This window comes from Podarcis vaucheri (assembly GCF_965113315.1).
Source record: "Podarcis vaucheri genome assembly, chromosome: 1".
In the NCBI taxonomy this organism is placed as follows: domain Eukaryota; kingdom Metazoa; phylum Chordata; class Lepidosauria; order Squamata; family Lacertidae; genus Podarcis; species Podarcis vaucheri.
In genome coordinates this window covers 83,601,913-84,157,349 of record NC_138759.1, presented here as the reverse complement: position 1 = coordinate 84,157,349, position 555,437 = coordinate 83,601,913, and the positions used below count along the sequence as shown (strand labels likewise).

Here is a 555,437-nt window from a genome sequence, read left to right as displayed (position 1 = left end):
TTATACAGAGCCCTGGCCCCCAAACCACCATCAAACAAAAGCTCACTGTAAAAATCAGGTTTGGTGCTTGCCAGCAATGAAAAGCTCTTATGCGAGGCACAGGTCGTCCAAGATGTTTGACAAAATCAACAACAAGTCATAGAACACGTATATATGCAGGAGTGACCTATGATTTGATGGCAATTTTGAGGGAGTCCCTTGTAAAAACTATGATCCACCCCTTAGATCTGTGTTTTTGTACCATTGGGCTCTCTCTCTCTCCCCCCCTCTTTCTCCCTCTCTCTTGCCACCTCATGACATAAGGCGAAGTGAGGGCAGAAGGGCAGTGCTCAGCAGCTTCATGGGCCCCATGCAAAGTCCTCAATGGCATCTTTGGGTCCACTGGCATCACATTAGCAACCAGAACTTCCTAGGCTCTGATGGATACTGTTCTTCCTAGCTTCATGCCTATAACTGGTACATTAAACAGCAAGTTTTATCACATTTAAGTCTGTTGAAACATTCATTTTGAGTTGATTATGCACGCTCACCCAAAACTTTCTTGTTGCTTGCTAATGTCAGGTTTGCCGTTTCTCCACATCTTAAATATTGGGATGACTGCAGATTTTTTTAACTGTACGTGTGGCATTCAGTTAGGCATTGTCCAAGTTAGAATATATTGTAGATCTCAGTAGCTGCAGAGAACTGGCTCAGTTGGTACCTGGAAAGGGGTGGGGAACATCTTTCAGTATAAGAATAAGCACACATGAGGTGGGATGGAGGTTAGAATTATCCACTTCCCCCTGGCAAGTCTATTGACCATTTTAACACCTTTAGGATAAATCCAGCAGGTGGAGCTTTTCATGATATGCAGATACAACGATGAGGGGGAACTTCACCTGATGAATATGTCTTCATATGAATTTTCAAAAGGCGATGTTTGATAGTGGCTATAAACATGAGCTGGGGAGACTATTGTTAAAATCTCACCTTAATAGCAAACATTAGGTAGCCCCAGGAAGCCTCCAGCCCACATGTTCATTATGAGAACTCTGGCATGCCTGACAAGATTGTCATAAAGATTACTGGGATTTTGGGCAGAAAACATTCTGAAATCTCTAAAAAAAATGCAGTATACATGTTTCCTATTAATACTCTTACAAAACGCTACGGGGAAGATGGCAATATCGCTGCTAAAATGATCAGCAGTGAAATAGTTAGCCTCGCAGACAGCTAAAATGGCATCTTTACTCAAAAGTTATACTAAGTATTTGTCAGCTAGCGATGGAATGTTGAGCTTCTGGATTCCACGATTCTTTCTTGGCTCTGTGAAAGGAGTGCCATTCTAACACAATGGTCCTCTTCTTTATACAAACTTTATAGACTTCCAAGGATTCTATATGGCTTCTTTTCTTAAAAGCTAGGTCAGTACTCCCTCATCCTGGTTGAAAATATAAGAGATTGTGAAATACAAACCAGGAAATGTTTGTTCAGAGAATTCAGAACACAATGTGCTTCAAATAAAATTCTCTTCAAACATAGAAAACTTTTCAACAACGTAGGCCATTATTTTAATGGTGAGATTGATAGCTTTAATCAATCAGTCCTTGAAGTGAGCACATCTTTGAATAAAAGCCCATCTTGTCATCCCACACATCGACCTCCAAAATCATAGTTTCCTTACTACTGGTGACTTTTACTCAAGGAAGGGCTAATTGTGTAAGAGAGTGAGGTAGCCCATAAAAGTTAACTATTTGTTGTCTGGCAAGGTGGCTATAGCACAGGGATTGCCAGCTGAAAGTGTGTGAATCTGCCTCCCAAAGTGCATTTGCCTGTCATCTCAACCAAATTTTAATCAAGGTGTGGTTAAAAAGAATGGCCTCATAAGAATGATTTGATCCCTGATGACACCACTGTCCATTCCTGCTGTAAGGAATAGGAATATCAGTGTTGGAGGTTCCGAGGAGGCTCTCAGCCTCAAATGGGAAGTTACCAGACAGGAAGTTATGCAGAAATTCTGCACTGGGTTGCTATTTATAGTCTTATCCACAAGAAGCAATTTATGTTCCCACTTAGCCATGCAAAAGCTCCATGACGTGCATCCTTATTATCCCCATTTTACAGGAAAAGTACAGTACTGAACCTTTAGAATGTACCTTGCAGACATTTGGACTCAGGTTTCCCAAGTTTGTTGACATCTTTACACTGGCCATAGTGTGGCAACTTCTAGATGTTTCTGGAATAGAACTTGCATCAAATCCACTGGGCAAGGGATATTGGTTATAATATTGAAATGGCTGCATGGGAAAAGTTGTGGAATGTAGATTTAAAATTCACAGCATGTTTTACAGTAGTCATAGGCAAACTCAGCCCTCCAGATGTTTTGGGACTACAATTCTCATAATCCCTGACCACAGGTCTTGTTAGCTAGGGATCATGGGAGTTGTAGTCCCAAAACATCTGGAGGGCCAAGTTTGCCTTTGCCTGTTTTACAGCATGTTACACATTGAAAGAAAACTTTATGAGTATTTAACTCCTAGTAAACTTGCAAAAATGTGTAAATCAAAATCAAATTCATGCTGGAAGTGTAAAGAAAAGGAAGTTAATTTCTATCATATGTGGTGATCCTGTAAAAGAACAAAAGTTTTCTGGGAAATGATTTATAATGAACTGAAGAAAATGTTTAAGATAATCTGACAGGTAAAAAGAAACGGCGGGGGGGGATTATTAAAGAAAGGGGAAAATTTGTAGAATATCTGAAAAGTTCTGTAGTACAAGTAAGTTCATTAGTAGGATTAATTTAAATCAAGCAGTTAAAAATATTACTAAGATAAAAGGAAAAATAAATTAAAAATGGAGTAAATTGGAATATGCAGTGTTAAAAATCTAAAGTAGAAAAGGAACCACAAGGGGGGGGAGAAGTAAAATATGGAATTGTATTCAAAATTTGTGTTTGCAAGGTGTGTATTTGTTATATTGTAAAAACTAGAAAATAACATTTATACATATATAAAAGAACTCACATCAGCCCCTGCCAACCTGGCTAATTCTCATGAATGACAGGAGCTGCAGTCCAGCAACATTTGGAAGCCCTGCACTGCTTGCCCCTTGTTTACAGTATCCATAAGTGTGTCCCCGCCCTCCCTACTGCTGGAGAGCGTTGTTCACACTGCTTGTTTTATTTCATATACTGCCATTTACATATTCTTTTTTGCAACTTATTGCACAGTATGGCTTCATCAGAGAGGAACAGTCTACCAGGTGCAAGCCCCATTGCCTATATGCTTTTAGAATCATAGAATCATAGAATCATAGAGTTGGAAGAGACCACAAGGGCCATCGAGTCCAACCCCCTGCCAAGCAGGAAACCTTCAGTTAATGATACATCTAAGAACTAGTGCTGTTTGCAGTGGGCTACTAACCAGATGGCAAAGTAACTGGAATTTAAAAATTAAAAAGGCCATTAATTCAGATTTCATATTCCCCGTTTCGCTGCAGAATCACATACCCCTCTACTTACTTCTCATCATCTTTTTGTTCCCTGTAATGTTTTCTCTGCAATAAAACTGAAGGCCATTGTCTAGGCAGGGTGAAAACATAATTATGCTGAATAGTCAATACATAGGTTGAGTCTGAAGTACTGTAATGTTTTAGTGTTCATGCAGTAGTAATCTTTACAACAGTCCTGCAAAGTAGACCAGTATTAGTGCAAGGCTGTCTTACAAGGTCATGACTGAGGTGAGACTTTAATTTAGGGAATTTTTATCTTGCAATTTTTATCTTTCTGCATTTCCCCCAGATCAATACAACTCTGTTCCATCCCACCTTTTCTGTGAATGGGGATCAGCACAAAATGCTTATGTGATTATCTCCATTCACACCTAAGCTAAAACTTAAATCTTGTCAGGTCGACCCTGTGTCTACCAAATCACATATTAAAAAATGAAACTGCTTTTCAGAGGTATCTGCAGAGGAATCTTGATGCCTGATTTCTACATAGCTATTTCGCATCATCATATAATTACAGTAATTTGCACGTTTCCTGAAACTTGTAAGCGTCCTGATTTTTTATCAAGGCCTCAAGGCAAATTATTTGCATACTATGTAATTGTTTGTCTAAGAATTTTCAGCTTTCTAACAATTTCCCCAGCCTGGCAGTCCCAACGGAGTTTAATTTTGCAGTGTGAAGAATGGGTGAGTGAATAATGAATTTTGTAACAGTAGATTTGCAGCAGTGCAATAGCAACATAACATGGAATCATAGTCATCTCAGCAGAGGAATAGACTTTAAGGAATGGTGGTCTGCACCTGGACCTTGTCTGCTAGCATCTCTGTGCATTGTGATTACCACCAGGGCAAGTTTACATGATCCGTTGTAGTACAATGACAAGGATTCTTCTCCCTTGCCTCTATTTTAGTTTATACACTTAAAAGGCTGAAGAAAGCCAAAATGTATTATATCTCATTTCTCTACCAATGAGCACCATTTCATTATTACAGCAACCCTGTAAGGCAGTGAATGTGAAAGATTAGTGTGTTGTGGAAGGCAAACCAGGGAGCCTTCTGACTTGTATTTCCAAGTCCAATACTCCCTTTAACTGGGAGTGGGCCTCCAACTTCCACTATCCCTCACCACTGTCCTTGCAGGCTGGGACTGATGGGAGATGGAATTGGAGGATGTTTGGAGTGCCACAAGTTTGCCACTCTGCCTTCAACAACCCCATCAGTTCTCCCCTGCTATTCTTTACGCCTGGACTGGAGCTCTCTTTCCAAAAGTGCCTTATACCCATCAATGCATGTGAAACAAAACAAACGTTGCTGTTGCATTTTTGCACCCTTTTCTTCTTCTTCCTCTGGTCGCAATCCTTTTGGACAGCTAGCTCTACAGTGGGGGTTCCCAAACTTGGGTCTCCAGGGTTTTGTTTTTTTTGGACTACAGTTCCCATCATCCCTGAACACTGGTCCTGCTAGCTAGGGATGATGGGAGCCCCAAAACAGCTGGAGACCCAAGTTTGAGAAACTCTACCAGTAAGGGCCCTTCTTATGCTACTTTGGTAAAATAAAATAAAAACCAGAGAAAGCAAACAGCAGTCCGAGAAGACTTTTGCTGAACGATCTCCCAGCCGAAACCATGCATTTTTTACACTTCCCTTAGATGCAAATCACGGTTCCTGGGTGGCGGGTCAGGGGAATAGTGAGGAAACCTATAAGCTCCATGAAACAGGCTCGACTGAGAAAACCAAATCCATCGTTAGAGCACGAGACTCTTAATCTCAGGGTTGTGGGTTCGAGCTCCGCGTTGGACATAAGATCCCTGTATTGCAGGGGGTGGACTAGATGACCCTCGTGGACCCTTCCAACTACAGTTCTATTGTTCTAAGAAAATGAGGGTGCACCTCCACAGGCACATACCTCCACATGTGGTGGGAATGCCCCCAAATCCAACTATTCTGGACAACAATCATACAAGAAATATGCAAAATAGCTAAGCAAGTATTAGAAGTCACCCCAGAACTGGCCCTACTAAATATCTTCCAAGATAATAATGCCCACTCACATCATAAAGAGCTCATAACCCACCTACTCTCAGCAGCCAGAAACATCATAGCCAGACACTGGAGAGACCTGTCAGGAGTAAGCATAGACCAATGGTACCAAATAGTATGGGAAATAGCCTTATTAGAAAAACTAACCAATAAACTGAAACTGACATGGGGACAAATAGAAGAAGATGCCTTCTATAAAGGGTATGGCTCCCCTTTATCACATACACAGCCCAACAAGTCAACGACAAGAATCCACCAACAGCATATGAATCAATATGGTTAACCTTATTCAAAAATGCCCCCCACCCCCCACTCACACATGAAAACAAAGTTGACTACAGCCAATCACAAACAACCACACCCTAGGCCAGTGTTTCCCAACCGGTGTTCCGCGGCACACTAGTGTGCCGCCGGACGTTGCCTAGTGTGCTGTGGGAGGGAGGCGGGCGAGTCGGGCTAATCCTCCGGCCCCGCTCCCCCGGGGAACGTGCCCCGTCATCCGCTTCTGCCTTGCTCCCTGTGACAGGAATTCCCCAAACTGCATCAGCATCTGCCGCTTGCCCAGCAGCCCCGGCGCTGCCTTGCGCCCTGCGCCCCCGCCATCCTCGGCGCAGGGAGCGAGGGGCGCGCAGGCAGGCGCTGCCCGGCGGAGCGACGGCTCCTTCCGAGCGGCTGGCAGTGTCTGGGCATGACTGGCCTCCCGCCTGGTCCCGCGGCGGCTGCAGACGCGGCCGAAGCAGCGCAGGGAAGGAGACGCTGCGCCCGGGACGCCCCAGTTCCGCCGGGTTAGAAGCCGGCGGCCTACCTCTGCTGGCCGTGGAAGGCAGCCAGGTCTGGATCGCGCCCCGAGAGTGGCGGGGTCCGCGCACAGCCTGCCCTCCAGGCTGGGAAGTGGCTCCTAGGCTCCGCCTGAAGCCACGCAGAGCCCGCAAGGCGCCCTCGGCGCAACTTGGCCGGGGCAAAAGGCGAAGCTCTGGAGGGAAAGGCGGCCGGATTCCCCTCCTCGGCGGGTCCGGTGGTCTCCCGCCTCCTCTGAGGAAGGGTCTCTTCAGCTTTTCTGATCCTTCGTGGCCCCGTTGGGAGAAGCCGAAATAAATAATGGCCGTGCCATTAAAGTTCTCTCTTTTATAAAAGGGATCCTAATAGAATCGTAGAGTTGGAAGGGATCCCCAGGGCTATCCAGTACTGTACAACCCCGGCAGTGCAGGAATCTCAGCCATAGCATCCATGGCAGACAGACATCCCACCTCTGCTTAAAAACCTCCAAGAAGGGAAAAACCTCCCGAGGGAGACCATTCCCCTGTTGAACAGCCCTTACCAGCAGAAAGTTCTTTCCCATGTTTAGTCAAAATCTTTATTGTAACGTGAATCCACTGGTTCGAGTCCTACCTTCTCTACCTTCTATGCTGTTACTATTTTTTTATTTTTTTTTTACATAAGTAAAAAGTGACCTTTCCCCATCTGGCATGGTGGTGTGCCTCGAGATTTTTTCCATGAAACAAGTGTGCCTTTGCCCAAAAAAGGTTGGGAAACACTGCCCTAGGCCAACCCCAACCTCTCTCACCACCAAAGAAACACAAACTAATAGTAAGATGCTGACACAAAACCCCACTCATACATTAAGTAGAATAGAAGCATCGCCACCCCACCCCCACTCACTATGGCCCCCTCCACCTCTTTCCCCCTTTTCTTCCTAATGTAACACTAATGTCTCAACAAATTATTATTATTATTATTATTATTATTATTATTATTATTATTATTTAGTTATTTATACCCCGCCCATCTGGCTGATTTCCCCAGCCACTCTGGGCGGCTTCCAACAAAACATTAAAATACAATAATTCATCAAATATTAAAAGCTTTCCTAAACAGGGCTGCCTTCAGATGTCTTCTAAAAGTCAGATAGTTGTTTATTCCCTTGACATCTGGTGGGAGGGCGTTTCACAGGGCAGGCGCCACTACCGAGAAGGCCCTCTGCCTGGTTCCCTGTAACTTGGCTTCTCGCAGTGAGGGAACCGCCAGAAGGCTCTTGGCGCTGGACCTCAGTGTCCGGGCAGAATGATGGGGGTGGAGATGCTCCTTCAGGTATACTGGGCTGAGGCCGTTTAGGGCTTTAAAGGTCAGCACCAACACTTTGAATTGTGCTCGGAAACGTACTGGGAGCCAATGTAGGTCTTTCAAGACCGGTGTTATGTGGTCTCTGCGGCCGCTCCCAGTCACCAGTCTAGCTGCCGCATTCTGGATTAGGTGTAGTTTCCGGGTCACCTTCAAAGGTAGCCCCACGTAGAGCGCATTACAGTAGTCCAAGCGGGAGATAACCAGAGCATGCACCACTCTGGAGAGACAGTCTGCAGGCAGGTTGGGTCCATTGCTGTCAACTTTTCCCCCTTTTTAAGGGAAATCCCCTTATTCCGAATAGGATTCCTCGCAAGAAAAGGGAAAAGTTGGCAGCTATGGTAGGGTCTCAGTTGCGTAGCAAATGAAACTGATACGTAGAAAATGTCACTTGGAAAAAGAGACTTTGCACATCCTTTTGTAAACCAAGAAATCTTCAATTAAAAATATGTTAAAAAAACAAAGAAAGGAGGGTGTGCGACGATGTCTCTTTAAGAGCGCTTTCTGCCCAGGTAAAAGTGGGCGGCGCCTCTGCTCCGTCCCCTCCCCTCTTGCCTCCCCTCCGCGTATGTCGCGGCGGATTAGCAGCTGCGGCCAGCTCGGCGCCTGAGGATCAGACACACACACGGGGGGCGGGCGGGGGAGAGACAGATTTAGCTTCGCGGGAGGAAGGGATGTGAGCGTGCGTGGTGTGTGTCCCTCCCAGCCTTTGCACGGATGAAACTCGCGCGTCCCTGCTAGCGATCGGGGCGAGGAGGAGGAAGAGGAACCTTCCCTCTGGGCTGGGACTCCACTTCCTGGAGAAGCCCTCCTCCCCGTGCGGAGTTTCGGCGGGGATCCCGGCTTCACCTGGAGAGAACAGCAGGAGGAGGAGGAGCCACAGCAGCACCTGTCCAAAATGAAGGACCGGCTGGAGCAACTGAAGTCGGTGAGTGAGGAGCCTCCTTTCCTTCTCCTCCTCGCAGGGTGTAATACTGGGCTCCACTGAGCGCCGCCGAGCTTACTCCCGAGTAAACAGGGAGGGGATCGGGCTTCGGGAAGGTATTGGCAGCGGGAAAGGAAAGGGCGAAGCCCCACCAGGGGGGCTAAAGGAACGAGGCCAGGTCTATTTTGGAGATGGGGGGGTCTGTATAGTGAGGGATCCTGTGTAGTGGGTACAGCGTTGGACTTTGACCCAGATTCAGATTCCCATTTGCCCATGAGACTCACTGGGTGACCTTGGGCCAGTCCCTGTTTTTACGCCTAGTCTACCTCTCAGGGTTGTTGTGGGGATTAAAATGGAGAGAGGGTTTGTGACCCTATAATAAATTGATTCGCGGAGGAGCCGTATGTGCTTCCTTGAGTTCCTTGGAGGAAATGCAGGATATAAATGTAGCTCACCATAATATAATTCAGCTGCACCTGCTGTCCCAACCCTTGTTGGTTGTATTCCCGACAAGCAGAAGTAGGTTGAGTGGATCTGCTGTCCACATTGTGGGAGCAGAAGTGCTTAAACTTATTTTGAAGTAAAAATGAAGTTTTTCCAAAGTGGGGGATGAGGTTTAGTGGGGAGAGAGGAGGCTTACAGTCCAATAGCAGCAGTAGGTTATAAGCTTTACCTGACAGAGGGACCAGAAAGGTGGCTTTGCTTCCACCTGACAGCAGAAGCAAAGGGTTGTGAGACTAGGCACTGTTGTAAATGCTACACGGCAGCAAATATGTTTATTGCAGCTTGCACAGCGGCACATTTGGGAGCTACAGCAACTGCCAGATCCTTGGCACATGTACTTGTAAGGTGGGGCAGTTGAATATGCATTTGTGTGTGCACAGTTTCGATGTGCGTGTTAAAAACAACAGAGCAATGTGAAAAGCTGGCTGGGAGGCAATGGGAAAGGAAGTTGTTTCCTGAAGTTTGAAGAGAATTAATGGAGGGGCAGATTTGAGAAGATGATTCTTGGAAGGAGTTGGGGGGGTCTCCTTTTCCTCACCTCCCCCCATATGTTGCATGAAGAAAACTGGAGTTAGTCACTTCCTCCTTTTGGTTTCCCTCCATGTGACACTCCTCTCTCTCTTTCCCCACCCATGCGCACAGACTTTCCACTAAAACATGTGCCCCAGGACATGGCTGTGCAAGATGTCTTGAAAGGGATCGGCACTTTGGGCTTCGGTACTAAATTCATATAACCTGAAACATAACCTTCAGGGACTTATAGTTGCTGTGGAGGAGCCCTTATTTGAAAAAGAGTGTTCATCCATTCATACTTTTGGGTCACTGTAGACAGAACATAATGCACATTCTCTCAGAACGTGACTTTTTCTTAGACAAGTAAGCCAGTTTCCTAAATCAACCTTTCAGCTGTATATAAAATACACAAGGCTAGCTTGCAATGAGAGTTTCGCTGCGATTCTCGTAAAGTGCACAATCCTTGCAGAGTTGCTTGTACGTGTGAAGGGGCTGCACATAGTGTGATCTTAACAAGGTGGGACCCTCAGCGCAGGTTAATTTCTCACAGATTTTATTGACAGAAGGTGTTAACTAGTTCAATGTGTGCCAGGCTAAGTAAAGGCCTAGACATGCTCCTCCTTTCAAAGAGGATGGAAAGCCTGGTTCAAAAACCGGTTGTTTTCTCTTACACCATGTAAATGACAATAATGGAAAGGGGCACTTATGTTTGTGCTTGCTTTGGGTGCAGAGTTTGATTCTATTTCATCTCCCACTTTCCAGCGCAACAAGAGCTCTTTGCCTGTTGGGACTAACCGGTTGCCTAATTGCCGAGGAAGGATGCTGTGGAAATTGTGGCTGTCCCACCATGCCCTCTCTCCTTGCTCTTGCAGAGTTATGAAATGTAGAGCTTAGCCAGAAAGAAGGCTGGCAAGATGCCAAAAGTGGACTAGTGACTAGTAGAGAGAGGGGGGTGCTTAGCTCTACCTAGAGAAACACTGCCTGTGCCCCTGAATTTGAAATGTACCAAGGGCTGGCTGCTGCAATTTGGTCATGAGAAAATGGTGTTTGCCCATATTCTACAAACTCGTGTCAGATTCATTTTTCATTTTTATTTTAAGCCAGAAAAAGAGGTTTGAGGGATTGTGACAAGTTCAGTTGATACATTGCCAAAGCTTGTAGTGCAAAAGTCATTCAACCACGTAAATCTTCTGTGTCCCACTTGAATGAGGAATAACTCCTAGATACATCTTGCCCATTTTTCTGTAAACTATTCCAGTCTGGTGGAGGGAAGTAGCAAGTGGCACCAAAAGTTACTTTGTTTATTTATTGTTTCATAAAATTTATATATTGCTAGACTGTATACAATATATTGCTAGATTGTTTCATAAAATTTATATATTGCTAGACTGTAAGAAATAAAATAAAAAAATACCTCAAAGTGGTTTACAAATAGGTTCTGCTTATGAGCAGGCAGTAATGATTTCACACTTCATATGACCTGGGATTGAGCTGTGGCCATGTGATTGGAGATAAGTGGCAGCAGACAGAACCGGGAAGAGAGAAACTCAGTCGGGAAGATAAGGCTGACAATCCAGTGAGGGGGGTTATGGCAAGAGTCTTCAATGGGTGGGGCTGCTCCTCGCTTGGAACCTTTGTTATGCCTCCGATAAGAGAGAATATAGAACGCTTATCTGGCTTATTTTTCCAGTTCAAGTGACACAGGTTAAATAGAAATGTCAAACAGATGAAGTCAAACTTCAGGTTTCACAGGCATACCTTGCTTTCCACACACACCAACACTGTTGAGGGACAGTAGCACTGCTGAGCTGAAATATCTGAACGACTTTGAAACTGAACTAGAACTTGTCTAATGCTAGAAACTAATACCAGGCTGCAGCATAAGGAAATGAGGGGCCTGTGGCCTTGTCATATCAGAAGAGATGTCACTACCCTTTTCCGTTGCGAATTCCAGAACAATAACTATGCAAGTCTATTGTGGCAAAACCAATGAAGGGCGGGAGTCTTGGGATATCAGAAAGGATAACATGGCTACTGTTTTTGGTGGGCGCAAGTCCATGAGGTGTTACACTCAGAGGTGCAACAGATTCATATATAATACAAAGAAGGCAGCAGGGGGCAGGAATGGGACCTTGAGAGAGATTGCAAGCCTGTGGCATCTGTATGTGAAGTTCAAACTGATACAAAATAGTCTATTACTAGTGGTAGTAACTGATATGCTATTTCCCAGCTCTGCTATGGTAACGTAATGTCCATAATGGGAGAAAAACCCACGGTCTTGATGAAGACCTAAATCAGTGGAATCAAATTTGCTGATGAACCTTGGCGCATCAGTTTCATGCTGGTGCCTTCTGCTGTCTTCCTTTGTACCATGGTTTTCAAATAATGGTGACTTCTGGGTCAGCATCAAAATGTCCTGCAGTAAAATATTTCTCTGTTTTTGAGTTTTTAAATATATTGAGTTGTTTAATGCCAGGGTTGTGCCCATTCATTCTTTTGTGTAAATTTGTCCTTTTCATCCTGTGTAGACCATATAAAGGCATTGTTGGCACTTGTTCCACCCTCCAGCATATTATGCCATCACCTACTAACAAAGCCCTTCTGCTGTGCCACAATAAATCTATTCCTGTATGAGGTGCCATGAGAGCCCTTGGAGGCTGCTAACTGTGATGTCCTCCTGCTTGTAAAATTGGAAAAAAAATTGTATCCAGAGGGGAGTTCTCTGGATTGTGTGTGCTCTTCGTTAAATTATTTTTTTAAGTGCACTGAAGCAACCTGAATTCTGTAACTTGCGCAAATTATGCAAACTTGCACCTATTATCTCAGTTTGCATAATTTTTTTATGCTTCTGCAAGTCAAGGGGGAATGCAGTGAACTCTGCAATGTACTGACGCCCCATTCCCTGGCCGCTAATGGAACCTTTTCCTGTCTTTTGAAAACTTTACTGGACATTACACACACACACACACACACACACACACAATTTGTTACTTAAAGATGAAAAACATTCTTTTAAAAGAGAAAGGGGAAAAGCTGACATTGCCAGGATGCTGAATTATCTTCTTTTCTGTGTGTGAATGGAATTGGGGGAGATGACACAACCTTGACAGTAATCTCTGGATTTCCGGGAGTGTGGGTTTCTGTTCTTGGTCTGTGATTGCTCCAGGCTGGGAAGTAGCAATCCTATGAACCAGAGAGAACCGAGTTTTCATTCCTTACTTTAGAACAAAGGGGAATAGCAAGTCCTCCTTCTTTAACTCAGAGAGAAGTGGTGGTGAATGTTATGCTCTCTTTCTATTTCATTGGAAGACAGGCTTTTAAAGGTGAACTTGAGCATCAACCAGTTTGTCAATAATACAATAGAAGAAATACTGCTATGATGACAGATCCCCCTTAAAAGGTGCCAGGTAGTCAGTAAGGAAAGGCTCTGTAATAGAAACTTCCTTTTTTTTATCAATGACTCCATTATGGCTTTGGACTGGGGATAGCAGAATGAGCTGCAAAACTGCTTTTACTCTTTTCTCTGTGTTATGCTTTATATAAAGAGACAGAAGATGCCTTTTCCCATCTGGGCCATTCTGTTAGACCTCTTACCTGCAGCTTTGAAGTGAGATCTTTGTCAATAAGTTGTGCTCCTGGGCCTCAGTTTCCATTGCCAATACTGGATTCGTGTGTGGTTATTAGGCTCTTAGAACAAAGACAGATTTAATACATCTCTGACTAGTTGTCTTTCCTAATCCAGATATGCTCTGCCAGAGAACCGGATATTAAGTTTTGCTTTATTTTATTATTACATTTCTATACTAAAGCTCTTTTTGCCCCTACTCTAAAAGCCAAGGGGGCTTCCTTAGCTCTGTCATGGTTTTCACTGGAACGATATATTCATTTTTGAGAGAGAAGGCATTGTTTCTGATTTTCAGTTGGAATCAAATGTCACAGCAGCTGCTTCTCATGCCTCTATTCCTGCCATGTGTATGTTTTTAAATAAAAATCATTGTATGCTATGGCCCAGTTCTGAAAGAATGAAGTGGTTTTCTTTATGGAGATATGAGCAATTGCTAGGGACCTCACCCCCCCCCAAAAAAAAACCTCTCTTGTTTGTGTCTATTGTGACCAAGTTGGGAAATGCAGAGTATAGGCTTGCATTTGCTATATTCTAGTGTAAATCTAAGGTGGGTTTTTTGGAACTGTTGGGTCACAAAGGTTACATAATAATGTCCCAGTATTTTTTAAGGGGAGGCATTCCTTTAAGGCCTACCTCTTCTTCAAAAGACCCAGTGTGACCTTGTCCCTAGGGAAGTGAGGTCTGTGAGGTGAATCACCTGCGTTTTGCCTAACTAGAGCAGGGTTACTCTTCCTTGTTCCATGACTTTTGGGATAGAGTGGGCTGTGCCCTTCCCCATCTTTAAGGAAAGAGCCATGTTTCCCGCCTGTGAGAGAGACTTGGTTGTTTCTCTGCCCATGATTCAAAAGAAATGGGGGCAGGGCAAAGGGAGCGAAGGAGAGGGAGTGACAGGGATTTAGTCAGGATTATAAAGCCATCAGCCAGGGCCAGAGGAGATAAAACGCTTGGGAGAGAGAAGGGGATTAATTTTATTTTTATTCCTCAGCAGACTCAAGTCCCAAACGGACAGGGGGAGATCTTAACTGAGGGGAGGGGGAGTGTTTCCAGAGAACAGCTTGCAGGTCCTTTTCCTGAAGGAAGAGCTCTTCCCAGGAGGCGGATGTGTTGAGGAGGGACTCTCAGCACGTAGGTTCTCCCTGTTAGAGACATAAGCCCTATTCAAGAGCTGTGCTCACAGGTAAAACCTACATACACAAGTGGGGGACAAGCCTCTGAATCTCGCCCTCCCCACCATTACCTTCCTGTTCATGGAGGGCAAAGGTCTCAAGTGGGCTTTTAGCTACCTTCAACACCATACCTAGCTTCCTCTCCCCACCCCCAAATCGTCAGAACTGTAGTTTACCCCTCACAGAGCTACAAATCCCCAAACCCTTAGCAAACGACAGTTTCCAGGATTTTTCATGGGAAAGCCATGCACTTTGAATGTGCGGTGTGAACGTGACAGTAGTGTGCTGCATGATCAGGTTTCTGGGAAGTAGGCAAGGCTTCATGCATCAGAGCTTTCACCTCCTCAAGTTGGGAAGGTGACAAGTCCAGCAACAGGGAAGCAGAGCTTGGTGGTATCAATTTTGCACACAAGCAGAATGCCTGAATAGGGTCTTAGCTGCGTTTCATTCTGGCTTGGTAATGGCCTAGTTCAGCTGTGGGCAACTGTAGAAGAAGCTGTCCCTTGAAAGTTCCCCATATGGCAGCTTTTGACTGTGGTCAATCTATGTGTGTGTCGGCTTGTTCTGTGATGCTCACCCAGTGCCACAAATTTTATTGCACTCCAGTGGGGCTATAGCATAGCAAAAGCAGGAGAAGAATAAACCAGAACATTTGTGGTGTTAAAAAGCCATAGAGTTTCTGCAGAAAGTTATGGGATATGCGCACTGATTCGAAATGAAGGAGTGTGAGCACCCCCAAAACTTTTGTAGGCTCAAACAGTATTGCAGTTGGAATCACATGTGACTGCTTTGATAGCATCATGTACACAAATGATTATAAATATGAAATATAAGGGGGTCTTAAGTTCCCTTCGTAAAGTGTGCTGTGCTTCTTGTCCCATTGTGAGAGCTGACAACTCTCCTCTCCTCTAATAGCAAGTAAAAAGAATCAATGGGCCTGGCAGCTATCATGATATTATTGCAGATGTTGTGGTTTAGGGCTTTTGCTGGCTTTATTAAATCCTAAAATCATGAGGATCTCGGCTTTTATTTGAAAAGAAACAAAACTCCCAAGCTTATAGTTGCATGCATGGAGAAAGATTGCCACCCGGAATGTAATTGGTTCAGAAGAGCTGTGTTCAGTGCTTATCTCAATTTGCAGCTATTTAGTATAATTATTTTTACATGCTAATGTCACGGCTCATAACTTTTGAATATGTGGGGTTGGTAGTCCTTTGGATCTGTTCGTTAAAAGCATCTAGGTCCCAAAGTGGGAAGCAGTGTGTGTGTGTGTGTGTGTGTGTGTGTGAGAGAGAGAGAGAGAGAGAGAGAGAGAGAGAGAGAGCGCTTTAGGGTGACTTTGTGACCTGTGTATGCTTTCTCTCTCCCTTCTCTGTAGGCTTGCCAACTTCAACAAAAAACGGCATCAACAAATCCTAGCCTCTGGTAAACTGTTCTAACCTGCCCCACCTATCTTGGTGGTTGTTTCCTTTAAGGAAATCAGAGAGGCTCTTCACCTCTGATCATCAGTACTTGTTTGTCCCTCTTATCCTTTTGTTCTTCTAAAACTCATGTTGTCCACTGAGAACACCGTGGTCCATCTGTGGCAGCAGTGGCTTCTGTTCTATTCCATGAATTTCCAACTCTATTCTGTCCCAGGTTTGCTGCATGAAGACCCTCTGACAAGTCACACCCACACCATACATTTACCCTCCTCAAAGGAATAATGGGAACTGTAATTGACCCCCCACAGATCTCCCATTCCCAGCACCCTGAACAAACTACAGTTCCCAGGATTCTTTGGGGGAAGCTGTGTGCTTGAATTGTGAATTATTTCCATTGTTGATCAACCATATTAGTTTCACAGAAAGCTATAGAATATATATTTTTTTTAATGCCAGCATGAATTAAGGAACTTGGGGACTTACAGTTCTTAAGAGATCATGGTCACATTCACTGCATACATTTAAAACACTATTATACCACTGGGAACTGTGGTTTAAGAGTGCTGACCTAACACAGCCACAATTCCTAGCACCCTGAGGCCACGCCAGGCTTTCCATGACTGTTAAAGTGGTTTAAATATATGGTGTGGATCTGACCCTTTTCTCATAGAAGATACACTACTCTCTGTCTCTCAAACAAGAAGTTCCAGAGTTTTTATTATATGGGATGACAATGTTCCTTTAAGTCATAGAGTGGTCTGTGTCAGATAAAACTCTGGGAAAGCTGTGTTTCAGCTTATACAAAACTTTTAAACTTATACTTTGAAAATCATTTTTAGAACAGTTTATATGGTAATTTTTAAAAAGTTTTTAAAAGTTAACTAGTGGAAGCTGACAGCTAAAAAGCCAACTACTGAGACGTTAGCTGTTTCTTTAACTTTCCAGCCAATTATGGTACCAGCTAAAGTTCTATGGCTGCTAGGAAAGAAGACTGAAGTCCTAACCTTACTCACCTGGGAGTCAGCTTCACTTAATTTAATAGGACTTACTTCTGCATAGACATGGTTAAGATTCCCTCTGAGCCCTTCCCTCTGAGCTAAGTTGAACTTGTTCTCTGCTAAGTGTGGCTTGGCTTGCACCCTTAGTTGTTTTTAAGTGTTGTACGTTTTTGAACTTGTGGCTCCAGAAGCATGCCTTATGAAGTTTAAATAATAGCTCTTCATACATGTCCAGGCAAATGACTGTTTGTATGGGCAAGTGCCCTGCCCTTTAGAACAAAGGAAAATAGTGGGATAGCCCACATGGTACCTTCCAGATGTTGTGAACTACATCCCTGACCATTGGCCATGCTGGCAGGAGCTGGTGAAAGTTGGAAGCCAACAACATCTGGGTGGCCACAGGTTCTTACACTGAACTGAAGGGCTTCAATTCTTTGGCTAGCAAACAGAAGTGACTTTAGGGAAGGCACTACGTTAGTATTTCTTCATTTCTTTTCTCTAGAATTTCTCCTTTTTGAATTTGAATGGCAGAACAAAGGCAGCCTCAGCCAAAGGGGAAGCCCTGAGTCAAAAGGATAGGCTGTCGCTTCTTAGGAAAAGACATTTTGTTTTTGTGTACATATAGCAGATGTCTGCCCTACCCTTCAGCAAGAGCTTTCAGGGCAGCTCTCGGCCAAGTGAAGCCAATTAAAAGAGTAAAGCAGCATGGCAGCCAAACCCACAAACTGAAACAGTAGCAGAAGAAAAATGTGTAAGCTGACATTTAAAAAGGTCTGGGAGGATAAAAAGGTCTCTGCCTAACACTGACAAGACCTAAGAGTAAAAGCCAGGCAATGCTTGTATTCCAAAGCTGGGGTACTACAGCCAGCTGCCTCACGTCGGAAGGCAAGGGCTCCGATGGTGGTTAACAAACAGGCAGATTCTTGTGGTCAAAGGTAGGGCGTTACATTGTGCACTTTGAATTGTGCTTGGAAATGGGCTGGCAGTCAGGGAAGTTGTTTCAAAACTGGCAAGAGGGGCTTTCCAAGGCTACTCTTAGTTAAGAGTCAAGCAGCTGTGTTCTGAGGTTTTTAGGAAGTCTTCAAAGGCAGCGCCACATATAATGTGTTGCAATTATGTGCTTCTGGTAGCATGCTAAGATCTATTAGGGCGCTTGAAGAGAAACTAAAGGTTCCTGTTTCAGTGGCTGGTGAAGTCATGGCATGCTGCTACCTAGCTGCATGGCATGCTAGGTACAGTGGTACCTCAGGTTAAGAACTTAATTCGTTCCGAAGGTCCGTTCTTAACCTGAAACTGTTCTTAACCTGAAGCACCACTTTAGCTAATGGGGCCTTGTGCTGCTAGAGCATGATTTCTGTTCTCATCCTGAAGCAGAGTTCTTAACCCAAGGTACTATTTCTGGGTTAGCGGAGTCTGTAACCTGAAGCGTCTGTAACCCGAGGTACCACTGTACTTCACCAGTGGTGAAAGGTAGGCATGAAGTCTCAGCATATTGTTGTGGAGTGGTAATAGCCACTGTAAGCTTCTGCTTTTTAATTTGAAGTGTGTGGGGACCACCACTCTGCCCCCCACCCCCAGGGTAAAGTACTCTCTGCATTCTTGGAGGTACTTTTCTTGATATAACATCATTTGACATCAGTTTATTTTAAGGGATTGTGGTGGCGAATGGGTACGATTAAAGCAGGTCTGGTTAGCACAAAGCAAGCAGTACATGCAAGATCTCTCCACAATACAACTGCAGTTCATAAATGGTGCTGTGTGATGACAAGCATCATCCACACATAAACACATCAGAGGGCTGTGTAGTAATGCACGGCTGTGAATCTACTCTAAGTAACAATCTAATCCTAGGCAGTGTTGACTGGACAATCCTGCAGTGTACAGAATATGGTGGCTGGTAGTCAGCAGAATATATGGAAATCCTGTAAGTCTAAGGTTAGAATGTAACAGAAGAAAACAAGGCTATTTTTGCCTTGTGTGAGTGTGTATGTTGGGCCATTTTGTTTTTTCCAGGGCCAGGCTGCCAATATGTACAACAAATGGTAGACTTGTTTTGCATCCTGGTTCTGCAGGAGGTGCTGCATGATGCTTTGAGGAGATTTCAGAACCAATTGTGGCATGCTATCTGTACTTTGGGCTGGTTTCTGTGCAAGGAAATCGGACGCTTAGGATTAGTTGACACACTTGCCTAAAATTTCCTGAACATGACGGAGCAATTTCTTTACAAGTCAGGTGTAAGTGTGTATATCACACAATGCATATATAACAAGGAAAACAGAGGTGGGGGTCTATTATTTTTATAGAGGTTTTGTATGCAAAGTGCATTATAATTATCTCTACATAACAACTCTTTGAGATAGCTGTTTGTTCTAGACCACCCCGCAGTCTTCAGTGACTTGACCAGGACTTTGAAGTTTGGACACCCACTGTCATGTTGTGTGCTCAAATGACAAAAATGCAGATGACTACTGTTGGTAAAGCATCAGTATCTGCTATCAGTTCTGAAATCAAAACTCTGGCTGATATGTGATTATTTGCTTGGCTTACAAATCCCTAACAGATGACCAACATGCATCCTGTTCTCAGTGGTTTCCTGAGTAGAAACTTCAAATTTAGTTCTTTGTAAAAAGGGTGGGCTGGCTCTCTGAGCATGTGACGGTCAGAGTTGGAATGAAACTTATTGCTCCATGAACTGGATGATGAAATCGGCAGCCAGCCTTCTTCTGCTCTTCTCCCCTGCAAGGAGAGGAAGAAGGAGGGCAGCTGCGTCAGCAGTTGTGCTTAGCTGAGTGCAGTGAGAGTAAAGTTCAGCAGAATTGTTTGTGAGGACAGAATGCAGCTGTGAAAAATGTGCTCAGAGCCTACATACCTTGACCTTGGATCCTTTGAGGAGTAGAAGTAGCCAGTGCCATGGGAGTCATACCTCATGAGAACATCAGGTGATAAGTTGTTCCAGTTTTCTAGTCTTTTGCCATTGGTCATGTATTATCTTTCCACCTAGTTTCCTGTTGACATTGGTTTTAGCAAAAGCAGTTATTGCTTTGGGCTTGTTTGGATGTTATCCCTTTGAGGTATAAACTTCCTTGAAGATGCGGTTGTAACAGGTGTCTCCATTGCTTTTCAGACAGAAAAAAAGGCCTTTCCCCAGTCTCAAATCAGCTTTCTGCTATCCTGTCTGAGGTCTCATACATACTTCCGCTTGTTCTGTGCCTAGAAAGAACAGGTCTGAGTGGTTTTGCCTTTGCCCTGCCACTTTCCCCCAGATAGCCTACTCTTTAGAGCTAAACTGGAGCCAACGTCAATCCAGAGAGACCCAATAGACCTTTTTCTCCGATTCAGTGGTTTTCCCAGGTGAAGGCAGTGAAGCAAGTGGGAGCTATATCTCCTTGAAAAATAAGGATACAAATCACATGATATGCTAGTTGTACCATGTTTGGTCCTTCCTGAAAGTGTGGCCTAGAACCTCAGCATAGACTAGTGGTTTGGGTTAACCACTTGAATCATAGAATTGTAGAGTTGGAAGCGACCCTTGAGCTCCATGTATGTGCAGCACAAAGCTAATTGGACCACCATACACAGTTACCTGGAGGTAAGCACCATTAAACTTCAGGACTGTAATGCCTTAATACCCCTTCTCTCATCTGCAAGGGATATGTAAGTTGCATCAAGGTTTCATATTTCCAGGAGCAAGCCCCTCTGCTCAATACATTAATGTGATACTTCCTATAACACTTACGGCATACAGTGGTTCCTCGGGTTACAGACGCTTCAGGTTACAGAACCCAGAAATAGTACCTCTGGTTAAGAACTTTGCTTCAGGATGAGAACAGAAATTGTGGCAGCGACAGCAGGAGGCCCCATTAGCTAAAGTGGTACCTCAGGTTAAGAACAGACCTCCAGAACTAATTAAGTTCTTAACCTGAGATACCGCTGTATTATGGAGCACTTCTGTGTAAGCCTGAAAACTGATTTCTGTTGGTGGACATGACTGCTTTTGACAAAATGTTCTCAGTTCTTAATAGTATGGTGGAACAACTGATGTGGCGAAGCTATTTCTGCTGACACTGGACATGAGACACAGGAAAGGAATCCCAGCAGCACATCGGTGTGCAGTTTTTGAATTGTGCACTTTTATTTTAATTCCATGCCGTTTAGCTTAGTTTTATTTAAAAGACTTTTAACCCACCTTTCAAGGTGCAGTGGCCTCATGAGGTGGTGTGCAAGACTCTAAAACACCTTAAAATAGAATAGCTACAATTTCAACATTCACGAAGAGTCGGACACGACTAAACGACTAAACAACAACAAAGATGAGAGAGCGAGAGAGCGCGCACACACACACACTGGCAGCATTTGCCGCCTCATATGCAGCACAATTCAGTCCAACATAGAAAATAATTAAAATGCATTTATAGTTCTTCTTTTTTTAAGCAACAAAGCCCTATGGCCTCTGCATTTCTCCAGGGAGGGAGTTCCAAAGCTGTGCAGCCACCACTCAGAGAGCCTCATTATCACTAATAGTAGCTCTCTCTGGCGTGGACTCGTTATATTAAACAAAATCATTACAGCTGTACGGCAAGTGTGGCTAACCTGTGGCTTTCCAGAGGTTGCTAGACTCCAGTGCTCATAATCCCTGACCATTGGCCATACTGTCTGAGGCTGGTGGGAGTTGGAGTCCAGCAACTTCTGGAGGGCCTCAGATGGTTGCTGGAATAGCAGTGGATTGGAGGAAGAATTGGCCTATTGTGAAAATTGGGATTTAATGTTTACATTAGCTGCTTCAAGCTGTGGAGAGGCAGGTAAAATGGGTTAAATGAATTCTAGGAAGTTGGGACCGACATATAGCTGTGTGTAAGGTGTCTGCCAAGGCAACATGGCTTAGCTTGAAGGTTTGAGAACTACTCCCATAGTGGAGTACCCAGTCAGAATACTGCCGAAAGGCTTCTCCGGCAGATTGCGTGGCATCTCCTTTCCGCTTTGAAGGAGATCGTTTTTAGGCAGCACTGTATTATTTCTCCCTGCCTGCTGTAGGTTCTGCTGCTCAAGCAGAGGAATGTGTTGAGTTCAAGCTCTTGTATACACAGCAATGGAGTTGGGTATTCCTTAGAGGTTCTGTGGCAAGGGAGAAGACCAAGCAGAGGAAGATGATGTCGCATGAGAACGTTGCGTGTGAGGAGGCAGAGATAAAAAGAGCAGATGTCGCCAGAGCCCATGTCTATCTCTGATTTCCATAACTCTGTAAATAGAGCAGAGAATACTGTTAAAGGCTGGGGAAAGGAATATTGTGTGCGTTCAATGACTGATTCCCGCCAGTTGCGCAATAGGGCTTCTCCTCCCCCTGCACACACCCCAAAATTGACTTTAGGGGAGTTGGGAGAAGCCCTGGTCCAGCTCACAGGGGGAGGAGAGGTGGAATCATTCCATCTGGCAAGCAGAAATGCTTGCTTGGCTGGGGGGGGGGATTACCTTAACACAATGTTGAATTCCTCCCACTGAGTAGTACAGAATTCAAACTGAGCTGTGACTATGAACTAGAGTTCCTGGGCCTTCCCCCCCCCTTTGGTTTTTTGCATATTTATGACCCATAAGGAGCCCATCACCACACCTTTCACCAAGTCCTGTGAAGCACTACATCCCCAAATGAATCCAAGCCAAGGCAGCATACATAAATAAAAAGCATGGACTCAAACTCTCCCACTGCCATTTTGAGGAATTCCTCATTTTCACCAATGATAGCAGATATGATCTGTTCATATCTTTAAATTGCCTGTGGACATGTGAGTGCCTGCCAGAACATTCTGGGAGGTGTTTTCTGCTTCTTGGAATGTTACAATTCTGCAAGTAGCATTGAAATTCTTTTCCTACACCCCTAACTTTCTCCTTGTTCAGTCCATTGTGTTGCCAGTGGGAATGGTTATGTTCCTGAGGCAGCTCCCTTTGAGTCCATCCTAATTACTGGCAACATATACTAAAAGCACTGTTTTCTGACATCTCCTTTCAGTCATTTTTCTTCTTCCATTCCGTTGACTCTTCCAGATCCAAATGTTATTAACTATTATTTGCTAATTATCCCAAAGTGTGCTGACAATATTCTTCACTTCAGATGCTAAAATATAAGAAACAGTAATTTTAAAACCCACCAGCCACAACCCTAAGTATGCTTACTGAAATAGGGCTGGGGAAAATGTGGGGAGAAGCATTGTTTAAGTATTTAGAAGTACCTGTCTAGACTAGGTCTATGCGGTTCCCCCCACAAAGGCAGAAACATTACTTCACCTGCAAATGGAGGTTAAGGTTTAAACAACGAACTTTCAGGAACTCCCATTTTGTGAGTTGCCTTGCTAGATACTTTACAGAGCAAACAGGGGGAAAGTGCTCGCTTCCCCCTTGCTGTTTGCGCTTGGTGTGACCCAAACATGCAATTTAATCTAAGCAGCAAGCATAGCTGCTGAGTTTGTGCATCAATAAAAGTAAACTCTGTAATTTCCCTCAGAGGACTGCTTAATAAATAGTTAGAAAAAATGATTTATGAGAAACATGAAGGCTACAATACAATGCTTGTTGAAGGGCTTGCCACTGCTTTTCTTCACAGGGGTGTAGGAAGGGGGGCGGTGGGGGCAGATGCCCCGGGTGCCCTCACAGAGGGGGGTGACATTCGGCGCACCACCTGCCTGCGACTCCCAAGCCTACCCCGAGCCACCGGGGGAAGGGGGGGAGCTATGCCGCTTTGCCAGCGGCATTCCCCTCTTCTCCCTTCACTTTGACAGTTTGGGGAAGGCTTGGAAGTCGTGGGTGGGCCGCACGCCGAATGTCCACCATGGGTGGCTCACTCCGCCCCCGGCTGCAGGGCGCGCATGCCGTTCCGGGCACCCAAGCGGCTATCTCGCGCCTGGGAGTGCACCCTCCACACCACACACCCCTCAGGAGCACACCCGCCCTGAGCAGCGCGGACATATGCTCCGCCACTGTTTCTTCATTACCCCATTTTTAAAAAGTCAAATAACCTAGTATATATGTCCTGGATGCCAATGTAAGGAGTGGAACAGCCCTATGAATGCATGCTTTTCAAAAGCCTTATTGCCTTCAATTCATATTCTGTTGTCCAGCCTGTTGAAGTTCCTTCTTCCAGCATTGTGCATGAATCCTAAATATGACTGCTGCTGAATTCTCCTTTGATTCCCATGTGTTCCTAGCCAGTGGCAAGGCTGTGTAGTCTGCGCCATGGAGACTAACTTATATAAGTGAAATATACAGTTTTGATATAGATAAGCTTCTCTTAAAATCAGGTCTGATGACTTACAATTTCTCAGACTCTTCTTTTTCCTTCCCTACATTTAGCTCAGGGGTGGGGAAATTTCTGACTTTGTGGGCTAGATCTTTCTCCCCATTGGTCAACTTCAACATGTGGGCAGGACCACTCATATGTCAATCATCTGATGTCCCAATGATGTGAGTTATCTTGTCTACCTGTCAAAGGTAGCCTGCTGGGGTGGCAGGAGTTAGCAACCAAGCAGGTTTGAACTCCTTGTTTCAGCTGATGTGCAGGGAATCCTACCTGCCCCACACCTGGCATCACTTATGCTGTCAGGCATGGGGCAGGTGGACATGGTTTGGGGAAAACAGCCTCACAGGCCAGATTTAGCCCACAAGCTGGAGGTTCATCAAACATTTAGCTGATGCCAAAGAAGTGAAACCCTCTTTTTGCTCCGAAATTAGTTGATGTCTTTGTTTGTGCAGTTTTCTAAAAGAAAACCACTTTTCTAAAAGTGGTATAAACATTTTTAAATTAAATAAAATAGATATTGCAATTGCATGCTTGTCTTCGCAGAATTCTTCTTCTAAGATAGAACTGTCCAAATAATGTGGTGTGTGTGCTGGAACTGTTATGGCTGTTGGGGAGGTTTGAAAGAAATCTGGTGAAGAATAAGAAATAAGGGATTGGTGAGCTATAAAGATATGGGATAAAAATGAGATAAAAATTCATTTTTGTAAATTCTAATAATTTAATAGACTGTCTTGTTTAGGACAACTCATTGTTCTATTTTGCTAATTATCCTGTGGAGTTGTGATACACTTGGGTGTAGTTGCACTTTGTTTTTTTAAGGCTTATTGTCCCCCAAACCATAACATTATTTGATCTGATCAGTTTGATCAAGTGATTGCTGGATATTATAGTTACTGTTGCAGTTTGCTCACTAATTGTGGACCATGGTAGATTATGATCACTGTGTGGAAGCCTGCCCAAAAGTATTCTGGGTTAAAAAAAAAAATCTTGCCTTGTGCTGTGATAACACTGAATGAACGAGGAAGGTAGCGGATATGTATTGCTAGGTTTGTTTATGCTTTGTGGCCTTAAAGGCATCTGTCCATTCATGATGGTGCTTTTTAGGGCTCCTGAACATGAGAGTATTTAGTAATGCTTTCCCTTCAACCTGCAGATTCAGTACAATAATACTGAAGTATAGTTTAACCTGAATTCAGTATCCACAATACTTTGCTCTGAGATAAGCCTTCACTGTCTTCCTCTATTAATTTTGTTGTGACCTTACAGACTGCTGCTTTTAGGGAATCATTGATCCCAGCCTGAAGAAGCATATATTTATTCTGAATGAGCTCTGCTGAATTAATTGGCAATTACTTCCTGGAAAGTATGTTTAAGATAGCAAGTGAAATATCAAAGTAGTATGAAAATGGATCAGTTCTCCTCACCACACAAATTGGCAGAGTTAGGTTTGAATAAGGGCACTTACCGTATTTTTCGCCCTATAGGACGCACTTTTTCCCCTCCAAAAATGAAGGGGAAATGTGTGCGCATCCTATGGGGCGAATACAGGCTTCAGGAAGCTCTGTGCAACCCTCCGGAGCCCGGCGCAAAGCCGCGCCGGCCTCCGGAGGGTCGCACAGAGCTGCTTGCCCTCCCGGGCTCTGTGCAGCTCTGCGCAACCCTCCGGAGCCCGGAGCCAAGCCGCACCGGGCTCCGGAGGGTTGTGCAGAGCTGCTTGCATTCTGAAGCCTCGGGCGCGCTGAAGAGCGCGCCCGGGCTTCGCACAGCTGTCCGCAAGCCTGGGGAGACCGGTGCGGTTCCCTAGGCTTGCAGATAGCAGGCTGTTCTGGGGGCTGGGGTCGGGGGAAGCTCGGGCTTCCCCCGCGCCAGCCCCGTGCCTGGGGGAAATAATTTTTTTTCTTTATTCCCCCCCCAAAAAAACTAGGTGTGTCCTATAGGGCGGTGCGTCCTTTAGGGCGGTGCGTCCTATAGGGCGGTGCGTCCTATAGGGCGGTGCGTCCTATGGGGTGAAAAATACGGTAATGTGCTTGTGTTCCCATCCTTATTGTTAAGTCTTAACATTGCATAGCACAAGGGTAGCCAACATGGTGCCCTTGTGGAATACAAAGTCCATCAGCTGCAGCCAGAATGGCTAGTGTCAGAGATGAGAGGAGTTGTAATCCAAACTACATCTTGAGAGTCACAGGCTCCCCATTTCTGAGATAAGCCAGTGTCATTGTCCCCCTTATGGCTGATGAGGAACTGAGGTTGAGAGAGCATGGCTGCCACGTAGTGGGTCCATGGTAGAGGTAAGATTTGAACCAGGGTCTTCCTTATTCACAGCTCACAGATTAATTCTAACTATGTCTACTGAGAAGTAAGTCCTATTTAGTTAAATGGGGCTTACTCTCAGGTTAATAGGGTTGAGATTGCAGACTCAGCCTCTTAGGCACTGTGCTGTATTGGCATTTAGTCATGTTCTTTAATCGCTTGAAATTTTGAAAACCTATATTTTACTCGCTTCATCTCCGCTCTTCAGAATCACTCCATTTGTTCACTGAAAGCTGAAAGTCCCCTCCATATGTTTTATAAGTTTGTCATGACGGAAGGTCATAAAAATGGCACTTCTTTAGAGCTAACCATTAAGGAAGGGGAGGCTTTTTTAGAATGTGTGCGGTTTTTGTCTAACAGATGACAGTGCTTTATTTTTTTTAATAATATTTTTATTAGACAGTGCTTTATTTTTAAAAAGGGCCTCTTTTTGCAATTAACAGAAGGTGTTTGTTCAGCATGTGGTGTGTCATAAATCAAGTAAGACCTTTGGTCATCAATCACTGTTTTGTATTTATTTAAGGTAATTATATCCTACACTTCATAATATTTACCCCAGGCTGGTTTACAAACACCAGCGGGATTGGCAGCTTATATGATGGAAGGTGCTGAAATTTGTAAATATTTTCCTTCAGTCAGTGCACGTTAATCACTAATGGGCCTTCCTTCTGACTATATCCTTGAACTATATCCATCAAAGGGAAAACTTTGTACCCCTGAGGAAATAAGTAGCTGAATAGTCTTTTGCAGCTTCTCTTAGTGCCCTAACCTTTGTCTCACAAACAAACCTACACACACACACACACACACAGAGAGAGAGAGAGAGAGAGAGAGAGAGAGAGAGAGAGAGACTGTATAGGAAGTACCTCCTGATGAACTGTAGCCCAAGTATCTGTTTGCAGTGCTAGGACTGAGCTACACTGAGCAACTGCAACCTATCCCTTCCCCAACCTGGTGACCCCAACCTTTTGGACTACAACTTCCTTCAGCCCCAGACAGAACATGCTGGAGCAGATTGTTAGTTGTCGTCCATGACTTAGGGAGCAAACCAGGCAGGGCAAGGCTGCCTTAGAACAACACAGCTTATATTTGTGCCCCTGTAATGTTGCTAATTTTTACACCAAACTGTACCTGCTTGCTTTCACCACTGGGAGATGTTTGTTCTTAAAATTAATCCAGGACAAACAGTCCAAATTCTGCTTGGAATGATGCAGAAATGTAAAAAGTTAAACTTGAAGTATATTTTGAACTTATGCAGTACAGTGGTACCTCAGGTTACATACACTTCAGGTTACAGACTCCGCTAACCCAGAAATAGTACCTCGGGTTAAGAACTTTGCTTCAGGATGAGAACAGAAATCGTGATTCGGCGGCAGCAGGAGGCCCCATTAGCTAAAGTGGTGCTTCAGGTTAAGAACAGTTTCAGGTTAAAAACGGACCTCCGGAACGAATTAAGTACTTAACCCAAGGTACCACTGTATAACTAGTCTGAAAAGTTATGTATGCAATGGGTTTTATTTATATGAAGTTCTTTCTTCTTTTTTTGGTATTTAAAAAATACTTTGTATGACTTGCATACACACCAAAAAAAAAGATCAATTTCTGTTCTAATGCTTATTGCCTATTGAATTTTTATTGTTGTGACCTGCCCTCAGGTCATTTGATGATGAAGGCAGGATTTCAGCAATATGAATAATTTTTTTTTTTTAGAAGACTCATAGTGGAACAAATTCCCTTCCTGATATTCAACTTAGGCCGCAAGCTAAACCTACTTACCTGGGAATAAGATCCACTTAATTTAATCAGACTTACTTCTGACTGAATAGACATGGTTAAGACTGTTCTCTAAGTCTTACTTGAGGTAGCCCCACTGAAGTCAATGGATTTAATTTCACTGAGTCTGCTTTGGGTATGATTAATCTGGATATCACCCATTTTTTTTATTTTTAACAGGGGCCCCCAGTTGCAAAGTGCCTTCCTACCAGCCTTTGTTTAATTACTGCCCCACCCCAAATGCCCCCCCTCTCTGCCATCCACCCGTTCCATGTTTGCTGCTCTGACTGTTTGCTGTCATCCCACACCCCCTCAAGATGCATTGGACTGAAGGACAGAGGGGTTTTGTAGAGCATGCTGTGAGGGTGTAATGCAATTAAACAAGGATGCTAGCCATCTGTCCTGGTTTTCATCAGGCTGAGGAATGAATCATGTGTTCCTGTAGAGGCAGAGTTGGGGCACACTCATCTTTGGACCTCCATGCCTAGACAAGAAGAAGTGCTGTTGTCTGCATGTGGGATGTTACATGCATATTACCTTTTAATTTAGAGGGAGGTGAATTGGAAGCAAAAAATGCATGACAAGAAGGTACGACCAGTGCTTTTTTTCTAGGAGGACGCAGGGGTCCGCATACCCCTAAACATTTTGTGAATCTAAGTTTGGCCTCATTGAGGGGCAGTATTTCAATATGAGTAGGGAAATGAGAGCACCCCTAAACATTTTTTTTAGGGGGGGAAACACTGGGTACAACACAGAGACTTTCTGAGTGCACAGTCAAATAAATTTGCTGCTGAAGAAGGAAAGGGAACGGTGCAAGTGTAAGCAATTTCTGATTGCCTGGAAGTGATGGAGTGCATCACAGGGAAGCCTGGAATGTGGGGGATATCTGCGGGGGACACACACGTCTCTGACGTCTCTGTGCATGCAGATCAGACTGTCTCCGTGTGTGAGAGCAGGACGCCCCCGCCCTTCTGCAAGCAGCAATCCGTTAATACCTCTTGCGGTGTGTGTGTGTTCAGGACCAGATGTGAGATTAGATGCACTCCTTGTGAATGCAGATGGCTCAGTCACCTTTCCACTAACATAACCTCTGACCTCCATTTTGTGAGACTGAAGAGCACTTAACTGTAGTGGCTTTAGTTACTGAGCCAAGTAGCAGCACCTTGGAGGGACTGTCTGTGCTACTTAGAGAACCAAAGTCCGCTTTTTGCTGCCTGAACCACGAGACTTTTCTCTCTGAGGAAGCTGTAGAAAGGAGATGTTGTGCTTGCTTATCCTCTGGTGTGTAACATTTCCTGCTAAACTGTCCATAAATGGTCTTTGGAGTAATAGTCTCCATTGCAAGGAAGTCTTTTTGCTGTCTCTTATTGTTTCTAAATTATTGTACATTGTGTCTTTAATAGTGTTAGCTATCTCGGAAGTGTTTTTTTTTATTGATGGGCGGAAGCTATATAAATGTAGTCAATAAACAGCAGTGATACTGGCTGTGGGAAGCCGTAAGCCATGAGAGCATTTCATTTTAATTCTATTTATCTAATTGAAAGCATTTCTAAACTGCTGAATGTTTTAAGATCTCTTCACAAAACATCATATAAAAACAGAAATTTGGTAATAACAGGGTCCGGTGAAACCTAGACAAAAATATGTCTTTACAAGACATCTGAAACAACTGATGGATGATGTGTCATGTATGGAAGACGGAAGGACATTCCGGAGGCAATGCTTTGTTTGTTTTTGGTTCACTGTCCTGCAATATTCTGTAGGGTGTGATTTTGTGAGTAAAATTCCTTCAGATGATCTTACAGCACATGATATGGGGGGAAGCAGTCTTTCAGGTAACCTGGTCTTTAAGTCATTCAGGGCTTTGTATCTTAGCAACAAGACCTTGAACATGACCTGATAGCTAATTGGCAGCCAATGAAGCTGCCTCAGAACAGGTATATTATGTGTATCTCCAGGTGTCCCACTCAACAGCCTGGGGCAGCGTTATGTGGAGGGAGCCCCACATAAAGCATATTACAGTCGATGAGTTGTGAGGAACTCATGACATTGTGGCCACAGGAAATGGCATAGTTGGTGCACCAAAATCAGTTGACAATAGGTGCTCACTGAAGTTGCTTGGGCCTACAGTGACAAAGGTGGTTCTAGAGTCGCCCCCCCCCCCAAACAACAACAACAACAGTGTGCCTATTTCGTCAGAGGGAGTGCAACTCTGTCCAGATCTGATAAAACTCCCCAGTCCTGTATCTGGGAACAAATTGTTTCATCTTCCCTCGACATTTCTCATGATGATTTGCTTGAGTCTTTGCCTGAATTTTTCTTTTACTAAGGAAGCGAATTTGGGTGGCAGCTCTCATTTGATTTTTTTACTGTTGAATCTTGTTTTAGCAGGTGCAGAGGGTAGCTTGAGGGGGGTGCAAGTGAAAGATGGAAATCGTCTAATTCTAGGTCACTGGCTCCAATCCAGCTTCAGATTCAGAACTGAAATTGCTTGCATCCAATAAATTACAGCTGGGAACTGTTTCCTCCCCTTCTTCACTCGCAGTGTCCTTTTCTGGAGGGCTTGGACCTTCTGCTCAAGCGGCTTCACACACAATGCTTTTTCTGTTTAGAGTCAAGAAAAAATGTGTACACAATCATATATTAAAAGCCTGTCCCTGGCTGTTTTGTCACAAATACATGTGTTTGGAAGCTATGCTATTAACTTGAAAATTAATTCATGGAGAAAGCTCATCTGCATTCTCTGTCCAGCTCAATTTGACCTGTGGAAGATATAGAAAGGAAAAACTGAGAATTGAAAGCTGGAAGAAGCATTTTTCTTTTGAACTGATATTTCTCTGACTGCATAGCAGTAGCGTATTCCATTGCTCCATACCAGCCTTCCTCAAGCTGTCTTCCTTCCAGATGTTTTGTACTATATCTTCCCTACTGACTATGCTGGGAGCTGTGATCCAAAATATCTGGAGGGACAGAAGGTTGGAGAAGGTTCCTCAGTACCCTTGGGCAACTTTTGGGCAAACATAAATTTTTTGCTCGCTTCTGCTTGTTTCTCTATTGCTCCTGTCCATGTTTGGGTCACACAGAATAGATGTTGTTGGGCAGCAAGACAATGTGTTCTATTGATTTCTCCTTGCTCTTCTAACCGCAGATAACTGAAGTGGCTCACAAAGTGTTAAAACAACAGTAATTAAATCTGAAATAAAAGTTTTTGTTTTTGTTTGTATTGCGTAGTTTGAGTTCTCATTTTGTATTTTTATGTTGCTAACTGCCCCGTAATCTTCGGGTGAAGGGTGGTAAGCACATTTAATAAATAGTAATGATGATGCTAATCAACTCAGGCATTCTAGACTTTTATTGAAGGGCAATATGGACATACCTGTAATTCATTATTGAGTCTTTACTCCGGCTCTACCTGTCAGACCTATGTTATATGTTATGGCTTGTTGAGGCTGGATCCCATGCTACTCCAGAATGCTTGAATAGCAGGGAGGGTGGGAGGTGTGTGGCTCACATGGGAAGCTTCCGTATTAACTAGCCCCAAAGCTAGGCAACCAACCATTTTGCATCATTAACAATAAGAATTTGCTCATAGTTAGAGTAGATGTATGGAAGGTAAAGGTAAAGTGACCCCGACTGTTAGGTCCAGTCGTGGACGACTCTGGGGTTGCAGTGCTCATCTCGCTTTACTGGCCAAGGGAGCCGGCACACGGCTTCCATGTCATGTGACCAGCATGACTAAGCCGCTTCTGGCGAACCAGAGCAGCGCATGGAAACACCGTTAGCCTTCCCGCCAGAGCGGTACCTATTTAGCTACTTGCACTTTCATGTGCTTTCAAACTGCTAGGTTGGCAGGAGCAGGGACTGAGCAACAGGAGCTCACCCTGTTGCAGGGATTTGAACTGCCGACCTTCTGATCGGCAAGCCCTAGGCTCTGTGGTTTAACCAACAGCGCCACCCGCGTCCCTCTTAGATGTATGGTATACAGCTTCTTTTAGACAGCAATTTTTATTATATGGTCACAGACCCAATATTTCATTAAGAAGCTGTGTCTGACCTGTACCTTGTATTTTCTTCCAACTTTGGATCAACACACGTTCTACAAGAAGCCTTTATTTCCTTCTCATGGCTCACATGGTCTACGACAACAGTCCTCGCAGCCATCCAATTCAACCATCTGTAATAATTTATTAGAATCTTAAAAGCCATTGTGTGCTTCACAACTGACAGCCTCTAAGGTTACTGAATCTGTCACTCGATCTTCCAGTCTTTTTAAGGATTTTTGTTTTCATTTTCTCCTCATGATCTTGGGAGTAGCTGGAACATTGAGATAAGATGACTGCTCTTCCTCGGTTTTGTAAATACAGTAAGCCCACTATTTAAGTAAATTAACTTGTGCACATCCAGCTTTATGTGCTTGGCAATTTTTTAAAAAAATAAAAGGGGGTGGGCATCCAGGAAAGAAGACTGGCAATCCCACCCACCATTGAACCCAATGTGTTTTGACTATACACAATTTTGGCTTTAGGTGCTATCCCCAGAACCTAACTCCCATGTAAGTTGCAGGTTTAGTGTACTGTATATATTTACCTCAAAAACAAAGCATGTAAATCTCTCTCCCACACCTGAAACAAAGATTATGCAATACCATAATCAAAGAAGCTTATATTCTGGGTATCTCTGAAAGTTGGATTCTGGAAACTCTGTGATAACTTTGTGCTTGCTACCCAAATCAATGGTACCCAATCTTTTCTCCTCCCTTTAGCTTTTATTCTCTGCACTCTGTTCTCTTGCCTCTCCATCTGAGACCTGTGATGCACAACCAACATCAGTGCTATGTCCTGCCCTTGAAAGGCCTTGGCCTTGACTGTGCAGCATGACTTCTAGTCAGTCAGCTTTACTGTATGCAGTTTGTTGACCTTAGGGCCTGGTTATCCTTTTGTCACCTTTCCACCCAAGGCAGAACGAGTCCCTAAGAGGGTGTAGTTTGTAGAGGGTGTAGTTTGTTTGGTTTTTGTTGCTCAGCAAGTAATGACGAATGATGTGCTATTTTTAAGAGCAGGCGTTGGAAGCCTGGAGTCAATACTGAAGAGGTGCATAGTTAAATAAAGGCAGACATTTCATTTCAGGAAGAGCAAAGCAGACTAAGGAGCAGAGGGAGGGGGACCCAGCTTTGGGGGAGAGGCTAAAGACCCTTGGTTCCCTTTCTGCTTAATCTGCACAAAGGAAAAATATCTCCAACTCTTCACTAGTTTGGAAAAGGCTACCAGCATTAGGTATGGTCTGGCTCCATACCTTTTCTTGGGCCCTTTCTTGTAATGGAGTAGAACCACCCTCTTCTTCCACATCCTGGTATTTCCCTTGCAGTTTCTGTGGGTAGGAAAAATGGACACAAAGCACAGAACATACAGTAGAAGCAGCCGTCTGTAGCCTTTGACCAGGTGGAGATCCTGCTCTTGCTATTACTGTAGATCTACCTTCCCTAGATTTCTGACAGTTGGTGATGGTGGTGGCAAGCCTGGACTTCATGAGCCTAGGATACAGGAGGCAAATCCTTCTGCATTTGCACCATTTTTTAAAGTGATCAAGTGGTTTGTGGTGGTTGGTTTCCATCCCAAGGTTTGACGTGGTCTCACTTTTCATGTGTTTCAGTGGCTCACAGGGATTTATACAGTCGTACCTTGGCTCCCAGACGCCTTGGGAGTTGAACATTCCGGCTCCTGAATGATTGAAAACCGGAAGTGAGTGTTCCGGTTTTTGAACGTTCTTTTGGAAGCCGAACGTCCGGTGCGGCTTCCGTGGTTTCTGATTGGCTGCAGGAAGCTCCTGCAGCCAATTGGAAGCTGTGCCTTGGAAGTCGAACGTTTTGGAACGAACTTCCGGAATGGATTCCGTTTGGCTTCCAAAGTACATGTATTAGGGTTGCCATACTTTATTTAGTTTATTATCTATTTTTAGGGAAACAACACTACCAACATGAGTTGCCATACATGCAGATTTCCCTGGACATTTAAGCAATTTCTGCAAGGACACAATTTTCGACGGCTGAATCCACATATAGCAACCCTAATTTATATTATTGATAGTGTGTGAGGATTTTTTCTTCTTAATGTTCTGTTTATTAGTCTGAGATATTTTTTTTTACATACTGGTATCTGGAGTAATCTTTGTAACTTAAAGACAATGCAGAATGAATTTTGCCAATTAAAAAGAGAAAAGATGCAACTCCAGCCTATAATATTAAGATGTTTCCTTTACCACCAAGCTGGACTAAGGAGGTTGGACGTGGTGTAAAATATGGTTGTGTGGTTCTTCTCCTTTAATTCTTGCCATCTTGTCCCTTTACAGAAACAGGACCAGGATGATGCCGATGATGACCTGGAAATCGCTATTGACAACACAGCTTTCATGGATGAATTCTTTGCAGAGGTAAGGAGAGTCCAGGAGAGAGAAGATGTAGACCTGAAGTTAAAACTAAGTCCAAGAATCAGGGCACATGGATAGGCTGGGTTTTCATGAGGTTTGATTTATTTGTTTCCCTTGTGACAAGTACTCACTTTCTCAGGAAGCGGGTACAGGCAGAAGCTAGAATATGCTTTGCGTGCAGAATGGTGTTCTAAAAGTGCCAAGTGAAGTTTTCCCCTTATCATTATTTGACTTTCCTCTCTCATATTCAGCAGTGCTTAGCCGTGCTGTCTCCTCTGGAGCCTTAACAGTTTGCATTTCCTCCATGTGGAGTAGTAGTCAAGTGACATACAATTACATAGATAGGAAAGTACCATACATTGACAGCATCCAAAGCTGTGACGGCTGCAGCTGTTCCTAAATATGATTGTATGACCTGGGGAGGGGGACAGTTAAAGTGAGGTATGCGTAAATGAGCTTGGTGCTGACTCTGCAGGGATTAGGATCTTGATTTCCCCACACCTACCCTCCCAGCTGTGTCAGTGTAGTGGTAAGATTCCTCTTCATTTTGTTTCCATAACTTTGCAGATTGAAGAAACCCGGCAGAATATTGACAAAATTTCTGAAAATGTAGAAGAGGCAAAAAAGCTGTATAGCATCATCCTGTCAGCCCCAATCCCTGAACCAAGTGAGTAAGACACAAACCCCCTTGAGAGAAATTTTTGGCAATGATTCTTATGGACTTTCCCCTACTCTGAGAACACAGAACCAAGCCTGCTAAACCTTTCTTGTCTCCCTGTCTCTTGATATACTGTGTAAGAGAGTGAGGGGCTAAAACTTGGAAGTAAACAGCCTGAAGAGTCTTCCTCTGCTCTCCTCTCAGGTTTCAGAAGGCTGTGGACAAAGTTCCCTCTTGTGCAGGCCCTCCTCCAGTTTAATTTCCCACAATACCCCAAAGTGATACTATGATAGGGGCATTGTGAGAAATTAAATGGCCACCTCCCACTGATGCCACCAGGTAAATGCTGGGAGCCAAATTGTTGGTGGGCCCTGCGGTCCCAGCAGCTCTCAAGTGCCAACCTTGTCTCTTTCCTCTGCTCTCTTGTGACTTCAAAACTGAATTCTTTCCAAGAGGATACTTGCTGCTGTTCTCATGCTGCTCAGCACTGATGTCTATTCTTGTGTTCTGCAGAGACTAAGGATGACCTGGAGCAGCTCACAGCAGATATCAAGAAAATGGCTAACAGTGTCCGAAACAAACTTAAGAGTAAGTAACATGTCCCACAGGCAGACTGGCCTTGGAAGTTCTAATTTATATTGCTCAGCTCTCATTTAGGGAATGCCTAAAGCAGGGCTGGGCAACCGAATCTGGCTCCCCAGGTCACCTTCTACTCATCAGCTGTTCAGTACAGAGCAGATGAGAGGAGAAAGGGCTTTGTTGTGCAAAGTGCGCAGTTGCAACTCTGATCTCTGCAAAGACATCAAGCAGAAGAGAAAATGTCTCAGAAGAGACGTAGACTTACGTTCCTTGAAAATATGCAAGAAGTCAGTCAAGAATTCTGCAACTGCGTGCATGCAGTTTTTGGAATGCAATTGCCTTTTGAAGTTTGAGGTCTTGAATTGCTGTAAGTTAGGGGCTTCAACCTAGCTGTGTTTTGATGTCATTTGCATTCTTCCGTGGGGATTAATCACTTTTTTTTGCTTTTTGAACAGTTAGGACAGAGAAATGTATTGTAGAGCGTTTTAGGTTTTTTTATAACCTTTGTTTAAAAAGAATCAGAGGAGAAAATAGAAGTTTAAGTAGAATGGGAGTCTGAGAGAGAGAGAGACATTTTGTGTGGGTCTGGCCTTGCCCACTTTGGAGTTTGCTCCACCCACTACTGGGAAAAGATTCCCATCCAGCATAAAGTGTAAGCAATATACAGTGGTACCTCGGGTTAAGAACTTAATTCATTCCGGTGGTCCATTCTTAACCTGAAACTGTTCTTAACCTGAGGTACTACTTTCGCTAATAGGGCCTCCCGCTGCCACCGCATGATTTCTGTTCTCATCCTGAAGCAAAGTTCTTAACCTGAGGTACTATTTCTGTGTTAGCGGAGTGTCAGGGAACTGACATCAGAGCGAGAGGCGAAGGGGAGGCTCCCAGATTCTGCAGGCGAAGGACCCAGCACCAGGGGGAGAAGCAGCTCGGTAGAGGAGGAAGGAAATCAGCGCAACACCAGGGATAAAGGGGGGCAAATGGGGGAAGCGGAGGGAGAGCTCCGGGATTCTTCTCTGGACATCAGTGAGGAGAGCACAGGTCCTCCACTACCCACGCCCTCCCTGCGCAGAAGACTACCGCGCAGTGAGAGGAGGAGGCGACTGGGAGTCAGACAGCTTCTATGCTGGAAAAGGTTTAAGAAACGCCCACACACAGACAGATTCTGCTAGCGACTGAGGCAGCCACGCTGAGATGGGCTGTGCAGTCAGAACGGTTTAACCAAGGCAATTAAGCCTAGAACGGCGGCAGTTTACGCACGAGTAACTCAAACCCATTACACGGAGTCTGTAACCTGAAGCGTCTATGACCCGAGGTACCACTGTACTAGCATCTCTCTCTTCTGTAGCTGCAGGCTGAACACCCTGGCCCAGTCTTCTTGTTGCCCCCCTCTGCGTGTTCTTCTCTCATCACCAAAGTAATTAAATTATGCAGACTCTTAAGAAAAGGACTTGTTCCTACAAACTATGGCAATATGCTAGTACACACACTAATGTAGAAGGAGGGAGGGAGAATGGTCAGAGGCACCAGCTTCTCCAGTGGACAGGGGGCGGGGTGACATGATGTTGTACAACATCCTCTGAAAATGCCTCAGCCCCTAGTAGTTGGCACCTATGAGAGTAGTATAGGCTTTTGCGTAGGCAAAGGGACACCAGACTTCTTCACTGTGCAGGATAGAACCAGAGCATCTTTCCATCAACTCCTTTCCCTGCATTCACAGGTATGGAGAGGAATATTGAACAGGATGAGGTTCGATCCTCAGCTGACCTGCGGATACGGAAGTCCCAGGTAAGCAGAGCTCTGTGGCAATTCTATACCGTTGGATGCCTTTGCCCGCTGTTAGCCAGTGGTCAGAAAGGAAGGGAGAAAAACTTTCCTGAAAGCAACAAGAGGCTAACTGCTGCAGGATGTGTGGAAAGTGGGGAATAATCTGGAACTCAAATCCTCTTGGGAGCCACATTCTCAGGCCTGCATCTCAATCCCAGTTGTGTGGGAACTAGCTGTGGTTCTTCCCAAGCCCAATTTAAAGTACTGGTTCTACCCAGTAAAGCCTTACACAACTCAGGGCCCTAATATCTCACGCACCACCTTTTCCCGTGCAAACTTACCTGGACCCTAAGATCCTCATCCAAGGCCCTTCTCTCCATTTCCCCCCAAGAGACATTTTCATATATTTGGTGCCAGGCAAAGGTGTTTTTATTCTACCAGGCAGTTGGACTCTAATAATATTGTGCTTGGGGATATTTTGTTTCTTTCTGTGTTTATCCAGGAGCAAGTGAGGCTACTTTTGTATTTCAGGGAGGATTTTTTTTATTAACATTATTAGCTGTTGTTACTGCTTCTAAATGATGTATTTATGAGCCATGAGATATTGTTGTAAGTCATTTCAGCACTGTTTTTTGTAATGAAGCAATGACTAAATAATGATGAGAGTTTTTTTCACATGCTCAGAGGGACTGCTTGCTTTTCATGGTGGAACAAAACTGGTTCCAAGTTGAACCCTCTAGCTCAAATTAGGCCCTGATAGCTAGCTTTAAAAAAGGAGAGAGTGAGAAAGAAGCTGGTGGTTTCTGATCCATAGCTTGGAAGGGTGAGGAATGAACTCTGCATCTTTTGCAGTTTGTTTCACACAAGCTGCTTAACTTTAATTTTTAAATATTTAAAATGATTTTGCTTATGCAAATGATTTTCAGTTTCTTAAAGATAACACTTAAACACACACACATTTGAAAACTTCAGGGTATTAAGTCTCTTTTTAATGCAGACTCAAAGACTTATGGGTTTTCAAAAAAACCAAAAATCTTTCAGTTTCCAGCTTCCAAAAAATAACGCCAGTAGATAATTGGCAGATCAACCAGGGTCCCTTGAGTTATCACTTCTTCCTGTCTCCAGCATTCAGTCCTTTCCCGAAAATTTGTCGATGTGATGACGAAGTACAACGAAGCACAGGTCGACTTCCGGGAACGGAGCAAAGGAAGGATTCAGCGACAGCTTGAGATCAGTATGTATGCTTTATGTCTTGGCCTTTACCTTTGGGCAGAGCATGGTCCTGAATGCTAGAGCTGGGTTCTTCTGCCTAGAAGCATTTGCACCCCTTCCTGCCCTGGTAGTATTTGTAGCTCCCAAGGAAGTGTTTGTTCCTGTTGCAGTACCTGAAGCTCTTATTCTCGCCCTGTTTCTTTCCCTGGGATGCAGCCGGGAAGAATACAACAGACGAGGAGCTGGAGGAAATGTTAGAGAGCGGGAATCCATCAATATTCACATCTGGGGTGAGTGTGTGTGAAGGTGACTGCTAGGCTGCTTAAGGTTGAGAAGGGGAGAAGAATGCAAAAGAATTTCTGTGGATTGTAGGAGCACCAAGTCTTGTTGGCTGGAGTTGCAAGATGGCTGAGTTTGGGCATGTTGTGAAATGAAAGAGTATGTCCAGTGAGAAGAGCTGGGATAGATTGAAGGGGGGCATATGAAAACCGCAGTGCAGAACTTTTGGAAGCAATGTTCTGCAGAGCATGGTCACTATGGTACATTTGCAAATGACAAATCTTGGGCCTTTCCTAGATTATGGATTCCCAGATCTCAAAGCAAGCATTGAGTGAGATTGAGGGACGGCATAAGGACATTTTGCGACTTGAAAGCAGCATCAAGGAGCTTCACGACATGTTTGTGGACATTGCCATGCTAGTGGAAAATCAGGTAACTGAGCTATGGGGCAGGGGGTGGAGAGAGAAATGGATCACCAAATGGAGACCTTGATAAAAAGCAAAGGTGGCAATGAAAAGCAGAGAGCCCAGAGCTGGTTATCTGTTTAACCATGGGAAATGAGGTTGACAACCTGTAAAGGCAGCTTCCTGAGGGGCATCAAGTTGCCCAATGAGTAAAAGGAAAATTGGACTAGATGGACCTTTGGTCTGATCCAACAGCATGCGGCTCTTGTCCATATAGTCAGAGTGCAGATGTTTGTGGCATGGGAAATAAGAGAAAATGGGGGTTGAGCAGAGAAATGGGGTTGCAGAGGGGATGCTAGAGGGAAGAGAAATAAGTTAACAGGGAGCATTTGCAAAAATGCTTTCCAACCAGTTAATGTAACAGCGCTTCTGACTTAACAAGCATGCGCCCCAGCATAATTTGCAGCACTTGTCTAGGGGCTGACAGAGTAATGTCTGCATGTGGCTGACTGAACCTAAATAATGGTAGGCTAGGGTAGCCTGATGAAGTCCATTATTAAGGTAATTTGGATACTAGAGTTGAGAGTAACTTCATTTACTAATAGATTCCTGTCTGACTAGTCTGGAGCGTGGCTTGCTACCCTGTTACATTCCTGGGGATAGAGCTCTGTCTCCTGGACTAAAGAGGCTGTGTCACCATCTTCTCAACTAGTCACTATTCCACTATGCTATCCAAAAACTAAAGAAGGTGTTTTCACAACTGTGCTTATTAACACCTATCAGTTATGAGGCAGAAATAGTCTGCTTAGAGATTAGCATGGAAGCCTGAATACTACTAAGGCCCCATTTCTTGTTTTCTGCTCACAATGCAATGCGGAGGAAATGACGGTCAGGTCAAACTATGGTGAGTGTTTTGTTTTCAGAATTTAAAAAGTGTTTGGGTGGGAGGAGGGAGGCAATATGGGGAAGTTGATGGTCGATGGAAACCATATCCCTGGAAGAGTCATTCATTCAGAGGGAGGGTAACAGCTGTGAGGTGAACTCCTGGCTTGCATGAGGAGAAGGCAAGCATTCAAGAGAGGAGAGGAATTACATGGCAGGAAATCCTTGTTGCGGGGAGAAAATAAGCTGAAGGTTTCGTAGAATTAGGTGGGGGAAACTGAGGGCATTAGCCATGGCAATAGGCATTTTGCAGCATGATAACATCATTTCTCTTTGCTTTTCTACCCCCTTCCCTTAAACTTTCCCACAGGGAGAAATTGTAGATAACATAGAACTCAACCTGAGGCACACCTTAGATCACGTAGAGAAAGCTCGCGAGGAGACCAAAAAGGCCCTGAAATATAAGAGTAAGGCACGCAAGGTGAGCCTCTCCCGTGGACTACAAGCTCTGTGCTGCCGGACACCTTGCTGGCTGACACTTTCTGTTTCTGCCTCTCTGTTTCGCTTTCGGCTTTCCTCTTCCTCTGCAAGGGAGGCATGATTGACCGCATAGAGAACAACATGGACCAATCAGTAGGCTTTGTGGAACGGGCTGTGGCTGACACCAAAAAGGCCGTAAAGTATCAGAGCGAAGCGCGAAGGGTGAGGAAGAAGTGAATGTAGTCCACCCCTCCCTTCCCTCCTCGTAGACCAAGTATGGGGAGCCCTTTTAATTCAGGGGGTATGCCACTCATGCCAAAGTCAAAGGTTTCTACACACCCACACCCACCCACCCCTCTCCACCTCCCACCCAGGCATGCGAGATGAATTATTGCTGTCTAAGGACTCTTTCCAGCCAGATGACAAAAGCACTCAGAAGGGCCTGGAGGAGAGGGCGTGGCCTGGGGAGAAAGGGTGAGGCCAGGGAAGGGGCATGGCCTGCTGGAGAGAATCCCAAGGGCCACATAGAGTCTTTGAGGGGGTCTGAGGTTCCCACCCTTGTTTTTAGATTATTGTCCATACGCCCTTTGAGTTCTACTGCTGAACTCATATCCTGCAACCGGAGCACCTCTTGCCCTTCTCTTCCTCATGTACCAAAACCCCTGTTCAGTCCATTTCCCCACCCCCTATCCTGTCTACTTGCAGTTTCTCCACCTTCCCTGCAGCCTGTTCAAAAATTCATCCCGCTCTGCAATGAACTATATGATATGAACAGCTAGCAATGTTTTGTTAAGAATTGTTTTGCTCTCCCAGTAGTGACTAGACTATATCCCCCCTCCAGAATAAGGAAGGTCTCTTCTTTCACAGCTCCTAAACTCTCTCAACAGGGTCTCAAGAACTTGAGGGCTGAACTTTCTTTAGTTTGCTTGTCATCAACTCTGCAGTTTTCTGCTTTGGGCTTCCATTCTGCTTCCATTCTTTTATCACTTTTCTGTGCTACATTCTGTGCATGCTTACCTGGAATAAATCCTACAGAATTCTTTGGGACTTGACATCTGTATAAATGCATAGAACTGGATTCTTAAGTCTCATTTAAGGGTTTTGTGCCGAACTTTAAAAAAGAACAAGGACTTCTGTCCTTTCCTTGCTTTACAAAGAGCAGAATTCTTGGATGCTTGATTTTTCTTACTTTATTTTTAATGTTTGAGGCAAAATGTAAGCATGACAATTATGGTCAAATTAGACATAATATTTGCCACGTCTAATATTAGCCCTCGCATGCAGGATTTTTTAAAAAAAAAATTTGAGGGGGGAGCTGTGTCAAGACCATGGCACGAGTGTGTGTATTTTTAAAGTTTTGCCCCCAATGCAGTTCTGATTGGAATCAAGGGTCATGCCTCATATTTGCAATAGGAAAAAAGTCTCCCTTGGGGACAATGTGTGCTTTCCATCCATTGTGAATGGGGGTGGTGTCAAATCAGGACTGCATCAGAGCAAAGGATTAGAGCCTTCCTCTAGCCATGCCATGGTCCTGGTCCAGCTCAGCCCCCCTGCCCTGCCCCATTATTGCCACAACCCATTTTAAGTCAAAGTCATTGGATGCAAACTTATTTAAACAGTGTACCTAATGGGGTATTCACACATGCACATTCATCACTCCATAAGGTATTGCTCGATGACTTGCGCCTGCATGTGTGAATCGCTTCCACTTGAGTACTGTCTGGCAGTACAAATGCTTGGTTGTGTTTTGTGTCTTTGACTGGTTCACACTTACAAGCCATCACTTGCTGTAGCATTCCTTTGAGTGATGACTATGCAAGTGTCCATTTGTCTTAAATGGTATCAATCTAAGTGCTTTAGCTTAACCCGAAGCTTCCTTCTAGGTGTGTGCACAGCATTTCCCCCGTTGTTATCATGTAATTACTTATAATGACTTAATCTACCTTTTCTTTTACCCTTCTAGAAAACAATAATTATCATTGTGATAGTGATTTCCTTGCTGGGAATTTTAGCTCTCATTATTGGACTCTCAGTAGGGCTCAAAACATGAAGGGCTGCTGGCTCTGAACTGTAAGTAGCTTGTGGAAGCAGAAGGATTACTTCAACCTCTCTTGCCATCTCCTCTCCTGCTTGGTTTTCGGATGGGCTTCTGAATCTCTCCTCCTCTCTCTGTGTGAATATTCTTCCTACAATGTGCAGGGTAGGTTAGAGGGCAGCTAGAGCTCTGTATTAAGCCTCTCGACCTTTGTGAGCTGGGGGTGCAAGGAGTGATTCTACAGAAATTGGGCTGTACTGCAAAAACCTATTCCATCTTTTTTGGTTGAGCACATAGGGTATAAGGGAAGGACATAGATAAAGTGTCAGGGTATTGGTGTTTTGGGGCTCATGAGAAGCGATAGGATCATATAGAATAACTTGACTTGAACAATAGGGAAGCTTTTGCCAGGCTTAGTTTTATTCCTGTGTTTTCAGTCTATAAAGCTGATATAGACAATCGGCAACTACGTGGACTAGCAAAATTATATAATAAACTAGGATTCTAAAGATGTCACCGGATTCTAAAATTTTGAGGCATAATAGTAGTAATAGAGCTTCATGTAGTTCTCTGGTTTCACAGCAGGTATGTTTATTTGGCTCTCTGTTTTCTGTGCTGTAAATTTCACCAATACATTTGAGCTCATTTCTTGAGTGTGCGGTTCTCAACTCCTAGCGTTTGGGATGTGGTGGGAGTGTCTGATCAGCCTGAGAGAGGCTGAGGTCTGCTAGATGCACAAGGTATGGTTTCTGAAGTTTCTTACCCCTTCAGAGAAGTGACAGCTCTGCAGCTGAAGCAATGATCTTCCCCACAGCTGATGGTTTCCGTGTTAGCTCTTCTTCCTCAAATGAGCACTTATTTTGTTTCTCAGTGCTTGCGGATCACTAGAACATGCACCTGCCATTCTGTGCATATGGTATACAAGCCCATTCTGTGTTGGCCAAGGAGTTGCCTGGTCCTCTTAACATCATTTCTCAGATCTGATGGTGTTTCAAGGCTGTATTGTACAGTTGAGGATGCCTAAGTGCAACATCTGAGGGTATCCTTAGTTGATCTGTGAGACTTTCCATTGACCCCAAAGTTCCTAGACAGCAGCTCAAGGACAGCTGTTTCTCCCACAGCCCCCATATATGTGTGTGTTTTGCTCCTGCTCCCTGCTCTGGTCCTCACTCACATTGTAAACCTTTGCTGTTCCTCAAACTCCATGGTTTTCTTTCCACCCTCTCAATCTTTTATGTACAGATTATGGCAGCTGAGCTCACAGGCCAATAGGTAGAGGGTTATTGAGAGAGACACTTCTATTTCCCCTAAGAACTCTAGAGAGCTGGCGGGGGGGGGGTAATATTTATTTCCTTTCCGTATGATTCTGTAGAGGAGGGATGGAGAACCTGTGATCTTCCAAGTGTTGAACTCAGTGCCCATCAGCTCCAGCCTGCAGAACCACTGGGGATGATGGGAATTATACAACAATTGAAGGGCCACAGATTCCCCACTCCTGCTATTAGAGGTTTGATGAACCCCTCCGGCGATAGTGAGTTGGTTGTTCATCCCTACATGAGAATAACTTTCCCTCCGATTTTGTTCCTTTCCTTTCCTCCAGACACTCCCAAGCTCTTCCTGGTTTGATAGCAAGACTCCCCCTCCTGATCCTCACCACCATGATGTGACCTTCCCCTGCCTACCCTCCTGCCTTTGGCCTCTTGGATTTAGTATGAATGGCTTCCTGCAGGATGAGCTCACTTGCACCAGTGCTTCCTGTGAGAGCTACATTCTGTTCCAGTTCCCTCCTCGGATAAAGCTCTGCAGCCAGAAGAGTCTGATGTACCTTGCTCAATCCAGGATGTACAGCAATCTCACGGCACTCCAGAGAGAACCTCCCAACATATCTACTCCTTACCTTTCCTTCCCTTCCTTCCCACAACACCTGCTGCCTCCAGGTCAAGCATTTCCTATGTTTAATCCCCCATCCTTCAAGAATATTCTCCAGTACAGTGGAATGAACCTTGAACGGAATTTTGGACACACCTTTGCCTACCTCAGTGCCTTCATTCTTTTCAGCTGTGCCTTTTCCTTTTCTTTTAGCAATGGAGATGTCTTTACTAGAGATGTCAGACATTACATTGCTAGTCAAAATTGCCCAGGTTAAGGGCCAAGACTTGAACTGGATCTGCTACGCAACTGCTGACCACCATCCCATTGTATACTGAGGCTAGCATTCTGCTTTTTTTTTTTAAGTTTAGAGCAGATTTTGCGACTCATAAATATTTTGCAGGACACAAATCTTAGCCTATTGTATGTCACAGTATATCTTGCCCTGCTATCCCCAAAGAGAGCTTGACTTCCTAATAGTGGCACAGTTTGCAGTCAATCAAGGCAATCTTGGAAGAGGGCTAGTGGGTTAGGACCACAGGCATAAACGCAGCCATCGAGGCATGAAAACAGCTGGGTAATCGAGCCGGTTTCCCTAAATTAGGCTGTGGCAACTGTATGCTACATAGGTGGGATATAGCCGCTAGTACTCAGGCCCTCCAAATCTGAGCTGCTTGTGTACTAATTTCTTGGCTCAAAGCAGCCAGCATTGCAGTAGAGGTGTGATGTTTTGGGTACTTAGAACTGGTCTGTGTTTGAACAGAAAGATGTCCTCACATGCCTATGGAGGAAAGCACTCCTTGGGAATATGTGTGGTCTACAAAACGGGTTGCCAACCTTATTTGTTTGGAATGCATTCAGATTTCTGAAAGGAGTAGAATGCAATTCCTTCCTGCTTTAAAATATTTGTTTTTTCTTGGACGAGTGTGCCTGTGTGCTGAAGGCATGGTTGTGTGTACCCTCCCTCCCCCAGTCCTGTGTGTGCACGTTTGTCTGATGACATACTAATTGGGAAGAAATGAAAGGCTTTGTTTGCTTGGAAGTGTTTTTCTACTGAGGGTTTCTACCTTGTTTGAATGGTCACATTGCCTCCATTAAATTACTGTTCATCACTCAGCCAGTTTGGTTTGCACAGCCGGGAAAAGCTAGTGTGGAGAAAGGCAGTGAGTTGGTTCATAAGACATGCAGATAAGTCATGTGTTTTCATGATACTATAACTACTGCCAGGGAAGACTTTACTTTCCTATTTAAAAGACCTCAAGCTTGTTAAAAGAGTAGATTTATGTGTGTGTTTTTCTCAAGGGTGGTCCTAGCAGTTGTTACGCTTTTGTGGTTTTGTGAGTTTTTTTAAAGTAAAATCCCCCTCAAGTCTTGCTGCTTCCAAACATGAGTTTTAGGGTTTTTGTCTGAGAAACCCTTTGCTATTATTTTTCCTATTCAAAAGTTATTCAGCTGCCTCACTGCTTCATTTTCAGTCATATCTGTGTCCTCCTCCTGCGGGTGTCACTCGCAGAAGCGAAGGGATGTGACTGTGAATTAGGCACAGAGAAATTAATTTGGCCAGGAAAGCATTGTGATCTAGCTTAGCAAAAATGCACAGAAGGCTGATTCAGGCTAGCCATGGTATGGGATCAAGTCTCAGGCCCTTCTCTCAGAAGCAAGAGCCTATGCTTCAGTTCCTTTCACCTTCAGCACCAATAAGTTCACTGCACGGAAGCCTACCTCACAGACTAAATGAACCACATTCCCTTTTTCAAAGGTGGGGAATCGTCCTGGAACTAAGGGTTAGTAGAGAGACATTAATACAGCAAGAAAGCTTTAGGTCCTGGCAGTTACGTTTCTGTTGAAATTTAAGGGGCAGATGCAGACAAAAGTGTTCTATATTTATACGAATTCTTCACTGGAAAGCCTGCTGTAGCTGTTATCTTCCATGGGAGAGAAAGCCCCTTTGACTGAAATTGAGGATTTGCTTCCTGGGGGAGATGACTGTCTCCTGGACACTAGGAAAATCTGGCCGGTTACCCGTTGTTCCACCAATCAATTCCACCCAGAATCTAGCCTGTCTAGTGTTGATGTTGCAGTAACCATACAAACACTTTCCTGCCAACTGGCAGTAACCTTTTTGAGTGCACAGATGGAGCGAAGAGGAAAGTCTTTCTAGAGATGTCCTTTCCTTTAGGCCTTGATGTCTGTACATTGTTAAGTGGTGCTTAAAAAGTTGGTGGACTGATCCCCTGTGAGAGCCATCTGCAAAGCGGGGAAGACTGAATTTCAAAATACTGTGCTGCCTATGGACAGCAGAGATGATAGGAATTTGGTTTTGTCAATGCTTTTTTTAATGAGCATTTTTTGTTTTTGTTTTTAATAAATGAGTTTGATGTTCAAATAATCTGTAAACTCTGTGCTTGTGTATTGAACTTCTGGACAGGGTATAGCCATACAAGCCATTATTATTGTTTTGAGGGGTGATGTGTACTTTCTTGGTCTTGTATGGCTTTTGCCCATATTCAAATATGCTTCAGCAACACACCTTGCAGTGTGTGGGTCTTGGGGAAGAAGGTTTGCTATTCTTAACACAGAAGAATTGAGGAATTGCCTCTTAAATACACCTGGTACATAAAGTGGCTGGATTCCACCATCGCTCCCCATTATCATTATGCCAAATCTTTCAGGTAAGATGATTCTGTCCTGTCAACCTTCCTCAATCCTTGGTCCCCAGATGGTCTATGACTCCCATTATCTCTGACCAATTGGCCATATTGGCTAGGGATGATGGGGGCTATAGTCCAATGACATCTGGGAACCCAAGGATGAGGGAGGCTGCCGTTAAGAGTGTCAGTACCCATATGCTTTCCATCTAAACTACTTAAGGGTTGTACAGGACCCCAAAATGGAATGGAGTGCTTCTGCATTATGTAAAAATACGGTTGGTATATAAAAAAATATAACGGAAGTCTCAGTGCTATCTGCATCTGTGAAAGAACAGCCCTGTCCATAATACCCCCCTTAACTCTGGTGTGTTTATGTCCCTAGTTTCCCGTCTTCCTTAATTCTATCCTCCGTTTGTTACCCACAAAACACAAGCCCCCTGCTCTGTCCCCTTGTTCCTGCTACCATCCCCCTACCAGTGAGATGTCTGGGTATATTGTTATTCATGTTTCCTCTTGCTGAGCAGAAGAAGATCATGATCATGATATGCTGCATCATTCTTGCCATCATCCTGGCCTCTACTGTCGGCAGCTTCTTTACCTGAGCGCCCATATCCTGTCCCTCACTTGTCTAAGGTGAGTTGCATGCAGAAGCTTGATCCAGAGATTTGTTTAATCAAGGTAAATTTTTATGGACATTGCAGTCTACTCTTATTTCCCAAACTGCTTTATAATTCTACGCATTGCTATAGTGCAGAATACCTTAGCAGAAAATACCCCCCTCAAAAAAAAAAACCTTGAGCCATCAACCTGGAGAATAGCCTGTGCAGTCCAGCTGGGTGAGTAGAGTAGAATATCAGAATTCACAAATGCATATGTACTGAAAGGCTCTAAATCGGAGCGTTAGGAGCATCCTGCTTATAAAAGGAGGGCGATAACTTCCTGTGCATTTCCAGAGTAGTATGATCTCATAATTTTTGCTGGTTGTTACGCTACAATACTGCTTGTCATTTGTTTCCTTTTACCTTCAACTATCTCAGCTCCTTGCCGTTTCCTTTCTTCCAGGATGGATTTGCAAGATGGCTTCCCCACTCCACACACGCTTCCCCGGTCCTACAATTTCCAGTGCTTCCTCTCTTTATGGAGATGTCACAGCCAACCACTTACCCTTCAAAATCTTTTGCTGGATTTCAGGAGATTAAAGAAAGGGCAGGAGGAGCTAGAGCAGGACCCAAGCGTTAGTACAGCAGCATAAAGCTAAGTAAGACAGTGAGGGGGAACAGAACGAGCACAGGGGCCTTCTGGCTACGACCAAGCTTGTTGGTTGCTCTTGATACTTAACCAGCTCTCTAATTGGAACTTGACTCCCCCTTATACTTGCTGCTCCTGCCTAGATTTCTCCAGCGAAACCAAGTACTTTTGTTATTTTGCTCACGTATGAATCTCCTCTTACATGCATCTCAAGGTGATTTATATACCATTGAAAACATACTAGGGGAAAACCCCTAATGGCTCATGTTATTTATGGAAGAAAATCCAAAGGTTTACCTCCCTTTATGACAATCCACAGTAGGCAAGCAGGTGCCTGTGGGTTTTCAGACCTGTGATTTTTTGTTTGTTTGCTTTCTTCTGCTTCTGCTTTGTTGAAAGGGATACAACTTCTTACAGTAGCCTCCAAAGGTGCGTGACTGAACATCTGGATGATGGCATGGACTGAGGCAGATTGTTTCCTCGCCTGCTGAATAATGTTGTTTATGCAGACTCCTGCCGTCCTTGTGGTCCTAGTCCCAGTCCGTTTATTCTGTTGTATGAATGGGAATTCTTGAGGCGCAATCTGCAAACGCCCCTAGGGGAGCCACACACCCCTTGTAAATCATTGTGTTCTGTCCGATTTGACACTGGTTGTATTAACATGTATACTTGTATATAGAACTATCCCACAATTTCTCACGTACTTGAAGAAAGGTTGACATTTATTTAAACAACTTAAGCTGTATTTACTCAACTATATGTTGTTTCCTCCCTTCCGTCACCTCTCTGGTAGGGGGCATGTAGCTGGAACACTTTTAATTCCTTTAATCCTGGCCAATGGTGTAGCTCCTTCTCCAGCTGGGGCAACTCCTCAGGTTGTCTCCCCCCCCCCCTTTAAATGATAAACGAGTCACTAGGAAGAATGGAGATATATGCAACTGCCTGACGACCCATCCTTTGAATTATAAAAATTAGTAGTCCCGTGCGCAAGAGGGGCCACTGGATGCTTTGGACTTGGAAGGGAAAATGCTTATTCAGTTTCCCATAACTGTGACTTAATGAAAGCTACTCTCTTACTGTTCAAAAGGCGTGGATGTTCAGAAATCCTCTGGAATAAAGAGTTTTGTTTGATCTGCTGTTATGTGTGAAAGACTAAATGAACTAAAACTACAAAACCAACCTATTTTCCTAGTATAGGGAAGGGGACTGGGTGGTTCTCCAGATGCTGCTGGCCTGTAACTCCCATCATCCCTGAGCTCTGCCCATCCTGGCTGGGGCTGATGGGAGTTGGTGTCCAAACAATATCCGGAGGGGAGGGGCTCCTCACCCTAATCTACCCAAGAGTTGACAGCTAAGAAGTCTGAGGGCTTTTGCCTGGTTCACTTCAAAAGTACAGAAGCAGCTCTTTTTTGGACCCCTAAAATCTTACTACCACTCCATTTAGACTTAGAAGAATAGGCACAGGCCCAAGCTATTACCCTACACAGCTGATCAAGCTGCACTGGCAACATGCCAGAATTCAGCACCAACGTATATAAAAATGAAGCCACCTCAGGACTACGTATGCCTCTTCTCACAAGCACTTTGAAATGTTCCGGTTTTAAAATGAGCTATACAAAAGGTTAGAAGTTGCAAACTATAGGCTTTAGACATTAAAACTTTTAAACTTGGCTTTGAATATACTTTTATCAATTATCACTCTTCCAAATTCTATGTGCATTGCAAACCAACAAGTCCTCCTCAAAGGCCCTGCATCCGTGTGGGAGTAATGAAAATGAACAAGAAAATGGCAAATTTATTCACCCAAGCTCTGTGTATTTACAGCCACTCCATCACCCTCCACATCTACTTGATTTCAATGTATAGAACATGTGGGAAAGGATCCATAACACATTATCCATAAAAAGTCAAAAATACAGGAAAAGTCTGCGGAAGAATTGATGCTTCGGAGCAGAATACTGCCCGTCCCATGACTTCCTGTTTATACTCTGTCAGGTAGAAAGAACTTTCCCCAATACCGACCCTTCAGTTTCAAGTCATAGGGACTCAAATATTTCCTTATCCCTAGCATGTTGGCTGTGATTATGCGTTCAAATGTCCATGGATTCTGGTTGTTGCGCCTCCTCTCCTCTTCCTTGTCCCGCATCTCTTGCAGGGATTGCCGGCTGACAGCTATAGCAGGGAAAGGCAACTTCTTGGCCACCTGTGTTAGGAAGCGTTCCACCTCACCAAATTCACAGAACCCACCTACCTCCACAATGAGGCGGCCAGCCTTCACTGCTGACACGTAGTGGTCTATTGCACCTTTGCCACCACCCATGCGCTGCCCTAGACCTTTGCGTGTGATGGGCTTGTAAGGAGCACGGACTCTCCACACTGCAAACATTTTCTTGGGATGCAGGTGCCGATTGATCGTCAGACGTATCATTTCAAAATGACCCCAGCGGAGATAGCCACCACCAAGAGCCTGCAGGCAAGGGGAGGAAAAAGTATTTTCACCATTCAGAAATAGGAAAATATGTCAGGCACACAAACTCCTTCTGAAATAACAGGGTAACAGATATCTCCCTTTTCCAAGCTTGATGACTTATCTCTTCATATTCTTTCTCTATACAACTGAGAAGCCACATCAAGGTTACTAATGCTCACACTCACCAGAATACCATACTGTCCTTCTGTGAATTCTGTGGCTTCTTTAGATGGACCACGGATATCACGTAAATTCTTGAACTCTCGCCTGACCTTTGGTACAGCTGGCATTCTCTCAACAAATTTCAATCTGTTTTTCTCAGGAATAGTGATACCTAGAAGAATAAAACTGGGTTCAGTATTTCTTGTAACAGTCTCCCACCTAGACTACCAAAGAGTTTTGTCCAGGTCCAGAAATCTCAGCTCATCATCCATAGCAGTGCTTCCTGATTAGCTACCTATTGTAAACTATATAGGAACACTAGAGCCAGTAATGTTAACACACATTTAGGAGATGGTACGTCAAAGTTAACATTTGAGCTGATAACAGGCTATATTCGGATGACTTTGGATTAATGACCCTCATGGTCCCTTCCAACTCTACAATTCTATGATTCTAAATATCACTTTGCCTTCCCCAGCTAAAGTAAACAGGCCAGCTGATACTATTTTTGTGTGTGTGTTTTTCAAATACCTTCCCCCACCTAAAAAAACAAAAACAAACAGCTTTCTGTGTCCTTTAAGTTCATTTTACATAGGGTCTTTATTTGTAAAGAGCCTTTTGAGGAAGATAGTAGATGCCACCAGCAAGTTAGTGCAATACCAAAAATTGTGGTGGATTTAAAAGCTACTGGTAACGCCTGCGAAAAACCAGGACTCTCCTGTACCAAAAGCAGATTCCTCCCTGCCCTTATGGTCCTGGTGAAGAGAAAAATGAGTCTTAGCAGTGCTCTTGAGAACTGCTTCCCTGTTTAGGTCTCCCCTCGTTATTGTACCCTTAATACAGACAAGAGTCTGTGTATGTGCCCACACTTTGCTAAGCTAACATAAACTGGCCTTCAGTTGGGCACCAATTTCCCAGATACCAATGGAACTACTTGTATAGGACTGCAGCATTAAGATTTACTACCACTATGTTGGTTCATGAAGTTAATTTGAAGCTATATTTGCTGTAGTAAGGCAGCAGTTTGAAATGGAATGAAAATTCCTTCTGTTAAATGGGAGAGACGTGAGCAGCCGAAAGGGCTATTGCATAAAAGAGCCAAACCTTAGCAAAAAGTATAGCTGCTCTATTTGCTTTTTTAACAACAACAACAACGCGGGGAGTTGGGTCCCCTGCTCTTCAGCACATGTTTGATTCTACAGTATTCCAGCACTAAGTGTTTTTGCTTCCACTTACTACACAGGGAAGCATATTTGACATATTTCATGTGATCACTGTCTGCCTAGTACAAAATATATTTAAGGAAATAATGTACACTAAGTGCACTTGTTGACCAGAACAAAGTGGGCATTTTATGAGTATCTGTTCTGGTATCAGAAAGCAACAGTCACTATATGCCCCAACCACCTTAATCAAGGTTGTTCTTCTTCCTAATCAGAAGGTGGGGGTCTAGATTTAACCCCCTCTCAACTCCTTCAAACAGTACTGCCAAAGGTAGCCAAGCTAACCTGTATGATTTCAAGACTGCATTTCAGTGCCTATGCAGTCGCTGCTGCTGGATGAAGAAAGCCAGCAGTGGGATCTTCAAATGCTTGGCATTTCCTAGCTAGCTGAGGCTGCATACCTGGAAGGCTACTTCTTTGTGCACAGTGTCTTTGCTGTATTGGGGAGGAGATGGGCAAGTTCTCCAGGTGTAATGGCTACATGTTCTGGCAACAGCTCTCTAGAGAAGAGAATCTTTCTTTTGGGAACAATACTACCCCAGTGTTTCATTCCATGATATTTCATGTAAAGGTAAAGGTACTCTGGGGTTGCACACTCATCTCGCTCTATAGGCCGAGGGAGCCGGTGTTTGTCCGCTGACAGCTTCCGGGTCATGTGGCCAGCATGACTAAGTCGCTTCTGGCAAACCAGAGCAGCGCACGGAAACACAGTTTAGCTCCCCGCTGGAGTGGTACCTATTTATCTACTTGCACTTTGACGTGCTTTCGAACTGCTAGGTGGGCAGGAGTTGAAACAAAACAACAGGAGCTCACCCCGTTGCGGGGATTTGAACCGCCAACCTTCTGATCAGCAAGTCCTAGGCTCTGTGGTTTAGACCACAGCGCCACCTACATTAATTCCTGATTTATTCTTCCAATGTAGAACATCTCCGAGTGAATACCAATTATGCTTACCACACTTCATCCTACCATAAAACACTCATTATCAAACATCCATTTCATACTTTTATTAACACTCTCCCTTATTTCTCAACATACCACTGTAATCTGGTGGAAGTTTATACTGCTTCAAGCCAGCGGTCAAAATTTTGGTTCCACTGGAATCTAGAAGAAACAGAAGGCATAGTGCTTAAATTTATTGTCAAGCAGAAACACACATCCACTCTAACACATCAAATCATGGTATCTGATAACGTCACAAAAATGTATACTATGAAGAGAAGCTGCCAAAAATGGGGGTATCTAAGTGCTGCAGAGGCAATCTGAGTTATAATTTGTTATGGTTTCTTCAAAGACATCATGCTGTGGACCATCTAGCTCTGGCGTGAAGAACCTTTGGACCTCCAGATGCTGAACTACAACTCCCAAAAGCCCCAGCAACTGATGATGGGAGATGTAGTTCAGCAACATGAGGGCCAAAGGTCTCCTATACTTGATAGCCTTTTGGTTGCTAATTTCCCTTTGATTTCAGAGAAGATGCACCACACCTCAACATTCTTAATCAATTGGTCCATACATGGGAAGGGGCACAATTTCACATTACAAACAACAGCAGCCCAAAGAATGCTCAGAGACCAAAAAATTGACTTCTCTTTCCACATTCAACTGAATGCCACACCCATTCAGGGTTTCTACTAGAGCTTAGAAATGATGACACTATGGACACAAAGGAGGGGTGGGTGCGTTAGAAGAGTCCTGCTGGATCTGACTGAAGGCTTATCTCATTTCAGTATCCTCTAGTTCAGTGATCTTGTGCAGTTATTCCCCTGTGACTAGAATTCAGAGGTATGGTGTCTCCAATTCCAAAAGTAGTGCATAGTCCTTTTTACTAGCTGCCATGGTTAGCTCCATCCTCTATGAACGTGTCTAACTAGGATTGTTATATTTTGAAGAGCAAGACTTCTACTTTTAGCTGTGAACTCTCATTTTACATACCCACGGAAAAGATGTGCGGGGGGGGGGAGGACATATGGCTAACCCTAGCACTCTAAACCCCTTCTAAAGCCATCGAAGCTGGTGTTCATCACCAGCGTTGCTGACCTCCTAGTGGCAAGATGAGGAGGACCAGATTCAGAGAACAGGGGCCCCCAAACGCTCTGTCATTAGATCATGTAAAACAGCGAATCTTTTGGTACAGGTATGTTTGCAGTCTTGCGTGACACAAACTGCACCTTCTCGAAGTTTCCCCTTTTGCATGCTTGCTACAAGAGCTCTGCCTTCTGCATCTCTGGTCACCAGAGGCAGGATCTTCGCTTTATTATCCCCATAGCGGGAACTACGAGCAACGCGGCCCCTCTTCCCTCGACTTCCTACCGCAGAAAATTCCGGGGTGATCCTTGCTCCTCCTCCTGCGAGAGAGGCTGCTAAGAGCACAGCCAAGAGCGGGGCCGGATCAAGCCCGAAGCCCACCCGACCCAGCCTCCTGCTCCCGCCGCGCCCAGCCAGCCGCCGGGGGGGGGGGGACGGCGAAGCGAGGGCACCGGCGAGCCGCGCGCGTTTCCCCGGCTGCTCCGCCCCGGCCGCTCGGCCCCTCCGAAACAGGCCGCCTCACCTGCCAGGGTCCCGCGGAGGCCGAGCAAAGGGCGCCCCAGCTGCTTCCACATCGTGCGACGCTGCCTTGAGGACCAGAAGGGTGGGCGCCGGTGGCTCTCCCGCAGAGAAGCTCCGCCTGACCTCGAGCCTCTGATCCCAAAGCGCGACGGAAGTGTACGGATCCACTTCTGGTAGGGAGTGAGAAGGGGACGTACGGAAACGAGCGGCCACACGGTTTAGTTCCGGCGAATAAATGATCCCAGGGGTTCTTTCTGGCTCTTCCCTGGGACAGGGTTGGTTCCTGGCTGCCCAGTGGCTAGAAAAAAGCAGGGGAGAGTTTACGGGGCACAGCTTAGCTTGCGGCCTCCGTCGCAGCAAAGAACCTGGTGGCACATTAAAAGTCACCGGGAGCAGCTTCGTTTTAAGTAGGGGACCCTTATCCTCTTCAAACATTTTCCTTCTTTCTTTTTCTTGAAATCGTTTCTGGGTTCTAGATTCAGGGCACCAAGTCATGGGCGTAACCAGGATTTGGGGGGGGCAAGCCTTTTGTTGGGGGGTAGAACCTCAGTTTGTTATGTATTTTTATTGATTTGGGGGGGGGCAGCTACGCCCATGCACCAAGTTGATCTTTAGTAATATTCATCTAAGACCTCAGAAACCAGAATGGTAGCTATGATCTCCTCTCACATGGAAATGCCCTGCATTCAGGACAGGACAGCTGCGATTATGTAGTAAAATGCTAATTAGAGCACTGGGGGAATTTAGGTGTGCTAGGGTAGGGTACAGCAATGTCTGTAGTTAATTTAAGTCCTGCGTATTATAATCCTTGCAAGTAATAAAAAGCCCCTTCGTGGCTTTTTATGTATTTTTATTCCCCAATATTCGTTTCTGTACAATGTGCTCTTTGGGCATTACCCTGTTTCCCACTGGAAGAAAAAAGAACTTCACATCCAACATGAGATGGGCAGGAATTTGGAGCAGGCCCTTATCAGATCTTGAGCTAACTCTTTGGAGCTCCCTTGTCTAGGGAAATGTGCCTTGTGGCCATCCAGATACTTTTCTGCCAAATCATTAAAACTTGACAGTTTGAGAGAGAGTACCTTGGTGTAGTTAGCTCATTAGTTTTCATATTACTGCTGCTTCAGAGTTATGATGTATTTCTCTTGTTGGTTGTATCTTTGTTATTATTCAACTTTTTTGTATTTTGAATAGAAAAGCATTTCCTACTCTAACAGAAGCATTCCATGGCAGCTTTTCTTCATTGATTTTGGTGTCTATCTATTGGTTAAAAATTGACAGGTGGAATAGTTTTTCCATATCTGCATACTATCTTGTCCAATATAGAAGGAAGCAAAAGACAGAAATCATATTTACTCCTATTTTTGTCTGGCATAGACCATTCTTACTTTGTGAATATAAATGAAATCAGTGCTTAACTGAAATTGATAACAAGGTGTAGAACAATCTGAAATATGCACAGTATGATACACAGGAATCCAACTGCTTTATTTATAACTTGTCAGAACTACAAGATAGTGCATATGTTCTTATGTAGCATGCAGCATGGCTGAATGTTGCATCTTCAAATAAGCTGACACATCTCTTTAACCTGGAGCAGGAACTATACTTTGGTAAATATTTATTTGAAGTAGTTCTTCCTATTGGCAGCTGGTTGCTCAGTATGTACTGAATTTGGCCACAATATTTTCATTGTCCGTGGGCTTGTAGCTGCCAACACCTGGAGACACAAAGCGGTGATGTTGAAAAGTAAGTAGTGCTCTACAGCTTGGAAATACAGCTTTTTCATAAAACCATAGAATTGGAAGGGACCCCAAGGGTCATCTAGCCCAACCCCCTGAAATGCAGGAATCTAGAAGCATAGGAGTCAGTTTCCCATCAGATACATTTGTTGACTACTGCCTTCAACATTGTAGCTAGCACATGCTTGTTTTATGCTAGATGTGTACCATCAGCTGAAGATGAAAAACAGAGAACCTGCCACTGCGGGGAGAACACATGAAAGGTGAACTACATAAATAAATTTATTATCCCAGTTCTGCTTCACAGCCTTCTCTATGTCATATCCTTTTTGCCTTGCTACTGTACCTCAAGCCTCAGCTTAGTATTCATATCTGACTTTGACTCCCATTAGATATCAGATGTCCTCTTTAATCAAGTCTTCTAATCTCTTTATACAAGTTGGTATCTGTTCCAGATCTGAATTGTATTGTTATTTGTATGTACTGTTGTTATATTAAACTTTCTAGTAATTGTTTTTTATATCTGTTACCAATTTTATCTCTTTTTACATCACACATAACATGTTATGATCTTGTAAATCACTTCACAGTGTCTCATGGGAAGCAATTTATAAATGAAATAAATAATAATAAAAGTTATCTCGGATATCATTCAAATCCAGCTCCTGAGCAACGCCAACTTTTGAGCTGGTAACCTCACTAAAGCATCTGTCTCCCTAACCTCCTTCTTTAGCCTGTCTCCATGGACTCCAGTCACTGCCAAGGCAACTCCCTTGATCTTGTCTCTCACCATTTATTAATAGGTGAGATTTGAATATTAATGGTCCCCCTTGCTCCTTGCCACTTTAATTGTATATACGAACAACACAGGCATAGCCCTGCTGGTGGTTTTGCTCTCTGTCCTACTAACAATTCAAACATAATAGAGGAAATACTGCCATTAACTGCGGAAGTTATCTGGAGAACATGCTCCCTTGTGACTGCAAACGGCCATTTTGTATTTCTTTAGACTCAAAAGATTTCTTCATCAGACACTCCACCTTGGTCAAGGGGTTTTTCGCCACTCAAGAACTGCCAGTAGGTCTTGTCATCGGTGCTGCCATTGACACCATGGATAGAAATAACCATGGGCCCCCAGGAAGTTGATTCTGTTTGAAAGCTGTAAATTAAAAGGGGAAATCTGTCATTTAAGGCAGAATAAATTTCCGAAATAAATTTTTAAGGGAAGAAAAAAGGGAACCATCCCGAAAGTTTCAGAAATGTTGGAAATAATTCACCAAAATCTAGTGTTTAAAAATGATATTCAGTGTCCCTCAGATCATAGTTTAGCTTATTTTTAAAGAATACATTTGCACCCTGGGTTTCACCGCTCCCATGAAATGCCAGAGTTGACACACTCGCTCACACACCCCTGCCAGGCCTCCCTTCTTTACCTGAATATAGTGGGATTAACACGCTGAGCAGCTTCCAAGGCAGCAAGCAGCACAGAGCCTTTGGGCACCTTCACTGTTATGGAGTAGTTGAAATAGGGTCCTATTAGCTGATTGATTACAGTGTAGTGCACTGTAATGTTAGGATCTGTGCAAAAAGACAGGAGAAAGCAGATACCTCATGATGCCCTTCATACCTAAAGCCAGTCCTGTAGTCCCAGAGCTAGAGGGGAGCCCATGACATGATCTAAACCTTGTTGGGAAAATGAGCTGAAGCTTTACCACTGCACTATTAGTGCCTTTTCTTGTCATAAGCTCTGCACATGCATTCAAGCGAACAGGTGCAGGAGGGGCGTGCATGAAAGGGCTATCCCCAATGCCACTTCCAACATTTGCATATCAAACATATTGGGTAGCAGTAAAAGTAATTTTATTATTTATATGCCACCCATCTGACTGGGTTGCCCCAGCCACTCTGGGCAGCTCCCAACAGAATATTAAAAACATCAGACATTTAAAAAAGCTCCCTGAACAGGGTTGCCTATTTGACTTTTAGAAGACAATGATGGGAGGGCATTCCACCAGGGCAGACACCGCTACCAAGAAGGCCCTCTGCCTGGTTCCCTGTAACTTCACTTCTCACAGTGCCTTTATTCATTGCTCGACAGATACAGTGCAAGTTTTTCTATCAAGGAAATTTAGTGATGATAGGGAAACTAGATTTGCCATGCAGCTGTTAGAGGTGCAGGAGATATGTCAAGGAAAAAAGCTGACAACCCCACTTGGCTTTTTTCATAGCAGCATGAAAAGGTTATGTTGGAAAACAGAAAACAGATTAATTTAGGCCTTGCCTTTCCTATATGTCTTTCCTATATGTAGTTCAAGACCTTTAGGAACTTGTATGCTGCTCTTGCATTGGCTCAGGTCAACACTCAGCGAGGTGCAGCCTTACCTGAGAAGCATTTCAGAGTCGCAACATCCAAGTATGTTTTGCCCACTAGAGAAGGCAGGATTTGAGAACCCGCCTCAGGATTAGTAAAGGCTCCCTCATACATCTTCCTCAGCACTTCGTCAATGGTCTTGGTGCATTTCCATGCCCCAGCAGGATAGAACTCAGTGGTAACACTGAGTGCCTGGAAAGCAAGCCAGAGAGAGAAGCTTGCAGTGGAGAGAAGGCAATGGGACACACACACGCTCCTTGCTTCATCTTCTGATGCATGGCAAGAAACATACCTGCATTGCCAGCCCAGTGCTATAGATGTTTCCAATGATGCCACTCTCCTGTTGTGAGTCAAGGATTTGTGCTGTGATCACATGTAGCGTCTCAGTAATGGCTCCCTCCATCTTGCTCCCCTTGCTCATTCCGTCATGCACACAAGTCAGTGCCAAAGCCACCATGGCGGCAGTATCTGCAAATCACACGTCATCATTGCCTACCGACAGAGCTTTTATTCAACCGGAACTTGCCAGAACTCAGTCCTGGCACCTCTCAGGTGGGCACCATTGCCATTCGAAGAGAACAAAGTAGGTGTTCACGGCGAGTTCCGTCACCTCTTTTTTCTAGACAAATAGCCCTGCCTACTGAGACTATAGGGAGCACCAGGGCAAATCTCTCTTTCTGATGTCCTGCTCAGCAAAGGATGACCCACGGAAGGGACACTAGGCAAGGTGAAGGAGGTCAGCCCTGCAGCTGTTGAACATGAAGGCTGCTGAAAAGCAGGTGCTGGGAGGAAGCAGGTCAAATTGCACCGCACGGCAGGATTTTGCACTAGGAGTCCCTGACTCTCAAACCCCACTAAGCCATGAAACTCCCCATGTATGACCTTGGGCAAGTCACCATCTCACCCCACTGTGGCTTACTTATTGCAAGGATAAGTGTGTACACTGTCCTGACTAAACGTCTTGGAGAAAGGGCAGAATAAACGTAAAACTGAAAATTACTTTTTTTAAAAAAAATGTACAAGTGTGGTAATCTTACCTACGTCGAAGCAGCCCTTGCTCTGGCAGCCTTTTACGATCTTAATGAGGGTGGCGGCTGCATTTTTAGCATCCAGACTCTTTTCCACACACAGGGCCAGGATATCTAGAGCCAGTTGATAGTTGGTAGTCTTGGGGGTTCCAGTGTCATCTGCAACAAACATAGCTGTGTATTATCCATTGCAGCTGCTTCCTGACCACAGCAGGCTGCCATGCTCAGCCCAATGCTCTTTGGGGTCCTTATAATGTCTAGGGATGTGGCTATCCTCAAATGGCAAAGATGGGTGCTAGCTTCAGTCACACTAGGTCAGTGGTTTCCAATTAGCTAAGTACAGTGGGCCCCCTGTTTTCCAAAAGCCAAGCCATGGACCCCCTGCATTTGAAAATGTTGATACCTCTATGGTGGTTGTTGTTCTGTGAATGGTGCCATGGACCCCTGGGTGGGTTACACGGACCCCCCTGGCATCTGTGGACCACCCATTGGGAGCCACTGCACTAGGTTGTTGTAAGTAGCCAGTGTTTTGGGAGCACATCCAAGGGCATTTTATTGGTAGCATATCAGGGAGACATTCCTGAAGGATTCGGGCCTCTCAAACTCAGTCAGCTGAGAGCCACCATCCATGCAAGAGCTGGGAGAGGACACAGCCTAACATTGGAAGGATGGGAGGAGTTCAGCAGGCATTTGTCTTCTTACAGTAATGTTTGATCTCTTCATTGGTTTTTTCTTCCAAGGCACTGACCACGTTGACATGTCCCCCTGCTGTGGGGACATCCTTCGGATCCATACAGGATGATTGGAGAGATAGGACATAAAGCGCCACTTTGCCAGAGGTCATCTCTGCAGAAAGAGATGGGGAAAGACAGATAATGTGTCTCCAAACAAACATGTCTTGGTTCACAAACCTCTAGTGCTCCAGTTGGACAACTAGGGGAAGCTGACACCTCTCATTCTCGACATCCTACCTTTTATGCCCTTGATATCCTGGATCAACCGCTTTGTTGCTGTGGAATCTCGACCCCCAGCCAGGTTCAAAGCCATCACGACGCTTGGACTGGGTGAACTCTGCTGCTTCACGCCATTTTCTAGCTGAGTCTGGAGACCTGTAACCAGCCACTGCTGAGCACTGGGGACAGCTGGAACCGAGAAAAGCAGATGTTCATCAAGAAGCAACAACTGTCCCCAGAGCACTTACCTAATTTTTCAATAGGACTGCAATTCAACTTATGACAGCATGCATTTTATTTTTTTTAATGTTATTTAAACATTTATAAACTGCAATCTCATGGAAAATATAAAAGTACAATACTACTATAATAGCTTCAGTAAAAACATCAGGAGCATGCTAATAAACTGGCTAATGAAAATAAATCATGTTCCCTAGTAGATTGAACACTAGTGTTTTTGTAAAGGTACCCCTGCCCGTACGGGCCAGTCGTGTCTGACTCTAGGGTTGTGCGCTCATCTCGCTCAAGAGGCCGTGAGTCGGCGCCGTCCGAAGACACTTCCGGGTCACGTGGCCAGCGTGACGAAGCTGCACTGGTGAGCCAGCACCAGTGCCGCACACGGAAACGCCGTTTACCTTCCCGCTATAAAGCGGTACCTATTTATCTACTTGCACTTAAGGGTGCTTTCGAACTGCTAGGTGGGCAGGAGCTGGGACCGAACGACGGGAGCTCACCCCACCGCAGGGATTCGAACCGCCGACCATACGATCAGCAAGTCCTAGGCACTGAGGTTTTACCCACAGCGCCACCCGCGCCCCCAGTGTTTTTGAGATACATCTAAAAGAATGCAGGAATGACTTCTGCCACTTCTATCAGCACTGTAAGTATTGTGGAAGCACCTTTTAAATCCTACCCACATTGAATGGGGCTCTGTGGTAACTAAGGGTGCTTACAGACAGGTATATATCGTGGGACAAGTGCTCCTCATTGATTCAAAGTTTTCTGCAACATTGTTATCATAAAATGCTAGCCCACCCATGTCAGACACACACACCATTTAGTCCAGATTTACCCTTCCCAGTAGGAAATCCATTTGGTTTCTGAAGACCTTTCCTCCAGCAACCTGCTTGTGAAACCTCAACGACCCATTGGCAGTACTTCCCTCTGGAAGCACCCTAAGCTTTTTAATACTCACCGCAAGCCTCACTGGTCACGGTGCAGAACATGCACAAAAGGACAACAGCCAAGAGGGACATTCTGGACTGGAGTGAGTCTGTCTTTCTTTGACGTTCCCAAGAACACCAGAAGTTGGCGCAGGTCAAAAGCCTGTTTGGGCATCCTTTATATAACCTGCAAGCGCAGCTCCGGGTCCCTCCCTCCCAACCTTTTGCTTTTCAAATGCCACCTCATCTCTGGTATTATTTAATTTGTTTATCTCTGTGACTTCCACAAGGTGATACCAGTGAAAGTGAAGGTTAATCACCATTCATGGGGAAATGGTCATTTGTTTGTGAAGTGTGACACGCTCCTTACAGAGACCAGGTAGTGCTGCCTGCATTCAGCACTGGGCATGACATCTGGGAAGTGGCTGAAATTAAGCCCACTGGCATCTCTCCCACAGAACCTTCTCAGCCTTCTGTTTGTTAGGAAGGAAATACTGTCCTGCAAAATTGTCTCCTGGGCCAAATCCCATGATTTCTTATTTACTTGTTAATCTTTAAAACAAATTTATAAACCACTTCACAGAATGAAATGATCCAAGTGGACAAAAGTAGAATAAAACACAAGCTCTAAAAGCAAGAAGAACCATATCCACAGATTATTTTAAAAACCAATAAATACATTTCTGCAGATACACAATTAATATTCCAGAAATGCCTGGGTCACCCTTCAGTGAAAGCCTTGTTAAGCAAAAAATATATATTAAAAAATGCCTTCAGTAGATACCTAATCATCATGACACAAGGCACTTGCCCAGGTTTGGCTGGTAATTGATTCCAGAGGACTGGAGCTGCAGCACTAAAAGCCCACTTTCTAGTACAAGCTAAGTGCACCTCTGAGGCATGCAGTACTTGCAGCAGGGCCCCATTTGTGGAGTGCAGTTGCAGGGCAGGGATAGGTGGAGTGAGTTAGGGATGAATAAAATATTAGGAGCTCTCAACAGTGACCAGAAAAGAAATGGCTAGGAAAATAGGCTTCCAGGTGGAAAAATCAAAAATAGAGACTGAATTGTTAGAACCCAATACTAAGAATCTGTCAAGAATGTATAACTTGCTGTTGAAATGGAATATACAAGATGAAACAGTTAAGTCAGCCATGATTAAGTGGGCACAGGATATTGGTCATAACATTATGTTTGCTGACTGGGAAAGGTTGTGGAACACCGGGATTAAATTTACGGCATGTAATGCCTTAAGAGAAAATATTATGAAAATGATCTATAGGTGGTACATGACCCCAGTCAAGCTTGCAAAAATTTATCACACGCCTGACAATAAATGTTGGAAATGTAAAGAAACTGAAGGTACTTTCTACCACCTTTGGTGGACATGCCCGAAGATTAAGGCTTTCTGGGAAATGATATATAATGAAATGAAAAAAGTGCTTAAATGTACTTTCCCTAAGAAACCAGAGGCCTTTCTCTTGGGCATTGTCGGCCAATTGGTGGCAAAGAGGGATAGAACTTTCTTTATGTACGCAACAACAGCAGCAAGAATACTCATCGCAAAGTATTGGAAGACACAAGATCTACCCACCTTGGAAGAATGGCAGATGAAAGTGATGGACTATATGACTTTGGCTGAGATGACTGGCAGAATCCGCGATCAGGGGAAGGAGACGGTGGAGGAAGAATGGAAGAAATTTAAAATCTACTTAAAGGACTATCACAAACTTGATGAATGCTAAAATGTTAAGGTTTTTAGAAAGGAAGGGTTACAGTGATGTAAGATTGGAAAAAAGGAAAAGATTAAGATGACAGAGGTTTGAAAGAAATATATACAACTTGCTAAAAAACTTTGGATATGTGGATGCAGAAAGGGGAGGTATGGGGGAGTCTGAAGAAAGAGGTTTTTGAAAAAATATTATGAAATACTATATGTGTTTGTATGTCTTTTTACGTGTTTGTTTGTTATAAAAATTTTGTAAAACCAATAAAAAAATTTATAAAAAAGAAAAAGAAAAGAAATGGCAAACATATGCTTAGTTGGAGAATTGGGAGAGGGATGTGGTAACAGGCACCTTTAAAAAGGCAGCAGAGTAGTTCTGCAAGCTCACCTGTAGAGATGGTGCTACTGTTCACGTAAGGGTTTTTTTGTGTGTTTTTTTAAGATGGATCATTTGCAGTCTGAAAGAAGGATGGGTGTCTGGATAAATAATTTGCGTGTATGCTCCTTAAAATGTGTGTGATCCAAGCGTGGCAATTCTACGCTAAACACTTAGTATGGAATGCTCTGGACTGCTTACTCCAGTAAACAGCACCAGCTCTCCTGAGTAACAGGCAGGGGCATTTCCTGTGCCTAGTTATTGGCAGTCTTTAACCGGAAGCATCACGGATTGCACAGAATTTTGAAACAATGACTGTGGTTACTGGAGATGTACAAATATGTCAATTTCAGTGTCTTTATTTCTCCTTTTTTCTAGTCTTAAGTTCAGTTCCTTACATTTCTGAATCATTTTTGCAATTAAATAAAGTCCCCGTGAAGATCCATCAACATGTAATGAGATTACAGTACATTCACATGTGGTGGATTTGTGATAGGCTGTGGCTGAATGCATCATCTTATTCAGTAGATCAGTCACCAGGAGGAGCCATTCCTCACTCACAGCTAATGGGGGACCAATAATCACATGAGGAGCCTTTTCCCCACTCTCCCAAAACTTATCTTGAAGAGAAAATGGGAGGGATGGATCATAGCATAGTCCTTCAGTAGCTCTATAGTTTGGAATGATGCAGACAAGACAACCCACAGTTCACTCTGGGCCCTGCTTCCCTGACTGTTGAGCTGAACTTCATTTCCCTTTAAATCAATGGGATAAGTTAGTGCTGAATCATGATATAGCTAAAGTCTCATTACATACTCACCCCTAACCCTCATCTGTAATTCATGTTTATTTTAATTGAGTTGCAAGCCACTTTGAAAGGGCAGATCTTAAAAACCTGTATGTCCATTGGTCCTATGTGGAATGCAAGTTGACATTAATCCTTGCCTTACTCACCTCTGATTCTGCCTCAGCTTTAATAAATTAATTGTAATTATTTTGCTCCATACTGTGCCCTTTTTTTTTCTTTTGTATTTCTCCTTTGAATGCAATCATGACCTATTAATATTATTACAGGCATGCAATACATGCCTTTGCATGTTTAAATTTCTGGTATGGGCTTGGATACCTCCAGAAAATAATGACAGTGCAGGTTGTGTCTGAATAGTTTGTTTTGCCCTGACACAATACTTGGACCTGACAAAGGAGTATCAATAGTCCAGCAACGCAGAACTAATTCTTAGACACATTTCCTTACGTATCTTCATTTTTAATATCTTTAAGTACCTTGTAGGCTGAATCTGAACTCTATAAACTAACAGTATTTGTGGTAATGTCTATTGGATGCTGAACCTCAATGGCCTATGGTTAACCTGGGTATTTTTTTAAAATACACAAATAGTACAAAATATCAAAAAGCCTTCAGAGGCCTTCTTTCAAAGGGAACCAAACCTGGGTACCATAGGAGTCAACTCCTAGCGGCCTTGGGGGCTTCAGACTCCCACAAAGTTGATGGACATTCTGACTCATTCTGATTCAAATGGTGTACATGCACTGTGTCATGTGATCAAATATTCTGGGTGGGGCTTACCTGGCCCCCCACAATATTCTATTCGTGTTGGCACCCCTCCTGGGTAATCACTGCACTCCTGGAATTTTCCATCATGTGGAGAGCTGGGGTGAATATAACAATAATAAAGCAAGCAGGAAGATACAGTATGCTCTCTAAGCCAAGAGAAGCTGTGTGATGACCTTTAGTAATAGCTATTTTGTTGCGTTTTACTTCCTTGTAAATAGTAGCAGCCAGGATTGCCAGCTGATCTGAAAAAATCCAGTCTGGCTTCCTTTTACTCATCAAACAGCAGTTTGGTTTGCACAAGTCCACATGTAAAACTAAGAATGGAAAAGAGGTCGCCATTATCATCACCTTGCTATGGTCTGCAGATTAAGTTGCTGTAAAAATTACAGGAGTAGTAATCAGGTTGTTGTTTTTTTAAAAGTTGGCAACTCTGGAAGCAGCAGAAGGAAAAACTCTCCCCCAAGATATGTGTGCATACACAGCAATTGTCACCTCATTTTATCACTCTGAGGGAGAGGTCTGCTTCTTAACCCATGTTCTGCATTGGATTCTGGAGAACAGATATTTAACCCTAATAAGAAGCTGATAATTCAAAACCATCATCCTTGCCTCTGTAGGAGTAGCTTTCTTTGAAAACTCAGAACTAATGCCATCTTCCCCAGGGAGAACTTCTAAAACACACATGCCACTGACTGACTGCATACTACTAATTAAGAGCACACAACTATGTCCATAGAAGGATGTGGAAAACCCAACCCAGCATATTTCAAAACAAAGAAATCTTCCTCTTCATCCCTCTACAGACTTTTTTTGTGCTGCTCTCATTTTAGGAGCTTCCCTTTAGCTGGACCATTTGCATTATTCACCTAACAGCAAGATGCTAATGTGAAAAGCACAAGTGATGTTGTCTATATACAGTGGTGCCTCAGGTTGCAGATGCTTCAGGTTACAAACGCTTCAGGTTACAGACCCAGAAATAATACCTTGGGTTAAGAACTTTGCTTTAGGATGAGAACAGAAATTGTGCAGCGGCAGCGGGAGGCCCCATTAGCTAAAGTGGTACCTCAGGTTAAGAACAGTTTCAGGTTAAGAATGGACCTCCGGAACGAATTAAGTTCTTAACCCGAGGTACCACTGTACATCGGTTTTTGAATGTAATCCTTTCCAGAAGACCGTTCGAGTTCTGAAACGTTTGAAAATCAGAAACTCAATAGCTGACAGCTAGGCCTCAGGATCTTGCACTCAGTGGAAGCCACTTGGCATGTTTGATTTCTGAGTCGTGTTCGAAAACCGAAGCATTTACTTCTGGGTTTACGGTGTTCAAAAACTGAAATGTTCGTCAATGGAGACGTTCGAAAACTGAGGTACCACTGTATATATTTCCAAGAATAAGAGGCACAGAGGAACGATTATGCTATGGAGTTTAACAAGCTGTTATTGTAAACTGCCCTGAAGTAATTGGATAAAAGGACTGTGTATAAATATTTAAAACAAATAAATACAAAAATAAAACTATCTGTTTTATATTGCTGTTGTGCCAACCCGTGTGTTACCTGAAGAAGTATCATACAATTACAACCTCACCCTGTGGCCATGTGATCTGCAATAGGGCAGGGATTGGGAGCCTGTGGCTTTCTAGATGTCGTTGGACTCCAGCTCCCATCAGCCCCATCCAGCATGGCCAATGGTCAGGGATGATGGGAGTTGAAGTCTAACAGCAGCAGGTTCCCCATCCCGACAGCAGAATGACAAAATGGGGCAGCAGTGCAGCAAGGGAGGAAGACCTTAGAAATGGTGCAGGGTTCTGGAGAGCTCAAAAGCTTGCATACTATTTTGTGACATTTTGATTGACTAATATGGATTTTGGATTTTTCTTAGGGGCCAACACAGCTTCTTTTATCTATTATATCCCCAGTATTTGCTGCTGGACCAGTACAAAAGCCGACAACCTGATTTCAGAGATGAAGCAGTGCAAAGCAGAGACAAAGAGAAGGACTAAAAGGGAGACAAAAGAAGAGACAAAAGCAGGAGACCAATGAAATACTTTTTAAGCTGATGTGAAGTGTTATAGGGAAGCTGCAAATTCCTGCCATTCTGGGACATTAAAAAAATATCCCTGAAAATAAATGAGATTTGGAAGCGCGGTATCATTATGACCTAAAGAGAGTGAAATTCAGTTGACAGGCTTTTCCTACTTACTACAGTCCAGGCAGCATTGTCCTTGGATGAGAAGCAGAAACACCAATCCCAGCAGAGGTCCCATCATCATTACTCAGATGCAGTATGTGCCTCTTGGTTGCTCTTGGGATGTGAGCACTACAACCAGGAACCAAGCAGTGACAAAGAGGTAGGTACAAGGGACTCCTCCCTTATCATGTTGCTTCCCCATAGCAAGAAAGAGATATTGAGCAATGCTAAGTAATGTGCGTAGATGTGTGTCCCTGCCCTGCAGGAAAGTACAGATTGACAGAATGACAGTTCTTAATAAAGTAGAAACAGGTAGAAACTTCCCTGTTTAGGGAAGTTTTTAATGTTTGATGTTTTATCGTGTTTTAATATTCTGTTGGGAGCCAGCCAGAGTGGCTGGGGAGACCCAGCCAGATGGGTGGGGTATAAATATTATTATTATTATTATTATTATTATTATTATTATTATTATTATTATTCCATTGAACAAGCAAGGGTGAGAGCATTTGTGTAGGCACAGGCTGTCAGTTATTCCAGGTTAGAAGGGCATCCCCCACACACATAGCCACAAGTCACAATCATAAACATACCTACTTGGAAGGAATGTTTATTGAAACCAATATGGCTTAATCCAAGTGAACGTTTAAGATTAGGGTACTGGGCTTTGTATGCTTATTGGTCACATTTCTACTGGAATACAAGGCTGTGGGAGAAGCAGGACCTTCTTCAGGTGTTAATGATGTGAACCCCTCCATCGTAGACACAGCTTGCAAATATGTGTAAATGGTTGTTGGCATCTATCTGTCTCTAGAGACAATGAAGTGCACTTCCATGAGTGAAGTCAAACTGATGTGTTAGCAGCACTGAAATGACCTCCCCGAAGTGCAAGCCTGGGCACTGTATATGGAGGTCCTGGGCCACCCAGACCACAAGACACCCCTCTCAGCCTCGCTGATGTGGTCCAAAGGAAAGCAGAGCAATACATTTGGCACTAGCTTGGCTGCAGGAGTTACTGGAAGGAGGCATACAAGATGCTATCCAACCACCTGAGGCACTTAAGATTTGTGTAGAGCATTTGTTGTTGTTTAGTCGTTTAGTGTCCGACTCTTCGTGACCCTATGGACCAGAGCACGCCAGGCACTCCTGTCTTGTGTAGGGCTTATATATTTTTAAATAAACCACATATCATAAAGACACCACAGTATCCATTGTGCCTCATTCCAAAAGGAGACACGAACTCTGGGTAAGTGCCTGGAACCCCTGGAATCTCTCGCCACTCAGAGATTGGAGTAGTGTTCAACAATGTATTTGTGGCCTCTTTCAGCGGATGGAATGTGTTACACCTGCCTTTCACATGTTTTAATATGTTTTTAGGTTTTTATTCAGTTTTAGCTTCAAACATGTTTTAATCTTTGTACTATTTTGTATGCGGCTTTCAGTTACTTTTTGTTTTTAAAAGGTGACTAATAAGTGAAATAAGTAAATAAAACACAGTATTTTAGGATGTAAAAGGGAATGGTGAAGTATTATTTCATGCTACTAAAGTAAGCTGAAATTTCTGGATATAAGGTAATGGCAGCAGAGAAATACAAATTCAACCTGACTATAACTCTTGATTTACACAATATTCTATGACTTGAGTACTCAAGAGCAAGAAGCAAAAGTGGTGAAAAAAAACTGAAAAGGAACATCAGAATAATCTTACACACATTTGACTTCTCAACAGCTGCCCATGATTAAGGCTGTAATCCCATTCACACACCTGGGCAGAAGCCTTAATTAACTCAGTGGGCCTTACTTCTAAGTAGACATGCTTAGGCTTCTGCTGCACTGCTTCAATTACTACCATTTACTAAGGAGTAAGCCCCACTGAACACAGTTAGACTTGGACTGCAATCCCAAGCATGCATCTAGTCCTATTGGACTCAATGGAGCGTACTCCCAGATAAGTACATTTAGGATTGCATCTGCCCCTCTCCATTGCTGTAAACAACCAAGTGGTTGTATATGTATATGCCATGATTCAACATGCTCCCCCATTTGGTCCTTGAGCCTGAGAATGAAGGACTCACCAAGTCTTCCATATACAAACTATCAATGATGAACTTTCACAGGCGGTTTACATAGGACAGCGCCTCTGAGGTTATTATAATTGTTTCATAATGAATTGCTAGGAAATGGCTACCCAGTTTAGAAAGGGAAATAGAACCATGAATGAGCAGGTTCCATTGGAGAATGCAGAGACACCTGAGCAATGCATGGACTATAAATGGAGCCAATGGGAGAGGAGGACACTTTCTTTCCCACCTGGCTGGTAGCTGTGAAGGATGGAGAACCACCTAGGGCTGTGGGCTTTATTTCTTTTAGCTGCTGCTGTTTCTGCCCAAAATAACTCTGGTAAATGCTGGGGGAAGAAGGGGAAGTTGAAATTCTCTTGTGTGGAAGGGTTAACTAGGAACTGTTGAAACTTTTTTTTTTTTTTGTAATGGTATGCTAACTCTCATGGGGTTGGTTTTAATAGGTGTTGACTTTGTCTTTGCTGTTAGATGCTTTGTGTTGTTCTTAGAGGAAATTCCTCCTGTTATGAAACCAGCCACGGTATACGGTCATTAAAAAACTAGTCTGGGCAGTGATTGGTGGCAAATGTTTACTATGAAGCTGCCTGGTACATACTGGCCTGGATTGATTGACTGATCTAAGTGGAGATAGCTGGACAACTTTCTTTAACTTGCATTGAATTCATGGGGAGGTTGTTTCATGCTAGCAGGCTAGCTTTACTAGCTAGGGCTAACTAAAATGGATGAGAGGGAACATTTGAATCTTCCAGAACTCTTCTTCAGACAGGCTGTTACTCAAAATGGGGGATAGATGTGGAATGAGGAAGAGAAAAGCCCTTTATGATAGAAATACCAGAAGTTATTGGATGGAGTAACCAGGATGTGATGAGCAAACATATGATTTACCATATTTTTCCATGTATAAGACTAGGGTTTTTTACCAAAAAAAATGGGTTTAAAATTGGGGCTCGTCTTATACACAGGTAGTGCTGAGGGGTGTTTTCTTAATTTGGAGTCCCCCAAAATAGAGGGTGTCTTATACATGGGGGCATCTTATACACTGAAAACTATGGTATGTTTCACAAAATGAGAAGTGGGAGTGGGGAAACTGGCCATGAAGAAAGAGCCCAAAGGTCACTGGAAGGTGGGGCAGCAGCAGCTTTCTGTTGAATCAGGCTTGGGTAAGGGCTGTGACCTCTGTGGGGCTTCCTCTCTGAGGAAGCATACAAAGAGGAAGGCCATTAATTAGACTGCACTGCACCAGGTTTCCAGCTGCACACTGGACAACTTGGACAAAGCAACAAAAGGAGCCATTCCCCACAATTATTCTGAAAACTTAAATGCCAGCAGTTACTTAGGCTCTAGTCCAGTCAAAAGCAGAATCCATTGAATTGCTGTGAGGCAGACCTCAAGAGAAATATGTAGTAGGCTTTATATTACTAAAGCTGAAGATAGATTTTAGGTGGTGCACTAGGTAGATAGAAGCTAAATCGGGTATTATTGGCTAGTGCTTGGAGGGTGTGAAAAAACCCATTCCTTTGGGTAGTTTTGCCTAGTGGCTGGAGGGCCCACCCAATCCAAGGTGGCAGGTGATAATCCTCTGCTTCTAGCATACTTCTCTTCAGTGTTTTCTTTTCTGGGGGTACTCAAGGGTATGCAGCACCAGCAACTTTCCTCCCAAATATTAAAAGTGTGGCACTTGTTATTGTTATTAATAATATTTTATTATTTATACCCCACCCATCTGGCTGGGTTTCCCCAGCCACTCTTAGCCTTTATTGGCATAAGTTTAAACAATAAAATCATAAAATCATACAAAGTCATCCAAATACATTAATAATCCAAACACATACAGTATATAAAAGACTTGATAGCCACCACTGAGAAAATCAGTGGTGTGGCACTTATTGTAACAACTTCATAGTGAGTACCAGCGCCTTTTTTCTTATTCAAAAAAACAAAACAAACAAACACACACACTGCTTCTCTTGATAGGCTAAACTTTCCATTCTCCGAAACACGTACAAATTGTAGGTCCATCTGGGGTGGGGCCATCAAAATGTCACCACAGGATGTTATTAAATATAATGTCAAAAGTAATTAACAATTTTTTGAGTCCTTAAAGTTGACTTTGTGACCTTCTGGGGAGCTTTTTTCAGCCTGATGGCCAAGTTTCCCTCTAGGTTTTTTTTGTTGCTTTTTTTGTTTTGAAGAAGCAAGTCTCTGAAAATGTGCACTTTCATGTTTTAAGCTGAAACTCGCTTGATGAATGATGGCACTACCAGGAGCACAGGAATACATTGGGGTTTGCTTCTGCTGACCTGATGCTGAAGCCATTTACTTGGCAATAGGTCTGTTTTATTTTAGAAAAAGAGAACTTTTTAAAAGTAAAAAACAAACAAAAGAAGCCTCTGTAACTGTGTACGTATCTCTCCGACTGCTCCCTAACTGCAAATTCTTAAAATTAAGAAGGGAGGATGGTGTGAGAACCCCAGTGCATCATAGCATGGCCATACCAGGCCAACCAAGGTGATGATGTTTGCTGCTTCCCCCATCACCTGCCACTCTCTCTGGCATCCTATTTCAGGGATTTCAATAGGCATCTGGTTAGCCACTGTGGAAAGCAAGATGCAGAGCTGAGAGGATGCTTGGCCTACTAGCTGCCATATTCTTTACAGTAACATATTGGTTCTGTTCATGACTGTAAAATGATGTGTGTCAGTGTTCACTAAATGACCTGTCCTTGTGCTTTCTGCAGTGTCCGTGTCATGCGGCAGCTCGCACGTATTGATCACAGTGCCGGTGGATCTCTTTGGGACGGGCGTGGCTGTTGGCGTTCATGAACTGACCCTGGGATCTGGCTGTTCCGTGACTGCTGTTTATCAAGATGTGCTGCAGCTCGAATACCCTCTCCATGCATGTGGAGCCATCAGAGAAGTAAGAAAAGCCTACACAGAATTGAGGAAGCTGGACTAGATGGATCTCAAAGATCCCTTCCAAATCTAGGATTCCAGGATCCTTTGTGACTTGTCTGGGTTATATACAGAGCTGTAGCTAGGGGGGGTGAGGTGAGCCCCCACCAGGGGCGCAAAATTGGCTAAAAATATATCCATAAATATGTCTATAAATAAAATATTGATTATTGCCTCATAAGAAAAGGTTTTAAATAGAGGATGAGTTGAATGGGGTTTTAAATAGAGGATGAACTGAATGGGGGGGGCAAAGGGTGATGAGCAGAATTTCTTTAAATGCTCTTTCATGAAATCTAACCTGATTGTGTCATAGCAGTTTGACACCAAAATATAAATTTAACATTCTAGCATTATGCTGTGTAGATGACAGCTTCAGTGGACTTTGGGGGGTTTGCACTTGCCTCTGTACTGCATAGCTTTGATTTCTGCTTTGAATAGCTGGGTGGTAAGAAGACTGGGAGTTTATATAGGCTCGATAACATTGGGTTTTCCTGAAATGCTATCTCTTTCACAGTCTTGTAAAAGATCCTAAAGACTTACAACTTATATCTGACTCCTAGTTCCTCCCAGACAGTATCCACTATAGAAATGTTCTCTACTACATACCTTCCGCTGCAAATGGTGTGATCCGGACCAGTCAATTCTCACATCCCATAGATTGTTTCTACCTAAGGTAAGTCTTGGTTCTGGAAGGAATATTGTGCAAGTGAGAGATGCTGGACTATCCCATTAATGTAAGAAAAGAAGGTGGGACCACCTTCTTCTTCTTCTTCTTCTTCTTCTTCTTCTTCTTCTTCTTCTTCTTCTTCTTCAGATTTGCAAAAGACAATAAGCAAAGTAGCAAACTAAAATACATTTTTTAAATTAAAAAAACCCAGTCATAATGGTAAGGAGAATCAGTGTTGTTTTTCTAGAAAGGGAGGTCCTAGAACTCACCATGAACGCCTCGCTCGTTCTCTTAGAATGGCCATGGCACCCACCTGAGAGGTGCCAGAACTGAGTTCCGGAGAGTTCTGGCTGAAAAAAAAGCCCTGAGGAGAAGAATAAAAGAGCTAGAAAAAGAATGAGTAGCATAAATGTGTAGCATATATTCAGTCATGGGATACAAGGTTCATATGTATACAAAATATATCCAGGACTCATAAATGTCTCCAGATAAAATCATGTTTAGTAGGAATGTGCCAACCATGAAATTGTTTTGTCATATGAATCACAAACAGCCCCCAAACAGATGCAAAGTCTGAGGGGTCTGCAACGCCTCCGGCAGCATGCCTCTTATGCTTTTGATCACATCTGGTCTCCAAATACTTAAATGTGTGGATCTAGCTTCTCCCATTGGCTATCTGGCCAAGGTAGCATCTTTCATTCTAGGAAGAATGTTTTAATGGATGGATTGTGTTAAGGAGATGTTGAGATGTTCTTGGTGTCTGTCCCTGAGGTTTGATCCTTAGCAAAGTGTTATGTACTGAGTTGAATAGGATCCAAAATGCAGCAGTCTGATTGGTCCTAGAACAATAGGATTCAGAATGCAGCAGTCTGATTGGTCCTAGAACAATGCAGCAGTATGATTGGTTGGCAGGAACCACCCAATCCTGCTCCAGATAGAAGTGAATCCACAACCTGATTGGCTTACAGTAGAATTCCGGAATTAGCCAATCATGTGCAGCCCATTGTGTAAATAATGTATATAAAGCAGATACTGTGAGGGGACTTTCATTCATTCCTCCTCACCACTATGAGCTGAATAAAGAGCATGAAATCACTTTGTGACTCTGAGTATATTTCACAAAGTGTGGCAATTTAGTCTGCAGTTGCTAAAACACCATGTACTTTGGGGGCCTACAAGGATAATAACAGCATGCAAAAAGAAGGAAGATGCATGTAATGCATAAGATCTGTTCTACAGAAAGAGCAATAAGCCTTCTGAATTATATAAGAAGGAAGTAGATGAAACCTGGTTCTCTTCTAGGTCATGGAATGTCTCCTCACTTGGAATACAGCCCACATGGATCCCTTTCAAATCCACCGTGATGGAAAATCAGCGCTTGGAGTTTGCCCTTGAAGTCTATGACAGTGAGTGCTCTTAATCAGCTGGCTAGCATGCCTCTCTCCTAGTTACAGTAAGCTGCAATATTAGTTAAACCTAGGAACAGAGTTGCCCACTTGATTAAACATTGGTTGGAGAGAGGTGACAATAGTTTATTTGGGAAACAAAAGGTTTTTCTTATAGGGTCGTTTGCTTCTGGTGGACACGTATTCCATTTGCACCTCTGCAAGGTTTTTTTGGGGGGGTTGTAAGCTTTTATACAGTAATGGCTGGTGGTGGCTGGCTCACAGGCTGCATTCACCCTTGGCTAGTTCCCTTGGCCTCGGCCCAGTATACCTGAAGGAGCGTCTTCACCCCCATTGTTCTGCCTGGACACTGAGGTCCAGTGCCAAGGGCCTTTTGGCGGTTCCCTCACTGTGAGAAGCAAAGTTGCAGGGAACCAGGCAGAGGGCCTTCTCGGTAGTGGCGCCCGCCCTGTGGAATGCCCTCCCACCAGATGTCAAAGAAATAAACAACTATCTGACTTTTAGAAGACATCTGAAGGCAGCCCTGTTTAGGGAAGCTTTTAATATTCAATGAATTATTGTATTTTAATATTTTGTTGGAAGCCGCCCAGAGTGGCTGGGGAAACCTAGCCAGATGGGCAGGGTATAAATAAATCATCATGACCATCATTTATTAATATTTCAACCTTTTTGAGTCCATGGCTCCCTTGACCAACTACCTTCTTTCTGTGGCACCCCTGTGGCACTCAGGAGCCCAGTAATGTCACCCCTTGTCTTCAGAGCTGGCAGCCTCTCACTCTTTTTCGAAAACCCTCCCTCGTGGAATGTTCCCCTCCTCTCCACTCTCCTTGGGAGTCCTCTGGGCAGCCGCTGCTGCTGCTCCTGGTCTCTGAGCCAACCCCCCACCCCAAAGAAAGGTGCCTCCTCATGCCGCCCCACAGGAGCCTGGGAAGAGGATGTCTCAAGCCTTAGCAGCGCAATGGAGACTGGCTGAAGGTGAATGTGAGGCCACCATCTTCCTCATCTTGGGAGGCAGCGGTGGGCGCCACCAGGCCAGCATGGTGGAAAGGCTCCCCTTCAGCACCCGGCACTCAGCTCACAGGCAGGCCTTACACAGCAAACACAAGGCCAGTGCAATGCCTGTCTGCCTACCTGCCTGTCCGGCCTCCCACTTGTCTGTCCATTCCCAACAGCAAGGGATGGTGGACTGGCTGGCTGGACTCCCTCGCCCACTTGCTTACTCCAAGGCCACTTCAGCTCCTGGCAACCAGTACCCCCTGGCCAGCCCCAGAGGCACCATTCGCCTGGGGAGCTTGTGGCCAGGGCTGGTGCAATAAACAGCTGTGCAAGCCTTTGAGAAGCAGAGACTTGAGAAGGCATCAGAGGAGGGAGGGGAGGAAAGAGGAGTGGAGGCCACTGTTGCCTGTGGCACCCCTGGCCATCATTCAAGGCACCCCAGGGTGCCACCGTACACTGGTTGAAAACCACTGCACTAGGGGCTAATTGCCTGGGCTGGGCATGGGCACCTCATGCTCCTGCAGAACACATACATGCACAGACACATAGGCCCCTCCTCAGCTGATCAGTCAGTGGAGAGGTTACATTATGCAGTATGTTTGAATGTTGAATGTGTAAGTGTATGACTAGAGACAGCGGATAAAACAAACACCATTAGATGTGCTGCTTGCTAAGTGTTTAATGGTTATTGTATTTGTTTAAAAACCAATAGAAATTTATTTTAAAATGGAGAAGGGACAGCAGCAAGGAGGAAATGGCTTAAACAGAAGGGGCCCATTAAAGACATCTTACCCAAGTCCTTCCAAATAAGCTGGAAGGAATACTGGCAGGTGAAGTGCTGTGTTCTAGTTACAGATAGGTAGCCGTGTTGGTCTGCCATAGTCAAAATAAAAAAATTCCTTCCAGTAGCACCTTAAAGACCAACTAAGTTAGTTCTTGGTATGAGCTTTTGTGTGCATGCACACTTCTTCAGATACTGTACACTTCTTCAGATACACTTCAGATACAGAATACGCTGTGTTCTAGCAAGGGAGCTTGTAGTGATGTGGCTCTTGGCTTGCTTTTTACTGACGTGTATGTAATGATTCTATATTCTTCCTTCCAGGTACCTGGTCAGCACCTAGGTCTGACCCCACTTACTATCTTGGGGATCTAATCAACATCCAAGCATCAGTAAGGAAGGGCAGCCACGTTCCTCTGAAGATCTACATTGATGAGTGTGTTGCCCGGCCAAACGCTGAGTCCTCTGTGAAATACGAAGTCATCACAAACCATGGGTAGGAGATGGGGAGTGGCATGGGGGAATGGCAACAGGGGAAAAGAAAACTGGAATCGGTTCTATGGCTGTGACCACATTCAACACTGAAGTTAATTGAAAATGGGACTTGAGCTAGGGGTGGCAAAGCTGTGGGCCCTCCAGATGTTTTTGGAGGGCAGCTCCCTTCAGCGCTGACCCGCAGAGCCATGTGCTGCCGCCGCCCTTGTGTTTAGCTGGATCCAGAGTTTGCTACAAATTGTTGTGCAAAAGAAAGGAAGAGATATTAAACACTACATGCCTGTTGAAATAAGAGTACATTCGCTTCTTTTTTCTTGAAAGATAGATGTTTAGCTTGTTTAGAAATTGACCAGTTCTGCCATGAGTGTGGCACTCATGCCAGTAATAGGATGGAGGAAACTGGATCCTTCATGCCTGCTTCTGTCTGTATTGCAGGTGCCTTGTAGATGGGCAGCAAAGCAACTCCCGTTTCCTCCCCACGCAGGAAGATGGAATCCGCCGCCTCCAGCTGGACACATTCACCTTCATTGGGGCCTCCAACCACCAGGTTGAGGGGGAAGGGGGGGAGGGAACTGAACCTTTGATATGGGACTAGTACTACACTAGTTTTATGGTCAACTGCTGTTTGGGGGGACAGTGGAGTTAGTAAGCATGTGGAAAATCTAATGTCAACTTTATGGATGAGACATTGCCTCATGTCAATGAGTCTGCGTGAGTGATGAGGGCATCCTTCTGTTAGCCTTCCAATTTTCCCATCCTGTGAGGGCTCATGGGCCATATTGCCCCCCCCCCTTTATCTCACAAGGGGCTTGAATGGCACATCCTAGTTTTGGCGGTGCTGGTGAGAGTCTTTGAGTCTCCATGCCAGGCATTTGCACTCTGCCACTGGGTTGATGAACCTGCCCTTGTGTGCGTCAGTTTTGGTTTTGCAAGGTCCTCCCTAGCCTACAAATGCTAGGAACAGAGCCACAACCTAATGTACAACTTAATTTGATTGTCTAGATCTACCTCATATGTCACTTGAAGGCGGTGCCTGTTGGCTCTGCAGACCCTCGCAACAAGGCATGCTCCTATGACCTCACTACTGCATCATGGAGTTCCTATGAAGGAGGAGATTGCTCCTGTTGTGGTTCTCCTAGTGGATGTGAGAGCAAGAAGAGGAAGAGAAGGCAACAGCAGAAGAAAGGTGAAATCCTCTCCCTAAAGCCTATTTTGTAATCGTTGACTTTATGTACCTGCTAATCAAAAGGTTCAAAAGAATGACTGCCTACTGCAGAGATGCAGTTGGACTCCAACTTCCAGTATTCCCAAGTCACAGTGGTCAGTGGTGGATGGAAATTGTAGTCTTCATCTGAAGGACACCATGTTGACTTCCGCTGGTTAACTGGCTCCATTTGGCGCCCAAACAGAAACAGCCACTTATTTGTAACTTGTATGGCTTCACTATCTCATTTCACCATAAATGCTGGGAACAACAGCTCCAACCATGTCCTATATTTGGAGGAGAGTTAAAACAGCTTGCCCTGTTCATTTCTATACAAGAGCTGTACACAGAAGGCTGAAAATACTGTGTTAAGGCAGTGGGGTGACAACAAATGGGCGAGAAGGTCTGGATTCGTGAGCCTTTGATTTCTGCTTCCTCCTTGCAGGATTGTCTGGAGAAGCCAACCTTAAGCTTGGTCCCCTTGCACTGAAAGGAAAGCCAACAAACAGCTCCTCCACACTGAATGACTTCAGCACTTCTGAGCTGATGTCTGTGGTGACCAGCTATGCCACACTCAAGGCTCCCCAGGCTGCTGAGTTGCCTGCTAACCAGAGGGTGACTATTATCGTGAGGGAGAGAGTGAAGGAAGGATCTGGTAAGAGCTCCAGAATTAATAGAAAATGGTCCAAATACAATAATAATTTTTTTTCAGCACAGCAATGACTTAAACTGACAAGACTAATTATGTACGTTAACATGAAACAACCAAATTGAGCTGCACAAAATCCTGGCATGTTTTTGGCCATAATATTTAGGAGTGAAATAAGATGGAATAAAAAAATAGCCCTCTTGCATTTTATAGCAGGGGGACAGGCCCTTCAGTTTGTCACCCTAGAATTTCATGAGATTTGAACAAGGTTCTGTCACTTGGGCCATATGGGATGGCATTATTTTGTGTAGACATGGTAAAGGACAACTAGGTGTGAACAGCACCAACTCCACAATAAACTGCTGTGTGGAGAAGGGCCTGTTATTGATGCAGTAGATGACGTCCCCTTTCTGTAAGGCTTGATTTGAGCCTGGGCTCAGATCCAAAACCGGTATTTGCCCCCAGCAAACGTGCCTTTTGGCATCTGCAGAGTATACTTTCCTTGTCACTGAAAAGCAACAACCAGTTACTTTGAGACTGGAGGCCTGTAGGTCTAAAAGCCTTGACACCCAGTAAGTTCTGTATTTTATTGCACAGTGCCTTTCTAAAATTTGAAGTACAAATAGTTCTGTGATGTGGATGAAGTAAGGAACAACCAGCTTTATAACATCTCTGTGAACTGCCTCTGTTGATACTCCTCTTTTCCCTCCCTTCCGCCAATAGGGTTCTTCCTCCATTTCCCCTTCTCCATTGCCACCATGGTCATAATAACTACCTGTGCCTTCATTATATTTCTATCGATTATGGGCTGCTACTGCTCCAGTAGACGGTCCCGTCGTGGATATCGCATGAAGACCATCCGTGCAGCTTTGGTGGAAGTTAGTGCCGTTGCCATGGCACCTGCAGCAACTGGCTCAGTAGCTGTTGTTTCCACTGGGAAATCCAGAGCTATCTCCAAGAGACCTGACAGGAGAGCAGCCAGCAGCTAGTGGGCAAATGGCTTCTCTCCGAAGATTCAGCTGTTTAACAAATAAATGATTGACAGTGCAAAAACACAAAAGTGTGGTGGTATTTTATTAAAAACTGTACACAGGGGATTTGAAGTGGAGAGTTAAAAACAAAAATGGAAGGGGAGGCCCATGGATGTATTCCTCTGCTCTCTAGAAATTGCTTGTCTAGTGGTGCCTGTGAAAGACCTTAGGACCTTTTCAAAACTGGAAAGTAATGAGGGAGAAATGCGATTCAGTTTGCATTTAAAGGTGAACCTACCAAATTCACACTTCCTGAAATCATATGGCAGAGCCATCCTTTGAAATTCACTTTTGTCCAAATTTTGCAATGCGGTTCTCCAGTGAAGTAATTTGTGCATAATACTGCATATATGAGTGAAAATAACATGCAAAAAAAGGATATTGGGGGAAATTGTGCTATGAAAACTGTGTCTAGATGGGAAAATTGCATACAAATCTGTGTATATTAGGAGAAATTTGCACTAACATGCTGATGGGTTTTCATGGGGACTTTTTTTTTTTTTTGCATACTGATTTAAATACAGTGGTACCTCGGGTTAGACGCTTCAGGTTACAGACTCTGCTAACCCAGAAATAGTAACTTGGGTTAAGAACTTTGCTTCAGGATGAGAACAGAAATCACCCAGCGGCCGTGCAGTGGCAGCGGGAGGCCCCGTTAGCTAAAGTGGTGCCTCAGGTTAAGAACAGTTTCAGGTTAAGAACGGACCTCCAGAATGAATTAAATTCTTAACCCAAGGTACCACTGTATTTGGAAAAAGTAAAATGGAAAGAAATCAAAACTGACAGATTTGCCCAACCCCTTTTTGGAGGTCATTTTGAATTTTACACCACCCACTCATATTTCTGTGTGATCATGTGTATGCTTCTTTAGATATGCAAGCTGGAAAATAGGCAGACCCATGGGATCTTTGCCACAAGAAACAAACATGGCCACTTTCTCTTGTAAACTGTTGAAGTTCCTAGCTTGCTGCCCTCTTCCACTGAGTCAGCTAATCAGGACAGAATAACTACAAATTAGGGGGACTAATAAGAGGAGTTCCCAACCTGCCTTTGTCATCTAACACTAATGTGGGGTAGCAGTCAGGAGATACTGGTAGGGTGGGAATGCTGTTCCTCTGCAGTCCTTTCTCACTTTAAAATGAGCCTTCCCCCAATGAAGACCAGCTGAGGAAAAACAACAACATGCTAATGCTTTGAGGAGCCTCAGGAATAGAAGTTACTGGTGCTAAAGGAGAGGATTTGCAAATCACTCCTCACCCATCCCTTTCTGCCTGTCTGTTGCTATCTCACTTCCTTCTCTTGTTCAAATGTCTTTCATAATAAATAAAGCAACCCCCCCTATTTTCTCTATCTTTGTAAATAAAACAAAACCACTTTGAGTAAGCAGTTTAATTTTATGCTTCCAAACCACAAAATGTGTCATCTGATGTTACTTTGGATAAACAGCTTGAGGAACAGGTGGCAGCAGAGAGGCACAGAACAATAACAGCGGGATTGCCTGTGACAAGAAAGTTCCTTGTCCCAACTTATTCTGCTTTTGATGTGCATATGCAATGACTATCTCAAAGGTGTACTCCTCTGCTTAATTGTGACACGAATGTGCCTTGCCTTCGGATGGAAGCTAGTTTGAGGGGAAGAAGGCATCCAATAGCAGTATTTCTCAAGGAACTACAGGGTAGGTAAAGGTAAAGGTAAAGATCCCCTGGACGGTTAAGTCCAGTCAAAGGCGACTATGGGGTTGCAGCGCTCATCTTGCTTTCAGGCCGAGGGAGCCGACGTTTGTCCACAGACAGCTTTCCAGGTCATGTGGTTACAGGGTAGATATGGATTGTGACTAATGTCATGCTTCAAATACCAGCAATGGGAGAATACAGAGCCAGAACAAATGGTAATGTGTACACAGCTTAAATCCCCCAGGCCACTTACCAGACAGCCATGAGCAATTACTCTACCTATGTAGTTCTGCAGCCCCACCCAGCCAATTGGTCAGTGTGAGGTCTCCATCAAACTTGCCTTGTGTTCTTCCTCCATCACCCATCATCACAGGTAGCAGGTACAAAGCTGCTATGCTGCCAGCAGCCAAATATGCTCTGTTGCTTGATCTATGCCTGGTGGGCTGGGCCCCACTACCAGGTTGCAGCCTGATTTGCAACAGCAGCATTACCACCCATACGAATATTTGGTAACACAGGAGTGGACTTGGGTAATCTTTCATAATATGGTGCGCTGTGTGAGACCAAAATTTGGTGCCTCCAAATGGATCCTCAATTTTGAGCCCCCTTAGCTTGGCACCCCAATCAGCAGAACCAACCACACCATCCTAAATCTTGCACTGGGTAACAAATTAACCCAAATTACCCAAACACATTATTTGTTTTAAAGGGAGATCACACGTAGAGGCAGGTCACTTTCCCCTGCTCAATTCCCAATTGAACATGCAGGATTGAAAATTAATATTATAATTTATTAAATTTATATACCGCCCTTCACCCAAAGATCTCCTTGACATGATGCGCCAAAGGTGAAATGCCCTTTGGTGTTGCTCCGCTGGGGCTGACCCACCACCCATAGTGGAGCCTCTTTTTACGCTGGGCAGAAAAGCACCGGTGCTGGGAACACGCCCTGTGCCAGTTGCAGAAATCCCTGCCTGAGCTTCCTCCTTTGCTTGCTCAGCACCAGCATTGCCACTGTGTGGCAGTACTGCTTCACTCAGGCCACACATAGGTCTGGTGGGGGTGGGCGGGAGTCAATAAAGTTCTTGGGTAACCACATTCCTAGAAGTGGCACCATTCGCCCTTCTCTTTCAGGTGAGAGCCTGTCTTGTCATCTACATTACCTGCACAATAGTGGTGGCTGTGATCAATGTTTTCTACTTGGAAGACATACTGTTCAATCCCCATAAAAAAATTCCTTCCAGTAGCACCTTAAAGACCAACTAAGTTAGTTCTTGGTATGAGCTTTCGTGTGCATGCACACTTCTTCAGATACACACTGAATCCCCGTTCAATCCCCGTTATGGGAACTTGAGGTGCAGTAGAACTGAGGAGTACTGTGAAATGGGGCATCAGGTTGCAGTGAGTACTTCCTGGGACCAAGCTAGGTCTCTGTTTCCTCCATGAAAACTACTTTAGAATAAACAGTGCTACTGAGATACAGATGTGGCAGCTGCATCAGAGGGGTGGTGGGTAGTGAGTTATTAATTGCCAGTATAATGCTGGGCACCCTCTCTTGTTTAGATGCATACAATAAATAGCATACACCCCCCCCCCCCACAAGTTACATTCTACAAGAAGAAAATTCATTTCCTGGGGTCAAAGCATCTAGTGCAAATGCACTACAGTGGTAGCTTGGTCCTCGAACTTAATCCATTCCAGAAGTCCGTTCCAAAACCAAAGCACTCCAAAACCAAGGCACACTTTCCCATAGAAATGAATGCAACATGGATTCACCCGTTCCAGACTTTTAAAAACAACCCCTAAAACGACAAGTTAACATGACTTTTACTATCCAGTGAGACCACTGATCGATTGAATGAAAGCAATAAACAATGTACTGCAGTCACACAATCCAGTCAGTAGCTGAAGTGGGTTCCACACACTCACAAAAACAAAACAAAAAGGCTGCAAAAACAAAAACGCAAAATAAATAGCAGAAACAGACAGACCTGAGTGTAACACTAAAAATGGAAGTGTGGCACTCAAATTGGAAGCATAACACTCAAAACAGAGCACATTCAGCTTCTGAAAAAAGTTCGCAAACCAGAACACTTCCGGGTTTGCAGTGTTTGGGTTCCAAGTTGTTTGAGTACTAAGGCGTTTGAGAACCAAGGTACCACTGTACCTACTCAATTCCGATTGTAGTGACTTGTTGGACTCTTGTTGCTCAGTCTGACATCTCTCTCTCATGCTAGGAACTACAGTATATGATATTTCTACTACCTGGATGGTATATCAGGTTTCTCCAAACTACAGCGGTACCTCAGGTTAAGAACTTAATTCGTTCTGGAGGTCCGTTCTTAACCTGAAACTGTTCTTAATCTGAGGTACCACTTTAGCTAATGGGGCCTCCCACTGCCACCACGCCACCAGAGCACGATTTCTGTTCTCATCCTGAAGCAAAGTTCTTAACCCGAGGTAATATTTCTGGGTTAGCGGAGTCTGTAACCTGAAGCATCTAACCTGAAGCATCTGTAACCTGAGGTACGACTGTATAGTCTAGCATGCCAACAAGCCCAAAGCCTGGTCCTCTCTCCCTTCTCCTTCAGCCTGAAAAAAGCTTTCCATATTTCTTTTACTCTTATTCCTTTTCTCTCATTGGTGGGTGGGTGCTTGCGGCAAGGCACTTAAAGCAGCAAGATGCAACATAGTCTAGTAAGAATGAAGAAATAATGTGATGAAACGCCAGAAATACCAAAAAGAAAAGAAAACAAGCACCCCAGCACAGTGCATGAATTTCCCTTCTTTCCACCAGAAATGGTGGAATATTCTTGGGGACTTTATGGGTTGCTCATACAAAGTCATGAACAGGATATTCGAAGCAGGCAATGTTACACAAAATGCACCACAAAAAGTAAACAGATGTGTGGGCCTTGTAGAACGATTTATGGGAACAGTGAACAAGCCAGATAGGTATGGAAGTTCAGAGGTCGACTTTGCAGGTATTCAGTGGTGGTGCAGATGAGACCCTAGTGTGGAATTGCCATACTGCATTCATTTTTTTACGGTGCACCCATAAGGTGCTGTTGCCCTATATTTTCCTTTTGCTTGTTTCATTTATTCTCAAACCACAGAATCTGGCTTTTTTCAGAAGATAGGCACTGAGGTATGGGGAAAGTGAACCTATCACCATTCTTCATACATTCCTTATAACATTTGTGGTGACCACCATTTTATAACCCTGGTTTTCTTCTTTTAATTATAGTATAGTCTTACAACACTACAGCATTATAGTAATATGGTGGTGTAGCATTATACCTCTGTTTAGAAGTCCTGAAAATAATTTTGCAACAATTAAAAGATTGATTTTTTAAACAAAGTAAAATGGGGTCATAGAATGTCACCCACTGCAAGGATTACAATGAACATGTGCTGAGCTGCAAATGTCCCACCCATAGCGGATATGTCATGCTGTGCCTACTGGTGTGAACATAACAAAGCAGGATGCACATCTAGAAAAAATGCAGTGCTCCTGATGCTGTCATCTGCTGGTAGCTTACAATGGAAAAGCAATAGGGTAGCACTAGGAACCACCCACTGGGAAGCAGCCATACTTTGATGAAAGTCTTAGGAATTCTCCTATAGAGATGCCTAGCTCCCCTCCAGAACTGCACTTTTCAGCTTCCCTGGAATTGTATTGTTTAAGTCTGTAATGTACGAATATCTTCAGCCACAGAAGCTGCATGAGCCTCGGCTACTTTGCCATATGTTTTTTGTTTCTTTTGCCTTTTCTGGCTGCAATACATTGAAACCCTGGAGTGACTCTGCCAGTCAATGTAAACAATCTTAAACTAGATGAATTATCTAGAATTGCAAGGCCTGCAGACCTGTGCTTCCAATACCTTAAAATCAATGGGACTCACATCTAAGTAAATGTGACCTCTGACCTCAGAGTCAGCTGTCAATAAGGCTCTCCTTTGAGCAGAGGGTAACAGAATGACCATCTCATTCACTGTCTCATGCTCTATTTTTCAGGAGTGTTGTACAGTCATGTGTAGCAATCTCCTGGTTTTAACTTCCCTAGGATCCTTTATTTGCATCTCCATGGCAGCCTTTGGATGCAAAGCTGTGTGTCGTAAATAGACCACCGCTGATTAGGATGCGGTAAGTTTGCTAGTCTTCTATTATGGGAGGAAGCGGGTGCCAAGTGATGTAGCAAATAGCAAGGTCAGAGATTGGTGAGTTGGAGAAGAGGAGACTGGAGACAGGGATAGAGGCGTATGCTATTTTGGTCACTAATGCCCTGCACCAAACACCATCGCTGATCCTATCCAGGTACATCCCAGACTCATACAAGTGATGGAATATAATAAAATATGATTAACTGTGAACACAGGTGGGGGACTGCACTGTACTGCTGCATTTCTGTAGGGGGGAAAACCCTACAGAGATTGAATAAGAAAAACACTCCAGGCTGGCCTATCTGACTTAGAAGGTTAAGGCTTGCCTGCACATTTTCCTTTATAACTTTCTTTATAAGAGTCCAATTGACTTACTAGGAAGGAAGGAAGGAAGGAAGGAAGGAAGGAAGGAAGGAAGGAAGGAAATTTACATGTGTATCCCCCTCTCAGTACAGTGGCCCTGTTTAGGAAGTAAATATGTTTAAAGGTTACACCCACGGTGCGGTGGCCACTGAAAAGGCATTTTTAGGCAGCCTCTAGCATTTAAATCAGACATGAAGGGGGAAGGGAGGAGGAGATGCAAAAAGGCTGGGAGAGCAAAGCTGACTGCTGACTGCTTAGGAGAAGAACCTGAGTTTCCGTTTTCCTTCACAGCCCATTGCCTCCTGGGGCATGAATGGAATGGAATGGTTGCCTCAGTTCCACTGAAGTCAAACAGAAAGCTGCAACTAGACTTTTTCGCCCTGAGTGAGGGGTCCTTTACCTTTACCTTTAAATGTCATATATAATTTCCATCATCTAATTGCTTCTTTTGCATTTCCAATGACAAATCCCAGCATAGCTCTGTGTAGTCCTTGCTCTTTTGCTCAGAATACCATTCTAAACTTTTTGGTTGTAATAACTTCTGTCATTACTCTCTTAATCTTGAAACAAACAGCAGACACTATGTTCTCACCAGGAAATATCATCCTTTTAAAAAAATACCTCTATTAAGTTTAGTTTCAAACACCAACCTAAGGAAGAGTTCTATGAAATCTGAAACTTTGCATACCTCACTGTGAACTTTGGTTGGTCCTAATAAAAAAGGTGTTTCCCCGCTGGTCCTGTGTTGTTTTTCTAAATGTCTTGTAAACCAAGTACCTATCCTAGGGAAGTTTTTGATGTCTGATGTTCTATTGCTTTTTATATTATTATTATCATTAATTCTGTTGGAGCCGCCCAGAGTGGCTGGGGAAACCCAGCCAGATGGATGGGGTATAAATAATAAATAACTGTTGTTATTATAACAATGTGATCTTGTGATGTCCACACATTTCTATCTCAATGCAGCCCAAAGAGAGGGACAGACACCTCTGGCACCACACAGTAATTGCTCACACTACTCTAATGGTAATAATGGTGGTTTAAAGTTATACAGATGAGAGCATGGAAATGGAAATGGAAATGGAAATGAAGCTGAAGAACAAACTCATTATTCTGCAACAAAAATGCAATTGCCTGCAAGTAATTAATTTCCTTGCCATTTAGAATTTTCTTTTCAGATAAAAATAACTGAGTGGTGCTATCTTTCTTCTAATTCTGCCCTGCTCTGCCTTGCCAACATTTTGAGGCCTCAATTATAGTAAAACAATTCTGGCTTCCTCTGAGCCACTTCTGTCTATGTTCCTGGGGCTGATGTGAACTTATACAGATTCATCTTCCAGGGACTACAAAGAGAAAACTCTCTTCTGGGCAGAGTCTAATAAAAGGAATGATACAAGCATCCTTTCTCATCAGTAAGCCATAGCTCTAACCTATAAGCCTCATAAAAGGCAGCTGCTAAGGGAGAAGCAAGACCCTCTTGGAGTGTTAATGCTGTGAGCCTCAGAAAGACACCTCCGTCTCCATTGTGCCTCACTTCCAAAAGAAAACATGGACCATGGTTAAGACTGCCTGGAACCCCTGGAATCTTGCACCACTGGGAGATTGTGGTGTCGTGCAACACCCCTCAGAGGTTGGGTTGTCCTGGGGAGATCTTGGCATTGGCAAGTTAGATGGGGTATTTAGGGCGCTGCTGAAAACATGTTGTGTTTCACCTCGTCAAATGCCTTTTCTTTCGGTTTCTAGAAACCGAAATTCTCTTATCTGCTTGCTGACATTTCTCAGAAATCAGGTGACCACATATAACCACAACATAATTGGCTATGCGCTAGCTAAGGGGAGGAAGCTAAGTCTGAAAAGGATGTAGCTGCGTAGCTACGTTCTTCAGGCCTGCTCTTCATTCTTCTGCAGTTCCCAAGCACAGTATCCCTTTCACCACAGCCACCTGTTTTCTTTAAGCCCTCCTCAGTCAACTTGAAGCAGAAGTGCCATCTATGGAGACTACACCTGGCTCTCTTTTCTATCCACGGTAAGAATGTTTGGGCAAGCGAGGGTGATTCCACATTGATACATCAAATGCAGCTGCATAGGCAGTGTCAGAGATGGTGATGGTGATGATATATTAATTTAATGCCAATATAGGCTTTCAAGTGGATCACAAGTGTTCTGGATTAACCAGTGCTGTATTGGATTAAAAGTCTGAATCCTATGCTTCAAATCCTATGTTTTCTTGGAAGTAAGTAAGTGGGTTTGAGAGTGTTGCTCTCAAAGAACTATACAGTTATTTTGTATTATTACAACAGAACAATACTGTTGAGCTACTGTTCTGGAAAGCAAAATAATGCTTTTTCTGAATCTTTAGTACTATAAAGCACACACAGTTTGAAATGGATCAGTGTGTTCTCAGACGGCTTCTTTTCTGCAACCAGGAGAAAAAGCCTGACTTATTTTTATCTCATAAAATGCTGTTGCTTCCATTCCATTCTTAACCTATATCAAAAGCTATAGGGTGTCACTTTTTAAATACTAGGAAGTATAAGGAGGAAATGAGCAGGAAGCGATTTTTATGAGATGGAAGAATAGTACAGCTTCAGGAGGCTTTCGGAGTGTGGAAGACAAAGGAAGTGAGACTTTGTTCCTGCTTCTCAGTCTCTCTGCAACTTTGGATGCAATTGGCCATGGTTTCTTCCTTGGACAGAAATAGGAATTGGGGACAGCAATGTCTTACAGTGGCTCTGGTCCCACGATAGACCATTTACAGTGAATTTATTTCACAGGAAGTTGGGTGGGAACAGACGGTGTATCTGCTAGAGGAAACTTAGCGGTGTGTACCTAGAGAACTACCCACAAAGTTGTGGTGCAGCCTTAACGTGATTGTGATGAACTTAAAAATGTGCTTAGCTTTGGCTAGAATAAGCCATCCCATTGACGCCAGAAGGCAGGTGAAAGAGTGGCGTATTTTTCACTCCTCAGCAGCATGCTGTAATACAACTGCACTGGAATATATGATATCAAGAAGCTTTTAGAATTCTTTCATGTGGCCTCAACCTGGCCACCTGTTGGTATAAGTGCTTTTGGTAGGCTATCTCGTTTAATTTTACATTTTAATAACTTATTCTGAGCGGAGGCAATGCCTAAGCAGCAACGAAGAGCCCTGCTGCAGAAAGGATCAAAGTGCATGCAACACTGCAGCCATAATTTCTCATTATTGATTTATCTGCAGAATGGATCAATACAGGCTGGCTCCACAAGCACCTTACCCTGGCAACGTTGTGGTGGTTGTCCCTCCAAGCCATGTTGGTGCAGGACAGAAGAAACTCCCAGAGGAAAATGATGCTCTGGGGGTAAGATTGCATTTTCCCTAAATACCTGTATGCTTGGGCTAAGCTAGGGGGAAGGCTGTGAATGTGGCATATGGGTACAAAACACCATAGAAAAATATATACAAACATCATCTCAGGAACATAAGAAGCTGCCTTGCACTCTGTCTATTGATTCATCAGGCTCAGTATTGTCTACATGGAGGGGCAGTAGCTCTCCAGTCTTTTCCAGCCCTGACTGGAGCTGCTGGGGGATTGAGCCTGGGACTTCCAGCAGGCAGTCTTCTACCACTGAGCTATGACCCTTCCTTTTCAGGATTCACCCTCTTGGGCCAATGTAAGATATGGTCTATATAACGGCATGCTAACCAAGGAACTAGTAGTTCCATCAAGGGCAGAAGGATTCCCAGCATTTTTTCTCAATTTTGGTTTCCCCAATTTTTTGCAGAGGGTGCTATGACAAGTACTTGTTTAATTTTTGTATCTGTGTGGGATCCCTGGGCCTGTTTAGCACCATCCTTCTTCTCTTAGGGTGGATCTATACTCTAAACACTAACACTAAAAATGAGTTTCTGATAACCGTATAGCCAGTGATTTTTTCTGATGAGACGCAGGGTTATGCATACCCGTAAACATTTTGTGAATCTTTGTACTTGTGTCCATTTACTGTACTTATTTTCCCCGATTTGCACTATAAAATGGTAGTTTTCTTGAGTCAAAATGGGACTACCCCTAAACATTTTTAAGGGAAAAAAAGCACTGCGTATAGCCATATGACGTTCTTTTTAAACATTAATAATGTGTTATTAAATTGTGACACCAGAGAGCATTGCAGAGCTACCCCCTTCCAAAAACCAGGTAGACCTTGTGGAAAAGGAAACCAACGCCTTCATATTTAAATTAAAGTGAACTGAATGTTTAATAATGTTTAAAATGTGGGTGTAGATCCAGCCTTAGATGGATTGCAATTTTCCTCCTTCTGGCTGCAGATAAGGGCCACACTCCAAGTCTCAAACTCAATCTCAATCCAGAGCACTCTGCCAGGAGACTTTCCTTTTTCCTTCTGAAGGTGGCAGAAGTATAAATCAATTTTTAAGAAACAGTGGGTTCTCTTTCTGCTGAGAAAGCTTTGTAGTGAGGTGTCTCTTTCGTAGATTTAACTGTATGATTAATCATCTTGAACTCTTGTGCATGTTGTGCTGAGTTTTAAAGACAATTTCATTTCATTAAGGCTATTTAGCTTCTGTGTGTGTTGTAATTGAGAATGGGGGGGGGGAGAGAACACTGAATATGCCCTTCCCTTCTAAACATTGGTAGTAGCTTTTGTTTATTAAATTCTACGTATTCTCACAGTTCCATCAATGTGGAAAGGTTTCTCCCCATTGTTCTATAATGGATAGTAATTTGTGATTTTATGATAGTGCTGTGGTTTTGAGGAGGACAATATGGATTAAATGGGGCTTGTGAAGTTCAGTTAATAGTGTCCATATGACATGGTCTCTAAGCCAGCTGTTTTATTTAATCTTTTTCTAATTTTGTCATCTTCCTAAAGGCTATGCAGGTGGTTATTGCTCTTATACATCTTGGTCTTGGAGGCATTTTGCTCTTTTCATCAAAGGATTATGACACATGGATCATGACTGTCTGGTATCCCTTCTGGGGGGGTGCCCTTGTAAGTAGAATGAATAGTGTTAAGTTGTGGGCGAACATATCAGATGACACAGTGATTCTTCCAAAGCAGCTCTTTATTTGTAAGCTGGAACAGAACTGAACTGAGGAGCTCAGTCAGCCTGCTTATATAGAGCTCCACTAGAATGCAACAGTAACAATTTTCTGTAACTAGCCAATCACTGAACGTCACTTTCGATCCTTCATTTGCATACAAACTATCCAATCACTGAATGTCACTTTCGATCCTTCATTTGCATAACTATCTACAGTATCCCCCTGCTGGCCCAGGGTGAGAACTTCAGTACATAACACAAAGTGAATATTTAACAGGGTATTTTGAAGCATACTGCAAGTTACTTCTGAGTAGGCATGCATAGGATTGTGTTGCACTTGACCCAAAATTGGGTGGAAAGGCAGTGTTGAATGGTATTAAATATGTAGAAATGTCTAAGTCAGGCATGTCCAAAGTCCCATTTCGGGGGGCCTAATCTGGCCCACCGGTCGGTTTAATCAACAACTTTGGTTGGCCCTTTGGTGGACCCTCATGGCCCTTCACTTCATCAAATCTGGCCCTCTTTGAAAAAAGTTTGGACACCACTGGTCTAAATGGAGGGCGGTTTTTGTTTGTTTCTGATAATGTACCGTAAGTAACATACTTCTTACTGTTTTCGGTTTCTCTCTCTCCAGTTCATAATTTCAGGATGCCTTTCATCAGCAGCGACAAGAAAATCAGTTGCAGGTCTGGTAGGTTGATGTGACTTAACCCTGGTGTGTTTTTAATTGTTAAAACAACCAACAATCCAGGACTATCAGATGAAAAGGTACCATTTGTTTCCATAGTCCAGAATTAGGTAAACCTTTTTTGACCTGGGAAGCCAGATCTTTGTCACCTGCATCCAGCCAACCATGACACCCACCCATCAATCATCTCACGGGCAGACGATGCCAGTTGATTGACAGGTGGCTGGTCACACCCATCTGTCAAAGTTGGGCTACAGATGTGGGGGAAGATAGCGAGCAGGATTGAACTCTGCACACAGGACTGGGATGGGTTCAATCGTGCTTTCTGCAGGCTGTGGGTATATAAGGGAACTCCCTGCAGAGGATTCCCCCACACAACCAAATCGAGCTTCTTTTTCTCAGGGATCAATTGCACATACTAGTCCCTCAGACATAATTAATGCAACCAAGCAGGATGGAGAGGGGAACCCACCATTTAGATGATGCCAAACGCTATTCCAAGTGACACCAACTGATTGACAAATTGCTGTGGTTTACAGGAAATGGCCCCATGAGCTTTTCCACACATTCCTCTGGCAGCTTGGTGGCTGCTTTGGCTAGGTTAATTTATACTAGTTGTCCCCTATACTTGCCCTGTTTTTTTCCTGCATGACGTGACATGTTACTGGAACCGTCTATAACTCTGTAACCCTGAATCTCCCACATTTTGCATTTCTGCTGGGTCTTTGATGTTCTGAAAGCCGCTTAGACAAGCAACAGGGGGCCGCTCGGGACTTCGTGGAAGCATGGCCTCCATGGGGCTGTCCCTGAATAAGTCTGGCCCAACCCATAGCCGTGGACATGCCTTGGACCTGGTGTTTACCTCTATGGATGTTGGTGATCTGACACTAAGTAAAAGCGAAACGAAAGAAGTGCCATGGTCAGATCACTTCCTGGTGCAACTGGACTTCTCTGCGACCCTTCCCCTCTGCAGGGAGGTGGGACCAATTCGGATGGTCCACCCCCGCCACTTAATGGATCCAAATGGTTTCCAGAGAGTGGTAGGGGATGAGTGTTCAGGCCCCTGGGCTCTCACTTGTGGGGTGCCTCAGGGTTCTGTCCTTTCCCCCATGCTTTTCAACATTTACATGCGGCTGCTGGGAGAGATCATCAGGAGGTTTGGGCTGGGTGTTCATCAGTATGCGGATGATACCCAGCTCTACCTCTCTTTCAAATCAGAACCAGTGAAGGCGGTGAAGGTCCTGTGTGAGTGTCTGGAGGCGGTTGGAGGATGGATGGCGGCTAACAGATTGAGGTTGAATCCTGACAAGACAGAAGTACTGTTTTGGGGGGACAGGAGGCGGGCAGGTGTGGAGGATTCCCTGGTCCTGAATGGGGTAACTGTGCCCCTGAAGGACCAGGTGCGCAGCCTGGGAGTCATTTTGGACTCACAGCTGTCCATGGAGGCACAGGTCAAATCTGTGTCCAGGGCAGCTGTTTACCAGCTCCATCTGGTACGTAGGCTGAGACCCTATCTGCCTGCGGACTGTCTTGCCAGAGTGGTGCATGCTCTGGTTATCTCCCGCTTGGACTACTGCAATGCACTCTACGTGGGGCTACCTTTGAAGGTGACTCGGAAACTACAACTAATCCAGAATGCGGCAGCTAGACTGGTGACTGGGAGCGGCCGCCGAGACCATATAACACTGGTCTTGAAAGACCTGCATTGGCTCCCAGTACGTTTCTGAGCACAATTCAAAGTGTTGGTGCTGACCTTTAAAGCCCTAAACGGCCTCGGTCCAGTATACCTGAAGGAGCGTCTCCACCCCCATCATTCTGCCCGGACGCTGAGGTCCAGCGCCGAGGGCCTTCTGGCGGTTCCCTCATTGCGAGAAGCAAAGCTACAGGAAACCAGGCAGAGGGCCTTCTCGGTAGTGGCGCCCGCCCTGTGGAACGCCCTTCCAGCAGATGTCAAAGCGATAAACAACTACCTGACATTCAGGAAACATCTTAAGGCAGCCCTGTTCAGGGAAGTTTTTAACATTTGATATTTTATTGTATTTTTGTTTTCTGTGGAAGCCGCCCAGAGTGGCTGGGGAGGCCCAGCCAGATGGGCGGGGTATAAATAATAAATTATTATTATTATTATTATTATTATTATTATTATTATTATTATTATTATTAGGTGCCTCATTTTTACCAGAATCAGTCCCCTCCCTCGTGCTCCCATAGTCAGAGCTGGCAAAGGCGAGGGTCAGGTTTGGTTCCCAAGATCATTCTCCCCATCTCACCCATATCCCCACCCAACCCATAAATTAATTAAGCAAAACTTTCTATTTCTCTTCCAGGGAGCATTCAGTTACCTCTTTAACACTCTTAGTGGCCTCGGTGCAATCGCTGGAATGTGTCTTTTGCTGATTGATGTAATAAAAAATAGAGAGAGAAACTTTTCTGCAGTTACGGAGACATCTCACTTTGTATCCAAATTTCTTCTTCCACAAATTCCTAGTATTTCAAACTATTGCAAGACCACTGGGGCATATGAAATGGTAAGTTCCTGGATTCCATACAAGGCTAGTTCCAGGTTGAAGGAGGCCCTGGCCAAGGTGTTCTTTGGTGGTTCCCTTCCTCTGTTAGTTGGCGCTCCCAGGCTTACGTCACTGTGGCAACAGCATGCCAACCAATGCCATGCCTTTAAATTTCCCAGAGTGCCTCACAACGATGCCAAGGCAGGAAACCAAACAGGGGGCTAAATCCAGCCACCTAGAGCTACTAGGAGTGGTAGGCCAGAATATTTTAAAGGGATGAGACAGGTAGCAGCAGAGCACCAAGTTCTGTTCACTCGGTGGTGAAGGTGGAGAGAAGTGCCTGAGAAAATGTTCGTGGGGAGGTAAGGAGGAGAGAGGGATAGAATTCATCTCCTTGCTGCTGCAATGAAAATAGCATAGAATCATAGAATCATAAAGTTGGAAGAGACCACAAGGGCCATCGAGTCCAACCCCCTGCCAAGCAGGAAACACCATCAGAGCACTCCTGACATATGGTTGTCAAGCCTCTGCTTAAAGACCTCCAAAGTAGGAGACTCCACCACACTCCTTGGCAGCAAATTCCACTGTCGAACAGCTCTTACTGTCAGGAAGTTCTTCCTAATGTTTAGGTGGAATCTTCTTTCTTGTAGTTTGGATCCATTGCTCCGTGTCCGCTTCTCTGGAGCAGCAGAAAACAACCTTTCTCCCTCCTCTATGTGACATCCTTTTATATATTTGAACATGGCTATCATATCACCCCTTAACCTCCTCTTCTCCAGGCTAAACATGCCCAGCTCCCTTAGCCGTTCCTCATAAGGCATCGTTTCCAGGCCTTTGACCATTTTGGTTGCCCTCCTCTGGACACGTTCCAGTTTGTCAGTGTCCTTCTTGAATAGCAATTCCCTTCTCACCCTCTGCATTATATTTGAATGGGATAGACTGTGTGGTGACAAATGTGGCTACCCATCACATCCAGCTTGGCCCTGTGTCTCAATCCTTTAAGTGCCTGGAGAGAGAGGCTGGCCTCTACAGCTTTACACAGCGCTACACACATCCTAAGGGCCACTGGTGACCCATCCTGACCTCTCTTTGACCCTCCTGCATCCGGTCCCACTGATCCTCTTGCCCTCCTCCTCCTGACACATTCTCCTCTCCCCATTATTCCTTTCCCTTTGATACAGATCCACCAGCACCAGGCAAGGTAGCTGAACTTTGACAGACCACCAAGCAGACACAGAGTTGAAAAGGCAGGATGGAGAGAAATGCAACCCCACTCTTGTAGCATAGATCTCCTCACTTCTTTTGCAGGGGGAGATTTATGACTGGTGTCAATCATAAATGGTTGATGTCATTTATGACTTGCTGGATGTCAAGCAAGTAAAAAACCTAATATTAGGGCTCATCCACACTTCTGTTTGCCCCTGGGAGAATACACTCTTTACTGCTGAATCAAACAGCATTCAGATTTTCAACGGAGTGCTGTTTGCTCCAATTAAGCAGTAAAGAGGAAGTTTTCCCAGGGAAAACAGTGGGGCAAACAAGAAAGCGCTCAGACCCATGCCTAGAAAGCACAGGACACATGGAAAACCTCTTGGACCCATGCTTTCTAGGCATGGGATAATCCGCAGAAGTGTGGATAAGCTCTTGATTGGACAAAATATAGAATATATTGTTATAGGACTGTTATTCTGAGCTCTGAAAGTGACTTAATCTTAAATTCCTTGTGTTGTATTCTCCTGCACAAAGCTTCTTGTGTGAGTGTCACCCTAAAGCTGAGAATGAGATCATTCTCCTTGCATTAATGTTTGATATTTTTAACTGGCTGGTTGTTATTTTTTGCAGGGAATTCTGTGTGTGATGCTTTTCTTCTCTTTCCTCGAGGCTACAACTACATTTTCAGTTCTCTGCAATAGCAAGGTGAGGATCCAGTAGCTCATAATATAAGCAAAAATATAACAGAGTATTCTGCCTCCCGTCCTTTTGTTGTATATTTATTTAGTGGTATGCTAAGTAGCCTGCAAAATAAGACTGGCTTACTAGGCTCACTAGGCTGAATTCACACATTCATGTTTATCACATGATGACTTTAGTCTCCCATGATGGCATGTAGGTATGAAATGGTTATCATCACAGAACATGGAACAAGTGGGAAACCCAGCCAGAAACCAGTTATAGTTCTACATGTCTTATCCCAGAATAAATAATCCTTTCTAGGGGCACCTCTTGGAAACTCCCATGGGAAGGGCTATAGTTCAGTGGCAGAGCATCTTCCTTGCCTTCAGGAGGCCCCAGATTCAACATCTCAACATCTTAGAATCATAGAGTTGGAATAGACCACAAGGGCCATCGAGTCCAACCCCCTGCCAAGCAGGAAACACCATCAGAGCACTCCTGACATATAGTTGTCAAGCCTCTGCTTAAAGACCTCCAAAGTAGGAGACTCCACCACACTCCTTGGCAGCAAATTCCACTGTCGAACAGCTCTTACTGTCAGGAAGTTCTTCCTAATGTTTAGGTGGAATCTTCTTTCTTGTAGTTTGGATCCATTGCTCCGTGTCCGCTTCTCTGGAGCAGCAGAAAACAACCTTTCTCCCTCCTCTATATGACATCCTTTTATTTATTTGAACATGGCTATCATATCACCCCTTAACCTCCTCTTCTCCAGGCTAAACATGCCCAGCTCCCTTAGCCGTTCCTCATAAGGCATCGTTTCCAGGCCTTTGACCATTTTGGTCAGCTAGGACTGGAAAAGACTCCTGCCAGAGACCCTTGGAGAGCCACTGCCAGCCAGTGCAGACACTAATCTAGATCAGTGGTTCCCAATCTTTTTTTTTTTGCCATGCCCCACCTAAGCATCTCTAATATTTTGATCCCCCCCTCTGATGACATATAATTCTTATTATTCAAAAAGTGAAGTCCTATTCACATGCAGGAAGCTTAAAGGACCATTAACTGTTAATAACTCATTCTCAAATTTCCCCCCTTAAAAATCTATTTGCCCCCCTGTGGGGCATGTGTCCCATGTTGTGAACCACGGATTTAGATGGACCAAATGAGGTAATTTCCCCAGAGCACAGGCACAAAGTAACAGCAGCCAGCCTCCAACTAGAAGAGGGAAATGGTTGGGCAGTGCAGTTGCAAATCTGGAGCCCTATCCAAGCCTTGGCCCAGAGTTGCATTTTTCACTTATGTGGATCCCAGATGACTTAAGAGGAGGTACACAGCTGGAGTAGGGAAATGCTGTGCTGGGGGGGGGGGAAGCTTAGTGTGCTTTTTTCTTGGTATATTTAATAACAAGAACTCCAACTTATTTAATGCTAGGGAAAGGAGCAAACCAAGCTCTGACCCTAGTTGCACAAATTTTACAAGATCAATGCAGCAAAAGAAGGAAGCAAGGGCACATGAGGTCACTGCCCTCCATTTTTTAAGTTGGTTCACTTATCTCAATCCTGCGGCTTTGCACATTGAACCAGGGAACCACAATAGTTAGGGTGGAAGGAAAAATACTCGGGTTTGCTAACTGGGAGCGTGTGTGGCTGGTAAATAGCAATTCAAACACCCGGGAGCAGCGGTGAAGGGAGAACGAACAGGCATGGAAACTGATGGATGGCACATTTTCTTTCAGGACAAAAAGAAGCACAGATCAGACAATGAAGAACAAAATGTTGCGTTGACATCACTCCCACAGCCACACAATGCAGACGGAGTTCCTGACCCACCACAGTACACTGCAACAGAAGCAAACAGGTGAGAATCCTGTCAAACTAGAACAGGCTTCCTCAACCATGGCCCTCCAGAAGTTTTGAGACTACAATTCCCATCATCCCTGACCACTGGTCCTGCTAGCTAGGGATCATGGGAGTTGTAGGCCAAAAACATCTGGAGGGCCAAGGTTGAGGAAGCCTGAACTAGAAGATAAATCCAGCCTTCAACTTCCAGTCCTAAGCAACACGGGGAGCTATTTTGTTTTGCAAGCCCTGGGTGATGCATCAGGGGGGACCTGTGCTCCAAGCAGATGCTTTCTGAGTTCTTGTCCCCACTTTGTCCCCACCCCCGTATGCGTATCTCTCTGTAGATGGCAAAGTTCCACCTGCTTCTTTTCTGTGTTATCAAGATGTTGTTAAGGGGACAGGAACAGGGCCAGTTTAAAAGGGGGAAATTAGCAATCTCATGATGAACAAAACTTGGTTCACGTTAACGTTTGAACCTTCATTTTGTAGATACTCACAGCTTCCTGAAAGCATCCCTGGAAACACACATACAGACTGGTGAGTCCTTTGCAAGAGTGAAGGAAGTGGAGCTCATTCTCCGTTATGAATAAGAGTTTAGGCAGGGCTCAAATTGTTGGGCACCTGCCAAGCTCTATGTGCACTGGGTGGGAAGGTGGCTCTATCAGTCTCTACACAAGGATGGGGAATTTGGATATATTTTTGTTTGTTACATCTGAACAAACAACCCTTTTGGCTCTCCTCTGAGACTGAAACACATAGTTTGTGTCACGGGGTTTTCCATTCCTGGCTCGAGAGGTTGCTCTTCTCTCCATACATTCCTCGCTCAAGTGACCAATGGCATCAAGTTAGGGTTAACCTTGGTTATTCATCCATGGGAGTTGGCTTCATATGGTGGAAGAGAGTGAAGAAAGAAGCTTCACTTCTTTCTTCACCGGAGACCTAATTGGGTCTAGCAATACAATTCTGTGCTCTTAACCCCTTCATGCATTAAGTAGCTCCAAGATTGCTGGTTGTTTTACTACAAATTCCCACACGTTAAATAAAAGAGCTGAGACATGAGGCAGGAGCAGGAGTTTAACCCCAGAGGAAGAAGGCAGGGGAATGGGCTGGGGTGGCCAAGTCAAGGGCCTACTGTGGGCAACTTGCCCAAGAGCCCCTCAAAACCTGGAACCAGCATGTAAGAAGTTACAATGGTAGAGTCAGACCATTGATGCCTCTATTGGTCCAGGAAGGTCTACAGCAGGAATGCCCACCAAGGCAGATTGGAATCTACTGGTAGATCTCTGTGCAATTTCCCATAGATTGGCAAGGTTTCTGACTCCCAGTTGTATAATAGCAGCAACAAAACTATTTCTCCCCATCTAAGTACGTTAGGCTGCTGCAGTGATGAAAGAGAACTAGTAATGGACTCTTAGGTGAATGACTGTGAGCTCAGTTCAGTTTTGGTACTGGAAACAAATAACTAGGCTCAGAATGTCAGGTCCTGGTGTTCTTTAATTCTAACTGTTGAATGTTTCATATCTGGATCTGACTGGTAAATCTAGTAGAAAAGCAAAACCATTCTAACAAGCCTGAAGTCTGCCCACCCTACACTAACTTGCTGTAGCTGTCTGGGGTTTCACACTCAGATCCTTCCCAGACCTACCCTGCATATGCTGGGGATTCATCTTGGAACCTTTGGATTGCAAAGCATGTGCTCTATTGCCTTCCCCTATACTGTACTGTATATATAATTTCATTGCTTCCATTTTGTTTTTTCCACCAAAACCCAGGGCTCTTATCCCCACCCCCACATCCATTTGACATCCTCTTACACATTCCTTTCTTCTTTCTCTGTTTGTAGGCCCCGCTATGCTGCCGGTTATGAGCCATACACTGGATAAAGTTGGATTTTTAATCGTCGCCACTCTTTTTTGCTTTGTGGGTGTTTGATTGTAAGGTTTCAAGCATTTTGTTTTTGGTTTTTGTAATGCGTGGCTACATTAAGAATTCACAGTATTTATCATTATCTACCATCTTGATCTGCCATATCCATTATTATTTATCACTGATGCACCAATAAAGCAGTGCAAACCACCTTGAAAGATGGCTGCCTTTTGCTCTAAGAACATGGTGGAGGCAGAGGAGAGAGAACAGGGAGGCTGGACGTGGGTTCTTGTGTTCTTTAGAAACCTGGACTTCCCTTATTTCCACTGTATTATGCTGTTATGGAAAAATTAGAGCTGTACGGCTTTCTAGTGCCTTACTCTGCTAATAAAGCAAATTGTTAGAAAATGGTTGTGAAAGACAGTAAATCACCGTCACATCTTTTCAGTACCATGTAATAGTGCCTGGGGTTCAGTCGTAAGTAGGTCACAGGTGGCACTGTGATCTAAACCACTGAGCCTCTTGGGCTTGCCGATCAGAAGGTCAGAGGTTCAAATCCCCACAATGGGGTGAGCTCCCGTTGCTCTGTTCCAGTTCCTGCCAACTTAGCAGTTCGAAAACATACCGAGGCAAGTATAGATAAATAGGTACTGCTGTGGCAGGAAGGTAAACGGCATTTCCATACGCTCTGGTTTCTGTCACGGTGTTCCATTGCGCCATAAGCGGTTTAGTCATGCTGGCCACATGACCCAGAAAGCTATTTGTGGACAAACACCAGCTCCCTCGGCCTGAAAGCAAGATGAGAGCCACAACCCCATAGTCGCCTTTGACTGGACTTAACCGCCCAGGGGTCCTTTACCTTTTTTTTACCTTTAGAGTTGCCACCTGTCTTGTATAATTCGGGTTTTCCCCGTATTTCAATGTAAAATGCTATGACCTGTATTGATAGTTTGACCTGTATTCCAGGTCCTTTCTCTCTCTCTGCCAAATTAGAGAATCTCTCCAAATGCATGTGTTTGAAAAGGTGTGTGAAACGTCATTTATTTAAGCTCTGGGTAGCCAAGCACAGACAGATTTACAAATTTGTGCGTGTGTGACAAATTCCAGAGGGGCCATCCTGTTAAGACTGCAATGGATTTATTTTTTTTAAGTGATGACATTATGTATTATTTTTTATAATTATCGAAGGCTGCAATAGATTTTAATGGATTGCTTTGAAGTCACTCCAGCACCAGATAAAATAAAATGTCCTACATTGACTGAAATGCTAATCACAGGTCCTCTTTTCCACAACACTTTCTTCTAGGATTTAGCTTGATCAGTATCCTTAAGATCAAGACCCACAGAGCAGTTGTCAGAACAGATCCTACACTCATGGTGTGACCATGACTTTGCAACTGGCCTTGTGTACGCATCAGCTGTCAAGCCTGCCCCCACTCCTCAGGGGACTGTTATAGGTGCTGAGTGCCAGAGTGACCCAAAATTCTTGGATTTAGTGAAAGTTAAAATTAATCAAGTTTTGATTAAACTATGCCAAACACGCCATCTCCCCCATTTAGTTTCTGCTAACAACCCAGGCCAGCTCAGCAGAGATGGCTGGATGGGAGTCATTGGGAGAATAAAGGCTGATGATGGCCAGTCATTAACCCATTAAGAAGGCCATTAACAGAGACTCTCTGGGCCATATAGAAAATGGGGAAAGTCCTTCCTTCAGGTGAGAGATAGCAGAGACAAAAAGTCGGAGTTTCAGGAGGGAGGGGCAAAACTGCAGTGGGTGGTGAGATAAGTGAACAGGAAAAAGTGTCACTTTTGCAAGCCAGAGAGGATGGGGGCAGAGCATGAGGTGGGCAGTCTGTTTTATGCTGCAGAGAGGGTCAGAAATGATGTTTGGGGTCTCCTGGAATCAGAGGCTGCAGCAATGGGAGGAACAGGACCCTCTTGGGATGTAAATGCTCTGCACTCTCTCATCTAGGCAAAGATTGTACATATGTGTAAATAAACCATACAACCTAAAGACACCACAAGCTCTGGTTTGCCTCATTGTTCCAAAAGGTAACACAGACCCTGGTAAATGATCCTGGCACCCCTGGAATCCCACACCGCTCGGGTATGTGGGTGGCACATAACTGTACCAAACTAATCCATCCCTCAACTGCTACCTCAAAACACACATTCACTCTTCAATTTTTGTTTTTATTTTATTTTACTTTTTCAGTTTTATAACACATTTAAAGATAAATGTAAAACCCCCACAAATCCTCCAAAACAGGATTCGACTTCCCGGCAATTCTGACACAATGAAATAAATACCAAGCCCTCCTTTGTCAGGAAGGAAGTATGGATTCATCCTTATTCATGGCTATCCTGTGCTCTCACACTGGACACAATACATGCACAGGAGGGCAGTATCATGCAGACACCCAAAGACCGGGGCACAGGCAGGATTGGACTGAGAAACGGCACTAGGGACTGGAGCAAGGCGCTCAACCTCTGCAGGAAAGGGGCAGCTGGGATCCCTGATGTATATATTTCCCTAACCACCCACCCTAACCTTAGCCACAGAGGGATATAGGAAGACCTGGGAGATGGTTGGGGCTGGACCCACTACTGCCTCACGTGGCATCAAATGGGGAGAGTGGAATACTATATATCCCAGACCTCAATAATTTGAAAAGGGGGAGGAATGTGAACAGTCAATTCAGAAGCAACGTAGCACACTTTTAAGTCAGGGTAATATGAACATCCCCGCCCCCATTTGTCCCTCCCCCCCATAATCCCCAGAGGGTATGACTTGAGGGACACTGGCTGAACTGCAGGTCAGAAGAGACCACAAAACAGAACAGGCAGGAGTTGGAACTAATGGGAATGGAAGCAATCTCTGGGATTATATAGAAATTCTCTCCTCCGTATCCTTGTGGCACTGTATGCCAGCTTGCGGCCTCTGCTGGGCAGAGCCCCCTCTCTCACTCTTCCCCCTGACCAACCATACCTAGTATTCTTGGCCCCTTTCTCTCACAACTGTGGCCTCTCACAGGCCCAGCCCTGGCACCAGCCACTGTGAGTCAGAAAATGCAGAGACTACCCCACGGCGGGCTCACTCCTCACTCTCCAACTTCAGGCTAACGCTGCGCGTCTTGGCCCGGGGCTGGGCGTTCCCTTGCCCCTCTCGCTCGGCCTGACTCTGCCCCCTTGAACGCAGCAGCTGGCTCTGCTTGCGCAGGAAGTCGACGGGAGCAGGGCAGCCGTAGCTGCCTTTGCCCAGCGTGGGCCTTGTCGTCCCCTTCGGCGAGTGGGCGAGAGATGACGCTTCCAGCTGTGCCAGGTGTGCGACATAGCCGTCTGACAGGAACTGCAAGGAGAAAGGAGAACGCAGCTGACGCTTGCCCTGTTCTTCACCTCCCCTCCCTGAGGGAGCAACAAGCTCTGTAGGCCTCAGAGCCTGAGGAGCCCCCAGCCTGCAGCTGAGGCAACGCTTTTTGTGAAACAAAACTCCATACCTGGCACTGGCTTTGCAGTTTTTTCACAGCCCGGCCTACAATGTAGATTTGAGATGCGGGAAGCCCTAGAGAACTGTAGACTGAGATATCCTTGGTGGATCCATAGCCAGCCACTATGGTCACCTCTGCCTGCAATAAATGGATGAAGACATTGGTGACTTCTCTCCCACACTTTTTCTCCTGTGGTGCTCTTTCCACTGCACTCAGAGGCACTGCAAGGTGTGTCAGAGTCACACGCATGGGCCTCGCCCACAATTATATCTGAACCCTTGGTGAATGCTTACGTACCTCCTGCTGAAGGCCCTGTAGAAAGGCAGCCTTCTGTCGAAGAGGGTCATGCGTGAGGCCATCACAGAAAGAGACGGCCCCATGGGGGAAGTTGTGCTGGGTAAGCCAGGCCACCACACGGTGCTTCTGCATGTCTGGACGCCCCGTCACGTAGATGATCATGTAACCGGAGTCCTGCCAATGCCTAAAGGGGCAAAGAGGGATTACCGTATTTGTGGCAGTTGGGTGGCTCATTCATTCATTCATTCATTCAGGGTGCCTTCTGGGGCGTAAGACTAATCTCACTCCATTTTTTTAATGTCAAGTTAATAATAGCCCTCTCCACTTCCCATGTTGTTTGCTGCATGAAAAAGTGATTTCCTTTTGTACAACAAGGTGGTTGTTAAGAGTGAAGTGGCACTCTGTACCAGATGGATTTTAAGGGGATGCAGCCAATGTGATCTGCAGAAATATCCCCTTATAAACTTCTTCATCTATCAGACATCAACTCTAGTTTAGACAAATGTGAGTATCAAAATAAAATCCAGTCATCTGACAAAACCTTCTTTCAATAAATCCACCTTGACAGCATTTTGGCACTGAGATATACAGATGTAGATATGACAATTTGGGGGCGGGGAGTAGAGTTGTTTCCATAATTGGTGCTTCAAGCTTTTATTAAGTCTTGAAGAGTGAGGATTTTAAATTTATTTTACACATTTTCACTCTGCTGAGAAAACTGAACTTCCACAGTTAAGCAGACTCAATGATGGTGGTGGAGGACGTGAATGTTGGCAAGTTTGATTTCTTACGCTGCTGAGCATTCACATACCAGTCTCTGCAGCTCAAAATTCTTGATGAATTGTGATAAAGCGAATTTTGAAGAAATTTATAAATCAGTCCAGCAGGAGATAGAGTTGTGAAGAGATTATCATCAACATTCCCCCACCCCCACACACTTCAGAGTCAATAGGAAGGGGGAAGTTACAACCAGGTCAGGGAAAGGTATGGGGTCCCCAGGAAGGGCTATTACCTACCTTACTACATCAACAGCACCAGCGCGCACCTTGGGGTCGCTGCCCATAATAGAGACACTGGCCGTGAAGGAGCCATCAATACTAAAAACAACACAAGGTGTGGACTTCGCTACCACAGTTAAGAAGCACTCGGCATAGGTGTGGTCACCCCTGTGGAGAGAAGCACAATGAAGGAAACCCACCAGCAAGTGCCCCTCCTCTCAGAATCGCCAGTGCATGGCCACCACACTCAAAGACCCTATACAGGTATAGAAGGCTGGTGGGGCTTCTCCCTATAGCTTCAGAAAACCAAGGAAGGGGCAGGTCAAGCAGTTCAACTATGGCAAATGAGACATCCTATCAATATGAACCATGTATAAGGCCTCTGCCAGAAACAAATGGTGATCCACTTGGTCTCAGAGCCAGAATCTCTATTATTATTATTAAATTGCTATACCGCCCTTCATCCAAGGATCACTGGGTGGTTGACAACATAAAGACACAAAAATACATAACATAGTGATAAACAACACACACACACCAGTTTAAAAGGCCATAGATGGTTAAATTAGCCAACGGCCTGGGACAAGAGGAATATTTTTGCTTGTTGCCTAAATATATGAAGGCGCCAGATGACCCTCCCTGGGGAGAGCATTGCACAAGTGGGGAGCCACTGCAGAAAAGGCCTGTACTCGTGTTGCCACCCTCTGGACCTCTCACTGAGGAGGCACATGAAGAAGGGCCTCCCATGATGACCACAGGTTCCAGGTTGGTTCATATGGAGAGAGGCCGTCTCTGAAGTCTTGTGGTCATAAGCCAGGCTGGACTGAGGATAGGATTTCTGCTCAAAAAGGTCAACCACAGGACAGGGTTCACCACACACTCACCTCACTACCATTCGGACAGGGTACATGCCAATGCCCAGCATCTTCTCCTCAGGGAGGGTGTAGGAGAGTCTGCCACTGCCACTTGTCACCTCTGTGCCATAGTGCACCCATTTTCCTGACAATGGCTGTGCCATGATGTAGATATCCACCTTTGGGGAGAGATCAAGGGCAGCAGCAATGTTCACTTCACTGCACATACCTCTTATACTGCGTTACCTGTCCCCAAGCTCAGCTAATCTCTTAGGGTTGGTGAGTCATTACCTTTTCCGAGTCTGGAGGGGGGGGGGAGGCGTAATTTCCCCTTTAATTCCTGACAGCAGGTGCTGTTCATATCCTTCATCCCACACACCCCACCTGAAAGTTCCCTGCTTCATTTTGATTTAACACTAATTTTATCCCCTTTTCCTTACAGCTCCTCAGCCCCTGTGGGAAATATCCATGCCTTGCCTCCTCAGGACTCATTGTGACATGGCCCATGGCCCTCATGTGGCCTGTACTTGCTCCTCCTCTATAATTTTCACCCATATGGCCTGCTCCATTCTGGTCTACTGCCCCCTACTGCTTTTACTGCTGATGTCTTCAGAATGTCCCCAAACCCCCATTTAGCTACGCTTTTTGTTACCTTCTCCCCAGTCAGTGTCACCACATCCAGTGGGCCATACATGAAGCGCCCGCTAAAGACCTGGGGTCGCCCCTCACACACGATGACATCACTGGCGCGGTGGTTTGCTGTCACATTCTGTAAACCAAACGGGTAAAGCAGTTTTTACTAATTACACCTCAGCAAAAGGGGACATTAAAACACAGGAATTGGATTGGACTAGAGAACTGGGCTGGCTAGAGCAATGTTTTTCAACCTTTTTTGGGCAAAGGCACACTTGTTTCATGAAAAAAATCACGAGGCACACCACCACTGTGTGCGGAAAGGGAGATGTCAGAGCCCCGCTGCTCTCTATGGGGAATCGGATGAGAGCGGACCGCCTGTCCGCTCTCATCCGATCCCATCCGATCTGATCCCCACCCAGGATGGATGGAAAATAGGGTGGACACAGTCCGGCGCCCGCGTAGTGGGCGAAAATTTGACTTTTTTCTTTTAAAAAATCTTTCGAATTTTTCAATTTTTCCCACGGAACACCAGGCAACATCTCGCGGCACACTAGTGTGCCGCGGAACAGTGGTTGAAAAACACTGGGCTAGAGAACGCAGCAATTCTAACATGAATTCATGAGAGGAAATTTGTGGAGTTTACATTGCTTTTGAGGGGGCAGGGAAATCTCACCATATGATGGCTATCTGTTCCTATAAAACAAGGATGGAGAACCTGCAGCCCTCCAAATGTTGGGACTACAACTCCCATCATCCTTAGCCACTGGTTGTTCTAGCTGGGCCTGATGGGAGCTGCCTGGAGTTCAACAACATCTGGAGGGATACAGGTTCCCCACCCTGCTCTGCATGCATTCCTACATAGTGAATCAGAAATACAACTGTGGGACAGCGCCCTTTTCCCTGGTTGGGGTGTCTTCTACGCAATGTGGGTGTGCATTTGCAGAAACCAGTAACAAAAACCACAGTTTTTTCTTGTGTTGAGGTTGCCATATTAAAAACAAAACCACCTTACACTGTACTTGACAGAAGGCAGCAATCACCCTTCCTCTGTGAGGTGTTTATTATTATTATTTAACACAATTTATATACCACTTGATTGCAGTAAAACATCTAAGCGATTTACAAGAAATATTAAAATTATCAATTAAAAACGGTTAAAACAATTAAAAACGTTGAAGGCAGGATTCACCTAACCAGTGCCATCAGTGGAAACCCTACACGAGGATTTTGACTTCTACAATGCGGCTTCCCCCCTCACCCCTGTGTCGTCCCCCACAAATTGGCTCTGGGAGGGAGTTCAGAGAACGCCCAGAACAACACATGGAGGGAGGAAATGGGGATTGTTCCATCTGGTAAGCTGAAATGCTGGTCCAGATGGAACAATTGGAAGAGCACAATGTTGAATTACAACCAGTAAGGTAATTAAAATCAACAGTAAAATAAATTAAAGCATGTCAACATCTACAAGTCTGGCTAGGCTTGCCTGAACAAAAACATTTTTAAGCAGTAACAAACATAAAAGAGTATTTGCTTCTTATTGAATGGTCTTGTTCCCTGGAACAATTGTCAAACCTTCAAAATCATCACAATTGCTTGAGGGAAACTTCATTCAAATACCACCTACATTCATGTTCTGAATTATGCATTACAACCTGCTATTAGAGTTTTGCATTTAGCTCTGCAACCTACACAGCCCTGAGCTGCTGTACTTCCTCCAAGTCCTAGTGCCCAAACCCATCTCAGCCCCACCCAGACAGGTGCCTGCCCATTTCTCACTACACTGTCAGGGAGAAGCACCCGAACCTTTAAAAGGGCAGGAGCATTTGTCTCCTAGACCTAGAGCAAAAAACGAGGAGACGTCTCTTTGTTGTTCAAAGGCTTCATTAGCATCACCTAGCATGACAAGCCAGGCAGGTGTTTGTGAAAGCGGTTAAGTCCAGTCAAAGGTGACTATGGGGTGTGGCACTCATCTCACTTTCAGGCTGAGGGAGCTGGCTTTTGTCCACCGCTTTCCAGGTCATGTGGCCAGCATGGAACACAGTGACAGAAGCCAGAGCACACGGAAACACTGTTTACCTTCCCGACGCAGTGGTACCTATTCATCTATTTTCACTGGTGTACTTTTGAACTGCTAGGTTGGCAGGAGCTGGGACAGAGCAACGGGAGCTCACCCCGTCACAGGGATTCGAAGCACCAACCTTCCAATCAGCAAGCCCAAGAAGTGCAGTAGTTTAGACCACAGCACCACTAGCACAAGCTAATAAAGTTGTCCTCCCCACCCTCAATTTTAAAGCAAGAAAACCTAAATCTTATGCTCCAAACGGATCTTGCAAAAAGATGTGTGTCTACATAAAATTGTGTGATCTCATTTGTGAATGAAAACGGCAACCATGTTTTTGGCAAGTGGCAGAGGAGGATAAAGGGCGAGGCAGGAAGAGAGACAACAGCTGTGATGATATGGTAGCATCCGTGAAGTTATCCTGAAGGCTATTAGCTGTGGAAGGAATAGGATCAGCTCATATTCCTTTCCCTGAAGACACAGTGCCCCAGCCCAAGCCAGAGTCCCATTTCCCACTTGCACGTGTGAGTTAGAGGCAAGGTAGCCACCGTGGGGGACAGAGCTCCATACCCGGATCTTCACTTGTGTTCGTTTCCGCTGCCACTTTTCACGAGGAAATGCTGGGCTGTAGATGGAACTCTCCTCATTCTCTGTCACTTGGGGCTGCTCTGTCTCAATCACCTGCAAACACATAGGAACATCAGGGCCAGGCTTCAGGAGTGCCATTCACAGGCACCAACTCCGAGAGTTTCAGTCACAATCATAATATACAGACACTGGGCAGATTAAAGTGGACAGTTTCATTGCTCCCTTTGTCTGTTATATCCTTCCTAAATAGATTCAAAATGTAAACCTATAGCTGCTTCGTACCAAAGCATACTAAGGGCACTTCCAAATGGCATCCTGACTGAGAAGTCATTCTGATTAGTTTGAAGGAAGGTTATACACAGTGTTGGCTATTTAATGAGCTTTCCCCTCCAATTTGCTTCAGGGAAGGATAGGCTACATTGTGATACATTTTCCAGCACATTTTCCTGTCACCTTCCTTACTGCAAAAAGTCAGATCTTTGGAGAAGTGGGCTTGTTGCACAAGAACTCCAAGTCAGCTTTAATTGCACATCTGAAGGCAGCCCTGTTTAGGGAAGCTTTTAATATCTGAAGGACTATTGTATTTTAACATTCTGTTGGAAACTGCCCAGAGTGGCTGGGGAAACCAAGCCAGATGGGCGGGGTATAAATAATAAAGTATTATTATTATTATTATTATTATTATTATTAACCTGAATTTGCTGGCATGTGACACGAAAAGATCATTAGCCTAATTGTCCATCTAGCCCAGTGTTGTCCACTCTGGCTGGCAGCAGCTCTTCAGGGTCTCAGTCACAGGCCTTTCCCATTATTTGATCCCTTCTGCCTAGGAGATGACAGGGATCGAACCCAAGACCTTCTGCATGCGAAGCTTGTGCTCTACTGGTGAGCCACTCCTACAAACCCCTGTGTTGTTTTTGGTTTGGTTTCTCCAAACCAGGAGTCCATGCCTGCCCCAGCACATGGGGGCTGTGCTCTGTTTTGCTCTGCATAACAAAACAAGCCTTTGCCCAGCACTGTTAGGATCTCCTTGCGAAGTGTTCAGCTGATCCAATATCTTGTTCCATAATCCACCCAGGTACTGAAAGAAAAGAATCCTCCTCGAAATCCACATCCACTCCAAAATGTACATCGCAGTTGCACTTAACTATGCAAGGTAGCACTCACCTATCCACCCGAGTCTCTCTCCATTTCTACTCCCATGTCCCCTGCCTGGGTTAGGTTTCCTCCGATATGCCCCTCCCCTCTACTGTGCAAACCTATTGTTAGATGCCAGTTTCCCATTAGAGGAACAATTACAGCCCACCACACCCTGTTCCCCAGCCCAGGGACGTTTCTACCTGCCCACAGCCCTGGTACCTGGCGCAGGATGAAAGCCGCCACATCAGCACTTTCCCAATAGCTGGCATGGAAAAGGTGAGGGAGGGTGATGGTGGGGAAGGCCGTCAACGCCTCGGGACAATAGAGAGAGTAGTCAATGCGTTTAGCACCCCACCAACGATCCAGAACTAGACACGGAGGGAAGAGAAACTGTTGTTAGGGTGGCTCCATTTGTCTCCTCACTTCAGCTGTGAACTACACTCATGCAGCTGCTTGTACTTTGTCTGCCCATTTCCTGTTACCTTTACTTCCTCCCCAACAAATAAACAAGTCCTAGTCGTCACATTCTCTGAGGCCTCAAGTCAGTCAGACAATAATAACACTGGCACTGCTAGGGATATGGCAACATCTGCCTCATCAACCAGTCCTTCACAGTCTAAGAGCACAGCCCTGCCTGCCTACGTTGATGGCCTCTCTGCTGGTTTCTGCTAGTGGGCTAGGGGGGCCTGCGCCACAGCAGAGGTCCCAGCTATGCCCAGGCAGGCAAAGAACTGCTGCTGGCAGTTCTCCCGCCAGTGGTAGCAAAAGAAAAAGTCTTGATACAGGGTGTTTTCAAGGACAGACATGAGGTCCAAAGACCTGAGAATCCCAATCCTCGGGACACCAGCCTGGGGCTCGTGTAGCAATAAAATAAAAAGAACTGTCCAGTAGAGACGTTCTGCCCTGACCAGCACAAGGCAACAGGGCTTGGGATATGGTGGTAGATTCCTCTGCCCCTAGATAACACCCCCATCCCCCAAAGGAAGGGAAGGCAATGGACGCAGGGGGGAAACTGGAGAGAACAGGTTTCCAAAGGGCCAAAATATTTTATTATCCACATGTTTCATCTTTGCATTTAACATGCAGGTTTGTTTGTTTGTTTTTTTAAAAAACAGAAATAGGATCAGTTTGGGGCACAATTAATTACTGGGATCACAGCAGGTGAATTTAACTTGTTCCCCAACTGCTGCAGTCCTAAAAATAAACCCTCCTCTGAAATTGGGATTTCCCCTACAAAGCAAATGCCAATCATCAATCACTCCCTTGAGAGCTGATTCTATTTGCATTTTAAAAAAGAAAAAGCCCCGAACATTAAATGCAAATACTATCTTGGCCTGTAATCTTTAAATTCCATTCATTTCAGTGGGCTCTTTCAATTCTACTTCACTAGAATTTAAGCAGCCTGGCTGCGCACAGGAATACAGCCTTTTACTCTTTGTTCATTATAATTCAGATTTTGGGTTTATTAGTATGTCAGGCACTAACTCAGTGGCTTGGCAGAGCCAGAAGAGTGTGAAAGCACTTCAGTTCAGAATGCGGAATTGCATGTGACACAAAAGGGCACAATATGCCCAAGCTATGGTAGCAATGTCAAATTTGGGTGGGCCAGTCAAAGAACAAGCCTTTTCTTGGCAGCACAGCAAATATTCAATCCTTGCAAAATGAACTCGTTTGACTCACAGACACAAGAAACATTGTTCAGGGTTCCAGTCTGAATCTGCAGTTAGGATTCAGTTCATGAATTCAGAAAAGCCTGCCTAATACACTTTTTGAGCTGCTGAGCATCAAGGAACAGCTTTATGCACCAACATTTTAAGTTATGAGGGGAGCACAGGAAAGACACCCCCACAGATTGTTAGTGACCATACAGGCAATATGTTACAACTACAGTACTTCAACCAAATGGATATGTGTAACACTTTGTTAGAATCAACTGTTTGCAGTGCTTAAAACAGAAAAAGCTGATTAATTTCTGGTGCAAAAAGTAATGAGCATCATTTTAAAAAACAAGCAAACAAACACGGATTTTTAAACATTAAAGAGAGAAAAGCCCTAACTTTCCCTCCTCAAATGGCCTCATAAATGCACTTGGATGAAAAGTAGACACAGAGCCAAATTTAACCGTGATGGCATAGAAATTGGTGGTGGCGGGGAGGACAAGCAACATGTAACTTACTCTTCACAACTTCATTGGTGCTGGTTACAGTAGTCTCACACGTGGTTGCCTCATTCCCTTTCCAGAAACCTCCAAAAGCACCAGTTGGAGTGGGCGGTGTCACAAGGTCTAATTCATCCATGAAGAGGGAAGAGTGACTCTGCAAGGCCTCAGCTACGCCAAATGGAAAGGTAAACAGAGGTGAGTATGGCAATTATAACATATCCCCCAATCCCTCCCAGCCTTCCACTGGTCTTATGTGCGGTGCCCTCCAAGTACTGTGCCTCTGAAGCAATGCCGACTTGCCACTGTTTAAAATCACTATTTCCCCCCTCTCAAAGTCGCTTCATCCCTGCTTTACTAAAACCTCTGCTGTTGTTGAAACCCATTTTCCTCTCAGTGTCTCTCTCTATCCCCACCTTTACTTAAACTTCTCCCCTTGTTTAAAACAGCCCCTTTTTTCTCCTTTTGGTGTCTCTCCCTTCCTGCTATATTCAAACTTCTCCCTCTTCCATTCTTCAGCTGCCTCATGTGACAGAAATAAAGGATGCAGAGCCCTCAACTATCCCTTAGTACCTCCACACATTGTATGCCACTCCTGGTACCATGTGTTGTCTTCAACATGGAAGTTCCGGATTCATTGTATTAATTCAGAACAGTTATTTTATTAACTAGCAAACACCCATACATACACAACACCCACCAACAGAACTTATCGCCTTCTGCGACTGAACAAGCTGACAGGCTTGGTATTCAGATTCTATTTGTCTTAAAGATATCATCATGGGGGGGTGCACAAAGGGGGCTGCAGAATATAAGCAAGGAGAAGGCGTTGGCATGGCAGGGGATTGGCAAGCAGAGGGAGCAGCAGCAGTGTGTGTGTGTGTGTGTGTGTGTGTGTGTGTGTGTATTTACAGTCATTTGAGTGCTCAATCCTGCCAATTCTCACATTCCTGTTTGCCCTGTTCCATGAATATTTTAAAAAATAAATCATGAAGGATTCAGCTCCATCTCGTAGGCAGCTAAATCAAAGCGGGGTTGACAAGTGGAATGATCACAGGCATAGCTCCCAGCATATAATACAAACACAGATGAACAACAAAATTATTCAAAGCTTAAAGGGGGGGGGGGGAATGACTGAACAAAACCTATATGCTTCATTATATTACTGCTCTCAGAGAAGAAGGAGAACAGAGGTTCATAATTTGTGTGGTTTGCGTCTGAAAAAGAACAGAGGAACTTCGCCTACGACAAGGCGGGAGGGGCACTTCCTCCTTGAGCCTAACGGTTGAAGCTTTCGAGACACTAGCTGTGCCAGGGGTGGCCACCCATATATGGGCATGTATACCACACCACTTGTAGAAGAATATGTTTTTATGCTGAGGATGAGGACTAAGGCTGGGTCTATGCATGCAGTCAAATGAGGCGGGAACTAGCCGTAGAATGGGTCGTGTCACTTCAGACCGCAGACCGTATTAAAATGCATTTAAAAATGAAACATGCAAAAATCTATGCAAATACCAATGCAGCACATAAAGGATCTAGCCCACCTTTTCTGGGCTTTTAGGCTAGTTTTGTATTTGTAGGGAGCATTTGGTGTAGGAGAACATGGAGCCATTCCATCTGGCTGCTGCAAAGGAAGGAGTGGGAAGCAGGGACTGCACCGTTGGCTCCGCTGAGAAACCAGCTCTATTGGGCCCTTCCATCCCTCAACTGTCCTGTAGTAGCAGCCATTCAAACCGCCTGTAGCAGATGGACAGGTGGGAAGCAGGACTCAAGAGGAACAGCCAGGGGCCGCAGCTGCCACTGCTGCTCCCACAACAGCTGCTGCCTCTTGCTCTCACCTCAGTCTGCTTTGTGGCAAGCCAGCCCTTCCTGCAGGCGGAGACTGTCTTGTTTACTGCTGATCAGTTCTGGGAGCCTTTTTGGCTGAGCAGCAGAGTAAAATGCTTGAAATAAATGTTACCCTCCCCTACCGTGACTCAAACCATCCAGCCATCCTGCTCTGAAACAGTTTTAGGCCAAGGCAGGCGCAACTTGTCCCATTGCTGCCCAGCCTTTTGAATAGTTGCCCCTGCTGAAATTCTGGGCGTGGCTGAATGCATGACTTCCTTTACTTCTTCACAGAATGCTAGTGCTCCCTAGAACAGATACCACCCAGGGCACCCCATATTTCAAAATAAAAATAACTTTTCCACCACCCCAGTACTGCCCCCGTGCAAATCCAGCCTGGCATTCTTCAACACAAATGAACATGGGAGACCACCCAATGTCACATCTCCAAAAGTCCCAGCATCGCTGAGCTCCCATATCTCACTCCTGCTATCGCAGGACTCTTCCAATCCAGAACCCATATTTAGTCCAAATGTGCATTCCGGGACCGACTTCTTAATTATACACACATTTGTATTAAGGTAGGGCTGCTGCTGCTACTGCAACAACTCATCTCAGATCAGGCTGCACCCCAGGAGGGGATCCCACAACCCACCATTTGAAGATCCAGATACTGTAGCATTTCCTTCCACACTCCCCCATACCCCCCAAAGGGATGCCACATTTCCCAAGCATGTCCAAGGCTAGTCTTGGCGTCTCTTCTCACCCAGTGACGTGGACGATCCGTCGCCCAGTGGATATTTCTGGTAACGGGGTATGCCAAAGGGAGGCACGGCATGGAACTGGCGGGCCAGCAGAGGCTCCAGGCGCGAGGCGCAGGGGTCAGCCGCGTGAAACAAGTTGTAGACCTGCTCGCAGGCTGGGTGCATCTGGGCCACTGAAGAGGGGAAAGACAAAGGGTAAGGAATCCTGCTTCGGCAGAAGGGGAAAGGCGAAGGGAAGACAGGGGAGGGGGAAAGGACCCTTACCGTCCAGTGCCGGCATCACCGTCTTGCGGAGTGCAAGAACCAGCCCCAGGGGTGAGCCAAACAGGAAGAAACCAGACACCTTGAACTCCAGCTTCCCAACCGTGCTTGGCCCCTCAAAGGTCTCTATCATAGAGGATGACGAGTTGCTGCTACGTCGAGGGTCTCCTTCTGCCTCCGAGGCAGGCATGCTAGCCTGCAGGCTGGAGATGGCAGGAGAAGACTTCCATCACTGCCAGGAAACAGCCCACAGCTCCTAAGCTCTCTCTCCCCCAACAGAACCACCTTCCCTGTGAAGGGCCTATATGTAGGTTTCTACCAGGCCAGCATTTTTCTGTTGCCTGAAAGATCACATGATCTCGTTGTTTCCTCTCCCCATGTAAAGAAACATAAATGGACTTGTGTCATCCCCTCTTCTCAGACATCACCCACCCCTACCACCCAAAATCAGAGCCACCTTTATTTTCCCTCTTTTTAAAAAAGAAAAAAAGTTGTGAATACGTGGCATTTTTGTGTGTGCACCCATTCAGCTTTAGACAGCTTGTGAATTTCTTTTAGCAGACACAAAGCCAGATATTTCTATATCTGAGAGCCCTCAAATTTCATTAATTTAGACCAGCATTTCACCTTCCTCTCTTTTCAGACAGGGGGGCACACTGCCTCTAATTTATCAGGAAAGGTTTATGAACGTAAGTGCAGTCACACAACTTTAGCATTATTTTAGTATAAAATAATCTTAAGGAGACCCAAGAGGGCAATTGTAGGGCAGAAAAAGTGCATATGATAGGGTTGCATGTGAAGATTAACACCAAGATAGGAAGGAAAGAGTAATCCTTATTAGCATTATTGTCAGCTATATTTGTGCCTTTTCTAATTTTATAAGGCACAAGGATCTACGCTCCAACAACCTTTTTTGTGTGGTTAGTAGCATTTTATGCATTGTATCTTTGCTATTATTGTTTTGGCTGTTTATAATTGTTTAACGATTTGCCGTAAGTGTTGGAAAGGATTTAGCTTTTATTTGTACACTTGGCAGCAGTTTGAGTTTCCCTGAGGGGTGCAGGGTTTTGGATAAAAGGAGATGCTCTGAGGCTGTTCTGGTGGGGTAGAGGAAGCTCCTTATCAGGTCCCAGATGTCAGTAGCCCTATGCTATGAATGGGTGCACATTTGACCGCTCTTTCAACCCCAAGAGGCACTAGTCTAATTGTAACCAATTCTTTTAACCTAATAGGACAGTCTGCTTCGCAGACCAAATTCCCACATTGCCTCACCTGGTCAAGAACTGCTGCTGCTGTTGTGAGGAATCGCCCTCCTGCGTCACGTTGTCACTGGGTTTCTGGATGGAGGGAAGTGCCCCGGGCTCAGGACTGGCGCGGCCCACCCCACACACTTCTGCCCTCTCAAGCAGGGGGTCTCGCACAACAGAAGTCTCTGGAGAAAGCAGCTCAGTATTCTGAAGAAAAAGGAAAATATCAGGAAGTGTGTATCTCTGTTCTACTGAGGAGATCCAAAAGCCTTTGCTATTTGTAAGCGAATGTTAAAAGAGGGAGGGCCTTCTTCTGGTAACAGAACCTACTAGGCCTCGAAGAGGAAATGGGTGGATGCTGGGCTTGACTTGCTATATACCAGGGCAGGAAGTTTTGGGCAAGCAATACTTGCTAGCCAAATCAGAAGAAACCTTCATCCCTCCCATGTCAAATCCCTGTTCCTCCCCATATCTGAGAACCCTCAGAGCTCAAGTAAGGAAAAAAGCTGATTATAAATGCATAAAGGAAGGGGTGTTACCACAGCTCAGTAACTGACCATGCTGCCACGGCGACTGCTCCCACGACTCCCTGACCCACCAGCACGGCTGTGGCAGAGGGCATCGAAGGCCAGGATTCCACCAACACAGTCCCCAATCAGCAGCACCTATAAAGGGGGACGTGAACAGAGTTAGTTTCCCACTGATGAAAGGAACGTCCCCGCAGTCACTGTTTAATCAGAGGAAGCATGAAGCTTAAGCCAGCCTCTTAAACAAGGCCTTGCATTCCCACCCCTTTCCTACAGCTGAGACGTGAATCCAATGGAGACTGCACTGCTTTAACAATTGTGGTTGAAAGCCAAGGAATATTGGGGGCTGCAGTTTTATAAAAGAATGGGGTTATGTGACGGAGAAGTCTCAGAACCTTCAAAAAAACAAATAATTTTTTTAAAATCTGGTATTCCTTCCCCCGCCCCCCAAAAGACCCTAATTCTATTTTTAAAAGATGATAAAGCAAAATAAAACCATAGCACGGAGGGTAAAATGCTTGTTCCAACTGGAGCACAGAGGGTTTACCCTCAAAGTTATTTCAGATTCCAGACCCTCTGACCTGGCCACAGAAGCCTGCGCCATCAGGAGAGTGGATGAAATTGGCATAGGCCTGGTTGGTACGGGAAATGACGGTTGCGACGGCATTCTGGTAGCTGCCTGAGGAGGTGGCCAGGAGAGGCAAAGCGGCCAATGGAATGTGGTCCTGGCTACTGGACAGACTGTCGCCGTCATGACTGTAGGGGCTGAGTCTGGAAAAGGAGACCATGAGAGAAACGATCAAGACACGCTCTCAGACCAAGGGTCTAATCATTCTCACAACACCCAGATCTTGGTACTGAGCCCAGGAGGTGACTCCAGATTACCTTCTGGATTTAAGGGCTAGAACTTAAGGAAGTTGCAGGCAGCCCATTCAGAAAGGGAGGCCCCTTTTCTGACCACAGTTTAAAAAGAGATCTTGGGCCAACGGTTTCTCCTTGATGACCTGCCAGCAAGTGGGGAACTTTGGGGGAAAGCATACATACATATATATATATATATATATATATATATATATTTGCTTTCGTAGATTTTCACGGGTACAGGAATGCAGGTTTTGGTGTCTTCGGGTGTCTTCCCGTGTAAGAGTCGGGGTGTCTGTGCGACGTTTTGACGAGGTATCACTCGTCATCTTCAGGCTGGTGCTTTCGGCTTCTTGTTACTGGAACAGGCTCTGTTCCAGTAACAAGAAGCCGAAAGCACCAGCCTGAAGATGACGAGTGAGACCTCGTCGAAACGTCGCACAGACACCCCGACTCTTACACGGGAAGACACCCGAAGACACCAAAACCTGCATATATATATATATATATATATATATGCACGTACTTTTTAATTATTGTTTTCCACCCTAATATATATACAATGGTGGCCTGTGAAAAAAGGGAACAGAATTACCTCATGAAAATCCTGCTCTAAGATCTCTCGTCAAAGTCTCAATACTTCACCCAAACCACAATCCCTAGGTCGGCACTTATCCACAGTAGCACATTATTCACACTGAACCCTTTGCATGTCGCTAGGCACCATACACTACCACACGCCTCACCCACTTCTCCAAAACACCCACCCACCCCGAATAAAGTGCTTGGCATAGGTCCTCATCCAAGCTGCCTGGAGAAGGCACCAGCACTCTCCTTGAGCTCCTGCACAATCAACTGCCCAAAGCCCTGAGTCAGAAGGGAACAGTCCTGCTCCCACCAAGCGCTCTTGAGCCTGACAGAACACGCTTCCTACTTGGAGACGAGGGCGTAGGCAGCAGCACAGATAGGCGGGCAAGGCACCAGGCGCAGCGCAATGTGCCCCAGTGCCTCAGGGAAGTGTAGGCGGGTGACTGTGTCCAAGGTGGCGCTGAGCGTGTGCACATCGGCCTGTTTGGAGCCCGGCTCTCCCACGCCCTGGTCCAGGATGTTGCCGCTGTGGAGGATCAGGAAAAGCGCATGGATACGGCATGTCCCGGAGTTGCCTTCTGAGCCAGCCTATGGAAAGAGACATGTAGAACTGGGTCTGGTGTCAAGTTGGGGTTCTGGAAAAATGACTTGGGAGGCAACAACAATGGTCCTGTAGCCACAAGCCCTCTCCCAAGTCTTGGCGCCATGGTTCTGAAGGTACCCACGTGGGAAGGCAGTATGAGGAGGAGGGGTTCACTCACCTCTGGTGGGCCAGGTGCCACGACACCATCACTGTCTGGCTTGGCAGCCACAGCATCAACTGCAAAGACAACACTGTTTTAGTTAATGGCACCAGGCAGAGAAGAGAGAAAGCAATGTGAGGCACGAAGGATAGAAATCACAAATGGAACAGGAATGGCCTTCACAGGTAATTTACAACTTGTACTGCTTTCACGGGTGGCGCTGTGGGCTAAAGCCTCAACGCCTAGGACTTGCCGATCGAAAGGTCGGCGGTTCGAATCCCCGCGGCGGGGTGCGCTCCCGCTGCTCGGTCCCAGCGCCTGCCCACCTAGCAGTTCGAAAGCACCCCCAGGGGCAAGTAGATAAATAGGTACCGCTTACCAGCGGGAAGGTAAACGGCGTTCCGTGTGCGGCTCTGGCTCGCCAGAGCAGCGATGTCACGCTGGCCACGTGACCCGGAAGTGTCCCCGGACAGCGCTGGCCCCCGGCCAATAGATGTGAGATGGGCGCACAAACCCCACAGTCTGTCAAGACTGGCCCGTTCGGGCAGGGGTACCTTTACCTTTACCTTTACTGCTTTCACTTACAAGATTGCAGCTATGCACTCATGAGGGGGAATACATAAATAAATGGAGGGGGGAACCCACCGTTCCCCATTTTCCATTTATTCATTGTCCACACATCCAGTGGGTTTTCCTTGCTTACTGGGCTCTGGGAAAGTCACAGGATGGCCCTGCGAAGCTCCCAAAGGCCGGTAAGCCAAGCACTTCACTTATCAAATTTTGGGAAAGTGGTGTGAGGGCTCTAGCAGCAATCCAGAGCCCTTGTGCCTCCTTCCCAAAGCCTGGTAAGCAGTGCTCCACCTTGCAGGGAGGCCAGTTCCTGGGGTCCTGACTTTACACAATTTCATTTTTACAAGTAGACCCCCTAGAACTGAAAACTTGCATAAGCTCTGAGTTACCTGTACTTCAAGGGACAGAATTATACTGCCAGTGCCCCATGATCTTGTAGCAATAAGCAGAGAAGTCTAGAGCTCTGCATGAAAACAATTATGCTTCAATACCACCCTGGTATTATTTTTTCAAATTACGTTTTATTGGTTTGGTTGGTTTGAGGGGGTGTGGGTTGGATGTTTTTGTGTGTGTGGAGGATGTGCTTGTTTTTGCTTGTTCTTTATTTGTTTTCAAGTGTTTGTGTGTGTTCTGTCTGTTGTTTTTTGGGGGAGGGGGTTCTGAAAAGCTCCAGATTTTGCTCTGTGAAATGAATATTCTGTGGTAACTATGGCAGTTTCTTAGATTTTCACATATGACCCCAGCCCCATAGAAGTTGGAGACTCTTGGTGTAGAACATAGGCCATTTTCAGAATCTGAGATGTGGAGTCTGAGATTTCTTAGCATCTCCAGAAGCACTACCAAAGAGCAGCTGGATATTCCTCCATGCACAAATTCACTCACACCATGAGCAGACTCTATTCTGCATAGAACACTTGAACCGCTCTCTTACCAAGAACATCATCTGGCTCAATGGGTCGCTCTAGAGTGTCGAGAAAGTCATTTGAGTTCCACTTGGTGATTTCCTTGGCAAAAACATCATCACTGTCGGAGAAGTCTTCTAGGAAAGGAAAACTCATTGAGAGGCAAGTGCACTGCAGACACAGAACAAACTGCCATGTTTAACAGGACTGCGCCAAAGTTCACGAACAGGAGATCTGCGCCCATCAGGGTAGACCAGAGGTTTTCAATCAGTGTGCCATGACACCCTGGGGTGTCACCCAGGGTGTCACCCAGGGATGCAGCAGGAAACACTGCCCTCTGTTCCTTTTTCCTTCCCTCTCTCCGCTGAGGCCCTCTCACGTCTCTGCCTCCCAAAGGCTTGCGTGGCTGTTTGTTACAGCAGCCCTGGCTACAAGCTCCCCAAGCAAATGGTGCTTCTGGGGCTGGCCAAGGGGCGCTTCCCAGGCCCCTGTGGGGCAGTGTGAGAAGGCACCTCTCTTTGGGGCAGGGGGGGGCAGCTCAGAGACCAGTGGCAGAGGAATCCCAATGAGAGGGGAGAGGAGAGGAGGCTGAGTGAAGACTCCGCAAGGGAGGGTGTTTGAAAAAGGGTTAGAGGCTGCCAGCTCTGCAGGCAAAGGATGACATAACTGGGCTCCTGAGCCCCATAGCGGTGCTGCAGAAAGAAGGTAGTTGGTCAAGGGAACCGTGGACTCAAAAAGGTTGAAAATCTCTGGTGTAAATACTGAGCAAGATGGGCCAATGCTGTGTCTCAGTGTAAGGGAGCTCCCTATGTTTCCTATGAACTTGGAGCATTACGCATGCAAAACATGCACTTTTCCTATGAACAAAAAGGTCTGCCTTTGCATGCGTGTGCATTCTTCTGTACAGGGAGTAAAAAAACCCAGAGATGCTGATCTTCCCCAATCCACACAAATCGGATGAATCTGGGGAGATGGTTGAAAGATAAAACTAAACAAACACAACTCCAAGCCCACAGATGGCTGGTTCACACAGGTCCCTGTAAACCAGCCTCCACATGCTTCCAGTGGCAACTGTCAGAACCAACAGCAACAGGCACCCATAGCTCTCAGCCCTATCAAAAACAGATGCATGCACAGAACCCTTCTGTACCCAGCACTGCATACCATGAGCATCAAAGAATTCCTCTTCAGAGCTGTTTTCAGAATCCCGTGCAATATTTTGCATCCGCCACTCTGATAAGCTGTGAGGAGATACTCCAGCTGTAGGGGCATCAAGCATAGAGTTTATGGCCAAGAGGTAAAAAAAACCAAAAACTATCCTCATATCTAAAGCAAGCTTAACTTGCTCCCAATGCTGACATTAAAAAATAACCCCAAAGTTTTCCCCATGCAAGCAACAGTTAGCTTCTTATCCTAGGGTATATACAGGAGATTATGTATGTGGAACAATGGGGGCAATTTCACCCTTACTGCAGCTCCGACACTCAGCATCGGTTGCTTACTACTGTATGACTAAGAAGAGGAAGTTTCACAATAGGAAGTCTGCCCTCTCTGTTATCCTAATTTTAAAAAGCAGCAGCAGCTACTGTTCATCTAGTACAAGAGAACGAGCCATGAAATTGATTAAGCTTAATTACAAACAACGGCAGGTAAAATTTATTTCAGAAGGGAACCGTTACACTTTTTTCCTTTTAAAATGTACAAGTGTGCATATGGAGATATGTCTCCCCATACTTTTAGGGTGTGAACACACACACACACAAAATATTGGGGTGTATGAGGGAGAGGAGAGGGAAAAAGTGTGTCACTAAAATGGACACTCTCCACTATGCCCATCCAAAAGCCTACCTCCAGCAGCAGTATAACTCTCTTACACCCAAAAGAAGGGGCAGGAGGGGAAACCCTCTATATCCTCCTCACACCTTCCCGCTACACTGCCATTTGCTCCCTCTATTTGCTGGAAATGACTGCTCACCAGCATGCTGAGAAGAATACGATGACCGAGAAGACGACGACCACTGCTTGGCAAATGGATCATCTGGAGAGGAATCCGGAGCCCTTAGGTTGTCGACTCGGTCCTGCTTCTCGCAGCCACCCAGCTCAGCCGGGCTCTCAGGACTGGGCACTGCAGGCCCTGTGTCGGGCTCGATGCACTTGGCCATTTTCTGAGCCAGCATGAGTGCCGTCTCTTCCTCCAGCCTCCGGATGTCGTCCATGGTGAGATCTATCCATTCATCCTGCCAGCACCAGGCCTGGCGGTGGGCCCGGAGCATCACCTTCCGCAGACCTACAGGGTATGCCACAAACCATGGGGCCACTTGCTCTTCTCCCCCCAGGAACCATTAGCTTTCTTTATCATCAGGCCTAGCTCCAGCTCCCAGTGCATTATGAGACAATACAAGCATTAGATATTATACCTTTAAATGTTTCCATCGCCCATTTCCCTCAAAGCTAAGGAAAGCATTAAGGTCCAGTTCAGATTAACAAGATAAACCAAATTTAGAGAATTGGGAGGCCATTGGATTAAATGCCCTATCCCTGCTTGTGTGTGGATCCCACTCACACATTCAGCTTTGCTGCTTGAAGCCAAACAGGAAGTGCCGGCCTGACCTAATGCTGCCAAAGCATCCCTTTCCTAGGTTGCATGTTGCTGGCGAGATTGATGAGATCTTGCCAGAAATCAGCACCAATGCTGGCACCACTTTTCCAGGGGTGCATGGGAACCACTCCACCAGGGGTTTCTGGTGCCCAAGGTGGCTGCTTCACTCAACCTCATGGGCAGACCAGCGCTGCACGCACCTAACCTTCTCTATCTCATCTTGCCATTATATTTCAGCCATCATCAACCCTGGTTAAAACTGTGACTAGGAATGAATCTGCTCTCCTTTTGAAAGGCTGGTTTTAAAACCAAACCCCAAAGCACAGAAAGTTAAGTGCCAAGTTAGATCCATTCAATCTGCAACTGTGAATTTATTTTTTAAGTAAATTGGGGGGGGGGGGGTCCTCCAGATCAGAACTCTGGCATGGAGACTAGGTGGGGCTATAACCCTTTGTCCCTGCCTAAAGCCGCAATCTGAATTGGGGGTGGGGGTGGGGTTCTAGGCCAGCAATTTGCATTTGGGGGGGGAATTTCCCATACCAATGTAAATAGCAGGCATGGGTGCCCCACTCTGGACTGTAACAAGGGTCAAAGGTATACCCCTGCCGCTGTCACCACCCCACCGCGAACGAGGGCTCCATTCTGGATTGGGCTTCCTGCACTTGCAACTCACGTTTTAAAAACCATTTATGCAATTGTTAACTGTGTGAATGATATCTCAACTTGCCTCAGCCTTCGCTAGTAAAATGCAGGAGAGGGAAGCAAGAAGGCATGCATAACCCTCACAGCCCAATCCCAATTCTGAGTTCAGTAGTGAGTTTGAAAAAGGAATAAGCCTAAGCCAAAATCCAATACCCACACTGTTTTTGCAGGAAATATCTATGGGTAAAAGCAGGCAGGAATCCTGTCTGTCATACTGGAAGAAACTCTTATCTGACAATGCCATGCCTTCCTTTTCACCACCCTATCACCTCACCCAACATTTCCCTGGAGGCAATTAATAAACAATGCAAAAGCAAATTAAGCATACTGCTTCTGGCAAGGAACCATCTGGTCGGATGGTTCATAAAGGAACCATCACTCAGAGAAGCTTATATTTTGGTGCTTCATCAAGTCATGAAGGATCTATTGTCATATGTGAATGATCAGTCTATTTCTTTAATAAATAAAACCTTGACATCTTAGCTAAACGCCTGCAGCAGGCTGCTTCTACTTTCAGTTCCCCCTGAAGAAACAGGCAATCCGTAATGCCAAGGCACAGACAACACAAAGCTGCTAAAAGATCTGATAACCCTTTGCTGAGATAATAAAAAAGAAGCAATTTTGTCGATAGATACAGAGAATAATAATAATAATAATAATAATAATAATAATAATAATAATATATTATTTGTACCCCGCCCATCTGGCTGGGTTTCCCCAGCCACTGTGGGCGGCTTTCATAGAAACCAAAAATACACTAAAATATCACACATTAAAAACTTCCCTAAACAGGGCTGCCGTCAGATGTCTTCTAAATGTCAGGTAGTTGTTTATCTCTTTGACATCTGCTGGGAGGGCGTTCCACAGGGCGGGCGCCACTACCGAGAAGGCCCTCTGCCTGGCTCCCTGTAGCTTTGCTTCTCGCAATGAGGGAACTGCCAGAAGGCCCTCGGCGCTGGACCTCAGTGTCCGGGCAGAATGATGGGGGTGGAGACGCTCCTTCAGGTATACTGGGCCGAGGCTGTTTAGGGCTTTAAAGGTCAACACCAGCACTTTGAATTGTGCTCGGAAACGTACTGGGAGCCAATGTAGATCTTTCAAGACCAGTGTTATGTGGTCTTGGCGGCCGCCCCCAGTCACCAGTCTAGCTGTCGCATTCTGGATTAGTTGTAGTTTCCTAGTCACCTTCAAAGGTAGCCCCACGTAGAGCGCATTGCAGTAGTCCAAGCGGGAGATAACTACAGCATGCACCACTCTGGCGAGACAGTCCGCGGGCAGGTAGGGTCTCAGCCTGCGTACCAGGTGGAGTTGGTAGACAGCTGCCCTGGATACAGAACTGACCTGCGCCTCCATGGACAGCTGTGAGTCCAAAATGACTCCCAGGCTGCACACCTGGTCCTTCAGGGGCACAGTTACCCTATTCAGGACCAGGGAGTCCTCCACACCAGCCCGCCCCCTGTCCCCCAAAAACAGTACTTCTGTCTTGTCAGGATTCAACTTCAATCCATTAGCCGCCATCCATCCTCCAAAGGCATTCCACCAAATCAATTGGAAATCCATACAAGCCATCCTGTCAGCCTTTGGACTCCCCACCCTCCAAAAAGAATTACTGCATAGATAGAAACTCTTTATACCACACCTAACACCTGTGTCATCACAAATGGCATCTGTTCACAACCGTTTTTGCTGCAAAGGGTTACTCAACTGGGATGGTCATTTACACCTTTTTAAAAATTTATTCCTGGAACCATTGGCCATTTGAAATTTTGATGAGACCAAGGGCTTAAATTTGGGGGCCGGTATGGGAGGAATTCAAGTTGGGATTACATGCAAATAGTGCACTGGTTTTTGTTTCAGATCTGACAAAAGCAATTCTTGCTTCAACAGGCTCCATTCAAGAATTCAGCTACATCATCAGGCTATTCTGTTAAGTGGAGCAAATCAGATCTTGTGCCTTTGGGTTTGCACTCCCGTGTGGAGTCCCCCCCACCCCCGACATGACAATTGAATTGCTGTTTCCCTTACGTACTTGGAAACACTGGTATCAAAAAGTATTCTGACAATATAGTACAGTTGAATTTGGGCAGGCTTTCATGGAATATCAAAGAAGACTTAGACCCAATTCACACACATATGCACTAAGTTTGTGCGACAAAGTTAAGTGTTGTAAAACTGATATTCCACGTAGATTGGAGCTAAACCATGATTTTTCCTTTAGGGAATTACTAGGGGGAAAGTTTCAATTTTTCCCAACTTTATCACTGAGCAGAAACTCATACCAGAGGTGCTGGAGATTTGGGACAGAAATTGGATTCCTTATCCACAGGCTGCAAACCTACCCAGTTATAAGCCCTTTGGGAGTGAAATCTTGGCAATTGATAATGTAGTCCTGGAAATCTCACTACATTTCAAAGATATGCATCTCAAAGACTCACACATTCATTGTGGCACAAGGTTTAGTGGACTAGAGTCCAGTTCCTCATATGCATGAAAGGGTGCAGCACTGACACAGTAAATTTGTTAGTCTTTAAGATGCCACATGGCTCTGTTGTTTTTGCTGCAAGAGGCTAACCCAACTACTCCACAGGAATAACATCCAAACATCTTAGAATTTATTATTATGCCATGGACTATGGATCATGCATACATTAGGGTCAGCCAAGCACATGGTGCTTTAACATGGGAAAAAGTTGCTGCTTTTCACATAACAATGGATTAACACTCCCTTGCCCTCCTATGAACCGGCAAGTTATCAACACCAAATGCAAAGAAGATAAATACAAGAACATTTAGTCAGCTTTTCTTGAGACTTATGCATTGCAGCCAGCGGTTCTTTACTATTTATCATTCCCATTTGTATGGTCAAGCACTTTAACCCATCTATCTTCCTCGTGTCCCCTTTCCCTATTTTAATTTTCCCCTTTTAGTTTTTGTTTGAGTTTTAATTGTATTTGTACTGTTTGAAAATTGTAATGAAAAAAGTTTCATTTAAGTTCAAGTGAGATAAAACTTCTGGCAATCCAGCTTCACATTTAGAGTGAACAAAATTTCTCACAGATAACTATTTCAATCTGAAGTCTCTGTCTCGGAAATTCAGAGCTCTACGCTCCAAACCAAGAAGTGAAAAATCTATACGCAGTCCATGGAGACAGTTTGCCTCCCTCATAATTCTTTGCACCACTAACAACATTGTAGCATGCAGGGACCAAGCTAAGCAAGCAAGCAGTGGGGTGTTTGCTGGTGCAGGGTTAGGCACCACTTCAAAGCTGGAAGTTGCTGGTGCAAGATTAAACACAAATTCAAATTCAGGACACACCAGGAACTAATTCGCACAGTGTTTCTAAAAAAGGACAGATTCTAACTCTGCTTAATTTGTTACGCAGTTTTCCTTTATGAGCCTATCACACAGTTTTGATGAGATTTCCTATAGCATATCCCATAGCGTGACCTAAGCAAGGGTCCCACAAACTGTGTCTGAGCTTAATAGCCAATTACTATTTTATGGCACCTCTGTCCTGCCACCTTTCCTGGAGACTTTTGCACTTTGAGCCCTACTTTAATTGTGCTCTTGGCACCAGTCCCTCTTTTGTCAGCATGGCGCTCTCTCTCTCCAAGTAACCGGTACTCTTGCTGCCTCTCTCACAATGTCCTTCTTCAACTACCTGCCTGCTTTCTCCCAGGACATGAGCAGCTCACTGGGATACCACCTCCAATTTGTTGAGGGGTGGGGCTGCACAACACTTGGAGAACAGCAGCATCAGGAAGTGCATCCCACACACCAAAGAGTGAACAAATCAGATCCCTCGCTTGGCACTTGGTTCAGCCAGATCTTGAGGCTAACTCCAGAGCTTTGGCAGAGGCAGACTGGCCAGTACTTGTGGCAGTGATGTGAAGAAAGGCAGCCCATCTCAACGGAGACCACAGGCATTGCAGTTATGGTTCCCACTTGTTTAGAACAGGCTTCCTCAACCTCGGCCCTCCAGATGTTTTGAGACTACAGTTCCCAGCATCCCTGAGCACTGGTCCTGCTAGCTAGGAATCATGGGAGTTGTAGGCCAAAAACATCTGGAGGACCGAGGTTGAGGAAGCCTGGTTTAGAAGGTGTGGGCCACAAATAAACACTTGCATTATCCCTTGCAACTAGTAGAGGAATATGGAGAGGATGCTGCCTTTGAAAAGAACAGGCAATCCAATCATTCCTTTTCACATCAGATAAACAAAATTACGCTGAATATTGAAACATCCCAAATTGCTCCTTCATTGCAAGTTTTCCAAGAGACGCTTGGAATTGCTGCTGGATCTTTGGGCAGTTATTAAACCTAATTTCACACCAAAACAGTGTGAACAGAAGGGACAGTTCAACTGAGAAGTACTGACTGAATACTGCCAGTGTGAGGAAATGGTACCAATGGTCAGGGATGATGGGAGTTCAGCAACCTCAAGAGGTCCACAGGTTCCCCACTGCTGCCCTAGCCCAACCCACTCATTTGAAAAAGTCTGCAGCAGACGGAAACGTGGGGAGCATCCTCATAAGCTTACCTACATCATGGATGAACTGCTCAATCTTGGACTGCATGCCCCAGTAGCGAAACTCCACCTTGCAAAGCTTGTAGGCGCACATGAGTGGTCCCGCGGCTGCATTCTCCAGCCAGTCATCTCCCAGAGGCCCACGTCCTGTTTTGGCTGAGTGGTAAAGCCGTGGGTCTTCCTCCGCCTTGTATTCGCCGGGTGAGATGGGGTCCCGCACAATGTCAATTGTGTCTGTGGGTAAGCAGAGTGGGGGGGGGGTGAGTGAGCTGGAAGCAAGCCCCTGGCCTCCGTCAGAAAGTAAGACAGCTTTCCTTCCGATGTGGAGCCTGCCCTTCCCTCCCAAGTCCCAGAGTCTGCTCAGACCCCTAGCAAAGACATTTCTTTGCCTCTTCCTCCTGTACACGAGTCCCGTTTTCCCCCCTCCGGTCCTGAATTCTTAACATGTGTGCACATAGAATCATAGAGTTGGAATAGACCACAAGGGCCATCGAGTCCAACCCCCTGCCAAGCAGGAAACATGAATGGGGTGTGTGAGTGTGAGAGCCAGTGATAACGGGGTGTGCACTTGTGTATGCATTTAGCCCTGTCTTCTGCTTGTACGTGCTGACCACCTTCCCCCAAGCGAACCTGGTGGGGCGAGGCAGCGGAGGTTCCCCACCCACGCCCTACAGGAAAGACACACTACATGTGATGACCTAAACCTGAACCAGAATCGCCTCACCACAAAACATCACCAGAGATCCCTCACTAGCCTCACCCACCTAACCTGCCCCAGGTACTCCGCATGGCAGCACCAACATGTCCCGCAACATCCTCCGTAACACAAAAAGGGGAGGGGACGCCCCGTCTTTGAACACTCACCCAGAATCCTTTGCCTGCGCTCCACAGCACTCAGGTCGAAGACATTGTTCTGTTTCCCGGCGTCTGGTCGGTAATAGGTCTCAATCTCAATAGAAAACTTCTCCACAAAGGGGCAGGTGTATCTGCAGGGGGAAGGCAGTGAAACTGGCAGCCTTGCCCCCACCTGCCTTGAGTTCTCAGGCCCCAGCCTCTGGTCAGGATACAGCCCCCTCAGCTTTCCCCCTCCCCTGCCAAGGTTCGCCCCCATTTTACCTGGTGCGCGTGTAGGGATAGGCATTCCAGGATTCTTCCTCCACCTGCAGAGCTGCCTTGGGTAGGAGGGCACGGAACCAGCTAGGGATGTGAGAGCCCACATGGTAGATCTTGTGTGTATACTGACCGCTGCCGCCTGGGCCATCGCTGTAGGGCCGGTTGGACAGGATCTCCACCCCACTGCCCTCGCCGCTCGACTCCTCACGGCTCTTCTTCTAGGGAGCACGAGAGCCAGCTCTGCTCAGCCTGTGCCCCACAATGTCCCTCACCCTGCAACCCCCCTCTCACATCCCTCAGTCCTGCTCAGCTTCTGACCCCCACCCACGCAGCCCTGTTGATCCCAGGGCTTGAGCCACACCCATCTGGCGCAGGCACCCACCAGCTCATTCAACACCGAGGTTACCTGAATCATGTAGAGCTGAGCCACTTGGTACTCTGTCAGGCTCATGGGCAGCAGAATGTGATATTCCTTGATCAACATTTTGGCAGTCAGGCCCTGTGAGTCGAAGCAGAGCAGGGAATAAGTACACGCAGCCAGGACAGAGATGGGAGAGCTATGTGAGTGGCCACTGTGCACTTAGGGATCTATTTATGGTCCCAGGTTCAATTCCCAGCAGCTCCAGGTAGGGCTCGGAGAGAGGCCTTCCTGAAACCCTAGAGAGCTGCTGCCAGTCAGTGTTGACAATACTGAACTAGATGGAGCAATGGTCTGATGATCTGACTCAAGGTATGGCAGCTTCCTATAGAGGAGGTGTGGTTCAACTGGGAAGGTGAGGTTAAGGCAGCTGAAGGAAACTGAGATGTGAACAATAGTGCCTCCCAGAACATCTACCACAGGGATCTCATTTCCTTTGAGGGGACATTTTGTCCCATGCACTGTGTCAATGTTTTTGCTTTTTCACCTATCTGAATAATTTTATGAACCCCACACAAGAGCTTTGTTTTGCTTCAGTTCAGCCTGTGAGGAAACAGGCATGTGTTGAGATGAATTACTACCTACCTATGAGGGTGACAAGGATTCTCTGACAAAAGGTGGCAGCGCTTAACTATGTTCTCGCTTCCTCAGAAGGAGAGAAGCCTGAAAGAAATCCCCATTTGACCTTATTCCAAACTACAACCCACTGGGTAGGTTTCCATAGTAACTGTAGGCCAATGAGAGGCTAGGGAGTTTCAACACACTGGAAAGGAAATGCAGTGGGGAGCCAGAGAGAAGTGCCACCATTTTGACGCTCCACTCCTTGCTGGATGCTGGAGTCCTTTAACCCCAGGGTGAGCAGAGAGCATATCAGCAGCACTTGCCAGTTCTCTGGTTGACTGGCAAAGGTTTCTGACTCACAGTTGTCTAATAATAGCAAGAAGTAAAAAGTCCCTCATCTCACCCTTACATTAGGTTCTTGGATACTAATATTAATATTAATAATAATAAATTTATGTGCTGCCCACCTGACTGGGTTGCCCCAGCCACTCTGGGCAGATTCCAACAAATGACAAAAGCACAGTAAAGCATCAAACATTAAAAACCTCCCTATACAGGGCCTCCTTCAGATGTCTTCTAAAAGTCAGGTAGTTGTTTATGTGGGGACCGAGGGGTGGAATTTTGTGTGAAAGGACTTCTGTGCTAGGTTTTGGTACTGATTGCTAATTCCTATGCTGAGCATGCGTTCAGACAAAGCACCCTATTCCTCCATCCTTAGCATATGTCCACCTGGCTGAGCCACTAGTTGTACCTGGCACTGGTTGGTGGATCTTGGGGTTCTAGTAAAAAACACAGCAGATCCCATAGGTTTGAAGTCCACCTAGCTTGCTCTACCCTGCCTATGCAACAGGCAGATCCAACACACTCTCCACTCCTCCCACCTATGCATCCCCACACTGCCCTTACACTTACGTTTACCTCTGTTACTACATCAGCAAACTTCAAACTGCTTGTTTCTCTAAGGCTGGGGTCTTCTGCCTTCCCACACAGTATGGAGATGCTCAAGTCATAAATGTACCTTGTAAACATGTTCATTATGGAGCAAATCTTAGAATCATAGAATTGTAGAGCTGCCCAAAGTGGAGCTCAAAACCATGACCTGAGATTAAAAGTCTCATGCTCTACTGACTGAACTATCCCAGTGGTGTTAAAACATGTATAGGATTGCCCTACAAATCCACACCTTGCACTTCAAGTTCTTGCTTTGTGGCACGTTGTAAACCACCTAGGCAAAGACTTAGAATTGCCATATTTTTGTCTCCTCCTATGCCTTTTACAACCACACGGCAGGCAGAAATAAAACAGGTGTAGCTGGCCCTGCACCTGGCGCCCGGGAAATGTGGCCTGCCGCCACCACCACTGGCTCCCAACCGCAGGCAGAGTGGCGGAGGAGGTAGGAAAGCAGGGGGAGGGGAGGGGGAGAGATGCCTCCCTCCACCGCATGCACGAGTGTGTGCACACAGTCTGCCCACCACAAGGTCTGAGGGGAGGTGAACCGGCCCCCTCTTTAAAAAGTTTGCTGACCCCTGTTCTAATCACATCCCTCCCCCTCCAAAGAATCCCAGGCACTATAGTTTACCTCTCACAGAGCTACAATTCTCAGCACCCTTAACAAACTAAGTTCCCAGGATTCTTGGCAGGGTTGTGTGTGCAGCCTGAATCTCTGCCTAGCATGAAACCTTTAAAGGCACAGGAGTCCTGCCAAGAAAAAAAGTCTGCAACTTTAATAGTGGACAGTTCTCCTGTATGTTCCCTGCCATGCCCACACATCCTCCTGCTCTGCCTCTTGGCCCTTGCACTTTGCACCAACACTCAGCTTTCCTTAAGAATACTTAAACATTCATGTAGCACATTTAAAGCATTTCAAAATATAACATAAATTATCTCAGTAATCTAAGCAACAGCCCTGCAAGGCTGTCCAGTGTTATAATCCCCATGCATATGAAGAGTTGAGGCTGCAGGAAGAGGTGTTTGACTCACATCCACACTTTATCTGCTACACTACATCAGTCCTCACAAATCCTTGCACTCCAGATCCTGAAAGCAGTGCTGTGAGTTGTCAGAAGACTGCCCACCATCGTATTCAAAATAACGCAGCATGGGCAGTAAGCACTAGTCAGCAACTTGTACCATTGCCAGAGATGTCTGTATGGGAAAAGGTGGGCTGAGCATAACACATGGAGGCAGCTCAAAGGCATCCCTGCTGTGTTGCTCGCTCCAAGGGGAGGTGACATCCTACCCCAGGCTCCTTCACTACCCAATAATCATTTGTAAGCCCTACTTCTTCCAAGGCTCAGTATTTAAGATTCTGAGCTTGAAAACAAAACCCTTCCACTGAAGCACCACCAGAGAAACTTCTTCATGTGCATTTCACACAATATTCTCATCTCCAGTTATGATCACCTGAGACCTCGGAGATATTATTATTGTTTTGGGGAAAAATGGGGTGGAACCATGCCTGAGTCAAAAGATTAAAGAGTGAACACAGTGTCCTATTCATGTTTCATATGAAGTTGGTTTGTTCCCACGAATTGTACCAGCATGCCTCTTAACAGAATTTCATATTCCCTTATAAAGTCATGTCCAGCAATAACTTCATGCCCAAGCACTCTCATGTCTCAGATGCAAGCTATCCCCTTGGCCAGCTACGCATTTAGTATGCATCTTGTTTTCTTCTGCAAATCTCCCAGCCTCAGCAGTTCCAGCCTACACATGCACATATGCGCACACACTTGTTGGGAACATGCTCTCTTTTTATCCAGACCAAGTAACTGTCAGCATTTAAATGGTGAGTAGAAAGATGCTAGATAACAGGATGGAATATGTTTAAGGTTCAATCCTAGGTACACTTGGAGTGCCATCTTCACCCTGTCCGCTCAATCCCGAGCAGTATACACCCAGGTAAATGGAGTTAGGGGTTAGGACTGCAACATTACTTATGCATTGGGATTCAGCTGCAGAACAGCAGAGTTTTATTAAGCACACTTGCTGGGGGAAAGTCTACACTAGCATCCATCTGACATACTTCTGAGTAAACATATGCAGGATTTTATTGCAGGGTCTCCAGTAGTTTAGCCCTAAACTCAGGACGCTATGAATTTTTGTTTGCCTCTTGGCGTATTGAGCTCCGAATTGATGTTTTTTCTCCTCATGAAGGAGAACGGAAGCAAAGCTGCCACAAAGCACACTCGCCTCAAGAAACACTGAGCTCACTCCCACCTAACAGCCGGGGTTTCAATATGCTTGCCCTGACCAAAAAAATAAAGTGTTGCTATCCCTTTCCCGCGACACCTTCTGTAATCCTAGTTAGAAGGTGTTGTTTACCCAACCGCTTGCGAAGCCTTCAGCTCCTGCGTTCATTTTACGACATACAAGGCACAGGAGCCCGGCTGGGGGGGGGGGGCACATGATGGCAACCTGACAGAGCAACTCAAGAGGCAGCAGTTTAAGCGCATCCCCGCCCAGCAGCCAAGATTCCGTTAAGCCTAGGCTTCGTGTGGCGAAACTCCAGCCAACATTTGAACCAAGGCTCGAGGCAAGCCTCAGCAAAGCCCACAAACTCACAGGGAGAGCCAGAGAATGTACGTCGTTCAGCGCCCCATCCCTTCACGCAGGGCAGAGATCCTCCCAGACGCGGGAGAACGGAGCCACCTAAGCCCCCCAGAGCGGTCGGCACTGAGTTCCAATCCTACCCTACAGCGGTTTCCAGAAGTGGGGAAGACGCGCTGGGCCACATGGTTTCACTTTCAGGGGCCCAGGAGGCAACGCGCCCACTTCTCCCTGCGGGGCCCCCGTAGCGCCTTCTGCAGCTCCCCGCGCTCCTTCTGCACCCCAAGCATGCAGCACACGCCTCTTCCCGGGCTCCCAGTCCCGCTCCCTCGCCTCCCTGCCCTGCGCGGACCCACACGGCCGCCACCCGCTCCCGGGCCCAGACCTGTGGCTCGCTGGAGGGCTGCCGGCGGCGGGGTGAGCAGCGGTATGCTGCCTGCGACGGGGCTCGGGGGGCGAAGGAGCCGGGAGCGCCGGCCTCACAGAGTCTGCCCCCCCGCTCCCATCCTCGCGCTGCCCCGCGCTACTCGCGCGCGGCCGAGCATCGGCTCCCGCGGCGGGATCATGGTATGGGGCTGGGCGGGCGATGGGGGGGGGGCACGGGAGCCAGGCGGGGGTCTCGTCCGGGCAGGGATAGGCGAAGCTAGCCGGGCCGTCCGCGTCGCCGCAGCAGAGAAGCGCGCCCGCTCAGCCGCAGTCTCGCCGTCCTTGCTTGGGGAGGGGGGGGAGGAGAGAGCGTGACTGGGAGGGGATCGGGCAGGGGAAGGAAACGCGGCTCGTGTGAAGGAGTGCAGAGGTGGTGGGGGCAGCAGCGGGAGGAGGCAGGCTCCGTGCAAGGCGGCGGAGAAGCGCGGGGAGGAGGGAGGCAGTTGCAGTGTGGCGCCTCGAGGGCGGGGATCTTTCCAGGTAGAGGGGCCGGGGCCGGCGGCGGTAGAGTCACGTTTATTATGCGCAGAGCTTGGGATGCAAGCACACACCGCGCAGCCGAGGAGGTGTCGCGAAGCAGCAATGCAATCCAGCAGCGCGCAGGCGGGGGCCGCGGGAGGATGCCTAAGCCCCGGGGTTCCCTCCAGGCTTTGGATTCGAGACTCGTAGGAGCGAGCGAGGCCGCTTGCCAACCCAGTCCTTTTTTAGCACAGGCGGAGGTTTCCATAGAAACTGCGCCCCGTAGCTCGGAAGGCGGGGCGGGGGGGGAACTCGGCGCGCGCGTTCTTCTCTCCCACTCCTCCTCCTGTGACATCACAGCTCATTACCCGGGAAACGCCAGTGACGTCAAGATGCTGGTGACGTCAATAACCCAAAGGAACGGGCAGCTGTGGAGCGGCGTCGCGGCTAAAGAAGGCTCCAGAACATATTTGTGCGCAAGTTCCCCAATGATCGACATTATATATTTTTTTAAAAAAACCCATGGTTTATTTTTTTTAAGCCGCACTCAGCTCTGGAAGACTTTTGCGTTAGACCCACATTCGAACTGTCAAAACGGAATTGATCGCCAGCAGATTGTCTCTCTCGCTGACTTTTAGATGCAGCTTTCATCGCTCTGACAAAGCCCCGCACACCCCCTGCCTGCTTAGAATCACAGCGCCCCTCCATCCCACTGAGTGCACTGAAGGTCTCCAATAAGCCTTGCAGCGTTTATGTGTATGAGAGGTTGTAGAAGATTAGCAAAACAAGCATTACACATACTGTTGTGTAAGTAACAGAAATATCACTTTTTCCATAGGACAAAATTAATCCAGCATTCAGACTTATATCCCATGTCCAATAACAGCCCCAGTGTTTATGCCATATGAAGGAACAGGCTGCCATACAACTTACTGTCATATTTCCCACCATATAGTACAGTTTTTCTTTTTCTTTTTTTGCAATTATTTAAAAAGAAAAATAACAAGCCTATATTCTTCTCAGCCACCTTCCTATTATTGTTGAGGACAATAGAGAACAAAAGCACATTATTTTAACCGCTGAATGCCGGTTCAGCTGATTTCAGAACTACAGCATTCCAGTTTGGTAATGAGCAACTCTTTTAACAGCAAGTCCCTTCTCAGAATAAATACACTTACATTTCTAGGCATGGTTCAATTTAGATCCAGCCTTTTGCATATTTAGTACATGGCCACTTCCCAAGGAATTTATGTTTTCACATTTAGCCCTTGTATCCAGAGTATTCTTGCTCAAAACACCACACCCAGCTGAGCTCTTTTTTTGTAGCTACTTAGGAAAGGGATCTAAGCAAGCAGCCGGACCTTCACGTTTACACAGAAGTGAACAAGAGTACCTTTAAACTAGGAAGAGGGTAAAAGGAAAACTGCCAATACAACTCCTTTATCAAAACCTATGGATTTAGAATGTTGCAAGCTGGGATATTCACATTCCAGCACAATCTTGTTTTTATACACATTAGTTTTATAGTGTTCTTTGGGGTGGCATAGTTTGGCAGGTCATTTTGTTCTGTACTGTGGTATATTCCAGTTTGCTACTAATTTCAGCTTCCCATTTCTTTGTTTCAAACTGCTGCTAACAAAGGATTCATTCTTCAAGGTCCACAACTTGTTTCACTGAATGTGCATGCACACACACACCAGCAGCAGGTAACTTCTGGCTACACTGCAACTCTCATTTTCTCCACCTATTGGCCATGGTGGGGCTGATGAGAGTTGGGAGTCCCAAAAACATCTGCTGGGCCACAGCTTCCTACTCCTGGAAGAAACACTGGCTGAGAGGGATGATCATTTGCACCTTGATCAATAAACCTCACTGATTTAAACAGGACTCAAACTCTGATAAGTGTACAGAATCGGAAACATTGCTCCTTAGGTTAAGGTACACACATATTTTGCATCTCTCTCCCTCCTCCAGTCTCAAATTTCTACAAATCACAACTCAGTATAAACAGTTCACTTAAGAGCCACGTGACCTCATTCCTTTCCTAACACATCTCTCTTTCCCAAAACTAAACAGCTAACAAAATTATTAAGTGCAGTTAATTTAACACCATTAAGACTTAAAACAGCACCATTTTACTCCATCCATTCTAGAAAATTAAATCCTACATGTACATTTTATTTCACATTCAGAGGCTGCTTGTATATTGAAAAGTTTCTTCCTGCAATATGCAATGATTGAAGAAGACAGCAGTGGTTCTCATTGATCTGATAGAACATAGATTTTTGGCTTAGCACTGTAGCCTGGTTAATGAAAAATATTTAACTGCAGCTGTATCCTTCAGGCTTTTACACAGAATCACTTTTACACAATACTGCCTATCACTTTGTTTTGCAGTCCCTTGCATGTTTCTCTCAAGGTTATGCTTCTGCCGCAGGAAACTCACATTTCCCAAGCTCTCAAAGGATGTCACAAGCTAAAGGAACTATTACTTCCTCCCACCTCTGTGAAATTTGTTGATACAGTGGTACCTCGGGTTACATATGCTTCAGGTTACAGACTCCACTAACCCAGAAATATTACCTCGGGTTAAGAACTTTGCTTCAGGATGAGAACAGAAATTGTGTTCCAGCGGCACAGCAGGCCCCATTAGCTAAAGTGGTGCTTCAGGTTAAGAACAGTTTCAGGTTAAGAACAGACGGAACGAATTAAGTTCTTGATCTGAGGTACCACTGTACTGACTTCCATGTGGATATAGATATGGAATTATCTAGTTCTGATATTCCTTCATAGCAGGTTGTTGGACTACATTGCCCCTGGGGTCCCATCCAACTCTTAAGATTCTGATTCTATGATACTATATTATGAGTGACAGGAGACAGGTCTATCCCAGATACTTGCACACAGAGGCCTGGATTCAACTAACCTGGTGTGCTGAGAGAAGCCAGTGCAAGGGCTCCCACCAGCACAATGGGGCTCTCCATCCCCACATCCGCTCCGGAGGGTCAGGAGAACCCCCCAGAACACGAACCTACTGCACACAAAAAGGGCTTTCTTTAAAAAGCTTTCAAAATAAAGAGATTTTGTTTCACCTATGCCTAGGATGCATCTTCTCATTAAAGGCAGGCAAAGATCGAAGTACAAATGGGCATTCTTAACAATGAGTCTCAAAGGGTAGCATTTAATATTGTTTATACTACTGCACAGTCAGACATTTTATCAAACACAAAAGCCAAAACTACTCGGATGACTCCTTAGACCCATTTTTACACACCTCTACTTGCAAGTAAGCATTAGTTATCTGAACAGAGCTTACTTGCAAAGTAGGATTATACATCAACCAACCAAACTGTGTTCATAATTCAACTTTTTTAAAAAATGCATTAAAAAGAAAAATGTTAATTCAGCACCTGCTTAAAACCTGTTTCCTAACCTTTGCTGTTGCTTAGCTCCAGCATCTGATTTAATTGCTTTCAGCTGCATTTATTTTACTGCATTGTATTGCATTTTAAATTGTTTACACCACCTCAAGACTATTACAGGAAGCAGTATAAAAATCTCTTAATAAACAAATCCCCCTTCAGTTCTAAAAAAAAAAAGCTTTTAAGACTTAGCAAGTATTCTGGGACCAAATGTGCAAGCCTGCTCTGCCCTTTTCAAGTGGCCAAAAGTCTCTAGAAAACAAAAGGGGCATTTTAGGCCAAACGGGTTTGGAATATTTGCCACCCCCTGCCTTTCTCTAAGGTGGCCCAGACTAGGTATTCCTCAGGAACAACACACCTTCTCATCTCACCTTTGGGCACATCGTGAATTACCAGTCAGTAGTAGCCTTAAGGGCTGAAGGACACTTTACGCCAGCAAACACACAACCAAAGTTTACCTCCCAGCTTTAATGTGAAGGCAGGCCATTTGTGGAAGAGAATCCAGACAGAAAGAGAGTGCTTACTTACTCTTGCTCAATCCTCATGCCACCCTTCTTTTTCTACAGCTAGCAGGCATGAGCAAGCCACTCTTAGCTACTTCTTACATGCAAATCTCAGACACACCTTGCTTTGGAGACCCATGTTCCATTCATAGAATCTAGCTATGCTCATAGCATCCAGCCTTGTCCCAGTAACAACCTTGGGAATGAAACAGGAGCCCAGTATAATCCTGAGTAAGAGTCATATTAAATAAAAACCAATTTTGTACTGAAATACTAAAGCTAGTTTCATTTCTGGTTTGGAGATTATCACTTCTGCAATGAATGTACGAAGTGCGAAAACAGGCATCAAGTTAGGCCTCTTCTAAAGAACCTGGCTTGATTTCCCATGGTTAAAAGCAGCAGCAACCAGAAACTTAACAACCATACCCTCAAAAACCAACAAAAATGGAGGAGGAGGAGGAATTTGGGACAACTTTACAGAACAGCATGAGAGATTGGAGCTTTGACACAGTAATAACAGCACAGACAGATTAGATAGGAGTAGAAATATTTTATTACAAGTATCCCAATACAGGCTCAGTGACTGCTGGCTGAGGCTTCTTTACAAGTGGTAGGGAAGGCCTTGTGCTGCTTTACTAAAAAAGCACATCTTCCACTATGGGCCCTCGGTAATGTCTTAGTGAGGAAGAGACTACTTCCTTCACCACCACATGGGGGGAAAAAATAGAAAACCACAGCGAAGAACAGGTAATCCAAATTCCAACTTTTTCCTTTTACTTATTTATTTAAAAAAACCTTGCATTTATAAAGACATAGACTTGCTACCAGCCATTATTCTCATCAGTTGACCAGAAGGTGTAAGCAACAAGCTCTTTTCTGCATCTACTCCCAGAGTGCCAATTGGTGGGAAGTTCTGTGATGCAGTAGAAGCTTCAGATTATTAGGCGCCAATTGGTGTAAAGGTCTTTGAAGGTGATCACAGTTCTAGGACTTGAGACACTGATTGGTGGAAAGATTTGAAGGGGTGAGGGTGGGGGGAAATCTCCAGATTCCAAAATGTTGATTGGCCAGAAAGTGCCAGGGTCCTCCAGGGGCAGCGCCAGGAGGAAGCGACTGTTACGTTCGGGCATTGCGCTCTGTCTCTGCCAGACACTCTCTAACCAGCGCCCGGGCATGAATAATTCCTGCGAAGGAAAGGCACAAGACTTAAGACACACTGAGCAATCAGTTTCATCATACCAACTCAACAGTCCCTTGTTTGCCAAAATTCACAACTGCAGCATATCTCGCCCATGCCAGGCTTTTGTGTATGCCATCCCATGCATGCTGAAGTTTAGTTCATGTAGAAAAAGTGTATCGTGCGGCCTTTTATACAAATGTGCTTGTATAAAAGAAGGAAAGGTACAAGCAGAAAAGCAGAAGAAGGTACGAAGGACAGCTAGACAACCCACTTGCAAAAGTAGGTCAACACCTTACTGTAAGCAAGGGCACAGAAATGCTAATCCAGCAGGTTCTACCTGTTCCCAGTATAATGCAGCTACCTGCATTGAAAAGTGCAGAGCTGACCAATTACATTGGGAGTTGTCTTTAAGGCAAGGGAGACACTTCCCCCTCAATTTCTGCCTGGGCAAGCAGAGAGCTTGAAACTAACTTTTCAAGGGTGAAGAAACTGAAATGAAGGGTTAATTGGATGATATTGCTAAACCAAACATTTACAAAATCTATAGCTATGAACAACAGCAAGCAAGATTTAAGAAATCACAAGAGGGCCTTCTTGGTGGCTGCTCCCAGGCTCTGAGAGGGACTGCCTCTGATTGACCTGCCAGCAGGCAACATTCTTTTTATATAGATAGATCTTTGGTCAATAAGCTGATGTGTAAATAAACTATAATTGGTTTTAACTGGCTATTTTTATTGTTTTGCTTACCAGCTTTAAATGTTTTTATTGCCTTCTTACTGGAGTATTATGTTTTATGGGTGTTAGCTGCCTTGAGAAGCATTTGGAGGAAAGCCAGGCTACAAATTTAACAAACAAGTAATTCTACCCGCCCAGAAAAAAGGACAAGTGTCATGTCTGATTTGTGAGTCATTGTTTCTAGAGCATTTTGGAAGGTTAGGTTACATTTGGGACTTCATAAATTCGCTCAGTTCCAGGCTTGCAGGGCTAGAATGACTTATTTCATGTGCTCCCACACCCCATGACCAGAAGGCACTCAGCTCTCAGGAAGCTTCCTACCTCGCTTCAGCCTCTCCATAGCACTCTTGCTGCCTGCGTAGGTAGGTCGAATCTCCTTGCCCATCTCCTCAATGACTGAAAGCAAGTCTGTGTATGTGCTCTGGGAGCCTTGGGCACCTGGTGGCTTCATAGCCTGTAAGATCAAGGACAGGAAAAATGTGAAAGGCACCCTGGGCAGGAATCCCCCAATGAGCCCCATCAGTGGATAGGCCTGAAGAAGGGCGTCCGCTTGCGCAACAGGCCTTTCCTCCCATCTCCTCTCCCCATGCCTCCCTAAATTGACTGGTGGGGTGGGGGGAACACCCAGAACAGCACACAGTAGGAGTAAAAGAGGGGCTGTTCTGTCTGACAGGCTGCGTTGCTTGCACAGATTGAATGATTGTCATTTCACCATGTTTTCCCAATTAGTTCCACCAGCCAGCAAGATCCCCCCTCAATTCCAAAGTAGAAACTCACCTGCACGTAGCCCATCGAAGGGGGCCCAAAATCGTTGAAGAGAGGTCGGAAGGGGGCAGAAGCTCCAGAGATGGCTCCAGATGGAGATGGGACACTCGTGGCTGAAAGAAATATGAGAAGAAAAGGGGAATTTAGTCAACAGTGTCCTGGGCTCTCTCCTATACCAGACTTAACAAGGCTCATTACAGTGGTACCTTGGTTTTTGAACAGCTTAGTTCACAAACTACTTGGAACCTGAATGCTTCAAACCCGAACTTTTTTTGGAATCTGAATGTACTCCGTTCTGGGGGGGGTGAACTTCCATTTTGAGTGCCACACTTCTGTTGCCTGCTCACTTGCAACCCGACCTGGGCTTCTCTTACTCAGCGCCGGCCGTGCTGGCCACCCGGAAGCAGCTGCACCGCTGCCACGGCCAATGCTGAGCGAGGGAAGGCTGCGCCGCCGCAGCAACCACCCCTTCCTCCAGTACCGGGTGTCACCCGCGGCCGCCGCTCCGGGCCCCAGAATGACGCCAAGCAGCTCAGCCCCAGAAGTGACTAATGCAGCATCCCCTCACAGGGTGTGGGACAGCATGCTGGTGCCACCACTGCAATAAGAGTTCTTCAGTGAGAACACACCCAAGCGGCGGGGGCTGCTTGTGCCAGCCCTGAAGTAGGTGAGGAAGGGGTGCTGGGGGGGGGTAGAGATCCAGAAGGTGGCGGGGAGAGAGAAGCCGACTGGCTCCTCAGAGAGAGAACTTTTGCCTCCCTTCCCCCCGCCCCCGAACTCCTCCTTCACGCACCCCATATGTTCGTCCCTCCAATGGCAATGGGTAGATCACTGCCAGTTTTTTATACTGGGTAGTAGACTGCAGCCTGGTCTATTGCTTTCATTTTATGGATCAATGGTCTCATTAGATAGTAAAATTCATGTTAAATTGCTATTTTATGAGTTGTTTTTAATTGCCTGGAATGGATTAATCCATGTTGCATTACTTTCTATGGGAAAGCGCGCCTTGGTTTTGGAACGCTTTGGTTTTGGAACAGACTTGTGGAACGGATTAAGTCTGAGAAGCAAGGTACCACTGTAAGAGGGGTATAGCATCATAGAATCACAGAGTTAGAAGGGACCCCAAGGATTATCCTGCCCAGGAACACGCAGCTGTCCCATACAGGGATCGAACTTGCAATCTTGGCATTATCAGCCCCATGCTCTAAGAAGATGAAGAAGAAGAAGAAGAGTTTGGATTTGATATCCCGCCTTTCACTCCCCTTCAGGAGTCTCAAAGCGGCTAACATTCTCCTTTCCCTTCCTCCCCCACAACAAACACTCTGTGAGGTGAGTGGGGCTGAGAGACTTCACAGAAGTGTAACTGGCCCAAGGTCACCCAGCAGCTGCATGTGGAGGAGCGGAGACACGAACCCGGTTTCCCAGATTACGTGACTACCGCTCTTAACCACTACACCACACTGGCTCTCTGTGTCCTTCCCTGCCTTTCCAGTGTGGGCATGGCCACTGCCAGTCAAGGGGCTTTGCTGGGCAGTGCCTGACTTATATGTCTTTCAAACACTCCATGGACAGAAAGCTGCTGCTCCTGATCCTCAAATGACCATCCTAGCTTCTCCCTGAACACTTACGCAATATGGTTGGCACAAATCGCACAGCTGGAAAAAGAAGAGGAGTTATTTTTGTTGTAACTTGTCCTGGAAGTCTACAGTAGGGGAAAGGGGACTGGGTGTGGTTCCTACATCAGGGATTAATACACTGCCAGTCCTAGACACACATCACAGGCTCTTAACCATTAAAATGCAGGGTTTGTATCACCCACTTCTATTGCAAAACAGGACAAACTAATTCACAACCATCTTCCCATAAAGTTTAAAAAATGTACACATGCTTTCTTTTCCAGACAGCTATATACCACAAGTGATTACACAAGCATGCACAAAAATGCAGGTAGCAACTTTGGGGGATTTATTTGCAAGAGTGGCCAACTGGAAATTATATAACATGATGATGGTGACTATAAAAATATTCCTGGCTAGTATTTTCCTACAAGTTTGACAGGACATCAAGTTTTCATGTACACAATCAATAAACACTTCATTCATTCATTCTCCTTCCACTAACAAGAGCAGGCATAGGCAAACTCGGCACTCCAGACTTTTTTGGGACTACAACTCCCATCATCCCTGACCACGGGTCCTGTTAGCTAGGGATGATGGGAGTTGTAGTCCCAAAACATCTGGAGGGCAGAGTTTGCCTATGTCTGAACAAGAGAGATTGTATAGGCCTGTGATGGGGAATTGGGATTACCTGAAATATATGGTGGCATTTTTGTTTGTTTTTAAAATGCTGTACTGTTACCTCAGAATAAAGTGTATAGCCTTTCCCTTCACACAGAAAGAGGGGAGAGCATATTAGTAACAATGAATGCAATGAAAGTTGTAAAAAAAAATGTAGCCAGTCAATTCATTGGCACACATGTGGTATTAGAGAACTACATATACCATATCTGGGGTGTTAGATCTGAATGCAGTTCAAGAATGTCTAGTTTACTCCTATCCATTTTTGCCAGTCTGGAAATGTTACAATTGCTCATGCACAACTGTGTTGTAATAACTGAGCTTCCTTTGTTAGGCCTGAACTAAAAGCAATCCCTTGCCCTCACAACAACTTGTCACTCACTTTAGATTCTAATATAGAATTGCATCTAGGTGTGATCTTGCTTTATTTATTTTCACTTGAAAATGTCAACAAGACTTTTTAAAGACAGAACAGCATGAACAATTAAAATGTACTGATCAAATGAACGCTCAGCACTTCCCCCAGGCTTTTTCAGTGCTGACCACAGAAGGTTGTGGTTTTGTGTTAGCTTCCTGCAGCCCAACATATAAAGGCAACAGTTGTTCTCTTAAGGGAGCGAAAAGAGAAGCCACCTCCACAGGTGATAAGAATATGTCACTATTCTCCATTAGTTTGAATTCCACCACCATTCCTTGCTGCCCCACTCATTGTGCATTTCTCACCCTACCCATGCAAGCATCACAATAGCAGCAATCCATCACTTGTACAATTGATGTTATAAATCAGCAAATAAATACTGTTAATAATAAATATATTATGCATTCATGAAGGGTGTGTGCACATGCTATTAATCAGACTAAAAACCACTGAAACTATTAAACTCTGATAGAGTTTCTAAAAATAGAAAGTCTGCAAACATTGAGCCCTTAATTGAGAAAATTCCCGTTTTCAGATTCTTTACAAGCAGAGTGGGAGCTGTTGTGCCAGTAATAAGAGTTTAAGTATGTAGTTTGTGAAGCATCTGGAGTCAATTTGTAGGGGGAAAGGAGATTGAAAGCAAGTTAATTATTTCGATTTGAGAGTTCCAGAAAGAGAAGAACAGCAGCTACTTTATTAAGAGGATTACTTCATTGAATCAGAGACTAGGCCATTATAGAGATTATTAGCTAACCCTATTTGTTACTGTAAAGTTGAGCCTACATTTTCTGCCCCATTTAGTTGTGTGCTTTTGTTTGTGCAACAGATGCACTTACAGCTGTCACAAGCAAAGCCACCAAAACCACACACAACATTGCAAATGCTTCCTGTAGAACTGTGTTAAGGTAAGTGCTCCTTCACAATAGTTTTCAAAAGCTAATACAGAAATAATAGTCAGTTTTCTTTAAACTGTTAATAAAGGTGGTATTCTATCAACTTTTCAATGATGTGCAGCCAATGGCTTCACACCAAGAGCAGGTGCTGGCCTTTCTTACCTTTCAAGGTTTTAGCCAAAAGAAGAAGCAACCACAAATGTAACTTTGTGTGTGTGTGTGTGTGTGTTTTTGCAAAAGTGCTTTAAATTGGTACACATTCAGCAGGTCAAGGGAGCTAGATCCCAGGCTTCTGATAAATGGAATCACACCCACCCACCCTAGTCTCTTAACCTACAAATTTCAGATAGAAGTGTGCCAAAAAGAGGGAATGTGTACTGGAGAAAGGGGCTGGCATAGCAATTAGCTTCAGAGATCTCCTGGAAGCAAGCCAAGTTACATAAAAGAAGAGGGTTAAAAGCCAATGTTCCTGGGAATAAATCCGTCCCATTACCCAACTGTGGCAGACAGGCAGGTTCTGAGTGAAATTCAGCCAGTAGCTTTTAAATCACAAAATGATGTAAAAAAAATTGAAACGTAATCTAAGCCCCAATACTAGGATCCAAACATTTTGAGGAATTACTATCCCTATCCATAATTTTTTCCTAGTGGTACCTGTACATTGCCACATGCTAAAAGGCTGGGGTAGGTAGACCAGGATCCACAGGTAGATCTCTGATCTACAGTAGATCAGCAAAGATTGTTTAACAGCAGCAAGAAAAATGTGGTTTTAAAAATTCTTCTGAATGACGTTGCTGAGATTAAGAAAGCTAAGGGGGAGGGAAAACAAGGAGTGGGTTTTGTAGGACAATTCTAATACTGAAAACAAATCCTAGGTCTGCCCATAAGCTCTGAAGCATCCTGCTCCTTAATTTTAACAGTACTGTTTGCATCTCCCTTTGCTGGTGGGTCTTGGGAGTTTTGGTAAAGACTGAAGGAGATCCCTTGCTAGAGGATGCTCCACCCAAGAAGGAAACCGAAGTTACAGAGAGACAGAGGAACCTGCCGCGCCACTACTCTCTACAGTTTCACCCCTCCTTGCTTATCCAAGAAGTCATTCACCCGACACTCAGGCGACAACAGCCATGGACACAGCGGGGCATATTTCTGGGTAGAGAAGGGGGTTTGCTGATTCACTCTAAACACGCCTTTCTGCCTCACACACGCCTTTCCTAAGAATTCAACTTTCATTTTGTTTTCCCCGGCAGGATTCCCTGAACAGCTGCTACTCTTCCTACATAGGAGGAACGCAGTGACGAGTAAAGCACATTCGCACGGTCTGGAATGAGTTAGGGTGTCCCTTTTTTTTCTTTTTATAAATCAAGTACACACTAAATCCTAATTCCAGGATGCACATCTCTCCTTTCGCGGCGAGGAGACCGGAGTCCTGTATTGCAAAGCAGCTGTAAAAGGCCGGGAAAACCCTGCCGGGGTTGGGTTGGGGGGCGGGAGAGGAAGAGACACAGAGAGAAGACGAGGAGGAGGAGGGGACTCGTCGGAAGCGCCGGCCACGGCCCAGGCGACTCCGCCGTGCCGCCTCCGCGCCCTCGCTCTGCCCAGGGGCCAGGTGGGGCCGGCGGGGAGAGGGGGGGTGTCTCTTACCGACCGGCGGGGCTCCGGGGGCGGGGCTGGCGCTGCTGCTGCTGCTGCTGGTGCCGGCGGCTCCGGAGCTGGTGGGGGCAGGCGCGATGGGCTTGTAGGACATCCCCGACTCCGCGCTCTCTGGTGCTGGCTGGCCCGCGATTGGCGCGCTGCTCCGGCTCCGGCCGCGGCTGCCGCTCCTCGGATTGGCGGGGAGGCTCCCGCAAGCACTCCCCCCGGCTGGCAGGGTTCTGTCCTCCGCCTCAGCCGATTGGTGGCAGACCCCCTCGCTCCCACCTCCCAATTGGCCGCGTCCGTCTCCCACTCCTCCTCCTCCTCCCTCCCTCCCTCGTCTCCTGCCTTGTCCCGGCTTGGTCCCCGGCGAAGAGCGGGCTCCTTCCTGGCGGTCCGAGGAGGCGCGCGCACGCGCGTTTCACAGCCAGAGGCGCCCGCTCCCCTCGGAGCGTGCCTTCGCCGCGGTCCTCGCGCCCACTGTTCCGGGAGGACTGACCCTGAGAGGAGCGAGCACGCGCGCCTCCGACCCCCCCTTCCTCTCCTCTCGAGCCAACTAGCAGAGAGCCCAGCAGAGCGGCCGCTGCCGATGACGCCCTCGGCCCGCGTCTACGTGTCCCGCTCCCTCCCCCTGTGACCTCACCGCGCAGCATAACACCCTGCTCGTCTGTCGCCATAGCGACGAGAGGGCCTGGCTGCGGCCTAGTCCCCCGCCGCGGTGCTAGGCTAGTTCTGTGCGGCCGTTAAGCGGATGGTGGGATCGGGGCCGTCTCCGCTGTCTCTCCCCCCCCCCCTCCCTGCAGTGCCCTCGTTGCCTGAGTGTAGGAGAGAGGGTGAAATTAAAAGATACCCGTGCCGTAGAAAACAATACAATAGCGAGAAAGCAAACATAGAAGAAGAAGAAGAAGAAGAAGAAGAAGAAGAGTTTGGATTTTGATATCCCGCCTTTCACTCCCCTTCAGGAGTCTCAAAGCGGCTAACATTCTCCTTTCCCTTCCTCCCCCACAGCAAACACTCTGTGAGGTGAGTGGGGCTGAGAGACTTCAGAGAAGTGTGACCTGCCCACGGTCACCCAGCAGCTGCAGGTGGAGGAGCGGAGACACGAACCCGGTTTCCCAGATTACGAGTCCACCACTCTTAACCACTACACCACACTACACCATAGCCTGCTTTAAAACACCTTTGAGAGTTAAGGGAAGTCTGTGGAAACAGAACAGCTTTCAACTGTCGCTGGAAGTTCATTACCTTTGGTGCTTCCCAGAGAGTAAGCATCGCAGAGGATCAGTGCCTCTGAGAGAAGGCCGGCTCCTGAGCAATCATTAAAAGGGGCCTGCTCTGAAAATCTTAAGGTTCAGACGGGTGTAACTAGGATGGCAGATCAGCTGGTGCTCAGGCAGGCCCTGAGTAGTTGGGGGCCGTGTATGTCAACAATAACGACTGGCAGCCAGTTTAGTTCTTTCAGCACTGCTGAAATACATAGTTGAGTGCTAGCAGGCAAGCTGCCAAATTCTGCTGGTTTGGTTTATGCCAGTGGGTTCCAACCAAACTTGCGTCGTTGTATCTGCAAGATTAGAGTTTGTAGTAGAAGGGAATCACTGAAGGGGGCAATCCAGTGTCTTGGTTAAGATAATGGCACTAGTAGGGCCTGTAAGAACCCCCATCTGCATGACTAAAGAGTGGCCATGGAGACAAGTGGGCAATGTTATTTTGGAAGGGGATTAGACTCCTACAAATATTTATTTGAATAAAAGAAATATAAAAACTACAGCATACACATTGGCCCACTTAGTTGGATTTTCCTCTGACCTTTGGCACTTGATTATGATGCATTAGTGACATGACAGTGGTACCTCGTGGGCCTGTTGTTTAGTAGGTTCATTCCATCAAAGAAGGGAGTTCCATCGAAGAAGGGAGTTCTCCATGTCCTGGACCCTTCCTGTGGAGTCCCTCTGCAAGCCACTGTGAAACCTCTAAACTGACCTCTAAGCTACCTCCACTGCTCATTGTGTTTGAAGTTACAAACTACAGTGGAAGGGATATAATCCAGAAGCTGATTTATCTCTCCTTTTTCCCAGTGCAAGACCTGCAGTCTTAGAGGATACTCAGCTGTGGTATCTGGCTGGATGTAAACAAGCCAACCAAAACTGATCTTAGGGGAAAAAAATGTAGTGATTATGATCCACAATACTTATGACTCTGGATGGGTGGGAGGGGAATATGGCTGTACTCAACACAAGTTGCCATGTGCTGGTAATTTGAGCTCTCGCATATGTCTATTCATGAGTGGTTTTAATTAAGCAATATATCATCTCCAAATTAGTTATTCTTTGTATGGTGGGTGGGGCAGATTCAAAGGTTCAGATTCCACGTTCTTTTGAAATCGGTTCAAAGAATTACAGTATATATACAGTATCAGTCTTTCAGATTACTGGCAAAAGCAACCTGACCCTGTCAGATGCACAAAATCAAGGGATGTTGCACTAGCACCACCTGTGGGACAAATGCAGCATTGCATATAATGTAGGTTGACAAAATGCAAATGAAAGCAATCTATTTTAAACATTACACAACCACCTCAGGTTACAAACACTTCAGGTTACAAACTCCGCTAACCTGGAAGAGTTACCTTGAGTTGAGAACTTTGCCCCAAGATGAGAACAGAAATTGTGTGCCGGCAGTGCAGCGGCAGCAAGAGGCCCCATTAGCAAAAGCACGCCTCTAGTTAAGTACAGTTTCAGGTTAAAAACAGACCTCCAGAACGAATTAAGTTTGTAACTAGAGGTACCACTGTGTTTATATTAGGGATCAGACGGCAAACAAGGCTAACAGGTAATTCAATCCATACATTCAAATGGTTTGCTGGTACCTGTCATGCCTGTTGGGCTGGTCCATCTAGACCGATATTATATGTATTATAGGTGTATTTTGCAAAATGTTCTGGGCACAATTAAAGTGCATTAGTGGTGGATTTATTCTGTGTTGCTTCCCCGATGGAGCCACATTTTTGCTTTACGGGGACAGTATAGCACAACAAAAACTGGATTGTTTGTGAAATAAAAAGTTAAGGGATTTCAGCAGGAAGTTACAGGCTTATGTGGTAGTTGGAAATGAACAACAAAGTGGGATCACATATGACTACCCCAATAGCATCATGAATGCATAATAAAAAGGATGTCTGGGTGGGGGCATTTTGTCAAAAGCATGTTGCAGAATATACTGATGTGTGAATCTGCTTGCTTCCTGCCACCACCGCCCAGTCTCTGAGTGAGTGAGGCTGTTTTGTGGAAGGGATTCAGTCACATACTGGAAATATAGCTTTGCGTGATTTAAGTGAATTAAAGTGCTCTGTCATCATAGTGCAACAAATCAGCTTTAAAAACAAAACAGACTTTTTGGGGTTAGGAAAGTGATTGGGGAAAGGCACTAAAAGGGGGGGGGGCAGAATGACTGATTAAAGGGAACATATAAAGACCCTGCAAACAAATGAGAATGAACCCTCCATCACGGTGCAAACAAATAAGAACAAATGCTCAGGAAAGCCCAGACATAATCTATCTTTGTGCAAGCAAATCAAGATGCTCAATAAACGGGCTGTATGGAGAAGCCTCTAATGAGTGTGAGTGTGTGTGCACATGTACGGTGTGAGTAGATGTGTGTGTGGATTGGTACATTTGAACAGAAGGTGTGCACACTGGCATGTGTCCCTAAAAATGTTGGCCAATCCTCAGTGCAGCTCTCAGGCCGGAAAGGTTACTCACCCTTGCCTTATTCATGCTAGGTTGACCTACCACTCTCATCTCTATCTTGTCTGGATTAAACTTCAACTCATTAATCCTCATCTAGCCCACAACTGCACTCCAGGAGTCATTCAAGGACTGAACTGCAGCCCCTGGATCTGATGCAAACATAAACAAATATAACTGGATGTTACTACACAATCCTCCAAACTGCTAATCTTTTTCAGCAGTTGCATATAGGTGTGAAAAGCATAAAGGAAATGATGGACTCGTGTGATACACAACAAGCCCAAGTGATACAGTAATGCTTCTTCCATTTGTCTCAAGCAAATGAGGAGGATATAATGGTTTCCTCTGTCCTGTGACACTTGTACAACCACATTTCATACAACACAATATTGTAACGGATACACTGGTCTGAGGGCAGTCGCATTTTCCAGAAACAAAATAATGCAATGAGTTGCATGCAATTAAGTTATGCTCAGAGTAAACCCACAGAAATTAATGAACCTATATTAGTCATGTATATTAATTTCAAGTAGATCTCTAATATTGAACACCATTCAGGTGTTAGGATCGTCCTACTCTTGTGTAAGACCTTGGTAGAGACACATGCCCAACTGGCATGTTCTCTCCAGTGTCGGATTTATGTATAGGCAAAGGCTGAAGCCTAGGGCCTTGCCAGCCCTCCCACTCCCCAGCTGGCAGTCTCCCCCACCCAAAATTGCAAACCCAAGACTTCATGCAAGGGCAGGGCAACTCAGGCCCGGCAACTATTAGACTCAGGGCTAGCCAGTGGGGCCCAATATGAAGCAGTGGGGTGCAACTTGAATTTTTTTGTATTATTATTATTATTATTATTATTATTATTATTATTATTATTATTATTATTATTTTGTAGGGCTCCAGTTCACATCCAAAGTCTGCAAAATCTTATAGATATAAATAAAATCCATCTAGATTGCCCTGGTGCAGGGGCTCCCTTAGGAGTGGCCCGCAGGGCCCAATTTGGCCCAATTGCTCCAATTGCCTTAAGGTCAGCCGTGATGAGACTGTACAGGGGTTGACTGGCAAGCCCTGCACCTTCTAGGTCCCTGGTGTCACCATTCGAGTACAGACTCAAGGACCTGTTATGGAAATAAAGGGGGGGCACTTATTGGAAATCAGTTTTGTCACTTCTTCTTCCCCAAACCCCGAGGTCAGTAACCAAAATTATATTATCAACATATACAAGCAGAAAAGTTGTTTTCCTTCATTTGCAAGGAATCGTACAAAACAAAGTGGCACTAATAAAGAAAAGTTCCAGGGTGGCAACATAAAGCAAACTGAAAATGCTTTTACAGTTCACCAAAACTATCCAGCAATATCAAGTTATAGGAAAACTGGTGCTATTGACAGTAATCCTTCTAGTTGGTTAATTGGTTAGGCAACTTCCATGCACATGACGTGTGATGCTAATTATTTCCCCCAAGAGTTAAATGACAAGTAATCGGAGGCAGCTACAGGAGAGCTATGAGATTCAGGTGAGGGTCAGATGCCTTGTCAATCCCAGCAAGTATATAAGAGAATGACCCGGCCTGCCCTTCTTCTAAAGAGGAGAAGCCTAGCATGGAAGGCTTGTGTATAGTACTCAGATCTGAAAGGGCCACAAAGGGTAAACTACCCAAAAGGTATGCTGAAGAGTTTGCTAAAACAGTCATAGCAGATACAGCTGTTGTTAGTAACTCAGAGAAGGTTTGGGAACCTTCAAACTTCCAAGAGGTCCTAAGCTTAACCTCAGAGGATGCTGAGCCATGGCTAAATGCCATGAAGGCTGAACTTGATTCCTTAGAGAGAAACAAGACATGGGAACTAGTTCCAGGCCTACCCAGGCCACAAAAGGTTTACAAAATTCAGTTATTGTAAAAGTTTTTCAGTGTTAATTTTATGCATTTTTTAAAATCACCATGGTATTTAACAATAATATCTTATGTCCTTTAGAGGATAAATTGTGGATTGTAGAATTTTAAATATCCGTCATCATCCTTGGCTTCACTCAATTTTGTTTATAACACTCTTCCATTTTCACAAGTGGAGTAGCCTAGGGCCTCTCTTCATCTAAATCCGTCGTCAGTCGGGAGCTTCAAAAGCTTTCTTCAGCCCGAACATCAGAGCGACTGATACCAAGAAGCATCAGCACACTTATGATCCTGCAGAGTATTTGCAGTTCACGTAACAGACTCAATAGATCAGCATTTTGGCTAATCTAGTTTTATTTACATGTAATACATTCGGAGCATTCTGACTTAGCTCCTTCCTCTTTCTCATCAGACAGCAAAGAGAGAAAGAGCAAAGGACAATAGTCCCACTTCATGGAACACAGTAACATAAACATCCTGTCTCCGTCACTTCTCAAACTGTGGAATGAAAACATACACCGTCATGTGATAGACAACAATCTCATGACTGTAAACACGGAGCAAGAATCCTAACACCAGGATCTTCATAGCAAAGGACTACATGGAAGGATGTCTGGAGTCCCAGTAGTCCCACGGAGGAATTAGTTTGGAATTGTCAATCCAGTTTGGGATTTTCTCCCATCTCTTACCTTCCACCCATATCTGCCCAATATACCAACAGATTCAAGACTCAGGAACTTACTTCAGTTTTAAAGGAGCCCAAGTGCTAGCATAGGAATAGCCTAAAATTCATTTCCTTTATATCTGCATTTTCAAAGCTTTTAATGTACATAGCAGACTATCAACTTTAAAGAGGCCTGTAAAGGGGTACTAATCATTTGCTGAAAACTACCACACATTTCAGTTTATGGCAACAATTAATAGCCATTATTTCCCTCAGACCTTGATTTTATTTTATGTGCTAAAGTGCTTCTCTATGTGTAACAAAGGAGAGCGATGTTGTAAAATTGTGGTGCTGTTTGAGGTCATAAAGAGATTTTGTTATGAAACATTCGGTCCTGTGCACTCTGCTCCTGACTAGTTAGAATTAAACCTTTCAGTGGACCTTTCCACTTGGTTAAGCATAATGGAGAAGAAATGTTGGGATTAAACAAGGAATGCCAAAATGGGACAGTTGTGATGCAACAAGCAAGCAAAAAGGCCAATATTCCAGGAATGTATTTGAGCTGTATTTAGAAAGGATTAAGATGATTTATTTGTGTTCCGCAGCGATAATGAAAAACTATTCACTCTAGCGTAGAGGAAGGGAAAGGTTAAGCAGCCTCTACTAAATCTACACAGCTTTGAATTGGTGGGGCTTGATAGCTTGTACCAGAGCAGGATTTTTGTTTTTTATAGAGAAAACTATCGGAGGAGCTCTGTGAACAATGGATGTTAGCCCTGAGCCAATTGTGAGGTGCTGGCAACATTTGGAGAGGATTCAGTAAAAACTAACCATGTGTCAGGATGAGGTCAGGATGATGGACTATTTTGACCAACTGCACGTTTCTTGCCTGCAGCTTCATTGGTTATGTAATGCATTCCCCTGAAGAAAGGATGCATGCCCTGAAACACAGTTTGGATTCTCAACACCTTGTTGGCTCAGTAAATGTTCCATGCAGCTTTTTGAAATCTTATTTGTTTACTAAGGTCTGCTGTCTCTGCTCATGTCGCCTGCCAACCCTCTTACACCCCCATCTTGCCAACCCCCACTTTACAGCTCACCCAAACCCTTCAGCTCCCAACAGCTCCTTCCACTCCCAGCCATCCCCCTACAACGCCTTCTAACCTCCAGCCATCCCCACCTACCTGTGACACTTACCCAGTTGTCAATTCAACAATCCCAAAGTTTGAGAGTCAGTAGCACAGAGGTTGTAAAGGGCATTGTAAACAACCCCACTGAAGAAGATAACACTGGTTAGCCAGACCTCGTTGCTAGTTGTGAAGGGCCCCCCCCCCCGTAACAGTTGTAGCTTCAGGGCCCCCAAACTGCAGGTGTGCCACTGCCTCCACAAATGGTAGCAGTAGCAGGATCTTGGGATAGGAAAATGCTAGCAATACTAATATGTGACATATTTTCAAGAACAGTAAAGAAATGCCTTTGGGAAAAGAGGTCTCAATACTTTTTGAAAGCACAGTCTTTATAGACAAATGTTCCTTCTCAATATTGGTTCTAAACTGCCGGATTTCACTGCAAGCATTTTTTTTTAATCAACAGTAACATAAAAGTAATTCAGCAGAATGAATTAAGCTGCAATCCTACACCTGCATACTTGGGGGTACATCTCATTAATGACACCCAAAACTGAAGGAGCCAGGGATTACCAGGGCTCTGTCCTAGAACATGGTCAATGAACTAAGAGTGGCTCTAAGCCAGTGTTTCCCAACCTTTTTTGGGCAACGGCACACCTGTTTAAGGAAAAAATCTCGCGGCACACCACCATTACAGCCCCGTGACGTCAGCGCGCAGCGTCACGCCGGGAGGGACGCACGAAAGTGAAAGTTTTTTCCCTCCCCCTTGCCGGGGAACCTCCAAGCTTTGGGGGTGGGAGGAGGCAGCAGAGCGAGGGACTGAGGGACGGCGGCAACTGAGGCGGCGGCGGCTGTTGTGGTGGTGGCGGCGATAGCGGGCGGAGGAGGGGGCGGCGGCGGGGCTTGAGGAGCCGTCGCCGGGAGTTGCTGCTGCTGTTGTTGCTGCTGCTGCCCGGACATGCCGGCCTCCTCCTCCTCCGCTGTCTCGCGCTCCTCCCTTTTGCACGCGCTGCCCCGCCGCTCGGCACCACCACCGCGGAGCCGCCCCCGGCTCGACGCGGATCCTCGCCGCCGCCGCCTCTCACCGCCCGACTCGCCCGCCTCCCTCCCACGGCACACCAGCCAATGTCTCACGGCACAGTAGTGTGCCGCGGAACACCGGTTGGGAAACACTGCTCTAAGCAAGTGCAACACGCATTTCCTTCACCACGGTGTAGCCACTTTTCACACCAGACATATGGGACTTCACGCAGATCTTCCAGATTAGAGATGTGCCTCCCAGGTACATTTGAACACGATTTCCCATTTGTAGAATTTAACAATTGGGAGACAATATCTTTCTTTCTAGGCTGTTTAGTTAATTGGTCAATAAGATACTAAATAAAAAGGTTTTAAAATTATTTAAAATGTGTCCCTAATTAATCAAACAGCGGATTTTAAAGAAGCATTTCACCAAGGGTAGGGAGTCTGTGGTCTTTCAGATGTTGCTGGACTATAGCTCTCATAATCTCTGACCACTAGGGCTGCATGGAATAGGAGTCCAGCAACAGGTCACCACCCCCACCCCACCCCCATTTTAAATACATATATAGGGTGGAATTCAACATGGCACTAAGTAGGGTGTACATGTGTGGAGCTAGGTCTGCTTGTGCAATGAGTCTTTCCCCCCTCTTCTCCCCCTGCACGCTCCCTAATCCTGTTCTGTGGGTTCCCCCAACACTCCAGAGCAGACTGGGGAGGAGAGGAGGGAAGGTCCCATTGCACGAGTGGTCCTCATTCTGTGTGCACATCAACTTAGTTGAATCCATTCTGCTAATCACTAGCAGGAGGCACTTCTTTCAGGCATTCCTTGTTCTTCCTCACACAGGACAGAATATCTGTAAGACAATGCCAACTGTGACACAGAAAACAATGATAAGATTTCTTTACTCTGGTGACAGCCCTAACATAGATAAAATAGACAAAATCAGTAGGTATTTGTATGATCATAGCTAAGATTAATCTTTGTGTCTACCAGGAAGCTACAAAAAATAGGGATAATATGCATGAACCAAATGCACAAATCTGGATTTATTGAGCTTGCTTGAGTAAGTGTTTGGATACAGCTAAATGTATGGTATTACATATGAGTCACATTCACAACAGAGGGAAATGTAGGTTTGAGGCCATCATCTTCCCTCCAATGCACTGGTCTTTTCATCTGAAACAAGAATTTGAATTGACAGAAAACGAACAGTTTGATTTTCAATAGGAAAGTGAAAATATGTTTCCAGCAATAGAGCACTGGGATTTCTAACTTCAGACAACTCTGCCCACATCAACTTTGTCTGCTACTGAATCTTCTTATTTTGGCAAAGGATTCTCAGGTGTTCACTTAGAGCTCACCCAACTCTCCCCTGAGGCTGCATAGTTCAGAAGACAGTTGGTAGTAATGGGCAAGCTGGAAAATCCGTCCTGACATTCTCATTGAGTAGCCTCTGTTAAGCTTCTAAGGAACCCCAGGGGTTCTCCAGAACACAGTTTGAAAATCACAAGTAGATGGGGATTCCAGGCCCAAATATGGATGGAAATATGGTCACTGAATATGCCATAGTCAGATAGCTGAAGGGCAATCTATAAAGCAGCTTGTCGTTTGTCGAGACAGAAGCAGTCCCTGGGTTTTGGGAGGCAAAGGTTTTGCATATCAGATTCCCAGATCTTTTGAGGGCTGAACACGTCTGGATCACACAGCTGCCACTTCCAGTAAACCTAATGAACATTCATGCACCATAGATCCCATTAAGTCACAAAGGTTGGCTTAATAGCAGGCAGTGAGCGCCAGCCCATCCAGTTTCCAGAACAATCCCTGTTCTGTTTGGGACCACAAGCCAACTCCTTGCCATTATTCCACTGTACTTAGAAAGGACGTCAGAGATGGGGGTGAGCATGCCACAGTAGAGAACAATGTACTTTTAAAAACAAACACCATTTAGAGAGGGAAAAAGGAAAGAAAAGCAGCCCCTCTTGGAATAGGACGGTGAAGCGTTTCAAATATTGTCACACCATTGCATGCAGAATATTTAAGGGAGATTTGTTGGTTGATTGTTCCTTCTTAAGGTATGCTTGGGGTGAAAGGTCAGTGTTACAGAGAACAGAGTAAAGGCAAGGTACAATGACATCCAGAGCCTGAGAGCTTGCGGTCTTGGCTGTCTCTAAAACAGTAGATGGGGTATTAGTCTTGAGATCTAGTCAAGGATGTCACTGAAGGTGCTGAAGCTGATGCAAGTCTCTGGACTTTAGGAGTGGCTGTTTGGCTCCAAGCAGGGTACACAGGATGTGTAGGAAGTTCTCGCATGCTGCCACTGCTCCTGATGGTTAGATCAGGATATATGGCAGCTTGAAGTCTCTCCTCTCCGTAAGGCACTTCAGCCTTGGGCTGCTGCTGGCTGCTCTCAGCGAGACATCATCCGTACAAACTCTGCAGGAAGGGGACCCAAATATGTCATCAGGAGGGGAGAGAAAAGCATTTTCCATCTGCTGCTGGCCCAGAAGAGGGACTTCTTTTATAGATAACCAGAGAACGTATGGGAACCACCATCTCTCTGTCTGTCTGTCTGTCTGTCTGTCTGTCTGTCTCTCTGTCCATCCATCCAGCTCAGTTCCATATATCCCATCCCACTCTTCTAACATTCCGTCACATTTTAGAGCATCCTTCCCCAACCTGGTGCCTTCCAGATGTTTTGAACTACAATTCCCATCAGCCCCAGCATGGCCAATGGCCAATGGTCAGGGATGATGAGAGATGTAGTGCAAAACATCTGAAGTGTAGTTGGGGGAGGCTGCTCTAGTATGACCGTGAAATACAATCCAGGACAGGGCTATGCAGATTGAGGCTCACTAAATTCCCATTGAGCTTAACAGAACAATATTTTGCAAAGAATGAAAGTTTAATGACTCTCATCTCCCCTACTTCCCCCTCCTAACTTTCTCTTTCTCTACTTTCTCCCCTCTCCTCTCTCCCCACCCCCAACCCCACATTGTCTACAACAAAAAAAGTCTCAGACCAACTGTAATTGATTGGTATGAAGGATGCTATAATTTAAAAAGAGAGGCACTGAATGTACTTTTGTTACTTACAGAAATATTTCAGTAAAACATTAAAAAATGTAAATCAGCGGTGAGAAGCAACACTGTTGAGGAAGGGCAAAACCTGCTCAACCCTTTCCTTGCTTCACAGAGTGCAAATTGATTTGGACTCTGCTGTAGTGATGTCCCTGAATAATAAACATATTAACTTTCTCCCATAAGGGCATGGGGAAAGGAAGAGTGCTGTCACTAGAAGACACCATCACTGTACAGGCAAAACCTGATTCTGTCATTCAGTTGTACAACTTCAACTGAAAGGAACTGCATACAGAGCGTGGAATATATTAGCATATTAACAAGCCTCTGGTTTAAAATAAAACCTAGGAACCCTGGCTTCCAAATGTTACCTTTATGATCCGATTCCCAACTGTCCCCTCAAAATTAGAAGTGACTCCTCCTAAATCCAGTCTTGACTTTCTTCCTTTTCTTTCCTGCATCAAGGATCTATAGCAGGTATGGAATTTCTGGAACAGGGGCCAAAATTGGGCCCAACCCAGGGGTTCAAATGTGGCCCATAAGGCTGTTTTTGCCCAAATCATGCCCACCTGTCCCACAGTGACATCAGGTGTGGGGCAGGTAGAGATGTGGCTGCCAGTGCACTGTAAGACTTCAAGAAGGCTGCAATAGTACATGGGCGAGGGAAAGCAAGCTCCAAGCACCAGCTGATGGGTGGCAAAGTCATAGCCTGCTGAGGTAGCTGTATACGAGTTCCCTGCAGGCAACTTGCTCACACCATCAATACCTGTAAAAGCCAGACTTCAAATTGGTTTGGCATGACTCACAAAGCCCTATGCCTGGGGCTTCTCAAAGTGGCAAGAATAGTGTTTCCAACATTCAGCAACCTGTTGGGCATTTGGGGATACTGTTCACTGGATTTTAGCAGGTCGGGAGGAAAACCCACCTGTCAAATCATTTGATGTCATAATGGCATCCTGTGATTCAACAGGCGAGTTGTCCCATCCATCATTCAAAGTTGGCCTATGGGGGGCAGTCAGATAAGGATTTGGCCCAAAGAGCCAAAATTGTTACCCACCTCTACTCTACATCCTGCATTCATTTTCAAAATCAGGATGAGATCCCCCTCCCAGCCTAAATCCTCACTTCTTTCCCAGTTAGAAAAAGCAAATCATCATCATCCCTCAAAGGAAGGGCTTTCCTGATACCTTCAAAGTCCACAAGGCCATCCCCATTCAGATCAACATCTTTGAGTATCTCATCCACCTCACGGTAGTTCAGCTGCTGTCCCAAGAGTTTGCGCATGGCTTCCCTTAGCTCAGCTATGCTGATCTGTCCATCGCCATTTGTGTCAAACTGGAAGGAAACAAATAAACAACCCTGATTCCAGCACCTTGTTTAACCATCTACCATATCCACACAATTCTCCAGTCTCTTGTGCTCACCTCCCTGAGCACAACTGAAGTAGATGGAAGCGTATTGTTCTCTTGGAACGACAAAACCACTTTTTTTATAAAAAGAAGACGACTTTTTGCAGTTTGGAAAGTAGTAGAAAAACACATTAAAAAGTGTGGGATGAATGAATGCTTACTGGGAAGACATGTAAACACCCTGTAAGAAAATCAGGATGAAGGTTGATTCTTATATAATTACCCTGTTAACAAACAACAAGGAAGGAGATTCCGACTAAACATCAGGAAGAACTTTCTGACGGTAATAGCTGTTGGACAGTGGAACAGACTCCCATGAGAGGTGGTGGACTCTCCTTCCTTGGAGGTTTTTAAGCAGAGTTTGGATGGCCATCTGTCATGTATGATCTGGTTGAGATTCCTGTATGGCAGGAGGTTGTACTAGATGACCCTTGGGGCCCCTGTCTACTCAGATTCCATGAAATCTAAACAAATGCTCCATAAAGACTAGTCTAACCATGGCTTAAACTTTGTGCAAGCAAATCAGGATGAATGCTGAACAACCCCATCTTCTGGAGGAGTCCAAATCACAGAATGATGGGTGGATGGGTGCACTGTTTGCAGGTGGCAGGAAAACTTCAGGAAGGCTGAAGTGACAGTGTCAATCCACTTTCCTTCATGATTGCCACTGACATCCACACATGTACACCAACAGCAAGAGTGAAGTGCTTTAAGTGGCACTGACGAGAACTGTTTGTGTAGGGCTGCAACACATCCCGGTTTTTCCGGAATCAGACCGTCAAAATGGCATCATTCTGGGCCGACTTTTGCCCAACTGGCAGCACGTCCAGGGAAACCCAGACATATGGCAACCATGGCAATTTTTAAAGAAAAATGCTGTAAAAATCCCCCCCCCCAAAAAAAAAGCACCTCCAAAAAGCTCAAAAACTTTGACCAAAAAAAGCCAACTTTGTCTGGATTTTCACTTTTGGGAATATAGTAACCCTACGTTTGTGTTTTGTGTTGCCTGGGAGAACTGCTATACGAGAAGACAGGACAGAAGAATGAGAAATAAGATTCCTCAAGATACCACCCAGCCACTGTCTGATGCTACTCTCTTTTGGTCCCTTGAGTTGAGTCATGTGACTCTCACCTCTCGGAAGGCATCCCGCAGTTCTTTCACCCCAATCATGTCTGCCGTTTCTGCCAGCATCTTGGGGCCCATCAGTTCCACAAAGTCATCAAAGTCCACCTTCCCTCCAGCTATAGATACAGAAAAACAGTTTCAGCCAGAGCCAGACAGTGCCATGTTAGATATTATAGTATATATAATTATACTCTGGGACAATTCACAACCAACATAATGGAAGAATTTTCCCATTTGTGCTGCTGTTCCTATCCCTACCCTCTCCATTACCACTTCTTGTGTGGAATTTATCTGCTTATGCAGCAAACCAGGAGAGTGAATAGGCTCCCATTAATGCAAACTCTTGAGTCCTTTCAGAAAAGCCACACAGCTGCTGACATGTCCTTGCATCAGCTGATTCACACCACCATTTTGCACTTGGTAATTAGGTGCTGCTCCTGCCAAACTGAGTTTATTATACATGCAAAGTAACTGATCGATCGAACCAGGCATCTCCAGTAAGCATCTCTTACCTTACAGGGTGGTCGTAAGGATTACTGAGATGATAACTTGTGAAATGCTTTGAACACCCTATACAGATGCTTAAACACTATTTATTATTAGGCCACAGTCTAGTGCCGCCCCCTCATCCCCTCTGACATTTCTGTGGGGAACTCATGGCCATCCAACTATTGCTGGATTATAACTTCTAGCATCATGGATCAATGGCCATCTTGCTGCAGCTAATGGGATCTGGACTCCAACAACATCTGGAGGGCCGCAGGTTCCCTACCTCTACTCTAAGGAGAGATATCCAAGAAGTGTGTGCATCCTCCCCTCCCCCTTTCTGTGTGTGGTCATTTTGCTTGAATGCCAAACTTGATCCAGCAACTGTGAAAATCCATTTCTTCCCCCTGAAACATCATACTGTAGTATTTAACTCAGTAATGCTAGGCACATACTGATCTGCTGAGACAATTCAATGAGCTCCATCTCAGTGGGCATGTAGCCCATGGTTCGCATACATTCCCCCAGGTCTTTGTAGCTGATGTAGCCATCATGGTCCTTGTCAAACTCTCGGAAGGCCTCCTTTAGCTCTGGAAAGAGAAGGGAAGCAATAAGAATCCCCCTGGAAAGCAGGTAATGCATCTGTGTCTTGCAAACACCAAGTAAATGAGAAGGGAGTGATGGAGTTAGCACCTGATTTGCTACACAATGAAAGAGCTGCTATGTTTCACCAACAGCCCTTCCTCACTTTTGGAGTTCAGCTCCAGGGACATATGGGCCCGATATACCTGAAGGAGCGTCTCCACCCCCATTGTCCAGCCTGGATACTGAGATCCAGCATTGAGGGCCTTCTGGCGGTTCCCTCACTGTGAGGAGTGAAGTTACAGGGAACCAGGCAGAGGGCCTTCTCGGCAGTTGTGTCCGCCCTATGGAATGCCCTCCCACCAGATGTCAAGGACATAAACAACTATCTGACTTTTAGAAGACATCTGAATGCAGCCCAGTATAGGGAAGTTTTTAATGTTTGATGTTCTACTGTGTTCGATGTTTTAATTTGTCGGAAGCTGCCCAGAAACTGGGACAACCCAGTCAGATAGGTGGCATATTAACAACAGCAGCAGCAGCAGCAGGAGGAGGAGGAGGAGGAGGAATGCCACTAGAGGGATTTTCAAAGCTAGTCCAATCAGAACTTTCGTATGAGGGCCGAGTCCATAATTAGAGTCAAGGAACTGCACTGGATATCTGATAGCTGTCCTCTAGATGGGGTGGTGGGCCCAGAAGAGGCGAAGGGGGGAAGCAAAGCAAGGGATTCATACAACTAGATATAGGAGCAAAGCATAAGGAAGCCAGAGGAAAGTTGACAAAGCAACAAGGCAGAGCATTAAGCGAAACAAAAGAAGCTGAGTGAAGCATAGCAGATGCAGTAGACTTCTGGTTGGTTGGACTAATGAGCAAGGCAGGATCCATGAGGTTACCCAAAAACAGGGTTAGCCAACGCAGTGGCTTCCAGATGTTCTTGGACTACACATCCCATCAGCACCAGCCAGCATTGGCCAATTATCAGGGATGTGTGTTGTAGGCCAGGAATATCTGGAAGGCACCATGTTGGCTAACCCTACCTTAAGAGGTAATGTTGAGCATCAATTTTCTTTTTACCTTCAATCTCCTCTGGTCGCAGCTCTCTGTCCTGGGGAAAGAAAGAGAGTAGAGGTTGATAAAACAGATATCTATCATCTATCTATCATCTATCTATCTATCTATCTATCTATCATCTATCTATCTATCTGCTTTGCCTGCCCACATCCAATCTACTGATCTCTTCGTCAGAAGCTGTTCCAGGTTAAGGAAGTCTTCCTTGCCCACTCTATGAACAGAAAAAAACTGTTACTCTGTGCGGCCTGATTCTGTGTGTGCTTACTTCGAAATAAGTCCCACTATGCTTAAAGGGGCTTCCTACCAAGTCATGCTGCATCACTGTTGGATTCCATGCAAATATTGTGTCAGAATACTGTGGCTACAAATTCCCTGGAGGAAAGCCCTTCTGGCTCCCTGCAGAAAGGCAATAGGGGCAAGAGTTGTTCTTCCAGTAATAGTTCCCTAGGCTTGGTGTTTGTGTAATGCAGCCCAAAGGCTGGTGCGTTTCAGTGGCTAAGAGATTATTAACAGCCCCCTCAGGCGAGTGCTCTATATGGGGTGTATTTTGCAACATGTTCTTGCCACAATAAAAGTGCATTAATTATACAGTTCTGCTTTAGTTTGTTCTGCAATGTTGCTCCAATGCTCTCACACTGTTACTGTCAAGAAAGGCTACAGCACAACAAAAGCAGGACAGAAATAAGCCAGGATATTTGTGGTGTAAAAAAGTTGTGTGGTTGCAGAAGGATGTTATGGGACGTACACTGAATGGAAGTCAAACCTTCCCAGGTGCAAACAGTATTGAAAGCAGGAATGTACTTGACTGCCCCAAAAGCGTAATGAGCACAAATAATCATGGATGCACCATGTTTTAGGAAGCCCTTTGTCTTGAACTCACTAGAAGACCTTAAGGAAATTGCTCGCGCTGTCAACCACAGCCTGCCCCCCCTCCTTCCCACATATCTGTTAATATATAGGTATTTAATACTATCCCACCTTACAGGGTAAGGATTGCAATAAGATAATGTATGTGAAGAGCTTTGCACCATTTAAAGCCATAAACAAAAGTGCCGATCATTACCAACATTGCCTCATTGCCTGGCTGTTAACCTACGCAACATGGACTCAGTGAAGGCACCCTTTCACTAGCCTATTTCCATGTAGGAATTAGTTTATATACTGCAAAACACAATCTGCATGGTTTTAGATCATGGCATGAACGATTTCTCTTCCATAAGTCCATGGATTGAACAGCGGCGGCACACATCAACCTCCCAATTTATATACCTGTAGCAAAATATAACATGTTTGATTTCTTATGCCACCTTATCCATGTTTATTCCTCAGTGAAGATTACTCCGCAGGGAAGAAAGAGTAAGATTTAATTATTGGTTGTCTTTGTTTTTGCTTTTATTATGTGTTTTCTGTTTTTTATATTGTGATTTTATGTTGTGAGCTGCCCTGAGATCCACGCGTATAGGGCAGTACACAAATTTAATAAATAGCAAGAACAACAGGCCCAAGCTATGTTCCAGCACAGGGGCATACTGAAGGTTTGAGGAACAGGGCAGTCCATGCAAAGAGAGAAGGGGCAGCTAAATGGTGCAGCAGTAGATGTGCAATACATACGATTTGCGTGATGGCGATGCTCTGGCGCAAGAAGATGCAGGCTGGCCCCACCAAGCCATGGAGGACCGAGTAATTCTGCAGTGGCGGATACTGCGTGCCGTCAGCCCCTTCGTCCATGTCGTTGCTGGTAGAGGCAGGGGAGCCAGGAGCCTCAGCGGAGGGCTGCTTATTCTCCTGTAGCATAGCTTGCAATTAGCTAAGTACAGTTAGAGACCCCGACTTCCCCCTCTATCAGGACCTGGGTGTTTAAGGCCCAGGCTTTAGGGAAGCAGGGTATCTGGTAATGGAGAGTATGGGAAGGGGAGCAACAAAGGGGGAAACAAGACATATCCTAGAGAAATAACACAAGTTCCCCCCTAAAAGAAGCCCACTTTTCTCATCCTTAAATTTGTCTCAATGGCTCAGCATCTCTGCTCATTGGGCAATTGCCACAATTAGGCAGACCTCCATCTCCACAATGCTGGGGTCCCCAACCTGGGGCCCTCAAGGTCTTCCTCTGGTGGCCACAAAGCCTTTGAGCTCCCTACCCCCCACATCGCCCACTGCCCCCTTTGTCATGAGATGGTGAGGATAATTACCATTTTTCTCACTGAAAAGTTCATGAAGCTGAAGGAGGAAGTTGAAAGAGCGACACTACCTCTTGCTTCCTCTCTCAGTTCAAAGAGCTTTTCAAAGTTCAGGTTGGCACCTGAGCAGATGGACAGAAAGTAAAGCAACCAATAACGTAGCAGAGAAAGGGAAGGAATTTGGAAGAGGGAAAGAGAGCAACTATGAAGTGGAAGAATGCATGTTCAAATGAATACACATTAGATCCAACAAAATGAAGCCTCTTAAAACTGTGTGATTTCAATGTGAGTTCCCCCTCTCCTGCAAAACCATCCCCAAATCATTGAACCCCTCTATCCTCATTGACCGCCCCATAAAAATCACAGATACAGTATCTTCCAGGGCAATCCTTATGGATCCAAGGCAATACCTTCTCGGTAGTGGCACCTGCCCTGTAGAATGCCCTCCCACCAGATGTCAAAGAGAAAAACAACTACCAGACTTTTAGAAGACATCTGAAGGCAGCCCTGTTTAGGGAAGCTTTTAATGTTTGACAGACTATTGTATTTTAATATTCTGTTGGACGCCGCCCAGATGGTGGCGGGGTATAAATAAATAAATAAATAAATTATTATTATTATTATTATTATTATTATTATTATTATTATTATTACAAGGGTTCCCCCCAAAACAACCATCAAATCATAGGTAACATCTCTATTTTCAAATATGTGTTGCGGGATTTTTTTGTGGTTTTGTCATCCTCCTATGTAAAAACCATAAAGATTCATAAGGATCTGTGCCTTGGTGATAAGCTGAAACTTGGTCCTGCATGCAACAAAGAACAATAATTATCCGAAGGCTTAAGAATGTTGACAACAACTTGCCTTCCATTGGCTCTGTCCCCAGGAAAGCTGTTGGCAAGTCTTAAAGGGAAAGCTACAGGAAATTCACAGGCATGGGGCCAAGATTTGACACCCTCAAAGCCCCTTCACCTTCCCAAAGTCAGGTAAGGGAGGTGCCAGGCTGGGAAGGAGGCACAGGGATCTGGCAGGGTCCTTGAGTCCTCCTGACTCCTTCCCACAGCTGGGCAAGTGCTAACTCGGCTTTGAGAAGGAGGTGGGAGGGCTCTAGGACCCTCTCAAAGCTCTCATGCCTCCTTCCCAAAGCCCAGCACTTACTAGGCTTTGAGAAGGTTGGAAGAGGACCCCTTGGCGGAACCAGTTGTGCTGCCCTAAATCCACCACTGCCAGGACATTGAAGAAGGGAATGCCCAGGGCTCCACCCCCCCCCCCATGAGATGGCCTGTGAATCATCTGAATCTGAGTCCTCCTAGGGGAAATGTCTCCACATACTATACAGAGAGAGATGCCACAATTAGCTCTCTTGCTCTCTCTCACACTAACACACAAAGCAATGACACAGATGCTCTAACAACAAGAAAAATGCACTAGCACAATTGCTACGTTTCTTGGCAGTCCCTCTCTATCTTTCCATACACATCTGCGCCACAGACTTACATTTTATTAAATAGTCCTTTTCCCTCCCTAAGGACTCCCAGGGACCTGCAGTTTTACGCAGAGATCTTTACCAGAATTCTCAGCATTTCACTAAACTCATTATTTGGGATAAGTCATGACAGCTGAATAAAACTGATGTAGCTTTGCAGTGCTAATATCCCTTAACTCTGATTAAATACAGATGAACCTCTAGCCAGTGCTAATTCACTAGGGGGGACTGCACACACAGCCCCTGGAAAAGAGGACCATATGTATAGTAACATTCTCCTCACCCATATGGTTGGATGGTATAGTTGATGGGTCCCTCATGTGGTTATACTGTGGTAATGTGGCTATTACTGTGGTATTCTCTCTCTCTCTCTCTCTCTCTCTCTCTCTCTCTCTCTCACACACACACACACACACACACACACACACACACACAGTTAAATTCAATAATATTGATATATACAAAAATGGGGGCAAAATGCTTCCTAGCATTTGCTGGGTTGGAAATCTCCAGCTGCTGCCACGCAATTTCTGTTCTCATCCTGAGGTAAAGTTCTTAACCTGAGGTACTACTTCTGGGTTAGCGGAGTCTGTAATTCAAAGTGTTTGTAACCAGAGGTGTATGTAACCTGAGGTACCACTGCATCTCCATGGGGCTCATGCCAAGGACAGACTAGGGCAGCTCCCCAACAACTGTCCTGCTCTGCTGTCACTGCACACCTCACACCAATGCTGCCTTTTTGCGAGGAAGAGGGAAGTGGCAGGTTCATTTTACACATATTTACACCTGAAGCCTTCAATAGAGGAGAGGCAAAACATTATACCCCAAGAGTGTCCCTCATTGCCCTTCTCATAGCTACAGTGAGCTTGGGTCTAAAGTAGCACCCAGTCATGGCTCCTGGCAGTGGCAGAGAATGCATGTGAGTGCCGGGGGGGGCAGGACATGGAGGGCAAAAGCAGCCCTCCAGCCCCAAGCCGTTTTGTGAGGCTGGAATGATCTCAGCCTTGCAAAGTGGCACAGGGCTGACTTGGGGAGGGTGGTGTGAGCAGCGTGCCCCACCCCAGGAAAATGCACCACGCTACACCCCTGGCCTTTCAGTGCAGCATCTTTCAGCCAGCGCCACATGGAGTTCTCTCCTTCCTGCTTCTCCTTCCCAGAAAAAAACCCTTGCCAAGAAACTTCTCCCATTCTGTCTGCTTGTCCCCTTTCTACCTGCTATTCCAAGCCTAGTCTTAAAAGGTGACAATTTTCCTGTGACCTCCATCATCTTCATCACTCAGTGTAACAGTGGCAACCTCCATTGGAAGAGAGCCAAGGATTTTCCTGTGATGGGCCGCCAACACATTTTCTCATGCTTAATAGCTTCTATCGCAGGTGAGCCCCTGGCCTGGAAAAGGAGCTTAGCCTGTATTTTTCTACTGGCCTGGCATCTTTCCTTCAATATGCTAAATATTATCTAAATTACAACACTTTATTGAATTCTAGCATTCACTAACTCTAGCAGTTATGGATGCCCTTGCACCCTCAAACTCTGTTACCCCAGATCTGTAACAATAGCAAAAGGAAAAAGGAAAAAAAAGGATAATCCATGTAATGAATTAACTCATTATTTAGCTCCTTCATATTTTCAGACGTGGTCACATTTATTTAAGTGAATGAACTGGGGGCCCTCCCAAAGGTCCCCCAGACCATAAATCTGCCACTGCTCATGTCCCTTCTCTGCTCAGACACTGGTGGCAATACATACCATACAATGGCATGCAAGAATATGAGAGATACCATACATTGTGACACCCAATGCCCATAGAACTTCTATTATATCAGGAGCATACTGAGGCTCACCTGGTTGAATCTTCATTGACACAATCCACAAACAGGCCTTGTATGATACACCAAGAGAAGAAGGAAGCATTGAATGGAATCTAGGAGTTTGAGGTTGTTATTGTTTGCTTAGATGCAAGAAAAGCAAAGAGGATCTAGATGCTGGCCTAAGAGGGACTAAGTAGATGAGAGAGAAGGTGACCAAGTAGATGGAGAAAAGGGGGTCACTGAAGCCTTCTGCAGACACTATTCTGAAGAACACATCTGCCTTCATTCTAATAACCTGGAGCACTGGAACCTGGCCTTCGTAGGAATCGGAGATGATGCCACAGCCCCCCATCTGGAGTGGTACCACAGGGGCCTAGCATTCTCGCCATGTTCCCTCGGATAACTGACCTCAGCCATGGGGCTTCAACCACTGACAGGAATCCATGCACACACTCTGGGAAGCGAGGAAAGTAGACAGACAGACATGCAAAGAACCAGCCACACACAGGGATTCCAACACAAAGGCATGAAGATGTAAGGATGACAAGGGGCACCCTCCCCTCCGTCCTCTCCCCCTACCTTGGAGAGCCGCCTGCCCGGTGTTTTGGTGCAGTTGCCCATGGCTGCTAAGTCCCCCCCATCCCACAGAGCACAGTATGGGGCTGGAGGCAGCTGGCGCCGATGGCAGTTATATATATTTTTATAGTAACAAGTGATTCTCTTCCTGGGAGGTTTAGACGCTTTGGGGATTTTCAGGGTTTTTATTGTTGAATATATCCAGAATATTAAGGGAAAGTGAACAGAGGGGGGTGGAGGGAGGGAGGGAGGGCGTGGGCCACAGCCATAATCCTCAGGATTATATGCAACTCAATCATAGATGGTGCTAAAGCAGAGAGAGCAGGGAGAAAGCAAACAGCTCTTCTTCAAAGCATTTTAACTCCACAGTGGCCCAGGAAGGAGAGGGCCAGTCCCGCCTTGTCCTTCCTGACTCACATCCAAAAGCCCCACTCAGATGCTGTCTATAAGTGGTTGAAAAGGATGGCTGCCCATCATCCTGCCCCCTCCCCTCAGAGCAGTGAGGCCATAATCTCCCGTGACAATCAACGAGATTTTCAAATCTTTGTTCCAGGGAGTGGCTGCATCCACTGAGCTCTGATGCTGAGAGACCCAGCCACATTATTGGGCGAGCGAGGTGGTGCGGTGGGGGCAGGGTGGGGCGGGGATAGGGATAGGGGAAGCATGCCTTACCAATTGTCAGTCAGACTTACTGGATGGCCACAAGATGTGAACCAGTTAGCAGAATTCACTGTATTATTTATAGACTCACAGTGCATTTTCATGAGTGACGTTAAGAACTCTTCATCCCTAATGCATTACTTGCAGATGTTGCTTCCCCCCCCCCCCATGCAGAAGGGAAATTGGAAATTTTCGTTCAGAGGCTAGTTCTGATCTTCAGGACTCTTATTTGGGAAGTGAAAACACAACCCTTATGTCATTTGTGAAAATGTATTTGAATCTTAGCAGTTCATGTTAAAACTGGATTAAGTGAGATTGACCTAAGTACTTTTTTTCTTGAAAATCTCCCCCTGCATACCCCCTTAAAAGAAAGATAGCAACTTCCTTAAGCAACTGCAGGATATAAAATAAGTCTAGATCCATCTGAAGTGTTTCACAGCTCATGGGCTACAGATTTCAGAGTTGGCAATGGTGGTGTGATAAAGCAAGTCATTGTACAAAACATTTACAACCACTTTTTCCTGCCCTGCCTTTTTACTAGTCAAACAGGATTTGCAGATTTATAGGATAAAATAAATGAGTCATACCACTGGCTGGGGCTGATGGGAGCTGTAGTCCAGAATAGCTGGAGAGCACCAAGTTAGTGAAGATTGTTTTATGACTTTTTATATGTAAGTGAAGAGACTGCCAAGTATTCTGACGCACATTTCCAAGGCGGAGGTCAAATTTCAAGGTTTTTAACAACAAATTTCAACTTCTGCAAACTATCACTTTAACTGTATTGAATTCACATTCTTAACACTCTTCTTTTGTCCCATCAAATATACAAGGTGATAATTTCACAGTGCCTATGTGGCCCTTGGGACTTAATGTGACCACACCCCATCTCCCCAGGCCATGCCCCTCAAGAGTCCTTGAGTGTCTACTCTGAGTGAAACACAGCCAGGCACCAATTAATACATCTCACCATAGTAGGGAACATAGCTGTCAACTTACAGATTTGAAAATAAGGGACCAGCAGCCTTGAAAATAAGGGATTTTAGTAAACCAGCTGAAATACAAAGTTAAAAGAGACCAGATAATTTTGGAGAACAATGCTGGTTTTTAGCCCTTCATTTCCAGAGGTTGCAGCTCAAGACACCAGCAGATGAAACACTGCAATTAAATAACTATAAACAGCAACCACTTTTCGCACAAAACGAAGTCTAAGCTACGAAGATGCTGCTGCAGTTCTGTATCTTTTCTCTCGTGCTCCATCTGCAGCTCTCAATTCCATCAGGTGGGGTGGGGGGGGTGGAATAGCGCCCGAAGTAAACCCGCAGATCAGACCATCTATGCTAGTCTACCACTAGAAATCTATGGGAGAAGCGCTTGCGGTCCTTCCCTTGTAGCCCTTGGAACACCTGCCTGTGCCTCCACCTCCACCTCCTCCTCTCCCTCCTCTCTCTGAACTGCTTTCTCTATGGTTGCCCTCGCTCTCCTCTCAAGGCTCCTCAGCAATTCATAGGCCATGCCAGGCTGCCCATCTCATCAGGGTCCTTCGGCGGCACAGCCGCAGTACGGCCTAGCAGGAGCAGGGGTGGCGGGCAGAGGGGAGGCCCCAGGCAGAGACGCTCAGTTTGGTGGCCGCAAGGAGGATGGCAATGGAAGGGCCCGAGGCTCCCGCCAGTCTCAGCGGGGAGGGGCTCCCAGGGGCTTAGGCTGGTGAGAGGAGGCCAGAGGGGGGCGGGCCAGGCAGCCAAGCAACACAGTTGGAGCCTCCCTCCTCCCTGGCTGGCAGGGAGGGAGGGAGAGGAGCTGCTTCCTTTGAAACCCGGGAAATTTAAGGGACATCCATCAATAAGGGACAGCAGCGGGACATGGTGCTGGAATAAGGAACTGTCCCTCCAAATAAGGGACGCTTGACAGCTATGTTCCTGAGTATCCAGTAGGGAAGGGCCCCCACATTCTTATGGGAGGACATCAAGAGGCAGTGTCAGAGACAGGACTAGCCTGAATCAACACCTGGGGCACTGTTGCTGACCTGCCAGTATTGGTACACTGTGCAAGAGCCTTCAAACAGCCCAGCAACCACTTAGCAGCTGGACAAATGGATGGTGCTGATCCAGCCTTCCTCTGCCTCCAGCACCACCACTGGACACTCCTCCCCAGTCTCTGCTCAGCACCGAAAGCCAAGTATCACTTCCTCCTGCACCACCTCACTAGGGCGCTGGCCACTTTAAAAGTAATTATATTATACAACTTGTCAATGGGGGCAACTCAATCCACCATTTCGGGACTGTGTTGTCCAAGAACACAGCTCAGTCCAGCTCATGAGGCTCCGTTAAGGCAGCAGGGCCTGGAAATGTGATGGTGCCATTTCCTGTATTCTCGTCAACTGCAAGTGAGCTCCTTGGAGAGTATTTACACACCTTATCTCTGTAACTTTGCATATCAATAACTACGGTAAAAAGCCACATCCTGTTTTCTCACTGTAAGAGCATGGCAGGCATTTTGAATGCTGTGATCTTGTGCAATTTTGTGTCCTAAAAAAGTGCTTTATTCGGGGCCATGATTTTGTGTGGCACCCTAAAAGATTAGTTTTTGGGCAGCATGTGATCAATGCCCCGAAAAGCCCCCATATATTTTGGGCTCCATAATTTTGCATGGGTCAAGTAACTTGTGTGGGAGTATGGGCGGAAAGACGCATGTCCCGGTTTGGGGACTCAAGATGTTGGAGGTCTCCCTTCTCACTAGCTCTTTCTTCAGTCTGGGACATACCATGTTTTAAGGTGAAAGCGTTGATCCCCCATCATATGTTTGAGATGGGGGGGGCACAGAGGATTAGGGGTTTTTTCTGCAGGAAGAGAAGGTGAGATCCTCCTGGGATGTGATAAAAGCCCATGACTTGCTGGGGAACCTCAGCTTCACAGAACCCTCCATTTTCAGTCCCCTCACCATTTGCCCTCTCTGTCCCCTCCCTGCCTCCCTTGGCCCAGTTACCTGCCCAAAGACAGAGGTGAGGATGGGCTCCATCGCCCAGAGGCTTGGGCATTCATCTTCCACGTGAGCTGAGCTGGCCCTTCCCGTCACCCCTGGCAACAGCTGGTCTTTGGGATCGACCGTTCTGATCAAGGTTGCTCCATCCTCCAGTCGGTGGTGTTGGGTGCCATAGAGGGCCGCAGCAGCAGTGGTTGCCTCTGAGGTGCTCCTGGATCTGGCTGGCTCCATGAGCCGCTTGTCTCCTTCCCGGGCCTGACTGCCTGTCCTGCGGGTCCGCGCACTCTTGGAGCGTCGGTGAGAACTGCTTTGCGAAAGAGCCCGGGATGCTCTCAGTGCCGGTGTCTCGCTGCTCTGCCGTTGGGTCTCCCGGAGAAAAAAGAACATGTTGAGAGCCGGGGAAGAGCTGGGCCCCTTTCTCTATCCCTTCCTCCTGCAGACAGTCTCTGAGGTCTCTCTGGTAAGGCCTAGCTCCTCTCCACACTACCTTGATCTGTCTCTCTGGCTCCTACCCTCACATACCTTCTCTTCTGCACTCTTGGGTCTGCCTAAACTCTCCTCTCTGGAGCCATGCATCTGTTTCGCTGTCTCTTGCTGGTTGCCGCACTATTCTGTGTTGCTGCCACACTTAGCCATGTGCTCCTTCACATGGGTGCTTGACTCTCTTAGCTGCCTGCCATATTTCTAGGGATCTTTCTCTGAAGTAACAAGTAACCTGCCCCCCACTTTCAATACCTGCCTGGCTCCCGTTTTACATTCCTCCCTCCAGCATCTTCCTCCCCCTGAAGCTCCTTCCTCTTTCCCTCCTCTTGACCCTCTGCTCCTTCCTTATCTCCTCACTCCTTGAGGCACCTTTCCTCTTTGCTCTCCGCCTCAGAGATCTTCCCTGGGCAAATCCGCTTAAGGGATCAACACTTGTGCTCCCCAGGTCCCTGGGCTCCCTCCTGGGAGGGAGGGAGGGGGGGCACCTGCTCCTGCCACAGCTCTTTCCCCCACTCTCCATCCAAACCTAATCAAGTCATCTTCTCATTACTGCAGGGAGAGCGAGATTGAAGCAGGAGGATGCAGAGGGAATCTGAGCTTATCAGGTCAGACACACGACCCGGCCTGGTTCTGCTTTTCACTAATGTTGCAAACAAGGTAAAACAACCCCCCTAGAGCAGGAAACTCAAGAGGCATCAAAGGCCGCAGAACACAGATTGAGCACAGGTTCTATAGCATCACCTGTGTGCGTGCCCCTGGGCTAGAAAGGAGGGCTGTGGGGAAATGAGGCAGGAGTAAAGAATATTTCTGTCCCACATCTCCCGGCTCTCCTTTGTCCAGTGGCCTATTTTGAAACAATGCACCTCAGAAAAAAATGGCCTTCCTTCTTCTGTGGCCCGACATCTATAGCATCTCGTTTTATTTTGGAATTTACGAGCGCCTTCCCTGTGCCCCGCTCTCTCCTCATCAAGACCTGTGGTGTTTTCCTTTCGCCCTCCCACTCCGTGAAGGCCTGTTCCCTGACACATCCTCAGCAGCCCTCCCATTTCTAAGCAGGAGCCTCTGTGGCTAAGTCAATTAAGTCGGACCCCACCTGTGGTCCTTGGCACCTTGCCGGCCCTCCGGATGGCAGAGATGCGATTCCTGGCAGCGCTGCAACTGGGGCTGTTGCGCAGACAACTCATGGTTTATTCAATGCAAAGCTGGCGAGGTTCCAGTGGCAATGGTAACTAGACCCCACCTAGCTAGCGCAGACAATGCCAAGGTTCCTGGGCTCAGTCTTTACACTCCCGGCTCACATCAGTGGAAGCAAGTGGGAGAATTATTCATTGAGGAAACACGCCATGGAGTTGCTGAGCCCAGCGCTTGACCCATAAAAAGATCTCTCTATCTGGTCTAAGGACCAAGACCTCTGTCCCATGAGCTCTCCTCTTCACATGTACAAAACTTCCCCCCAAAATCTGCACAGCATGTCTGGCAGTATGGGAAGAGGAATATCCCCACAGTTTAGCATATTAGAACCTTGTTGCCCTGGGATGAAATATGTTAACTGATGTTTAATGGGTGCCTCTGGTGGCTCTAGTGCCAACCCCACAGAGCTGAACTTTAGGGAAGCTTTTAATGTTTGATGCATTACTGTATTTTAATATTTTGTTGGAAGCCGCACCAGAGTGGCTGGGGAAGCCCAGCCAGATGGGCAGGGTATAAATAATAAATTGTTATTAATATATTATTATAACTTGATGGGTGAATTCTCTCACCGCCCCATCAGTGCTTCTGTCTCACCTCCCACCTCCCAAATGGACCCATGTAATTAAAGAACACAATAAGAGACGACTGGATCAGGCCAATGCAGTGGCGTAGCGTGGGGGGTGCAGGGGGGGCCGGCCGCACCGGGCGCAACATCTGGGGGGGGCGCGCTCGCACTCGCAGCTCTCTGCCCCTAGGGCAGAGGGGGCGCAAATTACTTGCCTTGCCCCGGGTGCTGACAACCCATGCTACGCCACTGGGCCAACGACCCATCTAGTCCAGCATCCTGTTCTCACAGTGGCCACTCAGAAGCCTGTGGGAAAGCAGCAAGTAAGACCTGAGCTCAAGATCATTCTCCCCTCCTGCGGTTTCCAGCAACTGGTATTCTGAAACATTTCTGCCTGCTTCCATGATGGCTACCAGCCATCGATCGCCCTCTCCTCCATGAATCTGTCTAATCCTCTTTTTAAACCATCCGAGTTGGTGGCCATCACTGCCTCCTGTGGGAGCGAGTTCCATAGTTTAACTATGCGCTGCACAAAGAAGCACTTTCTTTTACCCGTCCCAAATTTTGCATGCAAGCAAGGAGTGGGGTACACTTTTCAGCCTGAGTGCCGCATTCCCTCGGTGGTGACCATTGGGTCGTGTGCGCCAGTGGGAGGTGATGCCAGAGCCAAAAGTGTGACTCTTTGTGCAGTAGGCAGCATTTCAACTACACAACAGTCAGAGGATTCCATGCATGCTCATGCCTCTCTCTATTGAGACAAGCAAGAGGCATGACCACAATTCCATGACACATTCCACTCAAGCTAAAGCACTCGGAGAGGGTGAGAAAGCAGGAGGTAGAGCTGATGCAGGTGAGTGTGGTGTAGTGGTTAAGAGCGGTAGTCTCGTAATCTGGTGAACCAGGTTTGTGTTTCTGCTCCTCCACATGCAGCTGCTGGGTGACCTTGGGCCAGTCACATTTCTTTGAAGTCTCTCAGCCCCACTCTCCTCACAGAGTGTTTGTTGTGGGGGAGGAAGGGAAAGGAGAATGTTAGCCGCTTTGAGACTCCTTTGGGTAGTGATAAAGCGGGATATCAAATCCAAACTCTTCTTCTTCTTAAACACCTAAGGAAACATTGCTATCATCCTCCTTTGTTATTGGTCAAATGGGGGGGGGGGGAAATATATATATAAATAAAAAATTGTCCAGTAGCACCTTTAGAGACCAACTAAGTTTGTTCTTGGTATAAGCTTTCGTGTGCATGCACACTTCTTCAGATAAACTGAAAAGAGTTCATTAGATGAACGAATCTTGTTCTTCCACCCCAGTGGAAGTACCATCTGCACAGCAATGAAGAGCACGGAAAACAATGCCAAGTGACGCAGGTGTGTAAGGCATTCATAATGCCCAAGAGAAAGCAACAGCAGCCAAGGAGAGCTCACAAGGGGTAGCGCATCTCAATGGCCATGGCTCAGACCACGCAACAGTGTATAGCAACTGTCTCCCATCCGTGTCCTCAGCTGATATTACAGCAGTCAGCCACCTCCTCCTCACTCCTGTTGCTGCTAGCATTGCTCTCATTTGCGTGGTTGAAGGCTTCCTTTACACCAGCAGAGTATGCTGGGAAGTGCAGGCACCATACATTTTCCTGAAGAAGACCTGTCTTTGCCCAGGTTTACATGCAGAGTAGGGTGGAAAAGGTAAAGGAATAGGGAGAGGCTTGAGTCTGGGGAAAAGGCAGGATATAAATAAATAAAATAGATAAGTGAATAATAAAAAGTGGCAAGGTTAGGGCAGGTACTGTAACAGAAGACTGAGTAGTCACAGGCAGAGTTGTAAAGTAAAGCTATAGTGATCCAGGAAAAGCTTTCTCTCTCTCTCTCTCTGTGTGTGTGTGAGTGAAGTGGGCTTTGAAGGGGAATGAATGATGGCTGCAGGCATTGCAAACAAAGAGGTGCAAAGTCCTTTTCCCTTTATATCTTTGGAAACTAATCTAACAAAAAAATGGGGTAAAAAGGCTTTAAATAAACATTGTTAGTGCAGTATAGCAGCTCAGATCAGATAAGGACCAGGGAAATCCAGGTTCAAATCCACACTCAGTCACGAAACTCACTGGGCAACCTTGGGACAGTCACTATCCTTCAAACTAACCTATCTCACAGGGTGTTTGTGAAGGTTAAATGGGGTGAGAATTGTGTGCACTGTCTGGAGCATCTTAGGGCTTCTCTGGGGCAAGCGGAAAACCTATTGAACCCGTGCTTTCTAGGCATGGGGCAAGCAAAGTTTTGAAGAGCCCTTAGAGCAGGGGTCAGCAACCTAAGGCCCATAGGCCACAAGCGGTCCACAGGGGTTGTTTAACCAGCCCACGAGCCACCCCCAAACTGAGCCGCAGCTCGGCGAGTCCCCGTGTGCTGCGGTGAACCAGCGCAATGCGGCATGGGGACTTGTTTCCATGGCGCTGGAAATCACATCTGCACAGATGCTGAAAATCGCGTCTACGCAGACGCAGGAAATTGCGGGCAGGCGCGCTCATGCAAGCACGCAATCCTGCCCACAAAGGGATCTTTGCTGGAGTGAACTGGCTCAGTCAAGGTAAACCCCTGCCTTAAAGTAGAGGAGTATAAATGTACTGATACGGACCAACTGAATCCCCACTGATTTCACTGGGTCTCATCTAAGCATGACTGAGGGCGCGTTCACATTACTGCTTACTCTGCATCCAGTACACTCCCACTGCTAGTTTTGCAGCCACATTCACACAGCTAGCCACAATCTGTATTGATCCTGATGTCATGAACCCCATAGAGATGTCATGCAGGGGGTGGTCAGACCCTATGGAGGATGCTAGTGGGATGAGGGATGCAAAACCTTTTTGCTGCCTCCTAGCAAACTGGTTGCAGCTTTTTCAGTTAGACTGTGTACAGTATACCCTAAGCACACAGAATCAGAGAATTGTAGAGTTGGAAGGCACACTGAGGATCATCTAGTCCAACCCCCTGCCATGCATTCAAAGCAGATTCAAAGAATTAAGGGTACTGCAATTCACTCCTCACACATATCCCTCCCTGCCCCCCCCCCCCAAATCCCTGCTTCCTAATCCGGATCCTCCGGATGAGAGCTGGTTGTGGTCCAGCATCAATAAGGAGAATGGAGTTCAGCATCCTCAGATGTACAGAAGCAGTCTGTTTTGTTTCTTTAACTTGGCAGGTGAAGTCCTGGTAGCATTGAAACCACCAGAATCTTTATTCCCTGGGGCTAAGTTTTGATCCGCCTTGGCTTGGTGACTTAGCCACGTTGGAGGCGCTCTTTCTGTGCAGGATCTGGGCGGCTCCTGCCCCTTTAAGAAAGGGCTGCTGCCACGGCATGACTCAGCATTCTACCGAAGAGGCTGAGCTGCTTTCTTTGGCTCACGGAAATTTCCGGCAGTGAGTACAACGCGGGACGGGATCCTCCTCCTCCTCCACTGGGCTTCTGCTGGGGACACGAGAAGGCGACACCTGCTAGGGCTTCGTGATCCTACTTCCCACTTACCCGAGAGTAAGTCCAGTGATTTCAGTGGGGCTTCAGTGGTTAGGGTCGCGCGGTTAGCCCCCTCCCCAGCATGCAAAAAATAAATAAAAATGCCGTATTTCGCGTGGGTGGCGGAGGGAAGAGAAAGAAGGGGGCGTGACAGTCCAACTGATCTGCTTTGTCTTTTCTTCGTCTTTTTTTCTAGTGCCTGGAAAATATACGATCACCTATTTCCCCGTACGCGGTGAGTGCAAAATCACGTAACTAAAGACTTGGATGAATTCATGCCCCACCCCCACCCCACGATCATGATGGGTTTGGACCCCTCTTTAGTAGAGAAAGTGTTGCGGCAGTCTCAGAATAATGCATTTACAGTACAGCCGGATCTTCGCCTATTCATGATTGCTCGAAAGCAGCCCTGTTTGACCTCCGTGAGGTTTACTGTACAGGAATGAAAGGGAGTACACTTCTGACCTGGAGAGAAGCCTTTTGCAGGCGAGGGCTTTCTCTGCTAGATTGAGACGGGGGTGAGAAAGATGGCAGACCCGAGGAAATCATCAATGGAGGAGCTCATGATTTTTCGCTTTGGAATGGTTTTCTGGAAGGGGGCAGGATGAGAGAGAAGATGGTGGGTGCTTCTGAAAACACAGCGGGCAGGCCTCTGGCACCTTGTGAGAATTAAGGAACCAGTGTGCTGTGTGTTCACACCTGATGATTTGGGTTTCTGCCTCTCCTAGGGCGCTGCGAGGCCATGAGGATGTTGCTGGCTGATCAGGGGCAGGAGTGGAAAGAGGATGTGGTAACCATGGAGATTTGGTCCAAGGGAGACCTCAAGAAATCTTGTGTGAGTATAAGTAGTAAACTTTGGAGTTAGGATTTGGGGTTTTTTTGGGGGGGTGGGCAGTGAGTCCTGTTCTTGTGAGAAATGGGTTTTCCTAGGCCCTTCACACTGGTCCTTTGCTCCTCTGTCTACACACGGTAAGCTACAAGCCAACCGGGCCCCTCTCTCACTGAGAAATAGGTATGGGATATCCAGTCACTAACCTTTCTGCCTTTCCTCCCCTTCCTCACTAGGTCTTTGGCCAGCTGCCTAGATTTCAGGATGGAGACTTTCTGCTGTACCAGTCCAACGCAATCCTGCGCCACTTGGCAAGGAATCACGGTACGGTTGGTGATAGGCAGGGGTGCAAGTAGAAGTGGAGTGTGTAGACCTGGGTTTATGGCAAATCTGTGCTGATTGCCTTTCCAAGGGAGAGCTGCATGCATATGGAGGAGATGCGTGTCTGTAAATTTGCCTCTTGGGTGGGTTAGCAGGTGAATAGATGGCGATAGTGGTGGTAACAGAAGATAGCACTGATTTGTGTTCACCTGTGATTTGGGTGTTTATTTAGAAGTATATTAGTTGTACACCACTTTAATATTTGAATGAATCATAGAATCATAGAGTTGGAAGAGACCACAAGGGCCATCGAGTCCAACCCCCTGCCAAGCAGGAAACACCATCAGAGCACTCCTGACATATGGTTGTCAAGCCTCTGCTTAAAGACCTCCAAAGAAGGAGACTCCACCACACTCCTTGGCAGCAAATTCCACTGTCGAACAGCTCTTACTGTCAGGAAGTTCTTCCTAATTTTTAGGTGGGATCTTCTTTCTTGTAGTTTGGATCCATTGCTCCATGTCCGCTTCTCTGGAGCAGCAGAAAACAACCTTTCTCCCTCCTCTATGTGACATCCTTTTATATATTTGAACATGGCTATCATATCACCCCTTAACCTCCTCCTCTCCAGGCTAAACATGCCCAGCTCCCTTAGCCGTTCCTCATAAGGCATCGTTTCCAGGCCTTTGACCATTTTGGTTGCCCTCCTCTGGACACGTTCCAGTTTCTCAGTGTCCTTCTTGAATTGTGGTGCCCAGAACTGGACACAGTACTCCAGGTGAGGTCTGACCAGAGCAGAATACAGTGGCACTATTACTTCCCTTGATCTAGATGCTATACTCCTATTGATGCAGCCCAGAATTGCATTGGCTTTTTTAGCTGCCGCGTCACACTGTTGGCTCATGTCAAGTTTGTGGTCAACCAAGACTCCTAGATCCTTTTCACATGTACTGCTCTCAAGCCAGGTGTCACCCATCTTGTATTTGTGCCTCTCATTTTTTTTGCCCAAGTGCAATACTTTACATTTCTTCCTGTTAAAATTCATCTTGTTTGTTTTGGCCCAGTTCTCTAATCTGTCAAGGTTGTTTTGAAGTGTGGTCCTGTCCTCTGGGGTGTTAGCCACCCCTCCCAGTTTGGTGTCATCTGCAAATTTGATCAGGATGCCCTTGAGTCCATCATCCAAGTCGTTGATAAAGATGTTGAATAAGACCGGGCCCAAGACAGAACCCTGTGGCACCCCACTAGTCACTCTTCTCCAGGATGAAGAGGAACCATTGTTGAGCACCCTTTGGGTTCGGTCAGTCAGCCAGTTACAAATCCACTGAGTGGTAGCATAGTCAAGACCGCATTTTACCAGCTTCTTTACAAGAATATCATGGGGCACAAGTATTTTTCTGAGTAATAGTAGCCATAAGTCCTGACAAAAATAAAAGCATAAAGTAATAGAGAAGAAACAAGAATAAAAAACATAAAACTATATTAAGTGACAATCGACAATGGGTAATATATAAAACAGGAAATCAAAATTGCATTGGGGCCCAGATCCTTCACTACTTGAAGACAGCATGGGGGGGATGGGGCACAATTGGTAGTTATTAAGTTTTGTTTTTTAAAATATCCCCCCTCAAGAACGCAGCAGATAGATGAGAGTTCTTGCTCTCTGTGCAACTATCCTGTGAGAGAGTCTGGATAGTAATTTGAACATTCCCTCACCGACCCTTTTTCTTTGCTGCTCAGGACTCTATGGTCAAAATGCCCGTGAAGCGACGCTGCTGGACATGGTGAATGATGGAGTGGAGGACCTGCGTATTAAATATGGCCGCCTCATCTATCAAAACTATGTGAGCTTGGGTTTGGGAGGGCTTGAGTTTGCTTCCATACACTGAAATTGAGAGCTCTGTCCCCTTAATAGACTCTTGAAATATCTGTCAACTAGGTCGGGTGATGGAGAGATGTCTTTTTTAAAAAACACCAATCTTTATTAAATATATTTCACAAAATTATACAACAATATACTATATTACAATTTGTATCCCATCCCATACAACAAAAAAATTAAAAATACAAGAAATTTTAAAAAGACCTAAAATAGACTTCCGATTGTTCTCAAAAACACTAAATTACACTTGTTATATTTTACACAGTATCATATTATTATATTATTTTCTTAAGTCTTTTGGAAAAGGAAAAAGGAGAAATTAAATAGAAACATTAACTTTACATATATTATCTATACATTGCAAGACTTATTCAAGATCTGCCACGAGGTTTTTGCTGTCATAGTAATTTTTCAGATACTCCTTGAATATAATCCATTCTTGATTTACTTTTTGCTTCAAATAACTTCATGTAGATATTATGGCCAAGGTCTTAGGCCCAACATACCATTGAACTTTTGACTTCTTCTTCTTTATCCTCCCACTGAAGTAGAAGATTATACATTTTACATATATGCTTATTTTTGGCTTGTACTGTTATTATTTTTTCTAATCTTGATGTTTCTTTTTCAAATCCAGCTTGTCTATCAATGTTCCACCTCTCATTTATTTGAAAATATTGTAGCCAATCCATCACATACCTTCTAATTTCATCAATTTGTTTCAAATTTAGTTTATTGTTGTTTTCCTCTAGTAGCATTCTATACGTTGCCCAATCACCTTTTGCATTTTTCCTTTTTACTTCTGTGGCCTCTATCGGGGAGGTCCACCAGGAGATTTTAGGTTCCAATATTCCCTTATATTTATCCCAGATTTTATAAAGTGATTTCCTAATTATATAGTTTAAAAACCCCTTGTGTACCTTAACTTTCTCATAAACCAAATACGCATGCCAACCAAACCTGTTGTCAAAGCCTTCTAAATCTAACAGATCCATATCTTTAAGTATGATCCACTCTCTAATCCATGACAGCCCAGCCACAGCGGGATAGAGTTCAAAATCAGGTAGAGCAACTCCCCTCTCTCCCTCTGGTCAATAAGAATAAGATGTTTTATTCTTGGCCTTTTACCATTCCATATAAACCTTGTGATATCCCTTCTCCAGTTTTGAAAACAGTTCATAGCTCCTAAAATGGAAATCGTTTGAAATAAGAAAATCATTTTTGGTAAAACATTCATCTTAACTGCCGATTGTTGTTGTTTAGTCGTTTAGTCGTGTCCGACTCTTCGTGACCCCTGGACCAGAGCACGCCAGGCACTTCTGTCCTCCACTGCCTCCCGCAATTTGATCAAACTGCTGATATCCTACCTCAAAGGGAGAGGCGGAGTTTGCTGCAGATTTCCAAGCCCCAACATTCAAGCCTATAATCCAAATGTGTGCAGTTCAGATGATCACTCCCAAGTTGCAAATGGTCCTTGATAAAAGGGACAAGTTGGGAGAGAGTAGAGACTGGTTTGCCTGAGGGCATGGCTGTTTGTGCTTTCTGTAAGAGGAGGATGGGGAACCCATAGCCCTATGCATGTTGTTGGGTTCCAACTCCTATCATCTTGATCATTGGCTGTGCTAGCTGAGACAGAGGGGAGTTGGAGTCAAACACCCCTCGAGGACCACAGATTCCCCACTCCTGCTGTAAGGAAAGAGCACTGCTGGGAGCCAAGAAAATGCAGATTCCTTGCTTCCACTGCAATGAGTCATGTCAGCCAGGCTCGGAGCTCTCTTCTAGCAGAATGGAAGAAGCAACGAGGCTTTTCTCTTATCTGATTATTGTACCTTGACAGGAGGCTGGCAAAGCGGACTATATTAAGGCCTTGCCGGGAGAGCTGCGTCCTTTTGAGAACCTTCTGGCTCAGAATGATGGTGGGAAGACTTTCATTGTAGGCAAACAGGTAAGGCAATCTGCCTGCTGGAGATCCAGTCATGGGTTGGTCTTGTCCAATAGGGGGTTTCACATCTCAGGAAAGATTTTTCGTAGAAACCCCTGCTGAAAGAAGGGGCGGGGAGGCTTCGTTTTACTAGCACCTTGCAAGGTGCTTTGTAGTGCTGTCTTCAGGTCTTCAAAGCATATTGCACCTGATATCATTGTGATGACAGGTGAGTGACAAGATGGCCAATTTGGCCAGGAGGATGATCCTGATGAGGATCCCTATGCTTGCTATAATTCTTTACTTCATCAGCTTGTACTTTGTTTTCAGTCCTCCATCCACAGCTGTTCCTAGTCTATGGTATATATTTTTAAAAAATAAAAACTAAGGGTGTAAAGGAAGAATCGTGAGCACATTTTGAGTGCACTCAGGTGACACCAGGCGATTGACAGATGGGCCAGCCTGCCCAACCTGCCCAATGTGGCATGTGAAGGGTGGGTTAGTTCACACACACACCCCTGTAAATTAAGTCTTGTCACTCAACAGCAGGCCTAGCTCCAGGTTTACCAGTGCCCTGGGCAAAGTGTCCCCTACTAGGCCACCTCCTCTACCAGTGGGCTTTCCTGCCAGGTCAGAGAAAAACAATATTCTGCAGTGGTCCTAGCAGTTGCCCAAAGGTGCCAGGGGTTGCCCAGAAATCTACATTCTGTGATCAATAAATGATGTATTCCGGGATCTATGTAAATTATGCATGTTGTGTCAAGGGAGGGGCAAAAATCAATGCAGGCCACTAGTCCCTAGGAAACCACGTCCCTAGTTGCCAGAACCTTGTGTAACCACTCACTCAGGCTACTGAGATTTTGCTACTTGTTGCCCCTATGCTTCCAAGCCTCTCACCATAGCCCTAAGAACTAGAACATTTGCTTTTTTAAAAAAGTGCTTTCATGTTTTTATTAAAAATGGGACATTTTCAAAATTATAGGAGTGAAAAACAGTTGTCTGGGACCTCTATTCGCACTGTTCAAAACTTGACAGAACTGCTTTTAAAAACAGTTTAAAAGAAAACTGAGATTCTGTACCCAATTCTGACTTCTGTGCTTTCCTGCAATTCCACAGAATTATTGCACACAAAAATCCTGCCTCTGCTTTAGGAGGTGTGCAGCCAAAAATGTGGTAGAGATTATCCCTGCAGTGGCTTGTCTTGTATTCCGTTTACATGCATGCTCTGGCGTGTTTTACTATAGTATGCTGTGACACACCCACACCATGTGAACTTCCCCCTGCTTAAGCTTCATCTAATGTATTGAGGAATAATGGCGTTTTATACTTGACTGGCCCTTTCTCTCTCACCCGCTGACACCTGCCTCTTTTGTTTTCTTCTTCCTCCAGATCTCCTTTGCTGACTACAATCTGCTTGATCTATTAAATGTGCATTTGGTCCTGGCCCCTGACTGCCTGGCTTCCTTCCCCTTGCTGGCTAGCTATGTGCAGCGGCTCAATGCCCGACCGCTCCTCAAAGCTTTCTTGGAGTCTGATGCCCACAAACAGCGCCCCATCAATGGGAATGGCAAGCAGTGAAATGGATTCCTTCACCAAGTTGCAGCTTTTCTGGTGACCTCTGGGTGCTTTGTAGTTTTGTATACACTAATGTTAATGAAGCGAGTTTCAATAAAGAGTTCTGCACATCTTTGCTTGGTAGGGAAAGTATGGTAACTAAATTCAGCAGAAGCCCACTGCAATCAAGAGGAGATGTGATTAATTTGCTAGAGCCAAGTGGCTTATTATAATTGTTGTAGTTACTATTGTTATTTGTTAAATTTATATCCCATTTCCCCTCCCGAACGAACCCAGGATAGCATATATAGTGAAGCCATAAGCTAGGATTTGTAGCTTTTGTGGGTTCAGAAGTGCAGCACAAGACAACTAAGGGTGAACATACACAAGGTGGTGGGAGATTTATGATCAAATCTCCCACTTTAAAAAGAAGTAAATGCATGAGCTCCTGCTTTTAGATCAAGGAGGCTGTGTGTGATTATTCCCCCCCATGCTTTCCCCCTGATCAGAATCAGCGTCCCATAGCTCTGTTCACCCCTTTAAAAGTTATAATAATATATTATTTGCCACCTCATTTCGATGCACTTTAGCTCTCCACTTCCCACCTTTTGATCTTGGTAATTTCCAGACAGGTAGCCATAATAGTCCTCTACAGCAAAAAGTTTAGTGGCTCATAAGCTTTAGTGAACTAGACCTCACTTCATCAGATGCATAGGATGTGATCCTCAGTTGTGGGTGTGTGCATATATTGCCATGCCTGTGGCTGAGAGATTTTAGCCTGCGCTGCATTTTGTGACAACAAGTTGGGAAAATGGCTCACTGCTCAACCAGGTTAGATGTTCTCTGAATCATATTGGGGAAACAGCAGGTGCAAGATCCCATTGGGCCAATGTGATTCAAATCCTTGTTCCATTACGAAGCTCCCTGGAGTGCCTTAAGCACATCACTTTCCTAGCCTATGGCATAAGTTATAATGAGAATTGTAATGATTTTGTACACTGAAGTTTAAGAAAAAAACAAATGGCATTAAATTAGATTCTGTTATACAAAATGGTGCTCTTTTGCTGGAAACTTCCCCCTGGCTTGTGAAGAAGAAGAAGAGTTTGGATTTGATATCCCGCCTTTCACTCCCTTTAAAGAGTCTCAAAGCGGCTAACATTCTCCTTGTGCTTAGGGAGGGGGTGGGTGCTTAGGGTAATCTTCTCATCTAGGCTGCCTTTTGCTCTAAGCTGAGCCAGGAGGCTTGAAGCAAGATAAGTGAGCTCATTAACTTATTGAGGGTTAAGGTGGTTGCTTTGATCCAGAGGTCTGCCAATGTTCAGGGTGCTCTTCTACTCTTATCTCTGGATCATGGAATACTTTCTCTTTCCAGAAACGATTGAGGTTGAGTTAGGTACAGGATTACAGTCACAGGGTCCTGATTGCTCTCGTGGTATATGAAGGCTTTCTCCCAATCTTCTGAAATGGATATCCACCTAATGGCTGTGTGTGTTCTATAGAGACATCCAGGCAGAGATTTGTAACTCAGAAAAGTTCCCTTTCAACTTCTGAAGCTGCATAGAGGCTGCTGTGATGTCTGTCATCCAGAATCACATGTTCTTGTTCTTCCCGATGCATTTTGCTGCTGGAGATGAAAGGCAAGATGGTGTCCCCTCCCCCCACCTTTCCACATATAGAACTTGGCAGTTGAATCTCAATTCGTTACTGGCAATGGGATAACTTTATCCACCTGAAGTCCACAGGCTGACTTGTGAAGACAGGCCCCATGATACACACAGCTCAGTCCTCCAACCCCTTGTTCACTATTTTCTTGCAGGGCTGCCTGGCAACTGCTGTGCCCACTGTATCCTCAAGTGAATAACTGCAGTGCAGCAACGGTAGCACCAATGTCTTGTGTGAGAAGAGCAATTCAGGGGCACAAGTAGTGTCTGCTGGAGGGTGTTGTGAACTGCCTCCCTCTGCCTGTAGTCTTGGTCAGGTGCCTTTGCCTACAGCATGTCTATAACATAAGAGGGCAAGCAGATAAGACAGGCGGACCACCTGCCCAGTAATAAAAAAAAGTTACGGCTGGGGGGAGGATGAGACTAAAGAGGGTGAGAGTGGCTGGGGACTCTGGAGAATCAACTTGGGGGGCTGCAGTTGTCTCCCCCTAACAACTGCTGCTTGAGATGACCACTTTACACTGCCTAATTGAGCACGTCTACATTGCTTTTTTAAAATGAGTGCTGGGAATGCATCTTGCAGCTTTTCCCTGCTGCTGTGCTAACCAAGAGGACCCCCTGCAGCCCATTCCAGTGTAATGAGATCATTCTTCTCAGACCAAGAATCAACAGGATCAGAGAGATCAGCTCCGTAATCCTCCTCCTGGCAGCACAACTGCAACAGCTGTTTGAAAATGAGGTAAACTGGCAAAAGCCCAGGACATTTGGGAATAGAAGGAAATAGGCGGCTTGGGAGCTCTTCCTTCTCTCCCTGTTAGCCTTTGTCCATTTGGTGTCCTATCAGCCCCAGCCAGCGTGCTGTAGTTTCGAAACATCTGGAGGCAACCAGGTTGTTCTGTGATACTCCCTTGTCACTAAGGAGAAGCTTCTTGTTGTACTGAATTACTGGCTTGTTGTACCCCAAATTTGGTACATGCAATCGTGCTCTGTGTGCATCCTATGAGAGTAGAAATTACTGAAGAATGTGAAGATACAGAAAAGAGTGAATAAAATGATGCTGGTGGAACATTTTTCCCATGGAGGAAAAAATCTAAAGTTTCTAAAGTATCTGAAGAAGTGTGCATGCACACAAAAGCTCATACCAATAACAAACTTAGTTGGTCTCTAAGGTGCTGCTGGAAGGATTTTTTAATAAAGTTTCTAACTTAGAGATGGGAGAGGGAATATAACAAATTCACACAAATATGTAGAATGTTAGTGTGTTTTTAGTTTATTGCTGATTTCAATTTTTTGAATGTTTCAAGTAGCTGTTTTTAACTGTTTTACCAGTAATTTTTTCTCTTTGTAAATCACTTTGAGGTTTTATTTTTACAATCAAGTGGTGTATACATTTTATGAAATAAATATATATACAAAACTATGAACAGTACTGAGAAAAAATATTTGTAACACTCAAAACATGAACTTGGGGATATCCAATGAAATTTGCATTGGGAACATGTGCAAATACTTCTTCAAATGATATAGAAAGTGCTCTTAACAGATTTATTGCTATAGTGGGTTTTGATGCCTAAAAAAATTACAGACTAAATTTGTTGAGGAGGCTATTATCATAGGTTTTAAAGGGTTTCTCCCTTTGATTATGAGATACTGATGGCAAAAATCAAGAGATGGCTATATTTATTCATTTACCTGTATCTTTTTTCTGTCCTGCTTGTGAACTTCCTTCTCCCCCCTTTTCTTTTATTAGATAGATAGATAAGATAGATATAGATAGATTGTCAAAAAACATGGAAAAGTACCAAAAGAAAAAGAAAGGAAACATACAGAAAATAATATCCCCAATGCAGTCCGTCCCCCTTCCCTGGAACAACATTGATTATGTAAAGGCAAAGAGTTGCCAAAAGATGTTCACTCCAGAATACTGCTCCATAGACTTGAATATGTTGAAGGCAATAGCCATGCTTTTCCATCATTATATAAGAAAATCATTCTAAATAATCTGAAAATCATCTGTAGTCTTTCTGTAGTTTTTTTTTACCTTCTAGCGTGCAGTTGCTTGTGAATCTTCTTGAGGTGTCTGGTTTTATTTATTCAAGAGTTTTCTAGTCCACCTTACAAGACAATGTCCTCCCCCATGGTTGCTTACACGCATAGCAACAGTGGTTGGTCATAGCCAGAGCTGCTTCATAGACATTGTGTGGTTTTCTTCCACGTATCAAGTAAGTGTGTCCAATACCAGCTCCCTACAAACCATACCTGTGCTTGTCATGTTTAGAAATTTATTTTTACCAGTGTGCTGAAAACATTTAACCAATATGTTTTAAAATGTAATGTGTAACGCACCTTTCACAGATGGAAATCCTGGAATGGAGAGAAAGATATTTAGTCTATTCCTGAAATTCCAGAAATTACACTATGGGGAGCTCTTGGAGAGGCAGAATTCGCCACTAGAAAGACGAGGGAAGTAGCTGCTTCTGCTTCTGCGATCATTGCAGCCGAGTAATTTTTTTTTTTGTCCAGTAGCACCTTAGAAGATTGTCTTCCATGAACACGGTCTTAACAGCGAGTCCGCAAGTGACTCTGGAGGCCAATGCGCGACTTCCACAGAGGGGACATAGCAACCAGTGGTTAGAGACGTTCCTCGTCTAGTACCGGATGCTACAGGATTGCTAACAAGTTTAATAAAAGTGGTGCGATCTCTCTACTCAGAGCATTAAAACCGCTGTAACATTGTAAATCGTGATTCTACTTTTCTTAGTAAACAGGCTTTTTCAAAAGATGCAGGAAGTGCGATATAATACTAAACCAGAACTAAATTTAGAAAGAAATGTAGTGCTGGCAATTTTCCTTATGGCAGAATCTTTGTATACCTTTACTCATTTATTTTTGAAGCATTTTTTTAGTTCTGCATTTCTGCTAAAAAGGTTGTCTGAGTCGCCTCAAACGACGCCAAAGGAAACAGCGTCTTCTCGAGCGCCCCTGTTGTCGCTTATTCGGCGCCCATCGCAACTTGAACGCGGCCTGGAACTTTTAATTTTATTTTATGCAACCTCCCGGCTGTCACTGAGAAGCTCCTATAACCGAGGCGTGGGGCACTATACTTGCTTGGACAGTAGCGGGGCGCTGATGAACTACCACTCCCATCATCCCCTGCGCTCTGACGTGAGCCGAGACCGAGTTCTTCGCTCTCTCTCATCTCGGGCCGGCTGACGTCAATACGCACCGCCCGAGGCCGTGACGTAGAATCACCGCGCAAAACAGACGAAGGTGACGGGGTCGGCGAGTGTCGCTAAGTGGGGGACCCCGGCTTCCCGTCGGCGCTATGTTGGCGGCTCGGCCTCTGGTGCTCCGCGGAGCCTGCGCTCAGGCGCGTCTCCTTTCCGCCGCTGCAGCTCCGGAGTCGGTGAGTTCTTTCCCCTTCCCTCCGACGGGCTGCGGGGGAGAAAGCGGAGTGCAGACACTGCAGGTGAAGGGGCGGGGAGGAGCCGTGAAGAACAGGTCTTGACAGGTCAGCTGCTGCTTCTTGTTGGCTGTAAGGGCTGAGAGTTGCCGTGCCTCGATTCGGAGCGGGGCTTCAGTTTCTCCTTTTTTTCTGCTAATCTCTCCCCCCTCCCCCCCCCAAGGTTTAGGATGGGCTCCGGGATGGTAAATTTATCAGGATTCGGTCCTTTCTCTCTTTCTTGCACAGGCACCTCCCAAAAAAACACAGTTTGGGCCCCTCAAGGATGAGGATCGCATCTTCACGAATCTTTATGGGCGCCATGAGTGGAGGTGAGAACTGAGAAATTGGGTGGTGTGTGTTGCATAATGTTGAAAGAGGATTAAGGTGGGGCCGTCAGTTTTTAACTTAGCGGAGGAAAGCCAGCACAGGGGGGGGGGTGATTAAGTTGGAAAGTTTGCAGATTGTTGCTTTTAACTGGTAAATTAACTTTTGATTGGATACCAAAAGGATTTTCTAACAGAGCTGCCACAGAGCTGCCTATAGAGGATATGCTTTGCTGAAGTACTGTACAAATTAATATTATAATTCCAGGTTTCTCCACTTATGTGTTCTGTATACAGGGTGAAGGCTGATGATATGGAATTATTTTGGATAGCTGTTGTTACCCAATGCTTTTGTCTTTTCTAGGTTGAAAGGGGCTTTGAGCCGAGGTGACTGGTATAAAACCAAGGAAATCCTGCTGAAGGGTGTTGATTGGATCTTGAATGAGATAAAGACTTCAGGTCTGAGAGGCCGTGGGGGGGCTGGTTTCCCCACTGGTCTAAAGTGGAGCTTCATGAATAAACCCCCAGATGGCAGGTGTGTTACAAACTAAAGGCTGATTTCGTGCTCAGTACCATTCATTTCTGCTGATGGAGGAACTTGCTCTGGAAGAGTGGCAATTGTTTCCACGGTTATCTCAAAAACAGCTTTGTGCTTTCAAGGGTTATTATCCATGCTGGTGTTGGGAATCAGAACTTGGGACTCCTAGCTTCCAGTTCTGTCTCACACCTTCCAAATAGTGTGCCCTAGTTGCTGGGAATGCCCACCACTACTTTAGAGTCATCTGAGCCTTTGATTTCAAAAGTTACTTTATCTACAGAGCCTGGCTCTGCAAAGCAGTAGATGCCAAAGTTCAATTCTTGACCACTAAAGAACAGCTACTGTATTTTGTACAGAGCCAGTTGAGCACATTGGGTGGAATTATGCACACAGATATAGGAATTTCAGCTTTAAGCATCACTTCAGTAGCTGGTCCTGTTCAGAAAGTCACTATTTGCCTTCTTAACCTTCCTCACTGGGTGGTTGTGAGGCTAAAACATTTTTCTTGGTTTCTGACAGATGGGCAGGGTACAAATGTCACAATAAATAAAATATATTCAGTGCATCTGAATATTCCCTGCTTTCCTCAGGTGAATTACTTGAGGTTAAGACCTTATGCCCGCTGTCTGTGTCAGTACTGGGAACTGGATATAGAGTTTGTCTGATTAATTATGTGTCTGTGCAGTATTTAGTTTGAAGCAAATAAGATTTTTTAGTCTTGAACAAAGGTTTACTCAGAGTATACTCATTGAAATTAATGGACCTAGACTCAAGACATGTTCATGACTTTCAATCAGCCTGCTTCTGAGTAAGACCTAGTTGAAGCCAGTGTGGTGTAGTGGTTAAGAGCGGTAGTCTCGTAATCTGGGGAACCGGGTTCGCGTCTCCACTCCTCCACATGCAGCTGCTGGGTGACCTTGGGCCAGTCACACTTCTTTGAAGTCTCTCAGCCCCCCACTCACCTCACAGAGTGTTTGTTGTGGGGGAGGAAGGGAAAGGTGAATGTTAGCTGCTTTGAGACTCCTGAAGGGGAGTGAAAGGCGGGATATCAAATCCAAAACTCTTCTTCTTCTTCTTCTTCTTCTTCTTCATTGGCTGGTGTATTGATTGCAATAGAAAAGATACTTCCTGATGAAAGTGTTTTCCTGGGATTCTTAATTTTTGCCGACTGGCAAATTCTCCCTGTGTTTCAGACCCAAGTACTTGGTGGTGAATGCAGATGAGGGGGAGCCAGGAACCTGTAAGGACAGAGAGATCATGCGTCATGACCCCCATAAACTGGTGGAGGGCTGCCTAGTTGCAGGGAGAGCTATGGGAGCCCGAGCTGCCTACATTTATATTCGCGGAGAATTCTATAACGAGGCCTCAAACTTGCAGGTGAGCTGCTTCTCTTACCACTGTGCAGTTGTGAGCAGGGTTCTTGTTTTCCCTTGCAAGAACTGCTATGAGAAGTGAGCGAGTTGATTTCCCCCCTTAGCCTTTAGCATCTTGTGTGCCTGCTTGTATTTTTTGTGTTGAAAACCAAGGAGGCCACTTTTTAGCGATGGGTCTTAGCTTACTCTTGCTGTCTCATTAGGTGGCAATCAGGGAGGCCTATGAAGCCGGATTGGTGGGCAAGGATGCTTGTGGCTCTGGCTATGACTTCGATGTCTTTGTGGTAAGAGGAGCAGGTGCCTACATCTGTGGCGAGGAGACAGCACTTATCGAATCCATTGAGGGCAAGCAGGGCAAGCCACGCCTCAAGCCTCCCTTCCCAGCTGACGTGGGTATGACAACTTAAATGCTCCTTCTGTGGTGGATGGTGTAGATTTGGTGCCCAACCTTGCTGTCAAATTCTTATCTCTGACAACATATATCTGCCACCCCAGCTCCTTTGGGGGCCTTTGCTGTGTCTCTCCTTTGCACATAACATTTCCAGGTGTGACATAAACTATGTGCTTTAGCTCAGTGGTTGTTAACCTTCTGTGGCTTACAGGCTCCTTTGAGAATCTGATGAAAGCTATACCCCCCTCCCACATGGACATAAAATTTTTCATACGATTAATTTTATTGCCATGGGGGTGGTTCTTTTGTGCCTGGTTTATGGAACCCCCTCGAGGTCTTTGGACCCCATGTTAAGAACCCCTGTTCCAGCTGAAATAACTAAGTTACCTTTATCTTGCTGGATCCCCCCCCCCCACCTTTAAGTATCATTATTTATATATTAGATTTATCTACCACCCTTTATCACAAGATCTCAGGGCGATTCACAAGATAAAAATACAAGGTAAAAGCACACAAATAGTTAAAACAAAAACAACAAAATAATAATCCCCTCCCACATTTTATGAAAGCCGCCCCTGCCACCTGGCTTTTCATCTGAATCTCTAGTACCAATCACTTTCCTTCCCCATTTTCTCTCCCCAGTAGCTAGTTTGAAAAGATTTTTAAAGTCCGTTTCCCCCATTCTGTTTTTAGGAGTGTTTGGTTGCCCTACTACAGTGGCAAATGTGGAAACTGTCGCTGTGGCACCCACCATCTGCCGTCGAGGAGGTACCTGGTTTGCTGGCTTCGGACGTGAGCGCAACTCTGGAACCAAACTCTTCAATATCTCAGGCCATGTCAACACACCCTGTACTGTAGAAGAGGAGATGTCAATACCTCTACGTGATCTGATTGAACGACACGCAGGTGAGAACCAACAGTTCTTAACTTGCCATAAGGAAGAAGCTATCAGCTTCTTTCAAATAACTTGTATTATTGGGGAAGCCTTGTGTCCCCTGTTGCTGAGGTGGTCATCCATGGAGCCACACCTGATTGTCTCTTGCCTTCTAACCAGGTGGTGTTAGAGGTGGCTGGGATAACCTGCTTGCTGTAATTCCTGGAGGGTCATCCACCCCCCTCATCCCCAAGTCAGTGTGTGAGACAGTACCGATGGACTTTGATGGGTTGGTGCAGGCACAGACTGGGCTTGGGACAGCAGCTGTCATTGTCATGGACAAATCGGTAAGGCTAGTCCCTTGGCCCCTACTGCTCTGTAATCCTGCTTCATGAGTCTTCACCTTCTTCTCTTACCTTAGACAGATATAGTTCGAGCCATCGCCCGACTCATTGAATTCTACAAACATGAGAGCTGTGGGCAGTGCACACCATGCCGAGAAGGTGAGTGTGGAAGCAGAAGGTCACCCTGGAGTTCCTCCCCAGATCAGGAATTTGGGACAGTCTATAAACCAGACCTCTTGGCATATGCAAGCCCTGATTAAAGTGTGGGGAGGAAAACTGATGCTTAAAGATTTCTGGAAAGCAAAACAACTTTCCTAGGATATTGACAACAGGCCTGTAGTTCAGTATGCAAACTTCATTTACTCTTTCTTTTTTTTTTTTGGTCCAGCATTGTGCTGTGACTTGATGTATGGTCTGTTTCTTCTCTCTGTGACTACCTATCTTTTCATAAGCATTGGAGTTGCCTCTGATTCTTTTGAAACTGATTCCCTCTGTGCAGGTGTTGACTGGATGAACAAGGTGATGTGGCGTTTTGTGAAAGGCAATGCACAAGTGGCAGAGATTGATGCGCTTTGGGAGATTAGCAAGCAAATTGAGGGCCATACAATCTGTGCCCTGGGAGATGGGGCTGCTTGGCCTGTACAGGTAATTCTCTCAACCTTCTCTTTAGCTTGTGAAGAATGTGCTGAAGAATATTGTGGTTTTGCTTGAGACAGTATATGCTAGAATCTGGATGTTTAATTGGCAAAGGGATGTATGTATATCTGAGGTGTGTGTTCTGCTAATTCCTAGTTCCTTCTTACAGGGATTGATTCGTCACTTCCGTCCAGAGCTGGAGGAACGGATGAGACAGTACAGTGAATCTAAGGTGCAGCAGGCATCTGGGTAAACACCTAACTGAAGTCACCCCTTTATACATTTGACTGTATAAAAAACATTCACGTGAAGACAGGCCAAGCTCTGCTTTGGCTTGGGCACTGAGAGCAGTGTGTTTCCTTGATTTGTGTCAGATGGGTGACAACCTACTTCAGTTACTGTTCTGCTTTGCTTTCTTAAAACGCACATTATCTATTAAATGGTTGTAACTTACTTCTTGTCTGTTGGGTACTTTTCAAGCATAGGGAAAATAAAGTGGATAGTTGCATGTTTTTGAATTGTTTTATATTTCTTAAAGTTGTTCAAGGGTTAAAAAGGGGGGGAGCTTCTGTATTTCTTTGTCAAAAAAGCATCCTTTAATCAAGGCACTTAGATTTATGTGCACACATCTTCCTGCTGAACACATCCACACCATCTTAAATTCCTCTTTGCATCAAGCAGTAGAAAGAGGTGGTGGAATTCTGAGATCATAAAGTGGATTGCACCACTCAGATTGTAGAGGTGGGGTGCTATTTTTGAATTGCACCATTGGAAGGGACCATAAGGGTCATCTAGTCCAATGCCCTGCAATGTAGGAATCTTTCACCCAATGTGGGGCTCAAACCCATGGCCCTGAGAGTGTTTGCTACAAGTAGAAATTGAGCACACCAGTGAGAAATGTTCCAGCCAAGCTCACTCCTTGATGTAAGAGGGCTTTAAAAAAGAAATTCAAAAGTTTTGCCTCCCATCTTCATACCTCATTCTGCTGTATTTCTAGACAGCAGCACTTAAGAGCTGCATGTTCCTGAAATAAAACTCCAGTTATCCAGTATGTTGGACTAATAAGGAAGAACCAGAGCTATGTACTCAAACAACATATATTCTCAGTTGTTATGTATGCCTTAGCTTTTGATCAGGTCACCTGTTGCTCCATGCAGATATTCCATTGAGCTATTGAAGTGGGAAGAGTATAGGTGACTTCATTTGGTTTCATTTCCGTAGAAGGGGGGTAGCAGCAAAAAGCCAGGACCCACAATCCTGAGATGAGAAAACACGGGCTATGCAAAGAAAATGTGTAAATATAATCCTTGGGGTGGCACTGCTTGCAATTTTCAGTATGGCCTAACACAGTTCTAAGTCATAACTTTATTTTTATATTATGCCAAAGTGTGTTTAGCAGTGTATGTGGCCATCCTTTTCTCATTCTTACAGCAGCCCTGTAAGGTAGGGTTAGAGGGAGAGTTGTCCAATTTTCCCCAGGTAAGCTTATTGCAAAATGGGAATTTAGATCCATTTCTCCCTGGCTCACCTAGCATGATTCACTCCACTGCGCTGGCTGTAGTTTCAGCTGTTCAAATTAAGCAGGTTTCAGTTTTTAATGTGTGGGATGCTGTCAGTTTTCATTTTTAACAGCAAAAAATTTGAAAAGAATAGAATCTATTGTGAGTTACAATGTAATAAATCGATCTGTGCTCAACAGTTCATTGATCTTCACATTTTTATCATAATTCTGCTTTTAAGGATATAGACATATTTTCAACTATAGTAAAACAAAAAACAAAAAAGTTTTGATCTTGATACAATCTTATCAAGATTTGGTGCTTTCCTCTCTCGCCTACAGGAGGAAGTGTGAGAGATAAATTCAATAAATAAATTTATGCTTCACTGAAAATGGAAGCAGAACCAAGGATGAGAGGTCTGGCCAGGCTGTGTTTGTCAGCCCTCCGGACCCGACAAGTCTTCAAGCACAGACTAATGTTCCAAGTCGGGGTTTTTGCCAAGTTTTCGGGCTTGCATCCTAAATCGCTTAAGGAAGAGGGTCGGGAATCCTTCGGAGGCAACGGTTGCTTCTTCCTCGGGACCGAAAAACGAAGGGAGAGAGGCGAGGCGAGGCGTGCGTGCCGCCGCCCATGTAATAATTCCTTTTATCCGCCCTTATATAAGACCGCGCTTCCCCCGCCTCCCTCCTTCCCGAGGACGAGTGAGGGCGGGGAGTCGTCGCGGCCGCCGGCCTCTCAGCCGTGGGCGTGGCTTCCGCGGCCCACCGCTTTCATTGGCTGATGCGGGCGCCTCCGTCCACCCTCGTCGGCCGGAATTTTCGGCAGGGAAGAAGCGCGTCTTTTCACCGAAGAACGCTCGTCGGCGCGGGGAAAGGTGACCTCCATGCTGTTGCCTGGCGGAAGTGCGCCCCCTTCCTCGCTCGCGGAGAGGAGCGTTTCCGAGCGCCGCCATGTTGGTTGAGGGGACGGGCAGATGGGGAGCGGCGGGAAGTTCCTCCCCGAGCGCTGCCATGGGGCTCTTCCAGGGGCCGGGGTCGTTTGGGGGCAGGGGGAGAAGCGGGGCTGAGAGCCTTCGCCCTGCTGAGATCAAAGCAGGCGGACCGTCGAGGGCTTAAAAGCCGACCTTTTCCTCCCGGACTAGGCGCGAACAAACCCCGACCTGCTGCAACGCGCCTCTCCCAGTGCATTTCCCGGCGGGTTTAGTATTTCCAACCTCAGGTTACATACGCTTCAGGTTACAGACTCCGCTAACTCAGAAATAGTGCTTCAGGTTAAGAACTTTGCTTCAGGATGAGAACAGAAATCGTGCGGTGGCAGCGGGAGGCCACATTAGCTAAAGTGGTGCTTCAGGTTAAGAACAGTTTCAGGTTAAGAACAGACCTCCTGAACGAATTAAGTACTTAACCCGAGGTACCACTGTGAACACATCGCATGAGGCGGTGGTGGAGGAGAAGTGCTCAGCCTCTATTTTTAAGCAGAGCTCGGATGGCCATCGGTCATGTATGATGTAGTTGGGATCCCTTCATTGGACTACGTGACCCTTGGGGTCCCTTCCGACTGCAGTACAGTAATAGGATTCTTCATCTCTCTTTCCCCATAGGCTTTGCCTATGGGAGCGGTGGGGAGGGGGATGTTGGTGTTGGCAGCATGCCTTTGGTGAGGGTCCTCATCTAGGCAGTATGGCCCTGGGGATTGGGCCCAGTGACCCCAATCCTTCCTGCTTCGACTCCCAGAGAGATGTCACAAGCAGGCAAAAAGCACCTTCCAAGGGGATCTCCCAAGACATTTTGCTGCCTAAAAGATTGAGCGACAACACTTCCCACTCCACCTAAAGCCAGGCAAGTCAAGTTGGCACCTGAGGCAGAAAATCTCACAAGTACCTCCTGCCCTTGCAGTAAAAATGCAATACTAAATCACCCGGGACGCGGGTGGCGCTGTGGGCTAAAGCCTCAACGCCTAGGGCTTGCCGATCGAAAGGTCGGCGGTTCGAATCCCCGCGGCGGGGTGCGCTCCCGCTGTTCGGTCCCAGCGCCTGCCCACCTAACAGTTCGAAAGCACCCCCGGGTGCAAGTAGATAAATAGGTACCGCTTACCAGCGGGAAGGTAAACGGCGTTCCGTGTGCGGCTCTGGCTCGCCAGAGCAGCGATGTCACGCTGGCCACGTGACCCGGAAGTGTCCCCGGACAGCGCTGGCCCCCGGCCAATAAATGTGAGATTGGCGCACAAACCCCACAGTCTGTCAAGACTGGCCCGTTCGGGCAGGGGTACCTTTACCTAAATCAAGTAACTATTATCTTGCTGCCATTTGACACACCAGATCAGCAGCTGGAGGCCACTCTCACTTAGTAAGGCTGCTTCCATTCAGTTGCCCCCCTCCAGTGCAAGGCTGCTGTCACCACCTACTGTATTTGTGTTTCCCCTCTGGGAGGCCCTACCTGCTTGCTTAACACAGAGGATGAGTTGCCTGCAGCCGCCCTGCCCACTTCTACTTGCTTGCTGGGTGTTGCTCCTACCATATGCTGTGGGGTCCTGCTGCATTGCCTGAGAAAGAGGGTGAGTGAGTTGGCAGTGAGAGATGTTCGTGCTTCTCTAGGCTGTGCTGTAGTGCCCAGTCTTGCCCATATTGCCTCTTGGGGAGAGAGGGAGAGTAAGAGCTCTTGCCTTTCACCCCCTTGCATGGCAGTGTTGGCAAGCCCCAGTGGGGCCACCTAGATAGCAAAGGTGACAGTGTAGAGAAAGGAGCCTCCACATTTTGTTTGCAGCACTGCAGACCCATTCCCTATTGCCATACTTCCCAGAGGGAGAAGCCAGGTGACTAATGGGAAACAGCAGTAACTGTTCCTTTCAACTGCCACTCACCTTTCCACGTTCACAGGCAAGTGAGCAGCACCTGGGTAGGAGGAGATGTTTCTGTGCAACATGCGGAGTGTGCTAAACCTGAGCAACAGCTGGTTAGCATTAGTAGGACCTCCAGAGTCAGCCTTGGCCATTCTGATGCCCTCCAAATGTTGGACTGCAGTTCCCACTATGAGGGTTGTGATCCAAAAATGTGCTGGCTGAGGCTGATGGGAGTTGTAGTCCAACAATATTCTAAGGGCACAAGGTTGGCAAAGGCTGTCCTGGTGTATGCTGGGCCTTGACAGCTGCCCAGTTGTGCTGACTTCTGGTTCCAGTCCTTCACCCCACATTTGAGCAGCTGGCATTTCAGGGGTGTCTTCAAATTGCAAGTGGATCAGGAGTTTCTAAAAAGAAAGTGTGCCTGGTGCTAAAGTATTTCAAACAGCAGCTTGGCATAGTTGCCACCTTGTGCTGGACACGATGAGAAGGACTTATTGAAAGCTGCAGTTTACCCTGCTAAATTTCTGCATGCCATGCGCTTGTTAAAAGTATAGAAGACCTAGGCAAACCTAATGAATATGCCACTTAATTTCAATTCTAGCACATGGGAGAGGTTTTTTTTCCAGAGTGAAAAAGATTCAGTGCTAATATCTAGTTCTACCTCAGGAAATATATTTTTATTTCATTTTTTGCAAGAATGCTCCCTATTGAATCCCTCATTCAGAGACATTTCACTTCAGAGAAATTTCTGTCCTGTTCTTGACTCCTTGACTACAGATCTTTTGTCATAACAGATCATCTGCAGTAACCATTTTTGCTAGATCTGAATGATTTTGGGCACAGTCAATGCTGCCTAAGGCAAGGCTAGCCTAATCGTTAGGTGAATATATGTGGCCGTCCAGGGTGGTGCTGCGGTATTACTTATATTTGTGGGTAGCTGCTTGAAAACCCTATAAAAAAATCTGTGCTGAAGGGGGAGAGATTGTGGTTTTTTCTTATTGTTTTGCAACCTTGGATTTTGAAATGATTGCAGTTGGCCTTGGCACAGATTTGACAGGAAAACACTGTCCTTCCACGTCTAAGGACAGTGCTTGTTTTCTGAGTAATACATTTTACTAATTTCCCTCCACCCTCCTGCCCTTTCCCCTTGTACTTTAGCAGACCCTTGTGGATCACAGCCTAACAGTAAAATCATTACTGGACAAAGGAGTATGGGGCAAGTTGATGGTGTGGGAGGACCCATGTGAATATAAAATAACCAACCTCCCTGGGTGCTGTGAAGTTCAGGATTCAGGCAGGACGGTCCCCTTCCTTCTTCAGTGCCGGCTGCTTGTTTCCAAGTCAGCTCCTTCCTCTTTCCTCCCTGCAGGGCATTATGCTTCCAACGCTTCGCCACTTCTGCCACGGCAGGCCTCCTGCGCCCATAGCCAGCATGGGCCCAGTTCGTAGATACTTAACCTGGGAAAACGAGCAGCGTTGCCGAGGGCAGCTTGAGGCGTCTACCAACCGATATAGACAAGAAGCTGCGCCAGCAGCTGTTTTGGTGCCCCTGTGCTGTGTGGCTGGGGACCCAGCCATCCTGTACACGCTGAGGTCCAGCACCTTGACTGGTGTGCACAAAGGATCTGTCAGGTATTTGGTAGCCCCATACTCTCTCTTTTTAAGGTAAAGTTCCCATCATCCTTTTCGTTTGCTCTTTCCTGGACCTCAGAACCCTCCTGAGGTCCTGACAGTTGCCACAGCGTAGCTATTTCCCCTCAAGGCTGCTGGCACAACCTTGGTTCTGGTCCTGAATTTCCCTTTATAAAAGGATTCTCTTTTGCTCTTGCAGTTTTCCAGGTGGTAAGCGCGACAGCTCTGACCGGGATCCCATTGCCACAGCACTCAGGGAGACTCAGGAAGAGTTGGGCCTGCGGGTAGAGGAGGACTGCGTCTGGGGAATCATGATGCCTGTACCCGATAAGGTAATGTCTATTTGGGGGTTCTAGAATCTCCAAGGATAAACTTACACTGGAAGGTTTTTTTGTTAAGGAGCTGGGACTAATATTCAGAATTTTTTTTGGGGGGGGGCGTGTTACCTGGAGAAGCGATGATCATGGAGTGATGTGTCAGATGAGAGCGATGAAGGACTTTCTTGAGTATTGCTGTGGGCCAGGATGTTCACCTGAGGGGCAGAAAGGTGTTTGGCAAGGGAAGGCATCTGGCTTGCATGAGTATTTATCACTTTGGAGCATGCCTTGCAGCAAAAAAGCAACGGGGATGTCTGGAATTCATTGGTTTTAAACTCTGGTTTCCTTTCAGACAAAAATGATGGTTATGCCTGTGCTAGCCAACTTGGGTCCTCTGGAGCGCCTGACTCTGAAGCCTAATCCCCAAGAGGTGAATGAAAGAGCCAAAGCAGCACAAGGACACCTCCTGGCATGTTCTTTTTACTGGCTGTGTTGCCAGGGAGATGCTTGGGGAAAGCGCAGAAGGGGCGGCTCGCCCTTTTAGGGGTTGAAAATGTCCTCAGGGGCCACATAGCAAAATGGGCGTGACATAGGAAAATGGGCATTGAGAAAATCCCAGAATCCTTACTCTATAATTAAGAATCTGTGACTTCATTTCCCCCCTAATTCATTAAGAAACAGTAAAAACCCACACTCACATCTACCCCGCATTACTTCCATTGTCTTCCATGGTTAATAACTAATTTATGATCTTGTAATAAAATTTCACCCTCTTTCCCCCAAAATTAATTCCATTGCCTTTGGCGGATAAGTGCCTTTCATCCCTGTCCTCGTTTAGATTCCACACACACTCACACATACACACTGCATATATATATGTCTATATGTCTGTCTGTCTGTCTGTCTATCTATTCTTCCATTTCTTTCTCATATCAACTACCACCCCACTTTCTCCCTCTACTCATGAGTCCCTCTGGTACTTTACTATCCAAGTTGCAGCAATTGAAACAGCTTGGGATGCTCACAAGTATGTTATTTCTTGTTAATTCCTTCTCCTTACTGCCACTTGCTCTCAGCCATGAAAGCTGCTGTCCCCACAACCACCATCACTTCCCAACTCGCTCTTCTGCTGCTCTAACAGTTGCAATGCCTTTGGCTGCTCTTGAAAGTGACCATGAAAGATCATAGCTTTTCTCATCAACTTAAGCATAACAGTAGCATGTGGTAGTGGCAGTAGCAGGGAAACCTGACCGCTCCTGAAGCAGCAGAGTAGTGACTGGTGCTGCTGCAGAAGCTCTGCGAATCCAGAATTAAACACACAGCATTTTTTATTAGCATAGACATTTTACTTGTAAAGCAAGATGATTTGTGGGGACTTCTTCCTAGAAACAACACTGGATAATGTGAAACTGGTAACAGGATAGCTGGACAACACAGGTGTGGGTAAACCTCATAAAAATAATAAATTGGCAATATTACAAAAATAATAATTACAAAAATAATAAATTAGAAAAAAGGAGCTGCAATTTTAAGAAGGGGGCAGCTTTGAGGGGCACAGAAAACAGGCTGCATATGGCCTGTTAGCTGCCCCTGCTGTCATGTCTTGCTAGGCCCAAAGTGTCTGGATGGAAGGCTTGCTGGGAATGAGGGAGTGGATTGTGGTGATTTCCTGGGCAGCTGGGAGTTGGAAAAGGAACCATTGGCTCTGTAGCTAATCTGGGAGATCTGCGCTGCCCCTCCTCACCTATTTTCCCTCTGATTTGCAGGTTGAGGCCGTTTTCACACTGTCTTTTCGCCACTTGCTGCAAGAAGAGAACCAGGGCTACACTAACTTCTGCCACAAGGGTACCTACAGCCACACACTTCCTGTCTTCCTGCACGGTCCTCACCGTGTATGGGGTCTCACAGCCATCTTCACCGAATTAACTCTGGAATTGCTGGTGCCAGGGGCATACCGCAGGCGGACTCATGTGGTGGGCAGACGCTGACCTTGGCTACCAAACTCTGCTCCCCTTTTCTATGTTTGCCAAGGGACTTGGATGCAGGTGGTGCTAATCCCTTTCCTAAGTCACCGGAGTATTTTCAAAACGCAAGTCTGTCCACTCTTATTCGGCACACAGAAATTGGCTTGTCCTCCTGCTCCTGGTGCAATTGCATTTCATCGTTAGTGGTCGGGGAACGAATTGCCTAGCCACTTCTGCTAACAGCTGCTGCCAGACTTGTTTATGAATAGACCTTGAATAAACAGACACACTGGGAACTCGGTGCAGGTATTTGTGAATGTGTTGAAGACAGAACACAGCAGTAGGCAGTCAAAAGAGATGTTGGTACTGGACAGTAGCCCAGCTCCATTCAGTAGCACTTTGTTGACAGGTCAAGTTAAACAAGGATTTGCCAAGGATCTTAGGTGTCCATATAATGGATCAGAACTGTGAACAAATGTTGATCCCTATCTTGTTGTTTATGGTACCCAGGATGCTTGGCTTTTTTCTAGTACTTGCCTTCACAACATGTTTTCCCCACCTCATGCATATGAGAATTTGTTTGATATTCAAGCACACAATCTCCATACCCTTTCATCCATGTCCATTTAATGTGGAAGTTGAGTTTAGGTCATCCATGTGGATTGAACAAGAATTTCTTGAACTATGTGTACTTCAGAATCAAACCGTTTTGTGACTCGCTAACATACACGGGAATATTTAAACACCTGTTCCATTTTGTACCGGGTTAAATCTGAATTTTGTCTGGGTCACAGGCTGTGTGATTCACTGAGCTCCTGGGTCTTCAAGGCATGGGACATCTTGCCCCCTGGTCCTTCGTACCCCTCTGGATTTGCGAGGTGATCATGCACAGCTTCCCAGAAAAGTTGTCATTGAGGGTCAGGAGACAGTTTGTAGGACCAGGGGTCCCAAAAGATGCTTTGTCAAGAGGTTATTGGGGGAGCCAAGACTGTGAGGGGAGGAGGCTGAGTTGTTAAATACACAGCTCTCACCCACCATTGAAGAGGATGACTCAGAAGCCTTGCCTCCAGCAGCTTGAGGGGTGCTTCACATAAGATTGATTTAACCATCTCTGCTTAGAACTGATATCCATGAGGAAGCTGTTTCTTGTGAAGTGCATATGCCTCTCTGTGATAGTTTACAGATACAGTATATACAGTGGTACCACGGGTTACATATGCTTCAGGTTACATATGCTTCAGGTTACAGACTCCGCTAACCCAGAAATAGTGCTTCAGGTTAAGAACTTTGCTTCAGGATGAGAACAGAAATCGTGCTCTGGCAGCGCGGCGACAGTGGAAGGCCCTATTGGCTAAAGTGGTGCTTCAGGTTAAGAACAGTTTCAGGTTAAGAACGGACCTCCGGAACGAATTAAGTACTTAACCCAAGGTACCACTGTACTCTTAATTTCAGGGCTTAAAATATTACTTTCTTCTGTCAATAGGTGGCAGTGCCACCTTAAGATAACCCAGAGGGTTCTTTGGTGGTTTATCGGCTCCTTAGAGTGGAGTTTGATGAGACAGCCGGGACACCAGGGCGACTAGCTCTGGAGAGAACAGCCTGCTCCTCCCAGCAACATTTCCCCCTGAGAGGAATGCAAGATTTGACTACCTCCTGCAGAGGGACAGGCAGGCTGGCCTTCCTGTTTGGATGAAATCACTGGGGCAGAAAGTCAGAGGCATGTCTCTGGAGAGCTCAATAACAGGAATCCCCTGCCTGGGCCATGCTTGAAAATTCACTGACTAGTTCCAAAAATGGGCTTCATTTGGTTCACTGAGGAAAACGACAAGCAATCAAATAACTGATGTTCCACAGGAAAGATCTGTATAGGTTCTTTCAGGCCACTGAATAAAAGGACAGAAAAGGCTATAAACAGATGAATAAATTTCAGTGTTTTAGTATTGTTTTCCCTTTTTGAGCCAAGGGTAACCCCATCTTTTAATGCTATAGATTTAAAATGGAAGAATAGTTATTTCTATATTTCATTACCTCCTACCACTGCTCATAAGCCTCCCCTTTTTATTGTCAACCTTCCCTCTCCCTTTTCTCCCCTTTCTTTCATTCTTGTCCAAATGCCAAAATTAGAAAGCAAACTTTTCAGACTTTGCAGGGGCACGGCTTAAAAAAAAAATACTTTATACTGTAAAGTGTCATGTATGTCAGTGTCACTATATTAATAATGAGGGTGCATTAATATTACATTTTCATTCTTAGTAATAGTTAATCATTTTAAGATATATTAAAATACCTGCTTTTTATCTGCTCATGTTTTCTCAAAATATCAGGAAATGGCAAAGCTGCATGGAAACTTAGTGCTACTGATGTTACTGTTTAGTGTTCTTTGTGGAACTTTCCATAACGTTGGGGTTGCAGTTCCATTTGCTCCAAATAAATGTATTTGGATCAAGCTGGTATGTTTAGTAGGAGGGAATTGTCATATTGAGCGAAACAGAGTAAGAACAAAGAGTGTATCCATTTATGAAAGTGAATCTGCTAAAAATGAATCTGTTCTAAATAGCAAAATCTATAGTGTCCCTCCTGCTATTGCTCAGTGTTGGCTCAAGACAATTTGCAGACTGAAGCAGATCCCAAAGAGCAGACCCTGCCCAGTGCAGGCAGTGCTTTAAAAAGTATTGTGGCAACATCTAGACACCAGTTCCTGCCTTCATATTCTACCCCCTCATGGTGTTGCCTGCGGTGGGAGTCTTCATCCTGCCATATGATAGGGCTGACCGGCCCTGGTTATCCTCTTGTTACTGAAAACTTTGAGCATCTCAGCACAGCTATTTTGTAGAAAAATTGAAGAAAGTGCTTGTGCGCTGTACCTTCTGACACATCTTGGCACAACTGCTGCTTGCAAGAAAGTGCTTGCCTTCTCAGTCACAGGAATCTGTAGGTGCAAACACAGCAAGTATTTACTTTCTCAAATTCTGCTTATTCAGAAGAGCAGCAAGGAGGCTGTCAGCTACAGCATGGAGTGGAACTGACATTATATCCCTGAAGCATTTAAAAGCTTGCACATAACACATTCCTTGAAGAAGGGAGGGATTTAGGATAATTTACGCTATAGAACTACTTGGATCGATTCCACCTGCCCTTTAAGAAACATTCCACACATTTTTTTCCTCACAAAGAAGCTGTCTGATGAATTGTTAGGTGTTTTGTTAAGCTTGTGTGTATGGAGTTCTTTTGTTATTTTGGGTGGGTTTTTTAAATGTTTCAGCAGAAGGATTTTAGCGTCAGGCAGTGACACTGGAATACTGTGAGATTAAAGTGACAATAATCCTCCAGTGAGGAAGATTGAATGGTGCAAGTTGACAAAACATATTGCTTAATTACTTTATCTATGCAGGTATCTCTCTCTCCCTCTCCCTCCCTCTCTCTCTCTCTCTCTCTCTCTCTCTCACACACACACACACACACACACACACACACACACACATACATGTGCTAATAGCAAACTCATTCTCCAGAGGTGAATCCTTAGGTAGCCGAAATAGCACCACACCAGAGGGACACATTAGTTATGCCCATGGTGAGCCCCAAGCTTTGTAGAATATATTCCAGGAAAGGGGGCACGCTGTGTATCTGTTGGAGGGGGGATGCTCCCAGACCCCTCAGAGGAAAATGCTGCCTTCAAGTCTTTATGCTTGTCTTTGTAATGAGAGCTAGATATTTGCTGTTTAGAAATGACAGCTGGGGTTCTCAATAATCTGATAGTTGTACTTGAATGGTGCTCTGGAAGCCAGCTTCCATTATTTGTGGATTTGTGACATTATCACAAAATACACTAATGTCCCAGATGTTATTGGGGTGGGTCTGACTAGCCCCTGCACTGCGATTACAGAGTTATAGACTCGCATGGTTCTTGGAAGTCCTTGACTTTTTTTGGTTCCCTACCTTAATTGGGTATGAGCTTCTCCATCCTTGGACTCCTCCCCAGACTAGACCTCGACTCCTCATTTTTTAACAACTCTCCAAGTGTTGTATATCTATAATTGGCCCTGAGTAGCACCATCGGTTGCAAGTAAGGGCTAGTCATCCGCTGAACAAGCCACCTGCCATTACATTTACAGAGCCAGCCTTTTAGGGAACCTATTTCTGGAATTCATAGCTGAAGCTTACCAGTTGGAATATCTCTCTTTCTTTCATGTTATCCTGGTACAACACCATTTAGCAGTGGCTAGCAGCAGAAAGCAAAGTCTTGTCTATTAATCTAAAGCTTTCCATCACCAAGGATTATTGTGACTGTGGGTGGCGGATCTTGAATAGGATGATGGGCTTAAATTTCACACAAAACATTCCTTTAAAACTGTTGCCGGATAGAAGGAAGGAGTATGTGATAAACTCTACAGAATATTCCCCATACACACAGGTATTATATCTTATTATTTCTATAGGGTTTTTTATTTCTATTTTCTAATATTACTATTTTCTACTGAGGGCTGCATTCCCTTGGGGATAATATGGCAGGCACCATATGCTAGTGGGGCCAGAGTTTACAGAAGGCTACCCCACTTCCCTGCCCTTCCCCTCTCTCTAGATTCCCCTCGCCATAGATCACTACAAGCCCCCTCCCAACTCTGTAGCAGTTACACCAACCCTCCACCTTTGTCTCACATGAAATGTGGAACAAGAAGTGATACCTGGAGGGGTGGTCTGGGGGGCATGAAGGGGTCTGTGCCGCATCTGGAGGGCCTAGGTGATTAATAGTAGGGTTAATTTATCCAAATTCAATATGGCAGCCAATGTGGGTGTTCTGTATTCTAATAAAACAGACATTTTTCTGTAACCAGACCTTTGTTTGAGTCTATGGCCTTTTAAAGGTGTTTGTGGAAGGGGGTTATTGGTTTTGTTTTGTGTTTTGTGTTCTCATGTTGCATTTTTATGTTTTGAACCACTCTGTGATCTGCGGATGGAGGGTGGTATACTGCTGCTGCTGCTGCTGCTGCTACTACTACTACTATTAGTAGTAGTGCTAAAATGGCAGACAGACATTACTGTGTACCCTAAACATGCTTTCTAAGAGAGTATGGACACACTTGTAACACCATATATGGGTTACTATATGAGAACAGTCTGTGTGTGCACATTATAATATTGCAGCCTATCAAGCAAGCTTAAAACATAATTGTGCCCCATTCCCCAGCTCCTAGTCAAAACAGTTTGCCTCCTCCTGGTCTGGGAAGTTTACCATATTTTATAAGGGGTCTTATTTCTAAGTCCACTGTCTCTTAAACCCAGGCAATTTATGATTCCACTGAGCAAAATTCTTCCTTGTCTACATTATGTAATTTTAATCTGGGAAGCATCCTGTGGGATTAGTGGGACTAGTTCTATTTAAATTTATGTATTCTGCTGAATCAGGAACTATTTATCATTTTATTTAGCAGGACCAAATGTTCATAATAATCTCTCTGAGTAACTCTAGCCAATTTTTAATACTTAATGCTCTTTAACAGTTTGACATTTTCATTCTATCTTTGGCTGCCTTCAGGCTAGACCCCTGGGCTCCCGCTGGGATTTTCTTCTTTCCGCTGGGACAGTACAACTCCTGTTCTTAGGCCTGCAGCCATGCTGGAAGCTGTGTTTCAAAAAAGCAGGACACTTTTACGGCTAGAGAAGCAGCCAGAATTCCTATCCCGAATTAGGTTGTTCATATTCTGGGACACAGGAAGTCAGAGTGTGTGGCATTTATGCCTCAAATGAGGGGGAAAAACATTGTGCTGGAGAAGTCTCTTCCTTTAAGTTGTTTAAAAGTCACATACAAATTTCTATATATTGGGGCTCAAGACCTGGGTTAGGGGCCTTTCACACAACTCCTAGTCATGCCAATGATATCTAAACCCATTCCAGTGGGTTCAGGTCTGGTTTTGAGCATGAAATGGCCTTTGGTCACCCTTTAATGGGATGGCCTTTATTGGGAGAGGAACAGGAAGTGCAACAGGAAGTTGATTCTGGTGCTGTTGTTTTATGGCGTCTTGGTGCTTGCCTGCTCCCACCATGTTCAGTGTGCATATTTGTAAACAGATGTCGCAAGAACACCTCCAATACTCTATTCATGAGGAAGGAGATTGTGGCTGAACCTGGATCTGACTACCCCTTGCGGGAAATGGAGAACTGTATGTGCAGCGCAGCTAAATATCGCTTACTTCAAAATGTGGCAACCCCCCCCCATGTGTGGGGATCCACCTGCTCATTCTCCTGAGCAGAGCGCTGGACATCTGCCCCAAAGTCCTTCACTGATTGGACCAGAGGTACTTCTCTAATCAGGTAGACATTTTGCATTAATGGAAACAAACACTCTATATTACCCTCCCTCAGCAACACCATACCATTTTGTGAACCTGCTGGTGTTAATTATTTTGAGGTGTTGTGTGTGCTCTCTCTGCCTCTCCCAACAAGCCAATTTTTAGTCCCCTCTTCGCAAAATTGCGATGAACTGAAAAACATAGTTATCCCTCATCAGCAGCAAGAATGCCTACCTTCCCCACCAATATATTGCGCTGCTGCTGTTGAAAACAATGACAACGGGCTTGTGGGAGTAAAAAACCAAAATGCACATGGGCATGTTTTGACTGATTTTTGTCACAGATAATTTCTCCACAGAGCAAAGCATGTATAAATGCAGTGGTGGCTGAGTTTCTGTGGCACCCATTGGGATCTGTTAGAGTGGAAGGCAGGGAGCCGGAGCCACTGATAGTCAGAGCCAACTAATTTTAACTCCAGTGGAAATTTAAGTAGGGAAATGAATGATTGTCACTAGTCCTGCCCTCTATCCATACTGCTTCTAGGTGGCCTTTTGCTTTTGCTGTTACCACATTTGTGAACAAGTGGCATAATAAGCATGTTGTGCACAGGGAAGCAAATATGGACACACGATTTCAAGGAAAGAGATTTAGGTGTTTGGATTCCTTTATAACCCAAATCCATATGCACACAGTTGCTCATGAAGTAACAACCAAAGGTCTCAGATAGCTCCAACTTTGCTGGCTGTTTGTGGTTGAGTTACGAGTCAAACGTAGCATTTCCTAACACACCGCGTAACTTAGCCTTTGGCCAGTGGATCACATCAGCACTCAATAAATCAGTGGGCAGGGAAATGGAAGAAAGAACTTCCAGATTATATTTCAGCCTTCTGTAAGAATAGGTGTGCCATATTTCACATTAGGAAATGTGTGGTTTTGAACAGCTTCACACATTGTTTTTGAATTAACTTGGCTAAAAGACACAATGGAGAGGGTGATGGAGCAGATATGAAGTGTGTCATGATTCAGTCTTACGCCAGCACTTAAAATGGTTCCAAATGGCACTGAGGCTTCCAGCCGATAACCCAAAGCAATCTGGGCCACAGATCAGAGAGGCTTGAAGCGGAAGGGCCTGGCTTTGTACTAACAGAAGACAAAACAGTTAAAGCTGTTTGCATACAACGTGCAATGAAGCAAGGAGAAATATTAAGCATATATTTGAAGCAATTTCCTCAGAATCTCTGTGAAGAACAAAATGTATCATTTTCAAGCACCAGGCAGAATTGGGGAACGTCAGGCCCAGGGACCCAATGTGGCCCTCCAGGCCTCTCCGTCTGGCCCTTGGGACTCTCCGAGGCTGTCTCTCCTCCCCCCATTGGCCCTGCTGCTTCATACTTCCTCCAATTCTTTGGACTCCATGGAATGTGTCCTTGACTGTAGTAGAAGAAGAGTTTGAATTTGATATCCCGCTTTATCACTACCCAAAGGAGTCTCAAAGCGGCTAACATTCTCCTTTCCCTTCTTCCCCCACAACAAACACTCTGTGAGGTGAGTGGGGCTGAGAGACTTCAGAGAAGTGTGACTACCCCAAGGTCACCCAGCAGCTACATGTGGAGGAGCGGGGAATCGAACCCGGTTCACCAGATTACGAGTCTACCGCTCTTAACCACTACACCACACTGGCTCTCTAGGAATGCCTCTTGTTGGCCTGGATGGAGAGGGGTACACGTAGGACCCTCTGACTTGTGTGTGGCTGGACAGTAGCCTATTGTACAAAGGTAAGGATCATATCTTTTGCCCTTACCACCACCAGCATGTGCCCCCCTCCCAAGGTTGCCCCTAGAGAATGTAGCTCTTGGGCTGAAATAATTCCCCCACCCCTGGGATAGAGAGATATTAGAGTTGTGGGTCCAGATGGCTGGGTCTTATGTTCCACATTCCACAGCAAGTATTGAGATGCTTGAAGTGAAAGGCAATTATTCCAGGGCTGTGCATGTTAGTACTACCCATGCCGCGCCTTATGGTGTAAGCAGCTGTTTTCACTAGATAAATTAATATGTGTTTGCTGTATATGGGCATAGGCAATAACTGCTGCTTATGTCAGCCATTTTTATACATGACAAATATGAGTTTACATCAACATACCCGGGATAAGGAGAGTGCAGCATGTGGTATATTTTCAACATTTGGAGCTCAAACCAAGCTAACTCCAGTTCTAATTTTGAGTATTCTTGTTTTAAGGCATTTCAGAGCGGCAGGTTACTTCTGATTCAACAGTCTTTCATGCTTTATATTTAGGCAACACAACAGCAAATAGGCATAATCAGCATCGAAGGTCTTAAAGCATTAAAGAGGAAATGGGCTCCAGATGTGATATAGGGAGTGCTGGATCAGCAGGGACACAAATATAAAGAAGTAGATGATCTCAGCCATTGTCTTTAGCTTTCCACTATTCTGAGCCTGCCAGTTTCATTATGGATAAAATGGTGGGTGGGTGGAAAATTTCCAGCTCCATGTTACCTCTTTGTCTGTTCAGGTGTTGGATGCACCAGGGGAGAGCAAAACCTCTGCTCTATGGTAATTTGAGGCTTGCACTAGATTAGCCAGTTACCTCTTACTTTAAACTATCAACCCTTATTCTAGAGCATCACAATAATATAAAGTGTAACAGAAGAGGCTGTGGCTCCAAAAGGACCTCCCAGCAACCTCCATAGTCCTATTGTCAACTAATATACTTATTCCAGTCCAGGAATGGAGAGCCTGTGGCCCTCCAGATGTTTCATGACTAGTGGTCAAGGAAGATAATGGGAATTGCAGTTCAGCAACACCTGGATGACCACAAGTTTCCAATCCTTCTTGTAGTCCATAGCTATTTTTGACTGGTGCCAGATCCAAGGGGGAAATAGGTTGTTTAAATTGTGGATAACTTTATACTGGTACTGGCTATCTGTCCATGTGTGTGCATTCTCTTCTCCACCATCTTTTCTTCCTATTTCTTTCCTGTATTAGGAATTGATTAAATTTAAATGGCTGTCTCTATTACAAAACCTCAAAACACGTGCCTTTTCAATGTGGTGTGCAGGGCTCTCCTTGTATTTGATCCTTACAACAACCCTGCAGTGTAGGTTGGACAGAAATACAGTGACTGGTCCAACATCCCCCAGTGAGCTTAATGCCTGAGCAAGGATTTGAACCCTGGTCTTCCATGTCCTGAACTTTCATCAATATTGAAAGAAGTGCAAAATAGCATAGAATTCAATAAGCAGCATCTAGTCACATGACCTGGAAGCTGTACGCCGGCTCCCTCGGCCAATAAAGCGAGATGAGCGCCGCAACCCCATAATCGGTCATGACTGGACCTAATGGCCAGGGGTCCCTTTACCTTTACTTATTCATCGTTTAAAAGAAAAAAAAAAATCTTTCATATTTTCTCCTCATTTCCTAATGAACCCAAAGAGTGTCAGATCATCAACAGGTTTTCTCTTAATATCCAAATCCCTGATTAATCAACTGAAAGTTTAATGTATCTACCAGTTATTGCTGGCGAACCTGTTGCGATCCTTTGCAAAAACGTGCATCCATATTCTGTTGCTGTGGTTTTTTGTTTGTTTTTGTAAAGGTAAGCAGAGATTTTTATACAGTATGTCATCACTTATTGCAGGTAGCTTCGTGTTTGCTGTTGCTAGTTACTGCTCATTGGCAAAATGAAAGCTGTCATGTGCCATTTGTTGCTTCTGTAAGTCACAGTTACTTTCTTGGATCACTTCAAATAACCTATAATGTCAGGCTAACAGCTCCAGCTAATAGTTACATGATAATCTATGTCTAGAGGAGAGTGACATAGATGGTGAGGAGCCTGGACACAAAGTCCTAGGAGAAGAGGCTGAGAATAGCCTAGAGAGGAGATAATTAAGAGGTGATATGATAGCTGTCTTCAGTTGCTTGAAGGGCTGTCACAAAAATAATGGAGCAAATGCGTTTTCTCTTGCTCCAGAGGATAGAACCCAAGCCAATGGATTAAAAAATAAATAAAGGAAAGGAGATTTAGCCTGTGTACACATTTCCAGCTTAAAATGCAGCTAGTAGGTCATTCTTCTTCTCAGTTCAGATCGAATCTGGTTTGGAGGGAAATGCATCAAAACACAGTATTCCATAAGTGACAGGATAGATACGAAATGTGGCTATTGTGTGTATGCTGCTTTTCAAACCAGCAGTGGGAGTGTACTGGAAGCAGAGTAAATGGGAGTGTGTATACAACCTTAGACTAAACATTAGGAAGAACTTCTTGACATTACCAGATATTGGATAACAAGGGAGAGGACTGCCTCAGACTCTCCTTTCTTAGAGGTTCTAACACTAGCCCTGCTCCCTAGTGTAGGTGAATTACCTTGTCCAGGCCTTGCCCCCTGGCCTCTTGCCTCAGTGCCAACGCAGTTTTCTCATTCCTCTTCCTCCTCTGTTATTCTGGGCTTATCACTATATAGTGGAGTGCATGTGCACAGTACCTCCAAGAAACATGGTGGCTGGGCCATAGGAATGGCAGCCACCAGGAAAGTGGGGTATGATGAAGAAACAGTGACTTGATGGGCTAAGTTGCAGGCCACCTCTTGAAGATATCCAGTAATCAGTGGATACAAAGCACAAGCCAGAGATGGATTAACACAGCTGAGGCTGGAATCCAATGCACATTCACATGAGTAAACTCAGTTTTATAAAATTGGAACTAACGTCATACATAAGCTAAAGCTGTGCATTCTATTGCAACCAATGCAACTGTCAAATATGTCAGCTTTGGAAAATGCATTAATTGGTTTCATTCACATGTTCTTATAAACCAGGGTCTTATGGTGTACTGTGAGTTACTGTGCCCAATTGCTCCCGCTTCGATTGTCACTAGGTGCAGATGGAATAAATAAACCAGGAAGATGTAATCAAGTTTGGTTTCCTGCTACATCTGAATTCAGGATCATGGTTTGTTGCTCCAAAATAAGCCAGGATCTGTTAGCCAATAACAAACTATGGCTTAAGGCCGACTGGTGATCTTGGCTTGTTAGGGAGAAACAAATTATAGTCCTGGGTTCAGATATAACAGGAAGCCAAGTTTAATTGTGGATTCCTGGTTTATTTCTCCTGCTTGCACCAAAGGTGGAAGTGATGGGGCGGTACACATCAGCACATCATGCACAATAAACCAGAAGCCATGGCTTATCGTGACATGTGCATGTGGCAATGGTCAGTCTATGGTAAAGGCTTGCCAGGTTCAGCTAGCTGATCAGATTTCCCACTGACATTTTACAGATACAGCAAGGAAGTGGGTAGGATTTATTTATACACACAGCTGTAAGGCAAAACTAACCGATAATGTGCCAGAAGTTTGTAAACTCAATGGATGATGCACTTAGAAAATATTTTTCCTATTTACTTTCCCATGAAACTGTTATTTTAGCTGTCTTTTTATATTTGCAGAAGTGTTTATTTTCAACAGAAGTTAATGAGTCACAGGAGCAAGGAGAGGAAACAGTTGGTAGCTAATTGCTAAGTGCAAATGTCATCTGAGCATGCATATTTTGAGGCTGTATGAAGGGATACAATCATAACAGATGAGCTACCTTCAAATTCTTATATATTCCAAGCCAGGAATAGGAGATCTGAGAGTTAGGTTAGCCCAAACTGATGTTCATCAGTCATGCAGGCTACAGAAGTGAACTTGAGTTCTTGAAGCTGATATGGAATGATCCATTAAAGTTTCCAATAATGGTCTATTGAGATCAGGAACTCATTTGTCCCACTTAAGATATTAGGCTAGTTTTATTCCACTGCTGCTCCTGTCAGTGTCAGAGGGGCTACAGCTGAGCTTTTGCACAGATGGGTAGGCCTGCTGTGATGGTACTTCACAAGCCTTGCCTCAGAAAATTTAATACTTGGCTTGACTGCATACCTTGGGCCTAAACGACTGTGACTGGGAAAGAATTACTTCCCAGGTCTTACAGGCTGGTGACGCTACTGAAGTTTTGCTTCCCACTTCAAGGCATCCCTCTTTCTAATAACAAACTCAGGGTAAGTGCCAACTGAAAAGCAGTCCAAACAGAAGGGTTGTGGGCAGTTGTACTGATTCAAAGAACTAATCTGGTCGAGATATGTTGAGCTTTACAAGATGGCTTTTGTGTCTCTGTCAGATTCTAGTCGTGGCAGCAGGGTTGTAGGTTCTGGGAGAGCTTCTCTAGCTAAGAGCTTGGGAAACACAGGAGAGCATGAGTGGGGTTCCAGTTCTGACCTGTTCTCATTCATTGGGCTGTGGTGTGAAAGGAAAGCCTGTCTTCTTTGGCACTGATCCCCTTAGAAGTGATCCAGTGGATAATGGTACCAAGATACAACATTCCTTTTTAAAAATGGGAAACAGTGGGCCTATTCTGGCTTAAAGCCTTTAACAAAAGAGGCACCCCTTTGTACGGAATAGCTATACAACCAATGGTTCAAAACTTATCCCACAATTGGATGGTACTCCATCAAATCATTCACTTCATAAGTAGCACAGCCGTTTGCAAACAAGGCACAAAGTCATTAACCATGTTTGAAAATGTTTTATATACAACAGACCCTAGGAGCAAAGGTTTAATTTCTTTAATTTGTAAAGCTATTGTAGACTAGATGGGAAAGACACTTGTGGGAAGAGAATGATGATGTTTTGTGTGGAAGAATGTGGCCCACAAATCCTTTTCAAGCTTGTGTGCAAGAAACTACCTTAAAGCTACAGAGGGTACCTGCATTCCACACGGCTAAATAGACAAGAATACCTCTCCACAAAATACATTCTCCACAATGCTGGAGAAACTATGGTAATGAAGGAACATGTGGTGGGAAAGCCTACTGATTAAAAACTTTGGTTTAAAAATATTTCAGGAAATGGAACAAATTACATTTCATTTGATTACTTCACATCCCCAAATGGCACTACTTTCAATATTTGCAGATGAAGCACAAGATCTTAGGGACAGAGACTTAATTATGCGTCTTATAACTGCAGCATGTCTTGCTGTTGCTAAGCACTAAGAGCAAGAGGACATTGAATGCAAACTTATATGAAATTTGGTAGGCTTATGTTTGGGACTTAACCTTGATGGAAAAGTTAAGTACAATAAAGAAGACAACATGAGAATCTACAAAACTTTTACAAAACGTGGTCTATTTTTATTTCATTTGCAGCAAAAAAAACCCCAACCAACCAAAAAACCTCCATGTGTATAAACCACCCAAGATGCATGGGAACCTGTGAAATGACACTTTTAAAACTGACACATTAATGTTTTATTTTCTTATTACTAATACAACTGGATGTAGTTGGTGTTGTTATGGGGCATGACAGGAGGGAACTGTAATTCATAAAGCTTTTGCAAAAAGGCCAATAGAACAGATTGGGCGAATTTTCACCAGAAGTTCCATATCTAGGGTGCCAGCACCGAAAAGGCCCTGTTTCTGGTGACAACCAATCTTGCCTCAGTTGGTACCACAAATGTAAAATTGACAAAGGCTTCAGCCTGATCTTGGATAAAAATAGAACAACTACTTAGAATACTATCTAAAATATATATTAATAGATGGGACTTCTGGGGAATGGGGCAGGACATCTGGTAAAAAGGAGAGAGGGCCACCTGTTGGTTTTTATGACATAAAGTAGGTATGTTATTCTTCTTGGTAAGAATCAAGTAACTCAAGAGTCTTGTTTTTATATTGCAATTACGGTATACCATCAGCAGTATAGTACAGGTTTCTATAGTGTTTGCACCTTTCCCCTGTGATAACACCTAGGGGCTTCTAGCCTCTCAGGTTCCAATTCCAAAAGCATGGAACTCATTTTGATTATTTTGTTCAGGGTGAAACTGTAACCAGTATTTCAGCCCTGTCCCCTGCACTGCTGCTGCTGTCATCTCCTCTCCTTTATTGCATTTGCACTAAAATGAGAAGCTGCCCTGTGCTGGAGAGCTGTACCACCTGTAAACTTTTGGGCATCCCAGTCTGCTCTTCACCACAATAGCTGTGATGAGGTAGGCATAGATTGAGGGTGCTTTCTTCTAAGGTGGGCTTCTTTGACCCAGTTTATATTTAGATTCATGAAAAGGGTTCTTCATGCACCCTTTATAGCATTTGTACATCTGAAAATAAATGCGAACCCTCCTTTGTTGCAAGAAAGAAGAGGAAGAAAACACAATAGTCCTTATTTAATGGTCCTGACGCTTCTCCCTTGAGTTTCAAGTTCGTGTATAAATCACAGCCAATGAAAACAAACAGCAGGGCAAGACAGAAAAACAAGGTTAAGCAGGGAATGTCTGAGAAACAGACAGAGACTGCCTGCCAGCACTGCAGGGGAGGATCTGGAGACAAGCAGCATCTATTCCTGTCTCCCTCCTGCCCCTAAAGCACACAGCAGGGTCCTGGTGGTCCTTGGTGCTTCACGTTATTAATATAACTGTTTATAAAAGAGGATTGTAATTAACCACCAACATAGCAAGCTGCCTGGGGTTATGATCTGTGACTTTCTCAGAGCATATACATTGCTTAGCACAACAACAGCAGGATTCTGATCAGAGTTTCTGAGCAGTGTGATAAATTGGTTTTAAGTAATAATACTGGCTATGTGTCAAAAAATATGTATTCTGAAGCTGGTGTTTGCCAATTCAACTTATCTGTAATTTATTTTCTTGAGGACTTCCTTGACATGCTACCCAGATAACTGGTGTCCATATCAAAGTTCAATTGATACCTTATCAACACATTTCCTAAATGTTATTCACATACATTATCTCTGCAATCCTTACTACAGTGTTGCAAGGTAGGTAATATTACCTTGGATCACAGATAGGGGAAGGGATGAGGCATAGTGGCTTCCTTAAACACCAAGAGCTAGCCCTAAAGTCATTTTGTTGGCCAGGGGTCAGCAACCCTTTTCAGCCGTGGGCCGGTCCACCGTCCCTCAGACCATGTGGTAGGCCAGACTATATTTTGGAAAGAAAAAAAAGAACAAATTCCTATGCCCCACAAATAACCCAGAGATGCATTTTAAATAAAAGGACACATTCTACACATGTAAAAACACGCTGATTCTCGGACATTTAATGGGCTGGATTGCGAAGGCGATTGGGCCGCATCCGCCCCGGGCCTTAGGTTGCCTACCCCTGTTGTTGTCTAAGACAAAGGAAAAGATCCTGACCCTCACAGTTCCACAAACAATATTCAACTGGACTGACAGTTGAGTCTTACTTCAAAACTGATGCTGATACAGTATCTCCAACCTTTACTGAGAATGTGCTCTATGTGATTTCATGCTACTGGATGGCTATTGGTACATTCATCCAGAATCTTGTCAGTCCCAGAAAAAGAAACAGTAGCAAAGAGCACAATATCTAACATTTGAACTGCGTGAGATGACAGCTTCAGAAAATGGGAAAACTCATTCTGTAGCACGTTATTTCATGCCGAATCCCATGCATGGCCTGAAATCATTTGTGTATGACCTCTTCTTTCTTCAAACAGCCATTTGCACCAGTTAGCACTACAGCAGCTGAGCTCAGTGTCTTTACTTGGGACCTTTGCAGTCGTTTGATCCAGAGATTAGTAAGAGAACCTGTTGTTGAGAGGGCTGAACTCCGCTTGAAGGAACAGGTATCTAGTCTGGGGGTTACTCTGAGGTCCAGCTCTGTCATCAGAGGCACATGTGTTGTTTGCAGTGCAGAGTGCCTTTGGCTAGTGTTGTCCGGTCCACCAGCTGCTACCATCCCTGGATAGGAATTTGGTCACAGTAATTCACAGTCACTCAGTTTCAGAAAATGTACTATACTCTTTGTGGGTGTGGCCTTAAAGAAGATGTGAACACTTCAGCTAGTGCAAAATATTGAGCTATACAGCTACTGAACAGGGTAGCTAGATGGAGCCTTAAAACACCAGTTCTTGTTTAGGGCAGCCCTGTTTAGGGAAGTTTTTTATGACTGATGTTATAATGTATTTTTAATCTTTTGTTGGAAGCCGCCCAGAGTGGCTAGGGGAATCCAGCCAGATGGGCAGGGTAGAATTAATATAGTTATCTTGCGGAACTGCATTGAATTACAATACACTTCTGGGCAAAATTCTTGGTATTGTCAATAATTTATAAAGCTTAGAACTACTTAGGACCTAACTACCTGAAGGAGCATCTCTCACTATGTACTCCTGCCTGGATGCTAAGATCTGCTAGGGAGGCCCACCACCAGGTATCATAAATTTATAAAAAGCAAAAGAGGGCCTTCTCTGTGGTGGCACCTGATTATGGAACTCCACCATCGCCCAAATTTGACTGGTACCAGCTTTGTTGTCATTCATCCAATCAGATAAAACATTTCCCCAAGCCTTTGGTCATTTTTAATGTTTGGATGTCATTTTGGTGTGATCTACAGTGTCTGGTGTTTTTTGTTTTTATTGCAAGTAGTATTCATTTTTATATGGTTTTATTCTTCCAGCCTGGAGATCTCAGGCATTGTAGGCTGGACCCCTCCAGGCAACCTGTGTATTCAAAGCTGACACAGGGGTTAGATTATGGGCTTCTCCAACAACTTATTTATTGAACATTGATCCTGATTTGCTTGTACAAAGCTTATGCAGAGGTTAGATTATATTCACAATTCATTCTTATTTGTTTGCAGGGCAGTTATATGACATTGATCATTCATCTTGATTAGCTAGTGGGGTGATTTGCTTGGATTGTGTGCTTTAACTGTGCTTTAAAGGTGTGCACATAGCTGGAGACAGAGGCCTTTAATCCACTTTAAATGCACAAACCTGTAGTTCTGGTATGCATTTGACCCAAACTTACAAAATACTGTCGGTCTGGAGGCACCCTAAAAATAAACAAGTGAGCATAGAAATAAATGTTTGAATGAATGAATGAATAAATAAATGTGCAGTCAAATAATACAGTAGATGTGGTTGATGAAAAATATATCAAATTCTCCTCCCCCAGTGGTGGTGGGTTACCATTAGCAACTCCCCTGCTTGGAATTGCTTGCTACCTCTCCCCCCTGGCAATACCATTTACATCTGAATAGCTAAGGATTAGGTATCAATTGTCCCCAGGTGCCTGTGTTCTTTCTTCAGCTGAGGCTGCAACCACCAGAGCCTACCTCTTTCACATTCTTTCACATTTTTCTTCATTAGTTGCTCTTTGTTGGCCAAGTGTGGCAGGCATCACAATTTTTGTTGTGCTTTGTTTACAGCACATAGGGGCTTCTCTTTCTCCCATTATAACTGGTCTGAAAATAGATCTCCAGTAGTGAAAATGGCTGAATCTACTGCTCAGTCTGTAGAAGCAATTAAAAGAAGGAAAGAAAATTCGTAAGAGAGAAGAGCCTGGGACAAAGCCTGAGGAAGAAGTGTGGTTCAAGAGCCAGGGCAGAAAATGTTCTGAAACATTTACTAGCATAAAGAATATTACATATGAAGATTGTTATTGTTGTTTTTTTGTAGAAAGTCAATTTTCATATTTTAAAGCAGGGCATAGGAACAAGACGCAGCATTAGTTGAAGGAGCTATGCAAGATTTAGCAATGGGAGCAGTTCCACGCATAAGAGGTTGTTTATTACTAGTAGGAAAACTAATTAAAGCCCATCTAAGAAATTATATTGAAAGCCATGTCAATAAGGTGAATCTACAAAAAGAATACAGGATATGCAATTACATGACAATTATTTCAGTATGAGAAACAAAAGGACACCATAGAATGAAAAATCTGAGACTCATAGCTGGATGTCCTAACATTTGTTTTTAATTTGCTGCAGGTGTGCCCCAAATTTAACTGGAGCTATGGGGATAGGCAATTATCCCCACTACCATGTTATTCTCCAATCTACCCCTTCCTCCCTCAAACTGCTGTTAGTTCCATGGTGGAAGTTATACATGTACCTGCATTTTTTTCTCCTGCAGAACTAACAGGTTTTGGGGGGAGGAAATTTGTTTTAGATCTGGAAAATGGCACCAGAAGGCCCCCCCCTCCACTGCTTAGGTCAAATTTTGGGGGCTTCCATGTCAGCTTTATATTTAAAACGGAAATTTTGGGATGTGTGACATGCAAGACTTTGATGTAATGTTGCATGGCCGTCCTAGTTCTTTTGGAAGTAAAGACAGAATAATAATAATAATAATAATAATAATAATAATAATAATAATAATAATTCTAGAGTTGTGTAGTAAAAAAGAGGCCTTTCTCTGCAGCCCATAAGCAACTGTTGTGTCAGGCAAAAACTAGATTTACAGGAACACTTTGTGGAGGTGCAAGAGATCCTTGCTTGGCATTTCCACCAGTTGTTCCTTGTATCTATGATAGCTCTTCCAGCCTCTGCTGCGGTGGTGGATCGAAGATGGAGTGAGCTATGCTTTGTTGTTGCATAAACGGGTCATCTCATCTGAGTCCACCCAAGAAGCAGCTGAGTAAAGGAGTTAATCAGACATACACTTGTCTTTCAATTTACAATACATCGAGGCAAAGGAAGCAACAGAAAGCCTCGTGCCTCCATCTCCACTGTTCCTTCGGTCCGCACCGTAGAATAGAGGGCAAAAAGAGAAACCCTACATGGGCATGATCTGAAACAAAGCAATCTTTTCTGACAAACATTGGGCTGAATGGAGTAACATCTGTCTCTTCAGGTTATGACAGTAGTTATCCAAAAGGAAGTGTGTAAAAGGCATAGATGGCTGTGGCTTTGGCCTGGAGATTTCATGTGTGGGAAGTTAATTGGCTGCCACAGCCTTTCCTTACACACCAAAACAAACTGAATGTGCAACTGGAAAAGACATCCACTCCTCTCCCACACACGGGCTCAAAGTTTAAAATTTAAAAACCAGAAGTGTGAGCATTACATTGCCGGACAGGTCTAAGACACTGAAGTTTTCACTAAACACAGCACACCTTTCCCCTTCTGCAGATTTCTAAATGCGTCAGTTGCCTCTGGACACATTTTTTGCTCTTTGTCAGCATAAGTTTTTGTCATACATAAAACTTCAGACGGGGTAGAAAAAAACGCTGCACCTTCCCCAATTAATCATGAGCTCAGGCTTGTAGATACAGGCCTCTTTCTGGGTTTTAGCCATTCATACCAATTAGACAGTGATTTACAGCTAAGTAAGGTAACTCAGGAAGAAAGCCTGTTTGCTGAGAGATGGTGGGAAAGATAGTCTCTCAACCAAATGTGCAGAAGAGAGGCTATTAAGAGGCTCAGAATGTTTCAGAAGACAAAGTGGAGCTCAGCCCTGAGCTTCACATTAGGCTACAAAGGTATAACTTGCAACATTAGTGATTTGGGGTCCACTTTTCATATGAACATGTCTGTTACAAAATCTCTTACCTATTGCAAAGGATGTGTTCTAGTGTGTGCACTGTTTGGGTGTGACCATTGCTTATTGTGAACTTGGAAATGTCCTAAAGGTAAAGGGACCCCTGACCATTAAGTTCAGTCATGGACGAATCTGGGGTTGTGCGCTCATCTCGCTTTACTGGCCAAGGGAGCCAGCATTTTGTCCGCAGACAGCTTCTGGGTCATGTGGCCAGCATGACTAAGCTGCTTCTGGCGAACCAGAGCAACACATGGAAATGCTGTTTACCTATTTATCTACTTGCACTTTGATGTGCTTTCAAACTGCTAGGTTGGCAGGAGCAGGGACCGAGCAACTAGAGCTCACCCCCTTGCGGGGATTCAAATCGCCGACCTTCTGATCGGCAAGCCCTAGGTTCTGGGTTTAGACCACAGCGCCACCCACATCCCTACCTTCATCTAATGCCTTCCTGGAGAGGAAGGTAAGCTGTCCACCATTACTGATATTACCTCAGAATACCACTTTGCTGAAGCATAGGGTTGCTGCTAATGGCTCTGGTTTTGTTATGGCACTGTTGTTAAGACAACCTGGAGGATACTTCTCCTTACTTTGTGCATTTATCTTGTGGGCTTGTTTGTCAGCATGACTGGGCACCTGCTGAGTGCAATTAAAAATGTTGGTGATGACCTTTAAAGCTCTAAATGGCCTTGGCCCTATATACCTGAAGGAGCGTCTCCACCCCCATTGTTCAGCCTGGACACTGAGATCTAGCTCTGAGGGCCTTCTTGTGGCTCCCTCACTGCAGGAAGTGAAGTTACAGAGAACCAGGCAGAGGGCCTTCTCAATAGTGGCACCTGCCCTGTGGAAAGCCCTCCCATCAGATGTCAAGGAGCTAAATATCTATACAGTACAACTTTCTGAGGCCATTACAGGCAGCCCTGTATAGGGAAGTTTAAATGTTTGATGTTTTGTTGCATTTTTATTATGTTGGAAGCATAATAAAGCAGAGTGGCTAGGGCGACCTAGTCAGATGGGCAAGGTATAAGTAATAAATCATCATAATCATCACCATCCATATCCTAGTAGGGGACACTGCCAGTTCCAGGAGCCCCCTGACTTGTCGTCCTCCTTGCTGTTGCTGCTTGATCACCTGTCCACAAGTGAGCAGTGACAGCAGCAAGGAGGAGGAAAAGCCACTTCCACTCACCTTGTTCTCTCTCTTCTTTGTCCCTCTATTGATTGGGCATAAGGGGAGAGGTCAAGTGAATGGGCAGTGGTGACAGCAGAAAGATGTGCCTTCTGAGAGCATCTTGTTCAATACCCCTCAAAAAGAACCCTGCCATTAGTTTAAAGTTATTCCATTTCACTTCTTGTCAACTTCAACTTAAGTTCTGGCTGCATATGTCTCTCAGCTCAGTCTCTAAACACTTGCAAAGCAGATGGAACCTTGCCAAATGTGGCATAATAGGTAATTTCCCCGTTGCAGAGAAATTTGAAATGAGTTACAAAATATGGTTCTACATTAGGCTCCTTTAATCCTTCTTTATAGCTACACTGCACACAGAAGGTTCTTGTGCTATTGTTCACTAGACCAGGTTAGCTATTCTTTCCAGGGATATGTTAGAGTGCTCTTTTTTATTATTCATCATCAGAAGCATTTTGCTAAAACTTAATGGGGCTGCTTTGATTACAACAATGTCACTTCTATATAATTCATGGTAGTATCTGAAAAAATAACATTTGCCTACTGTTGGAACAGTTAGATATCTTAGCTTAAAATAGGCCTCACTTGTAGAATGACTAACAAAATCAGACTGTCATAAATCTCTGTGCCCTCTTATTTTCTTCGAGCAAAAATGGTCTTCCCTTCCATTCTTTACACTGCTAGTTTTAATTTATTATTTTACCTCGCAGATTCAGTACAGAGTATATGTATGTAATTATGTTGTAGACAAAAATTCTAGTTCTATAATGCCTAGCTTGTTTCTATCATCTGTTTTCGTTTGGTTGTTAGTATTGGAATAACACCATGAACAGCAAATGTTGATTAAGCGGAAAAACATATAGATGCTCTGCAGCATATGCATTCACTAATGTTACTACCTGGGTGGTTTAGATCCTGTTGAAGAAAAAGAGCGTTATTTGCAATAAAAAAATAGGTTTTGGCTAGCTGCCTTGTGCTGCCTAGGTCATTAAACTGGTGGGCTGAGTGTTTCTCTGTAGACATTTGAATTCCTGTGTTGAACCACTCACATCAGGCAAGAGACTGCAAAGCTGCATAACCCACCCAAACCACAACACGAAGAATTCAACACTCTCATTTCACAGGCTGGCCATAATGGTTATCTGAATGACTGAAGTTAATAAAAAGAGTAGCAGGCTTTGACCTTCCTGCTTTGATGTTTTGTAAGAGTCTTCACATTTCCTTGTGCCAGCAAAGTAAAGGGAGAAGAGGTGGGGGAGGCAGAGGAAGGATTTGATTTTAGCTTAGCCAGGCTTGGCGTTCTTTTGGTATGAGCTGGCATTCTGTGATCAGCTCAGGGTCACAGACAACAATTATTATTGTCATGTAAAAAAGCTTCCATTCAGAGGCCCTAGGCAAGCACTGGCCTCTCTTGGATTAGGAAGGAGGGGATTAAAATTAGAGGAGGGAACATGTGTCCCACACATTGCACAACAACTGCTTTCAAAAGTGAGGCCTTGTCTGCAATGAGGTTGGTTAGTGTGATTCAGCATGATCTGAGACATCTGTAGCTTGAAGCTAAGTGTATGCCATTTTTTCTGGGAAGATCTGGAAGTTGTGGCACTGCGTGCAAACCAAAATTGTACATAGTATAACCAGGATCCTCTGCAAGGCAAACAAAGCCTTATAGTACACTTCTGTCCATCTTTACTCAGAAGTGAGTCCTACTGTGTAGATAGGATTGCATTCTTAAATCACAAGCCTAAGCACATGTACTTGAGTATTGAACCCAGTAGGACCTCTCAGTGAACATACTTAGGATCATGCTTTGGGTTGGGAATGCAATTATTCTGACTAATGTGCACTATAAAATAAATGAAAGACATTTTTAAATTGAATGTACATTCTGGTCAATATAAAAAAGGTAAAGGACCCCTGGATGGTTAAGTCCAGTCAAAAGCAACTGTGCGGTGCAGCGCTCATCTTGCTTCAGGCCAAGGGAGCCAGACAGCTTTCTAGGTCATGTGGCCAGCATGACTAAACCGCTTCTGGCACAATGGAACACGTGACGGAAAGCAGAGCACACAGAAACGCTGTTTACCTTCCCACCACAGCGGTACCTAATTATCTACTTTCACTGGTGTGCTTTTGAACTGCTAGGTTGGCAGAAACTGGAACAGAGCAATGGGAGCTCACATGGATTTGAACTGCCAACCTTCTGATCAGCAAGCCCAATAGGCTCAGTGGTTTGATCACAGAGCCACCTGCTCCCTGTCAATGTAGCATTTATAGACAAAAGAAATCCGTAACACATTTAAGTCAGTTGTGAAAACATCTTAAGTAGCATTCAAACCTGTCATCATTTGGAAATCTGGAATAGGTTAGGTCCCAATTCTCTTCATCTAGATTCTAGAAATACCCACCCTGTGATCTGTGCTGAAAATGCAGAGAGTGCAATACAGATAACTAGCTTGCATGTGAAAGTACAGTGGTACCTCGGGTTACAGACGCTTCAGGTTACAGACGCTTCAGGTTACAGATTCCGCTAACCTAGAAATAGTACCTCGTGTTAAGAACTTTGCTTCAGGATGAGAACAGAAATTGTGCGGCGGCGGCATGGTGGCAGCGGGAGGCCCCATTAGCTAAAGTGGTACCTTGGGTTAAGAACAGTTTCAGGTTAAAAACAGACCTCTGGAACGAATTAAGTTCTTAACCAGAGGTACCACTGTATTGGAATTTAAATGTTTGGGGTGTCTTGTTGCTGCAGTTGCTTAAACCCTGTTTATTTTGTCGACACTTTGTTTTCCTAACTTCCTTTGGACTGTGCTCACTGAAACTCAAGTACTGTACTATAATATCTGGATTATATTTATAAAAAACAAAAGAAAAGATAACTTATTTTCCTGTAGTATATTGATCTTGAACAAACAAAGGTATTACATTGTTCTGAAGAGTACAGTGTTGAATTAGAACAGGGGAGTCCCAGGTTCAAATCCCCACTCAGCCATGAGGTTTAGTGGAAATTCACTGGTCACCTTCTTTCAGGCTAACCTACACAACAGGGTTGCTGCAAGAATAAAATGCATGGGGGAAAACATCCTTAGTAGGTTCTGTTCAACTTTTCAGGGAGAATTGTTGTAATGAGCCTCTTCAAACACATGCAGAAGAAGGACCCTACCAGCAGATGTCAGTGTAATAAATAGCACAGCCAATCTAGGACTTTATTTCCAGGGAAAATGATGTCCAAAAGGTTCCCATATTTATTATTCTAGACATAACTTACCGTCTGATGTACAGAAGTGATGCTGCTACTACCATGAGAAGGGACTGTTCCAAGCAGCTTGCATACAATGGAACAGGTTCTGACCTGAGCTAAAAGACAACTTGCTAAAAAAAACTTCCATGCCTACAATTTTGGGTGTGTGTGTGTGTGTGTGTGTGTGTGCAAAGGCAATGTAGACTATTGTAGTTCCCTTGTTGCTCTGATAAGTGAGGAAGCCTGGCCTATCTTAATATGGATGAGGAGTTTATTCCTGTCAAGAGGCTGCCTTGTAATATGGGTGGTTTCCCTGTAATTCTCTTCTTTGGCCAGAAGTAGTTGTTGGTGCATAAACTGAATCTTGGTTTGATGCTCTCAAACCCCAAGTTCAGGAATTTGTGCTCCTGACACCGGCAAAGGCATTGGGCACCACATAACTCTACAACATATCAGGCACCTTCTGTTTATGTAAGAAATTGTGGTGTGTCGGCAAGCCCTCTTCTTTTATAATTGGTTGAGCTACTATGATGTCATGGAACAGAAATGGACATGATGACTTTTGTGGTAAAAAGAGAGCTTAAGAGGTAAGTGAGGTAAGGATGGGGAGGGGCAGGAAAGAGTGGCTGAAATATTTATCTATTTATTTAAGAGTTTTGTATACCACCCTTTGCCACCAGGTCCTAGAGTAGTTAACATAAATAATGTAATAAAAACAAATGTAAAAAGAACAGGTAGTATGGCTGAGAAACACAAGGAAGTATTGTGGGATGGGATAAGTGGGCAAGTGTATGTCAATAACCAGCCAAGAGAGGAAGCATAGAATATGAGCTGCTTTTCCATATTAAGAGGGAGTAAACACTGGAGTCCCCCAATTAACTTATTCATAAATTGTGAACTGGGTGAATGGACAACAGAATGGCAGAAGTGCAACAGAAGAGCAAAATGATGCAAACTGGGACTTCAGCATTACCACCACAAACTAATGAGTTGTAATTTGGAATGCTTATAGTTCTGATCACCCCACCGAGATCACCGTGGAGGGGAAGGCACACAAATGGGCAACTGCCCAGGAAGATGGAGCGCTGCGCCTATGAAGTAAGAGAGCTTAGAGATTTTGAGTTAAGAAGAAAATATGGCAGTGGTGGCTTGGTGTAGCTAGGATTTTTGGGGGGAGGGGGACAGAACCTCAGTTAATTATTTTTATTGATTTTTATTGATTTGGGGGGCAGCTGTCCCCTCATGCTTACACCCATGAATGGGAGACAGATGGGTATGTGATCATAGACAGAATGTAGAAAACGTTCTTCTTTCAATCCCTGGAGGGATCCAGTGATACGGATTGGTAGGAGGCACATGAAGAAACTGCACAACACATACGTAACTTATGGCTTTAATTTGCTAGAAGGTGCTGTGGTGCTCATGAGCATGAGCAAGGAATCGCAGACCTGAGGGTCAAATGTTGACATGGAGTCTCTCCCCAGACAGCCCCCGTTTACCTCCACCTCGTTACACCCCCCTCACTGGCACTGCCCCACACCCTCCTCAAGTGTTTCTGCCTGGCTGGAATATGTCCCTGAACCTCTTGCTTGCCCAGAAGATGGAGAGATGATGTGATGTGCATTTAAACCTCATGGGTTCTGTGGCACCCTTAATACATGCTGAGGGTCAGGGAACCGCAGACAAGTCTCTCCATTGTGCCCCTTCTTGAGCCTTTCCCCTGCCCATGGCTGGAGTAGAAAGCAGCAGGTGGATCTCTTGGTCGCTGGCAACCTCTTAGCAGAGGCTCCACCTGCTTGGCAGGGGGTTGGACTCGATGGCCCTTGTGGTCTCTTCCAACTCTATGATTCTATGATTCTATGATTCTATGATTCTGCATGCAGCCCCCACCCCAATATTTGCTAGTCCTTGGCTGTGATCAGGGCTGGATTTAGGTTTGATGATGCCCTAAGCTAGGTAATGGGGCCCTTTATATGTCCAGCTGTCCTTTGTCAACAACAAATTGTGTTGAATATATGCTATATGGTAATTTATGGACCTAATAGGTATCTAAAGCCATTTTCACATAACAAAATATGTATTTTATCAAAGTAATTGTTGAACCGAAATACAATTAAGAAGTATATTAATAGTGAAATACAATTAAGAAGTAGTATATATTTTTGGGGCCCCAAGAGAGTGGGGCCCTAAGCTATAGCTTGTTTGTCGTATACGTAAATCCGGCACTGGGTGATGTGGGGGAACTCAAGGCGCCCCCTGCTCCGCTAGACACAGTGCGGCGCTAGGACCCCGCGGCCGCCGGACCGAGCGAGCGAGCGCGCCCTGGGAGGCGAGTCCTGCTCAGAACTTGCTGCCCCGGCAAGAGGAGGCAGCGGCAGCTTCTTTTCGCCTCAGCGCAGCGCAGCCGCGACCATGCGCGCCAGGTGAGCGGGGCGAAGCGGAGCGCGGGAATGCCGCTGGCCGCGGCTGGGCGGGCGGGAAGGCGGGCTCGGCTTGGCTCTATATAACCTGTTGCCCTTTCCTCGCAGGTGTCTCCCGCCACGGCTCCTGCTCGGGCTCTTTGTCTTGCTCGCTGCGCCCGCGTCGCCCCAGCGAGGTAAGGCGGCGAGGCGGCGAGGGCTGACCTCCTGCTGCCCCCCTGGCGGAAAGGACTCTGGGGGGGGGGGCGCGGGGAAGCCTGTCCCTCCGCCGGTGCCTGGGGGGCGGAGGAGGACGAGGAGGAGGACTCATCTCAAGGAGCCTGCAGGATGCGCGTCCCGAGGGGGCTTCCCGGGACTCTGCCCTCCGGCGTTGCGCCCCGAGGGGCTGTCAGCGCACAAAGGGCCCCCGGTGCCTCCCGGAGGTCCGGCGAGAAGTTCGCCGCCTGCTCCCAGGGGGCGGCTGGGAAGTGGCCGCTCCGCCGCAGCCTCCCTTGGAGGCGCTCTTCCTCTTCCTCCTCCTCCCCCTTCCCAGAAGTTCCTAAAGTCCCTGATGGGGCGCATCATGCCGCTTTTTCGAGCGGCTTCAGGTTGCACTTCCTAACCCGGTTTACCCGCAAGTAAATCCCATGGAAATAAATAGGGGCTTTGTTCTGAGTAGACGTAGTGAGGTTCATGCGTGCCAACTTGAATAAAATATGGGGGGGGGGAGTAAATCCTACCCCCGCATAATTGATCACATGATAATCAATTTGAATGGCGAGGCCCATCAACTTTGGGGACTCACGACCCCCTCAAATATTTTATTGGGGGGGGGGGCAGAAGGGACCTCTGCCCCTAGGAGTTGGCTCCTATGATTAGGTTGGAGTTGTCTCCACCCTGCTCCATCCTGAATTTATATCGTAAATGGTTAGCCAAAATAGTGCACCTGAGGTGCTGAAGCCAAACTTTTCTTGAGTCTACTGCTTGTGCTAGCAAATTAATACATGATAATAACACCTTAATATGCTATACTAGATGAATTATTTTCTTTTGGTGCGTCTAGAGAGAGGTGCTTGTGATGGTTAATTACTTAAGAGGCTCTGTTAGAATGAGGATTTAAGTTTCTCTTGGTGTAATATTCAACTGATTTATTTATTTTTTAATGAAAGAAACTGCTTTGGTATAGAATACAAACGTTTTAAAAACTGTGGGGCAGAAAGAGCCTGCTTCTCTGGGATGCTTTACTCCGTGAAAAAGGTGTGTTCTGATTAACACTAACTGCACAGGGGCATGCCCTGCTTTGTATGGATTTTCAAGATTTAAAGGTGTTCCTCTCAGTCTTGCAAAACAAACACAACCTTGGCCAAATGTAGTTCTCTGCAGCAGATTGTGCTCAGAGTTAAGGATTTGCCCAGAATCTGCTTCCTACCAGGCTTGGAGAAGACACTTCGCCCCGCCTCCATATCATTCAAGTATGAAAATGTATTTTTTATGCAGTATGCTGATCATATGTTTCCCTCTAATGCTTTCAATCAGAAAATAAGTATATTAATTAGTTTATATAATGGGTTTTAATGTATCTTAAGACAAAAGCATGAGAGTCTTGTTTAAAATGCCTTTTCTGCATTCCCAATCTCTGTAATGTGAATTTAAAACTTATCTTGGTTAGATATTATGTACATTTTGATTTTGGAATTGGTTCTTTTCTGCTTTCTGTCTTGTATTACTAGCATTTGCAAGTGACACATTCCAGACTAAAAGGCATTCTTAGCATCACTTGTGAAACCCTAAGTCTTAGGAAGTGGCCCTGAGGCTATAGCACATAAGATGCTTTGCTTGTGCAAGTTCCATTGAAATCCTAGTTAAAATTATCTCTGCAGAGGAGCTTCCTGTGTTTCAGCTCAATGCACAGCCAGAAGTAAAAGAAATGTAACTTGAAAAAGCCAACATATTTGGTCAGTGGTGTAGCGTGGGGGGTGCCAGGGGGGCCGGCCGCACTGGGTGCAACATCTGGGGGGGGCGCGCTCGCTGCCTCCGGAGTCGCCGAAGAGCCTCGGGCGCAGGCTGTAGCAGAGCCCCATGTCTTGTGGAACCAACGAGCTGTGTGCGCGCCCGGGCTGAAGGCGTCCGGCAGGCAGCGGCTCTCAGCCCCGCGCGTCAGGGCCGCGGAGGACGTGCCAGGCAGCCCCTCCTCACAGCCCCGCCTCCGCTGCTGCTGCTGCTGCTGCTGCTGCAGCTGCTGGGCCATGTTGCATTTTCCTCGCCTCTCTGCCCCCCTCCTCCTCCGGGCAAGCGGCGTGGTTTGGGCGGCAGCGCCAGCAGCAACTCGACTCAGATCGGCAGGTTAGGGGTTGGGGGGGCGCAAATTACTTGCCTTGCCCCGGGTTAGGGGGCGCAAATTATTTGCCTTGCCCCGGGTGCTGACAACTCACGCTACGCCGCTGTATTTGGTGATGGACAAATAAATTGCAGTGGCATTAGATACCCACTTATTCAGATTGCATAGGTGCTGCAGGCTCCCACCATCACCTTAGTCTGTTGGCAAACCAGCACAGCCTAAACTACAAATTTATGTAGACTTGGTGTATGTTAACTGGGTGTTGGATATGGTTCTGATTCTCCATGTAGATGTGCCGTAAAGCTGTTTAGAGCTGGGGACTCGGTAGGACTAACGTCCAAGGAAGAGTTGCCAGAATAAAGTAAAAGGTTTTTTATGAATGTTTTAGCCTTGTTCCTATTTGTGCCACTTCTTATTTGGGATGCATGTTGTGTGCAAATGTGCATAGTGACCCAAGCTGTTAGGTGATGGGATTCCTCCACCCTTTTTTGCAGCTGAAACCTGGCCATACACTGATAACTGGAAATCTAGATTTTAGACCTTTGACAGATGAAATGTGCAAGAAGCCATGAGAATATATTTGCTCTACAGCTGTGCAGCATAAGCTGAAAAAAGCTCAGGTGTCCTGGTTGCTAATTTAGTCCTAGAACCCTGCAGAGACACTTAGATATTGATAGCCTTTAAAGGAGTCAACCAAGGCTAATAAAAAGTGTTTGTACATTTTAGGGAAATAACCTCTGTATTGTTTTATCCACATAGGAGCTGGTCTGTAAACACTGATGAGAATGTAGTCCATGAAGTCAGTGAGACAACATGAACCTAAGTGTTTGCCAGGCAGGTGTTCTGAGGCACTTTTAAGATTTCTTTAAAATGCCTTTGGCTATTCATGAATCATGAGCTAATAAAACTCTTGTGTATCTGCACTATTGGTTAAACTATTAAATGTGAAACATTGTTTGGCTTTAAAGCTCTAGGGTGCTTAAGTGTGATCCACATGTACTGTCTTTGAGTGGAACCTTGAGTGACGCATTCTGTCAACAAATGCACACATTCCATTAGACCCTGCTTGTATTGACTGGTAGGGGGGAAGGGAAGGGAGACCTCTTTAACACTGCTTAATGGGAGCTTTAGGACTGTTTCATTCTCTGACTTCTAAAGGTAACATCTATTTGATTGAGCCGAAGTGAACATGTTAGGACAAGGAGAGGAAAGTTTGCAGAGGCCAGATGCAGTTTTCCCGCTCTCTTTCCTCCGCGTTTGCAGTCTATCTAAGGAAGAAAAAGTGTTGAATGTCACATATTTGTATGGCAGGTTTCATTAATACAAATGATAAGCTCCTGGTGCTGACATTGTTGTGCAGCTGTTTTCTGCTGCATTGCCCTCCTTAGAGTTTAACAAGAAACCACCCTGGAGCTGAGCTGGTCAACTTTTAAGGGCTGAAACCTTTCTGCTTTGGAAAGAAAACGTTCATATTAAGTTTCCCATTGGTTTGCAGAGAAAACACACATAAGGTCAGGGATGGGCATCCAGAGTCCAGATGTTCCTGGGCTCCCAATTTTCATCATCCCTAGCTGGTTGAGTTCAACAGCACCTGAAGTCTCAGAGGTTCATCAGCCCTGTTATATGTGGTTTCCATGACAGGTACCCTTTAATGCAGAGTGTTTTAATGGCTCCTTTGTATATAGTAAGTTCCACATGAGCCTCTTGAATTAAAACCAGCAACTTCATGGATGTACAATTCTAGATTACAATATGGAATTATTGGAGAGTATATAATGCAGATGAGAGTGTGCTTCCCCATTTTATATTACGCCAACTGTAGAAGTTACTTGCTGGTGAGCACTTTCTTCATATCCTCTGGCATAATAGTGTGTGAATTGACTGTCAATATTCAACTTACAGAAGGAGGTTCTGTCTCTTAAGACAGTGTGCAAGAGAAAAGACTTTAAGATCAAATCAGTTGAAGAGAAAGGTTAGTGATCCTATGAACAAATCCTGGAGATGCTACTTCTTTGTATGGTATACTATGGCAGTATTGCTGAATTTGGATCTAGTTATTATTATTTATTAAATTTGTATACCATTCTTCATCCGAAGATCAAAGAACAGTTCACAATTTAAAAATGCAACATGAGAACACAAAATACAGAATGAAAATGAAATAAAACAAATTCCCCCTCCCACAAACACATTTAAAAGGCTATTGAATGTTAATCATTCCAAGGCTGGTTATAGAGAAACATTTTTGCCTGGCTCCTAAAGCTATATAGTGAAGGCAGCAGCGAGCCTCCCTGGGGAGAGCATTCCACAAATGGGGACCTACCACAGAAAAGGCCCTTTCTCTTGTTCCCCCCTCCAGACCACTCATGGAGGAGGCACACGAAGAAGAGCTTCAAATAATGATTGCAGGCTCCAGGTCAGTTCATATGTGGAGAGCCTGTCCTTGACTAAACTGATAGTGTTGAAAGGATTATCACCATCAAAGGTACTGACTGCATAGGCTGAAGTGATGTGAATAAGATCAGGTGAACCTTCTGTGCCTTTCTGTAGCATTGACAGGAGGAGTTCAGCTATTTTCCTTAACAATGGTTTGTTGCTTCTGCAGACTGAAACATTGTGGTTAATGTTAACGATGGTTTGTTTAAAACAGGTAGGAAACTGAATCTGGACAGTAGGCTGGATTCAAAACTCTCAACCGTAGCAGCATACTTTGACAGATGAATGGACTTGCAATTTAAGCAAAATGTCTGTGCTTTATTAGAATGTAAAAAAAATAGAACACCCCCATTGGCTGCCATATTGAATTTTTGATCACCTAGGCCCTCCAAGAAGGCCCCTTCTTGTTCTCCACACATCCTCTCCAGCTATCACTTCTAGTTCCACATTTTGTGTGAGTGAGACAGAGGTGGTGGGTGGGTGTAACTACTACATAATTTGTTGGGGGCAGGGGCTTGTTGTGACATATGGGGAAGGGGATCTAGAGTGAGAAGGAGGACTGGGAAGTGGGGATGGAAATGGATGGAGTGATGGAAAGGAGAAAGGCCCCACTAGTGTCTGGCCCCTGCCAGATTATCCCCAAGGGAATGGGGCCCTCAGTAGAAAAAGTTTCCCCTTAAATATGTGTGTGTGTGAGAGAGAGCGACATGGGACCTAGCATGGTTCACCAGTCAGTTCCATGTTGTATATAACACCAGCATTTCATACCAGCAAGCAAGGAGAACTGTTTTAATAGAATGCATCTGTAATGAAAAGCATCACATGGAACTGAAATACAATCTAGATATGTTGCAGGAACAGAAAGAAGTAAAACTTTACCTAAATGAAAGTTTACCACTTACCTTTGGCTAATGTCACTTAATCAGCTTCAGTTGTCATTAGAGGAAAGCAGTGCCTTACATACAATTCCACCAACATTCTGCTTGCTGTAATGTGGGATCTTCTGAAGCTTATATGTGTGCAATATTTCAGACAAATTCTAGACTGACATGGTTCATGTGGGAATCAGATAATTATCTTAAAGTGCCCGATGGAAATCCATCACTAAACAAAGAAGGAGTTGTGGGTTAACTTGCACTTTTTGGACAAAGAATGAGATAAAAGGGGAGCTTAATGTTTTGATGTCTGCATTGTAAAGTGCCCTGGGATCTCAGCTGATGAAGGGTGGCAAGATAAGAGCCTATCCAGATCAGTATACTGCTCAATATTTATCTGCTGAAAAATTGCCGTGTAATTGAACTGTTTATGTTCTTCATATACTTTTTTATTATTATTAAAAGGGCATTGGATGTGAACATGTGCAGTGTTTGATAATCAATCTGCCTCCAAATGCACTTTTGGATTTACCTAAGGCATTGGCCACTGGTATCTTGTTTCTCAACAGGATAAAATTAAATTATCTTAAATGGCTCCTGAGAGATTTTGATGTGTGCAATATGAACTGTGCTTTTGAAATAGTGGCATTCTGATTGTTGCGCTTTATGCAGTCTCAAGATTCATGTAAAATCAATGAAAGAACCAGTATAGTTTCTTCTGTATTGCTGTGAAACTATGTGCAATTTGCATTGACAGTCCGCAGAAGTATGCTCTGAATAGACTATAAAGGGCAGCTACAAAATGCCTGGTTGGTGACGTAATGGTCACCTTGTCAGTAGACTGTTGTGTACATACACACAGAGTGACATTCCTTTTGCTGTTCTCCATGGATTGTGCCTTTGTTCATATTTGTTTAATTATTACCAAATATGAAGGAGAAGATTGAAATGTAATTTAGTGGTGAAAGCCTAATTGTGTGGAGCTTTTCTGGGGTGCTATATCTTTTAAACAAGTTCTTGCACATCTTCTAATGCAGGGATATGTTGTATTGAGCCCCCCTGTACCAACTAATTAGTAGACATCTATTCTGTTCCTACTCTGTAGTTCTTGCAGACAGTCCTGTGTTTTCCCTACTGTGGTCTCTCTCTGCCAGCAATGGGTTGTATCTAACAGTGTCTCTCAGCTGACAAAAGGCATTTTGATCCAGCAAAGGTTCCAACAGTGGAGCCAGGAGGGCAGAAACTTTCACTGCTTCCCCCCCTACAGCCCCTCACCCCCATCTGCTCCAGAGTGTTGGGAACAGGATGGGATTTGGGTGTGTGTGTGTGTGTGTGCGTGTGTTTTTTTGGGGGGGTGATTGCTAGAAGGAAGGGGAATGGCTGAAAATTGCCTCTCTCCCTTTTCCTCTGATGCAAGATGGTGCTGGAAAGCATACTCAGTGAATGGTAGGGAGCTATCCTTCTAGATTGGTTCATTGTGGATGTTGTGGACATGTACTTCTGGCTAGACATAATGGGCAAGAGTCAACTAATGAGTCTTGTCAGCGGAAGCCCTCTGTGCAAAGACTTCCACATGCACAAGAGAACTCTCTGTCCTCCAAACTAGCTCTGGGGAGAGTCAGAAGAACACTTGAAGAGTGCGTGGTGGTGGGGAGGAGAGTGGAGATTGTTTTGTCTGGCATGCCAAAATGAGGAGAGACATTGAATTCCTCCCATTGTCCCTGTCTGTGTGGCACTGTCTCATCTGGCTTTCTAATGTGGAACTGTTATTTCCACAAAGCAAAAGCACAGAGTACTGAACGGCTCTTTAGCGTTTTCAGCACTTGGAAAAGCACATGTGTGAAGATCAGAAATACCTCACATTCCTCATGCAAAGATTTTTTTATGTTTGTGTTACCTAGCAGGTTAATCCCTTCCAGTTGTATATCACCTGCTTACTAGAAAGTGCAAACAAGTACAAAATGATGCACATTGGGGCAAAAAATCCTATCTTTACATACCGTATTTTTCGCCCTATAGGACGCACTTTTTCCCCTCCAAAAATGAATGGGAAATGTGTGTGCGTCCTATGGGGCGAATGCAGGCTTTCGCTGAAGCCTGGAGAGCGAGAGGGGTCGGTGTGCACCGACCCCTTTCGCTCTCCAGGCTTCAGGAGAGCCCCAGTGCCAGCCCCACAAGGTCGGGGGACAGAGGGAGGCAGAACGCCGCCATCCCGCTGTCTCCTGAAGTGGATTGGAGGCTGACAGCGGGGAGACCCCGCCGCCAGCCCCGCAACCTCCGGGGACAGTGGGGAGGCGCAGCGCATCTCCCCGCTGTCCCTGGACCTGATCTGAAGGTGGGCGGCGGGGAGAAGAGTGCTTCTCCCCGCTGCCTGCCCCACAAGCTCCGGGGACAGCGGGGAGGCGCAGCGCGTCTCCCCGCTGTCCCCAGACCTGATCTGAAGGTGGGCGGCGGGGAGAAGAGCGCTTCTCCCCGCTGCCGGCCCCACAAGCGCCTGGGGGGGAAATAAATTTTTTCCCCTTCATTCCCCCCCCCCAAAAAACTTGATGCGTCCTATGTGCCGGTGCGTCCTATGGGGCGAAAAATACGGTATATACCGATAGGATCTGAACTGGTGGTAACTGACCTGGAAAGAGATCTTGTAGTGGATAGCTGAATGAAAATGTTTACCCAGCATGTGGCAGCTGTGAGGAAAGTGAATTCCATGTTGGGAATAATTAGGAAAGGGAATGAAAATAAAACAGACAACATCACAATGTATTTATACTAATTTATGGTGCAACCACACTTGGAATACTGTAAATATTTATGATGGCTGTGCTTCCAAAAAAGAGCAATCAAAATAATTTTACTAAGAGGAAAAGGGAAATCTACAATTTTGGGGGCCTTTTAGTTTAGGAAAGGGAGGACATAATAAAAATATATACAGTGGTACCTCGGGTTACATACGCTTCAGGTTACATACACTTCAGGTTACAGACTTCTCTAACCTAGAAATAGTACCTCAGGTTAAGAACTTTGCTTCAGGATGAGAACAGAAATCGTGCTCTGGCGGTGCGGCGGCAGCAGGAGGCCCCATTAGCTAAAGTGGTGCTTCAGGTTAAGAACAGTTTCAGGTTAAGAACGGACCTCTGGAACGAATTAAGTACTTAACCCGAGGTACCACTGTATATAGTATGGGGATAGTGGATAAGGAAAATACCCCTCTTTCCCCCATAATGCTAGAACCCCATAATGCTAGAAGTTGAATATTGGGAGGTTCTGGACAGACCAAAACAAAGTACTTCACACAGTGTGTAGTAAAACCATGCAATTTGCTTTTACAAGATGTAGTGATGACCACCAACTTGGCTGACTTTAAAAGGGGATTAGACAACTTTACAAGACTATAAATGGCTTTTAGTGATGATGGCAGTATGTATTACCTTCCAGTAATCAGAGGTAGGATGGCTCTGAACACCAGTTTCTGGGGTTCATGGGAAGGAGAGTGCTATTGCTTGTGGGTTTCCAATAAGCGTATTGTTGCCCATTTTGAGAACAAGATGCTTTGTTAGTTAAACCAGCCATCCCCAATGTAGTGCCCTCCAGATGTTTTGGACTACATCCCAGCAAGCATGGCCAATGGTCAGGGATGATGGGAGTCATGGTTCAAAGCGTTTGTCATATAGACTCCAGTGTTTCCCAACCGGTGTTCCGCGGCACAGTAGTGTGCCGCCGGACGTCGCCTGGTGTGCCGTGGGAGGGAGGCGGGCGAGTCGGGCTAATCCTCCGACGAGCTCCACCTCCAGACCCATTGCTCAAATCCTTTAACCCAGCAGGGCGGGGAGGGGGGGGGAGAAAGAGAAAAAAGAAAGGGTGGAAAAAAAGAAGGGGAAGAGAAAATATTTTTTTAAAAAAAGGAAAGAGAGGGAAAAAAGCGAGGGATGGAGGAAGGTCGTTCCTTGATAGAAAGGACTGAAGGGGTGGCAGCTGCGTGGCTGACAATGGGGGTGGCGGGGGGAGGGGAGAGACGGGAGAGGGACCGTCTCTCCTTTTCTCCAGGCGAGAATGCTGTGTGGCTTCTTCTTCGGAGCGGGGGGGAGAACTGTGTGGCAAGACCCCATTTCTGTGGAGAAAAACGATTGCTCCGACCGAGGGAAGAGAGTGAGTTGCGCGGAGCGCCTGCCTGACAATCGCCTCGGAAGGCATCGAGATTTGGGGTGGGTGGGTGGAGTGACGGGACGGCGGTGTCGCCTCCTCTCTCTCTCTTTCTCCCTCCTCCGCGGCCGCTAGCGACGGGCTTTTAACTTCTCCCAACTTTTGTGTGCGCGCGCGGCCCTCGAAGTCCCCCCTTCCCGGGGGACCCGACTAGGCCCTGCCCGCCGCTGGGTGAGAGCGCAGCCTAGGGAGCCGCATTGCCGCTGCCCTGCGCCTGGCTGGGTGGGGGGAGGGAACCCTGGCGGCGGCGGCCCCAGCGGCGCCTTGGTGCTCGTGCGGGACTCGCTCGGCTGGTGCCGGCCTCTCAGGGCGGAGGCCTAGTCGCGGGCTTCTGGGTGTTGGGGTTGCTACGCGCCTCAGTCCCCGGGGACCCAGCGTCGCAGCCTGACGCCGCCGAGTGTGTGGCTATGAATGGGAGGGTGGCGGTGGTGGGGCGGCGGCGGGCCTCTCCCCCTTCCTTTCTGCGAGGGACTCTTCTTGTTGAATGTGGGGCTGGGAGAGAGGCGCGCATTTCTGCTCCCCCTCCCGCTTTGTACATGGAGAATGGCCTTGTCCTCCTCCCTCCCCCTTCCGCCGTGTAGCGCGGAGGGTGTGCGTCTAATCCCCTCTCCACCTGCTCCCTGAGCTGCTACCCTTGTGTAAGGGGAGGCTGCGAGTGTGTATCCGACGCAGGCAGCATGCTCTTATTTCTCCCACCTTAAATCAGCGCTAATTGCGCCTGGACGCAGTATTTACTTCCGAGTAGGCCCCCTTCTCCCCCCCCCCCGTAGCACCTGACGTTGCTATTCGTATCATCAGGTTTGTTTGTTGATAATTTAATTGTTTTAAAAGCATCATGCTAAAGAGCTCTCTCCCACCCCCAGACCCTTGGGCAAAACAGAAACACACACATACACATACACAAACACAGAGATTGAGCCCTGCAGGTTTTATGAAATGAATGGATTCTGAATGCCTGTTTCAGTGGCTTGTCCGCCTTAGGCTGCTGGGCCAGACACCTGTTACACGGTGCAGTCCGTAAGCTGTGAGCGCTGCTACCTGCCGCCGAGACCACGTAACGACAGTCTTGAAAGACCTACATTGGCTCCCAGTACCTTTCCGAGCACAATTCAAAGTGTTGGTGCTGACCTTTAAAGCCCTAAGCGGTTTCGGTCCAGTATACCTGAAGTAGCGTCTCCGCCACCATCGTTCAGCCCAGACACTGAGATCCAGTGCCAAGGGCCTTCTGGCAATTCCCTCACTGTGAAAAGTGAGGTTACAGGAAACCAGGCAGAGGGCCTTCTCGGTAGTGGCGCCCGCCCTGTGGAATGCCCTCCCATCAGACATCAAAGAGATAAACCAGTGTTTCCCAACTGGTGCGAGACGTTGCCCGGTGTGCCGTGGGAGGGAGGCGGGCGAGTCGGGCGGCGAGAGGCGGGGCGGCGGTGGCGAGGAGAGGCCGCCCAGCGCGGGGCTCTCGCCGTCTGCCTGCCTGGCTGCATGCGTGGCGCTGACGTCACGGGGCTGTAACGTGCCCCACATAGGCACACGCGGGGCGGCGAGCGAGCGAGCTCCCACACCCATCGCCGCTCGCTTCGGCCGGCCTACTGGGCTGTCGCAGGCGGAAGGCCTGCACATGCGCGAGGTTTTCGCGCCTTCGGGATTCCCTTCACGCCTTCCTCCTCCCGGGTCCTTGAGAGCGCGGGAAGCGGCAGCGCGAGACCGGCGTTGAGCCTGGTAGGTATTGCGCTTGCCAAGGCAGTCATTTGGGAAATGAAAACTTGCAAAGCAAGCAACCAGTTCAATCTGAAGTACGTGTATGCTTAATATCCTGTATCTGAAACCTGTTCTGCCCCCTCCCCCACACTTGGTGCCATTTTCATCTACACATGCAGCAGAGTAAGTTGACCCAGAATAGTACCAATTCAGATGGCAGATGGGAGAATGACAGTGCTGAATGCTTTCCCATGTAGAACAGTCCCTGCAAATAAAAACCTAGCATATTTGGAAGAGGGATGCTAGCCTAACCATTACCTTCTATGCTGTTACTATTTTTTTATTTTTTTTTACATAAGTAAAAAGTGACCTTTCCCCATCTGGCATGGTGGTGTGCCTCGAGATTTTTTTTCATGAAACAAGTGTGCCTTTGCCCAAAAAAGGTTGGGAAACACTGATATAGACAAAAGGAGTTACTGCCATGTATGCTGCCTTGAGCTCACTGGAGGAGGAGTAAGATGCAAACACAATAGAATAATATTTGAAATGATCCTACATTGGGTCTAGGAAGGTCAGTAACCATTTATGCCTGAGTCAGGTGAGTTAATAATCATAACTTGATAGAAGAGGCTACCTTCTCACTTGCATCCCATTATAGCCTCTGCAGTATTGTCCAAAAGCACCAATCTGACATGTGACTCTTGTGCTTGTGGTGAATTCCATTATCAAACATAGGTTTTTGCAACTATGCAGAAGGATTTCTGCACATTCTGCTGTCAAACAGATTGATGATTATGCTGGGAAGGCTATTCTGGGGGACAGAGGGCAGAATAAATGTAGAAGAGGGCATAAGTTCACAAGCTTTGAGAAATGCTGCTTTAATGTCCATGCTGTGATGTTTGCAATGTTTGAATATTGGCATGGAAATCCGTGCAGAAATTGACTGGAACTTGTTGGCCTTTTAATTCCATGATTGGTTCCATGGAAAGTAAATACCTGACTTGTTATCTCCTCTCTCTGCTTATTACCACTGTGCTTTTTTTCTTTATCTACAAGTGTTTCCTCCCTCGAGACATCCCGTCCCTTGAAGAATGAGAATCTTCCATTGGGCTTTGTGGGAGGTAGTAGCACTAATCTGGGGAGGGAGGGATTTGTTCTATCCTTTGACATCGAAATTAACTTTTTAAAGGATGCATGTGCACTGACTGTTCTGACTGTTCTGATGGCACAAATTAAAAGAAGTTAGCAAACTCCCATGTTATGTTCTCCTATCCTAGATAGGTTGTTTTTGGCAGAAACAAGCAGCTTATTTTTATATTGGCCAAAGAAATAACACTTTGCTCTTTGATGTTCATGTTAGATTAATAACCTGGAACCTGACCTATAAATGAAGCTTGCCACTAATACGTATTGATACTTTTTCAGGTTTTAAAGTCACAGTTGATATGTTTGTATTGGTGTATATATACACATGGGTATATATGATAGCTACACCTTGCCCTGCGCCCTCTTTTTATGACTACTGCATTGTATGGAAGTTTAGGTTCTGCAAGTTCATCCTGTCTTGCTTGCATGGTGAAATTATGGTGTGGGAGCTTTGTTGCCTGAAGTTTTTAAATGTCACTTTAGGTCCATATAATAAAGTTGTTCAGTATACCAGTTGAGAATAATGGATCTTGTAGTTTTAAAGAGATATCCTAGAATGGCAGGCTTGCTTCACAATGGGATACCCACATCACATGCCCAAAGCATGGAGGACACCTAATGGGCAAACCATGGTCAAGGTTGATTAGAATTGCCACATATAGTCCAGCAACATCTAGAGGGCGAAATGTTTAGTTACTCTGGAATTGGGTATTAGTGTGACTTCATGGCCTAATACAAGAAGCAAGCAGTGTGTGCTGCAGGCTTTAGTAACTGACACTTTTGACAAATTGGTTTACGTTTGATAGATACAGCTGCCCATAAGAAGAGTCACTTTTGTTTGCTTTTACTGTGTCAGCCCCTCACCAAATAATTCTAGATCATAGTCTGCCTAGTGCTGTATTTAGAAGGCTTAACTATGATTTATACATTTGCCTTTTCTTTGAAAACTCCCATGGTTCTTTCCCTGTAGCTGTCATAGCATATAAAAGAATCCTGAACTCCCTCTCTTGATTACAAAGTAGAAAGGAATCTTAACCAGATAACATTCCTAGCATCCCCCTCATCTCAACCTTCCATACTATAAAATAATACCCGGTGAACTCCAAGCCCTAAATGTCTGTAGTGAGAGATAAAAGCAAGCTGCATGTGAAAATATAGGTAATAGGAAAAAGTGGTTCTAGCTTTCAGTATCTAAAGTCACATTACAGTGGTACCTCGGGTTAAGTACTTAATTCATTCTGGAGGTCCATTCTTAACCTGAAACTGTTCTTAACCTGAAGCACCACTTTAGCTAATGGGGCCTCCTGCTGCTCCCGCGCCACCGGAGCACGATTTCTGTTCTCATCCTGAAGCAAAGTTCTTAACCCGAGGTACTATTTCTGGGTTAACGGAGTCTGCAACCTGAAGCATATGTAACCTGAAGCGTATGTAACCCGAGGTACCACTGTACCTTGTTAGCTTGCTCTGGGACCGTTTGCCAACTAATACATAAATATCCATGCATTATAATTTATTTCTTTTACTTAACTTCCTGATTCCCACCCTCCCTCATGATTACATAGTATTCACCTCCTGTCCCTTTTCAGCTATTTGGTATGTATTTTTGCAACGATTTCCAACAGCAGAGAATTTTGACTGGAAAATATTGGGAAGCAGGTAGTATTCATCTTCAAAAGTCCTCAGAGTCCTGTCTATAACATGGGTAGATAAAACTCCTGATTATGTAAAAGTAGGAAGCAACTTCGGAGAATCTGAATGTGAATTTGGGCCTGGGGATGGGGTGGGGTCGGGAGATGTGCATTCTACCTGCTATCCAATTGTAGCTAAGGAACTCCAGTTATACAATGTTTCTGGTAGTGGGGGAGCAGGCAGTGCTGGAGCAGGATGCATCATTCTCCCTGCAGGAATGTTATCTTCTGCTCTGATGTGGCTGCCATTCTCCGCCCCTCCCTGTCCGGTGTCACTAGAGTGAGAATGGATAAAATAAGTACCTGCACATTGTGGGTAGGGGAAGAATAGGGGGACTGCTGGAATGTAGCAGCAATGCATCCCACCTTTTGAAATGACTTGGATTACAATTGCAGTTAATGACAGAGGCGAAAAGGACGAGATGGTTGGACAGTGTTCTCGAAGCTACCATGAGTTTGACCAAATTGCGGGAGGCAGTGGAAGACAGGAGTGCCTGGCGTGCTCTGGTCCATGGGGTCACAAAGAGTCGGACACGACTAAAAAACAAAAAGAATATGTATAATGGCAAAATGTAGGCAGACAACAATTGCCTTACGATTTCTCTTTCCAACTATCCTCCTTTTTTCTATTTTCCCTAATAGAATTTTTCCTGATGTGCCTAAGACATCATAGATGTGCTATGCATCCTTTACCATCCTTATTTCAAATGTAGGCATACAGATTGGAAGAGGTTTTGTTTAACTGGTTAAAATAGACAATTTCCTTTGAAATACAGTAATACATTTTGATCTGTTCTGTCAGTTGCTTTCAGTTTTCTTGCATTCTGTGCAAATACTTCAGGAAGAGGACAGAAGTGAAGCTGAACAAACCTAAGAGGTACTTTAAAAGTGCTGACTTTCTGCTTAAACAAGCTTAAGGACCTGCTGGTTTAAGAGCTCAATAAAAGCTAACAAGCTCACTGGCCTTGTTTGCCAAACAAGGCAAAATGCTTAGTTTTATGGATCTCATATTCTCAAGTAGTAAGAAGGAAACAAACTTAGGGAAAGGGGCAGAGGAGCCATCTATTTAGGGTGAATAATGTACTAATACCGTGAATAGACACCTGATATGGACATTTGGAAAGCCTGTATATATTCTAGTATGTAATCAATTTTCTCAGCAGTAATTTGGGATTATTCTCACCATGTCTTAGGTGAAGCGAGAAGCATAGCATATGAATGTATAATCAGATAATATGGAAAGAACTGAGTGACTGGAGGGGGAACAGCTTCATTTTGGGCTTATGTCAAAACAAATCATTTTGGGTAATAAAGTGGCAAGTCACTTTTTATCATCTTAATGTAGGAGGCAATCACAACCATGCTTGTAGAATTCATGTCTGTGAGGCATGATATTAATCTATCCACAAGACAGATAGAAAGTTTTGACTAAACAGTGCAATCATAAACATATTAACACCAAAACAGTGGGTGGATATCAGCATCATGCTCTTCCAGTCATTCTGTCAGCACAAGCATTTCTCTTGCCAGAGAGAACGACTCCTCTCCCCATGCTGTTCTTGGGGTTCTCCCAATCCTGCCCCCCCTCCAGTGATTTGGTGTGGGTGGAGAAGGAGAGCATGAGGCATCAGGTTAGTTGAATCCAGCCCAAAATATTAAGAGGACTGGGTTTGCAGGACTTGCAGAAAAAAAGGTAGATTCTCAGATGGATGTGAGCACATGTTTAATAGGGTAGGTTTTTCCTTCTTTTTCACTATCTGTTCCTGATGTAGCTGCTTATCATTTGCTTTTTTGCTTTTAAAAGGTACTGAGAATCACTTCACATGCAGCAAAGTCAGTGTGCTCTTGACTGAGAGTCTGAGACAACACTGAATTGAGTGAAACTGGTCCAGTATACCTCAGTATACAGTGGCTTACCTGGTTGTGTTGGGGCAAGGCAGCAGTGAAGTTGGGACGGTGTGGGTGAGCCAGCTGGAGCTTAAGTGTCCCACCATGCTGAAAAAAACTCTTGGGCCTGCTCCACATGATACCAACCAAAGTTAACTGTGTGTCCGCTTCATGGTACTGTGAATGTGGCTGAAGCTAATCCTAACCACATTTGTTTGTTTTGCAAATCATCTTCTTCAAATGATGCACTGCATATTGAAGGCTCATCTGATGAATATTCTGCAAATGCTCCTACTTTTAAAAACCTGTGAAGCAGACCTTTGGACCATGCTGGAAATTAATTTTCTGAAACAGCACCTGGACATGATGGGGAAAGAACTGACTCTTCCTTTATCCTGGATCGTGTGTGTGGCATGACGCTGTTGGTGAATGCTATGCAATTTAGCCATTAGAGAGTTTAATATGCCACTTAATTTCTTCATCCTTTCCCCTCCCTTTTAAGTTTCTTTAACTGCCGTTTTTCCTGTGTGCACACCAAATTCTTTTTAGACTAATCTGTTTTTAATGGTTTAGGGGGATTACATTTTAAAGAGCAGTTTCAAAGGGTTTGTCTGTTCTTTTTTTTTTAAAAAATGAGAGCTTACCAAGAAAGGAATTACAATTGGCATTTCAAGAGAGTTCAAAGTGATAAGGGAGACATCTGTGATTAAACATTGGATACATATCAGTGGCCCAAAGCTGTGAGATTAATAAAAGGATTTAAATGATCCTTAAATATATCTGATGGCAAATACTTCCCCAAAATTATTTTAGTCATATCTTTTTATTCTCATTTTTATTCCATCCAATGGATTATCAACCCCTCTTTTGTGAGGGTCTGTGTGGGATACATGCAATATTTACTGCATGAAATATGTTTTGTTTAACTTGGAATATAGTAATTTCTTCTCATGCACATAGCTGCATACTTATGACAGAATCCCCTACCTTGCTAGCTATTGGCTAGATGTTTGCAGGTAGTAAGAATACTGCAACATACTTGTTTATTACCTGGATTGGGTGGTCTGTGCATGACTGTGATGGTGATCCAGTTGTTGTGGTTCATATAGCCCATGGCTGAACAACTTTATATGGATGCCTAGATCTGGATGCTGCTTCTGGAGAGGTCTGCTGGAAACCCCCAACAACAACAACAACAAAAATACCGGTAACTAGTTGCACGCAAAAACTAGCCTTTTGAATGGAGTGTAGAATTACAAATTGAACTGTTGCTGCATATAGGCATATATCTATTCCAGAGGCAACTCCCCAAAAGAACTAGTTTAGGAGAGCAAAGAGGTAGCAAAGGCCATTATTACAGGAGCAAGGATTGTTATGCTCATTAAAAACAAATATGCTGTGACTGACAGCTGGGAGAGTAATGAGAGGAGTGTTGGCTACCCCTGGAATCATCCCTGACCTATTTCCACGATGTACTGCTACTAAGCTTGTTCACCATTACTGATCCTCCTGCTAAGGAATTCTAGGATTCCCAGAAACACAATTTGAAAATCTTTGCTCTGATTTCTGCCATCGGGTTAGTGCAGGGCAGATTTCACCCTCATCTTACTATAATATTCTCTGGTATGAATGTGTGGAAAATTATTGGCTATTGGTTATTCCAGCAGGCTTCTCAATTTCTTGGTGAAGCTGGTGCCCTTGGCATATTTGTGATAAGCTACCTTATGGGACAGCTGCTTATACTTGACTCTGGGTGTTCACGTTTGTAAATTGTAGCTGCTTGCATATTTTTTGTTTGTTTCTTGTGATTGTCAGAGTGGGTTCCCATCAACATAGGGGAGATTTAAGTTGTGCTAGTGACAAAAATACTTTTCTCCACTGTGGGAGAGAGATGGCTTCTGATCCTATTTGTGCAGCAGAGGGACAACACAGTGGCAGGTCCAGATTCCAATGCTAGTGACCCAGAAATAGTCTCCTTGTTGTACAGTATGACCCATGAGAACAAGGCGTGTGAAATTATTCTTAACGAGGATGACTCATAACATGAGCCCAAGAACAGAGACTGACCTTGGGATGGGAATGTGCAGAAATTGTGGTTAGAGGAACACTTCTTTTTCGCTGCTAAAAGTGAAGCAGAGAGGCTCTGGAATTTCTGAAATGCATCCATGTAATGAGCGTAAATACAGTGAGGCTGCATCTTGTAGAGACCTTAGCCTTGTTCTTACAATCAAGCGGTTACTTTTGTGATAGCTCATTCCCACTTACCCTCCTATCTCCTTTGGCAGAATTCTCAGTGCAATCGGCTCACCAATGCAACTGAAGTTCATCAAGGACTGTGCTGGAAGAGTAAAATGTGAATTGACTCTGAATGGAGGTTTGAAACTGGGCTTCCTACATCCAAGCCCAGGAGGCCTCTTGGATTGGGACTATTCCAAGGAAATTGCTATTCCAAGGAAATTGTGGTCCAGTGTGAGCCATGCTCTTTCATTCTTGCAGCATTTTTATTGTAGCTGATGCTTCAAGGATGTGGGACTCAGCCTTTTAAATAAAGCCTTCCTTGTCCTATCTGGTGAGAGCATACATGCTGATCATTATTGGAACATGTTTGGATGTTCATTGTAAGAATCCTGTAGCAGAGGGCTACTTATGGCATCTAATTTAAAAAAGCATAGCTCTAGTCAAGTCAGTAAGAAATGTTAAATGGATTATGGAAAATGGTTAAGGGCTGCTATTTCCTCTATTTCTGGTGGCCTCAGTGATAACAACCGGTAGCTACGGGGTAGGGGGAGTCTCTCAGCTTGAGCTGTGACCAAGCACGATGGAAGGTTTCTTTGCTCCTTTGCAGAATTTGAAATTCACCAGGCGAGGCACCAGGCACATTTTGCACCTGGCTATCAGCCACATGTGACCAAGTGAAAATGCCTGGGCTCCAGAATGGTGTCTGATGTCTCCACCATCTGGAGGTGCACACCTGGGGATCCTTGGATCTTGACTGTTTTCACACACCAGCAACGCATCCTGTAGAATTGTGTTTTATCTACACAATCATAAGGAATTTCAGGAACCAAAAATATGTATTGAAAAATACAACTTTTGAGCTGTCTGGCCCAATAATGGCAACTAGGCATTCCATTTTGACGACAGTATCCCTAGTTTAAGGAGCCATTTGGCACCTAGCTTATATATCTGAGTTTCTAACACTGCTCCTCTATTGTCTGCGGCCCTAAAAATATAGTGTCTCACACCTCTGCCCCAGTCTTTATGATGAGGTAGGGATAGGAGGCGTAATGGAACAGACTGTTAGATGATCTTCATGGTTAGTTCTAACTATATAATCTATGGACAGTGCAGATTCAGTAACTAGGAAAATCTCCATTCTTTCTTGTTGAGAAATGCTCCTCAAAAATGCTTTTAAGAGCAAGGGGACAGCTTTGACATATTTAGAGACTAGAGGCAAGTATGCTGAAGTGTTTGCTGATTATCTCCTGAGTTTACCCAAAAATGCAAAGTGCATTGGGAATGCAAGCTGTATCACCCTTTATGTCATTATTCAGCTCTCAAGAAACACATTTAATTTGCCTGGTATACTATCCCAGATGATTTCATGTTGCTATGTCTTCGAGGTTCATGAAGTTGCAGGAACTGGCAGCGAACTGACTGTTCTCATTTAGATTAAGTCTAGGAAAAGAAAGCATTCACTGTAGCAGGTAGCGAAAAAGGAAAGGTGTGCTGGAGGTATTAAGGAGTTTATATTTCACCCCAGGCATTTGAAGGACAAAGGCTGTGCTGTTCATGGACTATCTGGTGTCTCACCAGCTGCTAGAATCAACTCTTGTTGGATGCAGCTGCGTTCTTGGAATATTGCTTTCTGACTGCCCTGATCTGGGTATAGATTTTGTTGCCCCTGCCATAATAGAAGAAAGGCTAAAAGGTGCTATTGTGGCCTTGATAATTTTTTAAGTAGAACTAATTCTAGGTATGTTTTGTCATCCATAACATGATAGGAACATACTGCCTTACACTGATTCATATGCTTGGTCCACTCAACTCAATATTGTCTACACTGACTGGCAGCTGCTCTTAGGGATTTAAGACAGGGCCCATTCCCAGCCCTACCTGGAGATGCTAAGGATGAAACCTGGGGCTATCTGTATGCAAAGCAGAAGCTTTACCACTGAGTTACGGTCTTTCCTACCAGCCCATTTGAAAAGTCACTGTTTTGAAATGCATTTAATCTTTTTCTTCCCACCCCTCTGCAACTTGTCTAGCCCATTCTCAACTTTGCAGAGTAGTATACTCAAAACAGATGAGCCCAGTGACGTTAATAATTCTCTTGAAGCATATGGAATTTGCCCCTGGAATCCCCCCTTAGTAGTGCTTGGGTGACACTAATATTTTCAAAGGTCAACGGAAGATTTAGCCCAGCATTCTGTATGTAGCCACATCATTCTCAGATCTTTAACAAAACCATTGTTCTACCCATACAAAACACTTTCTATACCCATGTAAAAGAAGTCCAAGACACATTCCTGGTAAATTTATTATTGATCAAAAATGGCTTCTTTCCTGCACCATTGAGTATGTAAAGCAACTGAAACAGATAAGTAGCAATTCTGTTAGCAAAAACTGTAGATTCAAATGACTTAATGCCCGCTTAAACATCCACATGCTTAACAGTATTTCCTAATAAAAAAATTCCTTCCAGTAGCACCTTAAAGACCAACTAAGTTAGTTCTTGGTATGAGCTTTCGTGTGCATGCACACTTCTTCAGATACACACAGTATCTTATTTTATTTTAGGAAATACACAGTATTTCCTAAAACATCCCTATTGTTTGTCTTCTAAATTGCCAACGACTACTTGATTCATAGCTGTCAAATGTAGGCTTTTATTAGGCTGTTTCCACTGTCTGTTGCAGTGATGAGAAACCTGTGGCCCTCCAGATATTGTTGGATTCCAATTTCTATCAACCCCAACCAGCATCACCAGTGGTCAGAGATAGTTGGAACAACATCTGATTTGCCATGCCTGATCTGTTACCTATACTACCACACATACTCGATGAGCAAAATTTAAACAAATATCAAATGTAATAAAGAAAACACATAGTGCATCCTGTTTGTTTTACAGAACAAACTTCCACATGCACTTCATTGGTAGGTGGGGAAGATAAAATATCAGCATTCAGAGTATTACAGGTTGCTATGCTGAAGCATAGAGCCCAAAAGTAAACTGGGGGCCACACACAAGTAACAATATGTCTGACAGACAGAATGTCAATAGGTGGAACTTCTCCATAATTGTATTCCATAGTGTAAAAGGTTTACCCTTTTTAATTTGTGCCAGCCATACAGATGTTAAAAGCACAAGGCATCACCCAACTGTTGCTGTCATCATGGTGTAAAACATACAGATAATAGTTATTGTTCCTTTTTAAATAAAAATGTAGGAGATCCTCATCACTGATTCCCTGGAACATGCCTGGTGGCACCTTGTCATAAAAACTACATGAAGGGAAAGCTTGAATAGGTCTTGATAAAGAACCTGAGGAGTAGGTATCTCAGGTAAAATACAATTTTCCCCTTGGCTTTTTGTTCCTTCATGATGCAAGGACTTTCTGGAATAAGAAGCAGGCCTTGCTCCCCTGGCCCATAAGACAAAGTGGCCCTTTCTTGTAGGGTTCCTCTCTCCTCTTTAAATAGGGTATCCTAGAAATCGGGTATCCTGGACCTTCAACAACTAACAAACAAGCAGGTATTCAGAGGTTGAAGCATTTCTCATTACTGCATCTCATGTCCATGAAAAAGCTTCATAAACTAATTTTCATCTCATTATGCAACTGTTAAAGGCATTGGAGCCCTGCCAGGGAAAACGCTGACAACATTGTTAATCAGGTGTCTGATAATGCTTGAAGGAAAGTGCCTCTAAATACAGATCATATGACTTTACTTAGTTCTGAGGCAAGAGGTTTCAAATTATCAATTAGCGATCATTGTCACCGTATGTTAAGTCCACTGACATGGTAGCCAAACTCTGTGTTTTTTTAGGATTATGCAAAAGGAGATAATTTCCCCAGGAAATGCAGATAAGGGCACAAAGCAGATATTCACCTTCCAGAACCATTTTGTCCAAAGTTTAACAGTGCATTTATTTATTTAGTCGCAGGTGGCAGGGAAAGGTGTAGTGTGTGTGTGCATGCACTTAAGGAAACTGGGGGCAAATGGTTTAGTTTTAAATTGAATTTTATCTGAAATGTATCCAAGTTTAAAAGCACTTGTGATATGTCTGTCACTCACTGAAAATAAGCATATGGAGAAGATTTAATTGCTTATTTATACCTTGCTTTCATTTTATCCTCAGGTTATGAATCAAGGACATTATGATTTGTACCTCTTCCAGTGAATCTTAAGGCCAAACTAGATATGACTTTAATTGTGTGAATGTGATGAATGTCCATGTTTCTTGTTACATAAATAGCAGCCAAGGGGAAGGTTACAAGCAGACTAGGGACCGTAGAAAAGGAGGGGGAGTTTAGCACTCTCTTCCAGCCATGGCCAATGGGAACTTCCCTTGAAATGCAAATAACAGCTTCAGAGAAGGAAATTTTGTGTGAACAGTGGTAGAGAGAGAGAGAGAGAGAGAGAGAGAGAGAGTTGAATTATCTCTCCCCAGCCTCATGGTCCCAAGTCTATTCAGTCTTCCTCATGGTTGCTAGTTACATAATAACATGCCCATTAAATGCATCCATGTAATTAATGCCATGCCACTTTCAAGAGAGATGTTTCAAATGTTGGTTCTAGCCAGTTTACAAGATGGGTCTGGAGCATTTTCCTGTTAGAATTATAGTGTGAAGTGACCCTAAATTCCCCCCTCCGACTATTCATTTGTTGAAATCCAGAATAATCAAAAGGGCTTGACCTCGTTGTGCTACTTGATCAAAGTATTCACTTGGAGATACAGTGGTACCTTGGTTTGCATACGTCTTGGTTTGCATATGTTTTGGATTACAAACACGTCAAACCTGGAAGTGCGTGTCCCGATTTGCAATCTTTTTTTAGATTACAACCCATTTTTTTTGGATTACAAACAAAATTTTTTTGGAAGCCCCATTGGTGAAAGCAACAGTCCTCTGGAACGGATTATGGTTGTAAACCAAGGTACCACTGTATTCAAAAGACAGCCGGGAACAACTCTAGGCCCAGGCACTGATCCCAGAGTGCCACTGCAACATTCTTTGGCTTTGAGGATACCTGTCTTCCTTCTGGTTACCCATATATCCTTCGGGAAGTCTGTTGTATCTGAGATTTGACAAGTCCATATGGACAGCACAGGAATTCTTGATTGTATACTATAGCCTCAGTTGTTTTTCCATGCCCCAGTTACTCTGCACTCCCCATCGTAAATAGCTAGTATGTGGCATAGAGTCATGCCTGCACCACACTGACTGAAATACGGTACATGCAGTGGAAGGCTGTACTAAGGATCCCATTTAAGATGGCAGCGGTGATGGTCAGAACCTCCCAGTGCCATCCAGCACTTATTGCTAGGTTTGCAGAGCCAGCCCAATACATTTTGGCACCTGAGGCAAAACACAAAATGCCCCCAGGCGCCAAGGAAGAAGGGGTGAGTGAGTGAAGATCTACATCAGGAACAAGGGGGGGGGGGAGGAATAAACTCGGACTTAACCTGATGGTTGAAGTTTAAATAAAAAACCATTATGGGGCCCACTGAATCATGCTGGGTGGGTACATAGCCCAGGAGATCCCAGAGGGCAGCCCCCCACCTCTTCCCTAGGGGGGTCAAGAAATGGAATTGGGGGCAGGCAGCAGTAGCGGCAGCTGATCTGGCTTCCAAGGCGTGTGTGGCAGCAGCGGTGGGTGATGTATTCCTTGGAGGCTGGATCTGCTGCCCTTGTAAATCCTGCTGCCCGAGGCAGTTGTCTCATTGGTGGGTCGGCCCTGAGACTTTGACAACCTGAACTTTCTCCTTCTGAACACATACAGTATTGTGATCCAGGACTTCCATTCTAAAACAAGCATCAGCCCTCGAGTTCTTTATTCCATATTGGATGAACTGCCTTCTTCCACCATTAGTCAGCTTTCACTTTATATGGCTATCCAACCTTTCCAAGCCACAGCGTAGGGTGAAGCCCAGCAGGATTTACTGTTAGCCTCTGATATGCTGAAGTTCTGAGTTGTGCTGAAAAGGCAGAAAGTCCAGCCCCTGATCCAAGGATGACTGAAACTGAAAGTACGTAGTTATTTTCAAACTACACAACGTACCCGATTTTAAGTTCTTGGGGCTGCTTGTGTGTGTAAATACATGTAATATACTAAAGAAGCAGTAAATATATATAATATACTAAAGAAGCAGCAATACATGAAAGTTAGGAATGAGAAACTACAAGCCAACGTTATCTTTTCTTGCCCTTTTTTAGTCACATTGATTTTTTTTAAAAAAAAGTTAATGAAAATGTCAGGGGGAGGCGATTTCCACCACCACTCCGGCAGCACTGGAGGTAATAATCTTCTTTCAGTTCTTTCTTTGCTAATTGAAGAGTTGACATTATCCCCTTCAGTGAAAGAACCCTTTGTTAGAGTTGGTTGCTGGGCAAATCAAAATCTTGGCAGCCGGACTGCAAGGCCTGAAATTCTTCTTTGCACATCACTTTCCTAAAACAGGTAGAGTTTAATGGCCTTTTTAGATGCAAGGCTGCCTCCTGCCTCCCTTATCCTGCCCTTAAATCTTGCCCTTTAGGGACTACAAATAATTTACTTTTCTTAAAATGGCTATCTACTCATGGGCCCAGAATTTTTGTGCCAATTATATCCAGAAAAACCAAGGGAAAGGTCAGGCAGTCTAGACGCTAATCCGAAAGTACTGCATTTCTTCCCTAGCTCGTTGCTTAGCAACGTGGATTAATGTTTGAGAATGACGATGACAGTCACTGAGTCTTGCTATGGTATGTGGTGCCAGTGCTGTACCACCTCCTTGGCTCCAGCACTTTCTCTGTTTGCAAAGAGAGTCCAGAAAGCAGCACCAGTGTGGGAAAATCCACTCTCTTCTTTAACTGAAATGTACACCAGTATTGGAGGAAAGGTGTTCAACAAATTCAAAATGTCCTGTGCAAATAAGTGTATAAGAATAGTTCCTCCCTTCCAATTGAAAATGAAACTGTGGCATTGAAATAAGAGGTGTTTTTTTTTTGGGGGGGGGTTGCTTTTGTTTTGGAATAGCAACATTCTATGCATATACCTACCATCACTGGTAGGTATATGCATACATTAGTGATTATTATTGAATTCATTAGGGCTTATTGTTGAATAATTTCTTCCCCAGTCACTTCTAGGGGACCTGACTAGATTTAGTGAGCCCGTATGTGCAATTGGGAATTATGATTTCTTGGAAGAACTTTATTCTCTGTGAGAGTAGGTCATGAACAGATACTCTAGAAATTAATTCAGGGTGAATAAATTCATAGGGTTAAAGGGGGATGATAAGAAGTAGGATCATGGTGGCAAGCAGACCTTGTCCTCAAGTCTGTGCACGTTCACTAGATTTAGGTCAGGCATAGGCAAACTCAGCCCTCCAGATGTTTTGGGACTACAACTCCCATCATCCCCAGTTAACAGGACCAGTGGTCAGGGGTGATGGGAATTGTAGTCCCAAAACATCTGGAGGGCCGAGTTGGCCTATGCCTGATTTAGGTGAACATTATTTAGCCCTTATGTGCAATTGGGAACTTTGATTTATTGAAAACCTAAAAGGGGAGCTTCCCATATAGTGCATCTGCTCTTCCTTGGATATATCCCAGGAAGAGCAAGCTACTACAGATATAACTTAACAGCTAAGTCACAGTTATCACCATAAATTTTGAAACGATCCACCTTTATTGTATTTCTCACCCTTAAGGCATTAGCTGCTGAAATGCATGGGAAGGGGGCTTCTTAACTCTTAGTAAGTCTGTTGCCAGAACTACCTTCTGCTTTGCTGTTCACCTGAAGGCAATGGTTAATCATTTCACTTTCAGCTTGTTCATGTTTATTTTTCCTCTGTTTGGTTCTGGACTTTGTAGTCTGCCTCTTTATTAATAAGCCTGATTCCGTGCCGAAGGGGTTGTGGAAGTCAGCAAATCCAGCAGAAGGGATATATATTTTCTGCCTCCAGGCTTCTGATGTAAACAGTGTGTGAAGTCCAGTTTAAAGAATTGAGAAAGGAGGTATCATTTTTTACTTTCACTAAAGGTGTGAAAATGTTTAAAGCCAGCACTGCAGAAGCATATTTATTTATCATTCAGGGGAGTAATTAAGCTGTTTTCAGACATTTGTATATGAGGGCTATAGCTCAGTGGTTGAGCATCTGCTTTGCTCACAGAAGGTCCCAGCTTCAGTCCCTGGCATCTTCAGGTAGGCTGGGATAAGGATCCCAATCTGAAACCTCAAGAGACCCAGCTCATGATAAATCAATTTAAATAAGCAGACCATGTTTTCCCATGAGAAATAGTTGGGGTTGTACATTATCAAGGAGGTGGTGATATGTGGTTTTATGTTGAATGGTGGTGATGGCTGAAGTGGTGAGAGTGTGTGTCTATCTAGCATTCTGTAATAGTAGGCAGAGCAGATGTAGCCAGGATGAGGCCTTATGGGATGTTCAAACAAGCAGAAGAGCTGTCACATGAATATGGCTACTTGTTTTATGCGGCACTAGCTTTGGTACCAACAAAAGGAAGAGAAACACTAATCGGAGCAGGACATGGGACGGGAATCATCTGCATCCTTCATCTAATGCCCAGTGGACTGGCTCTAACAATCAAATAGTGCTGCTTGTCAACTGTATTTGAGAGCAGTCTGTTTCATGCTCTGTGCATCTGAACGGGAAATGCTGATGCTAGCTGTTGCGAAGCTTTCTTGTTTCATGGGTGCTTGCGAACGACTGGCAACCAAACATTCACATTGTCTAAAGGGAAAAGCAAAGTTGAGGTGGCTGGGGCAATAACCTTTCAATAGGTCGCGTTCCTGGTGGGAAAACATTGCTGGTACATGAGGGTTTGGATAGTGTGTAATATTCCTCCTTTTCTGGTAGGGTTTTCTACTTCACTTACTATTGTAACTAACAGACTGTTGACCTTCCGTGCCCCCCATAAATTTGGTGGGCACGAGCACATGCTATAAATCTACCTCTCCTAAAAATGTTTTGCTGTGACCAATCACAGCTCTGCTGCTTCTGCATCTTTTAATAGCTATTTGTGCCCTAAAAGTGGTGGAAAGATGCATTAGAATCTGTACTGTACTACTTTCAACATGGAGACAAATTAAAATCTTAGGTACACATTTCCATAGAATTATGAAGGAAGGGAACAAAGTTCACCTAGAGGTTAGATGGCAAAACATGAAAAAGGAGACTGCAAAGCTGATGCTCCCCCCACCCTTTTATTCTTGGACCCTCCAAAAAAGGGTTCACACATCACATTGTTACGCATTCACCAATATGTATCTGAGTTGGAAGAGAAATTAACCCTCTTATACCTGCCCTCCTACCTATTGGACAGAAGGAACCTTTGCCATAAGTCAAACTTACCATTTCTGTAGGCTGGAAATACCAGGCTTTTCAGCTTCTAGATAATTAACAATTGTCAGCAGAACAATGGCAGCATTGTGACATGTGAAAAGAAACCCAATGAGCCAATTCTTTTGCGTAATACTGTATTATGGTTCCATGAACACTGGCACGATTTACATTAAGAGTATCCCTCCATGCACCCATCAGTTCTCAAACATTAAATTAATTAATCTTGTTCTGGAAAGGGTTAGGCCAGCATTATATGATGCATGTGTTGTTAATTTATATAGTACCCAACTGTTAGTGTACTCTGCCCCCCATCAGCCTTAACCACAGGATGTAATTATCCTAATTTTAAATGTGGGGAAGTAATGCATTGTGTTGGAATTTGAAACCAGATCACCTGTTTGCAAACTTTGTTATCTAAAGTAGCTTAATGTGTATGTTTAAGTTAGCCATGAAGTTATCCCAAAGCCATTTTAAAGGCCCCTAATTGGAAAACAATTTAAGAAGAACAGAAGAGCAACCCTGCTGGATCAGGTCAAAGGCCCAGCTAGTCCAGCATCCTCACAGTGGCCAACTAAATGTCTATGGGAAGCCTGCAGCCAGGATCTGAGGGCAGCACTCTGTCTCCTTTAAATTCTCAGTAACTGGCATTTATTACCATACTACTTCCGCGCTGTGGGTTAAACCACAGAGCCTAGGACTTGCCAGTCAGAAGGTTGGCGTTTCGAATCCCCGCAACAGGGTGAGCTCCCGTTGTTCGGTCCCTGCTCCTGCCAGCCTAGCAGTTCGAAAGCACGTCAAAGTGCAAGTAGATAAATAGGTACCGCTCCGGCGGGAAGGTAAACGGTGTTACCGTGCGCTGCTCTGGTTCGCCAGAAGCGGCTTAGTCATGCTGGCCACATAACCTGGAAGCTGTATGCTGGCTCCCTTGGCCAATAAAGCAAGATGAGCGCCACAACCCCAGAGTCGTCCGCAACTGGACCTAATGGTCAGGGGTCCCCTTTATCCTTACTTCCGACAGTGGAGGTAGGACATAGCCCCTATAGCCACTAGTAGCTAGTAGCCACTAATAGTCTCATCCTCTTTTAAATCCATTTCCTCAGCAGTATTTGAATGACATGCTTCAGTCTGTTTAATCATGTTTGCATGTACTAAGATATGTGTGTTTTCATATTTGGGCATTTTAAGACACGTCAATTTATAGCTACTTCTTTTCAAAAATCCACAGTGATCAGTACAACTTGCTAACAAAACCTTTCATAAGAAATGTGCAGTATCTCTTTTTTCTCATACTCTCTTAATAGACTCAGTTCATCATGCCACACCCAGTCCCTAAAATCTCACTCTTCTCCCCCATCTCACACACTTTCACATCACCTGCTCAATGAAGTCAAGCCCCAGTCATAGAAAACAAAGCAGCAACTTTATCAGCCAAGTTTTGGACTACAGAATTACTTTCTTTTGTACTGTCTGTTCCCCTTTGTTCTCACTCTTATGGTTGTGTCTGTCCATCATGTTCCCTGGCCCTTGTTACATTAACAGCTTCTCCAAGGTTTGTTCTAGTTGTACGCACAGCTGGCTAATATGAAATGTCTTTTGGCTATTCAGTTAATCAGTTAAAATCCAAATCAATGCTAGTGGGCACTAGTAAACTATTGAGCTTATATTCTAATTGACAATTTTGTTGGTGCCTGCCCAGAGGTATTTTGTTTCATAGAAATCATAGAATTGTAGAGTTGGAAGGGACTCTGTGGATCTAGTCCAGACTTCCTCAACCTCGGCCCTCCAGATGTTTTGGCCTACAACTCCCGTGATCCCTAGGTAGCAGGCCTAGTGTTCAGGGATGATGGGAATTGTAGTCTCAAAACATCTGGAGGGCTGAGGTTGAGAAGCCTGGTTTATACTATAAGACACACCTTTTAGCTCCTATAATTAACCAACAAGCTTTTTTTATCTGAAAATACTCCTTCATGGGTAATCTTGGAAACTATATATTTGGCACCCTTTTATGGGATGGATGATGTTAGGGTCTAGGTATATAAAACGGAGAGGACTTTTTCCACCTGAACGGAACAGATCCCGTTCGCATCCCGAGGTACCACTGTACATTGTTCTGCTTTTGAAACTATGATTGGGAGCAAACATAGTTATTCCAGCAACACAAAGATTTCTGCTTCTGCATTGGAACAGTCTCTCCCTCTCTTCCCCCATGTGCCCCCTAAATCAGCTCTAGGGGTTCGTCCAATATTCTGGAGCAGATTTGGAAAGGACACAGGGTGTGTGTGAAGGTAGAAGCTGGGAGTGGGGAATCCCATTGTGCTGGCCATAATCTTTTGTGCTGACAGGACATAGTTGGTGAATACTACCCTATATTACATTGATGGCTGCAGTAACTGTGAGATACAGATAATATCCTTTGAAAGTTTTCATCCTCACCCATATCCAGCTAATAGCAAAGTCCTAGAACCGGAACGGAACAAAAGACCATCTCCCACTCGCTGCATCAAGGCAGGATCATGTTTATTATTAGTTCCCAAGTGTATCACTTGTAATTTTGTACTGCTGAATTTTGAATGGAAAAGAGGAATGCTCATAGTATTGGGGATCCTTCATGTTGCACTTACGGGCATAAGCAATAATGAATTTCTGAATTCTGCCACACATGCGGCACGCTTCCCATAGAGCATGTGAGAGATTTAAGTAGTGAGGAAGTCAAGTTTGTTAGACATGATCTTTCCTCCACAAGTTAATTTTCAGACAAAAATATAGTTTCCCTTTAATCTGATGAATAGAATGGATTTGTAAAGTCAGGGTCAAGCAATTTCTCTTTTCTCAGTTGGCCTTTGTATTTTGTAAACAAGTTTATATGTGTCTGTGTCTCTTGTTTTGTGTTTGTGGTGAACGTGACTAAGTGTGGGAACAGGATGAATGTTGTGCAAGTCTGTAGGCAGCACTTAGAACAAGAAGAGCTCATGGAAAGCTGTGATGATTTAACATTAGTAACTCTTGAGTGAACTTCTCAGTACTTAAAATCATGACCGCAGTGGGTTTTTTGCCCTTCCTGCCAGCTGCAGTAACAATTGTGCCTCATTTCTGAAAAGGGGTTACAGCAAAAGATGGATCTCCATTTACCACCATAAATAGGATATGGGGCCATGCTGTTTGCTTAAGGCTTGGCAGAAGAACGTTTATTAAGCCCCTGTTGGGCTGCCATAGATTGCTGGTGGGCTGTGCTTGGCTTGATGGGTGACAAGTTGCACAGGCCACACTTAAGGTGATCATTGCCATGTAGCTTTTAGGAAAACTTAGGCGCCTGAGGGTGGAAAAAAAATCAGTATGTGTTTGAGGTGGGTCACACCCAGTTGGTTTCACGTTCAGATCTGCATGGACCCATCTCTCGAACAATTCCAGTGTCTGTGGAATGCATTACTCACATGCTGTCTGGATCAGCTGCAAAACTGCACTCTTGCTTTGCCACACAATCAATCCTTTTTCCAATATAAGATGAATTTCTTTTGCCCTCTTCAACTGTGAACAGGCTCTGCAAGGGCATCAGACTGTCTCCAGTGACTTTCTACATCTTAAATATTATTTCCATGATATCCAGATTTTTAATTTTTAAAAAAGAAAATAAAACTAAACTCCATAGGGATGACACACTGTTGAGCTGTTGGGTTGCAGACTTATTACTTATGCTGCTCAATTTTGTGTGCTGTCACGTACAGAGTACATCTAAGCAAATTTAATTATGCCCCTGAATTGGGAATTAGAGGTCAGCGATGAGGGTCCTGTAAAGTACTGTTGCTACTAGTCAAATAAAGTACAATTACAGTGGTACCTTGGGTTACATACGCTTCAGGTTACATACACTTCAGGTTACAGACTCCGCTAACCCAGAAATAGTGCTTCAGGTTAAGAACTTTGCTTCAGGATGAGAACAGAAATCGTGCTCCGGCGGTGCAGCGGGAGGCCCCATTAGCTAAAGTGGTGCTTCAGGTTAAGAACAGTTTCAGGTTAAGAATGGACCTCCGGAACGAATTAAGTACTTAACCTCAGGTACCACTGTACTAGTGGTGGAACTATTTTCAGTTGTAGTTTTAATTCCAGTAGAGAAAAAGCTACCTGAAAGGAGTTGGCTATAATCACTTCAGGGCTCGATTTGAAAACAGTTGAGTCTTATCAACAAAAGGATCCATTTATTCCAGGAAAGCAATGTGATGGGGCAAGTTGTGTGAGTTGCTTTCCTTCCTGACTAATAATCACTCATTCATGTCAAGGGCCAAACTATGTGTTATGCTAAAGTCCATGACTAGAACTCTTCATGTAATTTTCTTCTTAAAAGTAGCTGGAGCGGTAGCCATAGCACAAGTTGTGAGGTGTCAAACCAATTTTCCTTGCAGCCCTATATGCACGTTGATCTCCAAAACACTACCATGCCTGGAATCCTAATGTCTAACTTCAGACTACGTTGGAATAATAGAACTGGGGGTTGGGGGGGGACTGGGGTGGGACCTCCAAATTCTGTTCATCAGAAGCGTGGAACTTCTTATGCATGGAAGGTCTACTGTTTACTTTGCTATTGTTATGAATTGCTTTTCATAATAAGAATAATAATACCTTTATTGTCAATGTACAACCTGTGTACAATGAATTAACCGAGCCTCCCCCCCAACAAACACTCAATCTCATTGCACTCTGTGTGCTTGTCGCACAGCACACCAGCCCCGAAAGTCAGTTGCACTATATTATTTTCCATTCAGCAGCCTAACAACCCTTGGATAGAAACTGTTTTTTAACCTGTTGGTACGACTGATTATACTTCTATATCTCCTGCCCGTGGGTAGAAGATTAAAGAGGTGCTGGCTGGGGTGTGAATCGTCCCTGAGAGTCTTTCTCACTCTTCTAAGGCAACGATCCCTTGTGATGTCATCTAGCGGGCTCAGGGGACAGCCCATGATATCATATGCTGTGTTCACCACCCTCTGTAAAGACTTTCTGTCTGTGGCTTTTCATAAGAAGCAAAACCCAACAATACATTTCATCTAAGTGATAATCACGATTGATACACGGTACTTACCATGGTATTCATAATTGGGCAGAATATTTGCTATGCATGCAGGGGGTCCCAGGTTTGATCCCCGGCATCTCTAGGTAGGGTTTTGGGTTGTCCTCTGCCTGAGCCCCTGGACCCTTTAGACTGTATTGAGTTAGTTGGACCAGTGGTCTGATCCGGTATAAGGCAGCTTCCTATGTGCCTATAATAGACCAAATTAATCTATATGCCCTCAGTTCATACTCTTTAGCCTCCATCACTGTAAGCCTTGTGTAATTTTGGCACCAATTTGCCAGAAAGGGGAAGGGATCTACGGTAATTATTGTCTAATTTCGGCAACTCTCATTGGGGTGGGTGAGTGGGTGAAGTAGAGAATAAGTAAAAGTTTAGAGAAAATAGCTGTCTTCCTCTTGTTGCTCCATCTGAGGAAGAGTTATGTTAAGTGTGCTTGGTGGATAGTTTTTTGTTTTATGCTCAGGATCTTATTATAATAGTAGGGGTGGAAGGGATTCCTCCTGCCCACCCCCAACCCCCAGTTCTGGTTGGTTAGCATCCTTGGAGTGGGCAGAATGAGAGCTTCTTCCATAGAATGTGACAGCAATTAACTCTCTTAATTCATCTGGAATCTTTTGCCAAACTTTTCCTTGCCCGTAAGCACTCTTGGCACACGGTACACTTTTATTTGAGCTTGCTCTGTACATGTTGCACACTGTAATCCACATGATGTAATCTGCAGAGGTTGATGTAATCTGCCAAAATGTGGATGATTCACTTTTAGGGCAGACAGCTGAATTAAAGGACTTTCCGTTTCCTTCTGATGCAATTTGATTTTTATAATCCTTACCAGAATATCTATTTTCTCTCTTCCTTTCCTTTTACAAAGTGATAATTATGGGGGTAAATTAAAGTCTCAAATGAGAATCCTTTATTATTATCATTATTATTATTCAATAGCTGCTGCTAGAGGATAGAAATGCCATGCAAATATGTTTATACTGCTTGCATAGTTGAGTTCTCCTCCCCTTTCATTTAAAGACCACCGTATGTTGGAACCAAGTGATATTTTTTTCAACTCTGGTGCAAATTCTTTCCACAAAGACATCCAATCACTGTGATTTCCTCTTCTGTTGAGAACAAAGAAAATGAATCAAATGCCCATTTTGAGTCTGTCTGCAATATTTAATGCTTGAACGGAGCTGCACAGTGTGGGCAAATAGACTGAAGGTTAAACAAACCATCTCAAGCTATCCTAGCAAGATAGTCAGCTGAACATTCTCGGATCCCTTTCTGCTCTTCCTAGTCTTGAAGGTAATTTATTAATGGGAAGGGCTCGTGGTGTGCACTATGTGAGGAGGTCACATTCCGATCATATCCCCATGTCACCTTATCTCTGAGTTGTCAATTAGTCCCAAGTGAAGTAAAACAGAGTCAATTTATCATTCTTCAAAAATTTAGAGTAGTGGAATTCTTCCTTTTCCCCTCCACAACCAAAACCCTCCTCAATACCACTTTAATTAAAACTGCGAAAGGCTGTCAGCAGATAATCTTTTTAAACTGTTCAGATAAGAGAATAGGATAACCTGTTAATTCAAATTGGACTCATAAAAAAAGAGATTGCCTTGTCGATTTGCTGCCTCTTTGGTTCTAGGAAGAGAACTGTTGGCTATATGGAAAGCTTTGTGAATGCAAGTTTTTTTTCATGGTGGCCTGCCATCTCACATGATTTCACACACATGCAATTAGGGATTGTTTGTATTTTTCATTTTAACTATGGTGCATGTTTAAATGACACTGTGCATGGAATCAGTTGTGGGTGGTCCATGAATGTTTAAATATTGGAGTTTCCTCACAACAACAAACATGGAAGCAAAAGGTCAGTCCATTTCCAGTCACCAATTCATGTTTAATCCAGGGAAACACTGACATTTCACTGTCATGCTTAAGTCACAGTTGATAGCACCATGTAAGAGTTCTGCTGTTGAAAACTGGACACTTTTAAAGGTGGCATTTAAAATCTCTAGTGGTAGGAATGCAGTCATCTTCTGACCTGCTTCAATCCTAGACAGTACCACAAGTATGATTACTTGCATCTTGCATTCTGTGAAGTGTGTGGTCTCTTTTGTTTGATGTGATTTTGCAGGAGCTTAATTTCCATTTGATTGTCTATCCAAGATTGTTTCCTTTCATTTCCCCACATTGTTACTCTAGAACTGAATACCTGTTTCTTAAAATCCTTATGAAATTAAGCTTGCTTGCTTGTTTTGGCGAAACATTTCTTTGCTATCCCTGCATTTGTTGGATTCCACCCCCACCCAAGCCATCTGTAGTAAAGCCTTATCCCAAATTTACCCTGAAGTTTCATTGAATCCCACAGGGCTAACCTTTAAAGGTTTGGATTTGTTTTGTTTTAAAAAAAGATGCTCAGGATTGCAGCCCTTCTTAGCTAAAGTTGCCCCATGCTATAAATTTCCAGTGTCAATAAGCCTATGAAATATGCCCTATTGTTTGATGCCAAAACATTTCTAAAGATAGTAAAATTGGTTCCAATAGCTCTGTTATCCCCCCATGTGTCAGTTGTGTTCCTTATTTTACAAGTGTTTGATTTGTACCTTGCATTTTAGGCACTGAGGTCAAAGATGATTTCTCAGAAATTAAAAGTGCTGAGGTTCTGTTCTCAGAAGTTGCCCCTCATGAACAACACCAGTTGGCATGTGAGATACGGCCTAATGCTAAATTCTCATTTCCAAAGCTGAAGAAACATAGAACCAATGAAGATCTAAAAGCAGCCAGGAATCATGTTTGCACAAAGAAATCAACTATTCCTTGAACACTAGGAGGTTCTTGTAATTACCTTTAGGTAGTGGAGAGATTAATACAGCAGCATCCTCTTACTCCTAATAAGAAGTATGGGCGTGCAGGATGCAGCCGTCAAAGTGATACTGTGCATTAGAAGGGTAGAGTAGAGAATCTACTAAATCTTCCGATCCAGCAGCATGAGCGCTGCCTCTTTATGACAGTCCAGTGCTAAATGATTTGAAACATATTTTAAAAGATTCTTATTCTGTAAATAATGAGAGATGCTTACCAGGAGACCTCCTAACCTAAAAGCCCTACCTCTATAGCTCACAGTTGTGCCACAAAGGTACTTGAAATAGGGACTGACGCACTAACTTTCTAATCTCTTATGAAAGCTTGATGCCGGAACGGTGAGCTTTGGCCCTCCAGATGCCACCTAAGGCTGATGTGATTTGGAGTCCAACATCTGGAGAGGCGCAGGTTCACCAGTCCTGGTTTCATATGAGCCAAGCAGCCAGGGTTGGAGCCTATCCCTGACTGAAGACAGTTTCCCCCTACAAAGGAATTCCCCTAATCAGAACCTACCCATATGATGCCCCTGGAGGGCTGAAAATATTTTAATCCTGATTAAAGCACATCCATATGTTTAACTGATAAATGGAAATTCCTAAATTCTTGCCATTCATAATAATTTCTACACATAAATTACAGTACTTTTCTGTGTATAAGACTATGTTTTTTTACTCTAATGTTCAAAATCTGGGCTCATCTTATATATGGATAGTATCTCCCCCCATTTACTTAAATCGAAGACCCCCAAAATAGAGGGCATCTTATACATGGATGCGTCTTATAGACGGAAAAATACGGGTACATATACATTATGAAGAAAGTTGAGTTCAGCCAATCTGAGATTAAGCAATTTCCTCTGGTTCCCAGTAAACAAACAATGCTGGTCAATGAGCGTCTAAACTATCATTTGTTCACTCCGGTCAAACTGAGATTATAATCTCAAACAATTGTAAAGTTTAACGATACCATCTGCCTCCAGAACTCAGCTAATTTTTCTAGTTTCACCCCACCTCATAAACATGCTTAACTGCAAGAGTTTGTTTTATCCTTTTGACTGATTGGCTTCCCTGCAGAGCAGTGGGGAACAAGGAACAAGGCTGCACAAATTGTGTAATTATTTATCTGAGTATGTAAGCACCATAAATCAGTTAGTTTTTAAGGTGTCACATAAGACTCTTGGTGGTTGTTGTAACAAGATAAATGTGGTTTTCCATACCACTATAGACCAAATTCTAGAGTTTTCATTTGCTCAGAAAGCATGGCCATAACAGGCTGCACTGTCTGACAATAAAATGAAAAATAAATAAATATTCTAGGTGGGGACAGACACTGGATGAGGATGAAACAATTAAGTTGAGCTCAGCACTGAGCAAGAGGGAACTATTTTCCTTGTCCAAGCTGTGCAGAGTTCAGATGCCAGGGACTTGCAAGGTTCATTGGCTTTTCTCCACGGCACTAACCTTGCATGTTGACAAATGCATTGATTTGCTCAATGGCATGTTGATCCTGAGTGTTTCTGTGTGACGACGTCAAGAAGAAAGTGCTCCTACCCAGATTTAGGTCAGTGTTTAGGGCCCCGCTTGCATATCAAGTGGCACAGGATTTAGTGTAACTGTGAATTTACCCACGGGTGGCGCTGTGGGTAAAAGCCTCAGCGCCTAGGGCTTGCCGATCGTAAGGTCGGCAGTTCGAATCCCTGCAGCGGGGTGTGCTCCCGCTGCTCGGTCCCAGCGCCTGCCAACCTAGCAGTTCGAAAGCACCCCCGGGTGCAAGTAGATAAATAGGGACCGCTTACCAGCGGGAAGGTAAACGGCGTTCCGTGTGCTGCGCTGGCTCACCAGATGCAGCTTTGTCACGCTGGCCACGTGACCCGGAAGTGTCTCCGGACAGCGCTGGCCCCCGGCCTATAGATGTGAGATGGGCGCACAAACCCCAGAGTCTGTCAAGACTGGCCCGCTCGGGCAGGGGTACCTTTACCTTTACCTTTACCTATGTTGATCCTGAGTGTTTCTGTGTGACGACGTCAAGAAGAAAGTGCTCCTACCCAGATTTAGGTCAGTGTTTAGGGCCCCGCTTGCATATCAAGTGGCACAGGATTTAGTGTAACTGTGAATTTGGTCAGAAGTGATTATTGATAACTGAGGAGATCATACTAACTGCTTTTGAAGATGTTTTGTATTGTAAGCCGCCCTGTAATCCTTGGATGAAGGGTGGTATAGAAATTTTAATAATAATTAGTCCTTTGTGTGTGTCTTCTTCCTTACAGGTTTCTCTTGAGCTGGGGTGGGAGAGCCTGTTGTGCCCTAGTCATTCCAAGGGAAGGGGAGGATGCCCCCCCCGCCCATATGGTGAAGACCATGAGTAGTGGGGAAGAACAGAGGGTCCTGTGATGCACATTGCTGTTTGTTCTTGCTCTGAGTGCCTGCCCCATGTACTGTATGCAGACATGCGTTGAATGTGTGACAGCCAAGATCCAAAAGCTAGGGAATGAAACCGTATCATTCATTCTATAGTGCTTATGTGCCTCCAACCACCCAGGAGTGGAACTTTTGCCTCTCTTTCAGTACCGAGTTAGAAGGAGATCTCTTCCTTGTCCAAGCTGCACAGAATCCAGATACAGGGGAGGAGGAAGGCTCATTGGCTTTTCTCCGTGTTGCTAACAGATCCTGCAGATTAGCAAACCAAGACCTTCTGGTCTAAAGAGTCCCCAGTGTTGTAACTCATTCATATTCCTTCTATATCTTCCATCAACACCTATGGTTGCCACAGGGCCTTGGGATATTAGCACAGCAGATCATTAAAAATGAACGGCATCAAGGCTTTCATCAAGTCCCTATAATAAACAGTAAAGACTTTTGTCAGTGCCTTAGTATTAGTAAAGGATGACTGACAAATCAGCACCTGTTATTGAAAGTGAATAAGGATGTTGCACAGTTATTTAAACAGCTGATCCTTTTGTCTGCTTGTTTTTTCTGTCCTAAGCACCACTTTATATTTTAATTGATTATTGCACGTGGTTTGCAAAGTTGTATGTTCAGCTACCTATAAAAGGTGCTTCCCATGTAGGTGGTTACCTGAAAGAAAAGTGTTACAATGGCTGTGAGTGAAAGCGTAGCTTAAACTTGAGCTTTGGAATGCTCCATTCAAGATATCAGAAAAATCCCTGGAAAGTCAGGGTGGCATTTGTTTGTCTTGGGCATTGATTCAAAAAGTGAGTATGCTGGGACACTCTGGTGTTCTAATGTGTGTCTTGAAAAATCAAGCTACCATATGGGATGCATCCACCCTCCAATTCTATGCCCGTTAGAGAGGGAGCCTTTATGCATTATTGGCATCAACCTGATGGAGGGAGCAAAGACATACAAAGGTTATCCGATATATCTTATTTCACATATAGATGAAGCAATCTCTGAAGCATCACCAACTCATTCTTGAGCCACATCTGACTGTGCCAGTGGGATGATGGGACACCAGGAGGTAGTATTAACTATACTGTCCTGCAGTGCCAAGGGGGGGGGGTGACTGCCAATCGTCCTGGGACGTAAACAAGAAATTATAAACATGCTGTCCTTTTAGAAGGATGAAGTGTGCCTCCAATTTTAATTCATTAAAGTGTGCCCTCATGTGTGGCAAGTTTGGGAAACATTGGTCCAGAGCTATAGTTCATGCCTTGGCCAGGATAGCACATTATGGGTAAACTTGACCACACACTCGTTTTTTAAAAAAGAGAAAAGGAAAGGGGGAAACCTGTTAGCGCAATCCTTGTCTCTGACCCTTTCTGACATTAGAATTCCCCTACGGTAGAATTCTCCTTTCTGTTGAAACATATTTCCTTTCGTCTCTTCCTCTCCCTGCGCCCCATTGTCTAGTGGTCTCAGATTACAGCACCGAAGGGGTTAAAATGCACATCTGCCCCTGCTGCATGCCTTCTTGTGATGGAACCTCCTTTCTGTTGGAAGGAACTTTGCCTCCCAAGCGAAGCCTGTTTCTGATACACAGGAAACCGTCCCAAGTGCTCTCTTGCTTAGGATGTGGAATGTTATCATTTCACTTGTTCTGAGCATTCTTGCGGCTGTTATCTACACTTCTTGATGGTGTAGCCTTTAATCTATTCTAAGAGTGGGAAGCATTACCCCAGCCACAGACACGCTGCTGTTTTATATGGTGTGCCTGTTGGTTTTCCAGTGTGAGCTCCTTACACAAGGATGCCCCAGCATGGATGCGTCACAACAATAATCCATCAAGTTAGCTCAGTCAGTAGAGCATGAGACTCTTGATTTCAGGGTTGTGGGTTCAAGCCCCACATTGGGCAAAAGGATTTCTGCATTGCAGGGGGTTGGACTAGATGTCCTGCTGGGTCCCTTCCAACTCTACAATTCTGTGATTCTGCAGTTTTCAGCCAGGTACTTCTAGGAAGTCCCCAAGCAGGACAGGAGCACAGGGGTTGTTGTCCTATTTTTACTCCCCAGTGATTGGCATTCGGTATTGTGCTGCCTCTGATTCTGGAGGTATACAGCTATCGGGACTAATGGGCATAAATAGCCTCATCCTCCATGAATTTATCTAATCCCTCCCTTTAAAGGCATCTAAGCTGGTGCCTATTTCTACATCCTGTGGCAGAGAACTCTCTAAGTTGATCTATGCATTTTGTCTCAGGGCAGAAAAAGCAACAGTGCTAAGTCACACTTGCTGTCTTCCTGTGTGACCTTAGCAAGCTGGCCTCTCAAACTCAGCAAAATGGGAGATGATAGTACGGATTTACCTTACAGGTTGTTTTTTTGGGTAAGGATTATTGTACACATTGGGTTGGGTTTTTTAGAGCCAGTGTGGTCTAGTGTTTTGGACTAGGACCTAGAAGACCAGGCTTCAAATCAGGATGCTCACTGGGTGATAGCTGGAGGAAATGGCCATGTAGACAAAGAGCCTCTGCCTCATTTTACGATGCAGTTAAAAACTCTGTACATGTGTACATACAGCCATATTGACTTGCTACTTTTTGTATATATCATCTTTCCATTACACAGCTGGGCTATAAAGTCCCTTTAACTCTGGTCAGAGTTTGTGAGACCTGGGATCTCTGTGCACTCGTATATTTTGGGCTCAGCTGTTTGCCAGTCAACTGAGCTGCCTGAGCACAAATGGCCAGACTTCCTACTCAGCAGCAGAGGTTTTATTTATTTATTTATAAGCAGACACTTTTCACACTAGCTGTGGGGAAGGCCAATATGACCAAGCTCCAGAGAAATTGTTGCTCTTTACTCACACATTAATGGAATGGGTTGGGGTGTGTGGATTGCCCTTTCTTCCTCTCTTTCCCCTTTTTCATTCATTCTAGCAGTAGCCTGCCCAGTTGAGAGGTGGGCAGAGGAAACTCTGGCCTACCTAGGTCAGAAGTGGCAGTGGGTGGCTTGGGTTGGGCAAGAAGAGAGAGAAATATGTTGTCTTGCAATCAAGGATGAGCTGTGATCTCTTCTTGAGTAGAAATTACTTGGCTGCATTAAATATATAGAACTGTGGAATGATTCTTTAACTAAGTAATCCTATCCCCCATATGCGATGCTTATGTCACTTAGGAGTGCAAGATAATGGAAATGCCGCCTTCCTCATCATGCCTTTTGGCCCCCTGTTTCATTTATATTTAATCATCCTGCCTTCAAATAATCATGCTGTGAAATGGGAATTTTTGTTCCTGCTACAGCTTTTGTTGACAGTGGCCATCAGCTTAATGCCTTCAGTTTCATAGTTTCTGAGTTAAAAAACCCCCGAAAACATTTTTGTGATATTTTAAATCAACTTAAATAAATAAAATTCAATCTAGCATGTATACAATGCACTTCAAAGCACTTAACATGCATTGTACATACATAAAAGCTGCTTCTCAGATGTTGGATCTTGCCCAATGTCAGCCTTCCTAATTTCCAATCCCAGAAGCAATGAAGTTAGTCGGAACATTTCTTTGTCACGTATGTGAATCAGTCTCATTCCCGAATACAACAGAACCCTTTTAGTTCTGAAAATCATCCTTCAGGCAGATAGCACAAGTACAAAATGAGGGGTGGGGTGGGAAATGAGAGAAAAGCAAAACTATATGTCATCAAAGCTTGCAAGTACTTGAAAAGCAGGGATTGTAATAGAAAATACTGGGCAGTTCTCATTATTGTCCCATCTCTGGATTTGCCTACTGTAAGATGTTAGTTGGAGTTTGGGAAGATTTTCCAGCATGGCATTGAAAGTTTCCCCCTATACTTCATGGTGGGCTTTAATTCAAAATGACAACAAATATTTAATTTTTGGAAATAGCACGTCTTAATTCTACATAACCTTTAAAGTCTACATAGTATAATTGTTGTTTAGTTAGGGATTTATTTAACATCAGCAACTGAGTTTCAATGAAAGGGGCTGCAAGGGCAAGGGTTTGGTGATCAGCCACCTTTGCTGTTGGGAGTAGATAAATTTTATGGGCATAAAACAGGTCTAGTTCAAGGTTCCTCCGGTTCATGGGCAGAAACATGAGTGGATTCAATGTGGGCATGTGAACACAGCCCATCGAGACTTTCCTTGGAAAGCTGCTTGTTGTATGAAATGTTGCCTGCATTGAAATTGACACAGCATTTGCACCAATTTGAAATATGCGAAAGAGAGATATAATTTTATGTAATTTGGTCTTGGCCTCTTTCTGAGGGTTTGGTTAAATTCTGTATTCCAACAACAACAACAACAAACTGGTTGGGGAATTACTGTGGCTATGTTTGGGAAAGAGAAAGTACAGGATGATTGGCAATTCCTCTTACTTACAGAGTACCTCACACTATTAGACTGGGCATGATGCTTCAGGTCTGGGGGTGGATGGCTGACAATCATCTCCCACCATAAACAATGTTAATAGAAACTCTGTTATTTTCTGTGTGGCCAGAAAACTGTACGAAGTAGGAGTATTTTGTGGTATGATTATGAACATGAATAAATCCAGTCCCACCTGCTAAGATCAAAGCAGGAGAAGAATTTATCCAGACTTGCTAACTTTGGGGTAGTTGTATAGAATCATCTTCTTCTTATTCCTCCTTCTCTCATTAAAAATAAAAATAAATTTAAAGCAGCTCAGTGTTTTTCAAGGTAAAAAGACAAGACCGAATATATTTTTATGCCCCCTAAAGTAAGTTCTTAAGTAAATTACAGTGGTAATATGATCCTATCGCTAAATGTCAAAATATGTTAATTTAATTTAAAGGTTCCACTGGTCTTAAGCTGTAGGAAACAATTCTGACCAACTTTGCAGCTCCCTCTGCTGGTTCGGAATAGGTTACCATTCTTCTTGAATGCCCTAGTCTTATTCATTCTAGGAAAAATGCAATATGACGACTTTCTTTCAAAATAATTGGAGTTGCTATTTTTTATTTGCGACTCCCCCCCAAAAAATAATATTTAAGCACTTTCTTAGTACTTCACGCTTGTCTGTCCCCTGCCAAAAACAGGAATCCCGCATACAGTATGTTCTCTGAGTAGCTGTCTGCCTTAATTGCTAAGAGACAGCTGAGGCCTAGAATGCTGGAAGTGAGTTCTGTGGGGAATGAGAGATGCCACAGAGGGCTGCCAGTGAACTTTATGGCCTTTCCAGAAAAAATGAAAGGACCCAAATCTTATCCTTAGCATTATACTTATGCTAGCATTGATCCAGCACCAGTAGCATGGCAGTCCATCCTCGTTAGCTACAGTATTCCTTGATTTCTGCTTGGAAATGAAATTTCAGCACTGCTGAGAGCAAAGGGTAAAGCTTACAGAGTACTATCTCATTTTTAGAAAGCCAAAGGTTTGTAAAATAGAGGAGCATTTCCTATGTGGTAGGCAGCCTGCCCTCTTTCTCTAAGGGCTGCATGAATGCTTTTATTTTGAATCTCTATAGATGTGCTTTGTAGAATTCAGTAACAAAATAGCAATTTTAAAAGGGTCATAGAATGGTATGTGCATAGGAGAAGAGAACTCAGTCACGATGATGTCATAAGTATTACTGAGTAAGTGAGCAAGTGGGAGGGATGCAGATTGCTGCTCCGGTGTGAAGCTTTGAGGTTTTCCACTGACTGCCCGCAATGTGTATCTGCCCACACAGTTGGCAGGTGCAAGGGGGAGTTCTGTGTCAAGAGTGACAGGAGGCCCAACAAGGCTGGACGGAAACCTCTGCCCAGTCCAACTCCCCCCACAGCCTGACACAAAGGGGGGTTGGCTTGCCCTGTGAGTGTCTCTGTGTAGAAATGGGGCTTCACTGCAATATTTATTAAGATGCATCTCTCTGTTCAACCCATGATAGCTGAGATCAGAATGTTAAAAGCACACAGAAGCAGCGTGGTGACTAAGAGTTTGAGCTATGACACAGGACCCCCTGGTTCAGTTCTTGCTTGCCATGTACTTTTTAGGTGACATTAGGCAGCCCCCCCCCAGCATCAGTCCTGCCCACCTGCCACCGGGGGGGTGGTGGTGGTGGTGGTGGTGGTGGTGTTTGCAATAGTGACTTACCTTTCTTTTTTGTTAGTCACAGCTAGATATTCATTCATTAGTTAAGTTATATCTCTTTAAAAAATTCCCCCCAAAACTTCATCTCTAAAGGATCCTAGGGCAGTGAACAATGTCTGGTAATATGTATAAAGACATTAAAACCACAAAAAAGTCAAGTAGAATGAATGGGCACATTTCCTCTCTCTGATACGCAACATAGATAATTCAGTAGCATAATCAATTCACTCATGGTACCAGGGAGATATGATGTGGGATAGATAGATTCAGAAATGACAAAACATGTGGCCCCAAAAGTTCATGAGAAGTTATATTGAAATGACTTTCAAGTAATATAACCCTGGGTTTGGGGTGCCCATGTGTGCTTTATTGCCTCTTCTTTCACCCCCCCCAATCCCTTTAACATTGCTCCTTCATGAAAGGGAACTGGGTGACAGTAGAAAGGTGCAACAGTATAAAAGCTTGTACATAATAAAATGTTCAAAGTTCATTTGTTCCACTTGCTTTTTTGCATGCCATTTTTTTAGGAATTCTGATGCATTGTTGTCAACCAAAACACTGGACTGTGGTTTTCCTTTATTATTTTGTTTAAAAATTATAATATGTTTTCATCCATTATTGTGAATGTGCTTATTGGTCTGGGAGATTTTCATAGATCTTCCATTCACTTTCTTTTCCAAGGTACTGACAGTCTACAAACTTAGCACAACTGAGATTGTTGCTGGCCACTAGATGGCACTGAATGAGCTAGAAACGGAAAAGGTGTTTCCCAATGGCTAGAGAAAGCTAAATCAGTAGTGAACAAATAGGAGCCTTCTGATTCACATGGTGAAGTGGCTCAAAGGTGCTGCTGCCTAAATGCTTGGAGGCTTTAAAGTCAGAATTTGTATTGGGTGAGCATCTTGCTCCAGAGAACAGGATTAGTTAGCTAAAAAGCTTTGGTCTACACTGCTTATGACTGAGGCCGTGTGTGCATTACACTGTGTGCTCTGGATCTAGCACACTCCCACTGATGGTTTTTGAATCCATGTACACATGACATTACCCGCAATGCAGAGCTATCCTGTAAGCACCTTAACTCTGCAGTTTAGCTTAGGTGTGTGTACATCTGAGACAGGATTTGTGCATTTAAGGATGACAGCTCATGCACAGATAACAGCTTCATGAATTGGACTGAGGGGTGAGTGCTGCAGGGATGGGGAAACCCAAAAGGTAATGTGCATCAGGTGATGACATCCCTGCCTCCCCCGGTGTGTATAGTAGTTAGCGCATGTGACTTGACGCACATTGGGGCAATGACCTCATTGCATTTTAAGCCACTAATGTCGACATAGCCTTAGAGGGATCTTGCAGAGCTTCAGCTTTGCCAGAATTCTTAAAGCTTGCACAATATTGGCAAACGAAATGGTTCTAGGGAAAGGGTTTCTTTTGTCCCCCAAGATCTGTGAGCATAGGGAGGATTTGGACTGCAAATGCAAGAAAGCCCAAGGTAGAAGCTCCGGCATGTCTGGTTAAAGCAGGAGTAGGGAATCTAAACCTACTTTCATGTAGTGGTGATGGGAGCCAGGAGGGAGAGGTGGAAATGTGGGGAAGGAGAACCAAAGTGAATGGAAGGAGGAGAGGGTGAAGGGCCTTTTCAATTCAGACCTCTAGCTAAAGTATCCCTTCCCCAGAAGCCTGTTGTACACATCTCACTTTTGGCTTTGCACCCAAGCACCACTGTCTTTGCCCTTGTCGACTGCCAGCATGTGGCCCCCAACTGCTTACCCTTGAGGGAACATGACCCTTGATAGAAAAAAGCTGCCTAGTGCTAAATTAAAGAGTATTGGAGAGCAGTGCTCATTTTAGTGCGAAACCCTGAAGTGTCACCTCCAGTCAAAACAAATTCTATTGGGCTCCATTGGAACTGGAGCAGCTTTATATGGGCAAGGAAGGCGGCCTGTTGTTCAGTTTAATCAAGAACACAGGAACTGTTGTACTGGGCTTCTCATTACAGCAGTGGACAACCTGATGCCCTTGGGAAGGTCTCAGCAGGGTATGATGGAGATAAAAATTCCCTACTTTAAAAAATCCTTTACTTTGTTCATCCAATAGTTAAAGATTTCCTTATAACCTCAGCAATCAGTAACTGAATGGATGTGTTGTGGTGAGACATCATCAATTTCTTGCTGCTGTACACTTAATTCCAAGTAACCCTGTAGATCGTCAACATCAAATGTCCGTTCCTTTATCTTCACAAACACACACACACACACACAAACACACACACACACACACACACAGAGAACACAGGGTGTGTCTAGCCATCTACTCAAAGGTACAAGGGCTTTCTGTGAAGCTGGGCTAGAGAAACACTGGCACCCCAGATGTCGTTAGAAGAACTCAACTTCCATAGTCCTTGATGGTTGGCTGTTGAGTCCCTTAACAAATGGTGGGCTACAGCTTCCCCATCTCTGCTATGCAGCATGTCATGCTTCAAGGGTGGGGGGAAGAATGGTGAAGTTATGATACTGGTATTGAGCATTGATCAAAATGGAGCAAAGTGTGCTGAGAAGAGGGGAATTAAGAAAATGTGTTGCCACTGGTATCCGTTGTGTGATCAGTGCTTGTTTATTAGCTGTCCTACAATGTAAAATGACACTCTGCCAGGAGTACATCTTCCTTTGTCGGCAGTGCTAGGCTTAGCAACATAGGAAGCAGACCTCTGCCAAGTCAAACCATTGGTCTCTGTAGCTCAGCATTGCCCTCGCTGACTGGCAGTGGCTCTACAGGGTTTCTTGCATGGAGATGCCAGAGATTGAACCTGGGACCTGCTGCATGCAAAACATGTCCTCTAGCACTGAGCTACAGCCCGGAACTAGCAAAAAGGTTTCAAGCTTTGGGATATGTCCCAATACAATATTTGTGTCTCATCAAATTGGGGAAGTGCAAGACAAGGAATCAAGATTTTATCGGGTAGCCTGGATTACCTAGGCAACACTGAAATGGCCCTTAAGGAATTTATGGTGTGCATTTAAATATTTGTTTATTTTTGCTTTGTGAAAATGGGGCTAACGACTCTCTTTCGCAGTTTTTGTGACAGCCCCTGCTGTTAGGGGAATGACTGTAGGTGGTTTTGCTCCTTCACATTCCAGTAGGTGCACATTTAACAGCAGTAACCTGACCATGGAGTGTTGATTTCCAGTTTTCTGAGATATATTTTCTGTGTTATATATTAACTTGGTGAGAGGATTTCTCAGCATCTCTTGTTTTCCAATCAGTGTGCTGGTGGCCCTGTATGCGGTTAAAGTTTATTTTGCCTTGAGACTTGATTTCTGTGGTCCTTTTTTGTTTTAGTCCTCTGCTGTGACTGCCAATAAAAATGATTTTCCGTTCCACCCTCTTAATTGCTAAACAGTGGACTGGGGCCACCAAGGCTTTTAAGCTGGATCCTGGGAAGTAAGTCCTTGGCCCAGACCAGAGACAGGAAATGCTTCTCTTTCGTCAGCTGCTGGTAATCTCTTACCATTTCAGGCTTGTTGGCAAAACGAACAACAACGTATTTGTTGCTTTTGTTTAGATAAATAAACAGGCTTGGAGGCAATAAAACATACAGAAGAGTAAACCACAGGAACAGCAACAGCAACAAACCCTCCTGGATGAGGTGACCAGATGTGAACTGCATGGAGCACTGAATGCTTGTTTGGTTTGATGTGGAGAAACTCCAGAAGGAGAGAGAATTGTTTTCATGTTGATTGATCATTTCTGTAGATACAGGTGTTGCGTACTGCATCAGTTCAAAAACTCAGCAGTGCGGCCAAATAGCCTTGTGAAGCTTGATGCTAAATGATGCTGTCTAGAGTCTAGAGCTCTGTGGCCCCATCTTCCCTTAACACATGTAAGGGAAAGCACACGAGAAGTTTTTGCCCTCACATATTGAAGCAAGAAATATAGTGTAAAATGAATATGGAGTGTTCTTGATTCTAATAAGTGCCTATAAGCAGTAGAAAAGGGCCTTGGGATGGAGAGTGTAAAGCAGAAAAAAATTGTTTGTTTGTTTCTCTAAGAAGCTGGAGCCAGTGGCTGCTCTGATTATGAAATGTGTTTCTGAAGCAATTATATTGCACTGTAATTTTTATTACTCTTCAGCGTAAGCCAAATAATACATTTAATAAATAGTCATAGTGATCATAATGTAGCATTTCTGTAGCATGCAAAGTGCTCTGCAGCTATTTAATTTCATCCTCACAAATGACTTTGGGGAGTAGACCAGGCTAAGGCAGCAGTGGGAACTTGCTTAAGGTTGCACACAGAGAGCTTCATGGGTGAGCCTCCCCATGCCATCTCTACATCCAACAATCAGCTCACTGACATTCCCCTGGTAGCAGCAGGGAGGGATATAAGGACAATATGCTTTTAAAGAATGGTGGATAAGTAGGGGTGCAGACCACCTGGGCTCCATCTGATTGCTGAGACCATATTTATTTGCTGCATGAGCATTCTCAGGTTTTTTTCCTCAGCCCCAGGGATCGCAACATCATTATATGAATAATGAAATCTAAGAGCCTTCAGTTAACATCAACATATCCCATTCCTCACTGTACAGTAATCAAGCCATGCGCTCTAGTTAATTATGAAGCTGGAAGATGGCGTGCCTGTAATTACATGGCAAAACAAAGAAAGAGAAATAAATATTTCCATGACATAGGCTGCCCTGTAAGGTTTGCTGAGCTGCAAGGTGTTTTTATTCATTTCATAAAATTTATATCTCGCTTGATTAAAAAACCCAACATCCTCAGAGCCATTGACAAAAAGAACCGCTTGTCCACCAGATATGGGTACCTGTCCGATATACATGCATCTAGTAAAAAATCTTGATTTTCACTGTTCTTTCCTCTCTTGCTAAAATGCAAGTGAAATATCCTTCCAATTTCTTTCCTACCCCCTGCCCCGCTTCTGGAATTACTTTTAACAGGTGCTTTATACAAAATGAATATAGGGAGAGTGGAGTTATGAAGAGAAGCAGGATTGTTCTTAGGCCAGTTTTGAATTTCAGCAGGGTGACAGGCTGCCAGAAGACTCAGCACACTTATGCAGCTTTCTAAGTATTTAGAATAGGCGTGCCAGTGATTTTTGGAGAGCGATAGGAGGTCTTATCCATTGTTCCCAGGATATATGCCATACTCTGATTTAACAAGTGAAGCACATTACTCGTGTCTCTGCAAGACATAGCAGCGGAACATTTGTCGCCGTGCCAGGACAGAGCCCATTGATTTTGGCGTGAGCACTTAGGTAGCACTCATGATTTCAGTTATAGACTTACAAGGGATTATTCTTGCAAAGACTTTGCCCAGGGAAGTTGCTGAAAAGATTTTTATTTTGACTCTTGTCCTTCCTCTATTCTATTGTTCTCTGTGATAAAACACTCCAAGGGTTTTTTGTCCAGTCATTTTTCTCACAAGAGCAGGGATGAGGATCATTATGTGAGGGAAATGGAAGATGCAGCGCATCACCTGGAAGCAATCGTGTTGTTGTGTACCACCATCCAGTTAAATTTCCTTGTGTGTAACTGGAGCGAGGCACCAATATAGTATGTCTGTAACAGGAATACAGTGGTACCCCGGGTTAAGAACTTAATTCATTCTGGAGGTCCATTCTTAATCTGAAACTGTTCTTAACCTGAGGAACCACTTTAGCTAATGGGGCCTCCCACTGCCGCCGCACCGCTGTCGTGTGATTTCTGTTTTCATCCTGGAACAAAGTTCTTAACCTGAGGTACTATTTCTGGGTTAGTCTGTAACCTGAAGCGTCTGTAACCTGAAGTGTCTAACCCGAGGTACCACTGTAGCTGGTTTGGCTCTGCGGATTCACAGCATGCATTGAGTTCAAAGAGACAGGGGGAAAGGGTAAATAATCATCTCCTAGAAACCATCATAGTACTGTTGGAAAGGTGAGGCTCCAATAGACCTAGGCTTATAATGGTCAGTCTGTTTGGGGGAATAAGTATACTGGCCAGAGATCTAGGTACTCCTGAATAACAATTCAATGACTGAATTTCAAATGAAATTCACCTTTCAAACTGAAAGGTGGTGGTTGTGGGGAAGGGAGGCTGGAGGGTGGGAGTTCTCCAACCTCTGTCTAACAATGCCCCTAAAGTTGCTTGTACAGTGGTAGCTCTGGTTAAGAACTTAATTCATTCCAGAGGTTCATTCTTAACCTGAAACTGTTCTTAACCTGAAGCACCAGTTTAGCTAATGGGGCCTCCTGCTGCTGCTGCTGCCGCTGCCACGCGATTTCTGTTCTCATCCTGAAGCAAAGTTCTTAACCCAAGGTACTATTTCTGGCTTAGCGGAGTCTGTAACCTGAAGTATATGTAACCTGAAGCGTATGTAACCCGAGGTACCATTGTACTGAAGATGGCTCAGGTAGTCAGCCATGTGAAAAGCTTCTGGTAAGGCCAGATTTCAGCAGAAGGTTGTGATGGTGTCGCCATATCCTGTGGAGAATTTTCAGGCCTAGCAGCTGTGCAGAGCCTTAATGTCCCCGCAGAGTCCTCTGCTGTAGCCTTTCCTGGGCCCCTCCTCTTAAAAGGGCTGCACTGGGAGCCACCATTTGAATTTATCAACGTGCCCTGGGGTGACACTATTTCGTGGGCATTGCAGGAAAGTTAAATGGTGGCAACTGCTGGCACCACCTGCTGTTGCCATTGCCAGAACCCACCAAGATAATTATTCATTCAGTTTATCAGCCACAGGTTTTTGGTGATGCACAAAGTGAAAACAAATTAAAAATCACGACCATTCCACATTTGCTGCCACCCCCCACTTTGTCCAACTTGGAGTCAGCCCTTATTTTTTTTCTACAGGTTTTGGAATTATCTGAATAAAGATAGCCCAGTGGATTGACAGCTTAAAAACATTGTTTTGTGAAGAGAGTCAACATGCATCCTGACTGTAGCATTGTATACGTGCGGCTGAAATTGTGAAAAGACAACTGGTAGAAATCTGTTCTTTTGCCTTATCCATGCCAGGCTATGCAGTGAGACATTTTAATTGATATACATGGGAAAGGAATGCATGGTATGCTCACACGGAATCTGCTATGGCAATGTGGCTGATAAGGCCATTAAACCAGCTTTGTTGCTTAGGAAGCAGCCATTACTCAGAAAACATAACATGAGATCAGTAGCAAAAGGGAGCACAGAGTGTTTGTAAACTGTCACTTTTTATAACAGCTACTGCCATTAGTGTTGAGACAGGCGAGAACCGCCATTCGCCATTTGGTCAGCAGAACAAATATGTCAGGCTGTGAGCGTGTGGCTAGGATTACAACAATCAAGAATTTGAAAGAACAAAAGGAAAGCAGTTCAGTGGAGAGGGCTCTGGAAGTGTTTCGCCCTTGTGAACACCGTACGCTTTCACAGAGGTCATCTTAAGCAAACCAGTGAGATGGCTGTTGCCACATGATGTGGTAGTGGCTCACCTTGTGGTTTGGGAGCCGTGTGAATATGGTAGGGGAAGCAAAGTCAGTTCACTTGGCACTTCAATGTGAACCTACCCAATTCTCACTTCCTGAAGCAATATATGAACCCAAATGGAACAATCCCTCAAAGTGTGCACTCTTTTGAATTTTGCAACGCAGTTCTCCAACCCCCCCCCCCATATGTACTACTTTAGTGGAAAGTGTACATAAAAACACACATGTTGGTGACAACAACATACAAAATGGATTATGTTTGGTAAAACTGCTTGTGGAAATGTGTGTCTTAGGAGTAATGTGCTCTAAAATACTGATGGTTTTTCATGAGGACTTTAAAAATAAATAAATCACAAACTGATGTGGAAGTGTGGTAAACTTAATTTAAGATTGGAAAAATGAGAAACTGAGAGGAGCCAAAATGGACAGATATGCTCACCCCTTACTTATCTCACCATGTGGTGACACATCAGCTTCAGCCATGGGACCCTGTCTAGTGGTCAGGGAGGATGGGAACTGTAGTCCAACATCTGAAAGGCCACAGCTGCCCTATCCCTGCTTTAGATTTTGCTAAAAGGTAAATTGCTCCAGCTCTTTGCTGCTTTTGGCTGCATTTTTCTGTTCTTTATAATGTTTTTCAACATGGGGTGACCAGAACTGTGCACAGCATCTTAAACGTAACCGCTCCACAGATTTGTACACTGGCATCTGATATACCTCCCTTCTCACTTACAGCCTTGTATCCCATTGATTCCTCTGTATATATTTCTCTTACATAGTCAAATAGTCAGATGTCGTTTAAAAAGCAGTATTTAAGCAGTAGTCCTGTTTTCTGCAACTGTCTTCCATGGAATGCAGTGGGGCTTTAATTCTCAGTACACATGTATAGGATTGCACTGGTAGCTTTAGCTCTAATGGTAAAGGAAGATAGTAAATATTTAGTCACTCTGAAATTCATGAAGTCTTTCTTGCCTGTTTTGATTATGTAACTTTTGCATATTGTAAGCAGGGCTGTGTGTGTGGCCACCACTGAGCATGTGTCTTTGTGGCGCTTTAATTCAGAGCATTGATTGCTCTGCGAAAGACATCAAAAACAAATGTCAAAACTGCAATTATGTTGTGTTTTGTGGTGAGGTATGAGGCTAGTTAGTGTATGGTGAAGGAAACAGGGCTGGTTGTTGGAAGGAAGGAGTTTCACCCCTCTTCCTTCCCTGCACACCAGAGGCATTTGCAAGATGCTGCTGCCTTGATTCAGGCAGTCTTGCATGCAGGCAAAGAATTACAAGCACGTGCCATTCCAAATCTGCTGGTGGGGATGCTCCAGTTGAACTCAGGGTGCTCCCTCTGTGGATCTGCATCTATTGTCAAAAATGGGCTCATGGAGGATGGAGCAAGCTTGTTTTCCCCCTGCTCTGGAGACTAGTACCCGAACCAATGGATTCAAGTTACAAGAAAAGAGATTCCAACTAAACATCAGGAACAACTTTCTGACAGTAAGAGCTGTTTGACAGCGGAACAGACTCCAGGGGCAAAGCTAGTTAATGCTAGCAGAATATGCCTACTCCTTCCACATTCACATTTTGGAATAAGAAATCAGCACAGATGGAGATTTTTTAATTTTCTGTATTAGAGGCAAATAAGCTAGTCCAGCTGTACAACAGTGATTCAAAATATTTTCCGTACAGCAGTACTGAGACAGCAGCCCCTCTCCCTTTGGCCTTTGAGTCACCAGCATGAGAAATCAATTTTGGCTGCTCTTCCTGAAGAAAGGCCTCCTTGTTAACGCCTTTGATTGACCTTGAGAAACTACAAGCTTAAATGTTCACATCCTTTTTTCTTGCTTGGCCCCTCTTTCCCCAGCTTATGTATTAATCTAGGTTTTGGGAGGTTTTCTTTAAGTGATATTCTTGACTAGGAGGTGGTTGCTTTAATTCAAATCACTCTAAGCTTTGGTTTAAACTGAAAAGAGTCAAGTTTCATTTAGTGCATTATTGGATTTCATTGTGAATTCCATTTTTCTGCAGTGAGAGTAGGGAAGTGGGAAAGGCTGTAGCTCACTGGCCTAATTGTGTAGAATTTATGAAAGTGAAGAAGTGTGATGATGAAACATCTCTATACAACAGCTTTGGAAGCAGGTCTTAGGGTCAAAGAAGCAATTTTATAATTGCAAGGCCGCAGATACATAAGCCTTTGTCGGAGGTCTAGTGAAAGAGACCTTTCTTGCACACCCTCCAACATTTATCTGATGAAAATAGGGATGTCCCATTCCATGATGATAATTTTACTGTTTTTACCCCACACAACTTTCTGGGTTGCCCCAGCCACTCTGGGCAGCTTCCAACATATAAAAAAATAATAAAACATTAAACATTAAAAAAACCTTCCCTATACAGGATTGCCTTCAGACATCTCGTGAGTTGAAAAACTCCATATCCTCCAACATTTCTCTAATGAAAATAGGGACATGCTAAAGAAAAGCAAGACACTCTGGGATCAAATTAGAAATGGGGACATTTTCTCTAAATCAGGGACGTCCCTGGAAAATAGGGACACTTGGAGACTCTGTTCTTATTCTTATAAGTGTTGTCACTAAGATTCTCCCCATTTTAAACTATTCCAGTGATAAGTAATACAGTGAACTCTATCAGTGTTCTGTTGGAGAAATGGAGGTAGATAGATTCTCCTAGCCCCCAAAATTTATGAAACCAAAGGCACACAAATATGGAGACCTCTTCAAAAAATGAATCTGGAAATGCCCCATAATAAATATCTTAGTTCTATTTTAGAGCTCCCCAGGAGAGCTCAGTCTTCCATTCTCCACTTAGAAGCTGATCTTTGTTCAGTGAAGGCCAGAGTGCACATCCTTGTTCTTAGATATTGTATAAATTCTAAAAAGGGAATGGGGCCCATTTATTACATTCTGCTTTCAAGAAGATGCTGAATCTTAACATTAGAGTGACCTCATCTTGGAATCAGGAAATGCTATAAGCTGTTGATAAGTATGGCAATTCTTTGGTGGACATTCTGAGTTCGTAAGGCTTTGAGATGGTATCTCACCACATGGAATCTCACATTTTAAAGCATGATTTTTGTGCTGATCACACTTCTGCCTGTCTGTCTAAATGTGCTATTGTATGCCAAACTACCCATTCAGACTCCATACCCTCACTCACTATGTTACCAGCATCATAAATATCAGATGATGAAAAGGCTTTGCAGTTCTGTGACTCCAGTTTTTCACTGCCATAGTTGAAGGACACTGTCACTGGATCCCCTCTGAAGAGAGTTTGCCCGTGTGGAGGTAATATGCCTCACTACTTGGTGGTTTGCCTAAGTTACAAGGACTTGTTCAAAGATTTAAATCTCCCAATAGAGAGACAGATTGGGTACTTGCTTAACTTTTTATTAGGGGACAGGTCCCCTTACACCTCTGAAAAAAGGCCCGTGTTGCTTTTAGAGTGGCAATTTTAAGGAGAAATGTTTGTGAGGATGATAAATTACTCAGGGGAGTATACTCTTATTTGACAAAATGTCTGGTTGTAATAATTATTTTAACTGTGTAATGTATTTTATCTTTTGTAATGTCTACAGCTAAACAAATAAATAGATTTATTAAAAAAAACCTATTCCTGTCTTGAGGAAAATTAGGAGGCTTCCCCTATCTTCTGCCTGCCCGCCCCTCCCCTGAAGTAATTATAGCTTTGGCTGATGCATTTTCAAATAATTATTTACATTTAACAGGTATAACAGAATCTACTATATTGCAATACTTTATATATTTTGCCAAAATCTTTTGATAGAACTTACATTGCAATGAATTGTTGGCTTGGCAACTCTTGATATGTAGGAAGGCCTTTTCTTCTGCATTCCTTCAAGTACTTTTTATGATTAGGACAGCCATTTTCCAATTAAAACCACACCCTATGGACAAAGCATATAGGTACCCATATGTTACTCATGGATAATTTATGAAGGAAAAGAGTTATGAGTTTAATTGGGCAAACCATGCAGGGAGGAATCATTAGCTAAGTGCTGCTATTCCCAAATACCACTGTCTGATTCATACCCTCCAACATGCTGTCGCTGAAGAAATTCGGGACACATGTCTCTCGGGGCTCCACTCCTGCATGGGTAACTAACTCGTGCAAGAGCGTGGTCCCCCAAAACATGCATCTTTGGGGACCACGCTCTTGTGGGAGTCAAAACAGGACATCCCATGATCCAATCAGAAACTAGGATTTCTTCTGTAATTTTGGGATGTCCTGGTCCAATCAGGATGATTGAGGGGTATGTCTGATCCAAATTCTCACCCTTCCCTTTTGGAGATTGTATTCACAGATCTCCTGCGTTATGTTATATTGACTCTTACTGGAGGTAGTGATGGGTCTTTCCAGGGTATATGACCATAGTGGAACTGCCCATCTCAACTTAGTTGTGTGTGTGTAAAGAAGTGGGAGGTGGTATGTGCAGAAAAGAAAACATGTTTCTGGCAGATTCCCAAGTGAGCAATAGAGAATCTTCTGTTGCCATGTTATCTGCTCCCTAGTGGGTCTGATTTCAGTGCATTTCCTTTCTTATGGAAACTGGTCCTGAAATCTGAAATACAATAGCTTCTTAATGCATCTCCAGACAGGAAGCAATTAATTGCACTTTCAGTGATATTCTGTTGAAGGCAGGCTTCACATTCTCTAGGACATGGCTTTAAAAGGTCATGTAAATGCATTAAGAGATTTGCCAGGTCAGGGTCCATAGAAAACAAGAGGAATATGGGGGAAACAGTTATTTGGAGAAGAATGTGTTCTTATGGGGGGTGTCTTTTTATCTCTGGGACTGAAAGGAGCCTCACAGTTGGAAGAATTGTTTCACCAGTCCTTGTTTTCAGAAAATGGAGCAGAGTGGAGAGGTGGATGTTGTCAGTGACAACTGCCAAGGATAAGACATGAGGGGAGATATTGTGAAGTCTGGGAAAACAGCCAGCAGAAAGAGGGAGTTCCATTTGTGCTGGGTCTTTGAGAGGTAAAAAGTAATATCTCACAAAAATCCATTAGTTAAATGATTAAGTTCTCAAACTTGGGATCCACCTTTGGGGCCCATGTGTTGTTGTTGTTGTTGTTGTTGTTGTTGTTGTTGTTGTTGTTACCATATAGGTCTATCTGTCCCCTCTCCCTATTTACCTCTACTTTCCCTTAAGAAGACCTTTGACAAAACAAAAAAGTAGCAGTGGTAGGACTCTGGTGCTTTTCAGTTGTGAGTTACACAAGCTGTCAGTTGCAAAATAACCCCTCTGCAGCACCACAAATCCAACTCAGTAGTGTAACGTTGGAAAATGTCGATCACTTCTCCTACCTGGGCAGTTATCTTTCTGCAAGAGCCTACACTGATGCCGAAATACAGCATCGCCTGAGCTCTGCGAGTGCGGCTTTCTCGCAATTGAAGTGCAGAGTGTTTGAGGACCGGGACATTCGCAGGGAGACCAAAATGCTTGTTTACAAAGCTATTGTGCTACCAACCTTACTGTATGCTTGTGAAACATGGACCTCTTATAAGCGCCATCTGCAACTCCTTGAAAGATTCCATCAATGGTGTCTCCAAAATTTTTTGCACATCACTTGGGAAGACAGGCAAAGTAATACCAGTGTACCGGAAGAAGCAAGGATCACCAGTGTTGACCAATGACTCTTCAACATCAGCTTCGTTAGACTGGTCATGTTGTGCGAATGCTTGATTATTGTCTTCCAAAGCAACTACTCTATTCCAAACTTAAAAATGGAAAGCGTAATGCTGGTGGTCAACAAAAGAGTCTTAAAGACTGTCTCAAGGCAAATCTTTAAAAAATGTAGTATAAACACCAACAATTGGGAAACATTTGCCTGTGAGCGCTCCAATTGGAGAACAGCCTTTACCAAAGGTGTCATGGGCTTTGAAGACACTCGAATTCAGGACACAAGGGAGAAACGTGCTAAGAGGAAGGCATAGATGGCAAATCTACACCGTGATCAACTCCTGCCCGGAAACCAATGTCCCCACTGTGGTAGGACGTGTGGATCCAGATTTGGCCTTCACAGTTACCGATGCACTCATTGTTCAAACAGTGTTTATGGAAGACAACCTTACTTGGCTACAAGTGATTGCATAAGCGAAGAAGAAGCATAAGCATGTTGTGTTAAATGTTGTTAGCATTCTGGAAATGTTAAATGTTACTAGCATTCTGGAAACACATTCAAATGTTCCTACAAGTGAATATATACATGAAATATTCAGATTTCATACTTTTTGCTGGAATACTGGAGAGTGATATTTTGCTAGGTTTAGCATTGCCTTCCAAAAGAACACTGCTGTTTTCATAGAAAGCGGGAGCTTGTGGATCTAGTTATCCAGGTACAGTTTTATAGTTCTAGTAGGAAAAACCAAGGAATTCACAGAGATCTGGGTGAGGGGCCTGCCAGCATGATCCTGCTCCCACTCTTACTTGCATTCATTGTCTTTCTTCCCGAGCCCCCACAATTGGTCTTGTAAACAAAGCTATTACATAGGTGATACACAGTTTTCCAAACATGCCCTAAAATGGACCATTGCCTTTTCTTTTCCTCCCCAAAAGTAGTTCACTATCAGCATGTAGACCAGGAGGTTGTTAGTTTAAAACCTAACTAATCCTGACGGTTGCTGGCATCTGTCTGTCTTGGGAGACAATGGAAGAATCCACCTTCGGGAGTAAAGTCAAACTATTGGAGAGTTACAGCTGTAGAGACCAATACGGGAGAGGCATGTTTTATTGCAGGTGGGCAGATGAAGGCATCTAGTTTTGCTTCTACAGATGCACCGTGGTGTGTCCCGTCCCCCCGCTCCTCCCAGTGGTCATTCCTCCTCTGGTCACTTCTGTGGATACATGGCCTGTCTGTCTGTCTCCAGGCACTGTGATTGTTTGCAAAGGATTCCCATATGGTGAGGTCAATGTTGCCAGCCTTAACGTCACGTTAGCAGACATCTTTGTAACGCAGAGTTGGTCTGCCAACAGGCCAGTGCCTGAAGCCAGCTCCCTGAAGAGCATGTTCATGGGGATCCTGCCATCTTCCATTTTGTGGACATGACCAAGCCAGTGTAGACATCACAGAGACAGAAGTGCGAACATCATAGGAATCTGGGCTTGGGGGAGCACATATTTGTTGAGACTCTGTGCTGCCACGTGATGCCCAAAATCTTCCTGATGCAGCACATATGGAAGGCATATGGAGGGTGTAATCTGTTCACAACTCAGTTCCATAAAGCAGTGTGCTCAACAATGGTAAACCTTCATCTTGGTATTGGTCAGTAGCATAGAAATGGGCAGATATGGGGCATATTGAGGCAGGCAACTGGCAATGAAGATTGTGCAATTGGAGATATAGTTCAGCTGTCCCAAAGCCATCTATACCTCTATAGGTAGATGCTATAGGTAGATGCTAAAGGTAGGGGTAAAGGGACCCCTGACCATTAGGTCCAGTCGCGGACGACTCTGGGGTTGCGGTGCTCATTTCGCTTTATTGGCCGAGGGAGCTGGTGTACAGCTTCTGGGTTATGTGGCCAGCATGACTAAGCCGCTTCTGGCGAACCAGAGCAGTGCACGGAAACGCTGTTTACCTTCCTGCCGGAGCGGTACCTATTTATCTACTTGCACTTTGACATGCTTTCGAACTGCTAGGTTGGCAGGAGCAGGGACCGAGCAACAGGAGCTCACCCCGTCGTGGGGATTCGAACCGCCGACCTTTAGATCAGCAAAATGTTACCCAGTAGTAATAAATTGTATTGGTATTGGTTGGGAAGCCAGGTCAATTACACCACCCCACTAGCCACTAATATCATTACATTCATGGCACATGGAATGCAAATGCATATATTTCCCATGCAATTCTTTAGATACTGATTGATAGCATTGATGATTTCGGCTGCCATCTGAGCCACACTTACCTGGGAAGAGACCACAGATCAGTGGTAGAGGGTATGCTTTGCTTCCAAAAGGTCCCACGTTCAATCTCTGGTGTCTCCAGGCAGTGCTGGGAAAGCTTCGTGCCTGAAACCCTAGAAAGTGTAGGTGACACTGAGGCAGATGAGAAATGGTCCAAATTGTTATAAGGAAGCGGCCTAGGTTCTTCCTTTGGGAGGAAGCCTCACTGCGTAGGATTGTGCTGCATGGCTCCCTAGGGAGTAAAAATTCCAGTATTCAAAGGATAACATTGTTATCTTTGTCCTTTCTTTCACTTAAAAGAAAGAAAACTTGTGTCAACCTTGGAATTATCTCTTAGCCACATAAACAAATCCTAAATTGGAGTTTGATTTTATTGTGTTTAATTTTAAGATTTTTAAAATAATAATATTAAAACAATGGAAGAACATTCCGTGCCATATGATCGAATTTAGATGCTTTCCCCATTCACCCTTCACCCAGTTCTCCACTCTCACTTAAATGGACCAGAAATATGCATTCATCTCCAGTTACTTCTAAATATACAGAAAAGAAGAAGAAGAGGGGTGGGGTGGATAATAAAGAGCTTGCCATTCAGCCTATTGTCCTTAACACTGTAATAAAATAGACACGGAGAAGTTGAGCTTCCTTATAGCATGGAATTAATTCCATGTGTGATTATTGTACATAAAATGAGAAAACAGCAGAGCCCTGCCCATAGTCTTACAATATAGTATTATAAGTATACACAGCCTTTTATGTATGTTTAATAATACAATGTAGTGAAAATAAAACATTCTTGCCTGGAATAATGGGGAAAGAGTCATGCTTGAGTAGTCTTAGACGTTTCCAGTCACCTGTGGAATTCTGCATCAGCACATGAAAAAACACAAACAGGTTGACTACATTTTAAGTCAGAAAGCAGTCATGTAAATACATGTATACCTGGATTCTTCAAGCTGTTATCTTCCATGATTACAGGTTTGTACAACAAATGGTAATGCTGCATAAGGTGTCCTTTGTGTGGAACATTAAAAGTTCTTCTTTCACCTTGAACTTTGGAAACACCTCTCTTCTGAGGACTGTGACAAACTTCAAGAAAAAGTGACCATTGGTTGGTCTTCTAAACAGTAGAACTCTGCGTAAAATAACGAAATGATTTTTTCATTTTCATAGAGCTGGTTGAAAAGAGAAAATCTGGGCTAGAAAAAGGGTCAGCTCTGCAGACTCACAATATCCTGAAAACATGCAGTGAGAGGTGGAACCAGATTTTAAAATACATTAGGGAAAATGCTCAGGGAGAAAAGGAAACTTGATGTTAACGATTCTCTGTTAACATTCCCCCAGCCCATTCCCCCACTCCCCAGTCTTCCAAAGCTATTCATGATTGTGGAGAGGAGTTAGAATTAGCTGACTCATGGCAGGGGCATCCCCCTATATAATGGGCATGTTATACACATGAAAAACAGAAGCCACTTTGTTCCAACATACTGTTGAAATCTGAAATGCTAAGTTCCATGTGTAGATGTAGACACGAAATTGCTGTATTCTGCTGGTTGCTAGATAGGTGATGAGGTGTTCGGTGTCGGAGCGAAGGCAAAACTGGAATAAGGGGAAGAGTTTGCCAAAGTGCCGTAAAATTAGATTATTTTGTTGCAAGCCAAAGGACAAGTCTCTCCAAGTTATTTTCTTGCATATAATCTAACTCCAACTTGGAGTTAGTGCTGTAGGGCCAAATTCAGGTGTACATATGGTGGCTGCTAAGAGGGCAAAAGAGGACACAGATTTGCTGAGTTATATACGTAAGATGCAAATTTGGAAATAATTACAGTAATTTAAATGAGAGCTGGGGAACCAGGGGCCCTCCAGATGTCGTTGAACTCCGGCTCCATCAGCCCAAGCCGTATGACCAATGACCAGGCGTGATGGGAGGTGTAGTTTTTATGTTGTGAACTGCCCTGTCACCTTCAGATGAAGGGCGGCATACAAACAAGCAAGCAAGCAAGCAAGCAAAGAAGCTCAACAGTACCTGGCGGTTCCCCATCTCACCCTAGTAGGGAAGATTGTGCCCAGGTAACCTGTGTGTTAGGGACGCAGGTGGTGCTGTGGATTAAACCACAGAGCCTAGGACTTGCCGATCAGAAGGTTGGCGGTTTGAATCCCCGCGATAGGGTGAGCTCCTGTTGCTGGGTCCTGCTCCTGCCAACCTAGCAGTTCGAAAGCACGTCAAAGTGCAAGTAGATAAATAGGTACCGCTCCAGCGGGAAGGTTAACAGTGTTTCCGTGCACTGCTCTGGTTCGCCAGAAGCGGCTTAGTCATGCTGGCCACATGACCCGGAAGCTGTATGCTGGCTCCCTCGGCCAATAAAGCGAGATGAGTGCCACAACCCCAGAGTCAGCCATGACTGGACCTAATGATCAGGGGCCCCTTTACCTTTACCTTAACCTGTGTGTTTGCTCCATTTACTTTCTGAAGTGTTAACTGTTGATTGACTACTCCAAAGCCCCTGCTAGCTGTCCCTGCATAGGATTCTTTTAAACTTGTTCTGGACCAGGCAGCCTTTTCAAATAGTCATCTGCTAGCTCTCAAACAGAGCCCTGGCCTCTGTAAGGTAGTATACATGACCACCCGCAGTAGACATTCCATAAGAACCTATCCCTCTTTCAGACTTTCTTCAACAATTTTGGGCGGGGGGGGGGGGACCGAAACGCTCTTTTATCTGTCTCCAGCCTTAGCATTTTTTTTTAATAGGTTCTTTCTTTTTGCCAAGGAACATGCCTTTTGAATATGGACAGCCCAGTTGTCATAATCCTTTAATGAGATTTACAGATAATAGGTTTATTCAATTATAGGGTCAATAACAGATTAAAGGAAATATGACTGGGGTAGAGAACAGTTGTTCCTAGGGGTATGTAAACATTTGTTTTCTTTTATCTTGGAAGGATCTTGTCACGAATAAATTGGAAATCCAGAGTGTTTAGGGTTTTGGCAGGCTCTCCCTCAAATACCCAGACATAGGTGGGATGCTATTATGTTGTTCTGTGAGATACAGGAGATTGCAGAAGTGCCTTCTGACCCTGCACTTACAACGCAGTGGAAAGCTGAGGTAATGAGTGTGAGATTTAATTCTGCGCTACACCCCAAAAGTTCATTGAAAGGTGAAGCTTTGACTTTTCTTTTTAAATTTATTTTATTCCTTGAAAATGTATCATGTAGAAAAACAGCATGAGTTAGTGCCTGCAGCAGAGCTGGAAGTTCATGGTGGATTTCCACAAATGATTGAAGGAAGGAAAAAACAAGATCTGCATCTAGCATAAATCATGTAAACTATATATGCTTAATATATTTGGGCCACCAAATTTGGAGAACTCCTTGGCGGAGGTATAAGGAATGAAGGAATAAAAATGATAATTTGTGTGCCCGCTTGAGTGCATGCCGTCTGTTGGTGACTTTTGAGTTGCTTCAGTGCAAAAGGAACTTTAGGCTATTCTGCTTCTGCCAAGATTTTGAGCCTGAGCTATCAAACCGTTGGATGAACAATGGAATGTTGACTTACGTTGGATCATTCTGACAGCAGGAAGATAATTCAGAAGCAAGCACATCAGAGATCACATCTGCCTAGCAGCACAATCCTGTGTATGTTTACTCAGAAGTATGTCTCAATGAGTTCAGCAAGACTTACTCCCAAGTAAGCCTGCATAGGACTACAGCTGGACATAGCAATCCTAAGTGGGATGGTGCAAAGGGGGGAATAGTTTTCCACTTCCAAAGTCTTACCAGTTTGTGGGCACCATGGTTCTTCCTTTTTGCTCTGGCATTAAAAATTTCTACCCACCTTGAAATGTGTGTGTGTGTTATCCATAGCAGTTATGGGCTGTAAAAATTTATGGGTTCTATCCCAGAGTCTCTTGAGAGAATATAGTGCTTTGGATCCAGCATATCCAGTGCTGCCTCTGCCCTGCCCTGCTTCAGGGCCAAATCCTGGCTATGTCCATGGAGCTTTCAGTGACCATACCAGAGGCCTCAGCAGTGCATATTCCCTCCACCCCCCCAAAAAACAGGTGAGCTGCTCTTCATTGGCAGAAAGACACCTCTACGCACGTTAATCCCCTCCAGCAGATGGATCTGAGAGTTAGGATTATTCTTTAAATTGTATTAGCTAATTGTATTGTGAAATATGTGTGCTCTAAATAGAAGCACAATTAAATAAACTTTTCATAGGTCTGCAACCAATTGAAAATTCATTTCTACAAAAAAAGGGGAAAAAACATAGCGTGACTGCAAGAGTAAAAATAGTATCAAAACCAAAATTGAAAACTTACATAGAAACACAGATTCAATCTAAATACAAATAGCAGAGTGTATAAATTAAGACCCATCCAGATCATGTTCCATTGTTCTTTCCAAACATAAATATGTGCCTGCCAGCAGAAAGACCCCAGAGACTGGGGTCCTTGAGATGCAGGTTCCAAAAATACAGGTGCCACCATGTAAAAGGCCTCGTTCCACTCCTCAGTAGGTACTTCAGTAAACAAGGGACTGCTGACCAAAGATAGATCTTAAGGGATAGGAAGGAGCATATGTGGGATAGCACTCGTAAAAGTGCACAGGGCGCAGACCTTTGGGGATGTAAATCAGTACATAGATTTAGTTCTGGAGAACAATGGGAAGCCTATACAGATGAGGAAGAATGGGAGTGATAGAGTCAGGACTGGATTTAGGGGCAAGTGACTCACTTAGCTGCCTGGTGTGCCTGGCATGAGTTGTTTACCAGTCATCCCCTCAATAGCTGAAAGAAGGTTGCACATAGTTAAAATTTGCTTGTAGAGCTACTAACACTTTGTGCCCCGCATTGTGTTAACATTCACATTTTCTTCTAATTTCACAGGAAAATGTACAGCATTACTGCCCATTTAGTAGATGGTGTGTGAGAGAGTTATGGTCAGTTATTGTATTCAGACTCATGCATGGAAATCTACACTCGCATGTGACAGGAATAAATCATGTATGCCAAGTGTCCCTCAAAGTCATGAAATGACTACAAATGTAATAAAAAAACTGGTTAATCACCTGACTTTTGAATATGCTCTTTCATTAAATGTGATTATCTGGAATATTCCCCATTCTAATAAAACTCCAAGCTTCAGAAATAATGCTATTGCTTCATGTTTTTGTAAACTGCTTTGAGGTTTTTCTGTACAATCAAGCGGTATATAAATTTTATGCAATAAATAAATGATAAATAAAAAGTGGGTGCCCAAATGTATTTTTCGGCTAAAAATAGGTCTCTGGTCTGAAAAGGTTGAGGACTATTGTGGACTGAACCAGGAGCATGTAGCAAAACATGCAGTAGTACTGCAGGGAAAAAATAGTCTATTTCTGATGATCAAGTTATGTTAACCTGATGTTAATATCAGCTATTTTGTTCAGGGGAGGCTCCCAATGGAATGTATCTGGTAGCATTGGTTATTCTATTCTGCAGGAAGATTTCACTTCCCATCTTTTCAACCCGAGGGTAATAACTTGTGGGGACACATACAGATTATGACGCTGAGCTGGAGTGAACTAGTGCAAATCTGTGCTTTGGGTGAATTTAGAAGAACCCCACACTACATCTGCCAGGGACTGGATTGGGCAGGGCATGTTATGCTTAGACATGTTGCTCACAATCCCAGCTTTGCTTGTTAAAAAAAATGCCATAGGCTTTCCCACTTATTTTCTACTTGGAGACTTTGAATTTGATTGCGTTGGAAAGGTTAAATGAAATAAAATGAGGTCCCACCTCCATCACCATAACTTGCTGCTAGGCACCCAGTGTTGCCAGTTGTGATGAGAAGGCAAGATGTGAGACCTTTTTGTTGCTGTTGACTCTATAGATGTCAGCACCAGCTGCTTGCTGATCCAAAGGTTCATGGGCAGGATGTGCCCAGACACTGGCCCAAGACTTGCACAGCCCCTCCTTATTCAGTTGGGATTGAGAGATAGAGTTGCGTGTCATCTGCAAACTGATGACACTGCATCCAAGTCCCCAGATGGCACCTCCTCCTACCAGTTTCATATAGATACGGTGACCCAAAGGCATGAACCCAATGATTCAGAAGTCTTCCAATGCTACTCTCTAGCTGTTCTGGAAGCTACCAGCATGAGTTTGACTAAACTGCGGGAGGCAGTGGAAGACAGAAGTGCCTGGCGTGCTCTGGTCCATGGGGTCACGAAGAGTCGGACACGAATAAACGATTAAACAACAACAAAGCTGTTGTCCCCTAGGCAGAAGTGCTGCTAGTGTAACACAGGCCTCCCTTTCCCCACCTCACAGAGCTGCTCCATGATACCATGGTCAGTGATATCAAACACTGCTAAGAAGTCAAGCAGAATCAACAGGCAGCACTCCCTACGCCTCTCTCCAAATAAAGGTCATATTGTAAGGCTGACTGGGGCTGTTTCAGAGCTGTTTGCAACAAGATTGAAATGGGTCTAGATAACCTGCTTCATCTAGACATGCCTTAGTTGGCTAGCCACCACACTTTCTGCCACCTTGCCCAAGGAAGGAATATTTGTGACTGGGCCGTAGTTATCTGAGACCTCAGGGTGCAGGACGATCCTCTTAGGAGTGGGTGCACAGCCTCTTTTTGTTCAGTGTGGTGGGCATCACCCTTTCCATAAGAGGCATTAACTGGATCCAGCTGTGAGATCTTAAAAGATGCAATGAACAGGGTTCAAGAGAGCATATGGAAGGCTTAACTCACACCCTGATTTGGTGTGTATGTGAATACCTAATACATATTCTGTTGCCAGTGATGATGTGTATGGGGAGGGAAGTCCCTGATTTGTAGATAGCCCATTTCCTCCCCCCACCCCGGTCACAGTAACTATGGATATGATTAAGCCAAATACAAACACCTTTTTAGTCATGCTTATTTGAATGGCAGAGTTATAAGCAAGTATTAACTCTCCTGTTAAAGGAATTGGGTTCAAAACTGCTTAACTTTAGCTGCTGACGTTAACAGTTTAACTAGACAGGAATCCTTCCCCTTGGGTGACTGGAGCATATCTACTCCCCTGCAAGTTTCCTGCTGTGTTCCTCCTCCTTTAGAAATGATATCTTTAAAGAAGAGATATCAGTGCACTCTCAGTGCTGATGTTAATTATTTCAAGTCAAGGAAATTAACTGTAATCATCCAGGAAGGGGAAAGATCTGCTGCCTCCTTTTAGTATCAGTTTGGGGCAGGGAGGAGTTTAACGTGCCCAAATACTTTTGTGAGCTTCAGGGGGAAAACAGGAAAAATGCTTACATGGTGAAGCAATCGAGCAGAATTGCTGGCTTCCAGGTATGCCTTTTTGTGTGTGCTAGTGCATCGGATAGAAACAAATGCATCTTCAAGTATGCTTGTGGCTCGAACACTCTTGCCTTGGAGAGCCTTGCCGGCTGTGCTGTAGTTAGCTTTTGATTTAATGGGAAGCAGGCTGCTGGAGGGGAGGGCTCTGTTAACCACGCCTCCATTAGTTTTATATCTACTTGGAAGAGAGCGGCATGCTTCCTCACCCCGGAGCTCCAGAGGACACAGATCAATGTGAATTCTTCCATTCACCACCCACTGCAGCGCAGCACATCTCCCCCTCCAAGCAACATTTTAATGGCTCGAGCTGAGCTCAGCATTCGGCTTCTGCTGTTGCTGACCTGTTGCTTATCCAATGCACAGGGCTGGAGTTGGCTGTGGGGGGGTTCGAAGGAAGAAACCCTCCCACCCACAGAAGCTGCTGGTACTACTGAGGAGCAGACGGCACAGCAACTTGCCACGCCTGCGGCTGCCACCCTGAACACCCCCCTGGAAAGCACTACCCAGCAGAAGGGAAGAGTGTGGACTATATTCACCCTGAAGAGGCCGGACTTGACTGCAGCCACAACGATCCCTACAGCTACATCATCTTCTGAGCTGGAAAGCAGAGAAGGAAATATTGCAGGGGTAGGGGCTGAAATATTAAACGTTGCTGAGGGAATCAGAAATTTGGTTCAGCTCTGGGACGAGAAGACAACCACAGGGACGGAGAGGACCGAGGCACCTGCAACAGCTGATCTTCTGACAGCAGCTCCCACCCCTGTGACGGAGGCAGTGAGCATCCAGAATGCTACTGCCAACTCTACTGGCAACGTGAAGACCTCCCTGGAAGCTGGGCAGCCAGAGCTGGTTCTCTCAGTGACTACAAAGCCTTCTGTTCCCTGGAACAAGACTAAAGTCCTCTTAAAGAAGCCTGAGATTCCACCCCCAGGTAGTGCTCCTTTCTCATTTTCACCAGATGTTCATGCTGGTGGCACCAGGTTGGCTTTTCAAGAATCCACAGATGCGGGGCAAGGAAGTGCCACCACCCCAGGAACAAGGGCACCCTGGGGAGCTTTCGCAGAAAAACAAGGAATTTTGTCCAGTGCAAATGCTTTGGGATTGCAGGAGCTTCAGGCTAATAGCAGCCGCATGCATGCTGGAATTCCTTCCAAGGTGGTGGGTGCTTTAGACAACCGGCTATTCAGTTATGTTGCAGATCCAGACAAATCAGTCTCTAATGGCAATAGAACCCACCTCAGCCTTAAAAGCCACCCCTTCCTTAAGCATTCTGGGATAGCCGTAGCTGATGCACATAAGAACCGCTCTAGTGATTCTGTTTCTAATTCGAATGCAATTAATGTTATGGATTTCCCCCCTGCCAATAACTCTGACTCTCCTGAGTTTCTACTAACCTACACTATGCAACATTTTAGCAATAGTAGCACAGGGCTTCCTTCCTTCTTTCCTGGATTGACTCCAACAGCTGGCCACTGCTTGCCCTTACCGACCAATCTGTCATATTGCAACAACCTGGGCATGAAGCGTTTCCGAGTGCCGAATTATTTGCATCATGGCAGTGAGGAGGAAATTCGGGCTGCTTTGCATGAGTGGGAGGGGCTTCTTAAAACTCGGTGTCACCGCTACTTGGAGTGGTTTTTCTGCTTGCTGCTGGTACCTGGGTGTAGTGCTTCTCTTCCAATAACACCTCCACCATGCCGGGGATTTTGTGAGGCCCTGAAAGATCTGTGTTGGATTCATTTGAAAGAGGGGCATCTTCCGATATCATGTGACTCTCTCCCAGCGGAGGATGGTGTATATTCATGTGTGTTTGTTAATGTTTCAGCAGGTAATGTGGCAGGGGCAATTATATCTCTTACCAACTCTTTCTCCCTCTCTCTCTACAACCAGGTAAGCTAATTCTGTGATGGATTCTGGTATGAAAAACAACCACTTTGCAACTTTATAACACAAATCACGCTTTTCCATCTTTCAGGAAAGGGCATGAAGGAGGTGTCTATTTCTCTTTCACTGACAAGAAGGATGATCGCCCTGGTGCTGAGCATTGTCCTGAGCCATACATTATAGTATTAGCTGCCAATCTGTGGAATGGATACCACTAGTGGCAAAGGGAAAGTGGGAAGGGAAGGTATTGTGGAACTCTGTGAGAGAGCAGGAGAACCCATGGACTTGGCTGTAGCCCATGTATTTACATTGTAGACTACAGGGAAAGCCACCACCAACACACCGGAGGCTACATATGTACTGAATGTAGGGTAGAGATACGTATACGGTGGTCTTGACTTGTGACAAACTTTTCCAAATTGTTGGCACCATTGCTTTCGATCAGCCTTCCTCACCCTGGTGTCCTCCGGATGTTTTGGACAGCCCCAGCCAGTATGCCCAATGGTCAAGGATGACAGCAGTTGTAGACTTAAACAACTGGAAAGGACCAGGTTGGGAGTGGCTGCTTAAGATTCTAATCCTTTTAACATTTGGGAAACTTGAACACTACAGTGAGAAATTAATGGGAACTGGGTGAGAAATAAGTTGATTGAGGGCATAATTGTCACCTTAATAGTGTGTGTGTGTGTGTGTGTGTGTGTGTGTGTGTGTGGAGAGAGAGAGAGAGAGAGAGAGAGAGAGAGAGAGAGAGAGAGATTTTCACTCATCTGAAATGAATGAAATCAGTGGGCTGTAATTAATAAAAGTTTCTTTGGTTGCTTCATTTAACAAAAATCTTTCAAGTGAAGCCCATTCATATTTTAAGAATGCATGTAATCCTACAGTGACATATGTGGTGATTAATAACATCTATTGGTGCTTAAAAATGCATGGGAGTAGGAATATGATAGGAAACTCTTACGAGTCAAATACCTAATTATTAGTGTTGTGTGTGTCCTGTATTGTATCCTAAGTGATCTAAATTTTTAGTGTGACTTGGAGAGAAATACAACTTAGGTTATCTCCCCCACATCTTCATATCCAGCACATTTACATTTTAAGCTATGCAATGTAATGCCCTTTTACCAGGTCCTTTATCTCTTAAAAGCTTGTTCTTTGCCTAACTACCTGGCACTGGGCGTTTCCACATTTCCCATATCTTGGAATTCCCCATTCTCTCTGCCGTGTGCCCTAACTGTAGCATTCTAGAAAGCAAGTTCCTACAAGACATGAATATTTCTCGGTGCCTCTGTGATAGTTCAGATTTCTGCTGGCAGAGAGTTATCCACTCAGTCTCAGAATTTTAGAACTTGGGGGTCATCCAGTGAAATTGCTTGGCAGTAGATTCAGGACAGAAAAAAGAAATACTTTTGGCAACATGTAATTAATCCAGGATATGGAATATATTGCTGCAGGATGTTATGATAGCTGTTGGCATCAATGCCTCTTTATTTAGCAGATTCATATCTTTTTATTAGGTCTATCATACATGAATCTATCTATCAATGGCTGTTGGCCACAATAGTTAAGAAGAATGAAATCCCTTGTGTTCCAACTGGTACAAGCGTTTTTGATCCAGCAGTGATCTGCAGCATACCTTGAAAATCAACTTCAGAGCATAGGTGACAACTCTCTGAGGCCCTGGGTGCCTGAGCACCCACAAAATTCCCCATGAAAGGACACCCACAAATTTCAGTGTCAGAGCCATGCAAGCTGCATGGCACCCACTGCCCCAGGCACCCACAGTCACAGAGCCAAGTTGGTGCTCCTGCTTCAGAGGGTTAGGGGACCCTCTAGTGCAGAGTGAAAGATGGCATGGGGGGGCTGCAGAGGGAGGGGGGAATAAGCAAAAACCACCCCCTCCATTAGCAGATGCCTCCATTGGATCAAATGCCATTCCATGCGCTCAAAGGTCTCAGCTGGGTTGCACCCTCTCTGGCTGCATACACACACTTTACCTTTGAAGCACATTTCTTTCAAAGAATTCTGGGCACTGTAGTTTGTTAAGGGTTGTAGGGAATTGCAACGCTGTAAGCAGTGAACTACAGTCCCCAGAATTCTTTGAAAGAAAGAATTGTGCTTTGAATGTGCTTTAAAGGTATAGTGTGTACACTACCTAAATCTCTGGCTGGATATAGGGTATCCAACCTATATAAATTGAGCAAATTTGCTTCTGTATCTTCTGAGGATTGAGAAGAAGCAGTTTATTTATTATTATTATTATTATTATTATTATTATTATTATTATTATTAGTTGGAGTAGTAATTACGCTTATATCCTAATCTTACTTTTCAACATCAGAACTTAGGTTTCCCAGTCTGCCTCCCATCCAGCACTGACCAGGTGCAAGTTTTCTTAACTTCATTCAGAATGTTGCATCCTATAGCCTTTAACCCACAATGAAGGCATTTAGCACCCAAGGTACGACTGTATGTGTATGAGAAGCACATTCACAAGCCACATGGTTCTAGGCTGTTAAATCCCTGGGAAGCAATGTGGGGCAGCCTGGAAGAGGAATGGAGAATGGATTTGCAAGCACATACCATAGCTTTTTTGTTGTTGAAATGGTTTAGACTAGGATTCACACCACATTGATAGGTGTGTTCATAGCGGGAGTAATTAATCCTCTTGTATGTTTCACTGTTCCTTGGACCATTAAAGATGAAAAGGTTATCTTGATTTTTGCAAAGAACACACAGGCCAGTTTTCATTTAATTTAGTAGCCATTACATCTAGCTTAGCTGTATCATACATTCCTTCTGTTTTGGCTAAATCACTTTTATGTGGGTCAGATATGAAGACTGCCAAATGAGAGTGAATCCACCCTTTCCGTTTTTGACTGCCTTGTGGTTCATCCGATATTAACTTCAACATATTGGTTCCCTTTATGGGTTTGCTATGATGATATGCAAGCAACCCAGATTCATGACCCAGTTGGACTGAAGGACTTGAATTGAGTTGGCATCCATAATGTAAACAAGGATAAATTATTTCCAAGCACTTGAGCTTAGTAGGGTTGTAGGATTGAGAGCTGTCTCTTATAGGTATGTCTACAAGGAGCCTAAAATAAGATATGGATACCCTCTACCATCTAAAGTAGCCCATTGTTTGTTAAGGTTAGACAAGCAGTTTTGGTGGTGTTCCAGACACACACCAAAAGGGAGGCAGCCAAAATTACAGTTCATCAAGCTAGATCTTCACTATTTTTAAAAGCTAGGTCTTCACTATTTGCCTGACACAGTATAGTGATGAGGGCTGATGGGCCTTGCTTGGATAGGATAGGTGCTACAACAGAAGAGGCCCTTAAAGGACTAATTTTGGCATAACGTTTGCTGGTTTTACAGATGGGAACTGAATGTAGAGAATATTATCTGTACAAGGACACACTGTACAATACAGAAACTAGGGGGTAAAATAAATTACATTTATGGGTACAGTTGATCTTAAAATCAGATCTCACATACTTCTAAGTCTAGAATGTATAAAACGTTGCCTTGGGGCCAGTTGTGATATGGGAGCATATCTGTAGCTATATATCTTTATCTCCTGTGCCTATCAAGAATCTTGAAATAGCTCCCAGAATTCACAAATCTTCTTTTGAAAATAGATAGGATTTGCTTACTAGTTCTCACATTATGTCTGCAGTTATTTGACTTGTGAAAACACTCCAGAGTATTTTTTGGAAATAATATGTACACCTGCTCACTTTCTTTACTGTAATATTTCTTTTTTAATTTGAGTGTTAACTGGAAGAGTTAAGATTGCTTGGCTTTCCACCCAGTCATGCTCTTACTTCCTTCAGACAGGCAGCAGGAGCTTCCTTATCATTAATTCTTACAGATCTTGCATTGCAGGGCCAGAAAAAACTCCACACAGCATTACTGAGTGTTTTGATGCTGAACTTCCTTTTTAGGGAAAGCCTCCATACAAAAACATCCACAGAATAAGGTAACATTCCTTAATTCTTTATAATTTATAAAGGCAGCTGTCTGCATGAATGCATTGGGATAGAAATCTTCACTGTCTCTTCTGAAACAAATCCATTTTATTCCAAGTCATCTTCAATGAACTTCTTGAGATCTGGCATCAGCACCTGGCATACTTGGGCAATTGCAAGGGGCCATGCAGCGCCCACTTGGACTGCCTGCTTGCTTGCCCTGCTGTTCTGTGAACCCTCTAGTGATGGCGCTGCTGCCAGCCTCCCCCTTGAGGCTTCATGAGGAGGAGGAGGAGCCTGGCAGCTGCTCCACCTCTTTGCCTCCTGTGCTTGCTTGCTTGCTGGTGGGCTTACCTGGCAGCAGCAGTGTAATTGTTCACAGAACAGCAGCTCGTTTCCCAGCCCTTTCCGGTGTCACCACTAGAAAAGGCTTCAAGCACGTGTAAAGGGAAAGGGGAATCTGAAGGGCTTGGGGATGGGTGGCCACCCATGGGTGTGAGGTTGGCAGCTGCAACAGTACTGTTGCTTTGAGGGCTCAGGTTGTGGTAAGCTCTTGGGGAGTGGGTCTGCACTGAAGTGTGCCCCCTAAGGGCAGCTTGTTCAAGGCCCACCAAAATCTGGCACTGAATTCCTTTCCTTGATTCATTGATTCACACAAGCCAAGGATGTTACAAGAAAGAGCATGTTTTTTCTTACAGCGGGAGCCTCTTTCTTAGACATCAGTTGAGCCCAAGATAACTTAAGATTGAACCGTTGTACTAAAATATTTAAAATGGCACTTTTATCTACTGAGAGCATGCAGAGCAGAAGCGTCTCGGTATGAGTAACATTCACAATGGTGCTTCAGATGTGCTTTGTTTCAGCACTCTGGGCAATTGTTCTGCACACACCCAGCACAACACTTGTCTTTGTGCCACTTTCGGGCATATGTTCCTGTCCAGGGATTCAGCTGTCCACGCATCTGCCATGTGGGGAGGAAGGTGTTCTTCAGTGTGGTTTCCAATTAGAGTGATGCTTCTTTTTCTTCCATCACAAGATGGAATCTTCATGCATAAAACCCTTTATTTTTTGTTATCTTAGTATTGCTGGCCTTTCTAGAACCCTGATGGATGCTCTGATCTCATAGAAGGATATCTAGTTAGTTAGATGGGAAATGCACATCTTCACAATAAAATTTATGTTCAAGGAGCCTTTTCCCTTGAGGGTCCACGAATACGCCTCCCTATTTTCAGTGCTTTATTCTGCAGGTGCATATGGGTGGTTCCTGCCATAAGTACAGGTTGCGAAAAGATCACAGAAAACACACAGGTCCCAAATGTTGATAGAACAACTTAGAGGGGTGTCTGGCTGGTTCCCGACTCCTTAGGACCTCAGGCTTTAAACCGTGGGATTGAATTCTTCCTTCTCTTCCTGTCTGAGTTCCTTCTAAGTTAGAAGACCTGCCCACTCCTACTTTCCCTTTCTGGCTTAACTGCCCCTCAAGCTCCTTCTCCATCGACTTTCAAAGTTGGGATCCACTGGTGGGGTACTGCAGCAGTGCTTTTTCTAGCTGAAGGAAGGAGCTAGAAAAGGGTTACTGTAGTTGCCTTGGCTACTGCCTCTCTTGGCTTTCACGAGAGAGCATGCATAGCCTTGTGTGCAAGGAACCCAGTGGAGATGTCTTAGCTGCCTCGCATAGTTTTAAAGAGCCAAGTGAGGCATTTGGGACTGTACTGTGGGCTTTTTTTCCAGCTTTCAGTGATGAGTTCGTCACTCACTGTTTCCTTTTTAGGGATCTCAGGGTCCTTCATTGGAGTTGCATTTCCCTGGCCGCTAAACACTGCAATCGAAACTGCTATAAGGTGGGGGAAGCAGGTTTGGATTGGGTGGAGATGTTCCTCTATTTAACCCTGCTGGGCTTTGTTTGTACTCTGCCTGCAGAGTGATACCAGCACCACGCCACTGGTACGGAGCTTCCTGCTTTGCTTGCCAAGTGCTGCCGGGGGGATCCTCGCCAGCAACAGCTCACAGAAAGCCCTGAAATGTGCCATTCCTGGAACAGGATGGAGGAATGGCTGAGCTGCCCTGGGATCCACTGGATCCCAAGCCAAACCCACTGTTGTCACAAGAAAACATCAGGTCTGATCCATGCCTGAGCACTGTACCAGCTCCAGGCTGGCGCAGTGTTTTGCCCGTCCCTGTCTTCCACCTTGCCCAGCATGAGCAATAGGACTGCGGATCCCATTAAGCTGAACTCATTCCCAGCCAGGATTTGGATTGCCTTTTGAACTCCCAGGAGAAGGTGCCATAAGAATGTTTTGCGTCCACTCTGGTTCTGTACCTCATTGGCTATTACTTCACCCTGTTTGACTCTGGTAGATTCAGATGTTTCCAAATGTTTATGTTTGCTGTGGATCAATTTCTTCCAAAGGTTGCTGGTTAGGGTGAAAATGTACTTTGTAAGGTTGGGTTCATTTCAGTGCATTGAAATACCATGTTTTGTTCTATGCTACACTTGATGATGATGATGATGTGGTGGGGCAGGAGGACAGGAGGAGGTTTTCGTCAGTGCACTTATCGGAAAGCAAAGAGGGCTGGTTCCTTCCTCCCTTTCCTCTTTGTGAGTGCTTACGTAGCAGCGGTACCAAGGATGGCCACTTATGTAATGCTCAAAAAGAGGGCAAAAAGGACACTCATTTGCATGCACTAATTTTCACGTGCTAATTTATGTGTATGCGCACACATTTAGAAACAATTACTATAACTGAAGTAGAAATACAATGCTTCTCACTGTAGTGGGGAACACGGAGGGCTTGTCCACACTTCTGCTTGTCCCATGCCCAGAAAGCACAGGTCTGAGCGACTTTTCATTTGTCCCGCTGCGTTACCTGGGAAAGCCGACTGATTGTGAGCTAATTTTTGTTTTCTGTGCATGTGTATTCTGCATTAACTTAAGCATCAAACTCCACTATTTTTGTGTATGCTCAGATGCTGATTGCTGTAACCCTTTTACTTCCTAAAGGAAAATTTTCACACATTTACATGCACTTGGATTGATTTTACTTTAACCCTTTGGACAGTGTTCATAGTTATCCAGGCGCCAGGCACATATTGTGATTGAAGTATCAGTGTGAGTGGGCGGGGCTTGGGGGAAATGGCCTCAGAGGCCAAATTAAGATCCCAGCAGGCCTGCTTAGACTTTTGGGCTAGAAGTCAATATTTACACGTAAGTGGTGACAATCCTGGAGAAAATATGGATGTCAGCCACCCATTACTTATTTGATATACATTAGTGAATGATGACTGTCCCATTTGGCATACTGCATGTATTTGCTCATGTATATTTCTCCACATTCACAAAATTCAACTGGCATTAGCTTGTGAAAACTAATATTCATCACATTTCAAACACTTGCAAGTGCCAATCACTTACTCAGGTTAATACCAGGTTGCTGTGGAAACAGAGAAACATGGTGGAAATACAACTACCCCACCATCCCAGTATGTGCTGATAGTTAAAATCATAATCTTAAAATTGGAAAATTAAGTACAGAGTTCCCCAAGAGCTCTAGAATTTTCCAGGAGTTGACTCTGGCTGTATATCGTATTGACCCGAATATAAGCCGTGCCTGCAAATAAGCCGCACCTTTAAAATTCAAGGGGGGGAAAAGAAAAAAAGATAATACTCAAATATAAGTTTCTCCCTTAAAATTCTGCAGGCACTCACACCCATAAATGGCAAATGTAGAAGAAAATCCTGCAGCCATATCGTAGAAGCCAATATCGTAGAAACCACTTTAACTTTTCACGGTTGGAATTTAGGGAAAATGTGTGGCTTATATTCAGGCCAATATGGTACATGTTAGCAGTTTCCTGCCACTGTGTATCAAATATGCTTTTTATGTTCCTGTACACACCAGAAAGGACTCGGGGATGTCTTCACACGATACATATTACCTGATTTGTTTCCCCATGCTAAACGTAGCTGTCATCTGCACATGCTCAACGGCTGTCCTAAAAGTACACACATCAACAGTTATGGTTTCAAAGTGGATGGAAGCTGGATTGAGGGAAAACACATCAAATCACAGTATTTCTCAAGAAACAACAGGAAACATATAGACTGTGACTAGCGTCATGTGTACTCAGCTTTTAACACCAGTGGTAGGAGTGCACTGAAGGCAGAGTAAGTGGTAATGTGCACATAACCACAAAATCCATATTTGAGGCTTCACCCTCAAAGAACATCCGTTTTATGCAATTTACCTATTGCTATAAGGTAAAGGTAAAGGTAAAGGGACCCCTGACCATTAGGTCCAGTCGTGACCGACTCTGGGGTTGTGGTGCTCATCTCGCTTTATTGGCCGAGGGAGCCGGCGTACAGCTTCTGGGTCATGTGGCCAGCATGACTAAGCTGCTTCTGGCGAACCAGAGCAGTGCACGGAAATGCCGTTTATCTTCCCACTGGAGCGGTACCTATTTATCTACTTGCACTTTTGACGTGCTTTCAAACTGCTAGGTTGGCAGGAGCAGGGACCAAGCAACGGGAGCTCACCCCGTCACGGGGCTTCAAACCTCCAACCTTCTGATTGGCAAGTCCTAGGCTCTGTGGTTTAACCCACAGTGCCACCCATGTCCCCTTTCTATTGCTATAAGTATGGACAAAAGAGGATTTTTTAAAAAGGAAAAAACACTCCCTTACAGGAGAATGGATAGGAGTTTAAGCAACTTCATAATTGGAAACATCTGGCATACACCCTCTCTCCTTTAATGGCACCAGTTCAGGGCAAACATTTGCATCATGTCCCAAACTTGCTGGCATTCATGCCTTGTAATTTTTACAGCTGTCAAGAGGATATAATAGAATACAGTATTGTAGTCAGCAATCCTAGGGGGGGGGGAAATCTCTTTGGTCGGGTCTGGACATGAATCCAATTGGTGCAGTTGTTTAGTACAGTGCTGTGTGCTTGGCTGATGAACCCAGTGTTCCCATTCTTATCTCCTCCCTCCACCACATGTGCACACATGGCACCATGGGTACCTGCTATATTTTTTCCAGGGAAGGGGGGGAAGTATAGATCGGTACCTAGCATCCGGGAACAGGGCAGCCTTTTCTGGTGGATTTTGTAACTGAGCAGTGGCAACACCTGGTACACCAGGAATTGGGTATCCTGAAAAACTTGTATCCCAGGTCAACCGTTCCATTGTTTCTCTGTGAGGGTAGACCTGCCATCCATCTGCAGCTAGACCTGGCATCCCAACAGCATCCTACCACAGTTGAAAACTCAATCCTTTCTCTGGCTCCATCTACTTCCTCTAGCCCTTAATGAATGACATTACTGCTACAGTCAACGTCATAGCTCTCCCTGAATTTCCCTGAGAAAAAACCAGTGCCCCAGGTTAACAATACAGGGTTCTAGTGCACCAACTCGTCCTCCTCCCTCCTAGAAAAATGGGTATAACATTGGGTTGCTTTGCAGGACTGGCATAATCCACACTGTCTCAGACACAGCCCTTTCCCCTGCAATGTTGATGTAATAGCGATTAATTTTATCACTATTATTTATATTGATAGTGATATTGATTGATGGTATTGGTAAGATTTTGTTATCGTTTTACTGTTGGGGGAGTAACATTTTTCTGGTGTGAAATATGACACGAATTACAAAAATTGTGAACTCCTGGCTTTGGTGCTGCTTTTGGGTAGACATGCTACTGTCCAATTAAAGCTATGCTACAATCCTGGATGCCTAAAGGGTTCTCTTTGCGGGGCATCAGTATTATTATTTTTTCTTTGGATCTCAGGTTCTACAAGGGAAAATCTTGCTCCCACACTTGTTTTTGAACGAAAACTGGGAATCTGGAAATTGTTGCTCATCCAGGAGAGGGGACTACCCTGGTACCCATTTGCAGATGTCCATGAACATAATCTAAGAAATTAAGGAATTACACTTTACACCATCTGTTTGATTGCTAATCTTGTAAAAACCAAAACACCCCCCCCAGCAGCAGCAGCAACAAAAGTGTCCCTATAGCTACAGCGAAGGCCTATCATATAGTGTCTTTGCACATATTTGTAAGTGTGTGTATTGACGATGGAACCACCTTAATCTCCATTATAATGATTAATTGAACAGAATGCTCTTAGATAGGTATATGAAGTGAGAGGCTTGCTTCTTTATGGCTGCCAGTTTATCCTAGGATAGACTTGAATTTCATGTGAAAACCTCACATTGTAAACTTCATGTAAGTGTTCTAGATGGAACTGTTTTAAGGGAAGCTGACACATAAGTTGCATTGAACTCCGTGCGTTCCAAGGAAACTCCCTGTTCATTTTTTGGCTTTCCCTTCTTCACAGGATTTTCTTATAAGACTTAATTGCATTGGACGGTGTGGGAAGGACAGGGGGAGAAAGTAGGGAGTGGGTTTTGAAGGGCAGGGTGGGGAGGGAGTGCCTTTAGGATGGCCCTGTTCTCTTTTGACTCAAGGAATAGCACAGCTGCTTAAGGTTTTCTTGAAGCTCTGCTTTCTGGGAACCTGAATTTCTAAGTCTTTCTTGCTCTTGGCTTCAGGGCTGTGAAGCAGAGCTGGAAACAATGATTTGTATTACAAAGGTATAGAAGCATTTCTTTAAAAACCGAGAAACAAACTGTTCAATATGCTCTTGTTCAATCCATTCTTTTTTTGGAGTATTCCCAAGACTACGGTAATTATAACACAGCTTTATCACATTATCAGCATATTAACATTTGGAGATATTTCTGTAGTAGTGCCTGGTATAGATTTCTCTCTAGATATGTTTACCTGGTACCACGTGCTGGGTGAAGCCTCTCCCCTTAATGGCATTGAGGATCCTTATATAGTTTCTGGAAACCACGGGAGGAGAGAACGCTCTTGTACGCAGGATCTTTTTCTGGGTTTTTCACAGGCATCTGGTTAGCCACTGTAAGAACAGGATGCCGGCCCAGATGAGCCTATGGCCTGATCCAGCAGACTCTTTTTACGTTCTTATGCTTTTATCACTTGTTTTAACTGCTGCCTAATCAGCTTTGTTTGCCTTTTTGATGTCTTTTAATTCTGATATTTATTGTGTTGTGGTGCTGTTGCTTCATAAACCGCATTTTGATGTTAAATGACTAATTAATTAATTAATTAATTGACATTTCTATTCCGCCCTTCATTTAGGGGTCACAGGGCGGTTTACATTATAAAAACACGGAGTTGTATACTGTAATAATGAACAAAAACAATAACACACACTGTAATAATGAACAAAAACAATAACACACACACACACACACCCAGACACACACACACACCCCAGTTTAAAAGGGAAGAAGAATGTTTTTGCCTGGCACCTAAAGTTATGTTATCAAGGCGCCAGGCGAGGCTCCCTGGGGAGAGCATTGCACAAGCAGGAAGCCACTGCACAAAAGGCCCTTTCTTGTGCTGCCGCCATCTGGACCTTCTGCAGCTTCTGGGTCAGTTCATATGGGGAGAGGCAGTCCTTGAGGCATTGTGATCCTAAGCCACTTATAGGTCAAAAGCAGAACTTTGAATGTGGCCTGGAAACTAACTGGCAGACAGTGTAGTTGAACCCGGATCGGTGTTATATGCTCAAACCATCTTGCGCTGGTGAGCCAGCTGGGTGCTGAATTCTGAACCATCTGAAGTGTCTGAACCGTCTTCAGAGGCAGTCCCAAGTATAACACATTGCAGCAATCTAACCTAGAAGCTGTCAGAGCATGGGCAACAAAAGTCAATCTTTCCTTGTCCAGACAGGGGTTCAGCGGGCCACCAGGCGAGGCTGATGGAAGGCATTGCATTAGACCAAAGGCTGCATTAGACCAATATTCTTCTAGCACAAGGTTCAAAGTAGTTACATGTCTGGCTATTGCTCCAAAGCTGTCTGTAAGGTGGAAGAGTGCTGGCAGGCTCCTGCTATGAGATCTGCTTTGTGAACTTCCAACAATTTGTTATATATGAAGAGGATGAGGAGGCATCTGGTAATTTCCTCTGACTGATCATCCTCTAGGAGCCATTAATCTTCCTTGTGGCAATGTGTGAGTCACAACAGACACAGGGTTATCTTTGTTCACAGTATAGGCACTGGACAGGGTCAGAAAGCAGCACGGTCCTGGGTTCTGAAGTTGTGTGGGGTGTCCCTTTGCTATTTCCTGTGGGTTGCAGGTCTGACAGCCTCCCTTTATATTAGATACTTGAGCGTGGGAGTGAAAGGTCCTTGGCTGCACATTTCCTCTATTATCTCAAAAGTTACTCTTCTGTATGGTTTCGAGGATCCTTTGGCTCAGAACATAACATCTGCAGGGGCCAAATGGCAACATTTCACGGACTTGAAATAATCAGGGTTTGCTTGTTTGTTTTTGACGGTGAAATGCTCTAATTTTCACCCTCTTAATTTTTCACAGAAAAAGAATGCTTTCTGTTTACTTCGGTTTCCCTCCCATCCCTGTCAAGATTTTATAGAAACGCCCACTGTGTGTCTTGAGTTTTTACTGATCAAGCACATTTTTATTTTGTTAGGCTAATGTCTTTTGGAGATTAAGCAGCTTGTGAGTACAACTAAAATGCAAATAGCACATAAGACAGGTCAGTTTGTTTGCTTATGGGTCAATGAGTCTCAGGACTGTGGTTAATGTTTGTCTCAAATGTTGCAGAATGTTTCTCTTCCAGGTGGCATTCCTGGAGGGGAAACTTGCCTCCTGGCTTTTGATAAACCCCACCCCCACGGTCTTGCTTTACTATGGTGTAAAGTGAACTCTTTAAAAGTAATGGTTCCTGACCCCCTCCCCGAATATGGGGAGGGCTCTAAATACACAATGACCTTTTTTGACCTACAAAACCTCTCCCACAATGGCGAAAGTTGCAGCAATGCAGCTGTTGATTGATATTTTCCTTTCAAGTCTGTGGATGTGATTAAAGTTATCTCTCTATGCAAAATAATCTTTCTTTCCCTTAGCCATGAACACTTTGCAAGCGTGGGAAACCAAGTGCATTCCTGTATTCCTCCCAAGGTACTTGGGAAAACCATAACCCTTTTTATTTCTCAGGTTTTTGCCTCCATTTTCATTTTGATTTAAAATCTTCTCCATGAAGTTGCTCCTTTGGATTTATTCATCTTTCCCCCCCACACCTCGACTTCTTAATCCACCCTTTGCCTACACACTCTTTATCTTTGAATTGTAACAATTTTTGCTGCACTTTTACTTCCTTTTTTAAAAAATTTTTTTGCTAAAATGTCTGTAATTGAAAGCTTGAATTTTTAAAACTGCATTTTGAGTTTCAACTTTTTTTTTGTATAGAGAAAGAGGTTATTAGCACAGTTTGGCTCTAACTTGAAGAAACGACATATGTTAGGAAAAAATCTCACCCACTGTGTGGGTGATTGAGAAGAGCTGTAAAACAATGCCAGAAAAATAAGAATTTGCTGTGAGGGTCAGGTCGTGAACATAGCCAGATGTTCTGCTGGGGCTGGTAAGAGAATAATTTCTGGATATGAAAACTCCAGCATGCCTTGAGAGAAAACTCAATGTACTTTTGTTTGTAATTATTTCCATTTCCATTCGAAACGTACAAATGTGCAGTGGCGTTGGGAGGCATGGAATGTCGATCTAGGAGGCTTTCCCATGGAGTAGAAGAAGAGAATTTGCAATGCAGGGAGGGGGTTGCAAGAGAATATGGTGGGTGCTGGGCTCAGTGCAACTGCATTCATCAGTTTCATTTTCTCATGAAACTAATAGTGCAATGCTGTGCCTTGGGAGAGTGCTGTTGCGCTCAGGTCTTGCTTTCAGGATTCACATAAGCATCTGGTTGGCCACTGTGGGAACGGGACGCTGGACTAGATGGGCCTTTGGTCTGATCCAGCAGGGCTCATCTCATCGTCATTGGCCCACTGGCCATGCTGGCTAGGGCTAGTGGCAGTTGGAGTCCAGCAACATATGAAGGACACCCTATTGGCTGCCCTTGGTGTATAGGATTGTACATTAAAGGTTGCCTTTTCTTTATGGCAGCATTTGGACATAATAGCTAGAACGCTTTTGTTGTTAGGAAAATGAGCTTAGTTTCATCCTGGACTTAGACGCTCTTTCCCACCTCTCTCCTCATTCATTGTGGCTCTGAGCAAGCATCCAATTCCATTTTAGATGGAGTTTAGTGTGTTGCAATTTAGAGTGCTGTCCACAGCCTAAACTGCGGATAATCTTAACTATGGTGAGTTGAAACAAACCAGATTCCTGCACGTACTGCAGCAAGCATGACACTCTATGAAAGGGAAGCATGCATTTCCAGACACTCACTGAACATGCGCCAGGGAACTGAGGTCAGTTGCACCTTCCTAGTTCATGCACATCATATGTCACCTTGCACTGGAGATAGGTATCTTTTTTTCACCCTTTATATGTTTGTGAACGCTGACAGTAAGTGAACAATGATACAGCTTGACAAATACAATTGCCATGTGAAGTACAGCAGTACCTCGGGATGCGAATGGGATCCGCTCCGGAGTCCCGTTCGCATCCTGAACAGAATGTAAGACGTGTCTGTGCGGGTCGCATTTCGCTGCTTCTGCACATGCGCGTGATGTCATTTTGACCATCTGCACATGCGCGAGCGGCGAAATGCGGAAGTAACGTGCTCCGTTACTTCCGGGTTGCCGCAGAGCGCAACGTGAAAATGCTTATCCAGGACATCAGACAGGCTGCTGTGTGGATGCCACCAGCTGTTCCTGAACATATCCTGGGGAAAACAGCTAGTGCAGGAATGCCTTTAGAAAGTTTAGGCTCAGTATAGTTTATTGAAAAGTGGATATATATACTTCTAGTGGTTGAACAGAAATTAATTCAAATTCAAATTGGATGTACCCTACAAAGAGGTCAAGAGGTCATTTATCCCAATTGTATCCTATGTATCCTGTTTTACCAAGCCACAGCTAAATTTTTTTTTCTACAGCTGTGTCAGAACAGGAAAAAATTGAGGTCACTTGGTGCCATGAAATTTGATGGCAAGGGCCATCAGAAATTCAAAATACTCTAACAAACTTACATGTTCTCCTATTGAGTTGCCTGTTCCTGGAGTTTAGTGCATTACAGTGGTACCTCAGGTTACATACGCTTCAGGTTACAGACTCCGCTAACCCAGAAACAGTGCTTCAGGTTAAGAACTTTGCTTCAGGATGAGAACAGAAATCGTGCTCTGGTGTCGCAGCAGCAGCAGGAGGCCCCATTAGCTAAAGTGGTGCTTCAGGTTAAGAACAGTTTCAGGTTAAGAACGGACCTCTGGAACGAATTAAGTTCTTAACCCGAGGTACCACTGTAGTTTGTTTCCCTTTATGGTTATCTGAAGTTGTGGAGGTCTTCGAACCCCTGAATATTATGTGGCATTCATTTCTGGGGCAACCCAGTCTGATGAATGGTATGGTATATAAAACAACAACAACAACAACAGAATGTAGGAATGGCAGTTTTGAAGGCTGTTAGGGGTGGGGTAATTTCTGGCAAAAATTAAGAAAATGAAAGCAACAAGTGGCCACACCAAAAACTTCATAGATACAGCTTTCTGTAAAACACCTTTTTTCTATAGAGTGATGCTACACTTTATTTCCCTGTAAAGGAGCCTTCACTAAGTAGGTACTCTCCAAATGTTTTGGACTACAACTCCTATCAGCATGGGTGAAGGCTGCTCTATAGGGATATACCTTTAAAATATACCCTTCTCAAGCCATGCCATCATGATGTTTGTAGATCCTATTGCCAAGGCAACTTGTTTCCCCAACTCCAGGGAATGATTGCCATTGTGATTTGTCATCTTTCCTACGGCCAGGTGTTCCACAACTGAAACTGCAGCCAGGAAAAGTTTTCCATTCAAGATGACTGACGGCTTTGTACATGGGAATTATGTTGTGGGTGGGGAATGGGAAAGATATGAATCACATTTTTCTTTCTAATTACTGTCATTCATATTATCAGAAACTGGCTTGCATTTGTCTTTGAGCAGCGCAGCGCTCTCCTGCTGTAAAAACTTGAGTGTCGCCTCATTTTACAAGCAAACTAATATGGAGGTGACTCAAGGTCAGCATTAGGTCCAGAGCGCCGAGCTGCATAGAGATTTCATCCTTTCCCTCTCCTAGCCCAAGTCTGTTCGCTTTGCTAGATTTCTCTCTCACAGCTGTGCACTTTAATGGGAAGAACTTTCCCTGGAGCCCAAGCAGGAGGGCCGTGAACTCTGGAGTGTGGCTATGGTTTTGGATGTCTGATCTGTTTGAGAGCCTTTGCACACAATACCAAAAGGAAAGAGGCATTTGCAGTATAACGTTTGGAGAGACCCATGTCTGCAAATATATTGCCAACAAATACCTTGTGAAACTCCCAGCTATCTATTTATAGGAGTTTGCAAACAAACATATCCCCTTCAAATGTTTTGAAGCAAAACTCCCCCCTTTTTTTAATTGTGTGAAAAGCCCTTAAGTCTGTTTCGTGTAAGAGAACATTATATGCGCTAGGATCTCTTCCAAGGTTTTGGTGCAAGCACAGCTGCTTCGTTTCAACTCCCAGAAAATGAAGATGGGGGAAAGATTATTATACAGGTGGAACTGGAGGGAAATTAAACTGCAGTTTAAGTATTGCAGTGTGCGAAACCAGATCTGTAGCAAAGTTTTACTTGCTTCAGTGACTTCTTAGTTTTCTTCACAGAGCAGGAGGTTGGGTTGCAATCAGTGATGGAGATGGCTATTCTTGTCACCCTCAAAAGGCTACATAGTGGGATTGGGTGGGGAGTGCAAGGCTAATCTCTTTTCCTCATATTCAACAAAGGTTTTTTTTTATAGTTAATTAATCTGTACCAATGGGCACATGTTACAGTTGTCACAGGAGTGCCACTGAAAATGACCTCATTTTAGTTTTTATATTTTGCTGGAAGCTGCCCATGATGGTTTTCCAAGGCTTTTGCCATTTGCTCTGATTCAGTGGTCAAGAGCAGCTTTTCAAGAGGAAAGCACCAGGGCGAACAAAAAAGTGCTTATACACAGAGCTTTAAATTGTGGACCTTTGCCTAGAAAGTGTAGGGCAAAATGTAAATGTGGATGAGCCCTAAGACTTTGTAGAGAAGAGTATTGCAGGAGTAAGACTATTATTATTATCATCATACAAATCTGCATATTTGAAAGGCAGATCTCGCTGGTGACTTCATTACCCATTGCTCAGGATTCACTGCCCCATCTTAATCTGTCCACTGACTTTTCGAGTTTCTCGAATAACCACCCTTTTGATCCTGATGGTAATCGTCAACTATGCTATCTCTCTGCATAGTTAGAAACTCAATGTCTGTATCTATGTGCATCTTCATCCTTCATTTAACGAGTGGATAAAAATGGCAGTGAGTGGCATCCATCCTCTTGGGGCTAGAGTGGGAAGGGAAGCAGGCTTTGCTGAGTTCACATTCTCAGGATGAGTTTTCCAACTCAAGTCTTCTGCAGAGTCGCAGGAGACTTGCTGAAGGGATTTCCAGTTGTGGTTTGGGAAGACTTTTTCTTCCTCTAAGCCAAACAAACCCAAACAGCACTGAACCAGTTGTTGGTGTTAATTAATCCCTACTGGACAGCCACTGCCAGAAAGCAACAGATGCTGACGTTATGGTATGTTTCATGTAAGCCTTGAAAATCAATAAAATGCTATCCCTATGGAACAGGAAATAATGTGAGAGAGGATTTTGAACATTTGCCTTTGAAGACATGGTTTTCAAAACAAAGTGCTAGCAGCCATGACTGTCGTTACAGTGGGAAAGAAGGCTGGCCCCTCAAGAGTTATTTCAGGCCCTTCACTTTGAATTTTCAGCCTTAATGTCAACAGTAAGGAAATATAAATCCATGGGAAGTATAAGGAAAAATGAAGTGCAGTATTCAAACCAATTGCTCAGGGCAAGATTGGATTAAGTTGCCTTGACTACTGTAAACTGTAATGTGGTGTATTTGGGACTATCTTTGGAAATGGCCAGGAAACTGCTAACTTGTTTTAAAGCACAGTGGGCTACTTACTGGGATTGGCCATTGCAAACACATGTTGCCAGTACTTCAAGAATTTCGCTAGCTCCCAGTCTACTTCCAATGTCAATTAAAAATGTAGGTGCTTCCCAGGGGGTGGACAGAGACCTTTTGGCAGGAAGCACTGCTGCCCCCCCAAATCCAGGCATGTGCCCCAGCAGTGTGGGAGGAGACCAGGGGCAATCCAGCCGCTCTGCAGGAATGCCCCCTTTGTGCTGAGAGACTTGGTGAAAAAGGAGCGTTTTGCAGAGTGTTGCTGCTACACTCCTTGCCTTTGACTATGGGCTGCGTCTTCAGCTTACCCAAAGCCAAGTCAGAAGCTGCTGCCACTAAGGCCAGAGAAGGGTGACAGTTGAAAGAGAAGAAGTGGAGATGCAGTGGCGGCAGCATGGTTGTGGTGGTCAGGATCTCCCTGCCTCGCCCCTGTGGAGCATGCTGCCTGAGGCAGGCTGCTTCAGATTGCCTCATTGGTGTGCGATCTGGTGCCATGATTCTTCCCCTTTTAAGGCTCATACAGCATGGGACCCGCTATCCAAAGGAACAGCTGTTCTTGTATCAATCTGCCCATGCAGTGCCATCTTTAGAGGTTGTCCTCTGGGTACCACCACCATCTGAGGAGAGGTGGGTGGTGACCGGAGAGAAGGAGGACCTTCTTGATAGATTCCTATCACAGGAAGGAATTTTTACCCTTTGGGAACCGGCTAAAACAGTTTTATTTTGCCTGGTGTGGTTGTTTTTAGCTGCTGCTGTTCATCATTGCTATTGTATTTTATATTTTATGCCCTGGAACTTTGGCTGAAGCCTGTCACACACATTTTAAAGGACACAGGTTTGTATGTAGGTTTCCAAACCTGAATTTGCCAAAGCAATATTGGGAGTGGCTGTGCACTACTCCAGAAGCAATATGCCTCTGAATAACACTTGCTGTTTGTGATTGTGGCATGCTTTCAGGCTTTCCGCTGGTTGTCCACTGTGAGAACAGAGGGCTGAACACCAGGAGGGCTGTGTGTTGCCTCCTGCTGCTGTGGATGTAGAAACTCACTAAGAGCCGAGTTCACGGTAGAACAAACTTTCTTTTTGCTGAGGTTTGGGAGCCTGCACAGAGTAGTAGTTAACTTCTCCAACTAGGTCACACCGTTTTGTCAGCTCTCCAGGAGCTAGCTGCCTGGGTCATAGCTGTTTCTCTTGAATGGGGCCACGTGCCAAATATTTAGTTGACAATGCACATGTTACAGACTGCTTAATTATGTACTGAATTCTTCCTACCAATTCTCCCTTACAAATGCTGGATCTATTCTCTTCCCCAAAGTCCATCAAGGGTAAGCAGCCTACAGAAGTCAGTACTGGCAGGTGGGAGAAGGGTTACAAACCCCATCCAGTTACGCATTTCGCCCTGCAATTTCTCTCCCCTCGTCTCAGCATTACCATTATGAGACAAATATGGGGGAGTTTGTCATAAATATGTAGTGTTGGCCTTGGCTGGAAGTGAGTGAGAGCAAAAGCACTTGGGTGACTGATAAACACATAGGCACAACTCATGCTAATAATTTTGTATTTTACTAAAACGATTTAAAGCAATCCCTTTATTCTCAACATATTAAGCTACTTGCATTCATGATTTGCATTATCTCTCATCATGGGCCATGCCCTTTGTGTCTTCTGGCCCATGCTGTCACAAAAACGCCAGGGAAGGGCCTGTAGACAGTCCATACACTGGTTGTATTATCTGAATTGCACTGAAGAAAAGGATCGTGTCATGGGTTGGGTGGCTTATTATGTATTTAAGTACCAGTAATCTAATTGAAATGTAACTAGCTGCCTAGAAAGAGGAAGAACAGAGGGGCTGTTCAGCTGACTTCTTAAATTTGCTTTTTCCAAGGCATTGCTGGCTCCGAGTTTTTGTGAGCCTTTGGTCAAGAGAATGTCAGGGCAGATTCACATTTAATTTGTTTTAGAACAACAGAATGTACTATCAGTTGTGAACGGTATACGTGTACTGTATAAATGGACACGCATTTCTGCAGTAAACACACAGGTTGGGGGCCATTCCTGGTTCTACGTTTATTGCTGGGCTGATCCTGACATTTAAGTTCAAAACTGCCAATACCACACACACTTTTTGTAGAGCTGTCACCTGTTTGAAGAGCTGTCACCTGTTTGAAGAATGCTAAACAATTACCGTATTTTTCGCCCCATAAGACGTACCAGACCATAAGACGCACCTAGCTTTTGGAGGAGGAAAACAAGAAAAAAATATTCTGAATCTCAGAAGCCAGAACAGCAAGAGGGATTGCTGCGCAGTGAAAGCAGCAATCCCTCTTGCTGTTCTGGCTTCTGTGATAGCTGCGAAGCCTGCATTCGCTCCATAAGACGCACACACACTTCCCCTTACTTTTTAGGAGGGAAAAAGTGAGTCTTATAGAGCAAAAAATACGGTAACCTTATGACCTTTAGCTGATTGATTTGAGTGTAATAACTTATGAGTGGGAAAAGTTCTAAAGAAAACACACACATTTTCTTTGATTTCAGCTGATGCATGTGTGTATCACAGCAGCTATTATTTCTAATAAGAATGTACAATTGTTATTTATTATTGTAATCCTAGTCACCCAGCTTTTCTAATTGTTCCATTGTGCTTTGTTAAATTAATGCCATAGGCAACCTCTCAGGGTAACTAAAACAGAACAGCTAAACTAATGCATTTGTGCTGTTGTGCTACTGTAATCTGATGAGTAAAATGTTCTCTGCACAGTCCAAAAGACAGCATAGGATGGAGGCAGAGACGTACCTAGGCTCTCTTGTGCCCTTGGCACCCCTGCCATCCCTTGCCCCCTAGGCAATCATTGGCTCTTTGTCTTTCTTCACGATTCTTGTGCCCACCCACGGTGGGGGCCAACCTAGCCAACCACTAGGTACCGCCCTGGATGGAGGTCAAAACTCATATTAACCACTCTACATTTTTAAAGCTTGCCCATAGGCTTCCATTTGAAATTTCACATTTTTTTTTATGAAGCTATAATAATCATGGAATTTGTCATAGGGCAAATTCTTCCCCAAAGCATTACAGAGGCAACTTTATTCATCTAGTGAAAGCTTCCCTAATAAAAACCAAATCGTTGAACTGTGTTTAGTTTGTTTGGGGTGGTGGTTTTTTTTGGAGTGGTGATAAATTGAACAGCCGTTCTGAGTTCTTGAAACATGAAGTAAACCAAGAAGGAAAATAGAGCTGGTTCGCTCAAGATGGCAGGTTTTCCATGCAATAAGCATGGCACAATGTAGTGAGCTCATGCATACATGCCTTTCTGCATATATAGCATTTAATGAGCATATCTGTTTAGGCCATTCTTGTGTGTGTGTGCATAAAAGTGTCTTTTGAAATTAATATCTCAGATAGGTACTTGAAGCCAGACACTCTTGAAGTACATGGAAGCAGAATGTTGTGAGCATACAGTATTTTATTCCTTGAAAATATTCAGGATCCTAGAGACTTAAGTTGTTGAGTTATGGCACTGAGCTCACCGTTGTTGACGCTTTCTGGCAAATTGTTTATTGCTGCTAAGTGTAAGTGCAATGGCTCCTTAGTTCAGGTTTGCAACTGGAGGCATAAGCTGCCTTGAAGATAGTTGGCGAAGGTTTAGATTTCTTTCCCACCCTTCACTGTGACATCTCTGGGTGGGTTACAACAATTTAAAAATACAGTACTAAAAGCATTTAAAACCAAGTACAGTCAAGAGAATAGGCTTGATCCTAAAATATGTTTATTAGGTGTTCACTCTTACCTGCACTGTGATGTGTGCTGCATACTGCAAACTTGCCTCTCCAGGATTTTTTTTGAGAGATAGGGAGTTATCCAACTAAACAGTTCTGCCAATGTATACAGTTTTGGCTGCACAGTGCAACTCTCCCCTCCCCCCCGTCTCCCTGTGGACCTCCTAAATCTCATATAGGTTTCCTTTCAACCCTTTGGAACAGATTTAGGGAGGGCACAGGGGGCAAGAAATTTTCATTGTGCAGTTTTCTGCCTTTCAATGTGGATTTGAGCCACATCACTTATACTTGGAAGGCTCTCCTATATGAATGTATCCATACTGTACTGAACAACACTGTCTTGCTTATTTCTGAAATGCCTTTTTTCCCCCTTCACCAGAAAACTTCAGCACAGAAGTTGGCCTCTTGGAGCTGATTGGAGATCCCCCACCAGACCAGATAACCAAAGTGTATGGCCCAGACAACAGCCCTGGCTATGTGTTTGGACTGGATGCCAACACTGGACAAGTGGCACGTTACCACCTCCCCAGCCCTTTTTACAGAGACTTCTCACTCTTGTTCCATGTGCAGCCCACCACAGACAAGGCAGGGGTCCTTTTTGCTATCACGGATGCCTCCCAGTCAATCATTTATGTTGGTGTGAAGCTATCAGAGGTGAAAGATGGAAAACAGCAGATCATCTTCTATTATACGGAGCCTGGCTCTCAGAACTCCTATGCCGCTGCTGCATTCACAGTGCCTTCCCTAGTCAATCAGTGGACTCGCTTTGCCATCAGCGTGGAGGATGAGGAAGTCGTTCTCTACGTAGACTGCGAGGAGTTTGAGCGGGTCCGTTTTGAACGCTCGCCTGATGAGATGGAGCTGGAAGATGGCTCAGGGCTTTTTGTGGCACAAGCTGGAGGAGCTGATCCCGATAAATACCAGGTGAGCATGGACTTACACCAAGGTATTCTTTTCAGTGAAAATGGTCACAGGCTGATGTGAGTTCACAGTGAACAGAGAGTGTTGAAATACATAATTTGGCCTTGTGTGATTCAGTAGACCAAGGAAGTGGGAACAAGCAAAATAAAAATAAAAATCCACTGACATGTTGTTGGCTTACCCAAAGTTTCTATCAAGGAGCTTTCTCCTTGCTCTTGTACTCAGGCTGCCTCATCCTCTAATTTCCCATCTGCATTTGCCTTTTACTAGTGAGAAAAGAGGCCCAGTAAGGAGATGGCAATTCAGAGATACAAGAATGGTGAGGTTTTCCCCTGTGAATTATTAATTTGCAAGCCTACCAGACATCGCCTGGGCATTGATCTGTTGTGGGATCACTCACTGCTTTTTATAGAAGCATCTGTTTATTTTGGGATGAGAATTTGCCCATTCTCTTATTTATGCATGCAAGGACCTCACCAGAGCATGGAAAAGAGCCTCTAGTCTAACCAGGGGTTCTTAACCTGTGTGTGTTTTCTTATATATAGATCAAATTCAGCATGCATGATCATTATCTCAGTTTATGGAGAACTGTCTGTATATATTTGTGTTTTGTGCAGCTGACAGATGGTTGTCTAGTTCCCATGTTTGGCAGCCTCAGTAGACCAAAGTTAGCTCAGTAGTGTAATGTTACTGAATATGATTTCCTAGATGTTTCAGCTGCAGAATGTAGGTTAGTTTGTAGAAATTTTGATTTTTGTGGTTTTTAAATCTTTTTTTGCCTGTACCCATTTTACTTTGGTGCGTATGCTCATTATGTACATCTATCAATGAACACTGAAAGATATTTTGATGTTTCTTTTTTTAAAGAAACAACCACACCAACCCAATGAATTGCCATTGTGAAGAATCTGATGAGGAATATATGGAAGTGATTATAGCCAGTACTTATAAGTGACAGTGGCAACTTCCTCTGTCTTTTGAAGTCCATCTTTCTTTTTGCGGAAAGAGATTATTTTGTTAACTTTGCAAGGAGCTTTAAAAACGAATCTGAATAATCATTCCAGTGTATCATCCAGAGTGAAAAACAAAGGGGAAGTAATTAACATTTTTCACCATCAAGTTCATTTCCAGACACTGGCTTAATTTGTCAGTCTAGTGACCCCTGTGATTTGTACTTGGCCCTCCCCACTGAGATCAAATCCATTGCTGCATTCTTCTTTTGCGGGTGGTGGTGGTGGAGGAGGGTGGCCAGAATTTTCTACAGCTGATGTCTGCAGACAAAAGCATGGGGTATTTCTACCCAAGCCTTGTTGACAACTGATTAGAAAACGTGATAAATGCTGCTTTTGCAGCTTTTCAGCACAGATTGCCTTGGGGAGCAGTTTCCCCTGCCCACTCAGTAACAGATGTGGATATTCATATGGGATACACACAACAGATACTTTCTTTAGTCTGCTGCTACCAGAATGCAGGAGGAATGTTAAACAGTAGCTGCAGGTGACTAGAAGTTCTTACATGTTCTTACATAGCACATTGGTAAACTGTGGAATTTGTTCCCATGAGAAGTAGTAGCGGCCACCAACTTGGATGATTTTAAAAGAAGATTATATGAATTCATGGAGGACGAGGCTATTAATGGCTACTAGCCATGATGGTTACGTATGTTCTGTCCTCCCTGTGGGGAAGCAGTATGCCTCTGAATACCATTCACAAGTGGGGAGAATGCTGTTGCACTCAAGTCCTGCTTGCATTGGGTTGGCCATTGTGGGAACAAAATGCTGAACTGGACGGGCCGTTGGTCTGATCCAACAAGACTCCTCTTACAGTACAGTACAAAAACACTTGGTGAGACATAATGGGAGACTAATTTATTTACTGGAAAGAGCCAGGGAGCAGTAAATGCCAGCAAGTATGATTTTTGAAAATATGTGTCAACTCTGGTTTGTTTCAAAGAACAAAATCGGGAGGAAACTTTTATTTTGCACCATCTGCAAAACAGACCGATTAGAACACAACTCGTTACCCTCCCTGTCCCAGGCATCCTGCCTGTGAGCATAAAATCAGACTCCAGATGGGGAAACATTCCATGTAATAAGTCTAAGGGTAACTTTGTCTTGGGTCAAGAAGAGGATTAGAGTCATCCATGGCCTGCAACAGGGTTTGGATGGAAACTACAAAAATAGGCTTGACCCCTGTGAGTGTACACAGGTTTTGCGTGTTTTAAAAGATGATGACTAGTTTTACTCTAGAGCTGTGCCAGTGAATGTTTATCCATTTAGAAATCTTTCTGAAGAGGTTGTTTGGAGTACTGTGGATCTGGTGTAAATCAAAGAGTTTCAAAATATGCGGTTATTTATCCTCCCACCTCGAGTCTTTGTGCACCTACCTTTCAAAAGCAACAATTCCAACTCTATATAATGTACAAAATTTATCTCAGGGACTCTTTCCCAGTTAGGTGCTACCCAGGTTCCCATGCCATCTTTTCTCTTCTGGATGTGTGGAGAATGGAGCCCCTTTTAGCTTGGAGGGAGATGAAATCATTTGAGGCACACCCACCCACCCACCCACCCACCCACCCCAGTGAAGGCTTACATTGGGAATCCGCAGCACACAAAGACAGATATTGCCACTTCACTTGGGGTACAGCAGAAGGCATGTGTAGCCTCATTTAAGCACTCTACATTTGGAAAGTTAAGGGTTTCTTTAATTCCATAAGAGATGCTTTGGTTCAGGTGTGCTCTTTACTTGGTTCAGGTGTGACTGGCACCCTCCACCTGAAGTACTTTAGCTTCTATTTCTACCTGAAATGCCCTCACAGTGTTGGTGTGTTGCGTGTTACAGGGTAATATGTTTATGCTGATGCACTAATGCGGTGGGTGATTCCATATCATCTAACACTGTTGAAGGGCACAGTCAGTACTACATGGGGTTCATACTAGTTTGTGCAGGATGCCAGTGTGATGCCAGTTAGAATGAGCCTCAGTTCCTTGAGTTTAGACATAGCTTGTTCTATGTTCATAGAAGTTTTTAGCCCCCCCCCCCCCCAGTGAAGCAGGTAACATGTGAGCCTGTGGCTCATGCAGGCTTGTTGCTAAAGTTAAACCATGGTTTGCCATTATATCTGGATTGAGCCAATGTGAACTGGAATATTCAATGCCATCATAGTGAATTGTGGGTTGACCTACCACAAGTCAACTTCAGATCACAGTTTATGAAGCTAGTTTGTTTTCACTGATAGTTAAATTTCACAACAATAGTTAAGATTAATTGCAGTTTAGGATTTGGATGGAATGTTAAGCTATGGTTAACCTAAAGTGGAATTGGAAGCTTCCAATCTCATCTTCACTGCCACACTGGAGAATGTATATGGAGGTGCGCATGAGCTTAAGGCTCACTGTGGCTTGTCTTCATACCACTAAAACATCATTTAGCATTACATGCAGACAGGGCATATATGTTTTGGACTGAACTTTTGGGAAAGAATTTGTTGTGCTTCAGATGTATACTGTAGTTGTAAAGACTAAATAAATGCTAAGGAAGTGTGGATTATCTTCAGGAATGCAAACAAATAGTAGCATCCTAACAAAGCTAATGGATGAAAGATTGTCAAGAAGATTCTACAGCTTATAAACACATGCAGCATTTTCCTCCTTTAGAGTGGGAAAAATAAGGGAATTAATACTGATCACTCTCTGTTCTTGAGACCAAGGATTTGGCATAGAAAGAAACTTTAAATCCTAGTCAGGAAAACATAACCATACATAGGCTCTGAAATTCAGATGTTTAAAAGAAACATTGGGAACTTGGACTTCGGTATACATTTTAAAACACCCTTGGCCTAGTGTTGACTTGAAACAGCAGGGTATGTTTCACAAAAAACCCCACCTTTAGCCCCATTCTCCCATGAAACGCACCTCTTTCTTTTCCTTGTTACAAGTTTTCATAGGAGTTGCAAAGCAGGGTGAACACACTTAACCTGCTGAGAAGTGAGGTCAAGAAACATTGCCTTCATTTTGATTTGGCTACATAACATCATCGGAAAGCTTTTATGACATTCCTGCAGAACTGAGTGTGATGCGCTCTTTGATAACATTGTGCTGCCTATAATATTATGACGTGTCTGGAATTGCTTCTGGAACAAGCATGTGATGGTTTGTTTGAGGTTAGCCAATGCTACATATCAAGGAAAGGACCAGTTTCAGGGAGACAGTGAATAACATACCAAAAAGGTAATCAAAGGGGGCTTGTGAATATTTCCCCCTTGCAAAAGATTATGAGAAACCCAAAGCTGGCCCATGTACTCCATAATACCTGCTGCACCTTGTTTCCGCCAGCAGCTTCCTTGTTCTCTTCACCCTCAAAATGAAGATTGGAATGATGAGCAGTGGGAGGATTTTAGAGAGATCACAATGAATTGTTTTCCTGATTTCTTCACAGAAGGCTGTCCTGTCCTTAACTGCTCTCTCTTAAGAATAAGAGCACCTTGTTTGTCTGTTCTCCCCACTTTTGGTCGTGCAGCTACTTGAAGCCTCTGGCCTGTCCTTGCCTGCCTCCTGTTTCTACTCTCTTGCCCCAAGAGCAGGAGGTGATGATGTATTGTGTAGTGTATTTACAGTGAGGTGAGGTACGTAAATCCTGCACTTGAACATAAAGGCCTGGCAGTCTCCCAGGTGAAGATCTCACTGTGCATAGAAATGTTCGCTTCTACCTGGCAGGAGCATAATACACGTATGGGAAAGGAAGGGAGGGGGCCAGAGTCGTGGCTGTGTCAAATTGGTATCTATCAAAAAGGCAAGGAGAAAGGGTTAGTGGCAGTCTTTAAATGTAAGAATGCTTACATTTTAGAATGCTGGTTCTTGTTTTATACATGATCAAGAAAAGGCGTTGCTGCTGTTGGCTCCCCAATGATAAATATGAGCTAAGTGTGAGGAGTGGTTGACTGCCTCCTTCAATTCTGCCCATCTACTGTATTCAACATCAGAATCTATACTATGACTGTTGGACCCATGATTGGTCTCAGTTTGTTGGAGCCTGTCTTTGCATGCGGTGGAAGTCCCAAACTCACTAAAGGTTTGAGACCCCACAGCTACCCTCATGTAGTTTATCCAGCCAGTTGAATCCGCTTCCCGGGTATGGCTGCTGTTGCATGCTGACATTTTCTAGAAGCCGCAGGTGAGAACTGGGTGCAGGTTGAGGACCAAGTTGGACAAACTACCCCAGAAGGACGACATCATGCCCCCCATCAGAGGTGCCATGCCTCCTCTAACACCCCCTAGACCACAGTCACATCCACTATACCTCAGTTTATCCTCCAAATCACACTTTGGATGTTTGTTTGAATCGAGCCATTGCATAAATGGGTCTTCAAAGATTGCTCCTTTCTAGAGGCTCCCTGAGCTGAGATTTGATTTCAGGTTTCCTGAGACCAAATTAAAGCACTGCTGTACCACAAAATTGGTACCACCTTGGCTATCCATCATCTAGAGCCATCAAGTCAGGAGAATAGAAAGATTCAGCATTGTAAGTCCTCTGATCCATCATTGGTGAAGAGGCAGTAGTAAACTGATAGTGGAGATACCTGGAGCTTTTAGCAATATTTCTTTGCAACTATTTTTTTTTACCACACATGCCTCATTAAAACCATTGCTGCTTGTGAACAGGAAAGAAAGGAACGTATGTCATTGGTTCTTAGCTGATGTAAGACCGATCAGTCTGCTGTTCACCAAAAGCCTTGGTTTGCTTCAATTCTCAGAAGGTAGGATGGAATCTGCTGATCTGAGCTATTCCTAAATGTTCATAATTTTTGTTGAAAGCAATCTCTATGTAAGCATTTTCAGTAGCCACCAGAGAGACTGAGGGAAGCAAAGGTGATCTGCACAAATTAAAGCAGAGAATGTGTGTGTGGGTGCATGCATTTGTAACAGTTTACTGAAATATGCTTTTGAGTTACGGGACAGGCTGTTTTCCTGCAAATGAGGGAGTTGCTTGGCTTTTGCAAACATGGAAGAAGGAAGATGGCAGGGAGATCACTCCTGTTTGCATGCTGTCTGTGCTATGAAAAAGCCTTTGAGAGTCTACCGCAGAATAGCTTTGAAGGGGCAGCTGCACACAGAACTTTGGCTAAAAACTTTATCTTGTCCTCCTCTGTGGCTTTTGTCAGTGACCCCCATTAAATTGGCTCAGTCGGCAGGCTGGAGCAGGAATGTTCCGTTAGATTTAAGGGGCAGCTTGTTGGCTGATGGTCACGCTGTGCTCTCAGCTTCCTTTCAAATTGTAAACTCAGATGGAATGGATCCACTGTAAAGTTTCATCTAACAGATGATCTTTTTTTAATTGTGCCTGGAGAAGAAGCATCCCTCACCCCACCCCTTGGCTCTGGAGAACTGACATTGCCTAAAAGCCACCCCTTTGTCTGTCTAACTGTCTGATGAATCACAAAATATGAATCACATTATAGGGCTGCATAGGAACAAGTCATCACCTCTTTGCTTGCAGAGCAAAGGTTCAACTCAAGCAAGGAACCAGTGGGCACACTGCAGTGTAATTATTAGTGGTACCCATCAGCCTGATTTGAAGTGTAGCTTTATCTCAAACTCAGTTATGGGCATCAGTTAGCCTACACGTCACATATTTGTTTAAGGGGGAAAGCCAGTGTCTCCCCACATATTTAAAATATTTAGGTTTGCTTTGGATTCTGACAAATGTGAGCTGGGTGAATGGGGGCATCAGCTTCACTGTAAGAGTATGTGGTGGGGACAGAAAATGGTAACATTTCTCCTCTAAACGTTCCTTCCAGAAGTCTTTCTTTCTTTCTTTCTTTCTTTCTTTCTTTCTTTCTTTCTTTCTTTCTTTCTGTAGTAATTCTCAATCTGTCAAAAATGATGGAACAAAGTTGTTAAAACTGCTTTTATAAACTAGACCATAAAGGAATGAAACTGTCTTTTAGTCCATTCTTAACTCCTAAGATCTGCATGTGTGCCCAGGACCTAAGTGGTTAGGATGTTACATGCCCACAGCTGCTCCTGATCAGCATTGCAAAACACGACGCAGCTTTGGATTGTATCTGAGGCAAGTAAGGCGGGTGTGAACATTGTAGCATTCAGGTGTCGGGTTGTCACACTAGACATTACACCCCACCCATGTGTGTGTATGTGTGAGACAGACAGACAGACAGACAGAAACTCTGTACCACCCCACATGATGCATCTTGCTGCTGGTTTGCTTCTCAGGCTGCAAAGATTCAGGGGGAAAATGATAGTTCATATGAGACTTGTGGGTGCTGGGAATGCTGAATCTGTGTGCTTGACCACCCAAAAACCTTATTAGAAAGAACCATAGATTTTGAAGAGACCAGAAAGAAATATAAAGTCCATCTCTCTGCCACAAGGGACGTTGCTTGCCAACCTCCTTCCCACATGGTTTTTGTTCTCCTGCCTTAAATAATTTACATTGGATGCTAAAGTTTTGATCAGCGTAGGTGGGATATCTCTGGTCTACAATGAGAGATCAATGAACTGTTCGCTTTAATTAGAAGTGATACAACAACCATTGCAGCTTGTGCCAGGGGGTCTCTGTGAAACAGAGCCATTGCCATTGGAAATATGAGCAAGCTGCGTCTGTGTTGGAAAGGAGTCTTGGCTTATAATCAAGTAGGAAATGTAATCAATCATTAGGGTGCCAGGCCTCAGGGTTGTACTCCCCACAACTGGGAGTGGTGCTCTCTGCTTCATGGAAGCTAAAAAAGTAATGATGCCTGTGTTTCTGGTTTTGTAGGGTGTAATTGCAGAATTGAAAGTGAAAGGAGATCCTCACGCAGCTGATGTCCAGTGTGAGGAAGATGATGATGATTCTGATATGGTAAGTGATTCTGATATGGTAAGTGGCTCAGGATTTGACCATATTAAAGCTGTTGTATATTGGGGTGGTTCAGACATACTGCTACTAAACCATAATTTAGCACTATGAGAAGATGTGGTTAATCTTAACTATGGTTAGTGGAAACAAGCCAAATTCAAAAACTATTGCTTATGAATCTTTTTGTTTTCACAGAAAATAGTTGAGATAAACCACAGTTTAGGATTCAGATAACTTGCTAAACTGCAGTTAATTTGAAGTGGAAACTTTCAATCTTCTCCTTGTGGCAGATCAATATCAGTCTAGATTAGTATTTTCTGAAGGCATACCTCTTTAGCCAGGCTTTTGGGAGGGTGTGGTAAGAGGCTAGCCAGTCTCACCTTGTTTTCATTTTTCATTGTTTTTGTGTGTATGTGTTATGGTTTTATATTTGCTATTTCTTTGTTACCTTTATGACGTATACCTTGTCCTGGGATTATGTGATAAAGGGCAGGCTTATAAACTGCACTAAAAAATAAATAAACCCTCTGTTTGGCAGACTCTCTCAATGCTGTGGTTTATCTGACACCACAAAGTCAGACCGCATGGTGCCAGATAGGCAGTAGGATTTGTGCAAGCTGCTCTGGATAGTCTATAGAATGCAGAAGTTTAAATTAACTCCTGAAGAAGGAACTTCTGTTCTGAAATGCACTGAGCTGTAATAAACCTTAATTATTGGCAATTTTGAGAACTTGTTTCTCCCTTTTGCATTCTTTCTGGTACAGCGGTACCTTGGTTTAAGAACAGCTTAGTTTATGAACAACTTGGATTAAGAACGCTGCAAACCCGAAAGTAGGTGTTTTGGTTTGTGACGAGATAAGCTTGTAAGAAGAAAAGGGTTCCATAAATGTTGAGAGAAGACACCACTTCACAATAGCTGAATGTGGCTTGAGGATTAGTTTTCTGCATATGGTTGATATATTTTTACACCAAACTTCTGTTGCTATGCTCTAGCCCGGCTATTGCATTTCATAGGGTTTTTCCCCCCAGGGAAATAATTGACTATACTGAATGCATTAATCAAGTGAGTGCAACCATCCTTCATTTTCATCCTCTGCTTACCTTTATCTTTCATTTAAACAAAAACCTCTTTAGATATCTGGAGATGGTGGAAGTGGAGCTGAAGAAAGGCCGCAGCCGTCGGAAAAGGAAAAGGAAAAGGTGAGTTCTAGTCCATGTTCCTGATGTTCCTCTGCCTTGCCTTAACTTTCCATGCTCAAATGTACTTTCTAAAATCCTTGTGTGAGTTATCCTTGCTGTTAGGGTTGATGCATATGGGGCGGCTATTATTATTATTCACTTTTATGCTCTGGTTGTGACAAATGGGTGGTCTCGTTGCACGACACCACTCAAACCCACACCGAGGAAATGGATAATGTTCCGCAAAGTAGTAGCATCCGCTTGTGGTGAGCGGGTCGGATGACTCATTTGCCACAAGTATGGGGCTGCTGGAGGCAGAGGAAGAAAAGTGGTCCTTATGAACTACTTGATCACTTGTGTCAGTCTTACTACATTTCCAGCAGGGAAGTGCAAAAGATGTGTAGTGTAGCAAAGAAGAACCACCTCTAGCCACGCCGACAGCAGAAAGGTATCCATTTTGTGTGTGGCATCAGTATATACTGAAGAAGATAAAAAGCAAGGATGTGTGAGATGATTAAGGATGTGTCAGAGGCAATATGCCTGTGGACACCAGTTTCCGGGAATTGCAAGTGTGGAGAGTGCCGCTTTGGGGCTTCCCATAGGCATCTGGTTGGCCAATAGGCATCTAGTTGACTTCTTCTGCTCTTCTGTCCAGTCCCATGGTACATGGCACTTTGCGATCTTTCAGTCTAGTTCATGCAGCAGAAGTCGGGGGGGGGGGGAAGGTAAAAATGATAAGAAAAAACATTATGCTCTGAAAGGTGCAATGGAACTTGAAAAGCAAAGCTGGCATCTTTTACTTATTATCATCAACTTGAGAAAGAAAGCTGATATCTTTTTTAGTGCCCTGAACCACAGGGTACCTGGCGGCATGTCCTGCTGGAGGGCACAATCCCACAGCAGATGCTAGCACACAGTCTGGCAGGCAAGAAGTCCAAAGTTCAGTCAGACTAGGTTCCTGCCTCTGCAGCCGACCCAGGGATCAGGGCACCCGCAGGCCAGCCCCTCGCAAGCACAGTCCCGTGAGAGGTCCAGAGGCATCCAAGTCAAGGTCCATCAACATGGGCAGTTGAGCAGACACAGCACCTGTTGCCCTTTTCTACTCTGCATACTGATAGCAGCATCTGGGCTTAAAGAGTCACGTGACCCTCACCTGCTCCAGCTGAGGAATCACACACCTTCTCCCAGACCTAGCGAGTCCCACCTGGCCAGCTAGTGAGCTGGGCTGTTGGTCCTTGCCTGCTTCAGTCACCAAGATCATCTCCCCCCCTGCTCCCTATACCTCCGAGCCTGCCGTGATCATGGAGACGGGGGGCCCCCTGGCTCTGGTGAGGGGTCCTGCTGCTCTGGTTCCTGTGCACTGACCCTCACCTCCTTGCCATCCTCCGTCATCCTGTGAGTACTTCCTACACCATCTTTTCCTTCCCCATCCCCAGCTTGCCCAGATGTGCCCAGTCCTGGCTACACCCCTTGTCAGGATCCTCTTCCTCCTCCCTATCGTCCTGCCAGTTCATGACACTTAGGGTCCATCCACACTTTGTCCTGTGATTTCTAGTATTTTGTATCAATCTATTATCACGGGTACAAGAGAGGTGTTCTGCTTTTGTTTTTTGTCCTTCCACTTTCCCTGGGAAAACCCACTATTTACTACTTCATTGGAACAGGCATCAATCCACAGAAAACCCTATTCTAAACCTGGGAATTGTGTTGGGGTGGTCTGCTTCCACCTCCTTTCCTTCTTTAGGCCCCTGCCCCTGTAGGATAATTTTTTCTAGTTGCCTCTCTAGCTTTGAGCAGCACTCTTCTGGTTTTCTCTGCATGCTTAATTTTTTATTTTACTTTTCCTTGTTTAGTGCTCGTATAGAATTGTGATCAAATGATATATGTGCAAAACATGTGCATGTTCCCCTTGTTTGCTTTGATTGGTTGTGATGGTTCCAAAACCAGCTTTATTTTCTGTCTACAATAATATGTATCGAAAGGGTTCTTGCTCCTTTTGCGGATGCCAAATGATTGCCTGATTATCCGGTTTTCTGATTCTCAGGTTCTCTGATTTTCTGACTCTGACATAGGTGGGTGGAGCTGAAGGTGGAAACAACATGAAAAGCGAACTATTGATTTCAGGAATAATGAATGGGAAAACATGGGGTTTCGGGGGTCTCTCCCCAAGTAAAATCTCAGGCAAAAATCACAAGTGGGAATACCCAGCCCCAGACCAATTTGAAAACAGGGCAAAGAGGTGTAGACTTTAGGAAAAGTGTGGCTGGATGACAACCGGATTTGTTTTTGTATTTGCTACATTTGCTTATTGAATGTCAAAGACACACACCGTAGCAATCCAGCTTCAGAAGTTTAAAATGTGTTTTTTTGTGTGTGAAAACTCCCTTAAACATCTGGCTTACTCCCCTTAGGAAGTATATATTTGGGGAAAGAAAGCCAGCACAATGACAGGGACCCCCTTCTTCCTTCAGCTAACCTTGTGCTGAGTTAGCAGAAACCCGAAGTTGGGCTGGATTTCTAATTGCCTCTAAAACACAACTGTACTGCTGTAAGTAGAAAATACACAAGAGCTACAAGGAACCTTGAACACCTGGTAAATAAGTGTTGCTTTTCCTTTGAGCAGCGAAGGGTGAGATTCTTTATGTAGCATTAGGTTGAAGAGGTCAGGGTGGTGATAAATGGAAAACTTGGGAAGATCAGCACATGCCAGCCAAACTTTTTCTGGTGCATATGTGCACCTCTTACTGCCCCACACATTCTGCTCATGCAAGTAACTTCATGCTATAACTTCTTGCCTTAACACAAGGGTCATTTCAACAAGGAAAGGGGTCTCTACCCAGTGTGTTATTTCATTTATAAGATAATGATCTATGTACTGTGTAATTAGAACATTTGTAATGTTCTAATTTGATTTCCTCCTGCTGCTTTGCGTTTTACTTAACAACAGCAGTATGCTGAGCATTTTATGGAAAAGAAAAGTGATGTATCTCCTGTCCAGAGAAGTTAGAATCTTCAAGGGATGGGCAAAGCAGGGATAGGAAGGGGCCAGGGTTTGGGACCTTACTATGATTTGTTAGCATTAATAATGGGAATGTAACAAATAAAAATAAAATATAACAACAACAACAACAATAATAATTTGTTATTATTAATACACTGCCCATCCGAGAAGAGTTGGGTGGCAGTGGAGGAAAAGATAAAATGGGATTAGAGTAACACTCCCTCTTTCGGTGACTTCTGTTTGTTTAAATTTGTTTTAATACTGAATTTTAAATTGCTGTTACCTGCCCTAAGACCTTATTTCTGCTTGCCTGATGGATCATTCCTCCCCACTCCATACCATTCTGGAGCTTCTCTCAATTTTCTCCTGAGACAGTTGGGGGGCATGGGGGTACACAGAGGGAGGAGAGGGGAGAAGTCCCATTGTACTAGTGCAAGTCCTTGCATTTAACTTGTTAGTTAAATCCAGCCATCTTTGAGTTTTATTTTCTACTACATAATGAATGAGACTGTTGTTGTCTTCTGGATAGTTCCTGGAAGTTCCTGGATTCCTGCATTTGCTTTTGGATAAAGAAGGGCTAGTCTCAGAAGGCACAGAGTGGAGAGGAAGTGTGCACACCAAGCTTTAATAAGTGATAACCAATGTCCAGAATCTTGCTTGAAAGCAAACAGGTTGCCAGTTTTGAAAAGTGATCAGTGTCACCCACTTCTCTAAATTCAGCCAAATTCTAAGTTCGGCCACAATGCCGGTGATGGCATTTTTACTGGCAACAACTTCTGAAGAGTCTTCAAGCACTCCCCATGTGCAGCACATTGCAATAACAGTTAGCAATTGCCAGGATATGAACGAACCTGGCAAGTTTCTCAACAAAGAGAGCTGCAAGTTGGTGTTATCACTGTGTATATAGTGTACATATGGTATGCCCACGCGTTTCTTTGTTTTTCTATACACTAAAGCCACAGCTTCAAGCATTGTACATTTCAGTTACCCGAAAGAAGATTTCAAGAGTCCAGAGATGATCTGCTAGTTATCCTCTTTCCACCAGATGTGCGGTGCAGCCTGGAAACTTGCCCCTTTGTGCTAATCCAAATAATGTGTCCAAGCTTAGACATCTGTATGATTGAGGATATGAGGTTTTTCCAGGGCAATAATATTTTGAGGCAGCTGGTCAAGCTGGACTCCTCATTTCCTACTAATGGAGGATCGCTGCTGTTGGGTTTTTGGCAACCTCCAAGCATTTGGCTAGGCACAGCATACCAGGCATGCTGCTGGCTGCTTTCAGTAGTGCGTCACATAATCCTAGACTCTGCTAACTTTCTCCTTCTTCGGGTTTCCTCTTTGTCTCGCCCACATCTGATTGCCCACATCATGGTTAATCCCATCCCGTCCCCCCCCCCCAAGCTAGTCCAGCAATAATGTGTATGTGAGCAGATTGTTGGGTGTTTGCTCCTGGCACACCAATGCAACGTTTTGGATGATGAAATACAGGCAAATGTGGAAATATGGGCAAATTAAGTGCAGTCCAATAGCCTTTTCCACCAGATCCACAAACCTTGCCTTTCTGGACTGATGACGAGTATCTGTGTTTTTTCTCTCTGCAAAAAAACATATTGATGTGAGCAAAAAATATTTGCACTTTGAAGAAAATTGCTCTTCCTGAAGCTCATATGTTTGGTCACAATAACAACAAAGCATCTTTACTGCAACTTTTATAAAAATAATTACAATGATTTTTCTTCCTTCTCTGTAGCAACAAGCTTTATTTCTTTGTAGCAAGACTGCACAAACCCCTTGATCCTTAATCAGTGTATCTTCTGCATCACTAATACTTTAAAATAATTTACCGAACAGTTGCATGGCTTAGAATCCAGAGGTCCTGAGCTCTGCCCTGGTCCATCAGTCATAGCTCTACAGTGCCAAAGCCATTCTAAGCTGAGGCAGGGAGCCCGAGGTGAGGCAAAATGAGATTTTCCCATTTGAGTCAATTGAAAGGGAATTACTTATGCCAGGCTCTGTCCTGACTTTGATTTCTGGCATTTCTGTCTGGATCCTTGGACCGAGACAGGTTAGTCAGGATCTGGTGTAGCTGTGCCCCTCACCTACGACTCTACCTCATTTTGGGAGGATCCATGATAGGAATTCTGATGATGGGCAGCTACACCTTTCTGTGACACTTGCTACCATTTTGGCAGCAGTGTTTTTGGTAAGAAGCACTTCTGGTGGCATTGGGAGCTCTTCGTCATCGTCCTAAGACCCTATAGCTGGGAAACTCATGAGTGCAGCATTATACTTTCCCCATTCAGTTTTAAAGCTTGCATTATTGACACAGATGGCATTTAATGTCTAGTTCCTGCTGTTTTGTCCCCCGCCCCCATTCATGTTGCTATTTAGCACATTTTGCACACTAATTTTCTTCTGCAAAATAAGTTCATGTTTGACATCAACTCCAGGGATTGAGGTCTTTTTGAAATACCCTTTATGTCTAATTTGTTGAGTCTGTATTCTGTTCAAGCATCAAACATGGGGATGTTTTACAGCTCTCTGTGAGATCCCTAACGTTTTCCTCCCAGATGGTAGCCTCTGCAGTAGCATACTGTTTCTTGCCACACATTGACAACACATGCTTTGAATTTGCCACTCTTCCTTGTATCTTATTAAAGATGGGTAACAGCATCCCCAGAAATGTAGTGTCACTTCCTTGTTCATGCAGCTCTTTGTAAAAATATACATTTTAAAATCACCACTAGTATGTCCACAGGGTAGCTGATGGATGGTGCTTGGAGCCTATTCATTTCTCAGCTTCTTTGTGTGTTTTCCTGTAAAAATTAGATAACTTGAGAGTTTTCCTTTCCTTCCTTTTTGCATGGGATTACCATTAATCTCTGCCTGGCTTTGAGATAAGAGCCATCCTCCCAGCCAGAACTAATGCAAGATCAAGTTGCAAAAACAACCACTTCATTGCAGAGAATGGCCTTCCCAAGGTTTATTTTTTCAAAGTATATTTTTACACTTGGTGAAGCCAGCCTGGATTCTGCTCAGCATATAGAATCCTGGACCAACATGACTGAAGTGTTAAATCAATAAACACAAGGGCTTGAGTCAGGGATGTTCTTTCATGTGCATCTTTAATTTTTCTGGGATAAATGCAGCCATGCACCTGTCACTCAATCAACACTCATGATAACTGTATTTTAAAATTGATTCTATACATTGCAGATTAGTCCTTGGAAGCCACTGTGCTTGGATCAGTTCTGAACAAACTTACCAATGAATGGAAATGTAAGGCAGGAGACTCATGAGCACAACAGCCAGTTTGCCCAGAATGTGCTCTTATTTAGCAATGAGCTGAGCAACTCTGTCCTTAGAATTTTCTGTGAGTTTGGCCCCAAATGTTGCAGGACCCAGAATGCACTGTTCGAGCAGAGTGTTGCTTAATGCCTCCTGTGTTCAACCTGCATTTGAGGATGCCTATTTGTTGGTAGTTCTTGTGGATATTAGCCAGCTACAACCTGTACTCATGACATAATGTCATGGTGTTTCTTAAAAGGGGTCTCTGGAGCAGGGATGTTTAGAACTTGCAGTACTGAAAGCCATGGCACAGAAATGTTCAGTAGCTTTTATGTGAAGACTCATCATCATACATTGCGTTGAAGGAAGAGTTAATGTATGCATGCACATGTGTGCACAAACATGCGCAAGGGGTGCTTTTTATTTTACTCACATTTTAACTATTTATTTATCCACATAAACAGCTGCTGATATTTATCCAAAGAAGAACTGTTGATATTCCTGAGGGTAGAGAGTATAAAATAGTAAAGGAAAAGGACTCCTGACAGTTAAGTCCCGTCACAGACGACTCTGCGGTTGCAGCACTCATCTCACTTTACAGGCCGAGGGAGCCGGTGTTTGTCCGCAGACAGTTTTTCCGGGTCATGTGGCCAGCATGACTAACCCGCTTCTGGCAAAAAAGAGCAGCGCACGGAAACGGCGTTTATCTTCCCGCTGGGGCTGTACCTATTTATGTACTTGCACTTTGACGTGCTTTCGAACTGCTAGGTTGGCAGGAGCTGCGACCGAACAACAGGAGCTCGCCCCGTTGCAGGGTTTCGAACCGCTGACCTTCTGATCAGCAAGCCCAAGAGGCTCAGTGGTTTAGACCACAGTGCCACCAGCGTCCCACAGTAGAGAGTATAGCTTCCAATAAAAACAATTATGCACAAGGAACTGTGGTTTAGCAGTCAGAGCTACACTTCCCAGCACCTTAACAAATCACAGTAACCAGGGTTGGACATCTGTGTTACACTGCTCACTTTGTAACAAATTGCAGTAACCCTGTGTGGTGCAAGAGGGTGGCTGGTCCAAAATCACCCAAATGAGCTCTATAGCAGAGCAGCATTAGGATTTTGAACACTCTTAAGCATCACGCCTCACTGGCAAACAGTAGTGTGCAAGTGTTTCATTAATACAGGGAACAATTCTAGTTTCTATCCAATGATGTAAACTAGGACAAAATATGCTAGACACATGACTGGCTCCAAGAGATTTCCTGTCTTCACTTTTTTTCATACATTTATATGTGGAACATCCATGCCACCCACTGGCCAGAGGTGTTAATAGCAGACAATCTGATCTCTGTTTTCTAGGCAAATATGTAAAGTTTCTGGGAATTTTGAAACCTCTGGGGGGGCGGGCGGAAGAAGTATGTGTGCAATGAATATTTGAATTATATCAAACTTGCATTTACAAACTTCATAACAACACCGAACTTTTCAAAACTGCGCTGTCTTTTGTTTTAAGGCTGCTTTCCTCCCATCTCTGGAGGAAGCCTCATTCAGTTCAGTAGGACTTGCTTTTGAGTAAACATACATAGAATCAGACTGCAAATATAGTAACTGCAGATAAAACCAGCTGTCCTGAAAGTACATTTATTTGCTTATTTTATTTCTTTTCCATTCCATCACAGTAAATCATATATCCATGATCAATGTCTGTGAAATATCTCTATCTCCTGATTTCAAACTTCCATTTTGAGCTTAATCAAACTCAGAAAATGGAAGCTTTGCATGAATTAAACCAACTTTTAAATTTTTAATTTTTTTGTATATATTTTGAAACATTCAGTAGTTTTTCAGTTGATAGAGAAGACCCGGCAATCTGAGTAAGGCTGTATTATCCCAAAGCATTGCTTAAACATTGCTGAAACAAAGTTTGTCTGCCAGTTGGACTGGTTTTTCTGAAGATGTTTTGTATTCTGCAACACCTGAAAGTATTTTTCCAACAGCAGTTTTGTGTGTGTTTCCCTCAAAAATTAGACAACAAGAGTTTTCCTTTTATTCTTTTTCTCAAGCAGTTCAAATTTTCCTTGTTATTTTGAGGTGAAATATTTAGGGCGCAGAATCAACAGTGCAAGAGCTCTCTGTTATTAGGCTTGCAGGAGCAAAGAGTTTGCCTTAGGTTGCCTATGCCAGAACAAGTGATTGTTTACTTCAGTCCTGTTCCCTTGGCCCAGGTATCACTCTCAAGTCTGCCAGAACCACCACCTGTCACTTCTCCGCCAATTGCCAAAAAGCCCACCCAGCCAGAAGAGAAACTCCACCTGCAAACTGAATTAACCAAACTAGAAGAGGGGCCCCCATTGTCTTCAGGAGGTAAGTCTAGCTTTTCCAAGGTTGGGAACAGTCCCTTAAAAAAAAATCATTATAGTTCTGACTATTCAAGATTTCTTGATAGTGCTGAACAGAAATGAGTGGAAAAGAAAAACTTTGAATGTCACACATTCCTCATGTTAAGCTTTGGGCAGGGGAAAAACGTTTGTGGTGCTTGCTCAGAGCAAGTAGAAATGTAGGCCTTGGGAGTTAGGGTGAACCAGATGTAGCTTTTTTAAATGCAAAAACAGGACTGATTTTGAAAGCATCCTTACTGAACACAACCGAAACATACCTTTCTTCTCTAGCAGTGGGCACTGATAAACAAACCACTTTCATGTTAATGGAACTGGCTATGGATGACATGGATTGCCTGGCACCTGTAAGGTCACAACTTCCCACCTGTGGAACAGTTCTGCAATTGTGTGTGTATATATATGTGTGTATATATATATATATATATATATATATATATATATATATATGTCGCACAGACACCCCGACTCTTACACGGGAAGACACCCGAAGACACCAAAACCTGCATATATATATATATATATAAAATAAAGCAACAAACACATACTTCAATGCCCCTTGAAACATGGGCTGGCGCATGTTTGCCAACTGAATCAGCATTCAGTTCATTGGTATGCAAGTGCGCATTTTCAGTTGAGCAGCTATGAGGAAACAGGTTTTGAACTACAGCAGAGAGAATGCCAATGAAGCCTCTTTTTATGCCACATCTATCACCCCTTGTATGATGAAAGACATGCTGTACTCAAAGCATGCACTGAATATGTCTACCATTAAATATCACCCATGATTTTTCAGACTGGTGCTTTGGAAGGTCAGGTCTTGTGATTAAAGTTGAGAGGGTATAGAAAGGCACCAATAGTTGTTTGTTTATTTGATTATTTTAGTTAATTTAATGAAGAGGACACTTTTATAAATGTCATTCATGCCAGTAGGTAATACTACTATAAAAAAAACCTTTTTACCAGAAGAACTCTTGACATGACCATTAGAATTATAAAGAAGAAAAAGACCTTTCTTTATAAATACACTCATGTCTGACAGTGTTTTCATGTTGAATCTGAATGCCAAGCGTCTTGATTTTCATTCTTTCATTTTTGCAGAAATGCAGAATTACCTTCACAACAGATAATTAACATGATTATCTTTATATTTCCATCATAGTTGGAGTCAAAGGAGAAAAAGGAGACACTGGTGAAAAAGGTGAACGTGGCACAAAAGGGGACTCTGGAGTTGGTGGAGTTCTGCCGACAAATGGTGCTAAAGGCGAAAAGGTAATGTGATTACGTGTGGCTCTCCTTTCCTGTTTTCATCCAAAAGGGACAAAGTTTTTATTGTTGCTACCTAAAGAAATAGAGTCTCACCATCACCCTCTTTCGCATCACTTACTCCCTGCCTTGAGCTTTGCCTCCTCTCGGATGCCTTCATTGTCGCAGAAGTCACTGTGATTGGAGTTTCTGAGCATCTTGTTGGGCTGGGATGAGCGGCGTTTTGCTTTTTCAGAATGAAGGGGGGGAAACGTGATGTTTTTTGGTTTTTTTTGCATGTGCAGTGAAGTGACTCTTCACCAAATCTAGTCAGTTTGTAAACAAATTTGAGAAGGTCTGCTGTAATTCTCATCCTGCCGTGATTCTCTCTGAGTTGTGGATGGTGGAGGAGAGAGTAACACTAACCTTTAGAACAAAAGCCTTCAGGAAGGAAGGAACTCAAGGAGTCCTGGTATTGCCATGAAGATCGGAGATAATCAAAATTATGACACCTGCTCACATTCTGCTGCTGCCAATATGTGAAATCATTTCCCACCACCAGCACCTTTCTGCTCTCTCTCTCATCTTTCAGTCATATTTATGCTCAATACATAAATCTGGAACAGCAGCTGTGCAGAGGACAGTTTTCTTAGTGTTAATTGCTTGTCCAGTGGAAAGACACAAGGCCTACTTTAGCTTTCTTCAACCTGGTGCACTCCAGAAGTTTTGGACTACAACTCCCATCAGCCCCAGCCAGTCAGCTGCACCGCTTGGGGCTGATGGAACTGTAGCCTGAAATCTTTGGAGGACACCAGTCTGGGGGAAATCTAGCCTATCTGATTGTAGAGGTGAATATTGAAGTGTATGAACCAGGAAGAAGGAGGCTTCTTACACTCATCACACACTGATGCTCCCCCTTTTTGAAAGAGATGCTGCTTGCAACCTTGTACTGTGAACTTTCCTTTTTTAGGTCTTGTAGAAAACTTAACTTACGGGATGTGAGGTGTGGGTTGTTTGTTCATGAAAAACATATCAATTAATTCATCCATTGTCAAAGAAATGAGCCATGAACTAATTTCCTTTGCCACAAAAGGAATTTGGATTTGACCACGAGTGTTTGTTTCCTAAAACAGAGAATTCAACCTCATTTTGCTATGTTTTGCTATACTGAAAAGCCTTGTGTTTGTTTTTGCAGGGAGAAAAAGGAGAGCTGGGTGTTAAGGTGAGCCAAGCTGCTGCATTGTTTGCTTTTAAAAGTGGTTTCATGTGACGATAATTTATTTAGGTGGATTCCAGCTATCCTATACACTAATAGTGAACTCATTCTCAGAGTGGGGTCGTTATATAGCCAAAACAGCACCATAGAAGGGTGACTCTCCAAAGTAGCCCTTTGGGAGCTGAATGTGCTTAGTAGCCATGGGGCTCTAGCTGTGTGTGAGAGAACTGACAACAAGGGGGAGAGGAGGAATGGAATGGAGTGACCTGAAGAGGGCATGGCTGGCTGAAACCCTGAGCAGAAGCATTCATCACTGCAACACTTTGTTGCAGGTCCCACTTGGATTTTTAAATGTAAATTAGAAGTTCATCCATATAGAGATATAGGCAGCTGTGCCTTACACAGTCAGGCCACTGGTCCATCTAGCTTGGTATTGTCTATATGGATTGGCAGTGGCTCTCTAGGGCAGGTGTCAGCAACCCGCGGCTCCTGAGCTGCATGTGGCTCTTTTACACCTTTGCCGCGGCTCCGGGGCGGATACTAGAGAGGGGAGGAGGCGCATTGTGCGCCCCGACACTCCTCACTGTGGCGGGCGCTGTACTGGCTGTGACGTCGCATGGGGGCGGTGTGTGCGTTAGTCACGCACTGTCCCGACGTCACCTTCCCGCCCGCCCACCCACCCGCTACATTGTAAGGGGCATGTACGCTGGTCACTGCATTGAAAGGGGGCATGTATGCTGGTCACTGTTTTGAAGGGGAGTGAAGAACACACACACACACAAAGGTAACTTGTTAATTTAACGTTTATTTCTATGAGGAGGAGTAATTCTGAGGGGTCAAACAAAGAAATAATTAAAAAAAGTGACAAAAAAGTTATTTTTATAATGACGAGTTTTGCAGCTCCCAGTTTTTTTCCCTTCGGAAACGGGTCCAAGTGGCTCTTTTTGTCTTAAAGGTTGCAGACCCCTGCTCTAGGGGTTCAGACAGGCATGCCAGAGATTGAAATGGATGCTAGCTATAACAGAACGACATCCTTCCAGTACAGTGGTACCTCGGGTTACATATGCTTCAGGTTACATATGCTTCAGGTTACAGACTCCACTAACCCAGAAATAGTACCTTGGGTTAAGAACTTTGCTTCAGGATGAGAACAGAAATTGTGCTCCGGCGGCGCGGCAGCAGCCTGAGGCCCCATTAGCTAAAGTGGTGCTTCAGGTTAAGAACAGTTTCAGGTTAAGAACAGACCTCCAGAACAAATTAAGTACTTAACCCGAGGTACCACTGTAATGCATCCCTAAGATCTATGTAAAACAGTGAATATCCCTAAGATTTTACTGGTTATAACTCCAGAGCAAATATTTTACTGAATATAATTTTTTAATGTTTTATTATGTTTTTTATATATGTTGGAAGCTGCACAGAGTGGCAACCCAGTCAGATGGACAGGGTACAAATAAAATCACCACCACCACCACCACCTGGTCTCTTAACACTCAGTGGTGCCAAATGAGCAATTGCCCACATAGTGCCTTGGGGTCTGAGTGGTGGTTTCTAATGCAGTAATGTCTGCACTAACAGAGAACTGGAGCCAGGATGCTGATGCTCAGCCGTATTCTAGAACATGGTGTGCAACCAACACACCTTTGTGAGAGTTCCTTGGCTTCTTGCAAGATACCAAGGAATGGAGATGGAACTGCAGCTCACCCTGTCGCTCACATGCGGGGGCCCTTTAAGGAGCTGTGCTGCAGCTGTTTAGTTCTCTTGCCACCCAAGGTGGTGATTGGACAGGATGGCGAAGCAGTATCTGGACTGGCCCCATATGGGCAGAAAGGGTGTGACCCTGGGCACCTGGCAGTAATTAATATCAGACTTACTGTTCATCTTTCCTTGAAAATTACATGTGTTGCTTTTTCTGTTGGTGTGCATAGCTGTATGTGCTATGGCTATCTGTATTTGCAATATGGCAATTGTGTGCCATAGGAGGATATTTCCTTGCTTCAAATACCTCCTTATCTACAGCACTGCTGGTGTTGAGCTTGACAGTAGAAATTATTTTGAAGAGCATAGGGATTTGTGGCTGGAATAAAAGAAGGCAAAGAAAAAATGCACATGGATATCAGCTGAGAAATACTTTTAAGAGAGGAAAGCAGGAAGGCCTTGGTAGTAAAGGGGGTCACATCTGGCAGATGCTCACTTCTATATTCTCATGAGGGAATTGTTAAGTTGTGGGTGAACATATCAGACGACACAGTGATTCTTCAAACAGCTCTTGTTTATTTACAGGCCAGAACAGAACTGAACTGAAGGGTTCAGCCAGCCTGCTTATATAGAGCTCCAGTACAACGTAACTGTAACAACTTTCTGTAACTATCCAATCACTGAACGTCACTTTCGATCCCTTATTTGCATATGTGGACCTGAACTATCTACAGCATCCCCCTGCTGGCCCAGGGTGAGAACTTCGGTACATAACAGGAATAGTATCTGATTGCTTTCATTTTCCATCTCTCTCTCTCCCTCAACCATGTCTAGGGAAATGCCGGCTTTGGATATCCAGGCGCAAAAGGACAGAAAGGGGAGCCTGGTGACCAAGGGTCTCCTGGCCCTGCTGGGCCCCCCGGCCCCCCTGGGACCATCGTGCAGCGCCCTGACGGTTCTGTGGTGGAGCAGGTTGCTGGGCCTCCAGGACCCCTGGGGCCACCAGGCCTGCCTGGGAAAGATGGCTTGCCTGGAAAGGACGGAGAGCCTGTAAGTAAACTTTTTTTTAAGGTAATGTCTGGTTTCAAGTGCAGGGTTTGTGTTACAGAGGAAAAGGGGTTCTTCAGCTATGCAAACCACTTGCAGTCTTTGAAGCCTTGCTGTTAAAATAACGGCCCAGTCAACACGTCACAGTAAACCATAGTTTATTGGTAGTTAAACTACCAGTTAATGGTTTACCAGACAGATGGCGCCTTCTTTGCTCTTTCTGTAATATGAGCAGAAGCAACAAACCACAATTCCTGTCCTGGTGTCATGTTCAGATTAGGATTGTAACTTGTTTCACTCAAACAAATAATGATTGGTAAGCCAAAAATAAACCTTGACTTCATGGTCTGGAGCAAAACAAGTCACAATCCCCAGCGGAGATGTATCACAAAAGCAAGGACTGTGATTTGTTGCTCTTGTTCATGTAAGGGGAGGAGTGAACCAGGAACCAACTGCATTTCATAGTAAACATAGTAAACTTTGATTTACTGTGATCTGTGAAAGTAGCAAGTGTCTAAACTGCTGGTGTATGGCCAACTTAGAAAACACCTCTAGAGCTGCAGGTGATCCCGTGTACCAGACCCCCAGATGGTATTTTTTTAATGGAGATTTCAAAACGTAAGTAATTCTCACCTATGCAATCCCTACAAGTAATTTAATTAGCCATCAATCTTTCACCTGTTACCGAGTTTGTTTTCTTCATAATGTTCTCTTTAGGGAAATGTTCTCCTTTTTTGATTGCATACTCTGTTCCTGTGTGATCATTGCCTTGCTCCTATTTTTTTAAAAAATGTCTTTTTTACTACCTTTTTACTTCCTTCCTCATTCCCAACCATATTACAATGGCTCACTTTGCCCATTGTTTGCTTCCTTCTTCAGTAACCTTTTTTCAACAAGCCCTTTAAGTGGAGATTTTCATATTTTTTTAAATGATATTTATTGAAAAAAGAATTTTTTTAAAAAATTACAAAGAAAAAAGACAAAACAGAAAAATAAAAATAAAAAATAAAACCATCATTTTCAAATTCTCCACTTTCATTACCTTCTTTCTATGACCTCCTCCTCCTCCCTTTTCTTGTATCTTGATTAATAGTTGTCACAGCAAATCCTTTCCATAATTCATAGTATTCTGTCATTACATTACCTTACTCTATTTTCATCTTATCTTATAAAAACCTTAAAGCTTAAGACTTAAATCTTATTTTTACCAACTTCTTATAACCATTACCTTTTTACCTAATTCTTGAAACATTTTTTACAAGAGCCAAGTAATTTCATTTCAACATTTTTCTAACATTCATCAATTTTATAAGGCATTCCTAATGATAGAAAAAAAGAAATAAACAGTCCAGTCTTCTTCCAGCGTCCCTTCCTCCTGGTCCCGGGTTTGTCAGTCCTTTTTATCCCATTGGTCTGGCACATTAACCTGGTGATCTTATATCCGAGGCCTTCAAGTCTCTTCCATGTCCCTTCCGCAGCTCTTCTTCATATTTTCCTTTCACTCGTGGGAACTCCAGCTTGGTAGTGTTTTTGACCCTTTTCAACCAATCAGCCCCTTTCCCATAGTCCAGACTAGACTCCATGTGGTATTTTAAGACATGTTTCAAATTCCCTCCAAAATTGGGAGCCCCCACAACTCCAAACATCTGACTGCCCATTGCCAGACTCGGAAAGTCCAAACATCTCTGCATAGGGGGGTCAGTCCAACCCCCCATTTCAAAATCAATCCAAACTTTATCTTTCCAAATCTGGTTTTTTCCAAGTTCATTTGTCCAATCCAAAGGCTCATTTTCCTGCAGGGCCAAAAGTTCCTCCCTTTCTGGCGCCCAAAATTCAGCAACATCCTCTTCTCTCAACTGTTCTGTCATGGCACACTCCTGTTTAAGTTCCTGGGTGGGCTCCACATAGTTTCCCACTACCTGTTCAAATGTTCTGGCCGCATTAGTCATCAAATCCGTCTTCTGACTTAACTGACCCAATAGGGCATTTATTTTACAGAAAGCACCCAACAGTGCTTCTGAAAACATTGTCCTGCAAGGTCACAAGTCCTTTCCCATGGTTGTAATCTGTAGCAGCTGCAAGCTCCCTAGAATTAGTTACAGTTTTAACTGTCTGTCAAAAGCATTTGTCTCTGGTCAATGAGCTTCAAACGTCAATTCTGACACCCCGCTCCAGGATCAGGACGGTGGAAAGTTACTTTACTTTAAACTCATTTCTGCAGGTTTAAACAGTAAAAAAAAAAAAGATCCCCCTTCTTCTCCTGCTACCGAAGGGGGGGGGGTTCAACTATTTTAAATGGTGAAAACCAATCCTTTGAAAGTGATTTTCCAAGCTCTAGTTTACGTTGTCTTTGCTTTCTTCTGACTACAAGGAAACGGAAGGCTGACTTCCTGTTTAGACCTTCCCGTTTCAGTACCAAATTAAGGTAATTTTTTAAGTCCAATTCCTTTCTAATCGCCAGTTCTTATTTGAAATCCAATTGTTCAATGTTTAAGTACTCACGGGTGATTACTTTAGATGCCAAATTGTCCCAGGAAAAAGGCAGCGCTCTCTGGCAACGGCTGTGCGGCTTCGCTCCACGGAAATAGCAGTTGACTCACAGCACCGCGCCACTTCCCCCTCTTCGCTTCAGAGCCCGTTAGTGGGTTCCTTTGCGGGTTGGGGGGGCGCTAAAGGTGCCCGCTGAGTCCCACGGTCACAGGCTTCATCCGCCTGTGATTTCTGAAAGGGTCCCCGCTTCGCCACAGCGGAAAAGACCCATTTCGTGCGAAGCTGGTCCCTCCGGTTCAGAGGGAGTCCGCCATTGCCGATGGCGCCACCCCGGAAGTCTTAAGTGTAGATTTTCATAGGCTCCAGTCTGCTTTTGTACTGTAACTATTTTTTAACCGTTTCTATATACAGAGTTGTTTTTAAATGTTTGAATTGTTTTTCATTGCTTTTTCCTTGTTTTATGGTTCTAAATCTTCTATTTGTTTTATAGTTGTATATTTTCTTACTGTAACCTGCCCTGGGACCTTCTGGTGAAGGGCAAGTGTACGTGTATATTTTTAAAACCATTTGAAAGTTCTGACAGGAGGGATTTTCCCTGTGTTTCATGGGGTGTCTATGGCTTTAGGCTTGCCTTTCCCAGCAGCTGTCTCAACCCAATTGCTTTGTAAGTGCTGAAGAGGTACCAAGAAAAGTAGACCCGGGACTTAGGGCAGCTTGAAATGATAGCTGCTGAATTACAACTTTGTAGAAAATGTCTGGCATATGCTAACCTCCTACGTTTTATTCTTACTAGGGAGATCCTGGTGAGGATGGTAAACCAGTAAGTTCTGCTCTTTTGTCCCTCAACTTTTCAAGATAAATTCCTCAGCTGCTCTAGTTAACTTTAGCCCTTTGCATAAAGAAGTTGTTTCTCTCTTCTCTTGCCTATTTTAGGAGTATAGAAAATAATTACAGTTCTTGGAGTTTCCCTTTCCTGAACTTTGAAATCCCTGTTTGGGGGTTTTAATTTTTTGGTGGAGACAAAGTGCTGTGTAACAGTAACAGTAAACATAACAGTAAACAACCTGATCATAGTTTAAACATAATAATAATAAATAAAAATGAAACAAAAATATTTTTTAAATAAAAATGTTTTAAATGTATTAATATTTTATAGAAATACTTTATTGCATCACTTTCAAGCATGTCTGTGTATGGTATTGTGTCACAAATGTTTGTTTATGAGACGTCAAAATAGTTAGAACATTGTAAACTAAGCCCCCAGCATGCGTGGTGTTTGTACTGCTTCTTAACAGGAACTTGGTTTTATCACCTGTCATGGTTGCTTAGCTGAGATGCCTGCATTGCAGTGGGTTGGACGAGATGACCCTTGGGGTCCCTTCCAACTCTGCAATTCTATTACAGTGGTGCCCCGCAAGACGAATGCCTCGCAAGACGGAAAACCCGCTAGACGAAAGGGTTTTCCGTTTTGGAGGTGCTTCGCAAAACGAATCTCCTATGGGCTTGCTTTGCAAGACGAAAATATCTTGCAAGTTCCTGCAGGGTTTTTTTCCTCCCCCCCCCTTTTTCCCAAGCCGCTAAGCCGCTTATCAGCTGATCCTAAGCCGCTAAGCCGCTTATCAGCAGATCCGCTAAGCCGCTTATCAGCTGATCCGCTAAGCCGCTTATCAGCTGATCCGCTAAGCCGCTTAACAGCTGATCCGCTAAGCCGCTTATCAGCTGATCCACTAAACCCGCTAAGCCGCTAATAGCGCTAATCCGCTAAGCCGCTAATGGGCTTGCTTCGCAAGACGAAAAAACCGCAAGACGAAGAGACTCACGGAACGGATTCTTTTCGTCTTGCGAGGCACCACTGTATTCTATAATCTATAATCTTAAACAGATTTTCTTAATGTAGAGCCCGGGTGGCAGGTGCTGTTCATCAGAAGGCACTTCATCTTGGAGTGACTTTCAGCTGCCTTGCACAGTGGTTTGGTTTGCATGTCACTCTAAACCAAACTGGGAAGGAGCTTGCAGCTGCTTTCTTCCTCCACAGACCTGTCTGCAGCTGTGATGTGCTGAGTTAGCCAAATGAACCATTTGAACCTGGGCTTGTCGTTTTCTCTAGATTATTCATGAGCTTGTAACCAAGAAGAAAACCTTGTGTGGTGTGCAAACTGGGGCATGATGTGCAACTGTGTGTGTGTGTGTTTATAAACATGTTTTAGATGCTTCTGTGTGGCTCTTCTGGGATCACCCAGACGTCATCACTTCCTTGACTTACTTCCTTTGCAGGGTGATGTTGGCCCTCAAGGATTCCCTGGGACGCCGGGAGAGCCTGGCCAGAAAGGTGAAAAGGTATGAGCTTCCGTCACATGGGCATATTCTGGTATCATTGAATTCTCAAGTTCAGCAGCCATCGGTGTTTTCTGAACAGATTTCGTTTGTGGCTGCTTTGCGAAAGTGTGGCCAGTGCTCTCATCTCTGTCACTTCCTCTCTTCACCTAGGGTGATGCAGGCATTGGTCCAAGAGGTTCTCCTGGGCCACCAGGACCACCTGGGCAACCAGGATTCAGTTCAAAACTGGACAAGTTGGTGAGTCCCAGATACCCACAATAACTGCATGGGAAGAAGCTGTTCTCCTTGTCACTGCCCCCTCTGGTTGAAGCTGTCTGGTGTAGCTGTCTGCTTTCCTCTGCAGCCACATTTCACCCTTCCCTCTCTACCCCCCCTCCTTTATTTAAATATTTATAAGCCACTCTTCCATTAAAAAAAAATAACAAGTCTGTGCATGGCATAATTTTTTATTGTATGCATTAATATTCTGGTCGTGTTTTCTTTTCTTTTTTTTTTACATCCAGTAAAAATCATTTTATTTGCCCAGACCTTTTCAGAGTTTATTTTTCATCCTGTATTTGTTGCTGTATTTATGATCTGTTTTGCTCTTAAATATCGTGCTGCTTTTACCAATGTTATGTTTTATTGTAAGAAGTGCTGTGAGCCCTTGTAGGCTGAACCACTGAATAATAAAGGAAAAAATAAATACTAGGCAATTTGAGAGAGTACTTTTCTTTCTCAATTATTAGAACACCCTTCACAATGTCTTGAGTCTGACTCTCTCATTCGGGATAAACTTAACTCCTTACACTGTTAAACTCACAGCAAGGAGGCCAGAGTTATGCCCGAGTCATGCAATTCTTTACCCCAGTAGCATTTCTCATTGGTGTGCTTATAGAACAGTGTGCTTTTCTTCCAGACATTTATCGATATGGAAGGTTCTGGTTTTGGAGGGGATTTGGAAACCTTACGTGTAAGTACCAAAAAGCAGTGTGAACAGGTGCTGCCTTCAGAAGGATTTCTTCTGGGGAGGGGGTGTATGGCATGCACCTCAGAAGTTAACTTGCACCACAAATGCTCTCTTATATTATATGTTCACAGCTGATTTTGAATCCTATTTGTTGTGTTTCAGGGCCCCAGAGGACAACCCGGGCCCCCAGGACCACCTGGTGTACCTGGCTTGCCAGGACAACCTGGAAGAATTGGGACGGATGGCAGTGACCTTCCAGGGCCCCCTGGCCTTCCTGGAGTGCCAGGTCGAGATGGCAGCCCAGGACCTCCAGGGCCTCCTGTAAGTTAAAGAAGATGCGGGGAAGGAATAATTGAGGATGGTAAAATGCGAGTCTCTCTCCAGAAACTGCCCCAGCTCCCAGGATTATGGGGCTTTGGCCTTGGTTGTCAGCTCATCCACTGCAGTTTCAGAGGCGTGGATAGGGGTGAGAGCCTTTGCCTGCTGCTTTGTTGTGCTCCTGTGGGGTTGCTGGAGTTAGTGCACTAAGTAAAAGCTTGCCAGGTGTTACCAAACCCCTAAAGTTATTGCATATTATAGGCTCCCTGTACTGCGTTAGCAGCATTTTCAGGGAGGTAACCTGAAACGTAACCTGGGACGCGGGTGGCGCTGTGGGCTAAAGCCTCAACGCCTAGGGCTTGCCGATCGAAAGGTCGGCGGTTCGAATCCCCGCGGCGGGGTGCGCTCCCGCTGTTAGGTCCCAGCGCCTGCCCACCTAGCAGTTCGAAAGCACCCCCGGGTGCAAGTAGATAAATAGGTACCGCTTACCAGCGGGAAGGTAAACGGCGTTCCGTGTGCGGCTCTGGCTCGCCAGAGCAGCGATGTCACGCTGGCCACGTGACCCGGAAGTGTCCCCGGACAGCGCTGGCCCCCGGCCAATAAATGTGAGATGGGCGCACAAACCCCACAGTCTGTCAAGACTGGCCCGTTCGGGCAGGGGTACCTTTACCTTTACTTTAACCTGAAACGTGGTCTTGATTAACTGGATGCATATGAACTTTAAGCTTCTGTTCTGCTGCTTTAGGTATAGGTCACAAATAGTCCTATATATGTGTGAGCATCACCGAAAGCTGAAACGGTATCCCAAAAATAAGCATGAGATATAATGATGTGACTATTGCACAATCTTGTAGCCAAGAGGTGTAAGTATGACAGTCTAAACTAGTAGCTTGTGGAACACAGGGCAACCTACTTTTCCTTTGGGGTGTGTGTGTGATAATCTGTCCCAAGTTGCTTCTCTGCACAGTTCCAAACAATGGAGCTTCTTTTATGAATAAACACACACCCGGAGCATCACAGGGAGAAAAGTGCTTTGTGGACACACCTTGGAGTGAAGAAACAGTGAGCAAGGGAAAGGTTTCACACTGAGAGCCAATGTGAGGTAGTGGTTAGAGCGTTGGACTAGGACCTGGGAGAGCAGGGTTTGAATCCCTACTTAGCCATGAAGCTCACTGGGTGACTTGGGCCAGTCACCATCACTTAGCCTAACCGAGGCATAGGCAAACTCGGCCCTCCAGATGTTTTAGGACTACAACTCCCATCATCCCTAGCTAACATGACCAGTGGTCAGGGATGATGGGAATTGTAGTCCCCAAACATCTGGAGGGCCAAGTTTGCCTATGCCTGCTCTACCATACCTCATGGGGTTGTGAGGGTGAAATGGGGAGGAGGAGAACCATGTATAACACCTTGAGCTATTTGGAAGAAAAAGGTGATATATAAATGTAATAAATAAAATAATAAATAAATCACACACACACACACTGCAATCTTTCCAATAAAAATCCAACACATGCCCCCCTGCAAAAGTTGTGTCCAGTGGAAAATAGCTTTCATTCTTTTGGTACACAAAGACGTGTACAATATGTAGTTCTGTTTACAGGGAAGAGACGGTATCCTTTGACAAGGAATGGGTTTGGGATTAATGGATGCAAACTGGCTGATGGCAGCTTTTAGCACAACTTTCCTTTTCTAATCTTTTCCAGGGCCCTCCCGGTTCTCCAGGAAAAGATGGGATAGCTGGTCAGCCTGGGCTGAATGGAGCTAGTGTATGTATATTTCTCTCTTAGCTGTGCAAGTTCCTTTCACAGAGCTGTAATCCCGCCTCAGCAAGCCTGAGAAAATAGGCTGCCTCTGGCTTGAATTTAGTAAAAAAAGAAAAGCACATTCACACTTCTTTTCCTTTGCTGTTTCCAGGGAGAACCAGGAGAACTAGGCCTCCCAGGAGCACCTGGACCTAAGGTAGAATAGCTCACTTTCTGGGTACAAGACAGGGACAGGACAGAGTAAGACTGAGGTTGTCTTTTTCTCATAGGTGGTTCAGACATTTAATCTTCTTTTCCTGCTTCTCAACCTTCCTATTTTCCATTTACTTTCCCCCACCTAACTAGAATACTCTGCTTCCTATCTCCCCTGATGTGTTAGAGATACTTTCTTACTACTACAGAGCCCCATACAGGGGAAGACAAAAAATGGAGGTAACATCACTGCGCATGTGTTTGTCTGGCACAAAAAATGCAGTTTGATATGTGTGCAGAGGTGTAATAACAATACAGTGTGATCCTGCATGTTGAATGGTTTGTGGAATTGTGGGGAGAAACCCCCCTGCCCTCTATTGCAGTATGACATGCAGCTCTGGGTGTTTTCTAACACGTTCTTTGAACTGGCCTAATTGGTGGTGGTAGTCCCATTAAAAAAAAAAAATCATGTAAGGTTTCTTTTCTCACCTAGGCACTGGAAAAGACACATATATCCACATCTCCTTCTATTAACCCAGCACTCTTAAGAGATGTAAAAGAAGATACAGATTTTTGTTCCTCTAACCTTAGTGTTTTTGACATTATTTTATTAAAAGCAAGCTTAAAAACATTTCAGATGAGAATGCCTTTATTATAGAACGTTGATAAGACAATAGCATCTAGCTATAAAATAAAAGCAGTCTATATTTTCTGTAAGCTACGCTTCCCGTAGACCATAATTTACTTTTTCTTCTTAGTGCACATGTTCTGCCTGATAATGAACAAAATGCAGACTTTGGGTACAGTCCTGAAGCCAGTGTGTCTGACGTCAGATTTCCTTACATATCCCCAGTACACTTGCTTATGTAAAAGACCTAAACGTGTGTGTAGACCACCAGTTTGGGGCACAGAAACCACTCCTGTACGGGAGTGCAAATAAACGGTTGTATGCATTAAGAGGTTCTGTGTGGTGCATATCTACATGCTAAGTCAGCTGCAATTCGACAGCTGCAAAATTCAAAATATGCAGGCTGAGTTAGTCCCCAATTTTATGCAATTTAGGGTGCTTCCTCTGTTCAGCTGCACACACTTATATCATTGGAACACTTGTGGCATTGTACACTTCAACCAGTGTGAGCATCTGACGACAGAGCGCAGATCAGAAGCATGTGCCATTCTGGGATGTGATGCGCATACAGATGTTTGTAATGCATGTAATGAGAGAGAGGCAGCATTGCAAGGTTTTCTTTCAGAAATGCTGTGCATAATATCCTATTACCAGGCTAATTTTGGCCCTCTTGTACTTTCCTTCTCTTTGCTCTTTTCAAACATCCTTTCCTGTTTTCTTCCAGGGCAGTAAAGGAGATGCTGGGTTGCCGGGAGCACCGGGTGAAACTGGCCTGGCAGGCCTTCCTGGGCCCATGGGTCCCCGAGGACAGCCTGGTCCTCCTGGCCCACCTGGGCCAGCCTTTGGGCCTGGATTTGTGAGTACCGTATTTGAAATGCCATTGTTGAACACACCACTGTTCCGTGGGCTCCATAAGACCCAAGAAGTGCAAAATGTTGGAAAAACTTGGTTGTACTACTAGTAGTTGTTCCATCAGTGTGTGAGGTGCTTAGCAGAGTACCAAACAAATAGAAATGTTCCTCTTTTCAAACTAAATGTGAACATGGATGAAGGCAATAAAAGGACGAGAGACAGGTGGAGGCAAGGGTAAATAGGTGACTGTGCACTAAATTAAGTTACACACAGGCTACAGCCACACATTCATATCACTTTAACAGTCATTCCTTTTGCCCCAAAGAATCCTGGGAACTGCAGCTTACAGACCTACAATTTCCAGCCCCCATGAACTCTGCTTCCCAGCATTCTTTGGGTGATTTAAATGTATGGTGATTATGTTGGGACTTTGCTTCAGTAGGAGATGAAGACTAAGGGACTAAGTCAAAGGTTTCCTGGGAAAAGAGAGATTTGAAGGATGTGAGAGTGAAGTGGCGTCACATACATATTTTAGAAGGAAGTTCCAGGTATAAGGAAAAGCAAGCAAGGAAGGAAGAGTAGAGTAGTTTGAGGGAACAGAAGATGGTCAGAATTATCCACTGCATCTCTCTCAAAGACCAAAGCAACTGGCTTTTCTCTGTCAATCCCAATTTCCGTACCTCCATAGAAATGAACCAAATGGTTTAGGCACATGGGAATTTTTACACTAACCCTGTGACTTGGGCAACAATGTATGCAAGAACCAACTGTCTAATTAGATAATGTTTATTAGGAATAAAGAAGGAAAGGGAAGAGAACAAAGGAACTAAGCAGAATATTGAAAATAAAAGGAGCTCTTTAGCTCAAGTCTAGCTCATCAAGAACCAGTGACTTAGAAACAGGCATAGCTGGTCATTTGCAGGGTTTTCTGTTGGTCAGTGACAGACAAGGGACCTTAGTGTTAGGGACAAAAGGCTGCATAGCCATAGCCTCTCTCTTTTTAAAAGGGTTTCCTACCCACATTGCAGTTGAGTGTCCGGTGGCACTTCTCAGCCAATTATTTGCCAAGTCACCTGTAAACACCTGTAGGGGAGTTAGAGGGGTGAGGATGGTAGGAAGCTCCTGGGGATGTGACTATCTTAGTGTTCATTCTCACTGGGATTTCTTGATGTTGCTTCCAGAGGGACCTATCCTGTGCTTGTGTATTTGGGAACTTGGATATGTCTGGCTTGCTCAAGCAAAATGGATGGGAAGAGATCAGGGCTTTTCTCCACAGGCTTTACCTGATGACAGTTCTGCCTGGAGACTAACACCATCCATTCTTTCTTAGGATGACATGGAGGGCTCAGGGCTGCCGTTGGTTTCTGCTGTTCCTGGAGCACGTGGACCAGAAGGGCCACAGGTATTCCTCATTCCATTTCTCAGTATTGCCTTCCTCCAAAGACTCCATCACTGTGGAGCATGCAGGATTTGAATAACACAAGCTTTATTTATGAGTAAAGATGCATAGGAATGGGCTGCTAATCAGTTTATATTTTTTATGAGTGTTGAGGTTAACCTTATAGCACTGTGTGGCTATATTTTACCACTTGTGATTAAGGGGGGTGCAGACCAAATAAGAAAGTTATGAGCTTTTGAAGTTATCTTCTGACCCCCTCATCTACAGGATGATGGCATATTATCACCTGAGTCTATACTGGACATGCATTAAAAGCTTTCCATGTTGCCAGTGTCCCGCTGGAGACATTCGGTCTGTTGTTGTTCTTCTTGCAGAAACAAGCATATTCCACTAATTGCCATGTTAATGTCCTAGTCCACAGCTGAGTGTCAGGCACACTCTGAAAAGACAGACCTTGCCTGTAGACTGTGATACTTAAAATCTGAATAGCAGACCTTAAGTTACGCTATAAAACATGGATCCTGCTATGTCATTATTGTTAATGGATGCTAAATACACACAACAGGTATAAATATGGCTTTGAGGAGATAGAAGTATAGGTCATGAAATCTGACAGAATTGAGTTGATGACCATTTTTATTTTTATAGGGACCACCAGGGCTTCCAGGACTCAAGGTCAGAATTATTGTTGTTACTATTTTGTTGTTGTTGTTTGCTGCTGTATTTAACTAGTTGGTTGGTAGGCAGTATGGCTTGGCTTGTTTTAAGCCAGAACTGCACCCACAAATGAAGGTATCCATCTCTCTGCCTGATCTGAACTCCATTTAGTGTCCAGTGCTCTTTTTAAAAAATCATTTTCCTATTCAAGTTAAGGTCCTTTCCATAACAGGCCAATCATATTAGTTCACTATACAAGGCGAAACGTGGATGGTGGCAGGTTGAGTGGGCAGAGGACTACTGAGTTTTGTGGTGTTGTTACAATGAAGCACTCAGAGTGTTGAACTAGGTTGGTGCAAATATATTCTGCAAGGCATGTATGAATCAGGTGTGGGTAGGGAAGGGTTATAGAACAGCAAGATGAGGCTCTTACGGTGCTTTCCTTAGTCCTGTCTCTTGTCATTCAGACTAGGATAACCTCTACATTTTGGTGCAGCGTCTTGGCTCTCACAAAGGATGCATACTGACCCAAAAACAGAGCTGTCAAAAGCAGGGGTCAGCAACCTTTTTCAGCCTTGGGCCGGTCCACTGTCTCTCAGACCATGTGGTGGGCCGGACTATATATTTTTTTTTGGGGGGGGGGAAATGAACGAATTCCTATGCCCCACAAATAACCCAGAGATGCATTTTAAATAAAAGGTCACTTTCTACTCATGTAAAAACACGCTGATTCATGGACCATCTGCGGGCCAGATTGAGAAGGCAATGGGGCCGCATCTGGCCCCTGGGCCTTAGCTTGCCTACCCCTGGCCAAAAGGCAAGGTGCCTCACTCCAACTGCCCTGGCAGAACACAGGCAGGACCATTCCAATTTAGATGGTGCTGCACACGTGTCATACTGTCACATACTGTCACAAGTTCCATCCCACCATCAACAGCACAAAAAGATAGTATGGACTAGGACTCAAATGGAAAAACAAAATAGAAAAATTACAGAGCACATCTTTTATTTAATGTGACCAGTAAAAATAGGCCTTCTGCCTGTCTTTTTGTTAATTTTCAGGGTGATGTCGGCAGCCCTGGTCTCCCAGGTTTGCCTGGAGTGAAGGTAAGACCATGTCATAAATATTGAGAAGTACGTGGAGAACTTTGGCTCCACCTCCCCTGCCGTGCCTGCTGGTTTATAAGAGATGTTTTGTTACTGTACTGCTATGAAGTCTTTTAACGGGAGCTGGACTGGATTGCTGAGTGGCATTTGTGGGGAAGGCTAGGATCCCTTATTAGGCTCCTTTGTTTGTTTGCAGGGAGACCCTGGATTGGCAGGTCTGGATGGTCGTCCTGGGCTAGAGGGTTTCCCGGGACCACAGGTGAGCATGAATTTCAGTGCAGTCATTCCTCTCTTTCTTGGCATCTTTTGGACAAACTCACAGAAAAGAATATCCTACAAATGTTTCTTTCTTAAAAAGCGGAAAATTAAGATACCCCTACAAATAATGAATAGGTTGTATCCAATTGAAATGAACAGACTTGCGTTTGTTCATTTAGATGGCTCTCTTCCGAGTAGAACCTAGATGGATGCAGCCTTCTGTGTGTAAGTGTAGCTCAGGAAGAAGCCCTGCAGAAACATGGGACTTCACAGCTGTATTATTCTCATCTCCCATGTCTAGTGTGTGCCCTCATAGAGTGACAATGTTGTTCTCCTCATCTGTAAGTTATTACACATCTCAAATACAACAATATTAATTGCACTCATCCCTAGGATAGTCCCAAGAGAGGGATCACTCTTCTTCCTTGTTTGTAAATGGAGAACAGATTGAGTGATGGTAGGTGACCCAAAGCCCACCCAATGAGTCCATGACTGAAGTGTGGGAGTTCAGCCCAGGTCTTCTGGATCTATGTCCAGGTCTCCATCTGCTGGACCACACTGGCTGTCACTTGCCACACAGTTCTTCACCAGACACAGTTCTCCATTGTGCAAAACTGTATCCTTCCCTGAAAATGTGTTTGTCTCCCCCATGTTTCTCATTTCAGGGAACAAAGGGTGACACTGGAGACCCAGGGCCCAAAGTAAGTACCCCCGTGGATTTCAGGAGAAGTTTTGTTTGTGTGTGCATGTGCACATGTATGAGTGCTTGTGTGCACACAACATGTTATGGTAAAGTGTAGTTAGGCCAGGATTGGCTTGCAACAGTTCCCCTAATAGTCAGCTGGTGATCTGTTTTAAATTTTGTTGTTACTGTATTTTAACTGTTGTAAACCACTTCAATTTTTTAAATGAAATTGAAGTATACAAATGCTTTTAGCAAACAAACAGAAAATGGGCTAGAATGTGTGCAATTAATATGTTTTGCAACTCACCCCCTAAAAACTTTATTATTATTATTGTTGTTGTTAATAATAATTTTTTATACTGCCCTTCATCCAAGGATCACAGGGCCGTTTACAATATAAAACACAGAAATACATACCATAGTAACAAACGAAAACAATACCCCACCCCTGTTTAAAAGGCCACAGATAGTTAAAGGACAGAGGTCTGGTTATAGAGGCAAGTTTTTGCGTGGCATCTAAAGATATATAATGATGGCACCAGGTGAGCCTAACTGGGGAGGGCATTCCACAAATGAGGAGTCACTGCAGAAAAGGCCTGTTCTTGTGTTGCTGCCCTCCAGACCTCATATAGGGGAAGCACACAAAGAAGAGCCTCAGATGATGATTGCAGCATCCGGGTTGGTTCACATGGGGAGAGGCAGTCCTTGAGGTATTGTGGTCTTGAGCTGTTGAAGGCTTTATAGGTCAAAACCAGCACTTTTAATTGGGCCGAGAAACTAATTGGCAGCCAGTACAATCAGGCCAGGATTGGTGTTATATGCTGAAACTGTCTTGCCCCTGTGAGCAAGCTGGCTGCTGAATTCTGCACCACATTCAAATGTTCTCTTTCTTTTCTTTTGAGGGTGAACGAGGTCAAGATGGAATAGGGCTGCCAGGTCCCCCTGGACCCCCCGGCCCTCCAGGACAAGTCATCCTCCTGCCCAGTGATGATGTAAGGATATTTGTGCTTTTTTATTGACCCCTTCCTCTTACTTCTGCAAAATCATGTTATTTGCTGTGAATCAAAATAATACTATTCCTTAGAGGACCCATTCCTCAAAGAATCAATTCATTATTTCTAATTATAAAGGTAATTTGTTTCTGTATTTTCTAGTTCAGCATCAACCATGAAAATATTAATACCCTGAAGTTCAATGACTGATAGTTCTCAGTTTCCTTCTTGGCAGATATTGGCTTGGTTCACATACCACACTAAGGCAAACTAGTGCGAACATGTGAGCCTACAGGCTCCCAGGGAGGAGATCATGGCAACTTTGCTCATGTCCAGCCATTTTGCCGCTGTGCTGCATGGAGCTAAGCCATGGCTTTGCTTCGAATGTTGTCCAAACCTGGGCTCATGAATTAGCTCTCTCCAGACAGATCATGAGCTATAACCAAGGTTGTTCTCGGTTTACTTACAGCTTGTGGTTTGCCTAGGAGAGCTGAACCCATGAGTTTGGATGACACACTAAGCCAAACCATGGTTTAGGTCAGTGCCGCTCATCAGCAAAATGGCTAAACCATGGTTTGAACCAATAGGTGATTGCCTCTAGAAAATTTTCTACGTGTTCCTTGTTGCTGTGGCTGGCTTCCAATAGGGTAGCAATCCCCCCTGCTCATTTTAGTTTTTAGGCAAAGGAGTCTAGATGTCCTTGGACTTAGTCGGGCATTCTTCTGAGTAGACATGTATTAGATTGCAAGGTTTAAATTTCTGATATAAGCCAGTGGGTCCTCATGCTGAGAAAATGCGGGGCCAGATTCAACTAAATAAAAGTGCTAGTTTCTTCCCTGTGCCCCCCCACTGCCCCAAATGGACTTGGAATGTATCCCTGAGGAACCCCCAGAATCCCAGCGAGCAGGGGGTGGGGGAGAGAAGAGGATTGTTCCATCAGAGAAGCTGAAATACTTTCACTGATCGACTAATTGTAATAGCTGAATTCCACCTATGGTATGTAATGTTACATTTGAATTCAAGCCCATCTCTTTTCTCCAGCTACTGTTGATTTAATAGAAATGACAGGGTAATGGCAGGAATAAGAATAAACAATTCAGGGTCATCGGTAAGAAATTTGTAGCATTTTACTGGACTTTGGATCAGACTTTAGTTTACCCCACCAAAGAATATGAGGAAATACAATAAAGATCACATTTTAACTATACCCTTTCATTATTTTTTATAGAAAACCTTACCTACTCTGCCAGGCCCAGAGGTAAGTAAAAAGCAATTTCTATCCTAGTGATCACTTTACTTTTATTTTGTGAGAAGGATGTTGTGGCAAACTCCCTCAATAAGATGGGAATGAAAAAATAAAATAAAGATGGGAGTGAGGTGATGTAATCTGGGTTGGGGTGTTTGAACACTTAAACACTCCCTGTCAGTAACACTTGAGAGGTCTGGTATTATCTTTATGTGGTAGTGTTTTCTGATAACCAACAGCAAGGATTTTTAATATTGTGAAAGGAAACGTATCCCTCAGCCAGAGGATCAAAGTAAGGATGAGGCACTATATAAACAAAACTGGAATTTTATTTAAACGTATTTGATGAGCATTAGAGCTTACTAATTTCAGTGATAAGGCAAAGCACTTTGTTTCACTCAACAACACTTTACAGAATAAATTAAGAACTTTACTTAAACCTTCACTTTAAACCTGTTTCTGATTAAACAGATTCCTCCTAGAACAGCCATTTGTTCTACTAAGCCAGTAAATCACTTCCAGCCCCTTCTAAGATATTTTCCTTCCCCACAGGGGAATAATATTGATGCCTTGTTTAGCAAGCCCCTAACCACCTGACTTGGGTGGCTGAAAAGGGATGTGGGTGGCGCTGTGGGTTAAACCACAGAGCCTAGGACTTGCTGATCAGAAGGTCAGCGGTTCGAATCCCCGCGACGGGGTGAGCTCCCGTTACTCGGTCCCTGCTCCTGCCAACCTAGCAGTTCGAAAGCACGTCAAAGTGCAAGTAGATAAATAGGGACCGCTCTGGCGGGAAGGTAAATGGTGTTTCCGTGCGCTGCTCTGGTTCGCCAGAAGTGGCTTAGTCATACTGGCCACATGACCTGGAAGCTGTATGCCGGCTCCCTCGGCCAGTAAAGCGAGATGAGCGCCGCAACCCCAGAGTTGGTCACGACTGGACCTAATGGTCAGGGGTCCCTTTACCTTTGACCACCTGACTAATCCTCAGCTAAACCATTTTGAGGCCCTATCTAGGCTCCAACCAAGCCCTATCAGATCTTCACCTGACAGTCAAACCTTATCTGACAGTTTAACTGCTGTTCTGATTTTTTGTTCTCTACTCTCTCTCAATTGGATGACAACTCCACCCAGCCCTGATTGGTTTCTGGGTCTTCAGGAGGCTGACTCAACATCCACCTGTCACAGATGTCAATTATAAATAAGCATCAAGCATAAAAACATCTGCACTGCAGATCCTCACATTGCTGATGTGCATCATTTCCATACAAATGTACAAAGTCACTTCTTGTAAACTGCTTCAGAAGCTAATCTGGCGCAAGAGTGAGAATGAATGATGAGGCATTCCCCATTTTCCCCACCACACCGCTTAAATTGACACACTGTGTTGGGGCTCAGCCTCTGTTTCCAAGACCATGACTGAGCAACTATAGTGACCCACACATTTGGGCTCGACTGATTACGTGCAAACAATTTATTTTAAAGTTTAAAGGGCTGGAGATAATACTATTATATATTTTATATGTTATTTATGCTACCCTATTTCTTCTTGCAGGGCAAACAAGGGCATGCTGGGTTCCCGGTAAGTAGTTGACCCAGTACTAGCCATACTGGGTAATGTTCAGTGTAGCACTAAGCAGATCATTCCTTCAGTGCATGGATTTCTCCTTGTGCAACAGAACAATCTCTGCCTCTTCTCTCACCTGGGTTCCTCCTAAATCTGTTCCGGGGGGGGGGCGTACTCCCAACCCTCCAGGACAGATTTGGGGACAGCATAGGGTGCACATGGAGGGAAGGGAGAATCCCCTTGTGGTAGTGCAAAAATGTGGCTTCATAGTGCTCAGATTGTAAGAATTCAGCTGCTCTACATCTTTGCAGTTTACCAGTGGCTGGAGAGGGGAGGGCATGCAGAAGTTTTTCCTTAGTATATAGTGGCATTCTCTGTTGCAAGAGAAAAATTGCAGCACATGTGTAAGGGCTCAGTGCACACTTTCTTTTGTGCTGCGCTTTCTAGGTACAGCTCTGGGTTTTCCTGGTCCAGTTTGGAGCGTTCCCCCCCCCCACCTTCTGCAGATTTCCCCTGGAAAGCCATTTGTTTGCTGCTGAATTGGAGAAGTGACAATCTTCTGAAAACCTGATTGCCGTTTGCTCCGATTCAGCAGTAAAACACAGGTTTCCCTGGGGTAAGCGGCAGGAAGGGGAGGGGAACACTCTGACAGAGACCTAGAAATCCTGGACCTGTACATGGAAAGTGCAGCCCATCAGGAAGTGGGCATTGAGCCCTAAGTCAGCTCTGTAAGTCCACAATAGTTGCTAGCACTCCAGCAAACAAACCAATTTACTAGCCCATTTACTGACATCTATCAGCATATGTAGGGTGGCACTGTGGGTTAAACCACAGAGCCTAGGGCTTGCCGATTAGAAGGTCGGCGGTTCGAATCCCCGCGACGGGGTGAGCTCTCATTGCTCAGTCCCTGCTCCTGCCAACCTAGCAGTTCGAAAGCACGTCAAAGTGCAAGTAGATAAATCGGTACCACTCCAGTGGGAAGGTAAAAGGCGTTTCTGTGCGCTGCTCTGGTTTGCCAGAAGTGACTTAGTCATGCTGGCCACATGACCCGGAAGCTGTACGCCGGCTTCCTCGGCCAATAAAGCGAGATGAGCACTGCAACCCCAGAGTCGGCCACAACTGGACCTAATGGTCAGGGGTCCTTTTACCCTTTACCTTTATCTGCATATGTGTAAAAAAAAGTTTTATAAAGCTTCCTAGATTGGTCACCTGGAGACTATTTTGGCACAGCTGATCAGGCAAGTGTCTATTCACAACCCGCTTTTTAAAGTCTTGTCACTGTGACTTGAGTTTGATTTTCTTTGCCTGTCGATTGTATGATAATCCTCCCCCCCCCCCAAAAAAAACCCCCCATAGCAGCCTGTTACTACTACTACAGACTTTGCAGCTGTACTAATATGTTCTGAACTGAGCCAATTGAAGTCAGAATGAATGTGTGTGAACTGGCCCTGACAAGGGGTTGGGTGACCTTGCTCCAAGCCTCAGTGAGCAGCTCTCCCCCCCTGGGGGCTGTTCTGGCTGAGAGCTGCCCTAGAGCAACCAGATGCAAAGGAGGGCAGCTTTGAGGCTTGGCAGCAATCGAGCTTTTGTTATGTTTTGCTTGTTTTTATTTGGTCAGCGGTTGTGTATATTGGACAAGGAATGGAACGAGAGAGAGAACCAAACAGGAAGGATATGTGTGTGTGTGTGTGTGTGTGTGTGTGTGTGTGTGTGTGTATAGGGGTGGGGAGGTGGCTGCAAAGCGCTTCTCCTTTTGCTTCTTTCCATTTCCTCTCCATCCCAGGCAGGGAACAGCAGACACCAGTCCTGCTGTATCACCTGCTGCTCCCGCATTTTGAGAGCTAAAGTGCACATAGCTTTTCAAACTAGGTAGATCACTAAATGGATTTTCTCTGGCATTTTTTCCAGCCTTAAACCCCACTTTTCCAATTAGTCTTTCCTCCCATTTGCAGGCTGTGCTAGCTTTCACCAGGAGAATAAGACAAACCACCTGCAAATCTACAAAGGGGAGAAAGTACAGATGGACTAGCACCAATAACCAAACTCTTTTGAGAACTCTAATAAGTAATTATATATATAAAAAAAGAATGTGCAGATTGGCCTGACTTGTTTTAAAGCAGGGCTTCTCTGGCGCTTTCCACAGTCAGCTTCCCCCAAAACATGAAGACTACTATTTTGATGGCTTGCTTGGCATTATTTGTAGACCAGAGGCTCATCCTTAGGCCAAGGCAAGCAGATCAGAGCAAAGGAGGGGGCCTGTTGGCTCACAACATGCTTTAATATCCCTAGATAAAGGGTGTGCAGTTGTGGGGGGGGGGGCAAAACAAACAAACAATATTGCTCCACTGACTCCTAATACTGAAAAGATGGGCCATGTGTCAATGTCATCAGGTGTAATTCTCTGTGATTCCAGGGGCCAGTGGGACCAAAAGGTGACACAGGATCGGCAGGTGTTCCGGGCTCTTCAGGTCCAAAGGTAAGACAATCATAGAATTGTAGAGTTGGAAGGGACCCCCAAGGCTCATCTAGGAATCTCAAAGCATCCATGAAGGTCACGGGTTCAAGCCCCATGTTGGGCAAGATATTCCTGCATTGCAGGGGTTTGGACTAATCATGCTCCCTTCCAACTCTACAATCCTATGACAGGTGGCCGTCCAACCTCTGCTTACAAACCTCCATGGAAGGAGAGTCTACCACCTTCTGAGGGAGTCCATTCCACTGTTGAACAGCTCTGTCAGAAAGTACTTCCTGATGTTTAGTTGGAATCTTCTTTCTTGTAACTTGAAGCCATTGGTTTGAGTCCTACCCTCTGGAGTAAAGCATTCCAGTTTGCAATTTGATCACCACAATGCAAATTTCTCCACTATCAAGAGGATTCTTACAATTTGGCTCCTGGCCTTAGGCTGCAACCCTAACTAACCCTGCTTAGCCAGTGTGGTGTAGTGGTTAAGAGCAGTAGACCTGTAATCTGGTGAACCGGGTTCGCGCCTCCGCTCCTCCACATGCAGCTGAAGGGTGACCTTGGGCAGGTCACACTTCTCTAAAGTCTCTCAGCCTCACTCACCTCACAGAGTGTTTGTTGTGGGTTAGGAAGGGAAAGGAGAGTGTTAGCTGCTTTGAGACTCCTTAAAGGGAGTGAAAGGCGGGATATCAAATCCAAACTCCTCTTCTTCTTCTTCTTACCTGGGAGCGAGGGAGTAGGACTTTCTTTTGATTAGACATGGTTAGGATTGCAGCCTTAGTTCCAAACCGTTTTCCATAATCCAAATGTCTTTCCAAAGCACCAATTTCTATTTCTTTGCACTTCTTCAGCCTTATAATGATTGATTAAGGGCATGGCAAGCATAGCATTTCATGTTTTCATGAACTCTCCATGAACAAATGCTCATTATTGCCAGCCATCATCCTCTATTGGGGAATCTTACTGCAAAAAGATCATTGTACTAGATAGCTTATGACATGGGTCATGTTTCCTCTGGAGCAATACTTCAATTGTAATTATTTATTACATTTGTTAGTCACTTTAACTTACCCAAAGTGACTTACAACCAAACAACCCCCCCCCCATAAATACATTAAAACATCCCACCTATTTCTAAAAGGCCGCATATAGTTAAAGGCCAGAGGCCTGGTTCCAGAGGAAACTTTTTGCCTGTTTTGCAAAGTTTATATTTTCACAAGCATTTTGTCTTTATTCTTGCCATTTGTCTTTTGGACAGGGTGAAAAAGGAGAGCCAGGGGTTATAATTGGTCCTGATGGGACAGTCATAGCAACTAATCCAAAAGGAGAAAAGGTAGAAATAAGCATGCTTACATTTGAATTTTTTTCTCCCTCACTTACCCAGTTTTGTTAGCTGAAGGATTTCCCCCTCCATGGCGTAAAGACTGGTATAGAGCCCCTCTAAAAGAGAGTAAAAGATTGAGAGCCACCACCCATGCTTCTGGGAGAGTGTGTTACTGAGTTTTTGGATGTGCACCCTCTGCAAAAGTTGTGTTAGCAAACATACACATGGGATTACTCATGTGATCTGTACTATTGAGATCTTTTCTGGGAAAAGGGAGGAGAGAGTATTCATTGCAATGTGACCATGAAAGTGACTATGGTTGGTGAGGTGGTTCTCTGGCAAGAACCACTTACAGCCTTTGTGTGGTGATTGAGTGGGCAGGGGACATGGGCACTGCCAGGTTTTGGGAAGTCCCAAGCAATAAGATGTTTGTACCAATGTTGCTTTGTCTCTCCCCAATTACCACCCTGATAAGAGTGTGTGTGTGTGTGTGTGTGTGTGTGTGAGAGAGAGAGAGAGAGAGAGAGAGGAGTCCCCTTTTCTTTGTTAAGGACCATAAGGTGTTTATTTACTCATATCTAGTTTATTAATATTATTATTTAATTACAGGCAAATGCAGGGGTTGAAGGCAGCACATACTTAGTCTTATCTCCCCTCCCTCCCCAGCAAGATCTGAATAATCACAGCCAAGGAGCCTCCAAGGGGAGACTTTTTCCCTAAGATTTTCAGCCATGAGGCCTGTTTGTGGGGTCATTCTTATTGTGCTGGAGAGGCAATACTTGAAAAGGATTATCCCCTCACATGTCTGTATTATATAAGAAATATGCAGATGTATGCTACATCTCCAATGAATGTCTAGTTTGACCCTTAGCGACCATGGGCTTGCCTCTAGCCCAGGGTGCTCTAAATCAGGACATTCCCTTCAGTGCAACCCGCCAAGGTCGGTGGCAGATGGAGCCCGGAGGCAAAAGTGTACAGAATGGCAAATGTACATTTCAACTTTGTCCAGTAAGCTAGTTTCTGCACACACTCACAAACCCCTCTGTAGTCTTCATGCAGAGAAGCAAGAGGCTTTATCAGATATAGAGGATACACTCCAGTAAGGCAAAGTACTTGGGGTGCGAAGTGGGGCTGGAGAGAGGGGGTTGTAAATAGTAGTGTGGGATGCCTCCAGACTCTCACTATTTTGTGGGAGGGATTCAAGCGCATGCCAGAACTTTAGGTATGCACATTTCAAGTGGCCTAAAGGGCTCTGTTGCCCTAGTGGAAAAAATCCACTTTTAAAAATTATTTGGCTTATTTGCTGTTTAGAAAGCGATGGGGAAATGCTTTGAAAAATGTGGAGTGAACAATTAATTAGCTAAGGGAAAGGCATGTAAGCAACCCACAATAAAACTGGGTGAATGCAGGATGAATGTTTGTTGTTGTATATCCACCCAACAAATCGAAATGAATGCTTAATAAAGACTGAAGATAATCTAAGCTCGCTGTAAACTTTGTGTAAGCAAATCAGGATGAGTGTAAGCAGCTTGTCTGGAGGGTCTAATTGTCTCTGTTTTTATTGCCAGGGTGAACCAGGCCTGCGAGGACCTGTGGGACCAGCAGTAAGTTACAAAGGGTATCTTTGCTTATATGTGAGGAATTTACACAGATCTAAACATCCATTAAGCACGAATGATAGAATTAAATTATCCTCTCTGTTGTTGTTGTTATTGTTGTGTGTGGTATTGCTAGTAGAGCTTTTGTGTAGCTCCTATTTATTTCAGTGTGGTTACTTAGGAAAGTCGAGTTTGCAGCCAAATATTGCAGTGTGTTTTCATCTCCTAGTAGGAGTCCTTCTGTTCAGGTTTCTGCCTGCCCTTCCCCAAGTTTCTGTAAGCCATAAGGAGTGTAAGCAGGGTATCCCTTTCCCCTCTGGTGTCTATATTATGTCAGCACTTACTTCCTGAGTTTGCTATTGGAGGGAATGATGAATTCCTTGTCTTCTGCTTCCATTTGGAATTATAAATCCTATAGCCAGCCGATGGTATTACATCACAGATATTGCAGGAACTCGCATTTACAATCTCTTGCCATCTTTCTAAGCCTGCCTTTTCTCTCTGTTCTTCTAGGGGCCACCTGGGCGGCATGGACAGAAAGGAGAAATTGGCTTTCCTGGAAGACCTGTAAGAATTTTGATTTTTAGATTGACTTCAAGTGTACATTCCCTTATTATAAATGGAATGGGGGAAGAGGAGTAAATTCATCCACCTCTAGAATAGTCACTGTTACCTCTCTGCTAGATAGAAATTCCAAGGGAAGCTGCAGAAATCAGACTCCGGCATTAATTCACTCCAGTCTGAACCATTAATGAAAGGGAATCCTAGGTAAAAGGATGCAAGTGCCATAACAAACACTCAGTGGCTCTGCATGCATCTGGAAGTGGAATTATGCTTCTAGGTCCCCTCAGCTGGCACTCCTTCCTGCCGTAAGCATAGAGGCTCTGGGTACATTTAGATACAACAGGACCATCCTCTGTCTCACATTCTGCTGTGAGATCCTGCCATGCTGCTCCTACCAACACATGCATTCCTTTCTTCAGGGTTGTCTTTCTCCAGTCAGGATGAAACTGCCCTTCTCCTGGTCCTACAAGCCCCTCCTTCCACCATCTTGTTCAACAGAGTGGCTCTGGCTTGGTCTCTATGTCTTGCTGGTGTGTGACAGTGCTAAGAAAGGACAGAGGTTTGTCATGTGACACCAGCAAAATCTGCCATGAGCTTCCTTCAGGGACCTATGAAAGTATCAAGGGCTTCACCTGCTGTTTGTTCCCCCTTAATTCTAACTTCATATCGACAGCTCTGGCCTTCGCAGTTAAATCATCTATTCCGAGACAGAACCGCAACATAGTTTTACCTACTCTTGAGGCATTTAGTTTCAGGAGTAGTATGTAGGAGTTCCCCATAGAGAAATTGTGAGATCTCAGTAGATTCTTCTCTCTTTGCCCTTTCACTTCACCCGATGGGAACACAAAAGGTAATGTTTGTAGCGCCCTTTGTGCTCTGGTTCCTCATTAGTGCTGTGTCATTACAAGGGTCCATTAAGCTGACTCAGCAGTAGCTTTTTGTCCTTTGCAGGGCCGACCTGGTATGAACGGGTTGAAAGGAGAAAAAGGTGACCCAGCAGACACAAGTGGAGGGCTGGGCTTAAGGGTAAGTGGAAAACTGACACATCTCTCCGCATGGTGCAGTTTATGCAGTGCTGCTAGCTTTGATGGCCTTTGTATCCCACTGTAACCCCGAGCACGAGCATCATCAGACTCTGTTATGAGAGAAGAAAAAGGTCTCAGGCCTCCCCAAGGGGCATCTGAAAACGACCTTGCTCTTGTCCTAGTGTGGCTGCAAGTATCCAAATGCAGCAGTGGCCAAGCATTTTTGTGAGAGCCCTATTTCTCATGTGTGCTGCCTCCCCTTTGCCTTGGAGTGATTTTGCTTCTGGTCTACTTAGAACCAGGGAGCAGGCAGCAGCACAGCACAGCATTGGGGAGGCAAGCAAAATCATAGGCCCAATTCTGTCCTGTTGCCAGACCCCTGGGCTCTCATGCACCAGTCCTAGAGTGCCATAACCACCCACCGTGTGGACTCTAGTAAAGCAATGCTAATCCTGGTCCATGCACTGCAAGAACAATTTTGTCAAGTATATTGTGTGTGAATGCTCTGATTTCCTCTGCTGTTGCAGACAGAATAATGAAATATTTGAAGCCTGGAGTCCTGGAGTCTGGGATTTGGGGAGAAGTATTGTCTGTGGGTGGTGGAAAGAAACACAAACCTTGTTTGTTTTTGTAAATGCTGATGACATGCATGATAAGGAGGTGGAACAGAGTGCAGGATGCATTCCACTGGCTGTGTCATCTTCCTGTCTTCCACCTTTTGAGTTGACCGCAAGTCCCGGAAGTAGAAGCAATGCCACATCACGCAATCTTGTGTTCCAGTTAAAACCAGGAGCAGCACCCACCACCCACAAAGACACAGGGTGGTTGCAGAATTGTCACTGTTGAGTGGATATTGGCTAGTGTCCCGTTCTATTCAGTCTGTTCTGTTCTCAGTTCCCCACATAATTAATGGGATGTCTGTTTTTCTCTTCCTCTCTCTAGGGTCCTCCAGGGCTCCCTGGCCCTCCTGGCCCCCCAGGTCCTCCGGGCAGCATAGTGCCTATTTATGACAACAATGTGAGTAATGGCCTACGTGCATTTTCCTTGCTGGGGGGAAACATGTATAAATGCCAGAAACTGAATGTTTTGTTAGTTATACAATGATTGGGTAATAATGTATTTCATGGGGGGATTTATTTTATTTATTTTTCAACTTCAGGCATTTGGTGAAGTGGGACCACCAGGGCCTCCAGGATTGCCTGGTAAGGATGTTGCAGAAGTGGTTAAAGCATGGGGTTGGATGACAAAGATCGGCTTTCCCCATCAGATTCCTGGGGTGAATCCCTCTATAGCGGCAGGAAAGGGTGGATTCATAATTCCTTTTCCATGGTGCCCAAGTAGGCATTGGGACCTGCTGGCCTGCCAGCCTGATCCAGCCCACCAAACCTTTCCTGGTTGCACACCAGCCCCCTGAACCAATATGGTGGCAGTAGCAGTGCCGCTAGAGAAAAAAATGGTGTAGTGGGAACACAGCTGTTTTCACCCTTATCATGATACTTGGCTGGGTGGGGTGTTTGCAGATCATCCCATCTGATGATTGGGCACATGTCAGCTGTGGGGCAGCCACCATGCTGCCCACAGCATTGCAGGGTGATGTGGCCCTTGCACTGGAAAGATTAGCTACCCTTGCTGTACAGAGCCATAACATTGTTTCCTTCTAAAAGGCATTTGGAATCATTTTAATCTGAACCGAATGTGCAATTAATACCCTTGCATGATAGTATAAACCAGTACGTTCCTCTAGCGATTCTGGAAGTTTTGGACTATGGATGTGCAGTGCCTTCTCACTGGCTCTTGGGGACTGTCTAGCCTTATGCCAGGACTTTGTTTCAGGCTACCACGGTTCTGCTGGTCCGAAGGGAGAAAAAGGTGATGTGGGTCCTCCTGGGCCCCCAGGTAAGATTTCCTGAAGTGTTGCTACTTGCATTTAACTTCCACCTTTTAACCAACACTTACCAAGAGGTATCATGGATTCATGAGCTAGTGGCAGTCATGGAAGCCTCTTGTGACTTGGCTCATGCGCTTGAGCTGTGTGGCACTCAACTCGTCTCTATGCATTGCACACTTCCAATAAACCTCCATGCACCTGCCTTAGACCTGCAGCATGATGTGGTTTAGGTGTGTTTTCTGATACAGCTGCACCACACAAGTTCTTGCTTTGCAGCAGGTTTCCATCACTATTAGCCTATCGTTCCTATGCAACTAGGTGCATCCAACAGCTTTTGTACAGGCTAGTTCTTGCGCTGCTTACCACAGAGTACTCTACAAAATCTAAGACCTGCAGGGCTGGAATAAACCTGGTGTCATCTAGTCAATTAACTTGCACCAGTGGCACCTTCACTGCCTTAAGCATAGAAGCCAGAGATCAAACCTATGTGCAAAGCAGGCAAAAGACGTACCTCTGAGCTATGGCCCCTCCTTTTCGTTGTGCAGGAAGCCAAAGCCTAGCTGAGCTTGTCTGTATCCTCCTGGAGAAAAATCTGTAAAAGTTACGCACTGGCTTTATCAGTGCAAGCCTTATCGGTACAAGTACAAGGCTTATTAGCACAAGCTAAAATAATGCATTTTACATGAGTATTGCTTCCAAATTTTTCACCCAGTGATACTTAAAAGCCCTTTCCATACTGTCATAAATGGCTGGGTTGTGCCTCGAAGGCCCATCGTAAAAGAAAGATCCAAAGATCACAATGGAAAGAAGCCCCACACTGAGCAGAGTTGGTTTCTTTGCCGTTACGAACTTCTCATTCTTCTCCCTTTCTTCTCCCTTTGTCACAAGGCCAGTTCCCTTATGACCTCAGCAGATTTGGCTCCACCTTCAGGGTAAGTGTCTGCCATTTGGGAGGAATATACAGATTTAAAAAGCTTAAGGGGTTTTGCTGGGGGGAGGACACACTAGGATGGCAAATAGGTTTGTGCCGCTTTGCATTTAATGAGGTCAGGGTCACAAGGATAGGCAAAAAGCCTTTTTGTTTGATTTACTATTTGCTTCTAAACTTTACAAGCTGCCTTTTTAGGTAACTACCCTTGTAAGGTGGCTTTCGGTGTTTAAAATAAAAAATTGAAGGACAGCAAACAAATGAAGACCATCGTACAATACAAAAACATAAACCAGCCATCATCATCGCCACAACCAGCATAATACAACTTAAAACCAGTTATTTTATCTAAGATATTTTGAGTGATTGTATTTTTTCTCTCGCTCTTCCCCTTTGTCGGTTTTGATGGTTTTCACGTTAGTTGCCCCTGAATATTGCTGAAGCTTCAGCTAGGAGGTGTCTTCACCTGTCATTACAGTGGCTGAACAACTGAAGTTCAGCTGGTGTATTGGTGCTGGGTGCAAGATGTAAGGGAGAGAGAGGTCTGCCCAATGAACCTATTTTACTCAGATATTCCCTAATGTGACGGACCACTCTGACTCGTGCCTAGAAAGCATGAGTCAAGCAGAAAACTGCTTGGACCCGTTTTCTAGGCACAGCACAAGGGGAAATGTGGATAAGCCAGAGGAACAAGTCTAGAAGGAAATAGTGCTCATCTTGGAGAATGCATTTTGTCTGGCCACTGTCTATTTGCTTATTTAATATCTTTCCATAGGGAGAAAGAGGGGACAGAGGGGATCCAGGGCTGAAAGGTGAAAAGGGCGAGCCAGGCGGAGGAGGATTGTTTGGATCAAGTGCTGTTGGACCCCCAGGCCCCCCAGGATATCCTGGTCTTCCGGTGAGATACCCCACACTGCATTGTTACGAGGGTTGGTGGCCAACATCTTTCTACCACGGGATAGTCTTCTGCATTCTATAATACTTACCAAGGCAGGGGAAACTGAGTGTGCAAGTGGCACCTTTGGTAGGGGATTTGGGCAGAGGAGGATAAGCACCCAATCTCCAAGGTGCAGAAGTTCTCAAGTGCATTGCAGTCCCTGCCATTAGGCAGAGTAGGGTAGCTGCCACAGGTGGCAGATTTTGTTTTACATCATCCTGATGGTGGGGAGGAGAGGCCTTGCTTTGTGACTAGCCTTCTCTTATCCCATGAGGCTGTCCACCGTTACAAATGCTGTTTTGCCCAGAGTGGCAGAAGCAGTGGAAAGAGACTGTAGTAGCAGGTGGGAGAACAAGGGAAGTGAGAGAGGAGGCAAGTTGTGGGGTGGGCACCTGGAGTGGAAGGGTTACTGGTTGTTAGAGCTTTGGATAATTTACCTTGGGGCATGACATTTCCTTTGCTCCATGTGCTGCGGGGCCTAGGAAGCTGGAAGAGGAATGTGTTTGTGTGGGGCAATGGAAGGAGAAAGGGGGAGGAAGGATTAGAACTATGCATTTGGTTATGAATGTAATTAATTGCTTAGGCGGATCAGTACAGGTGGATGTTTCTGCCATTGAGTAAAACTTCAGTGGTTCTAATATACATGTATGCTATTTGCTTCTTCAGGGCCCCAAAGGGGACAGTATTAGAGGGGCCCCTGGCCCTCCTGGCCCCCAAGGGCCTCCTGGCGCAGGATTTGAGGGGCGCCCAGGAACCCCAGGACCCCCGGGTCCACCTGGCCCTCCAGGACCCCCTTCCTTTCCAGGACCCCATAGGCAATGTGAGTAGATACCTGATTCTTTCCCAGCTACTCATTGCAAATGGCCCTGCTTTAGGCCTTAAAAACAAGCTTTGTGCGAATATACCTGCTTTAGCTCTGGGTTTGTTTCATTTCCAGCGATTAGTATTCCTGGGCCACCGGGGCCGCCAGGACCACCGGGAACTCCAGGCACCAGTGATGCATCATCTTCTGGGGTAAGAAAAAGCGGCAGTGGGTCACTGCAGCCTACACAGTGGTGTTCCTTTCGTGGGGATGGAGCAAGTTACCTTCCTGTGGGTGGCCCTGATGGGTTTTGCTCAAGCAAGGATTTAACAAATTGGCTAGAGATTGCCGCTGCCAGAGTGATTGATGATGCTCCATCTATGAACATGGACAACCATTTATTGTCCAATAGGAGCAGCAGCAGCAGCTGCTGCTGCTAGCCCTGCAAATAGGAACAGCTGTTGCTAGTTCTGGAAAGCTCTAGGGTGCTAATTGAAAGGAACGCCACTCCAATTTCTAGGAATTACAACAAATATTTGTTGTAATAGACATGATAACACTGTAAGAGTGATGACTGTGAAGTTTGTCATTGGATTCTGGCATCTGGCTTGTGAATCTGACTGTAACTATGACCTATAACTCAGGTGCTCTCTATTTGATGAAGAACCCTGTGTGATTAAAGCAAGGGCTGTCATCAATATGCCCGCAGTTTACAAGCGCACCAAATATAAATTGTATTAATGATGAGCCACCACCTCGTACTTCAGACTGATGAATGGCTGTGCCCTTTTCGTTGTTCCTTTTTCAAATGATTTGTTTTCCGGCAGCTGCGAATCTTGCCAACCTATCAGAGCATGATGGGCAGAGCGCATGAGGTGCCAGAAGGACAGCTCCTTTTCATCCGGGACAGGGAAGAGCTCTACATCCGTGTCCGCAGTGGTTTCAGGAGAGTCCTTGTGAGTATGATGTGTGTGAACACAGCAGTCTTGGGGTAAGACTGTAGGTGGACTACTACCTTGGAGAGTGGTCTTTCTCTGTGGGGTATTGGCAGATGCTCTGAGCAATGCAGAACCCACTGCTAATTTATACACACAAGAGAGAATGCAATGCCAGGAAGAAACGCTCCCTTGTAGCGATGAATGAGCTTCCTCTGGCTTGATTTGGAAGAAGCTTACTTGAAACAATCTGATAGGGGATCCATAGACATTGTTTCCTCCTTACCAAATGAATTCCTGGATGAGTTTCAGGTTGCAACAACTACAGCTTTATTTCATTCTGGCAAATATTCCCTTTCCCTCCAAAACCGAATATGCATTTGAAAATAGCAAAATTCATCCTAAAGAATAATAGCAATAGGGTGCTGGTTGTATAGTGAACTGTGAGCTGGGAATTCCCTAGATGAATTCACTGGGTGGTCTTAGGCAAGACTTCAGACCTGCAATTTGGAGATAATAATACCAACCTAGAGTTCTTATAAGTGTTACAAAGCAAGCAAAACACATCATATAAATGCTATAACGACTTATTCTGATTTAATTTCAGCTTGAGGAAAGAATATCCATCTCTGGCCCTGGGCTGGTATGTGAAACATTATTACCTGGTGTTGTAGTATAGACTGGGTCTATTGTGGGTCATTCCAAGCTTGCTAGGAGTTTTGAGATCCAGGGATTATCAATCTTTTAAATGTTCTTTAGTGTTTGGATTTCAATACATGGTGACCTATATGGTGCACTCAGGTATAGATCAGGGAAAATCCAGTTGAGGCATGTCATGCAGAGGGAGTGTGACTTTTATGATCAGGTCCACAGTGGGCTACTAAGGATTTTGTATCACCCGTACTGGGATGCAGCTGATGTAGCTGGCTGTTGTTCAGACTGGTGGTGTGCATGCTTGGCTCTGCTGGTAATGCAGCCGGATGACTGTGCTGCGCGTGGCAGGAAATTGGGGGGGGGGGTAGTGGTGGCTTTATTTGACCTGTGCTCTTCTGTGGGACGGACCCCTTAAGAGGACACTTAGAAAGGGTTCTAGGAACATTGCCCTTCATTTCTGCTGCAGGACAATGAGGTGTATGATAGGCCTCCCAATGTCCACTACTCCCATGGAGGAACGGCTTCATCATCTGGATCCCAGCGCCCCTTCCAGCAGCATTTGCCTGTGCATTCCCACCGAGAATACAGTGCCTACTCCACTGCCAAGCCCTGGAGAGGGGATGAGAGTGTGGCCAACCAGCACCGCCTTCCTGAGCAACCCGCCATCCACCAGCCACACCAGGGAGCCCAGCACCAGCAGGAGCCGCTGAACGCCTTCTTCCTCAACCGCCAGCCCGATACTGCTCCTTCTGCCGTCCACACCCACCATGACTTCCAGCCTGCTGTGAGTGCCCTGCACACGTTGGCAGTCCCCTGCTGCAGTTTGGTGTTTTGCCTGGGTGGCTGCCTCAATTGGCCCTACATAAAGACACTGAGAGTGGGGTCGTGAAAGCAGCTAGCTCCAAAGGGTCCCCTGCCTCCTGACTTGCATTGTGAAGGGTTCCTCTGTACAGGTTGTCCACCTAGCTTAGCATGATGGTCTGCCACTAGCAATGAGGAGTCTGAATGGGCTTCTTTGCCAGCAGTAGGGATGAATGAGCAAGAGGCCCCTTCAAAAATCCCAATCAAACATTGAAACCTCTGAATGGTGTGAGTTCAGGGCTTGAAGGGCCCCAAGGGCCCAGCCCCCTCAGAGGGTGCCTGCATCCCTGCATCCCTTTGCTTCAGATGTAGGCAGCCAGTCAACAACATACTCACTCCATCCCAGGCTGGGAGGCTGCTCCATGGGGCCACCCTATGCTTACAACTTGGTATAGGATGCCTTTGAAGAGACTACAGAAGAGACTACAGGGGCTGACAAGCTGGCTAGTCCACACCCACACAATCTATCCAGTTCTCATTTGTTGGAATAAATCCCAGAGCCATGTCGCAATAGCTTTGATGAGGGTGAGGGTGTTACTACTTACTATAACCTCTGCATTTTAGTTATAATTTGACTGTTTTGTGGACATAACCATTGAATAGGCAACTACTTCTGAAATGCCCCCCCCCCCAATAATGAATGATTTCCAGTGAGAGAAATAACAGGGCTGGCCTCTCATGATTCTCAGGAGTCCCAGAAAGCAGCAGCAAAGGCCCCCGACCCCCATGCTCAGCCCCGTTGCTGACTGGCTGCTTGTACTGTGGTGGCCGGACATTCCTCCCCCTTGCATTCTTAGCACCTCTGCCAGTTGCAGTGAGAGCTCCCTTGTGTACTGGTACAGGCTCCCTCTCATGTGTGGTTGTCTTCTTGCTTTTCCAGCTCCACCTCATAGCCCTGAACACTCCCCTGAGTGGCAGCATGCGGGGCATCCGAGGAGCTGACTTCCAGTGCTTCCAGCAAGCCAGGGAGGTTGGACTGACGGGCACCTTCCGAGCGTTCCTCTCCTCCCGACTGCAAGACCTCTACAGCATAGTGCGCAGAGCAGACAGGGGCACGGTGCCTATTGTCAACCTCAGGGTACGTCTGGTCATCTGGTCAGAGGCCTGAGCAAACACAACACTTTGTGACAGCAGAAGGCACACATGAAGCTCAGCGATGGGATTGCTGTCTTCCTTTCCTGCCTCTGTGTAGGATTGCAGCCTCTAAGTGATGTTAATTGAGGCTAGAACTACACATCAAGACTAGTGGTCAGGGCCAAACGTGCAAGGCAGCATCATTTCTTAACAACACCCAATATTTATTTACTTTTTATAAAAAGGTTTAAACCAACTTTGAAAAGTTTGAGAATGCTGGCAATATCTTTATCTTTAATACTTGATCTGTAATGCAGACCAAGCCGTCACCTTGAATACTTCTGTAAAGAGCTGCCTTGCATTGAACTGGGAGAATGGCAGCTGTCCTTCCAGGTTCTCAGGCAGGGGCCTTTCCCAGACCAGTTGCTTGAGATATTTTAAACCATAGGCACCAGGGAGTGAACCTGGGACATGCAAGGTCCCAAGGTCTTGTCCATGGAAAGGGCAGCCTGTCTCAAAGTTATCAGACAGGCAGAAAGTATTCTCAGAGCAGTTACATTATTACATTGCCCGTTTCTGTTCCTTTCCAGGATGAATTGTTGTTTAATAATTGGGAGAACCTTTTCTCCGGCACTGATGCTCCGTTCAGAACTGGGGTTCGCATCTTCTCCTTTGACGGAAGGGATGTCCTGAGAGACTCTGCATGGTAGGTGGGGGAAATGGTTTTGTTTCTCTGAAGATCTGGGAATGCAGGTTTCCTGCCCTTCCAGCTGGGCCTGGCCTCTCTGGCTCTGCAACTCCAGGGGCATCAAAGAAGATTCCTTTGTTTATAAAGAGCAGGCAAAGAGAGGAGGAATGTGTTTGCTATCTTGTATTCTTTTTCCAGCCCCAAGTGATGCTTCTCTTGGGGGCAGGTTTTCAGGAACGAAATGTTTAGAAGCCAAGAGGGTCGGCTACGCCAAGCATTTTATGTTGCCCCAGCAGTATATTATTTGTGTGTAGCATTATTTTCCTTCCCAAAAGACTGTCCAAGGTCAAGAAGTGGAGTAAATGTCCCAGGTACCTTATCCCAAGGCTGGCAGCAGTTCATTCCTACAAGATGCTGCCCAGACCAACTGCCCGCACTTTATGTGGCAAGAATGGGTGACTTTGAGAGTCAACACTGTATAGAGCCCACGAAGCATCAGCCCAAGGGGAGCTGGGATTGCTGGGGCACCTGCAGCCACTTACGTGTGAAGCAACCCCTAACACTCTGGTGTGTTTCAGGCCTCAGAAATCTGTGTGGCACGGCTCTGACTCCAAGGGACGGCGGCTAACAGAGAGCTACTGTGAGACCTGGCGGACAGACGACACGGTGGTGACAGGGCAGGCTTCCTCGCTGGCGTCGGGCAAGCTGCTCGAGCAGAAGAGCAGCAGCTGCAAGAACGCCTTCATCGTCCTCTGCATTGAAAACAGCTTCATGACTTCTTCCAAGAAATAAAAAACGGCACACAACAAAAGCACTGGCTGCAAGTGGAGGAAGGGAACCCAAATGTTTTCCCTTAAGGAACAGGGGAAATGGGCAAGCGGTTCCCACTCCCCACCCCCCACCCCCACCAGGATCATGTGCCCAAGCAGTTCCGCAGTATATCAGTCAAGCAGATGAATGAGTGACAAAGCCAAAGAGTGTCTTCCAGCGCAGCTCTGGTGCTGAATGTTTTGTGTCTTTCCTCCTGGCGTGGCTGCTGTGAATCATACCTGCCTGCTGGAAGGGCTGGAGGAGAACAGGCTTGTGTACAAGGCAATCTCCAGGCAAGTGTGGTACACGGAGCAGTTAACTCTCCTTCTCTCTCTAATCCTGCTCATGTTTAACCCTTGAATTGTTTGTGTGTGTTAAGCTTCCCTGTTTGCCTCTCTCCCCCCATTCCACTCAGGTGGCCCCTTAAAAAAGCCAAGGCCATGTTGGGATAGGCCAGAAAGTCTATTTATTGTGGCTGATTTAACATAAGGTAGCCCTCAAACAGCAGCATCCCCCTTACTGTCAGTGTAGCGCTGCAGGTGTTTCTGCATTACACAACCCAATAACGTGGCACTGCCTGCCTTATAGTGGGGACATGGTGCTAAATAACACAAGCTTAGACCCTGCTGGACAGTGCATAATCATCAAAAATAAGATTTCTGTAAACACTGAGGTGGCTTTTCTGTTGTGTGCCCAGCATAGTATCAAGGGGGGGGGGATCCTGCCAAAGAGACCAGGAATTTGATTGTCGCCCCCCCCCCCCCGAGAGTAATATCTGGGCTTGCAGAAAATACACTCCCTTATCTCTGCTTGACTCACCAGCCGGCATAATGCCTTATTATTTCCAAACATAGATGCAAACAACACTCTTCATAGCTGGTTGCAATTTTTGCTGCAGAGTTGAAAGTATCCTTTGCTGAGACAACATGCCCAGGGCAGTGAGACTGAACCTTCAAGCCTTGCTATGGCAGAGTTCTCTCCTTTGCTTCTTCCCCCACCCAGCCCTTTCACATTGTCTAGCTCTAAAAGAGAACTAGAGGTGTTAACAGCCTCCTAAGTGACTTTTGCCTCAGCCAGTCTCCTTACAGGCCACAATGGAAGAAGAAACTGCTTGCCGTTGTAACAATCAGTATTTGGATTTGTGGGTTTGTTTGTTTTTTTACATTTTTATACTTGCCCTGGCTTCCTCCATTCTCCATAGAGGATGCCTCTACTAGCCCTATTCAAAGAGAACAGGTTAGCCAGTGCAAAAGAGGCAGGCCCCCCTGGCTGAAGCCTTGGGGGTCATGCTAGCTCTCAGAACCCTCTGTTGCTTTAACCTATCAGAAGTGTGACCAAAGCCCAGTGGTGCAGAACCTATGCTTTGCATGCAGAAGGACCCAGGTTCAAGTCCTGGCACCTCCGCTGTAAAGTAACAGGTGAGGTGAAAGTGTCCTACCTGAGACCCTGAAGAACAGATGGACCTATAGCGAGCTGTGTTTGCAGCAGGTGATCAGATTTATAATCCTCCAGCCAGGAATGTTCTCCTAAATATCTCAGATCTGGAATCTGTTATTAGCAACTGCTCCAAAATAAGAGATAATACAAAATTTAAGCAATTAAGAACCATCTCTGTCCAGTATTGACCCCTTTCATTTCTCTCCTCTGTTCCCAATACACTGTGGCAGGAGCCACCAGAACCAAGCCATTTCTAATAGCTGTATTTTCCAGCATTTCTTCTGCCGCATCAGAGCAGAATGGCACTGTGCTGACATTTTCGAGGGGGAAGGACTAGAGTTCACACTAGTCACTGTCTGTTAGTGTGTGTCAACCCAAGCACAGGTAGGCAAGCAGTATTTTGCCATTTTAGCGCTGAATGCAGAGGGAAGGAAGCCATGCTTATGGGCTTAACTGTGACTGAGCTTCTGGTACCTCTCCCCCATCACAGCCCTTCCACTTCAGTGCCAGAAGCCTTGGCCAGGCAGATGATTGCTGTGTATCAGTTCTGTTTTAAACACATTAATGTCTGAGCGCTTGAGTCTGTTTTGACAAACCAAGGTGCTAAATTTCTACCTAGCTTTCATTGATTGTCTTTCTGAAATTTTATTACCAGGTGGGGAGGGAGGGAGAGGGAGCCTGTGCAAGTCACACAATCAGTTTATTACTGTCTACTGTATTTTGTGAAATTTTTAATGCAATTTTAAAAGCCTGTGGATCTCTATATCTTTGTCAGTTGTGTGTTGTGTTCTATAAACTGTTTTCTAAAGGCACTGAATAAAGGAAAGTATCCTCTTGTTATTTGTTGTTGTTCATTTGCATGGAATTGCAGAGGGCTCTGTCTACGTCCCTGAACTGAAGAAACCTGACTCCATTTGCTCCAGGAGAATGGGAAAACTGCCTTTTAGGCTGGAAGTGCCAGCGTGGCACTCACAGGCCCACCAGCGTGGTATCTGGGGAAAAATCCACGATACACAATAACAGACTGTTTGCTCTTCCTGTTCAATATCTGTTTGCGCTGACTTGGTCTTCCTACACTGAATGTACTCCCAGCACACATTTCACCTTCCCTTCTGAACAGAACAGCATCACAAAGAGCTTTCCATGAGCAAGCGAGTGCCTATGGGCTGATGGGGGGGGGGGCACGGCTACACCTTTTTGTGGCCATGCTCCTTTTCATATGGCCGCCATTTTATGTTAAGCAGCCACTGTGTATGTTAAGCATACCACCCATGGCCTATTGGTCTAGAAGGATTCGTGGAACTGGCCCCTGGAGGCAAAACCGGATGAAAAGTCCAAGCTAGTTTGGAAAGTCATCAGGACTCTGCTAAAGACCTGATCACTCCCACCTTCCTCTCAAATGCCCACTGAGCATACTACAGTGGCCAGTATAAATTATTATGTGACGGTGAAGGTATTTGAAAATCAATTGTCTTTGGTGGGGAAAGTGGAAGAGAACAAGTCAGAACAAAATGCAAGTGTATACTTTCCAAGGATTATGTTCCTCCAGAGGATCTAAAGTGATTGTTAAAAGCGCATTGTGTTTCGCACTCACTGTCCCAAATGGATGAGAGGACGTGAGTTAGGTTGGCAGCCTTACTCTCAGTCCTGTTTTCTTAAGCATAACTCTGAAAACAAATATGAGAAGGAGCTCAATTTTTTCTTAGGAGGAAAGTTTCAACAAATATTGCAATCCATAACTCCCAGCAGAGTATATTTACTGGTAACAAATTGATTGTTTTATAAAAAAGTAAAACTATTGTATTATTTTTTTAAAAAAAGTACCTGCGTCCACCTTGCTTGCTGTTGACTTCTTTTAAAGGCTGAGGGGAAAGCGTGCAGAGTATTATCAGTGTTTAAAACTACATTCATAAAATCACCAGGTGCCAACCATAACACTGGCAAATGTCTCCATAATCTCACCTGAGCTCAGGAGCCTATGCCACACACATGACCAAGACTGGGGGGAAATCCAGTCGTCTGGTTGCATGCTGCTGATGCACAAGCCCTAAAGTTAAGGAAGGCCTTTTCCTTCTGCAGTGATCTGATACTCTGGAAAGCTGAGATGCTTCTAAGTGCTGATTAACATGGGAGTTCTCTGTGTTACATCCCAGCTGGGAGTATACAGGTAGGCCAGCTCCTTTTCTTCCCCATCCACTGTTTTCTCAGACTTCCAAGTTAGCCATCTCTGTGCCTCTGTCCTCAACTGGCATGCTGAGTTCCTTGGGTGGTGCTTCCTCTGGAGGTTTCCTGCATCTATTATGCTTCACAGCCACATACACAGATGCAGAAAGATACACCACTGTCAGGAGCGTGAAATAGCTGAAGTAAACGTAGAACTGGAAAAGAGAGAGGGGGAGATATGATGTGTTGAGGCCCTGTGCCTTATTTTCCTCCAAAGCACTCAAAAATCAGAAATGATCAGCAGCCCACAGAAGCACAGAATAGAGCTAGGAGGGAAACTCTTTAAGAACAGGAAGAGCACCATTGGATCAGAGGTCCATCTACTCTAGCGGCCAGCCAGGTGAAAATTCCCCTCAAGCTCCCACATACAGGCATAACAGCAATTGTCCCCCACTGCTTTCTGTTTGCCAGAACACAGCATCTGAGCTGGAATGTTCTATGTAGCTACCGTAAGTCAAAATGATATCCCATCTCTGACAACAGGAACTCCACATGATGTGCATCTGCCAACCTCATTTGCAGCGACATACATAAAGCTGGAACTCTAGCTAAAAAAGGCACCCTGCTTTTCCTCCAGCCTCATCGATAAAGTCTACCTGAACTAACCCAACCAAATATTTCTCCAACCTGTGCCCGCTACTTCCAGTAAGGAAGAGTTAAACACACATGCATAACCTGCTGCCATGCTATTCCAATGCACTGTCAATGCATTAAGCCCTCCACAGCCTTGAGCCAGCAATGACAGCCCTTACAGGAACAGATTACATTTGCAGCTTCCTGATCAGCATCTTTTAAAAAATAATAATAATATAAGCTTGATTCTTGTAGGATGGATGAAGCTTTTGTTGAGGACAATGTAAGAGAAATCAGCAAATGGCAAGGATTAGTAGGAATTTACATGTTTATTAGAGGGTAGTTCTGTTAACTCAGCAGAACTTTGCTTGGCAACAAGTTCCATTGAAATCATGTGATTTGGCATGTGTTCAAGATCACTGTGTTAAAACTCTCGCACAAACCTTTTTGGAAAGGACAACTGAGTGACTGCTAGCCCCCCTAGAAACTTATCCAAATAAATAAGGAAAATAAAGAACAGAAGTTCTATTTTTCTTGGCTTACATGCCTTTTCTTTTGGTTTTTGCCAGCCCTGCTTCCACTCCAAAACATGATGGGCAATGCGTAGAATGGGGCCAACAGCCAAAAGTGGTCCAAGCAAGGCAAGAGGATCCACTGCAAATAAGTCCCTTTGAGTTCCCACTACGTGGTTCACCAGATTATTCAAAGGACCTCCTTCCATAGGAGGAACCTACAAAGTAAGCCCCAAAGGCAACTAGGACTGGTCAAAAGCCCACTACTGCAAGCCTCAGTGTAACTTGTGCTTCTTACCTGAGGGTGGATTGAGAGACCCAGACCTCTCTTATCTGTTATGATGATAGTGATGGCAGTCTTGAGAACTGTAGCGAGAAAAGTGTTGATTCCAAACACCAGGGCACAGAGCTCTTTGGACAGGGAAGCTGCAATCTGGAAACTTTGGTCAAAGCGAGAGAAAGAGAGGAAGGCATGTCAGTTCTGCTGGCAAGCACTGAAAAGGCACCAAGGACAAAGGGAGGGTCGCTTTATGGCTCAGGGCAAGGGTGGCCAGCCTGTGGCCCTCCAGACAATGAAGGACTACAGCTCCTATGATCCCAGACCACTGGCTATGCTCCCTAGGGCTGATGATAGTTCACAGTCCTGATACTGACAAAAGGTGACATTGCTATGAATTCTTGGCCAAGCCAGGTATCCCTGTGATAGCTTTGGGAGTCCCACAGGGAGGGCCACAGGTTCTCCATCCCAGGACCACAGCCACAGATGGCATGCTACAGCATCACCGACAAACAAGGCACTCGCAAAGATCAATGCATTTTTACTTACAAGCCAAAGATGGCATAGAGATAGGGCTAATGCTAGTTATTTTGTGTTGACCTAAGAAGGCAGCTTGGGAGTGTTTACACCAAGAGGAAAGTTTGGGAAGCTGTAATACTTTTATCACTGATGTTAGTGAAATATCCAATAGTTAAAGGCATACAGTTGCTGGCCTGGAAGAGTGCTAAAGACCGCCTAATCCAGTTCTTTGTATTTAATTAACCATCCCCGCCTTAGCATTTCCAACAAATTAGCAAATATCATTCAGCACATTAGCAGCAATCACCGTAGCTTGTTAACCTAGGCTGAATACTAAAAGCCTCCAACAACATATCAACCCTGGGACCAAAATGTTATTCTTGGCATCCTTACAAGGGTGGGGGGATATTTATTGACATTACAATCCCTCCTTTAACAAAGCAGATACTAGAAAGCTAATCTGGTCTATATATTGGGGTATGCATGCAAGCCACCCCCACATCTTTTTTCCTGTTGAAGAGAGTGAGAATGACGATATATATACAGGTAACGATGGATATCATAATCGTTATGTTCCTCACTACCAGCATGACTAATGGAGGCCTAGTCATCAAGTTGTTCTCACCACTCACATGGCTATAGGCACAAGGAACTGGTAGGAGCTCCTGAAGAGGATGTAAGCCACATAGCAGAGCCAGATGTTGGCAGTAGTGTTCATCAGCAAAAGGAGGCCTGCCTGGAATGCTGTCACTACCCCAATCACAAGCTCTGACCACAGCGTCCAACGGATCTTCACGTAGCCTGCAGCAAAGGAGGTGACGGCACCTGCAAAGACACATACATGTTGTCAAGATATGGATGAGAGGACCAGGTATGGACAGCAAGGCCTCCACTCTCCAAAGCGGCACTCGCAACAAGGGGCACAGCAGAACAGTCATTGTTTGGAAAAACCCAAGGGACAATTTCTACCCCAAATATCCAAGGAGATTATTTTAAGCCCAAGGTAATTGAGGAAGAACTTTTTCTATGGGCCCTTGCCTTTGCTTCCCTGAACACCTTTTGTTTCAGACATTTTTAACCCAACACTTTACACTAGGATACAAACATGCACACAATGACCCCCCCCCAAAAAAAAATCCCCAATAATTTCTTGGACTATTTTATGTTCTGGACAGTCTTTTGTTTGTTTGCAGGAAAAAAACTGTATACAGCTGAGCAGCTGAAAAATGTGGACATATCATACAAACAACAACAAAAATGCCCTAGAACGGCTGGAGGGGGGGAGATGGCACTCCAGATGTTGTTGGACTTTGCCCCAGCCAGAAGTTCAAACATCTGGAGGGCTACAGGTTCCCCTGCCCTGCCCTAGGAGGACTATGCAGCAAGTTATTTCTATATCAGTTCTGCAACGAAAAATACATGGGGAGAGAAATTTTTGCCCTTCCTAGTTTGATTTAGCAAGCAAGGTTTTGTTTTTTGGACAGATACTCAATGGGATTCAGCGTCATAAAGTGCAACTCTCACAGAAGTAGGGGGGAAACTTGTCCTGATGCAAATGAAGCCACCATTCTGGGTATGAGAAAAGAGTAAAACTCTTAACAGGATGTTTCAAAACATGCTACCAGCTGAGAAACTGCAGTGTAAAACCCAGAGAGCTGAGAGGCAACTCGGGAAAGCCAGTGCCCCTTCCAAGCACAGGCTCCTTGCTGGCAACCGACTGATCAAGTCCTTAGGTGTAGCCACTACGGCATCTGCTCCCAATGCTCCCTGTTCTGGTTGACAGTGACCCTACGATCCCTTTTGGCTGGAGATGGCAAATACTGAGCTTATACCCACCTGCATGCAGAGCATGCACATTATCCCTGAGCTTTAGCACACAATAATGCATGCTTGTAGACCAACCTTGCAAGCACCAGGTCCCATGGGGAAGGTTAGTGGAATGGTTGGCTTAGATTCTCCATGCAGGGAGATTCCGGAGGTGCATCACCTGAAGTTGCTTTAAACCCAAGTAATTTTAGCAGAAATTACCTTTGCATGAATGTACCGTATTTTTCCGTGTATAAGACTAGGTTTTTTCCTAAAAAATAACGTCAAAAATTAGGGGGCATCTTATAATCTGAGCCATCTCCCCCCATTTTCTTAAATCTGGGTCCCCCAAAATAGGGGACGTCTTATACATGGGGGCGTCTTATAGATGGAAAACCATGGTCTAGGAGACTCCGCTAGGTGCTCTGAATTCATATTTGGGGCATAAAGCAGAGAGAGAAAGGGGTGGGGTTATAATCAAGTTCAAAAAGGAAACGGGGAAGGATCTATATACCAAGGAGCGTTGAAGCAGCTTCCACAGCTCCATTGTAGATTTTCCTGTTGTCTCTTGTGGGATATATCTCATTCCACAAAATCTGCACATAATACAGTATTAGGTAGTAGCCAGCAGAATTGAATATCCACCAAAGGGACCAAAGTCTTAACTGCGGCAGCCGTACAAATCCTGCCAGCTCCTTTAACATCCGGAAAAAGACCATGTTCTTCCAGGTAGGGGTCTTGTACCACACTGGATCCCCGGCCCCAGTGTTCATTTTGTCCAGCTCAGAGGGCGAGGTGCCATTGCACACAGGCTCACTCCTGTTGAAGAAGAGGCTGCGCTTGGGGCGTTCCAGGAAGAGCGTCAGCAGCAACCCAAAGGTCATGAACCCCAGGGAGATGTAATTCAGGGTCGTGAAGGTGGTGCCCCCCACTGTGACACAGAGCTGCCCCAGCACGGAGCTGGCGAAGACTCCCATGAGGACCGAGGTGCGGGAATAGCTAGCCATGCGCTGGTAGCGCGAAGGGGTGACCAGGGAGAAGATGTACGAGGAGTAGGCCACCCGCGCCGCCATGGTGATGCCGTAGAAGAATTCCATGAACTGCATGGCAAGGATGCTGGTCCCGAAGATCAGCAGCAGCCAGATGGCAATGTGACTCAGGCTCTGCAGCACCAGCACCGGCTTGTACCGCAGGTAGTCGGTCAACAGGAAGATGGGCACCAAGACAGCCATGTATGAGTAGGACAGCACAGGTGTGATTTCATTGGTTACCTGCGAGAGAGAAACCAAAGCAATTGCAACGCCTTCCAACAGCGAACGACAAAACCTACCCCTCAAAGCCCCAAGCGATACCAACTGAAAGCTGGGTTTGAGAACCCCAGATGTTAGGAACAAAGATTCTCACTATACCTGTAGTCCAACAACCAGTCCCTCAACCACTGATTTGGAGCTCTCTTCCTACAGTTCTTTTGCTGAGCAAGAAGTAAAGAGGCCTTATATGCTACCTCTTAAAGCAACAGCACATGGTAAATCAATGAGGCTTCAACACAACCACCCCAGCGCGTATGCAAGAGGTTACTGCAAGGGACAGCAGGCTAGACTTTGCATGTGTTCTGCCATAATCCAAGGGTCCACGAGTGCAATATGGCAGAGCCCAATCTCCACAAGCTAAGCCCCCAACGCCACCCAAAGTGATTGCACCGATGGGACCTCCAAAAGCAACCCCACATAGGAAACTTCCTTATATCAAGCCCATCTAGTTCAGTAACTGTCTGCACCAGAGGAGGGCAGCTAATGACAAATGGTCTGGGATTATGGGAGTTCCAGTCCAGCAAAACCTAGAGAGCCACAGGTTTTCTCGGCCCTATCAAGAGATGCCAGGGATTGAAACTGGGACCATGCTCTACCACTGAGCTATGGCCCTTGACCCCGGTGCTTGTATATCTACAAAACGAGAGTGGCATGATTATTAGGACTATGCTCTAAATCCCATGTCGTAGATCTTCCAAATCACTCTAAGTGAGAGCATGGAACAGTGGAATAAATGGTGGCTTTAATCTGCATGCCCAGTGTTCTGCCGTCAGACACAATGTTAAATTTTTTACATCCAAACTCTGTCTGGAAAAGCACACTCAGTACTTTGTATGCTCTCACTACTAACCTTAGTCAGCAAACCCACATGGAATTCTATGGTTCATCAAGCCGTAATCGCTCTGACCTATATTCCATCTTCCAAAATGCATGACCTGACATTTTACTGTAGTAGTAACTTTATGACCGGGTCAGTTTACCAAGCCACCTAGGCATTACTAAGTAGTCCATGGTTCACAGTGAAGTTTCCTTTACTTGCTTGTTGAAGGCAGGCAAGGGTGAATTCTCCTAGGTGAATTTTTACTGTTGGCTCAGGCCGTTTTTACTGATATATGTAAGCTATTTCTGTGTTGCCCAAAACAGCTTAGAATAATAAGTCAAAGCACTACAAAAAAACTTTATTAACCATGCAATTAAAATCAATAAATATTTAACTCATAAATACAAAACAAGAGCGACAAATAGCACAGATGCACTACAGCTATGCCCCTCATTACTGGCACAAGATGCCAGTCACTCCAGCTTGTCTTAGACATTTGGGCTTAAAATAAAATAAATAAAATTTTAAAAAAGCAGGGAGTAGAATAAAAGCCTTGGGGGAGGGAGTTTCTTAAGCAGGAGCACACCACCAAAAAATCCCTATCACATGTGATGCCAGTCTAATTTACCCACTGACAGATCTACGAGCTGAGATCGACATGAAGGTCCAAGGCAGGTACATATGGGCATAGATGGTCCTTCATGAAACTCTGTTTTAACTAGCTCTTTGAATTGGGCCTGGAAACAAACTGGCAGCCAGTGAGGCTGATACAATACTGAAGCAATATGTTCTGATTGCTTTATCCCAACTAACATCTGGGCAGCTGGCATTTAGCACTACTTGAAGTTCCCAAACAATCTTCAAAGGAAGCCCTACCTAAAACCCATTGCAGTAGTCTAGTTTTGAGGTAACCAGTGCATGGGTAACTGAGGCAAGATTTGTCACACTAAGAGGGGGTCTTCGGCTGCTGTAACAGCCAAAGCTGGTAAGGGCACTCCTAGCCACTGCGGCCTGTCCTTCCACAGATTGATTTGTATAGTGTCTGGACAGACCCCGCAACCTGCAAACTTGGCCCTTTAGAGGGAGTTCAACCTCTGCCAGAATCTGCTGCTAACCTCCTTCTGGATTAACTGGCTTTCCTTAACCATGACCGCTTTTAAATTAGGAGAGGTTCTCACTGCAACCAACTTTGGGAGTCATAACCCTGCACTATTTTGATCACCTGTTTTCCGGTATGGTTTTGCAGTGCACTGAGAAGACTTCACACAGGGCACAGAGCAGGCAAGCATACTAATACAAGCAAAGCACTGTGTGCTGGTTCAAGGGAGGCGAGGTGCTGGTGACACTCAAATCTGCTGAGCTGTGCAAAATGCCCTGGGGGCCCCTCGATTTCTGGAAAGGCACCTGCTGATCACAGTCGCCTAATTGCAAATATTTGGTCTTGCAAAAACAAAACATCTCGAGCTCCTTCTTTCGTTGGGAGCCCAAAAGCAGACCACCCCCCTTCCAGGTCCCTTGCTAAGGAGGTCAGCTAAGCTTCTTCCAGCCTCTTTTGATTGGAACTTGCTGTTTTCTAGCCATGGAAACAAATCAGCAGGAGGGACTCTGATCCTTGGCCAGAGCTGCCCTGCTAGGACACAGACCAAAAAAATAAAGCTTTCTCCCAGTGAGTGGGGGGAGGTGCGGAAGGGACAGCCTCGAGAACAGGACTCGCGGAAGGTTAAATTCACTTGCCCCATCAGGGGAGACAAAACATTATGATGGATGCCACAAGGAACATTTGGCACAACCACGCTACCCAGACCATAAAACTGCAGGCATTTGTGTATGCTTTACACATAAATTGCCCATAAATTGGTGGGCCCGGGAGAAAATCCACAAATCCTTAGTTAACACTTGAGCCATCCCGACTGTTTTGCTATATTTCGAAGGCAAATCTGCAATCCTGACCACAGCTCTTCTTTTTAAAGTACAGCGGTACCTCGGGTTAAGTACTTAACTCGTTCCGGAGGTCCGCTCTTAACCTGAAACTATTCTTAACCTGAAGCACCACTTTAGCTAATGGGACCTCCTGCTGCTGCTGCGCCGGCAGAGCACAATTTCTGTTCTCATCCTGAAGCAAATTCTTAACCCGAGGTAGTATTTCTGGGTTAACGGGGTCTGTAACCTGAAGCGTATGTAACCCGAGGTACCACTGTACATGGGCTTGAACTATATCTATTATCTTCATATTGAAATCTGTAAGGCAGCTAGTCCTAGATCCTGAGAGGGATGCACAGAAATTGTTGGCTTATATAGTCCATTTATTATATTGCCCCTTTCTTTCAACGTGGAGATACACAGGGGTGCCAGGTGGCCTGCCACCCAAGCACTTAGCAGACCTTCTTAGAGCCCCCCACTCCAGTGTAACTTTCCATTCTACACAGAAGCCGTTTCAGGGTCAGAAGATGCCAGGCCTGGTTAATGGGTGAAAAGGCAAGCAAGGTCAGGAGAGGAACACACATCAAACAAAATGAGGAGCAGAACCAACGGGCAAAAGAGACAACTCCACTAAAAAGAAAATGCAAGAAGAGTTAGAAGAGGAACTGGGCAGATAATACGAGTTGGGCAAAGCCGGCACCAGCTATGAATGACTAAGAAGCAGTTGCCCCTTTCCCACCATTTTCAGCCAATGTAAAGGATGCAGATTAAGCCAATTTGAATAACTCGTCTATTTATGGGCAGTTCCTGTTGGGTTTTCTGTTCAAGGAGTTTGGGAAATGTGAACACACAGAGGTCACAGGCTGAGCCAATACACAGGGATGAAATCTCTGTTCTAGGGCAGTAATTATGGAGATGGTCCTACAATTTTTCCTGCTCTAGGAACTGCTCTGTGTCCACTGGCATGTGCTGGAACCATATTTTTTTTACCCTAGTCCAGCAATATGTCTCAAAGTACCACCTCACTGAATTCAACCTGTAGGATAATTTCAGCCTATCACTAGCAAGGCACCAATGCCTTCCCTCAATCTCCTAGTCTTTTAGGCGGCTGGGAGAGGCTTGGAAGGATACACAAAGTTCGAGTGAGAGCCCTGGAATGGCCTTCCTTGCTTTCACACCATCCATGCCCCCCCCCCCGCACCGAGTGGAAAATGGGAGGCTCCTTTCAGGCCAGGGTTTATTGCTCCAGTGAACATCAAAAAAAGTAAAGAGATGAGTTGGGGTAAAAAAAAAATGAGAGAAAGAAAGTGTGCCTAAGTCTGCCCCCCCCCCAATACTTTCAGCATGTAAAGAAACTGCTCACACAGTAATCACCATGTCTATGAGCTTTGGCCCTTCCAAAAGGGCAAAGTTGGAAGGCAGAATTACGTGATCATGTATGTATGTATGTAGGCTGCCTCCCTGTCACCTCTCCCAGCCAGGCCTGTGTGGGATGAGAGCTGCCCCATGTCCCAGAGAAGCATCTGAGGACAGAAAATAGAAATTATTCATTGCTAAAGGGAGAGATAGATGGTTTAAACATAAACCACCAGGAAATTAGGTTAGCAGGTCAGAGAGTTAAGTTCAGCAAGGCTGTTGCAATCTCAACTCATATTCTGTAAGGCAGTTCAGAGTTCTCAGAATTGGAGGGGGTGGTGGAATACAGACTTCTCCCCTCCCCCTTAAAGCCAGTAACAGAGAAACCCATACAACATTTGTGAAGGGTGCTTTTTTAAATTGCTAGATAAAAAAAAGGAGAAGTGCTGTTGGCTAGTGGACAGATTAGCCAACTAAAAGCATTTTTAATTTATTTATTATGTCCAAAACATGAACAAAATAAAATATAAGTTTACAATAATTCTAAGTTTAGAATATTTACTCTTTGAAAAATGTGGGAGGTCACCAGCACAGACATTTTTATATCATTATTTGGAAAGACCAAGGGAAAATAATTGTACTAAAATAGCAACTGTACAAAACGAACAATTGACATTTAATGTAGCATTAAACCAAGCAGGGGGAGCTTCAAGCTTCCCCGAGTATGATCTGTATTTCTGTATCTGTCATGGCAATGGGTCTTCCAATGCATTAGGGTTGGTGTCCTCCCATAAGCACCACGGCACTCTCAAAACTCCCTTGGTACCCACCAAGATTCTCACCCTTTTCAGTTTTTCAATTGAGGGTTATTTTCAACATGAATGGCACTGAGCGAAAGTGGAAAGCACTTTGCAGGCCCTCTAGACACTTCACCTTCTGACCTAAATGTCCCCAGAATGCCTCTGTGCATGATGTAGGGGGTGTTCGGCATGAATTTTGGTTTGGTTGTGTGCTTTAACTGATTTTTTTTTTTTTTTTGGAGGGGGGAAGTGTTTGAGAGATGTTTTGCCCACTTTTCTTTTGTTTGGGGTATGTGAATTTTGCCTATATTTGGAAGGTGTTGCCTGCTTTGGAGTTTCTGCAGCTGCTTTGCCTATTGTATTTTTTTTTTGGGGGGGAGATGCACAAAGCTTTGCCCGTTTTTCTTCTGAGAAACTGGAATTCTGTGGTGCCAATGGCAATTTATTAAATTTGCAATTGTTTATGTGGGCCTAAGAAGGTTGGGGACTTCTGTATTAGGGCATGATCTGATTTTTAAAATCCCAATGATTTGAATGGAAAAGCTTCAAACATATGTTGAACTCTCTGCTGAAAACTGACGAGACTCAGAAATACTTGCTATTTTTCTTTTGCGCAATAGGATCATTCCTAAGATTATGATTTCAGCATGTGGCTTTTTGTAATATTGAAATCTGTGATTAGATCCATTTGTCGTTTTTAAATGAGACATCAGTAGAAAAAGCAAATACTAAAACGTTTATATCAAATTAATGTTCTAGTACTCAGTTTGATTCCTTGTTAGGCATTTACTACCTGGTAATGTTCAGTTCTTTACTTTGTAAATCACACCCTCAAATCTCCCCTCTCTTCACCACCTCCACAGTCCACATACACCAATTATCCCCCAGCAAAAATGATAATTCTGACTGCAATTGTAACTGAGTGGAATAAAGTCCCCATGGTGTATTCATCCTCAGCAGTCACCTGAGGAAGACTGGCAGTACCCCCATCTCCTTTGAGCAGAAACATATACTTCCTGTGGAATCCTCTCCCTAAAATTCTGTTCAAGTCACACACACAAGGTGGTTTGGCTCTATTCATGAGCCCTGGACAGTCCCAATGTTTACTTACTGGAAGTAACGGGTCAACAGTGCTTCACTATCTCAGAGAGAAGCTTCAGTTAACAACCCTGCACCTTAGCCTGTTACTTCCAGATAAGGAGCAAATGTTTGCATGTCTTGGAAGCTTGAGGTTTTATTGACAGATCAAGGCTACCAACCAAGGTATCAAGCCAGAGAATTGGGGCAGTTCAGAGGTACTGCCAAATGGTAGCTTGCCCTATTGTGAATGAGGACCCAGGAGTCTTGTGCTAACATACTCCCTCCTTCTCCTCCCGTTCTGCATGGTGATACCCTGTCTCCTAATCTGATTCAGAGCATACAGTAGTTTGGACCATTTAGTCCAAAACCTCATCTATGGTATGAGCTCGCCCTGGGATTGAAAACCAGTTTTGCCAGGTGGGATTAAATGGCTTTCCTCAAACCAGGAAAAAGAGGCAGGGAATTGCCATGAATGGGATCGGGGAGTGCTTGAGTTCCTAACTGCTCCATCAGTGTCAAAAACATGGTTTGGTGTGGTGTCCAAAGCAAGTCAATGAGAGCTGCATAAGATGTGCAAGGGATTTCACTAGATTTATGAGAATCAGGGCCATCCACGTGCCCTGCAATTTATACCACTTCACTGCCCTCCTCCTTTTCATTATCGCTGCACTCTTCCAAGATGCCCTCTGTCTCCTGGCAGAGAGCACCACTTGTTGCTGAAACTACTAGAGAATAGCCAGGAGCAGATTGTGGAAGAAATGGGGGGCATGGTTGAAGTAGGAAGTTGCTGAGTAATTCCTTAGTTGCAGTTAGGGGCAAAGATACACTTTGATGCCATCTGCCAGCAGGAAGGAACACTGTGTCCCATCTCCCATAGGTACCCAGACACCCAAAAGTGCTAGATCCAAAGCAAAGAAAACAACTAAGGATGGATGGAATGAACGGGAAAAGGAACAACAAAGGGGGAATCTTAAAACAATGCAGCATTTTAAGAAAGAAAGAAAGAGAGAGGTGGGGAGGGAGAGAAAGAAAGCCCAATGCATTTCAACATGTTGCTTCCTTCCTGGGCAAAAAGATCTTACATTGTTACAACAGTTCACAGTGAGCAGACAACTCAGATGCTTACTTAGCTAACCCAGCTGAACAATTCACTTCCAAACTCAAACTGTTAAACAGGCAACATGTAGGCAGGCAACAAGATGAAGTTATTTTTGGTTGCATTTAATTTTTTTAAAAAAGCACATTGGAACCCTACAGCACTGTGACCAAACGATAAAACACTTTCCCAGTGATTTTCATTACTTTATTAACTACGTGAAGCATAATCCATTTCCCATCGGGCAGGCAATGCTGCATGGTGAGGGCTGCGTACGCTGGCACTGGCTCAGCACAAGCCTCTTCTCTCACTACCCTTCGTGTCCAGAATCACAGAATTATGGCACTGGAAAGGACCGTGAAGATTACTTTGTCAGACACTCTACTAAGCATAAGCTCTACAATGCAGGATGCAGCCTCAACATCCCTGAGCTGGTCATCCATCCTCTGCTTAAATACCTCAAGCAAATGAGAGTCCACCACCTCCCAAGCCAGTCTGTGCTGCTGATAGCTCAGGACTTATCCACACTTACCTTTTGTTGTTTTGCCCCAAGCTTTCCCTGCAAAAACCTGCTCTTTAAAGCTGAATTGGAGCAAACCTCTATTTGGGTTTTCATCCAATTGCTGTTTGCTCCAACAGAGCTTTAAAGAGCAGGTTTCCATGGGGAAAGCTACGAAGAAGGGAAAAAGTGCTCTGACAAAGAGCTTTTAAATCACAGGCTGTGGCTGGAATGAGCTGGGGAAAGGTAAGTGTGGATAAGCCCTCATGTTTGGAGGTGTCTCCTAATGTGTAGCTGCACGACAGGAGGCCTATGCCCACCTGTCTTCTGCACATCCCAGCCACCCCTCTCCTCCCCATGGGCCACCCACTGATCCTCTCAATTTTCCCACCAGCACACACAGGAAGGATATGGGGATGGAGAAGCAGCCATCCCTAGCCTACTGCCCCAGACCAGAAGCTACTCGGGAAAACTTGCTCCGTTCACATGCCAGGGCTCCCTTTGGCCTTCTGCAACTCTCCCCTGAGCTCACCTCTTCCTTTGTGAAGTTCTTCTCCGACCCCAACAGGTAGGGTGTGATGAAGCTCTCTCCAGGTCTGATCTGGTTCATGAAGCCATAGAAGCAGAGGTAGAACACAAGGAGCTTCCAGCGAGGGTCTGGAGGTGGGTCGGGGGGTTGCTTTTCGGGGGTTTCGGCCTCAGCAGACATGGCTCAACCACGTTGTCTCAATCAGCTGTAGGAGAGAGGAGCTCTTTTCACAGCATCCCTGTCCCTTGGCCACAGAAAAGCCTCCAGCATGCATAGGTGTGTCTGCAGAAAAAGGAGAGTTTGGCACCACGTCAAATTTCCTAGTTGGAACATTGCAAACTAATACCCCCATCATCTGGCTGGGAATTTAGTTAATTTTGTAGCTACAAATCTAAGAGAACAAACAACACTCTGGTTCCTGCCCCCCTGCTGCCACTGCAATGCCTTTTAAGTCCGCTTCCACATGGTGCCTGTGACCATTTCAACTGAATGCTGCCAGATCAGAACTTCAAAAAACCAAGAAATGCTGAAGCAGAGTTTATTCAGCTGGACTGATACATTTGCAAGCAATGAATGATAAATACTGGTATCATCCCTATTGTTTTCTACTCTTTTACTCCAAGAGCTTAGAACAGAGGCTTCTTTAAGGCTCACAACAGCCCTGGGAGGTAGGTGGGCTGAGAAATACCCAAGGACACCTTGATCACATCGTAACTGAGCAAGGATAAGAACCAAGTTTGCCAGCCATACAGATCTAACACTGCCGCTGCTGTAGCACACAGGCTCTGAATAAGCAATGAGTGGCAATAAGAGAGGTTAATACTTATGATTAACTACTGACCAGGTTAGACTGGAATGCATCATACATCAAATTACTTTTCAAGACCAATTGGGTTTTTCAGCTGGTTTAAGCTGGTTGTGAAGAGGCTCTGAACGGGGGGCTTCAGTACAATGAAACAGGGCTGGCCATGCAAGCATTTGATACATGACTGGAATTCTTTCAGCGGCGTGGAAATGAATGGTCTTATATAAGTGTTTTATGGCCTCATTCTGTTTTGGTTGTTTCCCTGAATTACTGTTACCCACCCTGAGATACAGTATAAAGGCCAGAAAGTGAGTGAGTGAGTGAGAGTGTGTGTATGATGAGATGAGCATATTATGCCGGAACTGTACGAGACAAGGCAGACAATGAAACTGAGCTGGATGGACCAATGGTCTGATTGAGTATAAGGCAGCTTCCAATGTTCCCACAATTTGCACTGAACCAAACTGGCCAAAGTGCTGGTTTCGGGCAGCCCATAAAATCCCAAATGCCTGGGGCCAGCCTATCCACAAGACCAGCATCTCTCATATGTGCGCATTCAATCATTTAGACTAACAAAAGAAACCCTTCTCTAAGTTGTTCTCTCTGCAACAACTCCATACACACACCCTGCCCAGTGAACAATCATCAGTGAAGCAGATGCAGGTACAGTGGTACCTCGGGTTAAGTACTTAATTCGTTCCGGAGGTCCGTTCTTAACCTGAAACTGTTCTTAACCTGAAGCACCACTTTAGCTAAAGGGGCCTCCTGCTGCTGCCGCGCCGCCGGAGCATGATTTCTGTTCTCATCCTGAAGCGAAGTTCTTAACCCGAGGTAATATTTCTGGGTTAGCGGAGTCTGTAACCTGAAGCGTATGTAACCCAAGGTACCACTGTACCAGAGAAGGGACCCTTCTTCCTGGTGGCGCAACACCTTTGGAACATGCTCTCCAGAGATGCCTGCCTGGTGCTAACTGGTATCACTCACTCCTAGGTGGAGTTGCCTCTATTCACCTACACTTCTTCAGGAGAATTTCTTCTGCTGTTTTAGGGTGGAGTTGTCATTGTAGTTTTACAATATTTGATGCTTTCCTTCCTCCAATTGTAATATGGATATTGTCCTTATTTAGAGTTACCAAACACTCATCAACTTTGGGCAAAAAACAACGATGACACAACTTTTCCGTCCGGATTTTCACTTTTTGAAATATGGCAACCCTACCTTATTTACAAGCTGGCTTTCACCAGTAAAATGGGGAAAATGGGACATAAAAAACTTAAATAATATTTACTAGTTTCTACTAGCAACCCCGCCTCCCGCTTCCACACACATCACATTCAGGGTGTTTTAACATCCTTATTATTCAAAGGATACACTATGCCATGGGTAGGCAAACTAAGGCCCGGGGGCCAGATCTGGCCCAATCACCTTCTAAGTCTGGCCCGCGGGTGGTCCGGGAATTGGCGTGTTATTACATGTGTAGAATGTGTTCTTTTATTTAAATGTGTTCTTTTATTTAAAATGCATCTCTGGGTTATTTGTGGGGCATAGGAATTTGTTCATCCCCCCCCCAATATAGTCCGGCCCCCCACAAGGTCTGAGGGACAGTGGACCGCCCCACCCTGCTGAAAAAGTCTGCTGACCCCTGCTATGCTGAGAAAAATCTGGCCCACAGGCCCACTGGTTACAGACAACCCCCTCAGCTGGTATTACCTCCTCTTGGCTTTCAGGATCAACAGGTTCACATTCAGCTCATTAAACATTCAATTTTCAATCTTTAGTTTCTTATAATGTACTAATTTTTGACAATTATTGCCTTCCAAAGCAACTTACATAAATTAAAGAAATGAAAGACCAGCCTTACAAACTAAACAATTGAATGATCAAAGGGAAATGGAAGGAAGGAAGAGAGAGAGAGAAAAAGGAGATCAGCCACAATAAAGTTGTGAGCTAGAAGTGGGCATTTGTATCCAGCTCTCCATCCCAGGATGATATTCCCCTGCAGGAGTTCTTGCCTTAAGAGCAACTGGTGGCTCTTGCTCCTTTGACCAATAGATGTGTCGCAGGTATCCTTTACCCCTGCAGGGCAACCATCATTTGTAGCAAAGGCTCTTTCTGCCACAGAGGCAAGAGAAAAAAACCTATTGCAGCTGCTCCTTCCTTGGCCAGCAAGCAGATGGTGCCAGGCTGGTCTCCCCCTCGCTGTGATGTTCTTCCTGGGAGCAGGGTGGGCAGAGTCCCAGTGGAACTTGGTCACCCACAGATTAATGCAATGGGTGGAATTAAATGTCATGCTAATGTGATTGTCCAAGCATCTCTCTTCTCTCTCTCTCCACCCCTGCTAGCTGACCCTCCTGAGCAGTTTTTGGTGGTGGGCAGGCTGTTCAGGGACCAGGGGAGGCAGGAACAGCTGCCCGGAGGACTCCCAAGGAGAGGGGGCTGAGGGAAGACTCCCAAGGGAGGGTGTTCGGAAAAAGGGTGAGAGGCTGCCAGCTCTGCAGGCAAGGGTGACATAACTGGGCTCCACAGGAGTGCCGCAGAAAGAAGGTAGTTGGCCAAGGGAGCAGTAGGCTCAAAAAGGTTGAAAACCTATGATTCAGGGTACCATCCAAGTATGTCCAATTTCCACAACTCCATGTGAAAACTCTCAGAGCTATACACTCTGCTAAGCCCTGCATTTTTCTGGACCCTCTCTCCACCCCATTTGACAGTCAGGTTTTCCTGCTCTGTCAACAGGTCATACAGAGGAAACATCTCACTTCTGTTTGGACAGCGTTATAGTGGATTAGGGCAATCTTACGGGTGAGCAAGCAGAACACCACACTGCTCTGTAGGAGGTGAACTAGCTGATAATCCCCTTCCCTTCAAGAGACAAAACACACTTTGGACCTTTCAGGTTTGACTTTCTAGAGGTGTAGTGTTGCCACTGGAACAGGAGATGTGTATGAAATTTGTGTGTGTGGGGTGTGTGTATATGTGACACTTTGGATCCTGACCAAAGTAGCTAGAGATCTGGTGGCAGATGTGCTGTTTGTACTGGTATTATAGAAACCATTTTCGGTACATTTTGAAGACTTAAATTCTCTCTTCTTAACACCATCAAAATGGAACCAGCCATTAGTGAATGTGGGCTTTAGAGATTTTTGATTTTTTAAAATGTATACTGCCCTTAATCCAAAGATCACAGGGCCGTTCACAACAGAAAAATACAAAATGAGAATGCAAAATACATTAACAAACCAAAACAACCCCCCCAAGCAAATTTAAAAAGCCATAGAATGTTAATCTAATCAGCCAAATGCCTGGTAGAAGAGAAACATTTGCCTGGCACCTAAAGATATGTAATGAAGGTTGCATGTGAATCTCCCAGGGGAGAGCATTCTACAATATATCGTGTTATTTTAGATCATCTTATTTTTACTTACAGATAGGTAGCCGTGTTGGTCTGCCATAGTCAAAATAAAAAAATTCCTTCCAGTAGCACCTTAAAGACCAACTAAGTTAGTTCCTGGTATGAGCTTTCGTGTGCATGCACACTTCTTCAGATCTGAAGTATCTGAAGAAGTATCTGAAGTGTGCATGCACACGAAAGCTCATACCAAGAACTAACTTAGTTGGTCTTTAAGGTGCTACTGGAAGGATTTTTTTTATTTTTACTGCTGGTAACTCAGACCAGCTGAATTTTATCTCACTGCTGCTGTGTGTATTTGGCCAAAAGCACATTTTAAAAGTTGTCATCTTGATTTAGAAACTCAATCAAGCACACAAATCAATCTGGCTGACCTGACCCAACATGCCTCCCCCCACTTACAAATGCAAACAAACCCCACTGCAGCCAAGCACAGACAACCAACCACACCCGGGCCCCCAATCCCTCTCACGACCAAGGAAATGCAACAAGGGAATAGAAGGAGAACCTATCCAGTTGACACTGACACAAAACCCCACATGTACACTGTACAAAATATAAATTTCACCACCACCACCCCTCTCCCCACTCTCTTTGTCTTGACCTCATACTGTACTCAACACTAATGTCTCATAACAAATGTAAACGATCTGTAAAAAAGACTGCACAACCTGAAAAAGAGAGCCAAGGCTTGTTTTACTTTTGTAAACCAAGAAAATCTTTAAAAAAAATTTAAAAAGAAAAAATCAATCAAGCCTTACTTTTTCAGATTGTGTCAGTATCACCTGTATTACACTTGCTTCCCATTCTTTTCCCAAGGAGTTCAGAGACAGTATCTGTGAGATTTACAGTTCTCTATCCTAGGTGCTACCAAGCACCAGATTTCTTTAGCTTCAAGAGCCAGAAATACAACTAGCAGGGTGGTAGCCAAATCATCTACACATTATTTTTAAAAAATAAATTCATTGTTTTATTGCCCTGGTTCTCACTTGGTCCTTGCTCCGCAAACATTTTACAGTGGTGCCTCGCAAGACGAAATTAATTCGTTCCACGAGTTTTGTCGTCTTGCGATTTTTTTCGTCTTGCGAAGCACAGTGTCGGAAAAGCTTTGGAAAAGCTTCAAAAATCACCAAAGTCTTCAAAAACCTCAAAAAAGGCTACGACACCGCGTGCTATGAGTTGCTCCTCGAAAAGTCAAGTCGCAACTGTATTAAGGGTTTTAAGAAAAAGGAAACAAACTTGCATGACGTTTCCGTCTTGCGAAGCAAGCCCATAGGGGAAATCGTCTTGCGAAGCAACTCAAAAAACCCAAAACCCTTTCGTCTAGCGAGTTTTCCGTCTTGCGAGGCATTCGTCTTGCGAGGTACCACTGTATCTGCATGAAAATACACCACAACTAAGCCTTTTTTATCTTCTATAAAACAACTATAAATAAGGTTCCATGCTGCTGCTGACAACACTTCAAGATAAAAAGACACCTCCATTCTTATTCTCTAAGACAGGCTTAAAAAATTAACTTAACCAACTCACCTGTAGCAAAAAAATAAATAAAATCAACTGCCTCCAGCTGACTCCCACAGAGGGTCTATTTGTGAGCTAGTAACTTTTGTGGGTTTATATGTAATGCTGCTTGAATCCCAGTCTGGATTGTGGATATGCCCTAAGGTCTACCACTGCCCCAGACCTTACTATAATGCTCCCTGAATACTAAGTTGTGAGCCTGTTTTATGAAACAAACAAACGCGCACACACACTATCAGTATCTTACATACAGAGATGTAATAGCCAAGAAAGCCAGGAGGTTCCCAATTTGGTTGTGTCTGTGTTCAAGTGATAAGCCGCTGTCTTTCAAAAAAGTAAGCACTACATGTTAGTGTAGCTGACACAACGCAATGTAGTGAATATGTAATACTAGCATGGTGTTTGAGAGGGCATTTACAGTATTGTCTCAATTTAATTGGTCTAAGCTGCAACCCTATGCATACTCACCCACAAGCAAGCCCAAATGAACATAGTGGGATGTATTTCTGACTAAACACACAAACAACTGCATTGCTAATAAAGTTTCATGGTAGGGCACTTGCTGAGTCTCCAGCAGCTAGTAAAAATGACATTAAAAACTGACAAAAGAAAACCAAAATATTAAATAAAAGTGATACTCCAATAAGGCATATTTTACAATTAAATTAAAAACAAACTAACAGAACTCCACAGAAACTTAAAAGGTCTATATTTTATTGGGCCAACTTCTACTGGTCACAGTGTAAGCTTGTGAATTTCAGTAAACCCTTCTGTAAAAGAAGATAGCAAGGTGTTACCTTATTTGATCTTTGAAACACTGGGGAGTAAAGTCTGCAGAGTCATGCCATTGCATGCTCATTTGAGTCAGCACCATCACTTTCAATAAGCAACTATTTAAAAAACAACAACACAATTGCAATGCATGCATAGTCCTGAAATAAAATGAAATGAAAAAAACTACCATTCTTGATCAAAGGTTATTAAAGATCTGAGCACTATCGTTCCTACAAGTTAATAAAAGGAATAGTGCATGCATACCATAATAACGTTTTATTTTACAATTAGAATCATAGAATCATAGAGTTGGAAGAGACCACAAGGGCCATCGAGTCCAACCCCCTGCCAAGCAGGAAACACCATCAGAGCACTCCTGACATATGGTTGTCAAGCCTCTGCTTAAAGACCTCCAAAGTAGGAGACTCCACCACACTCCTTGGCAGCAAATTCCACTGTCGAACAGCTCTTACTGTCAGGAAGTTCTTCCTAATGTTTAGGTGGAATCTTCTTTCTTGTAGTTTGGATCCATTGCTCCGTGTCCGCTTCTCTGGAGCAGCAGAAAACAACCTTTCTCCCTCCTCTATGTGACATCCTTTTATATATTTGAACATGGCTATCATATCACCCCTTAACCTCCTCTTCTCCAGGCTAAACATGCCCAGCTCCCTTAGCCGTTCCTCATAAGGCATCGTTTCCAGGCCTTTGACCATTTTGGTTGCCCTCCTCTGGACACGTTCCAGTTTGTCAGTGTCCTTCTTGAATTGTGGTGCCCAGAACTGGACACAGTAGTACTCCAGTTGAGGTCTGACCAGAGCAGAATACAGTGGCACTATTACTTCCCTTGATCTAGATGCTATACTCCTATTGATGCAGCCCAATTAGGTGGGGCAAGCCTATTGTTCTGCTATACTGACAACTGCTATGGCATGGCTATGCCAACTTCTACTGGTCATAGTGTAAGCTTGTGAATTTCAGTAAACCCTTCTCTCCCCCCCCCCCGCCATGGCTCCTCTCTTACATCAGCTGTGTTGGTTGCCCATTTGTTTCTGGGTCAAATTCAAAGTGCTGGATGTAACATAAATGGGTTCACTGAAAATACAATACTCTGTCATCCACTTAGGCCTGAATAAAAAACTTTCCTGTGTATTCTCACCACCATTAGAAGTACGGTTGGTGTGTAAAAGGGAACAGACCATTCATTTGGTGGTGGCCAAGATGCAGAACTTCCTGCTCCAGGAGATCAATTTTATCTGCCATCAGTTGTTTTTCCACTCTCATTTGAAAATACCTTGACCCTGCTAATATGTGGTTTTGTTTTGCTCCTTCTGGATTTTCCCCCTATAGGTTTTTTGTTTTGTTTTAATGGTTTCTTTCATCTGCCCCCCACCCCCCAACCCACTTACGCTCTTTTTTCAGTTATACCTATAAAGCATTAATTCCCTTCTAAAATTAAGTTTCCCAACTCCTGCTAAGATTTTTGTAATCCTAACCCCACACAAACTGGCTGGGAGAAGTTGAGGTGCACCACCTCCCCCACCCCCACCCCAAAAAACCCTGGCCAAAAGCTAGGTTGCAGTTTCATCTCACACAGGAGGTACACTAACATATTCTTATAATTTTTTTGGGGGGGGGGCAAGACTCTCCTAAAATATATGGATTCAATAAAGGGTTAGATATATATGGTATATATAGGTTGTCATAGAGACACCACCGTCTCCACTGTGTCTCACTGCCCAAAAGAAAACACAGACACTGGTAAGAGTGCCTGGTACCCCTGGAATCTAGTCTTGCTTGGAGATTGGGGTGACATGCATCAGAATCTACCTGGTTAGCACTGCTCTGCCTGAGATTTTCTGAATGTATTCTATGATGTAGTTTAAGCAGCTGTAATATTACATTCAGCTCTCGACCAAATATGTAAAGAAAGCCAGCCAGCTAGTCACATGTGGTTTATTGCGCAGCTTACTCCCTTGGAATGTTATAAACACCAATGCAGTAGACAGCCTGCTCCAGTACCAGGTCATGAGAACTACAGCAATTAACCCTACTAATATTTACATACAATTGCTTGTGTGCGCACACATTCTCTTCAGCAGAGGGGGAATGTACATTGTGCTTGCCAATTACAATTAAAGGCCAGGATTCAGAGAGCTGGATTTCCAAAAGTCATATAGCCCAACCCTCTCAACGTAGAAAATCCCATATTAGAGCATCCCTAAAAGGTGGTCAACCTGCCTCAGATGAAAAACCTCTAGGAGAGTTCTCTATTTTGGAGCCAATGAACAGGGATTTTTTTATTTTAGCTTTGGGAGTTGTAGTTGTATGGTAGTGCCAACTGCGGGGGGGGGGGTCCAGTATGACCAAATATTTCACCACCTACATTACTTTATAACAATTATTGTCAAAAAAAAAAAAAAGCATAGGTCTGGAGGACTACATAATGATCTGTAGGCTCATCAGGAGAACATCAGTACTGTATTCCACAGCTGCAGTCATTAAAAATGAGCCCCCCTCCCCACTTAACAGCAGAGTTTGGTATATATTACTATGGGTTACATATCTTCCATAGTTTAAAGCTGCCATCCTAAAAACCAGGAAGCCTATTTGTCAGCACAATGGGATTTACTTCTAAACATTGTTAGGATTGCACTGTAAACAAGCACCGTTTCAGGATATATTTACCACTAACACCTTCTTGTTTAGAAAGACTTTACCACTAAAACCTTCCTGTTTAGAAATGCTTTGGGAGAATGAATTGTGTGTGTGTGTGTTTTGCTTTTAACTTGTTGCAAAGAAATATTTCCACAGGTGGAAGGCGGCCAGTTACTTTAATTGCTGCTTCATATCTGCTTTTGTATTCTGAAATTTTCGTAATCTCGTTCTCATGTTTACTTTCACCCCTTGTCATAAGCCACCTTCAGCTTTTTCAGAGGAAAGGAGCGGCTGGGATACACGTTTTAAAGGCATGCATACATTAACTAAAAAAAAAAAATAATTCACCCCCTCAAACGCGCGGCAAGGTGTGGCCGCGACAAGTTTTACTACCCCGCACACGGCTTCCCAGGTGTCAAAACATACGTTTGCCACAGGAGCAACGTGGACGAGACTCCTGACCTATGCTCCTTTGCACAGAGTATCGAAAACTGCAACAAGCGTGGGAGCAACAAGTTCCCCTTCTCTTTCCAGGACCAGCCTAGTTAGGGAGCATGGGGATTTTGCGTTTTTTGCAGGATAGAGCCCTTGGCGACCCTGCATCTCCCAGGTGGCATCCCAAACATTTCCCTCTGGCTAACCAGGCTGGTCCCTGCGCCCGCCCCAGGCCCCCCGGCCCTTGCTCTCCCGGCCCCTTCTCCTACCTTTTGCCTCTTGCTCTCCCAATGCACGGACTCAGGCGCCTCGCCAGCAGCACCCCGCCGCCATCCTCTCCCCGAGCAGCGCGCGACCCTCACAGCGCCGCGCGGGGAAAGCGCTCTGCAGGCGCCTCCCGCAGCAGAGCAGAGCCCTCCCCCAGGCGCCAGCGGCCTCTCGCACGTGGAGAGGCGAGGCGGAGAGGGACCGGTGCCTACTGGGGACTGTAGTTCTGACGAGGCCCCGGCGCTGGGCAAGGCACGGCGGAACTACAGCGCCCACAATGCAAGGAGGGCGGAAGATGCTCCCGCAGATAAGCAACAACGCGCCAACGAAGCCACGTGCTCGCCTGCTTCCGTTTGCAAAAATCAAATCCAACCCGGTCAAGTCGCCCGACTTGGGGTTACTGTTTTCTTCACCGGGAACGACATTAAAATATGAGCGACCAAGAAATTTTTTCGCAGTGCCTGCCAGCAACTAGCAGTTTTTTGAGCTTGCAACGCGATGCTTAGCCCGGAGTGGCGTGGGAAGCGATGGGTCTCGCTTGGAAATCCCGCTCATTGCTGGTCGGAGCGGGCTGACACCTGCTGCGGAATACGGTTGCTCCTCCTTCGCCTTTAATGACTGCAGAAGCGGAAGTTTCCTCCGGTGTCGCTCGCACCGTCGCATCCACTGCAATTCCCTCGCCTATCGAGGGCGCGGGAGCCCCATCTCCTTTGCCCTCGGGCAACCCTTACTCCCGGGGGCTATCTGTCCTTCAACTCCAGGTGCAATCCTATACCCTCTTCCTGAGGCCGCCCAAATCCCCAGAGGTTGCTTGGCGCTGTTAGGGACACACGACGCTGCCTTACACAAACGTCATCTAGCTTCGTGTAAATTATAAATTGCTGAGGGACCTGGTGGAGCACGGAATGGTTTTTTTGGCCCGCCGTAGCTATTGTATATGCTTTTAAATATTGTATCTTTATCGCTTTCTTCTGCATCTCTATTTTGCCTATCACACGCTAAATCCCACACATTTCAAACTGAAATGCAACGCAAGAAGCCACGAAACGCAATTAAAAATCACTGTGGGTACTTTTTGCGCTGCCTCCTGTCAAGTTCGACCACAATTCCACAGGCGCTGCGCGGACCACCTGAATGAAGCGGGCCGCGGCTTGGGAAGCCTTCGTCTGCCTGCGCTATCTGGTTCCCTCGGAGTTTCAGGCGGGCTGAGGTCAAGTCCTCCATCCCTGCTAATCTCTCTTCAGTTATTAGCTACAAAATGGATACGCCGAAGGAGAGAATATGCTGTGTCTGGAACTATCAGCTTTGCTGGGAGTATCCGACCGGCTGGAAGGGAAGCCCTTCACATATCACGAGGTTTCCCCACACGAGCCTGTGCTTCTGAGGTCGTTGGACGGCTCCATCCCGCTAACCAACAGCTGGCCCTAAAATGTGCGGGCGGGGGCAGGACTTCGCATATTGCCGCTCTTCTGAGTCGCCCAACCTATCCACCAGAGGCCGCCACAGCTCCATCTCGCTCCCTTTTTAAATACTTCTTCATCATACAAACAAGCATTGAATTAAACGAACAAATAATACAAAAACAGAAGAAAATACGAAAGCAAAATTACAAGAATAATAACATAAACTACAATCAAAGATATAAAGCACAGCTCCATCTCAAAAAATCACCCAGTTTATAAATAAAGGGGCTGAGAGAGCCTTTTCTTCAAGGGACATGGCAGTGGAGGCTGGTCCACTAGGGCAAATGGTGCGGTGGGGTTTAAAACTTTCCCTTTCCTGTGATCCCCCTTGTGCTGCTCAGCTGACTGGGAAACAGCCATGTGTAGTAACAACAACAACAACAACCTTTCCTGGGTGGTTGAGGGAAAGCTTAAAACTTGCTTCTCCCTGGGATTCCCCTTGTGCTATTCAGCTAACTGGGGCAAAGTTCAGAGCAAAGTTAATCTCCATCTCCCGGCCAGCTGATGACTGGGAGGTCAATGGTATCCAAAGCCAACGGGAGATCAAGAAGCAGGAGCAAGCTTGCCCTCCCCCATCTCACTTGTATAGAGGTAATCCAGCAGGAAAGCCAAGGCAGACTCAGCCCCATGGTCAGGCCTAAACCCAGTTCAGAACAGATCTAAATAATAAGACTGTTGGGTGGTTGGTGAGATATAACAATAAGTTTCTCTTCGGCACATTGCTTAGCTTTTCAATAGACGAATATGTATCTCCATATGCATTGTCATAGTCTGGAGGATCAGGGTTGCCTTCAGCGGGTCTCCCACCATCTCTGAGAACAGGTTGTGGCGATACAGTTACAGGCTGAAATACACACAAAATTAATTTAGTGTATGAAATGCTTTGTTCATTGTCACCACCCTTGTTTTACGGTCACAAACAAATGTACTCCCAATGCCATTTTCTCACTGGCTTTTAAAATATGACCCTCTTAAAATCCGATCAAGATACTCAGATGCTTACCATGTCATTGCAGGCTGCCATGCGCCCAAAATGTGCTAAGAAAACAGTGGTGGAGAACTCCAGAATGCTGAACAAGAGGAGAAAGGCGACATGCCCAATACCTACATACTACACAGCAGAGAACCTTGCATAGTATACTTGTTCCTCCTACAAATTCATTCAGTTGTAACATTAGAAAGTACCCTGCTAAACACATTCTGGGCACACAACACACACATTAGGAAAAGTCGGGGGAAGTGCAGTGGTGACTATTTTGGTTCTTTTGATCAAAGGGTCTACTGTCCACATGAGATATAGAACATTATATACACCTCTTCAAACATAAAATGGTAAGACAGAATTGTTAATGTGTAAGAACCTGGGCAGGGACTTCCTTAGTATTTGAATGCTTTGCAAAATCACAAAGCAAAGCTCCTGACACATCTGACAAAGATTTGATAGGCTGTTGTACTTGGAATGCACAAATAAAGCTAAAAATATTTAAAGGCTGTTATTTTGGGATATAACACATTCTGGTTGATTCATTTTACATTTGTGTAATAGATCAATTAAAGGACGGAGCAGTCTAAGGTACACCTGTGAGAGTATTCTTGTGTATCATCCTTCCCATGGCATTTGCCTCAAGGCCTTTTACAACCCAGGGGCCTGCAAATGGCTAGCAGCTGACAGAAAACTATTGACAAAGACACACACCATGCCATGGTGTCAGAAGCAGATTAAAGGGAACAGGATTAAAGGGAAGGGTTCCATTATAGCCTGTGGAGGACAAGCACAATGGCATTCTCCACTGCAAGTTCTTGAAATGGCACGTGAGCAGCTATGTACATGATTCTTTCCTCCACCGCTTACTAAAGATGTTGGTTTTGGTCTCCTTTGTGTACATTTTTGCCATCCTTCCCCTATATTGGCTTGGCTAATATTTGGTCCACCAGATTTTGCTGGATGACGACTCCCATCACTTGCTGACTGGAGCTGGTGGGAGCTGGAGTCCAATGACATCTGGAAGACCACACCTTAGCCAAACCTGCTCAGCATCCCTTGTACGAAGATGAAGAATGCCTGAGCAATGACCCACTGAAGGGCTGCTTGTTATTCTGTGATGTGATGAAAGTGTAGAAATGTCATGTAGACATATGCTGTGAAAACAGGAAGCGAAGCATGATTCTTTCCCATTTACTCATGTTCCCTTTCTTGGATCTTGCCTATAAAGTTAATGGTTTTCTTACTTACGCCTCTTTGCTTGTTCACTTATCGTTCTCAAAAGCCCATGATAATGTGAATCAGCAATCTCTGCTATGTATAGAATGATGCCAGCTAAGGCCATTACAGCACTTGTGATGTTCATTCTGACACTGCATTTCACCTGAAAGAGAGACACAAGGAATTCAGCCACCAACAAAACATTTAGCTACCACAGGTCACCCCCTCACACCTCCACCAATGATTCCTAACCTGATTTGCTGTTGAGTTGTAGTATTCCTCTGTGGACTCTAGAGAAATAGGAACCTATTGAAGACTAGACAGCAGTCAGAAATAGCTCACAGATTTTGGCTGATCCACCTGCAGTTTCCTGCCTTAATCACTAGGTGCCACAATGTGTGTTACAAACAGAATTGCCAGACCTTTAATACTGTAAAAGACAAAAAAAAAAAAGTTGTTTCCTCCTCTAGAAAATGGTGATCAGGCTGCTTAACTTCCTGGAGCCCAAAAGACTGCCAAAGAATCCCTATGCTCCAGCCATGGAGCCCTTGCACATTGCAGAGGATTCTGGGATAGGTTTGAGGGTGTACACCTGTTTCACAGAAGTATTGCTTGGGCCCATTATGGTTCACCGTTCTCTGTAAGCTGATGCACCTCGATCCCATCTGAACTCCCTTGCAGCTGGACATAGGTGGACATCAACAGAGGAGGGTGCTTTTTAAGGATGTTTGTACACCATTTCTAATCTTCTCATTCACAGACCCTTATAAGTTTCCAGGGAATCCTAGGATCCCCCATAAAACAGGATGAAAACAGCTCTGTCGGGATGTAAAGGATGAATTTCCATGCTTCACATTTCCAAGGAAACATTTGATGCCACTATCTGAAGGCACCATAGTTTCAAAGTGTCCCTTTCTGTCTGGGTAGATACAGTGGTACCTTGGGTTACATACGCTTCAGGTTACAGACGCTTCAGTTTACAGACTCCGCTAACCCAGAAATAGTACCTCAGGTTAAGAATTTTGCTTCAGGATAAGAAAATGTGCTCCAGCGGCGCGGCAGCAGCAGGAGGCCCATGAGCTAAAGTGGTGCTTCAGGTTAAGAACAGTTTCAGGTTAAGAACGGACCTCCGGAATGAATTAAACAAATTAACCTGAGGTACCACTGTATTGCTCCCCCCCCCCCCCGCACCTCCTGCCTAGCAGAATCTTATTGGAAGGAAGAAATCCCAGAGCAGTGAATCACACAGAGAAACAACAGACATATGCTTTCCTGTGGGTGCCCAGGAGCCATTTATTTTATTTATTTATTTCTTGGAGCACCCTAAGCCACATACAGGTGTTCTTCTCACAGCACTAAGGACTGGACTATTTTACATGTCCCTGCTCACATGCTGGTCTTATGCATAACACTTAAACGGGGTGGGTGGGTGTCTGCTGAGTCCTGCCTGGGCAATTACTGCCAGAGCTCCCAGTTTGCAGCTCTGTGCTATAGCAGCCCAAACAGCTCCCCAGCGGTGAGGATGATGCAGGCACCCACTCTACCGTGGATGCAAATCCACACGTGTGTGTTTCCCCCGCTCCCCTTTACAGCCATTGCTGGTTTGCTGCAGATGAAGATGCGGCTCCTCGTGAGACCGGCTGGCTCTGAAATAGCACTGAGAAGGGGAGGAGGGAGGGAAGGAGAAGAAATAATGATGGAATGCTTTCAAACCTTGGGGGCTGAGCTTTATGTGACGCTTCAGCGGCTGGTGCTTTTTTTAGCTGCACTGATTCCATCTGTGCCTACTTATAGCCCTGCCGTTTTGTTTGCTTTCTCCCCAGATGAAAAGGCTGCGTGGGGATGAGCTGTCAGTCGTTCTGAGAACCTCATGTGTCCTTGTGGCACGGTCACAAACAAAACCAGATCTCAGGCGATATAGCCCGCCCTTTCCACTTGCTGCAAACGTGTTCTCAGACTTGGTTTCTCTCTCTCTCCCCCTCCATCCTCCTCCTCCTCTCTCTCTGCCTAAGCACAGATGGACTTCCCTCCCTCCTTCCCCCTACTCTCTCTTTGCATCACTGTCAACACCATACAGTTTGCTGAGTTCACACCGAGCAAGAGAGGAAGGTTTGCGATGACTCACCCGAGCTTTTCCTCTTCATCCAGAGAAAGACCCCTGCAGGCTTCTGTCCCAAATATCCCCCATGCCAGATTCAGTAAAAAGGCTGCATGTAGGTCTCCTTTAGTCATTCTCCTTTAATAGCTTCAATTCTTTTCATACAGGGTGGCATTCACATTTGGGCAAGGGGGCAGTGGCATGGGCCTGCACAAAGTGCTATTTATGTCCTATTTGAAGGAGTCATTGGGACTCAAGCAGCGCCTTTAGCCAGTGAAAGGACTCGTTTGGTCTCTTTGTACAGACCAGTATTTCATTTACAGCAGGGGGTAGCCACTGCAATGGCCTCCAGGTGTTTTAGATTACAACTCCCATCAGCCCAGTCAAAATGGCCAATGATCAGTGGTGGTGGGAGATGTAGTCCACATCTGGAGTGAACTACATTGGCTAACCCATCAGAAATAAATCCTACTGAGTTCAAAGGGACTTGCTGCCTCATATAGGTATCCTTAGGAGTGCACCGTGCAAGTTCACTGTGCACTGACTACAGCAGCACATGATCTTAGTGACATGCATGTCTGAATATGCTGTTCCAGACCAGTCCTTACAGATAGAACTTTTGTACCATCATGTGATGCTCATTCAGACACAGTGCTTCTTGTCAGTGGTGCTTGGTTGCATATGCAACTGTGAGTCAACATCAAATACATTTTCACACATTCAGAGAACACGTGGATTGGAGAGTGGGACCGTGCTCCACATGCTCAGCCCCAACTGCAATCCCTTTCAGACATTATACAAATACAGGGAAGTAGGAAGTGGGATCAGGCACACTCAGTTGCTGAGCATTCATGCATACTTGTGTATTCAACAGACTGTGTGCAGTATTTGCTTTTCACGGTCAGATCATGGGCACAGTCTCCATGGTTGTTGTGCTAATTAGCTGTTCAGCTCACACAAATATCTCTCTCTCTCTCTCTCTCTCTCTCTCTCACACACACACACACACACACACACGTGTGTGTCTTCTGCTTGGTCAACCTGTGAACACAGAACACCTCAGAACACCTCAGAACACAGAAGAGATGGGTAACTGACACCCCAATACTCCTGTCCACTGACTAGCTCTCCTAGACCCACCCCTCCCCAGCACCCTCTGAGTTCCCAACTGCATCACTGCCCAGGGCTATGCAGACACAGAAGGCCAAATCTCTGTCTGTCATGAGGCATCCAGACAGCCCCCGTATAGGAAGTGCCAAGGTGAGGTCATCCACACAGGCACATACTGTAGAAGGCCTTGTTCTAGAATCCTTGAGGGTGTACTGTGTACTGTTTATACTCTGCTGAGTTTATGCTTTGGCTGGCTGGTTATTTGGAGCTTTCTTACAAAGCAGTTTATAAATCAATTAAATTTAACTTAAACCAAACCTATTTATCCATGGCTGACTTCATTGGTTGCCTACAATTTACTTCAAACCATCCAGATCTCTGCACAGATGTGATGATGGAACGCTAGCCTCTGACACTATGTGACAAGGTTAATAACCCACGTCTCTTTCTCTTGGCAGGTTGTTAAGTGGAGATGGTGCATGTGTTAACTCACGATGGGTGGCAACACCCTTGACACTTGTATGCATCACATCCAATAATCTTGCCCTTACGACATGCCCACAGGAGCTGGCTCTGTACATCCAGTCTCCATAAGCCCCCAGAAACTGTGCCAGTTTCCCTCCAAATACCAGTTGCTGAGAATCACAAGGTCCTGCTTGTGGGATTCCTGAGGGTCTCTGGTTGTCCACTGTGAGAACAGGACGCTGGACTAGATGGGCCTTTGACATGATGCATCATGATCTTCCTATGTTCAGATCTCTCTGTACTGCAATCCATTGGGGAGACCATGGGGTCAGTACAAGTGGAACAGCTCACTTTGCAATGTTTTGGATGCTGCTGCCACCGCTGAATACAGGCTGCGTCATGATCCCAAAAGACTGGTTCATCATGCCAGGCCTCTCCTCCAAAGTGGCACCACCATGTAGAAATTGATAGATGAATCAGCTCCATTTTGACAGTTGTGGGTGTAACATCTTTGTGCTCTATTAGGCATACTGGCACTGTCACCTAAATTCTGTGGTAGCCCCATCTGCTTTTATACGCCAACCAAAAATGCACATAGTACAATATCTACTAGCTGTTCCATTGTATAGGCAGCAACCATTTTGTGTGGGGTTGCGTTCCTGGCCCCCATGCACAATGGTGGAGTGTTCATAAGCCCACTCTGCCCATTCCGCCCCACCCCTGCTCTGCCTTCTTCAGGGTCCAAAAGGACCTGTGAATGCAGGAGATGCAAGCAAGCTGAGAAGACAGCCTCCATGCTCCACCATAGCTGGCCAATAGCCAATTTGACCTGCTGTAGATATTGTTCCCTCTCTGCACTTTAAGATATATTATCAACTGGTTAGATCCCGAGTAAAAATGGTATCTGAGTCCATGTTATCCAAAAGGAATTTGGGAGGCAGAAAGCATCCCCCTCCCCAGAAAACAAGGAGCTATTTACAAGAACAGAACTTGTAATCCATCAGTATTTTAATGCTGCATTTTATGATGGCACTCTGTCTAGCAGCATGTGTATATTTTTAGGAGTCGCAGTGTAGTATAACGTTACTTTGGGAAAGCAAAAAATAACACACCTTTCTTCACAGAAAGCAACTAATGGAATCTTGAAATGTTCTCTATTACAGCTAAGTACTTTTCATGAAATATTAGCTAATTGTCTACTAAACCTAAAATGATTCCAGCATCTATCTTTAATGAATGGAGACGTACAAGGAAATGGTTATTTGCCTGGGAATTGGATCTATCTGCAGCCAGATTAACCCGTTAGTTGACTGTACTCTTTGCTTGTTTCTCTCTACTGAAGGTTGTGTACTTGAGGCTCACATGGATCCTGTCTATACCCATACAAAGTTTTTAATTCAGTTTCTCAAACACTACTTCTTGTACTACAGTAACAGAGGGTGTCTGCATGATCTATACATGTGGTGGCTATTCTATGGTTGGCTGGTTGAGTGACAAGGCAGTCTTCTGTTTAAACATGCATCCTTTTTATGCAGGAATTTCCTCCTCTTGGGCTGCTGCTTTCAATACACTGTAGCTAATGCTTCTAATGCACAGGTTTTCAACCTTTTTGGGTTAACGGCTCCCTTGCCCAACTACCTTCTTTCTGTGGCACGCCTGTGGGGCTCAGGAGCCTAGTTACGTCACCCCTTGCCTGCAGAGCTGGCAGCCCCTCAACCCTTTTTGAACACCCTCCTTGTCGAGTGTTCCCTCAGCTTCCTCTCCTCTCCCCTCTACTTGGGAGTCCTCTGGGCAGCTGCAGCTGCCGCCCCCAGTCTCTGAGTTGCTCCCCTGCCCCAAAGAGAGGTACCTCCTCCCATTGCCCCACAGGGGCATGGGAAGCACCCCCTGACCAGACCCAGAGGCACCATTTGCCTAGGGAGCTAGTAGCCATGGCTGCTGCAACAAACAGCTGTGCAAACCTTTGGGAGGCAGAGATGTGAGAGGGCATCAAAGGAGGGAGAGAAGGAAAGAGGGACAGAGGCCAGTGTTGCCTGTGGCACCCCTGACCATCATTCAAGGCACCCCAGCGTGCCACTGCACATTGGTTGAAAAGCACTGTTCTAGTGACTACAAATAATCACTAGTTGATGCTTGCTATAGTAGCCCTCGAGGACAGCTCAAGCATCCATGTAGAGTACAAAGTGGAAGACTTTTGAGTTGGAAAATACCCTGTTAATTCTCTACCATTGGGAGCAGAAACCTCTTTGACTCTAAGAGGAGAGAATGTACAGTATTATGTTCATGCAACTGAATAAGCAGAGGTGGGTAGAAACAGAGTATAGAGCAATCAGGCAAGAAGACCTTCAGGGATAGCGGACTGTTCCAAAGTGTGGTAAAAAGAATCTTAAGCCACATGGGTTTTAGTTCAAAAAAGGATGAGGCTAAAATAATGTGGCTTTTAGTATGTATAAACACACCCTGAAAGAGGAATTAAAGTCAGAAGAAAGGAAATGCTCCTAGACTATTATACTGTACATGTAAACTTTACCAGATTAGGGGCTGGATCACTCTTTTCCAGGGTGCCAATTCACCCTAGAAATATGGGCTCCAATAAAACAGTATGTTAAAAAGCAAGCAAGCAAGAAATAAACAAGCAAACAAAGGCCCATAACAAACTATAGTTCCCAGGATTTGCAGGTGGAAGTCATGGGCTTCAAATGTAAGTTGTGCTTGCAGCCTCTGTAGCCTCCACATTCCATCCTGTAACCAAGTCTAAGTTATGTGGAACAGAATAAGCACATACGCTGCCCCCACTGCCTCCATTCCCCATCCACCCCTCTCTCCTTTGTTATTTCATCTGTACTGAGATTTAGAAAGGAAGCCCCTGGGGGGAAAGACCTGTCCTCTTGTAAAGTGCCAGCAACACTAATGGTGCTATATAAATGAAGCAGCCCTGCTGAGCATCATGCACAGGACTACTTAGCGCTCTTTCCTTTGTTTGTGGGGACATGGACCTTGCATCCTATGAAACAGGTAAGTACCGGTACTTTCAGCAAACTCAGCCTCCTTGATCTTCAGGGAACTTTCCACTTAGGAAGGTCTTTCTGCAGTGGAAGCAGTAGTGGGTGGAGTTTCTAAGTAGATATGATTGATTCTGCTTTATGGCCTTTAATGATGTTATCAGTTGTGACATTTTATTGTATGCAGTAGGGGGTTTATGGCCATACTGTAATATGTATGTATCGATTGCTAGCTGCTTTGCTTCCGAAACTGGCATACGTTAATCATGGCATGTTGATTGGCCAGATCTTAAAACAATCCTCTCAGCATGAGGGCTCTAATTCAAGTTTACGTTTGCCCTTGGGGAAGTGTGCCTAAGTGATTTCACAGCCCTTGCTCCTCTGCAGTCTTAGCTATCCAGTCTTCTTGAGCTCTGCTGCTTTTTTTTGGGGGGGGGGATTCCAATTATTTTTGAGGTTGCTATGGCAATATTGGCTTCAAGAGTATCGCAGATCACCTTTGTAGCACTTAAGCATGACATGGATTTGGATTAATACCTAAGCCTTTCAATGGCTATTATCTATGTCTGTCTGTCTGTTTGTCTATCAATCATCTACCTACCCTGCTATCTATCTATCTATCTATCTATCTATCTATCTATCTATCCATCTCTCTCTCTCTTTCTCTCTCTATCCATCTATCATCTATATCTATCTATATCTATCTATCTATCATCTATCTATCTATCTATCATCTATCATCTATCATCTATATCATCTATATCTATCTATCTATCTATCTATCTATCTATCTATCTATCTATCTATCTATCTATGTATCTATCTATCATCTATCTATCATCTATCTATCTATCTATCTATCTATCTATCTATCATCTATCTATCTATCTATCTATCTATCATCTATCTATCTATCTATCTATCTATCTATCTATCATCTATCTATCTATCTATCTATCTATCTATCTATCATCTATCTATCATCTATCATCTATCATCTATCTATGTATCTATCATCTATCTATCTCTATCATCTATCTCTGTCTGTCTGTCTGTCTGTCTGTCTATCTATCTATCTATCTATCTATCTATCTATCTAATCTATCTATCTATCTAATCTATCATCACCATCACTTTCATTGCAGTGTTGCCTTATCTCAGATTCTGTGTGTTGTTTATTCTGTTATCTTTGTGTAGTTATATTTTGCTTGTTTCAGTCCACACACAAGTATCCAGCATGTGGAGTCCATAATCTGGAGGGTGTGTTAGACACAGAATCTTAGCGGTACATATTCCAGATCCATTTTGTACTGGGCCCAGGCGCCTCCATAGTCTAGGCTGATGCAAAGTGCCTTATAGTTGCTGTCATGCCTCCCCACTGGCCCCTCAACTTGAAAGATTATGGGATGGTGGTAGTAGGAAGGGCTTGCACCCTAGTTTGGTGGAGGAGCTGCTGCTAGGCCTCATCAAGCTGCAGCAGGACCATTGGTAGTATAGCAGGGCTTTATTTTGGAAAGAAACAATCTGAAATTAAAATTGATTAACTTTGAATGTTCACTTGATTCTTTCCAAATTAATGCCTTAATCTGTCCTAATCAGGTGGAGGGGTTGTATCTACTTACCACAAGTTAATACCTCTGGCACATTGCCAGGGGGAAAGGGGGATTCCTGGCTGGCTTTAGAATGAAATATAATTCTTGGAACTCCCTGCAGCACCCAAAGGCTGATTCGATCCACACAACCTCAGCAAATGGAATCCAGGCTACAGGATGCCACAAGCAGAAATGAGATGCTCTGCAGATCTCTTTTGGCAACACAAACAAAGACACAAACTTGTCTTTGTGGCAGGACTGAGTCGGAAGCTACAATGACTTTGAAAGGGACAACTCAGGCTGTAATCCCACGCACACTTACTTGGAACCAAGTCCCACTGAAATCAGCAGGACTTACTTTTGGGTAGGTGTTTATAAGATTGCACCATCATTGCTGGTGAGATGCACCAGCGCAGTCTAGTGTCGCAAGGCAAGGATTATAGAGATCTAGGTTCAAAACACTCAACAGCCATGAAGCTCACTGGATGAATTTGGACCAGTCGCCACCTCACAGCTTAACCGACCACACAAGAGTTTTGTGAGGATAAAACTGGGGCGAGGAAGACAATGCACATTGCCTTAAGTTTCTGGGAGGAAAAGCATTATATAAATGTAATGTGGCAAATGAATAAAACAAAAGTGGTATTTCAAGGCAGATTTTGCATTGCCATGGAGAAGATCCAAGAATCTTTTCCTTTGGTGCAGGAGGGTCTTCTGACCAATTCCTTGGTACCTCATGTTCCCAGTTTTCCATCTCTGTTTGCAGCAAACTCCTGTCACAGGGATTTTCATCAGTGTCGCCTCTCCAGACTAAGCATGAATTTCCCCTGGAATTTGGTAGTATCATGCAAAACACCCACCCACCCACCCCTCGTTTTGCCTTTGTGCTTGCTGAGGAAGCAGTTCTGGCAGAAGCAGGATTTACCTATGAGCAGCAGCAGCAGCAGCAGGAAGAGGGAATGAATCCCCCACCACCACCCCATTCTGCCTTTTCTGCAGCATATCCGACTGTGTGTGACATCACCACTGACAGAAGCCAATAAGACCACTCTTTCTCCTTTCCCTCGAAGAGAGAGAGAGTGCTGGAGCTGAGCGCAGCCAGGCCAAGTGAGCTGCCATCCATGCTCAGCCTGCGTGGGGCTGATGCAGCTGAGTGTTCAGTTGCTAGGGACCGAGTAGTCTTGGGAGCAAACGCGCCAGCTAGTTCCCATGCAGGGAATGGGGACCTTCCGGCTGGGGAGAAGGACTGTGATGTACACAGTGGAAACCATTCCCAAAGGGAAGAATCGAGTGCTGGGGGTGAGTGACAGAACGGTGGGGGGGCACTTTGGGGAGGGAGGTGAGCTGGGATATTGAGGGAGGAGGATGGAGAGGACTGGGGTGGATTCCCCTGAAATGGCAGCCGATCTCCTAACTTAGGGGGCAGTGGTATTCTAGATCTCTCCTGTTTCTGAATTAAGCATGTGTGAGAGAAAGAGAGAGAAGCAGGACGGGGGATGGTGGAGAAACATCAGGACGGCTAATCATTATGGTCCCTTAAATTAACCTGGGAATTTATTATGCCTCTCAGATGAAAGGGAATAGCTTTTTGAGAGCAGCTCGTCAGGAAGTGGTTTTGTGTATGTGTGTGTATTCATATGCTAAATATTCCCAAGGAGCAGTAACTAAATCTGAAGCCAGAAAGGAGAGTGGGAAAAGATCCCGCTGGTCGCTACCTCTAAAATGCCCGGTGCCCTGGTGTGTGCTACGGGGTTGCAGACTTCAGCATCAATGTTAGGCGAGGGGACAGATGAGCATTCGTGCTTCGGTACATGAAGGAAGTGAGCAGCATCGCTCTAGCAACACAGCACAAAAGGCAGAATTAGGCAGTGGAACATGATCAAATCCTAGCACCACTATTTGCGAGAGAGAATTGCTGTGTCCATCACTGTTAGCTACAACAACTAAATGGAGCCTTCATGTTCAAAGGCAGTATACCCCGTAATGCCTGGTGTTGGGGACAGACAAGGGAGGGCATTGCTTTTATGCCCTGCTTCTGAGTTTTCAAGACACAATGGGCTGACTGCAATTGGAAACAGAATACTGGACTAGATCGACCATGGGTGGGGAACCTGTGGACCTACAGATCTTGCTAGACAACAGCTCCTTTCATCCCTGACCATTGGCAGCTAGAGTCCATCAACATCGGGGAAGTGGAGGCACAGGTGTCTATCCTTGCATCAGTCTGATGGGGGAAATTGGACTGTTTACAAACCTGACCTAGGGCCCTGAACACTAATTCCAGATATGGTGTGTGTGTGTAGGTGTGAATACTTTGCACATGCCCAGAGGCCTTCTCCTCACTATTAATCCACATACTCCTGCCAGAGCTCAGAACTAGCTTTTAAAATGGGTTCCATGGCTGAGTCTTGGTGAGTGGTGACTCAAAGCAAGCCTTGGCACTGATCCTAGAGGCAGAGTGAGTTTTTCAGCCTTGCCTTGTTCTGAATGTTAAGGGCAGAGTCAGAACACTCTTGCAATGGTTTGCAGATAATAAGGAGCAGCAGTACACCCGCCCCCCAGCAGCCTTCTCCCCTCTTTTCTTTCCTGCCTCTTTACAGACTGATGGAAGATAGCAAAACATAGGGCAACGCTTTGGGGAAAGAGAAGGCTTTAGGGCCACATTACTGAGTGGACCTGCTCAGTACAATGACTTTATAAAGCCCAGATTCCATGCCACTCTCATTATGCACATGAAAAGGTTTCTTATTCTGCAGTTGTAAGAAGACAAAATGCATGGGGCTGCCTTTAAGACAATAGCTTAAGCACACAGCCATATCCGTTGGAATCTGCATAGAAAGTAACTGCTGTGTCTACTACACACTCACGTGTACTGGTCCTGCACAGGTTCAGAATAAATGAGAGTCCAGCACATTTACAAAGGGAATCTCATGGCTGATTCGATGCATTAGTGCTACAGTGAATTATGAAAGCATGGAAACAGACTTTTCCCTACCTTCTAAAAATAGGTATGCCGCTGTGCTGGGATTTCCCAGACCAGCAACACCGACTCCCTTTATGAACACAGCCCAGCTCCCAACCAGAGCGTGTGGGCTTGTGAGGCAACAGATATGCTAGAAGAGTGCTTTGGGTCACCACAAAAATAGCCTCTTGTCAGAGGAACTGATGTCAGCACACTGCTGTGCTAGGCTGCACCATGCTGAAAAGAACCACATTTACAGTGCAATCCTACACATGCCTACTAAGAAGTAAGTCCCACTGCATTCAATGGGGCTTATTCCCAGGAAAGTGGGCACGCGATTGCAGCCCTACTCTTCTTGCCCATCTGTTGGCACAAATGCAATTCATACGGTGTGCCTTGTTCTCTCTTACCGAGCCGCACAATCTGCACAATTGCATGGAAGCACAAATGCACTGAGATGAAGATTATGTTCAGATAAAAATGAGAGGCACACAATTCCCCCCCCCAGCTGACAGACGGACAGACAGACAGACAGACAGACAGACAGACATTAAAAAAGGAAGAAAGGCGGCTAGTAAATATCAGGTTATTTGTAAAGCAAATTCAGAAACCTTGGTCAGGGGTTGTCCCAGTCTACTGTGTTGGAGTAGATGCAAGTGGTAATCTCCTGTGGATGGCAAATTCTACTTGGTTTTGAGCCAGTGAAACTTATGCTCTACCAGGTGGGACCTGATTCACCAGCAGTGAAGATGTGCCCAGCCTGTAATTTCACAGACACCTGCCATTCTCACCAGATGAATCAGTATAGTTCAACAGTGTCCTTTAACTTTGAAAAAGTGATTTAGCGACTCTGAAGGTGTCAGACCTGTCACCTAGTGGCACCTTTGCTTATGCTCACAGAGTTGTTGTTTCTTACTTGTTACTGTGAGGATATCTAGCAGAAGAAATATTGTCTCTCCACCCCTACAAACACTATTCTCATGTGCACCTTTCCCAAAGGTAGCCAAAGTAGTTCCCTCCATATGTTGTGGACTATGATTCCTATCATCCCTGATCATTGGCCACAGCTGGCTAGGGCTGATGGCAATTGTAATCCATCGACATCTAGAGGGAACCACTTTGACTAACTCAGCCCCAACGTGTAATGTTGTCAATTACCTTCTGACGGCTGCTACCTTCTTTTCCTCCTTGCACCTGTCTAAGTTTCCCTGGCCCTCTTCCTTCAGCTGCTTGTCAGCCAATGCCAGGACAGAAGAATGGCCCTAAAACAGACTAGATCTCAGAAGGCAGGCAGACACAAGCTTGGTGGTCCTTAAGAATCATTTTTGCTTCTTTTGCCTTTAAACGGGCTCCAAATTGAAGCATCTTCCACATATTATGAGCCCTGATCAGTGTCTACCCAGCTGACCAAAATGCAAGAGGCTTATGTTACAATATTGCTGCAGTTTCTTTGGCTGTAACATGGTGGCAGTTTATTCTTGCCCAAATTGTTAATATTTGTACAACCAACAGCAATTTGAGTTGAAAACTGGATTTAACCGAGTCCTTTTACACATGCCTCACAAAATCCAGAGCAGTGGCAAACCAGATAAACATGGTCCCCTGTGTACAGGCCAGGGCAGAATAACACATTTCAGTTGATATTCTCCACTGCCTTGTTTAGAATAGCCTTGTGTAATTTATGACCCAGCTAAACACAGCCCATCAGTCATAAATTTCAGCCACCTCCCATTTTTGCTGTGCCAGGCAGGTAGTAAAACCTGGATGTTTGCAGATAGATAGATAGATGTGGCCCTCTCATAAATGGCTGGTGACCTGAATCCAGCTTATTTGAATACATTCTGCATACATCCTCTGTTATCTCCCATAATCTGGCTGATTCTGAGTTAACCAAAAGACCAGGATTCATTGCCTGCTGGGAGTCCTAGGAACAATCCAAACAATCATCCAACAGGATTTGCTGTGGTCACGAACCCCCTCCTCCAAATCTCACTTTCTCTTACTTGCTCATAGGTGCACCTGGATCAGCTCAGCCTGGCTTGGAGTAGATTTTAGTGGGATGTCCTCCTCCTCTGCCAACATCTGAACAATACGGAAGTGTTAATTAGAGCAGATTTTGTAAATGTCAGCTTCCATTTAGTTACCAGATGACATTAACTATACTGTTGAAGAGTCGGGAAGTGCTTAGAACATAAAGATCTCCTGATACACAAAGTCAAGTGAAATAGATGAAAATTGTGAAGCACTTTCTCAGCAGAAAGATGCCCTAGAACGTAAGGAATAGTGATCTTACCATTAAAAAGATCAACTCAGAAGATTCTCTGGCGTCAGTCCTTCGAAGTTGGTGTAATCATTAAGGGGTGTGTGTGTGTGAATGTTAATTTAGTCCATCAAGTGCCGAGTATTATTCCCCTGATTGTTCCCACAGACCATCCAGATCATGACTGGCTTCATACACATTAGCTTTGGGATCATTCTCAGCACCTTGACCAGTGTATATACCTCATACTTTGTGTCTGGAGAGATCCCCTTCTTGGGAGGAGCATCCGTGAGTATCGCACATGGGACTGGACAAGCCCCCCTGGGAAGATGGGGAGTGAGGTGGAAGAGCGAGGAAGGAAAGAGTGGAAAGAGAGTTGGCATGCCAAGTGTGAGAAACAGATAGTAGCATCCTGGAAGGGGCATCAGCTGTTGAAGGAAAAGTTTGCAGAGCCATCAGAAAACTCCCGGACTAGAGTGATTTGCAGCGCAATCCTAGTCTTGTCTACTCGGAAGTAAATTCCATTGAGTTCAGTGGAGCTTACTCCCAGGTAAGTGGGTGTAGGATTACAGCCCTAATGGAGATTTCAGGCAATGCTGCGGAGTGAAGCCATCAGATACTCTCTTGGTTTATAATGACAACAGAGGTGATGTTTTTCATCTTTCAAAAGTGTGTAATCCATTTTGAAACTCATTAAGTGTTTTGCCTAAAAATGTCCTTTATGTTCAAAAGATATGTTATAAATTTGGACTTCCTTGCCTCCCTCCCTCCCACCCACCCTCTTCAGTTTTGTTTTGAAGTGTTCAGAATTCTTTTCTTTTCGTTATGATATATTGTTAGCGTAGTGCAACTAAAAATGAAAACATTTTTATTTTGAGGAGATGCCAATTTACATTTTAAAAATCAAAAATGAAAATCAAACCATTTCAGATGCTCTCTTTCTCATTCTAGAGAGCAAAGCCATAAATGATTGTATATGTAAAGTTTGTGTTGTGCTGAAATCCTTGGACTAAATTCCTGGGGATAAATTTAGTATTTTACTTCTGGGAAATTTTATGTTAGAGAAATCTGACACTGTCTAGAATGTGTGTGGTTCCCCCCCTCACACAAAATCTGTGCAAAACTTAAACAAACATGTCAAAAACTCCAAGGCACAATGCCCTTTATGCTGAAAAGTCGGTTTTACATCTTGTCACCCAAAGATGTCTTATTTGGGTCTCCATGCAGAATTACAGAGAAATGAATGAACCCTCAGGTGCAAACTACCCGCTATATGAACATGGGTTTAATTAATTTCTGACTAAAATGAAATGAAAAGCACTCTTGGAAGGCTTAAATTTCAAGTTGGGAAGTGGCAGGGGGAAACGGATGCTAAGCAGTGTGTGTGTGTACAAAATCACCTGCCCTCACAGGTTTCCAGCAAGGCTATTATTAGGCAAAGAGAAGAAGCTGCTTCAGGTGGTGGAAGGGTTCAAGGTAGTGCCTTCTGCACCTGCCCTGCTGCCTCCACTACAGGTGAAAAAGTGGTGCTGGACTCAGCGCTGATTTCCAGCAAGATCTTGCGAGATTTTGGCAAGATCTTGAGAGGTCTTGCTGGAACCTACTGTTGCCGCTGCTGCTTCACACTGCCACTGCACAACCTAGGTAAGAGATGCTTGGGCAGGGGCAGTGGGGCGCAGGCAGGGTGGCCTTCCCCATTTCTTCTCAAACAGCGAAACAGGATGTGCTACCCTTGGTTTCCAGACATCAAAATGGGATTTTTCTTCCCTAGGGGAATAGGGAGAAAGCAGCTTTGGAAGGAGCAATGTTGCATTGCAACAGAAAATTAGCCAGCAAGGGAAGAGTGAAGCATAACACCACCTTTGCTACTCCCCTCAAAATCACAGCGGCCTGAGGCAACTTTTCATACAAACAAACAAACAAACAAACAAACAAACACACACACTGAGCAGGGCTTCTTTACACACTGTTGTATAATGTGTGTAGTTTTCCTGAGTCATACAGTGGTACCTCAGGTTACAAACGCTTCGGGTTACAGATGCTTCAGGTTACAGACTCTGCTAACCCCGAAGTAGTACCTCAGGTTAAGAACTTTACCTCAGGATGAGAACAGAAATCGCGCAGCAGCGGCAGTGGGAGGCCCCATTAGCTAAAGTGGTGCTTCAGGTTAAGAACAGTTTCAGGTTAAGAAGGGACCTCCAGAACAAATTAAGTTCTTAACCAGAGGTACCACTGTAATTTGAAATTATGAACATTGAACTACTCAAAAGAAAATATGCAGCAGTTCTATCAAATGTTATACAGTATAAGCTACTGTGAGTGGCAGCCTTCGATAGATGCCCTCGTTCCTTATGTCCCAGTCTGAAAGATTGGAAATTACACGCACCTTCTGTAAAAGGTTCAGGGGTTCAGGTCTGAGAGCCACATTGATCTTATTTGGGGTTTGGCCTTATCTGAGGGTATTTTTTTTAAGGATATTGTTACATGCCACCTCAATCTCCAAGTGGTGTGAGATTTCAGGGGTTGGGGCCTGGAACATAGAATCAATCACCAGATGACAGGCAGGTATAATTTCCACTGCAGCTGTCTAAATTACCATTTAACAGCCCTGATTGTTGTACCAAAGGGTGGCTACATTATCTTCAATAATGTAGCGACTGTCCACACTAAGTGACGTCAACGTCAACTCATAGTCCTCTCTTCCAACAACATGGAACATGTAAAAGGGCTTTGGGAATGTAAGACTGCAGAACGGTATAGCCTATTAAACTTAGTTGTTGCAGTTCATGCTGAAAAAACAACAGTAATTTCAGATTTTCAGTAACTGAAATAAAGTGAAAACACACAGTCATATAAAACGTTTCCAAGTCTCACAACTAGTTCTTTTTTTTACAGAAAGGGTAGAATGTGCCTTCAACCCTAAGTTTTTTTTTATAAAAAAAAATCTCTTTCTGTCTATGGCAGAATCAAGCATCTGGTTATCTTATGACAAAATGTCACCTCCCAAGCTTTGTAAAAGATTAGCAAGTATTTCACATACATAAACCTTGAAAAACCAAACCAAAGTGAGATGGTTGTTGTGGTATGGTTGGAATTGTGATAACATAAAAAATCCCAGTGAATGTCTGTACATTTGCCACCTATTTTCCACCTCCTGAGGCAACCAAAATAACTTCAGTATTAGATAGAGAATTCATTCTTTTTGAAGGAGTGACCCTAAGACTTGGGAGGCATAAAAAAGTACGGTAATCTTCGTCTCTGGATAATGGAAGTATTTTTAAAAAGTCCATTGACAGGCTAAAAGTTCATTAGACCTGTGCAGGCCTTCCAGCTAGCATTAAGGAGCCCATCCACAACCACGGTAAGCCTACAGCAAGAGGTTCTCACCTTTTCTGCTCTCAGGGCTCATATTACTGAGCCCCAACAGTCACAAAATGGTGGCAAATGGAGGAAGAGTTTGGCACAATCAGCTGGCAATTACTGACATCATTTCCTACTAATATCTAATCCATCTTTGGAGATTCCTAAATTCTTTGCTCCAGCATTTTCCTAATGGCAAGGGTTCCGTACCTAAGCTTTCCTCAAGTACAGACCTTTGCTCTGGAGCTATTTGTGACAGCCTCTCTGATCCATTAAGAAGGCTTTTTCTTTTATATTTTTCTCTCCCCATCCCCACATACCTCTCAATGGTTTTTTTTTTTAAAAACCCAAAACATCTCCTGTAATTTCTTCTCCCATTCTCCTTTCACACTAGTACCATATTCCCCAGTTTCCAGTTTCTGTCACCCATTCTCCCTGGTCCTTTTACAGCCACTTCTCATTCCCAGAACAGTTTCTCTCACCTATGTATTCCCTTTTTATTCCCGGTTTCTCTCCTCTGACCCTTTCACCTTGGTGGAGGGAGACCTTCTCCCCCCACCGCCTTCTCTGACTCCTGGCCACCTTTACTCAGCATGCAAGCAGTTGCTAATGGGTCCAACTAAAAGGCTATTGCTAGGAGGGATGGAGCAGGCAAGTGAGGAGGCTGTTTACGAATCACTGGCTTAGAGGAGACAGAGTCCAGTGAGCTAGACAAGAGCTTTCCTGTCTCTCTCCAACACGACCAGAGCAGCAACTGCAGACTTCATCCAGCCACAACTAAATCCAATGCCACCTAGTGCCAAAACTGTCCAGATGGGATCTTACTGGATTCTCTGTTTACCTAATCTTGTTGGGTTGAAGGGCGCCGTTCACTGGCTGGGCAGAGCTGCCATCTTCAGAGTGACATGGCAGAACATCAGCAGTTAGATTGGAACACCCTTCTGCTTAAAAATAAACAACAAGAAAAAAACGCTTCACGGGTATAAAGACTTTGATGCTGTGGAAGGCAGAGCCAGCCCCAAACTTTTCCCTTTCTGAGACAGAGCACAAGATGGCATCTCCACCCATTCTATGTACTGATGCTGATTAGATTGGCAGTTGAACCTTACTTCAATGCTGTCGATGCGATAGCATCCTGCAGTGCACCTGAGGGCAGCAGGCTACTTCAGGGGGTATATTGACAGGCCTGTGGCAAATTTAGCTCTGATCACCAACAGTGAACAATGGCTGAGGGGCTCAGGGGTTCTACTGCCTGAGGCGATGACTCCACCCTGCCTGATAGTAGAGCCGGCCCCTCAGGAAGGTGTTTTCAGTAGTGCTCTATCAATAACGTGAATGAACCCTAGCCAGTACTTGGAAAGTTCATTTTAAAAAGGATTGCACCCCTCCCAAAAGGAATCAAGTACATACAGTTCAAGTTGAGATTCCTGCATTTCAGGGGGTTGGAATAGATGACCCTTGAGGTCTCTTGCAACTCCATGGTGCTATGATTTTATGATCCCTTCAATTCATATTTTGTTCACGTCATCCTTGGCATTTCCCCCCAGCCTTCAGAGTTTTACAAGCTGCTCTGCTAAAATATAAAACATACTCAAAAAGTCTAAGAAAGCACGCACTGTGTAATGTCAGCAATTGCTTTACTTATTACCCCTAACAATTGTGTTTTTTAAGCTTAAATAGCAGCATCGCTTTTCAGATAGGTGAAAATGGTCAATGCATTGGCCATGAACAAACAGAGTTAGGGGTGATGAAACCCTATAAGAATTGAAATTTAATCAAATTAGAAATTGCCCAGAGTTCCACAGCAAAAGGAACTTAATTCGTGTTCACAGCTTCTTTCAGATGTAATTCAGAGATTTTTTTAAATTCAGTGAATTAGTTATTCTGAATTAGTTCATTCCTTCCAAGCACTGATTCTAGCCTGCCTTCTGGCCCTGTCTATTCCCACTTAAACATCATAATAGGTGTTTTAAAAGACAAGAGTTCTCTGTGGCTTTTCAACACCTTCTCTTGCTGCATGAGAGAAGGAGCGATGAAGAAGGACAGCACAGGATTAGCTAGTGCCAGTTTTAACCTGCATGCAGACAGCAAGCACATACTTTAATCAGGATCCACGTTGGGTTACCATCTGTACAAGCTGATATGCAGTATGGCTTCTCTGTGGTGGTTGTTACGATGTCACCGTGCAGCCGCCCCAGAAAAGTGCCATCATGTGGCCCTGCCTCTTTGTGGATCTTCCTCCTCTCTGCCAGCTTGCCACCCTCTAATGGAAGAGGAATGACAGCAAGAATTCTTACTTAACCATTTGCTTATTGTGCAGCCTTAAGCATACTTGTTAGGAAGTCCCATTGGACTTAATTCATTAAAAAAAATGGTTTAGGATCAGGGATAGCAAATACATAACATGCATAAATTCTATGCTTCAAATCATTTGACAAAGTTTGGGGAAATTCAATCAATATTTTGAATATTCAGTATTCAAATATAGAGAGAATTTTGCTCTTCTGATATATTTACCACTTTCAGGGCCTAATCAGATGTTAATAGGACACATAGCTGCCGCCAGCTTACATGACTCGCCCTGCTCTGCCATATGCATGTCACCAGTAATGTCAAATAAGCATGTCAGATAAACATGTGAAATGACATCATGCTGTCAAGCATTTATTTCCCCATCCTCTGTAACTGCCAGTTAACTGGAGTGGGAAAATACTAATCACAGTGACATCATCAAGGAGATGAAGGGGGCAGATATTGGTCTGCCACAATGCATTCCCTGTGATGTTTAGTTAAGCTCTTATTATCCCAGTCAAAAAGCAACTCCTTTTTATTTCCAGGGGTGTGGCAGCAGCATTTTATCCCCCCCCCCCAGTTCATTTCTGGTTCATTTTTATCTTGTATTGCTTCAGTACAAATTTCCCATATAGGGATGGAAGGATCTGTCAATTTTGGTTCTCTCAGTTTCTCATTTTTCTAATTTTGAACTCATTTGTCTGCTTTTTGCAGTAATAATTTTTAAAATCCTCTTGAAAATTTACCAGTGTTTTAGTGCCAATTTCTCCCATTAAACACATTTTTATATGCAGTTTTGAATAATGTACACATTTTTGTCAAGCAATTCCCCCCACTCCGATATAATGCATTTTTGTATGCTCTTTTTCAAGAATACCTCCATTCTTATCCCTAATGTATGTGTTCTTGGAAGCATTTTTGGGGTGGAGAACTGCATTGTAAAATTCTGATGTGTGAATTTTGAAGGATAGCATATGAATTTGATACGTTCAGCTTTAAATGCATACTGAATCAAATTTCTCCCTCCCTCCCTATGCTCCTGTTCACATGTGCCTCCTCCTCCTCCTGGATTTGTGAGCCTAAGCTGTTGTTCCTTATTAATGGCAGACTGCACAAGATTGCACTGCTGCAATTTCAAGGAAGAATTGGGAAGGAACCAGTTTGAGGAGCAGATGGGTTGCTAAGGTGTCTCTGGCGGAAGTTGCATGGATGCAGTGGACACAAACTTTGCAGTACAGTGGTACCTCGGGTTACATACACTTCAGGTTACATATGCTTCAGGTTATATACACTTCAGGTTACAGACTCTGCTAACCCAGAAATAGTACCTCGGGTTAATAACTTTGCTTCAGGATGAGAACAGAAATCGTGCTCCAGCGGCACAGCAGCAGTGGGAGGCCCCATTAGCTAAAGTGGTGCTTCAGGTTAAGAACAGTTTCAGGTTAAGAACGGACCTCCGGAACAAATTAAGTACTTAACCAGAGGTACCACTGTACAAAGAAACTAAAAATACACCAGCAACTAGGATCAGGGTAGGGGTGGGCAGAGGGCTATGGAAAGGAAGAAATTGCATGAGAATTCTGGCCAGATAATAAGTCTTTGCTTCTGTATTGAAACCCACATGTTTACACTTTTTTTGTTAAAAAAAGAAAAAAGTGTGGAGTGCTAAACAAATGCAGTTCATGAAATGTGATCTGAAAATGACGCATCAAGTTACCTTCTATACCAATCATATAGAAAATAGTGGGTGCATCCTGACCTTACTTTAGGGCAAGTGCATGGGGAAATGGCTGCCTAGCAATGGGTGAGGTTAGGGTGGGGTGCACTGCCAACGTTCACTCCTACTGTTAACCTGTGACTGTCTTTTCTGAGAAGTTTCATCAACATCTCGTTTTTCACGTTGCAGTCTGTTCACACACATCTTCCATTCTCCATCCACTTCATACAACTTACTTGCCCTGGGTGGTCTTATTCTATCGCTCAATTTTCCTTTGCTGTTTATTGGTGTCCTTCTGTGTTGTCTTTTACCTTTTTGTGTGTGAGGCTTAAAGTGATCCTTGCTTTAAATTGCGATGGGATGCGAATAGGAAACCTAAGGCAGAATGCACACTTATATTGTAAAAGCCTCGATTCTGCTTTCTAACAGAGCCATCTCCAAATCTGAAGGGGCCCTTGGCAGAGGGCTTTCTGGTGCCCCTCCTGCTCTTACAGGGTGCCCCTGGCTTCTGGCTTACCTGCTGGTGGCAATGGGCAGCTTCAGGCCCCCATGATAAATTGCCTGCCATGCCCCTGATATCATGTTACTCTGGGGCATTGTGGAGAATTAAAATGCTAGGCTTTTGCATTGCCGGCCTATGCACTGGCACCCTAGGAGCAGTCTGAAAGTGCTGGCATAGCCTGATTAAAATTGGCCATGGTTGAGCAATGGAGAGGTTCAAAGATTATTTAAGCCTCAGGTACGAAATCACCCTTAAGTTGTTTCTGCAAAACCACTTCCCCAAGATGCATTGTTCCTCACTCCTGCCCTGATTAGGGCTCCGACAAACATTCACCTTGAAATTAACACAGCCAGACAAAGGACTGCTAAGGATACTTGTCTCACTGAGTAATCAGATTGTTTTGATACTTTCTGCCCTCACAGTCCTCAGCCGCTGCCACTTTGTCTGAGGTGATCAATGGGTTCTCTTGTTTTCAAGCTTCCTTGACATCATCGCATAAGAGTCGCACCCCTTCTCTGTGTAACCATTGACAAAATAAAATGGTTCACCATTGGAATAAGCGGCAGTGTGGGGGAAAGAGGCTAAAGAAGACTGTGAGGGCAACGGATGAAAAGGGAAATGGCTCAGAGAAGTTCAGCATTGAGACAATAGCCCTCCTCGAATATTCTGTATGTGAGTTAGGTAAACTCATGATGGGTGTGCATAGGGCACTAATTCCACACCCCTGATGCTGTTCGCATCACCTTCCATGAGTTGTAAGCTGAATGTACAAAGTGAGGGGCCTCCTGTGCTCATGGAGTCTTCCTGTGTGTGAAATAGAATCCTAACAGAGCCAAAAGGCAGGCTCTTCAGTTCATACATTTACCACCACCACCATCCGACTTGCAGAAGGCTAGGCAACAGGGGTGGGGTAGTATGCTTGTACCCTCAGCTCCCCCTTTTTGTGGTCACTTAACTCAAATATAAGCCACTTGAAGAGGGCTAATGTCAGATATGTTCACAAGTGCTGAAAACTGCAAAAATAGGAAGCTTCTTTTTTCTCTTTCTTTTTATTTGACTTTACTTTGTTTTATTTTTGACACTCACAAAACCAAACGTTTCATCTCAGCTCTAAAATCAACAGCATCAAATGCACTACACTCTTTCTGTGGCTCCGAAGCAGAGAATCCATAGCATGGCTCCGCATCACCCCAGTCACTTGAGCTATCACTTGATCAACCATCATTCTGGGGGGTGGCTCTGCCTAGGCTCAGAGGTGTCAGGCCTCATTCATCTTGCGCCTCCAACTTCCTTTTGGAGGTAGGAGGTGCCTGCCAAGAGTACAGAAACAGTCTTAGTTTTGAGGCCCAGAATGGAACATTGAAGTAGACGATGGGGATGTTAAGTGAGTTGTAAGAAGATCAGCTGTCCCAGACAGTAGAGATCGTTTACTTGTGGGAAATCTGACCTGGCCAGATGATGGGGCAGCCTTGCTACATGTGGTTAAGAGGCTATAATAGGCTTTCTCCCTTGAACAAACCATCCTTAAAAATAAATAAAAAGCCAGCAAGGATGGTACCAATCTTCCTCTTCATTTCTATCACAGACTTCTAAGGTGGGTCCAGTGATTGTGGGAAGGGTAATTGCCTTTAACATGACTATCAATTACACACTTGTTTCCTTCCTCCCAAACAGTTCATTGTCTCCGGATGCCTCACAATTGGTGCTGAGAAGAGCCCTACAGAGTGTGCAGTGAGTTGAAGTCAGCCGTTCTTTTAACTGTAGTCTAACTCTGCTCACCTCAGATGAACAGCTAAGGTTTGGCAGGTTTCTGGGATCAACTGAGCAACAGTGTGTTGTGGCGTAGCGGTTAAGAGCGTTGGACTAGAACTGAGGAGACTCTGGTTCAAATCCTTACTCAGCCATGAAGCTCAGGAGGAGAATTTGTGCCAATCACTATTTCTCAGCCTCACTTACTTCATAGGGTTGCTGTGAGGACAGGTTGTGGGAGGGGCGGGGGAGAGAACCATATGTGCTACTTGAGCTTCCTGGAGGAAAGATGGAATATAAATGCAATGAAAAAATAGTGGAGACTTTGTAACAATAATCTGAAGTGAAAGTAGATTCTGAGGTTAAAGAAAGTCCCATTCAGAGCCTGATTTCAGCCCTGATCAGATTGCATCAGGGAAGTGGAACTTGTTGCCCTCCAGATACTGTTGAACTACAACTCCCATCGTGCCTGGCTATTAGCAAGGTTGGCTGGTGCTGATGGGATATAGAGTCCAAAAGCATATTGGGGGCCATAGGTTTGCTACACCTGGCTTTCATGAAATATATGTGGTCCTATTGCAGGGGAATTCTCCGCTTTATATATAGGGTTTTTGCACAGCATTGAAAGGCTCAGTACAATACAGAGGGACATTTACCCAGGTCTGAGGGTAGATGATGCAGCCGCCTTGCTGAAGCTTGGTTTTATAATGGGGAGTAGGGCTAGCAAGAGCTATGCAATATGTGCAAAGGATACTGTGGTAGATATTTATGAAACGGCAGGACAGGGCAGGAATGGGGCTATTTCTTGTGGCATTATTGCACTCCTTTTTGGGTTGCCATATATTCCATATGGACTAGCCACAAATTGGACAGAGTGAGAGGCTTGTACCACTTAGAGGAGGAGGGTGTGGAGGATAATCTGCCCTCCTGTGGCCCAGTATTTAGTCATCTTCCTTACAGCTTCTCCATATCATGTTTCCTACAAGAGTAAGAAGCACTGTTCTGCTTTCTGGCATGTCCTTCCAAGGCCCTTTCAGTCTATCCCTGTGAATTATTGTAAATACAAAGCTTTAGGTAAGGAGTGGAAAATTGGAAATGGCCCGCCAGCTGCTGTTGGACTACAGCTCCCATTATCCATCACCACTGGCCATGTTGGCTGGGTCTGATGGGAACTGGAGTCCAGTAACAGCTGGAGGGCTGCTGGTTCCCTTAGATCTACTAGATTAGGGCTGCAGTCCTATATCCACTTATATAAGAGTAAGTCCCATTCTTTACCTCCAAGTAAATATGCATAGGATTGCACTTTAAATTCAATATCACAGGACTCACCCTCACTGAATTCAACTGAGCTTATATCTGAGTAAGCATGCAGAGGATGATGGGGCTGCATCTGAAGTTGTTCTTAGTCTTATGGGAAGAACTTTGAAGAATGCCTTTGTAGTGAAGTTTTGAATCTCCGGGAACCCAGATGAAGCTGCTGCGGAGAGGGTGAGAGTTTCAAGCAGAGGAAAGTTGATATATTATTCTTGGGTGATCCAGAGCTGGAGGCAGACAATAGCACACAACAGAGGCATTGCTGCTGACGGCGTTCATATACCCCTATTGTCTCTCTTCAGGGATGCACGGAGGGTGAGGAGTGTTTCAGAAAACCTATTTGAGCAGAGATCACAGCAAGACAAAAAAGAGTGTACATCACAGGCAGTGATGTCTCTATCATGCCGCCTTCAGCTCCCTCCAAAGCTGCCATTTGTGTCTTTCAGCCTAAGCAGCTTCCGTGGCTGCCAGATCCACTCTCTGGGTGCTTCACATCATGAGTCTCACTTGACATCATGAGACTCACTTGACACTGGAATTGAGAGACTGGAGTTCCTAAGCAATGACTATAGAAGAGGATGGCAGCTCCTGCACTTTGCTACCACTTTAAATAGCAGAATACCTCCTCGCAAATAGCCTGCATTCAGTGTTTTATGTTTTTCAGGTAAAAGGCTCCCAAGCCATGAATATCATCAGTGCCATCTTTGCATTACTTGGAATATTGACTTTTATAGTAGACCTGAGCAAAAATGGGCCATTTCATTATGATGATAACCATCACTATTCTCTGGTTATGGTAAGTTTCCCTACCTCAGCAACAACATAACTTTTTGAGATTAACGAGGGGAGGGGAGTTAGAGGGGTTAGTACATGCATATTTTAATATAAATGGACTAGCATTTACAATGTGCTTAAGGTGCCTCCAAATACTGTCAAGAATACAGAGTCAGCATGCCAGCTGCATGGGGACTGTCAGGATCCCAAATGGTAGGTGAGGGTCAAGATGTGGGTAGCGCAGTCTCAAAGAGCAACCATTGCACAGCCCACGCATCCATACTCTCAGGAACCACATCATTGTCGTGGTGCTTGCCCCACTTCTGTGCTGGCATTACAATGTGAAATTCACTATGGGAAAAGCTGCCCACATGTTCCCTCACCCAGCTCTCTCTAACATAAATCTCATTCCGCCGCCTTCCCCCTGCTAGCCTTTACCGCTGTTAGGTAGTGCATCAGCACAATGAACCATGGTAAATGCTAGCAACCAGGATTCCATCTGAGCTGGCCCTGCCATTAGTCAAAGTGAGGCAGCCGCCTCAGGCAGCAAATACTGATGGGTTTGGAATGGTGGTGAGTTGCTTGAGATGTTTGTGCAACACAGCCTTCTCTTCACCCCTTGAATTTGCTTGCTAGTCACAGGTGTGATGAAGGGCATTGTCCCATGGCCAGTGCTGAAGTAAGATTCGACTGCCAGGTGAGTGGGCTTAAGGGATGTGGGAGGGCACCATCTTGTCCTTCACCTCAGGCAGCAAAATGTCTTGGTCTGGCAACCTAAAATCTGATCTTAAAACCTGATCTGATATTCGACTGCCAGGTGAGTGGGCTTAAGGGATGTGGGAGGGCACCATCTTGTCCTTCACCTCAGGCAGCAAAATGTCTTGGTCTGGCAACCTAAAATCTGATCTTAAAACCTGATCTTAAGTAGCATTTGCTAACCAGCTTCAGATCTTGATTCCAGGTCCTGGTTAAGAGGGTGACGGTTATTGTGGTGCTATTTATTAGTCATGAATCTTGAAAGTCTCCAGCTGAGACTGGAGTCAGACTGTGCAGGGAACATCTCTCTCTCCCCATCCCCCTTCCATCTCACATTCTCTCTCTGTCTCTCTCTGTCCGTCTCCCTTACACACAGAGAGAGAGCCAAAAAGCTTTAAAGAGCTGGCATGAAAGTACAGCGGTGGGTGTTTTCTCAAGCTAAATCATTCAGACCAAGGACACAGGCAACCTGATAATAATCCTATGCATGTTTACTCAGAAGTAAGTCCTACTGTGTTCAATAAGGGTTACTCCTAGGCAAGTATGCAGAGGATTACAGCCAGAGTCTCATTTCCTATTAGCAGCTAGACGCCCATGCCACAGCCAGATCAAAGCAGATTTATACCCTAACTTGAATTCCTTCCTTTACATTTTATTACCTGCAAAAAAACAAGCGTTCACTGACATTTGGTCGACAGCTTCAAATACCGTAATTTCTTCCTGCATTCACACAGAATAGAGGGGGGAAAGGTACAAATCTAGGCAGGTTCACGGGAGAAGATAAATGGATAAAGTTCAGTTTGGTGATCAGCTTTGTAACATTGTGTTTGTTTCCTTTTTGGAGAAGACTGGCAACAGGATTGCCATTGTATTGCTGACATTCACCATTGTGGAATTTTGCATCGCATCTGCCACTGCATATTTTTGGTGCCGGGCAACCCGTTCTGATTCCAATGAGGTAAGTGCATAATTCTCACCAGAACTGCAATTGCATCTCTGTTTGGGGACCAGAGTGTCTCAGTTGCACTTCAGTCAGCTGCATAGGTAAATGCTTACGCCAGACGTTAGGGTGAGGAAGATGACCCAATTAGGTTGGGCAGATAGTGGGGGAATTGGTTCACGTTTTAATGCAAAGCTCCTTAATTTGCACTTTCTGAAATAATATCCTTCAAAATCCACATCTCCAAATTTTGTGATGCAGTTCTCAAACCAAGTAATGAGCACTAAAACTGCATGTATTAGGGGAAAGCATGCTTACAAATGCATATGTTCTACAAAAAGTGTCTACAAACTGATGCAGAAATGTGGGAAACTGAATTTAAGAATGGAAAAAATGAGAAACTGATGAAAATTGAAATTAATAGTTTCACCTGTCCCTGGGGTATATATTTTAGCTGATAGGAATATAGCTTTGGTTGGATAGGGATAAGAAATGTGATAATACCAGCTAATGAAATCAAGTTTAAATTTCTTCTGTTTTCTAGGCCATATTGATTGAACCGAACACCATCAGGACAGATACTGAGGCCGCATCTGTAGAATCATCAGTAACCCATCCGCCAAATTCCAATGATGTAAGTTACGATTTAAAAGTAGAGACTGTGTAGAAGACTCAAGAGGAGGAATCTGTATGGAGAAATCACACCAGCTGCACCTATTTTGAGGCGTCAACGCTGGCCCTTTCCTGCATGACAGAGTTCCGTCAATTACTGCCAGTATTCCAGCTGCCAGGCCAGTGAGGCCAAAGGGACCATCTCTCTTCTTTCTCCAGTACAGTCTCAGCTTTAGACTGTGGCTAAGAAGCATGTGGCTTGATATGCTCTGCCTTGGACTAGGAGGTAACATTTGGACTCCTCTTTTTTGCATAGGCCGTTTATGGAGCTCACCATGAGTTTGGCACATGGATTATTAACATGTTAAAGTGTCTTTGAAGACGGTGTAGTATTGGGGGGTGGTCACAGGACAGCTGGAGACCCAGAGAAGAACGCGGAAGGGAAGCATGTAGGAGCACGGGCAAGTCATTAATGCGTTTTTTCTGCCTCTGGCTGGCTACATTGGTGACCCTGGTGCAAAATGTAAGAGAAAACAGTATGTGGTGTTGATTTGGATGGCTCACTGCTCAGGGCTGCAGCTGGTTCTTAAAGACTCTCTTCCAAAGTTGAGCCTCCTGAGAAGTAGCCAGCATATGGGACTGACTTGGCCCCAATCTCTACATTGGTCCCCCTCTGCACCTCCAAAGCATGGGTGCATTGTAGAAAGCAGCTCATGGGAATCAATTTGGAAAGCTGATTGGTCATAGGAAGTTTCATCAACAATGCCGAGTTTTATTGAGTGCTGCATACTACTGCATTTATTTCGGTTAAGTGTACATACATATCCATTAAGAATATCCATAGAACAACTCCTGGGAAATTTTCTCCTAGTTTGTTCCCTAAAGGGATACTTCACACTCTCTTTGTATAGCTTGCAGGTATGATGAGCTTAAAGCAGACATTCCGGATTATTGGCTCCTCCCCTAGCATTAGTCATTCTGGAGCTGGAAACTGCCATCTAATACCTGGAGGTAAGATATGATGTCTGTTGTTAGCGGACATCAGAAAACTTTTGGCAACATTCCGCACAGATTGATTTTTCAAGGTAGACCTCTAGCATTTCCTCACACTCTTCAAGGTCAGCCATGGCACTTGAGGCAGGCCCAGGAACAAGAGGCGCAAGTGGGACTAATCTCTGCTCCTACATTGGTAACTTGGAGGGGGGTGAGCCCTGTTGGTTTAAAATAAATTAACTTTTTGACCCAAGAGGATCTGCAGCAAGTAGGGAGGCATTTAGGTGGCAGCCCTGTACCTTGTTAGATGTGCTTAGAGTCCCACTGAACTGACTGCAGCGTCAGTGTGCCTAATGGAATGAAGGACTGCAACACAGTCGAACATGAAATCCTCCAGCTTGGGCGCTATTGAAATGAATGGGAGCTGCATGAGAAGATGTGCAGTGCTCTTGAGCGGCATCCATTCATTTCAAGAAAGCTTGAGAAAGAGAGATTCCCGGTCGATCGTGCTCTTGGTTTCCAAGAGTGCTGGACTGGGTGGTTGCTGGTTTTGTTCAGGGTGGGGCGGGTTATTGACTGCATACTGTGTAAGTAGCAAGTAGTGTTTTTTGATATTTTGTATTGTTGTTATAAGGAACTGGGAATGGCTAGGTCAGAATCCATTCCGCTGGCTTCTGAGCATCTTGGTTAATGTTTCTTCAGAGCATGTTTTCATGGGGAATTTCTACTGACTATTTAATGCCTGTCTGTGAAACAGGGATACCTAATACTGAGTGGCCTCACCGAGGTCTGAATCTTGTAGCTGTTTATATGGTCCTAGACAATTTTAGGTTTTAGAGTCTGCAGCTGATTCACTCTTTCTAGGTCTGATCTTGCTTTTCATGGGTATGATTTTTTAAAATGAAAATAAATTATGTACCTGAAACAACATGCACCTGTCTTTTGACTTTTTGTTGTTGTCCCTAACAGGAGATTCATCCTCCTACAGATGCTTGCTCTTATTCCACCCAGAGCAAAATGGTGAACTAACTCACCATCCTGTTGCTCTCTTCATTGCAGCCTGATAGCTGTCTCACAGAAGGAGTTCCAATGAATTGGGGGACAGGGGGCGGGCACGAGATAGTCATCATCTATTTCTGTGAATGCTCAAAGTGGATTAATATTCAAAGATAAAGAGCACCATACTTACAAGACACCTATTAGAATGTAATATAACAAAACACTCAGTGTAATAGTAATAAAACACTCAAATATGCCTCCAGCGTCTAACTTCTTGTCTATGCGCCCCCAAACCCAGGTCTCAGTACCTGAACATTGCATTTTAAAATTCAATGTTCAGACTTAACCCATGCATTTATTCTGCACCTGCCCACAGTGATGCTGAGCACTTATCCTACTTTTCCACTGTGTAGATAATATCAATGACTGGTTTTAAAGTGGACGAGTATGAACTGTGGTGTAAAGTAGATGAATCCTGAAAGTATTGATTTGACGTAAAACCTTGCCTGAAGCAGCTAGTCAGAGGAGAGTAAAAGGTTGTAAAAATGCACTGAAAGAGCTTAATCTGAGGTAATAGTAGGTTAGCTGCTTAATACGGCAACAGAGTTTTAGCTGGTCTTACTGTGCACTGCATCGACTCTGTCTCCTGTCTATAACGAAACAAGGCTGATTTTTTTTTAAAAAAATCTCACAGCAAGTGTGTGTGTGTGTGTGTGTATGAGAGAGAGTGAGTGAAAGAGAGAGAGAGAGAGATCTACTGAACCAATAAGCTAAAGCAATAGGAAACTGCCATTGTACAATTCAGCAGAATAAGCCCACACAGAACTTGCATGAGGCAAGCAGCAAGGCAGTTTCTGAGGCAACATTACATAACAACCTGATGTAGGGCAACACAGCATATGAAATGCAGCATGGATGAGATTCTCTTCGTAATTCCCCTCCCAGTTTTACAGTTTTCTGGACCCTGAGAGAGCACAATGCTTCAGCAATCTGTCTGTGACATGGAATGGAGTGGTATATTTTGCAAACCAGGTGAGGATGGCCGAATATAATATCTAACCTGACCAAAAGGTTTGAGAGGAAATGAAGTACCTTCAGCCTGAGTGAACCACTTTTCAGGAAAAGGGTAACCAGAACTTGTTGGAGATGGACCTTAATATTGTTACATGCACTCTGATCTCCAAGTGGTGAGAGATTTCACAGATGCCAGGGCACACTTTGGTTTTGGTTTGCTTGGAATGAGGGTGACTGGAGATGGTGGCATCTCTGGGATACCGTTAACTCGCAACTTATGCAGTTTTAACTAGCACAATTTCAGCCTTCCTACTGAGTTCTAGGAACTCTCTCTCAGGCTTTGGAGGCCTCCTCAAGATCTCGCAAAGGCCACTGGAGCCTGCACAAGAGTTTCCCAGAGCCCAGTAAGCAAGGCAGAGAGCTTAAAAGTGCTTTTATGTACCAGGAAAACGCTTTCGTTCTCCTCCCCACCTTTTCCTCCTGCATTTTGTCCCCCTTGCTTCAGCACAGCATTGACCCTCCCCATTTCATGGTGTCTTCCTGTCCCTTCTTTTCCATACATCTGTCAAATCACTTTGCCACAGAGTCCCACTCATGTTCCAAGTTGCATGCGCAGCTGCCTCCTGACAGGCAGGCTCCTAGCTTTGCAAGACAGCAGCTTCAGTATCCAGCTACTAAGGCATGGTGCAAAGGCGAGGGAGAGGTTGGTCGGTGGAAGAGAAAGAGGAGGCATGGAAAGAGTGGAAAGAGAAAGGATAGAAAGGGATTTGTAAGTGTGAAGAAACTGTCCCGGGTAGAAGATTATGCAGACAGGCAGGAGACGGGGTGGGGTGGGGTGGGGGTGGGCGCAGAACCCAGACCCAAACCTGCCACTCCTCCCAGAGTGCTGCTTGAGGTGACTGCCTCAAATCAGAAGGGCTCATCGTAGTGCCAACCCTGGGCTGTGGGCTGCAGGTTCTCCACCTCTTCTTTAAGGGAAAAGGAAACTGGACTCAGCACATAGCAGATTTCTGGAAATCAAAGTCTATTATTGTCCTGATGTCAATTGCCCAGATGGTACGAATAAATTTTAACAGGCCCGTTGCCTAGTGATTGAAACATTCTGTTCAGCCTTCTAGTCAAATACAGTGTTTGACTGGAATTTCTGTGCATGCAAAATGTGAAAAGGCAGTATTTAAATAGAGATTAACTGACCTTCTGTCACCCAGGAAAGCACACTTGGGCACCTGAACCAGTCTCAGCAAAGCAAAGGTCCTGTGAGGAGGCATGCTATATGATTTGTGTTTAGTTTATTATTTGTGTTTGGACATATGGTTTGTAGGAGGGAGGTGTTTTGTTGTTGTTATGGAAATTTTTCAATCCATAATTAGATGTGGTCTTCCTAGCAATGCTGTAGAATCAGGCCTGAAAGAAGAAGGGACACAGGTTTGTAGTGTGCTCCTATCGGTTGTTCTTTGCTTTAAAATGCTGGAGGGGAAAACAAACCCTAACTGAATTGTTTTCTGTGTATCGATTTCAGCTTGTATTTTGCTGGAGGCTCCAGCCATATGTTGACAGGTTTTAAAAGAAGATCAGGATATAATGCTATCATTGCTAAAACTATTTAACATCATTTAGTGCTGAGGCTGTGCTGCATCCTATTATAGTAATTGAAAATACATCTTCCAGCTTAGCTGAATGCCAAGATGAGCAAGAAGATCTTGTGTTCCATCTGGCTTGAGATTTTGATGAATGCCCTAGAAAAGGGAATTGCCACACTTTGAACCAGACATTGACGATGCATTTCTACACAGCCTTACAGTTTGAACTTGGTGCAAATATGGTGCTGGAGTTGCACAGGTGGTGCTAAAGTTTCCTAAGGTGGGTGCCTACCATTCTGGGGATAAAAGGAGAAATATGGGGCTGCCAGAGATTCCTCATGGGGGGTCACATTGTCTCTGCCCTGGCCCCTTTCATGTACCTCATTTACTACTTAAGAGCAAAAGTATACATCCTGCTCCATTGTACCTATAAGACTATTTCTCCTTCAGTCCTTGTGATCTCAAATAATTTGCTCTTCCTTCACCTGAACTGAAAAACAGCAGCAACACTAGTTGCTGACTTCAGTTTAAAAATGGCTTAGGTTTTAGGCTCGGGTATTGTTTATTGCTGCTTGTGTTCATACCTTGGCTGCCCTTGTCTCTGGTTATTACAATCAGTAGCAAGAGCCTGTTGTAAATTTACTATTATTGCTTTGTTAATTGCCTTCTAAACCACTGTCTTGAGGCAATGTGCACATAAGATAATTAAAAACAGTTAAGAACACAAAAACAACATTTAAAGCAAGACTAAAATCCTAACTAGTGGACACTTATGCTGAATGCTCATTTATCCAGCTAGAAAAGCCTGTCAGAACAATAACTATCTACAATTGCTTCTGGAAAGTGCAGCTAGTGATTGCCTGCTGTATCTTGACAGAAATGCTGCTCCACAGAACAGGGGCAGCCACACAAAAAGCCCTGCTCTGAGTTACAGTGCAGAGGGCTTCTGAGGTCTGTGGCACTCACAGGAGAAACTCTCCTGCAAAACACAGCAATCTGCTGGGTGTATAAGGCACTTCTCAAGCAACCTTGTCCAGAGCTGTATAGGGACTTGGTATCAACACCCTGAACTTGGCCTGGTAGCAAACTTGGCTGCTGGTGCAAATCCTGCAAGTGAAGTGTTGTTGTGATGGTAGTATTTTGCCCACACAAACAACCTAGCTGCTCTGCACCAGCTGCAACCACAGGACCAATCACAGTGGTGGCCACACATAGAGCACATTGCAGTAATCCAGCCATGAGGTTACCAATGCCTGGACAACTGTGGTCTCAAACAATCCTGGCCATGAATGTATTTACCAGCCATAGCTGCTAAAAGTCTCTCCTAGCCACACCTGATGCTCCAGAGACTCTCCAGCAGAGATTTGACAGGCACCCTCTCTTTTGATGTTCAGCCATCTCTTTTAATGTAGATCTTTTAATGCTGACAGGCCAATGTGGTCGTTTCAGTGATTATTTTTTACCATTTTTCATGGTGTTTTATGTTTTATTGTATACCTGTTGCTGCACACTGCCCTGATATTTTATGATATGGCCAGATGTAAATATTTTTTAGAATAAATAAACTCAGATCATCCAGTTGGAGGAGGCCTCGTGGACCATCTGGAGCTCCAACACCCTGCCTGATACAGGAAATCCTTCCTCTGGCCTCAGAACTTGCCCTGGGTTCTTTGCAGGGATCTCTCTTCACCTGAGATCTCATCAGAGTCCAGCTGGTGTTCCATGTGCATGGTCATATTTCTCTCTCAATGGCTGACTTTGCCAACAACACTGGTGAAAGAAGGGAGGCAGATGGAAGCTTAGCTGTGCGGCAGCAGGCCACTTCGGCGCAATCTAATCTCTTTGCAGAGCCGGCAGTCTAGAAGGGGTTGAAATGCGACCTGCAGGGATGACAAGGTGTGAATGGAAGGAAAGACAAACCATGGGATGTGTGGGTTCTAATTTGGGATATGCAGAGAAGTGGCTTCAGACAATAATTTAAACTGAAGGTGGGGGGGGGAGGCCCACCTGTTTCATTATGTTGCACATGTATGCAAACACCTGAGTTTTAGTGGTATGTTGCACAGTGCTTTCTGTGGATTGTGGTGCTAAACACATGAAACAAACAGAGTGTTTAACCCAAGTGTCTTGGTCTTCATTCCCCAGTCAGTGCTGTGATACCCTAATGCATAATGCAGAACCCTCTGCTTGTCCCATTCTGCCTTGAAATTGCATCTGGTTTCCAGTGACAAAAACATGGTAAGGCAATACCTTTCATTATGCTAACTTCAGCTGGTAAATATATAGAAGGTTTTCAGACAAGGGAGTGTTCATTATTGGGCTTCTGGGCATTGATGTTTTTACAGATCTTCAAGATTCATTATTGGGCTTTTAGGCATGCAAGTTCTTAATGAAATGTTAAGCTACAGTTGTTTGTATTGTATTTTCACCCACCGTTTAACACAAAATGTAGAACATGTCATTGATGTAGTTGAAGACTAAATCCAAATACAGAGTGATAGCAAAATCAAAACAACAAGAGAGTCGTGTGGCATCTTAAAGACTAACCAATTTGTTATGACAGAAGCTTTTGTGAATCACAGTCCACTTCATCAGATGCATGAAGTGTTATCCTGAGTTGCAGGTATACACACACACACACACACACACACACAAACACACACACACACACACGTACATGGTTTAGGTGTGGGACTATAAACGGGAGAGTAGGAAAGAAATGAAATGCAGAAAAAACTAGGGAGTGATACCCATGTACAGCCAGCCCTCAATGAGGGTTACGTTTCACACTTAAAGCCAAAATTGCATGTAGTCAAAACACATTGGGTGCAATGGTTGGTGGGATTGCCAAAGTCTTTATTCCTGGATACTTGCCTCCTTTCTGCCCCTATTATTATTATTATTATTATTATTATTATTATTATTATTATTACCAGGCGCATAAAGATGAAAATTTTTGTACTTAAATTTAACATTTTGTAACTTAACTTTAAAATTTAAAGCAAGTCCATCATGTGCCATATCATATTAAAGCCCATGGCATTCTGAAGAGATTGGCATTTTTAGTTTTGAAATATCTCAATTATGGGCTGAGATTTTAAGGTGTTTGTGTAGTCCGGCAAGGCCAAAATTGTCATTTTTTTGAAATTTCAAACCCCCATAATTAAAAAATGGGATGAGATAAAAAATCAAAAACTGAGATTTGGGACCTTCTCTTATACTACTTTTAGGAAACTGAAAGCAATATAAAATGGTAAGGTAAAAGTCATTGGATCACGTGACATGGAATGACCCCCCCACCTTTTCCCCTGATGAGACCCAAGGCAGCTTACAAATAAGAACAAGAACTGCTAAAAACATAGACAAAACAATCATTAAAAACAATTTAATATTGGTAGAATAAAATGATATAAAATGTAAAATTTATTAAAACCATACAAATAATTACAGTAGAAACAGATTAACAGATTGTTCAATTCAATTGTGTGATTCATTAAGCTTTTCCCCTCCTCTGATATGGGGATGGCCCTACTCTGTGCCCATCCAGATAGTTCTTTGTAAATGAAACATTGAAATGGATATCCAGTGCCATCTGAAGGATGCATTCTCTAACTTGTGACTCTGACGTGTGTAGACTTGCACTGAATGTTAACGCAGAGTGCCCCTGCTGTTAGCCAAAACTGTAACATCTAATCCAAAAGCTCAGTAATTATTCTTCACATTCATGTGATTTCAGATAGGCATGGCTGCTGGGAGGGAACTGTAAACAGTGAGGTCAGAAGGAAATGAAAGGCGGAAAATGCAAAGAGTGAATTCCATTGCTATTTATTGACATTGTTACAAATTAACAAAGTAGTTTTGGAGAAAGCATGAATCCTGGCACTGGTAATCCAGTTAAAGATGCAATGTGATTTTTGAAAACCGCAAAGATTGCCCTATCAGTCCCATTAGCAGGAGGAAAAGAATTATGAAATAAAGAAGTTAGGATACAGTAAAAGAACTTTTGTATCACAATAAGTAAGGCATTATAAAAACCATAGCCTCCCCCCCCCCTATTTCTCACGTTCGTGAATGAGAACCTCTGAGACAAAGAGGTTATTAAAACTTTAGCTTTTAAGCTCTCTATCAAATCTTATCATAAATTATGTTCAAAAGGACAATAATATCTGATCCATCTACTTATTACAGAATTTCTAAAGCCCAAGCCTCTAATTGCCTTCTCCTGAAGAGGCCATTTTCATTTTCAATCAGACAGTGGGACTTCTTTTTTCAAGTAAACATGCATAAAATGGGTCTGTGTCTGCGCTGCCATGGGCTCTGCAAATACTATGGTCTCTCTCCATGGTCTGTGACCTTTATACAGTAGAAATTCTTCTACATTGGTTGATAAAAGTCTACACTCGTTGATAAAAAGTGTACTTGTTGGCAAACGTGTTTATTAACATCGCATTTCTTATGCAGATAAAGAAAGCGATATTCTGCCCTCTGCTGTTCCAGAGACAGAACTGTGAAACGTTGCATTAAAACCCCAATGAGGTGTTCCTTCCAAGTTTCTGTTTCTGGCACCCATCTCTTATCACTCAGACAAGCTTCGCCATGTAAATGGTGCTAACTCAGCCTCTCCTACTAATGGTGGGAAATTGCTTCATCAGTGAAAGTGGCCTTAGGATACAAGCCAGCTACAGGAAAGCTGGAGCAAGCAGTGTAAAGAAATAATTTTCTATCATTCTTCAGATATTGAAAAAGCTGCCACAAAGAATGATAACATGTGACAACGGTAACCTAAGCCTGGAGCTGGCAAAAGTTAAGGTGAAGCAGCCTGCAGGTTTTACTATAAGACATTGACACTTTGGTTCATTTTCCTTACTGATGATGACCCTGTGCAGAGGAGGCCTTAATGGGCAGAGCAAAGCCAGCCCTAGGAGCCCCTTGTGGAACCCAAACCCCATGTGATCCTCATGTCCTCTCCAAATCTGCTCAGGAGGGTCAGGAGAACCCCCAGAACAGCACATGAGAGCAGGGAGATTGTTCTGTTTGGCCAGCAGAAATGCTTGCGCTGACGGAATTGTCACCTTAGCGTGACATTGAATTCCAACCTTTGCATTCTGGCTCCTGCAAGCCCCTCCTGAGCCAGGCCCAGACACATCGGAGGCCTGGGTCCACCCAGTTGGTCATGCCCTCACCACTGCTCCACTGCCTACTCAGAGCTTACGTGGTGGCATCAAACCCTCACAGGAGGATCCCAAATGCTGCTGCAAGTGTCCAGAGTCGTCAAGAAAGAACCATAGGAACGACACTTCCAGTGGTATGTGGGCCTGGCAAAAGCTCTCCTGCAAACCTCACTACCCTCATCACTGAATATGGTAGGGAAAGGAAGGGGTAGTAGAGGGTCCCTTTGAAGAGGCCCAATTGTAAGTTAATTAGTGAGGCAAATATAATTGGCCCAAATTAACTCATTTGTGTCAGTTCCATTCTAAATTGCAGCTGGGGCCCACCCATTTCTAGGGATATACAGTACAGTGTTCTAAAGAGTGTAGTAGTAATCACTATGATTTGTAGGGCTCTATTGATGTGTTCCAAGGCTCCTCAGCCTTGAGCGGTGAATATGTTCTCTAGGTGTCTCTGTCTGGGCCCTGGGACTCTCCCTAGGACCACCCTTCTGCCCCAGACCAGGACCCATCACTGGCCTTGCTCCTTGAGTGGTTTTACCAGGCTGAAATGTGTCCTTGAGCGGTGACCATGCCCTTTGCTTGTTTGAATGGAAAATTGAGAGAAATACATGGTTGTTTGTGTATAGAAACCTGACTTCCGCATGATGGGACTTGTGGCTTACTGCAGGGAGCAAAATTAGCTTTTATTTCACCTGGGTCAAAGACCCAGTTTGGCACCCACCCACCCGCGTGCATTTGCATACACACACAAGGGAGTTTCAATGGCACACCTCTAGAGGCTTCGCCAGTGTGGTGTAGTGCTTAAGAGCAGTGGACTCGTAATCTGGTGAACCGGGTTCGCGTCTCCGCTCCTCCACATGCAGCTGCTGGGTGACCTCGGGCCAGTCACACTTCTCTGAAGTCTCTCAGCCTCACTCACCTCACAGAGTGTTTGTTGTGGGGGAGGAATGGAAAAGGAGCCGCTTTGAGACGCCTTAGGTTAGTGATAAAGTGAGATATCAAATCCAAACTCTTCTTCTTCACCCAGGGCAAAAAACCTGGCCAGCCTGCTGTATAAAAATGAGAGCCAAGGGGCATTTACTTCTGCCTCTTGACCCACAAGCCACTGCCATGCTCAGGTTTCCTACAAGGGCTTGTGACCACACATAGGAGCCAACTCCTAGGAGCCAAGGTCCCTTCAGCTTTTCCAATAAAATATTTGAGGGGCTTACCCCCTCCCAATTGATTGGCATTGCCATTCAAATGGGGCATGTGCACTGTGTCATGCAGGGCAGGGCTCCCCCCCCCCAATATTTTATTCAAGCTGGCACCCTTGTCCCTACTCCAGTTATTCTGAATTGCTGTAAACTACTTAAGGCATGGTTAGTGTATGTGTGTGTGAGTGAGAGCTCTGATTGTAACAAAACCTCTAGGCAGCTTTACACCCCACCTCAAATATTTAAATTCTTAATAAATGTGGCTGCTTCAGACCCTCCTTTGAAGCTCTGGGAGTGGACCGGAGAGAGACCTCACCAGATGCAGTCTGCTCCTGTTGCCCCACCCCCAGGCTGCTGCAGATAGGCCAGAATTTGATTCTGGGTTTAGCAGGAACCCATCAGGCACCGCAATGGCCAGGGGATGGGAGCAATGCTCAGGGGCACATGGCATGGCTGTGGGAGGATGAGGAAGCCCCATGCTGGCTTGCAACCAACACCCACCTCTGGAGTGGGTGAGTGGCCATTTTAAAACATTGACGTGATAAACATCAAGAGTAGACAGAAAGACAAACCGAAAGGAGAAGTCTAGATAAACTTGCCTGAACAACAGTGTTTTAAGGAGGTGCTGGAAAACATCCAGCGAATAAAAAAGCAGTATAGAAATATTTTAAATGAAATAAAAATATAAAAATAATGCTCTAGGGCAGGACTTTCCAAACTGTGTGTCGTGACACACATTAGTGTGTCGGCTGCAGTATGTAGGTGTGTCACCCAAACGCTCTTCTCACTGCTGCCGGGGCTGGAAAGGGGTTAGTTAACCTCTGGTTTGCTAGTAAAACTGGATTACCGTGTTGCAAAATGATGCATGTCTAAAAAATGTGTCGCCAACATGAAAAGTTTGGACAACTCTGCTCTAGGGTATAGAGAAGCTCTTTAATAGAAGGGACCATGGCAACCATAACCCTGATGAAGGTAGAACTGGGATGTACCTGCAGGAGAAGGGCGGGGTGGATGGATATGACCAAGCAAATAAGATCAAAGGTCCAACAGCAACGAATGACACTCTTTAAAATTCTGAGCAAGCTTCCTGGTTGACTGAGTAGAACTTGAACACCCGAGAGGGAAAGCAGTATCTGCAGGGTCGGGAAATACAGTGAGTCCTATCACCTTTCAGTAGCTTGGGTCATTATTAGGAGGATCATTGGTCACTGTTGGTGGCCGAGGCCTCTCGCAGGAAGGAGGGAGGGGTACGGAGAAAGACAGGGAGGGAGAGTCTCCAGGGTAAAGAATTAGATCTTTTTCATGCTGCTAGAAATAGGGCAAATGGGGAAGACAGGGGTGGGGTGGAGATGGCAGTGGATGCGAACCCATTTGCCCTTGAAACAGGCAATAGAATACCTAGGGTGAGATTCAATGTAGCACTAAGTGGGGTATAGGGAACAAGCTCAACTCACACAATGGGACTTCCTCCCCCCCTTTCCCTCCCTTGCATCCCCTGAACCAGTTCTGGAGGTTCCTTTAACCCTCCAACGATGATTTAAGGGGCATAAGGGTGGATGGGCCAGGGGAAAGGAGGGAACTGCACAAATATACCTCATCTCACCCATACAACAACATAGTTAAATCCCACCCCTATTTCTTACTCTCTTTTAGGGATGGGGGAGAATTTCAATTGTTTGTATTTAAAGGTGAATCTACCTAATCTGCGGGACGCGGGTGGCGCTGTGGGTTAAAACACAGAGCTTAGGACTTGCTGATCAGAAGGTCGGCGGTTCGAATCCCCGTGACGGGGTGAGCTCCCATTCTCGGTCCCTGCTCCTGCCAACCTAGCAGTTCAAAAGCATGTCAAAGTACAAGTACATAAATAGGTACCACTCCGGCGGAAAGGTAAACGGCGTTTCCGTGCGCTGCTCTGGTTCGTCAGAAGCGGCTTAGTCATGCTGGCCACATGACCCGGAAGCTGTATGCCAGCTTCCTCGGCCAATAAAGCGAGATGAGCACCGCAACCCCAGAGTCGGTCACAACTGGACCTAATGGTCAGGGGTCCCTTTACCTTTACCTACCTAATCTGCACTTTTGAAAACAATACGCATTATGCAATCAGCCTTCCAAATTCACACTTCTCCAAATTTTGCAGTGTAGTTTTCCAGCCAGGTAACATATATTCATGAAAATAACGTACAAAAATGCATAATATAAGGCGAAAGTGCTTTCCATAACTGTGTGCATTAGGCATAACTGAACCCAAAATGTGCTTACTAGAAGCAATTTTGTAGTACAATGCTGATGAATTTTCATGAGGACTTTTTTAAAAATATGGCAAACTAATGTGGATAACTGAATTTGGAATTTGAAAACGAGAAACTGAGAGAATGAAATTGAGAGAAGCGCCCATCCCTAATCTACTGTATATATATAATTCTGGCACGAAGTGTATCTGTAAAAATCACTGGAGCTACTACTACTGCACTGGAGAGTGTGGAATTCTGATGTATTTAGACAATAGTCTATAACCAGTCTGTGTCAGTTGTACATTCGTTCATTCATTTGTTCATAAATCTGTTCTGTCCCAGAACAGCCAGCTTGTTTTTACCAGCAACATAGAACTGTCTCCTGTCATTGCATATGCCCGAGGGAGCCCATATCAAACTCAGAGCAAGGAAAAACAATGTGCACTTTTCATGAACGAATTCATGGGTTCTTTTCTCTTTCCCCTCTGTTACAGTAGCTGCATTGCTCAGCATGGACAACCAAGCATTCGTGGTTATTCCTCACCATGGTGTGATGGCCAGCCACCCAAACCAGATTTTGTACCCAACTGGTGCCATGCATTTGGGTGCCCAGCCGCTCGGAACAGGCTATCCAGGGAGCCATATCTATGGAGGAACTGAGCCAGCTGGTAACTTACGTACAGAACGCAAAGGAGAACCCAGGGTGCTAGGGGTAAGTGACCCATCTCATACTATGGTCTCTGGGGATTATTGTGATCACCAATAAAGAGTTATATAGCAAAAATAATTATGTAAAGAACAGAAGTATCTTCCTCTATGGTTTCATTGTGGACTAGCTTATACACCAAGCATTGCCTCTCTGTCACAATTCATCCACCCCAGCTCTGATATTCTGATTCACATCAAGGGATGTGGGGAAATAATTCAGCATTGAAAGGTGAACTCAACTCACCTAATTCACACTCTTTGGCACACTATGCGCACCAAAATGTAGCCATCTTTCAAAATGCACACTTCTCTGAAATATGCTTCACCGTAAAATGTTTTCTAGTTGGGTACAATTGCTGTGCTAAATGTGTGTGTTTGGCAAAACTGCATGCTGAAATGTGTGTGGTAAGATAAATTCACCCTGAAGGGAAACTTTCTGGGGAGGGAGGGAAATTGTGATTTGTAGGGAAATGTGGAGAACTGAAATTAAGATTGGAAAAGTGAGAAACGGAGAGAAATTAAAAATGGTCCCATCTAAGCTGAACACCTGAAATATCTGCTTTCATGCAGATGCAGGATGCAGGTGGCGCTGTGGGTTAAACCACAGAGCCTAGGACTTGCCGATCAGAAGGTCGGCAGTTTGAATCCCTGCGACGAGGTGAGCTCCCGTTGCTCGGTCCCTGCTCCTGCCAACCTAGCAGTTTGAAAGCATGTCAAAGTGCAAGTAGATAAATAGGTACCGCTCCGGCGGGAAGGTAAACAGCGTTTCCGTGTGCTGCTCTAGTTCGCCAGAAGCAGCTTAGTCATGCTGGCCACATGACCCAGAAGCTGTACGCTGGCTCCCTCAGTCAATAAAGCAAGATGAGTGCCGCAACCCCAGAGTCGGCCACGACTGGACCTAATGGTCAGGGGTCCCTTTACCTTTACTAAGCTTAACACCTGAAACATCTGCTTTGGGGGAAAATCCAGGTTTCCCTCTTCCCCTCACCCCCACCAGTTTTCATCAGTACTTAAAAAAACTGAGTTGCAGTGGAATTCCCCCACCCCAGACACACAAAACAATGTTTTCTGAATGCCACTTCTTCCCAAAGTGTGTTAAAGTTATCTATATCTATATCTACATCTATATAAACACACACCCTTTCACTGCACTTCCGCAATCCTTATTCTGGCTGCTGTTAGGAAGGGAGGAACTTTATATGAGGCATTGTGTGAGAGTTGCTGCTGCACTAGGTGGGGTGGATGTACCCCAAACCAGGAGCTGGTAGCACCTCTTTGGCCCAGGTCGGGTGAGCTTAGCTTCCTCCTCAAACAACACTTGTAGCTGTTTCAATAGCAAAGCCTAAATGGTGGAAAGGCAGGATATGAAACTGTAAAATAAACAAACCAAGCCGTGGCAATTTTCTCACTCCTCTTTTGGCTGCGTACCTTTTCGTTTGTTTTAAATGTCGTTTTTACAACCATACATTTGCATGATATATAGGGCGTGTCTAAAAAATGGATTTTTGAAACTCTGAAATGCTGCTCTTTGGGAATGGGGAGGGTGTTTTATGAAGACACAAAAGTTGGTCAGCGCTCTGGACAGTTCCTTCAGTTTCAAATTGACAGAATTTGTCTCCCCAAACAAGGACTGTCGAGGATACTGGGACTCATCTCACCTATTCTATTCAATTATATTATTACAGGCTATCCAGATTCTGATTGGCTTGGTTCACATTAGTTTTGGGAGCCTCTTGACCCTTCTCTTGGACAGAAGCCGATCATACACTGTGCTCTCTGGATACGTGTACTGGGGCGGACTCATTGTAAGTAGGACCAGTTCAATTCAAACAAATTCAAACTATGCCAGCCACTTCCCCGTTTGACAAGTGATTGCTGCAGGCAACCTTTCCTCTAAGGGAAAGAGAACCTCACCATTCAAGAAACCCTAAGAATAGGGAATTAAATAGCAGTTAGATGTTTCATGAATTCAATAGCACTTGAATATGACATTTCGATGACTAATTGCCTAGTCTTTTTACATCCAACAGTTGACCAGCGGGGAGGTACCAACTAGGTGGAAAATTGGCCTTGTCCACATGGTTTCTGGAATCAAATGCTTTCTGTGCGTTTTGGAACGGACATGGAAGCAGCTCTTAAGCTGAGCCTAAATTTAGCGGTCATTTGTATAAGAAACCCAAATTGCTGGTTTCTCTTAGGAATACCAAACTGAATTCAGATAATTTGCCAGGTTGTTCAGACAATTTAATGCAGGTAGGGATACCAACATATAACATGTGTGTGTGTGTTCAATTTATTTGGATGCTCAGACACTACATTGAGGAATCGCAGCTTATTAGCTGAAGGCTGAACTCCAATTTCCTATGCTTTCCAGGAGATGGTGGGTTATGCATCAAAGACAGGAATGGTAACTACAACAGAAAAAAATCAGATTCAGGAAATGCACGTAGTGCATTTTTCCCTGTCCTAATTATCTTGCCCCTGGCCCCTTACTTTTGCCTCATAACTCCTGTAGACAGCCTGCCCCATTTGTCAGCATCCTCTTTTATCTGCATAAGTCTTTTCCCACCTGAATTTGGAGTGAAGTTTTACTCTAATCCTGATTTGTTTTTCTTGTGTGACCCAGTTCATCATTTCCGGATTTGCATTGGCGATAACTGAGCATAACAGATCATCCCTACAGGTGAGTCTGGTTCCTCACATCCTGCCCTGCCTCTCAACCCACCATTTACTGCACATATATTGCACACTTTCTTTGGGAGCTCAGTACAGCTTACACAAGACTTCTAGAAATCCTCCTGTCAGGACTTCAGGGCTACAGAATGTGTAGCATCCTCCTTGTTCTGAATTTCCCCCCAGATAAGAGCAGCCAACTCTTATTGGAGTCCCAAACCTCAGAGTCCCAAACCCCATGACTCCTCAGAGAGGTCATGGAATAGCATGGAAAAGCTGAGACTCTTTTAATCATTGAGCCTTCTCTGCAGTTGCTGTGCAAATATCCTAATAAAATAAAATGGCGTTTTCTTAGAGAGATTCCTGGAAATAATCTGACTTCTATTGGCAGTTGTTTCTAAGGTCTGACCTTGGACTGAAGCAGTATTTCATCCCTGCATAATTGATCTAGGAAGTAGGCTTGTCCAAAATTTATCAGAAAACAATTTTTTGATACTTTAAAAACAACAACACGTTTTCTTTTTCCAAGCTCTTCCTGAAGACTTGGAGAATTTCAGTCCACCCATGGATAATACCTGCAAAACTCCCACTTCTTTTAATGCTCACAAATAACATGGATAAATTTTGGGCCGCCATTTTCAGACAGCCCTAGTTTTCACATAGTCAAAAGGAGGTAAAAGAAAAAGGCCAAACTCTTGCAATTCCATTAATAGAGATGGTGCCAAAAGTTCTAGTCATGCATTTTAAAGCTGCATCTGTGGAAGGGTAGTGGGAAGTGTACAGGAAGATCTGAAGTGGGATATAACCATGTTTGGCTTGCATGCTTGCAGTTCTCTCCACCACAAGGAACCCTAGGTTCTTGTTCACACGGAGGACAGTCAAAGCACTTCCTCCTTTAAACCTTCCCACTCAACTCAGGAAGATGTGGGGCAGGTGGTGGGGCTGGAAGCAGTGTGCACAGCCCACCTCCCCCACCATGTTTAAGAATATCTGAATAGGGCTGTGGTAGCCAGCATGGTGCCCTTGAGATGTTGTTGGACTACAACTCCCATCAGCCCCAGCCAGCAGGGCCATCTCTCAGGGATGCTGGGATGGCCAGCAACACTTGGAAGGCACGGTATTGGCTAGCCCTAGAATAAGGCTTTTGTCAGGTTGCTATGCAGCATGACCAGAATAGCTTGTGCCCTAAGGGTGTATTTGTTTCTTACAGATGAAAGTCAGCGCATGCCTGAACATTGTGAGCACTCTTGCTGCAACTGTTGGGATAATTGTTCTCCTCATAGATGAAAATGTTTTTCCTGTTTATTATACGCCCACTGACTTAATACACCTGGTAAGCCTGTTTTGGGGGATGTTGAGTTCTGAACTTATTTTAGCAGCAGTTGAATGGGCTGCATCTGAAAGCTCCCTTAACCTGGATGTAGCAAATGGGGCTGGCTGCCAAACGCCTGAATTATTATTTTTTGTTTTCCACTGTAATCCTCATCCTTTATTTGCTCTGCCCTCATTATATCCCTTGCCATTTACCAAGTGGTGTGAAGCGAAACTGCTACTGGGTAGGAGGATCTGGCAGGAGGGTAGGTTAAGCCAGGGAGATAAAATAGACCTTTCTTAGTCACCTGAGCCATAAAGGAATCAGGCGGAGCTTGATTTAATATAACGGCAACCTCACAACTTTTTAAGGCTGTGTCTCCTTCCACTGCCAGCTTGTAGATGTGGCAGGAAAGGAGTTCACAAGATGAACTAGGTCCCAGCACCAACACTGCCGCACAGACCAATCAGAGGTAGAGTTATATCATTGACTGGGCTAATAATACTAATAAGGCTAATGCTAATGCTAATAAGTCGTCTAGCAACAATTGAATTTAACATTTCAGCCACATAGGGACTAGTTTGGCTCTTCAATGGCAAATATATTGGAACCAGGGACAGTGAATTAACCGTGTACCCTGCTCTCAGGTACAGCCAAGCCCCTCAGACATCACTTGGACTGCAGAGAAACCCAGCTACAGGCTGGTGTGTTAAAAACACAAGCTCTGCAAATAAACCTGACTTGCTAATACCTGTGTGGAGCCTGAATCAGCCGCGGACATTTAATAGATGACAGAGGGCTCATCTGTGCTTCTGCTTGGCCTGTGTTTTCTAGGCATGGGTCTGAGTGGTTTTGTGTTTGCCCCACCCCTTTCCCCCTGGAAAACCCACTCTTTAGTGGTAAATCGGAACAAATGACAACCCACAGAAAACCTGATTGCCGTGTGCTCTGATTCAGCACTGAACCATGGGGGAAGCTGCAGGGTAAACAGAAGTGTGTATAAGCCCACAGTGGTGATTTCTTAAGATCGGAGCTAATTTTAACTTGTTTCCATTATTTATATATATACAGGCAATGATTGTTTAGTGTGGGGGTTATGTTCCTGACTCCCACGCATGTTGGGGGAGCACACATAAGCCCACCGCACCCCGCCTCCTTTCTGGCCACTTCCGGGTTGCTGTGATGCATGTGCTCGCGGTTGAACATCAATTGGACATATGTAAATTGGCCATTGCCTGTATAAAAAGGCATTCAAGTAAATGAGGAAATTACTTTTCTCCCTTTGGGTGCCGGATTCGTCACACATTAGCAAATGCCAAATCTAAAAATTGGTGATCCAGATGTTGGTGTTGTCAGAACCTCTTTATGAGTGCGTTTCAGAACCATAGGACCTGGGAATTTGAAGTTGCAACAATGTTTAAGGCAAAATACTGATCAATCTTAAATTAAAATGTTTAATGTTTAAAATATTATTTACTGTTACAATTGAACAGTATTGCTATCTGAAGACAAACACTGGGTCTTTTATTTTATCATCTATTACTTTAGTAGTTTTCTGTGGTGATTCAGTTATCCTTAATTGTGTAACCTTAATATGATCTGACGGCATGGCTTTATGTTTGGCAGAGAGTAGCCCTAGGACTTTTAAATGTCATCTTGATCTTTGCCGTCCTGGAGTTCTTCATTGGAATGGTCTCTCTAAGTTTTGGGTATGAAGCAATATTTCGTCGAGGTGAAGAGGTAAGCATCTCCATGGGACTTCTTCTGGGGTAGGCGGGTGAAACTTGTAAGATGTTTGCTTTGGGAAAATGGGAACCAGGTGGCTTCTAGAGAATCAAAAGGAGGAGGAGATGCTACTGGGAGAAAATTAAGTCAGTGGTGGCATCTGGAAGGATGTAAAGCGTAATAATAGCATCTGAGACCTTCTAATTGTTCATTGTAATCTACTTTCCAGGCAATATATGATGTGCCAGATGCAGTCATACCACACCAAGGAAATCTTCTGCCAATAGGTCCTCCTCCATCTTATGAAACATATGCCAACCCGTGCTATGAACCCTCAAGCCAGGGAGAATAGAAAAGCCAGGATGAGATTCCTAAGAACAATTACACCCAATTCAGCTCTTCTGGAATGCCAAGTCAATCACAAACTTCAGATGTGTCTCTGCTGTGTTATGTACATAGTCTTGGGAGAAAGGCCTGGAAATAAGAAGGCATGTCTCTTTGAAACTCCACTGTTGCTGGCACAATGTCCTAGCTTCCCCATTGTAAAGCAACCTACTTGTCGCGATTCAAGCATTCTTCAGCCAGAGATAGACTGATCAATCTGATTCTGTCCTCTCTCAGTTTCGCTGGCTTCAAATCATAGGTCTGTTCCATGTGGTTGTTGTATAGATTTTTTTTGTTGCTCAAAGGATGGACAAAAAGTTTCTATTTAAATTGTGCACATTTTGTATGCACCTCTTATGTCAAACTGACACACTCTTTTCATCAAATATGCATTTCCCAATACTTTTCAATGCATTTGCCTGTAAAATGTGAATTTTGTAAAAAAATTAAATTTAAAATATGTGTGCCCTTTACACGCACCAATAATGTACTGCAGAATCCTTATAAAGCTGTGATCTGACTGGGAGTTGTATTCTGATCTGCAAGCAAGTCCAGCCTTGTCTAGGGTTGCCATGTTTCAAAAAGTGAAAATCCAGACAGAAAAGTTGTAGAACTATTTTTTGGCAAAGTTTTGAGCTATTCCTGAGGGAAATCAGCAAAAATGACCTTGCCGACATGGATTTTCCAGGATATTTAGCCAATTTCCACACGGACACTGCTTGTGACTGCAGTATTCTGGATATGTCTGGGAAATTATGGACTTATGGCAACCCTAGCCTTGTCAGATTGGTTGAGTTCACTGCAAAACAAATTCTTCCTCTGTTCTTACCATACATACACTGGAATTTCTTCCTTGTTATTCTCATCTATGAGGACGGGGGGAGAAAATCTCTTCCAGTTTTCATATTTTAGTGAACAAAAACCCCAGGGGAAAAAAAAATCAACTATCACAGAAAATAGCTCTAAACTTGCACTGTATTCCCGGAAGTGGCTTTTAGGAAAGTTCAAATATAATGCAGAAGGGAACAGTTATGGAAACAGAATAAACTAGCATATGAATGCAGCCTAATTCAGTATAAGGTAGCATCCTGTGTCCCTTTGAGAAATATAATGAAGTTCAATGCCATAAAAAAAAGCTAAACCAGAATGAATAAGCCTCTTTAATGCCTTATATGTCAAAGATGACCCCATGAACAGAGCGGGGCTGCATTTAGTGTGCCTTTGGCACACCACCAACTTCCATGCATTGAGTGTAGTTGATTGAATAAGAGAAGCCTACACATATATAGTGCTACCTGATCCGGACCCCTGATTCTGCCAAGGTTCCAGATTGCAGAAAAGCCTATGCATGGAAAAATATTCGGATGTAGGTTTCCCTTTTTCATATGCTATGGCCACTCCAGGGGTGGAGCTAGCCGCTCAAGCACCCGGAGTGGCGCACATGCCATGCACTCGGGGGCGGGGCAATTTGCCCAAAGGGTGAGGCAATCCTCCCAGGGGGCCAATCATGGCGTGGCTATCCTCCTGGGGGGCGGCCAATCGTGGTGTGGCAGTGTGATCCTCCTGGTGGGAGTCTGATCGTGGCACGGTGGCGTGATCGGCCCAAGGGGGATTTTGTCACCCCCCTCTGGGATGACACCCGGGGCAGCCTGCCCCCACCGCACCCCCCCTTCCTACATCCCTGGGTGCTGCTCCACTTCCCCTTCTAAATGGGGAGTTCTCTTAGCCAGTGTGGGTGTGGTGGTTAAGAGCGGTAGTCTCGTCATCTGGGGAACCGGGTTCACGTCTCCGCTCCTCCACATGCAGCTGCTGGGTGACCTTGGGCCAGTCACACTTCTCTGAAGTCTCTCAGCCCCACTCACCTCACAGAGTGTTTGTTGTGGGGGAGGAAGGGAAAGGAGAATGTTAGCCGCTTTGAGACTCCTTCGGGTAGTGATAAAGCGGGATATCAAATCCAAACTCTTCTGTCAAAATGTCTTGCGGAACCTTCCAGCGTTATGGGAAATTCCAACTGTCACTCTTCATTTGCCTCTTTTCTCTCAATCTCTGTTCTAATATCTAGGTAGCCTTATGCCAAGTTTCTCATGGACTGTGATACTCTGAACAAAATAATCCTGACAGATTTACCAGTGCATTGACTGGTTTTGCCGTTAAGCAAGAGAAAGGAGTCTTGGTTTCCAAGCTTTTTACTGCCTCAGGAGGGTCACATTTTTTCACCATGACAGCATAGCCGCAAGTCATGCAAAACATCCTTCTTCCCATGTCCATCAATGAGACATGAGCTACTGTGACGATGTCAGCTCAGTTTCTCTTTGAAATTTATACCAAAGAACTGATTTGTAGCCATGATCCTGACCACATCAACTTTTTAACCATGGCTGAACTATTTTGTTTGCTTTCCTGCAAAACCATCACATCACATTTTAATGTAAATATTGTCATGAACTGATTAAAATGAGACTTGTAACTTTTACACATTTTTTAATCTACTGGTTTTATAACTTTAATTTCATAAATGCTTGTAGTTAAGAGATGGGATTTCACTTATATGGATAAATATATGGATAAACCTAAAGTTACAACCAGAATATATGAACCCTACATTACTGCATTAGTTATGAAGTGCACAATGGGTTTCCAAAAGAAAAAACGGATGCGAATAAATGTTAGAAGCAGAAACGATGACTGTTCTCTCTCTCTCTCTCTCTCTCTCTCTCTCTCTCTCTCTTTATTCGTTAGTAGAAGCTCTTTAAAACATCCACTTTTGTTGCCTTTTTCAGCTATTCTCTCTGAAGCTAGGTCACTGTGTGTTCAGCATGCCCATTTTGTCCTGGGTAGAGTTGTGTACAGCCCTAGAATATTGCACCTCAGGAGAGGAAAAGAACAGTCAGATGATAATATATGAGGTTGCCATATCTCAGGTTACACATTCCACTCCTTTGTAATATGACTGCCACGATCTCTAAGGAAGCTTCATGATTCTAGCCAAGAAAATCATTTGAAAACAAACCTGGTGCGTTCATAACTTTGCCATTAGTTGTCCTGTTCATGTAAACTTCTGATCACATAAAAGGAGTGCAAACCTCCCATCATTTCCTGGTTGAAAGTAAGGGCACTCATAAAAATCTTGTGTTCCTGCTCGGGTTCTGCCACGGTTTCCAGACCATTTTAAAGGAAATGTCATGCAACACGCTATAATAGTTTAAGCAGGAAGTTAGAAGTGCATTGGTAATTGTGGCTAAGCTACTGCCACCCAGTTTGAAGCTGATATATCAGCCAAAGCAGATAAAAGGTGCTTCAAGTCACATAACGATTCAAAGTGTTGGTGCTGACCTTTAAAGCCCTAAACGGCCTCAGTCCTATATACCTGAAGGAGCATCTCCACCCCCATTGTTCAGGCCAGACACTGAGATCCAGTGCCAAGGGCCTTCTGGCGGTTCCCTCATTGCGAGAAGTGAAGTTACAGGGAACCAGACAGAGGGCCTTCTCGGTAGTGGCACTCGCCCTGTGGAACGCCCTCCCACCAGATGTGAAGGAAATAAGCAGCTATCTTATCTTTAAAAGACATCTAAAGGCAGCCCTGTTTAGGGAAGTTTTTAATATTTAATGCTGTATTGTTTTTAACACTCAATTGGAAGTCGCCCAGAGTGGCTGGGGAAATTCAGCCAGATGGGCGGGGCATAAATATTATTATTATTATTATTATTATTATTATTATTATTATTATTATTATTATCAATCATGTGTCAGTGCTGGATCAGTGCTGGACTGCAGATCTGATCCTTTAGGTGTGTGGAGATGGAGTTCAGCAACCTGTTAGATAAAGGTGTAGCAAAAGCAAAGAGTCTCAGATATGCCACAAGTAGGAGAAACAGGAACTCAAAGTGCATGCAGGCATTTGGCTGCTGGAGATGAGGGAAGCAAACCAAAAACCGCACAGCAAGTCAAATACATAAAGCACACAATTAAACACTGCAGGAAGTGATCATGGCTGAGATTCACATCTGCTTGGCACGATAGCTCGATTGATATAAGTAAACCATGGGCCAGGTCAAAAGCAACAGAGTGCAGTTCTGGCCAGCAGCACAATGTTACCCCAATCCCAGAAAAGATATTTAAACCGCAGAGGCAATAGTAAGCCTGAGGAGGGCAGAATGGAGGAGAGGAGCAGCAACAGGGTCAGGAAAGGGGATGAACTCGCCTCATTGTGCTGGGCTGGGTGGTGAGCTGGAAAGTTACCCACCTTCACCTCCCTTTGGGGGTTGTTTCTGGAGAGGAGAAGGAAATAAGCTGGTCATTGGAAGATTGCAATAGGCACATCGGAACACTAGAGGGAACTCCAGTGTAACAGACAGTGAGAAAAGGGTCTGGTGATGCAAGCAGAATGGAAAAACAGAAAGCCAAAAAGGTGTTCGTGGTCTCCATGATAAGATAGGTGTCTGCATCCTATCCCTATAGAATGGGATATATTGCAGCCTTACTCCCATTTCTCAATGGCAGAAGAGTCACAGGTTGTGCTTCGAGGGTTTCAGAAAAGTAAACTCTCACATGCACACTATTGCTGTTCTACTTTTTAAAAAAGGGATTGGTTCCATTTTACAGCTGAGGAACAGTGAGACAAAATAATAATAAGTGCATTCATCGAATTCTTCAGCAGAAATAATAGTTAACTAATTGAGTGTTTCTGAGAATCTGCAAAGGATATTCTCTTTAGCACTGAACAGTTGAGCTTAAGAATAAACTAAAAGTTCCAGCACTTCTCTCGTGACAAGTTAAATACTGACTTCACCTCCATTGCTAGCAAATTACAAAGAAGTTATTTGAAGCTTCTTAAGCTCTTTCTTGCTATAGGCGAGGGACTGATGTCAGCATCTGTCACTGTTGAGCAGGTGCCAGGTCCTCAACATCTTACGGGGTCTCACTGATTACATTGTCTTGGCTCCCCTTCAACACTGCCACCATCCCCAGCCTCTTGTGACTCTTAAGGCATTGTGGGACATCATATGACTGTCTTCACAAAATGATTTTCCGCACCAAAATACAGGCCTGCACCACAGTGGAGGCTGTAGTGGTTTTGTAGCAATGGCTATATACCACCCCACTCCTTCTGTTAGTGAAATATTAGGGCCATATGTACTATACATTTAATGCAGTATTATAGCACTGTAACAGTCTTGGCTTACCCCCAAGGGTACAGTGGTACCTCGGTTTCCGAACGCAATCCTTTCCATAAGACGGTTTGACTTCCGAAACGTTCAAAAACCGAGGCGCAAATGGCCGCCTGCAATTTCCATTCAGAAAATTGAAAAAAACTCAGCGGAAGCCGTTTGACTTCCGAGGCATGTTCGAAAATGGAAGCAATTACTTCTGGGTTTTCGGCGTTCAAAAACTGAAACGTTCAGCTTCTGAGACACTCAAAAACCGAGGTACCACTGGAACAGGAAGTTTTGTTTGTTAAAGGTGCTGAGAGTTGTTAGGAGATCCCTATTTCTACAATTTCCCTAGCTACAATTTCCAGAGTGGTTTAACAGTCCATCACTTTTTGCAGGGAACTCTGGAATCTCATACCCTCCAACATTTCTCTGATGAAAATAGGGACATCCTAAGGAAAAGTGGGACATTCCAGGATATCCTATTTCATAATAATATTACAATTTCTACACTACCCATCTGACTGGGTTACCCCAGTCACTCTGGGCAACTTCAAACATACTGTATTTAAAGTAGTAGATAGGTAGCCGTGTTGGTCTGTCATAGTCAAAATAAAAAATATTCCTTCCAGTAGCACCTTAAAGACCAACTAAGTTAGTTCTTGGTATGAGCTTTCGTGTGCATGCACACTTCTTCAGATACACTGTATTTAAAAACATAATAAAACATTAAACATTAAAAAAAACTTCCCTATACAGAACTGCCTTCAGATGGCTTAGGGGTCTGATAACTCCATACCCTCCAACATTTCTCCAATGAAAATAGGGACATCCTAAGGAAAAGTGGGACATTTTGGGATCAAATCAGAAACTGTGACAGCTTCTAGTTACAGATAGGTAGCCGTGTTGGTCTGCCATAGTCAAAATAAAAAAAATCCTTCCAGTAGCACCTTAAAGACCAACTAAGTTAGTTCTTGGTATGAGCTTTCGTGTGCATGCACACTTCTTCAGATACACTTCAGCTTCTGTAAATCTGGGACTGTCCCTGGAAAATAGGGACACTTGGAGGGTCTGGAATCTGGCTCTGTGGGGGGGAAATGAGGGTACTGAGAGTTGTTCGGAGACCCCTATTTCCCACACAGAGCTACTATAAGGGTAGTAGGGGTCTCCGCATAACTCTCAGCACTCTCAGCAAACTACAGTCCTCGGGATTCTTTAGAAGCCATGACTGCTAAGTGGTACAGTAATCCTTTAAATGCATGGTGTGGAAGTGTCCTAGGACTAAAAGACAGGATTTAAGAGATTCACTTAGATCCACGGTAGTCCAAAATGAGCATTTTGTACAAGTTTGGAAGATCTCTCTGGTGGGAGGTGAAAAGGAACATCTGAGATTAAACAAATCACACACACAGTCTCAATGCAGAATACAAAGGCAAGCCAAGACGGAAGACAGAAAGTTATTTTGGAGTTCCTTGGCAGGAGCGAGGAGAATATCTGAAATGGAAAAAGTCCAGAGTACCGTAATCAACAGTGAAATGAGACAAAAGGAAGGAAAGGGGACGAGTCAGAGTCTGGTGCTGTGTAAACACCCCTTTTACACACGATTGCTTTCACTTCTCACTGCTTCCTGGTGATACCTGAGACACACACGGTGAGGCTGAGGACGATCAGATCAAGGAGTGTAACGTAAGTACTTTTGGACAAAATTAATTAAATTGATTTGGGGACAGTATTTTATTTGATCCAGGCCTCAACTGGGAAAGGCCTGAAAGAATAAAATGGTTCTGCTGAACATGAGTAGAGAGTTTCCCCAACATGAACCCCAACAAGGAACAGAAGGCAATTTTTTTATCCCTGCCACAGTGTGTGGAAGTCTTTTCTTTGGAAAATTAAGGCCTGGGCAAGCTTCTCCTCCTCCTCTCTCTCAAGCATCTCAGCTTAAAGAAGAATAGCAGCCACAACCACACCATACATTTAAAATGCTCTTATACCACTTTAACAGTTATGGCTCCCCACTTCCACTGCCCTGATCCTGGGAACTGTAATTTCTTCAGGGTGCTGGGAATTCTAGCTTTGTGAGGGGTTTCCTAACAAGTCTCAGCATCCTTAACAGCTCCAAATTTAGGGTGGTATGGGTGGTTCCCCTGCACAGGGTGCCCAGCTAAGGAGAATAATAATAATAATAATAATAATAATAATAATAATAATAATATCTTTATTTATATGGATACCAGCTGAGAATATCCATAAAAAACAACTGTACCAAAACTGATAATTGTGAAAATAAGATATATTGGGGGGGGGGGCAATTTTTGTCCTCATTCAGGGCTCCATATTACAAAGTCCACCCCTGCCTTCAACAAATTATACTTTCCAGGACTCTTTGGAGGAAACCATGATTATTAAAGTGATAAAAGCAGTGCTTTTTTTCAAGTTAAATAGGTGCCAGGACTCATCATGAAGTTCTTACAAGAAGTCACCGGAGAAGTGCCAGAACTGTGCTCTGGTGTGTCCTGGCTGGAAAAAGCACTGGATATAAGAGTGCTTTAAATATATGAAGTAGATGTTGCATCAGAAAAAGCCTCGAGCTAGATTGTTCGAGACCATTTCTGATGTCACTTGTTCATTCCATAATCTAACTAAGAGATCCTGTACTTACTAAGAGAAAGGTTCTTTCTGAGGGTTAGCTAGGGGTTGAAAGCATTCCCTTTCGAAAGGAATAAAAAACTGTAGGGCTGAATCTCAGGGCTAAGATCCAGCTCCCCTAAGACCCAAAGGCCCCTCAAATGATCACCTGGAGAGTAGCAGATTATGGAGGCAGAGGCACAGAGACCCAGCACCATGACTGTCATGGGCATGCCAGCGGATCCTGCGTTTACCCTTTCTTCATTTTAAAACAACATTTATTATCCAGGCATGTCTATGGTTACAGAAGTTCATTTTACTATTTTTACTTTTAAAACAAACAATCCTTTCCTACAAAGCGTGTGTTGCGGTGGGGTCTGCCGAGCCACCCCTCTGTTGCCAGGCAGGGTCTCTAAAGATGGCCTGGGGCAACGATTGGGTTGCTGGGGTAAAAGTTATGTTGCAATTTTGGTGGGAGGGGTAAGATGTTTAAATACTCTGCACGCAGCCTGGAGCTTTCTCTTTGCTGCGTCCAATGGATCACCCGCCCTAAAGTAAGGGGTTGTTGCATTGACCTTGCTATGTCTGTCATGGGGTCGTCTGCCATTGGGGCAGGGGCCTGGTAGGAATTTTGTCCATCTGGCTGATTGCCCGGGCCATTTGGTTTTTGCCTACTGCGTAGCAAATCATCACAACTTGTAAGGCTGCAGTTAGGCATTGGTTATAAATTGGTGGAGGAGGGGTTAGGATAGGCTGTGCCTGCCTCTCCAATGCTGCTGTGGAAGGGAATTCCATTAAAGGAATCCTGGGGCTTGCCATCTTTTCATCCAATCCCTGGAATGGGACTAGGGCCGGCAAGCCTTCGGGGAGCATGCAGGTGAGAATTGAGGGCCTGTGACTCAGCTCCATTTCTCCCTGACTTTTTTTCCCTTATTGGCTTTCAGTGGTGCCCGGAAGTCAGTTCTGTCCCCAGGCGGGGGGACAGATAGTCTTAACCAGTGCCTAAACAACCACTCACGGTTTTGTATTTAAATAAAGCTGTGGCCAAAATTATGCCAAAAACCCTAAACAAAAATTAAGTGTGCGTTGTGAGTTATTTGGGGCGTGGCTTGGGGACCTTGACACGCAACAACATGGTTTGCATATTCCCAAATAAGCATATGCAGCACCAGGGCAGCAGAATCAAATGCCATTTTACTTGTGTTGCCTTTCTGGTACTATGTGGTTTTTAAAAAATTATACAACTGCACATGTTCAGAGTATTTCTTCTTTAACAGGGTTGGTTAAATGTATTTGTGTGGAGGGGGGTTGTGTTAACTTTTCAGGCATGTGGAAGCAGTTGTAAAGCATGGAATGGATGTTGGGGAGGGGGACATGTTAATTGTGTCATTCCCCTCCCAAAATATTCTGAATTTACAAGGGAAACAAGTGGCAGAGAGCCTTGTTTTTCATTCCCCCCCCCCCACTAGTTCCACCTCTCAAAGTACAACTGGGTAAGTATCCTTAGGCCATGTGGATTACATGTTACAATTATTATATTTAGAATTATTGTTCTACAATTTAGAATGCTTCTATCCCGGTTTATAGCACAGAGGCTTTCAGAGCAGCTTATGGATGAATCTCAGAAGCAAACCACACTCAAATCTACTACAGGAACAGAAATCACATAGTGTACCCGCCTTTTTCCTTGGTGCCATACCAGGCAGCAGCTCCCACCAAAATATTCTGAGATAAAGGCGTAGGATTGAGCAGCTGGAACCTGCTCAGCCCCTGATGAGGGCTCTTCCCTTCCTTTCCTAACAATTCATAAGAGCTGCATTATAAACTAAAGAATCCAGTTAACAAACAAATTCAGTCTCTTCCTGTTCAAACTCGTCCTGTTAGAAACTTTCAGGATGTCAATTCTGCCATCAACCTCAACACAGTCATCAAGACTAAGATCAAAGTTCACAGTGGCAATGCAAATTCTGGTATGAACCATGTTTTAAAAGCAATATTTCCTTCCCTGCCCATGCCACCGGAAGGAGCAAGAAACACTTTACTGATAAGATACATAAAGCTATTGCATGCCCCTGTCTCATGCTTAGAGGTCTGTGTGGGCACCAGCATGCCTAATAAAAGTTTAAATGAGTCAAGAGGGAGCTAGATTAGGTCAAGAATAATACTGATCTCTCCTTCCCTTCCGTGTCTCTGAAGCCCCAAATAGAATCTGGTATAGTTGGTGCACAGCACTATTTTTCTAGAAAAAGAGGTGCCGGAACTCACGATGAACGCCCCCCCCTTCTCTTATAATGGCAATGGCACCCACCTGAGAGGTGACAGAACTGAGTTTTGTTGAGTTCTGGCTGGAAAAAAAAAGCCCTGTTGATACACAACCCAAAAGGAACCTAGCAGAAACTGTTCTCTGCTCTTTATGTTTGTCTGGCACAGTCTGTGGTCCCAAAATTATCTAGAGTACTGCAAATTACAGGTTTAGTGTATGTCCTGTGTTACCATATCCTGAATCAAGCTCTCCCCCCTGCAATTCACCCTGATCCTTCACTTGGATTCACATCATCTGTTGGGCAAGGCAGGTGTTCCCAGGCAAGCTGCCATTGGGCTGAGCAGCAGGATCAGGGCACCTCCTCTACCTGCTCCACCAGATAGTACACCAATGGTAATGGCCGGCATGGGTACCTCTGGGTCCGGCAACCAAGCAGAGGCATGAGATAGATTAGTCCAGGAGGAGGACATCTGGTCCAGTGGTAGGTGCCCACTGATATTGCTGCCTGCTCTGATATGTGAGGAAAAGTGAAGAGTTTAAGCTGCTCTTAAAATAAACCCACATTGATTAGGGAGCTGGGGCTCCAAGGGCCCAGATCACATTCATAACCCGAGGTTCCACTGTATTTGCCCAAATCTGAGCGGTTCTTTTTTAAAAATTGTATCTTTCGTTTGTTTGTCTTTTTGCAGATAATGGCTAATAGAACTGTGGTGCTGATTCCGCAAACTAATGCCAGTGTTATCCAAGCAGGCCAGGGAATCCTTGGTACGGTTACCCTACCACCAGGGACGGTACAATACATACAATATGCAGGCCAGCAGGTTGGAATCCCCAACAACCAACCTCAAACAGGGTGGATGGACAAGCTTGTCAAAGTGGAGGCCAAGACTCTGGGGGTAAGTGTATTTGAGATCTGACAACATGGAGGTCCAATGAATTAAATGAATATTGCATATGTTTGCACTGTTGCTCCCTGGCAGGGGGGGGGGGTGAGGAAGAAAACCAGTTTGGCTTGTGTTTCTCCTGGAAACCAACCAAATTTGCACTTCCCAAAACAATAGGCAGACTAAAATGCAGTTCTCTGAATTTTGTGATACAGTTCTCCAACCAAAGAAACGTACATGTTAGGGGAACAGGTTCTACAGATGCATATATTAATTAAAATGTCATACAGAAATGTGTTATAGTAAAGGAAATGGCTTGTAAAATGTGGAGGGGGGGGTATGCTATGCCTACTACTTGCATGGAGAGGGAGCAAGGTCCAATTTACTAGCAGGCTCAAGGGGGGGGTGCCCTGGGTGAGCATCATGAGGTGGGGAGAATGTGTTTCAGTTCTGAATTTACCAAAGGGAAATTGATGTGTTATTTTGTGCATTTTGTTCCTACAGGCCATCCAGATCTTAATTGGTTTGATACACATTGGCTTTGGGAGTGTCTCAGCTGTTCTTTGTACCTGGCTGTTGACTCTTGCTACTCTTGGAGGTTACCCATTCTGGGGTGGACTATTTGTAAGCAGAATATTATTTGCCTTTTGAGTGACAGTGTGTATCAGTGCCTATGATTTTGAATTTTGACTTTGCAGATCTGCATCCAAATCCCTGTTCAGATGGTGACGCCTTGTGTGTGGAGAATAGGCGACTGGTAACAGAATAGTTGTGTCATTAAGAAGGCTTTCCCTGAAGTACTGTACACTCTATTCATTTTAAGGATTTGTAATTGCAGAAAAGGCTTCATTTCTTGAGTATATAGTTTTTGGTTATCAGGTTTAAATGCATCTTTTCTAAAAAGCATTTGGATTAAGTAAGTCAGTGTCCGTGTTCTCTCCAGTTGTTCCTGGACTACAACTCCCATCATCCCTGGCTATTGGCTATGCTGGCTAAGGCTACTGGGAGTTGTAGAGCTCTTGCCAGCTATGCCCTCTTCCAGCACTCTCCATTCCATCCCTCTCCTCCGTGGGAATTCCACTTCAGCCGGCACTCTGCAGTTGCCAACCAGACAAGGCTGTTCACTAGGCTGTTCTGAGTTTTTTCCTTCCTCTTTTCAGTTCCTACCACCCCACCCCAAATATTTTTTGCATTTTTGAAACTGGGTTTTCCCAAGCTTGCTGATACCGTCCCCCCATTCGCCTTTTGTGTGGATGGTGTTACTCTGGCTACACAAGGGACAGCACTTAGAGAATTGAGGCTGCTATTTGAATACAGTGGTACCTTGGGTTACATACGCTTCAGGTTACAGATGCTTCAGGTTACAGACTCTGCTAACCCAGAAAAAGTGCTTCAGGTTAAGAACTTTGCTTCAGGATGAGAACAGAAATTGTGCTCCGGCGGTGCGGCAGCAGCAGGAGGCCCCATTAGCTAAAGTGGTGCTTCAGGTTAAGAACAGTTTCAAGTTAAGAACGGACCTCTGGAACGAATTAAGTACTTAACCCGAGGTACCACTGTATTTGTAATTATGCATGTGTGTGATTCTAATATGATAAAAATAATGCTCGTCTTCCTAGAAGGATAAACTAGTGAACTTCAAGAAGGAAAAAGGTTCTGTTATCTGATATGACCCAGTTTTTTACAGTAGAGAGCATGTTTATGAAATTTCTAAATGAACTTCAGTCAAATGTGTCTTTTTCCTTGTTTTGTGCAGTTCATTATTTCTGGAACCATGTCGGTGTTAGCTGAGAAATATGCAACTCCCTGTCAGGTGAGAGAGAAAGAAATGTGAGTTTTAATCTCTTCTGTGATCCAGGAAATGCCAGTTAATATGTTTCCTTCTTATTACAAATCCAAGGCCATATTGGCAGCTTCCTCTGTAGATCTTCATTTATTATAAGCCCAAATTCTGGAACAAGGAGCCTCCATCAAGTCCCACCCTCTGTTCCCATAAACATCCATCTTGACCAGACCAGCCTTTGTCTGAAATGAGGACCCTCTTTGACCAATGGAGAATGCAGAGGCAGCCTTGAGTCTGCCAGCTGGTCCTGTTGCCCTTCTTTCAGGACTCTAGCAAGGAACTGTGCATTCGCTGTGCCCCTTCTGATATTCCTCACTGGCATATGCAAATTCTATCCATTTATGTGAAAAACCAAAGAAATTGCAACCATTTTTAGAGTCCTCACTATAGGCCATAGGGGCAAAACAGGTTTGGATTTCACTAATCGGATGCTAACCCAAATAATAAATCAAATCGGAATGACCCGCAGCAGACCTGAAACAGTTACTTCCAAACACAACAGAACTTGCCATAGTTGCTGAGGCTGATGGGAATTGGAGTCTGAAAACATTAGGAGGGTGCCAGGTTTGTGAAGGTTGATTGCTCAACAAATGAAAAATTATTTTTCTGTAAGGGAAATACTGCCCCCCCCCCCGATTCAACACAGGAATTGTGTTGACATTTAATTTATATTAAGAACTCAATAGATGAACATTCCTGAACAACTACTTTCTTTTCCTTTAAACATCAAAATAGATAGAACAATACATAGTACAACGCATGTTATATATGTATAATGTATACAACAAAAATGACACAATTTGAAGGAGCTCAGTAACTAACATGGAATTGTTTTATGGAGGTTACCTTAATTCAAAATATTGCCAGAACTGCTAGAAGCTCTCCCACAGAAGAGTCAAGACAGGTAGACAGGCCAGTAACAAAGCGGAAATTCTGTACCAGCAGGCAAATAGGGAAAGCCCCTCCCCGAGCTGGTTGAGTAAAAAGACAAAGCCTTGGGAGAGCAGTTTTTGGGAGGATTGCATTTTTCCTGTTGTAAGCGGGAGGAAAAATAGTTGTATTTTGCAAACACAGCAAGCTGAAGAGACAGGGAGTCAGAGCACTATGTCAGTGTAAATCCAAGGTGGTAGTCATGGGAGAAATGGGACTGATTTGGAGTGTAATCCTAGAAGCGTCTCCATTGCAAGCTCAGGTTGTATATATGTACATGTAATTAAACTATATATCATAAAGACATCACAATCTCCGATGTGCCTCATTTCTAAATGAAACACGAAACCAGGTGTTTCAGGTAAGTGCCTGGATGCCTGGAATCTCACACTGCTTGGAGACTGGGGTGGTGTGTAACACTATACTTGCTTTGTATTTTTTGAAGCCTGAAAATGACATTCTTTGTTTCTTTCAGGTGCGAGGCAGCGTAGGAATGAATATCACAAGTGCTGTAATGGCAGTAGTTGGCATCATTCTGTATTTGGTAGAGCTGTCTGTAGGTCCTTTTGGTTATCATCCATATGATTATGAGACTGGGCAAATATATTATTGGGCAAAGGTAAGTGAAAAGAACGCTATACAGAACTTTGGCCTTTGGACTAATCAGTGTATGTGAGAAACAACTTATGTGAACCCGATGGAACTTCCCCTTCCTCTCCTCTCCCCGTGTGCCCCCCCTCCAAATCTGCAGGTGAGGAGTGAGAGGAAGAAGAAGAGGGAGATGTTCTGTTGTACTCACAGAAGTCCTCCCATGACTGCAGTGATTCAGTTTGATGTCTTTATGGGCAGCATCCAGAAAGAGGGAGAAATCCCAATCACCATCAGTTTTGCTTTCTGTTTTCAACACATCACTTCTCACTGCTAACGAGACTAGCCACTATTTAGTTTAAAAGGTAGCTTGCCTCTTCAGCAGTGAAAATGACAAGCATAGCTGAAGCTCTCCACATGGTTCTCCTACCCACCCAGGTCCCTTCTTTGCATTTTGGTTTGTAGCTTTGGAAACCCAGCATTCTGGCAGGCTCTGAAGCCTGGACAGAAATGCCTGACCATTTGGTCTTAAGCTGTTCTTTCTCCATAGCTTACTACAGTTTGTTCTCTTTCAAAAACAGATGAATACCCACTAGGCATCAGTTCTGCCACTTTAAAGCCTCCTGCATCATATAGATGGAGCTGCATGACTCAGCCTGTGGATAATGTGGCCCTTGGTCACAGGCTCTGATTTTGCCTGCCATTTGGACTGGTACGCCAGATTTAAAGTTTTTATTGGTGCTGTTTTACTGGACTTTTAAAAACATTTTTTTACCTTCAAAGTTTTGGGATGGCAGATTTTCTAGAATTCTTGTTCAAGGCAGCTTTTGGAACTGGTAGTCAGTGTGGCCTTTTACAGCAGTTGTTAGTGCTGTGTTGAAAACTATCCTCCAACTGCTGGAAGAAATTCTGCCCACACAACAGGGGCTTCTTTCATTCTACCTCATTCACACAGCACTTTAGATTTATTGTGGCTCTGGGGAGGCAGGCTACCAGACTCTTGAGATCAGCACACTCAGTGATTTTGCTTTTAAATTAAGTTCTTCATTTTAGCCTCGGAATCGCAGAGTTGGAAGGGACCCTGAGAGTCATCTAGTCCAACCCCCTGCAATGTGGGAATCTCAACTAAAGCATCCATCACCTCTGCTTAAAAACCTCCTGTGAAGGTTTATTAGTGCTACTGTTATTACTGCTCCGTGCTTGCTACTTAGCGGTGCAAACATCTTTCCTCTAAGCAGTCATTCTGTTACTGGAAAGATTACATACCCCCAATACTAGCACTGTAATATTTTGTCCCTGAGAAAATGCTATTTATCCTTATAGCTAGTGCACCCATTCTGTCATGCTCCTTCTGGGGTAGTTTGTCCACCTTTGGTCTCCACCCTGCACTCAGCTCTCACCTGTGGCTCCTAGAAGCTTTCAGCATGCGACAGCAGCCACATGCCAGAAAATGGCTTCGGTTGGCCAGTTAAACTAGGTGATGCCAGCCGATGGGTCTTAAACCCTTGGTGAGTTAAGCACTTCCCCTGCAAGCGAAGACAGGCTCTGGTGAATTGAGCGGATGAGACCAGTAGCAGATCCAACAGTCAAGAAGGTGGTTTCTGCACATGCTGTAGAGGGAAGTGAGCTCATCAGCCTGGGAAGGTAGCCCATCTAGGAGAAGAGAAACTCTGATCCTAAACCTCTGCTGCCTTGCAGGATATATTTGGGAGAAGACAATGCTAAGGAGCAAATGCTACATAAATCCAGAGTGGAGTCTAAGGTGGCTGGGTGGTGCTTTATATGCTTCTTCCCAGCAACTCCTGCAGCCCAACTGGTGCCAAACGTATTGCTCTGCTTTGGACCACATCAGCGAGGCCAAGAGGGGGCGGGGTCATGTCATCTGGGCAGCCCAGGAGCTTCCTACACACTGCCCAGGCTTGCACCTTGGGGAGGTCACTTTGGTGCTGATAACGCAGTGGTCTGACTTCACCCCCAGAGGCACACTCCATTGTCTCTTGATGCCAACAACAACTTGCAGTTGGGAAATGCCATTTGGAATATGGCTATGCAGTTGCCATGGGCTCCCATTAGATAATGTGACATCATTGTACATGAAAGGCAGAATGTCTCACTCTGCCTCTTCCTTGAGCTGGGGAGTGAAGAGAAGGTGTCTTGTTTCAAAAAGGGAAGGGATGCAACAACAACAAAACCAGACATGGGATTTTTCCAGCTCCAGTTTCTTGCATGTTCTGAATGTTCACCCTGGGTGCTGAGTTCTGATGTTGTTTGAAATCAGAAACGCCAGCATAATGACTTGAGTCACTACATTATAAACAAAAGAAATTCCCTTTTGAGGAGGCAAGATTAATTTGTCATGAAAGCTGACAAAGCAAATAAGACCAAGGGGTGGTGTTCATTTCAGGGCAGACTTTGGAGTGCCAAAATACCTTAAATTCATGCATAAATGCACTGACATTTCTGCTCCTTAGGATTCTTCCCAGCTGCTGCTTTTCCTTCACAAGGATGTGTTGCGAATGACATAGGAGGGTTAACAAAGAGGGTATTTTTGGATGTGAGACTCAAATTGGCTCTTCCTTTGTCTGGTCTCATACAAATGTAAACCCAACTAACGAGAATGTGCACAGGGTTGTTCTTTTGCAGATATCCCATAATAGAGCCTTTAAATGAGGCTCAAATGACCATGTTTAGAGTTGTGTGAGGGCATTCCAGGTTCCACTGCTTACCAAACAGTGTCGGTCCTGGGTTGGTAGCCCTGGTTTGGGATGCTGCAAAACACAAACATGCTATGAGGGTCTCTGCCCAGGTTCAAATTCACCAAGGGTGAAACTAGGTTTTATTTCACCCAGGTCAAAGACCCAGCACATTTGTGTAAACACACACAGAGGCTGGGAGCCTCAATGGTGCCCTTTTGGAGGCTTCATCCCAAGGGGGGGGCAGACAACTAACCCGCCCCCCCACCCCAGTAGCTACGGCACTGTACTCTTTATCCTTGGTTTTACAATTGTATGTTTCAAGAGGTATTTGTATGTGAAGCAAACGCTTTAATCAAATTATTCAAAATCATCACCATTACCAGCAGATTTTCCTAGGCTGATTCCCAGAAGGTTACATAGAAGATGGAGACTAGGACACTTTTTAATGTTGCAACTAAACTTAATTGGCAGTACTTTGAAGTGTATATGATAAATGACCTTCTACCCGCTTCTGTGCTCCACAGGCTGTAAGTACTGGGCTTGCAGTTATTCTCCTTTTGTTCAGCTTTCTGGAGTTCTTCATCGCTGTCTCATTAGCACATTTTGGGTGCCAGTTAACCTGCTGTTCCAATGACCCGGTAAGCAATTGATACCTTGCTTAAAGTTTAAGCAGATCTTGTTGAGAGGTTTGGAGAGGATTATTCCTTTAAAGATTATGTTTCCACCCCACCCTGTGTCCAAAGGGCCAGCCACCACTTCCACATATATCCTCACAACAACCCTGGAAAGTAGTTCAAGGTGAAAGTGAGTGACTGGCGAGCTTCATAACCAAGGAAGCTTCATAACCAACAACTTTACCAGCCATTTTTTGCCCAGAGAACCTACAGGTCTTTGCCAATACTTTATCACCGTTATAAAAAGGGTTAAAGTGTGTGGAATATTTTCCCTGAACACATGAAACAATACAACGAAGAAAAATCACACCCCATTACCGAGGACTTCTCTCATGAGTAAACTTGCACAGATAGATGCTCATACCTGGAGTCTAGTGCTGTGAATCCAGTGTTGATCATAAACACTCCTTTAAGAGGAAAGACGAACCCCAAACAAATAACCCAGTTTATCTCTAAACTCGGCTGAGAGGGCAGGAATCTTTTTAAAGAAGGAAGTCCCAGACATTTTTGTGTTCATTTACCCCCTTGGCCCTGGCACCACACCAGCGCCACCCCCCTCTTGCCTGCATGGCATGGGGGTGGCCACAAAGCACCAGCTGTGGCACCTGCAGAACGCATGTGTCAGCGCTGACTTCTGGTAAGATCTTGCCGAAGTCTGGCACCCTTATCTCAGAACATCCAGACGTGGGGGATGTGCTCCTCAAGACATGAGCCCAAGCACTGTGTGATTAAACCCATTGTTCACATTACACCAACATGTAGCGGTACACTATGCAGTAGTAGAATATGGGGACAAAGGCTTTATTCCTTGTCCCAGTTTGCCTAGGCAGGATTTACCTGTCATGCAACTTTTAGAGCAAAACAGAAGGATTTGGAGAACTGCAGAGCAGGAAGTGCAGTTGCAAATTGATAATCTGCCAGCTCCAGCCCTTTTCCGATATTTTAACACTGATCCTCACACAATCAGAATTGCTCGCTGGCCCTGCCCCTTCTGTGATGTTCTCGCCCTCATTCATGATGATGGCCAGAGTGGTGGCGGCCCCTGAATGCTGCCAGGATGGCGATTATGACAATGGTGATGACATGGCATGTGTCTTCTTCTGATGAATTGCTCTTCTGTTATACAGGCAATGGTTTATATTCCCTACACTGTTGATACGGCTCCCACTGAAGGCAGTTGTGTTCCTCCTCCTCCAGCTTCTGCTCCTCCTCCAGCTTACAGTACTGTGGATTCTTTCCCCAAGAATGAGTGAAGAATCTAAAGGAGAAGTTGTATATGGGAGATGCTGCTAAAGGAGTGAAATTAATACTCATTTGCTTTTCTGTCTTTTTTGGCACATATATCCATTTTTAATAAAATGTTATTAGAATTTAGAAAGAGGAATGCAAAGATTATTATCAAATATCTTTTTAAAATAAATCAAAACTAAAATGTTAATCTTGATGAAAACACAAACCCAAAGAAAAAGAAGAGGAAAGGGGGGGGGGAGAAGAGAGGGGTGGAAAAAGAATTGAAAGAGAAAAAATAGAGTTAAGAAAATAAAGAACTTCTGATTCTTCGTCTATCAGCTCTATATCAACTTTATTCAACTAATCCACTCCAATATAACACCTGTCAAAACTACTTTCTATAAACCAACGTTATCTTCAGTTCTCAAACCCAAATGTCATTTATTCATTTTCTTTTTCACGCAAAAATTCTATAAGAGTTTTCCAGTCTTTAGTATATGTTAACAATGACTTTTCTCTGATTAAACATGTCAATTTTGCGCTCTCAGCTAAGTTCAATAATTTTAATAACTATTCCTCTGTTGTTGGTAATTATGAGTTTTTCCATCTTTGTTCATATAAAAGTCTTGCCACCGCAATCATATATTGAAATAAAGGTTCTAGGGGTCTTAGTAGATCAAAACTTTGTCAACAGTGTGATACAGCAACAAAAAAAAAAGGCTAATGCAATTCTATGCTGCATCAACAGAAGTATAGTGTCCACATCAAGGGGAATAATAGTACCACTCCAATCTGGACTTTTTTGAACAATTGCAAACTAATGTGGGGAACTGAATTTTAAGATTGGAGAAATTAACAACTGAGAGGACCCAAAAATGATATTCTCCCATCCCTAGTAGCAAGGACAAACCCCTTTTTAACCACTAGTCACAGGTATATGCAGCCTTCATATCTGGGTCTCAACCACAGGCTAGCATTTTTGCCAAGAGTTCTGCTATGTATATCTGTCATCTTAGAGCTTTTGCAATCCTTATCAGATTCTGTGCATCCTAATTCTATCAGGTAGCTGCTTAAAAATATCCTTCTAAAATGGCAAATTTAGGGACTGAGGTCTCTAGACCTGCCTTTACAAAAGGCATTGCTAAAAGCATCTTGAATATTAAAATAATAATAATGGAAAATCAGCATATTCCTCACATGAGCCTCCCAAGAACAGCTAATTGAAGGCCAGACTTATTTAGGAGGAAGAACAGTTACATAAGAGAAAGTGCTGCTGAGCTGCTGCTCCCCACCCCACACTGAACAATCACAGCCTCCCTCCTCTGACACAGTTAACACGCAGAAGGGCTTAATATTATTATTTATTTCATTTATTAACTGCTTTCTATTAAGTGAAATTTTGAAGTGGTTTCACAACAGGATGTATAAAAAACAGCCAAAATGATTCCCTGCATAAAAACAAGCGTAGCACAAGGACTTTGGGTGAGAGTTACATTAATTAATTGCATATACAAAAATAATGCCTAATCCAATCAAGATACCAACTGATACTTCCACATAGATCAAGGGCCCAGCCCCTCTCTGGTTAGTGGAGTTAAGTGCTGCCTCTAACTCAGTTGACTGCAAATTGTAAAGAACACAAGCATGCTTTTGTGCAGTGTGGGATTTATGTACAGTGGTGCCCCGCAAGACGAATGCCTCGCAAGACGGAAAACTCGCTAGACAAAAGAGTTTTCCGTTTTGGAGGTGCTTCGCAAAACGAATCTTTTATGGGCTTGCTTCGCAAGACGAAAATGTCTTGCGAGTGCCTGCGGTTTTTTCCCCCTCCCCCCTTTTTCTAAGCCGCTTATCAGCTGATCCGATAAGCCGCTAAAAGCCGCTAATAGCGCTAATCCGCTAATCCGTCAATGGGCTTGCTTCGCAAGACGAAAAAACCGCTAGACGAAGAGAATCACAGAACGGATTCTTTTCGTCTTGCGAGGCACCACTGTATAAGTTAAACAAGCTATAGCTTAGGGCCCCACTCTCTTGGGGCCCCCAAAAAACATTTAAAGGAAACAAACTGGATGTTCATCTCTAAAATACAAGATAAAAACCAAATAAAATAAAACCTACATGTACAGCAACAGTGTTTTGTGTTGTGTAGGCTCCTATGATGTAAGTAATGGGCCCCGCCTGCTAGTCTGCTCCCTAAAATATCACTGCTTTACTCATTACTATATATAAGGTGCCTACATTCTACATGTGCAAATGGCTTCAGATACCTATTAGGTCCATGCATTACCATATAGCATATATTCAACACAAAAAACAGCGACAATTTGTTGTTGACAAAGGACAGCTGGACATTTAAAGGGCCCCTTTACCTTCAGTAGCTTAGGGCCTCATCAAACCTTGTGGTGCTGGATATCTCCCCACCCTCGTCCCCCAACCACCCCATTTTCAGTGGGACATCTGAGCAATAAAACTGCTGGCACATTTGCAAAGCTATGTGGGGCCTGACAAGTTAAACAAGAGGCCCCTGCGCAGCTTCACAGCTCCTCAAGGCTGTCTCTGGTCCGGATTCAGAATCTCCCTGGCAGGAATGGAATGGAAAGACTCTCCGGGGTGGGGAAAGAGGCTGCAGCCAGATGCGCGTCACAACAAAAGGAGCGAATTTCCCTGAAAGGGGAATGGGGAGGACAAGACGAGGCTGGCCAAATTCTTCGTGTTGTGCCTTTCACTCCCTGCGGAAGGAACACGGGGCCGCCGGTGTAACGTGAGTACATCTGGAGAGCGTTATCTTAATTTGGGGAACAGTGCTTCCTTTTGATCAGCAGCTCTCCTCCTCTGAAAGGCATGAAGGAGCTCCTGAACATGAGCTAAGAGATTCTGCCTCCACTCCTGAATAAGCAGAAGGGCAGAAACAGGTACTGTAAAAATATTTAGGTGTGTGTTGCAGCTATGGGTGTTACTAAGGGAGAGGCAAGGGCAGTGGCGCAGCGTGGGTTGTCAGCACCCGGGGCAAGGCAAGTAATTTGCGCCCCCTAACCCGTGGATTTGCGCCCCCTAACCCTAACCCCCAGATGTTGCGCCCGGTGCGGCCGGCCCCCCCTGCACCCCCACGCTATGCCACTGCGCAAGGGAGGGATAATTTGCTGGGGAGGAACTGTGGGCAGAGAGGGGTGCTTCACCCTTTCTAAAATGCCTACCAATTCTTTCCTGAAATGCAGGTAGGGGGCATTTAGAGGCGAGAGGCAGTGAGCTGGGACAGGTTTAAGTGCCCTTTCCTGCCAGTTCTTCCCAGCAATTGTACGGCACACAAGATGCATTGTTAGTTTTGCTTTGTTAGTGGCAGAGAGAGCTGGCCAAACTCTTCCGATAAGAATCTTTACAGTCAGGATTTAAAGCTATACAGTGACTGATTGAACCACTGAAGTTTCTTCTCCCCCATGGGAAATCCTCGTAAAGATAACGGCTAAAGCTGTGATCTGTGGCCACCTCGGGCATGGAGGCCTGTGTGGCGAAAAGTTTCAACGGATCAGAAGAAGAGTAAGCCAACATGGATGCAGAATAATGTGGACGCCTCCCCAATGGGTCCCTGCAACAGAGTAACTGATTTTTAAAATGACACCTGTGCCCTTACCGACATCTGCTGAAATCGCTAGGAGCTTTCCACAACATGGGGCATAGGCACATGGTGCCCTTGCATGGGCAGGATCCCCTCCTAATCACTTTAGGTGAAGCTGCCATGAAAGGCACAAGAGCACAGTCACAGTAAAATGTTGCCAACCCTCTGCTGAAATCAGGAACTTTGTTTAGGGAGTGTTTGAGGGTAGCTGCATTCATCACAGCGTACCAAATATATACAGATAATTTCCTCAGGAATGCCAATTACACACCCGGAAAGAGAGAGAAGTACAGTATTACAAAATAACCTCAAACACCTCTTAAAATACACCCTTTTTTTTTTTGCAGGTGAATCTTGAATATAGCCAAGAATTTGCCTTTGATTCCTTGCTGTGAATCTCCCCTAACCGCAAAATGCATTTTACTGCTACACTCGCTCTCCCACTGTTCTGAAACTTAAACTTACTATGCAGCAGTATGGTTGTGAAATGCAATCCTGACTAAAGAGGAGACAATACCTCATATGGTATGGTATGAAAACTGAAACTCCCACTGTAGGGAGGGCTGAATAACAAGGAAGTTCTGTGTTAGTAGTTTGGGCTACTCTGTTTTAGACAAAAAATAAATTACTAGTAATTGATTGCCATTCCTGGCATTAATTAAACAGTTTTTGGGACGGGTGTTTATTTCCTTCTGTCCCTTATCTCCCCTTGTCCAAGAATTTTCCTGTGTGTGCTGCCTGAGGCACAAAAAGCAGCATAGGAATTGCTCACAAATAATGCACCATTGGCTCATGAGTCAACCCACTGCTAGGAAGCACAATTTCATGGGCTCAGTTTTAGTATATATATCGCATCATGTATGAATATGTGGCTGTGCATGTTGGGGGTACGTTAGTAACATGTCCCCAAATGTGAGAGTTCCCCACCACCACCCCCTTTTCTTTTGTTTATATCTTTGGTTTATTAGTTTGCTTGAAGATATCTAAACAATGGCAACGCATCAAGGGAGAATGGCTAGCGGAACGGTGGTGTACATTCCTGCAATTGCTGCGAACGTAATCCAGGCAGGCGAGGGGATCCCTGGTGCTGTTATCCAACCAGCAGGGGCAGCACAATACATGCCATATGTTGGCCAGCAGGTTGGAAGCCCCAGCAACCAACCTCAGCATGTGAAGACATGGGAAAAACTCCTCAAAATGGAGACCAAGACTCTGGGGGTAAGTGTGTCAGATCTGCTCACATTTAGGTGCATCGTGAGCAGTCTGTTTTTCTAGAAAAAGAGGTGCTGGAACTTACCATGAACACCTCCCTTTTTCTCTTATACAGTTGTACCTTGGAAGTCAAATGGAATCCGTTCCGGAAATCCTTTCGACTACCAAAACATTCAGAAACCAAAGCATGGTCCTGCAGCCAATCGGAAGCCATGCCAGACATTTGGCTTCCAAAAATTGTTCGAAAACCGGAACACTCACATCCAGGTTTCAATTGTCCTAGAGCCAATTTGTTCGGGAGCCAAGGTGTTTGAGATCCAAGGTATGATGGTAATGGCAATGGCACTCACCTGAGAGGTGCCGGAACTGAGTTCTGGTGAGTTCCAGCTGAAAAAAATTACAATAGTGCCTTTCCTTCAAGAGTGAGGTCAGTGCAGGAAGGACCAAACACCAGATATTATTACACTGATTCAACAGGGATTAATTTAAAAGGGGGGTGGTGCCAAAAATATAATAGGAAGGATAATCAGACTTTTTTACATTGAACAACAGAAGTTGGTTGAGAAAGGTGGTGCCAAAAGAGATAATCCAGATCAGCCTTCCCAGACAGCCCCGGACAGCATGGTCAGTGATCAGGGGTGATGTGAGTTCTAACCCAAAATATCCAGAGGGCAAGAATTTGAGGAAGACTCATACAGATCATTCTCAGATTTTCTATGAATTCAAGATGCTTGCCCCTATTGGCTGACTCAGTGACTGATCGACTGGGGCATGGGGACATTGAAATGGACATTACAGGAGTTCTTAACAAGCCAGCCAGTAGTCTAAGGGAGAAGATTTCTTCTTCACCCCCAAACAGAGGGAAAATAGTGTATCCCCAAAAGTGATTGAATTACTCCCACATTAATTAATAGGAATTCTGAGACACTTATTTTTAAACCCTTCTGAAGGGGGGCTCCTTCAAAATATGAGTCCCTCTATCAGTTGAGGTAATGTCAAGTCATCCATTAAGTTTAGCACACATTTACATAGGTTTATGGCACTGATTATTATAGAAGTCTGGAACTGAGATAATTGAAAATATATTCCTGGATATGGGCAGCAAAAACTGTAGACAAAATGTTTAAGGTTCATAGAAGTCAATGGGTGACAAAGGTGGCATTTTCAGGGAACTTTTCTGGGACCAGGATAAATTTTTAAAAGTTCTGATTTGCACTAAAGGAAACTTCAGGTTTGCAAATGAGCATCACTCAGTTTTAAAGATCTAATCAGTTCATTTCAAACATAGCCAATCTGTAGCAATGCCAATCCTATGCATGCTTGTACTCTTTTCCTCCCTTCTCTTTCTGGCTTGTGTTTGTTACCTCACGATGAGGCAGATACTAGTCCCAATATCAGTCTGTCTGGCTATAATCTAATGTCTTTATCTGAATTTCTCTCACCCCACCTTTATGCAGCCTATATATCTATATGCACATGGTGTTCTCTCTAGCCTCTTGAGAAGTTATCCTGTTTTAAAATTTTTATTTACCCAAAGGAATAGACAGACCAATCTTTCTGGGTGTATTTCAGATTGTGTTAATGAGTAAAAATTCATGTTTTTTGAAGAACGAGCAAAATTTTTTTACCTTGTTTGCACATTTTCTTCCAATAGACTGTCCAGATCTTAATTGGATTAATGCAAATCGGCTTTGGAGCGCTCCTACTTTTTCTTATTGGTCACTCCTATATATCTTTTGCTGCTGTTGGAGGTTATCCATTTTGGGGTGGAGCATTTGTAAGTAGTATTTCATTTACCTTTGAGAGCCATTGTTTTTCTGTGTTTCTGGTTATGAATCCGGAGTTTTGAAAGGGTATCTATTTTCTAACTCTTATCAAGCTGTTGATCTTTCGTATGTAGAGAATGAGTAATTGGTGTGACTAATCTACACAATCAAATAAAGAGAGAAGAGGTACTATTGTCTCAATATAACTCAGGTTTCTTCCTCAATAGAGAGTATGTTTTTTATTTTTTTGAAGTGAGCTGCAGTTAAACACATATTTCCCCCCTTTTTTTGTACAGTTCATTGTTTCAGGAAGCATGTCGATGTCAGCAGAGAAACATCAAACACGCTGTCTGGTGAGAGAGAAATTTCTATAACAGTCAATCTTAATGGCTGGGAAGTGCTATTGTTCATGCTACTGATATAGTAAAGGAGAAATATTAATTTGTTTAGCAGTAATGATAAATGCAGCTTCATTTATGTGTGACCCTAAAATTCTGCATCCCCCCCAAACCAATGCCAAAGTTTTGTGCTAGCTTTGTGCTGTTTTCTGCTGTGAACCCCACATTTTGTTCTGCCCCCCAAACCAAGTAACTGACAAAGCAAACTGGGCTCACAAGTTAATGCCAAAAAATACAACCTTGTTGAATTGACTCCAAACAGGTGCCAACGTTTTGTGCTATTTTTGTGCCATTTTGTGCTGCAAGCCCACGTTTTGTGCCACCCTCTAAACTGAGTAGTAGACACTCAAACTGGGGTCACAAGTAAAGAGCTAACAAACCCAACCGCGTCCTGTTTGACTCCAAAGTGCCAAACCAGTGCCAAAGTGTTGTGCTGGTTTTGTGCCACAAACCCAAATGGCCTGGCCAAATTTGCCTCACTTTTTTGTCTTGCATGTTGATTGCTGCACCTGGCCTTCTTCTCAAGCTAGCAAGCCCCACCTGGGCTGTGGGTCCTCGCCTGCCTTAGCCTCCTGGGGCATACCTCCCACTGCCCCCTATGCCTCAGACCCCACCTTGTTCTGGCCTGAGACCTGTGGCTGTGAGTCTCGCCTGACCTGCCCCCTGCCTGGCAGGCAGACCATGTCCATCTGGCCTAGAAGGGCAGCTGAGACCCAGACTGACTGATGAAATACAACTGGGGTTGGGGTATGCTTCCATGGCTCCAACTATCTGAAACATTTAAACTGTTTTTAATTGTTTTGATAGTTTTAAGTTAGTGTTTAATAGGGGTGGGTGTCTTTTTACTTGAGGTAGGGTGGGGTTGTCTTAAATTGCTTTTAAATTGTGATATGCTTTTATGTTAATTTGTATTTGTGTTTTTAGTTCACTGCCACCACAGTGCCCTCAGCCACTTCAGTTTTTCTCTGGGTTTAAATGACCCTTGAGGAAAACTCCAATACAGCTTGAAATTCAGGCTACTTGCAGAACAGGTGCTTTGCTTCTCATGGACTGAGCGTGACTCTGTTTGTTGGATAAATTGATTTACGTCGCTTTGCGTTGCCCTAGGCAACATAAAGCAACTAACAAAGTCAGTCAGTAAGTAATAAATGATTTGTCTTTCAGGAGACCTGCATTCTGCCTCTGTAATTTTTAGTAAACTGGCTCTTTGACTGTCTGTTTCAGGCGAAATGCAGTGTGGGAATGCACATCACAAGCTCTGTAATGTCAGCAGCTGGCACCATTCTATATATAAGTGATCTGGCTTTCAATCGAGGCAGTCCTTATTATTGGGCACAGGTAAGTGAATGCAGCATTCCCTGCAGAACTTCTTTTCTGGGTAACATCCAAGAAGGGCTCAACAAAAAGTGGTTTTATTTTGTTTTGACCTTATTCAGCTCAGGTCCAGACCTCCCCATACGACCCAGACCCTGCGATCATCATCTGAAGTCCTGCTCAGTGCACCCCCTCCTTGGGAGATTTGGAGGGTAGCAACACATTAGCAGGCCTTTTCAGTGGTAGCTCCCCACTTTTGGGGGAGGCTCATCTGGCACCCTCGTTGTCCAGTTTTAGGAGCCAGACAAAACTCGCACCCTCTTTGTCCCTTAGTTTGAAGGGTTTTTAATATCTGCAACTTCCTTTGACTGGGCAGGATCTGCCAGAGTAGTCTTTTATTTGTATAGACGTGTTTGTTTTTTAGGTTTTCATTTATTCTGTTTGTTGTAATTGATTTTCGCATATCAGTTGTGTTTGTAGGTTGTTCTGAGTCACTTTTATGAGTAAAACAATGAATATATAATAGAATAAGAACAAGAACGCTAACAGTAATATGCAGTGCTTTTTCCGGGGGGATGCAGGGGTACACATACCCCTAAACATTTTGTGAATCTAGCTTTGGCATCATTGAGAGGCAGTATTTCAATATGGGTATTAAAATGAGAGTACCCCTAAACATTTTTTTAGAAAAAAAGCACTGGTAATACGTATAAAGAGATGGAAAATCCCATACACAGAGTTATGCTTGCAGTTCCCACTGCCAAAGAGACCAGCTACTATTTAATCTGAAAGCCAACTAATCTCTTCAGCAGTGGTAACCAAATCACTTAAATAATGCAGATGGAATCCAGAAAGAAAAGAAAGCCTGGTTACACATTACTGAGGAAACTCAGCAGCAACAATAATTTGAGGAGAAATAATCGGGGGTTTTCTCTTTGTTACTTCAGGCCTCATTCATAGCAGAGACATTCAAACAAACATGCAGAGGAAAAGCTCCCTCAGAACTACACAGCCAATCAGGGCATATACTACCTCAGCAAATATCATACCACTCTGCCTGGTTGCTAAGCAACATCTCTACCGCCCCTTCTTGTCTAGTTGAGTTTAACACTAGCTGAATTAATCCTTGAGTTGCACATGGAATGATTTCTGCCGTTGTCCGTCCAACAAGTTCTAAGTGAAAATAGCAAGCAAAGTTCAAGCTGCACTTTTGAGTCTTCTATCCACGCATCCCCCTTTTTTGCATTTTAGGCTGCAGCTTTAGAAACCAGGCATTCTGGCAAGCTGGACAGAACCATCTTGCTCCCAGAGTGGCTTATAGGTCAGTGAAGGCAACACCTCCTCTGCCCTCAGGCTTAGAATATCAAAAGACATAATACAAATTTTAAAAGGCTAGGGAGGGGAGAGGGATACACCAACTGAGGCGCCAAATCCTTAATGTTAACAATGTTATTATAATAATCAACTAGAATGGGGATACGCTGCCTGCTGTTTCAGAAAACCTTTTGCTACCAGGCACCTATTTTCTCATGGCTGCACATCTAAGGAATCCAACAACAGGTCTACTGGCAGTTTTGTTGTGCAAGAACTTGTGCTAGTTAGCACAGTGTTAGATGCAGCCAGGGCTTCTTTCAGCAGGAACTCACTGGAACTGAGTTCTGGCACCTCTCTGGAGGACGCCATTGGCATTCTAAGAGAACAAGGGAGAAGTTCATGGCGAGTTCCAGCACCTCTTTTTCTAGAAAAATAGCACTGTGTGCAGCATTATAATTCTCCACCCCAATACAGTAGGTTTTTCCATCTATGTCAGGCATAACTCATGACCAGACAATTGTCATCGGTGCCCAAGCCCTTTCCAAGGCAAATTTTTCACCTACATCTTCAACGCAGTAGGGCCCAGAAGATGGTTACTTGCACACTTTCTAATGTTGTGGCTGAATTAGTTAGAAGGGCTGAGAGAGCGAGATTAAAGGTACTTCTTTTATTTTGCAGAACATAGGCTTTGGTCTCTCTTTCCTGCTGCTCTTGTTCAGCTTGCTGGAGTTCTGCATCACCGTTCTGATGTCACACATTGGGTGCCAGGAGAACTTCTATAATCTCGAGACGGTAAGCGCTTGATAACTTGCTTGGAGTTTAAGCAGATCTTACTGAGGATCCCAAGGAAAAGTTGACTTTTCATTTCCCATGTTTATATATTCTAGCCTTTAAGGAGTGGCATGGGTCTCTCTCTCTCTCTCTCTCTCTCTCTCTCACTCACACACACACACACACACACACACACACACACACACACACACACTTGGAGGCTTCATTATATATATTTAGGCACCAGACAAAAACATTTCTCTATGACCAGGCGTCTGGCTGATTAACATTCTATGGCCTTTTAAATGTGTTTGTGGGTTATTGGTTTGTTTTTGTGCCATTTGTATTCTCATTTTGTTTTTAATAAATATATAATAAAAACAAATCAAGTAAATATATATTAACATGGTGGTGTTGACATTAACGAAAAATGCAGTGAGGTCATTCCCCCCCATTGCATTATGCGCTAGAAATGGGGTGAGGATATATTCATTCAATGCATATTACCTGCTCGGTTCCCCCACACCTGCAATCCCCCCCCGCCGCAATTCCTGTTCATTAAAAGCTGTCACCTGCACATGTACTGTCATCTGTGCATGCACATTGGCTATTACAAATGTATACACCTTAACTTAACTGTGACTTACATTTTCCAGTCAGATGGATTTGAGGGGAAACACACTAAACACCAGCATTTCTCAAGAAACTACACAGGGTAGATATGGATTATGGTTAATGTCATGTGACCGTGGCTTCAAACACCAGCAGTGTGAGCACTCTGGAGCCATAGTAAATGGTAATACATACACAGCTGATAGGTATGCCACTACACCTAAATTACTTTGTACAGAACTGTGACAGAGCGAACTTACAGACAAACTCACACAAAACAGAAACCAAAATGTATTGAGGTAATCCATCATGATGACAATGGTAAGTAAATGATGACAAGAAAAGTACAGTGGCAACCTGAGCAGAACGCAATCTGCGCGTGTGTGGGTCGTGATTCACCGCTTCTGCGCATGCATGTGATGTCATTTTGAGCGTCTGCGCATGCACGAGTGGCATTCCGTTACTTCTGGGTCGCCATGGGACACAACCTGAAAACGCTCAACCTGGAGCGTCTTTAACCTGAGGTATGACTGTATTTCTTATACTGAATTTCTGAATTTCAATGTTGCAGGCAATGGTTTTTGTGCCAAACTCTGTCAGCAGTGATGCCTTGATTCCCACAGAAAACAATCTTGCTCCTCCACGCTATGATCCTATGGATTTTTCTCCATAGACAGAATAAAGAACCCAATTGTGAAGTTTTGGGAAGTGCAACTGCAGCAAAGCAACTGCAGCAAAGCAACAGCAGCAAAGCAACAGCAGCAAAGCAACAATAATCAATATTATCAATTGCTTTTTCTTTCTGGTGCATATATTCATCTAGTCTGGATATGTGCTAGGACTGTGATTGTTAGTAGATTAATCTATTGATTAATTGATTACCACAGGGGTGAAGCAGGTGCCTCTAGTTTCAGATTCTCCTAAACCCTCCTCACCACCTTTCCTTTTCCCAAATTTATCGACGGCAAGGAGTGGCACCACAGAGGTCAACCACCACTAGGCCCTATGATCCTCCGATGAAGGGTGGTATAGAAATTTAATTGATTGATTGATTGGTTAATAATCAGGCCCAGTGTCAGCACCCAGCATGGTTCGGCAGATGGCAGGACTGACACCAGTTCCTGACATCCTTTTGTTTGTTTCCAGAAATATTTTTTACTATTCAGCAGTCTGATAAACTAGCAGCTGTCAGATTTCAGATAAGGAGACAACTGTCCCTTCCCTGTAAACTAGGGCAGCCATATGTCCGGATCTTACCAGGTTTCAAAGGCGGAATTGATGTCCCCGGGGGAATTTCCAAAAGGCTGCGCTTTGTCCTGGATCTTAGGCAAGTCAATCCAAAAATTGGGTGTCCTGGTTTGTACTTGAGAAGTGTTTGTTGTGGGGGAGGAAGGGAAAGGAGAATGTTAGCCGCTTTGAGACTCCTTCGGGTAGTGATAAAGCGGGATATCAAATCCAAACTCTTCTTGTGCGCAGGACGCTGAGGTCCAGCGCCGAGGGCCTTCTGGTGGTTCCCTCATTGTGAGAAGCAAAGCTACAGGGAACCAGGCAGAGGGCCTTCTTGGTAGTGGCGCCCACCCTGTGGAACACCCTCCCACGAGATGTCAAAGCGATAAACAACTACCTGACATTCAGAAGACATCTTAAGGCAGCCCTGTTCAGGGAAGTTTTTAACGTGTGATATTTTAGCGTATTTTTGGTTTCTATGGAAGCCGCCCAGAGTGGCTGGGGAGGCCCAGCCAGATGGGCGGGGTATAAATAATAAATTATTATTATTATTATTATTATTATTATTATTGAATGAATCTTTACTCCTTACCATGCACTGGGCGATAGCTGTCAACTGTCCCTTATTTGGTGGGAAACTCCATTACCCCAGCGCCGTGTCCCGCTGCTGTCCCTTATTAATGATGTCCCTTAAATTTCCTGGGTTTCATGCTCGCCTGGCTCGGGAGGGAAGCAGCGGCTCGGGGTCCTCCGCCGTGAGAGAGCATGTGCACGAGCTGCCGCGTCTCTGTCTCTCCCTTTTCCCCCTCAGGGGCGCATCGTGAGGAGATGGGTGGCAGTGGGTGGGCAGGCAGCCCCTCTCTTGCAAGACTTCCACCGCGCTGCCAGGGGAAGCCGGAGGCGGCAGTGGTGGCGGAGCCGAGGAGGCGGCCTGAGGGAGGAGGAAGAGGAGGGGATGGGGAGGGACGCAGAAGGGCGGAGCTTCAGCGACTGTGGCCCCGCCGCAACCGCCTCAAGCCGGGCTCGCGGGTGGCATGGGCAAGAGTCTCCCTCCCTCTCTCTCGGGCAGGGAAGGACCGATGGAACTCCTCGCGCCAGGACGACAACAGCCCCGACGTGCTGCTTAGCATACCCTCCAACCAGTGCAGCATCTTAATGTAGTGATTTCCCCCTCTGCATCCCTTTCATAACTCTGTTTTTATAAATCATTTGTCCATCCATAGTTCAAATTTTTACTACAAGTTTTCTGTCAATCCTACCAATGTATTTAACTCTTTACAATAGCTTTTCAAATAGATGATAAACTTTCCCCATTCTTTATTAAAGAGGTCCTCTTCCTGGTTTCTAATTCTGCCTGTAAGCTTTGCCATCTCGACGTCGTTCATCAGTTTTGTCAGCCACTCTTCTTTGGTCGGAGTTGTAGACCCTTAGGATCATCTAGTCCAACCCCCTGCAAAACACAGTCAGTTGCAGCCAGAGCAGCATGGCTCCATGAGTGCCGGATTTCTGTATAAGTTAAGCAAAATCCCTTATTTTGGCTGCTGATCCCTTATTTTTGAGGCTGCTGGTCCCTTATTTTCAAGTCTGTAAGTTGACAGTTATGCACTGGGCCCCCACAAAGTCAATGGGCAAAACTGAAGCCCTTCGTTGTGGGCACCCACAATCTTCAGTGCAAGATGGCACCTATGTTACCATGCAGATCTCTATAAACTGTAACCAGTAAATGTGTGGCAATTTTAAACCCCACCTTGTGTCTGTGTGTAGTTATTTGCTCCCACATACCACACTGTGTTTGGTGCTGAACATAGACATTAAAGAAGTTAATGACAGTGATCACATGGATAAATCAAGTATCTGTATAGAGTTAACCATATATTTTTATTCTAAAAATAATAATTATATTTATTACATTTAGAAATACAACATGCAACAGTTACATAAATTGAGAATTAAAATAAAACAACAGTATATGTGCAAATAAACATTTCTGAATTTGTTAACAGTGTTTTGCTAAATATATATATAGCATAATTATTACAGATATGAAATGATGTATAATAATGTGTGTGCTTAGATTGTTAACAGTAAAAGGTATTTTGTATCAATAACAATTTTAATTTACAGTGGTACCTTGGTTTTCAAACGTAATCCTTTCCGGAAGACCGTTCGAGTTCTGAAACTTTAGAAAACTGAGGCGCTAAGGGCAGTCCGCAGAAAATTAAGAAAAATGACATGTACACGCAACAGAAGGTGTATTTGAAAAAGGAAGCATTTACTTCTGGGTTTTCAGTATTCAAAAACCAAAATGTTCAACCTCCAAGACGTTCAAAAACCAAGGTACCACTGTACAGGGATTTATAGGAATTCATAGGGAGTAATTAAAATATATGCTTCATGCATTCCAAACTGTGCTGTTAACTATGGGTACTGTTCTTCCATATGTCTCATTATTCATATAATCAATAACATCACACCAAATTGCATAAAAATTGCCATGTTTCTTTGGGCCTTTTGCTCCTTTTAATTTTTGTGTCAGTTTTTCCAATAGTGCTGTTTACCAAATTGCATTGATCCAAAGTCAATAGTTGTAATTATTTCCATGACCTGGCAATGGTTGTTCTTGCAGTACTTAATAGCTGTATTGTGCGTTCTTTATTTCTAATTTACAAGATATCCTGCAGTCATGGTATCTGTTTGCATTGTAATTAAATATTTCTACAAATACATTTCCCCAAAACCTTTCAAAACTGTGTATGATCTATCAAGACCTCAGGTTCTTCATAAGCATGTTTATGAGAATAGTTATTTGCATTTCTCAAATCAAAGGAAATGACACAGGCAGACAGTAAAAAACACACCCAGTTTTTCATAATAATCCCATTAATCATTGACAAGCTGAGGCAGCCATTTTGGAGGTTAACGTAGAGGGGATCTCACCAGAGTGGCAGTGAAAGAGACAGTTTCTTTTACTCTATTTCCTTTCTCATTCTCCCCTTCGCATGTTTATAATTAGAGCTGTGGAGACTCCTGCTGCCACAGCTTTAATTTTTAAATGCTGAAGCGGAAACAATGACCTTCCATGTCCTCACATGTAGCAGCTGTTTTTAAAAAATATTTTAAAAGGAAAAAACACATCTTGCTGCCTCACTCTACCCAAGGCATGGCTCCTTGGGGAGTGAGGGAATCAAGCCCATTTTTAATGGCTGTTGCCAGTCAGGGATGCTGTTCTTAACAGAATGCCACAAAATGTTATGAAGAGGTGTCGTTTTGAAGGGATGTTGAAATGGTAGCCAGCTACATGATGAGTCACCACCACCACCAAATGTTGCCCTTCTCATCAGAAAAAGTCATATATGGGGTGGGGGTGTAATGGCCATAGCATTAGTTGGTAGGTTTCTAGGATGGGTTTCCCGTATTGTTCAACAAAAGCACATAACACACAATCGGGGGAATGTACAGTGAACTAGTGCATTGCATGAAGATTTTTGATACAACACATTTCAGTACAAAAAAAATAACCAAAGCAGGCCTGAACGTTGTCTAAAGCATTAAACATCGGTAGATAAATCAGTACAAGACTTTGGAGAGTAAGTGCTGACTGACAATTAACCGAAGAGCCTTCAAGTGCTTAATACACTTCTAATATTTTGAGCATATCAGTGGTAGAATATGAGCATGCATTCATGTCTCATATGAGGAACTTGGTATTCCTATAATCATCTAGTGTGAGTTTTCGTTGGCCCTCCACTACAGGTTGAGCAAGAAGATTTTGTCAGATGGGCGATTGAGGAACGGACATTGCCATGCTGACAACACTTCCCGTTTCTGCCTGTGGTGATGATTTACACACATCCACTGAGGAATTGCACACAATAGGACCCTCCCTTTTCCTGTGACAGTAAATTTATTTTCACTGTTTTTAATACTGATTTTTAAATTGTTGGAACCTACCCTGGACCTGCTGCTGAACAGCAGATGAAAAGCTTAATAAGAACATAAACAAAACAAGGAGAATAGCTTTAAAAAGCATTTTTGAAGATATGTCATGTGTAATATTAAATCTGAATGTTCTTTGACTATCGTAACTCTTAACTGTACGTACAAATGTAATTGAGAACTACAGTGATTTCAACAAGTTTATGAGGAAAGGACATTGCCATGCTGACAGCACTTCCTGTTTCTTCCTGTACCTGAGGAATTATACACAATAACCCTCCCTTTTCTTGTGACAGTGAATTATTTTATCTGTTTTTAATACTGATTTGAAAAGCTGCTGAAAAGTCAGTAAACACTCCAAATAAACATCTGCACTTGAGTTTTACATATTTATGTACCAGATGGGAACGTACAAAGCAGTGAGCAGTAGTTGAGTGATTACAATATAACCCCTCCTCTTCTTCTGCTATCATCTCACTAGACTCAAGCCAATAATGTGATTTATTTAACAAGTATTTGTTATATATTTTCAATGAGATGTGCAACAAACTAATAGGGCAATAATTGGCTGATTTGCTAGGATCATCTTTCTTAAATATAGAAATGACTATACGAATATTCCATTGAGGGGGAAAGTGACTGCTAATATTAATTTCTGTAAATAGAGCTGCTAGGATAGAGGTCCATCAATAGACAGCTGCTTTATACAGTGGTGGACCTACATTTTGGGGGCCCTGAAGCTTGAACTGTTATGGGGACCCCTTTGCAACTAGCAACAAGGTCTGGGTAACCCCTGTTATCTTCTTCAATGGGGCTGTTGCATGACAGATCACCACACCTTTACAACATATGTGCTACTGACTCTCAAATTTTAGGATAGTTGAAATATATACAACAATAAAATAATAAATTTGAGTCGTGCAACTCAAATTGGGTCAACTAGACCTCAAACTTTTAAGCAATGTGGACTAAAGTCGCTTCTGGTGCCCCTCTGGAATTAGGGGCTCTGAAACTAAGATTCATTAGTTTTATAGAAGATCTGCCCCTGGCTTTATACACTTCTCCAATTATTCCCTCTTCCCCAGGTGCCTTCCCATTTTTTAGAGTATAAATTATTACACAGATTTCACTCTCTATCAAGGTTTTATTGGAGCAAAATTCCCCCAGCCCTCAAAATTTTTGAAGCCAAAGACTTCTCACAAATCTGTTATGGTGCACAAATATGGGAAACTCTTCAAAAAACAAATCTGGAAATTCTCCAGAATAAATATCTTCCTGCTATTTTTGAGCTCTCCAAGGGAACTGAGTCTTCCATGCTTTGTTTGGAAGGTGGTCTTTGTTCCGTGAAGGCTGGAGTATGTATCTTTGCCCTTCGGTATTGCATAGTCTCCAACTGCCCTGAAAATGCTGGAGCTCTAACAAAAACCCTTAACCCATTATTGTTTCTCATTTTGTCACACAGAGGTCTGAATTCCCAAGGGGTCTTCACTTCAGTACAGCATTTCAACGTGTTACTGGAAGTTCTGATCTGTGCTTCACTCTAACACATTCTACCCCATTCAATATGGTAGCACTTCCTGTTGTTATGAAAACAAGATATGGGTCACTTGAATGCCCCTAAGAAAGTCTTCCACCATTCCCCCATACCTCATTTGGTGGGTCCCCTATAAATAAAGCAGTGGGTGAGAGAGTGAAGGGGATGGGGCCTTTCACAAGACTGCTGTCTGGCTGCGAGGGGCGCTGAGGGGCTGTGCGTACTGACTAGCAGTCATTACGGTTGCTTGGTTCTGGCTTGCTTTGTTCAGCCGCTGCATCTGCAGTAAAAGCTGAAGGATGTCCAAAGTTCCATCGTCGAGTGCCGAGGTGGTGACCCCGTGGGAGAAAGTGGCTGTGCTGGAGGCAGAGCTAGGCACCTGCCAGAGCCATCTGAACTGGGAGAAGAAGCTATGCCTCAAAGGTCAGGGGGATAAGGTCCATTTTAGTAATTTCTGCTCTCAAGGAGATGCTGAATCTTAACATTAGAGCGGTCCCATCTTGGAATCAAGAAATGCTACAAGTTATTGAGCGAATACGGCCACTCTTTGGACATTCTGAATTCGTTAGGCTTTGAGATGGCATCTCACCACATGAAATCTCACATTTCAAAGCATGGTTTTTGTGCTGATCACACTTCTGCCTGGCTGTCTAAATGTGCCACTTTGTATGCCAAGCTTCCCATTTAGACTCCGTGCCCGCACTATGTAACCAGCATCACAAATATCAAATGAAGAAAAGACTTTGCAGCTCTGCGGCTTCAGTCAATCCACTCTGCCATAGTTGAAGGACACTGTTGCTATGAAGAGAGAGTTTGCTCATATGGAGGGAATGTGCCTGAAGACTTACCCAAAGACTTAGTGGTTTGCCTTAATCTACATGAATTTAAGAGCAGTCTTGTTTAAAGATTTAAATCTCCAAATAGAGAGATCAATTGGATACTTAATTAACTTTTTATTAGGGGATGAGTCCCCTATACCTCTAAAAAAGTGACCTGTTTTGCTTTTAGAGCAGCAATTTTAAGGAGAAACATTTGTGGAGATGATAAGTTCTTCAGAGGAGCAAACTCTTTTCTGAGCAAATGTTTGGTTTAAATAATTATTTTAACTGTGTAATGTATTCTTTTCTATGTTCATTCTGTTTTATGTATTTTTCTTTTTTTATAATGGCTTCAGCTAGACAAAATAAAGTAATAATAATAGTGATGGTGATTTTTAAATTGTTGCAACTCATCCTGGACCTTGCTGCTGAAGGGCAGGTAAAAAATATAATAAGAATCATAGAATCATAGAGTTGGAAGAGACCACAAGGGCCATCGAGTCCAACCCCCTGCCAAGCAGGAATCACCATCAGAGCACTCCTGACATATGGTTGTCAAGCCTCTGCTTAAAGACCTCCAAAGTAGGAGACTCCACCACACTCCTTGGCAGCAAATTCCACTGTCGAACAGCTCTTACTGTCAGGAAGTTCTTCCTAATGTTTAGGTGGAATCTTCTTTCTTGTAGTTTGGATCCATTGCTCCGTGTCCGCTTCTCTGGAGCAGCAGAAAACAACCTTTCTCCCTCCTCTATATGACATCCTTTTATATATTTGAACATGGCTATCATAACACCCCTTAACCTCCTCTTCTCCAGGCTAAACATGCCCAGCTCCCTTAGCCGTTCCTCATAAGGCATCGTTTCCAGGCCTTTGACCATTTTGGTTGCCCTCCTCTGGACACGTTCCAGTTTGTCAGTGTCCTTCTTGAACTGTGGTGCCCAGAACTGGACACAGTACTCCAGGTGAGGTCTGACTAGAGCAGAATACAGTGGCACTATTACTTCCCTTGATCTACATGCTATACTCCTATTGATGCTGCCCAGAATTGCATTGGCTTTTTTTAGCTGCCGCGTCACACTGTTGGCTCATGTCAAGTTTGTGGTCAACCAAGACTCCTAGATCCTTTTCACACGTACTGCTCTCAAGCCAGGTGTCACCCATCTTGTATTTGTGCCTCTCATTTTTTTTTGCCCAAGTGCAATACTTTACATTTCTCCCTGTTAAAGTTCATCTTGTTTGTTTTGGCCCAGTTCTCTAATCTGTCAAGGTCGTTTTGAAGTGTGATCCTGTCCTCTGGGGTGTTAGCTACCCCTCCCAGTTTGGTGTCATCTGCAAATTTGATCAGGATGCCCTTGAGTCCATCATCCAAGTCGTTGATAAAGATGTTGAATAAGACCGGGCCCAAGACAGAACCCTGTGGCACCCCACTAGTCACTCTTCTCCAGGATGAAGAGGAACCATTGATGAGCACCCTTTGGGTTCGGTCAGCCAGCCAGTTACAAATCCACTGAGTGGTAGCATAGTCAAGACCGCATTTTACCAGCTTCTTTACAAGAATATCATGGGGCACCTTGTTGAATGCCTTGCTGAAATCAAGGTAGGCTACATCCACTGCATTGCCTTCATCTACCAGGCTTGTAATTCTGTCAAAAAACGAGATCAGGTTAGTCTGACATGACTTATTTTTCAGAAATCCATGTAGACTATTGGTGATCACAGTATTCCTTTCTAGGTGCTCACAGACTGTTTACTTAATGATCTGCTCCAGAATCTTCCCTGGTTTTGATGTCAGACTGACTGGGCGATAATTATTTGGGTCCTCTCTTTTCCCCTTTTTGAAAATAGGGACAACATTTGCCCTCCTCCAGTCTGCCGGGACTTCGCCTGTTCTCCAGGAATTCTCAAAGGTGACTGCCAGTGCAGTTCATCTGGCCCTGGAGACTTGAATACATCTATACTAGCCAATTATTCTTGTGCTATCTCCTTAGTTATTCTGGGCTGTGTTTCCTCTGCTGAATCATTTGCTCCAAATTCTTCAGGTCGGGCATTGTTTTCTTTATCGGAGAAGACTGGGGCAAAGAAGGCATTGAGAACATCAGCAAAATGAGGGAAATATATTTTAAAAGCATTTTTGAAGGTATGTCATGTGTAACATTAGATCTGAATAATAGCTGACTTCGTTTATTATAACTATCTGTAGTTACAAATTGAAGATTACAGCAATATCAGGCTTATTGCGATATTAGGCTTATTGCACTAATGCAAGTTTTCAAATACTTGGTTGGTTGGATAAACCACATCCTAAAAAGAATAACTTGAAACAACGCCATCCTACTTCCTATTTTCCAACAATAAGCACTGTTTTCATTATCGCTTTGTAGAGAGATTATCAGGCTGAGAGCAAGCACATCAGGGAGTGTGATGTGCTTAGATGTGAGTTAAGGTATTTGGGGAGAGTAGTTAATCTGATCCAAGGCTCAGCTCTGAAAGACTTGAAGGAATAACCAAGTGCTTCTGAGCACGTGCAGAGGGATTTCCCTTCACTGCTGAATAACCAGAACCTTTTCAAAGAACTGAAGCTACATCTGACCTTACTGGAGTTTGTGGAAGGTTTGAATTTTACACTACTTTTGTGTGTTTACTAGAGTTGGTCCTAACAGTGGTGGATAAGTAATTAATGGTCTGCTTCCAGCAGCAAAACCTTTTGGGCTGACCCTGATTCTCATATTATGGAAAGGTGTTGGGCCAGCTTTGTTAACAGTCAAGAGTTTTGCTGTGGGTTTCAGATTTCAAGAGCAGACTCTCTCACTGAAGTCAGAACTGTGTACTGCACTAGAGATTATGGTGAAAACACCTCTCATCTTGACTCCAGCTCTACACAGCTAGAAGTCTAGAAGCTAAGGTTGGTGTCTTAACAGACTCCATGATAAGTAATGATGTGCAATGTCACAAATTGTGCTTTCTTATGACTCCGTGTACCCACAAATTTCCTTGGTCCATCTGCCTAAATCCAGATGTGGAGGGTGAAATGTCTTTTTTTGATCCTGCATTGATCCTATGTTTTTTTTGATCCTGCATTGACTTATGACATGTTGATGGTCCTAATGAAAGATTATCTCTATCCAAAAATTTTAAGTCATTGGCTCTCCGGGCATCACTTTTATAAGCTATAGGATTGTGAGGCTTATCATGACAAGGGTGTTATTTTTGTTTGCCAATTGCCTTAACTAAAGGGTACTGCCCTGTCCCTTTAATATTTTAGGAAATTGAGGCTGAAATTTTCATCCCCCCACCCCAAATGGGTTGCATTTTGCAGACATCTCAGCTATGGCAACAGATCCAGTGATCAAGTCTAATGGAACAGTAGTGTTGATTCCCTCTGATGGTGCTATCCAAGCAGGTCAGGATTTCCCTGGACTTCAACCAGCAGGGACAGTGCAATGTATAGAAAATGTAGGCCAACAGCCTGGAGGGTCCAACAACGAACAGATTCAAGAAGATTTGTTGAAGAAACTCCATAAAATAGAGATCAAGACTCTGGGGGTAAGTTTCTTTGATATGTTCAGGTCCATGGAATGGTGGTACTTTCCTGCCAAGAGTGTAGAAAGGACTAAATTGATTCACGGGGGTATCTTACCAGGGTACGACCAGACAAAGATTCAACCAGATTATCCTCTGGTCCAATGTGACTTTGTTAGTGATATTTCAACACTTTCGGCCCTCACTGACTGACTGGCCAACTGACTCACACATACAGAGGAACAGTGAAATTATCAGGGTAATTCCTGATGAGATTGAGTTCTGAAAACTGATAGTCCAAGGCACCCATTATATTCACCATGTGAAAGTTGTATCTGTCGAGTTTTCTAGGCCAAGAGAGAGCTGGAGTTGATAGAAAGAACATCTGGAGGTTTCTCGTATCTCTCTTGTTGTCTGGCTTTATGCCTCTTCTTAGCAGGAGTGGGGAGGGAGAAGAGCAGAGCAAATCTTCAGTCCCATGGTAGAGTTGCCATATGTCAAAAAAGTGAAAATCCAAAGCTTTTTTTGGCAAAGTTGTTGAGCTTTTTGAGGGCCGAATCTGGACGTATGGCAGCCCTGACCCATGGACACTTACTTACTCAGCAGTAGGGATTTCCAGTGGTGGCCCCAGGCTTTAGAAACTTCTTACATGTTGGCATCTTGTCTGTACTTTTTTCTCACAGGCCATCCAGGTCATGCTGGGACTGATCTACATTAGCTTGGGGACAATTGTAATTGTTCATTTTCGTCGATACTACAAACTTTTCACTTCTATTACAGGCTATCCATTCTGGAGTGGAATATTTGTAAGTATTACGCACCTTTGAGAATGAAGTTTGTTTCAATGCCCATGGTTCTGTGACTTTAAACCTTGAGGAAGAGATCTACATCAAAATGGCTATTCAGCATTTGGCTTTTTGGGTGCAGATGCCTAACAGCAGGGAAAATAACCCACTGTCACCCTTTGCTTTATTTCTGCAAAATGGAATTGTCATAGAATTATTATGAAGCGAAAGGAAAGGAAATAATGTGTCATGCCCTGAGTTATAAAAAAAAAATGACAGAAATGCATGTATATGTTATATACAAGTTCTCATCTGTCTTCAGAGGTCATTCAGTTAACGATTTGCCCATAAGGGAAAAGAATGACAGCTCCCCACATCAAATGGGAGGCGCATTTTGTGTGGTCGTGTGCAGACCTTCCCCCCCATCCCATGCGGCTCCCGGCAGTACAGCCTCGATTCACACACACCCCAGCTGAACACCTGGAGGTAGCCACCTACCTCTGCCAGTTAACCAGTCCTAGCTGGGGAGGCGTTGCCAGGAGAGAGTTGGCCAGGTAAGGGGAGGGACCGCCCTGCCCACACCCACTATTGTGGGTAGAACTTACCTGGGAGTTTTCAGTCGGCTCCAGAGCTTCTCCCACCCTGCCCTCCCTCAGTTAAGGCTTCTTTTGCAGGTTAACCTCTTCTTCACAGGTACGCAGGCACTGCTAAGTTATGGTCGGTGTTGAAGGGCCGGAAAGGAATTTTCCTGCATTGGCGGGTTTTGCCTTCCCCATATCAAAATGTCACAACTTTGGCGGTTTCAGGCCTTTAGTCTATCTTCCCTAAATGGGGGGGGGGGCATGAAATGGTGACCCATGCCCCCCCTGTGGTGGCGATCCCAGGGTTCCCCATTAAAGGGGTTGTTTTGAGGGGAGGCATAGGCCATACGCCAATAGGTTGTCATTGCTCTCCCCTGCTATGGCGGTGAAATGGAGGTCAGGCTCTCTGCTTGAACAGACGTTCTCCAGAGCCAGCCCAATCCCCACACATTCTGGATAATGCTGATGTTCCCCAGATCCCTGGCCAGGGGAGGGGTAAACACCCAATGCCTAAGCCAAGGTCTCCCTACATTTGAAGCTTTAAGAAAGTTGTGGCCAAATTTACCGGTAAATCCCATAGCATGTTGTCTTGAGTCATTATTCCACTTGGGTGTCGCCTGGGGTTGGGGGGGTCTCCGCCTGTCCGCACAATATGTTATCACTTGACATCACTCCCATTATGCCATAGTACTATGTAGTTGGAAGTAGATTGATTTTCCTGGAATTATTTTTTTTTAATTTCTTTTTATTGAATTTCACTTAGATAACCAAAAGAAAAAATAAAACAACAGTTACAGAACAAAGAAAAAGAAAAAAAGAAAAAATATCCATATACAACATAAAAATAGCATCAATTTCCGTTACAGTTCCTTGTCTTATTCCTTGAATCTTTATATCTTTACCTATTTAGATATTTTCTCTACACACCTATTGACCTCCTTCCCTCCTGATTTCGGGCTTCTTGATCCTTTTTTTTCCTTTTTTCTGCAGCTAAGAGTTGTTATGGTTTGCACGTCATAAGATTTATATCAAACTGGCAGTAGTTTTTAAGTTTCTATAGTTTCCTTCAATATATGCCATAAATGTATTCCAATCGCTAATAAACGTATTTTTTGGGTTTCTAATTTTTTGCGTCATTTTTGCTAATTCAACATATTCAAATAATTTTGTTTGCCAATCTCTGACCGTTGGGGTATTTGGACTTTTCCAGTTCTGTGCAATTAATATTCTGGCCGCTACTGTCAAGTATTGGAATAGTATTGGAATAGTATTTTCCTGGAATTTTAAGTGAACTGCAACAAAATGCATTTTCTTCTTTTTCTTTTGAATAGTTCATTTTTTCTGGATCACTGTCTGTGGCAGCTGAGAAATACCCAATCAAAGCCTTGGTGAGATGTAGAATGTTTTCTCTTTCTTCTTCCCTTCTTCTCCATCCTAACTCTTGATTCCATGAACCTTTATCCCAAGGGTGTGGGGTGTGGGGTAGAGTATTGGGAATCTGGCAACATGGGACAGACACTTTATTCCCTGGACACCAGGTTACTTATGAGACAGAAGGGTCTACTGGCTTGGCCTTTGCTGCTCTGCAGTGTGAACTAGATCAGTGTTTCCCAACCTTTTTTGGGCAAAGGCACACTTGTTTTATGAAAAAAAGTCTCGAGGCACACCACCATGCCAGATGGGGAAAGGTCACTTTTTACTTATGTAAAAAAAAATAAAAAAATAGTAACAGCATAGAAGGTAATGGTTAGGCTAGCATCCCTCTTCCAAATATGCTAGGTTTTTATTTGCAGGGACTGTTCTACATGGGGAAGCATTCAGCACTGTCATTCTCCCATCTGCCATCTGAATTGGTACTATTCTGGGTCAACTTACTCTGCTGCATGTGTAGATGAAAATGGCACCAAGTGTGGGGGAGGGGGCAGAACAGGTTTCAGATACAGGATATTAAGCATACACGTACTTCAGATTGAACTGGTTGCTTGCTTTGCAAGTTTTCATTTCCCAAATGACTGCCTTGGCAAGCGCAATACCTACCAGGCTCAACGCCGGTCTTGCGCTGCCGCTTCCCGCGCTCTCAAGGACCCGGGAGGAGGAAGGCGTGAAGGGAATCCCGAAGGCGCGAAAACCTCGCGCATGCGCAGGCCTTCCGCCTGCGACAGCCCAGTAGGCCGGCCGAAGCGAGCGGCGATGGGTGTGGGAGCTCGCTCGCTCGCCGCCCCGCGTGTGCCTATGTGGGGCACGTTACAGCCCCGTGACGTCAGCGCCACGCAGGCAGCCAGGCAGGCAGACGGCGAGAGCCCCGCGCTGGGCGGCCTCTCCTCGCCGCCGCCGCCGCGCCTCTCGCCGCCCGACTCGCCCGCCTCCCTCCCACGGCACACCAGGCAACGTCTCGCACCGGTTGGGAAACACTGGTTTATCTCTTTGATGTCTGATGGGAGGGCATTCCACAGGGCGGGCGCCACTACCGAGAAGGCCCTCTGCCTGGTTCCCCGTAACCTCACTTTTCACAGTGAGGGAATTGCCAGAAGGCCCTTGGCACTGGATCTCAGTGTCTGGGCTGAACGATGGTGGCGGAGACGCTACTTCAGGTATACTGGACCGAAACCGCTTAGGGCTTTAAAGGTCAGCACCAACACTTTGAATTGTGCTCGGAAAGATACTGGGAGCCAATGTAGGTCTTTCAAGACTGTCGTTACGTGGTCTCGGCGGCAGGTAGCAGCGCTCACAGCTTACGGACTGCACCGTGTAACAGGTGTCTGGCCCAGCAGCCTAAGGCGGACAAGCCACTGAAACAGGCATTCAGAATCCATTCATTTCATAAAACCTGCAGGGCTCAATCTCTGTGTTTGTGTATGTGTATGTGTATGTGTGTGTTTCTGTTTTGCCCAAGGGTCTGGGGGTGGGAGAGAGCTCTTAACATGATGCTTTTAAAACAACTAAATTATCAACAAACAAACCTGATGATACGAATAGCAACGTCAGGTGCTACGGGGGGGGGGAGAAGGGGGCCTACTCGGAAGTAAATACTGCGTCCAGGCGCAATTAGCGCTGATTTAAGGTGGGAGAAATAAGAGCATGCTGCCTGCGTCGGATACACACTCGCAGCCTCCCCTTACACAAGGGTAGCAGCTCAGGGAGCAGGTGGAGAGGGGATTAGACGCACACCCTCCGCGCTACACGGCGGAAGGGGGAGGGAGGAGGACAAGGCCATTCTCCATGTACAAAGCGGGAGGGGGAGCAGAAATGTGCGCCTCTCTCCCAGCCCCACATTCAACAAGAAGAGTCCCTCACAGAAAGGAAGGGGGAGAGGCCCGCCGCCGCCCCACCACTGCCACCCTCCCATTCATAGCCACACACTCGGCGGCGTCAGGCTGCGACGCTGGGTCCCCGGGGACTGAGGCGCGTAGCAACCCCAACACCCAGAAGCCCGCGACTAGGCCTCCGCCCTGAGAGGCCGGCACCAGCCGAGCGAGTCCCGCACGAGCACCAAGGCGCCGCTGGGGCCGCCGCCGCCAGGGTCCCCTCCCCCCACCCAGCCAGGTGCAGGGCAGCGGCAATGCGGCTCCCTAGGCTGCGCTCTCACCCAGCGGCGGGCAGGGCCTAGTCGGGTCCCCCGGGAAGGGGGGACTTCGAGGGCCGCGCGCGCACACAAAAGTTGGGAGAAGTTAAAAGCCCGTCGCTAGCGGCTGCGGAGGAGGGAGAAAGAGAGAGGAGGCGACACCGCCGTCCCGTCACTCCACCCGCCCACCCCAAATCTCGATGCCTTCCGAGGCGATGGTCAGGCAGGCGCTCCGCGCAACTCACTCTCTTCCCTCGGTCGGAGCAATCGTTTTTCTCCACAGAAATGGGGTCTTGCCACACAGTTCTCCCCCCGCTCCGAAGAAGAAGCCACACAGCATTCTCGCCTGGAGAAAAGGAGAGACGGTCCCTCTCCCGTCTCTCCCCTCCCCCCGCCACCCCCATTGTCAGCCACGCAGCTGCCACCCCTTCAGTCCTTTCTATCGAGGAACGACCTTCATCCCTCGCTTTTTCCCCCCTCTTTCCTTTTTTTAAAAAAATATTTTCTCTTCCCCTTCTTTTTTTCCACCCTCTCTTTTTTCTCTTTCTCCCCCCCCCCTCCCCGCCCTGCTGGGTTAAAGGATTTGAGCAATGGGTCTGGAGGTGGAGCTCGTCGGAGGATTAGCCCGACTCGCCCGCCTCCCTCCCACGGCACACCAGGCGACGTCCGGCGGCACACTACTGTGCCGCGGAACACCGGTTGGGAAACACTGAACTAGATAATGTCCACAGCTCACCAGCAAATCAGGTTAGGAATCAAGGGTACAGGGGGTGGTGAATTTAAGGCAGTTAAGTTTTTTGTTGGTAAACTCATTCTCTCTCTCTCTCTCTCTCTCTCTCTCTCTCTCAGGTTATGTCCAGTGTGAGAATGAACATCACAAGTGCTATAATGGCCACAATTGGCATCATTCTATATGCATTGGAGATAGATATAAATAATAAAAGAGATTATAGTGATTCTGAAGGCTTTTTTCTGCAGGTAAGTTAACAAGCAAATACATGTATGAAAAACATTGACTTTACAGGCAACATCCAGTAATGAGAGCATGTGTCAATGGGAAAGACTTATGCACCTACCTTGAGCTTCACTTCCTGTTTTCAAAGCACAGGTTCCTACAGCAAAGGAGACTAGCCACTGCTTAGTTTGAAAGACAGCTTGTCTCTGAGGCAGTGGGGAGTACTGTGGAGAAAACAGCAAGTAAAGTTGAAACTCCCTGTGTGGTTCTTTTGACCATGCATGTCCTTCTTTGCATTTTGGGTTGTGCCTTTAGAAATGTGGAATTCTGGCAAACTTGTGAGTCTGGGAGAAATTTCTGCACTTTCAGCACATCAGAAATTTGTTCTATTTCAGCTAAGAGTCAATGGATTAACCTATAGGTAAAGGTACCCCTGACGGTTAGGTCCAGTCATGACCGACTCTGGGGTTGCGGCGCTCATCTCACTTTATTGGCCGAGGGTGCCGGCGTACAGCTTCCGGGTCATGTGGCCAGCATGACTAAGCCGCTTCTGGCGAACCAGAGCAGCGCACAGAAACGCCGTTTACCTTCCCGCTGGAGCCGTACCGATTTATCTTATTGTACTTTGACATACTTTTCAACTGCTAGGTTGGCAGGAGCAGGGACCGAGCAACGGGAGCTTACCCTGTCATGGGGATTCAAACCGCCGACCTTCTGATCGGCAAACCCTAGGCTCTGTGGTTTAACCCACAGCGCTAGCCACATTATTTGGCACTTCAATGCCTCCTTCATTGAGTGCAACTCCAGTTGCGTGGCAATACTCCCCCCCATTGAGAAATGAAGACACGGGACACGGTATTTTAGGTTAATGGGCATGAAAAGGCCACAACTTTATTGATTACAGAATTGAAAGGTATTGGCTTTAGGCATTGGCTCCTATCGACTACCCGGCATGGTGACCGGGAGGGTTGTCCACAAACCGTGGGGGGTCCCGTTGGAGTACGCCAACTAGGATCCCACGGGTGTCACCGCTCGGGGGCGTGCCGGCGGCCCTTACCTCCGTAGGTTTCGGACAAGGCAACGCCCCCCGGAGTCCTCTACCGGACTACCCCTTTTATTTGGGGGAAGGTGATGGCGCTTCCTTCCCCCCCTCTCATTTGCGTCTCTATTCCCCCTGCCAATGCCTAACCGCCAACACCGGGGAGTTGTGACGTTTGCTACGAGGTAGGCGAAAAAACCAAAAGGCAACAAAGTGCGCCAACTTGGAAAAATTCCTACCAGGCCCCTTGCGGCGACCAACCGAAGTCCATAGCAAGGCCAAGACTAGCTAAACCTACGGGTGGGTGGGATGGGAAAAACTTCTCTGGGGTCCAGGTGGGAAGAGGGCGATCCCCGGGCGTGCCTGGCCTTATATAGGCAAGGTCCCGCCTCCCCGGCCAGCCAATAGGCTGGCCGGTTCAGCGACACGCCCGGGGATTCCCTGTTCTCGCGCGGGGGAAGAACCAGCCCCCGCGCGGGAGTGGGGGTGGAGCAAGCCCGCAACCCCATCTCCTTGAAGCCGGAAATGGCTTTGCGTGGCAATACTCCCCCCCATTGAGAAATGAAGACACGGGACACGGTATTTTAGGTTAATGGGCATGAAAAGGCCACAACTTTATTGATTACAGAATTGAAAGGTATTGGCTTTAGGCATTGGCTCCTATCGACTACCCGGCATGGTGACCGGGAGGGTTGTCCACAAACCGTGGGGGGTCCCGTTGGAGTACACCAACTAGGATCCCACGGGTGTCACCGCTCGGGGGCGTGCCGGCGGCCCTTACCTCCGTAGGTTTCGGACAAGGCAACGCCCCCCGGAGTCCTCTACCGGACTACCCCTTTTATTTGGGGGAAGGTGATGGCGCTTCCTTCCCCCCCTCTCATTTGCGTCTCTATTCCCCCTGCCAATGCCTAACCGCCAATCGAGCGAAGCTCGCCGCCAATACCTTTTAAACCTGCAACCAATCCCTAATCCCTGCAATAATGTCTCCCAACCACAAGTCATTTCCCTCATTGGAAAGATGCACGCCATCACATCTGTAGAGGGCCTCGTTGCTGAACTGGATGCTTGGGTGGCCAATGACACACCCGCCCAGGGCCGCCACTCTACGCTGCACTGCCCGCTCTAAAACCTTTCGTGCTTTATTGACCCCAGCCGGGTTCGCACAGTCCCTCCAAGTCCTTCTTTCCAGCAGTGAGGACCACAAAATTGTGATGCTCGGGTACGCCACCATCAGTTCAGCCAGATCGTCAAATATGTGCCATCTCAGGTCAATCGCCTTGCGATAAGCCAAGTCATTTTCCCCCAGCTGTATAACTAGTGCATCTGGGGGGCCATCCGTGGCAGCTCTCGCCATCACCAAGGGCCTGAATTCGCTCCAGCGCATCCCCCTTCTTGACAACCACTTCAGCTCAACATTAGCAGGCAAGTTTAAGTTAGGCCCAAGCCCGGTAGTCCTGGCTCGAACATTGGCCCAGTGTACAATGCTGTGGCCCACTAACCAGATGTGTATCTTTTGTGATTCTGTAAGGAAACAAATAGAGAGATCGAGGTCAGGTTTGTCACCAGTCCCAACTTACTTTCTTAGGTAGGCCCTGTATGCATTAGACTTCCACCGGCCCAGTTCTTTTATCCTCTCCAGCGAGAGACCAAGGTGCACTGCAGTAGTTGCAGCACCAATCCTAAATGAATGAGCGGCAAATTCCTCCGCGGGCAGGCCACAGGCAGACAAAGCTTTGCGCATTACTCTAGTAAACTGGTGTCGAGCCAAGGGAGACCCATCGGGATGGATTAGTAAGGGGCCCTGACTACTGGGTCTTAAGTATAGGAAACGCCGAGCATCCCTAACCGGGCAGGGCCCGGTGCCTTGGGCAGCTGGTAAGCGCAGGAAGGCCCCCCTACCCTGTTGATCCGTCTTGGAGCTGCGCACCTGAACTAGCAATTCACTTGCCGATAGGGTTATGTCACTTATGTGGATGCCCCTCGGGCCGTGGGCGGCCCCGCCCTCGCAGACCACCTCCCCAACACGGAGGGCCCCGAAAAATGCTATGGAAAAGGCTGCTGAAAATAAGCGCGCTTCATACTTAGACCAGCAAATTTCGCGTAATTTTACGTGTATCTGAGCTAAAATATCATAAGTTATGGGCCTCCTCTTGTCAGAGCTGGGGGGCTGGGCCCGACGCCAGCCCTCAAGGGTCTTACGTACTATAAACTTGGCGCACGGGTCGGTGTCGAAAAAGCTTTTACAGAAATATGAAATCCCGGCGGACTGAATATTGAGGGTCCTGGGAGCCCTGCCCAATTCCTTCAGGTATGCGAAATAATGTAAGACCTCCCTCGTGGAGGGAACGGCCTTTAGGCTGACTTTAGCTGATCTACTGCGAAATTTAAGGAAGTCAGCCCACGCTTTCTTGTAGGATCTCATAGTGGAGGGGGCAACTGCACCGAATACTCCCTTCAACACTTCCTGCTCCCAAGACTCCAGAGGTGTTCCGGGAAAGGCATCGATGACTGCTCCGCCTCCGGCGCTAACGAGCGGAAGCGCTCCATCTGAAAGCGAGACAGAGCATCCGCAATATCGTTATTAATCCCGGGTACAAATTTGGCTGAGAAGTATATATTGTGCTCGAGACATTGGAGAATGAAGGACCTTAAAAGGTTACCCACCCTAGGGGAACGGGCAGACTGCCTGGAAAGAACCGCCACTACTGCCTGATTATCTGTGTTGAAGCAAACTCTGTGATTGCGGAATTGCTCAGTCCAGAGATGAACTGCCACCAGGATAGGGAAGAATTCTAGAAAGGTCATGTCCCGGGAGATGGGTTGACCCCGCCACTCTTCTGGCCACCTTTTTGCGCACCATTGCCCTTTGAAATATACCCCAAAACCTAAGGACCCCGCAGCGTCAGATTGCACCTGGAACTCCGCGTTGAGAGTGATGGAATCCTGCCATAGTGATACACCGTTGTAATTTTCAAGGAATTGTAGCCAGACTTCCAGATCGTTTTTGACCTCTTTGGAGAGGCGGACCCTATGCTGGGGTGCCCTTAGGCCGGCAGACAACCTGGCTAGCCGTCCACAAAAGGGCCTGCCCGGTGCCACCACCCTGCAAGCGAAATTCAGGTGGCCCAAGAGAGATTGGATCTGCCTTAGCGTAACCTTCTTTAGGGGCAGAAGCTGCTGAATCACCTCCTTGAGAGCTAACAATTTTTCTTTGGGTAATTTGGAAGTTTGGGCCACGGTATCCAATTCAATGCCTAAGTAAACCAATGTAGTGGCGGGACCCTCGGTTTTTTCAGCGGCCAAGGGCACCCCAAGCTCATCTGCTAAAGCCATGAAGGCGTCCAAGAGCGCTGTGCATCGCGGTTTGTCCTCTGCCACCAAAATAAAATCATCGAGGTAATGGGACACGCCCGATGAACTCGTCCTGGTGCGAAGGGCCCAATCGAGAAAGGTACTGAAGGTCTCAAAGGCAGAGCAGGCCACGGAACATCCCATGGGCATAGCTTTGTCGATGAAATATGCCCCCTTAAATCGGAAACCCAACCAACGGAAGTCAGCCGGGTGAACCGGAAGCAGGCGGAACGCGGACTCAATATCGCATTTGGCCAGGAGTGCCCCGGGCCCGAATCTGCGGATCATTTTAACAGCCTGATCAAAGGAGGCGTATTTCACCGTGCAAAGCTCTTGAGGGATCGAATCGTTGACGGAGCCTCCCCTTGGGAAGGAGAGATTGTGGATCATACGAAACTCCCCTGGGGCCTTCTTCGGCACGATACCCAATGGGGATAAGTGAAGGCCCTCTACTGGGGGCTCTGTGAAAGGACCTGCCACCCTGCCTGCGCTAATTTCCTTCTCTATCTTTTTCTGGGCTATTTCTGGCTTTTCCCTAACCGATTTTTGATTTTGAGGGTCCCCGGTGATAGGAGGGGTGGACACTGGGATTCTAAATCCCAAGGAGAACCCCTCCCATAGGTACTGTGCCGCCTTCCGATCGGGGTACTGGTCCAGTAAGGTTTTTAGGGGCTGGAGTTTGATGGGGGAGGCGGCTAAACCCAAGTAATGGTTATTGACGGTTAACAGGTCCCTGATGGGCGGATCCGGGGGTGCCCCTATTACTGCTGTGGGAGAACCCCCGGCCTCCCCGAAAGGGCTGTTGCTTGTTCTTGAAGCAGGCCGAGGCGGGGTGGCTACCCCAGCACCGCTCGCACTCGTGCAAATACTTACAGGAGGGGCGTGAACAAATGCCCCTGTTGTATTCCCAGCATTGTCGGCGGCGCTTCGTCTCTGTCTTACCCGCCTTGGAGGGCTCCAGGTTTCTCTTCTCGATGTATGGGTTGACTTCTTGGCCCCAGAAGTTAGGATCCGTTAGATCCCAGCGGGTAGAAGGCAGGAGAGAAGCGTTTCTACGGAAATACTCGTCGTATGTTAGGGCCGCGTTTTCCCCCGCGAGGGCGTGGGCCCTCCTGACGTGGGCCAAATAGGCGACTAAATCCATAGCACGCCTAGGATAGGCGGCGCACACGACTCCCATAAACACTTGGTACCCGTCCAGCCAGTTCTCAAAGGTGCGCTCCGCCCTAGGCGTCCTGTACCTACGCTTACCGTAAGAACGCCTCTTCTCCCCTTTTCCCGTCAGCTTGGTTGGAGGGAGAAGGGTGAACATGTCCACATAGTCCCCATTGAGGATCTTATTCCTCTTCCTCTGAGACAAGTGGAACCCCAGTATGAAATCGGTGGATTGATGAGTGGCAACTTTGACGTCCTCCACCAATGCCCCATTCCTCCAAGACAACACGCCATTAAAGGCCTTACGATGTGAGTTGGCCCTCCTTTCGTGTGCCCAAAGTGGGAGCCCATGATTCTCCTCCCCTAAAACCCAGTAGCCATCCATGGGCCCCTCTCCATCTGAGTCAGATGATGACGTACCTGAGTCATCCTCGGTCTCTGATTGTCTACTTCTCTTCTTCTTAGAGGACGTGTGCTTCTTCTTAGACTTCCTCTTCCCACCTGGCACCTCGTCGTTAGCCGCGTTCGCGGATACCACCGGCTGGGGGGTGCTCGGCTCAACGTGTTCTTCTTCCGGCGCGGATTCGGCGCTGTCCTCAGTAGAGCTGTAGTGTGCCTGCTGCTCCTGGAAAACACTAGGAATCCCTGGCGTTTTTGAGCCACGGCTCCCACTGGTGCCCTTGGCTGTGGCCGTCCCCCTGCTAGCACCCTTGGCCGGTGCCTTACCTTTGCCCAAGCCATGGTTTGGTTTCTTAGCGGTAGCCGACCGGGAGCGGGTATTAGGGCGACACACGCTCACTGTCTCTGCCTGGGTACTGCAGCCTGCAATAGCAGGGGTGCCCTGTTGGCTCTGGCTGGGAGGGGTGTCGGGTATGACTTCCTGCGAAGGTTCCGGTGCTGAGGGCACCGAACCGCCGTTAGCCTTATATCGTTTGTAGAACGTTTCAAAGGCCATGAACAATTGGGCGAAATCTTGGGGGTTGCAAGGCGAGGAAGGCAATTGGGCGCCACTATTGCCTGCAGGAGGAGCTGGCGGATTGGCTGAAGTAGATGCCTGCTGGTCTCCTCCAGAAGCCATTACCACTGGATGGGAAACGAACCACTAAATAAACTGGCGAGACTTGCGGTACTGCGCGGACTGTAAATGCTGTAGTATCCTGTTGTTAAGTACAGCTGTCAGTTCAGTATTCTAAGCGCTGGCTTAGCGGTTTACCAACTGAACTAGTTCAGTATTGTCCTCACGGACCCCAGCAACGCGGCCTCTAGTCAAACTACTTCCACCAAGGACGCTGTGGCGCAATAGGTTATTACTGGTGCCGGCTGCTGTTGACAGGCTAAGCTAGCAGATAAATAGGGCGGCTGCCCTGCGACCGTTGCGGTATGTGGGGGCCCAACCCCCCCTTTTTAATGAATTAGTTTGTTGGCTAGTTTTGTTTTTGTTTTGTTTTGTTTTTTTTTTTTAAATTTTTAATTTATTAAAATTATTGTTGTATTTATTTATTTATTTATTTTTTAATTTATTTATTTATTTATTTATTTACTTATTTATTTATTTTTTAAATTATACTTATTAACTAGCTATCTATCTATTCGTTTATTTATTCCAGTGTAATGCAATTACTATTGTTGATACCTAATGGGGGAATCCTATGCAGCTCTGTGGAAAACTATTTTTATTTTTATTTTTTATTTTATTTTTTGTATATATATATTGTAATTGTTTGAATACCCACTTGCGAAAATCAAGCCAGATAAAATGCAGTACCAGAAAAAACAGTCACAATTAGGGGTCGTCCTGTAAAGGCAAAACAGTACAACGAGGTATATCTAAGCGGCTGGGGCCGCGACTGAAGTTGACCCACCTAAAATGGCCGCCGGGGCTTGACACGTGGCCCTTACCAATATGGCGGCCGCTGCTACGGCAGGTCCCAGCAGCGGGACACACTCAAAATGGCCGCCAAGCTTGTGCACGTGGCCCTTGCCAATATGGCGGCCGCTCCCTGTCCCCTTCCTCCCTACCTATCCAGCAAGTTCGGCTCGCAGTGTATAAAGGGCGGATGCCCTGATGATCTCCCTCCCCCGGAGAGCACGCCTCCCTCGGCCCTCACTCCCAGCAGCCCTAGCCTGGGTGCCGCGGCCTTAGTGCGCGCGCGCTGAAAGCGGTAGCCGCGAATCAGGAAATCAAGCAATAAACACAGCGGAACGCAAAACCGAGGACCAAGGGAGGGTGCAGTAAGCAGCAACGGTGATTTATAAGGAGGGAAGGATGGAAAGCAGCAGGCGAACCCGCAGCGGAGAGGCGGAGAAAGGAGGAACGGTAGCCGATCGGGGGGTGGCGGGGGTCCAAATAACGACTGAAGGCGAGCGGGGGAAGGGCAGTGTTAAGGCGAGCGGAGGGAGGACAGTGTATAAAGGGCCAGGACAGGGGCCATGGACCAGACGGGAGCAGCGAAGGAGGTTTTGATGGGAGGGGTAGCCGGGAACGGAAGCCGCAGCGATACTATACCAATCTTCCTTGTTGAAGAAGAGGCTGCCCTCCCGGCGCGGTCCGCGGTCTTTGGGTTAGGGGTATCCGCTGTGTAGCTCCACAGTCAGCCAAGCGAAGCAAAGAATTTCTGCGCAGCCGTCCTCTCCCGCGACCTCCTTTCCACGGCGCTCCCAGTAATCCGAAGTGAATTCAGCTCTGTTTGCGAGTGATTCCTACTCCTGCAGGGATGGGCGCACGAGGCGAGGCGAAGGTAGAGGATTGCGGTGCCGGCGCAGGAAAAAAAAAACTTCTCTGGGGTCCAGGTGGGAAGAGGGCGATCCCCGGGCGTGCCTGGCCTTATATAGGCAAGGTCCCGCCTCCCCGGCCAGCCAATAGGCTGGCCGGTTCAGCGACACGCCCGGGGATTCCCTGTTCTCGCGCGGGGGAAGAACCAGCCCCCGCGCGGGAGTGGGGGTGGAGCAAGCCCGCAACCCCATCTCCTTGAAGCCGGAAATGGCTTTCTCAGAACCATCCTAACATCACATGGTTGAATGCCATTGTTGGGTGCCTTAGTATATTAAAGCCATGTTTTCTTGCATTTATTAGTCTATAACACCTGATACTTTTCAGCGTAACCCCAACTGTGTTTGGTGGAGCATAGATCTCCAAACCAACTATTGTAGTGGGATTCAAAGGCACCTCTTGAATGGGCCATTGCTCAGGCATTTGTCACCTTTGTGCAAGGGATGTGGGACAGGTTTGGCCAAGGTGTGGCCTTCCAGATGTCCTTGGACTCCAATTCCCATCAGCCCCACTCTGCATGCTCAACAGTAAAGCTGTGAGGGGAGGTGCCATCCAGCAACATCCAGTGGACCAAAGGTTAGCCAACCCAATACAACTGTAGGATGGCAAAGATGTACGCAATGAATAGTACTACTGACATTGTTAGTAGGGGGTGAAGGAAAGAATCGTGTACACTGGTGTTCACATGCCATTTCAACAGAGAATGCAATTGTGCTTGTCCTTCAAAGCTATGCTGGACTCCATTTAATCTGGTTCTGAAAGAATGGTGTGACGTGTGAAGTTCGCTACACTGTTCTGCAGGATGCTAGTCATCAGCAGGTCCTTGGGTTTTAAAAGCATTTGAGGCAAATGCTAAGGAAGGGTTGCTATGTGAGGGTACTCTCACATGGGCTCCTTAGATTGCTCTTGCCTTTAGTGGATCCATAATACAGCTGACTGTACAGCTGATTTAGCAATGTAGTACAATGTAACACAACGCTATGCGGTGTAAAATGAATTAACAAGAATGTGTCATATTCCAGATTAAGAGCCTTCACATGTTTTCAGCTTCATGTGTGTGTTCCAAGTATAGGAGACTATCAAATCTTGCCAGGTGTGCGTTTGCCGCTTTAATCAAACAGATCACAGTGGTCACCACCTCACTGTCCCCAACTGTTCCCAAGCTGCTTTTTAAGAGTAGGTTGTAGGGCAGGACGTAATTCAATGCTACAGCTGGACAAATTTGTAGGAGGGACAAGTACATAATGCAATTCATGGTTCTCTGCTGTGTAGTCTGCAGGTACTGCTCTCGCTGTCCTTCTCCTCCTGCTCACCATGCTGGAGTTAGCCATCACTGTTTCCTTAGCACATCTTGGGATGAAGGCAGCCAGCAGCGACATGGTAAGCATTTCAATATCTTTTTTCAAGTTTTAAGAGGAACATTCTTAAAGGTCCAAGGAGAAGATGGTACGGAGAATTTATTTATTTGTGGATATGAATAGCCTCCTTCAATCTATAGGGCTATTCTGTCATAGATGCTGGGTCTGGATCCTGAGTCTATTGCAGCCTAGAACAGCTTTCTTCAACACTGGGCCCCCAGATGTTGTTGAATTTTGACTCTCATCATCCATGGCCACAGGCTATTTTGAGGACATTTTGTGCCTTGTTCAAGCAACTCATTTATTCTGCACTTATTTCTCATTTCCGAAGAGTAGACGGCAAGTCTTCTCTCAAGGTTACCCTTCTTGCTCATAAGATTATAGTTTCTCCTCAACCGAAATCAACAATTTTGTACATGGGGAGGTGTGATTTTCTATGAGAAGATGCGTTCATTTCAGTTTTATTTCTGAATCAGTCCCCATTAGGTGTGGGAGAGAAGTTTGGTTTGGTTCATATTTTGATGTGAACCTTCCTAACTCACACTTCATGAAAGCCCTGGGCTGCAGTGTTATTTTTCTAGAAAAAGAGGTGCCGGAACTCACCATGAACGGCAACCTTGTCCTTTTATAATGACAATGGTGCCCACCTGAGAGGTGCTATTCTTCAAAATTTATAGATCTCTAAGTGTTATGTAGTTCTCCTACCAAAATAATGTGAATATTAATGGGATGTGCATATGAAAAGGCATATGAAAATTATATATAAACATGCATTATATGAGCGCTAATTGCTTGCAAAAATGTTCTTATAAGGGTAAATGCACAATAAAATGCTGAGGGCCTTTTAAAAACAAATTGGTACCTTGTTTGGAAATGTGCAGGGACAGCCAACATGGTGCCTCAGATATTTTGGGACTCCGCATCAACCTGACAATTGGTCATGTTTGCTGGGACTGGTGGGAGTTCGAGCTCCTGGTCCAGTGTGACCAGAATTGGTTCTCCAGTTTTTTTAGCACTGCTACCTGTAATATTTCTAACTGGATTGAATCTCTAGATTCAAAATATGTGTGGTACCACTGACCCCCTCTTATTAGCTAATGGGAACTATGTTGTAACCTCAGTTAGACCCTAGATGCTGTAAAAATGATGCATAACTTAATTGTTAGGACACAAAGCATCACTTAATTATTAGGACACATATCATCACAATTGCCTTCCAATCATGCCGTAACATAGTTTTAAAAATTGTTCAGCATAATCAAGCAGGCTCAGGCCCTTAGCAGTAAGAATCCTTTGGATTATTCCAACATGTTTGGTCATTCAGTCATAAAAGAAGGGAGACCAGTAAGAGTTCTAATACACTGGAAGAAATAAGGGAAATTGTTTTAATAAATATTGCAGTGATGAATATTGCAGGAAATGATGCTAGGATGAAAACAAAGATGATAACAATGAATAAATTTCATATGTATTATTTTACTGTTGTTAGCCACTCTGAGCCCGGCTTCACCTGGGGAATGCGGGATATAAATAAAAAATTATTTTATTTATTATTATTATTATTATTATTATTATTATTATTATTATTATTTAGTAAATTAATTTTGTGTGTCTCTCAGGCCACAACTGTATCGCCATCCCCTGTCTTCAAACAAGATGTAAGTCCCACTGAAGGCAACCCTGATCCTCCAGCCAATAACAACAACGCGTAGTCTTCCCTCAAACCCTTGTGAAGAGGCTAAGATAGAGGTTTTCATTGCTATCTCACTAACAACCCAGCAATCTCAAAAATACAACTTTACCAATTTCCTAACATTCTTTGTCATCTGCCCATCTAGGCTATGTGCTGTGGCTGCAACTTTGGTATAGGATATTGACAGGGAGAGTACAACTCCCAATGGAAGGCACAGACCCCTGAACCCCTACTTGGGTCCTGCTTACTTCAGGACAGGCATATCCTTCCCTTCTCTCTTTCACTTTACTTTTAGTGCACGGCTGTGGCAAATGGCTGCACCTGCCCTTCAGGCTTTCGGATTGTTTGGGATCCTTTTATTCTCCTAATTAAGGTCTGTGTGCTGTATGATTTGCTGCATGCTTAAATTTGTAACCTTGCTATCTGAAATAGCACCCATATACTAATGTCACTTTCATTTCATGTAATAAACCAATCTTCCGTTATTCCTCTGATGTGTGAACGCCTTATTGGGCAGAAATACATGTTCATAATGCACACACGTTTTAACTCCAGCAAAAGATTCTAAGCCGCTTGGAAATATGGTGGACACACATGTGGGTTCAGATGTATACCTCATAAAGATAAAGGTAAAGGTAAAGGGACCCCTGACTGTTAGGTCCAGTCGCGGACGACTCTGGGGTTGCGGCGCTCATCTTGCTTTATTGGCTGAGGGAGCTGGCATACAGCTTCCAGGTTATGTGGCCAGCAGGACTAAGCTGCTTCTGGTGAACCAGAGCAGCACACGGAAATGCCGTTTACCTTCCCGCCGGAGTGGTACCTATTTATCTACTTGCACTTCGTGCTTTCAAACTGCTAGGTTGGCAGGAGCAGGGACCGAGCAACGGGTACTCACCCTGTTGCAGGGTTTCGAACCGCCGACCTTCTGATTGGCAAGCCCTAGGCTCACTGGTTTAACCCACAGTACCACCCGTGTCCCATAGTGACATGTAAAACCTTATTTTCTGTGTTTAGGGAACAATCCCTTCCAGAACATGTGAAGTGCAAAATAGTAAAAGAGGATATGCTATTGAAGACAGCAGCTATTACTGTTTAGAGTTGTTTACTAAAAGCTACGATAATTATTTTTAGTCATTCCGTTTCTAATCTGCTTTATATTTTTAAGGGAGGGGGAATCTCAAAGTGGTTTACAACCTGTATTAAAACATCAAATAAAACAATCCAGAACAAAACATGACAGAAAAAGTCAAATATGAGTATACATTTGAAGTAACATAATTAACAGGAACCTAAAATGTTGTCATAAAGACTTCAAAGTAAAACATTACAAAGGTCAACTACAGAAGGCACATATAACACCAGAAGAAACATTACTAGATATGATTTGCATAGCCGCAGATGTCTAGAAACAGTAAAAGAACTTCCTTATGTTGCAATATTGTACAAAGTATATCTACCGCATAGCTTATCTCTCCCTCATCCCCATCCCTTGATAAACATGAAGGACACCTTGGGTCAAAATCTAAACTCCAAGTCCTACCCTTGGACTGGGGGTTTTCCACAGGAAATTGGTGTGTTTCCTGAATTGTTTGTTTTCACTCTTCAGCTTTCTCCAGCCAGTGAATAATAAAGTGTCTGTGTACTGTCTTCCTGTACTGGGCTGAAAACACGTATAAGCAGCAGGATGTTCTCTTATTTGTGGGTTATCTGTGAAACTGAGAAACAAACAAAAATGTTCAAATTAGCAGGCAAGCACATTACACAATCTGCTTTTTTTCAAAGGTATCCTAGGAACTGTTTCTGTTTCTACGACTGAATGAACAATTAACCAATGCAATACAATCACATGGGTTATGTTCTGGGGATGGCTTGTAAAGGCAGAAAGGTCAACCCAGCACAAGCAGCCTTACCTTTTTGGAGCCATGCACCAAACAGGCTTTGTCCCCCCCACCCCTAAGCTTATCAGGTTCTGGGGTGCTCTTTGAGATTTTGTGGGGTCATTCAAGTTCCTGTGAGAACTTGCGAGAGCATCCCAGAGCCTGGTAAGCAAGGCAGAGAGTTTAGAAGCTCTTACCATGCCAGGAAAAACCTGTGCAAAATAGCTTTAATTTGTGTGATTGATTTAATTTAATTTGTATGATTTAATTCAACCTGTATGATTAATTTAATATAATATTTGTTATTATGCCTTTAATTTGTGTGATTTCAACCGGACAGCCTTCAATTGCATAAAGTTGAAATTGCAGATGTTAAATGCACATAAGTTGCAATTTTACTGTACAAGTTATACAAAGCAGTCAGCTGAGGCGTTTTCCATCAGAGAGCAACTCTGAACACAGAACATTGAGTAATAGGCATGTTCAAGTTTTTATCCAAGCACACAAATACTCCAAGCGAAGACAGGGGCGATCCCCCCCCCAAAGCAAGTCCTTAAGAGAATTCAGCAGCATTTAGCATGAATTTCTGGGTATTCAGTTTTGCCCAATTTACACCATTTTGCAAAGCACAACTTCCCCAAATACAAGGCATTTGTGCGTGCTTTCACTAATTTGTGGGGTTTTTTTCACACCTTACACCAGTACATGCATTTTGTACACATTACATGACTGGAGAACTGCATTACAAAATTCAGAGATGTACACATTTCAAAGGCTTGCATGTTTCAGATTGCATGGTGTTTTGGAAAAGGTAGATTAAGTAGATTTGCCTATACATGCAAAGTGAACCACATTTCTACCTCATCACTTCCAATCATACTTTGCAACAATGACACTAGAGCCGAGGCAGCTTCAGCTTTTTTCCAGATTTTGTTTAGGGCAGCAACGAGTTACCTGTCTTTTGGCTATGCTATAAAATAGTCTCAGAAATAAACTATGCTGTCCCCTTGGCAAAGTGTGATGTCTCCTCCTACCTACAAATATATTACCCTCCATTCATTCTGTCTGTCTAAAGTAGTTCAATAACCTAGGACATCTGCTGGTTAAGTCTGATGCTGATTACTTCCTGGTGAGATTTCTGGCACACTGAGAGACTGAGAAAGAGTGAAGGAAGCAGGGCAACGTAAGTACATTTAGAGGTATTTAACGTTATTTGGGGCTGGTGCTTAATTGATCCAAGACACATCTTTGTAAAGGATACTGGTGTCCTCTCAAAGAGTCGCAGAGGGCTTTCCCCTTACTTTTGAATAACCGGAACCCATTTTAAGGGCAGGTGGCATGGGAATCCTGAGTCTTTTACATAAGGAAGTGCCATCTGGCATAGGATTCCCTTTCTCTCCAATCTGGAGGCTTACTTGGACTTCCTAGACTGGGAATCAACCTCCTGATGATCGCTATTATCCTGATAATCAGGACACCCTGATTGTTGGGACCGATGTGGGTGAGTTTCTCATCAGTGGCACCTGGACAGTCCACCCAGAATCAACAACCACCTTACCACTGGTGGTAGGCCCAAGAGCCCCTTCTCCACCAGGGCCCACTACCAGAGGACCCCTTCTGTCATGGCATCTGGCTGAGATGGCTTTGCAACAGGCATTATGTGTATTTTGTGTGTATTATATGGAACTGAAGAGAGCGAAGAACTATGAATCACAGGGAGAGTGTGTGTATGAACTTAAGAGTGCTTAGTTTATTTTTTTAGTTGTTATTTTGTTAATGTTGTTCATATTGCTTACAATATTAGATTAAAAATGCTGCCTTGCTTTGTTAATCATATAATAGTACTTGTGATATTTAGCTTTTATTAGTTGTTGCTTTGTAAACAGTGTTTTATAAATTGTACAGTCATACCTCAGGTTGAAGTCACTTCAGGTTGAGCGTTTTCAGGTTACGCTCCTCGGCGACCTGGAAGTAACAGAACGCGTTACTTCCGGGTTTTGCCGCTCTTGCATGCGAAGGCACTCAAAATGACGTCACGCGCATGCGCAGAAGCAGCAAATCGCAACCCACGCACACGCAGATGTGCAGTCGCGGGGTGCATTCACTTCAGGATGCGAACAGGGCTCTGGAATGGATCCTGTTCGCCTCCAGAGGTACCACTGTAATTGTTTCACTGATTATTTGTTAATTATTCTATATGATTTATGTTGTATTTGTGATGTTGGATTACTTTATGTCATGTTATTTTTATGCATTACTGGAGCCCATGAGCAGCTGGAGGCTGCCATAAGCAACATTATTATACCAATGCTTTATGCATTCCTTGAGGAACGGGGCCAGATCTGGATGCAAGCAGAGAAGGAATGGGTCCCTGCAATGGTGATGTGCAAAAGAACTAAGCCATGTTCCTACAATGCAAAGCCTATGGAAGGAACTACCTACTGAAGGAACCTTAGGCACCTGAGGAGAACTCATGATTCAGCTGTGCTGCAGCCTGACTACTCTTCATGAGAGCCTTCAGTAGAACATCACCATGACAATGTCAGCAGGAGGGACCTCTGCCTGAACTAGAGGAAAAGCAAAGGACCACACGGACTCTGAGTACATATGCCAGCAAAGTATCATGACTTCATTATGGGTTGGTGGTAAAGGCTTCACTCCCCATCAGTGAGTTGAGCACTTGTAATATCTGACTTCACAATATTCAGAGCCTGGGCCCATTGACTTGTTGGTTTATGTCTGGGAAATGTTTGGGTTGAGAAAGGGGATGTGGTACATAGCGTGTAAAAGGAGATTAATCTTCGGAGCTTGGGCCCATTGACTTGTTGGTTTATGTCTGGGAAATGTTTGGGTTGAGAAAGGGGATGTGGTACATAGTGTGTAAAAGGAGATTAATCTTCGGAGCTTGGGTCTAGTGACACGTTGGTTTATTTCTGGGAATTGTTTGGGTTGAGAAAGGGAATCTTGTACACAGCATGTAAAAGAAGACTGATTGCAACTGTGGCTCCTTCTATGACTCAGTGCGTGGGATTTATGGTGTATGTGTTTCATCTGGCCTCAGATCTTGTCCTGTTTATCATCTGCTTAAGGAAGCAACTATTTGGTAGTTCTCTTGGTGCAGGGGGAACGAGGAGGTGTGACACTGCTTGAGTCAATGTACAAGGGACTCTCTTAAAACTATTACACTCTCCACTGGCTCTACTGAAAGACCAGCAACGACCGGCCCCTCTATAATTTTTTTCCATTCCTGCTGTTATCGGTAAGACCTCTATGACAAAGAATTGGTGCTTTCTCAGCCCTTTTCTTTTTTGGGTTGTGTCTTTCAGATTGTTGGCCTGAGGGGAGGGATTGTCTTCTCAGAAGCCAAACAGGCCATTTGTGCTATTCCCACATGGTTTTATCAAACATGTGACGGATTCATAGAAACAGATGGACAGGCCATAGCTCAGTGGAACTTCCTCTTTCTGTGTGTAGGGGAAAGTTTGTTATATTTGTCCAAATCTGAGAGAAGGTTGTTTGCTACTTTGATTTGTTTTTGTTGGTTGGTTTTTGCAGACATTTCAGCTATGACAACAGATCCAGTGAGAAGACAAAATGGAATAATAGCGTTCATTCTTCCAAATGGAGCCGACATAATTCAGGCAGGCCAGGGGATCCATGCTACTATTGGGCAACAACCAGGAGTAGCACAATATATAGACGAGCAACCTGGAAGCAACCAACCTGAGCGGAAGCGTTGGGTGAGGGAACTGGAGAAGAAAGTAAAAGTAGAGGCTAAGACTTTAGGGGTAAGTGCAGATGTCATCTGCTCTTGTTTCTGTCCCTGGTGATTTCAGTGGTCACCAGGAGCAATTGTCAGTTCAACACTTCAAATATGCAACAGGCAGAGCTCTCATATCATGAACCAGTGTGGTGTAGTGGTTAGAGCATTGGACTAAAGCTAGGGAGCCCCAGATTGAACCCCCTCACTTGGCCATAGAGTTCAGTCACCATTTCTCAGCCTAAACTACTTGACAGGGTTGCTGTGGGGAGAAGATGGAGGGGCAGGGAAAGTCAGGGAGAGCCTAGAGAGAAGCACTTTTCTGGTGCTGAATGCCCATGTACAGGGAATGAATGAGGGAGAGCCTACCCTTAACTATATGTTTTTAGGGAAACTCCAAGGATTTTCCTCCTGAGAGCCCCAGGTATACAATGCACCTGCATACCTACTAGTTTGGAGGCAAAACAAGACACCCCTCTATTAAGGAAGTGCTTTCTGCATTCTCAATTTTGTCTCCAGGAATGAGGAAGGACATTAAGTTTGTAAATTAAAAGAAAAAACAGGTGTGTGTTTTTAAGCACTAAGAAAGTATGGCAAGGTCCTGTGAACTTCTAGGACCCATGGAGCACTGAGGGAAGTGGAGCCAGAGAATGTTGAGATTATAAACTGAAAAAATGGAGGAAATGGCTGGCTTGAGCCAATAGCAGAGTCAGGGAGGGTTAAGATCTCTTGTGCCCACCTTCCGAACTACTGCAGTTGGTGGGCTTTTAAGCAGGTCCTCTGTAGTTGTGCTGTCCCACCTCCAGCCCAAGGAACCTTCAGAAGGGAATTGATGCCATGGGCATTATGTGCAAGTGCATTTTAATGAGCAGAACAGAGTGAAAGATTATGACTCATGGGGGTGTGGAAAGTGTGTGTATGAACTTAACAGTGCTTAGTTTATTTTTTTAGTTGCTAAAAGAAGCTTCAACCCATCTTCAAAGCCAGACTCACACAAAGCTCATTAGAGCAGCCCATTCTGGGGGTAATCAGGGCATAAGGAACTGAGGGAATATCTACAGACCTATAAAGGCTTACTGCTGGCACACCAATCTAAGCACTGCCTTTTGTAAAGCCAGGTTGTAGAAAGTTATGTGTTGTTTCTCTTTGGTGACTGGGTTGAACTCAGGATTAGGAATGATCTGTCTCTCAATTTTTGTTCTCTCGGTTTCTTCTTTTCCAGTCTTAAATTCTGTTCTCGCTATTTCTGAAGCAATTTGTGATTTTTTTAATCTTAAAAAATCCATGAAAATTGTGAATTGTATGCTGTTTTGACTAATACACATATTTTGACTGATGCACACATTTTTGCAAGTCTCGCCATGTATAATACATTTGTGTGTGTTGTTTTCACTGATATGTTCATTTTATACACACCCCTGCTTCCAATATATGCATTTTTGTAAACATTATTTGATTGGAGGACTGCATTGCAAAATTCAGAGAAGTGCTTCGATGCCCATGTTGTTTCAGAAAGTGCATTTAAAGCAGTTTCACCTTTAAATATGAACTTAATCAAATTTCCCAATCCCTCAGATTGAAAATTGGGTGTTCACATTTCTTGGCTCAAATCTGGTTAAGGAGAGATCCTCTTTTACTTTTGCAGTGATCAAAATACCTCATCTAGCTTTTGTTCAGGTGATATTTCTGTTCAGGTGATATTTCTGGACTGTGCTAAAGAGTAAGCGCATATCAGATTTATTGGTTTCCTTTAAATATTAATGCACAGTATTGTCAGGATTCATGCCCAAGGCAGCTAGTAATGATAAGAAATAAAAAAAAAAAAATAAAACAGTGAAATAAAAATAGTAGCAAAAACTATCATTCTATATTTCCAGGTCTCTAGGAACAGTTTAAAAATAATATTGTTGTGTATTTTCTTCCTACAGGCCATCCAGATCATGATTGGATTGATACAAGTTGGCTTTGGGATAATCTCATTTTTTATTTCGGACTCATTCTATGCCCCTTTGGCCAATATATCATATTTTCCATGCTGGGGTGGAATATTTGTAAGTATCGTGTTCTTTGCCCTCACATTTAAGAATCCAGCATGCTAAACTCTGGGACTTGGCAATTTTCAAAAACATTTCTTCATGTGTTCAAGTAAGAAGGCAGGTGGTGAAAGTTAATATAAAAGAATAGGAGCCCTTTGGATTATTTTGAAATGCCAGAACATTATTAGGGGTAATCTCTTTCCTTTGCTGTAATGCATTTGAGAGGTTTTTCTCTATTTAAGGTGTTTATATGTGTCAGGGAACTGCCATCGGAGGGACAGGTGGTGGAAGGGCTCACGGAGGTTGGGAGAGACCCAGCAGCTGAAGCAGGAACCAGCAGGGGGAGAGGTGGGTCTCTGAGGGAAAGCGAGCAAGAGGGAGGGCTCAGGGAAACGTCCAGCGAGAACAGTGGGGAGGTTTCTGGACCTCCCATAGGGAGACCCACTCCTCGCCGGAAACTGTCACGCCGCGAGTCCAGAAGACGTGTTTCCGTTAAGGAGCTTTTATGTTGGAAGCGATTCCAAAAGCAACCACTGTCGGAATCTACCAGTGACTAGAGGAGCCATGTCTGAGGGGCTCCGTCACAGACAGAGGTTTCTGGACTTGAACATACTCTGAGGGACTACGATTTTACGCACAAGCAGCTCATCATCCCTTCACAATATGCTACTTAATATTCAACATTTCTGAGAGGTGTACTTAACATTTTTTAAATAAAATCATTGAAAGAATAAGAATTGAATAGTAACAAAAAACTTTTTTCTTTTTATCCTTGTTCTCTTTCTTGTCTTGTTAAGGCTACATGTTTCTAGTGGATTTTATTATGTTTTTTTTAGTGAAGGTTTTGGTCATGGTCGTATATACTAACAGCAACCTCAATTCTACAAGTCAGTGATGCAGATCTAGAAATTTTTGAATTGGTTCTGGAAAATGTTCTGAGGCAAACTGGGGTAATCTGCATTGGAAAATTTCCAGTTCCGAACAGATGCTTGAGATCTAATTTAGCATGCTGATTTTACAGTTGCTTAATAAACAAAACTGAACACGGTATTCTCTTGCATGTATAAAGAAGGGCCACATTTCAGTGTCAGAGCATCTGCTTTGCTTGCAGAAGATGCCAGATTTCAGTCTCAGCATCTCTAAGTATGGCTGGAGATGTCCCCTGCCTGAAATTCTGGAGAACTTCACCCAGTAGATAATTCTGAACTAAATGAACCAAGGGTCTTACTTAGTATATAGCAGATTCCTATGTTCCTACTGTGTGTAGGGAAATGGAACCATCCATTCACAAGGTGGAGTTATCAGGCTTACTGAAACCCCAAGGTTTTCAGCCGAGCAGACTAAGCATGCTGAGTGTTAACTGGCTGTTGGGGGGGAACAGGAAACCACATGGAGGATCAACGTGACTGCCTGGGGATGTGTACACATGGCAGTTTAAAGTGGATTTGATGCATCCCATGCATGTATGTTTTTGGGTGTCATCTGCACTCCCCCCCCCCCATTTGTTTCAATTTTTCCCAGTCCGTGGATAAAAAGGGAAATGGGGGGGAGAATCCAACATAAAACCACATTGTGAGGCTGGGTTTTTTGTTTTTTATGTGTGTATTGACAGTTTACTGTCACCACACCCCCTACACTAATGAGGCGTGTGAGGCAAATGCGTCAGGCAGCAGAATCCATGTGGGCAGCAGATCCTGATCTAGAACTTTGCTCCTGATCTAGATCTTCACTTGCTTCTTCTTCCTTGGCAGGGAGGGGAGGCATCGTTTTGTGGTTTGCCTCAGGTGCCAAAATGTTTTGCTGATAAGACTCCCACAGTACCAGGTTTTTCTAAGTAGAGAGTATTTTACTGTAAATTTGAAGTGAATTGATATGCATCTCCCCCCCCCCTTTTTTTTAACAGTTCATTGTTTCTGGATCCATCTCTGTGTCAACTACAAAATATAGGAACCGCAGTTTGGTGAGCTATATACCTTTTTCTCTTCTTCTGTAATATTGGATGTAGCCAGTATTGGTTATAAATTTTGTTTTTCTTATACCTCTAGATCGGTCTTCCCCAACTTGATGCCCTCCATATGTTAGTAGACTATTCTGCACCAGTACTGCACCCTTGACCTTTGGCCACGCTAGCTGGGGCTGATAAAAAATTTAATTCCAACATCATCTGGAGAGCATCAGGGCTGGATCTGTACTCACTCTTTAAACGTTCCTAGAATGATGTTTTTGATATTCTAAAACAAAGAAGTATTTGGTTCCTCCGCTTCTGTTTCTGCACAGTCTACCCCAGTTGGCAAGGCTTACCAGGCATGGGCCGGATCACTCCCACAGAGATCCTCCATGGGCCAGACAGGTGCAGTGCGACGCTGGAAATCGCATCTGCACATGTCCGCTGCACCGAAAATCGCTTCTGTCCATGCCCAGATGCCGAAAATTTAGCCTGCGCAGATGCAATTTCCGGCGTCTGGACATGCACAGAAGTGATTTCCAGAGGTGCGGAAGAGAGTCCCCTGGTTTAGCACAGCACATGGGGACTCACTGAGTGGGTGGCTCGGTTCAGGGGCGGCTCAGGGGGCAGTTAAACGGCCTTCATGGGCCACTTCAGGCCCATGGGTCTTAGGTTGCCGACCCCTGGTCTACCCACTTACTTGACAGGGTGAACTCAGCAGTGTCACCTGGTGCCACATTTTAATAACACATTGTTGATGTTTTAAAAGAATGTCATATGGCTATATGATTATCATAACCCTTTTAAAACCCATTTTTATCATTAAGAAACCACGAGTGTAGATGAGGGGAGGGGGGGAGGGTAGCACTGAAAAATGTAGGGAACAGTAAATTACCCAACGCGTTTCATTGGCAACCTTTCTTAGAGACAATGAAACAATAACAAACCATAATTCAAACAAAAATAGAACACAATTAGTACAGATTAAGGGCTAATTGTATATAAGACATCTTCCATGTTTTGTAAGTTTTTTAAATGGTCTGATTATGGTTAGTGACTAAGGCAGCTTCCTGTCAGGCCCAGTAGCCACACCTGACATGAGCATTGGCTGGCCTCCACACACACACACACACACACACACACACACACACACACACACACACCCTGTGTGTACTTTTTGGTATCCTGATCCTTCATATCACTCTTTCAGGTGAAATGCAATGTGGGAATGCATGTCACAAGTGCTACATTGGCAACAATTGGCATAATTCTGTACACAGCACAGTTGTGTATAAATCAACCCTATTTTTTCTATGGCTATCCCGGTGCTTATCCAGAGAGAACATTGGTAAGTGAGCAAGTCCCACAATAACTTTGATCATATAATATTATCATAATTTAATGTTGTAAGTTTGGGAGGTTTAGTTTGGATGTCATTTGAAGTGTCTCTTACAGCCCTGTGCCTCTTGATTCTAAGACTGAGATTTGGCCAGGAGAGGATTAATGGAACAAGCAGGACTGCTGGATATTATCTTCATGGCCCTGGCAAGAGTGGTCAGTGCCCCTGTCTCTCAATCCATTGGCTCTATTGAAAGGAGAAAGCCATTTGGGGATCAGGACTTATTTCTTTCTCTGTTACCGTGTGTGTGTGTGTGTGTGTGTGTGTGTGTGTGTGTAAGGAAGCAGTAGCCTGTCATTCTTGGAACTGGGCTATAAAAGCACAGAGGGCTGATCTTCTTTCTGTGTGAATCCAGTGTTATCACTGTAAACCAAACAAAGCAGCGGGACCTTGGCTTGTATATGTGTGTGAAGAGATAAATCCTGTCCACTTCCACTGACCATCATTTCAAAGAAACCAAACCCAAGCTATGCCCAGGGACTAGGGATGGAGAAATCTGTCTGTTTCAGTTTCTCATTTTTCCAGTTCACGACATTTCCTTATCAAAAGAGGACCCACCTCGATATTAAAAGGCCAGAGAGAATCATGTAATTGTCTGGTTAGGTCCTTTCCAGGTTCACACCGGGAATATATTAATAAATGTTGGGATGGAATTAAGAACCGTCCTATGGAAATCAATTGAGAAATCACTATTTTAATCCAAGGTTGAGCACCCATCCCATTCACAGTATTCAAACTTGATAGTGTTATTAGCTAGTGGTTGGCCTTTCTGATGTCTGTATCCTTGCCCTTTGCCACGTCAAACTTTGGTAAGTGTGTAGCTATAGTCTCATAGCCACACTGGGTCTTTCACATGAAAGTGGAGAGTTTTCTTAGAACCTCTTTCCACACCTTCTCCCTACTATAAGGCAAGTAGAAACTGAACAGAGATGTCTCCAGATAGGCAACCTCCTGGGTTGGTGTTTCAGGGATAAATTTCAGGTGGCTTCCTCTCATCTTACGCCATCATATGTCACCTCAAAGTTATTTCTGAAACACCAACCCGGAAGGATGCCTATCTGGAGACACCCTTGTTCAAAAACAGCTGAGTCCCTTTGTTGGCTGAAAGTTAGAAACTGGGGAGAAGAGAGGAGGTTCTGTTGATGAGGAAAGACACAGAGATATGTAGCGTAGGATAATCTCCCATTTTTATTCTCATAACGCCAGGTACTGCACAGTCTCAATAGTAGACTTACTTCCTGATGTCTTACTATTCAGGCTAGTGCATTCATTTTAGAACATTTCTGTCTTACCCTTTCACAGAGGCATTTTTAAAAAATTCATTAATTTTTACATTTATATCCCACCTTTCCTCCAAGAAGCTCTCTTCAGACCCATTTTATCCTCACGACTGATTTACTGATATAAGAGTTGTCATTTCACTTGCTTCTCTGTTCTGCAGCTTCTCAACAAAGTAGGTAACGGGTTTTGTACTGTGCATCTCCTGTTCTGCTTGCTGGAGTTCTGCATCACCGTTCCAACAGCACATTTCGGGTGTCAGGCAACCTGCTGTAACAACATGGTAAGCATTTGTTTTAGAAAGCTGGCAAGATGAAAATGCTTGGGCTAGACAATATGATGCTGTTGATCTACAAATCTCATGATTCCTGACAACTGGCCATGCTGGCTGGGGTTGGTGGGAACTTCTTCTTCTTCTTTGGCAATCACTCGTAGCTGAGTAAGATTGCCGGTTTTAACACGGTTTTAACAATGAATCCGTAAGTGACTGTGGAGGCCAATTCTGGATCCGCACGTCCTTCCACAGTGGGGACATTGGTTTTCGGGTGGGAGTTGATCATGGTGTGGATTTGCCAAGCGTACCTGATGTTGGAGATTCATTCCCCGTGTCTGCAGTCATGGGATTGTTGTCTTTCACATGACGGTGTATGTTTTCATCCCACAGTGTGGGTAGTGACAAAGATAGGATGTTTTGGTATTACTGTGTTCCGTGAAGTGGGACTATTGTCCTTTGTTTTTTCTCTCTTTGCTGTCTGATGAGAAAGAGCCAGGAGCTAAGTCAAAATGCTCTGAGTGTATTATATGTAAATAAAGTAGATTAGCCAAAATGCTGCGCTATTGGTTCTGTTACGCAAACTGCGAATACTCTGTGGATCCCTAAGTGTGCCAATGCCTTTTGGCATAGTCGCTGTGATGTTTGGGCAAAAGAAAGCTTTTGAAGCTCTCGAACGATTGACCAGGAGGGAGAGAACATGCCAGTCGGGCATGTGTCTCTGACAAGGTCCTACACGAGAGTAGGACGCTCCTAACACCTTCCTCTTAGCACGTTTCTCCCTTGCATCCTGAGTTCAAGTGTCTTCAGAGCCCATGGCACCTTTGTTAAAGGCTGATCTCCAACTGGAGCTCTCGCAGGCCAGTGTTTCCCAGTTGTCAGTGTTTATGCTACATTTTTTTAGATTTGCCTTGACACAGTCTTTAAACCTCTTTTATTGACCACCAGCATTACCCTTTCCATTTTAAAGTTCGGAATAGAGTAGTTACTTTGGAAGACTGTAGCCCAACAGCGTCTAGAGGAAACCACACCTGAGCTATGCAAACAAATGAACCCGAATGAAAAATGCCGCTATGCTAGCATCAGGCATTTGTAGCTTCCTCAGAAACTTCAGCTGGTATCTGTGGTGTGATACTAGCTTAAAGGGGGAATGGGAAAGAGGGTATACAGTGGTGCACCGCAAGACGAATGCCTCGCAAGACGGAAAACTCGCTAGACGAAAGAGTTTTCCGTTTTGGAGGTGCTTCGCAAAACGAATCACCTATGGGCTTGCTTCGCAAGACGACAATGTCTTGCGTGTTCCTGCTGGTTTTTTCCCCTCCCCCCTTTTTCTAAGCCGCTAAGCCGCTTATCAGCTGATCCGATCAGCAGATAAGCCGCTAAAAGCAGCTAAAAGCCACTAATAGCGCTAAGCTGCTTATCAGCTGATCCGATCAGCAGATAAGCCGCTAAAAGCTGCTAAAAGCCTCTAAAAGCCTCTAATAGCACTAATAGCGCTAATCCGCTAATCCTTCAATGGGTTTGCTTCGCAAGACGAAAAAAACCACTAGACGAAGAGAATCACAGAACGGATTCTTTTCGTCTTGCGAGGCACCACTGTATATCCACCAGGAGAGGCACTTCCACTTCTACATCTGTGGCTCCTGGTGTTTCATACTTACTGAATCAGACATGGGGAACCTGATCTGGCCAGTACACCAGATCCTTATCTCTCATACTTCTTGTGGGCCAAATCTGACAGATAGATGGGAGTGCCAACCTGTCAATCACCTGATGTCACATTGATGTCAGGTGATGATCGCCTGGACTTCAAAGCAAGAGGTAGAGCTTCCAAAGGGCCCTTCACCATGCTTTGAAGTGCCACTGATAAGCAGGCTTGAAGTCATCACCTATCAGCTGGTGGGCAGTGACTTCAAACCTGCTTTCCTTGAGGGTCAGTTACTGTATATGATTGAAGTCATACACACACCATCAGCTGTGGGCTCATCAAGCCTGCTTTCTGCACAGATTGATGTTTTTTTTCCCAATCCCCCCCCCATTTTCCAAATTATTACAAATCAAACCAAATTAATCTAATTTAATGCAATTTCTTAAAATCAGGTTTCCCACTCCTGTTCCAAACATATGATCATCATCATTTCCTCACATAGCCACATAATTTCTTATTTAGAGTCCAGTTGACATCCTTCACTTGCCGTTAAACCATTCTTCCAGCTGGTCACTTATTTCACCTTACAAACAGCATCTCTGTTACATCTGATGAATAAATAATCCATTTCACGTGTCCTTCATATACATTGTTGTTCCAGACCTGGGAGAGTTAATGACTATCTTCCATTGTTCAGTTCCATTGTTCAGTTCTTTGCAGTGTTTATCTGGATCGTACAGGGTCACATTCCATTCCTTCCACTGTTTACCAACTAGCGTATGAGCTGCAGCCATAAATAATGCATGGAGTGCATATCCAAACTCCGACATTAAAATTCCACTCTGGAGTTCTTCCTCGGCACACAGTTAAAAACAAGATCTCTTCTCAAATTCAGCCTAGTCCAATCAAGGATTAATTTTAAATAAAGTTCATTCAGCCTCTGTTGAGGGGAAAGGGCATAGTAAAACCTTGTTAAATTCCCTGTTGAGCATAAATCAAAAGCCTCCCCCCTCTTTTCTGAAGTAACAAACAGAATAACAAAGCAGTGGCTACACACATCCTTTTCATTATGTAGCGGAGGACAGGAAAAAAGGAGACCATTTGAAAACCATAAGAAAGCTTAAGAAAGCACAAAGTACCTTGTCCTCCCCCTTCCTTTTCTGGCTGTTGTAAGGATTCTCACGTTTCAAATAAAATATTCAGATACCTTCAAAGAGCCACGCCCAGTCCTTTCAGCAGCTGACTGATTGCAGCCCATTAGCATATGTTGGTCCAGGAGCGCCTCTTGATTAATGTCAGTTGTCTGAATTATGGAGAAACTGACCACAAATCATGCCAGAGACAGAGGCTCATCCATGGCAGGGACACACTCCCAGGTCACACCCACTCTGCCTTTCAAGTTGGTAGATATGGGCTTGAGAGGCACAGCGGAATGCAGTGAGCTCCCCAGACCCCACTGGAGAACATTACCAGGATTTTTGCCTCATAAATCCTGACTTCCCTCTGCCTGAACCTCCTCACTGCCTGCAGAGGGCAGCGAGGAGCAACCACCATTGTTTGGTGACGTAGCCAGAAAACCTCTGCATGGATTGTTTTTATCTGCTGTATGCTTTTTACATTTTTATGTACACTGCTTAGAAACACCGGCAATCAATTAAATACATAATAAGAATCATGTGCATTTTTGAGAATGTCTGGTGTGGAGGGAGATACCTACAAATGAAGATGTGTGGCATCAGCCATGCAGTTAGAGTTCTGCTTTGTAATAATTTGGGATAATTACTTTAATGAAGATAAAGGTCTTGGCACTGAAGACAGTCACCATGATGATGCCAGTGATGAAAATAAATTATTGGAATGATCTACCTCCCCTGTGTTTCAGGACATGGACCTTGTGCCCATTGTTATCATTGGAGATGATGTGGCCCCTGCTGAAAACAATCCAGCTCCACCAACTTATTCTGATGTAGTGCTTTCTCCAAGTGCTGATGGTTAGTAAAGAGAGACAGGTTATGGGAAGTGCTTCACCAGAAATCAAGCTGAAGTAAAATTCCAGAAATAAAATAATATTGATTCTGCTCAATACCTGCAATTATGTCTATATCTGTCTTCCAAATCTAACAGGGATGGGCCAAGGCTGGATAATTGGAGGGGTGGGGGATCCATTTAAACTCAAACCCAGATTCCTCCAGACACCAGAACAATCTCTAATGGCTCCGTTTTGGGTTCCTCTACTGTAGCTTCTTTCTCATTCCCTGACTTCTCATGTTCTATGGATGCTGTTGCCTTTCGTAGTCCCTAATTTGGGGCTGATTCTACTTTATATTCAAGGCCACCAGGCATCATGGAAAATGTAGTCCCACATCTACCATCCCTAGACTCTGCTGCACTTGCTCAGAAAGGATCTAATGAAAGCTCTACTACCTACATAACTCCCCACCATGTAGCAGCATCAAGGGTTGCAATGAAAGCTTGAAAGTGTGGTTCCCATGTTCCCTAGTTTCCCTAAACGCTACTGTTCATGCACATGACTGCAGCCAGTTATGTGGAATTTTGTGTATGGGCAAAAGTTCAACAATGTGAAATCTCACATGCCATTTTATGGTACAGATTTTCTGCCCCTGTCTTCTGCTTGTGAGATAAAAATGACTGAAACCATAGGCTGGGAGGGGCTGAGGCACCCACAAAACTTTCGCGGTGGGTGCCTGGCTGGGTGAACCAACGTGTCATGCGCTGCAGTGGGGCACTCCATCAGGCACCCACAATGTTGGGCAGAACTCAGTGCACCTGACCAAAACACATACATCCTTTGAAATTCTCACGTATATGAAATTTGTGATGCAGTTCTCCAACTAATGAATGCTTACAAAACTGCATATTTTAGGAGAAAGTGCATTTTAATCTGTGCTTTTCCCTAGAAAAACAGGTTCTGATACTCACAATGAAGTTGTTACAGTAAGTGCCACACTTTTTAACAACAAAAAGAGGTGTTGGTACTGTTGGGGGGGGGACATTGATTATAATGGATATATTTGTGAAAATAAAATAAAAATGCATTATATTCGGAGCAATTGCTTGCAAAAATGTAAACACTAGTCAAAACTCTATACAATAAACATGTTTATTAGAAGAAATTCACACTAGAATACTGAAGAATGTTCCTGAGCATTTTCTTAAAGCCACTTCCGAGCTGGGGAGGAGGTGGGGTTGCGGGCTTCACGCCCACCCCATGTGTGCGGGGGCTGGTTCTAGCCCTCGCGAGACCAGGGGGAATCCCAGCCGTGTCGTCTACCCAGCCAGCCAATTGGGTCGCTGGGGGGATGTGGCCTGCCCTATTTAGGGCCGGTGCGGCCGGGGCTCACCCTCTTTTCGCTGCGCCAGCCGTCATGTGGAGAAATGAATTTCAGATTGGGATAAAGATAAACTGAGGGAACAGAAATTGTCAGATCCTTCTATCCTTCACCATTAGTTTATTTATCTCATCTAAGTCTACAAGTAGAAAGGGGGAAAGTGAGCAGTTAATTGGAAAATAAATACAGTGGTACCTCAGTTTACGAAGAGCCTCTCCCTCTTTCCTCCCGTGTGCTAAACAGCCACCGGGGGGTCTGGGGGGGGTGAGAAATTTCGCTCTGCAGGAACCCTTGGGTCCCCACACTCCTGTGGGGTTTTTTGGGGGGGTGCGCTGAGCTCTGGCGCTGCCCTCAAAAGCCTTTCTGCCAGCTCCGTGTCACAGCCGACACTTAGCACACTGACATTCCTTTCCGCAGCAGCCGGAAGTCCATTCTTAAACCGAAACCGTTCTTAAACCAAGGCGCGCTTTCCCTAATGAGGCCTCCCACCACCGGTGCTCTTCCACCATTCGGTTTCCGTTCTTAGACTGAGGTAAAATTCGCAAACCGGGATACTACTTCTGGTTTTGCGGAGTTCGTAAACAGGACCAAACAGGACTGTTCTGAAACCAAAGTACCGCTGTATGGTGAGATGAAGAAAGAACATCTCTGAATAAGCAAAGAATCAGTGCTCAAATAGAGCTGGGATAGAGTAAGATGTCCTCCTTCATTAAGGAGGATCTAAAACTATCCCATCTATTTTCAGTAAACCACCTTACTTGGTTACACAGAGCATAGTGCCACCAGTATCACAAAAAGCCACTAAACGTGCTTAGATGCCTGCACCTCCCTGGACAAGTTCTGATGGACACAGACTCTCCTGCATTTGGGGCCTTAATTGCTTGTGGGAAATGAAGCTGCCTCTCCAATGCTTGCCTCTTTCACAGCTCCACAACAGGCTATAGGCAAGGCTAGATGTAAATACTGCAGGCTCTTGCCCAGACTGTTGCAGAGCTGTGAGGTAGGCATGTGGAAAGACAGCTTCATCTTCTTCCAAGGACCACAAATCCAGTAAAGTGTTTAATAGGCTCCCCTGTGCATGGCACTTCAGCTGAAGGACTCGGAAGTTGTGTTTCCAAGTGTCTGCCTCTCCTATCTCCACTAGGTAGGATAGACTCGTAGAAGCTCGTAGAAGCAAGAACAAGGACAACAAAACCAGTCAAGAGAACCACAACTTCTAAAAGATGTCAAAGAAGCTGGATCTCAGCCGATTATAAGCATGGAGCAAACATGAGTACAGTGGTACCTCAGGTTACAGAAGCTTCAGGTTACAGACTCCGCTAACCCAGAAATAGTACCTCGGGTTAAGAACTTTGCTTCAGGATGAGAACAGAAATTGCACAGCGGCGGCGGCGGCAGCAGCGGGAGGCCCCATTAGCTAAAGTGGTACCTCAGGTTAAAAACAGTTTCAGGTTAAGAACGAACCTCCAGAACGAATTAAGTTCTTAAGCTGAGGTACCACCGTATACAGCTGAGGTGAGGAGTGAACATGTTGAAGAGGAGTGTGATTCCACCTCCTGGCTCCACCCCTGACCACCACACATATTGGAGTGAAAATGGGACTAGGACTTTTCACATCTGTTACTATACATGCGTAAACTCGAAGGGCAAGAAGTTTTCTTTTAAGCAAGGTTGAATTAGACAACACAGCAGCACTCAGTTGCTGGCTTGAGCACAGATTGGGGACGAAAGGGTACTTGACATCCCAAAAGACACACTGAGGCTCTTAGTTTCAAAGACTCACTGCCCTGGGAGGCTGGCAAATCAGAGCACCTGGCAGGCACACATCAGGGGCCAAGCCCCCCGAACCACAGTTCAAATACATGTTGCATCCAAAAGTGTCAAAGAAAACTGAACCATCCATTTCAAGAAATGGTTTGGCGTTGGAGTCTGGGAGCTAAGAGTGGCTGTTTAAACATTTCCTAGCCCAACACATGATTTGTATAATTAGCAAATAATTTGCATATCATGCAAATTAGTCCGCCCAGATTTGGGGAACTAGTATATGGCAAATTTTGTTAAGGTGTACTTGGTTCCCCACCCCCACCCTTCAGTCTAAGGGTGCTTCTAGATGGGTGTTTATGTTGAGATCGGTGCCCCTCATGCAAGTTTTTCACAGCACTCACATAACATCATCAGTTGGCCTGTACCGAGCGAGGTAGGAGTCCCATGATCCAGAGGCTGGCGCAAATGGCGGTAGAGGCACAAGTGAAGCCATGATTCCGATGCCGGCGTGAAGGGCGATGGATGGAACACCGTGCTGTAGCCAGAACAGTCAGCTCTGAATTGGTTCTGTTCAGTGATTTCGCTCAGTGATTCAGCTCATTTCAGAGGGTGGCCGCATCTGGCTGTGCTCTGACGTCCATCGATCCCATCCTCGTCGCCAGTGTTAAGTTGTGAGTGAACATATCAGACGACACAGCGATTCTTCCAAAGCAGCTCTTTATTTGTAAGCTGGAACAGAACTGAACTGAAGAGCTCAGTCAGCCTGCTTATATAGAACTCCAGAACCTCGTTACTGTAACAACTTTCTAAAACTATCCAATCACTGAACATCACTTTCGATCCTTCATTTGCATAACTATCTACAGTATCCCCCTGCTGGCCCAGGGTGAGAGCTTCAGTACATAACACGAGGTACTGCTGTATGGTAAGATGAAAAAAGAGTATCTCTGAATAAGCAAAGAATCAGTGCTCAAATTCAGTCTAAGGGTGCTTCTAGATGGGTATTTATGTTGAGATCGGTACCCCTCATGCAAGTTTTTCACAGCACTCACATAACATCAACAGTTAGCCTGTATTTTTAACCCATCTAATCCAGATTTACCCTTTGGGGAGGGGAACCCTGTTGCCAACAACACATTTATGATATTTAAATAACCTGCTTGTGATCTTAAGCCTTCACCTGGCTGAGCCTACTGGAAGTTTCTCATGTTTTTCCTGTAGGTCATTTTCTAGAAAATGTCAGGTGTGGTAACTGTGGTTCCTGCATATATTTTTAAAAGCCATCCTGCTTCCACTTTAGTACCACCTGAAGCACTGCTTTCACTTCTTATTATTTCTTGGTGAGATTGTACATATGCTTGGAGGCTGAGAACAAAAACACCAAGAAATGTACTAAATGTACAAGAAACGTACATCAGTACTTTCAGAGGAAGTCAAATTAATTTTCATCTTGGGCACAGTTCTGCAAGGTTTGAATAACAGGGTGTTTTGGCCACATTTAGAAGCCTCTACCTTCTACAGAACAGAAGCTGCCTGCTCCTCTCTGAGTGTGTGGAAAATTCAATTCAACATATTAACTAATGGGTGAGGATGATCTCACTTCCACCTGCCCTACTCTCAATTATTACATGATAAGAAAATAACCAATAAAAATGCACAATAGCATACAGTGGGACCTCTACTCATGACCACAATCCATTCCAGAGACCCATCTGGAAGTCGAAATGGGTTGCTGGGAGAGGCGCCATTGTGCCCAGGCATGGGCGGCGATTGCCCACTTCTGTGCTTTCCCAAATGGCGGCAAACCCGCCGGTTATTTCCGGGTTTGCCGTGGACGTTGGGCGAAATGGACACAAGCGGAGGCAGACGTAAGAAGAGGTTTGACTGTACTGTCATAACATAGACAGTAAATAACGTTTGAAATTATATAATTCCAACAAAGGGAAAAGAAAGAACAGATAACAGGCTTCCTGATTATCTACTTTTGCAAGATGTTGCATAAACTATATTGTTACAAGAGATTCCAGAAGTCTTGGCACTTTAGAGCTTGTGTTCCTTTGGAATGAGGCACAATGGAGATGATAAGAAATATGGTTTATTTTACACATATTTACATCTGAAGCCTTCAATGGAAGAAGGGCAGAACATTACATTCCTCTATATGTGAAGGACAATTAACGTTTGTAGGTTTTCAGGAAGCTCTGTGATAATAATGGAGAGAAATATTGTTTTATAAATTTGTTAAGATTATTATGGTTAGGGTTAAAAAACAATATGATAGAAGAAATGTGAATAATTGTGATAATATGGAAAATTTCCAGACAGGCTGAGGAAAGTCTAAAAGTATGAAGACTAGAACTGGATGTAAATTTTGGATGGAATGTTTTTCCTTTATTGTTATTTTTGAAAAATTTGATAAATAAAAAATATTTTAAAAAAGAACATTACATTCCAAGAGTGTCCTTTCTTGCTCCTCTCTTGCTTCAGCAAGCTTGCATCCAAAGCAGAGCAGCAGCCAGTCATGGCCTCCAGCCTCGCAGGGCAGCCTCTCACAGCCAGGCACATGAAGTTCTGCCTGCTTCCTCCATCTTGTTCTCAGCAGCCTTTGTAGAAAACAACTCCTCCCCTTCTGCTTCCAGTCTCTCTGTAACCTCCATTTCAAAAGCTTCTCGCAAAGGGCACCGCTCCCTGTGGTGACTCATATTCCCTGGCAACTTCTCCCTGTGTGCTTGGCAGAGCCTTCTTCCTGGCTGATGGCATGCAGTCCATCGGCACCAGTGTTGCATCAACAAACCATCCTCAGCAAGTCATCTGCAGGCTCATGAAGAAGTTATCCTGGTGTTATGCCCAGCCCTTGCTAAATTCATCAATATATGAGTCTGCTCAATGTCTGACCCTTCACTGAACGTAGAGATTAGGGGAGGGGGGTCTGCCCTCCCCAAACTCATAACAACATGGTATCTTATGCTGCATCTTATTATTTCAGTGCCTAAGAAACCAAGTCCATGTTTATCATTCTTGAGCAGATCTCTTTGGAGAGGCATCAGATTGAGAAATAACTAGTCTGGTCCAAGAGCATTCCTTATGTGTGTTGTTATGATTACGATTCCACAGTCTTGCTAGACAATTCTCTTTTACAAGAGTAAACTTATGCTGCTTCTGCTTCTGAATGATTTAATAGAATTAGTGATCTTGGCTAACGATATTGGATGTTGTGTTAACTATTTCACCAGGGAGTCATCTTCAGGGGTGGGATGGTGGAAGAGGAGACCTGCAAATGTGTCTTTGCACAGAAGATTTATATGCTATCATGCTCTCCCTGTCAACATCTGCCTGCATCTTTCCAGCACAAATTGAAAATGCTTTTGTCTGGACAACCTTCTATCACATAACATCTTTCTGTTTTAGTGCTGCTAGTTTTTAATGTGTAAAATCTTCCAACCTCTGTGTGATATACCGTATTTTTCGCCCTATAGGACACACTTTTTCCCCTCCAAAAATGAAGGGGAAATCTGTGTGCGTCCTATGGGGCGAATGCAGGCTTTCGCTGAAGCCTGGAGAGCGAGAGCGGTAGGTCGCACCGACCCCTCTCGCTCTCCAGGCTTCAGGAAGCTATCCACTAGCTGTGGGAGACCCAGCTCTCCCTGGGCTAGCGGACTGCTTGCGCGCACCCAGAAGCTTGGGGCGCGCTGAGCTCCGCACGCCCCAAGCTTCGGGATTAGCGGAGACCTTGCCTGCACCCAGAAGCTTGGGGCGCGCTGAGCTCCGCACGCCCCAAGCTACTGGTGTAGCACAGCGATCCGCTAGCCCTGGGAGAGCCGGGCGGCTCTCCCAGGGCTAGCGGACTGCTTGCCGGCACCCAGAAGCTTGGGGCACGCTGAGCTCCGCACGCCCCAAGCTTCGGGATTAGCGCAGCGCACCTGGGGGGGAAATAAAATTTTTTCCCCTTTATTTCCCCCCCAAAAAAACTAGGTGCGTCTTATGGGCCGGTGCGTCTTATGGGGCGAAAAATACAGTATTTTAATAATCTGTTTCACCTGTACATTTATGATTATACTGCACCTTGGTTTGTTTTGTTTTTACTGCTTCTCCTGTTAGCTTCTCTGGGTTAAATACGAGAAGGAATGGCATATGTATTCTTATTTGGGATGGAGGGAAAATTTGATTCAGTTCACATTTAAAGCCTATCAAATTCACATTTTCCAAAATGATATAAGAACCAAAAACAAAAACAACCACTGTCATCCTTCAAAATTCACACTTTTCTAAATTTTGTGATGCACTTCTCCCCTCAAATATTGCTTATAAAAATGTATATATCAGGGAGAAATGTGCATTAAAATATTAGTGAAATTGCTATATAAAAATTTATTATGAGATTTTTTTGCAAAAATGTGTACTTTAAAACTCATAAAAATGTGTATATTATGAGAAATTTGCACTAAAATGTTGCAATATTTTCATGAGTATTTAAATAATAATAATTAACACAAATTGATGCACAAATGTGAACCGAAATTAATATTAGAATATAAGACACTGAGAGAACTGAAATGTACAAATCCACCCTTCTGTTACAATCTCATGGATGGCACATTCCCACTAAATATGAGTTTATTTGTTGACATTCATGATTATTTGCTATGTTTGGTACAAATATGAACCTTGCGTTCCACTATGGAATATATAGACACCCATCATTCTTTCTTAAGCTTTCTATTATGATTATGATTATGATTTTATTATCTTGTAATTTTATTCTTCCTGCTTTTATGACTGTTCTTATTATTACTCTTAGCCTGATGTTATGTTTGCTTGCTTGCTTGCTTGCTTGTTTGAATAATAATAACAATAATAAAGATAAGATAAGAAAGAAAACAAAGTAGTTCAAAATAAGACATTCAAGATAGCTTGGGTCTCAATCTTCAGGTTTCAGATTGCCTATGTCATAAAGTAGCATCATTTTGTGGAACAGTTGGGATGGGGAGATAATACCATCTCCCTCCCACCCACCCACCCACCAGAATGCTGTGCTGTGTGGAGGAGGACGAACTTGAACACATTCCAGGATTCCCCAAAAATAGACCAGAGGCAATTGTACTTTATCCAGCAGAGCTTTACTGCTACAGAAGGCAAATGAGCATAATGGTCACAAATCCAATACATTCAGGATTGGCACATAAAAAATCCAGTTGCAGCACTTACAAAAACTTACAAACTTATAACAAGGCTAAAACTTAACACTAAGCATGCTATGTACACAACACCACATCAGAAGGAAGAGAGATAGAAAGTGAGTGAAAGCTCAGGCTCCTTCTGACCTCACTATTTTTTTTTATAAATTTTTTATTGGTTTTACAAAAAATTTTTATGACAAACAAACACATAAAAAGACATACAAACACGTATAGTTTCATAATATTTTTTCCATAAACCTCTTTTCTCGGACTCCCCCATACCTCCCCTTTCTGCATCCCAATGTCCATAGTTTTTTAACAACTTGTAAATATTTCTTTCCAACCTCTGTCATCTTAATCTTTTCCTTAATCTAATCTTATGTCACTGTAACCCTTTCTTTCTAAAAACCTTGACATTCTAGCATTCATCAAGTTTGTAATAGTCCTTTAGATAAATTTTAAATTTCTTCCATTCTTCTTCCGCCGTCTCTCTTTCCTGATCGCGGATTCTGCCAGTCATCTCAGCCAATGTCATGTAGTCCATCACTTTCATCTGCCATTCTTCCAAGGTGGGTAGATCTTGTGTCTTCCAATACTTTGCGATAAGTATTCTTGCTGCTGTTGTTGCGTACATAAAGAAAGTTCTATCTTTCTTTGGCACCAATTGGCCGACAATGCCCAAGAGAAAGGCCTCTGGTTTCTTAAGAAAAGTACATTTAAGTACCTTTTTCATTTCATTATATATCATTTCCCAGAAAGCCTTAATCTTCAGGCATGTCCACCAAAGGTGGTAGAAAGTACCTTCAGTTTCTCTACATTTCCAACATTTATTGTCAGACAAGTGGTAAATTTTTGCAAGCTTGACTGGGGTCATGTACCACCTATAAATCATTTTCATAATATTTTCTTTTAAGGCATTACATGCCGTAAATTTAATCCCGGTGTTCCACAACCTTTCCCAGTCAGCAAACATAATGTTATGACCAATATCCTGTGCCCACTTAATCATGGCTGATTTAACTGTTTCATCTTGTGTATTCCATTTCAACAGCAAATTATACATTCTTGACAAATTCTTAGTATTGGGTTCTAACAATTCAGTCTCTAATTTTGATTTTTCCACCTGGAAGCCAATTTTCCTGTCTTGTTTATAAACCTCCATTATTTGATAATAATGGAGCCAGTCTCGTACTTTAGGTTTCAGTTTTTCATGACTCTGTAGTTTCAATTTGTCTCCGTCCTGTTCCAAAATCTCCCAATACTTTGGCCATCCGGCCTCCATATTGAATTTCTTCAATGCCTTAGCCTCCAAGGGTGACACCCATCTAGGGGTTTTGTTCTCTAACAAATCTTTATATCTTATCCAAACATTAAACAATGCTTTTCTGACAATGTGATTTTTAAAGGCCCTATGCACTTTGATTTTGTCATACCATAGGTATGCATGCCAACCAAACGTATTATTAAAACCTTCTAAATCCAAGATATCTGTATTCTCGAGGAGCATCCACTCTTTCAACCAGCAAAAAGCTGCTGCTTCATAATACAATTTTAGGTCCGGCAGGGCAAATCCCCCTCTTTCTTTTGCATCTGTAAGTATTTTAAATTTTATTCTGGGCTTTTTGCCCTGCCAGACAAATTTCGCAATGTCTTTCTGCCACCTCTTGAAACAGTCCATCTTGTCAAGAATCTGCAGAGTTTGAAACAAAAATAACATTCTAGGCAATACATTCATCTTAATAACTGCAATTCGGCCTAACATTGACAATTTCAGATTTGACCATATTTCTAAGTCTTTTTTAATTTCTGACCAGCATTTTTCATAGTTATCCTTATACAAATTTAAATTTTTAGATGTCAAATAAACCCCTAGGTATTTCACCTTCTTAACCACCGTCAAACCTGTCTCTTCTTGAAACTTCTCCTTCTCCGTATCTGTTAAATTTTTCCCTAAAACTTTAGTTTTTTGTTTATTCAGTTTAAATCCAGCTACCTGGCCAAATTGTTGAATTATTTCTAACACCCTTTTCGTACTAGTGTTTGGCTCTTGCAAAGTCAATACAAGGTCATCTGCAAATGCCCTTAACTTGTAATGTTTAGCTCCGACCTGTACACCTTTAACCTGCTGGTCATCTCTAATCATATTCAGCAACACCTCCAGAACCGAGATGAAAAGTAGTGGGGAAATTGGGCACCCCTGTCGTGCTCCTTTTTCTATCTTAAGTTCCTCAGTTATTACGTTATTTACAATCAACTTGGCTTTTTGTTCAGAATATATTGCCCCCATACCATTCTCAAATCCTTGCCCCACCCCCATCCCATGAAGATTCTTTTTCAAAAAGCTCCAAGAAATATTGTCAAAGGCTTTCTCCGCATCCACAAGTATCAAAACTGCCTTAGTGTTTATGTCCACCTCTAACTTTTCCAAAATATCTATTATATTCCTTACATTATCTGATAGGTGTCTTTTTGGGAGAAAGCCAGCTTGGTCCTTGTGAATCTTCTCCATCAACACTTTTTTAAATCTTTTTGCCAAAATATCTGCAAAAATTTTGTAATCCACATTGAGTAATGATATTGGGCGGTAGTTCTTCAATTGAGTCTTTTCAGTCTCTGTCTTTGGTATGAGTGAAATATACGCTTCTTTCCACGATTCAGGTGCCTTTTCCCCCTCTAAGATCTCGTTACAAACTTCCTTTAACGGTTGAATCAACCACTCCTTCAAAGATTTATAATATCTGGAAGTCAATCCATCTGGCCCTGGAGATTTGCCCAATTGCATGTTCTGAATGGCACCCTCTATCTCTTGTTCTGTTATTCTCTGGTTCAAGTCCACCTTACTTTGATGAGAGATTCTTTGTAATCCATATTTGTTAAGGAATTTGTCTATATCTTCTTCATTTTGTGGTCCTTGAGAATAAAGTTTTTTAAAATAGCTCAAAAAGCAATTTCTAATCTCATTAGGTTTAGATATGTTCTTTCCATCCACTTCTAGGCTTGTAACTGTATTTAGTTTCTGCCTTTTCTTCAATTGCCATGCCAGAAGTTTGCCACATTTATCTGCCGATTCGAATGTCTTTTGTTTCATTTGCTTTATCTTCCATTCTATCTCTTGGTTCATCAATTCCATATATTGTGTTTGGTATAACTTAATCTCTCTCAAAATCTCCTGGGACTTTGGCTTTACTCTTAATTTTTTCTCTCCTTCCTTTATCTTTTCCAAGATCTTTTCCTTTTTCTCATTCTGTTTTCTCTTCTTTATTGAATTTTGTTGGATCAAAAAACCTCGCATCACAGCTTTACTTGCGTCCCAGATCACTCTCTTTTCCACATCGCCCTTTAAATTTATTTCAAAATAGTCCTTTAAAGTTTTTTGGGCCTTCATGTGGATCTCCTTATCTCGAAACAGGGTGTCATTCATCCTCCATCTAAACTGACCAGTTGCTGTAAGTTTCATTTCCATCTTCACGGCGTTATGGTCGGAGCAGGTTTTTGGGCAGATTTCTACCTTCTTAATCTTTGGAGCCATTCCACTAGTAATCCAAATTTGGTCAATTCTGGTCCAGGTCATCATTGCTTGGGAGAAAAAGGTTCCCTCTCTCTCAAGAGGGTTCCTTGTTCTCCATATGTCTATTAAGTCCATATTTTCCGTCATTTCAAAGAAGGTCTTCGGAAGTCTCCCTTCCTTGGTGACTGTCAATCTTTGTGCCTTGTCCATGTTTGTGGAGACCACACCATTCATGTCTCCCATAATTATCATATTGTAATCCAAATAGTCCAACAAAGTTTCATGGAGTTTCTTGAAGAATTCTGCCTTGCCTTCGTTTGGTGCATAAATCCCAACTATCAAAATTTTTTCTCCTTGTACTTGTATCTCAACTGCCAAGTATCTTCCTTGTTCATCTTTAAAGATCATTTTTGAGGCCCACTTCTCTTTTACATAAATCACAACTCCTCTTTTTTTAACTTTGTCCGACGAAATAAATTCTTGTCCTAGTCTTTTGTTTATGAGTAATCTCCTGTGGGCTCTGGTTATATGAGTTTCTTGTAAGCATATCAAATCCAGTTGTTCTCTGTTCAAAATATGAAAAACTTGTCGTCTCCTCAAAGGCATGTTGAGCCCATTACAATTCCAACTAAGGAATTGCAGGGCCATCTTGTTATTTTTCTAATACTCCTCCAACAGCTCCAAGTTGTTGCTCTTCCTCTGATGGTGGTGGGTTCTGTCCAAACGATAGGTTGAGAATGTCTAGTGCTCTCCTCTGTTCTGCAATTGGATCCACAGTTCCCTTCTGTAAGTCCTCTCGGTTTCTTTCCAAGAATCTCTCTTTGTCTTGTATCGTCTTTATTTTCACCTTCTTTCCTTTGTAGTCAAAAGACAGTCCCTGTGGGAATTCCCACCTAAAGAGGATAGAGTTCTTCTTCAGCAGGTAAACCAAATCCTTATAAAAAGCTCTCAAATCCAAAATATGTTTGGGGATATCTTTAAAAATCTGTATAGGTGAATTTTCAATTTGCAAGGCCTTTTCAAAGTGTAGTCTTAATATTTTATCTCTTTCTTCCTTCGATCTAAGGGTAATCAAACAATCCCTCGGTGTCTTTCTGTTCTGTCTTTTACCCAGTCTAAACGCTGTTGTAATCTTAAATTCGTCCTCCTCCAAGTCGTCCCAACAATCAGCAAACTCTTGCGTTAAGAAGTCCACGAGATTGTCTCCTTCGTTCTCTGGAATTGATCTCAATTTCAGATTTCTCTCTTTTCTCTGTAATTCCCACAAAGCCAGAGTTGCATCATGATCATACACCTTTTTGGCAATCGGTTCTAGTTTTTCTTGAGCCTCTCCGGCGATGGTTCTAGCTTCTTCTGCGATTTTACGTGTTGCAGAATTTTCCTGGACCAGTTTGTTTAAAGATTCTGTTACTTCTGTTAATTTCTGTGTATTTTCTGAACTCTGCTTTGTTAGAGTCTCCAAGGATTGGTTTATCTTGAGTAGAGCTTGTGTCACTGCACCCATGGAAACGGCTGTCACTTTTTCTTGTCCTGTTGTTCCTGTAGGAGTTACGCCTGTAGGAGTTACGCCTGTAATCGAGCCTCTCTTCTTTTGTTGCTGTTGCTGTTGCTGATGTTGTTGTTTAGCCTTGGCTCTTGTAGTTATCTCTTCTGCTGGAGCACTCATGTCCCCAAGGTCGTTTCCCACGGGAACAGTTTCCTGATGGAAAAATCCACTGTCCTAGGCTGTAATAGCCTTTACTTTACCCTCTAGGGGGAGCAAATCAAAATGTCCAAGTACGAAGACAAAGAAAATTTAAAACATGTATATCAGGAGGCTTGTAAAGTTGTATTGCAACACTTTTCCAATAGATACTGTCTCAGCCTACTCTAATATACTGTAACAACAAAGTCCAAGAACTTTATATCAAGCAAAACTTCAACCTTGTAACTTTCACAAAAGTTTAGAGTCAGTTCAGTGCCCTATTCTCTTAATTGGCAGTCTGTTTCAGGTTATTGAGGCAGCAGAGGACTTTTCTTTTAAATAAATCATGCAGCTCTTAATGTCCCTTTCCCCCCCCCTCTGCCCTGCTAGCTAGATGGAAGGTCTGAAGTCCAAATGTCAGGTTTAAATAATCAAAGTCAATGTCTCTTGCGGATGCAGGTTTAAGAGTTTCGTTGCTTCAGCTGTCATGCAGTCGGGGAAAGGCAGACTTCCTTACTTTTCACCTTCCCCGTTTTCAGCCAATTTTCAGAATTAAACTTTAGTTTCAAATAGACGTTTAATCTTACTCACGGGTTTTTTCAGTCCAAAATTTGCAGGAAGGAATCGGCGCTCTCCGCTAATGGCGACGCGGCTTCACCCTGCGGGCTGGGTAGCGATTCTCAGCACCGCGCTCCCCCGATGTCGTTCCAGAGCCTTTAAAAAGGCTCTTTCTGCGGTAAAGAGGGGCGCTTCTGGTGCCCACCGAATCTCCTTGTTCACAGGCGTCCGCGCCTGTGATTTTAGGGGTCCCCCGCTTGCCGTAGCGGGTCAGACCCGAACTCGCAGAGCCGTCCTCCTCCGGAGCTCGGAAAGAGGACCGCCATTAGCGCTGGCGCCGACCGGAAGTCTCCCTTCTGACCTCACTATTATAGTCAACATGACCTTGGGAGAAAGATAACAGAAGCAGTTTAAACTAGCTGTACTCAGTTTCTCAGAAGGGATAACCCAAACAACAGAAACCTTCTGCCTGTTTCTTTCACATAGAAATAAACCTTCTAGAACACTCTTGAATTAATCAGAACAGGAAAAATCTCTACACATCAGATCCATTCTTTCTGTACTAAGAAATGCAAGATGTCCCACATAATTATGTTGTTGTCAAGCTGCATTGTTCTGGGGCACTAGAGAAATTTCAGCTTGGCCCTAGGCGGAATGAAGGAGACAGAGGAGGACTGGTGAGTCCCCTGCTGTTGAACTTTCCCCTGTCTCCTGAAAATAGTGAAAATTGCTCCTTTAGTCAGCACCAAATAAAGCAGTGAAAACGGGGAATGGGCATCTTGCTACAGCGCTTATTAAAAGAGTTTCTCATGCTTTTCAACAAAAGAGCTTGATGCAAAGTCAAGTACAGAAAATGACCTCAAGTTCATGCACAGCTTGAATATTTTTCATGCAATAATCTTTTGTAGAAAAAAATGGCCTGTGTCTTGGAGAGAAGCAGATTCGTGGAATGGCTACTTGGAACATGGTTTGGATTAGGAGGGGACACGGGTGGCGCTATGGTCTAAACCACTGAGCTTCTTGGGCTTGCCGATCAGAAGGTTGGCGGTTCGAATCCCCGCAACAGAGTGAGCTCCCGTTGCTCAGTCCCAGCTCCTGCCAACTTAGCAGTTCAAGAGCACGCCAGTGCAAGTAGATAAATAAGTACAGCTGTGGCGGGAAGGTAAACGGTGTTTCCGTGCACTCTGGTTTTCGTCATGGTGTCCCATTGCACCAGAAGCGGTTTAGTCATGCTGGCCACATGACCTGGAAAGCTGTCTGTGGACAAACACAATCTCCCTTGGCCTGAAAGCGAGATGAGCGCCACACCCCATAGTCGCCTTTGACTGGACTTAACCATCCAGGGGTCCTTTACTCTCTCTTTTTTGCATCCTAAACTACTGAACACCTGTGCAGACATTTGGAAAGAGTGAAAAGGAAGGGTTGTCAAATATTCTTGTGAGGGTTGGTAAAATTTATGGACAGTTACTGTTGTTTTTAAAACTTATTCTGAGAAGTTTCAGCTCACTTAAAGTTGAATGAAACTGTTGTTAGTTCATGTGGATGGATGAGGGAAGCAATGGACTAAGAGGAAGCAGGGAATTCTAAAATATTGCTGTACTAGTAAAATCAGAGAACAAAATGAAGCAACCTTTAAGGATGATTAGAAAATGTTTGTAGATTATTTTAAAAATTATTGTAAACATGTTAGTACACTAGCAGGTTTGGAGTAAGTTCAGCAGTAAAAGTTATCTTGAAAATAAAGTTGGGAAAATAAGGTATAGATTAAATATAATATGCAGCAGCAAATGATAAACATGAGAAAACCATGGAAGGGTGGGGGGGAATTGATTTCTTAAGTGAATATTGGAAAATATTTGAAAAGAGTATTTTATTAGTGAAAAATCTTTTGTTTTTTTAATAAAATACTAAAATAATCTTAAACAATTTTTTTAAAAAAATGAATCTACAGTTGTGTTCAAAATTCAAGAATGGCAAACTAAGGAAGGCCATTTTGCCAAATAGTCTCTAAGGAAGGACAAGATTTTTTGTAATAGCTCAGGAGGAGTTTAAAAAAAAGGAAATTTTCAAAAAATTGTCAGAAAATTATTTGTTGGGAAATTTTAGCTCAGCTGTAGTGGAATAATCAGTACAAGGTGCTGAATACTCGCTATGATAATTAACTAAAGAATTTTCAATCAAATTAAATTGTCTGTTAATACATTGATCACAACAATGGCAGAAGGTATGGGGGCATTCAGTACTATGAATATTGTGAACTTTCTGATAAGAAACTCAATAGACAGCTGACCCTCACTACAAGTTTTTAAGTGAAAAGAGCATGTAAATTGACAGTTGGAAAAAGGATCTTATTGTGCTAACAATTCTTCTGCAGGGAGGAAGAACACCTGGCAACTTATTTTGAAGATATTACAGCTTTGACTTCACTTACGATAACTTGGTTAAGAATGGATGGCTGCAATGTTTCCAGGGCCTGTGTCAGGAAGCACAGGTGGTTTGTGCTGGTAGATGATGTGACCACATCATGAATAGGTTCTGCCTGAAACTGAATAAATACCACCCCACTTCCATTTTATTCTCAGCATCCCATTCACCCTGGCAGGCTGAGAAGAAGCTCATCAAGAAGTGTTGTGTAAGTACAGTTTGACTGAGTTAAATGAATTTGGGTGTGTGTGCTTGATTTGATCCAGGGCTCAGTTCTGAAAAGCTTGAAGGAATAACAGGGTGCTTGTGATAATATGCAGAGGTCTTTCTCCTCACTACTGAACAGCCAGGACCCCTCTAGGGAACAGAAGTTACTAGTTCAACCAAAGCAGAGCATGTAGAAGGTCTTTTATCTGAGAATTCATCCACTGGGCAAGTGTGATCACTCTCCAGAATCTCAGTTTGGGAAGGTATTGGCCAATCAAAATGGGAATGGCCTGTATAGGCAGATATTGTGATGCACCTTATGATTCTGTCTCAGGTGGCATCCCTGCTAGTTCCTCTGGAACCAGTACAAAGGGCTACCCTCAAGTGAATGCACCCACAACAGTTGTGCTTACTCAAGTAGGTGTTCAAGTTTCTAAGCAGTTATAGCTTCCGTGCTGGGTGATTCTCTCTCAGTGAGTCTTCCTGGCTCAACAGCAGACCTGGTGGGAAAGGAGAACTGGAGGTGGAAGTGTTAAATGCCTAGGCACAAGGTCTATAGGGCCAGGGCATCTTCAACCTCCCCCCCCCCCAAGTCTTTGGGATGGGGCTGGGTAACCCCAATCTTGAGGGGGCGGAAGAGGCCAAGCCCTTCCACCCAGCTCGTCCCGTCCATCCTCCTCTCTCTTACCTTCCAATGTTGGGCACAATTTGACGCCTCTGGCTGTGTGTGTGTGTGTGTGTGTGTGTGTTAATAATACCTTTATTGTCAATGTACAACCTGTGTAGAATGAAATTAAATGAAACAGAGAAGTAAGATGGTAGAGTAGCAGCTGCAGGAACATTAGTATTTCCTCTTCCTCAGACCATTCAGCCCTTCATGCTTCCTCCAAGTTCTTTGTCTTCCTTCTTTCACACTCTGTCCTCTTTCACACCTGGTTGTTCACATCCTCCTCTTGCTTCCATTTCCACCCCTCCATTTTACAGCCTCAGTTCATTTATTTGTTGATAAGGGTTGTTTTTACAGACATCTCAGAGAAGGCAACAGATCCAGCAGCGATGGCTAACAGAACCATAGTGTTCCTTCCCCCAAATTGTAACAACATAAACCAGGCAGGCCAGGGGGCCTCAAATACTGTTCTCCAACTACCAGAGACAGCTCTCTATGGAGGTCAGCAGCTTGGAGGCCCTGATAACCAGCCTCAGCAGAACGGGCAGGTGGGAGCCATGGAGACACTCCGCTATGTAGAGACCAAATCTCTGGGGGTAAGTGAAATTGAGATTTGCTCATGTTCAGGCTTATGTTCAGTGGGTGAGAGGCTGCCAGCTCTGCAAGGAAGGGGTGACATAATTGGGCTTTTGAGCCCCACAGGGGTGCTGCAGAAAGAATGCAGTTGGTCAAGAGAGCCATGGACTCAAAAAGGTTGAAAACTTCTGCTTTATGCCATTGTTTATATCCAAGTTTCTGCTTGTTTGCTATTTTGTTTACATTTGGAGGAAGATTCTATGCAAAACCCCATTCTTTCGTACAGGAGGTAATAGTTGAACATTACTAGTAACAGAGCATAGGAGCCAATGCCCAGGGGCTGATTTCTTTTTGCCCCCACCCCCATTAAAATATTTGAGGGGGCTGCCCCCCCAGTTGATGGGCATTGCCATTCAAATGTTGTGCATGCAACTTTATGTGGGGTGGCGCTTACCCCCCCAAAAAAAGGTTGGCACCCCTGTAACACAGAATTTGTGTGCTGATATTTACATTAAGTGTTACAAGGTCAGGATATCTACTCATACCTTCCAGGGCATGTTTAAAATAAAGACTAGTAACCAGGGTTAAAGGTAGCTCCGTGATGGGGGTCTCTTTATATCAAATTATGCCACATTCATTGATGCCACGAGCTACAGGAATAAACCATAGAAAAGGTTCAAATTATCAGACACCATTACAAGGACTTAGAGGAGGATATTCCTCACGCAATCTAGGGACCTGAGATGCTTTTTACTGTTTTTCTGTGTGGGCAGCTTGAAGTCATTATTCAGGGGTTTGGGTTTTTTACCTCTTATCAGGGCTCAGGAAACTGTTTGATCTTGTTTGTGTAATTTTCTCTCCCAGGTTATCCAGATCATGATTGGATTGGTACACATTGGCTTTGGGGCTGTCTCCCTTGTCCTTTTACCTTACCATATGGTTTTTGCTGCTCTTGGAGGTTATCCATTCTGGGCTGGATTATTTGTAAGTGGTTGGTTATTTGTCTTTGAGGACCAGTCTGTTTCAGTGTCCATGGTCATGAAATTTAGGGCTGCATACATAGCATACATTTAATTCACATTTAAAGCACATCCTCCACACACGCCCAACCATCCTAAATTGTAGTTTAAGGGTGCTAGGAATTGTAGCTCCATGCAGGGTAAACTACAGTTCCCATTTTTCAGGGGGGGGGGTGCTTTAGGTGTATGATGTGTGCACACAGCTTTGATCTTGGAGAGGAAGTCTCCATTATGTTCCTATTCAATTGCTGATTTTTTTTGTATTGAGAACTAATAGCTAGTAAATAAGTCATAATCTCTCTCTCTCTCATGCATGTGTGTGCACACACACATATCCTTATAGCTCTGCGAAATGGAATAGACATAGATGAAGGAAATGTGCTCATGCAGGAAACCTGCTTGCCTCCCCCCCAGTGGTGTCCCCAAAAGCATTTACTCTTGCATGTAGAAGTGAAGTCTGTAGGCTGGAGTCAACTAAGCTATTGCACTAGTGGAAGCCAGTGTCAGGATTCATACTGGCACAATGAGACTTCCTTCGCTCTCCACCTTCCCATGCCCCCACCCTCCCCAAATTTGCTCAAAAAGGTGACAATAACCCCCTGAACAGTGCAGGGGAGCAAGAGAGGAGGGGTTGTTCTGTCTGGCAAGCAGAAATGCTTTGCTAAGACCTCTGAGACCCCTATTCCCTTCACAGATCTACAGTTCCCACTCTTCCATGGGAAGAGGAACTGATTGTTAAACCACTCAGAGAATTGTAGCTCTGTGCACCGCACCCTTAACTCTCGGCTCCCTTGACAAGCTGCAGTTCCCAGCAGGGGCGCCGACTTATAAAAAATATTGGGGGGGCCCATAACGGGGTCCTGCCCCGGGAAGTTTTCTAAATTTTAGATGAAAATTAGTGAGTTTTAAAGTATTTCGGCGGAGCCGGAGTGATTGGGGAGGAGGGGGCTTGTTGCCGGATTCTTCAGCTGGGCCGGAGATCCGCTGCTGGGGGGTCCCTGGGCCAAGTTGTGAGCACGGCCTGCTGAAGGGAGATCCAGCCTATTGCGCGACAGGGACGGCCGGGGCTCTCCGGCTAGGGTGCGCGGCTGGCTGGCTGGCTGGCTGGCGAGGGAGCAGGTGGGGAGGAGGCGGGGACGGTGGCAGCGCTCTGCTGGAGGGGCGCCCGAGATTATTGGGGGGCGGAGCCCCCCCAAACGAATTTTTGAGGGGGCTCGGGCCCCCCCAGGCCCCATGGAGTCGGCGCCTATGGTTCCCAGGAGTCTTTGACAGAGGGGCATGACTATTTAAAGTGACTATAACACAGCTTTAAATATATATAGTGCAGATTGAAACCAAGTTGTACTATCCTGGGAGGGCTTTCCCAAGAAATGTAGAAAGTTTTTTAGTTCCATTTGTTTACCAAAAGCAATGCTTTTGGTTGAGGCAGGTAAGTCATCATGCCCCATCCAGGAAAACTTGGGCAAAGCCTTTGCAGCAATGGTGCTTAGTTCTCTGCATAGGACTGCAAAGGACTGGCACACATGGTTCAACAGGAAGAGGGGAATCTTATGTCAAAGCCGTATTCACATGTTCAAGAACATTTTAATTAAAACCAATGGACAAATCTCCTTGTCAGTTTTCAATGCATTTATGTTGGAGAGATAGTCAGAAAGCCAATAGTTGGCTGTTCTTTGGTAAAAGAAGAAAATATTCTATTATCTGACATCAGTCCCAAAGCACTGAGATGTTGGGACTAAGGAAAATGTTGTCGTTTTTTAGTGAACAACCCAAGTGATCTTTTCTTTTTCTTCTCCTGAATAGTTCATTGTTTCTGGATCCCTGGCTGTGTCAGCTGAGAAATATCTTAATACAAGCCTGGTGAGATACACACCATTCCCTCCTCGTTTGTATTGCTGTATAAACAAACAAATAACTTAGCCTTCTTGTTACATGTCTGGGTATATAGCCCCCTCCAGACTGATTTTTTATTGCAGGTGGTTCTGCAGTATGGTTTTGCCATAATAATAGTGTATTAGCGGTGGGTTTATTCTGCATGAGTTTGTTCTGTGGTGCTTCCCTAATGCTATTACACTATTGCTGTCTGAATGGCTATAGCATAGCAAAAGCAGGACAAAAGTAAACCAGAACACCTGCAGTATAAAAAGTTGTAGGATGTCAGCAGGAAGTTACAAGATATGCACTGATCGGAAACGATACAGTCTGACTTCTCAAAACATTTGCACGTGCAAGCATGTGAAAGCAGGATCACGTGTGACCCAACAGCATCATGAGAACAAATAATAACGAATGTGCAATTGAAAGGTTCTCTGGAGGGGCACTAGAGTAACTGTCTACACTATTCTGATGTGCATTTATCATAAATCAAAGCAGCCTGTAAGACTGGTGCTCGAGATCGGCAACCAACCTAGAACAGAGGGTAGCCGGGGCTCCTTCAAGTAACACCTCTTGATCCCAATCCTGGCTGGAAGGTGCTACCATGAGATTCAAAGTGGGGATCTTGTTCCAGGGCCCAGACCCCTTGCTGCCTGAGCACCAGAGCAGCTCTTAGAAGAGTCTGTGGCTTGATCCACTGGTGGAGGAAGAGGGGTGCAGGAGGAGCGCACCGCTCCCGACAGCGATATCCCGGTGGGGTGCCATCATGGCTGCCCCCCCCCCCCCCGCGCTGGGCATCCCACCCCTGCAGGCGGCGCGTAACGCCCCCAGGACATGCGTCAACCCCCTGCAGGCAGCGCCACGCCCCGGGACATGCACCATGCTCCCAGGATGCACGCCAGCCATACTCCCGCCTGCTCTCCACCCCCACCCCGATGCTGGAGCATAAAGCTCCACCACTGGCTTGATCTTCAGTGCCGTGCTGTCTGGCACTGCAGCTCCCTAGGAAATCACAGAAAAGGTGGCAGCCCATTGAGGGATAGCTTCTCTGTCACTTCTCTCCTGCTTTGGGTTACCCAACTTTTTAAAAGTGCCCTTATGCAGCATCAGCATACTCTTTCCATCCGTCAATGCGAATTGCAGTGCAAACCTAACCACATCTACTTAGAAGTAGATTAAATTGAATTCAACTGGACTTGCTGCCAGATAAGTGGGGTTCTAAATCCTAAATACATCCAGCAGAAGTAAAGTAAATCAGGTGGTAATCGTGGGGGGGCATAAAAGCCTGGTAGAGTTTACAGGGGCTAAGAATGTCAACCGTTGCTTGCTGGCTACACGGTAGAGGGGAGCACGACGTGGCAATTTGTTATGTAGAACACATGCCCTCCTTGCTTGCCTAGCTACACACACAGATCTCAGTCCTTGGAGTACTGCTGTTTGAGGGTTTTCTCAAACACTTTTGCAGACATCCCTTTGCAAGTTCTCATACCTGCGAACTATGCATCTAGTTCAACCTCCTACAATGTAGGAATGTGCAACTGTCCCATATGGGGATTGAACCTGCAACCTTGGTGTTATCAGCACCATGATCTCTAACTAACTCAGCTATCCTGGCACATCAAATCCAGTTTCATAGACTCAGACTGGATCTAGACACATCAAAGAAGCATTTCAGTTAAACGCGTTGCAAATTTTGTATGAGAAATCTGGTTAACAAAAACGGGACTCCACAGCCCCATCTAGTGTTAGAATGCATAAACAACACATATAAAGTGTTTTTTCTTTGGCCGTGTAGCTGAGTCCTCAGTTATAGTACCTTCCATGTCTGCCCAGGGGCTTCTTTCCTTCCCTTGCACCTCCAGTTTCAACTTAGTTCATGTTCTGTTCACCTAGCAATTATGGGAACTACTTTCAGGTGAAGTTTAGAGATTTTTGAACTAATTCAGTGAACTTCATTTGACTGAACTAGCTCATTCCAAACTTCAGTACAAATACAAACGCTAGGAAGCCTGCACAGTTTTGTGTGGTTGACAGATCCTTCACACTGCTTCAGATTGGTCTTTAGATTTCTATTTCCTCTGATTTAAACCTCAGTTCAGCTTGAACTCAGGCCTCTTGCAAAACAGGTATTTCTCTTCACATCGTTTGGGTATGACTCTCTTCATTAGACTATTTGCCTTTGAAGATGGACCTCTGTTTTCGGGTCTCCTGATTCATTGTATCTTTCAGGTGAAATGCAGTGTGGGAATGAACATCACAAGTTCTATAATGGCATTAGTTGGCATCGTGCTCTATTTGACGGAGCTGTGCCTGAATTCTGTTTTTAAAAACTGTGATCATCTTAATCAGGACAAATATTCTTGTGAGGTAAGTGAACAAGTTCCAAAAAATGTTGACATTGTGGGCAAAATCTTTAGAAAGGGAGAGAAACCCAGACCCACCTTGAGCTTTGCTTGTGCTGCAAGCAGTTCCCACATCAAGAGACCAGCCTCTGGGAATTCTAGGAATTGTAGCTCTTTGGGAAGACAAACAACTCTCAGCACCCTTAAAAAAAACTTCCTGGGATTCTTTGGGTAAGGTGTGATGGTTTAAAGTAGGATGGTACTGCTTTAAATGTACAGTGCTAATAGCGTCTTTGTTTTTTGACACAGTAGCTCCCAGATATTCTCTTTAGCTGCTTCTTTTGAAAAGAGAGGCAAATGTCAACAACACAGAAGGGTCAATAGCAAAACTACTATGTGTAGCTTAAGTGGACTTTTTTCTGATTCACCTGCCATACAACCTGATAATATATTGATCAGAATGTACATCGGGTAGTTCTTCTGTGTTCTATCCTCTATTAGCAGCCTTCATGCAGGTGGCAAGGCACAAATGAGGTTTTTAGCCTAATGTGTGCACCACACGTATCGGGGCCTCCTAAATCCTATTCACTGTATGCCTGGAGATTTGCTTTGTAAGGCTGCAAAATGCAAACATACTAAGAAGGTCCCAGCTGCACAGCCCTGTTTCTTACTGTGTTATATTCAAAGAGGCAAATGTATGTCAGTATGACCTCTTGCCCAAACGATTCTAAATAGTCGTCACCACTGCCTCCAACTCTTCTCCACATGAATTTTTCACTGGTGTTGTCAGGTCAGAATTTTTCTTATGAGCTGCCTTGAAACCACTGAGATGATTTTCTAGTACCCAGAGCTGTGTCCGTGTTGCCATGTCACCTGCTCCTCTGCTTTGCAGCTAAGCCACCAAATAGGTACTGGTCTCGGAATCCTCCTCTTCTTGTTCACCTCCCTGGAGTTCTGCATTGCAGTTTCCACAACACATTTTGGGTGCCTGGCCGTCTGCTGTAACAATGAGAGGGTAAGCATTGGAAAGCCTTGCTCAGAAATTAAGCAGATCATATTGAAAATATGGTACAGAGGAGATATTGATTCGTGGGGTTTAGAAATGCCTTCAGGCTCCCATGGGATCCTTTGCAGCTGCCTTGGAATCGCCTGCTGCACCTCTACAGTAGAGGACCATGGTTCTGGACCACAGGTCTGATGGAGCCTAGGAAGTCTTCTGTTCCTTATTCATGCACCCCCCCCCCCCATGTACAGCAATAGCATTTGATATGGCTGCAAAAGGCTTGAATGACCCTGTTCCTTATCAGTGTGGTATCAGCTGCACTGGTAGAGTTCAGCTACAGAGGGCTTTAAGAATTTAGAGCAATTGTTTAGATCATGGTGACATGGGGAAAAAGGACACCATCATAACCATGTACGGTACGTTTGTGTGTGTTTCAGGCCATAACTTTCATGCATTACACCATCTATCAAGGTGGTATGAATTCTGCTGAAGGCAACCCTGCTCCTCCAGCCTCCAGTGCTACACTTTCTTCCAAGGAAGAGGCTTGCTAAAGAACCCAAGAGAAAAGTGATCAACGATATCACTTCCAAGAAGCCAGGAAGTGAAATATTTTTGATGTATTAACTCCCTCCCCCTCACCATAAATATATCTCTCCACCCAGGCTATGTGCTGTCGCTGCAATTTTTAGTAGATTACCCAATTTGATTAATAGTCTAAAATGTTAGGGTATGGAATTACCACAGATGTTGGGAGTGGGGGTTGCACACCTGCTTATTATTATGATTATTGAATTTATATATCGCTTTATACCTGCAGGTCTCGGGGCGGTTTACAAAATAAAATCAAAATATAAAACCACAAAACCCATAATCAAAATTAAAACAACCACCCAATAACCCCCACCCCACCCCCACATTTTAAAAGGGCATAAGATGTCAATCAAATCAACCAAAGGCCTGGTTAAAAAGGAACGTTTTTGCCTGGTGCCTAAAGGTGTGTAAGGAAGGCGGCAGGTGAACTTCTCTGGGGAGAGCATTCCACAGACGGGGAGCCACTG

The 555,437-nt window shown here is 44.5% G+C and overlaps 20 protein-coding genes and 1 long non-coding RNA gene across 57 annotated transcripts; 15 read left to right on the top strand and 6 right to left on the bottom strand.

The window, feature by feature from the left end:
* The first annotated feature begins 8,197 nt into the window (after positions 1-8,197).
* Positions 8,198-49,789, top strand: STX3 (syntaxin 3). Of its 5 annotated transcripts, none has more exons than XM_082221211.1 (11): positions 8,198-8,571; positions 34,512-34,592; positions 35,157-35,256; positions 35,761-35,835; positions 37,547-37,614; positions 38,719-38,827; positions 39,022-39,095; positions 39,382-39,516; positions 40,741-40,851; positions 40,962-41,072; positions 47,930-49,789. In XM_082221211.1, exons 1-11 carry the CDS (start codon positions 8,542-8,544, stop codon positions 48,005-48,007), a joined length of 972 nt encoding a protein of 323 aa, XP_082077337.1. In that variant the 5' UTR covers positions 8,198-8,541; the 3' UTR covers positions 48,008-49,789. The 5 variants fall into 5 exon arrangements, with proteins under 5 accessions (XP_082077337.1, XP_082077336.1, XP_082077334.1 ...); XM_082221210.1 differs by lacking the exons at positions 40,962-41,072; positions 47,930-49,789 and adding exons at positions 42,814-42,920; positions 44,486-44,626; XM_082221208.1 differs by lacking the exon at positions 40,962-41,072 and having other exon boundaries at positions 44,486-49,789.
* Positions 49,790-50,428: 639 nt separating this feature from the next.
* Positions 50,429-55,227, bottom strand: MRPL16 (mitochondrial ribosomal protein L16). The gene is made up of 4 exons (XM_082221650.1): positions 55,060-55,227; positions 53,547-53,612; positions 51,309-51,457; positions 50,429-51,120 (listed from the first exon to the last, which is right to left on the bottom strand). Exons 1-4 carry the CDS (start codon positions 55,109-55,111, stop codon positions 50,635-50,637), a joined length of 753 nt encoding a protein of 250 aa, XP_082077776.1. The 5' UTR covers positions 55,112-55,227; the 3' UTR covers positions 50,429-50,634.
* A 1,298-nt stretch (positions 55,228-56,525) lies between these two features.
* On the bottom strand, positions 56,526-68,317 carry CBLIF (cobalamin binding intrinsic factor). Of its 2 annotated transcripts, none has more exons than XM_082221342.1 (9): positions 68,192-68,317; positions 61,171-61,341; positions 60,902-61,045; positions 60,209-60,358; positions 59,464-59,639; positions 59,183-59,363; positions 58,234-58,378; positions 57,841-57,959; positions 56,526-56,778 (listed from the first exon to the last, which is right to left on the bottom strand). In XM_082221342.1, the coding sequence occupies exons 1-9, from the start codon at positions 68,259-68,261 to the stop codon at positions 56,717-56,719; spliced, it is 1,218 nt and encodes a 405-aa protein (XP_082077468.1). In that variant the 5' UTR covers positions 68,262-68,317; the 3' UTR covers positions 56,526-56,716. The 2 variants fall into 2 exon arrangements, with proteins under 2 accessions (XP_082077468.1, XP_082077469.1); XM_082221343.1 differs by lacking the exon at positions 68,192-68,317 and adding an exon at positions 62,348-62,502.
* Positions 68,318-71,350: 3,033 nt separating this feature from the next.
* On the top strand, positions 71,351-80,466 carry LOC309517123 (zona pellucida sperm-binding protein 3-like; the record flags this gene model as incomplete). The annotated part of the gene is made up of 9 exons (XM_082196188.1): positions 71,351-71,417; positions 72,995-73,173; positions 73,769-73,881; positions 75,178-75,281; positions 77,383-77,554; positions 77,989-78,100; positions 78,556-78,739; positions 79,203-79,412; positions 80,130-80,466. 9 exons carry the CDS (start codon positions 71,351-71,353, stop codon positions 80,393-80,395), a joined length of 1,407 nt encoding a protein of 468 aa, XP_082052314.1. The 3' UTR covers positions 80,396-80,466.
* A 4,307-nt stretch (positions 80,467-84,773) lies between these two features.
* Positions 84,774-101,734, top strand: LOC309531828 (B-lymphocyte antigen CD20-like). 4 transcript variants are annotated; one of them, XM_082221540.1, is made up of 10 exons: positions 84,774-85,313; positions 86,177-86,256; positions 89,857-89,977; positions 91,506-91,625; positions 92,312-92,368; positions 94,693-94,893; positions 96,715-96,789; positions 98,498-98,619; positions 99,093-99,140; positions 100,447-101,734. In XM_082221540.1, the coding sequence occupies exons 2-10, from the start codon at positions 86,252-86,254 to the stop codon at positions 100,484-100,486; spliced, it is 789 nt and encodes a 262-aa protein (XP_082077666.1). In that variant the 5' UTR covers positions 84,774-85,313; positions 86,177-86,251; the 3' UTR covers positions 100,487-101,734. The 4 variants fall into 4 exon arrangements, with proteins under 4 accessions (XP_082077666.1, XP_082077665.1, XP_082077667.1 ...); XM_082221539.1 differs by lacking the exon at positions 84,774-85,313 and having other exon boundaries at positions 86,164-86,256; XM_082221538.1 differs by lacking the exons at positions 84,774-85,313; positions 86,177-86,256 and adding an exon at positions 88,452-88,662.
* A 907-nt stretch (positions 101,735-102,641) lies between these two features.
* Positions 102,642-135,557, bottom strand: PITPNM1 (phosphatidylinositol transfer protein membrane associated 1). Of its 4 annotated transcripts, none has more exons than XM_082220780.1 (24): positions 135,427-135,557; positions 130,328-130,420; positions 129,925-130,139; positions 129,673-129,794; positions 128,821-129,042; positions 122,956-123,267; positions 122,145-122,240; positions 121,010-121,117; positions 119,527-119,585; positions 119,112-119,353; positions 117,898-118,087; positions 117,347-117,454; positions 116,815-116,996; positions 115,546-115,745; positions 115,284-115,454; positions 112,706-112,858; positions 110,749-110,897; positions 109,372-109,482; positions 106,759-106,875; positions 106,137-106,285; positions 105,271-105,420; positions 104,255-104,438; positions 103,967-104,095; positions 102,642-103,818 (listed from the first exon to the last, which is right to left on the bottom strand). In XM_082220780.1, exons 2-24 carry the CDS (start codon positions 130,403-130,405, stop codon positions 103,564-103,566), a joined length of 3,702 nt encoding a protein of 1,233 aa, XP_082076906.1. In that variant the 5' UTR covers positions 130,406-130,420; positions 135,427-135,557; the 3' UTR covers positions 102,642-103,563. The 4 variants fall into 4 exon arrangements, with proteins under 4 accessions (XP_082076906.1, XP_082076905.1, XP_082076904.1 ...); XM_082220779.1 differs by lacking the exon at positions 135,427-135,557 and adding an exon at positions 134,835-135,386; XM_082220778.1 differs by lacking the exon at positions 135,427-135,557 and adding an exon at positions 134,225-134,355 and having other exon boundaries at positions 121,010-121,114.
* A 4,237-nt stretch (positions 135,558-139,794) lies between these two features.
* Positions 139,795-147,703, bottom strand: CDK2AP2 (cyclin dependent kinase 2 associated protein 2). Of its 2 annotated transcripts, none has more exons than XM_082221917.1 (4): positions 147,679-147,703; positions 141,952-142,052; positions 141,496-141,628; positions 139,795-140,443 (listed from the first exon to the last, which is right to left on the bottom strand). In XM_082221917.1, the coding sequence occupies exons 2-4, from the start codon at positions 141,964-141,966 to the stop codon at positions 140,376-140,378; spliced, it is 216 nt and encodes a 71-aa protein (XP_082078043.1). In that variant the 5' UTR covers positions 141,967-142,052; positions 147,679-147,703; the 3' UTR covers positions 139,795-140,375. The 2 variants fall into 2 exon arrangements, with proteins under 2 accessions (XP_082078043.1, XP_082078044.1); XM_082221918.1 differs by lacking the exon at positions 147,679-147,703 and adding an exon at positions 147,189-147,627.
* Positions 147,704-156,656: 8,953 nt separating this feature from the next.
* Positions 156,657-173,966, bottom strand: CABP2 (calcium binding protein 2). 5 transcript variants are annotated; one of them, XM_082221503.1, is made up of 7 exons: positions 167,831-167,933; positions 164,992-165,165; positions 163,384-163,414; positions 162,183-162,317; positions 161,248-161,357; positions 159,894-160,041; positions 156,657-158,062 (listed from the first exon to the last, which is right to left on the bottom strand). In XM_082221503.1, the coding sequence occupies exons 2-7, from the start codon at positions 165,106-165,108 to the stop codon at positions 158,037-158,039; spliced, it is 567 nt and encodes a 188-aa protein (XP_082077629.1). In that variant the 5' UTR covers positions 165,109-165,165; positions 167,831-167,933; the 3' UTR covers positions 156,657-158,036. The 5 variants fall into 5 exon arrangements, with proteins under 5 accessions (XP_082077629.1, XP_082077628.1, XP_082077626.1 ...); XM_082221502.1 differs by lacking the exon at positions 167,831-167,933 and adding an exon at positions 167,330-167,477; XM_082221500.1 differs by lacking the exon at positions 167,831-167,933 and adding an exon at positions 165,570-166,033.
* A 4,685-nt stretch (positions 173,967-178,651) lies between these two features.
* Positions 178,652-186,344, top strand: GSTP1 (glutathione S-transferase pi 1). Its single transcript, XM_082221826.1, has 7 exons — positions 178,652-178,825; positions 179,004-179,042; positions 179,536-179,642; positions 179,873-179,960; positions 181,692-181,795; positions 183,671-183,778; positions 185,144-186,344. Coding segments are annotated over exons 1-7 (636 nt in total). The 5' UTR covers positions 178,652-178,824; the 3' UTR covers positions 185,333-186,344.
* A 3,868-nt stretch (positions 186,345-190,212) lies between these two features.
* On the top strand, positions 190,213-195,406 carry NDUFV1 (NADH:ubiquinone oxidoreductase core subunit V1). The gene is made up of 10 exons (XM_082221121.1): positions 190,213-190,375; positions 190,661-190,743; positions 191,102-191,272; positions 192,469-192,652; positions 192,852-193,041; positions 193,733-193,945; positions 194,094-194,260; positions 194,335-194,416; positions 194,757-194,902; positions 195,063-195,406. Exons 1-10 carry the CDS (start codon positions 190,295-190,297, stop codon positions 195,144-195,146), a joined length of 1,401 nt encoding a protein of 466 aa, XP_082077247.1. The 5' UTR covers positions 190,213-190,294; the 3' UTR covers positions 195,147-195,406.
* Positions 195,407-197,110: 1,704 nt separating this feature from the next.
* Positions 197,111-203,442, top strand: NUDT8 (nudix hydrolase 8). Of its 5 annotated transcripts, none has more exons than XM_082221606.1 (5): positions 197,111-197,266; positions 200,600-200,862; positions 201,062-201,194; positions 201,532-201,609; positions 202,946-203,442. In XM_082221606.1, exons 2-5 carry the CDS (start codon positions 200,606-200,608, stop codon positions 203,165-203,167), a joined length of 690 nt encoding a protein of 229 aa, XP_082077732.1. In that variant the 5' UTR covers positions 197,111-197,266; positions 200,600-200,605; the 3' UTR covers positions 203,168-203,442. The 5 variants fall into 5 exon arrangements, with proteins under 5 accessions (XP_082077732.1, XP_082077735.1, XP_082077731.1 ...); XM_082221605.1 differs by having other exon boundaries at positions 197,137-197,344; XM_082221607.1 differs by lacking the exon at positions 197,111-197,266 and adding an exon at positions 198,789-198,945.
* A 4,779-nt stretch (positions 203,443-208,221) lies between these two features.
* LOC309532025 lies at positions 208,222-220,841 on the top strand. Its single transcript, XR_014219526.1, has 3 exons — positions 208,222-209,304; positions 219,918-219,985; positions 220,671-220,841. It is a non-coding gene; the product is annotated as an uncharacterized lncRNA (long non-coding RNA).
* Positions 220,842-228,263: 7,422 nt separating this feature from the next.
* On the top strand, positions 228,264-380,351 carry COL18A1 (collagen type XVIII alpha 1 chain). Of its 4 annotated transcripts, XM_082220741.1 has the most exons (44): positions 228,264-228,299; positions 229,470-229,624; positions 229,730-229,797; positions 320,627-321,171; positions 328,942-329,025; positions 330,157-330,222; positions 338,712-338,850; positions 340,045-340,154; positions 341,323-341,349; positions 343,876-344,091; positions 347,372-347,398; positions 348,853-348,915; positions 349,066-349,152; positions 349,814-349,867; positions 350,027-350,185; positions 351,889-351,951; positions 352,100-352,144; positions 353,493-353,624; positions 354,951-355,022; positions 355,668-355,694; positions 356,739-356,783; positions 356,980-357,042; positions 357,707-357,742; positions 358,629-358,718; positions 359,947-359,976; positions 361,514-361,540; positions 363,939-364,001; positions 365,245-365,319; positions 366,879-366,914; positions 367,422-367,475; positions 368,424-368,498; positions 369,440-369,514; positions 369,657-369,699; positions 370,331-370,393; positions 371,274-371,317; positions 372,089-372,211; positions 372,917-373,070; positions 373,188-373,264; positions 373,880-374,008; positions 374,595-374,630; positions 375,108-375,425; positions 376,383-376,580; positions 377,167-377,282; positions 377,843-380,351. In XM_082220741.1, exons 1-44 carry the CDS (start codon positions 228,279-228,281, stop codon positions 378,054-378,056), a joined length of 4,344 nt encoding a protein of 1,447 aa, XP_082076867.1. In that variant the 5' UTR covers positions 228,264-228,278; the 3' UTR covers positions 378,057-380,351. The 4 variants fall into 4 exon arrangements, with proteins under 4 accessions (XP_082076867.1, XP_082076864.1, XP_082076866.1 ...); XM_082220738.1 differs by lacking the exons at positions 228,264-228,299; positions 229,470-229,624; positions 229,730-229,797 and adding an exon at positions 296,757-298,414 and having other exon boundaries at positions 330,157-330,217; positions 338,713-338,850; XM_082220740.1 differs by lacking the exons at positions 228,264-228,299; positions 229,470-229,624; positions 229,730-229,797 and adding an exon at positions 296,774-297,517.
* SLC19A1 (solute carrier family 19 member 1) lies at positions 378,518-404,875 on the bottom strand. Of its 3 annotated transcripts, XR_014219351.1 has the most exons (7): positions 404,697-404,875; positions 394,835-395,113; positions 385,936-386,692; positions 384,248-384,440; positions 383,118-383,259; positions 381,474-381,889; positions 378,518-381,373 (listed from the first exon to the last, which is right to left on the bottom strand). XR_014219351.1 is itself a non-coding variant. In XM_082221091.1 (6 exons), the coding sequence occupies exons 2-6, from the start codon at positions 395,009-395,011 to the stop codon at positions 381,716-381,718; spliced, it is 1,443 nt and encodes a 480-aa protein (XP_082077217.1). In that variant the 5' UTR covers positions 395,012-395,113; positions 404,697-404,875; the 3' UTR covers positions 378,518-381,715. The 3 variants fall into 3 exon arrangements, 2 of the variants coding, with proteins under 2 accessions (XP_082077217.1, XP_082077218.1); XM_082221091.1 differs by having other exon boundaries at positions 378,518-381,889; XM_082221092.1 differs by lacking the exon at positions 404,697-404,875 and adding an exon at positions 401,361-401,461 and having other exon boundaries at positions 378,518-381,889.
* Positions 404,876-417,543: 12,668 nt separating this feature from the next.
* On the top strand, positions 417,544-437,788 carry LOC309531952 (membrane-spanning 4-domains subfamily A member 15-like). Of its 2 annotated transcripts, none has more exons than XM_082221838.1 (6): positions 417,544-417,926; positions 422,018-422,137; positions 431,395-431,451; positions 433,448-433,579; positions 435,158-435,271; positions 435,798-437,788. In XM_082221838.1, exons 1-6 carry the CDS (start codon positions 417,837-417,839, stop codon positions 435,918-435,920), a joined length of 636 nt encoding a protein of 211 aa, XP_082077964.1. In that variant the 5' UTR covers positions 417,544-417,836; the 3' UTR covers positions 435,921-437,788. The 2 variants fall into 2 exon arrangements, with proteins under 2 accessions (XP_082077964.1, XP_082077965.1); XM_082221839.1 differs by having other exon boundaries at positions 417,545-417,926; positions 435,161-435,271.
* A 2,054-nt stretch (positions 437,789-439,842) lies between these two features.
* On the top strand, positions 439,843-457,182 carry LOC309531898 (membrane-spanning 4-domains subfamily A member 15-like). Of its 2 annotated transcripts, none has more exons than XM_082221694.1 (7): positions 439,843-440,296; positions 449,544-449,761; positions 451,443-451,562; positions 452,384-452,440; positions 453,641-453,763; positions 455,369-455,482; positions 455,697-457,182. In XM_082221694.1, the coding sequence occupies exons 2-7, from the start codon at positions 449,561-449,563 to the stop codon at positions 455,817-455,819; spliced, it is 738 nt and encodes a 245-aa protein (XP_082077820.1). In that variant the 5' UTR covers positions 439,843-440,296; positions 449,544-449,560; the 3' UTR covers positions 455,820-457,182. The 2 variants fall into 2 exon arrangements, with proteins under 2 accessions (XP_082077820.1, XP_082077819.1); XM_082221693.1 differs by lacking the exon at positions 439,843-440,296 and adding an exon at positions 447,736-447,971 and having other exon boundaries at positions 455,697-457,181.
* A 5,070-nt stretch (positions 457,183-462,252) lies between these two features.
* Positions 462,253-474,985, top strand: LOC309531838 (membrane-spanning 4-domains subfamily A member 8-like). Of its 2 annotated transcripts, none has more exons than XM_082221582.1 (7): positions 462,253-462,687; positions 466,579-466,785; positions 467,278-467,397; positions 468,527-468,583; positions 470,019-470,162; positions 473,352-473,465; positions 474,629-474,985. In XM_082221582.1, the coding sequence occupies exons 2-7, from the start codon at positions 466,582-466,584 to the stop codon at positions 474,752-474,754; spliced, it is 765 nt and encodes a 254-aa protein (XP_082077708.1). In that variant the 5' UTR covers positions 462,253-462,687; positions 466,579-466,581; the 3' UTR covers positions 474,755-474,985. The 2 variants fall into 2 exon arrangements, with proteins under 2 accessions (XP_082077708.1, XP_082077709.1); XM_082221583.1 differs by lacking the exon at positions 462,253-462,687 and adding an exon at positions 463,800-463,915.
* A 2,268-nt stretch (positions 474,986-477,253) lies between these two features.
* LOC309531894 (membrane-spanning 4-domains subfamily A member 15-like) lies at positions 477,254-486,476 on the top strand. 2 transcript variants are annotated; one of them, XM_082221665.1, is made up of 7 exons: positions 477,254-477,489; positions 479,310-479,559; positions 481,208-481,330; positions 481,616-481,672; positions 482,942-483,055; positions 485,024-485,137; positions 486,300-486,476. In XM_082221665.1, the coding sequence occupies exons 2-7, from the start codon at positions 479,332-479,334 to the stop codon at positions 486,399-486,401; spliced, it is 738 nt and encodes a 245-aa protein (XP_082077791.1). In that variant the 5' UTR covers positions 477,254-477,489; positions 479,310-479,331; the 3' UTR covers positions 486,402-486,476. The 2 variants fall into 2 exon arrangements, with proteins under 2 accessions (XP_082077791.1, XP_082077792.1); XM_082221666.1 differs by lacking the exon at positions 477,254-477,489 and adding an exon at positions 477,496-477,640.
* Positions 486,477-492,687: 6,211 nt separating this feature from the next.
* LOC309531726 (membrane-spanning 4-domains subfamily A member 4D-like) lies at positions 492,688-514,496 on the top strand. 2 transcript variants are annotated; one of them, XM_082221442.1, is made up of 7 exons: positions 492,688-492,848; positions 496,560-496,786; positions 497,446-497,568; positions 499,460-499,516; positions 502,540-502,668; positions 512,233-512,340; positions 513,938-514,496. In XM_082221442.1, the coding sequence occupies exons 1-7, from the start codon at positions 492,725-492,727 to the stop codon at positions 514,028-514,030; spliced, it is 861 nt and encodes a 286-aa protein (XP_082077568.1). In that variant the 5' UTR covers positions 492,688-492,724; the 3' UTR covers positions 514,031-514,496. The 2 variants fall into 2 exon arrangements, with proteins under 2 accessions (XP_082077568.1, XP_082077569.1); XM_082221443.1 differs by lacking the exon at positions 492,688-492,848 and adding an exon at positions 495,630-495,853 and having other exon boundaries at positions 496,506-496,786.
* A 1,538-nt stretch (positions 514,497-516,034) lies between these two features.
* Positions 516,035-530,292, top strand: LOC309531711 (membrane-spanning 4-domains subfamily A member 8-like). Of its 6 annotated transcripts, none has more exons than XM_082221390.1 (8): positions 516,035-516,053; positions 516,964-517,087; positions 519,444-519,676; positions 521,577-521,699; positions 523,588-523,644; positions 524,840-524,977; positions 526,470-526,589; positions 530,108-530,292. In XM_082221390.1, the coding sequence occupies exons 3-8, from the start codon at positions 519,455-519,457 to the stop codon at positions 530,219-530,221; spliced, it is 774 nt and encodes a 257-aa protein (XP_082077516.1). In that variant the 5' UTR covers positions 516,035-516,053; positions 516,964-517,087; positions 519,444-519,454; the 3' UTR covers positions 530,222-530,292. The 6 variants fall into 6 exon arrangements, with proteins under 6 accessions (XP_082077516.1, XP_082077514.1, XP_082077515.1 ...); XM_082221388.1 differs by having other exon boundaries at positions 516,037-516,053; positions 516,964-517,071; XM_082221389.1 differs by lacking the exons at positions 516,035-516,053; positions 516,964-517,087 and adding an exon at positions 517,173-517,389.
* Positions 530,293-546,826: 16,534 nt separating this feature from the next.
* Positions 546,827-555,041, top strand: LOC309531879 (membrane-spanning 4-domains subfamily A member 12-like). Of its 2 annotated transcripts, none has more exons than XM_082221635.1 (7): positions 546,827-546,898; positions 547,922-548,160; positions 549,005-549,124; positions 550,963-551,019; positions 553,264-553,401; positions 554,269-554,391; positions 554,817-555,041. In XM_082221635.1, the coding sequence occupies exons 2-7, from the start codon at positions 547,954-547,956 to the stop codon at positions 554,928-554,930; spliced, it is 759 nt and encodes a 252-aa protein (XP_082077761.1). In that variant the 5' UTR covers positions 546,827-546,898; positions 547,922-547,953; the 3' UTR covers positions 554,931-555,041. The 2 variants fall into 2 exon arrangements, with proteins under 2 accessions (XP_082077761.1, XP_082077762.1); XM_082221636.1 differs by having other exon boundaries at positions 546,880-546,898; positions 548,048-548,160.
* Positions 555,042-555,437: the final 396 nt, after the last annotated feature.

Excerpts from the sequence above, each read along its gene's own strand:
- STX3 (XM_082221207.1), top strand. The coding sequence starts at position 29,960 with ATGATCTTACAGCACATGATATGGGGGGAAGCAGTCTTTCAG. Across the intron at positions 30,002-34,511 it reads GGGGGGAAGCAGTCTTTCAG|AAACAGGACCAGGATGATGC; the intron begins GTAACCTGGTCT and ends GTCCCTTTACAG. Across the intron at positions 34,593-35,156 it reads TGGATGAATTCTTTGCAGAG|ATTGAAGAAACCCGGCAGAA; the intron begins GTAAGGAGAGTC and ends ATAACTTTGCAG.
- MRPL16 (XM_082221650.1), bottom strand. The coding sequence starts at position 55,111 with ATGTGGAAGCAGCTGGGGCGCCCTTTGCTCGGCCTCCGCGGGACCCTG. Across the intron at positions 53,613-55,059 it reads CCTCCGCGGGACCCTGGCAG|ATTCCAGTGGAACCAAAATT; the intron begins GTGAGGCGGCCT and ends TGTTTCTTCTAG. Across the intron at positions 51,458-53,546 it reads ACTTCCACCAGATTACAGTG|GTATCACTATTCCTGAGAAA; the intron begins GTATGTTGAGAA and ends TTATTCTTCTAG.
- CBLIF (XM_082221342.1), bottom strand. The coding sequence starts at position 68,261 with ATGATGATGGGACCTCTGCTGGGATTGGTGTTTCTGCTTCTCATCCAA. Across the intron at positions 58,379-59,182 it reads GACTCTGAAATGCTTCTCAG|ATCCTAACATTACAGTGCAC; the intron begins GTAAGGCTGCAC and ends CTTTTTGCACAG. Across the intron at positions 57,960-58,233 it reads GTTAATCCCACTATATTCAG|CTTTCAAACAGAATCAACTT; the intron begins GTAAAGAAGGGA and ends TTTAATTTACAG.
- LOC309531828 (XM_082221538.1), top strand. The coding sequence starts at position 88,628 with ATGGAGACTACACCTGGCTCTCTTTTCTATCCACG. Across the intron at positions 92,369-94,692 it reads GAAAATCAGTTGCAGGTCTG|GGAGCATTCAGTTACCTCTT; the intron begins GTAGGTTGATGT and ends TTTCTCTTCCAG. Across the intron at positions 99,141-100,446 it reads GGAAACACACATACAGACTG|GCCCCGCTATGCTGCCGGTT; the intron begins GTGAGTCCTTTG and ends CTCTGTTTGTAG.
- PITPNM1 (XM_082220777.1), bottom strand. The coding sequence starts at position 134,308 with ATGTGCCCCCCCCCCCCAGCCGGGCTCCTGTGCCTTGTATGTCGTAAA. Across the intron at positions 115,455-115,545 it reads GGTGATGCCGGCACTGGACG|TGGCCCAGATGCACCCAGCC; the intron begins GTAAGGGTCCTT and ends TCCCCTCTTCAG. Across the intron at positions 106,876-109,371 it reads GAACACAAGTGAAGATCCGG|AATGTGACAGCAAACCACCG; the intron begins GTATGGAGCTCT and ends TTTGGTTTACAG.
- CDK2AP2 (XM_082221918.1), bottom strand. The coding sequence starts at position 147,291 with ATGTCCTACAAGCCCATCGCGCCTGCCCCCACCAGCTCCGGAGCCGCC. Across the intron at positions 142,053-147,188 it reads CCCCGGAGCCCCGCCGGTCG|CCACGAGTGTCCCATCTCCA; the intron begins GTAAGAGACACC and ends TATTTCTTTCAG. Across the intron at positions 141,629-141,951 it reads CTTCGATGGGCTACGTGCAG|GCTATGAAGCCACCAGGTGC; the intron begins GTGAGTTTCTAC and ends TTGATCTTACAG.
- CABP2 (XM_082221499.1), bottom strand. The coding sequence starts at position 173,457 with ATGTTCTTTTTTCTCCGGGAGACCCAACGGCAGAGCAGCGAGACACCG. Across the intron at positions 163,415-173,073 it reads TCACCTCTGTCTTTGGGCAG|GACAGAGAGCTGCGACCAGA; the intron begins GTAACTGGGCCA and ends TTCTTTCCCCAG. Across the intron at positions 160,042-161,247 it reads TGCGGGATGCCTTCCGAGAG|TTTGACACAAATGGCGATGG; the intron begins GTGAGAGTCACA and ends GTTTCCTTCCAG.
- GSTP1 (XM_082221826.1), top strand. Across the intron at positions 179,643-179,872 it reads GAGACCTCAAGAAATCTTGT|GTCTTTGGCCAGCTGCCTAG; the intron begins GTGAGTATAAGT and ends CTTCCTCACTAG. Across the intron at positions 183,779-185,143 it reads CTTTCATTGTAGGCAAACAG|ATCTCCTTTGCTGACTACAA; the intron begins GTAAGGCAATCT and ends TTCTTCCTCCAG.
- NDUFV1 (XM_082221121.1), top strand. The coding sequence starts at position 190,295 with ATGTTGGCGGCTCGGCCTCTGGTGCTCCGCGGAGCCTGCGCTCAGGCG. Across the intron at positions 190,376-190,660 it reads CCGCTGCAGCTCCGGAGTCG|GCACCTCCCAAAAAAACACA; the intron begins GTGAGTTCTTTC and ends TTTCTTGCACAG. Across the intron at positions 193,042-193,732 it reads TCCCTTCCCAGCTGACGTGG|GAGTGTTTGGTTGCCCTACT; the intron begins GTATGACAACTT and ends TTCTGTTTTTAG.
- NUDT8 (XM_082221605.1), top strand. The coding sequence starts at position 197,276 with ATGCTGTTGCCTGGCGGAAGTGCGCCCCCTTCCTCGCTCGCGGAGAGG. Across the intron at positions 197,345-200,599 it reads GCGTTTCCGAGCGCCGCCAT|GGCATTATGCTTCCAACGCT; the intron begins GTTGGTTGAGGG and ends TCCTCCCTGCAG. Across the intron at positions 200,863-201,061 it reads GTGCACAAAGGATCTGTCAG|TTTTCCAGGTGGTAAGCGCG; the intron begins GTATTTGGTAGC and ends TTGCTCTTGCAG.
- COL18A1 (XM_082220739.1), top strand. The coding sequence starts at position 296,884 with ATGGCTCGAGCTGAGCTCAGCATTCGGCTTCTGCTGTTGCTGACCTGT. Across the intron at positions 353,625-354,950 it reads CAGCCTTTGGGCCTGGATTT|GATGACATGGAGGGCTCAGG; the intron begins GTGAGTACCGTA and ends ATTCTTTCTTAG. Across the intron at positions 357,043-357,706 it reads AGGGTTTCCCGGGACCACAG|GGAACAAAGGGTGACACTGG; the intron begins GTGAGCATGAAT and ends TTCTCATTTCAG.
- SLC19A1 (XM_082221091.1), bottom strand. The coding sequence starts at position 395,011 with ATGTCTGCTGAGGCCGAAACCCCCGAAAAGCAACCCCCCGACCCACCT. Across the intron at positions 386,693-394,834 it reads AGAACTTCACAAAGGAAGAG|GTAACCAATGAAATCACACC; the intron begins GTGAGCTCAGGG and ends TCTCTCTCGCAG. Across the intron at positions 381,890-383,117 it reads GTCTCTCAATCCACCCTCAG|TTCTACGTTTACTTCAGCTA; the intron begins GTAAGAAGCACA and ends TCTCTTTTCCAG.
- LOC309531952 (XM_082221838.1), top strand. The coding sequence starts at position 417,837 with ATGCAGGGAATGGGGACCTTCCGGCTGGGGAGAAGGACTGTGATGTAC. Across the intron at positions 422,138-431,394 it reads CCTTCTTGGGAGGAGCATCC|TTCATTGTCTCCGGATGCCT; the intron begins GTGAGTATCGCA and ends CCTCCCAAACAG. Across the intron at positions 431,452-433,447 it reads AGAGCCCTACAGAGTGTGCA|GTAAAAGGCTCCCAAGCCAT; the intron begins GTGAGTTGAAGT and ends TATGTTTTTCAG.
- LOC309531898 (XM_082221694.1), top strand. The coding sequence starts at position 449,561 with ATGGACAACCAAGCATTCGTGGTTATTCCTCACCATGGTGTGATGGCC. Across the intron at positions 452,441-453,640 it reads ATAACAGATCATCCCTACAG|ATGAAAGTCAGCGCATGCCT; the intron begins GTGAGTCTGGTT and ends TGTTTCTTACAG. Across the intron at positions 455,483-455,696 it reads TATTTCGTCGAGGTGAAGAG|GCAATATATGATGTGCCAGA; the intron begins GTAAGCATCTCC and ends TCTACTTTCCAG.
- LOC309531838 (XM_082221582.1), top strand. The coding sequence starts at position 466,582 with ATGGCTAATAGAACTGTGGTGCTGATTCCGCAAACTAATGCCAGTGTT. Across the intron at positions 468,584-470,018 it reads AATATGCAACTCCCTGTCAG|GTGCGAGGCAGCGTAGGAAT; the intron begins GTGAGAGAGAAA and ends TGTTTCTTTCAG. Across the intron at positions 473,466-474,628 it reads CCTGCTGTTCCAATGACCCG|GCAATGGTTTATATTCCCTA; the intron begins GTAAGCAATTGA and ends TCTGTTATACAG.
- LOC309531894 (XM_082221665.1), top strand. The coding sequence starts at position 479,332 with ATGGCAACGCATCAAGGGAGAATGGCTAGCGGAACGGTGGTGTACATT. Across the intron at positions 479,560-481,207 it reads TGGAGACCAAGACTCTGGGG|ACTGTCCAGATCTTAATTGG; the intron begins GTAAGTGTGTCA and ends TTCTTCCAATAG. Across the intron at positions 481,331-481,615 it reads CATTTTGGGGTGGAGCATTT|TTCATTGTTTCAGGAAGCAT; the intron begins GTAAGTAGTATT and ends TTTTTTGTACAG.
- LOC309531726 (XM_082221442.1), top strand. The coding sequence starts at position 492,725 with ATGTCCAAAGTTCCATCGTCGAGTGCCGAGGTGGTGACCCCGTGGGAG. Across the intron at positions 492,849-496,559 it reads GAAGAAGCTATGCCTCAAAG|ACATCTCAGCTATGGCAACA; the intron begins GTCAGGGGGATA and ends TGCATTTTGCAG. Across the intron at positions 496,787-497,445 it reads TAGAGATCAAGACTCTGGGG|GCCATCCAGGTCATGCTGGG; the intron begins GTAAGTTTCTTT and ends TTTTTCTCACAG.
- LOC309531711 (XM_082221387.1), top strand. The coding sequence starts at position 517,930 with ATGCGCAGAAGCAGCAAATCGCAACCCACGCACACGCAGATGTGCAGT. Across the intron at positions 518,042-519,443 it reads GATCCTGTTCGCCTCCAGAG|ACATTTCAGCTATGACAACA; the intron begins GTACCACTGTAA and ends TGGTTTTTGCAG. Across the intron at positions 519,677-521,576 it reads TAGAGGCTAAGACTTTAGGG|GCCATCCAGATCATGATTGG; the intron begins GTAAGTGCAGAT and ends TTCTTCCTACAG.
- LOC309531879 (XM_082221635.1), top strand. The coding sequence starts at position 547,954 with ATGGCTAACAGAACCATAGTGTTCCTTCCCCCAAATTGTAACAACATA. Across the intron at positions 553,402-554,268 it reads AGGACAAATATTCTTGTGAG|CTAAGCCACCAAATAGGTAC; the intron begins GTAAGTGAACAA and ends TCTGCTTTGCAG. Across the intron at positions 554,392-554,816 it reads TCTGCTGTAACAATGAGAGG|GCCATAACTTTCATGCATTA; the intron begins GTAAGCATTGGA and ends TGTGTGTTTCAG.